The sequence below is a fragment of the Eubalaena glacialis genome, chromosome 12 (genome assembly GCF_028564815.1).
Source record: "Eubalaena glacialis isolate mEubGla1 chromosome 12, mEubGla1.1.hap2.+ XY, whole genome shotgun sequence".
NCBI lineage: Eukaryota > Metazoa > Chordata > Mammalia > Artiodactyla > Balaenidae > Eubalaena > Eubalaena glacialis.
Window position 1 is genome coordinate 52,508,261 of NC_083727.1, and position 576,716 is coordinate 53,084,976.

The window sequence follows — 576,716 nt, forward strand, 5'->3', positions numbered from 1 at the left end:
TGAAGATGTCCAGTTTTTCTGCAGATTGGACGTGCAGCCTGGGCTCTGGCACCAACTCCCCTGGGTTTGAATCCTATTCTGCAACTCACTGGCTGCGTGATCTCGGGCGATTACTAAACTCACTGGGCTTTCCGTTCTTCACATGCAATAAAGGGGAAATATCAGGACCTTCCGTGAGTAAGTGAGGCTAATGTACATGTACTCAGCACGTGCTCATAATTATTGACATTATTATTTCTATTTCTCGCTATACAGTTTTGATAGCCCGAGAGGATTCTGTATTTCAGGGAACACTAAGATTAAGAGAAGGAAGAGAAAGAGGAAAAGGTGTGCTGTCTGATGAGATGCCACGGAATCTTTTCTTGTTGGAACAAAGGGAACTTTTGTTTCCTGAAGGGTCAACATGTTTGCTGGACAATCTTGGACTACAGACAAAAGCAAAATCAATACCCTGGGCGATTGCATCTATGGCCAAGTCCAGCTGAATAACGCTATCAGGGACTTTGCACCAGACAGCCCCAGCTGGGTGCCCGCCCCTGCATGGCCTCGGCTGGGGCTGAGGAGTTCCCATGGAGTCATAACCATAACCCCATACCAGGAGCCTCCGAGATCCCTCAGGCTCCACGAGAGAAAGAAACCGGGTCACCAGAATCCACTCCTAGAATGGTTATATATAGAAGGTTGCTGATGGTGCCTAAGTTTTTTTATATGTATATAAATTTATTTATTTATTTATTTAGTTTTTTTCTGGCTGCGTTGGGTCTTCATTGCGGTGCGCAGGCTTCTCGTTGCGGTGGCTTCTCTTGTTTCAGAGCACGGGCTCTAGGCACGTGGGCTTCATTAGTTGTGGCACACAGGCTCAGTAGTTGTGGCGCACGGGCTTAGTTGCTCTGCGGCGTGTGGGATGGTCCCAGACCAGGGCCCGAACCCGTGTCCTCTAAATTGGCAGGCAGATTCTTAACCACTGCGCTACCAGGGAAGTCCCAGTGCCTAACTTTTTAATGAACATTTGTTTTCTGACAAGCTAAACCAACTCAGTGTGGACTCTGGACAGGTCAATTCACCTTTCTAGGCTTCAGTTTTTTTCACATGTAGAACAAGAAGATTAGACTAGATCTTCACTGATTAGAACTAGGTATCAATGTACTTTCCATCTTAGAAACTTTCTGATGTTTAATTCAGGTACCAAGGCAAAACCAGATTGACCCCTCTCGTTCACAGGAGCACTCCCGACCTACAGTGAGATGATGTACTAACGGGACCAGAGTCCGCTGGGGAGGTTTGCTTCTGCTGCATGGTGCTTCCTGAGCCTTCGACCAGAACCCTTGGAGCTGAAAAAGATCAGGACTTGGAGAGCACTTGGGAAGGGACACCCCAGTCTACAGGCCTAAAAGCCCACTCCACACGCACTGTGTGTTGTCAACAATGGACACGGTGGGGAAGCAGACCCTCGAACAGGCCAGGTGGGCTCTTGTTTGCAGAGATGCAGGTTGGGAAGGGCCAGCATCACCCTGATATTTCAACATCTTCTAAAACTTACTAGCTTTATTTAAAAAAAAATTTCCCTGGGGGAAAGAAATGAACACCTTCTGTAACAAGGAAAATAACAACAATAGTCATAATAATGAGAAAAGCAAAATAAGCACATGTAAGTGCATTTTTCTTTCTTAGAGATTTATTTTTGTTTGATGAATCGGACACTGGTCAGGGAGAGAGGAGAATGCTGGGGGCCCCGCAGGGAAAGGGGCACCCAGAGGTGGGGCTTCTGCATCCTGCATGGACAAATTTGGTGTTAGGGTCGGTTGGTTGGTTTAATCGGTTGCTGGAAGTTTTCCTTTTGTTCACTTTTATAAATCTCTCCCCAGACTTGCGAGCTTCCCCTCCCTCCCGCCCCCTTCCCTTGCTCCCCAATTTCATTTTTAAAAAGCGAGCTCGCTCGCCAGGTGTGTCCCCAAGCTCTCACAGCTCTAATAAATAAGGAGCACCTGTAAAACAGTAGCTTGACTTGTTAAGTGACTCTGTACAAAGGAGGATATAGAAATACAGTATGTACACCGCATCCACGGCCCCGTGGTGCTTCAAGGCCAGCGTGACTCTGTCTTGGCCTTGCCTGCCCACCACACCCCACCGCCCCGCTGCTGCTGGCTCAGTGGCCTGTGGGCGGGGGCACCTGGACCCCTCCAGAGGGAACAATTGCTTTATTGGAGTTAGTAAACAGATACACTGAATCACAAGGTGATTTGTTTTTTTTTGTTTTTTTTTTTAGTTTTCTTCTTTTTTTTGTTTTTTTTCTTATTTTTTCTTTTTTTTGTTTTTTTTCTGTACTCATCAGAATGGGATACTCCACGACTGTCTCACCAACTCAGTGCCAGTACACATGCTCTAGAGGACTTCTGGACTCGCAGCTACAACTGTACAAGTGCACACAAGAAAATCTACCCTGTTATCCTCCAACCACTGATTGAGGATCGAATTGCACATTTCTCTTAACCATGACAGGAGAAAGCAAACAGTGAAACAGAATCATGGGTGAGCTTTCTCACTTTCCCTCCTGTTTTCATTGGTTTGTCCATACCATTCTAATTATCATGAAAGGGCTCTGCGTATAGAGAGATTGCTTCACTGACTTCCTGGATCACCGAAAGCCATCAGAGTTGAAATTTCATCCAAGTCTTTCGTGACGCCCAGCAAATATTCCCCCTCGGATTATTTTACACCTTGAGGGCATTTTGGTCTTCAGTTCAACACTCTTGCTCTGTTCCCAAATGGGGCGCTATTTAAGGGAATTTAAGGAGAAAGCTGAGAAGAATAAACATTTACCGAGTTCTCTTGGCATTCAGTCTCTGAAAAACCACAGTATAAACTATTCATGCTGCTTCTTACATCTGTCAGATCGAAAATTAAAAGCCATAAAAGTGTAACACTGAAAATATGGCATTAAAAAGGATAAAGGTGGCCTTTGTAAAAATAACAAGAAAAGTATATTAGCCAATAAAATATTCTAACTCTTCATTTAAAAGTGCATCCTGGGCAGGACAGAGATGAATCTGAAGCATTGGGACTCCAGTATGATCCCTCTCCGCCGTCAAAACGTGAACAGTATAGGTCCAAAACCGTACAATGCAAATCACAATTCTTCGTGTAGCAGCAAAACCACAGCAGTTTTTAAAAAGATTAAAAAAAGATTTTTGTTTTCAAATCTGTATCATCTTCCAGCCTCACCCTCTGAGCCTTGAAGATGGGGCAGGGAGAATACCTACGTTGGTCCTTGTGGCTTGTTGGTGTTTTGTCGTTTTTTTTTTTTTTCTTTTAAACCAGGGGCAAAATCCCTAAGTTCCTCTGGGGAGAAGCAGAGATGGTGGCAGCAGGAAGGCTGGGCCCGCTTGGTGGGTCCAAGACGTGCTGGCTTCTCTGGGCTAGAGGCCACCGAGGGAGGGCTGCTTCCTCTGAGATGCTTAATGACAGGAAGCGGCTTTATTTGCTTGAGTTTTAGCCAGAGGGGGTGGTGAGCTGACCAGCTGGTGTCACTGGATGGCGAGACATGGTTTGCTCTGCGCCCTCTCTCCATGCAAGGTACCCTGTGAGTGAGCGTTCCTAGAAAAAGAGGAAAAGGGGTTTGTTAGAATCCACTAGACCAAACTACCCCCCACCCCCCAGGCTGGGGAGAAGCCGGGCATGAGTCAGAGCAGCACACTCTCCAGCTGTCAGGTCAGACTTACAACAAGGCCCCAGAACTGGGGCGGCACAGCCTGATTTCCACACGACTTTCATTCACGGTTCTGCGCAGGATCAGCCCTGCCAGCTTTGTGTGAGGAAATGAAACTCGAGTCGCTTTTTGGAATACCATAATGAGCATGGAGCACCACGCCCTCACCCAAAGACTGCAGCAGCATCCTTTGCAACCCAGCAACGTTCACTCTCCACGTTACTGCACGCTTAACTGGCAGGAGGTCTTTGGAGTTGCCCAAGGGCATCCCAAAGCCAGGCAAGGTCATCGGGGGACCCTGGTGTTGCAGACCTCAAGCCTGTACCCCGTGTAACAGCCCTAGTGTCTGCTGCAAAGGAGGAAGGCCATGAGATGGACTTTTTAGCACGTAAAAAATTCCTGGGACACAGAGACCACTCTTCAGAGGTTTCCTACAGGGGCGACTGAGCTGGGAGAAGTGCCCCTCTCTGTGGGTCTTGCCTGACAAAGGTGAGCAACTCACATCGCTTCATATCCAGACCAAGCATAGGACTGGGATCCCAGGGCAGAAGGTCTGAACAGGACTGTTCACCAGGAAAGTCGGTTTCTGCGGAATGTCCACCCCAACTTTCTCCACAGACGTTGGGCTCTACCTCTCTTATCCTTACTGGCTTATTTCATTTGCTACCAGTCTCTTGGCTTCAAACCTCCTAAGGACACTCCGTCACCCCCAGGAAGCAGCCATTCAGAAGTCGTCCAACTAAACTGTGAAGTCCCTGAGGTCTGGGGCTGTGTCTGTTTTGCTCACATCCCTACACCCGGGGACAAATGTATTCAGCTCAACACACATTTGTCAAATGAATGAGAGTCAAACAACTCTTGTCCCCCATGTCCCAAAATGGTACTTTTTTTTCCTGCCAATAAATGGGGATGTCAGATATGTGAATGGGAAAATTTGGCTAACGTGAGGTGGTGGGAGAGGACTTGTAAACATCCTTACAACTGTTGAGATTATTCCTAGACCAGTGAACAAATAATTTCAGGTGATAGAATGTAGAACTTGAAGGGACCCCAGAGATAATATACACAGTTTCCGCATTTTATAGATGAAGAAATGGAGGCCACAAAGAGAACTGGAGTGTTCAGAGTGTCTGTAGCATGAATTTAGCACAAGTGTGAGGAGGTCAAAATGCCCATTGGGAGGACTAAGTCCAAGCTTGTGCTTTGAACCCTGCTATCCAAATACTGGTGTTAATGGCAACCATAATAATGATCAGCCAAAAACAAGGTTTGAAAATCTGAATGTGCATGACAGGAAATGCCTGAGTTCCCCAAATCACATTAAATCACCAGATCTGTGTGCATTTAATATGTATATTAAATAACCAAAGTGAAAATGCAAAACACCACAAATATGCAATGGGAGTGGAATTACAAGGTCATGGAAACCTTTTCATTTGGCATGGTCAGATTTGGAAATGTGGATATTTATCTCTGAATAAAGAGCTCACTTTAATTTCTTTCTTTTCTTCCCCTTCTTTCTTTCTCTCTTTCTCTCCTTCCTTCCTCTTTCTCTCTCTTTTTTCCTTCCCTCCTTCCTTCCTTCCTTCCTTCCTTCCTCCCTCCCTTTCTTTCCTTCTTTCTTTCTAAGACATAATGGTGAGAAGAGGTACAAAAACAAAAACAACAAGAGCCACCAACAAATGAGAAGTCACAAAGGATTGGAAAGAGGCCTTGGAAATGGACCAAAATGGATCCTAAGACATACTGTAGCTTCTTCTGGGCAGGATTTACTTTTGTTTAGGAAGCACAGCCTGGAACGTGCTTTGGAAGGAGGGAAACCATCCCTACCTCTGGGCTTGGGACTAAGAGTGACCAAATCTTGTAGTCAGAGAGGACCTCTGAATCCTTTCTTTAAAAAAGGAAAAGGAAAAAAAAAAGGTGTTTAATGGTTTCTTCCAGTGACTGAGAAACACCTCCATTTTGAATTACTCACTCAAGAGTGCTGTGACTGCTTTTTCAAGGGTGTAAATTTTTCTTTAATGTAATCATGACCCCCTAAAGACGACTATTTCTCAAATAAGTTTCCTTATACTGAAATCACCTTTGGACAAAGGCCAAACATGGACAGCATCAGCCTACTTAGAGAAAATCTCAAGGCTTTCATAAGGGACTAGGAAAACGCGATGATAATGAGAGCCATTCTGGAACCTTAACTACAGCGTTTGCCATCCCAAACACGCTAATAATCATTATTATTCTCTGGTATCTATTATTGTCTGGTAAATAATACGTGTTTTCCCCCGAAGTTCTACAGGGTGCAGCTGCACCTCACTCTATTTTTTGCAGCCCCACTCCTGCTGCCCGGAAAGCCTCCTCACACCAAGCTTATTTCAAGAGAACGGCAAAGGGAGGATTTGTGCTGTTTCCTTCCCTCTCAACACACACTTGCCGTGTCTGGGACACCCACCCAGGCCAGATGGTGGCAGTGCAAGTCCCTCTCGGCGGTAACATTTGAGGAGGGGGTAAACTGAAGGCCCCCTCCTCTGTCCTCCTGGCTCTGGCTGGTTCAGGGCAGCCCCCATGTTGGCGACACAGGAATCAATGAAAATGAAGAACCAAGCTTGGGCATCACTTTCCTGAGAGTTATTCGTTGGCAAGGTGTGAAACTCAAGAGTGGGGAGGAAGTGACCTTGGAGTTTTAGAAAGTGATCATGGCAGGAAGTTCCAGAGCCCAAGTCCATTCCGACTCAGCCCCTGCTAAGCAGAGGTGTCTTATAGAACAGTCGGTCCTCCCTGTCTAAATTTCTTGATCTGAGTAAAGGGGAAATTTCTACAATATGTGAGACAGAGATGCAGGTTACAGCATAAACCCTACGTAGCCGTGTGACCTTGGATCTATTCCTTAATCTCCTCAAGCCTGGATTCTTCATCTGTGAAATGAAGGCATGGGTGAGATTTTCTATTACATCTTCCATCTCTCATATTCTGGGATTGTAGGATCTTTGGACCAAAGCCATCATCAAGTATGGTGGTACACAGTTATCCATGTATAAGAAAGACTATTCATTTCTTTATCCTGAAGTCCCAAGTTTCAGAAAGAGTCTCCTTCTTTCTATTAATCGCATACACACACTCTCACCTCTGGCAGAGATTTTTGGAGTGTCCCTTAATGCAGGGGGTTCTGGGGAAGTGGTTCTACTTGTGCCTCACATTTGGGTTTTCCTCTGAATTGGGGTTTGTCTGAAGGCAGGACAACCCAGGGCCCTGCCATGCGGAACATCTCACACACACACACACACACACACACACACACACACACAGCCCGTCCCATGGACCACGTTGCACCGTGTATGAAGACCAGCTCCACAGTGCGTGGTCTCCAGCAGGCATGTACGGTCAGCGTCTGCAGCACTCCAGGCCCAGCTGCCCCTTTTGGCCAGAAGAATAAAGTCTCTCCCTCATGGACTCAGCTGCACACCAAGTGCCCTGAACAAGCCTCTGACCACCGGCAATTTCCCTTTCCATCAGGAAAGCATTGCTAAGAATGTGACTGAGTTACTTCTCCTTTATCGCATAAGCATTGTCAGAGTGTCATAGAGAACAAAAATAGGCCTGAGTACTAATAACTTCTTTCAGTGTTGATACTGTCAACATACCATCATCCTCACCTTTTCTTCTTGGACCTTTACAGCTTAAGATGTATGCAGGTTGCATTTCAAAGGAAATTTTATCATTTCCAGGCAACCACTCCCAAAAGTAAATGTGTATCCAAAGAAAATGTCTGTCTTGTTCTACATCCCACCATAGTCCCTCCGTGGCACAAGAGTCCACCTCCACCAGGCAGCCTGCCTCCATTAATCTAATCTGTTTTCCAAACTTTTATTCTTCTTTGCTTCCTCAAATACCTTTGTCATTAGCATAATCAAAATCCAGTAGGTCTGTCCTGTCTTACCTGTCTAGAAGGCAAGCTCTCCAGGTCCAGCATATTCATTCCCCAGAGTCCAAAATCCTGTGGCATCAACCCTACAATGTGCAAGAGGTGCCCGCTGCCAGGCCAGCCTGCCTTTGTCCAGTTACCCCAGCCCTGCCCGTGATGCCACTCGGGCACATAAGCCCGTCATTTACCACGGTTAAATACAGCCATTACGTGCTGGCTTCGGCCACGCTGTTTATCTGGGACAGTAATGAGTCCCTGAGGACTGGACTGCGCTCAGGTAGCCACGGCTATTCTGGGGCGCGCACAAGGGTAGAACCCCGTGGTCAACGAACAGAGCCGCCTGCGCCAGCTGATAAGGCCGGGTGTGACGCCAGACAGCGGGCTCCGCATCGAGCCCATCCCGGAAAGGGCTACGGCTTGGGGAGGTTTTGCCAAAAAACGGTTCCCTCTCTCCTCCATCGACCATCGCTTACATGAAGAGTTCTGAAATGGCTTTTACCAAGTTGGAAACCGTTTTCATTTATGAAGTGGATGGTATCTCTTTTCTTATAGCTTGCTAATTGATGAAAGTAATTTAAAAACATCGCTTCTCTTTTCTAGCATGATTGCTATGGGAAATAACCCATGGTGAGGAGAGGGGAGTAGGGCCAAGGGTGAGCTCCAGCACCACTGAGCTGCCCATGCCCTGGCTCTGATAAGTTAAGGCTCATATTATTTAAAAGAAGGAAAATTAAACCAAACATGAGGCCTTGCTTTTCTTTTTTATAATTTTCTCCTTTAGCAACATCTCTTATTTTACTATTCAATCAATAAAAATCCCAACCATACAAGACCCCCTACTGAGATAACTCCATCTTTAATTTTTTGTTTTACAAATTTAAATTTTGGTTTTCTTTGCTTAGCTGGTTCTAGGAGTTAAATGGGCAGAGAGACCTGTTTATTCATATGAGTGGCCAGTGCTATCTTGCTGACCTCTACAAGATCCTGGGGGACAAAGAACCCTGAGCCACAGAACCCCCTCTTGTGCACTTGCAAAAGCCTTTATCTTCACCCTGGACGATGGATCCTCTTTAGCTACCTCAAATCTTTTTTTAAAACCTGGGAGTTTAAGCTAAACAAATTACCCTGTCTCTGGTCCTTTTCTAAAAGCAGGCAGGGATTCATGACTAACTGCACACATTTTTACAAATGCACTGGAGCAAGTGGCTACATGCATTCGTGAAAGAGAAAAATAAAATGAAGAATTACATGATATAGCTAATGTTTTACAAGAAATTTTGAATAAGAGCCTCGAGCCCTATGCCGCCTGGCTTTCAGGACCAAGCACTTCCTATTATGGTTTGGGAAAGTTGCAGTGTTTTCAAAGAAAGAAGTTACATTTACTGAGCACTTAATGTCAAATACTGCGCTAGGTACTTTTATATATTTATTTCACTTAAAAACAAATATATTTTATATACTTGTTTCATTGAAACAACAATGCTATGAAGTATTTATTACTGTCTCCATTTCACAGATGAGGAAACTTTCCCAAGAAGGTTAAGGAACTTACTTGCTCAAGGTCACCAGCTAGAAAGGGGCCAAGCTGGATTGAAGTCCAGGTCCCACAACCTCAAAGTCCATGCTCGCCTCGGAGTGCTATCCCCTAGCCCAGGTTTCACCTCTCCCCTTCCTCACCCTGACAAGCAGGGGTCACAATGTCAAAGTTGGCAGGGGCCTTAGAGACAAAACTCCGAGAAATTATTTGCTAAGAAATAATAATTGCATTTTCATTCAAGTCCTATCCAATACACAAACTAGCTGATGCTGGTTCATGTGCCTTCCAAAAATTCTGCCTTGGACACAAAAGTAGATGTTTATTGTACTAAGATTGAGTCTGTTATTTATTTATATAATCTGAACACAGGCAGTCTAAGTTTAAAAAAAAAAAAAGGAAAGAAAGAAAAAAAAGAACCTAGAGAAAAGAGCAGCTTTATATGGCAAGTAGCTATTGTCTATGGATCAACAGACTTTAAGATTTTAGGCTGGGTCTGGAAAAGAGGTCTGACACTTTATTTACTCTTTACAACCAGCCTTTTAGCAGAAATAGAGAGGGAGAAAGAGAGAGAGGGAAGGGCTTCATTTCACAGAAACTTCATGTAAAAAATAAGAGCAAGCATACTGATTCCCTGCTACCCCCCTCTAACAGCCAAGGAGATGGAAAGTGTGCTTAATAATTGCTTTTCTGCAACCCTTCCACCCTTCCACCCCAGATGTTCAGGTACAACCTATTTCCTCTCTGAAATCAGCTGCCCGGTGTGAGGCAGTGATGCCGTGGGTAGCAAAAGTATGACTCTGGTCCTTGGCACAGGGCGTGTAACTCAAGCAGCTCTGGTCATATCCCGTGTCCCACTGAGGGGAAAGGCAGATGAGGACTCAGGTTCTAATCCTGGCTGCGCCACTCTGTGACCTTGAGCGTTTGCTCTGTTTGTCCCAGTCCCTACTTATAAAAGTGGAACCAGACATCTTAGGAGAATTTCTGGAATCATTTCCCTAACCTCCGAGGTTGACAGCATGGAAATGTTTCGTTACCTCCCATTACACATTGAGGGAAGACATTCTGGGCTGCAAGGGCTACCTTTACAATTCTTATAATGAGCACCTAGTATATATATGCCAGGTGGGCATTTTACTTCTGTTGTTTACACTGGAGCCTGATAACGCTATGAAGTATGGGTTATTATCTTCATTTTTTTGTATATAAGACATGCTCAGTGGTTTTGCAGGAAGATTCTGGAGCCAGGCTGCCAGTCAGATCCCAGCACTGCCATTTACTGGCCAGTGACTCTGGGTAGGATATTCAACCACTCTGTGCCTCAGTTTCTTCATCTATAAAATGGGTTTAATAATGGTACCCCAGAGGGTTGTTGTGGGCATGTAACATCTGGAACACTGCTTACATATAAAGAGTGCTCAACAAATATTAGCTGTTACAATTATTAAATGAGAAAATGTAGGCATAAAGAGGTTATAAAACTGGTCCAAACTCACAGCTGGTTTTCAGATCCAAGCAGACCTCACTCCAGCCCTGGACTCCTCTCCCAGGCATTGTAGCCTAGTAGGACAGTAACTCTATTTCCTGGGCACCTCTACCCATGTTTTCTTATCTGCTCCTCCCAGCAATGTTATGACCTCGAGACTGAGGCTTGGGGAGGTAAAGTCGCTTCTTCCCTCACTTACTAATTGGCTCTGCTGGGATTTGAACCCAGGCTGGCCCAACCCCAAAGCAGAAGTCTGTATCCACTAAACCACACCGCTGCCTTCCTTCACTACCAGGAGCCCACTGTCACCACATGTGGAAGCTTCAGAAGGTATACGACCTGGGAAGTCAAAAAAGATAAAAGGACATTTCCAAAAGTTGCCACACCCCTTTAAAAGTGCCTGCCAGCCCTGGGAGGATCTGATTCAGCTTCTGTGAAGATCTCTGAAGGTGTCTGAGGTTGAGCAAGCCACGCAAGCCTTGTGGCTGCTCTTCATTCCAGGGACAGAGCTTTGGGCATCACTATGGCCACCGTCCAGGCTCCACGTCCATCCTCAGGGAAGTCCTCCGCTAGGAGATCCGCTGCGAGATCCGCTGCCTGCCTTGCACACCCATTGGGCGACCGACGGCCTGCACCACGCCCTGCCTCACTGGCCTAAGGCTCAGAGCAGCTGGGCAGTCAGAAGGGTGGAGCCCCTCTTTCCACGGCAATCTGGGGCCCGGCCAGCATCCCCCTTGACTGAACTTTGGAATGTTGTGAGGTTTCCTTCCACTGTGTGCTATGAAACCTCTTAGGTCTGCTCTGGGCACAAAGAAAAGAGCTCAGCCTCCCCTTGCATTGCCACGATGGCTTTACATACGTAAAACATAGATGTGGCAGCTCTCGCCACTCGCACTGCAGCGATAACATCCCACAATGTTTAGAATCCACCGCTGGTAATGAGCCTGTCATCAGAATTCAATGATCAGCTCAGCAATGCTAGTCTTTCTCTTGCTTCCTTTTCAGTGCACGAACAGCTGCTGAAGTAATTTTCCTCAAACACAGATTTCCTCCTGGCACTCCTCTGCTCGAGGTCGTGGTGACGTTGCCTAACGTACAGAGTACAAGTGCCACAACCTCCAGCTCCACTGCCCACCTGCTCTCCTGCAGCGGCCCCCTCCTCTCCGTCTGCAGCCAAGCGCTTCACTCCAGCCGTGCGAAGGGCAAGGTCATCCTTCACTTGACTTCCTCTTCTCCGCACCTGTGGCTCTTGACATCCTACTGCCTCTCTTATTCCTCCACTCCCGACTGCAAGTTCAAGGCCCTCCCCAGTTTTAGAACCTAACTCCAAACTCACCTGCTGTACGGAACCCTATCCTGGTAACTCCATTAACTATGCCTCTCCTGACACTCTTCTCGTTCATTCACTCAATAAATACTCATGTGTCCATTCTGCCAGCCCCAAGCTAGGTCATCAGTTACAACAATGTGTGAACTGTCCCCGTTCACACCAAAGCCCTCACCAAAGCCCGCTGTCTACAGTGTCAGATCTGTTTGCAGGTCCTGCATGATGCTTGCAATAGTGGCCTTGGTTATTGCTTGCCTCTCTCAGATTATTAGCTCCTCAAAACAAGTCTAAGACTCCTGCCACTGCCTCTCCCACTTTTTTTTCTTTTCCCTCCCTCCCTCCCTCCCTCCTTCCTTCCTTTCTTTCTTCCTTCCATCTCTTAATAACAGTGCCCCTGCATGGAGTCAGTGTTCAATACAGTTAGTTGAAAATGGATATGTTTTACCCTCTAGGGAAATAAATGAAGACTATCTTTGAACCATAAATGAGTGAAAGGGGACTGCCTCCCTCTGTTCGGATATGATTAAGAGTTTATTAACTTTCGTGGGTCGTAATATATTAATTAAGTATAAATTAACCATTCTAAATATAAGGTTTTTTTAAAAGTTACTATCCCTGTGCATCACACACACACACACACACACACACACACACACACACACAGCTGAGACACAGAACGAGTTGATCGGAGGATCAGACAGTGGGAGGTGCTATCGAAATCAGAACCCTGAATGAGTGACCGCTCAGCTTCATTTGCAAGGTCATAAGGTTTTTCCACAAAAAATTTTTCATGGTTTTTCAACTAGTATTTGGGATTCAAGTTGCTCAGACCTTGGTGGATATGAAAATAGACCTTCAGTCCCATGTTTACGATGTCATCGTATTAAATGAGAGGAATGGAGGGACCTGGATATATTTTTGGTTTGGCAAATTGTAAAACTATTTTTTTTCAAACATTTGGGGTTTGGCTAAAACCAAAACTTATTTTGCCAAGCACTTTGGCCTTAATTTTTAAACCCATGTGTATTTTAAAAGAAATTCAATCTATATGTTTCTGACTCATTTACACTTAACTCATGAAAATGCTGTTTGGTAAAAGCTATTAGATGTCCAAGCAAGTTTATGAGCCCTTTTAAGCCTTCTTTTCCTCGTTCTTGCCAGAAAGTTGTATTTTGCCAGCCATAAAGAGTGTGAGCCCCAGAGGCCTGTGGTCAGTTTGAAATTTATAACCTCTGAAGCTTAAATGGATTCTGACTTGGAAAAAGATTTTTTTCCCTCTCCTCTTTTTCATATTAAGCGCTCAAACAGGCTACTTATGATAAAGATGGGATCCTATGTCTCAGTTTCCAAGATGGCTGAGGGTGAATAGTGAAGGATTCAATCTAACCACCAATAAACTGCCTCTAAGACATTTTGGAGGAACAATATGACACTTTAAGTTCCTCTGGACACAGATCCAACACTCTAATGGAAAGTTTTACTAATTACTCTTAGGATAAGAAAAAGAGGTAGGAATCAACATGATTCAAGTTGAACATTTTACGTTTGGGGGACTTGGTAATTCTTTAAAAAATCACAGACAACCAATCCTGTTTATGACTTTTTATACATTTAAAAAATAAGCTGAATCTACTAAAAACGACATTTGAATTAAAACCAGAAAAGCGGGAAGGACGTGCATGCATGCTACAGTGACTTCACCCTGTATCTACTATATGCTCAGATGATGCTCAGATACCACTCAATTATAGTATTCTAGTGGGAGAAAGCTTTTGGATAAAGTACTTAAAAATGGCTTATAAATATTTAAAGTATAAGCATCTAACAAATCATAATGACCAAGTTTTACATTTAACCACATGTGCTCCAAATATCTTGAAATTACTCTAAATATGGGTTTAAAATATCAAAAGGGCTTGTTGATGGGATGCAGAACTTTGCAGAGAAACTTAAACCTGATCATTCTTGCTCTCACAACACCCAACAGGCACAATTTTTAAAGTGTGCGTGTGTAGATTTCCTTAGGAAAAGATCATGCTACAGTCTGAATTTCCAAAACAAGAGTTGAAGGATGAAATATAGGGTTTCCCCTTCTCTCACCAAATGCAACTTAGCCACTTTGCTTCTAGATAATTTGTTATTGTAGGTTGGCTCAAATTTAAGACAGTAACATCTTAGAAACAGTTGGAGAACGAAGCCAGCTGCAAGGAGGATATCATTACAAATTGAGACACATGTTATATGGGAATACCATTCATTTTCAATACCAAAAACATGTCTGGGGAAATAAGCCATGCAAATGAGGGAGAGATATACTTTTTAATTGCATTTTTTGGACATTAGGTCAATGTTTCATATCAAACGAGTCCATAATGTATGTTTCTCCCTTCTGTTCTTCTGTCACATTCTTACTTCCCTTTTTACCCAAAACAAAACACAGCTTGCTATCAAAGAAAGACAACAAACCAGAGGTTCAAAGGGGGGAACTGATGAGACAACCAGCATCGCAGCCAACTCTCTGGATGGAATGAGGCCGGGGAGTGCTGGACAGCTTTGATTGTCCCAGTCCTGACCCCACGCCCACGTGGAAAGGCAGTTCTGCTCTCGTGTTCCCTTCTCTCTATTCAGACTTGTGTGCTTGGTAAAATTGCACAAGCATGTTGTTGCTTATGGCCATAGCTCAGTCCTAGGAGCTCAGAGTTAAGGGATATCAGGAGCTACTTGAATGGTGTCCAATTTAAGAATGTTTAGTACACTCAGGAGCTTTTTAAAGCACAAAAGACGCTTTAAAAGTTTTGTTCTTATTGTTCTTTGCTTTTGCTCCAGTCATTTTCATTAGAATCTTTTAAATGACCCCCTTGAAATAATTTGTGTGTGTGCATTTCCCCTCCTTGCTGATGGCTGCATGTTCTCAATCCTGACCCCACCCTACTTTTTTCTCAAGCAGAATGCTGTGGAAATCCGTAAATCTGGAGAAGAGCTCTCCGTGGTTAGTATTTCGAGCTGGCATCTGAGATGGCATTTACTCCTTTTCCTTGAGAATGGGACCCTGTTAAATGATGCCAGTGCTAAATTGTTTATCTTTTAAACTAATTTATTTGTTTCTCTGAAATGAATTCCTTTTATGTTTTTGAGGCATTTGTAAAAAAAAAAAGTTTACACATGCAGAATGCATTGCCTTAACATGCATCCACGTATATTTAAACCAGCAACTGGAGAATACAAAATAACTCTGGGTGGGATAGGGTGAAGGAAAACAGAATGGCCACCCTCTGTCCCTTTGACACAATCTCTTCCACAAGAGAGTCTGGAAAAGGCAGAGTGTTGGTGGTGGATGGTGTTCCACTACAGGAGGTAAGTGTTCCAGGCTGCAGTGTATTTTGGTCCTCAAACACCTCTGCCCCTCTGTGATGCTTGTCTGCATGAAGGTAGGTGTAAATGATTGATGCCCAGGCAGTCGCTCGAGCCGGGAAGGGAGTGATTCATTGGAAACCAGACAGGGAGCTTATTTCTAGTGCCCTTCTGGGCAATGGCTTGTTAGTAGCTGGTTGAATGCTTTCACCTTTCCAAGTACACTCTCTCCAGGTGAAGAAGCACGCTAGGAGCTAGGGGGCTTGGTAGCGCTCCAAGACACGGCCATGCCGATGCCCTGGTGTTTACTGACCCGTCCACTTCTCCGACTCAAGCCATTCTCCTCCCTTGGCCTCAACAGCAGGGTAGAAGGTTTTCCACTGAAGGACAGCATCTGCCTATACAGCACGAACTTTGAAAGTCCAAGTGCTGGGGAAGTGTCTAGCTTGTTCCTTTCCTTGCTTCCCCTTTCTTCTTTCCCATAGGCACTCACAGGTTATGGTAACTTGAAGAAAAGTCTATCACCCTTTGCATTTTGTCACTCAGGCAATCTTACTGAGGCAAGGGCTACATTATGTAGCTGTAACAGTGATTCTGCAATATTAGGTACACAGCAAAAATTGCTAAAAATAAATTCCAAGTTTTAAGGGAAACTTACAATTAATTCAGCTTCCTCAGAGTAACAAGAAAAATTTCTGTTCAGGTATTGCTTGGTGATAATATAAAATAATCTTTCAGAGATGTAAGGCATACTTTTTCTGTAGCCAAAATCTATGGACTGCTCCTCCCAAGAAAACACCTCCGTGCACAAGCACATAAAGCTTTCCACAAAATTCCAGAGGGAATAGCTGAAGGCTGTGCATGGACAAGTCCATGGAGACCAGCTCCGGGGAGCTGACACACAGATCGGGAGGTCTGTAGATCAGGGCCAGGACTCACGCTGCACTGCCTGACCCTGAGGATCCTCGCTAAAGCTCACGCACTAAGCACTTCTCTTCGCTCACCCTAGCCCCAGCCCTGCTGAAGATGGAAGCCTATGGCTACATCTGAAAGAACTAAATACCCGGTCATATATGTCATTTCCTATTCCATCATAATCTGATTGAAATAATATCTAAAGCCAGGTGCCTGCACATTAAAACCCTCCTTCAACCCCCTTGTCCTAAAGGTTAAAAGAGACCCGGCAACACTGAAGGCCAACCTTGACACTGTTCATCCAGAAAATTCTCCTCTATGAGTCTGAAATGATCACAGCAAGCACTCTCTCAGGTCCTCACCACTCACATGTGCGCATGACGCAGACCTGGCCATTCCTCACTGCTGGCTCTCTGAATAACCTATACCTAGAGCTGGGCAGCCATCTGCATCCTGACAGACGGGCAGAACTTGAACATCAGGGATTACGTCACCAATGAACATTTCCAATAACCAAGTATTAGAACATTAAAAATCTCAAGTTTGGCAAGGAATCTGAGCACACCCTACTTGTACTGATTTCCTCCTCTCAGTCACAGTTTTTCCTCTTTTCCTTGCTTTCGTAGTCGGCACCCACAGTCACATTTCAACTGCATGGACTTGACTTTGCAGGCAGCCGATCCTCTCAAACTTCTCAGCTGGAGAAACCAAACTGGCAAAAAGTTACCTGCCACCTCCACCCTTGCGGCTTTCCTAATGAGGCAAGTCCCCTGCCCCCTTCTTGAAATAGTCCTTTCTGGGATTGTGGCTCCGTGGCCAGACTAATAATTAAATTCTAAACTCCAAGAAGTCAAAACTACAGCCCCCCTTCTTCAGCTTTCCCAGAGAAAACAAAAAGTGGAAGGAACTCTTGCTGCTGAGGCTAGGGGAGCATCTCGGAATGGGGGCCGGGGACAAGACTCTTGGATTTTCTTTCTGGTTTTAGAAACACATAAGAAATTTGGGAGCCACAAAGGTGGGAAGTTCTTGGTCTTGCCGCTCGTTGGGAATGGAAAAAGTGAGGGTGAAAGGGTTACTCATGGTACACATTTTTTCCATTGATTATTTTACTTAAAGAGAAGATGTCATTTCCCTGGAAAATCAAGGAGGGGGGGATATTTTCTTTTGCATATCTTGAAACATTTGCAAATGGTTACTCTGAACTCCCCAATGTACCATAAACAAGTGTAAACTGTAGAAATTCAGAAAATGTACAAATACAAACAGCTATCCCCCAAGCTCAAAGGCAAAGACAAAGAAAGAAGTATTCCATTTATAAATGGAATTCTTTGTGGAGAGAACAGTTTGGGAAATGTTTATACATTGTTTTCCTTATTATTTGGGGGGATTTTTTTTTTCAGCTTACAGAAGCGTCTTAAAAGTTGAAGATTAAAGGAAGTTTCCAACCTTTTAAAATCGTCGACGAAACTTAATTAGTTCTGCATCTAGGAAAATATCTGCTCATTTAAATCATTTGTAATCATATCAACAAACCAGAATGCATAAAGTCAGGTAACCGGGAACAGAATAACTTCAAAATGGAAAAAAAAAAACCCTGTGATTTGCCAAGAACTAGCAAAAATGATGACTTCTTTGAAGATAACTGTAGCTGCCTGGATTACTGATTTCAAGACACAGTCTGCTTTGAATCTATTTTAAATGATTTTTAAAAATAGCAATACAGTATGAAAATGGTGGGCATACTGAAAATGAAGAACCCAGATGAAAGTTACTGACAGACAATGAGTCACCAACAAGCACAAGGAGAAATCACTCACCTGCGCCTCATCCACCACAACTCAGCCCAGGTTTGGTTTTGGTTTTTTAATGCTTTCCCCTTTGGCTTTAACTTGTCACCAAACAGTGTTCACTGTCAGGGCACAAAAGCCATGCAGTTCTTTACTTAACGGATGCATTTCCAGTTTCCGTAACCATATGCATAGGCTGGGTTTCTGAAGGCATAGAAGAAAAACAGCACCACGTGTGCACAGAAAATCAGGAAGGGTCAGAGAATGTGAGTGAATTACGGCAGGTTGAGACTGTGCTGTGAGCTGACACGGAACTACAGAGGGCAAGAGGCAATGTGATTTAGTGGAGCAGAGGCGTTCTTCCCCCACCTTAAATCACTCGCCTTGTCACCCCACTGTAGCTGGCAAAGCCTGAGAGTCTCTGGCTTTAGAGAAAAGCTGTAATTTCTTGCGGGACCCATCATAAAAAGAACTTTCCAATCTCAGGGGGATATGGGCAATTTCATCATTGCATCTTCTGAAAATGACTGAAGCCAGGTTAATATTTTTAGTAACGACTCTGGTCCACATACAAGACCCTAGCCTGATTCTTTATTCAGAAACATATATCATCCAAATAGCCATCATATATTTCATGCTTTTATGTTCTTTTGACGCTATACTACTTATGGACTAGTGACACTCTTCTTGACCTGGTCACTTCTCACTTTAGTAATGGTAGTAAAATCTTTCACCCTCTCATTCTTCCTTTAATGTCATTTGAATGAGTGACACTAGAATGTGTTTAAAATTACAATTCCTGATGATTTTCTGGCTTTCTAAAGGCCATCACTTTTTTTTGTCCCACATCTTCCCATTACTCACTGCTTTGTCAACCAGATTAAATTACTCTGGTAGAGAAATCAGGGGCATTTTCAATTGAGGTGACTATGAGAAGGCTGAGACTGTCTTTGGAGAGCAGAACTTGCAGATATAAAATCAAGGACTGGTGAACTGATTTTTAGTATTCTGCTCCTACTGGCAAAGCCATCAATGGAAAAGGAAGCCTCAGACTATGGTGGCTGAGAAACCCTTCTCACACCACCCAGCAAGGCCCCTTTCACTGGCTCTGAGCTTCCCAAGCAAACTCCTGGCTATAAGTGAGGTAGGTGCCCATGTAAATATGCTGACTTAGAGACAATGGTTTGCACACACCACATCAAGTGTTCTGGTCCACATCTATATTTCCTACCGTGGAGTAATGGGTTGGTATTCTAGGTTTTTCACTGTTGTTGCTGAAAAAAAAACTGAGCACGCTAAAAACAAACAAACAAACACACACCATCTAAACACTTAGAGAAGTTGGTAGGTAGGCTTGGTTTTTGTCTAGGAACTTTCCCCCAAGACAACTGAGGTGGATAAAAGAATTTTATCAAGTAGGGTAATAAAGGGACCAATTAACCTATTCTCCTACAGTGGTTCAAAGAAAATGTAGCCCTGGAGTCAGACAGCCTACATTTGAATCTCAATGCTGCTTATTAACTTGGTAATCTTGGGCAAGTTACTTAATTTCTATGTCTTAGTTTCCTCATCGGTAAAATGAAGACAATAACAATTGCCAAATGGATCCTGACCCAAATAAATACTACTGAAAAACACTTAGAGAAGGACCTGCACATACCAATGTGAGCAACTGCTCTTCCTAGAAGGTCCACTTCTCCTACCCAGGCCTCCTTCCTCCCCGGTGTACATTTCCACCAGACTGTAAGTGCCTTGAGGGCAGGCACTGCACCATATTCACCTTTGTAACCCCCAACTCCTGGAAAGAGCTGTGCATAAATTATGTGCTCAGTAAATATTCATTTCCCTTCCTTTCCTCTCCATAAATAGTTGATAAACTTCAGCAGAACATTAGCCTGTTTGCTGTCCTTGTGGACAGAGGAGAGCGCTCAGGCTCTGGGTCCAGCAGGCCTGAGTTGAATACCGGTTCCCTCACTTACCAGCTCTGATTTGGGCAACATCTCCAAGCCTTATTTTCCTCCTTGGTAAGACGCAGACGATGCTTATTCCACCAGGATTGTTGGGAGGATCAAACAAATGAGGTCACATCTGGCTACAGTGGGCAGCCACTCAGGCTAGTTTCCCTCCCCCTTACTGAAATTCTGAACTCGTTATTTATGGTTCACTTGGTATTAAGCAGGATTCCAGACCCTCCCCTGCCAGAGGTCAGAGATGTGCGCTCTCACCCACTTCAGTGATGTTGCCCTTTTCCCTGTCAAAGCCTCCCACTGCCTGGAGAGGTGAGCACCTCACCCACTGAGCTGCTGAGCCCCAAAAGGGGAGAAAGCAAAGCTGGTCAGTGATGTTGAGGCCCACCCTGGGAAATGCTGGTTGGTGACAAATGAAGGAAGAGACCCCATGAACACGAGCTGCTCCAACACCCTACCAGGCAAATGGGGCTTCATGGCCTGGGTTCAGCTGGCATAGCATGTAAGAAGGTTAGATTTTATTCTCATCTTGCAAATGGAATCCCCTGGTTATTGAGAACATTTGGTGAATTAGGACATTCTGCCAGTGACTCTACCAGCTCCAGGAAGTGGCTCAGCTTGCCTTTTACCTCAGTCCTGTAACCTCATGACTGAACATTTACTGGTCCCAAGTAATCTCTCCTTCCTCCCCACATCCTCTTCTACTTACAGGGATGAGCCTAATAATAAAAGTGTAATTAGTAGATAGTGTTTCAATGCAGGTTCAAGAATTGGATTTATCCTTAAGTAAGTGACCCTGGGCATGGCACTTACATGCTGTGACTCAGTTTCCTCATCTGTAAAATGGGAATGATGTTGGATCAAGATGATGATAGTGTGTGACCACACAAGGTGTACTGTAAAACACGTAAGGTAAAACCATGATTATCAATACAACTCTCGCGCGCGCCTCTGCCCTGTAAGAAGTAAGGAGGGGGTGCACTGACTCGTGTGGAGAAAAGCCCCGGTGTACATACAAACCTTTTACTTATTCTGATTTCTAATTCGGAGGCACCTCCTTTTGAGCGGAGGCTCCAGGTCCTCGGGCCCGGCGCTGAGCATGGGCGAGGAGATGATGCACGGCGCCATGGCAGTCTTCTCCGCGGGTTTTGGCACAGGCTGGATCACGCAGCCCGTCTTGGGCAGCATACGCAGAGCATACGCGTGGTCCTCGTCCGCGGGGTTATTAAGGTTCGGGTCTGACTTGTCGCCTCCCGCCAGGGCCTCCTCCCCTATCAGCTTTTTGGCCGCCTCCCCGTCCAGGTGGCAGTTGGAAGCACAGTTGTTCTCTTTGACGGACTCCAGCTCGCTCACCGCGGGCTCCTCCGGCGACAGCAGCTTCTTGGGGGGCGCGGGAGGCGGCGGCGGCTGGGGCTGCTCGGGCGGCGGCTCCGCGCCCTTGGCGCCCTCGGAGGCGGTGCCGCGCGTGCCGTTCACAATGACATTGCAGGCCGCGGCGGCCTCGGGGCCCGCGGGCGCGCCAGGGCCCGGGTCGCCGGCGGCGGGCGGGCTGCAGTGGCCATCCCTGCAGCCGCCGCAGGTCCTGCGCTCCGCGGCGCCCGGCTCGCGCTCCGCCTTGACGTGCGCGTGCAGCGCGCGGTGGATCACGTTGTGCAGCCGGGCCCGGTGGCCCACGGTCAGGTCGATGACGCCGTCCTGCGGGCCCTGCAGCACGCCGGGGAAGCCGAGCTGGCCGCCCGCGCCCGGGGGGCTGCCGGCGCGCCGCGTCAGGTCCACCACCTCGCTCCGGCCGTGCTCCGCGGTCGCCAAGCTCAGGGCCTGGCCAGAGCAGCCGGGCGGTGAGTCCGCGGACTTGGACGAGCCCTGCTTGGAGTCCCGGGGCGACAGGGAGTGTCCGCCAGGCTTGCCTCCTGCCGCCGAGGAGTCGCCGGGGGCGCTCGGAATGAAGTTCTCCCCGTTGCTGGAAAATCCGTTGGGGGGTTTGGAATCATTGATGTGAGGGATGGGAATAGGGATGGGGATGGGCACGGGCAGGGGCACGATCACGGGGTATGGCACGAGCAAGGTGGGGGGCGGCACCAGCGGGGCGAGCGACGGCAGCCCGAAATTCATCATCTGGGGCACGGGCATCGGGCCATTTGGCATCATGCTCACTGGCGGGAAGGGGAGACTCGGCAAGGGCGCGCCCGGAGGTGGCGGGGGTAGCAGACCCGGAGGGTTCCCGGGCATGGTCGGGGTGCTCGGGGGGTGGATATGGGGCGACAGCATGGGCCGGTGCATGGGACTGGAAGTGGGGCCCAGGTTCCTGGGGCCGCCGGGCGGGGGCCCGATGCCGGGGAGCATTGGGTTGGAGAGAGGGCTGTTAGGGTTGGAGGCGTGGTGCGGCGGTCCGCGAATGAAGGGCGGGCGGATCTGCTGCATGATCTGCTGTTCCATGAAGATGGGCAGCGGTACCGGGCCGCGGTTGGTCATCACCATGGGCGGGCTGCGAGGCGGGACGCCGAGGGGAGGCCCGATGCTAGCAGGTGGCTGGACGGAGACAGGAGGGATGTTTGGAGTCTCGCTAATGGGCATGGACTTGGGCACTGGCGTAGGGATTTTAGTGACAGAGCAGTTGGCAGTGTCAGATGGAGAGACGGTGGTGGACACCGATGGGCCAGGGCCCTGGCTTTGGCCAGCTGCAGCCGCCGGGGAGGGGGCCTTCCTGCGAGCATCTGTTAGAGGGATATTCCAAGAGTCTGGAGTGAGCAGCTGCACCCCAGTGCCTTCTGCTTTATTTTCCATGGGAGGGTGTAATGTGCTGCACAGCCCAGCTGGAAGATTGGCCTGTGTCTCTTTGTAGAAAATGTCCATTTTGTACTGATTGAGACATTTTGCACTGCAGAACTGAAGCCTTCTTTCCCCGTCCCCAAAATCCAGGTATTCTTTTGTGTGTCTTATGTGCTTACACCAGTCACATACCTACAACACAGTAACAAAGAAGAAAAAAGTAAGGTAAACAATTTCCTTTGGTAGACAGCGTTTCATGTTTTACATGAAGCTTCTTTCAAACTTTATCATAATATTTCAAACAGGCGTAAGTGTTTCGTTCTAAAAGGTACAATTCTTAAATGTTTGTAAAACAATTTCTCTTTGGAAGCCAGAATTGCTTTATAAATATTAACTCTTCAGAATAGCAATTACCACCATCTCCTATTTTAAAAAAAGAAAAAGAAACTGTGTTATCCCATTTAAGCATGACTTTAAGGTAGATCTAACAAAAAAAGAGTACATATACCTGCCCACATAGTTTCACTGGTCAAAGAGGCTCATTGTACATGCAAATCTAAATAGTTTTGGTGAGAGGAATTCTCCAGAAAGTTCAGTGGACTTTGAAATATAGACCCTTAAAATTCTCCTCATGCAAAGTCACTTTACACTATTGACTGTTGGATAATGCAGTTGGAAGGGGTGTGCTGTGTTAACCAATAACACATAGCACTGAACATCATTATGTCTGGCTTCCAAGGAGAAACTTGGAATTAGTCATGAAGTCTGTGTGAGGTTTAGCTATTCCCAACCTGTGATGTTGCAGCAAGCTAGAATTATTTTTTGAGCTGTTTGCCCACTCTTTCTCAGTAGTCAGAATTTTTGGTGACATTTCTTGGCAGGCAGTCTTATTTAACAACTTTTCAAACACCAGAGAACGTTTTCCAAAAGTTTTTATGGCTTTTCCCCCCTTCAAATCTACTCCTGGCAAAAGAGAGACATCACCAAATTTATTTTAAAGTTGGGCTGCAGAACTAATTAAAGGCTGAGAGCTTTTCCCAACTGGAAATCACTAGACATCAAAGTTCAAAAAATAGTCATTCTCGGCTTCAGAAGCCATTACTTTGGAGAAATTATTGTGATTTCATTAACACATTAATTTTGTAACACCATCAGTTCTCACAGATGGTGAAGACATGATCTACAATTCAAATACGACTCTTGTTTGCACAAATGTCTTTCCTTCATATGGCATTTTAAACAAGAATTAATACGAGTAATCTTGCCATAGCTATAAACAGATAAACAGATGTCAAAATTTTCAATGGTTCTTTCAGTGCCTTACTTTTTTGACTGAACATTACATACACAATCTTTTTTTCTTTTTCTTTCTTTTTTTTTTTTTGGTCATTTCCGTAGCACTCAAGCCATACAGCAGCAGAGGAAGAATTGTGAAACACAGTGTGATGGTGAGTTCATTGAATTTGCTTCTCTCTTCAGTAAAGCCCTGGTTCCAATATTGCTCTAAATGGAACCCTGTTTTTGTTGAGGAGAGAGTCTGTTGTTCTGTTGCTGGTGCATGTTGCTTTTTTAACTATGGTAAACTGATAGCATTAAAAGGTGATAAATTTTAATAATGATTGGTCACATAAACAATGCAAAAACAACATATGCTGGGCATTTGATTACTCATCTCATTGAACTCTCAGCTTTCCTAGACTGTAAACAGTGGTGGCATGCTAGTATGTGATTGTGAGTGTACACATTCGTGGCAGATGTAAGTCTGTTTGTGTAAATCCACTCTTTTCCTTCTCACTTTTTTTCCCACTGATATCTGCAGGTGATATACTTGATGGTGTGAGACTGAATGACAAATACTTATTGGCACACATTAGCTTTTTGTTTAGTCTCATATGAAAATACCCTTTCAAAATGCTTGTTGCTAAAAAAATAAAATCAATGCTAAGATACTCCTGTGTTTCACTACAGTGTTTCAAGTTTCTCCAGAATTAAGAGGTTTTTTTTTTTTCATAGTTGAGATGTCTAGTTTACAAATAAGCACAGAATTGCCTCTGATGAGAAGAGACACACAGAATCTATCAGACTCTCAAAATTCTCATCTAGATAAAGGTTAAATAAACTAGTAGTGAAAACTTGATGCATGTAAGTTATTATTTTTAAAACCTGATAATTTTTTAAAAGTTAATGTATAATGACATGACATTTAAATTCCAATATGAAATAAAGCCACCTGATTCTGTTTCAATATTAGGCATCCATAGAAAGCCTAAAATGTAAACTTTTAAGCTTGAAGTGAAGGATCAAATATAGCTTCTTTAATTATGAACTAAAAAAAATTATCAATGAATTAAGCTAATTAAAAAAATATACCAAATTTTCTGGCATATTTCTTTTGGATCGTATTTTTTAACCATAAGGGGAAAGAGTTTTCTGAAATCCTTAATTGGTCTTCAAATTGCCAGATTGAATTATTTGCCTCCAGAGGATTCCTCTGTTTCCTCAAGCTAAATAAACATTTTCAAGTAGAGTCACAAAAAATAATCTAAATATAACTTAAATGTTCTCCCTTCACTTCCTTCACTTTCAGTAATTCATTGACGAATAAGGAATGCTCACAGATCTATCCCAATTATCCAATGAGGATTCTCCACCATATTTTATCTATTTCACATAAAAAGAATTACAGACATCAAAGTTTGAAGCAAATTCTATTTCATCAAATTTTCCAGTTAAAGCAAAAGCCTAATGGTTACCCTACTTGATTTTCTGCAGCATCCCACAGTGTTTAGGTAATAGTGTGACAGTTTATGACAATCTCACTTTGGGTAAGGAGTGTGAATGTGTGTGTATCCTTGTCTTATTACATTTCAATTCCGAACACTAGTCTAAAAATACAATAAGGCGATCTTTCTGGTGAAGCAAAAAATTATTTGGGAAAAAAATTGTCACTTAAATAATGAATCATGTCTGTCTTACAGGACACATCGTTTAAGATTAGATCAATGAATTTATGGCACAAATGGCTGTATCATGTGAAGCAATAAAACGCAGCACATCATTCATTCTACATCTAACTAATACACTTCTAGTAATTAAAGATTTCATCATAAGAGCCTGAGCTGATTACTTAAGATGTGGTAGTTAGGTGAAAATATATACTGTAGATCTTTCTCTTTAATAAAAGAACATTTGCATATCCATGAAATACACAGCATGTGTCTCATAAACTATGGTTTTTCTGAACTGTGGTGTTATGGGGTATTCTTCCCATCTTTTTTCCACAGACGGCTTTAATTTTTTTTTAACTTTTTGAGGCATTATTTTTTCCCTCATTATGCCAAGAAGTACCAAAATTCCTTCAGATATTTTAGAAGATAAAGACTAAGAAGTGCAGAGCTCAACTCACTGGGCTCTGGAATGATTTCCCCCTAATTCCACCCGGCTTTGTTTCTGTTGGAATCTGGCCTCTTTGGTTCCACTTCTCTCCCTAACAGGTCCCAGATTGGACGGAGCTGAGGCTGAAGCTGTTTTAACGATGGCAATCTGGGGACAGAACAATCAGCTAATGCGAGGCTATTGAGCGAGACAGCTGAAATGCTTCGTATCACAAATACATAATGTATCACCGGGAAGACAAAAAGATCACAAAGGAGATAAACAAATGCGTATTCCATTCAGCCCTATAACAGCAGTCCTCAAAAAGATTAAGTTTACCTTCCTGGGATGTGTCCAATTCTAAACAACAGAATGAACATTTCCTTTAGTCCATTTAGAGTATTTATATTTTGGTGGCTGACTGCCAGGGTAGTACTTATAAGCTCAGTGGCCTGATGGATTCACTCCTTTCCTGTGAAATACATGTGGCAACCTACACCGCTAAACTGCTCAAAAGACACTGCCTCAGCAGAAATATCACTTGCTCTTGATACAAGAAAACTGAAAGGCAGGACTTCTGGTTCCTATAACTCTTTCCATCTTGTATTTCCCCTGGAAAGAAAGAAAGCTATTCATGTTGGCAACTGAGCCTTTATATAAACGTCCAAAGTCAAAGCCAAAGTATGCCATGAGGTTACCCACATGGGCACGATATATACACTCTGCTGGGCTTAGAAGAAGATTCGGGTGATCAGGGAGGGAGACAGGGTTCCTAATTAACACACATTAATCAGCTGTCAGCTGTGGGAATGAACTTCATTCTTCAATGGAACCCATCCACCGCTGCCTTCTGAGTGGTAACCTGGCATCAGGCAATATTTCATTAAGAAACTCTTTTGCTGAAATCTTTCTTATCTGGGCAAAGGCATTTGCAGCAATGGAACAGTAAAAAGATATTAGCAATCTCTTGAATGCCATCAACAATCTGAAAAACAAAACAAAATCTTTGCATGCTCCTGACTTTTCACGAATACAGCACCCATGTAACAGCTCAGAAGTTGTAGCCCCTTATCCAAAATTGGAGCTTGCCATAAGAGGCTGGTTCTCTAGATCTTGGCCTGTTAAATATGGCATTGATCTTGCAGTCCAGGGCAGCTCAAAAAATCATGAGCTCACCTAACAGTGAAGCAAAGGAGGCTGGAGAGACATGGATAGGGGTGATCAGTGTTTTGAAGGGTTTGGGTCTGCCTTACCTATAGATAGTCACCTCATAGCATGAGCTGAGGGCCTCAGACTGATCCCACCTGAATACTTGCTTCCAGCTCGACCCTGCAGTCCCATGGCCCCAGCATCAACTGTTCCTTTGGGTTTAGACTCTGCCTCCATCAGGGCCCTAATTCGGTGCACTTGGGCAGCAAAGGATGCTATAGAAAGCACATTTGATTTGGAATCAGAAGATGTGGGTGTGAGTCTGGGCTCCATCATTCTCTCTTATGAAAATCTCAGCTTCAGTTTCTTCCTCTGTGAAATGGAGCTAATAGTAGTAACAAGCAATGCTGGTGTGCTGGGCATATCAGTAACCTTGTTGCATAGAGTAATTTTTCAGTTCCTAGCCTGCCTCCCTCATGGTTGCCGATTTCCCAGGAGCATTCCATAGGTTTAAATTCAGTTTAACTTAATGGGAGGATGTTTTTCTGGCAGTGTGAGGAGGAAAAGGGAGGTTTTCATCTAGGATTTCCTAGGAGTCTGCATGTCTTTGAGACACGGGCGAACACATGCTGAACCTCACAGACTCCAGCCCCCATCCTGCATCCTGCCGTCCCAGGGGTGACAGAGGGACTAACCAGATGACAGGCCTATGTGCATCCCAGCTGCCCACCATCCTGGGAAGGCTCTATTCAGCTCCTGCTGAGCCCACTTTTTCCAAGGCCAGTCACTCTCTAATTCAGGTGAAAGCTTGATAAAGCAGCATGGCTGCTTGGAAATGAGTGTTAGAACCATTAAGATGAATAATTCCTCTTAGGCTCAACTGCTGTTTGAACAGTGGAAGCCATAAACTGTACTATTCATGTTTTATTAAAAAACAGAGCTGATGAACGATCTGCTTGACTCATTACATGGCAGAACTATCTTCCAAAGGAAGGGCCAGAAGCCACAGTATCACATGCCTTGAAGACAGGCTGACCCAAGCCCGGCATGGCAGAATGCGTGTGAGGGCGAGTCCCCATAGAGCGGTGCACCAAGCTCTGATGGGGGGACCAAGTTCACCATTCCAAGTTTCCTTGCAAAGTTGGGTTACAGTGAAGGAAGGAAAAAGATGACCTAGCCTTAGATGTGCACAGCTACACAGAAATCAGGAGCGGGATTTAGAATGAGCAAGGACTGTTTTTTTTTTTAAAAGCCAATTCATGGAGAAGTTCATTTGCAAAATAAACTTTCTGCAGCTTTAGATTCCAACGTGATGATGTTTGCTACATAGTTCCTTTTGTTTAAGGGTCTTATTTGGTTTTTTGTTTTGCTTTGCAGTTTGGCTTTCTCTCTCTCTCTCTCTCCCCTCACATAGGATTTGGAACTCAAGGAGAGACTAACGAGCATCTTTGTTAGAACTGAACATCTCATTAGAAAGCTGCCCTGTAGGAACTTTATACCATGACTCAAGTACTACTTATCTTATAAGTTAAGCTGGATTTCAGAAACCTTGGGCCAGGTCACCAGGGCAGATCCTTCTCTTTCACACGTGCCATGAGCTCTGAAATGCAGAGCAGAGATGGGCTTGGTTTCCAGAATTTCAATGAGCGTTGACAAATGGCTCCTTACTGACCCAAGTCTCTGTTTCTACAGCCAAAGCAAGAGATGGAGTCCTGGACTGTATTCCATGACCGAGGCTCCATCCTCACAGCCAAACACATGATTCAGAAGAAGGTGACGTTTCCCTTTGTTCTGACATATTCGGTCACCTAAGTGTATTAGTATATCATCACAAAACTCTCCACTTCATTTAAACTGGATAAATGCAGCTTACCTCTTCTTAACACAGGTCACCCAGACGGAAACTGAAAAATTCAAACATTGGAAAATCTGATCCACCTGATGCCAAATGTTTGCCTCTCTGTTTTCCAGTTCTGTGGCCGTGAAAGGACACAGAAGTAGCCCAGGAGATCTCAGAGCAATGAAAGTTAGCCCTGAAGGGAACCTCAGAGATCATCTAGTCCACTCCTCCAGCCTCCAGCTCCTGGTGGGGCAGGTACTTAACCGCGCTGAGCCACAGGTGCTCAGCTGTAAACTGAGATCATCCATAGTGACGCACTGCCCAGGAAACACGTGAGGAAGAAAGAACCAGCAAGTGATTGCAGACATGGAAAACGTGCCCCATAAAAGCAGAGAGCCATGTCCTACCCCATCCCCCATTGAAACGCTGCTGCCATGCCCCGTGACTCGATTTTCTCTCCTTTTTATCAACTCCAGGTATTCTGTGACCTGCCCTGAAAATTTTGCCATCACATAATCCAATTTATTCATTCATTGAGGGCCCACCTTGTGTCAGGCACTGAGCTAGGAACCAGGGGTATGAGTTAAGTAAGATGCATCCCCTGCCCTCATACAGCTTAGCATCTACAGCAGGAAACAGGAGGCCTGCACCATTTTGTTTTGTTTTTACTGAACCATCTTTGCTTCAAACTGAAGCTTGAGAAAAACTGAGCTTCTATTTGTAATGCTTTTATTTTTTCAAAAATAAGTACTGAGCTGTGCTCAAGAAGGCACTGAACTGTGAAACAATGGGAAAGATTCAGCACCTGCCCTCAAGAAACTCAAAATCTGTCTATTAACAGTCATGGGAGAAATTTGCATGCACTTCCTCTCCCCAGATTTCTTCTAAATGCAACGAACAGTTTTTAACTAAAAAATAGTCTTAATATTTTACTGTCTCAATATCTAACTCCCCTTTGCTCTTCTAACCCTGTGACTCCTCTTTTTTCAAATGTATATCTGAATCTTTTTTCAGATGTATATTTACCTTGGTTATTGTAACTCTCCTTGTTTTCAAAATAGATATCTGAATCTCTTTTCAAATGTGTCTTTGATCTCCTTTATCATTACTTGCTGTTTTCTAAATGCATACTTGAATATTTGAAGTTCATTATGTGTGACTATAAGAGCCCTCTTTCTGTCTGAAAAAACTGTAGGGAGGGACCTTGGGTTGTACCTGTGTATAAAGGGAGCGCCACCAATGTGTTAAAAAAGTGAAGTGTACTAATTATCTGGCTTCTTTTTATCTGTGGTCACTCACCTCATTTCTTCCTTCACGCAGGCTTTTTAGAAAATGGCAAAAATCATATTTCAAAACACATGGCTTTAATTCCACAACACAGCTAATCGTACATCAATAATAGGACTTTTTGGAAGGACTGCTATTATTATCTGTGATATTTGAAACAGTCTCTTTTTTTCAAGGGATTTTATTTGAATCTGCCTCCCAGCCTCCTCATCCACCCAGGCTGTGTCTTGGCATCAGCGATGAGAAGTGCCACTGAAATGCCATAGGACCAAGGCTGTGTGTATGCAGGTGGTCCATGTCAAGGGCGCTGCTAGGCAGAATTCACGGCTCCTCAGCTCCCTCTCTGGCGCTTCTCAAAGGCTCGCAGCTGCTCCTAGTGACTCTCATTGATTTACCAGTAACTTGTCCAAGATTACCTATGCAGATAAGAGATGGCAGATCCAGATTCTAACTTAGATGTGTCTGGCTTCAAAGCCCATACTGCCCCACTATCTCAAGGACTTTGGCATTTTCCTTTAAAACTACAGAAGTAAGATGACTGACTAATACAGGCACACCTCCCTTGTTTGCACTTCTCAGATATTGTGTTTTTTACAAATTGAAGGTTGGTGGCAACCCTACATTGAACAAGTCTATCAGTGAGCAATGGTATTTGCTCACTTTGTGTCTCTGTGTCACATTGTGGTACTTCTCACAATATTTCTAACTTTTTCATCATTTTATGTTTGTTATGGTGATCTGTCATCAGTGATTTTTGATGTTACTCTTGCGAAAAGATTAAAGCTAGCATTTTGCAGCAATAAAGTATTTTTTTAATTAAGGTACGTACATTACTTTAGACATAGTGCTATTGCACACTTAGACTACAGCATAGTTTAAACATAACTTTTATATGTAGTGGGAAACCAAAAAATTCATGTGACTCACTTTACTAGTATATTTGCTTCTTTTCCCAGTGGCTTGAAACCAAATCCGTAATATCTCCGAGGTATGTCTGTATTTGATAATAGCTTTGTTTTGAAATTTCAGAATTACAGACACTTAGACCTCTAAGGAACTTCATGGGTCAAGCCCAACCTATCTCCCCCAGCAAACGTGGGTTTGCTTCTACACAGATGGTCTTCTAGGTGCCCCTCATCTTCCTACGACAGGGAGACCATCCTGATTCATCCACACAGCCAAAGAGTGAATCCCACAAAGGTGATCTTTCTAAAGAGGGTTGCAATATAGTGCAGAGTCCTACGCAGCCTGTTTTGTTGTCGGACAGCTTTGAGTGTCAGAAAGTTTAACCATTCAATGTCCCTGTCACTTCCACCCATTGATAGTAGTTCTGTTCCCCAGGGTCTCTCAGCACAGGTCAACTCCTCTTCCAAAGCTCAGCCTTTCAAATACTTAAAAAGAGCCATCAGATTTCCCCCAGATTTTTATTTTTAAACCTCCCCAGTTCCTGCACCCATTCCCCAGGGACAAGTTCCCAGAGCCCTCCTATCCTGTCTGTCCTCCTGTGTCTTTTACCCAGGCATATACTTCACCTTGGTAATGCCCCTCTTAGAGGGTGGAGTCCAGAACAGAACGCAGCAGCCTGACCAGCATCGAGTCCAGGGAACTCTCCCCTCCCTCACACGGAACACAGTAGCTCCACTAATGCCACCCTAGAACACATGTGCTTTTTTAGCAGTCGTATCCCGCTGTTAGGTATTGCTTTTTCAAAACAAACATTTATTCAATGTCTGTTATGTACTAAGCCCGAAGCTTTCACTGATCTCCTTTAATTCTGACAACAAACTTGTACAGGAGCTACTGTTTTTCCCATTTTGCTTGAAGATAAGAAAACAAATGTTCAAAGAAATGATGTGGTTTCCCTAAGGTCTCACAGTCTACAAATAATGGAGCCAGGATCCAGATCAGAACTTCCGACCCATCCTTTTTTCACTCTACCATGCTGCATGCTTCACTCTGAGTTTCTGGTCAACCAAAACCTTTTTCTTGAAAGTGCTTATCAACCACTTGTTTAATGATATAGTCAAGGCCTTTTGAGGGTAAGCCATCAAGCCTACTGGTCTAGAGTTTCAGAAATCAGAAACCCTTTCCCAATTTTGAAATTTTAGTCCATTTCTGTCTTCTTGAAAACCTCTTCCATTCATCATGATAGAACAAAGATTATCCCAAAGTAAATATGAAATTATCCTCAAATTCCCTCCAAGCGGCAGGGAGAGCTAAATTTGGTGAGTGTAGCAGGTGCTCTCTGCCTATCTCTTTGCCCCCAATGTGGGATTCACAGTTTTCTTTATGGTTTCTGTTACCCTTTCCAGTATAAAGCGCATTCTCTTTATGGAGACAATGGAAAAAAAAACAAATAAAAGTTGCCCAGCCTTGTCTTCTCACCCTCTTTTGTTAAACATTACACCATTTGCTCTAAACACTGATCTCTCCAATTCTGCTTCTTGCTCCTTCCATGAGCATAGCCCTAATAGTTCCTTTTATTACCTTGGGCAGTTCCCCCAAGGGTTTATCCCTTCATGCACCCTTGCCTTCCTGACACAATATTCATTTTCAGAATTTCCCACCCTCCATTCTGCCCTCCCCACCCCCACAAACTACACTGAGCCTCTGATTTGGGGAACAAATCAACCTTCCTTGGATTAAAAATGTCTGCTTATCCAAATTCTAGGGAACATGGTTGATCACATCCATGCACATTCCAAGATGGTTGTGTCAATTCTTCTTTCCATCCACACACCAAGCTGCTCTCCCCTGTATTAATCACTATGGTGGTCAAAGTAGGATTCCTCTCACAGCTTCTCCACCTTCTCAAAACTATGCACAAGGCATGGGAAGGAGGATCAATCGCTCTAACAGAATGGTATTCTTAGCAGATGTCTAGGTAAATGGCCCCATATCTTGCTTAATTGCTAATTAATCTATTTTCAGTATCTACTTCATATTTTGTACTCAATTACCCCCCCCAAGTAATTCTTTTGATGTTTCCTTTTTTTTTTAATAAATTTAGACCTCCTTTTTTTTTTTTAATTAATTAATTAATTAATTAATTTTTGGCTGTGTTGGGTCTTCATTTCTGTGCGAGGGCTCTCTCCAGTTGCGGCAAGCGGGGGCCACTCTTCATCGCGGTGCGTGGGCCTCCCACCCTCGCGGCCTCCCCCGTTGCGGAGCGCAGGCTCCAGACGCGCAGGCTCAGCAGTTGTGGCCCACGGGCCCAGTTGCTCCGCGGCATGTGGGATCCTCCCAGACCAGGGCTCGAACCCGCGTCCCCCGCATTGGCAGGCAGATTCCCAACCACTGCACCACCAGGGAAGCCCGATGTTTCCTTTTATTTTCTTAAAATTCCCACCTTGTATTTCCCCTCAGGTGCATGGATTGCCATACAAGGATATATTTTCCAGAATTTTACCCACCTACCAGGTATGTTGGTGGGATATGGTGTTTTACATTTTAGTACTACATGTCATCTCTCATCTAGGCATTAACCCCCCTCCAAGTCTCAGTGGTATCTCCAAGATCATTTTTATCTTTTTGTGCCCACAACCCAGGGTAACTTGGTCATTCCCAATCTTTGCATTGGTAGAGAGATGTCAGAAGCCATTGTTTGTTCCTGCTTGTGACTTTATTTACTCTTGAAAGGGACTGGCCCCTTTTTCATTATCCCATCTCCTCCTGTGTCATATCTGCTGCCTTCACTGGGTCCAGTTTTACAGGTTTAAAAGAGAGCCAACTGGTTTAACTAAACTCTTATTTACTCATTCTTTTATTAAATCTCAGTTATTAAAAACAAAGAGGAAATTCACTAATATGAAATTTCCTATGATGCATACTTCAAAATCAAAAGCACACCACAAAAATAAAACCCAGAAACCCAAATCAGCAAAACACTTGACCCCCATATTCTCTCCACTGTGTTTCCAAGGGCTTGTAGAGTGTTTGACAGTAACATAATTGCAATAATGAGGAGACTTGCCGGCCAGGTTGTGGTCTTAAGCTCACGGATGTTTTAGCCCTAGGCTCAGCTTCAGGCCAGCACCAGTCGCCCGGGCCAGAGTCACCAATGGAATCCCTTATGCTCAGTTACACACAAATGTGACATTTATGGCATCTGGTGCACAATGCTACCAATTCAAAAGGCCCAGAGTACTGGGCTCACACACTTGGGGAAAAGAAATAATTTAGGCTATCTACTGACTTTTTAGTTAATTAAAACCAGTGTGAGAGCACCTACTTAGTGACAGTTTCTTAGGTATCTGTGAGGGATATGCTGGACTGCTTCCAACTTCAGATCCCCATGTTGGTTTCTTTGTCTCTGAAAAACTTCCTGGATGTTTGTGGACCGTAGGTTTGCCTAGTTCTCTTCCATCTTTGTTCCATGAATGCAGCCACCCTGCTGAGCTAACTACTTAACTGAAAGCCAACACTCCACTAATGCTAGATTCTCCACTGAGCGTCCCTCTTACGATTCCATCCTCCTAAGCAAATCCTGGGTTAGCTCAACCCAATCTCCCCATCCAGGCTGAATGTCTGAAGTGCTACATGGTATGAAGCAAGACAATTTGGGACAAAGATATGGAATTCGTATATGTTTAAACACATCTGTTATTTCTATAACTCCTTTCTTCCAGTAAATTCAAGTGGTGCAAAAGACACACCACTCACTATCACAATACCACTCACCAAAAGTCTGTAAAGAGATCAGCAGCCAGGTAACAGACCTTATTTTAGAGATAAGGAAATTAAGACTAGCAACAATTATATATCCATTATCAGTATTTGGGTAAAAGCCCCCATCTCATAACCCGTGTATGACTAACTACATCATTCTTTGGTCTCCTCTGAAGAAAGGAAATGAAATGGAAAAGGATCCTACCATTTGACCCACTGTACAACTGGACTATTGGCTCCTAGGTGAAAAGAGAAATGAGTATGATGCACTGCCTAATCCAAATAGCCTGTACAATGGACCTCAGATCTGGTACGATACAAAAGAAGGGTATACGAGGGGATAATCGAAATATGTGAGGCTGAGCCTCTCTTCTAGTGCTTAGTATCTAAGAGTGAAAGAACAGGCGTCACTGGATATATTGTGTTGTATCAAGGCACGCCCTTGGTATGGACTGGCATGTACAGAAGTGGGGAGGAGCAGGAAAGGGGAGAAGGAGGGGGAGAAAGCAAAACGGTGTAGGAACTACCTATACATCAGAACAGAAGCCATTAGGCGCTAAGTGCCTGCTATGGCCACTGCCCGCTGCTTTCCTGCCCTGAGCAGACCGGACTCAAGGATACCTCAAGACCTGGGGCGGGGACTCTGCCTAACAGGGACAGAGCAATTCAACAAGCCAATCAGGTTTTCTTCTCTGGTGAGTTGGGAATCGAGATGACCTCAAGAGACTAAGTAGTGGTGGGAACAGTGGCCGTGGGCAGAAAGCCAGAGGACCACAGAGGACAGGCAGTAAGCAGAAGTGCCGGGGCAGCACAGGTGGTGAGGCAGAGTGGAGAGGAGAGGGCTGGAAGTGGCACGACCGGAAGTCACGCAGCAGGAGTTGCAGGTCCTCCGAGGCCGTGTGCTAGAGCAGGAAGCAATGGTGCCTACTCCTTGGGGGCAAAAAGACAGTCCCATCTCCCAGTTCTTAGCACTGTGGGGCCACCTTTGCTGCCAGAACAATTGCCCAGGCTCCAGGAAGATGGGCAGCAATGGCTAGTCCTGCCTTGCTTGTTTCCTTGAGCTTCTATATAGCGAGCCTCCAACTTCAGGGAGACCAAGAATCTAACCCAGCTTTACAAACTTTCTCCGATTTAATCCTGACCACGGCCCTTTCCGGTATTACTCTATATTAAAAGATGAGGACAATCTGGGAAGGGTCAGGGACTTCAAAGTCCTTCCTGATCCCACACTACTTCCTTCTGTGGTTAAGGAGCTCCTTGTGGCATCATCCTACCGTGTACCCTGCTATGGGTGTGGGGTGCCCAGGGCAGCGTCAGCCCAGGAAAGCGGGAAGGTGACACCAGGATATGCCTCTTACACAGACCTCTTTACACCAGCACTATTTCTGAGGGTCACCACAGAAAGGAAATGTGACTGCCACATCAGGTCCTTGCCTGTTCCTAATTCCACTGCAAACCCCGCCCCCCTTCTCATTGACTACTCCTGTCCCAAATCTATCGCCTACAGGGGATCCTGAGAAACACCAGTCCCATCAGTGTTCTGCCCCTAAAAAAGGATTCCATGGTCAAATGAGTTTGGGAAAAGTTGCACACCCTATGCTCCTCTGGAAGATTCTCATTGCACATTGCCATATTTAAGCCGCTGAGAAGTTCTACAGAAAAGAAACATTTAACTTCAGTAATCCAGAGTTTCCTCAACTTTCCAAAAATAGAAATCTTTTTTTTTTTTCCTAGTAGGATCCTGTAGAAAATCACTTTGGAAAATGCTACTGTAATGATTTGGATGCCTGTAAGACAGAGCCAGGAAACCTAGGCCTTAACATTTTTCGTTTGCTTAAAGCTTTCCTCTGTGGTACTGGGCCTGGGCCTTTACACCCCAGAGCACTGTCTTGCACATGGTAAGGCCTCCCACGTGCAACTGTTGGTTGTTTTCTGAATTGTAAGAGAAGGCAAAGGTGATTCCCATGCCTTTGCCCTTCCACATGTTCACAGGCTCTGCCCTGCTGGGAATCAAGGTTACTCGTCCCCTTGCGGCCCTTTTCTCAGCCCTACAGCTCCCTCCTCCCCTCTCATCAGCTTCCTGTGTTCATCGAGGTCTGGACCCTATTACATTTCACCCTGTGGTTTCAGCTTCTGCAGTCACTACAAACTCAATTTCTGTCCTCTCAGTTCTGGTTACCCCACACAGCCCGCCAGCCCACAGGATGTCATGAATACTGTTACCTCTCGTGTGACCTTCCAAACCCTGAAGCTCCACCCAAGAGCATTTTAGGTCACACCACTGCATTTTCTGCATTATAGATGAATGCATGAGCATCTCATGGGAACCGAGGCTCCACAATCGAGGGGGCAAACTCTTAGAGCACAGCAACAAGAAAAACAAATGGCCTACCAGTATTTTCATATTCATATACAAAGGAACATCCTTATCTGTCCTGCTAAATAAAAATACAAAATCAAGAATTACTGCCCCAATCAGCCTTGCTGGCACACTGATTCTGAACTGGATTCGACTGGTCCATGAGGGTTTATTCCACTCCAAGCCACACTGGTCATGCTATCTCTTCCTCTGGCTATTCTCCACCATAGGAGGAATTCACCCTCACAGGAGTGTGTCCTACATTGGGTTACACTGTGCAAAATTGATAGCAGGAACACCACTTAGCAGAATATTTCACCCCACTGTATTGAGGCATGCTGCCAACTAGGCACAGTGGATGGAGAAATTTAATTTTGTCCATTGTGTAAATAATGTGTATCCCAAGCATTTGGAAGAGTGTTTGGCACATAGTACTCAGTAAATATTTGTTGAATGAATAATAAAGTGAACTAACAAATGAAAAAGAAAAAAGAAAAAAAGAGTGTGTCCTAAAGGGCCAGGAGAACTGTGGTCTCAAAAGGAAAACGGGTGGTTAACTATCCCTGGGCTAAGTCCATTTTTCTAATCAGACACCTGCATCCTGTAACACATACCTCGTAGCCTGATAAACCCAACAGGAGCACGGAGGCCCTTATACTGTGATTTCTAACAGATCACCTACTCTCCCAAGTCCTATCAGTTGGAAGTAACTCAAATTCTTTCCTAAGTCCTGTTAACAATGTACAGTCATTTTATCCAACAATCTGACTGAAAAGGGTTGCGACAATTGTCTAATGAGAAAGCCTAGTACTACCTAAGCTGCCCATACCTATGTTTCTAGACACTTTAAGAGAACACGGGCTTGGCCCTGGGAGAGTCAAAATGAGCCGTGGAGTGAGGAGACTCGCTGGCTAATTGAGTTTTTTGCTTAGCACCAGTGAGACGTGAGACGTGAGCTCGGATTGGAATTCCATTATGGGTTTTTAATAATTAAACATTACATGTTTGGAACCTTACTCTTCTGTATTACTTTTTAAATATTAATCTATTTACATCAGCCGGACTTCCTGCAGCTTGACACGCAGTAAATGGGAGTCACGCTGAGACAGACAACTGTGTTCCTAGCCTAAGACATCTTTGATGTTCAGTGACAGTAAACACGACACTAACCCTCAGTTCAACCCAGTCCTGTAGCATGATTACCCCCCCTTTGAGAAGGTAGTTTCTTCCATTTTCCAACACACTCATTATTACACTGACTTTTTAAATTAGCAAGAATCCAAATTCGTCTTATTTGGAGAGTTTTATAATGCCCCTTGAGACCTCAGGGGGGCGAGGGGCACCCTGCCCTCTTCAGAACCAGGGTTGGAAATGGACGAGGAAGGCACCTGAGGGTTTCCTTGGCTACTACCCCACACTGTGATGAGATGCCAGCAGAAAAATTCAAAACCCGGAGTACACATAAAAACCTCCTCAAGGGCTAACCCTGCTTTACACAGTGCCCTCATGCTGAGGGGACGTCTCCTCGGGTGCCCGGCAGCCACCGTCCTCCTGGGGAACGCTGCTGCTTCCGCTGCGGCCTTTCCGCCTCCCATTTCATCCCTGTCAGCAGCTCCCGGGGGCCCTTCTCTCTGCTGCTGGGGAGTTTCTGACTCTGGTTTTTGCTGCCTGTCCGTCCTCTCCCGGCTCCAACCCAGAACATCCTGGAGACAGACAGAGGGCTTCCCGAACGCCTGAATGCAACAGTGGACGGCCTGAGGCTGGTCATCAGTGGAATTCGGGATTCTAGGCCAGGCAGGATGATCAAAGGCCGTCTAAATCCGAGGACGGGGAGAACACACGCAGCGAGTGTCCACTGCCCCAGAGATTATGGACCCCGCTGTCTCCGCAATTAAGGTAATCAGCAGACTCACGTCTCTGCACGCCCCTCGCAGAGCGTGCCATAGAACAGTCTCCGATTTGGTTTCAACTTAAGAATTTTATTCCCTTTTAAGACAAAGCTAGCCGGGCAGACCGGCGATGGTCTGTTTTAAAGAGTAAAACTCCATCTTATTTAATAAAATAAGATGTAGGATTCAAAGTGGAAAATTACATGGGAGCTACCCTTGTTATAGAAAAAGAGCCCCCCTACCCGACTGCCCACCTCTGTGACCACAGAGGAAGCCAGGAGTACTGACACCCCCCAAGAGGTTAAACATAAAAATCTCTACCAAATTCAGTATATCTTTCTATTGTTTTACCTGTCAGTACTATTGAATGGCTTATGCAAAATACCTCATTGCAAATGTCTCTAATTAGTCTCAGAAGGAAGCCCAGTCCCACACCCTCCAGGCAATGCACGTGCCCACAATGGCTGGTCACATGGCCGCATGTGACCAGCTGGTCCCGGACCACATGGCTGGCCCGGGAAGGCCGCAAGTCCTAGACAGTGACTGGTGGCCCCCAGAATCTGAGCCCATCCTGGAAGAGTTGTCTGTACTAGACTTTGGGAGGAACAAGTAGATTTCTAGCATGTAGGGGAAACGGTCCAGAAGAGAAGAAAAGTTCCAGGTTTATGGAGAGTCCTGCAATGGCTGAGGTCGCCATCTTCCTCAACCAGCTGTGTTCAATTCTCCCTGCAGCAGGTGTCTCCTTTTGACCCAGAGTTTCAAGATCCTTTCCCACCCATCACAGGAACGTTTGACTTTCGCCTCCTCTTCCTGCCCTTTAGAGGCACCACTAACAAGCAGGCAGAGAAGTCAGGTGCCTGCTCCACCCCAGATTCTCTCCAGAATTCTCCTCTGACTCTCACATTTGGATTTTACCCTTGGGAACATAACAACGTTTCAAAAATTCCTGGTTGTAAGAAAAGCAAGCACTTGCTATAGGCGGACAGAAGTCATTCAGTAGGAGATTGCCCACTGAGCTTTTCATGTTTATGAGACAGACTAGAAAGTAGAAAGCTAAGCACTCTCCGTTTGCCTGATCTACAGAGACTGTGGTTTCCTCAAGATTATCGCAGCCTTTGTCCCTCTGATTTTCAAGTGACTTGGAAAACATAGGATAGCATTCCCTAGAAGATATCTAAAAGCGTCATCAATCTATTGCTTGGAAGTAGCCCACTAATATTCAGTCTAAATCTTTCTTTGCTTAATTTCATTCCATTACTCTTACCCTAATTATATATACCCCTTGTCTCGAGCTAAATAAATTCCTTCCTTCCTCAGTATTTACATCCTTCAGATGTCTGAAGACCATGATCATGCCAACCACCCAAATCCTCAGACCTCACTAATGTGAGCCGAATGCAACAGGAAGAATGATAATACAAAAAGTCCCTGTGTTTGCCTCAGACTCCAGCTGGGTCTTCCCTGCTTTGTTATCTCCCAAGATCCTTACCCATGGAGCAGCTCCATTTTGAGTTTTCCAATTATTAGCCTAAAAAGGGAAATGCCAATGGGTCACAGCGGTACACAGTTATCAGAGGGTATTCAAATTGATGCTCCCACTGAACTTATAAAAAGGAGACAAAATCCCCAAAGAATAATTAACTCTAAATATTTCAGAAATGTCCATCAGTGATGCTGAGTGATTTTTTTTTTAAAAGGAGAGACATACTTTAAACAGTGAAAATGATCGATCACTATCAAATTCCCTTTCGATACTTGTTTTGCATCCGGCATATAACAATTCAGCAACTAAGTTCAAGGTCATAATGCCTTGGAGTTGAACAGGCACCAGGGAGTCATTTTTCTCTCACCTTCCATTCAGTGCAGGGAGCCCTGCCACAATCTGCTTGGCTGGTCATCAGACTCAACTGTGACGCTTCTGCCAACGGGGAACTCACTACTTCACAAGGGTGTCCATCCTACTCTTGTGAGCAAACTCTTTCTGATACTGAGAAGAAATCTGCCTTCCTGCAACCCCTACCCATAGGCCTGGCCCTCTCCCCCAGAGCCACTCAGCATGGTTGCACCCTCTTCCGCAGAGCTGCCCTTAATCTACCTGGCAACAGGGCCATATGTGTTCCCCTGGCCTCACCTCAGTCACTTCCATTGTCCTTAGGGCATCATGACTTCCAGACTGTCACAGTCCTGGCTGCCTCCATCTCACCTTCATTTCATTCTCAACATGTGACACCCAAGGTAAAACACAACACTCTCCTCAGCCCGCCCTCCAGGGATCGCTAGCGCTTAGCTTGCAGGGGACGCCACAGTGTGGGTCCGTGGTTGTTGGAAAGGTTTTCCTTTCCTCTTTTTCAGGTATGACATTCTACCTTTAAAGATTTATTTCTTTAGGTTAAAATAATACATATCCAGGAGTCCTCTGTTAAAAATCCAAATATCCCCAAAGGGGTAATATTTTAAACCACACACAGCCAGTATAAATTGATTTATTCAGCAACTTTGGACTGAGAGCTGGATTCTAATGGCTGGCTTTGTCATTTTCTAGCTATGCAACCACAAGCAAGTTATTTAACCTTTCTGAATAGGAAGAATGATTAGCTGAGAATAACATATTGGGGCCTATAAATTAAGACAATAGTCCTTGAACATTACCCAAGTATCTGTGAACTTATAGCAAATACATTTTTCCTTTTCTCTTTCTTTTCTTCCCACTTACTACCTCTACAATTCTCAGGGGGAAAAAAGGGCTGTTTTCTACAGATAGGAGTAGAGTGGGTCATTGTTATAGTTAATACTGAGGTCATCATGGAGTAACACAAAACATGTGAGTGAAATTCCAATCAACAACTGAATGGTTATGTATTTTTAATAAATGTTTTTCTGCCATCCCTTTAAAATATTTTGAGGCCTCACCCTTGAAATAAAGTCAAAGAGAATCCCTAATCTGAACAGGTATCTTTCTTCTGGGATTAGTCTTAGAAGGACCCTTGAGAAACTCTAAATATCGATCTCTGTAGCATAAATGAAATGTTAAGTGGCCACAGCCTTGACCCCTGGCTGGGATGGATGAAGCTGAAGTAGGGCAGACTGCACTGAGTGTTCCAAGTTTCTAGAGAAAGACAGCTCTGGGGCTCTGGGCCAGAGCTTCTCCAACTTAATTAAGTACACATCAGAATCACCTGGTGGTCTTGTTAAAACACAGATTCCAGATATTTGTGGACCAAGGTTCATTGAAGCATTATTCACAGTAGCCAAAGGATGGAAACAATCCAAGTGTTCATCAACAGTTGAATGGATAAACAAAACATGGCACATGCATACAATGAAATATTATTCAGCCATAAAGATGAACAGAGTGCTGATACATGCTACACCACCATGGATGAACCTTGAAAACATTATGCTAAGTGAAAGGAGCCAGACACAAAAGGCCAAATATTGCATGATTCCACTTGCACGAAATATCTCTAGAATAGGCAACTCATAGGGACAGAAAGTAGATTAGAGGTTCTCAGTGGCTGGGGGGAGAGGGAGGAGGGGAGTTATTGCTTAATGATTATAGATTTTCTGTTTGGGGTGATGAAAAAGTTCTGGAAATAGTGGTGATGGTTGTACAACACTGAGAATGCCACTGAATTATATGCTTAAGATGGTTAAAATTGCAAATGTTATGTTACATTATATTTTAGCACAATATTAAAAAAAGTTAACCCCACACATTCCAGGGCAACACCCCCAGAGTTTGTGATTCTGGTCTGGGATGGGGGTCTAAGAATCTGCATTTCTAACAAGTTCCTAGGTGATGCCGATGCAGCTGGCCTGGGGACCACATTTTGAAACCACTGCCACCAGCCCACAATGAAGCTAAGCAAACCCTTCAACTTCTCCTGCTTTGCTTTGCTGATCATCTAGAAAAGCTCAAACTTCTCTGCATGTATAGCAATGTCAACCCAAGCTGGGAATAATAAAAGCAGCTGCATCCAGGCCAACTTGAGGCTCTCAGTGCTTCCCTGTGGTTTTCTCCCTCTTTTTCTACTCAGTTTTGAGCCACCATTGACCAGCAGGAATGCCAATAACTAACACCAACTTCAGCAGGGTAGGGACAGGTACAAGTCAGAATGTGCAGTGGGGGCCTGGAGAAGTCATCTTCAGGGTCTCATCCTCGGAGGACTGTCCCCCTCCCCAATCCAAACTCACCACATTAACGGTGAATTATTTTCTAATAGGGCTTAGAAAAGTGCTTGCTGCCTAAAGTTTCAAAAGAACTTGTGTGCCAGGCTTCCTGATATTGATCTGGGCAAGATATTCGTACGGGGCATAGAGGACGTAATGCATATGTCTCATTTGGGGTCTGGTAAAAGGCGGAAAGGCTCACATTTCTGAGATTCTCTTTTTTGACATTTTTGGGTTCACCTCAAGTTCACTGGTTTTCCCGACGGTATTACTTAACTTCTTCAAATTTAATATAGTTTTATTCCTGCTCATTTGAGTGTTGTATTTCCACACATGCATGCTGAATTGAGCAAAGTGCACTGGACGTTTTTCCCTGCAGAGGTAACACGGCACAGCTTTCTCACCCGGAAGGAACAGCATGCGTGTCACCACTGCTGAGTAGCCTGCCATCAATGGCTGACACATGAATATCCATGGCAACACAGGTGAACCCAACGCCTGGCCCAATGCCAATGGATGGAGCGGGTCCTCCCACCGGGCTGAGGGAAGACAATAGCTTTTACTCAGCAAGCAGATAAAGTGTTGGTTCTTTTCAATTTGCAGGGCTGTCGTGTTTAAATATGAAAATGTTGCTTATAGACAAATGTTAGTGACAGCAGCCTGTGGAGACTATCACGGTTTGCACTCTCACTCCTGCTAAAAATAGGCTTGCTTTCTCTGGATTCCTTCAAATTCCACATCTGCAGGAAGTTTTTGTTGCCGTTGCTGGCCCTTTTCTTTCTTTTCCGAAGATTACTGTTCTTTGGCTCCGCCAGGGCCCCCTCCCCTTCCCCCTCCCCAGGAGAACGCCATTCAGAAGGATGATAAACGCCCCAGGCTCAGACAGTCCCACAAAGGCCTCACGTGGGTTCTCAGTTCTTATCACAGGCCCTCGCCTCTGAAGTCTTTAGGGAAGAGGGAACCGGGGCAGCGACCAGGGGCAGAATCATTTGATCTTCAGCAGTAAAAGATGGGGCCTGATGGGACTGACTTGGCAGGTTGGGAAGCAAAACCAGAGGGTGAGACTCCTGTGTTTGGGACCCACTTGGCAGCCACGCCTGCAATGGCCAAGCAGACAGCCTGCTCTCTCTCACATGCTGGAATAATTTTGTTTTCCAGGTATTATATTCACACACAGCAAATGGTAACTATGGTAATGATGCATTTTGAGCAAATGTTCAATTCTTCTCAAGGCAAGTGTTCAATAGCCTTTATTATTCTCTCTCTCTCCTTCTTTCCTGCCCAAGGGGTGTGTGTGTGTGTGTGTGTGAGAGAGAGAGAGAGAGAAAGGAAGGAAAGGGGGAGGGAAGGAAAGAAGGAAGGAAGGAAGGAGGGAGGGAGGGAAGGAGGAAGGTAGGTAAGCGTTGCCTTAGGTATTTTCAGAACCAGCCAGAAGATATTGCTTGGAACAGGACCTAAGCGCCTGTAGATGCTCCAAGTGCTTCACGACACATTAGAATCACTGCAAAAGATTTTCTCGGCCCCCATTCCCAAGGGTTCTGACTCAGCTGGTCTGCAGCGGGTGGGGTACCCTCAGGGTTTGCGTGGCAGCCACGTGGCACCTGCCCTGGCCTCCTGAGCAAAGGCCACAGGTCAGCTCTTGGATCTTTTGGCTGCTCAGACGTGCCATGTCCCTTCTTCCCAGACTAGCCTTCCTCACTCCCTGCCGCCTCTGCAGGCCACTCACCTCGGGTACGCCCTCCTCTTCAGGAACTGGCAAGGATTCTGGCTGTGAAACGTTTCACAGGAGACAGTCCAGAGAGCTGTTATGGCTCCTTCTCCCCCAGAAAGGAAGACGGGCTAGCTTTGCAGTGCTGGCCCAGCTGCCTTGTTCTGGGGGACCCTAGGCAGCTCTGGACCCAATGAGCGCCGGGGGAAGGGAAGAATCCGTCTCATTCCTCTTCAGCTCCCAGATCTTCCCAAGTACCTGACCCTTGGTAGGTGCCTGACAGAGGTTTGCTGAAGTGTTAGGTGTTTTCTCAGTTTTCCACAGAGCACACAACCTATGAAACGGGACAGGTGGTCTCCAACTGGGAGAGGAGATGTGACTAAGAAGAAGGTTCTTTAAATGAATTCCTATGAATTGATCCCTCTGTGGGCCCCGACTTGGCTTATGGAAACTGGAGATGTGTGTTTATGGTGGGGGGGATCCTCCTAGAACTGGATCGCTAGGTCAGAAATGGGTCAAAAAGCACCAGAGGATGGAGCCCTGGGAAGGGTTGGGCAGCATCTTAAGATTATGACCCCATTGCCCAGCCCTAACTTAGTGTCTCCCTCCCAGTTTAGTCCTCCCCAGGGATAGGGTGCAGGGCTTCCCAGGTAGACCTTCCAGAATCTCTGTCTTCCTCCTTTCATCTGGGATTCCTAATGCCCTAATGGAGCCAGTGGGCAAGATCACCCCGCTGAGCAGGGCTGCTAACACCACATACCATCCCAGCCTGAAAACTCCTCGGGATCCGGCAGAGAGGTCCTGGGGAATGTATCAACTACCTATGTGTTAAATACAAATTCTGCACTACACGTTGAATTACGACCAAGAATCTCAGCATTGTGCCCCACAGTTGTTCTGTAATTTCTCTCTACCATCCATAGACATCAACGTATTCCTGAGATTTGCTGAGGAATAGGATGTGTAGCCTAACAGTATACGTCCTGAGGCTTTTCTTGTCTAGAGGAGCTATTCCTACAAAACCCAGTCTCCTTCAGCAGCCTATGTGCACCTCTCTAGAGTGTTGATCTCTGAGGTGGGGCAGGGTACCTCAGAGGGTGCAAAGACAATCCACTGAAGTGATGGAAGAAAATATTAGGGTGTCTAATTTTTTGTTTTTTTACTGGTGGGGCATGTAATCAAAAACCCACTGAGATCACAGGTCTAAGGGACAGTCTGGCCTCACTTTTTATGAAACACTCAAAGTGGTAGATTAGGGTGTGAATAGCTGGGGGGCAAGGATGATGCTCCCTAGGTTTTTCTTTGGGGAGGGTGACAAAGAGCAGATCCAAAGTGATGGATGCCCCTTGTTTCTGTGTCAGCCTAAGGAGCTTTCTGACGCCAAATCTAACAGACTCACCTGATTCCCTCTCATGGATCGGATGTGATTCGTCCCTCCTTGGGACTCTTCTTTGGCACTTTTTCCCTTGCTCAAAGCTCAGGTTACTGTAATTTCTGATGTTACTTGAGTCTTTATCATGTCTGTCCTAGACTCTTAGCGTCTTGAGAGCAGTGTCTGTTTCTTAACTCATCTCCTGAAGGCTTTGCATACAGTATCTGATGGAGAACCCTTGCAAACATAAAGCTTTCATTTTAAAAGAGATGACCATGTCATAGTGAGGTCCCTGGGCACTAAGTATTTCCCTGACTTTGGATTCCATGCTCAGTGAAAACTCAAAAACTGCTTTTAAGTTTGCCACCCTATGTAAGTCCCTTGATTCATTTTTGCCTGAAGACTTTTTAAAAACCACTATTTATTATCACTGTAATCTCAATTTTAAAAAAAGAAAAGAAAAAAGACATTTCAATGCCACACAACTAAAAGACATAATCTCAGAAAGAAAAGATCAGCCTTTCCCCAAAAAGACTGGGACCTTACACCTCCATATAAAGTATTTAAACAGCATCCTCATTTTTCCCATTCATCATGCCCCAGTCCAGGGATCACCATTTAGAAACAACTGAGGCGGAGGGAAGCAACAGCACAATTCCAACCAAGTCACTGACAGCACTTTGTTCCCCTGGGCAGTCGAGGAAGAGACAAGCCCGGTTCCGAACAGAACTAGTGATGTGTGAGATGTAAGATGTTTATCCCACTTTCTCCTTCATAGGTCTGTCTCTCCCTTGGTTATCTATCCTTCTTTCAGGGCCTTGATCCCAGACAGATAAAACCCAAATGTCAAACCAAGGCTTTCACCTTAGATAGCATCAAAACCCAAAGCAAATAACCTCTGATGGTAGAATTTCAGGTGAGTGGGTGGCCATCCCTTCCCTTTGAGTAGCCCTTCAAATCACAGCATATTCATGGTTACAGACGAATCCACCTCTCTCCAGCTGGTCCTGTAAAGAGGTCCAAAGCTCCAGCAGCCGTTAGGACCCTGACTGACACAGTCTCTCACATCTGGTCAGAGGACAGCATAAAATGCTGATACGGTTAATTCTATCATTTGGACTGAAAACAATGTTATACCCAGAAAATGTGATTATACTGACTGTATTGCTTCTTCAGTTTGTCAAGTGCTAGCATATGCTCGCTATAATAGGTACCAGGTACCAAATGCTTACGAAAAATTAGAAGAAAAACTCTTAAATGGAAAAAATTATATTCATTTAAAAAAAATTTTTGAGTATGATCCTATCAATTGATGCAGAACAATCATTGGAGAATAATCAATACCCAGTCTCTTAGAAAACTAACATCCTCAACCTGATAAAGAACATCTATAAAAATCTCTACAGATAGCATCATACTTAATGACTGATTGTTTTCCCTGTAAGATCAGGAATAAGTCTTACTACTCTTTGGGGGGACTTCACAGTGAGGCTATGAATTAAACTATTAGGTGATTCAGCACACAATTAAATTTTGTGTTTAATTTAAAAAAAAAAAAAAAAATTTTGGGTTGCACCACAAGGCACGTGGGATCTTAGTTCCCCGATCAGGGATCGAACCCACGCCCACCACTGTGGAAGCTCGGAGTCCTAACCACTGGACCACCAGGGAAGTCCCTATATTCATTAACTTAATTTTTTCTGCAACAATGCCCGTATTTGATATCAGCAGCAGAACATGAAGGCCCAGCTGGCAGTGCACCAGTGTTCCTTGGGAGTTTAATGATAACAGGCCAGAATATTTTACATCAGGCCTGTCCCAGAAATTCCAGGTGGCCATAGACATGATCCTTTAAGTTAACTGTCCACTTCCTGTTGTGCAATAAATTGTCACCAACTGCCTGAAAAAAAAAATCAGGACACATGATCTGACCTATATTTATTCTGCCACGGTGTGTAAGGCAGACTGGGATGTATAGCTGAAGCCCCAAGTCATCTTGCTGATTTATAGTGACAACAGGCAGAACATTTGAAACCAGGTGCCCTGGAAAAGGTACAGTAGCCATATTAATAACATCACCCAGAGCACATCCCCAGGACTGGACTTAAGGTCAAATGCTCACCGGCCCTAATCCCTTGTCACACACACCTTCTTCCCAGTTCCCTTTCTTGGTGTGGACAACAGACTCTGTACCCAGACTATGAGAAACCCAAGGCCTCCCAGTCTGCCATGTGCTAAGCTCCCTCACCTGTTCAATGCACAGGGTGGGGAGGGAAGGGAGGAATGGGGGCGGTGCTAAGCCCCAAGTTGGGCACCACTGTGGACAGCTACTTTGAAGTCACGTGGCAGGGACCGGGATTGCCCAGGCTACCCCTCCACAGCACATGTTCACCTGCCTGAGCAGAGGGAAGCCAGCCAAGTCCAGCCTCTCCCGGTCCTCCAGGCAGAAAACAAGGGGGTGAATCTTGGTTCAGACCTTGCCCCTCTATCCTCCACCCTGCCCAGCCTGTGGACCCCACCTCCCATCCCACCAGGCTGAGCCACCTCTCCTAGGGTGAGATGCCACGCGGGAACCCTGTCTTTTCCCTTCGGGGATTAAACAATGAAGCCCAAATGCCAGGCACCAGAAGCTGTTTGGAATTCAGTTTCCCATCAACTGCCTCACCTTTTCTTCCCAAATTGGAGCCCTAAAACCCAGACTTCAAATATGGAGAGGCGCTAAAGCAGTGGGCTGAACTTCCCGTGGAGCAGAGGTCTCTCGAGGCTGTGTCCCCCATCCCATCTACCTTTACCAGCCCCCAACTTGCTCCTTCTAGAGACTCCCAGCAAGATACTCTCTCAGCTGAGGGTACGAATTCTATCTGTTGTACGGGATAAGATTTTCAATGGCTGTGAAAGAGACTCCAGCGGAGGAAGGAGTACGGGGTGTGAATTTTTGAATGCGTTGCGGGCAGGTGTCCTATGATGATAAGGAGCCCGCTGAAGCAGACCCAAATTTACAGGATAAAAATACCCTAGCCCAGAGCTTCTCAAACTTTAGGGTACAGATGACTCCCCCCAGGATCTTGTTAAAATGCAGGTTCTGATTCAGGATGGCTGGGTAGGGCCTGAGAGTCTGCAATCCTGCCAGGGGCCCAGGTGGAGTCCAGGCTGCCAGTGGGTGGACCACATTTTGATAGTGAGGGGCTACACATAACTTGGGGTGGGAGGGTCAGCCCACAGTCAACGGAACCATATCTTCTGAACTCCAAGCCAGGGCCTATGGTCTGAGGGAAGATTGGGGTTTGCTTTCGGGAGCCAGAGGCAGTGTGGAAGCCACAGCAGGATGCTGAAGCTTCTCACTTCCTGGGACATTCTCAGAGACTGGGGGTGGTGGTTCTGAAACTCAGCTCCCGAGGACACACTGTTTGCCTGTAAGCTGGACCAGCTGGAGCTGCTACTTCAATCAAATCACTTTGTCTCCTCCCAGACCACTGAGGAAAAATGTTAATGCACTGATTTTGCAAATTTATGTTTTTCTCCTATATATTTTCCTCAGCTTTAACTAGAAGACTTCAAGATTTAGTTATGGCAGGAGAACTTCTAGTAGGAGAAGGGCAGCTAACTGAGCAGAGGCAGAGACCCCTGAGCTTCACCACCTCTGGGGCTGCCCCACGCCAGCCCTGCTGGCCCCCCGCATGGGTCTGTAAATGGCAGCTGCCTGGTCTTTAAAGAGCGGGCACAAGCATCAGCCCTCCTTTGACATGCTTTATTCCCTGTGGGACTTCAAAAAAGATATTATAGTATACAATATGTGAGAACAAAAGGGAAATATACTCAGAGAATACAGGAAGCACAAAGGCTGCTGGGCAATGGCTGGTCTGTTCAGCACAAAAAGTTGAGGGAAATGTGAGCACTGGGTATGAACAGACAGAAAGGTGAGGCGAGGAAATGGGAGGAGGGGAAGGTGTCTCTGAGCAGACTGACAGGTGACCGTAACCTGTGGGGAAATGCAGCCAGGAAGAAGTTCCTGGGGGCTGAAAAGTTTTTATGAACTGGAATGTCACATTTGAGCTTCTCACAGTCCTGTGATATAAAAGCCCTCAGTAAAAAGTTGCTGCATGCACATGCACGCCCACAGGGACACACGCACACACACCACAGTCTGGCTCAGAGCATCTAATATATCAAACTCACAGGTCCTAAAGTGCTGGCACAATTTGCAGGCCTGGGTCCAGACACAGGATCCAACTTCAGGGCCAACTTGGAGGGCGTTATTATACCACAAATCACTAGGGGGCGCCCTCACCGACATCCACACTGTAGTGAGGGTCAAGAAAGCCTGCCTATCCCCTGCCCTCACCCTTCTTAGTTTCCGAAGGGAAGGAGGTGGGAAGGGGAAATAGGTGGCAACCGGGGTCGGGGTAGAGATGCGGGATTGAGTTTAGAAATATGAGACGCCACTCCCTTCAGGTGAGACCCCAGTCTCTTCATAAACGGAGTGGCCAGGTCTCCAGAACAGGCTGAGCAGGGAAATAAACTCATATCACAAGGCAGTAACTACAGCACGCATAAACAGGAATTACCCAGATTCAGTAGCAAAGGACTTATCTCACAGACCGAGGCTGCAGTGTCTGCTAGCAAAGCATTCAAAGATGACAAAACCAATGGGCAAGCAGCAAAGGAATATGAATGGGAAACAAGAAAGTGTCACTCCTGCTTAGTTAGCTTGATAATATGTTTGTTGAACTGTGTATGACTCTGTATCTCATATCTAACATGGCAAAAATTACTCCTAGTTCACGCAGTGGGGATTAAATAGGTCAATAATTCATAGTGTTCCCAAGAGTGACACTACTTCCAAATGCTGGGCACCTGAACTCATCTGAGGACCACTGGTTTGTGAAAACAGATGATAAACGTGAAATTGGGAAGGCTGTGCAAATCCCGGGATGTGCAGCCATCACCCCAATAGCCAAGATGCCTGTGTCTGCCTGTGGGTATGATGCCCTCAACAAAGGACACCCCCCCAACACAGCCCTGAATCCCAGCCCAGCAAATAAGGAAACTTTCCCAAGAGCAATCCAATCTGTTCAATCTGAACTTATCTCCTTACCCTCCAGTTTTTAAGGAATTATTACAGGGGTTGCGGGTTGGGGGGACTCTAGGCCCCCAAAGCATGAGAGCCACAGGCACCCTCCGCCTTCTGGCCCTGCCTTCCCTCATGGGACCTCCCATCTCCAGGGGGAAGGGGACTGGTGTGGAAACACCAGCTTGGTGCAGACACATCAGCTTGGTGCATCTCCCTGGACATAGAGGTTTCCTTCATGCTCCTATAGCACTTTTTTGAGACTCCTATTACATGGTACTTAAACTGCTTTTGAGACAGTTTTCCACTGTGTTTTCAAAGTCAGCCCTGGCATGTCTGTAAACATCAGTTCATATTCCTGGAATAAATCTTTTTTGTGTTCCATCCTACTACCCACAGGGGTACAGATGGTATGTTTTATGTGGTGGCCACTATTTACAATCCAACCCCATGGAGGCCCATGAGATGCCACAAATGGAGCCCACACAGGAAGACAGCCCCTTCGGTAGAGACATTTGTCCCGACAGGCCAGGAGTGCCAGGAAAGGACACACCCTGAAAGTACATGGGGTGCCTCTGTGCCGCTGACACACATCCTCTGTTCTGGGCCAGCGGGGTCTTGGGCATCCCCAGGAGGCACACGGAGAGGCAGGCTTTGCCCAAGTGACAGTGGGGTATGCGCGGCCAGTGGCTGTAAGCAGGGAAAACAGCACACAAAATGCCCAAAATTGGTTGTAGAGTTAAAAACATCAACAAAGCAAATCCTTCCCTACCAAGGAGGCTCACCACATTCATTTGCATGTTCATGAGCATCTGCTAGCTGAGTACCAATGTATCCTTCTTTCTATCCTGATGGACAGCCATTCATCACAGTAGACTTGACCATGTCAGTACCTCAATGAGTGGATAATAGAAGCAGGGTTTTTTGTTGGGGAGGAGGGAGGGAATGAGAGAAGAATCGCTTTACTCTGAAAAATACTCTGAAGAAGCCACGGCTGCCTCTGTCTCAGACGAAGATAGCATTTGCCGAAAATGTCAACAGATTGCTTCTTGAGTTGGAGTTGTGCAGACATCAAAAGCTTATTTTAACAGGGCATTTGCTTAAAATCACTTGGTTGGTTTAGGCATTTAGAATGTCTCTGACTATATAATTTGGATTAAGAGGTTCTTGTTGGGTTTTACTGATTTAGCATAAATCAGAAGGACATACTGGAATAGACCCCTTCACATAACCAGAGCCTTTAGGCCATGAACGTAGTAAAATTTGCTCTTTGTTTGTGCTGCATTTTTAGTGGGTTCTTTTTTCTTTCTTTCTTTGTTATTATTTTTTTTTTAACGCGGCTTAGTTGCTATGCGGAGGCTTAGCGCTCCTGCTTGGGGATCAGTTCCAGACTTTGGTTTGATTTGAAACAAGCCAAGCAAATTTGCCTGAATGTGATTTCAAAATGTTTTCCTATTTCTCTCATCAAGAGATTGAAGGAAGCTGGGAAGCAAGACACTATTTGAGTTCAAATAATGCTGGCCTGATTTTCTCAAGAATTCGGTACGATTCAGTAGACACAGTTCTGATGGACGACCACCGACCACTGCTGCAATGGCTCTCAACACCAGGTCTCAGGAAGCTTAATTTCAAAAGGCAGATTACTCATACTTGGAGATAAAGTCTTTTTCCTCCATTTTTACTTTTCTTTCAGTCTTTTTCACTTTCTCTCTCCATATCACATTGACTAGATGTGACTCAAAAAGTTAATGGTAATTGCTCTCATCTTAATTTAGCAAAGAGAGAGGAAGAGAGAGAGAGAAATGAGTGTAAGTTGTAGATCTAAGCACAGGTCATTACAGGTGTGTTATATTAGTGTATTCATGAGCCCCCCCAGGGACAGACATGCTGCGATATCCAATAACTTTCTTAATGTGTAATTACACACCATCGGACTGTAATTGATTAATTGAAAAGAGAACGTAGGCGGATGTGAGGGCAAGACTTCTGCTGCTCATTAAATGAATATGTCCTTGCTTGTCTTTAATAAGTTAAGTGGAACTACTCAAAAGCAATTAAGTCAGTAGTGAAATTCATTAAATTTTAAGTAATTATTGGTATTAAATTCTGTAATAGAATTCAAGACTTTGCATAGTTCTATTTCAAAAAGAAGTATGATCATTCTATGGGGCCAATTCAACAGAATGAGGGTTCTGAGAAAACTACATCTTGGAGCCACTGACATTTTGTATGAAAATCACCTGAGAGAGAGAAGGAGCTGGAAGAGGGCTAGGGGGATTTCTGGAAGCTTTGCTTGCCATCCTAGACCAGATAGACCCGAGTGTCTCACCTAAACCTAGGAATGTAGTCGTGTTTCCGAAGCAATTCTTTCATTTAAAATCTTAAATCTAAATAGTTCAAAAAGAATGAAAAATACATATTTTTAAATCTAATGTCTTGAATACTACATCTGATACTTTCTCTAGTAGCTAAATTCAAACACAAACATGGATATGCGGCATTGAATGCAATTTGGAGAAAATTCTTTCCAGGCCCCACTCTCATGTGGGAAAGAAACCTGGGTGACTGGGGTGGCGGGGAGACTATGAGGTACGCCACAGTTCAGAGAGGGAACCCCAGATAGTTCTCAGAGCCCAGAAGTGGCTCCTACACCTTCTGCCACTATTCATTCTGCCCAAGAAACCAGACAACTCAGAAATCTATCGGAGAGGAACTCCATTCAACCAGTGCTGCCGCATTCCAGACATTCCTGACAACTCCCTAGACGCAGGAGAGACCTTGGAGTCTGAGCTGGCTGTGGAAAAGTGCCAACAGGGAGCCACACCAGTACGGTTTGTTCATTCATTCACGCAGTAGGTATTTCTTGAGCGCTTATTCAAAGCCTTTAGTAAAATGATTTTATAAATACTTATGTATGTCTATATCTATCTATCTATCATCTATCATCTAACTATAATATAAAGTAAATGTACAAAGAACTTATAAAGACCAGGGGGCAATTCTGTGAAGATGTAGTCCATTTCGTACCCATCCAAGATGATCTTGCGCCCTGCACATCGTAAGCACTCAGTAAAAGCTCGCTGACTGAATGATGGAAGAAATTGATGACATGGGCTTTGAGGAAAGCATGATTGTGTGTGGCACCTGCATAAAGTTCTCTAATTTATGGAAACAGTTAAGAGATGTTAATGCATGGCCAGGATAAGCCAAAGAGATGGTGATGATTGCAGCTGAGAGTGAAGGAGAACTGACTGCAGAACCTTTGTCTATTCCCAGGTTTCTTGCTCTAACCATCAGCATCCTTAACAGTCCTGTCATTTCTTTCTTGGGATAGAAAACTTAAAATGTAAACCCATGTATTGTGGTCATTAAAAAAAAAACAACAACAGTGGCTTCAACTACATTTTTTAAGTCGTACTTTCAAATCTACAAATAACTCTGTATGGTTAGTTTCACAATCTAAAAAGACATTATTGTACTTTCATTGTTTGCTGGGGCTAACACTTTGATGACATGAGAGCCAGTCTAGATGCAAGGCTATGGGGCTGCTGGTTCTGGAGAGGCACTGTTCCCACACTGGGCCCCGCGAGAGGCATCCCCACAGCAGGCTGACTAGACACAGAGACAGTAGGGAGATATGTGATTCTTACCATTCCCCAAAGGAGGAGAGAAAAGCATATTACATATACTCTAATTGCTGTTGGAAGAAAAAAATTCCAGTCCTCGCACACATTGTAATTTTCGAAACCATAACTAAAGTTAAAACTAAATTAGACTAAATAGGTGTATTAGGCTTAGAAAGAAAAAAAATCAGGGCATGTGGAAAGACATTAGGTCTCATTTTCTGTTTGCATGTTTTTCTGCTATAAAGGGCAATTTATTGTCCCACAGCTCATTTTAATCTTGAACATGACCTTGATAATCTGTGTAGGATAGAGGCAGCCCAACAATTTCAAAGAAGAGTTCTAACCAAGAGAGATGCTTTCCAGCTTTATCATGTTCACTTAATGACATTTTGCTCACATTATTTTGGATTTTTGCTTCTTTTTTTTTTTTCATTTTTACGACTGTAACAAGTTCCACATGCATTCTAGACAGCTAAATCAGGCCAAAGGAAAACTGATTTATCAAATCAATAATTAAGTGCCTAACTGATACATCCTGAAACTTATCAGCATATGAACAAAGAAGATGGCCAAAGAAGTGGGTGATGGTGTTTACTTCCAAAAGAAAAGTAAAGTTTTAAATAGTCAGGTAATTAGGAAAATCAGGGAATGTGGGATTATAAGAAATTTGCTTTGGAGGTTTAACTAGCAAACCCTTTTTGTGTATGAATTTTTTCCCCCAAAACCATTTTATATTAGTCTAATATTCTATCTTAGTAAAGACAGTAAATTCAATAAGATGTTTTTTCTTTGATGAAGATCTTGAAAATCTTTAGGGTCGTTACTGGATAAATACCAGTTCTCCTTCTAGAGTCTTGTACACGTGCAAGGTGTAAAGAGTAAGCTAAATCCACGCAATCCAAAGCTATAAGATTTTTGTCTTCATTTTTAAAAAACAAGGAATCTAAATATTCATGTGAGTTTTATTTACTGGCATTTCTTTCTTTCTCTTAAAAGTTGAATACAAAAAAGGGGGTTTATTCCCTTTATTAGTTACCTTTTATTGAGTGCTTATTATACACCAAGCACTTTATATGTATTATCTCATTCAGCTTTTATGGCAACTCTAAATGGTGTATACAGCTATCGTTCCTGTTTTACACATGCAGAAACCGACCTTCCCAAGGCCACAAAGCTAGTCACCCCACAGCCAGGTTAGTGTGACTCCAGGGCACATATGCTGCACTGCCTCTGTGCTGTTCTCTGGGCAAAGGGGTTATTGCATTCTTGTTAAGGGAGATTCTATCCCTCTTTAATCCAAATTTAAGGCCCTTTTCCCCCTAGTTTGTGTTTAAATCACCATGGTCCCTGAATCATTCTGGATCACAGTTCAGTTTCTTGCTTCTACTTTGATCTCAGTTTTTCCCATTGTACACAACTACCTACTTACTCAATTACGACTCTTATCCAAAATCTAAATTTATAAGAAAATTGGCTTGAGATGAAATCTTTGCCAGTTACTTATATTAACATGGTCATAAGAACTTGATGGCCAATATTTTTGGACAGTCATTTGCAGTCTCTTTCTTGCCTTTCCAGCTGTGAGAAGCACTTGTCCTCATCACAGTGTGCCTGGACTGTTCTAACCACCTTCTAGAAGTCTCGCTGCTCGTGTCCTCCAAGGCGTGAAAGCACTGCTTTCATAATAGCACTTCCTGGCGCAGTTACCTAATACAGATCCCATAGCCTAAAACACCAAATGTAAAATTAGCTGTCTGGCTTTCACTGTTTTTATTATTTGACCACAACCTACCGAGTTAACTCTATTCTCACTACTCACAAAATGATGCCAGGCAGTGTCTTGATGACCCCCACGTGCTCCCTGCTCACCTCCCTCCCATCATTCCACCAACAGTCTTCTCTTTCTCTGAGATATACTTCCATTCCCCTTCCTACAAGGACCAGCCCAGGCCCCACTTCCTCTGAGGATCCATTCCTGATGACTCCAGCCCACCATCTCTTCCCCATTAAATGACCCTTTACTTCCTTTTTGTACACATAATACTTTAATACATATTTCTATTCTCTAACCAGCACACCACCACATCTGGCACTTTAATATACACTGGAAGTTCACTGTTCATATCAGCACAGTTTGCATGTAAGCTCCTTATGAGAAGGATCCACATTTTATGCTGTGTTTGCACTGCAACACACGTCTTTTAAGCACAGCACTGGGGAGATGGTAGGTACTCAATAAATGCACCTCGACTGAAAGACAAGTATCTTCAAAATCTGGGTCACATATATACCCCATCACCACCTACTCTCATATTAATTCCACTTTCTGAGTTGTGTCCATGACACTAAATACTCAGGTTTTTAGAAAAGGTTTTAAATCTTTATAGATATTGCATTGAATTATAGATATCGTCTTCATGCAAGGTACACAGAAGAATAAATTAGAGATGTAAGAAACTATCCAGACCAAACACACCAGAGAATATATCCCTTGAGAAAAGGTCTTTTGGGTTTGAATTATCAAGACCGGCTGTCTCTACTGATGCAGCTCAATTCTCAACTTGGCTGATTTGATGACAGTCATAACATTGTTTAAAAATAAAAGTGCTAAGGAAAAATGAAAATGAAAATTTCACTACAACTTTATTTTTCCATGTTATTTATTTTTATGTGTTCATATATAAACATCAAATTATGTTTTTGATGTTTATATCAAATACTGCATAAATGATTGAGATGTGTTAAATGCCATAGGCTCATAAGCACTTCTGTAATGCTCTAGTTTATTTTCATTTTCCTTTATGTATGTATCCACATTTCTGCACGGGATATATAATTTGCCTTCATATACTGTATTTTATATACACAATGATGTCACAAATTGTCAAAATTCAAGCTCTCTGGCAAATATATAAATATTTCGCTAAGCCAAAACTAGTGTTTACACCATTTTTGTCCTAACACATTTATCAGACAATTTAGAAGTTAAAAACACCACTGCTTGAAATGGCTATATAATGGAGACCCCAAAGTATTTCATATATCTTAATAATCAGGATACTTTTCATTTGAAGGCCTTATTCTAGCATATTCTAGCTCAATATTAAATATCGCCTCCCTTCCCATCTCAGGCTTTGACATTTAAAAATGTTTATGTGGTTTTCCCCTTCTGTGTTCACACAAAGAAGAGTATAACAGATCCTGCTGCAATATCAGAATCAGATTCAAATTTTCCATTCAAAGGAAACCAAACTATATTGAGATCTGAACACTATAAAACAGCAGAGTATTTCACAAAGTTAAATATAGGGTGTAACTTAGTTGATATCCTGAAGGTGGATTATCAAATTTGAAGTGTAGGAAATGTACTTATCTATGTGTACTTGTCTCTTCTGTAGATTGGGAACCTCTCTAAGAGATGATGGTGTTGGTGATGATGATGGGTAAAAAGATCCTGATTTATTTTAAAAACCCATACTTTATCCTGATTTATTTAAAAACCCCATACTTTATCCTAATGGAATCTACAGCTCGTTCTATTGAGAAAGAGACAGAGAGAGAGAGAGAAACCATTGCTTCTCCACCAATGTATCTTCATGGATTTTCAAGAGAAATATTGATGGATATGCAATCCAAAGTAGAACAGTAAGCACTTTTCTGGATAATTAAGGCAAAAGTACTGCTTATTATTTTAAACCTGGCTTATCAGGAGTATGTCTTAACTGGTTCAACATTTCACTTGAAATTATGAACAAAGCCATCTATCAGCTCCACTGAAGGGAAAGGATACAGCAGGAAAATTCTCAGCCAAGACAACCACAGACCAACTCTCCACTCCACCTTGTCCGTGGCCAATGCACAATCCAGACCCAACCTTAAGCATTTCGTTTTTACGTGAACTAGAACCAGGGGGATATGTTATTGCATGCGTTCAACCAACAAATAATTTTTGAGCACCTACCTCCACAGATCATTGAATCTATATCACCACTGATCGTTAAGATGCTATTATTTTATACCACTAGGAAAGAACATTGCCAATTAAAAAAATGACAAGTCATCAACTGTAACATGCAATCCCCCCCTTTTTTTTTTTGGCCATTCTGCACAGCACGCGGGATCTTAGTTCCCCGACAAGGGGTTGAACCTGGGCCCTTGGCAGTGAGAGCTTGGAGTCATAAAATAAGGGGTGGGCAAGCATGGTTCTCAGGGGTACGGTGAGGAAAGACAAAGGTCTTGCCTCACAGAGCTCTCAGTTAGGGGAGCCTCATCTGGAATGAAAAGAGGGTTATCTCAACTTCTGGTTGTACGTGGCCAGGGAGGAGAAGCTGGGAAGACAGCCCTCAGGGAGAGTCTGATGCCTCAAACCAGAAGAGTAGGAAGTGTACAAAAAACATGATTACAAAAGACGCTTAAGCTAAATTCAATGAGAAAACACATTAAAGACCTTATTTGCCTGAACCTGCTTATTTGCCATTTAATCATGGCCGTCTATCTTTCTTCTTCTTTTGAAATTTCCTCTCACCGGTCCCCCATCACCCCCACATCGCCATCGCCGATTTCTTGCCTCCTTTATTACTCATATGTGTCATTCTTCCCAAGTCCAAATATTTTTTATTCCCTTTCCCTTTTTCTCCCAAGAGACTTTCATTAGCTTGTTCTTCTAACCATAAACCAAGCATATGACTAAATATGATTAATACTAGTTCTGGCTGGTTTCTTAGGCACTTTTATATTGATAATTGATATCCTATCTGGTTTTCTGGCTTTGCTTGATATACGATGTAGAGTTTCTATCAAGCCATCAAAGGTGAATTCTCTTTGGTACTTTAGGTAATTGTTGAGTTCTAGCAATTAAAACAATGAGGGAAAATGTCACTGACCCCTAACTCCAGTATGCTACCTGATGGCTGGAAGTCTTGAAGGCAATAGATCAGTTCACCCCGAGGAATACAACCCCACCAAATCAAAAGAGGCCAAGCCTTTTTTGAAACGGCCTTACTGATTGTAAAAAGAATCAAAATCTTCAAAAGAAAATTTAACATTTATCATATATCATCTATTGCTGTCAGATTTTTAAGAACCCACTCAAACGCTTATAACACATTGAAAATTATATTTTCTATAGAGTACCAAATTTAAAAATATATATACTTTGGTTCCTTTCCCTACAATTTAGTATTCATTGGAAATTCTCAAACACTGACATGCCTTTCTGAATAAACTCCCCTTCCTAACATTCCCACAGATGTTCTTTCTGGCTTCAGAATTCTACCAAAGAATTGTTACCATAAAGAAGCTACAAAGAGCGATTCTGGATTAATTGCTTATTTCTTTCACGTCACCAACATAGATTGAACCCCTTCTCTCGCCCTGGGATGGAAGAATGTATCAGACCCGGTCCCTACCTTGAGAAGGTGGCAGTGTGTCTTGGCCTGAGCACAGGTCAGAGAGATGTGGGTCAAATCTAGGCTCTGCGCCTGCTCACTAGATCCCTTCCTCTCTCCCAGGGCAAGGAACGTAACATCCCCGAATTTTAATTTCCCCATCTGTAAAACAATAATAACAATATCTACTAGCAAAGGTATAGAGCGTACAGGGTCTAAAAAAGGGTCTGTAAAGACCAAGCACAACGGCACGTTGGAGGCGCCCCACAAAGGATGGTTTCTTGTCTCCTTCCCTTAACAGGCTTATCAGAGGCACATCCATTTGCTACTGCAGACATTTACATGTGTAAATTATATTTTTCCTTTGCTTTGCATTTATTTTCTTAGTTGTATATTTCTAAGATGAACAATTTTAGTATTAAAGGGGAGAGCAAGATGAAGCAGTCTTGGATCACGTAGAATCTTCCTGGACAGTTATATATTTTTTTAAAAAGCTTAGCTATGAGAATTGTCTGCATAATGCACCTTGTCCCTCTTATTGTTCACAAGGAATTACTGTGGCTTTTGCATGCAAATATAAATACTCAAGACTTTCAGATAATCTGTTGCTAGGAAATTTGGTCAATGGTATTCTATGATGTGCTAGTAAGTATGCAACCTTGAAAGAAATAATCATAATCATAATTACAACAACCTCAACTGAATGCCAACCGTTTGCCGAATACCGTTCTAAGCATCATAGGGGTATTCATTCATTCAAACCTCACACCAATCCTACAGGATACATAGGATTGTTGTCCTTATTTTACAGACGAGGACATGGACACAGAGATATTCAGTGACTTGCCCAAGGTCACACAGCCAGTGGGTGGAGTGGTGGAGCCTCCTGAATCTGAACCAAATAGTCTGGTTCAAGAGCCCAAGCTCTTCACCCCAACACCGTACTATTTTTTGGAAGTTTTAAATTCTTCTTTGAAAAAGTCCTCCAACATTTTAGTACCTCACAAATCAGCAGCATTTGCTATGCAGCCAACAGGCATCTCTAGTGCCCTCGGCATAAATAGGCAAGTGAGTGGATGTTCAAGGGTTTCTCTGAAGTTTTGTCCTAAATTAAAATATTACCTATGGGCTTCTATCCGACCCCACTGGAAAGAGACTCTTGTTAGAGAATAAAGGCAGGTACTTCCAGCATTTGCCTGAAGATTTTGTTTAAACTAATGCCACCTCCTAGATCCATTTTATTAGTAATAAGACTACTGTTTATTGAACTTTTTCTTAGTATGTGTCAGGCGCACTAAGTGCTTCATATACATGATCTCATTTACTCCTGAAAACAACCCTACGAGGCAGCTACTATATTTATCTTCATTGTATTGATAAAGGCACTGAGGCTCAGGGCAGGTAGGAAAGTTGCCCAGCTTGCACAGCTGGCGTGTCTGCAGAGCTGGGCCTGGGACACCCACTCTTACCCACCATACCACAGTGCCTCCCCTGGAGAACACATGGTCCTCGATACCTCTCTCTGGCTCCAAGAACCACTGTGATGTACTGTGTGATGGACTGCTCATGTAAGCCAGCATGAACACCAAACCATATGCCTCTGACCTTTTTGCACAATGGCCCTGGAATGGGAAAGGCGAAGATCTCCATGCCTTGGAAAAGGGAGCTTGCAGGGGACCAAGGGTCTCCAATCAAATCTAATCCCAAGCAGAGTACCTACACCAGAGCAGAAGCAGGGGAACTCCAGCCCTCCTGCAGACAGCTTCTCCCCCAAAGAAAGAAACTAAAAGGGACAGTTAAAATAGGGTTTCCACGGGTGGTAGGTGAGGGGAGATGGTCTTTGTGGGAGAGGGTCTTTGTACAGGAGAAGAAAAAGGCTCTAAATCACAAGACCATGGCAGCAATGGGAGCCAAGGGGCTAAAAAGAGAAAGAGAGAAGCAGCAGAGCCAGCTGGAGAGCCAGGGGAAACAACAGCACAGATGGAAACAGAGGAATGTGCAGGTGAAATAGGACAACTCAAGTGGAATCCACTCCTCTGCCTGTGTTAAAGTCCAGATGGTCTAGATGGAGAGCGTAATGGTGCCACCTCTATTGGAACTGACCCTTGTTCAGTCTAAGATTGGTCCTCTTCTTTCTAAAACGGTCCATTTTTCCTTAAAAAAATAGTTCAGAGAACCGTGGGAACACAGGAATAGCTCCAGAGTAAAGGGATCCGGAGGGTGGATAGAAAAAAATGGTTGGATAGGCCAACTCTCTCTAGACAACAACCCATCCCTGGGGATTTCTGGGTCATTTTACACCTTTGGGGCTTTTACAATTACTATTTCAGGAAACCGGTACACAGCATACTACATACACATACATCATATGATATTTTATTTGATGTGATGGGAGTCCAAGTGTGTCACCATGAATTTTAATTCTCAGTGCCTGGGCTGCTCAGTTGTAACAGCAAAGAAACAGTGTGTCAATTCAAGTTGAGCTGGGGCACGTATCTGGCTTTCTGCAAGACTAACAGTGTTAAGGGAGGTCTTCAGTCAATTATACCTATTTTGAAAAGCCTATCAAGTTTCAAGTGAAATGTGGCTGTTTTTATCGCCTTTTGGGGGTTCTCATTAAGATTCCATGATCTAGCCAGAAAGGCCTAGTAATAGCTAATATCTGACAGCAATCCAGAATTCCCCCTCATTGCCGTGATGAGGCCAACATGTACTGGTGAGATGGGCTGGGTTGCAAAGAGATCTGATCTTATTTTAAAATAAATACATTTAAAACTAGGGACCTATGTAAACTATTCTATATAGGATGCATAAACAGCAAGGTCCTACTGTATAGCATAGGGAACTATGCTCAATATCCTGTGATAAACCACAATGGAAAAGAATATTTTAAAAATGTACACATATGTATAACTGAATCACTTTGCTGTACAGCAGAAACTAACAAAACATTGTAAATCAACTATACAGCAATAAAAAAAGAAAGAAAAATTAAAATATAGAAGAACAAAGAAGGCTCAAGTCATCACTAGCATTGTGGCAAGTCTTTCACCTTAAGGGTTTTTAAAACTCCATCTGATCGTCCAAGCCTTACAAGGCTGTGCTGAGCAGGGAGGGGAGAGCATTCTGCATAACCAAGATTCATTGGTTTTATGTATACATAGTCACAAAGCTCTAATTCCCAGTTTACTCAGTCTCAATGGATTCTTCATAGCCAGAGAAGTGGTGTGCTAGTCTTTACAAAAAAACAAAACAAACAAAAAAGCATATATGCTTCACAATACTTCAGCAGAATAAAAGGGTGGGATGGGTAAAGGGGTAGGTGAAGCAAGATTAATAGTCGATAATTGTTAGTACATGGAGGTTCATTATATGACTCTCTACTTTTGTATGTGTTAGGAATTTTCCATAATAATTTTTTTTTAATCCACAGAAGTACTAGGAATTTCCATGAAGCAGAACTGCTGAAGTCTAGACTTGAAAGGATGGTGTCACTTATTTAGACCTCTGCAAATGGGCCGGCCTGCCAGCTCACCCTGTATCCTTCAGGTACCCTATACTCCAGCCAACTTAGTTGTCAACTGAGGTGTGAGTCACCTGGGCTGTACTTTCCCACCTCCTTGCCTTTGCCCATGCTATTTTCCTCTGCTTGGAATGACCCCTTCCCTTATACCCCAGCTCCGACTATGGAAAATCCAACCCATGGAAGGCCTAGATCAAAGGTATCCTCCTTTGTTGTCTCTAATTATGGCATGTAGAAATAATCTCTTCCTCCTTTGTACTCCAGAACTTTGTTGGTGCTCTCTAGGACCACAGCTCACTGTGTAATGATAATAATCATGAAAAAAAGAAGCATCATGATAATAGCAATGAATATATACTGAATGTTGTATGTACCAGGCACTTTCGATATGTCATCACTTTCGATCCTTACAATATCCTTTGAGGCTATTACCCTTTTATTATCACATTTTACAGATGAAGATCTGAAATGCAAAGAGGTCCAAGAGGCGAAACGGGGGTCCAATGTGATATGATGCCAGATGTATCACCATAAATATTAAGCCTTTGTGCCTATGATCCTTAGCTACCACGAGAGTGATATGGTATAAAGTCTAGTTGAGACAAAATTCTAACTTTCAGGAAGACCGGAGGGCCCACATTCTTGATGGTTAACAATACTGCATATGCCTATTCTTCCTACTGAATTGTAAGCTCCTTCAGGGAAGGAACTGTGTCTTTTTCTATTTGTGAACCCCAAAAGCACTGTCTAGTAAAATGCCTTGTACATAGAAGATGATCAATAATATCTTGTTAATTGAACACTGCATTAATACAGAGCAGTTCTGCCTAAGGGCGATATCCAACTCTTATAATCCACCTCGCTGCCTCCACAAGGAAACAAGACGTACAAATCAGCCCACAGAACCGCCTAGGCCACTCTCCTCTCCACCAGCTCTATTCACAAGGCCACAAAATTAAAATAGTTTTCATCTTCTCCCTACATTGGCATTGTAAAGAATGAATTCTTCTTTCAGAAAGAAGAAAGTATTATTCCCTGATGCTATTTTTATTTAGCTTCCCAACTAAGGGCCCCCTCTCCCTTCCTCTGCAAAACTCCCACCCTCATCAGAGTAGGGAAAAGCCAAAAGGAGTCAAACTTTGTCTAGGTGATGACCCGGGAATCTGGAACTAAGGAAGACAGGCTGTTCTCCTCTTGAGTTTCCTTTCTCTTATTTCCCCTTTCAGACTTCCTAAACCTGGTTTCTTTCCAACCAAATTATACCACACTGATTGCTGCTAATCTTTGACCATATTTTGACCTTCTTCCTGAATACAGTGACGCTCTCTGGACTGATGCTCTCTGCCCCCTAAGAACACTTGGGGAGTAGGCTCAATTGTCTTCAATTCCTTCCCCAAACTCTTTTAACGTTCCTTTTTTTTCTAGCTAGAAGTCTTCTCCCTCCAAGGACTCAGCGTATGCTATACTTCTGCTAGGTGTTACCCCAGGTGGCTTTCAAGAACTGAGCAAGTACTAGCTTAAGAGAGGTGTGATTTAGGTCCTCCTCCCACTCTGGCTCTTAATGCAATTCCCACCATCAATATGAGCATTTTAATAGGGGAAATGAGAAGGCCTTCTAGTCCCAAAAGAATGAGGCAATAATGGTAAAGGAACTAGCAACAGAGTTGGAATTTGGGACAAGGGCTAGTCATTGAGGCTGGCTCTAAGTGTTCCCTCTTCTGGGCTCTCATAAGCCATGTTGCTGTATTGTTAAAGTGATGTGAATTTCCCACATTTTCTTTTACTGAAAGTTATTTGCTTTGGTCATAAACTTAGGCCAGCAAAAGACCCTGAGGCATGTGTGTGTGTGTGTGTGTGTGTGTGTGTATACCTACATCTATCTATGAAGAGGTAGATGGGGTCACACTGAATTGTGATATATCAAATAATACTCAAGTTTTATCTAATGCCACTCATCTTGACAGCCTTGCATTTTCAAAATTAATAAAAAGCATAAGGAAACTGCCACACAGTCACCAACCAAAGAATCTTGGCCACCAAGCTAAATATCTAGTCATCTGTGTTGTACATTAAGTGTGAAGGCACATATCACAGTTTGAGATTTAAATGGGCAAATCAATACCTACAGGAAATCGACAGTCACATAGCAGATTTTTCTATCAGCCAATGCTTTCTTTGTCAGTGCCTTCTGATTACACACACTTGCATATTCTAGGCATCGATTCTACTTTGCTTTTGTTTAGGTTACTTAATATTCCTCCTCTTCCAAGAAGCAGAGACAATCAATAGTCAGTTATAAAGTCAGAGGCCATGTCCCATCTACCTGGCCAGGGCACTTTCTGTCAGCACCTGTGGCCCAGAGGGTTAGCCTTCCAGCCATGTGTTCCTGATCACCTGGGAGCCTGGAAGTAACCTGTGCCCTCAAGGCTTTCTCCCAAGAACCATCACCATCTTCCAAAGAGCTCCCCCACTTTCTAAAGCCACCCCTGTTCTAGCGAACCATGCAAGATGGCAGACCCACCCTTAAGCTAAGAGAAGCCCTTTGGAGTGGGGCTTGCAATCTTCTCTCACCAAGTCTTTTAAAATTTGCCCTAAGCTGCACTAAGAAAACTCCAAGGACTTCCTATTTCTCTCTTATGAATGAACAAATCATTTTCATATAGAAGCATAACTTCTCAGGGCTTCATAACCAGCCAAACACCATCCTTTCTCTTGCAACTGAAAAAAATTACATTTCTCCTTGGAGAAATAAGCTTACTTGTTTTTTCTCTCTATACCTTTTTTTTCTTTTATCACAAGAAAGTGTGCTGACCAAAATAAAGCATTTCTAACAGCGACTAAAAGGACAAAGATTGTACCAATCTCTCAAAACTACTGCCAACACAATATCGTGTTTAAGCACAGCAATGACTAAACATATATTTTCTCTAAAGATAGCTGGAAAAGATGTTCACATATATGTTTTACTTTCTTCAGTACAAACTGACCACAACCAGAACTCAAGCACATTCATTTTTCCAATAAATAGGAAAAAAAAATCAAATATGGCATAACAGTATCTCTAAAAAGAAGAAAGCTACTCTTAAAAGCATTTTGATACCAAAACATAGTATAAATGGCCCCTATAGTCTTCTGCTGGAAAATCAGAGTTACGGAGTAAAACATTAAAACGAAAATGAAAGAAAAGGGTTTCCCCCAAACAGGTAATGCTAGCAAGCCTGGAAGTTTAAGGGCCCTAAGATAAAATATAAGGTGAGTTACAATTTCAGGGAAAAAAACTGCATTTATAAGCAACAAATATGCCTGTGGATTGGTTGGTCAAGGGACGACACACAGAATAAGTGATGCTATTGTAACCACGCAAACTGTGGAGTGGGAAGGAGTTTCTTACTGTCAACATCTAGCTCCTGTGGCTAGAATGAGAAAGAATGTATTTTTCTCTCTTCTCCTGCTCTTTGGACACTTTGTTTTTAATGAACAGTTGGTATCAGAGCTAAGTCCAAAGACTGTTACATGTGGGATTTCCTAATGCAGAGACCTGGCAGGGCTGTGCTCTGTTAGGCCAAAAAACTAAACAGAAAAGAGACTACCTCAAAATGTAACAAGTGAGCATCCTCATTCTCTTTCAGTGTTTTCATTTAGTTGGAGCAAATGTTTTGCTTTAATGCAATTGAAAAGAAAAGAACATTTAGGGACAACATAGCTAGATCCCTCATAAAGCTTCATTTTCAAAAGCAGTGTTTGAATCTCTAAATAAATGACAATTCATTCTCTGTTTACTTTAGGTAAACAGAAAATGCATTGCAGAGCACTCGTTTTCAAAAGCTAATCAAGAACATTAGGTCCCAACAGATTCATTTAATAGAAATATAATAGGCATTCCTGCTCGCTTTTCATCTTGTCTCGCTATAAATGCTAAAATGAACAGCAAATTAACCCTGCATTGGAACAGAGTCCCTGTCACAGCTGAGATCCTCTCTCTCACGACTTGGAAACATCCCCGCATCCTGTCGCTGCTTTGACTTCTACATAGGAGAGAGAAAGCGCCTGATTGAGTTTGGCAAGAGAGTGTAGGAATACTTGAATTCTAAAGGGAGTACTGCGTGTCAACTCTGCTATCTTTCCTAGCAGAACAAAATATTACCATGTTGTCTCCTAAAATAGTGTACAATTAGGAAGTAGGAGGAGGGATGGGGATGGGATTTTTTTTTTTTTTTTCTTTCCAAGCTACATACATCAACTGTCTTTTTCTATATTTTTAACTTTACTAGCCATTCTCCAAATGGCTGCTTATCAACTACTATACAGAACAAGCTAATAAAGCAGGGCCATCCAAGCTCTATAATCAGATACAAAAGATTTGCAAACAATTTGAGATCTTATAATTAATATTCAGTGATATCAGAATTAGCATTTAGAACTCTATACAGAAAAACTATAATACTTCAAAAATTATGTAATAATGAACAAACCCTTTCAAAAACTGTTTTCACTGTGCTAAAGTAACATTCTAGACTTGTTGTAAGTATGTTATTCTTACAAGTAGTTCGCAGTTATTCTTGAAGGCAAGCCTTGGAGTTTCCTTAGCATAGTGCTGCTGGGGAAAATTTTCAGCATGTCCATCTTCATCTCTAGCCTGAAGGGAAATATAATGGCCTATTTAGGGACTTACAAATAATGGAAGAAAAAAAGCTAAAAGCATAACAGCTCAGATCATTAAACAAACGGGAATCCAGAAATCACAACATTAATAAGAAATTTGTTTAAATACGCAGTACGCCTTTTAGATATCAAAATTTGGGATTTATTTTTCTTTACATAGTTCAGTTTGAACATGCAAATTCATTGTGGTGTAATATTTAAAATGATATGAAACAAACCAAAAGCAAATAATTTTGTTGAAAATTACCACCACTTCAGACTTCCAGTGACTTTTGTTGCACATTTAGGATTATATGACATACATACGTGTTTAAACTTTTTGGCATGCTTAAGCAATCTCTAGATAATGCACTTTTAAAAAATTCTAATAGCAAGGCCATAAGAAAAGCAATTTGCATAGTTATATTTTGCATTGTAATACTATTAGAGATAAACTGATTCCCCTCAATTTTTAAATAAAGATCTAAAAGGAGCAATGATCTAGTAAGAACAATGATTCGTCAATCAAATGCAGTAAAAAAAAAAAAAAAAAAGATTTAATTAAGAAGCTGCATTAAAAGTTACTGGTTATTTTCATCTACACTGTTAATTAAGAAAGCTGAAGTTTAAATGGAGACATTAATAGAACCCATTAGCAATACCCCTTGCATACAGTCTTCCCTTTCTAATCTCCATTGGTTTCTGGTTTGGAGTTGGAGAGAAGAAAGAGGTAGGTGAAAGGAGGCGTGTCTGCAGCACACTCATTAAACCATTCATTTGGGTGACACTTGCACTCTGCTCTGCGCTCCTCTTATCTCAGCCCTAACTGCTCTCTCTTTCCTGGCCTCCTGAAATTCACAGCTGAGCTGTCTCCCTCACATATGGCTTGCATATAATTATGCATATTCCATTTTGCACTGCATTAAAATGATGAGCTCCTGGCTCCCTGCCAGCTGATTTTAAAAAGCCCAAGTGAAGTAGGAAAAGGGAGAGAAACACAGGGAGAGCCGCACAGGAAGCAGCAGGTAGTTCTATCTGCTGTCTCTTTAGATAAAATGTATGTCTGGCACCAGGGGAACAGCTGAGAACTACCTGTTGTGATGTATGGATTGAGGGGGAGAAAACAATGAGCATACATCTGTGCATAGCGATGACAGCGCTGATGTATTGTTTCTCTTTTAATGGCGTGAAATCTGCCCCTGACAAGTATCACTCAGAGCTCTCAGCTAGACTAGGGATTGTCATTTTAGAAAGGGATCACTATTCTGTACATTTTAGAATGTACAGCTTGCCTTTAATAAAGGCTTCTGCCTCTTATTGCAGGGAGGGAACTGATGGAATTTGGAAGTGGACTGTCATAGTAGTAATACTGGGGTTACAAAAAGTATTTTTGAGATTTACAAACATCTCTGGGATTTGGTGCCTTTTAATTTTACCTTTTTTCCCCCCTCTACCAAATCAGAGTAAAATGAAAATGCAGGATTGGACTATGTGTGACAGAAAAAATGTGTAAGCATGCTCATGTCCAATCAAGGCACTGAAACCAGTGATGTTTCTTCTCACAGCATCAGTTCTATTATGCAGCTACATCAGCGTTTAAGCCAATAGAGCCTTAAATGGGGCCCATTTTAAAGCAGAGTGTATACATAAAAGGCAGCTGTATAAAAAGCAATAAGATGCCAATGGGTAGCAAACATGTCAGATTCTTAAATGAATTTTAAGGCACTCTGTGAGGTGCAGGTCTCTTGAAGGCAAGGACCACATCTATTTCATCTTTCTTACTCTACTATGCCCAGCGCCTTACTTTTAGTTGGTGCTTAACAAACATTTCAGTGATGAAAAAAAAGCCATACGTGGTTAGTAACTAGACCCTACCACAACTCTGTAGAAGACGCCACCTCAAAATATGCTAAACTTGGTGGTAGGTTTATTATATTCCTGATGCACTATGATGCATATGCTTGGAAACATACTTGGCATATAGTTTACAAGGGCTACTATTTACATATGTATGTCTATATTCAATATATATGTATCTTGTGTATAAATATTCATAAGGTGGAAGATGTTTATTATGCATGTACTATGTATACACATTCATACACACCAGATGCCTGGGGATATTTTCAACATTAGTGGCAAAAATATATTCATTCCACTTACATGTAAGGTGCTTGCAATGCTTTTTATGTTTTTAAAGGACAAAAAAACCCATTAAGGTTTGACTGTGCTTCCTCAAAGGGGCTACAGGATTTTATATAAAGTCTCATAATTTATGAGAGTAAATAAAACAGCAGTGGAAGAGAAAGGAGAGGAGGTTTGGAGTGATTAGAACTGGAGAGAGAAAGGCAGAAATTCGCTTCTTTATTAAACCGTGTATTTGCCTCTGCATCACACTCCATGGAGCTTGGAATGGTCTGCCTCTGATAATCAACCTGATTCTTGAGTCCAAGAAATTCCATCCTCCAGCCATTCACTGTGTTTCCACCACATGCCACAGAGACGGAAAGCACACGACATGCAAGAAGACCGAGCACCATCACCCTCACGTGTGTGTGCACACACAAGCACTCACACACCTCTCACTGACGTAATTCCCTTTGCATTCTCAAGTTTTTTAATGTAAAATTTTAAATTATTATTACTGGACTAAGTGAAATTAAGTGCATTCATCTAAGGCAGTAGTTCTCTGCTCTGGCTGCATATGAGAATCATCTGGGGTGGTTTTTTTTTTTTAACATATTGATGCCTGAACTCCCCCTCCCCACTATGTTTCCAAGATTCTGATTTAACTGGTCCAGGGTGGGGCCTCGACATGGATTTTTTTTTTTTTTTTAAGCTCTCAGGTGATAGTAATGCACAGGCAGCCCGAGAACCACTGATGTAAGGAGTGTGCCTGGAGGAGGGGTATTGAGAGGGGGCCCTGAGCAGACTTGTCAGCATGGCCTCCAGCCAGGCCCCAGGCCCACTGGAGTGAACAGCTATGCAACACTAGGAGGATACAGGATGTGTCTCCAGCAGTGGGGTTTACTCCAAAGATTTAGAGATTTCATGACTAGCTGCTTGTAAGCAAAAAATTCTCTTTATTTATTTTTAGTTTCTGGTGTGACAAATAATCTTGGAAGAACTACTATACCTCTTTCTCAAAAAGGCCTTCCTGAACCTCACTAACCAAGTCAAATATCTCCACTCTGCCCTCTCTTAGGCCTGACACACGTGCACCCTTACACTGGCTGCTGTAATTTTTGTCTTCCCCACCAGACTGCAAGCTTTCTAAGGGCAGGATGATGTTTGGCTTCTCGCCATTGGATCGTCGGCCCCAGCCACTGACTGGAGCATAGTAAGCGCTCTGTAGGAACGAGTTTAATTATCATTCCACAGCAACTTGTGGCAACGTTAGACAAAATCCATTAGAACTTCCTTACCCTATGCGCAGATTCATTTCAGCACTTCAGATTCATTTGTATATTGAAGCCATTGCCTTTTTCTGCATCTGCCCCATTTTGGGTGGCAGACAATGGCATACCATGGGGGTAGACAGAGGGAGTCCACGACCCCTGCAGGGAGGGTATGTAAACACTGAAGCTGCTCGAAATCACTGCTCACGGTAATAACACAAAGCAGACCAACTTTTGGCTGGTTTCATTATTGTTCTTGAATTCTCTAAGGACTGTGTCTCCTCTAATGGCCTGTGTCGAGGCAGACCACCCCACCACCAGTTCGTGGTATCCACTGGGGCCAGGAGACCTGTGTTGATGTCTGACTTTGTTCTAAAGTGACCAGTTCTGGGCGTCCCTGGTGGCGCAGTGGTTAAGAACCCGCCTGCCAATGCCAGGGACATGGGTTTGAGCCCTGGTCCGGGAAGATCCCACATGCCGCAGACCAACTAGGCCTGTGCGCCACAACTACTGAGCCTGCGCTCTAGAGCCTGCGAGCCACAACTACTGAGCCCGCGTGCCTAGAGCCCGTGCTCCGCAACAAGAGAAGCCACCACAATAAGAAGCCCATGTGCCGCAACGAAGAGTAGCCCCCGCTTGCTTCAACTAGAGGAAATCCACACGCAGCAACGAAGACCCAACGCAGCCAAAAATAAAAACAAATAAATAAATAATTTATTTAAATAAATAAATAAAGTGACCAGTTCTGACAGAAGGAATGTCAAAACACGTCATGATGAACTAACTCTCTCCATGGGTCTTATTCTCAACAGCTTTATTCTTACTAATATGCTAGCTATTTATGCCAACTATGGGGAAAAGCAAACGGGAAACCGTTTTTCACATTTTACTACAAATGTGATTGTCAAACCAAAGGTGTATTTTTGATCTATTATTGTAAGAAGGCTTCACTTCTTGCCATGGAATAGAAATAAAAATTAAAGTCCTTCAGTTAAACTGCAAGGGGATTTCACCATCTCACTGTCAGTCATGCATCTATTTTCATGCCATGCCTAGCATTTGAATAAATAATAGATTATGTGAGAAACTTAGACTAATTTTCTCTCTACCTCAAACACCTCTGGCTTAAACAAACTTTATTTTCACCTCTCTTTCCCTGTGAATCGTCACTAATTTACTTTTTAAATTCTGATTCTTACATTCAGCAAACTTTATTTCTTCTTTCAAAGAATCCACTTATTCCTTTGGGCTAAAGCCTTGATGTCATGTGCATATCCAAGCAAGATCAGCATCTTTTCTCCTCTGGAGGATTCCTTTAGAAAATGTGGAACATTCTAAAAACAGCTCCACTGGCCCACCCCAGAAAAGTGCAATGTTTCTGACTCAATGAAAAGGTTAACACTGTTGCCATTTAAGTGGAAAGATAACTAGGCTTGGGAGTTAATACCTCCCTGTGAGGAATGGGACTTTACACCTCCCCGTCATTGTGATTTCAGAACTTCTTTGGAAAACAAGAAAAGATTCTGCCTGGAATCAGAGCTCGGGGGAGCGCTGTAGAGCTTCCAGACTTTGCTTTCCAACCCTTTAGCAGATGTAGCACGTGTCAGCTCACACATGTGCTGCGGTGACTAGACTTGGGAACATCAAAAATAGTGCATCTCAAAGTTGCAGGAGTATGCTTAGAGATGCAGAGCTCTAGAGCAAAAAATTTAGATTTTATAACTAATTTTTGGAACCAGAAGCAATAGAATTTCTTTTCAAAATTCAACATAAATTGAATTTATCACGGGGAGACCACTTCTGAAAACCCTTGGAATTTCATTTTCTGGTGTACCATTTCTGATCTGAACTTCCTTTGTTGAATGTCTATACACACTGTCTTGGGGAAGCACAGAGAGGAATAAACGGCAGCTGCCGCATGTGGCCTTTCAGCGTGTCACGAACATCTCTGTGAACTTGACGTAAACAACAGCCCAGTTTCTTTGCCGCTCAGTGAAGCTCAGCCAGTGCTGGCCCTGGGCTGCACTAGCACAGGGAGGCCTCCGGAGTAGCTCCTGCTTCCACTTGAGGAACCGCCAAGTTACTCTCATCTCGGTGGCCCAATTCCTCATGACTGAAAGCCCTGTTCCCTTCAACTGGATTCCTGTCCCTTACCTCATTTCCTCAGGGTAAAACCAGTTTCCATCTCTCCTCCCCCCCCTTCTCCTGGAAAATTCTTAGGCATCTTTTAAGCCTTCATTCAGACTGCAGCTCCTTTAGGAACCCACTTGAGACCTCTTCCTCCTGGTCTAACCTGGGCTTTGTACCCCTCTGTCTCTCTCTATATCCACTCCATCCATTGCACTGTACTATGACCATCTATGTGTTTGCCTTCCCCACTAATCTGTGTGGTCCTTGAGTGCAGAAACTGTGGTCTATTCAGCTGCAAATCGCTAGGGCCTCATCTAGTGCCTGGCATATTATAAAGGCTCCATAAATGGTGAGTGAGTGAGAGAATGAATGAATGAATGAATGAATGAGTTCCTATACTTTAACCCTAGCAACTGGACATTGTGCCTTGCACTCCAGTCCCCAGAGGTGAACGTTCTGCCCCTGAACCGAGGAGAACTCTCCATACTGAGTCTCAGCAGGCCTCTGCTGGAGCTTTCTGACTTCATCTGCCTCACACTTGGACCATCACCGACTATTCCATGAACTTCTGCCCAACTTGATTAGTGTCCCTCCCACTTGGTTAGACACTAGGGTCTTAGCCTGAAGAGCCTGTACTCAATTTGGACTTTAGCCAATAATCCTTTTGTCCCATATGTTTCTCTCCTCCACCTCCCACCTGGACTGACCTTTGCCTAACAAAGATCAGTCTAATCTCTGGCCTTTGCCTACGAAACTCTCATCCCCAAAATTCCGTTCCTAGATCAACCAACCTGGTGCCTCGCTCCCTGTTTCTTTATCTCACCTAGTCATAGTGCCCCAAGTCCATCTGGGACTCCTTGGTGTAACTCACCCCAGTTAGGACTCCTCTCTCACCTTCCCTACCAGAATGGAAACTGCCTGAGGGCAGAGACCGTGCATTATGTATGAAGCCCCCATGCTCAGCGAGTACCTTGTATAACAATCCTATAAATATATGTTGAATGGATTCATTAATCCTTTGCCCTTCCTTAAGGTAAGACCCAGAAGTGCCCTTTTTTCTCTACTCTGAGCTGCCTACCTCTACAGATGGGTTGTTTCTATGTAGGTACATATTCAAGTCACTGAACATCAGAAGGCAGATGGGTCATGGACAGGATTGTGTATGCATGCAGCTTGGGCAGAGAGCTTTCTTTCTAGACCGAGGCCTCCCACCTGGCATCAGGCTCCCTGCTCTGGAGATGCCCCAGGTACCCAGAAACTTCAGTGTGTAGAGCCAGGCATCTGCTCAATTCATGTTGCTACCAATCTTTGCATCACAATCCTTTGCTCTCCCTTTCATTAGCTTGTCACTGAAGACTGACTATGGGATTCTGCAGCGGTGCTGTTTTATTTTGTTCTTTTAACAAAATGTATTTAAATTCCCACTTAGCATGTGGGCCAAGGGAGAAGCTGTTTTCCCCAGCGAAGTTCCTCCTAATTCTCCATCCTCCTCAACTGGCAAGCAGAGGGGCTCTCTCCATACCTCTTCAGGCCCCTCTGACAGCTCACACATCTCTGATGGATGAGATGGACCTATTTGCTGCTGCTATTTTTTCACTCCATACAAACCTTTATATGTATCATAAATTTTTAATATCCAATTTGGAGTCTTCAAAGAATAACGGTAACAAACATGCAACATGAAGATAATGGGAATCGAATCATGTTTATGGCCTCCATGAGCATCTCCTTAAACGATGTCAGGTCAGAGCTGCTCAGACCTGCGAGTGTATGAAGCTACAGGGCTGATCTCGCGCCTGATTAATGGCTGCCCTCACTCAGGGCCCTAATGGATTGCATGACAGTTACGGCAAAAGATTCCACATTAGCCTGAAATACAGCTACCACACGGACTAAAATATATCATCCTCAATCCAGCACATTACAGCTGTGTCTGGAATAATCAGAGCAGTTGCTAAGTGGCTCTGAAATCCCTGTTTTTGCTTTTCCTTTTTTAAATCTATTTTCCCTTTATCGAACAGGTGACCCTTCTGGATTCATCTTGCACTGCTCTTCGTCAGGTCACCTGAGTGTCTTTGTTTGGTAAGAACTGTTTTTTCAAAGTGACCACAGGTAAGACCCGGCAACTGGGGCGTGTGGCCCCTTCTTTTCAATTCTCAGCTAAAGCGACATCACCATCACATTCCAGTCAGCTTCTGACCATCCCAGGACCCTTGATCCACAGTGGATTATCCAGACTCCTTGACTGCTCCCCTTCCCCACCTCCCACCTCTGCCCATAGCCTGCCTTTTGGCTTTTCACTATTCATTTGCTTCTATTACCCTGGGACCCTAGAGGGGAAACACAAGGCAGGGAAACACAGATGACTTTCTTTTCTCCAACCAGCAACCACAGAAATGCCATAATCAAGGTGCAGATACAACAAGGTTGCCTAAATCTTCTCTGGACAGTTCATATGCCAAGCCGCAGTCAACCCCGTCCCCTGGGTGCCCACTAACCTGCAGAGTGGGACTGTAGAGACCCAGAGGCTGATCTCAGCAATCAGCCGGCACTCTTGTCACTGGTTCCCTACCAGCTCTGGCTTTGAGTCCACTTCCATACCACTCCCAGCTCTCCACTCTCACCCTTGACTCTGGCCCTGCCTTGGGCCCTTTGATCTGTGCACTTGGCCTGCCTGGAGCTTGCAATCCCTCGTGGACTTAGCTTTGGACCGGCCACTCTGGTCCTCCACTCTGGACAGCCACAGGAGGGCTCCTCTGGTCACTGCTCTGGCCTGGGACAGTTTTATGGTCAGCATCCAATAACGGTGCCCCAAGTACAGTTTGTCTTAAAGATACGATTTCTTTAGCAAGAAACAGAACTGTGAATTATGCAATGTTTGTAAAGATCTAAAATTGGCCTGAACATGAAGAAGAAAGACCAGGACTAGGTGTCACTGTGCACTGTCCACACAAATGTTCTGACTGACTTGGAGCGGTGCTGTGATTTATGTGGAGGAGGCAAGCAAAGAAGAAAGACAGGGTGACCGATCCATGGGCTCTGCCCCTGGGTCTTTCAGATCGTGAAGTCAGAATGCGATTCTGAACAGGATGGTCCTCCTGACAGCTCCAATTATGATCCACGTGCACCTTGACCTGTTAACAGAGGCACCATCAGGCTTAGAGGAACAAAGTCTAAATTACCTGGCTTCCAAGCCCAGGACCAATCGGCCTCTCTGAGGACCCAAATGCAAAGATGGCGGCACAGAGGCTTCATGAATAACAACCTCTGCTCAAACAACACTCTCTGGAGTCTTAGTTTTTAAAGCCCAGTCATTCTGCAGATGATGAATGGAGGTAATAAAAGGTGGGATTATGGCATGTTTAAATAGGAGATAATCATTCACGCAGAATTTGACTGGTGTTGACAGAAAGGCCTGTCGAGGCCAACAGCCGAGTATCAGGTTAAAGTCCATTTATGGATGACAATTTCAGTTAACACTTGTTCCTCTGTCGTTATTACTATTATCATTATTATTTATTATTATTATTATACTTCCAGGAAGTATATTTTGGAATCAAAGCCCAGGTGACAAAAGACAGAAAATGACCTGGGTCTCCACGTCCTCTCCTTTTTTAGAATAACTGAGAACAGGGGATGCATAGGCTCCCTGCACAGTGAGTGGCCCTCCCCCTTCCCCCCATTTGTTTTAATCCCTCCCTCACCCAACCATTCTGGTACCAAAATTCCCAAACTATTCCAGTTCCTCTGCACCCTGGTATGTCAGCTGCCCAGTGTGATTCTAGATATGAGATAAGTGGTAGCCCCACTGGAAGGAGGTTCCCAGACCACAGACTGGACCGCACTGGAGAGAATGTTACCACTTCCAGAACTTCCAACTCAGCGACCGCTTCACAGGGCTCTTACCACAAAGGAAGAAAACTCAATATAGAAGTCACTTTGACAGTAACACAAGACTCAAGTCTGTTCTGTGCAAGACACCATGCTAAGAATTTTGCAGACTTCAGTTCATTAAAGCTCCCCAAACCCTTATGAGGTCTGTATTACCATTACCACCTCCATTTTGCCAGCAAGGAATCTGAAGTGTAGCCAAGTTAAGTACCTTGTCCAAAGTTAAAGAGCTGATAAAGACAAAGCTTGGCAGGTCTCTCGACAGCAGGCACAGGCTCCTATCCCCACACCACAGGGGCTCTTCCACAGTGGCACAGCCAGCAGAGGAAGCCTGGCTGACAATGAGCAAGAGAAACTGCAGACATTTTCAGAAGGCAGAGAAAGGATGGCTCAAACGTCCCTGTGGGTCCTGGTGGGAAAGAGGGAAATCTTGCCCTGTGGTCTCCCCTCTTCGTGGTGAAGCACTGATGCCCAACGCAGCTCAAATGGAGGTGGTCACGGAAGCTGGCACCCCACAAGGGCCTGAGGGGTAGTCTACTAGACCACAGCCAACACAAGCAACAAGAAGACAGCCAAAGCCTGAGCAGACCGAAATCCTGAGCCCACCAAGATGGAGGGCAATGGCCTCTCCAAGTATTCTGCCCTTGAGGTATGGGGCAGAGATGGGGAAGGATGGGAGGGGAGAAAGGGTGAGGAGTGGACATCGAAATGGGAGTGTGCCGAGGAGTCTTGTACAGCAGCAGGAGAAACTCTGCATGGAGATGGGGAAGGACACATCCTTGAACTTGACAGACTTCTCATTAGGGGGCCTGCTTGTTTTCAAATCTCTCTTATATTTTGGTTTCATCCTACAAATATAAGATTATGGGATCCTAAGGTGAGAGTGGGAGCCCAAATCTTTTCTTGGATATTAAGATAGACTGAGACATGTTTTCAAGGACAAAGGATTCTAAATTCATAAAACTCTTCTTGTGGCTCTTGCCTAAGCATAGAACAGAAAACTGTTATGGTTTGATGTGGAAAATAGTAAAAGGGGAATAAGAATGATCAGTTGATATAACTATTACTAGTATTAGCTTTCTTTTATTAATAATAACAAGCAGGATGCAATCAAGTATCCTAGTGTGATAAAGAAATTTCATTCATTTCTTTGCCTTAAGGGATGACAGACCTTTGCCTTCGGATTACACTAAAATGTTTTGCCCAAATTCATAAACTGTAGGTTGCACTACCCCAAATTTATACCAAACCACTTTATGTGGCATTGTGACTTCACAGAAAACAGACAGCAATGACAAGAGCATTTACATAATTTTTTCCTGAGGTCTCATTCATTCATTCATCATTCATTGAGCATCTACAACTAAGTATCCAAAATGAATGGTATCCAGCCCACACGTTCAACACATTTTAATTTTTGAAGTTCAATGATAACAATAGATCAAACGATCCCTTGCCAAGGTCTAACCATACACTTTTTGGAGTGTCAAATATCATACATTTATATCCTATTTAAAATTTAGATTTTTAAGTAATTATAAATTTGAAAGGTAAATAAAAGTAAACCACGAAAAGGAGTAGAAAATATTCTCATAAACACACAAGAATTATGAGGAAGTAAAAACCAAGAAAAAGCAAGAGCAAATTCTGAAAGGTTGAGCACCCCTGTGCCATTTGGTTGAAGATGTTAGTACAGAAAGGGGTGAGGAGAGCCATTTGGTGCCAATAACGAGCTGCGTGTGATTTCCGGTGCTACCAATAAAAACAGGGGACATAACATCCAGCTTAGAAATTCGTTGCAAGGATTGAATGAGAAAATCCATCATATGTCCCACACAATGCCTGGCACAGAGTAAGAACTCAATAGATGACAGTTATTTAAATTTCACAAGCCCACTGCTTTTCTGGAGAGAAAAACTCAGCTGGCAGGAAGGCCACAGTGACTCAGTATCTTTTCTTACCATTAAAGTCTTGATTAAAATCAAGTTGCAGGCAGCTATAGGGCATGGTCAGCAGCCAAAGGCAAAGGCGAAGACACTGGCGAAGGTTTGAGGGCTTTTAGAAATGCATAAACACACCCTCTAATCAGGATCCTAACCCCCTACACAGCATCGGTACTTAATGACGGCTTCTATCTCTCTTCTGCCATCTGACTACCCATTGTGCCCTCTGCAAATAAGGCATCGTTTTGTTTTCTTACCTCTTTATCTCCTCTTATGTTTCATGAGTAACATCTCCATCAAGAAACTTTCCACCCTCACTGGGCAGCTCCCACCCACATAAGCAGCCTGGGATTCCTGGAGACTGCTACATGTTGAATTCCACCACCTTCACCACACTTCTGCCAAATTAACAACCAAGGTTTTATTGCTGGTACCCTTCTTTACCATTCACATCATCCCCCTTTATTCCCTATTTTCCAGCTACTAACTTCATCCTGTATCAACTTTGTTTCTAACTCAGTGATAGAGGACACCCGTATCATTTGCTGATTTCAATGCTCAGCAGAGGTTGGACATCTATACGTGGTGACCACACACTCTTTCCAAACTGAATGGCCTCACCAAAGATGGATAGGAGCAGACAAATAAAGGCGAGGAAGAATTTCCAAACAATCTAATATTTGGTTCACCATTTTCAGAAAATGTGCAAATGAGTGAATATTATTTTCTTATTCAAAAGGCTAGGGCTTTTTAAAACTAAATGTTGCAACTTTTATTAGGTCCTTATTTGTTTTAGAATTCGGTTCAATATTGTTGCCTTTGAGGTTTTTTTGTGTGTTTGTTTCTTATTGTGCTTATTCTCATCTTTTGGACACATCATCCCTCCTTCCCAACCCTTAGACAGGACTCTGAATCACCTGGCAATCCCCTCGCCGTAAGTGAGAATCCCCTCCTCCACTTAGTCACCTGTACAATCAGAAACAGCTTTCTTTTATTTTACTGATCTATTTCATCTTAAAGTAAAATGTCCTCCTTGTACAAAACACTTTCATTTCTTTCCACCCCTTGCCCTGTCACAGGAAGCTGCCATACGGGTACCATATAATGTTTATGCTCATTTGTTTCTTTATATACATCCTGCCCTCCTGCTCTAGGATCTGATGTCTACAAAGATATAATCAGAATTGGTTTAGATTAGCATCTGTGGCAGCAATTCCTATAAATGATATAGACAAGGCAGTAGCTATAATGTCTGTCTTGTTTCAAGGTAAAAATGAAAAATGACATCTTTGATGGAGAAGACTCCACGGAGACCCGGGTGGAAATGCAGCCGATTCCCCTGCTCACAGACATCTCTCTTTCCCGTCATATGGCTGACAGGTGTGTAATCATGTTCCTTAGTCACAGTTTGTGTTAAAATAACCACTTACCAGATGAATGAGAGTCGAGCCCCAGTGTGACTGTCGCCACTATTGCAAAGTGATGATGTGCTTCTAAAACACAGGGCTTGGACTTCCCTGGTGGTGCAGTGGTTAAGAATCCGCCTGCCAATGCAGGGGACACGGGTTTGAGCCCCGGTCCGGGAAGATCCCACATGCCACGGAGCAACTAAGCCCGTGCGCCACAACTATTGAGCCTGCCCTCTAGAACCGGCGAGCCACGGCTACTGAGCCCACGTGCCACAACTACTGAGCCCAAGCGCCACAACTACTGAAGCCCACGCGCCTAGAGCCCGTGCTCCACAACAAGAGAAGCCACCACAATGAGAAGCCCGTGCACCGCAACAAAGAGTAGCCCCCGCTCGCCGCAACTAGAGAAAAGCCCACGCGCAGCAACAAAGACCCAACACAGCCAAAAATAAATACATAAATTTAAAATAAATAAATAAAACACGGCCTGAAGGAGAGGCTCTGATGTGCTCCTCCCCAGCCAAGGATGCTCTCCGAGGCTGAGAAGCCTTTCCTACTCCACGATAAATTTGCTAAAATGCAGGACATTTCTCCCCTGGTCCCTGCCCTTAGGAATGAAGCTTCCAACAGGGCCACCATGGATGGTCTGTGGGATCTCCCAGGCAACTCAGTATCCCTACCATTTCCTGTCCTTGATCTTTCCAGAACACATCACCCTCACCTCTCCTTGAGTACCCAGAGGTGCTCACCCACCTGACTGCCTGCCCACCCAGATTTCCACATGAACAGGGCAGTATCTACCATAAGCCTATTCTTTCCCCCATGGTGTACATCACCTTCCCTGAGACCCCACAGTGACAAAAGACCCCTAAAACCCAAAAGCCCTGCCATTCCAAGCCTATCCTCCCAGGCAAGGAATTCTCCAGACCTACTGCTCAGGAAAGGTGGGGTACCACACCGGTAGCCTATACGGAGACACGTGTTGTTCTACGTTGTGGTACAGTCAACAGTAGCAAATCCATCAGCACTCACAAACAATGTAAGCACAAAAATCACACTTTCCATTTGCCCAAAGGTTATTTGTTAACATGCTGGGGAAGAAAGCCTGCAAATAAATCACGTGAAATCAATGTAGCAAGTTGAGATAATGACTTAGTAACAAAAGATCGATTATAATAGCACTGTTATTATGCTTCATCAAATATAATAACCCAACCCCTCCTGTTTCAGGGCCTGTGGGTGGAGGAGCCCTACCTCCCAGACTGGCGGCTAAAGAAGTTAAAGGACAGGTAAAAGGCAGTTACTGCCCTGTGGCTTGGTTTCCCATCTGTGAAGCAGGGCTCGTACTTGTTACCCACACTCGGTTTAGTGAGAGAGTGGCTATAACCTCCATATTACACCGATACATATAGATCACGAAGAGAGTTTGAGTTTGAGTTGAGCGGACATTTTTTGGTCAGAAATACTGTATGCTTTCAAACAAACAAGTTTCCAGTAAAGCCAAAAGTAGTGACGATTCAAATTTTCAGCAGCAAATATGAAAGTAAAATACAATTAACCAAAAAACTCTCTGAATTGGTTTACTTCAGCTAAAGGATACAAGGAGTGAAAAGTACAATTATCTTATATCTCTCATCTTTTTTTTTCCTTATCATAAAAGAAGTTCCACCAGAAGATTTACCTATAAAGACCAGACTAATGTTCCTTTCCTGTAAAAAGGCTTGGTAAGCTATGCTTTGCATGAGATGAAGGACAAGACACATTTACGGGGAAGAAAAAAAAAAATCAGCTGGTTTTCCTCTCATGTCATTCCTCTGTAACTGATGAGTTTTTAACCACAGTCTGGTTATCCTCATTAGCATAAGTGCTAATTACACCTCTCCTCTCCTACCGGAAGGGCAACCGGAACTCCATACCGGCCTCAACAACGCCTGGCACCCCGGACCAAGGCTGAGGGAGCAGGATGAGGTTAGGGGCACTGTGTAAGGTGAGTGGAAAAGAGTGGGACAGATGAGCTAACAAAGCGGGGGTAAAAAACGCCGGTGGGTGTTGAAAGCAAGGGTCTCTTTCCAAGGAGGTGGCAAGGCCTGGTGCCGCATTGCGTTCGGGGTGTCTCTCCTCCACTTACTCAGGCGCTCCTGGCAGTTTTGGCAGTGGCACCTCGGGGGGAAAAGCACACCACTCTGCACATATGGTGGAAAGAATCTTGTGCATCAGTTGAATGCATGCTGTACTACATACACATTCTGTTTTATCTCCGGGCCCAGCCGTGCTGCAAACGCTTGCAAATTGGGAAACCTTCTGTGCAGTAAAAACACGGACAGGAGAAGCTAGACTGTGACTTATAAGATGCGACACTAGCCAAAAAAGCCAAAGTAACGAAAAGTTAAGGCGGGTGCTTCACACTCATCGCAACAAAGGCAGCTCTGCAAGGCAGGGAGGGACTCACAGCCAGCATTTATCTCATTCCCCTTCATCCTGTGGTTTCAGGCCCAACGGATGGGCTTCCCTTCCACACACACGATGCCCCTGGGGAACCTCTGCCTGTATCCATTGCCGATTTAGTTTTTGGAATGCTTGAAATTTATATGGAAAAAATATCAGTGAAATTTCTCAGATTTACCTTGGAAGAGGCTAGTGATGAAATGGCTATTTCTGTGCTGTTTCATCCTGAGGTCTCTAGCGGACCATACTGCAATGCGATGCCACTGCCCCTAGTGAGTCAATGGCAACATTTTCACTCCTTAAGTGTTTCTAAAAGCAGAATCTGATACTGCTCAGGATTCAGAACTCCCTGTATATGTGGGATGTAAAAGGGGCAAAGTGCTGGATTGTTCTGACCTTCCTTCTTTCTCACTCTTCCTTTACCTGACCCCCAAATAAAGTATGATTTCTTGAAGTAACTCTTTTAAAATAAATGGTCCCTAATTAAAGAGATTGATATAAAAACCCATTCTCCCTTTAAATCAGAGCTCTTCCTTTCTTTTCTGTTAGCCTTGTACATGTGTAGGGAAAAGGTGTGAGAGTGTAAAGGTTTCTTTAATAAATGAAGACAATTTTTACAGGGGTCAATGCATTAAGGTTTCCATTGCTCTTCTTCAGCCTGCTGAGAGTGGTAATGTTTCCCTGTTTCAAAATGAAGATACTGAGATGTAACCAGGTGATCCAACTGAAGGCACAGAAGAATTATAATATGGGGTTCATGGCAAGATACTGACTGGTTAAGGGATAAAAGGAAAAGAGCAGAGGGTCCCCAGGGTAATACCCAATATAGTCCCCACTATCTGCTGACAGCTCTTTCTTATTCAAGGACCTATCTCTCCCCTCCTAAACCTTTCGTCTGTGCAACATCAGAGGTTGTAAAGGAGCAACAGGCTTAATGATGCTAAGCGTGTGTTGTCCCTTCCCTCATTTAATCTGTGTGTAGAATTCGTGATTTCGATTCCATGTTATTCAGAATCATCCTCTCACACATGTTAGGAGTGACGGAAGTTAACCCCAAACTGGTGGGAAGCTTGGAGTTGCCTGAGGCATGCTTTGGCTTATTTCAGTCAGTTGTTCATTTTCAATATGTTTTTAGTTTGTCGAGTTGCTAGAAACAATAAAATACATATTTAAAAGACTGTGTTTTGTAAGGACTCCACAGGCAACTCCACCGCACTTTCCACTGTTCAGCATTTTGTCCTATCTTATTCTTCTTTGTTTTGTTCTTGTGGCTGCCTTTTTTTTTTTTTTAATTTGTCGAAATATACAGAAGAAAGTCAATCATTGGAAGTGACTCTTGCCATTTAACTCTACCTATTGACAACAGTGTGTGATTGTTACTGATATATTTGAAATTCTTAATGGAGATTTCTGAGAAGTCTATGCAAACCGAAGGGAAAGAAATATATTACATACTTTGATAAAGCCTCAGGTCCTTAAAATGGACAAGGTCATAAGAGAACCAGCCAGTTGCGTTTAAATACTGCCCCTCCTCCTACACACCCACACTAGAGCCAGAAAAGGCGGAGCCAGGGGAGAGCCTCTGGGCTACTTTCAGAGTCTCTTTACTAGTTCTCCCTTTCAAACCTCCCTTCCATCCCAGGCCTGCCAGGGCAAAGACACACCTTCAGCATCACAGCTCACCCCTGAATGAGCAACCACTGTCTACGCCACAACGTCCTTCCTCAACCAAGAGATTACCCCCTCAAAGCCTATATTTTTGGGCATTTCAAGTACTGCTATTTTGTTTTGTATCATCAAAATACCTGCATATTTTACTAACCAAATTCTGAGACTGGATTGCATTTTCACACCCAGTATATATTTAATCCTTAACCAAGGCTCCTCTTAGATGAACTTCTTCCAGCATTCTGAATTCATTTTCCTTATCTCATCAACTATGGGAATTATGTAAGATCTGGCCCCTTCTCTCAAGGAGTTTTCTGCTTGGTTAAGAAGATTAGACATACACACATTAAAGAGAGGAAAAAACTGACAGATTCTTGTTTAAATATGTACCCTGCTTGCCAAGGCCATGAGAGAGAGGTATCCTTTTGGGCTGAAGGTGGTCAGGAGATGGAATTTAGCTGAGCCCTGGAGGGAGGCTTTCAATAGGGTTTTTAAGTCATTTTTAAGGTCCCGTCCATCTTTCAATTTCACACTCAAGGAGCAAGACTAAAGAGGAAGAAAGTGTGCTTTTGGATCAGAACCACAAGTCTGGTTCTAGATTATTAAACCCTATACTTCTACCATCTTCCCCACGTGCTTCCTGCCATTTCTTATCCACTTCTAGATGTAGTGATTTTTTTTCTTTCCTTCTTACTACATAAATAGGAAATGAATGAAAGGCTTTTGATCACCCTTGACACCTAGCAAGGTGCTCGACACAAGTCAACACTCAATAAATGTTGGGCAGTAAACTTGAGATATCAGTCAAGGTGTCTACCTATCACATCCCTTTCCAAGGGACTGTGTACCCTGTTTTGCACCATGTGACCCAGCCTTAGCTGACTGGAGCAAGGATATGCACATGACCCAAGGGCAGCCATTAGATAAGCTGTCCAGCAACCCACGATGTGCCCTGTTGCAAAAAGGCAGACTGATTCCATCAGATTTCCTCTCTCAGGAACGAGAACTAGAACATAGCAAGAGACTACAACAGGTAAGGATGGGACCTGAACTGAAAGATCACAATATTGAGAGGAGCTGGAGAGGCTGTGATGGAGTTGTGCACGCTGAAGTGACAAGGATGAGGAACTGTGGGGAAGCAATGAAGTCTGGTTGATAGAGAGAAAAACATGGAGCAGAGAGCCAGAGAGCCAGAGAAACTCAGAGATACCAAGAGAGAGGAGGTGGAGAGAAGCCAAGCCCGAAAGCTGCCTCAGTTCTCACTGCTTTCTGGTTCCAATTCCAGCTCCCCTTCCCTAAAGAGCCTGGCTAGACAGGAACTTCTTCTCTCTTCAGTTTAACTCTACTCTCTTCCCTTTCAAAAGTCTCAATGCTTGTGTTCTTTCTCTCCCATGGTGGAGAGGGAAAGTGGCTACTGCAGATGGAAGGGGCCTCAAAGGGTGAACAAACAACGAGGATTTTGCAACCATCAAGTATCTCATCACAAACCTCCATCACCTGCTGGGTCCGATACACAGGGCACTGCATTAAATCTTAGGAAAGGGAGTGAGAATGGTTTGGGTTTTGTTTTGCAGGAGAAGACAGCAGTGTTAACAAGCACAACCAGGTTGCCTGTTTTCCTTCGTTACCTGAAACCACCACTAAATGCATGGATTAGACAATGCTGTCTGTTTGGTGAAGAGTGGAGTCTGAGTAGATTCTATTTTTTACAGAAAATCAGCCACAGCCTTTCACCCTTCGGGGCATCTGTCATTTCTAATTTCTGAGAGTGGCAGATGTCAGCTCCCTTAGCAAGGGACAATTTTTAAAATCTGTTTGTACACATAAGCCGACACAACCTGAGCTGAAGCCCACTGGGGAGACTACAAGATTACGCTCGAAGCAGCTGGAGAACATGGCTTCCAGTGCCTTCTCTGCCCAGGAGGGGCGGGATGACCCAGGGCGCCTTCCCTCCCCAATTCCCTTTATTTCCATTTAACATATTCTAGCTTACAGTTTTGGAAGGTGCAGAAACTGGTCAATTAATATGAGTACTCGGATTAGGTGCACTTTGATTTTTCAGTCTCTGGCTCTGCACTAATGCCTAGAAATTAGGCGTATATTCTGCCATTTAATAGAACCTCATTTTTGTTTTCTGGGTTTTTTTTAAGTTAATATTATGTACTCATTCCACTTATCTCCAGATACCTCCAGTTACAGCCAAAGTCCAAGAAAGTACGAAGGAGTGAAGAGTTACTCCCTGAACTCTGCCTCGTCTCCTTGGGCTCCACACCCCCCCTGCCCCCATCCATCCCATACCTACCTGGTTCCATTCTTAGCCCAGGAGCCCTGGGAACCTAGAGTAGGCTCAGGTCACCTCCTACCCAGGTGACCATATGGAAACTGAGTCAGATTTAGCACTTGCTCTCTCTCTCTCTCTCTCTCTCATACACATGCACACACAAACACACCCCTTCTAGTACTCACCCAACCTGAATCAGACCCTTTGCACCTGCCTCGTACTGGATTTGGAGAACCCAGCATGAGAAGGTGAGGAGTGGGGAGGTAGAACTCTCTACCACGGTGGAGACTCTGAAACGACCTGGCCTCAGTCACACGGAACCTGCAAGGACAACTTTGTGCAAACAGTCTACCACAGATCAGACAGAGGCAAGCTCAGTGGGACCTAACAGAGACTCTAGAACCCATGGACAGCTAGGTCCTATTTCTGATTGTCTATATCACCTCCTCTGCGTCATTAAATATCACCGAGTCCTGAAGAAAAGACTTCTTGAGGTCTCTCGACCCTTCAAATGACAAGGGGACTCCCTCCTTTATTATAACAAGATTTGAAATACCACAAGTTGATCTAGTCATATAATCCAAACCAAAGAGAAAACATGGACAATCTCAAACTTTGTGTTGCTGCCATCCAAACTTCAGGTTTCAATAGGCATCTCTTCTTTCTCTCTTGCCCTCTTTATTTTGATTTGCTGCCCTTTCAGGCAGTGATGCTGTTTTCTTTAGCAGACCAAAAGCAGTTTGTTTCTGAGTTAAATGTCACTTCAATATTTCCCCAAGTGAGATGTTTGAACTAGTTTATGAGTTTCCTAAGCAACAGAGAAATGCTGGAAAAATATTTGGTATCTCAGGTCTGAAAGTTGCCTTAAACTTTGGCTCCCTGAGGCAAATGAAACAGATAGATTGAATACTCCAGTCTCACTAAAGTTTCAAGTTGAAAAAATAAAGTATTTGCTTTATTTTTTCTGTGTGAAAGCACAGAAGCTCTAAAAGCCAGCCTCCTAAAGCCATGCCACTCGGGTTGGTGCCCCCAAACAATTTCAACACTGAAATATTCTATTGACAGTAAGAAACAATCGCGGCACAAATCCAGAATCATGGAGCCACAGTCAACAACTAATGTGTGAGGAGGGAAGTAAGCTTCCCTAGCCAAACACAGAATTCTGCAGGAAAATTCCTGTGGGAACCCAGATTATGCCTTGAAGGCTGAGATTTGATTAACCTTCTTGTAGCATGTGTAACGACAAATGTTATTGGTCATAAAATTATCCAGCCCTTATTAAAACACAGCTGCAGCTCTGGGCTCAGTGACCTCCTAGGGGAGAGATTTCCATAAGATAGCAATAGCCTTTATGGAAGGAGAGCGCCTTCCTACCGTCAAAACTACGGGAGAGTGTTTTATACTTTAATGAGGAGTTCTTGAGAGAGACCAGGCTCCTTGGCATTAAAAGCTTTAAGAAATAGAAGGACCAGATTACATCCAGTCTGCTACTAGGTGGGCAGCCAGCCTACAGCTCACAATATGGATATGTCTTCCCTTTACAGGGAACGTGCAGAGTCACATTCTCAGGCATACCTATCTTGCATCCAACTGTTACCGCTGAGGATGTTTTCATTTCTCTTTGTCTTATATAATCATAAAAATCTCAGTATTTGAAGGAAACTTACAAACTCTCTGGTCAAACTGCCCATCCAATTCCATCGCTACTAAGTGAACTTCTGAAAATGGGAGCCTGGAAGTGTTCCAGAGAGGCTATGAAACCCTATGGGATGTTATCAAGGGGTAGCACAGCCAAAGGAACAGATTCCTGCTGAGAGCTGAAGCTAGCTGGCTCTCCATCTCAAGTTGTAGGGGGGCTTCCCTGAACCTCCACATTCATGGAGAGTGTTGCTGTAAGACTCCATCCCCTATAAGCCAAATACCATTGTAAGAAGGGGATCCTCTGCTTTTCTGGGCATACAGGTGAATCCGTGAGCATACAGGTGAATCCCTTTTTGTCTATTACAAGTTTTGTAAATAGCTAGGGATAAAATAAGAACAATGAAAATGCTTATTCTTTTCTGTAGTTTGTTCCTCATTATTTATATCCAATTTCTTTTCTTCCACATGAGCCACTAACTCATTTTTACTGATGGTGCTTCCTTTGTGAAATTCAAATCTGTTCCTAGAAATACTTCCCCCAAATACAGAGTATTTCCCCAGTTTAATTTCTCCTAAATCAATAATTTATCTGCTGAAAAAATCAGAACCTGAACGATTGCAGAGTTGTGTCTCAATTTTTTCTCAGTTATGTAAATTTCCCAACGATATTTTTTTTTGTTTTTGGGTTTTTTTTTTGGCCGTGCCACGCAGCATGCGGGATCTTAGTTCCCCATCCAGGGATCGAAACTGCACCCCCTGCAGTGGAAGCATGGAGTCTTAACCACTGAACCACCAGGGAAGCTCCATCAATGATATAATTTTTTTTCAAATGATGTAAAGCTTTTCTTGTGAAATTATGTTGGACCACCAAATTGCTACAGTTCATGATTCTTATTTTTCTATCTCGTACATATCATGCTATTAATATTTTATCACTTAAAAAAAATTTATTATGAATTTTTTAAATAGCCACAAAAATAAAGATAATAGTGAATCTCCAAATTCCCATCACTCAGCTTCAACAATTATCAAATTTTTACCCCACTTACTTCATCCATCCCTTCTTTTCATTTTCTCCTTGCAGAATTATTTAGAGTAATTCTGAGTCATTTCATCCTCATACACAGCAGTGTACATTTCATTCTATCAATTTTTGCATAATTTTGATACTACTTTATTTTCCTTTTTTTGAGATTTTTCAGGTTTGGCCTTCAGGTAAACCATCTCAGAATGTTTCAGAGGACCTCATCATCTCAATATGTCACATTCACTGTCTCTACTTTGGAGAGAAGGTGAGAGGGGTGGGGGAAAGGTTTGCCTCACAAATAAGAACACCCTATCATGAAATATGAGATTCTGGCCATAAATTCAAATTTTCTGCCAAACTGGCATATAAAATTACTTGGGGAAGACAAGTTAATGTGCATAACTATACCACTCAGTAACCATAAGATAAAATATGCTGCTGCCCATATTCTCATCAACACAGCACCATGTACTGAGTGACCTGCCAGTGTCTAAAGACAATCCTTCTTTAAAATTTCTTTTATTAACCTCTAAAAGGTTTCCTTTTAATCTACCATCATTAAGTGAAATTCAGTATTTAAGAACCAGGGAGCCATTAAGAAGCAAGCGTGTGATGATTTAATAATATTCTAGTTCAAAGAATACATGATTTCATGATTTTAATGATCTCTTTTGAACACCATAGAATCCCAGACCCTGGAAAGAAATAGAAACGTATGACACACCATTCAAGGGATCTATTTCTCTCTGTTGTTCTTACTTCTTTTTAAACTATCAAGCTGTAATAATTATTCAGTCTAAGCAGCCCCCAGTAAATGAAACAGCCCTTAGACAGCTGTCAAGGCTCAGTCTTCCGGAAGCTTTGATTTTAATGAAACTCATTAAGGAAAGAAATTAACAGAAAATATCATAATTTGTCTTGGTTCAGAAAACTAAACAGAAACAAAGGGCTTCTTAACCTGACAAGGATTCTGACCAGCCAAGCTCCTTTCTGCTATTCAGAGCTCCTCACCAGGCAGCTCTGCACATGCATAGGATTAGGTTAGAAAAAGTGCCTCGTCCTAGAGGGATGGCCCGGCCCAGCCCAGCCCAGCCCAGTGACTTGTCTCAGCTTCATGGAGAATGCCTCCGCAGCCAGAGCGGGGGTTTTTTGGAGCCACGCCGTGCAAGCACAGAATATTCAAGGAAATGAAAGGCTATGGAAAACATAATTCCCATTAAAGGGCTACAGTTGGAGGAATTGTCTACACATCTGGCTGAAAACACTAAGTGCAACTTCTCTCCAACAATGATGAAATTTTAGCTTGGGTTTCTTTCTTTTAAAAAAAAATTTTTTTTTAATTTATTTAAAGCATATATATGAAGGAACTTCCCTGCCTGTCCAGTGGTTAAGACTTTGCCTTCCAATGCAGGGGGTGTGGGTTCGATCCCTGGTCGGCGAGCTAAGACCCCACATGCCTCGAGGCCAAAAAAAGCAAAACATAAAACAGAAGCAATACTGTAACAAATTCAATAAAGACTTTAAAAATGGTCCACATTAAAAAAAAAAATCTTAAAAAAAAATAAAGCGTATATGAAGTATATAGTTTCCTTGCTTTCCTTTTCCTAATATCTTTCAGGTCAAATTAAGCTGGAATGTTTCAAAGACTGGAAGAAGCATTCACCTAAACTTCTATCTACTAGCTAGGACGCTCCCAAGGAGGGTGCTGACGACCCCACAAGTCTTTAGGCTCGGCACAGCCCTGATTTGCAAATGTTTAGATTACAGGTAGATTTAATTGGCATCTTGCCCTAATAGGTCAGGTAACCCCGGAGACAACTTTACAGAGAGAGGGCATCAGAAGTGTTTATGAAACTGAAAGCAAGTATAACACTGACAGTGGTCTCCCTGCAAGCACACATTTCTGAGTCTCTCAGAAAAAAAGGCCTGAAAAGGTGGTTGGGCTTTTCCAGGGATTTAGGTTGTGTTAGCAGCAGACAAGGAACAGAACAGAGCAGGGACCGTGTGCAAGGCACTGCTGCACCCACCTTCAGCCTGGTATAGGGATAGTCAAAAGTACAGTCTGGTGGGAAAAGAGACCCGGGCCCAATCCCAGCCTGGTCACTTATGGGCTGCCTGATCTGAGGAAGCTATTTAACTTCTCTGAGTTTCAGGTGCCTCCCATATAAGATGAGGACAAAATACCCTTTTCATCAGGTTGTTGTGAGGATTAAACAACACAAAGTGCTTGGCTCGTTGTCTCATGTAGTAAAAACTTTAAAAACGGGAGGAACTATGAGCATCCACAGCTGTATAGAGAGGGTGCTAACACAGTAACCCTTGGGGGTCAGGAAGGCTCTTGGGGCCAGGATTTGGGGAAAGGATCCTAGAAGGAGAGGAACAAGAGAGGAAGGAACCCCTCGTGTGGTGGGCGGAGGTGACACCTGGAGGTTCCTGCACTTGGCTGACCTCTCATCCTGGTGTTGCATTGTCCCCTAAACAGGTCCCCAGGAGCTGAGCTGGGGACAAATCCTTCCTGAGCTAGTCTTCTCAAATTGTTCCTGAGCTAGTCCTATCCTTACCATGAGAATCTACACAGGAGACCCAAGAGAGAGCTGCATAAAGCTTATCTGAACATCACTTGGGATGGGGAAGGTTAGGTAAGGCTCCTGAAATCCTCTTTTTTACAAGTCTGATGGGTAAGATGAAGGCAGGAAGCTGCTAAGAAAATAGAAATCACCAGACAGACAAGAGGGAAAAAAAAAAAGAGAGGTTCTTCTATGGCACACAGTACTATTTCAACTGTCTAAAAGGTCATTTTGAATTAGTTATTTTCTACCTTTTGCTGGGCTCCATTTGCTATACACTGGGGCATCAGACTCCTCCCTGCCCATTGCTGCCCTCTTTCCTCATGGGGTTATAAGTCATTTCTATGCAATGCATTGAACACTGTGCCTTTTCAAAGGAGAAAGAAATTGACATGTATATTGCAAACCAGTGAGTGATTGATGACTGAGATTTCTACTTCAGATTACAAGAGTCTGTGTTTGCTGCAAGGTACAAACTACATGTGGATGGTATTAAGAGAAAATAATCTATTTGTCACCCAAACTTCAGACAAATCCATATTCTTTCACACAATACAAAATAAGTTTTGTATGGTGATACCACTGAATAGCTGAGAATAAGATAATTATTCCTACTACTACAAACCCGGGAAGACAGATTAGTTAATCTGCAGAGGTTTTATACAACCCAATGATTCAGGAACAAAGCCATGTGGGATAAGTGATCAGGAGATGAAGTACCCCCGACTCTGGGTCCATTTACCCCAGACAGGATTATGCATACATTGTAGTTCTCAGTCATTTTCCAATATCTCCTCTTTTTCTTAATTTTATGCCTGTTTCTATTGTTTTCTTGGCTAAAATAAATTTCATCTGAATTTTTTCATCTTCAATCCACTTAGATTCTTTGTGCCAAAGTATTTGCATATTGAAAGAAGAAAAAACTATGACGATCAACTAGTTTACCATTTATTCTTGCAGCCTTCACATCCTCTGTAAAGATTCACAGGTTCAAAAAATGCAACACTTAAAAAAAAAGAAATTAAAAATATTAAAAAAAATAAAAAATAAAAAATGCAACACGATGATAAAAATGAGGTTATCTATTAGTCTACAAACTAGCTCTTTTTAACATTTAATTAAACTAATTTGATAAACAAATTAACATTCCTTTCAATGATCCCTATTTCAAAAAGTCTGGTCTAGTTCATTGAGTTCATCATTTAGTTCAGACCTAGTCCATTCATTCATTCATTCATTCAGTGAATATTTATCAAGGATCTTTTATATGGCTGACACTGCTTCAAACACTGGGGATATGCCAGTAAACAAGACAGACAAATCGCTGTCTTCATAGGGTTTTGTTATGATGGGAAGTACGGACAATAGGCAAATATCTATAAAAAATATATGATATCCAGTAGTATTATATGTTATGAAAAGAAAAGCAGTTGTACGAAGTTAAAGAGTGACGGGGACTGCTGATCTAAATAGGTATTTGTTGAATAAAATAACAAGTGCTCAATTTTTAATATCACTAGGGTGAGTTTAAAATTTTTCTTATCTTCCATAGTGTGCTATGAATTAGCACGTTGGAACAAACATGTAGCTCTGATATTATGCAGTTTTACTTATTAATTCAATTTTGTTTATTAATTTATTCATATGCTGTCTCATTCCTGAAAAGATTCACGGTAGAGCTACTGTGCAGTTCCACAAATTGCCCTGTCCCTTTACTATTAAAGAACTAGATCTTTATGAAAACAGAAGAGACACAAACTCATTTCCAAAATATTTCATTTTCTCTCATCTCAAGTTGATTTCCTTGACAATTTAAGTGTGTCAGTAAGTACTCAGAACCAAGATTTTCCAGGAAGATCAAATGAAAGGGCTAAAAATCAGTACAGTCAGCAACCACTTCTTATAATCCCAATTTTCGTAGAAATTTAACTTTGTGACTTTTTTTTCACAATGTGTCAGTCTCAGACGCATATCAGGATTGATCCGGTAGTCAGCATCCTAAGTCTAAAATGTTCAAATTTCATATTCTGGTAGATATACAATGAACGTTAATATGACATGGGAGAGTGGAGGCAGAATGAAGGGAGAAATTATTCATAAATTGTGAGGAGTCATCTTTTGCTGATGCTCCTTGGTAGGATGGGAGAAGTCTGAATCACACAGGACAAAGGATAATCTAAAACTTGCAAGGGAACATGCACAACTAAAATCCCCCTCCATAACCAACCTTGGCCCCTCAAAGTTCCTCTTGACAGCCAGAATTTAGGATGAGGATGATGACAGGCAACCCAGCGCATTGCTGTGAAAACTCAATTCATGGATAATCAAGTGTAGTCTGCAGAAAATGTTAGCAGATAAAGTGAAATCTCTGTTTGAAATCTACTACTTGGCACTCGGTGTCTATCTGTTAAAACATTTTAGAATAAATTTCTGAAAGTTTGACTTATTTTGACCACACCTGATACGCAATTATAGGACGAGATACACTTTGATTTGTGGTTCATTTTGCCATTCTCAAAACAGTAGCCATTAACAGTTTTCAAATGGCTATATCTTCCATAATTTTTTTTTTTTTTGGCTGTGCTCGGTCTTAGTTGCGGCACGCAGACTCTTAGTTGTGGCATGCATGCGGGATCTAGTTCCCCGTCGAGGGGTTGAAACCGGGCCCCCTGCATTGGGAGCATGGAGTCTTACCCACTGGGCCACCAGGGAAGTCCCATATGTCTTCCATAATTTTTAATAGCTTGAGAAAATTTTTATATGGAAATAGCAGAAGTAGATTTTTGCTGGTAAAAGTAAGCCTATGGGTCACAGAGGCATTAGTATTTACTAAATATTTGTTAATATTTTATTTAATAATACAACAGTTTAAAATATATTTTTTACTTTTCAAATCACCTCTACTGGAGGTATTAATTACTTATGCAAAGAAAGTTTTGTATGTTTTCATTTTTCTGTTTATTTCAAAGGAAAAAACCCTCTGAAATGTGAAATATATTTTCTATCCCTTAGTTTTAGCTCTGCTTTGCCTTCATACTATGTTTGTCTTATGTACAAAGTAATCCTTGCACCAATAACAAAGCGAATGTACCAAGTGCACACAAAATATATGTAATTAAATAACACAATTGGTAAAGATCAGAGAGGAAAGATTAAGAGGTATGTGAACGCTTTGTAAATTATAAAATGTGATACAAATGTGTATTCTTATTGTTGCTACTGGTGACATCCTATCAATTAATTTCCTTTAAGGCTCGTTACATAATAGGTTAGGCCACAGCTTTTTGAATTACCATGTGGCTCTCTTTTATCAGTCACTTGATTTTCAGAATTGCCAGATGGACACATCTGTTCTGAGGTCTGACTAGACTCTGATTCACCCAGGAAGAAGTAAGTTCAAACAAACCCAATGCCTACAGCTGCCGAAAGATCTGTCCCAGATGATTATTTACATGCTACCTCTTGTTCATGTATAATAACCATGATTCTCCTGCTCAGAGTCAAGGTTTGTAGACGAGATTGTGCCACTTGCTTTGTTAGGCACAAATTAATGCAGTTGGACTATATAATTAATTCATTCCATTTTGTCAAGCCAATTCACAAAGAAGGAGCATTGGGAAACCACACCATTACCCCCGTTTGATATCTCCAAATTGTGTTCAATCATTCGCTCTCAGGTGCGATGGATCAGAAGGGCCTCCAGAAAAGTGTCTGAGGTGATGGAAATCACGCTGCTGTGAGCACCATGGGATTTCAGGTAAGCTGATCTGTGTGTGTGTGTGTAGAAGTATGGCACTGGTATAATAGAAAACCTTTGACTACATGGAGATTTTGGAGAGGCCATTATTAGGCCATTCAGCATATCAAGGACAAAGCACTGATTTACTGTGTTAGCTTGAGTGTGCACTTCTGTCTTTTACAAATGACAAGCCACTGAGTGGGATCACTGCATACCACCCTTGACCTAGGACCATCTTAGAACACAGGCCACCTGTGCACCGTTATAACACCTCTATTACTTTAACAAGCAGAGCCGTGGTCTGGTTTCCCTGACTTGCCACAGAATTCTCAGGTCAAGTGTAAATGCATATTACAGAGCACCCTCTGGCATGTATTGTTAAAGCCCTCATTAAGAAACCTCCAAAAGTCTTCAACTGTGCAACTGGAAATGTTTCCAAATCCTCTTATCCCCAACATAACAAATCCCATTGTTTATTAAATCTGATGTTTTGTAAGTTTGATACTGCCTGGCTTATAGGGAAGGAATATCTTCCAAAGCAACCTAAGAGAGTTCTTAGGGAAAGAAAAGCAAATCAGGAGAACCCCCTTCCACGGTAAGAAGACAATTCTAGGATTTGGAGACACAACAGTATTGCTAACCAATTACAGTTCTGTCTGGGTCATGCGCTATCTATAGCAGAAAGAGGCAAGATGGCAGATGCCCTGGGTTATTTTAATTAATTTAATCATGTGACTAATTGGTCTCTGCTGGGTTTCTGTGGTAACTGCTTCCTAAGTGCTGAGGGGCAATTGTGTTCAATGTAGCTTGGAATCCGCACGTAGGGCCCAGTGCCTTGGAGAGCTTGCAAGGAGAGCTGTCTGTGCAGCTGCGCTCGGAAGGTGCCCCGCTGGGCCTCTGATTGTCTGGCTGCGGAGCGCATACAGCTGCAGCGTCCTCTGGAACCAGGCGCTGCCTCCCTTTTCTAAAAGAGCATTGCTAACCTACCTACGTGGCAAGAACTCACTGTGGACATAGGAAAATGATCTGTGATCAAACAATGCTCAGGTTCGGCAAGGATTTGGAAATGAGATGGAGAAAGGTATCTTTTAATAAAGGGACACTGGAACGGGAAAGAGGAGAGAAGGAAAATTAAGGCTACTCTTCTGGGCATGATATGCAGCCCCAGGAGCGATCATGTGTTATTCATAGCTGCCCAAATGATACTAATCAGCCATCCTTTTAAATGCCTTTCGGGATTTATCTCTTCTTTTTTTTCCTGCTCTTACAATGCCATCTCCTCCTTGTCACCGAGAAGGTGCGTGGGAGAATGGGTGGGTGCATGGCCAGTTTTAGAGCACAGTCTACTTTAGACAGATGGAAGGAAAATGACTTCCAAATTCTCTCATGAAGTGGGATATGTTTGTATTTGCGCAATGCATTCTAGCACCTGTGCAGAGAAAAAAAATGTCATCACAGATTTCCCTCAGAAGGGGGTTAAAAAAAAAAAAAAGGTGAAACGACTAACTGCAGCACAAAGCTGCTGGACTTGACCAAGCCCTTCCGTCTACAGTCCCAGGCAGGCTCTCAGAACTACAGTCACTCCCACCCCACCCCCCAACCCTAAAGAAAGAATGGTCAGTGCTTGCTTCCTGAGATCATTCCCGTGTCTGTACGAACGTGCCATGAATGATACCTTTTTCCAGAGAGGGAGTGGGAGGCAGCAGCAGGATGGCATTGCTTTTCCCTAACAAATGCCACAGTGACCCACAGAAGCCATTCTGTGTCATGTGTGCGCCAGACTTCTGCAAAGGGCCGGCTCCAATGGACTCCAGCCCTGCTTTTCCTCCCCAAAACATGAAGGGATGTCTTGGTAAATTAAGCTAAATTGGCTTCATCTAAAAATTTCACATTAGGGATGGACATTAAATGGGCTGACAGTTAAATTCCTTTAAGAAGTGACAAGGAGTTCGGTTAAGTATTATAATGCAACTGACAGAACATCTAGGCAGCAAGCGTTATTTAATCCAACATCTCGCTAAGACTGGGCGCTTCCCCACATCTGTTATGTCTCTGCAATACAAATGGAAGAATCCGTCCATAACATCACCAGTTTTTGTGACTTTAATGACATCCATTTTGAGAAGTATCTGTCTGCTCTAAGTATCGGACAAATTGGTGAAAAATTGTGTCATTTGATTCTCAAGGCCTACAGAAGGAGCATCATCTCTGGCGCTAAGGCAGAAGTTATTATTTATTATTGGACGCTTATTCTAAAGATCTGCCTGGAGACATCAAGCAGTACCAGTCAACCCCGAGTCTGCTTGTACTGTCCCTAATGCTGTTGGATTTATATGGCTCACCTCCACCTGTTCCAAACCTCTGTTCCAGGCTGCATAGGTCAGAAAACCTTTTGTTTTCCATCTCTGGTTTAAGGGAAGAACTCTAGTTTTTAGAAGAGCAGATGAGAAGCCAAATTCCTCCACCTCCAATAACCCTTAGTTAGGACTCTAAACCTGGATTCAAGGGGTCCACAAATGAATTTCAGAAAGTCCATGAACCTATGAAATTATCTGTAAAATTCTGTGTACATGTTTATTTCTTAGAGAAAAGGTCCCCTCTGATGTTTTCTTGAATTATCCAAGAAGGCCATGATTCAAACAAGAGGTTAAGAACCCCTGCCCCAGACAGTTTTCTATACAGGTTTGTGCCCCACTCCGCCCTCACCCTGCCTCTGATCTGGCTGTGAGTATCAAATTATTTAAACGGGGAAGTCTTCACTGTCATTTCTTTATCAGCCTACTGTAAAATAGATTCAACCACTCTCTTTCCTTGGCAGCCAAGTTGTCCTCCCAAACAATTCCCTGGACGTTGCCAGCCCTTGTAAAGGATGAGCTGGCCGTTGTCTCATTGACTGTGATGAGAAGACCGGGCCAAACGTGGCAACAATCTGTCCCCCCATTTAACTCCTCATCACCTTTGGTCCAAGGCTCAGAACTGCAGTGGAAGCTGCTTGGGAGGCTGCTCCTCCTCCTTCACATCGCTTCTCTGGCCCCTCCTCCCTGCCTGGTTTTCCTCCACCCCACCTGGCTTTCTCCACCAAGTCACCTCTGCCTTCTTTGACTTCATTTTCTCCTGATACAAGAGCTTGACATAGCACATTTTAAATGTGAGCATTCCCTTTTACTGTCTGATCAGTATACCCATCACCCCCAGTTCTCCATCAGGACAAATGCATACTTAAAAACAAATTATAAATGGGGCAGCCATGGGCCATTTTAAGGGATAAACATGATTCCGTTAAGAGAGTCCACAGGGAAAGCTTAGAATAGCTGACAGAAATACCTCAATTTAACCTGGTAAAATTGTAGAGTTAAGGTCAAGGAGAATCCAATGGTGAGACCTTGAAGGGTCCCCTATCCTGCCATAATAACTACATTTAATACAAATCTATCTATTCATCTATTTTCAAGCTGGGTTCTCAGTCCATTCATGAGTCCCAACCAGCAACTTTTTAATGAGATAGAACAAAACAGAAAATATCAGAGTATATCACATACAAAAGTAAGTATTGTTTCATGAAACTTTTGTTTCAGTTTTAAATAGATATGCCCTGTTTTGTGTATTCTAAAGCTTAAACCTTTTTTCACATTTTAGTACTTCTGAAATTGTGGTGCATCTTAACGACTGTTGTCAGCCAGGTTACCGTTGTGACATAATTGTGGGAAAACCTCCTGATGACACTTTCTGGTAAAATCAAGAAAACACCAGCATCAAAGTGACTTAGATACGATGAATACGGTACGAGTTTGTGTGTGTGTGTGTTGGGGGTGTGGTATACTAAATTACAAAGCAAAATTTATTTCTTACCACAGGTTCATGGTAAATAAAAGTTTGAAAAATAGCATACTAAGCTAAGCACTAAGCTTAGCATACTAAGCTCTTTCATAAAGTTTATATGTGCAGTTACTAATATTGATATTCTAATCAGAAAGAAGAGCAGTTTCCATTGCTCTTCAGACAACTGCCAATGCAACTCTCCTCTTGTGGCTGCCATCCGAGACCTCATCCTAATTGCAGAATCTGGGGTATCTGCCCTTCACTAACTCAGGGCCACAGTTTTCTCCTCAGGGCCACAGTTTTCTCATCTGTACAAGGAGGATGTTGAAGAAGCCTTCTAATAGCACTTTCATTTTGAACAGTCCAGGAAGTATGCAGATAAGCATGCAACTCTTCTCATGTCTGTCATGAGCCCTGTCTGTCTATTGTCTCCTTTGCTCCTTCCTTTATCTCTTGCAGAAGAATCTTCATAATCCAACCCAACGACAAAATGATGTTTAGTATTCCTATAAAGTCTGTAATGTTTTAAAATGTTAAAACATAATGTGGGAATTGCAATAAGGGTTATACAGTTGTTTTTTAATGTGTGGCATGTGGAACACTCATTCCTGACTCAGATCCTTCTTTCCTGCCTCACCATCCTTAGCTTTGTTCCCAGCCATATCATTTCCTGAATTTATATTTTGGTCTCCATCCTCACGTGTGCTCACTTGTGCCTATAGCCTGGCCCCTGGGCTGGAGAAGTCACCGTCTGGTCCCCAGTTCTTCTTACCCACATCTGTTCCAGCCCGCCTCACACCATATCATCTGTTTACTTGTCAGTCTCACCTACTCAACTATGAGAGTCTTAGAGGCAGAGATCTCTCCTTATTTATCTTTGTCTCCCCACCCAAAAAGCAATGCCCAGCATGCTGTGGACGCCGCATAAATGGGTAAGGGAATAAACGTGCGGCATGAAGTCAATTTCCACGCAAGCACAGGAAAACGCACACACTCAGGCAGACATTCTTCTGAGCAGAAACCACGTCTCAGATTTCTGTGTTCCATGGCACCCAGCCCTGAGACAGGTCCAGCCTCGGAGAAGCTAACTGAGCTGCTAGTTCATTCACTGGCTGCACAGACACGATCTGTACCCAAATCCCTGAGCTTCTTTCCAGCCTTTTACTTCTGCAACCTAGGCCGGTATTCTGGCCCAAGCCAAGAGTGCTGGGCCCCACTGTTCCTGGCCTTGCTGGCAGCAGCCCCTGGGAGGGGGCTGAGTGATAGAGGGAGTTATTTCAGGACCCACGACCAGGATGGAAGCAACCAACTTTCTTCCTGTCCCCACTAGGAGGAAGCTGGGCCTTCCAGGTGCGGAGAGGAGGAGCCCCATGGGTGCGGGGCTAACCAGGAGTGAGTGAGGCTCATCTCTCCACGTCTCATGCCCTGCACAGCTGGTGTAGAGCAACAGGCAACAGGTAGCCTGGTGGCTACCAGGCCCTGGATATGCCTGGAGAGTACACGCGATGGAGGAAAACTGTAATCATCACTTTGATATAGGTTTTATTTAATATATCTTCCTATCTCCCTACATACATAGGGAGAAAGAAATTGAGGTCTACATCACCATTATCAGCCCCTGACCAAGTATTCAGGTCCTGGGGTGTCAAACATCTCCTTATCCAGAGTTGAATTTCATAGTTATAAAGAATTAAATTTCACTGATATTTGCTAAGTGACAAATGGCTGCATTCAAAATGTAAAGGAAGTGAGCAAAAGAGCTTGAACGAGGAGGGGACTTCTGCTTGTGGGGAATGGAAATGTTAATCTCACCTCTGTTTACTTTGGTGCACTTTAATTTTCTTCTCTCATCACATTTAATACAAAACAATGCCCTAAATGAAACACGATAAGGCATCTAAACTTTTCACCCAACTCTTCCCAAATTTCTATTTAATTCTGGCTGTCTTGACTTAAGCTTCAATAAATACAAATAATTTCTATGAGCTCCGCCCCTGGCCTTGGGAGTATGCCTCTTCATAATTAATTCTCTGGAGTTTATCTGTTTTTAATTTACTCTTTACGTCAACTTTAATGCTCTGGAATTTGGGAAGCCAATATTCTTTTTTTTACTTATTAAACAATTCAGGATACAGGAAAATGAAAATTATATCTTTGGTACAGGGCTCTCTCTGGTGCTAACAGGCTATAAGATTGGGGGTTCTTTTTTTTTTAAATCAGTGTTGACTTGCTAATCAGGTTCAAAGTTTCACTAGATTTATAGCAGTGATGTCCACTGCCTTCACATTTGACTCACACATTCCTTATACTCTATGTACTCTCAATGGTACCACTTTAACCAGAAGTAAGAAGTCAAACTAAATCATGGACCTGGGATGTGAGTCTACCTTCTCTTCCTTCCATTCACCTGACATAGTCTAAATCACCCCTTCCCTGGAGCATGCCTCATCAGCTGTGCAGTGCAATACAAAGGGGGAGATGTTTTCCCACCCTAGAAACTCATCAACTTGAACCCTGAAGCATGACATCTGAATACCTTACTGCAAGAGCAGAAGCAGCTCACAACTGCTATACACGATCATTAACAACCTGCTTGCATTTCCAGGGCTGCCTCGGTGGATTAATATATGCACCATGTATTAAACCATCTGCCACAAAGTTTGACCCAGTCTTTCTCCATGGTGGCCAACTGCAAAGGTTACCCCTGAGTGTTAAGAGGCAGGGTACACTTTCATTACATTTATCTGTACTAATTCTTAGTTTTATTATTGGTTCTTTTGTCCTCAACAGAATACCTTTTCAGGCTCCTGTGTCTCATATTTGTATAGCCTGGAGTCTAATGAAAATATATTTAATCCTCTATGTCAACTCTTTTAAAGTTCAGCATTAACCTTTCATAAAAATCAGGTTAAAGAAGAATGAACTTCACATTTCCTGTGAAGATGGGACAAGGTTTAATTATCAGCATATAACCTGATGTACTTTTGTCCACTTTAAAAAATTGTCTTTAATGCAGTCAAACATTTAAAAGGTTTTTTTTTGTTTTTTGTTTTTTTAGTCTAGGTAAGGAACAAAATTGAGCCCCCTTCACAGAGGACCAAGTTCCCCTCTCTGGAGATGCTGAGAGACAGCCCATATCAGGGAGTACGGAGATTGAAACTTTTTGCTTCCTTATGCTAGCTGGCAGCTCAGTGAATGGAATTGCATCTGATGTCAGGGTACCTCATTATATTTATATAGTTGCAGAGCAGGGGTTTTGGGGGGCAGTGGGGGCAGGGGGAGAGAGGGGAGATATTCCTCTGTGGTTTTTCAAATGAAAGCAACAGAAAAAAACAACCTTCTCCTCCTTCCTGACATCTACTTCCAAATAAACAATCAGTATATTAAGTGACACTACTCTTAATAATAAACCCCTGGGATGGTATGCTATTAATTTAACTGTACTCTGAGGAATATCATCCGTTCCTTACCTAGGTTCTTAATCCAAGGCAAGGCTTTATTCCTTGCCTTCAGTTGTTTATTTTCCTCAAGGGTCCCTTCAGAGGGAGTCAGCCAAACTCTAAGTGAATTACTTGGATTTTTGAAAATCCAAATCTACCTTACTTTTTGCAAGGCCGTATTTGGTCATTTTTAGTTAGGTTTATATTGAATGTTAACTCAAGACACAAGTACTATTTTTTTCCTCAGAGGAGGCTTCTCAAATGGTGACCCTACAAACTCTGTATTGTTTTGTGATTCTTCAGAGTCTGACTTCTCTCAAAATTATGATAACAGAAGCTCACCAATCTAAAATCCAGGAATTTTCTGTGTATGTATACATGTATGCCCCTGCACTGCAGGCGCAGAGCAATACACTTGGAGGATTGCATCCTTAAGCACTCAGGGGTACCCTCAAAAGAGGCTGGAGGCCCTCCCACCCAGTGATTTCCCAGTTCTCAGGTATGCTTACAATTTTTAATAACACTAACAGTGACATCATAATTTATTTCCTTCACGTGCTTTGGACCTTCTGATTCACGGCACTTAAGCTTCTCAAATTTGCTTCAGCTGATTTTTCTTGGAGATTCTTGGAGATTCAAATCACCATTTAAGTTGCAGCAAATCCCTATGAAAACTGTTTTGCATCAAAAATACAGGACAGGGAAGCCCAACTCTGCACATACTATGTCTTTCTCTCACACTTCTTTCTGATCTCCTTAGAGCACAGTTTCTGATACCCAAGGTACATAAACACATTGTGTGTTTTCACCATCTTTGGTTGCTTTTTGAAATGTCATCTTTTTGCCCTCTCCATTTCCTATTGGTCTTTAACATGTCTTCTGAGTTTCTGGAGACAGATTTTTCACTTTTCTAAAGGATGCCTTTTTAGTACTAATAAAACTTTCATACTTGTCTGCTTAATCACGCCAGCTTTACTGTCCCTTTTTTTACTTTTTTGTTTTTGGCTCAGAGGTATATGAACCATCTGTGCCTCGAAAACAGTTTGCTTAAATAGCCTCCAGGCAGATTTTATGGTTTTTAAGTTTTTTACTTTAACCTTCAGCCTGCTGTTAGCCATTTTCATCACAGTTTTAAAATCAGCCTCTTTTGGAAATGACTGTCACTATACGTAGTTTTCAGAAGTTACTGGAACTGGAAAGGGGGCCACTGACTCCAGCTGAACTGTACTGTGGTTTCCAGTCACAGTCATCTGAGGCAGGTGCAGGTATGGTTAAGCTTGATAAGGGTCATCTCCTCCATCTGGCATCCTGAAGAGTGATGGAGACCCCTTTCATTTAGAATAGCCATGTCCACATCACCCAGTTAAAACCCAGGAATATTAAATCTGATTTACTTACCTGCCTTTTTATTTATCACCACATGCCTATGACTTTGTCATTCTGATCCTATGAAATACCAGGCTGAAACAAAAAATCCAAAGAAAGGGCAGAGATTCCTCCCTTCCCGCCACACCAGTGTGCCATGAGAAGTGCCCTCTGTTCGCATGCCAGAAGACGTGCTGCTCTGTTTCCATTTTATCACAGTTGTCAATAAGCATTCCAGAGTGTCAATAAGCATTCCTCTTTGGTGGAGTTTATCATCACCCAAACTTCCTGTCTGCCCTCACATTAATATTAACATAGCTCTATAGTTTCTCTCTATAACAAAACCACATATCTGTCCACACTCAGCATCGTAGGGGGTTGGGGGGAAATCTTTCCATCTTAAAGTAGTTTACCCCATTTATTTTCAACCATCTAACAACATTTGTCAGACAATAATGACACTATTTCTCTCTCTCAAATCAGGGCATTTTTACCCAATCTTTTCTCTGTGGTCACTGTTGCTTTTCTGATACATTTGATAACTAAAAACTCTTGGGTTCTTACTGTTATCATTATTTTTATTATTATTTGTTTACAAAATGCTTCTACCTCCAGGAGTTACAAGCTGTCAGTTTGCTCCCTGAAATGAATTAGCACTAACGTGCTAACTCTGTAATTATGAAGTTGAGTAAAGAGTCCAGGAAGGCAGAGGCTAGAAGGCAAGCAACAAATCTCCAAAGGATGGTAAAATGAATGAAAGAATGAATGAATGACTAAATGGACACACAAACAATTGGATAAGTGAGATTATGGTTCTAGGGAATGTTCATTTGTTCAATTGTTTTCTTGTTTGCAGGTAAAATTCCATCCCTTCCAAAAGAACTTGAAATGAGCAAAGAAGGAGCAAATCAGGGCCAGGATTGGAAATCACGTTGCTGTGTTGTCAGCCCAGTAAGTTCTTCCTTCCCCTCTTCCCCTACTTAACACCTCTTCATCTCTCAGATTTCAGTTCAAGCACTACTTCCTCAGGGAAACTTTCAGATCTCCTGATTAGTCAAATCTCCCTATAAGAGGCCCTCACAGCACTGTGCCCACACCATCACAGCACTTGCCACAGTGGCAACTTCACATCTGTGTTATTATTTAAATAAATATCTGTCCCCCACTGGAGTGTAAGCTTCGTAAGGGCAGGAACCAGGGTTTTTTGTTGTTGTTGTTTTTTGTTTTTTGCCACTATAGTTCCAATGACTAGCGCAGTGTCTGGCACATAGTAGCTGCTTGACAAATATTTGTTGAATTAATTAATTAATTACTGTGACAGCTGCAGCCTCCAAGGCCTCTGCTCTTTTGGCCACCTGAACTTGATGTATTCAGCCTCAGACTAAATCACAATTTGTTTGAACACTCTCCTTTCCCTTCTGTTTAGCAGACACAGTTTTCAGCCACAGAGAAAGTGGCTTAAATGTGGGCGAGCAGGCTAACTCTTGATGGGGAACAGCAGTAGCCTTACCCCATCACCCAACTAGTCCCAGGCATCTGCCTCCCCACATCCAATATGGTCCTTGGCCAACATCTCCCAAGCCACTTACACTGATTAAACTACATGCTGGGTTATCTGCTGTTCTAACTGCACCCTTGTTCCTCTTCCTAAATGAGTATATCTAACAGCTAACTACAATCCCTTTGTCTTAGCTCTGTGCAATCTCATGTTCTATAGACTCCAAAAAGAATAGAAAGAGTCAGCACTTTGGTCCTGGCACTAAAACCAACATTCTAATTATCGGGTTTGTCAAAGCAGCTGGTCCTGGGTAGAAGAGGTAGTTCATCTAAGGGCCCTATGATGAATGTTAACCACGTTTTTATCTTTCAATCCACACGTGGGTTTCAAAGTCCTTCCACATGACAAAAGTCGATGGACATGACATATTCACTGCGTAAAGAATTCAACCTCATGAGATCACCTCTCCTCTCTAGTGGACATTTACTGGCACCTACCGTCAGCCATCACTCTGACCTCTTCCCTCTTTAAACAGTTTCCAGATTTTCATTCTGGTAGCTTCTCTTCCCCCATGCAGCTTCCCATGGGCTTTAGAGGAAAATGAGCCCAACTCCAACGTCAGAAGGAAGCTCTGATTGGCTCAGGCTAATTCAAACATCCATTGCCCTGGTCATAGTCCCAAATTCAGGCATGAGCATGTGACCTAAGCACAGACAATGAGTGTGAATTTCAAGACTCTTGCTCGGAATGCTAGGGCATAGGCACTCTGTCTTCTATTGGATGTGAACAAGGAGGCATATAGCCCTGATTGCTGCTAGCAGCCATCCCATGGCCTCTGGGGAGCTTGCATTGTAATATGGCCAACACTCTATACAGAAGAATATAGAGATGGGAAGAAATAAGACCATGATAAGATCACTGCACTGCAGGACCAACCTACCCTGAAGCATACTGTAGCTTAGGACTCTACAGTTTCATCAGATAAAAGATGTGTTTCATTGTGTAAATCAGTTTGAGTTGGGTCTTCTGTTATTTGCGTTAAAAATCCTGATATACCCTAAAAGTACATAATCACCAAATTAGGTCTACTCTTAGAATAAAACAAACTTTGGAGTGATTTAATCCAAAGATGGCCCCTTCAAAGTTACCATCTCCTTTGCCTCATGCTACTTTGAGGGGTAGAGCTTGAGAAGACCTGCATATGCTACAGGTCTCCCAGGGCAAGAGTTGGGTTCTGCGTGGAGCTTGAGCTTGCCTCCTGAGGCCTAAACCTCCCCACTAGGTTGGGAGCAAGCCCTGTCAACCCTACAGAAAGAAAATTGCTGTGTCAGAACATTTAACCAGCAACGTCCATCCTCCGTTCATTTCTTCCCACAGTTTGCCAAAAGAAAGAAAGAAAGAAAAAGAAACCTAAATTGGTTCAACACACTTTTGCTACTGGGAAATGTTTCATAACTACCAATGAATAATTCAGTGAATATGATATTTTTAGTTTTCTATTGCCAGACACACCCAACTTTGATGGGAATGCTGTTGCCTTTCTTACTCTCCAAATCCTCTTTCCATCCAGGATCTTAAACGTATTACTTCCTTGACAGAGATCCAATCAACAACAAAAATCAGGTCATGTCACGTACCCTACTCAACACCTTCGAATAACTGCCATCACACTTAGAATGAAATCCAAACTATTACCTCTCCAGCCTGCATGATCTGGCCCCTAACCACCTTGATCATTCAACTCCAGACACTCTGACCTTCTTGCTGTTGCTCAAAAATGCCAAGCCTGTTCCTGCCTGAGGACCTCTGCCTCTCACTTGCTTCCCCTCCTCTCTGGAACCGTCTGCTACAAGCTCTTCACTTGACTAGCTCCCTCACTTCATTTTATCCCTACCCACACATCACCTCCTCAAAGATAACTTCTGTGACCATCAGATACAAAACAGCACCTCGTCACTAGCCAACCCCTCACCCTGCTTTTTCTTCATAGCATTTATCACTACCTGAAATTGTGTTAGATATATACATATTTTTAACCTGTATATTATCCATCGCCCTTAGAGAATGGAATGCAAGTCCCTTTAAGGCAGGGATTTTTCTCTTGTTCAATGATGTGTCCACCAAACCTAAAACAGTACCTAGCACATTATAGGAGCTTAATATATCCTTTCATTTTATTTTCTAAGAATGAATGGATGAATAAGTAACAAGCTTGGTTTTTTTTCTCTTAAAAACAAACAAAATAGCAGCACAGAGGCACTCATCTCTGGTTGGACAAATCCCCCTTGTCTTTAGCTACTTGCCCAGGTTTATCTCACCTACTCCTGGGTCTCCGTATCTCTAAATCCTTTGACACCAACAACTTAAATTGCTCCAACTTATGACACATACAACCCTACAAATGATCACAGAAAGTGTCAGGGCCTTCAAAGGTTCTTCTTCTAAAGAGTTGGATGTGCAGTCACAGAACTGCTCGCCATATTTTAAGTAATATGAAATCATTCTATCAGAACAGAATACAAGATAACACATCATTTATTGGATCCATATAGAAATCACCACTTTATCACGGAATGTTTGGCAAAGGCCTGTGAAGCAGACTAGCAGTCATCATACCTCAAAACTCCTATTACACATTGAACCCCCAAAATATACTTATTGGGGTAGAAGCCTGCTCTCTTTATATTAATTAGCTAGTTAAGAAAGTGAAACACTCAGTTTAAGTTTGTGTGACAAAAATTGGATGCAAAGTCTTTCATTTATGTCATAAATTCTACTATCTCTGTGGAAAAAAATAATAATTTCAAAGTCAAGGCAGTTGTTTTTCCACAGTCAAAAGTGGTTAAATACTTTTAAATACATTTCAACATATTTATGAAGGAATTTTTCTACATGCTTCCAAAGCTCTCTCATAAATCAGTATAATGTTTCCAAGGCACATTTGGAAGTAAAAAATATATATCTACTAACTGTATTTTCTTCTACTAGAAGATGAGTTAAGCAGAAAATACATTAATATCTGAATTTATAATAGGAGAGGTTAACCCTTAACCATAGCAAACTAATGAGGAATATTTTACCACAGAAGGATTAATCAGGGCTCTTTTAACACTACGCAATTTGACATTTTGAGGACTTAATCAAGAAAGAATTTTATTCACCTATTTACTTTTCATCATCAGGATGCCTTACAAAGACAACACATGTCAAGCTCGCCATTCTTAAGCTTAATCTCACTGCCTTAAGAAAATGTTAATTTAATTAATATTCCATAGCTTTTACAAATAGTTCTCACAGAAGTAACGCTACTACACTTATGCAATCTCCGGGCCAAATTCAGCTCAAACATTCAGAAAATATCAACATAGATGTGGTGCGCTCTGAAGGCTGGACCTGACTAACGCTCTGTTAGCAATGAGACAACAACACAAATTCTGGGAGGTTGTGATTACTGGACACTGGCTTCTATCTCCAGCCATTGATTATCTCTATCTTTGTTAAAGACTACAGGAGTTTCATTTAACTAGAGTGCTCAGTAAATTGCAGCAGAGTTCAAGCATCTTTTGTGGATTCATTAAACCATTGATCTGCCTTCTAGAGCTTGTAGTAGTGCCCCGCTCTGGCCCACAGCCTGTGTTTACAGAGAATGCAACAGACTGGCTTTGTAACCTCCAAAGGCAGTCTGTCAGGAGACATTAGATTCCACTGTGTGCGTGGCCACCCTATGAGTGGATTGTAACTTAGGGAATTTCCCATTCTCAGTCTGAGCGGCTGGGGCAGAAATTAAGTGGCCTTCTGTAGCAAGATTTTCTTTATTCCTTCCTAATCTGTGATAATAAGAACAAAGAGCAAAGAGCCCAAGGAACAAAGAATTGCACGTGGCTTGCCCAGTTCACACTTTTGCTTATGTGTACCAAAGCTATCCAGAGGTACTGAGATGGGGGAGAAATAAAAATAAACACGGGTGTGCCTATAGTTTGCATCTCCTGCATGTGGCCCTCTTGGGTGTACTAGGTTTTATGACCAGACATTGAAAAAGTATATGAGAGAAATTCTGGACTCAAACTACTATCTTAAAATATCTCATAGCAAGCCACCTGGCCTGTCTTATGCATGCACTTTTTTAGACAGTTAACATTTTTAACAAAGCATTTGAATTAACAGAGCATAACTACAATCCCACGAAAATGCACAATCATCTCTCTTGGTTTATCTAGACAGTGCACTAAGCACTCTTAGAAACTTCTCTCCCCTCTAGTCATTACTAGTAAGGTCTCATGACACCTTCCTTTTAAAATCAGGCACAAAGAGTAACTCTGTGCTGCACGTAGCTTATGACTGGAGAAGCACATGAAAATGACCCGTTAGATAATTCTTTAAAAGCTCATTCTTCAGATAAACCTGAACACTGTTAGCAGCAAGGTGAGAAAGTCGGCAAGACAATGACTGGATCAATAAGGAGAATGCAGGTCCCAAATAACTAGATCCCTTCCTGATCATCTGTTTCCCTGAACTGCCCACTACCCAAACAGACACCAGACTATGAACTCGAAGCAAGCACATTCATCACTCTGCAGCCGCAGTCACCAGAGCACAATGCGGCTGATGCAATCTGACACTGTGCTTAATGTTAAAAGGGAGCGTGCCTTTGAGATGGATTGGATAATTACCGGCAGTTCAGATGAGAAAAACTTGCTTTAAGTGTGTAGCAGGAGCTATCACCGGGATGGCCAGAGACTGACAGAAATTAACATTCAAGCATCTATGTCAATAGCCCTGTGTACTGCTCTCCAGGTGACCAGATTCAGATCTATGAAAAGTACTCCCTCTTCCCTCTGCTCATTGGAAAGAAATAGTATTGGGGCTTGAAGCTATTTGGAGTTTTAATCATCTCTTCACATTTAATCTAAAATATCTAGTGTTACTCAGAAGTTGACACCTATTCTGGGTAACAGATTAAACTTATTTCTCTGTTTCCCCCACAACCTCCCCAAATGTAGCCCATTCAAAACTAGACGTGGTTGCTATTCCTTTCTTTCAGTACAGACTCGCTTGCTCCATTCTGTTGGTGTTCTGGGAATTCCTTAGACCAGTGTTTCCCAAGTGGTGGTCAAGTGCTCTGGTAAACACAAGATCACATGCTTCTCCCCCAGGCTTCTGATTGATGGCTTCCTAGGGCATTGGGTCCCATCTGGCCTGCAGAAGCTCTGTCCTGGGACGCTTTCTGCCTTTCTTCAAGAGCCCAGGCATCACTTTAACCTGACCTGCATCTTATTTCTCTGGCCAGAATTCTCCTGTTCTACCCCCACCCTGAATGTGTTTCAAAGGACCAACACCGTCCCTCCCCTCTGCTGGTGCTTTTCTCATAGGTTCTCATTTGCAGCAGCTCATCAATATTCCATCCCATATTTCAAAATATGAGAGAACAAGAAAACAGGTGGGTTTGTTGTTCTTTCCCCAAAGCTTCCAGAGGATACCCCCGTTTGCTGCAACCAATAGGGAACTAACTCAGCCACTGGCCTGCAGATTAAAGGCAGAGGCCATGCTATGTGCAGGCAGTGGGCAGGCTTGCAGCACAGACACTGCAGAAGCAAAGCAATCATCCCGCAGGGCAGGGTGCAGGTAGACAGACCCAACAGGCTCACTGGCGCCCCATAAAAATCACGGTGAATCCACAGGAAGAAATCCAGTGCTCCCTAAGCATTCCTGTCAATCAAGAATATTTGCAAACAACTGGCAAAAGCAAGACTGTGGCTTGAGCTTCAGGCAGTCAGGGGACATTAATTACAAGTAATTTAATGTCCTTCCCTAAACCTTCATGAATGATAGCCATTTTGCAAATTAAATCTTGCAGGTGTTTAAAGGAAAAAAAGTAGACAGGTTAATCACAAGATTAACAAGGCAATTGTTACACATTTCTTTTGCACTAGTAGGTTCTGTAATTAAGTCTGAAACTGAGAATCTTCCCCAGGATATATTCAAGTTTAATAAAAAGACCAATAGTCTAAATAAAATGTAACTCCAAATAATATGATGATACATGCTGTGTATCCAGGGATATAGTTTGAAAGTAAAGGAAATGCTTATTATACAATATTCCCCTCGTTGAACATTTGTTACTATCAAGATTGTTAGATCTTAATGATATCATCTGCAAATGTTGTTTCTATCTATATAACCTTTTTATTTTTAATTCATCCTTAACTATTATCTACATAGGTTTCTTCCCCCTATAGTCTGTGGAGGAACAGCAACACTGTGATATTGAAGAAGTATTTCCATCTATTCTTGTCCCAAGTTATGGAAAAACTAGAACAAGGAAGCAAACTTTGGTACTCTTAGGAATTTGTGTCTATTACTAAAGTATTGATGCCACTAATCCACAAAGAACACTATAAATTTGGTATCTGAACAAGGAAAGAAAACAATCATTCTTTACATTGCCTGCGTTGGACATCTGTGTTGAATTTTGATTTCTTGCTTGATTTGTGGGCATCAGTTTAGACAACAGGATATTTCCTATGCAGAAGGAAAAAGATCAAACACAGGATATTTGGAAATGACTACTATTTGTGATCTTGTTTGTTACTCTTGTTTTAAGTGTGATAATGGTTACAAGGCATCACTCCCTTAGGAAAGAATATTTTTAAGTGTCTGTTATTGTGCAGAGTAAAACTGGTATTAGTTGGACTAAACATTTCAGCATCTCTTGCAAAACCACTATGGAGTCTACAACTTTCCAACTCCTAGGCAAATCACTAGGTTAGAAATGTTCTCAAGTTCTTCTCTACTTGTGGCCTCAAGAAGGGGCTGGGAAAAGAAGGGGCTGGGAAAAGAATGAGCTATTAGTTCCCTGAAAAGTCTCCAGTGCATCAAGTAATGAGATTGACATCCCATTGTTCGGCTGATGCCCATAGACTACAAAAGTATTTTTCTTACCCATTGTTTCAAACACTTTTGAGTCAGCAATTGAGCCTGATAGGGATAAGGATTCTACGAAATATGATTATGAATTAATACTGTACACTTCTTAGAGCCAACATCCTGAATTGTGTACACTAGCAGTTAGGTTCCTTAAATGAATACAGCTGTGACTCACAGTTCTAGCAGAAGCATTCTGAAGAAAGCGTACATACTTAACAGTAATCCAAACTACTCTTCGAATTAAATTTTAAATTGGTTTAAAAATATAACCTATATGCCATAAAGGGTTAACTTGGCTTCAGTCCATCCCACCTTACTTCACAGCACCAGGGTTTAGGAGAGAGGGATGTGACATTCTTAACCTACTCCATCAAACAAACACAGAGACCTCTGGAAAAAGGTTTGAGAAGCAAATGAAATTTAAAGAGCCAATTTTCAGTGGGCCTTCATTTTGAGAGCTGGGCTATTTTTGTCCTTGTTTTTAGCAGAAAAGCAGTTCCTGCCTCTATCCCCAACCATGTGTGACGAGGATAGCAGGGGAAGCACAGGCACAGCTGTCCAAATTACATTCACAAATGCAGGTGTTGCTCAGACACAAAACAGAGGTCAGCTGAATACTGCTCCTAATTAGCTACCTTTTCTACTAGGATTTTTCTTTGTAAAGTTATACGTGCAATTTGGGTCCAACTTAGAGACCATTTTTAGATCCCAGCATGCTATCCACCAAGAAGCGGGCTGTCATTATAAAGCATAATTTACAGCATAGTTAATTTTACATGTTTTTTTAGATTCTACATTATACCTAAGGCAAAATTCTGTTCTGCATACACATTATTCACTGTTTTCCATCCAGTTCTCATTATTTAAAAGTGTAGAATTTAGCCAGAAAATCTTTTAGGTAGGGATGGGAAGAATTCTGCCCTCTTTCTAAGATTAAGAAAGTCCACAGTTTTAATAATGAGGACTAAAGACTGTCAAATGATACAAAACAGAAGTAGCTATTTGCTATTGTCTTCAGTGGGGAACACCCTGGGGCTTACTACAGCAGTTCTTAGAAATGGCAGGATGGAGACTGGTATCTAATACAATCCATTAGGAAACCCAAGCCCTGAATGAAATGACCACAAAATCCTATCAGTTAACAGAAATGCAGCAGCTGTACATGTTTATTGTAACACAATAGGATATTGTTGCAGAGATAACACTCTTAAAATTAAAAAAAAAAAAAAGAATCCAGCAAGTGATGTGACCAGTTTATTTCTCTATTTGAAAAACGAGAATGTCTAGTGTGGCAGAGCTTTGGAATACATAAATAAGCATGAAGATTGCAGAGAAGACAGGTATTGTATGTACACTAATGGGCTGCTGGGATCAGCTCTCAAAGCCACTGGCTAAACTTCAAGCCACTGCGACTCCCAGGTTTTGCAGGATGTTCAAAGAACTACCCCAATAACTCCTTGCAGGAAGTGAAAAGTAATGGTCTTTCTCCCCTCGCTGATTTTACCTACTATAAGTATTCCAAATACTAATTCCTATCTTGGCTCCCAGTTATCTATTTTTCAAAACTGTATGCTGTGGAAGTTTAAATTCAGTTTGACCTTAAACTTTATAATTACAAATATGTACACATTGTATATATGATATATATTATACATATATATATTATTATGAACTGTTTTTTCAAATTCAATCAGGTGCCTTTCATCAAAGCCTTAAAAAGTTGGATCACTATACAAAGTGTAACATGTATCACCGGGATTGTGACAAATTCATCTTGCTTGATTTTATTCACTACAGGCAGTCCATCAAGATTCAGACGCATAACCCTTCAGAATCAGAGAGAGACCAAAACCCCTGTTCTATAGCCATCTTCTGGGATGGAATGCAAAGTATTTTGTTGTGGTAAGTAAGGCTTTGAAGATGAAAGCACTGGGTCCACTCTTGTGATTGTTACCCCAGTGCTCAGCATTAAAAACGGGAGCCCCAGGGTCTGAGATCATTTTAATCCCCCTATATTAAAACAAAACGTGTCTCCCATGCGTTGCTCTAACTACCCTCCTCTGAAGCTTCACCGGCCCCTCCCAAGGGAAAGTGAACTGTTGACTGTCCCAAAAGAATTCCAGACAATTTCCTTACTTGCCTCCCTGTTCCAGTGAAGATTATGAGCCTAATTCTTAGAGACTGCTACTAAAATTCCACCCCGCTGAATTCTGCAGCCTAATTCTTTCGGCATTATGTTTTTTGGCAGAATAATGTGACCCAAATTTGCAGGAGATAATTTGCTGCAACAGTGCTTCTTGCAATGCAGTGAGCACAAAATTAGCATTTCAGGATTACAAATAACAGACTTAAAAAAGTAGTAATTGTTTGCTTCAAATAAGGACAGATTCTGATCTTGTATTATGGAAATGGAAATGCTTAGCAAAATGTGGATGATTTTATGAATTAAGGAAGATTTACAGATCAATGGAAAATAATCAAGAACTAGCAATTTATTTCAGTAATTGGTGGCAAAATGCAATAGCAGTTCTTAAAAGATTAAGAAATTAGCTGTGTGTGTATGTGTGTGTTGATTGTAAAAACATCATGCATTCCATTTCCCATCAATGGTGGCTAATGCTATTCTAAAAGGACATTTTTATATCTGAGATGTCTTAAAACAAAACAAAACAAACAAACAAAGAAACCATAACTACGGCTGTTCCTGTGTTCATCCACCATGCTTCTCACAAACGCTTGGCTGTGAGCAAGGTTGGTTCATGTATTCATTATTTCATCTTTTCTCAATATCAGTCAACTTTAACGTAAGGTGTCAAGAAAGACTTGACGTTTTTCTTGATTAGAATTTGTGGATCAGATTTTGGAAAGAGCCAGAGCAATATTCGCAATGGGAACAAGTATAAAGCCGAGCGGACTAAAGCTTTCTGGCCATGCTTCTGTGGCTAGTTTCTCAGCCTTGATAAGAAATCTCTACCACTTATCTTTCATGGACCCTAGTCTAGTACTCTACTGCTGGAGAGACACTGTAACTTAGGGTACCAGCTGCGACCACCATGTCCTCATCAGATTCATTCACCCTCTCAGAATTCAAACACCAAGACAAGAGAAACTGAAGAGCAGGTTACACATTAGAAGAGGGTTCCTTATTCCAGAAGGTTAAGCATGACAGAGAAAGAGAACAGACAAAACAGAAAGAATAAAAGTACGGGGTGCGCAGTGATTTCGGCTAGAAGCTAAGAGGCGCATGCGCACGGGGTGGTGAGGCCTGCGTGGGCCGCCTCTCTCTACGGTGCTCTTACCTTATTTCTCTTGAAGTAGGCTCGTCGACAGGCCGCAAAGCACTTCTCGCTGCAGAAGCTTTTCACCTCACTTCCCATACTCAGGGAATAGCGCTTGATTCCCACTTTCTGGCACCAGGCACACATTATTTGTACATTTGACACATCATCTTCTATAATAAAAGTATAAGAAAAATGTTCATATCAGAAGCAAACATCCCTTCAAACTTAGACACACCCTGAACCTCACAGAGCTACTTGAGGTCTGATCTTAATTTCAGTACCTCACCACTTTCTGACCTAGTAGATAGCCAGCTCTTGGTGGGAAGACTCAGTGCTTTTTTCTTTTTCTTTTCTTTCTTTTTTTTTTGGTTGTCTCCTAAGTTTCCAAAAGACATCATTTATTTAAAAACCAGAGCATCACTGCAGAGCCATGAGGATTCCTAGCACTTGGTATCCTGGTACAAATGCTTATTCTGCCTGGTTAAACCAGGCTCAGTACTAATGAAGCTTGTAAAGTGACCCATTTCTTCAAAGGTATTGCTGACAGCCTACAAGATCCACACTGGGTGGGTCGCCCAGTGCTAACCTACAAATGTGATGCCCTCATGTGAACTTGGACAGTCAGGAGCCAGGCTCAATCTTGACCTGTTCCCTATTACTGTTACATGAAAGGGGGTGTTGTTTACTCTTGCAATATAATGGTTCCCGAGTGATACTGTTACTCAAAGAAAGGAAAGATGTGAGTGGCCATCTTCTCACGATGAAAAGGCACCATCCTGGCTCACACAACAGTCAGCTGTGATACAGCCTTCCCGCACTGCTGTCCTCGGGGAGGCGCAGGCCTGATTTAAATTCCCCTCCATGTGATATGGTTCGTGGTCCCTGGATGGAGGAATGGTAATGGGGGTGTCAGCCATGAGGCCTGAGGTCACACATCTGCCCAGATCATTCTCAGCCAGACTGGTGGTCCTTGCAGCTCCTGTAGCACCTGCTACCCACGTCATGGGAATGCTCAGAATAATGTTAGGTGGTATGCAGATATTTTCAATATTTAAACTACTGTATTTCTTTTCCTTTGTAAGAGAAGAAAACAAGTTTTACTAGCACAACAAGCCCAGGATATCACAAATACTACTGCTTAAAACAAAGAAAGGCTTTTAAAGTGAGTCAGTTAATAAAATATATTGAGGAAATCATAGTGCAGGTGGTAAGACGCTGTAACAAAAATGTGATGGTGATATTCAAATGACTGAAGTCTGGGAAACAGTGGTCTCTTTACAGGGAGTGACTGTAGGAGAGACTACAAGTAGAAGTCTAAGAAATATTTTCTTGCTGCCTCCTAGGGGCTTTCACTATATCTTACGTTTTCTCAGTCTTCCCCATTGACTCTGTGTGTGTGTGTGTGTGTGTGTGTGTGTGTGTATGACTGATTGCCACTATTAGGTGCATCTATTCCTCCTTTATGAATTTTTTTTGTACTAACCCAGACTCATGCTCCAGATATGACTGGTAATCATAAAATCCCCAACAAGCTCTGGTATACTGTTGTCTGATTTCTGAATAAAATCCCCCAAAGACTAATTGCTAAGCAAGGCCTGGTCTGAGTTAAGCAAGGCCATGAGTTGTTGACATATTCATGGTTCATAGAGTCTGTCATGCAATCATTCCATTTCCAGGGAAAAGATTTGGTTTGAGGCAGTGCGGTCATCAGCCTGCAAAATTAGAAGCAAACTAATTTGTAGTGCAGTGATATGGCATTTTTTCCCCCTGAGTGTCATCATTCAGAACTATGTAAAGCATTTTATTTACCTTAATGGAATAAATGTCATTTTAATGATCATTTTTATTTCACAAATTACATGTTGTAATTTATTGTTAATTATCAAATGAGACAGTGTAAAAGGCAACCTTTGATGTTAATCAAACATTTTTGATAAAATAACTTTCTTTAAATGGAGTCATAACATGAATTCAAATGTCATACAATGACTGCATTTAATAATTTATTCTATTCAAAAAAAAGATTTATTTATATTTTGTATGATTTCTAATATGGCATCTATCTACATACAGACATCTTACATGGTATGAAAAATTAACAAGACTCTATAATTTACCTTAGAGTATGGAGGAGTTTTAAAAATTAAATTAGAAAGACTATATTTAGAAAATAATCATCTATCATTACTAAACTAACTAGCACTAATAGTTTCTATTTTCCCAATCGATTAGCTGCTTTAAAATCTTAAATTCCTGAAAAAGAATATGATACAGCAGAACTCTCACAAATGATCCGTTGGCAATAAGCTTGATTCTGGTGAAATCTGTAAGGAAAAAAAGATTTTATGGGGGAAATTATTTGGCCACAGAGTTCAACGAGGAGAACCCACTTCCCAAGGATTCACTTTAGAACATGCATTAGGTTTCCCCTTTCAGTTTCTTCCTTTCAATAGTCTGCTTTGGGGGAAAAAAAATGTAAGTGTTTTAGTCCTAGATCTTTAACTATCATAGACTAAAACTGAGATGACAGAGGGTAGAGAGCAAAGCTATAAGAAGACTGGGCAGCGGGCCTGAGCTCTGGCCTGGCCTGAAGGAATGATGCCTGGGGCAAAAAGGCCACTCACGGGTCTTTCTCACGCTTTACTCCATCATCACCACACAGACCTACTTGTCTTTTTTTTAGGGGAGGCAAGGGTAGTTTCTTACAACAGAGATAACAAATAAACAAAAAGTAGAATTTTAAAGCAGGTTATTTTTATAAATCATTTGTACTACAAAGTAACAAAACGGGAAGATGAGACAAAAGAAATCGCGTACTTTTGTATCTGGCAGTTGGAAAACTCTTAGGATGGTGGTTAGGATCTGCCTTGTTAAATAATTCAGTATCCCCATCCTTTTTTCATAAAATTCTGTTTCATAAAGGCAAACCCTTTAGAAAACTTCCATCAGACACCTCCTTTTCTGTCACCAAACTGCTATCAATAGCTAATGCTCCAAAGAAGAGTCTGATAGAGGGATTATTCCAAAAGTTCAAGAAAACATTTTCAGATATCTCAGATATTCTAGTCTTATAAAAGTCATTTTTATTAATATATTTAGAAATTAAGAAAGAACTGTGATTATTAAAATTAATTTTGTCAGCTAAAACTTAGCTCAAAATTCTGCCACCAGACATGAGATGGTGCCCCATCTTAAACAATGTGACTGCACCCCTAGAAAAGTGAGCTCTTCTTAAGTGCTTAAAGCCAAGGGGATAGGTTCATTTCAACAACCACATCTTTTTTTTTTTTTTTAATCTGAAACCCAGAAATTGTGTGCATGCTTTATATTAGCAAAATAAAGGGCCCAGCCCTTTAGCTTTCTGAACCTTATCTGCTTTCAAAACTTTTTTATTTAAAAAATATTTCTTCAAACTAGGGAAAAACCTGATTTCTTATATTTAGGCAAAAGGTCCTGGCCATTAGAGATGAGATTACCTCAAAGAGAATTCACGTAACAGATTTTTCCTTACAGCCATTATTATCCTGTGTATTTTTCATAATGAACAATGCAGCAACAAATGCAAAACGCTTACAGCGTTAAATCACATTCCCAAATTGAATAGTTTATATAACATAATAAATTTTTCATATGATAATATCATATAAATATGCATCAGTCAAAATATGCATGTTTCAGTTAATCATGAAAAGTTTGTACCACCTCTTTAGGATTTAATTAAGCAAAATATTTAGGGCATTTTCTTTCCAATCTAACGTTCAAAGAGCTATAGAACGTTATTCTACGTTACACCCCAGAAGGAGAAATTTAGATTAACTACTCTGAGATAAAATCAAAATTGTATTTATTTATCATAGTGCAGAAAAGTATGAAGTCAAGCATTTCTGGAATGCCTTGCTGAAGCTGTTTGAGAGATTGCTTTATCTGGTGACTCAAAAATAAGGATGGCCATTCTAGGGGCATTTTAATTGGCTATGAACATGCATACTAGCTTACCTGACCAGAGCCCAAAAAATCAGGAGGGCCTTAACGGACCCCAAGTGATTAAACTGCAGATTTACCACCCCTCTGTAACTTTCATGGGAATCCAAGACTGAGGAAAAAAGTCTGAAAGTATCTGCTGGTGATGTTTCTCTCTTCCAGCAGTTCCTAGAATGCACATGTCCAGATAATCATTTCAAGACTTGAATTATATGAGACAAGCTGCAAGACAATCTGAAGTGATTCCTGTGTGTTCTCCACGCCATGAGATGAAAGCACAGGTAACACCCTATCAGTCTATTTGTTGAAGAAGCTATATTTAAGAACAGAATAAAGACATGGCTTGAAAGGCAGGCAAAAAACTAGAATTAAAGTTTGCTTTCTTTGCAGCCCTTCTTGGAATAATTGAATTCCAAAAACTTTAAGGCAGTGTGATTTAAAAGTCTCTATAGAGACTCTAATTTAAGAGTCCTATAGAAGCTTCTGTACAATTCCCTGTGTTCCAGAAATAAACATAAGGGAGACCCAGAGAAAATCTGGACCACTGAGTCAAAAGGAAAATAATAATAGTTAGCCATTATTTACTATTTAATAAGTGCCAGGCACAGTGCTAAATTCTTTAAATCCATCACTTAATCTTAATCACAGCCACTACCCCGCAGGCAGGCACTAACATTATCCCCATTGTGCAGATGGGGAAAGTGAGGTTTAGAGATTAAGTGATTTGCTCCAAATCACACAGCCAGTACATACCAAAGCCAACATGAAGACCAGGGCATCTGACTCTAGAGCCCAAGCTCTTGACCACTACACCTTAGAGACCACAGCCTTTCTAAATGTGTGAGACTATACACCATCCACACAGACGTCCCTCCACAAAAAGGACTAAAAGGTGTCACAGACTCTGCTACTTACACAGCACACTGCTCCATGACACACTAATAGACAAAGAAAATGGAATCCAAAAGGTCAAAAAGTCTTTGAGGAGACAGCTGAAGTGTTAATCGATATTTGTTGACTGATTTTTTAAAAAACAAGTTAAAGGTCCACAGTGCAAGCCTTTACTTCTTTATGACTATGAGACTTGGATTTGCTGCAAACATTCTGTCTGAACTTTCACCAGCAAGTGCCACTTGAACATTAAATGATGAGACAGAACCAATATACCTGGATCTCAGGAAGCAGTCATTCTACTCACAGGCAAGCAATACTCTTCCCAGCTTTTTCTTTGGTAAGGGAGGGCAGTCACAGCAGGACATGGATAAGACTGACTTTCCATGTGGGTGAAGTGGGGAACCACTTACATGTGTAACTTCAAAGATGCCAATAAGAATATCCTAGCTTCAAAAAGTATCCTCAACTGCTCACAAAAATTTAATTCTACCATTAGAGAGTAATTTCCTGGGCTAAATATTTCTTATATCCTATTAAAACACAAATTCCCTGAAAGCAAGAAGGCTCGATATGTATTTGTCTATAATGATTTATGCTTTAAAATGAGTGATTCTTTCTGAAGAACAAGTTTTCACAGAGAGTGAGGAGAAGGGCTAAGGACAGGGCTCCAATGAGAAAAGAGGAGGGCAGAGATGGGAGAGGCTAGGACAAAAGCAGCCTCTGGTCACTACTTTGCTAATGTCTAGCCCTGGGCATATAGGTAGAGCAAGCTGAGGGCTGCCAAGTGAAGGCAGAGTGGACAGAAAAACTACTGTCTGATCATACTGTAGCACAATTTCAGATATTTTCAGAATGACTTTTAGATGTGAATTTAAAGCACAGTAGAAGTTGAAGGAGGTGGGAGGAATGGCATATCGCTAGGGATCTCTAGAAAAGAAAAGCAACAGGCAGATCCACTTATTACAGCTCAAGGGGGTGACTTTTTGTTAAGCAAATGAGGTAACAAATATATACTCCTTTGTGAACCTAAGTCACTATTATTTGAAAGACACTGTGATGGAGTATGGAGAGATGGAGACAGAGGAAACTGGTGAAAGTATTAATACTGCCCCTTCTAGTTGTGTGATGTGGGCAAGTCACTTAAGGGATAGTAATGCCCACCCTAACTCTAGCTGTGGTGAGGATCAATCGAGAGAAAGTAGGCACATTCTTCATGTAAATGAGCCTTCCTTAGAATTACTGGCAATTAGAGCCATAAGAAAAGGGTAGGTGTCACAGCAAAGGAAAACATAAACAAGACGAAAAGACAACCCTCAGAACGGGAGAAAATATTTGCAAATGAAGCAACTGACAAAGGATTAATCTCCAAAATTTACAGGCAGCTCATGCAGCTCAGTATCAAAAAAACAAAAAACCCAATCCAAAAATGGGCAGAAGACCTAAATAGACATTTCTCCAAAGAAGATATACAGATTGCCAACAAACACATGAAAGAATGCTCAACATCACTAATCATTAGAGAAATGCAAATCAAAACTACCATGAGGTATCACCTCACACCAGTCAGAATGGCCATCATCAAAAAATCTACAAACAATAAATGCTGGAGAGGGTGTGGAGAAAAGGGAACCCTCTTGCACTGTTGGTGGGAATGTAAATTGATACAGCCACTATGGAGAACAGTATGGAGGTTCCTTAAAAAACTAAAAATAGGACTACCATACAACCCAGCAATCCCACTACTGGGCATATACCCTGAGAAAACCATAATTCAAAAAGAGTCATGTACCACAATGTTCATTGCAGCTCTATTTACAATAGCCAGGACATGGAACCAACCTAAGTGTCCATCGACAGATGAATGGATAAAGAAGATGTGGCACATATATACAATGGAATATTACTCAGCCATCAAAAGAAACAAAATTGAGTTATATGTAGTGAGGTGGATGGACCTAGAGACTGTCATACAGAGTGAAGTAAGGCAGAAAGAGAAAAACAAATACCGTATGCTAACACACATATGGAATCTAAAAAAAAAAAAAAAAAAGTGGTTCTGAAGAACCTAGGGGCAGGACAGGAATAAAGACACAGACGTAGAGAATGGACTTGAGGACACGGGGAGGGGGAAGGGTAAGCTGGGACGAAGTGAGAGAGTGGCATGGACATATCTACACTACCAAATGTAAAATAGATAGCTAGTGGGAAGCAGTCGCATGGCACAGGGAGATCAGCTCCGTGCTTTGTGACCACCTAGAGGGGTGGGATAGGGAGGGTGGGAGGGAGACGCAAGAGGGAGGAGATATGGGGATATATGTATATGTATAGCTGATTCACTTTGTTACACAGCAGAAACTAACACACCACTGTAAAGCAATTATACTCCAATAAAGATGTTAAAAAAAAAAGGGTAGGTGTCAGCTGTGTGCAATCTGGAGAGGCCCAATGAGCAGGCACCAGTCTCTTCAATCACATCCCCCACCAATGGATGACATCTGTAGACTCACTAACTCTGAATACAAAGAAAAACCCAGTAATTGGTTAAATTTCAATAACTCAGGCTATTTAAGAAGAAAGCCATTAGATTTAATAAAAGCTTCACTTACATTTATTCTTTTTAAAAATTACTTAACTTGAATTAATAGTTGACAGGGTGTTGCCAAATATATCACTGTACTGCCAGATATTCTGTAATTAATAGATGGGAATTCTTTGTAATTATCACATCAACTATCCACACATGGGTGGATCTTTCTACACACCTGAGAAGTTTGCTCTTTTAAGAAATATCATAGTAACAACTGAAAATGTCTGCCACCTTGGTAACTGAACTATCAAAAATTGCCAAAGAATAGAGTCTGAATTAATACAGTTTTATTGCACTTATTTCTCATTAAAAGGAGAGATGCAGTTAAATGATAGCAGTTCCATACAATTATGATTCTTTATAGTACCTAAAATTATCCCTATTTTTCTTTTGGAAATAGAATTATTTGAAGCGATTTCAAGATTTTAAATAGTCAACACCCCTCTAAATAGAGTAGTACTTAACCCCAAAATAAAATCTAAATTGCTATATATAAACTAAAATTTGGTTCCAGTATGTAAAAGGAATGAGCACGTGTTACACAAAATGACAGGAAAATGATGGAATTTAAAATTAATTTTCAATTTTCTAATGGAAGTTTTCTAGCTGATTTTAAATTATTTATATATATGATACATATACATGGGGTGTATATATATGTGTGTGTCTGTGTGTATATACATATATATATATACAGGTCACATACACACACGTATTTGTAAAAGATGTGACTTCAAAATGAATTAAACATTTACATCCAGGTGCAGGTCCCTGTGTTATGTCACTGGTCAAGAACGATGAGTTGACTAGGACATGGCCCTGCTCCCAAGGGAACAGGCAGAAAAGTGTGTGACCCATCATTTGACAGGGAGAATGTGATAAGAGAGGAGTTCAGAAGCCTCTTTGAGCCTAGAGAGCACAGCTTGTGAGTTGGGTCTTGAAGGATTTGGAGGGGGAGAAAGTTCAAGAGAAGGAGGGAAAGGACAAAGGACCAGGAGTCAGGAAGTGGCAGACACACTCATGGATGGGGAGGAGCCCTGCAGTAGCTCAGCTACCACAATTGCATGAAGAGAAAAGTAGGAATTAGACTGGGGCTGGTGCGGCCTGCATGAGGAGTCCCTTGAATATCATCTTGCTCTGGGGTGGAAGGGGTTCCTCTTCATTCCACAGGTAATGAGGAGCTCCCAAACATTTCTCACAGGACATGACAGGAGCAGAGACGGGCTGAGAAATGTTACCCCAGCAGGGTGGATCAGAATTCAGAAGACTGGACTCTTGTTCCACATCTTAGAAATAAGCAACATGAGAGCAGCCTCAATGACTCATTCACTTTTGTGTGTTCAGTGACTAGTAAATAGCAATGCTTAAGCTATGTTGAATGAATGAATAAAAGGATGGATGGATGGATGGATGGATGGATGCAGAGGAAAGGAGATGAAGTTCTGAACCCATAGAATAACATTTCTAACAGTAGAAATGAAAAGGAAAGGACAGATTTAAGAGTGAGACTAAAACAATCACCAAAATATAAGAATGTAACTCACCCAAATTCAGAGAATTCATCTACCTGTGTCTCTAGTCAAAGCATACCAGGGAAAAGTCCAAAGAGTTCTTTGTGAAAATTGACTCTGTAGTCAAATTCAAAGTGATTTTGCTTTACTTCCAGTGTCCCTTCCTCACTTATTTTCTCAACATTCGAACAAAGAAGGTAATAAAAGGAGAGATCCCATAAAGTCACAAAATAGTAATTCTCTCTTAAATACCTTACTGAACTTGGATTCTTTAACAGACACTACTAAGCACATGTGTCTGCAGCTCCTTGACATTAACTTAAATACTTTCACTGATTAGCCAGAGTAGGGACTTCTGATAAGTCTCCTCGACAATCTCACCTCCACGTCTCAGTACTCATTATAGAGAGTTTGTCTTCCCTATGTACCCACCCTAAGAAGCTGGAATAAGAAAGGAAGAGGATAGAACTTAAGAGTAAGGAAAACCCAGAATCCTCTATGCAACATTTCCCAAAATACACCCCCCACAGAACACTAATACCATGGGATACTTAAAGGGGTGTTATTTTTTTAAAGACTTCCATGGTCAAATATTTATGGAAAACACTGGGCTAAACAACAAGTTCTTTACTGTAAGACTTTTGGGCTCCACCAATGTGTAATTAGAAATCTTCAAGAGGGAGATAAGAATGGCTGTATTTCACAAATTTGACCAGGGACAGGTATTTTCACAGAGGATCCACAAGACTGGATTTCTAAGGACGTCTCCCTGGGATGTTCTGCTCTACTACCCTACATTAGTGCTGAAGCATGAGCACTTCCATGTGGGCCATTAATTATCAGGAAGGTTTCTCCTCTGTTGCCCAGAATTGGATCCTCCATTGCCAGGAGTTTGTCTGCACTGGGCAGAAGGAGAAGTCCAGCAGCCATGTGGCCAGTGCTGGGTTTGCTGACCAACACCCACCAGCCCTCAATAAACACCACCAGACTGAACAAAGACACCCATGGTCCACTAAGTCCTGTGGTGTCTGCTATAGGCATCATATACAGAGAAGGCAACCCTTTTCCTGTAAAGTCCTACAGAGAAAATGGCAGAGATCAATAATAAGGCAATGGGAGAGTAACACTCCTCTTAATAGACTGGATAATTCATGTTCACTGGCTGGTTGCAATGGAAAAGAAGCTTGAGTAAACTCTTGTCCCCCATCCCTGAGTCCTGGATTTGACCCTCTGTCCAATCTCAGGTGCCCTGGGACAATGATGGGTTTGCTCTCCACCTGACCTTTCTCTCCCACGTGGCTAAAGTCCACACACTGAGTCCCAGCATCTAGCCAACAAATGCACATGATTAGGGACAAGGGAGCAAGGTCAAAAAGTGTACACGAGCACATGCATCACTGCTGGAAAAGCAATTCCAAGCCCCTGCCCTGCATAGAGGGGCATCATCTCCAAAGAAACACAAATAGCAGCATATTAGGACTAAAGGGTCAAGCTGCTTTATATAGGACTTCAGCACAGGAAAAGTATACCCATTACCCACTACTTATCTGAAGGGCTGATTTCCCCTTCTGAAATCTGGCTGTCCCATTAATTACACTTAATGGGCCCCGCAGTGGTTGACAAATCTCCCCAGAGGGGAAACCTTAATTGTAGACAAAGGATTCATTTATTTACTCTACTTTGCACCAGGCACTATACTAGGGGCTGCAAATACGCTGGCAAACAAGACAGACACGATCCCAATCCTCAAGGAAGTTTCCATGGCTGCCCCTAGCATAAAATGCCAAAATGCAGTAGAAAAGGACCGTGGGAAAACCAGGCCTGCTCCCAGGGCTCTGTCACCACTGGGGGTGTCACAGGAGCCAGGTGTTCTTGGTGACCACAAAGCAGGTATAAGCAGCCGCAGTGTGACTGACCAGCACACCAAGTCCCACCTCTCAGCATTCCAGGCAGTTCTACTAAGCAGCATACCTGCTGGGGCTACCATCCTAGGGGAGGGGAACTGACAGGCTAGAGACCGGGGGTCAAAGGGACACGTGGGGAGGGTAAAGCCTTCGCATCAAGCACCACTGTCTCCCCCTCAGCCCCTCCTCTTCAGTCTCCTTCAGCAGACTGAAGAGTGGGCAGAACTTCACTCAACTAAATTTGTTAAAAGAACCAAGATGAACCTGCTGGAACACTGTCAAAAAGATAATTTACTCCCCTCTTCACCTTCCCATCTTAAAATATTCATTTAGATTTCTTGAATGAGAATGATTAATGATTGAGGGGCTCTCTGAAGGGGCCCCATGCCAATCCCTACTTGGGAATGTGATGGGACATCACGTGCCAGAACAGCCCCACTATGGGAAAGGGGGAGGGTCACACCCACTGAAACCTTTCAGAGTCCTCTCTTCTCTCTGCATAGTCCCCTTGGGCCATAGTATTTATGCACTCCTGTGACTCCAGCTACCATCCATAAGATGAAGATTTCCAAATCAACACAGTTACTTCTCAGTTTATTTCCAACTGCCTCCCAGCATCTTAACCTGTCATGTCCAAAGCTATATACACACCTTTCCCCTAACCTGTCCCTTCACTGTGTTTCCCATCTCAGTTCCTGGCCCACGCATCCATGCAGTTACCTGCTAGCAGAAATCTGGTATCTTTCCTGCCCCTTTCACCTCCCACATTCTGATTAATCACCAGGTCCTCCTAAATATTTTTATAATATTGCATTCATTCATTCAATTACTCTTTACCCAGTCTAATTGCATACCAGGTGTTACTCTAGGCTATACGAGACCCGTCCTCAAGGAGTTTACTGCTGTCCATTCCAGTGAAGCCACCAACACCTCTCACCCGTACTACAGGTGGCCTCCCATTTCACTCCCATCTAGCTCATTCCCTCCACTCTGGAGGTGAGGAATTCTTGTGAAACACAAGTCTGATCACTGCTCTCACCTGCCCAAAACCCTCCAGTGGCATCCACTGCCCTCCAGAAGTTGGAACTCCTCAGCATGGCCTCTCCATGGCTCCCAGGACGAGGCCAGTCTCACAGCTTGTCTACTCTCGGGCCTGTGGCTTCTTTTGCTTTCCTTGAGGCTCTCTCCTCTGAGTCTTTCCATGTGCTGCTTCCTCCCTCGCCCACAACCTCAAAATCCTTGACCAGTTCAGTCCTATTGCTCCTCCATATCTTAAACGTCCTCCTATGGAAGCCTTTCCTGACCCTGAACCTGGTCAGATCCCAAAGCACCCTGGACTTGATCATCAACACACTTGATTGAGATTTCTTTTTAATGTCTGTCTCCTCCACCAGACTGTGAGCTACTTAAGACAGGGACCATATCTGTCTTATTCACTAGAATGAAATGTCTGACTTTGGGCCTCAGCATAAGGAGAAGAAAAAGCAGAATCCTTACTAGATGTACCTTGGGTGGTTGGATGTCCAGGGCGGGGGCAGGGGGTGGGGGAGGAAGCCAAGGGCACCATCTTTGCTAATCACTCAGAACAAAGTTACCTTAGAGGGAAACACCAGTGAAAAGCCCCAGAACAGAATGCAATCGTTATTTCCACTCTCCTTGGCCAAGTCCATGAACTAAGTCTTCTCAATTTAACAAGAACTTTGAGAAGTCAGCATTGGGAATGCCCCTAGAATAATACGAGTTACCAACTTCACCATCACTCCTCTCTCTTAACCAAACTTTATTTATACCTTCAAATAATTAATTGCAAACAGTTCAGTCAAGTCTAAGTTAATTCCAGAAACACATCCACCCTCTACAAGCAAAGGGAAGTACAGCTGACATTTCCTCTTATTTCGTATTAGCATCTTAGCTCTTTGGTGATCTGGGGCAGGGTGTTCTAAAATCCTAGCTAGGTCATACCCCCAAAAAGAGTTTATAGAATGCCAAGACAAGTTCCAGGCTGCCTCATGGATCACAGAGGTGTGTGATTTAGAATCCATGTTTAGATGGTGTCCCTACTGCTGCCATGAAAGCAACTCAGTGACCTTGAGAAGGTCATTTACTCTCTCCAGCCTCATTTTCCTCATCTGTAAAAGAGGAGATTTAGCTAGATGATCTCCTAGGTCCCTTCTAACTAAAAATCTAGGACTCTAAATCTCTCAAAATAACAAGATCCATTTAAAGGAGTGCAGCCAAGGAGTAATCTTTTTCCTTTTTTTTCTTGAACCCCTCACTTCATTTCCTTCCTTTTTTCTCCTTCTGTAGGGCCACCACTATTGTCCCTTGCCCTTACCACAAGAGGCTTAGAAAATTCTTTGGCTGATGGGACAATTTTAGAAGTGGACCTTTCTAAGCTCTCCAATATTTGCACCACCACAAATCTGGTACCCTCTTTTTAATCCTTTATTATATATGTATGCTTCACTTTAAAGGGACAAACATGAATGTTTATAAAATTCTAACTTTTTATATTATTTTCCATTAATTTCTGATCTTTCAGTGTGGACCTCCACACCCATGGTATTTTATGCCGAGTTTCCCAGAGAACAGAATCTGAGACAAAGATTTGCATGCAGCTGGTTTACTGGGCGTGTGATTCCAGGAAGTAGTGGTGGGGACAAGGGGAATGAACCTGGGGAGGATGAAGAGCCAATGTAATGATGTGATATTAAGTTGGCCACGATTAAGGAAGACTGGTATTCAATCATAAAGAACAATCTTTGGAGTATGTGACATACATTTCATAACTCTTTACCCAGGGGACAAAAAGGAGAAAGAATTTATTCATCACATCTATGCCCCATTGACCTAGTGTGTTAATTCCCCTATATTTCTGGTTTGCATTTGTGGGCATGCAGCCAAAAAGATTTACACGAAACTCGTGCGGCCGTACCAGGGAAGTCCCAGAGCAAGAAGCTAAGGACATATGCCACAAGCATGAGGCAAGGTCCTTTCAGAATGCACACACCCAAGCTGTCAAAGTACTATAGCAGTCACTATGGGGCCAAGAGGATCTGGGGTGGCACATAAGAGGTGTCCCATACTCAGAGTTGTCATCACTATAGAGCCTGGTTTCTCAACCATGGCACTATGGACATTTTCAGCCAGATAATTCCTTGTGTGGGACTGTCCTGTGCATTGTAGGAGGTTTAGCAGCATCCCTGGCCTCTACTCTCTACACACCAGTACCACCCCCTCTCCCAGCTGTGACAACCAAAAATATCTCCAGATATTGCCCAATGTCCCCGGGGGGGGGGCAAATTTACCCCCTGATAAGAGCCACTGGTGTAGAGTAATGTGTATCCTACTTTTGTCACTCACCCAGTGCCCCTTCATTTCTCTCCACTTTACACGGTATCAAAAGCAGCTCTCAAGTAGACCACTGTGAGAGATATTTATGTCTCATGCCTATAACTTAATTTTTAGGCTTCACCATGATATAATTCACGTAAATAGATGATAATTCCTTAATAATAAGGAATGATGAGATTTTAAATACTCCATGTGAGAAAGCTATGAACAGACTAGACATAGGATAAAAATGTTAAAATTACATTCTAGGGTTTAGTTGCTGACATCAAGACAAGAAGGAGTTAAATTTTTTTAAAAATTTTGAAACCTAGGTCTCTAAGTCAAAGTCTATTAAGTCAAGGACTCAATATCTTTTGAGACAAGGATTTTTTTCTCTGAATTATGCATATGTAATATACACACAATTTCACATTCAACTTCAAGGCCCACACTCACCCACCTAAGCCCATCCAAGGAACCCCTAGGAGACAATGTTAACTACAGTTGACGAGCATTTAAACTGTTTCCAGTTTTTAACTATTATAAATAAATGCTCCTATAAAGGTTCTTCCAAATGTTTTTGGCTATATATATATATATAAACACATTATATGGAGAGAGAGACAGACATTTATGTTGAGTATATATCTAGGATGGAATTATTGGATAATAGGATATGTTTAGTTCAGCATTAATAGATATTGGCAATCAGCTTTCAAGAGTGGTTATACTGATTTACACTCTCAGCAACAATGCATGAGAGTTCCAGTTGGTCTGTGTCCTTCTCAACATTGCGTACTGTCAGTCTTTTTCATTTTAGCCATTCTAATGTTTGTGCACTGTATCTCACTGTGATTTTTTTTTCTTTATTATATCTGTATTCAAATCACAACATATACATGTAAATACTGAAGTGGAGCAGAATACAAAGATTGGAGGGCTCTCCTGGAGGATCTTTGTGTTTCTTTTTTTTTTTTTTAAACATCTTTATTGGAGTGTAATTGCTTTACAATGGTGTGTTAGTTTCTGCTTTATAGCAAAGTGAATCAGCTATACATACACATATATCCCCATATCTCCTCTCTCTTGCGTCTCCCTCCCACCCTCCCTATCCCACCCCTCTAGGTGGTCACAAAGCACCAAGCTGATCTCCCTGTGCTATGTCTCACTGTGATTTTAAATTTTATTTTCCTAATGACTAATGAGGTTGAACGACTTTTAATATGTTTATGGGCCACTTGGATATTTTCTTTAGTGAAGTGTCTGTTTATATTTTTTGCTCATTTTGCTATTGGGATGTTTTCTTTTTTATTTCTAGGGGTTCTTTATACATTGTGAATGTGAGTCTTTTGTGGAACGTGCTTTATAAACATATCTCCCACTCAGTGATTTGCCATTTCATTTTTTTGAAAGATGTCTTTTAATCAACAGAAATTCTTAACTTTAATAGAGTCTATTTAATCAACCTTTTTCTTTATGGTTAGTGCTTGTAGTATATAATTTAAGCAGTATTGGCCTACTCAAGATCATAAATATATTCTCTGAGGCTTTCTTCTACAAGCTCTATGGTTCTAACTCTCGCATTTAGATCAACAATCCATCTAGAACTGATTTTTGTGAATGGTGTAAAGAATCAACATACATTTTTTATCATAAGAACATTTATTGAGAAGACTATTCTTTCCTCACTGCTCTACACTGTCACCTTTGTTCTTATGGACTGAATGTATGTGTCCCTCCAAAATGCAAGTTGAAGCTCTAACTCCCAATGTGATACTATTTGGAGATGGGGTATTTGAGAGTTAATTAGGGTTAGATGAGGTTGTGAGGGTAGAACCCTGGTCTAATGGGATTAGTGCCCTTATAAGAGGAGACACAAGAGAGCTTGCTATCTCTTTCTGCCATGTAAGAACACAGGGAAAAGGCAACTCACAGAGAGAGTTCTTACCAGATACCAACCCTGATGACCTTGATCTTGGACTTCCATTCTTCAGAATTGTGAGAAAATAAATTTTGGTTATTTAAGCAACCCAGGCTATGGTATTTTATTATGGAAACGCAAGCTGACTAATACATCTGTCATAAATTAAGTTATCAATTTAGATTTGTTTCTGGATTCTATTGCAATGGTTTATATGTATATCTTTATGTCATTATCTCATTGTCTTTTTTTAATTCAACAGAAATCATTTATTACTGCTCATGGTTTCTGTGGATCAGATATTTGAGAGTGGTTTGGAGCAATTCTGGCTCACGATTGCTCATGTGGTTACAATCAAAGGTCTCTGGGGGCTGCAGTAACCTGAAGCCTTGACTTCAGGCTGGGGGATCCACTTCTAAGATGGTTCAGACACAGGGCTGGCAAGTCGGTGCTGGCTATTGGTAGGAGGACTCAGTTCCTGTCTACATGGTCCTCTTCATAGGACTGCTTAAGTTTCCTCATGCTTCCCACAGAGTGAATAATGTGAGAGAATTAAGCAGAAACTGCAATAACCTTTTACGACAGCCTTAGAAGTTGGTCACACAGACCATCCCTGATTCAATGTAGGAAGACACCACCAGGAAGCCAGGATAATTGGGGGCCATCTTGGAAGCTGGCTACCATAATTTCATTATCTAAAGTCCAAAAATAGGCAAAAATAAACTATATTATTTAGGGAGGCATACTGAGGTGTTTAAACTATAGAAGAAAGAAAGGTAATGATTACCATAAAAGTGGTTACCTCTTGGAGGAAAGAAGGTGTGAGTAGACAAGGATCACTATTTGTAAAAGGATACATTTATGTTTTATGCATTTTTCCAAAATGTATATATTGCATAATTGCAAGAAAAGGTTCTTTACAAAAATTAAACCAAAAGAGAACTGACATGAAACAGAAAGTGTTCTTTCCTCTTTTATGTCTCAAATATAGATCAATAGATTCCTGAAGGATAATTTTAAATATGGTCAAAAGAAGAATAACAACAACAGCAACAACTAACACTAATAATATGAATTAATTAATAATTATTCTAGTCTTATAATAAATGTTGAGATCTCATAGTATAAGTCTTCAAATTTTGCTTTTTTTCTTCAAGATAATCTTGGCTACTCTTACCCCTTTGCATCTCCATGTATATTTTAGAAGCAGCTTTTTAATTTCCACAACACTTTATGATGAAATTTTATCAGAATTGAATTAAATATATAGATCAATTTAGGAAGAATCTGCCTTTTTAGAATATCTAGTCTCCAATCCATAAACATGGTGTGTCCCTTCACTGATTTAGGTTTTCTTTCATTTCTCTCAACAATGTTTATACTTATCTGTGTAACAATCCTGCACACATTTTGTTAGATTTTTTCCTCTGGGTATTTGATGGTTTGATGCTATTTTAAATGGTATTTTTAAGGTTTCGTGTGTGTGTGTGGCTGGTATATAGAGATATAATGGATTTGGGGGTACTGACTTGGGGGTTTAGACCCTGATAAATGCACTCATTAATTATAATAGTTTATTTGTTCATTGGTGGGGGAGAGAGGTTCTAAACAAAATAGCATTTCTACCTTTCAAATCTTATTTTTTTTGTTTCTTTTTCTTGCCTTGTTACATTGTCTATGAGTTCTAGTACAAAATTAAATAGAAGTAGTGATAGTGGTTATCTTTATCTTATTCTTGATCTCAAAAGGAAAGTTTTAAATATTTCACCATTAAGTATGATGTTTGCTGTAGGTTTTTTGTGGATATTTTTTGTCACATTATGGAAGTTTCATTCTATTCCTACTTTTCCAAGAGTTTTTATTATTAATTGTGTTGAATTTTTATAAAATTGTGTTTCTGCATCTTTTGAGAATATTGTATGAGCTTTATTTTGTTCTGTTAATGTGGTTAATTATATTGACTAATTTTCAAAATTTAAATCAACCTTGCATTCCTAGGAAAAAAATCCAAGTTAGACATGATGCATTATCCTACTGCTTATATCACTGACTTTGGTTTGTTATGATTTTGTTCAGGATTTTTGAATCATTGTTCATGTCAAACAGAAGTTTTCCATTTTAATGTAATCTAATTACATTAAATTATCATTTTTTACTTCTAATGCCTTTGTCATGTGATGAGATCAAGGTCATGCTGGGATCATAAAACGATTTCTATTCTCTAGGAGAGTTTCTCTAAATTTGTTTTTATTTTTTCCTTAGATGATAGAATTTAACACTGAAGTTATCTGGATCTAGAATGTTCTTTGTAAAATGATTTAATTATTTAATTTCCTTACTACTCAGGAAATGTAGGACTACTCAGGTTTTCTATCTATTCTTGTGCCTGTTTTGGTAAATTAAATTCAACGTAATGTGACTTCTCTTTTGCAGAAATTCTGGGAATTACTTCCAGTGATCACAACTTATGTATAATATAAAAATGATTAGGTTTAATAACATACGGGTGATACAGTCTTTTTATATACTCATATTTCACCTTTCTAGCACTTTTTCTAAATTTTATTTTTTTAATTAATTTTAATTGGAGTATAGTTGATTTACAATGTTGTGTTAGTTTCTGCTGTACAGCAAAGTGAAACAGTTATACATATACATATATCCACTCTTTTTTAGATTATTTTCCCATATAGGTCATTACAGAGTATTGAGTAGAGTTCCCTCTGCTATACAGTAGGTTCTTACTAGTTACATATATTTTATACGGAGTAGTATGTATATGTCAATCCCAGTCTCCCAACTTATCCCTCCCTCCTCTTTCCCCCTTGGTAACCATAAGTTTGTTTTCTACATCTGTGACTCTTTCAGAGTAAAAATTAACAATCATTGAAAGTTGTCCTAAGTAGCATAAATCTTCCATCAGAATTTCAGCTGCTGTAACTACACACATAGGTAACTGGCTTTAAATATATTCAATCAATTAACAAATACATATTATGACATATTAAAATAGACCCTTTCAAATATTAAATCATCTAGGCATTTCACTATACAAGTCACAAAACCAAGATTTTATAAATGTAGGGAAATTACAGATTACCTTAGTTAACTACATCATTTTTCAGACGAGGAAACTGAGGCTCAGAAAGGCTAAGTGGCTTATCCAAGATTAGACAGCCAATAAATGGCTGAGCTGGCATTAACAATCCAGGTCTCCTGGTTCTTACTGTGGTGGTCTTTCCACCACATCATGCTACCATTCAAACTACACATTCCATTTGGCATTAAGAATGACTGAACATACTGAAATTTGACTTACACCTTTACAAGACCCCTTGATTGTATAAAGAAAGATGAAACAGGACCCATGTCATAGTAGCTAACATTTTATGGCTTCATTTTGTGTCTTTTTTATCACTTTGAATTTCAAATGACTATCTCTAGCTTACATTATGTTTCAGATGCCATTTCTCCCCAACTGTACAAACATAACAGTTCCTGAGTATCTGCCTATAGACTTTCTACTACTCCACTTTAACTGCCCTTCTACTCCCACCATGCACCTTCCAAATGCTGCTAAAATTATTTCATACTTTCCAAAGTCAAATAGAATAATGTTTTGATTATATATCAAGTACACTGTAAGTTCTTGGTGATCAGGGATGATATATATATTTGTATCATATACATATATATAATTTCTATTTATATTGTATATATTTGTATTATCTTGTATAATATAAAGAACATTCAGTAAATACCTTATTGACTAAAAGACTGACACAGTGTTTTGGATAAACAGGTGGTATGAATACGGGTTAAGGAGACATTGTGCCTAAGTTCAGCTACCAGCTCGGCCACTTATTACCTGTGTGACCTCAGGCAAGTTGCTTAACTTTTCTGGGTCTCAGTTTCCTCATCTGTAAAACAAGGTTAATAATAGCATCCACACAGAGTCTTTCTGAAAATTAGATGAGATAATCTATTAGCACAATGCCTGGCCCATAATAAGTGCTCAAAATATATTAGCTTGATGAGATTATATCAATACTGTTACTAACTACTCCTCTTCCTGTCATTCACCATGATTCCTCCCGTCCTTGTCCTAAGCGGTTTGGAAAAATCTCCAAATCTGAGGGTTCAGTGAACCTCTTCTTTTTATTGAGAAATGTATCTACTACATAAATAGTAAGTCATCCAAATCCCATTAACTCTAGGTAATTTTATTTAATAATCATATTTTAAAAGTTGGACAAATAAATAAATGGCAAAGCAATTTTTATTAAATCCTGTTTTCTCAATGGCTATTTGGAATACAGCATTCATATGCAAGCCCCAAGAATATTGAATAACAGATAAAATAAATAATGATCATAATGCAAACCACATTCTGATTTCCACTTCCCTGCAAGTACAACTCCATGTAAGAAATACAAGAGCCAAAAAGTAACATGCTTATTAACTGTGGGCTACTCAGCTATACACATAGAGCTTAGCAGATCACGTGAATGTTTCCATATTCTCAATTAAGCTAATGGTTCCTTAGAGCCCAGTTCTTATAACCCCTTAAGAATTTCAAGATTTGCCTGAAAAAATATATCACATTTCCATGACTATGACTGAACACAAATTTGGAAAGCTCACTGAAAGCAAACCATCCTGGAAGACAGGAAATGGTCATTGTTTTCCAAGAAAGGCAAGACGCTCCTGCACAAAGGAAATCAAGCTGGTCTTAGAAGCTTAATCTCATGTCCCTCCACATAAACCTGTGTGTGCTGTGTGGATGGACCCTGCCTTTCACTTCACACACGGGAACATACTGGGGAATAAGAATAAGGTCACTTACCATTTGAGGTAAGAGACATTTTATTCAAAATTGCCATAGAAATGCATCCAGAGAAGTATATTCCCTCCTTTTTTCACATTTCATTTTTATTTTAAAGTATTCAGAGATTTAGAGGGATTCTGGACTTATAATAGGCAAGTTATAAGCCTCTGGAAAAACCTGACAAAAGACTCAGATCTAAAATATTGTTTCCCAGATACACAGTGTTTTCTGCAACTGGGCTCAGTGAAACTTTCACTAGCAAAGTCTTTGCATTTCATCTTTACCTTATGAACAAAAACAAATTGCACTAATTGTTTTACTGATTTTTTAAAGTCTTGGGAGCAAAATGTTGTTCATGGAGCAAGTCTAAGAGCAGGAGATAAAAAATCCTGGTTCAAGTCCCAGCTGGTTACTTTAAACAGAAATAGGCAACCCAAGCTTGCCCAACCACTGCAGAGGGCTGATGTCTGCTCAGTGGAACTGGGTGCTATTACACTTGTAAAGCAATAAAGACCAATACAAGGTCTTTGTAAAAAAAAAAAAAAATGTATTTAAAATTCATTTTGAATGGCTTTGCTTCAATAGTCAAACTTGCGTGGGAGCAGAGCAGGCATAAGTATTTTGATGGAGATTCACTATTGTACAGCTCTTCCAATCCATGCTGAAAGTCCTTTACTGGTACAACCCTCTCTGAATGAAGTCCCAAAGGATTGAACCCATATTAAAATCTCTAATATGAGAAGAATTACAGCAAGGTTACAATGTAATTAACCTGAGTTATCTTTCAAAACTCTTGCTGATATATATTCTGCCACTTCAGACTATGCTCACGCTGTGGTTTTTTAAATTAGCAAAGAAGGAGGTTTTCATATTCATTCTAACTGAAAGGATAAAGGAATGTTTGTGTAAAAAGAGAATTGGTTGATACTTTCTATTATTTTCTAATATTATTCTTATCATTATATTCTTATAGTTTTTTTTTTAAATGGTGACTCTATATGGCAAAACCTTATTCTGTCCACTGCAGAAAAGTCTGTGATTCTTATTTAAAGATCATGGTGATTCCCTTCATTTGCTTGGAGGGAAAAGAAAAAAGTAAAAGCAGGGCTATTATTCTGTGTTTATAACAAGTCTATTACCATAGTAACGACTGTGATGTCACAAACCCTACACCAAGGGCCAGATTCTGTCTCTGAGGGGGGAAGGGCAGCTTAGCCTTGGAAATCGGATGAAATTGGATGCAAACGTGTGCAGCAGAAGCAGGGTTAATGTTTGTGGTAATCACCAAGGCGCAAGAAGTTCCCCTTCTCGGAAGAAAAAGGGCGCAGGAACAGAAAACCAATCCCCCAGGCCCAGAAATAAGCTACCCCCGCAGTTCTGTCTGCAGCTGTGCAAAAGGAGAGTGGAAATCCAAGCGAGTGTGGTATCACTGTGTTCCCGATCACGAGTATTCCACTGGGCCCACTGGCTGCCAAATGTGGATGGGATCCAGTGGTGAGCCTGCCTGAGCGCATGGAACACTCTCTGGAACTAGTGCCTGACCAGATGGAGCCTTCTGGTACCTCGAAGCAGGAGCAACTTGCTTCATGATGGCAAGACTTTAAAACCAAGCTGGGGGCTTACCACTGCTAGGTCATCCTGGTTCACAGAACCACAGATGCTTAGAGCTAGAGAACTCATCAAGTCTCCCAAAGGATGTGGACTTGAAAAAATAACCTTTTGCAGGAACAAGTTGTATCCCTTGTCACTAAGGAATCTGAAGTAGCAGATTAATAAATACTCCTATTCTGATACAGTCTAGGGAAGTTTCGTATATATACGCTGACAAGGGAACTTTATATTAAAAAGAATATCGGATTAGGAGTCAGAAGACCTTAGTACTAGTCTTGATTCAAGTACTTAGAAGCCACCTGACCTTGAGAAAGCCATTTAACCTATCTGAGCTTCAATTCTTTATTTAATGCTATCTCAAATGCTATTTCCCAGGGTTATTGTAAAGATCAAATTAAATAAAATAATAAAATTTGAATGAGTTTCATAACTGTAAAGGGTTTAATACAAACATAAGGTATTATTAGCATTTTCACATAGCCAGTTTACAGTATAACAGGAATAATTTGAACGCTAATCGTTATTTTCTTTCCAGGAATCCAGAGCATACATACAATCCTCTTCTTCCCTATCCCGAGAAGTGGACACTTGCATGATACAGTCAACTCTGAATTATTCAGGGGTTGATTACCAAGGGGCCTTTTGTTCCTAGCCATCGTATGATTTATTAGTTTCCCTCAGAAATGCCCCATTAACCTATATACAGCTAGACCATTGACAGAGTGTCCCTCAACTTGATTACCTTGAATAACAACTCTGGTAAAAGTTTTAGCAAAAGGAAAAATTGAAATGATTAACTAGATGGAAGTTTGTGGATAATTTGTGGACTTTACACTTATCTATGGATAAGTACTCACATCACTGTCACAGAGGCTATGGTCATGGTCAGACAGATTGAGACTAATCCAAACAAGATCCTAGCACTTTCCCAGTGAACAACAAAGTAGCCTGTACTATCTTCTGCATGTGCAAAAGGAATTTGAATATCAGTCATTCATTCATTTATTCAACAAACACTGGTGGACTACCTATTATGTGCCAGAGCTCACCACATACCCTGAAAACCCCACTATTTTCCTGCCCTGTCACTGTCCCTTCCTCACGATATTACACAGAGCACCTTGACAAATCTCATAGCCTGACTCTTAGAAACTCTATTCACCTTCCTGTTATTATGAGACTTTTGCCAATCTTACCCTAGTGCTAGGGTCAGCAAGCTATTGTCCGTAAGCCAAACCCTGCCTGCTGCCTTTTTTGTAAATAAAGATTTATTAGAACACAGCCACGCCCATTTGTTTATGTATTATCTATGGCTGCTTTTCTGCTACCACCGCAGAGTTCAGTAGTTGTGACAGAGACAGTAGAGCTCCAAAGCCTAAAATACTATCCGGCCCTTTACAGAAAAAGTTTACTGACCCCTGCACTAGATAACATAACTAAATCAAAATTCATCTCTCCTGTAAGTTTCTGCTTAGGGAATAATAGAGTAAGCTCCTTGAAAGCAGAGAACCTTTGTGTATCTTTTTCTTGTCATATAGAACCCTGGAGTAGGATGGAGTCAAGGCTTAGAGCAGATACAGAAAATTAAACATGTGCTTCCCTACATTCTGTTTTCAACAGATGAGTGCCTTGGAGTTCTATGGAAGACAGCATAAAACCACTGGTGTTCAGTTACTCTGGCTTCTAAATCCTCAGAGTTCCTACATCTAAGACTTCCAAGGCTCAATTTTTGGCCTCTATCCTTTGCATATTTATTTCCTGATCTGATGTGGAATTAGAGTTAAATAGGAGCTGTGTGCTTGAATTCCACGTGGCTGGCTCAGCAGGAAACTCCAGGGCAGGTTTTTTGGCATGCCAAACTCATGTTAGCCTCAGCTATGCTAATTTCTGGAGCTGTTTGCTTTGCTCAAATAAATCTTAGAGGGGAATTTGCATTTGGATACACACTTTTTTTTGCACAAATTATGTGCATGATAACTCTGGGGCAGAATAAGGACTGAAAAAAAAAAGAACAAGAGGCATGGTGTTTACTGAATGGTTTTCATGTGGCAAGCACTGTGCTGGTGCTTTACATACATTTTCTCATCTCATGGCCACAACTACCCCATAAGGTGAAACTGTGATCCCCATTTTACAGATGTGGAAATCATATAACTTGTCTACACTCACAGAGCTGGTAAATGACAAAGCCTGGATTTGAACACAATCTGACTGAATGTGAAGCCTGTGTTCTTTTCACTTAGTCACACTGTTTTATTGAGACCCTCATCATCATCACCACTCACCTAAGCCACTGGACATACATTCAAACAATGAACCCTACATTTAACAAAATTAGTCACTCTTCTCTCCAGTTGTCCTATGCAAAATATGTGTTTGACCTTTAGGAGATAAATTTGGGTCCCTCTGCACCATAAAACAATCAACCAAAGGAGAATAGTGGCATTAGAAAGACAAACTTTATATGATACACAAATTATGTTAGTATTTAGTAGACAAACATGATTACAAGTGATTTTGATAGGTAAATGGATTTTAATGACATATCTGAGGACCTCAGTATGAAAGGACACTTTTGCTGCTAAAATGTCATAGGCCAAGCAAAAGAATGTGCCCATACCATGAAGAAAAATGTTAGTAACACTTAGAAGATGGTACAAATATATCTATAATATAAGCCGAGGAATTTATATCTACAAATATCTTCACTATTTATTGAAACATAACCAAGCACCTATCTTCCTTAAAAAAAATACAAGCATTAACTTTAGTGAGTTATGATAAGTACTGCTATCAAAACTCAGTATTTATCATTGTTCAATTCAACATATAGAAAAATAACCAGTGTAGCAATTAAGCGTTCTAGCATAATTCTGACGTTTTACAGCAAGCCAGATACAATATTACTGAACTTCTTTCTCTGTGTGGAGCATAAGTGTAACCTAGCTTGCAATACAACATCATGCTCAGCCCATTGCCATCTAGCTTAATACACCGCCATCTAATTTTCTGGAAATATAAAAGAACTGATTACATTTTCATGCAAATGAAATTCAGATCTCCATTTTTTTTAAGCTCTCAAAGAGAGCTTTGCACAAATTAGAAAGAACTCTGTATGAGATGGGTAACCTAGGTTGTTTCTTAAGTGGATTTATAAGAAGGCACGCTGGGGAACAAGCCTGCCACACACACTTTACAAATTGCCCCTTCCTTCGCAAAACCCACAGAGGAGACATGGTCCTCACTGCACCACCACCCAGCTCAACCATGGTTCCTTTTTTTCTTGCTAACCAGGCAGTATATATCTTATTTTTTAAATTAGTTCATCCTTTTTTATTTTAAACAGATGATTTCAGAGAAGGAAAATAACTTTTTTTTGTAGTCAGGGGTAGGAAAAATTTATTGTCAGTTGAAAGTTGACAGCCTAAGCAATAGTAGATTGGCTTAATAATACTACTTTAAATAACACATGCACTAACATTTCTTAGCTGCAAAGTCCCTAAAACAGTCTTTTCCAAAATTAACTTAAGCATTTAATAATTATCATAGGATGGTTAAAACAATTTTCTATCAGTCATTATCACTGGAAACCCCAGTATTGACTTACCTGCCGGCGGCTTTATGAAAGGTGGCGGAATTAAAGGTACAATAATGGGCACATTGCCATGATCCTTTGACCCTGCAGGTGAGTCACTGAGTCCATTTCCTGTGGCAAGCCCTGAATAGCCTGTGCTTATATTGTAGGGTGAAATAACACTGTCCTCAGGTAATTTGGGTTTTGGCAAAGAATTTTCTGTAAAAGAAGAAAATCACATTCAATATGATGAAAGGGCTTACAACCACATTTTCTCAAGTAAAATGGCTATGGAATAAAAATTTTTTCTTGCAAATCTTTAAACACTTTACCAGAAGTCCACAGACCATCCTGGACCTTTTCAGTCGTGTTACCATAAATTTCCAAAGGGCTCCTTTATAATTTGCTCCACTATGATAGCTAACATCTCAACTGTACTGTGGTGATGAATTTTAGCACTGTAAAAGCCCATAGAATATTGAGAGGCAATTAACCCTTTCCACGTACAAAGTGATATACAGCAGACATCGCTCTCTGGCTACCAGGGGAGAAGCTTAAAAAGTGCCCCCGTAGCACTGTAACCAGGTCCCACTGTATTGTAAACTTGAGTGATAATATAATCCAAAGAACCAATGAGAAAGAAGCTGATGATTAGGAAAAAACTGTTGTTTCACAGGGTAGACCCATTAAATTAACCCATTAGTACCCATTAAAAATTAACAAAAATGATCATAAAGAAAACTTATAATGATATGAACTTTGTGAATTTTATCCTTGCATGTGAATCATTAAAAACAACAACAACAACACTCAACCACAGAAAACAACTTTTTCCCTCCAATAGCATATCCTGGCACTCTCTCCATGTTCCCCAGAGGTAAAGATTATTACCTAGACCAAGTGTTAAACGAGCTATTAGTTTACAGAATATAAACTCATGACTTGCATTTTTCGTTTACAGTGAAATTGATGATACTATCTCTGTAACATGAGGTGTACAATTTCATACCAAGCTTAACATAAAATTTGTCACATACGTTCAATTCCACATGCCTGCAGGACAGCTCATTTACATTTCATTGCTTGGCATACAAGAAGGGAAAGCACTATCTTAGAGACTGGAAATAAAATGCATGAACAGGTAGTTTATGCCAATAGATATTGAACGCAATGAAAATACTGATCAAATTGCCAATTATATCACACAATTAGTTTTAGTCACATTTTATTAAAGTTCCCCAAATGGATTGCTTCTTCACATACTCCTTTTCTTTGACAAACAAACCCTCTATCCAAATTTAGGTTCATAAATTCAGTATGCAGATCAACACCCACCAATGGTTCTAGGCTTCATGAAATATCAGGCACGGCTACCCACCGGGAGAATCAGTGTTATTTCAACTTCACCAACCTTCTAATTTCTACTCTTTGGCTGGGCTTTGATGATCATTCTTATGGAATTATATAGGACCCAACCATCTACTACTCTCTTTCTCTTCTTCTTACCCTATCCAAGGCTGTGTGGATGAGGCAAGGGTGAAAACTTCAAACAGAAAACAGAAATAGGGCTTTCCTTTAGAATTCCCACCCAAAAGGGGGGGAGGAGAAATTACCAAACTAACCATGATTGTCTCTTACAGTCTGAAAATCTAAACCTAACATTTCACTTAACAGAAAGCACCAGTCCTTAACAATTGATAATCGAAGGGCTCAGGAAACTAGAAATTAGCAAACACTGTCCCTTTCTATCAATTTGTGGGCAGGACCACAGCGCTTAGCTAGCCCTTGTCTAGCTAACTCTCCCATTGCTGGATGGAGATTAAGCTGTGTCTATTTTTGTTTTATGTTGTGCTCTTATATTCTGCAGAATTCTGCTTATGGGGATGTCCATTTAAATCAACCATTGGCATCATGAACAAAACGAGTCCCAGAGCAACTCAATTCTGGCAGGTTGAGATAGTTAATCCTTGTTTGCATGAACAAAAGGACATTGAATGTCATTACCTTTGAGAACAGAAATGTGCTGCCGGCTCTCTCCATCTGTAGGATAGTTTCTGAATTCAATATCTTCACCATCTTTCAATTCAACCTTATCATAGCCATACCAGCCAAGAAGTTCATTCATGGTGTTTTCTGCAAAGTTCTGAAAGAGAAGCATAGACTACTTATGTATATAATCAATAACTATTTGAAAAGAACACATAAATCGAATTCTGTTTCCACTACCCATTTTCTGCCAGCCCCGCCCTACCTCCCTTAGAGTCATGTTCATTTTTCAAATCACGTTCAAAAACTGTCATGCGTTTAAATCTCAGGATGACGCATCCAATTATGACAGGCCTTCAGACATTTGCAATTTAAAGATAACAAGAGAAAAGGTATTTGTCAGTTTTGCTTAAGAATAGGAAGTCATATTTTGGCATATCCTTCTGCAAAGTCTGTATCTTTCACTAATACAAAAATATTGAAAGGTAAAAGCACAAAAACAGCTAAGAAGAAATTTTGAAACTGAAAACAATCGACCATTTTGTGGCTCAGATTAATTTAAACTAGAATTGCTTTCTAATTTAGGTGTTGTTTCTTAAGCAAAGAAATAATTTCTCAACTGTCAACCACTACCATCCAGAAAGCTGAATAGTCTACAAGGGTTTCCCTTTTTAATTTTCCCTTTTGTAACAGTATTCTTTAAACATTGAAGCATAATTTCCTTTACGAATTCCACTAGTGACAGATTCTTTCCCCATGAAATCAAAGGTTACTGTGATTGTCTTCTGACAAGTAACATAAAAGTACCAAATAACTTTAAGGTTACTAGCCAGCTCAGATTTTGGATAATGTATGAAAACACTTTATGAACTATAAATCAATATACAATCAGCCCTCCATATCTGCAGGTTCAGCATCTGCAGATTCAAGCAACCATAGGTGGAAAATATTTGGAAAAAAAATTCCAGAAAGCTTGAAAAAGTAAAACTTGACTTTGTCATGCAGGCAACTATTTACATAGCACTTGTATTGTATTTACAAGTATTTACCTGGCATTTACATTATATTATTATAAATAATCTAGAGATGATTTAAAGTATACGGTAGGATGTGTGTAGGTTATATGAAAATACTACACCATTTTATATAAGGGACTTAAGCACTGTGGATTTAGGGATTCTGGTGTGGGTGTGGGGTGTCCTGGAACCAATCCCTTGTGGATTTGGAGGGACAACTCTATAAAATATAAGGCATTATTATTGTTGTTATTATAGATATCAAGCTGTGGAAATAATGGGTAAATAATAATTGGACAGATTTAAAGCTTATACTACCAGGTGACTATTTTTAATGAACTTAACAGCTGGTATATCTTAATGCTTGTGGGTGCCTTAAAGCATCTCTATCTGAGAAAGAGAGAGTAGAGAAGTGGTTACCCGGGGCTGGGGGCGGTGGAAATGAGGAGATTGGTCAAAGGGTATATAGTATAGCATGGTGTACAGTATGGTGATTATAGCTAACAACACCATCATGTACTTGAATGTTGCTGAGAGAGTTGATCCTACATCTTTTCACTGCAAAAAAGAAATGGTAGCTATGTGACAGGATAGAGGTGGTAGCTAATGCTATGGTAGTAGTCATTTTACAATATATAACTGTATCAAATCAATACATTGTACACCTTAAACTTGCACAATGTTTTGTGTCAATTATATCTCTTCTCAATAAAGCTGGAAAAATTTTAATAAAAAGAAGGATCCTATACTACAGAGTAAGATAATAAATGTTTGTTGAATGAATTTTTTTAAGGCATCTTTATCAGGCAAGGCAGGTTGAGCCTCCTAGACTGAGCTAGAAAAACTATATATTCTAACCTTCTCTGTGGCTCAAAGAATCTTTTCTCATTCTCCCTAGAAGTTGTCATTTCTGAAATACACTGGGATGTATAATTTATACCTGAAACAAGCACCCAGGCTAAACCAGCATGTGCACAGCCTCAACGTGTAAGTTCCATGTTCTCTTGAATTTCACTTTAGATTTCAGCAGGGGTTGCATAAAAAAAGAAAGAAGGGACTTCCCTGGTGGTCCAGTGGCTAAGACCCTGTGCTCCCAATGCAGGGGGCCCGGGTTCGATCCCTGGCCAGGGAACTAGATCCTGCCTGCGTACTGCAACTAAAAGTCCACATGCCGCAACTAAAAGATCCCACATGCCGCAAGGAAGATCCCGCATGCCGCAACTAAGACTCGGTGCAGCCAAAATAAATTAATTAAATAAATAATAAATAAGTAAAAATAAATATTAAAAAAAGGAAAGATATTACACTACTCCATAAAAACAAACCTGGCATTTCAAACCACCCACAGGATGCTAGGTTTTTTGGTGTTTTTTTTGCTTTAGTACCCACTTGAGCTCAGAGCTCCAAATGGGTCAATCTGTGATGGTATAATGCACAAGCAATTTTTAAAAATCTAGCCAGATTGATTCAGTGTTACCATCCACAAGGCCAACAGTCAGCCATATCAAGCTTTAGTGAGGTATTTATTCTCTCTGATGGCTGGTCATGTCCACATTAAATAGCACAAAGATGATATGATCGATATGTATAATAAGCTCAGCAACTTCTGGAATACCACCGAGGAGGATTCGGCTAAATGCTGCACTACTCAATCAAAAGAGATTGCTTTAATGAGGTGTCAGTCTCCCCTAACACCCAATTTCTTTCACTGAGCTGAGTGCCTGGACTGGAGAATGACAGTCCCTAAGCACACAAACCGAGGTCCTCCATCAGGGGTCTGGCAGCAGAAATCTCCAAGGATAAGGATTACACCTTGCATCAAAAAAACAATTCCCAACAGTGCTAAAAGCCAAGTTCAAGCCATCCTACTGGTTTATATGCTGTTTGCCTCAATCTCTAAGTGAAATGCGCCCAAAAAACAGAAAATCTCTTGCATAGTAACTCCTGGCCACCATATCTAATTTTCTAGACCATTTGTATCTTGGGCACCTCTTTCTCTGGTTCTGTCTAACCTCTGAAGCGACACAAAAGCTACAGATGCATAATTCATGGAGCAACCTCCCAGCTACGGATATAGATTTGTTTGTTTTAGTCCAGCTGCAAATCCGTTCAGCCTTTCAGAACCAATCCCAGGGATGGGATCCAGAAGTTTCAGACATTCGCGTAAATACTGAACCCTCAACTGGATTATTAATACCAAATTCATATTATTTGGGCATCTTAAGTGCATCACTTAGTTTATGGTTTGTCCTGAAAACTCAGAGGCTTCATGGAACAATCAATATGATCAATATGGAATTGACCTATTCCATGATTTTCAAGTTACTATAAATGCCAGTGAAAATAAACTCTAAAACATTCCCTTTCTTATCATTGAAAGTAAAAAGAAACATCATAATGTTTTGATATATGACTGGAAAAGCAGAAAACAAAAGGTTTATAAAGTCTTGAGCCATAACTCTAAAACTTTTCATAAAAAGTCGAACAAGATAAAAGAAAAAGAAACACCAAACTACAAGGATAGGTATCACCTCTGTCTTATATACTATTGCATTAAGAAATCAAAGAACCCCAAGGAATAAATAATTTTTAATTTCTAGTTAGAACTTGATGCTAGACATCATATCGGCTCGCTATGGTGCTAAACCAAAGGAAATGAAATGGATTTTTGCAGTTACCATCCAAGAAACATAATATATTCTAGGAGAAGTGAATTAAATGTTTATGGTCCATAAGGGTTTTCAAGTTTTTCTACCAGAAAATTAAGGTGATAAGAGTTAAAGTGCAGAGAGACTTTTGAGGTAAGGCTGTTCGATAATAGGACAAGCCACTGTTCTAAGAGAAGCTGTAAAATTTGCTTCCCCCAAAATCTTCACCCAGAATTTCTCCTGGAGACTTAGAGCACGACACTCAAGTAGAATCTCTTAAAGGCCCTTCCAGCTCTAAGATCCTGTGAAATCAAAGAATTTCTACTCATACAAGAAATAAATTGCCTGTTGCAAAGAAGTATCATAATTACAGTGATCACACAGCATAAATTTTACTGAACAGCCACTATCTCAAATATTTTATCATTGTTCCCATAAACCATCAAAATGTGCCAGAATTTCAATATTCTGGCATCCAAAACACATTTTGCAGACTGCCTCTCACCCTTGGAAGTGGCACAAAAATCCTCTCTCATACCATGTGGTCCAATTTGGGTTTGGAAAATAGGTCACTATAATTACAATGATAATGTCTAACACTCTTATAGCACTTTACAGTGTTTCCACATCCTTTAACTCTCTTGTTCCTTTCAATTACCCTGTGAGTTAGGTATTTGATTTCCACAGTAAACTTTTGGTGAACCTCTGTGACATCCTCATTTTACGACAGAAAATTGGAGCATACAGAAGGTAAAAGATAGGCATGAGAGATCACCTAGTAAAGTCAGAACAAAAATACAGATCTTCTGATTCTTATACCAGGACTCTTTCTATTATAAATTCTGTACAGTCCAATGTGTCAGCAACTCCAAAGGAGCTACCTCCTTGGACCAACAACAGTATTGCAAAGAAATCACATCACTGATGTCAATGTCACATACAAAGAGCTTTCCAACCAGGACATATCTACCTATGCTAAACCTTTGCTTGTTTTGCGACTTGATCATTGACCTCTACTCTCCTTAATTGCCTTTATTGTTGGAATAGGGGTTCTTAAAATTCATAATCAAAATTTAATCTTTTCATTGGACAATTTTTTGACATCACACCTGACTCTAATGGCTTTGTACTTTTAATACTATACCTCCATACCCCTTCCTCTCCCTTTCCAATTCCCCTCTCCCACCTCCAGGGTTCCTAAAGAAAGAAGAAAAGCCTAACCTTTAATCTGAAAGCATGATCTTTTCCTAGAATTTAAAAAAAAAAAAAAGGTCACAGAAAGATAGTGGAAAGACAGGAAACTTAACTATTTCCCCACTCCTCTGAGTTCTTTCTACACTGGCAAGTTTATTTTTGTTGGAATTTAATTCCCAGGACATTCATTAGACACTCTCCTTATTCAACTAGAAATACTGTATGCATGTCAAAGTTCACTCTAAATGGTTTTTAATTGAACATCTTACCAGGTAAATAATAATGACTTGACTTCAAGTCATTTTGAAAATCACAGTAATTACAAAGCCTCAAAATACCTCTGAAATGCAAGTACTTCAAGGTCTTCAAAAAGGACTAATGATTTTATTCTGAAAACACCAAAGTTTAAAATACAGGGTAGGTACCACCGATTTCTCTTATCTCAGGCCTTGCATAACTGAATGTCAGATGTGTTTTCAACTTGGTATCCTACCCAAGAAAGCAGAAAGTTTTCAGAGAGCTCCCAATCATTCATTCAGATGAGGGGAAAGCCACGTCCTCCCTCTTCCCACAAACATAATTCCCATTTCCACTCCAAGTCCTACATCCCTCCACAGTGCTAGTAAAATATGTCATCTATCCCAACCAAACACACTATAAGTTGCTTGAGGGCAGAAACCCTTTATTTCATTTTATGTCCCATCTAGCACAATGCCTAGCACTTAGAATCTAATCAATAAATGTGCTAACACATTTGGATACATCCATAAATATTTTTAAAAATATGTAAATACAGAAAAATTATCAAACAAAATTCAGGACAGCTGATTCTAAAAATAAATATGTGAAAGCTTAAAAAATTATAATATCCAGTGTTAATGAGCACTCTCAGACTTTTTTTTTTTTTTTTGATGTGGACCATTTTTAAAGTCTCTATTGAAATTGTTACAATATTGCTTCCGTTTTATGTTTTGGTTTTTTGGCTTCGAGGCATATGGGATCCTAGCTCCCTGACCAGGGATCGAACCCACATCCCTTGCATTGGAAAGCAAAATCTTAACCACTGGACCGCCAGAGAAGTCCCACCCCCAGACTATTGGGAATTCAAGTTAATTCAACTTTTAGAAAAGGTAACTTGACTCTCCGCAATAAAAGCTTTAAAATTTACATACCCTTTGATTCAGCAATTTTATTTCTAGGCATAGTAGGGACTATTCTAAGGAAATAGGTACAAAAATATGAATGTTCAGGAATGTTTATCTCAGTGTTGTTTTCTTAGAAACAAACTATATGCCAAACAATCGGAATTCAGTTAAATAAATTATAGACTAGTCATGAAATTACTGAAATGGAATACTATTTTGCCACTAAATATATGCTGTGGATAAATTTTTACTGCCATGAAAAGCTATTAACAATATGTTAAGTTTTAAATGGAAGGTTAGTACACTATAAGACCATTTTTGTTTTTTGGTTTTTTTTTTTAAAAAAACATTCATCATACATAGAAAAGGACATGAAAAGACATACATCAGAATGTTGACGGTAATTGTGTCTGGGTGGGAAAATTACAGGCTTTGTTTTTCTTTTTGCTTATTTATATTGCTTATTATACTATTTATGTCATGTCCATGTATTATTTTTATAAAAATCAAAAAATAGTTTTAATTAAAAATTAACACATAGTCTTCTCACAGACAACCATGTCAGTCATATTCACAGTCCTAATGACAGTAAAAAGGATCTGCCAGTTACATTACTTAACTTCAAAACATTCTTACACACATTATCCAAGAAAGTGGAGCATATGAGAAATACTTTCAAAGGAAAAGGAAACCCCCAATCCTGAACAATTCACAAGGTGGGGGAAAAAAATGCTGGTATCACTGCCAGTTAAGGTTATGAATAATAGAATGATGGTTATTTTTGGAAAATATTTTATCTCCCTTTTCACCTCCACGGGTTCTGACTGACTTCTGAGGTAGATTTCTATTAAGCGTCACTGGGTTCACTAATTAAGATTTTTAAAGGGCTGGGGGGATGAAGCTGCAGAAGACAAGCAGTTTCTTTTGTAGGAAGCAGGAATGAAACTTGATTAGAAATCAATTTCTAGCTCTACCTATCCCCAGGTCTGAAAGTTAAAAGAATTATAATATCCAATGTTAATGAGCACTCTCAGACTACTTGGGAATTCAAGTTGATTTGACTTGAAGTCATCTCTCTTAACACAGATCTAATGGATCGGTTTTATTTTAAGGTTCTACCAAGAAGCAGGCAAAACTTAAATAGTGCAAAGGAACTGTGGGAAGAGCCCTTTACAGACTACAAAGTACTTCCACGCTCATGATCCTACTGGGTCTGATGGTATCCTAAGGATAAGCCACTCCCACAGACATCCCATCTGAGGGTCAGCCACATGCATGTTACGTTAAGAGCAGCCAGATTCATACTCTTGGTGCAGACTTTACCCATTGAGCCCTGCTGTTTGTATCTGAACTGCATACAGATTTTTGGCCTGAAATCCTTTGAAGAAGGTCACTGAGCTCCATTTGGGTCATTTTGCAGCATTGTTCTCAGCCACAACACAATGATTAGCACACAGTTCTAAGGGCAGAGGACACATCAAAGCACTAAAATTCAGCTCCGACCTGGAGCAGGCCTGAGGAGAAAGTCTTGTTCTCTTATTGACACAGTCTGAATTAGATGGATGTATTATTGTCACATGAAACCAAAATTGTGCGTTTCCACATATAAAAATCTACGTTGCTTTATTGTCTTGTTGTGACACAGAGCAGACAATTATGTCCCCATGTTTTAATCTGTGGCCAGGACATCAAATGTCCTAAAAAGGTCAAACAAATGTGTGAAATTGTGGAGACCAGCCCTGGGGCTAACACTGTAGCAAGCATGGCAGGTGTGCAGCTGTGTGCAGCTGTGTCCTATCACAGCTGCAGCACTGGCCTTAAAATCACCAAGACTTGTTACATTGTTTTCCTGTCCATGCCAAAAGCCACTGGCCTTAAAGCAGGACAGAGTTCCACAGCCCTTTAGTTATATAAGAGATATTAACACCTATCAGTCTACAGATTCTAAAATATACATTCAGCAAATCTCACCCAGCACAGGCTTTCATGTCTGTTTACATGTTTCAATTGGCACCATCAAAAACAAAGTTGTTTTTTTTTTTCATTCTACCCTGGAATATCCCTTCTCTTTTAGGAAAATATTCAATAATCTTATTAGCTTGAGTGCAAGTATGGCTGACTTCCCATTCCGCAAGAGGAAGTTTTAGACTTCAGAGATTTTTAAATGATCCATCTTCCACTACTTCTAATAATTTTTTCAAAAAAATAAAATGTATAAAGACTCAATAAAAAGAACACTTCCTTAGAAGATACAAAAAGTCTGGTCACCCTTGCAAGACACCTCTATTTCCCTGGAACTCTCCTTTTTCAGACAGTCACTTGTATTCACTGATATTTGCCTTTTTTGAGGCCCTGTTTTTGACTTTCATTTAAAAACTCTGTTACCTCTTGGTTTCTATGAGTCTGTCTTTCACACAAGGAGAGTAGGGCTTGGCTTCTCAGAGCAGTGCTTGGCAAGCACAGAGGCAGGAAACGCAGAAGGGAATGAGTCTGTCAGACTCATTTTCTTCTAGTTCAAATGTTTATTTCAGATTCGGGAGGAAGTGGAGTGGTTCCTTTCCATTTCCTCCTCTCTGGAACCTGTGAATTGTGTAAGGCTTAGAGAGTCTCGCTCTACCACACACTATCCTCACCAGTTCACAGATGGAGAAAGAGACTCTTTTCAGAAAACTCCCGGTTTGAACAGAGCAGAATTCATAGCCCTCTGTGCCCTCCCAGGACCTTCTCTTCTGGTTTGAGACTAGAGCCTTGAGCAGGACAACCGAGAGCAACACAGAGGACAGGGCTGGTGGGCTCGGGAATGTCCTACACCAGCTCCCAAGGCGCAAGCACCACGCTCCGACTGACAATAGTTCCCAGCCCTGCCACGTGGCACACCTTAGACCACTGCTCAGCCAGGGAGGTCTGACATAATTCGTGAATGCCACAGTGAGATCTGGTCCCAAGCCCACTTTCTAGGTTCCTGAGACTCACTGTTTCTGACATCAGGATGGAGTTTCAGGAGCAAAACTTAAAATATACCTGTTTTAGTAATGAGCTGATTTCCACCTTAAACACGCTGACTTTTCCAATCCACACTCTGATATCTCTATTTTATTTTATTTTATGGCAAGCTATTTAAATCACTGCACTCACCAGCTCAGCTCTGCAACTTGCTTTATTGTCTATGCAATTGACACAGGTCATTTTTAATGCCAAATGGAGACCATCAGAAACTAAACTAGAAAATCTTATGGTGAGTTTACTACTAAACTCTAACAGATGTGCCTGACTCTAACTGTAGGCATTAGGACTGAAGCATAATTTTAGGTACAAATTACTTACTAAGAATATTTATAGACAGAGAACTTCAGCAAAGACCCTAAGACATTTAACACAGATTATCCTGTAGTTGAGCAATTGATAAGGAAGCCAAACATTGTAAATGCATTAATTATGGTTTGTTTAGGAAAGTTTCCAGGGCAGAGTGCTTGATCTAATCACAACGGTTTTGCCAAAGAGTTTTAAAAGATGAAAATCTGACTCATTATCTCTACTCATAGTTTACACTTTTTTGAGTTGTATTACTGTTTGGTAGTCACTAACCATGTTCACCAAGATCTATGCACATAAAATACATACCCTTAAGTGCAACTATATTTACACTTACTCATATATTTACATTTGCACATCCAATATTACATCTAGCTTTTATGTTATGCTCTGGATGAACACCTGAAACGAATTAACACTTCCATATATCAGAATTCCCTCCTAAGAGCCATTTATTATGATACATGTGAGCTAACAATATATTGAAGCCATATTACATTAGATACAATCACAATATTCGCTTTAGAAACCGAAAGTAGTCAAAATATAAATTGAATTGCCATCTGATTTTTTTAAATCCTCTCTACTGGTCACTAACTAAATAGGGCAGACTGACTGTAAGTACAGTAAAGCAACAAGTCTTTTTAATTAAGAAAAACCAGGATGAAGGGGGGGGGGAAGGAAAGATAAAGAAACATTGTAAAGGTCATAATGAGACAAACATTTCTACTTGAAGATATTTTCACTAAAGGACATTAAAGGCAAGCTATGCCAAGTCATGTACTTTTCACACACAAAATTATATTGTATCAAATTTAAATTTGTTACAACTGCTTTGTACATTAAACCAGTGATAATGAAAATGTAACTCAATATCTGATCTAGTGAAACAGCAACCAACATTAGCTCCCAGCCACATGAAGACAATCTCCAATGCCATTACTGGTGTCAGCTAAACCTCTGCCAGTGTGTCTTCTCTGTCCATTTTTAAATAAATTTGTGACTATCTCAATTAGGAAATCTTGAAGGAAGTCTCTATGATGAGGCAATTTTGTTGCTCATTCTCAGCTCCCTGCATTTGCTGTACTTAAAATAGATGCTTATACCAATGTCCTTTCTATTACCCGAAGGGGAAAAAAAATCACATACACACCAGTCCTTTTTCTTTCAGCTCGCAGAGAAGCAACTTGATCCAACCAGTGTTGAAACCTGAGTAGGTCACTGTACACCACGATAAAATTCCCTAATCCCTGAGCCAACCCTCCCTAAGGGGGGCCTCCTCCTGATCCTCCACTTCCCAGGCTGACTTTTGCATTCGCTCTCTCCTCTTTCCCCCTTTCATTTCCCCTACCTTCAAGCCTTGATATGTGATCCACGGTGGGGCTCAGGTTTCCGTTTTTACAGCTTAGGCCGTGCTAGCTGTATACATTCCTTTCTTTCTGCTGGGCTGTGATTACTTACCAGGGCTTAGTTTACACTGGTCCAGATGAAAGCCGTTCAGATGAAGGCAAACACAGCCAGGCAGCTCCAGCAGCACCGATATGAAGCTGCACAAGGCCACATTGTGTTCTCGGTGACATTTTGTTGCACATATTTTTATGCAGGGCAACCAACTTGTTAGGTTACTCTACACTTTAGGTTTGGGGAGATGGAGGGGTAATAATACCATGGGGTTCAGGGAGGGGTTTTATTGATGTGGTTATTAACATTAAAAGCAGAAAAATATTGATGAGTTCAAAATAACCCTTCCAGCTTTTGACTTTGAGAAATCACTTTTAAAATGAGGACTTTTGGTGCTATTATATTAGAAGAATGCATACCGAACAATTCCACTAGAAATGGGATTTCATGACTCACTGGCATGATATGCATTGCCACGACTGAAGATTCTGACCCAGTGTCTCTTACACATTGTTCCAAACTAGGGAGAAAATACTGATCCTTCAGGCAATTGAATTATTTGCTGTGTAAAACTTCTTATTTAATGCTACTCTGTAGCAACTGAAATGATAAGGATTAAAACTTCAAATAGTAGGTGGTGACTTGGAAGAAAAATAACATTTTAAAAAGAGGAAATTCTGTGCACGAAGGTTAATTCCATACTTAGTCCTGCAGCATTGGCTAAAAATTGTGTAATTTTTCCCCTTCACACAATGTTGTTTTTGTTTCTTCCTCACCAGTTCAGACAAACATCTGTTATACTGTAGAAGGACAACTATCTCCCAAACCACGGAGTGCTCCCGCAGCCAAAGTCAACAACGTGAGCCCCAAGCATCGAGCACAGTCAGCCTTTATATCCAGCCGGGATAACATTTCACATGTTTTGATTAAAATTAGCTAATTTGTAATTCTAGAACCTATGAAACTTAAAAGCTGCCATCCATATAGATCACATTAGACAGTGTTTTAAAGGGCCAGTGCACACTGTGATTTCTTAGTGGCTTTACCTCTCTCCTCTTCCTCCACCCCCAATTTAAAATGAAATGGAAAAGTAATCTGGAAATGCAGGACAGGAGGGAAAGGCGAGTGAGGAAGGATGGTTATTGTAAACTGTTTGAATTCCATCCCCATGGGAAGACAACTCCTGCTGGTCTCTTTTTTTAAAAACTGTCTATCAATGGAATCAATGGAGGTTTCCATCACAAGGAATGGCACTGATTTCCAAGGCAAATCTTCCTTAACTCTCCTTGGACTGATGCTGCACCTCATGCTTCCAGGCACTAAATTTGTCACCCAGAAATAAAAACCCTTATTCCAAAATGCAGATTGCTACAGACATTTTCTGGAAGAAAGGAACGCTAAGCATATGCACCTGGGTACAGATATAGGATGTATTATCCGTGTGCCCCTTTCTAAACATGGGCTTCATTCAAGGCACTCTCTAGAATATGCTTGTTCTAATCAAGACAACGTCAAACCGCAATAAATTTTACTTAGTTGCTTGCCATCTTCATCGTTTACCTTTAAAATACCAACTTAACCAACCTGACCAAGTCAGTGGGCAGTGTTAAGGATTCTATGCAGAAGATGGGGAACACCAAGACGGCTGCAGAATGAAAACTAAAGTCCCCCCTGAAATCTGCTACTTGTATGTAACTCACAGAAAGACAAAAAATACAAATAAAACAATTTTTAAAAAAAATCAAGACAGACTCGTGAAATCAACACAAAACAAAACCCTCACCGGGCAAAAGCTGCAACTTCATGGAAAATAAGTGGGGGGGACGAGGGGGGTCCGGAGCCAAGCGGTGCTCTTGTGCAATCACTCCAACGCGAACAGCTGGAGCGCCAGGCTGCTGCGCTCGCCACCTCTGGAGCACCGCTGGCCTGGCGGGGAGCCCGGCCTCGCCGACAGGACTCCGGGCTGGCCTTTCCGAACAATGGGCAGGCGCTCTGCGAAGGCCGCCCCTCAGACAGCTATCTTTTGCACCAGGGTTTGCCCGGGTCTGCATAACTGGGAAGTGGAGCATGCAAAGGGGAGCGGGAGGCGGAGGCAGCCGAGTGAGAGGAGCGAGCAGCTGCGGGCGAAGCGAGCCGGCCGTCAAAACGGTACCCAGACCCGCGCCGCTCGGGCCACATCTCGCCCCGGCACTGACAGCCCCTTTACACCGTCGCAGCTGGCTTCTAGGCGGGAAGCGGGATCGAGGAACGGGGAGATGAACTGGGCAGAGGGCTGGAATCCAGCGCTCCCCAGCTGCTCCGGCCCGACGGCTCTTAACTTTGGAGGGATCCGGGGGATGGTTCCCGAGGAAGAGGAAAAAACTACCCCACCGACTAGGAAAGCCTCTTCACCATACCCACCCTCCACTTGGGCTCCCGGTCCCCTCCCTCTGAAACGCGCCTGTTACCAACCTGGGGTTTATAAGGTTAAATAGTATGTGGTTTCCCGGCCGCCCCTCCACCCCCATCAAATCTGAGGCAGGCAAATCTCGGGGATGCAGCCCGAGAGTTGGGCTCGGTTTGCACCTGGAGGAGGAGCTGAGGCGTTCTGGGCATCCTACAGAAACTGACAAGCGCTCCCCTGTACCCTCCGAATCTATACAACGGCCCACAGGGAGCAGGCGGAAGAAAGAGCTCAGGCTCTCTGGCCCCGAAGTCCAAAAATACCTTCATTTCCTCATTGATCTCCCTTTTCACTGGGTGAGCCGGTTTCCTGCTTCTTTTATTTTCCGGAGGTCTCCCTTCTTTCTCCATTTCTGCCATGTTTTTGTGTCTGGTTTCTGTGGAGATGAAATGGCTGCTGCCGCCGCCGGCGGTGGTGGCGGCGGCGGCGGCGGCGGCGGTGGTGGAGGTGGTGCTGATGGTGGCAAGGCTGGCGGAGGTAGCGGTGCTGGCGGGGCTGGGGCTGGGGCTAGGCGGGGGGGGGGGGGGGGGGGGAGGGAAGGCGGGCGCCGGAGAAGCGGGGTCTCTTCTAGCGGCGGAGAACGTCAGTGGCTGTCAGAGGGAAAGGTAGCTCGAGGAGTCTCGGGGATGCCGCCGCCGCCGCCGCTCCTGCTCCCGCTGCCGCCGCCGCCGCCGCCGCCAACGCCGCCGCTGCCGCCGCTGCCCCTGCCGCCGCCGCTGCTTCTGCCGCTCCCGCCGCCGCCGCCGCCGCCGCCGCCAGGCTGCATCCTCGGTGCCCCGTGGAGTCGTCAGCCATCTTCCGTCGCTCTGTCCGTCTGCATGGGCGAGGGGAACGTGGGCCGGGCGCGGAGAGAGCGGCTCTGGGCGTGCGTGCGTGGATGTGTGTGTGTGTGTGTGTGTGTGTGTGTGTGTGCGCCCAGGAGAGCGCGCCAGCCCAGGCGCCCAGCGCCTCCCGCTAGCCGAGCCGGGGGCGGGCCGCGGGCCGGCGCCGGGAGGAGGGGGCGGGCGGGGGAAAGGTGGGGGGGGCTAGGACAGCCCCCAGCTCCCGAGCGGGCGTGGCTTCCACCGTCACTGTAGACGCCGATGCTGCGCGGCTCCGGGGGCTGCTCGCGGCCGCTGGCTCATCCGCGGCGGGCACCGGCGGGACGCGGCGCCCCTCACGGCCGCTACCTCGGTACGACGCCCCCCCGGGCCCTCTCCGACTCCGGCCGTCCCCCTTAGCTCCGTGATGAGGGCCCGGGTGGGCTCGGAGTTGGGTTTTGAGCCCCAACTAGAAGCTGCTGAGGAAAAATGAATGTGGCTGAGGGGAGGAGGTTGGGCGGTGGGAGGGCGCGGGGACCCGAGGTCGCGTTGCTAGAGGTCCGCTTTCCTCCCCCCCGAAGAAGGCAGACTGAGCTCGCCCCCTCCGGCTGGGAGCGCCGGGGTCTCGGGAGAAGGAAACCACAGTCCCGACCTCCGCACAGCTGCCAGGACAGTGTCCCCTTCTGGGGGCCACCTCCGGGCTCGTGAGTCTGGAGGCCCCTTGGAGAGACCCCAGCGCCCTGCTCGGCTGGTCCCCAATGCGGCGCGGGCTACGTACGACTGCGCTTGCTAGAAGGCTATTCCCTCTCAATGAACCACTTAGAAGTAGGACATCTCGGCCTTCAGCTCCCTGCTCTTTTTTCTTTCTTTTCCCTCCAGTTCTCTCTCTCTCTCTCTCACACACACACACACACAAAACGTCTCACTACAAAGTAACAGCCTTACCCTGTGACCCCGCGCGCACTCTTGTGCCGGTGCCCTGAGTTTAACCCCCCAAAGATTGGGTGCTGCTGGGAGCGCAGGGTCCCGCGTGGGGTTCCATTCTCCAGGGAACGGGACTCCCTAGCCACCCCGGGCGGGACCCTCCCTACCCGCTGGGTGCACTCTTTCCCCTAGACTTCCCTGCGAGCGTCTGCTCTCCCCGAGACGTGCTCGCTCCCCCTGTGCTCGCTCGCCTACTCTTTGGGCCTCTCTGTCCACGCCCGGGGCCAAGCTCGGATGGCGTTTCTCCCTCTCTGGGTTGAGGCATTGGTCTGAACGTTTTGATGAGTTTTCGGTGAGACACGCAGCCCTAAACCGCTCGTACACGCGGCGGGGGACACATTGACGTTCCGGGCTTCACTTTCCCGCGCCGCGACACTTAGTAATTACCTGACACAATGCGATATGGGGGTGTCCATTGTTCCACTGAGTGTTATAGTGGAGTGTGCATTGTGACAGTCAATGGAATTTTAAGTCAGTGGAACTTAAAATTACACATTTTTTTTTAAGTACTAAAAGAATGAATTCGGTGTGCGGATATGAATAACCTTTCCATTAAAATCTCAGTTTGGCCTGTCAAACGAGGCTCATCCTGGGTATTACACTGCCTAATTTGCATTTTGGCATTGTTTTGTTTCTTAAACGTCAAATTAGAGCTCTTTGGGAGCGTACTCAGGAGGGCTGAGTACCTCCATGTTGGCTATTTTGCCTTTTAGCATCATTTTGTTTTCTAAAGGTCAAATTACAGATGCTTGGGAGGGTACCCAGGAGACCTGAGCACCTCCTTTCGCCTCTTCTCTTCCCTGTCTGGAGAGGAAGCTGCACCCCGCTCCGCGTGGCTAGTGGATCCCAGGCGAGTCAAGAGGCCAGAGGGAGCGGGGCCGAAGTAGGCTCCGCGGCGCCTGCAAAGGGTCCGCGCGAAACGCCCCAAGGAAAGTTAAAAATCCTGGGGCGGTTATCCCGGACGCGAAAAAGTCAAGAGGCGAGGGTCGATGAGGTTTTAGGGAGTGCTCTGCTGTACAGGGGTCCCCTATTCGAGATATTACCGGTAGCCTCTGGGAGTGTACCAAGGTATACACAGGTTGTGAGCCCAAGTGCTCTGGCCAGGTCACGCAGCCCGCAGTAGCCCACAGCTGATCTAAGACGACCCAGGCAGCAAGGATGCGGGGAGGAGCCCAAACCTGTTTGCACTAACACCTCCCCTCCCCCTTCCTGGAACGTTAACACAACATTTCCGAGTGTGTGAGAGTGGGTGTATTTCGCAGTGAGGAATAAGCATCCTAATGCTGTTGCTGGAAGGGAGAGAAGAAGAGGGAATATTTTTGATTTTTCAATCTGAATTTCATCCAAAACATCTGATAAATGATATGTGGGTTGGAGATAGTTTGTCTTCTCTGTTTTGTCCTCTTGGTCTTTAATGAAAAATAGTGAGAAAACTTTTTTTGGACCTTCGAATATTCTAAAAGTGTGGAAACATATGTTGTAAAGTGTACACAGAGAAGCTTTTTGTCTTCTGGAAACATATTTAAGTCCCCTCTGTTTCCTTTGGTGCCAGAACCATTACAATTGATTCACTGTGTTTCAGCTGATGTCAATTACCAAGTTATATACCCCGAGTCCTAAGATACAGTTTCACAAGTTAAGAATAAACAGAAAAGGTGAACTGTAGCCCAGAGTTATATTTAAAGGCAGCTATACTTCCTTTAAAGAAAATTACTTGCTCTGCCATTGTTCAGGCATTTAATAAAAATAGTCATATTAATCAGCCACCTGTTCCTTCAAAGGCATATGTCCTCCAGAAAACCGAGCTGAGAATGTTGAATTACAATCCACAATGCACATCTTCAGTGACAGAATGAAAGCTCATAAAGTATGTGTGAGGAGACTTTTAGTCTAGAATAAACTTCAGAGCTGGTGATTGTTGCACGTTGGCAATGACAAGGTGTAGGTTTCTTCAAATGTGCTACAGATGAGGACAATTATAACAAGTTGCTGCTTGATGAATACCATGAGTCCAATAATATTCCCTGGATAACTTCATACAGTCTGTAAGAGTATAACCTTATTGGACAGGAACAATCAATCTCATACTTATCTCAGAAGAGCCACTCTTTTGCTTCTTTGACTTACCCTTATGCTCCCCAATCATCAGCTTGTTCTCTCTCTCTCTCTCTCTCTTTCTCCCTCTCTCACATACACACACACACAAACGCACCAAAGACAGACCCTGGACATAGAAAAAGTCTTCAGTTTTCCCTTTGGTGACTAGTCCTGCCAGTCACCAAAATAAGCACAGGACTGACCTTTCATACATTCATTCCTCAGTTATATTTTTGTGACTTCTTTTACTCTTCAAGGTTGCTCTTGATGTTCATTCTAGCCTGATTCCTCCAGAAAATACGTTGGAGAGTGGATAGGAAGACCCCAGGGTGATCTGCCTTCAGCCCTCAACCCCTAGATCTGCTTCTTTGTTATCTCCAAGAACACCTAACTAGAGGCCCAGTCTTCATGCCTGGTAAGGAATTAATAGATATTTGCTGATTGAGCAGTATGACATAATGACAAACTTACTTTTGTATATTGTTTGAAATTAATGCTCATTTTGAACAAGCTCTGTGATCTAACCAAATGTGGTGACTAAAATATGTGGGAAAATTACTATGCTGAACACATAATTAGAACTGTCTCATCTAACATCCACAAAACCCTATGAGGCAGCATCTACTGTGATCCCCGTTTCACAGATGAAGAAGCTAAGTTATTAAGTCACAAGCTAGTAAGTATTGGGATTTGAATGCATAACTTTCTGTTCACCTCTGGATTTGGAGTTCTTGACACTATACTAATCTTCTTTGAAAAATTCCTTTTAACAATCTGTATTTTATATAATCTAAGACCCACATTTTTCTAATTTTAACATCTCTGAAATTGTGATATATCTTACAAGACTTCTTTCGATTATAAGTGACAGCTTTTTTCCCGCTCCTTGGTATATGAAATAATAGCATATTTTCCAATCAGTGGCATATTTGGTTATGGTAGTTTACGCTGCAATATTAAATCATCAGAAAATCTAAGAGACTTAAAACAAAAGAGGTTTATACTCCTTGCTCACACAAAGTCTGCTGAAGATCTGTGTGACTCTCCAGAGCAACTGTCTTCCATGTGACGGCTTGGCATTGCACCTCTGTACCAGCATGTACTTCCATAGCCACTAAGTAGGAGAAGATGGAGCCCTGGAGGATCTCACACAGCAATTAAATGCTCCAGCCTGGCAGTGACGTAGGTCACTTCTGCCTCCAATCCATTGGCTAGAATTAGTCATATGGCTCTGCCCAACTGCTAGGGAAGCTGGGAATTGAATCCACCACATTCCCCAAAGGACAGGAGAACTGGATATGGATGAGCATTTAACATTTGTACCACAATGTTATCTTCATTCACTGAAATATGGTCATTAAGATCAGGTAATGTAGATATCACAGATCTATTTTATTCAAAACCAGTGAGCAGCAATTGGCCTGTGATTTGTTATAGTCCATCTTAAGCATACATTCAAAATTCGTGCTCATGTTTAACTTCAAAGAACAAAATTCAGAATTAATTTCAAAACGAACATTATGAAACAGCATAACTATAATGCAGGGGCTTTAATCAGGAGCCTACAGGTGAGCTTCCAGGGCTTTGGAACCTCCTGAAATGATATACAAAATATTCAGTGCATTTTTTTCTGAGGAATGGGTACATATCTGTCATTCTCAATTGGGATTCATGATTTATTCATTCCTTTATTCAACAAATATGTATTGAGAGCCCACTATATTCCAGGAATGGTGTTCTGAGTGCTTTGGATCCAGCACAAAGATGACAGACAAGTTCCCAAAATCTCACTAAGCTTATAGTGTACAAAAGGGACAATGAATAAGCAAACAAATAATAAAAGAAGGGCTTCCCTGGTGGCACAGTGGTTAAGAATCCACCTGCCAATGCAGGGGACACGGGTCCGAGCCCTGGTCCGGGAAGATCCCACATGCCGCGGAGCAACTAAGCTGGTGCACCATAACTACTGAGCCCGCGTGCTACAGCTACTGAAGCCCACGCGCCTAGAGCCCATGCTCCGAGAGCCTGTGCTCCGCAATAAGAGAGAAGCCACTGCAATGAGAAGCCCGCGTACTGCAACGAAGAGTAGCCCCTGCTCGCCGCAACTAGAGAAAGCCTGTGTCCAACGCAGCCAAAAAGATAAATAAATAAAATTAAAAATAATAACAATAAAAGAAGGCAATTTTAGATCCAGATAGGTGACATAAAAGGACAATGTGATAAAGAGGAACTGGAGTAGGGTGGGTATAGAGGTTGGGGTCTGCTTTAGCTAAAATAGTCAAGATAGACCTTTAGGAGGAGAAATTTGACCTGAAATAGGAAATATGAGAAGGACTGCCTATGCAGAGGTCTTGTAATCCTGGAGAAAAGTGTTCTGGTCAGAATTCTATAGGAGCTGAAGAATGTACTCAGCACGTTGGAGAAATTGAAAGTATCTAGAGCATGAAGAGTGGTAGGAAAAGTAGTGAAAGAGGAATGCAGAGGCCAGATTATATGGGGCCTGCACATAAGGGATGGCTAAGAGATCAGAATTTTATTTTAAGATCAAGGTAGACAAATGCACAGTGTAAAGAAACCCCCTTTGCATGGGAAGGCCTACATTTCTTTCTGGTTCCATTATTTGTATGTGTGGATCATCAGGCCATGATTAGCTCTGCCATTAATCAGCAGGTTAACTCAGCTGGGCACCTCGCTGAGTGGGGATCCCCTTCCCTCCTTGCTGTTCCAAGAACATCCTCACCCCCTTTGCCATGGTGTCATGGTGAAGACCATGACCTTCTCAAAAAAATGGAGGCCTTGGGGCTTCCCTGGTGGCGCAGTGGTTGAGAGTCTGCCTGCCAATGCAGGGGACGCGGGTTCGAGCCCTGGTCTGGGAAGATCCCACATGCCGCGGAGCAGCTGGGCCCGTGAGCCACAACTACTGAGCCTGCGCGTCTGGAGCCTGTGCTCCGCAACAAGAGAGGCCGCGATAGTGAGAGGCCCGCGCACCGTGATGAAGAGTGGCCCCCGCTTGCCGTAACTAGAGAAAGCCCTTGCACAGAAACGAATACCCAACACAGCTAAATAAATAAATAAATAATAAAAATAAAGGAATTCCTTTTAAAAAAAAAAAAAAATGGAGGCCTTCTGTCAGATATAGGGCTATAAGAAGCTCCCCAGCTGGTAGCTTCAGACAGACTCAACATTCTTTGCAGGAGAATAAGGGGCTTCATACTTTAGTGAGGCCTTGAGCAAGTCATTTTACATTAACATTCATTTCTTCATCTGTGAAGTGAGAATAGTGAGTTGTATTTTGGAGTGCTGTTATGTCCATATAATGTCCGTTAAAGTGAACTAAAAATAAAACTGCACAAATTTCTGTATGCAATCGTGTATCATCTGCTCTTCTGCGGATCATTATTATTTTACAATAGCCTTAGGTTTATATGTACAGACTAATACAGATGTGTGCCAATTTAAGGAAACCTGACACATGAGGAATAATCGTCTACATAATAAAAATGTTCTTCATTTTCAAAATAATGTACACCAGGGCCCTTTTTAATAGTAATTTGCTAAAATGTAATAATTTTAATGTATAAAAATGAGATTTTCATATACACTTTCAAGAACATTTATACCGTATCCATTGAGGCAAGCATATCAGTACCTGTAAATTCAAGGAAATGGTCAATTCGAGTTATAATTCTTAATTTTATCCATTGAAGCAGAGATCAAAGCCTAGTGCTTATTTACCCCAAGCATCTCTATGCTCAAAAAAAAAAAATGTTAAGCTCAACTACCAATATGTATGTCTGAATATAACAGCATTATGTGTAGTAAACCTGTGGAAATAAATGAAGACCATCCAAATGAGAACAAGCAAAGTCTGTTTATTTAGAGCAAGGAAGTTAGCCACCATCACTTGCATTTGGCAGAGACTCAAAGGCAGGCATAGGAGTAGAAAAACTTTATAGGGAGAAAAAAAAAAGGCTCCAGGTGTGCTCTGATTGGAGGTTGCCGACTTGGAGAAGCTGGAGAGGGCTAACTAGACGCAGGGTATCCTACTTTGGGGGAAAATCAGTTTGGGGAGCATATTGGCTTTCTCTAGTTCGTCCTGAGTTGGAAGTGGGTGATGGTAAGGAATTGGGAAGCTGGCAGTCTTTTACCAAGTTCCAGTCATTCTGGGCTGATTGTGGAGAAATTGGTTTGGCTTCTCTGACTTGTTGCTTCGGAGATTATGGGTCAGTGTGGGTTTTTTTGGCTTTTCTTTTTTTAAATTTTTTAAAATTGAAGTTTAGTTGATTTACAATGTTGTGTTAATTTCTGCTGTACAGCAAAGTGACTCAGTTATATATACACAAACTATTACATATAGAATGGATAAACAACAAGATCCTTCTGTATAGCACAGGGAACTATATTCAATATCCTGGGATAAACCATAATGGAAAAGAATATAAAAAAGAATGGGTCACAGCCCTATTGTCGTACATGGTTTGGCCATTGTCCAACTGTATAGTCAATCTCTCAAGCCATTAACTAGAAAATAATATAGGCCAGGCAATGAAGAATAAACTAAATCCAGGTATAGGGCAACTTCCATTTGTGGTGAGACAATATTTTGATGTATTAAGAAGTGTTTTGTTTGTACCTGTTAATTCCTTTCTATCCCATGCACTCATTCATTTAAACTAACTTTAGCATCCATTGCTTCAGGGTAAGGCTGTTATAAAAGAAATTCACAGAAAACTATGAGTTGTCTGTGACTTTTGAGATTTAGAATGGGCTTGTGAAATTCAAGGCAGAAAAAAAAAAGTTTGAGAGAAAACTTTCTTCTTTGAATTTCAAAAGTCTAGATTTTGAGTATCAAGACCCAATGACCTGAAGGATTTAGATTATAAAATTTACGCCTTGGGAGTTCCCTGGTGGTCCAGTGGTTAGGACTCTGTGCTTTCACTGCAGAGGGCGAGGGTTCCATCCCTGGTAGGGGAACTAACATCCTGCAAGCTGTGAGGCACGGCCTAAATAAATAAATAAATAAATAAAGTCTATGCCTTAAAAAATAGGTTCCAAAAAAGAAATGATAAGCCAAAGGAAGATTTCCCCGTCCAGAAATGGATTACGATTCTGTGTGGTTGCGGGGAAGAGGGAGCAAAGGAGTTTATACAAGGGATGGAGGCTCACTGAAGCTTCCCACCCGGGTCCCAGTTCCCTGGGGAGTCAGAGGAGCAACTGGCACACTTGCTAGGTTTGAGGGAATCTGAAGGCAGAGGGCAGAGAGTAGAGGCGAATAGTGCCTCCTTTCTGAGATGCAGCCTGGAAGAGTGCCAGCCCAGCATGGTGCAGCCAGGCACAGTGTGGGTAGGCACAGCGGCGTGCAAGAGCTTGGACAGAAGGTCCTGGGGTTGCCGTAAATACTCTCCACTCACCATAGTGTGTGTTTCATGTGTGGCTGAGAGTGGAGCAGGTGTGGCTCTGAGAGACTGCAGAATTTTTAAAAATTTATACTTAATTTTTAATTGATGTATAGTTGATTTACACTGTTGTGCTAGTTTCTAGTGTACAGCAAAGTGATTCAGTTATACATATATATGTATTCTTTTTCATATTCTTTTCCACTATGGTTTATTATAGGATACTGAATATAGTTCCCTGTGCTATACAGTAGGACCTGTTGTTTATCTATTTTATATACAGTAGCTTGTATCTGCTAATCCCAAACTCCTAATTTAGCCCTCCCCCCTTTTCCCCTTTGGTAACCATAAGTTTGTTTTCTGTGTCTGTAAGTCTGTTTGTGTTTTGTAAATAAGTTCATTTGTATCATATTTTAGATTCCACATATAAGTGATATCATATGGTATTTATCTTTCTCTTTCTGACTTACTTCACTTAGTATGATAATCTCTAGGTCCATCCATGTTGCTGCAAATGGCATTATTTCATTCTTTTTTATGGCTGAGTAATATTCCATTGTGTGTGTGTGTGTGTGTGTGTGTGTGTGTGTATGTACACCACAACTTCTTTATATTGTATATTCATCTGTCGGTGGGCGTTTATGTTGCTTCCATGAGACTACAAAATTGAAGTAGGCCTGCCCCCAAAATGTTTGATCAGAGATTCCATGAGGACTTCCACATCAGAGGATGCCAGCTGGAGAGGTGACAGTGGCTGAGGAGTAAATGCCACCCACCCACCCACCTGTCATGTAGATGCCAGCCCAGTGAGAAAAGTGCAGGGGATGGACACGAGAGAAGACTATATCAGCTGAGATTATCTGAAGGTTTCATTTCTACCTTCTAGCATAGTAGTCTTGTGAAACAGAGATTGGGTTCAGTTATAACGAAAGAAAAAGTTTACATGTAGCAAATACCTAAAGTTTTTACATTGATACTTATAGCTCACACATAATATTTACTCTATAACTCAAATTTGCTTTTAAATGATTTTTAAAAATGGAGTTTTCTTGCTCCTGAAGTAAATTTTGGGCATTATCTGCCTAATTATTTACTATCTAAATAGTATCACCCAAACAAGAATAGTTTCCTTGAGGTTATGGCCTTAATATCATAATAAGACCAACTTAAACACAGAACATTTTTAATAATTAGGCCAAATTCTAGTAAATATAAATTTCAACTTAGTATCTGAGTTATCTTGAATTGTCATTGCCTTCCTCGATGACATCCATTGATGAAATCAGAACCCTTCTCTGTATTAGATTTATATAGATACTAATGTAGACTTACAATAATATTACATTTCCTTTAGATAATCAAATGCCATTAAAACAATTAGCCCTCTGACAATCCTATGTTGAGTTATATCATCAGCTATCATGTCTTGAATTCCTGCTACAGCCAAGTATTTTGTGCAAATTATGTCATTTATTTCTCACAACCATGCTTGAGAGTATACTTGTTCCCATTTCACACCTTAGGAGAGTGAAGCTGAGCACAGGGTCACACTAGGAAGTGGCCGATCCCTGATAAAAGTCCCCAGTCGGCTGACTCCCAGACAGGTGAGATATGCTTTCACCTACACCATGTTCTGCTCTTCTCTGCTCAGCCCTTCTATCACCTTTTTTGGAAAAGAGAGCATGCAAATACTGTAAATAATTCTCATTTCTACATGGATATTATAGAAATTAAAACATCCGTAACAAAATACTCAACCTTTCAAAAACAACATACTACATTTTAATATTCTCAAACAAAATATGGTATTCAGTAAATGGTTACAGAGGATTGATATCTATGTTTTGACCCACCTCCTTTGAGAAACATTACATGTTGTAAAAAACATTTTTCTTTCACAGAAAATTTGTCTCCAACGTGCTGTTCGGCCATGAGTTGTCTCTTTATTACATCCCAGAGGGAGGATGTTGAGTGGAAAAGTTTCCACAGTTTAACTATGAGAAGACATTATACATTTCAGTGGAAGAAAAAAAATGTCATTAAAAGCTAAGTAGATAAATTAAGGATGCTATAATAAGTCTTGGGATATAGGCTGTGCATTTGTTTTGTTTTGTTTTTTAATTCCATTAAAGTCAGTAAATCTGTGTACCAGATGCTGAAGTAGGACTCTTGCTTCAACCCAGTTTTGCCCTTGCCATCTGAAGTCAGCCAGTCTTTAGTGCAGCTGATCTCCTTTTGAGTCTGGAGGTGAGGGAGAGCTGGCAGGGACAGATGGAAGAGAAGAGAGAAGATCCGGGAACAGTGGCTAGAAGCTGCGCTCCTTGAGAAAGTCTCAGGATGTACAGTATGGGAAGGTGCCGAAGCCCTAAACTGGGAAACAAAACAAAACGCCGCATGGGGAAAAAAAAAAAAAAGGAAGTTCAACACTGAACACAGAGTGTGCACAGAGGCATCTTTTTATGTGGTGAGCAGTAGAGTTTTGTCGCTGAACACATGGACAATTATATAGAATTTAGTAATACAAAAGCTACTATTTATTGAATGCTTTTTATGCACCAGGGACCATGCTTAATATTTTACAGAGATTATTTTATTCAATCTTCACACAGTTGACACAATTACAGATTGTGTTCCATTTTGCAGATGAGGAAATGGAGAGTTAAGACATTCAGCATTTGCCTAGTAAGTGGGCCAGCAGTCTGAGTAGAGTCTAGAATTCTCCCTGCCACCTTGTATTACCAATGGTTTTGGTGAGGAGTCTTGCTTGCAAGTAACAAAACGAGCTCTAACTGTCTAAAGAAAAAAAAAGTTGTAGGAAAGGGGGTTCACAGAATCCAAGAGGCTGGGAGAACAGGCTTGGGAAACAGGCAAGAACCCAGGGCCTCAGGAGGCCAGGCCACAGGAACACCCTATCCAAGATGCCACCATCTCTGCTTCTGCTATACCACACCTTCTAGAAATGACAACTGGACATCAGGCTGACCCCATGAGCTGCCCCAGACGCTTCTCCTTCATCTTCATCTCGGGGTGCACAGGCCTGGATGGGAAGGTCCACGGCCAGGTGTTGGAGCCCCTGTTCCATATTCCAGGGTGTGGGGAGAGTGAGATTCAAACTGTTTGGCATCCACAGTGGAAAGTGAGGTCTTATATCCCAAGATCACACGCGATGAAGAATTCCCCTAAACGCAAGGACAGATGGATTTTGACAGCCAAAGGAATGTTATAATGTCCTTCCAGACTACCAGCTGTAGCCACTTTGTAGCAAATCATTCCATTAGGAAAGTAAATGTAGGGCTGTTAAAATAATTTTGAAAGGTCAGGCAAAGGTGGAATTGTGCAAACATTAAATATTGCAAATCAAAACCTGACTGACCTAGAATTTCATCCTAATAGATTTATTTGCAATCTCTAAATGCAGACTTCAAAAAGACAAATTTGGTAACCCATATGCTAAACAGCAATTAATTGGAATGTTTAGGGAATGGAATGTTCTTGTTAACTTAAATTTCTAACTAAATGTGATTAAGCCTTTAAAAAGACCCACAAGCCTTTATATTTCAGATCTCGTCACTGGAATTCTTTTTTTTTTTTTTTTTTTTTTTTAATTTATTTATGGCTGTGTTGGGTCTTCGTTTCTGTGCGAGGACTTTCTCTAGTCGCGGCGAGCCAGGGGCCACCTTCATCGCGGTGCGCGCGCCTCTCACTATCGCGGCCTCTCTTGTTGCGGAGCACAGGCTCCAGACGCGCAGGCTCAGTAATTGTGGCTCACGGGCCCAGTTGCTCCGCGGCATGTGGGATCTTCCCAGACCAGGGCTCGAACCCGTGTCCCCTGCATTGGCAGGCAGATTCTCAACCACTGCGCCACCAGGGAAGCCCCGTCACTGGCATTCTTAATAAAATATTTGGATTGTGAAGATTTTGCAATTCCTCAGAATTACTGATGCCACCATATGTGGTTGTAAAGTGCAGTCGGTATAGACTGTGCTGAATGTGTACAGATCTCAGGGTATATGTTCCATGTACATTTCATTAGCCAAATTTCTTCTTCTTATTTTTTTTTTTCATTTTAGGCTGATCCTTTTGCAAATTTTTATTAAAATTCTTATTTTTTTAAAAAGATTTATCACCTCTTAACATAAAGGGGAAATGGCTATATATTCAATTACAAATGCAGAAACATATAATACGATTTGATCTTGAAAATGTAACAGCCATGAAAGCATCCAGTATTTGTTCATTAGCCAAACTTCTGATATGAGTTTGCCTTTTGTTTTCTCCATTGCATAAAAACTAGATAAAGAGGAGGAAATAAATTCTGTCCACGTAAACTTTTTTTTTTTTTTTTTGGAGCCTACTGAGGGCAAGCATACTACTAGGCACTGTGAACATAAACATAAATAATAAAGGTGTTTTTGGGCTTCCCTGGTGGCAACTAGACTAGTGCAGTAGTAGTTGGAAGGAATTCTTTCTACGAGTTACCTTAGAGACAGAATCCATAGGAATTGGTATCCTACTGAACAGAGGGGAGAGGAGATTGTGTGAAAAAAGTGAGTATTTGGATAATAGAGCCCATTGCACAGTAACTAACTCCTTTTTGCAAAAACAACAATAAAAATTGCACTTCTAATTGGCTCATTGAACAAGTGGAGCAGTGGATTCCAGTTTTGATTGATCATCTCCCCAGCCCAGACCTATTGAAGTAGATTGTCTGGAAGTGAAGACCAATAATTCATATTTTAAAAGCTCTCCAGGGATTCTGATGATCAGTCAATTTAAAAAAGCACTGCAATTGAAAATCTGCAAAGGAAATGATACCCAATAACATTAGATTCTGCAATATCTTATGAGGTCCTGTCTGTTCTACTTCTGAAACATAGCCTGAATCTCAGTATCCTCTCTAATTCCACCACACCCATCCTAATCTTAGGCCCATTTATTTATTGCCAAAACTTAAGTAACTGCCACCTACCTGGGCTCCTTGCTTCCACTCTTGTCCCTGTGCAGTCCATTCTCCACAAAGCAACCAGACCATTTCTTCAAAAATGTAAAACAGAACTTGCACCCTCTTGCTGAAAATGTTCCAGTGACTTCCTGTCACACAGTGATGGTTTTAAAATATGTCCATAAATTCTTTGTTGCTTCTCCCTTGAAAAAATAAAGCCTGATTCCCCTCCCCTTGATTATGGGCTATTCTTAGTGACTTGCTTCTAAGAAACAGAATGTGGCAAAAGTGATGGTGTGTGATGTCCAAGATTAGGACATAAAAGATATTGTGGTTTCCTTCTTGCTCTCTTTTCTTGAATCAATCACTTACTTGGGGGAAGACAGATACTATGTCACATTCAAGCAGCCCTACAAAGAGGTCCATATGGTGAAAAACTGAAGCCCTCTGCCAACAGTCAGCAAGGAACTGAGGCCTTCTGCCAATAGCCAATTGAATCCTCCATCTTGGAAGCAGATCCTCCAGCCTCAGTCAAGCCTTCAGATGACTGTAGCCATAATCAATATCTTGACTCCAATTATCTGAGAGGCCCTGAGTCAAAACCACCCAGCTATTTGGCTCCCAAATTCCTAACTCACAGAAACTATGAGATAATAATTGTTTTAAGCTATTATGTTTTGGGGAAAATCTGTTAGCAACAATAGATAACTAATACACATACTTAAAATACAATCCAAACTCCTTGCCATGACTGGCAAGGCTCTACATACTTAGAATTCTGCCTATATTACTAATTTTATCTACCACTCACTTTGTGGAAAAGACTATTAGTTGTCCCTTAACAGCTAATTGTCTCTACTTTGTTTAGAAATAGAGTCACCAAAGTTTATCCAGATATATGAATTCAAACTAATGACCATATTTCCTAGCCTCCCTCACAACTAGATTTGGTCATATGGCAAATTCTAGCCAATAGGATGTGAGCAAAGAGATGTGTGTAACTCCCAAGTTGTGCCTTTAAATAGAAGGGATGTGGCTTCTGTTCCCCTTCCCCTCATTTCTAATGACTAGAATACCAGTTTGATGGTTAAAGAGGAGAAGTTGGACTAGCCATCTCAAGTCGCAAGATGGAAGTCTCATGGTAAGAATGGCAAAGCAACAGGATAAGAAGAGCATTGGTCCCCAATACCATTAAGAAAGATCTGTCTTGTCTTTAACATGAGCAAGACACAGGGCTATATCTTGCATTAAATCATTGCATTTTTTGGTCTCTTTACTACAACAGCCCAACCTATACGTTAACTTACTCAGCTCCTTGTTTACCACGTTCTAGCCACATTGCTCTTCTTTCTTCTCTTCTACTACCCTGAGGTCTTTGCACTTGCTGTTACCTCTGCTTGGAATGCTTTCCCCCCACCCCAGGAGTCCCCCATGGCTGACTCCCTGCTACCAGGTTTCATTGTTTCATCTAAAACACCTACCCCTGTGTTGTTCTCTATTACATAATCATGAATGAGTTCTATTCTTCATGGTACTCTCAGCACCTTAAATTTTCTGACTTATCTGTTTGTTGTCTGTCACTCTCCACTAGAATACAATCTCCATAAGATCGAGACTCTTGTCTGCCTTATTTCCGCTGAATCTCCTGTGCCAGGAAAGTGCCTGCAAGTAGTAGGTGCTCTATAAGTATCTGTTGTACAAATAAGTTAACAAATGAATTAATAATAAATGATGTCAAGAGACTAGTCCTTGGATCACTTTTCATAATTCAGCCTCTTTTACCTGCTGAAATTAGGGTAAGTTAGGTAACAATAATGACTTAACTCAGGATTAACAAAAGAATGTCAATAAGTCTCTTATACCTTCATTGTTAAGTGTTCTGATTTAATGAGGAAATAGAAACACAGAAACAGTAAATGAATCTCTGCCTTTAGCCTTTAAAACCCAACTAGAGAAAAGTAAAAACGAGCTCATAAAAATATTATGCCTAAAGAACAGATTCTCTTAAATCCTAATATAGATTATCGTATTACATTGCCTCTAAGATGCCAACTATTGTGAGACACACCATTGTTTTATGTACCATGAAAAAAGAAAAAATGCTGCTGTGGTACATTGCGTTATTATTCCTCTGTGCCCACAGCCCCTTCCCAGCCTCAGGGTGGGTGGAGTACACTTCCCCTGCTCCATTGTCAGGATTGACCATGTGACTTGCTTTGACCAACTGAATGTGAATAGACATGACAAAGGCCATATCCAGGCAGCTTTAAATGTGCTTGTGAGGTTAGATTCAGCTTTTGCTCCTTCCCTCAACCGTGAGATAATGGTAGAATAGTCCCAGAAAGTGGCTAGTCCTTCCACCTGGATTCTAGAACGACGCATGTAGCTGTGTAGAGGTAAGCCAAGCCCAGTCAAACCAACCAGAGCAAAGGCCAGTGGAGCCACAGCCAACCCACAGCCCTACATAATGTGAATAAGAAATAGGTTTCATAGTAAGCCAATGAGATATCGATAATCACAACAAAAGCTATGACAATTAACCTACCGCATACCATCAATTGTAAGCTGCATGTTGGTTTCAGAGATGTTAAAATGTGAACCAATGTGTGTCTTAGGATCAATAAAATACGGTATGTATTATATGTTATCACATATCAGCACAAGATATATTGCAAGTGCCCAATAAATATTTGTTGACTTGATTTTATGTACATGATGATGTGGAGTTCATATTTTTAGTGAGAGTTCTTGATACACACCTTTTCTTTTTAACACATTATATGTAACAGTATAACCTTAGGTATTAACTGTAATGGAAACTAAAATTTATATAGCAAGCAAAGTTCAAACTAAATAAAAGGCAAACTGGGACTTTTCATTACTTCTCATCTGTCCCCAGTTCTTACACTTCATATAATTTCCTGACTTATATCTCAGAGGACTTCCTTCTCTATCTGTCCCCCTCCATAGCTCATACACTAGATATTAGTATTCTATTATTTGGAGGCCAACAGAGAACAAAGGTAGCAAAAATGGAGTTCAGTAGCCACTGGCATAAATATAAGACAAAATATTAAAATGTATGCTTGTGAAACAGGTTTTTCATATTCTCCAAACTAGATAAGAGACTGAATAGGCTGAAGGAGGGAAGAGGTGAAACCACATGAGCCACAGAGTTTCAGAGATGTCAGCATCTGCCAGAACAAGCACCATCTATTGCCAATGCCAGGAGCTGTGTAGGTGCTGACTACACAGCTACTATATATTACTATATACTACTATATTGTTCACTGTATATGGTCTAACACTAAATATGTATAAATTAATCACAATATATAATTTGGATATTTTTATCCAGAAAAAAAATGAAAGTGATGATTATGATAATAATAATAATAGTAAACATTAAGTGAGCACTGACTATATGCCTAGCACTAGGCTAAATGATTTATCTAAACTATCTTAGTTGTTCCTCACAATAGTCTTATGTATTAGTCAGCTACTGCTGCAATAATGCTTCGTAACAGCCACCCCAAAATCCAGTACCTTGCAGCAACAGGCATTTATTCTCTTTTTCATCCCTCTGCAGGCCAGCTGTTGTTTGGGTGATCTAGGCTGAGCTCTGCTGCACAGCTTTACTTCAGGCTGTGGGCAGGGGAGACTGGCTCCAGGGTGCGTGTTAGGTTAGATCTGCTCCATAAGTGTCTCATTATTTTGGGAAGAACAGCTGCCTGGGGCATATTCTCCTCATGGTGACGGTAGGAGAACAAGAGGGCAAGTGAAAACACATGCTGCCAGGCATGGAACTGGCACACCGTCACTTCTACCAGTATTCCATGACCAAGACCAACATCAGTGGGGTGGGGTGGGGGTCATACCCCAAGGGAGATGGGAGTGAATATTTGCTGAACTATAATCAAAAATATTTTATAATAAGGTAGGTATATAGGTATTTTACACCCATTTTACAGATGAATGAACCAAAGCATAGAAAGGTTAAGTGACTTGCCCAAAGACATTCAGCTAGGAAGTGATATAACCAAGATTTAGATCTAGCCTGATTCCAGAGCCTAGTATCTTAACTATCACTCCATACAGTTTTAACAAACCATACTCCAGAAGGCATTATAAAGAGAAATATAGAAGCAGTGGTAATTTTACAATAATAAATGGGACCCGAGGAAAAGAAGTATGCAAGATAAAAGACTCTATTTTGAGTTCCTAATCAATAAAGATGATTTTCTCACTAGCTTTCATAGCTGCAAGAGGTTATATTGTAGGACTCCACAGAAGGATGTGGGTTCATTTATTTTTAGATTCCCCCCACACCGTACAAATATGTTAACATTTTATCTATATAAATACTACCTTTGTTACTTATTTCCTATCCACCTCCTTTGAAAGGGATATCTCATTTATTCTGATAATTACAAGTAACATATAAAGGAATTATAAAGTGTCTCCTTGTAAAAACGCTTGGGGCCTTCAATGGCAGTCGTATTAAATCAATATTAAAAACAATGAGATCCAATAAAAACATTAGATTCGAGCCTTAAGAGGCATGCAAATAGTCCTGTAGAGAAAAAAAAAACCTGAGACATGATTATAAAATATGAGAACGAAGGTGCAAATATCACCAACAAATCCTTTGGAAATATTTTTAAAGAAGAGACTGTCTTACAGCCTGGGATAAATGAAAAACAGGAGAGAGTTCTACACCCAGGGGACTTCAAAGATTGAGATGTTGACCAGTTCATTCAGCTTCAGTGTCTTGGAATGCCCACAGACAGGCTGTTTTTCAAACTCCATATGCTTCCTATATCACAAGTACTTTAGAAGAATTGTTTTTCTTCTTTCTACAGTAGCAAAAGAATCTACTGTCATGAAATAGACCCCTGGGTCAGTGTTACAAGTAAAGCCCAAATCTACTGAGAGACTCCCACTTCTTACTCTAGCTTTCTCTCCTCTATTATTATGATGATTTCAACTTCAAATTGCAGCTGTGGTCATTCATTTCCCTTTAGAAAAAGTATGAAGCTGAAACATCTTCCAACATATAAAACCAAATAGCTACAACTTAAACTACCCGTTTCACATTGTTCAGATCTTAACTTAAACAAATCACCCATATAAAGACATTTTTGAGACAATTTGAATGTTAAGAATTTTGGTCATTTTGTTAGGTACAATTGTATTGTGATTACTTTTTTAAAAAGGAAGTCTTCATTTCTTGTAAATAAATTCTGAAATATTTAGAGGCAAACTATGATATCTGGGAGTTGCTTCAAAATACTCCAGCACTGTTGGGAAGGGGAGTGAAAAATGTGGATAACTGCCAAAACTGGATAAGTACATACGGTCTCATTATCCTATTTTTTCTACTTTTGTGTAAAGTTTTAAAACTATAATAGAAAGTAATAAAAAGTAAAAAAAAATACCCATTTAAAAATATCACAAAAAGACCTCTGTAAGAGAAGTCTAATAATTCAAAAGAGGGCTTCAAAAGTGAATGGATTTCTACCTAAAATAAAGTAAGTTCTAAGCCCTATAACTTGCAACATCCTTAAAAGAACACATCACCATAATATTCACAAGCAACACAGCATTTCAATTGTCTTTTGTACATACATGTGTATGCTATGTGGGTAAATTGTATGATTTGTTCTGGAGTTAAAAATAGCCATTCTCCTAGAAGTAAAAGAAACAAAACCACTTTATATCTATATTTTTTACTGATTTGAAGTCAGGAGGACCTATGGTTGAATAGTGGAGAACGATGGGGGTTTGTGATGTAAGCTTCTGATTTGCCAGGCACTGATCTAGGTACTTTATGTTTATGAACTCATGCTAATATTCAAAATTACCCATTAATATAGGTAATATTGTTCTTCCCATTTTACAACTAAGAAAACCACAGCACTGAGAGTAAATTACATAATTTGCCCAGTTTTGCACTATTGGTTAATAGTAAGGCTGGGATTCAAATGCAGGGAATCTGCCTCTTGTGTTTGATCCCTTAACCACCAAGCTCTGTCACACTCCATGGAAAGAGTGTCTTGTAGAGTTGTTCTTTGTTTAGACTTTGGGGACCCAGTCTCTTTTATTCTTAGAAAAATAAAGCAACTCTTACTCCCTTTGACATCAGCATGTTCCTTTTATTTTGTTATGCACTTCAAACCTATTACTACCAACGTGGTCATACCAGCCCTATAATACTCAAACATATTTATTACAGATGTTTGCTTATGGCATGATTTCAAAGAACAGAAAACATCACAGCGAGCTCTTCTGATTGATTTAAACCAGGGTACTTTTGAGAAAGAGCTCTGACACCGTAGTAGTTGACAATGACATCTCTTTTATGTGGATGTCAGCTGTTGGGAAATGACCTTACATGATTTTTTCCTAATCATCTGATCTCAGATGGTCTTTCGCAGATTTTCTTCAGCCCAGCAAGTTGATACCACTGCTTCCATATTTCCAGGTTTAATAATGGAATCTCTTTCTCTTTCTCCCTCTCATTTCAGACGCATTATCTTTATTTGGGAAAAAATAGTTTTTAAAGATATATTTATCTATGGGCCACACCATAATAGCCTTTGCATATGATGACTTTAATTTGGGGGACTTTGAATAGCTATTTCTAGATAAGAATTAGTGTGAGTCTACATGGGGCTTCAGATTGACTTATTTAGTTGACTTGGTCATTGAACTTATGAAAAGAATGGCTTGACTGAGTTGTTTCAGTAAATTTGTGAAAAGTGATTTTTTAGAATTAACTGACCATACTTATTTGATTGTTCATCCATAGATACATCCATCCTTGAATTTTCCATTTTCCAATTTTAGAAGAAAGCTGCATTTTAACACAGAGAAAATATTTTCAGGTAATTTAGGAGTTATACTTATTACTACAGGGCAGCAGTTACTGATAAGATGCCTTGACAACTCTATAATTTGAAGTTGTCAACCTTTCTATGTATAATAAATGCAGTATGTCTTGACCCCCTTCTGCCTGATGTTATCTATGTATGCATTCTATGCAACAAAAGGAGGATTTTTCTATATGTAGAATTCTATCACAATTTCTCTAGAACCTTAGGGAATGAAGTCTGACCTATATACTTATTTTTCTTAAAAAGAAAGAAAATAAAGAAGGAAAGTAGATAGGAAGGGAGAGAGAGAATGAGAGAGAGAGAGAACCAACAAGAAATAATAGTAAAAATGGTTAGATTATCATTTTTCTAGAATAGTTATTCTCAACCCTGGCTGCATATTAGAATCTCCTGAGGAGTATTTGAAAAATACTGATACCTGGTCCTCAAGTCCAGAGATTTTGATTCAGTTAGTTATGGTGACTTTTTGGTCTTCATGGGAAATGTTTAAGTGGCAATGGAGAACTAGCTGAATTTGTAGTCATGGAGACATTCTTTGCTCTGGGTTTACTGATCTTATCATACATAAAATACAACTAAAATAACTTCTGAACTTGAGTGTGATGATGGAGTAAAGATAGGAATGGAGAATAAAGGCCCAGCTCGTTCATTCAGTATTCATTCAACTGACCAACAAATATTTATGTGGTGTCTATTCTTCAGCAGACATTGTATTAAGAGTGGGGATGCAATGACAAACAGAACAATTAAAGAAGAATGATAGGGTCCTCTCTGAAATCTTCCTTATGGGCCTCATGTTACAACCTATGTTAATGCCAAGATCAATTGGGTTGTTTGGATCAGAGAGACAGAGAAAGACTGAAATGACCATAAGGACCAGATTAGTCTACTAGTTAATTTCAGTAATAGAATAAAAACATTTTGATACTTAACTGGACCTCAGAGATCATTTACTTTTGTTTTACAGATTAGTAATTTTAAACTCAGAAGGGTTAATGACTAGCCTATGATCATACAGTGATTCAGAACAGATCTGTAGAACTCAGATTACTAGCCATTTTTTTTTCCAACTTTTCTGTAAATTTAAATTTACTCCAAAATAAAAAGTTTAACTTTTTTTTAAGGGAAGGAAAAGAGAAAGAGAGGACAACGAGGGTGGAAACTTCCAGAACAGACCTTTATGGTAAATTAGAGAACAGAAAACGTCTCTACTATAGACATCCAGAAATACAGATAAACTTTACAAACATCCTTTGAAAATTAAGCTGGGTTTCCAAGAAAGTGAGGAGAGCGCCCAGGGGCAGGAAACAAAGTTAGAGATGGAAACCAAAGCAGTGGGAGCATGCGCGGCAGAGCTCTCGGTATGGTGTTGCTAACCGTTTTTAATGCTGTCTATGTTCAAGTAAAAACCGTCTCAGCAGATTTTTTTTTTTTTTTTTCCATTCCAAGTTCCTAAAAGAAAATAGTCTCCTGGAAGGAGTCTTTGTAAAAGAAAAGGACCAAGTTTTTCCCCCACCCACTGGGCTAATCCTAGTGTGACATTAACTAGCAGCATTGCTAGTCAATTATACATTGCTGTTCTGTAGGGAGAGAAACTAGGAAAAAAGGAGAGCCGTCTTGGTCCATTTCCTCCCTAATTACAGTTGTTCTAAGGTAAAACACTCAGAACATTAGAAGATGTCAAGAAAGAACATGTGAACATGGGGAGGATTTGAGAAGGAAAATTAAAATGAAGAGTTATAGTCATATATACTCTCCCACATCATCTTTGAAGGTTAATCTGTAAGATGGAGAGGACATTCAGTGATGTAGGAAATGCAGATTCCTGCTGTAATGAGATTCCATTTTATACCCATTTGTTGGAAATTTTAAGAAGTCTGACAATATCAAATGTTGAGAGGGAGTGATAAACAGGATCTCTCATAAATAGCTGGTGGAAGTGTAAATTGGAAAAGCTACTTTTGAAAGCTGTTTGGCATTATCTATTATAGTTGAATATTCACATATCCTACAACCCAGTAATTCCAATGCTAGATGTAAACTCTTTTAGCATGTGAACCTGGAGGCATTTGTAAACCTCTTCATGGCAACATTGTTGTAACAGAAAAAAAAAACCCATCTGGAAGCAATCCAAATGTCCATTGACAGGAGAAGGGATAAAATGTGGTATGGATATTAAACAGCAGTCAAAACAAATGAACTGCCACTATAAACATCAATATGGGTGAATCTCAGGAAAATAATGTTGAGTAAATAAAAAAGGTCACAGAAAATTACATCTAGCATGGGATCTCCTTTTTAAGCTAAAAATAACAAACTAAACAATATACCTTTTAGGAATACATATAGTATTAAACTACGTGTCTTAGAAATCATGGGAATGATAAATACAAATTAAGGATAAAGATAACCTTGGATTAGGAAGTAAGGAGAATGGGATGGAGGAAGGCCACACTATCAGAAGTAAGCTATTGTCAATATTCTAGTGCTTGTGCTGGTGGTGGGTTCACTATATATATATTTTACAAAGATTTATAATTATGAATTATATAATTATAATTATAATTTATAAAAGATTTATAGTTTTTTAATTGTAGCATAACAAATTATCCTATAATTTAGCAACTTAAAACAATATTTGTTATTTCACATAGTTCCTTGGGTCAGGCATCTGGGTGCATCTTAGCTGGGTGGTTTGGCTCAGAGTTTCTCATGAGGTTACAGTAAAGCTGTGAGTCAGGGCTGCAGTCTCTAAAAGAGCTGGAGGATCTGCTTCCAAGATGGCTCATTCACATGGCTCTTGGCAAAAGGCTCAGTTCCTCAATACATGGGCCTCTTCATAAGACTGCTCATGACATGGCTTCCCCCACCAGAGCAAGTAATGAGAGAGAGAAAGAGACAGACAGAGACAGAGACAGAGACAGAGAGAATATGAGAAAGAGACCAAGAGGGAAGCTGCAATGTCTTTCATAAAACTAATATTGAATTAACACACCATCACTTTTGCTGCATGCTATTGATCACACATACCAACCTTGAGACAAGATGGAAGGAGACCACACAAGGTATGACTATTCGGATGCAGGGGTCACTGGGCACCATCTTGGAGGCTGCCTACCACCATAATAAAATAAACAAGAACAATGCATGGCCCAATGAAAGTGTGTTAAGAAGCAATTATGTGTACCTGAAGCTGGAAAATAAACAAATAAATAAATAAATGCATTCAGTTCTGAAGACAACAGGATACAGGGGAAGGAGTGAGATGAGCTTTAAATCTAGCTCTACCACTTTCCAGCTTTATGACTTTGGGCGATTCATTTGACTTCCTTCCATTTATAAAAAAGGGATGAGGATATTTACTTGCCTCTTAAAATTTTTTTAATTATGCAAATATTCAATCATACATGAAATTGAATAACAAATACCATATACTCATCATTCTAAATCAACAACTTTCTAGATTTTAGCATACTTGCTTTATCTATTTTTTCCCCTCCTGAAGTGTCATAAAGCAAGTTCCTGACACTGCATTATTCTATCCCTATATACTTTAGTATGTATCACTTAAAAATATGGACATTTTTCTTGTAGACTCACACATAAAATTAATAATTCCTTTGCAATATCTAATATATCAAAACTATGGCTCAGATTTCTTTAAATGTCTCAAAACTTACTTTTTTACAGTTGGTTTGATAGAATCAGGATTTAAACAAAGTCTACACATTACATTTGGTTTGGTATGCCCCTTAAAAATCTTTCAACTTAGAGGAGTCCTGTACTCGTTCCCATTTTACCCTCTTGTCTTGTTGAATAAATTCAGTCAGTTGTAGAATATCTTACATGCTGGATTGGTCTGTTTGCTTCCTTGTGAAGCTATTTCACTTGTTCATCTCCCTCCTATGTTTCTAGAAAATTGGAAGTTAGACCTACAGGCTTGATGAGATTTAGATTCAACTATATGGGCAAGAATATTTCATAGGTAGTTTTATATACTTCATAATGCACCACACCAGGAGGCACATCTATGTGGACTCCCCACTCCTAGTGATGCTGTTAGTGGTTAGTGGTTGCAGGTGGTGTTGGCCTGAGGCCTCCATTGCAAAGTTCCCCACCAACCTCTCATCTACTGATGATTGTTGCCACCAACGTCTCATCTACTGAGTCCACATCTATGTGGACTCCCCACTCCTAGTGATGCTGTTAGTGGTTAGTGGTTGCAGGCGGTGTTGGCCTGAGGCCTCCATTGCAAAGTTCCCCACCAACCTCTCATCTACTGATTGATTATTTCGTAAGGAATTACAAGATGGTGATTTCATAATCCTATCCTTTATTCTTCTATTAGGTGGAATTGTGTTATAAACTTTCTTTCACCAGCCTGAGCTATTTGGTTACCACATTAGAAGAGGCAGTTGTTCCCAGTTTCACATCCTCTCAGCCCGCCTCCTATTACAGCCATTGCTGAAGCAACCTGCTTCCTGCAGGTGTAACCTGACAGCATCGCTCCTCATACATCTCACGTTCTACCCCCGAGTTCCTCTGACTCCATGAAGGTGGGACATCTGCTAGCACTCACAGGACAGCTTAGAAATGTGAGGGGGCTAAGGTCCCAAGAGGGAAATATGGACCAATGGGCGGTGGAAGCTGGTTGATAACTGCTCCTCTCTTGCATCATGCTGACAATTATGAGGTATATTCTACATAGCAACTCAAGGAGTCCCTGCAGGCTCAAGGCCTTATTGCCCACTGTGATGACTAACTCAAGAACACCCTTGTATTGACTTGCCCTGTTTCACTCTCCTAGTCATCCGCTGCTGTTTCCTGAGAATGCTGTCCAAAATAAACTACCTAAAAGTAAGCCCTTGTCTCAGGTTCAGCTTTCAAGGGGGTAAGCCAGACTAAGACACCACTAAATGTAATTCATGCAGGAAGGGCAGGATAAATGCTCAATTCTTTCATTATATTGCAAATACTCAATTAGTTATGTCTAATAACAAAAAAGATTTATATGTCATCAGTGAATTTCAATCAGTTGTAGTTGTCTTACTCTTTTCTGATGCTCAGATTGTCCCTTTTTCAACCAGTAGAAGCTCCTTTACGCTGATAGCATTTTCCCTTTGACTTGTCCCATTAGACTTTAGACTTTAATAGCTTCTGGCACAACAGGGTGTCCCAGGCTCATCATGCACATTTCTAGCCCCAGACCTGATATCTGTCATTCCTCCAAAGAACGTCCTTCCTTTTAATAGGAAATGATGTATTAAAAGTACAGTATGAACGCTAAAGGTGCTCATTGGTACACGATTATCATTACTTCTAGGACTTTTCAAGGGATAAAGCAAGTAAATGTTTTTTTCCTTCTTCAATAAATATAAAATTTTCCTTGTTGGAATATAAGAATATAAGAAACACTTTTTTTTCCTGAAATGTACTTACTTTTTAAAAATTTATTTTATTGAAGTATAATTGATTTACTATGTTAATTTCTGCTGTACAGCGAAGTGATTCAGTTATACATATATAGATATATATATTCTTTTTCATATTCTTTTCCATTACGGTTTATTACAAGATATTGAATATAGTTCCCTGTGCTATACAGTAGGACCTTGTTGTTTATCCATTCCTATATATAATAGCTTACATCTGCTAATCCCAAACTCCCAATCCTTCCCTTCCCCACCCCCCTCCCCCTTGGCAACCACAAGTCTGTTCTCCATATCTGTGAGTCTGTTTCTGTTATAAGAAACACTTTTCAAAAGGAAAAATCATAAGTTCATACTATTTCCAATTCACCTTTAATCTTACATGGATTCTACTTACTCTGAAAATCATTCATAACAACTCTAATATTGGTTTTTACCTATAATATACAAGAATAGTTTGAAAGTAATAATATCTATATTTCTACTAGCAATAAGACACTGGATGAAGTTTAAGACTTCTTTGTAAATCTGTTTGTCCTGAGAGCATATTCCTCTGTGAATGTACAGTGAAAACAGTATTTTCTAAAGTCATTAAATTAATTACTTGGTGCGATTATACCACCAACTTAATATACAGTTAGGTAATTTGCTTCAGTTGTTTTCAAATTTTAGGAATCACATTTTTCTTTTGAGTTTAAAATTATTTTGAATATGTAAAATATATATATATGATTCTAAAGTCAAAACTATATAGTCAAGGTATATTCATCAGAGTACTTTGCTTCCATGCCTGTCCTTTCCACCTGTTTTCCCCCCTCCCAAATGTAAACAAATATATATTTGTAGTTCACCTATCTTACAAAAAAGCATACTATACTGTTCTGCACCTTGGTTGTGCTTTTGTTGTTGTTTAAAGCTGACATATTTTCTGGAGATATACAAGACATATTTTCTGGAGATGGCCCTCATTCTTTTTCAGAGTTGCATAGTGTTTCATTGTATGGATCTACCCCAGTTTATTCAACTAGTCCCCTATTTATGGTTATTTGGTTTGTTTCCAGTCTTTTGCTATTACAAATAATATTGCAGTGAATAACCTTGTGCATAAGTCATTTTATATTTTGGGAAGGATTTCTGGAATTGGGATTTCTGGGTCAAATGTATATTGTAATTACACACAGTATATAAACGTATATGTAATTTTGCTAGGGATTATCAAATTCCCTTCCATAGGTGCTGTTTACACAGCATTTTACATTCTTACTGGTAACATGTACCATCCCTGTTCTCTAGCCTGCCAACCCAGTAGGTGGTCAAACTTTTGGATTTTTGCTAATCAGATTAATTGCCTCCATTTATCATTCTGCCCCAAGATATATGCCATGCTTTCATCTACTTTTGGAAGAACTCTTTTAGCATAAACAATAGGTGATTGTTCTGAGGGTGATAGGAGGGTGGCTGCAGTATCCCTATCTATTTCCACTCACCTAATCATGGAAATGCCAAAGCCCAAAGCATACACCATCCGTGTTAAGACCTTGTATTTCCAAAGGCTGGTTCGAGTTTCTGGCCAAAGAAAAGGACATCAAATATGACCTCACTTCTTTCTAAGGTCAGCAGAATGCAGAGAGGGCAGCAAGTAAAGTCCACTAGTACTTTACCAGCTTCAGGATCCTGAGAAAGGTGAAGGAGGAACTGTGACCATCTTTTGTCAGGTTTCTGTCTCCAGAACAATCCCAATGCCAAGGAGAAGATGTCCCTGTGTATGGCTGGAGGTTTCCACAGATTGTAGAGTGACTACTCTCTAATCTGCAGGGCTGCTCACACCCAGGACCTCTTCTGCTGCTGCTTTGTAGGAGTAAATGTCATGGATGGGAATTTTTTTCTTTCAGCATCTCCCATTTCCCTGTATTCTTATGGGTGATTTTGCCCCCCAGGGGACATTTGGCCAGGTCCTCAGACAAATCTGGTTGGAGAGGGGTACTACTGGCATCTAGTGAGTAGAAGCCAGGGATGCTGCAAAACATCTACTATGCACAGGACAGCCTTCACCCCCGGCCCCCTGCCTACCATAACAAAGGATTATTTGCTCCAAAATGTCATTAATGCCAAGGTAAGGAACCCTGCTGTATTCTTTCTTTATGCACACATTCACAGACATCCTCAAAATGGCTATTATCAGTGACAGAGGAAGGGCAGAGTCACAGATTCTCCCTCTCTGCACCTCCAGAAGTCACTAGCAATTCAGATATCTCTTTAGTCAGACTCTAAGGAGTTATGTATTTATCTGGAAGATTAAATAATAAATACCATTTTAACCTTCTAAAAACTGATTATCATTAGGTATAATGCAACCTTTTAACTCTAAGAATAAAGGAAAGTGCTATTTATTTAAAGTAAATGGGACTAAAAGTCCCATGAATAATCAAAAACTTGGTTAATAGAGTATGACCGGAGAATAATGCACTTGGCTTCTGTGGAGAAATTAAAGTACACGCTGTGAATTGGTATTAAGGAAATTGCATGAAAAGTTAGTCTTAAAGTACCACGCTGCTAAAGAAACAGCCTCAGGTGCACAATATATCACATTCAGTCCTTATCTCCCTTCCTTTTTTTCATGACTTCTTTCACCTTGGATAACCCAGCTCAGGCCTTGGAACTTTTTAGAATGGTAAGGTATCTCACTCTCCACATTTATTTTCATCTAGAACAGACCTGAATTTTATTGCCGGGAGTGTGTTATCTCTTTCACAGGAATTGTTTTTGAACTTCGGCCTGCCTTATTTATTTATTGGGCCAGACTGTTTTTAATACTTATGAGCATAATCCACTTTATCTAAAATGTACCCTTGAAAAGTTATGCCTAAACGGAATTTTTGGAAATAAAATTGGATTGTTAAATCACGAGGGAAATTTGCCATTCAAAGGGAGTCTGAGGCTAAACCTTTTTAGAGAAAGCATCTTTTGTGCAAAGTGAATAATTACTCCTTAATTTGCCCGTTTTTAAGTCTGAATTTTTTATGTAGCCCGAATCTAGTCCAGTATTAGGCATGATGCTAATTTTTAAAATATCAATCATGAATTTGAAAGGATTTTGAAAGTTAAAGAGAGTTTTACAAGCTATTTTTTTAGGGTGTAAAACTCGGTAATATATCTTTATTATTAACAAGGGTTTGTTAACACTTGTTTTGGGTGATGAGAAGGAGGGCAGGATGCTAGACATACATAATAAAGAATAGGTAGCATTACAGGACCACACTGAAAACAATGAGAAGTGGTTGGTAACCTGTTACTTAGACAGTAATGTTGTAGCTAAGAACATGGATTCAGAAACCAGATTACCTGGGTTTACTTTCCTGCCTAGTGTGGCCTTAGGCAATTTACACGACTTGGCTGTGCCTCAGTTTCCTCATATGAAACACGGAGAATACTAATATTATCTACTTAACGGGGTTGTTTTGAGGATTAAATGAACTAATACATGAGCTGTAAGTGGAAGCACTAGAGTCAGTGGTAGTTTTGGATTCTCGATGGTGAGCGGAGCTTCCTTCTAGAAGTGCCTCTCTGCACCCTTTCGGGGGGCACTGCTGGTTCTGCCTGAGCTGTACACGTGGGAACTGAGGCTCAGTGAGGCGGCGAGAGACAAGGAATGAGGACAGACCCTGGGGAAATAAAAACAAAAAACACCCTTTCTGCGGGGCCACGCCACCTTTCCTAGATTGGGAGCAGAGGTCACGAGCGCTCAGCCCCACCTCCGGATTCTGCCTCCCACCTCACTCCACATGAGCCGTGGCGCACAGCTCCTGAAGCCCCACAGTCCGAGAGGCGGCCCTCACGCCAGTCCACCACCACTGCCAGGGCTTGGCGGCGGATGGCTTCCCAGAGGAGCTGGCGCCTCCGCCCGAGCCCTTCCTTCCGTAGGGCTGGGGGCCGCGAAAAGACCATTACTAGACACCGACCCTCGTTCACGACACATATTTATGCGTGCCCACTCTGCGCTGGGCGCTGGGAATCCTACGACGAATCAGACTCGTCCCAGATTCAAGGGGCTGGGGCACCACTCGGGGCCCACTCCCCGATCTCTGTCACCCTCTGTCCTAGCAGGCCGGGACGAGAAAGTGGGAGGAGCTGACGCTTTCATCCTACCTCGCCTTCCGGCGTTCATCTCCAAAGCCCCGCCCCTTCGGGCCGTTCACGGCTGCGCCGTAAAGTAGGAAAAAATTCTTTGCCGCAGAACAGCCCGCCTCCGTCTTTACGGCAAGCCGCGTTTGACGCTTCCAATATGGCGTTCCCCACTTAGACAGTGCTGTGGCTGCTACCCTAGATGGACGTGGGCAGCGCTGACTTGGGGCTGTTGTCTGTCTAACCCAGGCTGCAGAAAGCTGCTGTTAAAGCTCGTTTCTGGTCACGGCTCCAGAAACCCACCCTCTTCTGAGGGTCAAGAATCGCTGCTTCCTTCTAGTTCCCGCAAGTTCCTCATCTGCCCCTAGCTTGTTTCCCGCGCCACCTCCGGACACCCTCAAGTCCCTGACACCCCCAGACTCAAACTATGAGCCTTCGGCAGCTGCTTTTGCGCTTGCCCTGTTATCTCGGGGCCTCGGGCCCCCAGCGTGGCCCCCTCGACACCATCTCCTCGGTGGTCTCCTGGCGTGGTCAGTCCTCCAGGTCCCCGGCCCACTGGAACCAAGTGGTGTCAGAGGCGGAGAAGATCGTGGGCTACCCCACGTCCTTCATGAGCCTCCGCTGCCTGCTGAGCGACGAGCTCAGCAACATCGCTATGCAGGTGCGGAAGCTGGTGGGGACTCAGCACCCTCTGCTTACCACAGCCAGGTGAGCTACTCTCTTTCGCCCTGACACACTCGCACCCACTCGGGTTCTTTTTTCTGGCCTGTACACCCTTTCCTCCCTCTCTCAGACTGCCTGCCTGCTTATCCCTTTTTACCTCTTCCTTTCCTCAGCCATCCTAGGCATTCGATATTGTGTCTTCTCTAGTCTACTCACCTTAACTTACTAACTCTATTTGCGGAGGAAGAATGAGAACACGTGCGCTTTTCGCGTTTTTTGCCTCTTAACTACTGAAGGTGAAGTTGCCTCAATGATTTGTGGAGAAATCGAGTAGGGATGTGGGTTTGAGTCACTTCCTAGAAATGGTCTTTTAAAGTGGGATAGGTTTATTTTCGGTTCCGCATTATTCGAGAGGTCACCTCTAGAAAGAATGGGGAGGGGGAGATAGGCCGAAAATTAGTTACTTGCAACGTTTGTCTCAGGCTTGAAGTAGGAATTTATCTAGTCAGTAGTCATTTTCCCCTCGGGATTTTTATCACTTATGCTGAACTACTACTGTGAAACCTGCCATTAGGACTTTAAGGACCACAACTTTTGATTCCATTTTTAAAAACTCCACCTTTTTATTAATAAATAATTTCAAACGTACTGAAGATTTGCAAGAATAAAAATAATACAAAGAACGTACTTTATAATCATATTCACCTATGGTATACATATATACGTATACTATTCACATGTATATGTAAACAAAATACATACACACACACACAGAGAGATATATTTTTCCTGAATCATTTTGGGGTACATTGCATATGTCATGGTCCTTTACCCCCAGGTACTTCATTTCATAAGCATAGGGATATTCTTTACATAACTACATTAATCAATTTACTTTTAATATTGATACAGTACTTTTATTTAACCTACCATTGATAGTCCACTTTTGTTAATTGACCCAATAATGTTTTTTTTTATAGCATTCTTTCCTCTTTAGTACAGGATCCAGCCTAAGATGAGGTATTACTTTAGTTGCCATGTCTCTTTAGTCTCCTTCAATTGAGAATATTTCCACAGTTCTTCACTTTTATGACTAGAGCATTGGTTCTCAAATGGCGCAGTCTGCCCACTAGGGAACATTTGGCAGTGTATGGAGATGTCACAACTGGGGCATGCTACTGGTGTTTAGTAGGTAGAGGCCAGGGATGTTGTTAAACACCCTACAATGCCCAGGACAGCCCCCTACAATGAAGAATTAGGTGCACCAAGATGTCAGTAGTACCAAGGTGGAGAAATCCTGGACAAAAATTATCTTTTTTTAAAATGTTTTCTTTAAAAAAAAAACAAAAAAAAACTTTTCAAATAATTGGAGATTCACATGCAGTTGGAAGAAATAATGCAGAGAGAGCCAATGTACCCTTTATGCGGTTTTCCCCCCAAGCAGGATATTGACACTGATACAGTCAAGATGCAGAACGTTTCCATCACTACAAGGATCCCTCACGTTGCCCTTTTATAGCCACCCTCACTTCCCTTGCCCATCCTCTTGCTTTAATTTTTTATGAGACACTTGCTATTTCTTTGTTACTAGTTACCAAATAGCAATAGTAGAGTGATTTTATTTCTTGGCATCATTCCCGGTTATCAGGAATGTCATTTTATGAGTAGGCTAAACTTGTCCTGAAGCTGGAATGTTAGTTCTCCAGAGATTCTAGATGATACACACTCAAAACACACATACGTATATATTTTAAGGCTTAATAATGAAACGAATGAGCTTACCACCCAATTGAAGAAGTGTAACTTTATCAATCCTATTGAACCTTCTCTCTTCACTGGTCCATCTCCCTGATCCCCACTATACTGAGTTTTGTGTTTATTTTTCCTTATAAAATTACACGAGTGTTTCCTTAAATAGTAATGTGTTTAATTTTGCTCATTTTTGAAATTTATAAATATACTAGTTTATTGCATGCAGTCCTTTATTACTTGCTTTTAAATTCGTCATTGTTTCTAAGATTTATCCCTGTTATGTTTAACTATACTTCATTAGTTTTTCACTGGTGTGTAAAATCCTACTCTGTAAATATACCACAGTCTTCTTTCGATCAGCATTTGGGTTGTTTGCAGTTTTTGGTGCTATGAAAAGTGCTGCTGTGAATATGCAGCACGCGTCTCCTGGTGTACTTGTCTTGAGAGAATAAAGGCGTGTGTGCACATGTGTTCAGCTTTAGGAGATAGTAAATTGTTTTCCAAAGTGGTTGTACCATTGTACATTCTCACTAGCAGTGTCTGAGTTCAGGTTACTCTGTGTTCTCACAACACACGAACCATGAAGTGTCTTCATTTTTGCTAATCGAATAGTGGGTTTTTCTGTATGTAATGGGAATGATAGTGTTAGCGGTGGAGGGTGTAGTAGTACAGCCAGCCCTCCGGATCCGTAGGTTCCACAACCACAGATTGAACCAAGTGTGGATCGAAAATATGCAGGGGAAGAAAAATTTCAGAAAGTTCCAAAAAACAAAACTTGAATTTGCTGTGCACCAGCAACTATTTTTATAGCATTAACATTGTATTTACAACTATTTACATAGAATTTACATTGTATTAGGTATTGTAGGTAATCTAGAGATGATTTAAAGTATAGGGGAGGATGTGCCTTGGGTTATATGCAAATACTATGCCATTTTGTATGAGGGACTTGAGCATCCTTAGATTTTGATATCCGTGGGGGTTCCTGGCTCCAATCCCCCTGGACTGTATATTACATTGTGCAGATGCGTATTGTAGTCTCTGTAATAAAGTGTTGAAGTGAAAAGGGCAGAACTGGAAAGAGCCTTATTAATGTATGTATTCTGAGAATTGCAGTTCATCTACTTAATTGTCAGAGCATCAGTTGGAGTCTTAGAGAAGATTCCTTCTGAGGGCACCAGAGACACACTAGATGAAAGCTTGTAAGACTGATGGCTCTGAAACTTCCCTGACTGTATGTAGCCTACCCTGCCTGCCTAGTCCCATATTACAGTGAAAGAATTGAAGAGGAACAAAATAATAAGTTTCAGCAAAGTTGTAGTTACATATATAGATTATTTTGTAAGAAAAGGAGGAGCTAATCTGCATATAGTTTTATTACATTTATTTAAATTATTTAAACAGTCTAAACTCACAGGCAGCTAATGAACAAAAAACTTTTGGGGAAGGGGTCGTGCATATATCTGTTTTAGCAAAGAAGCAGGCATTTGATCCATAGGGTAGGCAGATTGTGGTTATTGTAAATTATAGCTAAAAACATAGATTAAGCAGCTATATTGTTTCACATACTGCACCTGACTTTGTTGAAATCTTGTGAGCAAAGCATTGATAATTAAGAGAGGGAGCCAGCCTCTCAGTATGCTATCCAAAGGACACAAATACCCCATATAGTTAGTATAGTTAGAACAATAGGAAATTGGATTTGGTAAATTCTTTTACTAGTTCCATTTTACATTTTACATTATTTACTTAAATCCGTATTCTAATCCCTTGGGTCATTTTACTTTTTGGGTAGATATACATGGTATTGATATATTAGGGGTGAATCATATGGCCCTAAAATTTAGATGTATTTTTTGGCATTTTTGGCAAACAGGAGGAGAAAAAAAGGAAATCACCATAATTCAGTATTCACTACCTTCTCTTTCTTTACCTAAGTTATCAAGAAAAGGGAAAAAAGCCTAGAACTATACTTTTATAACAATTTAATTGAGAAATGAGATTAAATTTAAAATCTTGAGATTTAGTGAGATAATGATCTTATTACTAGGAACAATGTAGCAATTAGCTAATTTTTTACTCTTGTTCTTCTAGATGTTCTAGTTTCTCTGTGTTGTAAGTTCCAATTAGATAAATAATCCTTAATTCAATGTTTATTAAAGCTTATGGAGGAATATAAAGAATTCTAAAACATGGACCATGTCCTTTGAGAATAGACATTGTGTTGGACACAAATATATTTGCAAATATCAGAAGGAGGTAAATGACTTGTTACTAATGAGTAGTAGAGATATATTAGCTATTACATTTAGAGATACTGAAGTGGCCTGGTGAAAGGTAAACCCTGTATGATATTACTTATATGTGGAATAAAATATAAAACAATCTAGTGAATATAACAAAAAAGAAACAAATTCACAGGTACAGAGAACAATCTGGTGGTTACTAGTAAGGAGAGGGAAGGGGGAGGGACAAGATAGGAGTAGGGGATTAAGAGGTACAAACTACTATGTATAAAATAAATAAGCTACAAGAATATGTTGTATAACACAGGGAATATAGCCAATATTTTATAATAACTGTGAATGGGGTGTAACCTTTAAAAATTGTGATTCACTATGTTGTACACCTGAAACATACACTATTGTACATTAACTATACCTCAGTAACAAAAATAAAAAAAATAAAGTGGCTGGAATAGTAGAGAACCTTTCATGAAGAAACTGGGACGTGATTGGGATAGATGGATAGAAATTACATGGGTAGTGTTTTAAGAGCGGTGGTACTATATTACAATTTTTTTTCTTCTTGATTCTTTTTTCTTCTTTCTTTCTCAGGCTGTCATACCTCTACTAGGCATAGGGAGGACCTTAAAAGCAAGAATAAGCAGTACAGTAAAGTAAAATGAACAGCATGAATGGAGCTAGAATAGCTAAAACAATATTGAAAAAAACAAAGAAGAAAGCAGGAGGAGTCATTCTACCTTATGTTAAGTCTAATATATATAGCTTAATTGATCAAGACAGTGTTGTATTGGCAGAGGAATAGACAGACTGAGGGAACAGACTAGAGAACTCAGAAATAGATCAACACAAATATACCCAATTGATTTTTGACAAAGGTGCAAAAGCAATTCAATGGAGGGAGAATAGTCTTTTCAACAAATGGTGCTGGAACAATTGGACAGTATAGGCAAGAAAATGAACCTTGACCTAAACCTCACACCATATTAAAAAAAAAGTCTATGTAAAATGGAATTAAATGTGAAATGTAAAACTATAAAACTTAAGAAAACGTAGGAGAACATTTTTGGGACCTAGGGCTAGGTAAACAGTTCTTAGACATGAAACCAAAAATGCAGTTCATTAAAGAAAAAAATTAATAATTGGACTTCATCAAAATGGAAAACTTTGCTCTGCAAAAAGACCTTGTAATAGGATGAAAAGATTAGCCACAGGGAGAAAACATTTGCAAATCACTATCTGAAGAAGGACCTGTATCCAGAATATGTAAAGAACTCTCTAAACTCAGTGGTAAGAGAACAAACAATACAATTAGGAAATGGGCAAAAAGAGCCTATAAAGATGGCAAGTAAGCATATGAAAAGTTGTTCAACATTATTAGCCATTAGAAAAATGTAAGTTAAAACCATGATGAGATACCACTACAAACCTATTAGAATGGCTAAAATAAAAAATACAATATGAAGTCCTGGTGAGAAACTAGATTTCTCATACATTGCTGATGGGAATGTAAAAATGGTAAAAATTTTTTATAAAATTAAACATACACTTAACATACAACCCAGCTATCACACTTGTGAGCATTTATCCCAGAGAAATAATAACTCATATCAAAACCTATCATGAATGCTTGTAGCAACCTTATTTGTAACAGCCAAAAACTGGAAACAACCCATATGTCATTCAAAGGTGAATGGTTGAACAAACTGTGGTACAACCATACAATGGAATACTACTCAACAATGAAAAGAAATGAACTATTAATGTGAATATACTTAACACTACCGAACTGTATACTTAAAAATAGCTAAGATGGTAAATTTTATGTGTATTTTACCACAACTAAGGAAAAAGTCAATTTCAAAAGTATGATTCCATTTATACAACATTTTCAAAATGACAAAACTATAGAGATGGAGAACAGATTAGTGGCTACTAAGTCAGAAACAGTGTGGGGAACAGGGAGGAGTGTAAATACAAAGGAGTATATTGTGGTGATGGAACAGTTTAGTATCGTGATTGTGATAGTAGGTACATGAATCTATACATGGTATAAAGTTGTGTAGAACAGTATATACCTACACACAAACGAATACAGGTTTTTAAAAAGTGCTGAAAATGGAATAAGGTCTGTAGTTTTGTTAACAATAATATACCAATGTTAATTTTTAGGTTTTGATATTGTACTACAGCTATACATTGGGGAAAGCTGGATGAAAGATACATAAGGACTCTTTATACAGTCAGTCCTTAACCACGAGTTCTGTGTCTGTGGATTCAGCCAACCATAGATCGAGAATATTTGGGGGAAAAAAATTCCCCAAAAGCAAAACTTGAATTTGCTGAGCCAGGCAACTATTTATATATAACATTTACATTGTATTTACTACTATTTACATGATATTTACATTGTATTAGGTATTATAAGTAATCTAGAGATGATTTAAAGTATACTGGAGGGGGCTTCCCTGGTGGCACAGTGGTTAAGAATCCTCCCGCCAATGCAGGGGACATGGGTTTGAGCCCTGGTCCGGGAAGATCCCACGTGCTGCGGAGCAACTAAGCCCGTGCGCCACAACTACTGCGCGTGCGCTCTAGAGCCCGTGAGCCACAACTACTGAAGCCCGCGCGCCTAGCTCGTGCTCCGCAACAAGAGAAGCCACCGCAATGAGAAGCCCGCGCACCGCAACAAAGAGTAGCCCCCACTCGCCGCAACTAGCGAAAGCCCGTGTGCAGCAACGAAGACCCAACGCAGCCAAAAAAAATAGTATACTGGAGGATGCACATAGGTTATATGCAGATACTACGCCCTTTTATAAAAGGGACTTGAGCAATACAAATTTTGGTATCCTCAGGGAGTCCGGTAACCAATGCCCCTGTGGATACCTAGGGAAGACTGTACAATTTTTGCATCTTTCTGTGAGTCTATAATTATTTCGTTATTTTGAAAAGCTAAAAGAAATCACTTTGAAAAGAGAGAGAATGAATGGATGGATGGATGGATGAATGAACAAACAGTAAGTAAGCCTAGGAGACAGGAGGCTTGTATGTTCTAGTTTCATCTCTGTCAGTAGGTAACAGTGTGACCTTAGGCAAGTTATTCCATCTCTGGGCTTTAGTTTCCTAAGCAGTGAAGTAGAAAGTTTGACTAAATGATTTCCAAAACTGTTGCCAATTCTGGACTAGTAGAAATTAGTGTTGTAACTGAACATAGCAGCTAAGGGAGCTATTGTCACTTCTCAGGCAGGGAATGAGCAGATTGAATGCAATATATATTGATAGTACAATCTATCATCCTTTTCCTACTGTTTAAAAATCCTGAAAGCTCAGAAAAAATGTTTTCTTAGACTCACAAATCTGACCTGAACTGATGTGAGATCATTTATAGTCTTCTTTATCCCACTTAATGTGAATATTCTTGCATTTTGCTACAGAAATATTAATGTGTTTGATTACAGGGTGCTGCCCCAGATTTTTCTGGAGTGCTGGGTGAATTGCACCTTCCTAAAATTGAAAAATTTCAAATTCTGAAAGACGTTTGGTTTCAAGGACTTTGGATGAGGGATTGTGGACCTGTCCAAGCTAGACAGTGGTATTATATGTAGGATGATGTCGAAGTCCAGGTATGTGATGTGGATGGGTAGTGTGGGAGAGGTTGAAGGTAGTGACAGTGCATCAATCCCCACTTTCTCCCAGTACAGCTTGAACCCTATGGGCCATTACTATCTTGCTAATTAAATGTAATTATCCATTTGTGCAAAATATATATTTTTATTTTTAGTCACTTAAATTTCTGTAAATCAGTATTATTTTTAAGTACTTCTAGCTTTTACAAATTCACTGCATTACTATCTACTGTCAAGAACTTAAGAGCTTTTAATAAACATATGGAAGACACTTAATTGTTTCAAAGATAATAACAATACATTTTTCATATAGACTTGGTTAAATTCTTGTTGTTTAACATAGCTAATTCCATTGAGCAATGTGGCTTTGTGTTCATTGATTACTCTTGACAGATTTGGCTCTTAGGATTAAATTTTTGTTTAAATATTCTGTCTTTTTACTTTTGCCTTGGAAAAACTGTGATCTCTATTTCACGTTTAGATAGATGGGATCAATTTGGTATGCATTTATTGGAGACAAATTATGACATTTAGTCTCTCTCTTAGAGGGTATTGATTCCTGGGTAGAGACTTTTTGTTCCTGACTGAGTTCACTAGTTACTTAGCTACCTAAAAAACCTTATTAGTCTTTTTCTGCATGGTAAACTTCTTTAGAGCTCTTTGAATTTATTATTAGAAATTTAATTTTAGTCTCTCACATGTTTATGAAAGACCCTTTCTAGATTCAGTTCTGTAATTACTGTACTGAAAGCCTACATTACTTATGAAGGACTTTTTCTTGGAAGACTTGGAGAAAATTATAAATTTTAATTCATTCCACAAATATTTGAGGTGCTCTGGGCATGGATATACAAATAAGAATAAGACATAGTTGCTGCCCTTCAGGAATTCGTGAGAGGCAGTATAGTGAGCATGAGCTCTGGAATCAGACTGTTTAGATGCATATCCTGACTCTACCACTGCCAAGGTATGGGATCTCAGGCAATTTACTTCACCTCTCTGTGCCTTAGTTTCCTCATTTGTAAAATGAGGATAATAATAGTACCTATATCTTAGGGTTTTATGAAGAGTAAATGGGCAAATATAGGTAAAGTACTTAGAAGAGTACCTGGAACATAGAAAGTAGTCACATGTTAGCAGTTACCATTATTATTAGAAAGTCATTTTCGTGGGGAGACATGCAAATAGAGGATATTGAAATAAATGCTGTAGTATGTGTGAACAATATACTGTAGAGGCAGAGAAAGAGGAAGAAATCTCTCTAGAGAAAATTGAAGACTTCCAAAGTTGAGGTGACATAAGAGTTGGGTCATGTTGGATGGGAAGGAAATGACCAAGGCAGGGAAAAATAAGCCACAAGGAGTTGCCTAGCAAAGTGTAGGGAAGTAGTAGTTTGGTGTATGCTGAACAAGGGATAGACAAGGCAAAAAGGATGGATTGGAAATGTCTGCTTCTGCTAAGCTAGAATAACATGCTGTAAACAAATAGAAAACTGCATAAAATATACATGAAACAACTATATTCTGCTTAGAGTACAGGGAGCACAGGATTGTGATCCCTGTGAGTGAGAAAACAAATGAGGTGAGAGCTCTGATCACTCTGACTTTCTGCTGAGAGGTACTTTCCAAATAGCACAGAGAGGGGGAACTCGAGCAGAGGGTGCTGGCACTGCTGAGTTGAAGAGACGGATCAGATTTGGGGGAGGCTGAGGCAGCTGGAAATTGTGGGACAGAATGCAGAAGAGGAGAGAGCATGCACAGAAAGGCTCCAGAAATCTAAGGTGCCCGCTTGAGTCTGTTATTGAAAACTAAGCAGCACACACATAGGATGCTTGGGCACTATAAGCTGTACAACTGTCAGAGTTCTCCCAGAGCTGGGAGACGTGCAAGTTCTGACTGGACAACGTGGAAAGAACTTGTTGAACAGCTGGGCACTCTAGAGAAGTGCCCAGAACTCTACCCAGAAAAGTTATGCCTTAGTAATGGGACCAGTGGTATTCTTAATTCCTACTAATTAACGTTAGCTCAGAGCTAGTAGGTAATAATCCTCAAGAGGATTGGGTATTTTCCTTTTGCCAACTCATCATTACCTGGGTAATGGCCAGAGATGCATTCGGGAAAAAAATCTTCCAGAAGGGATTTGGCCTCCTCTTCATTCAAGAACTGTGGGTCTTAGATTTGGGTGAGAGGCCAAGACTCGCCACTGTAGCGTCTCAGAGAGGTCTCTGTTCACTAGACCTGGAGTTGTTTGTTTTTGGTTATTTAAATCAAAACATCTTAGTGGGATGGCTATTGATTTGAATTCTTGAATCTGACCAATTAAATATAGACAGGGATTTCTGCCCATCACAACGAAGCCTGAGATTACCTAATATTCCCAATATCCACCTTGCTGCCTGTGAGAGTCACCATGCCCACTTTGCTTCTGGCAGTTAACTGCTACCACCTAGACCCAGCCTCCCCTGGGCTCCTCCCATTGCTTTTTGGGTTCAGGGAGTCCATTTCATTTGTAGTCCCTCCCACCCAAATCTTTAGCCCTTTCTAGAAGCCACTAAAGTGATTAGTAATGATTGTGGTATGCTCCTCACCAATCTTTTTCTTGTATCAAGAGTTAAGAGAGAATCTTGTGGGCCCAGTCAGGAGACCTGGTAAAAGCAGTGTGTTAAATGAATAAAAGTTTCATATAGTTTGAATAGAGAATAGTGGTGAGAGAATAGCATCTTTACCATCGGATTCCCTTATTCCAAAGAACCGCCCCAGACGGTCAGAACCATTTTCATACAGGGAATTGCAATTTAGTTTAAGTCAAGTACCATCACCTGTCATAGTAAATTAATGCCACTTTGAATAAGTTTTGTATTCAATTTGTAATTTTATCTATTTTAGTTGTTTAAGAACCATAACCATACAGTGTTTATAATTTTTATATTAATACATATTTAAATAACATTTTAATAAAAATCATTTAAGGCAATACTGGATGACTGAATTTTTACCCTGTAAAAATATTCCAGAGACGCGGTGCGCTTGCGCCCCGAGCCGCGCACGCGCGGTAACGGTAGGATGGTGGCGTTGGTACCTTTTGTGGTTCCCATCGTGGGTGACAAAACCTTGCTGGTGTGGGAGCTGAGCTCTGGACCCACGGCCGAGGCCTTGCAACATTCTCTGTTCACAGTCTTCTCCCAGTTTGGCCTTCTGTATTCGGTCCGAGTCTTCCCAAACGCAGCAGTGGCCGGTCCTGTGTTCTATGACATCATCAAGGTTTATTCAGCAAGGGATGCCCACAGAGCCCAAAAGGCATGTGACCAGAAGCAGCTTTTTCAGACATCTCCAGTGAAGCTTCAGGATCTTTCTAACCTTGAAGAAAGGGAAAATGAAGATATTGTGACACCACTTCAGAAGCAAAGCCTGAAGTTCTTCTGTGCTTTAGAGGTGGTGTTGCCCTCCCACGAGTGCAGGAGTCCTGGAGTTGGCATGGCTGAGGAACCTTTGGATAAGTTGGAGGAAGGGTCATTATCATTCCTTATGAAAAGGAAGGTAGCCCAGAAGCTTGCTATTCAGAAGGCTATGACAGACGCATTCCGGAAACTGCTGATTGTGGTTTTAGGTCTCTTTCGGTTCCAATCAAGAGAAGTCTTGAGAGTTCTGAGAATATTTCTTTGAGGGCTTCAAATCACCATACCTACATCCTCTGCCACAACTACACACACGGGAACAAAAATAAACCTCTGCTATCTACTCATGTAGGAGGGATTCATGCAAAATAAACTCCTACATGGAGACCAACAGTGAAGTGTCTTACAGAGGTTTGGAATCTCTTGAAGAAGGAAGATCTTTTAGCCAATACACCTTAACCATGAGAAGTTGGTTTCAAGAATGAACCTGAAATACTGTATTTTTCTCCTGATGATTCCAAGGAGAGACAGCTCAAGTTTTCTAAATCATAAGAAAAACCAAGGTAAATATGATATTCTGAGCCAGAGATGAAAAAGCAGTTTTTAGCACCCCCTCCTCATGTCATATGACCAGGATTTAAATCAATCAACTGCCACTGGTTTTTAAATCACATGACCCAACTTTAAATCAATCAGCTGCTTCCCTATAACTCACGTGACTTGGCTTTGAATAGTAAGAAATGCAGAGGTATAAAAATGATGTTCTGAACAATAAATGGAAAAACAACATTTTAGAAGGTTTTTTTCTTTTCGAATGGACCATTCATTGTCTACAGAATAAAGGATTCTCTTGTGGATTTCTTGAACTGTAAACACACACACACACACACACACAAAATATTCCAAATGTTACTCAAGGTTGAGGAATACTGACTAGTCTGTGTTCTTAATTCTGGGCCCAGTTAATAAAGATAAGTTGGTTGTAGGTTCTTAAGTGCTATAATCCTTAATTCTTTGTGGTTAGATTCTAATGAATTAGAATTCAGGCATCCACATCTCTCTTCTCATATTGCTCATTACTGCTGTATTGCCAAATGCTTTTCATCAATGTTGTATTCTATAATTGTTCCTTCTTTATTCTTCTATAGGATTCAGAATCTTCTTGTGTGTGTGTGTACGTGTTTTACACACCTTGGAGGTTCTTTAGTTACCAACATTTATTTATCTGTGTTTGTGGTTTTAAGAGTTTAATGAATGTTTTCCCAAGAATAGCTACCCTAGAGTAGGTTTTAAAAATGGGTACTAGATGTTAACCATTCAGATAGTTGTTTCTGATTTAATACTTATCCAAAGTTCTAGATACAAATCTTTAGTTTATGGAGTGCAGCTGGATTTGCTTTTCTTCCTGTGACTCACCAAAGTCTTCTCAAAGCCTTTCATTTTTTTCTATTTTTGTGCACTGAAACTTCATTTTAACAAATATTTTAAAATAGCTTTAAAAATTACCATTCTCTTGGAATCTCCTTGGAAGTTTATTTCATTTGCTCCAGAGATTTTTTTTTTAGCAAACTGAATTGGTTTTGTTTCCACAGTTGTGAGGCTAGAGATACTTCTAGTGAATATTATATCATATTCTAAAAACTTAGCAGTAGTGTTTTGAATTTTTCAAGCATTGGTAATTTGCATGAGCATATTCTTTATAGTGTTTAATAATTACAGGGCATTTTTTTTTTTTTTTTAGCTTCAGACTTTTCCTTTATTATTTTTCTTCTGTAAATATAAAGCACTGAGTTCCAAAGTAAAAAAAAAAAACAAAAGGCTACATTGAGAGTGATAATCCATACTCCAGAATATGGTTACATGTAAAACAAACATATAAAATACATATATATTATTCACATATAAAATAAGCATGATCACATATATAATAAACTTATATTTTGTAGCTCTAATATCTACCTTCCAACTTTGTAATGCAGTGAACTAAGAAAGTCCCACCAGGTGGGAATTGTCTCACTTCTAGTCTTGTCCAGACCATCACTTTCATTGTCTTGGTTCTGCATGTGGACTGATCAGCACTTGATTCTTAATGACCTTCCATAGTATTCAGTCTCTGCATTGGCAGGGTTGCCTCCTTATACATTAAGATTCTTATACTAAATGTAAATAATTCTCAATATATCTGTCTCTAGTTTAAGGAAATAAAGAGTTTACATCAGCTGTATTCTTTTTCTCTCTTGCTATCCTTGAATGGCATTTTACTCAGACATATTTCTTGAATGCCTATGCAGGGTAGTGTGCGAGCTAGTGGATGAATAAAATAGATATGGTTCTTGCACTTGTCACATTCACAACTCCTCCATAAATAAAGGCCCTGCTGGAACAGAAGGCATGTTGGTCTTCTTCAATACGCCACCTTCTAAATGCCTGCGAATCACTTGAGATATGATCTCTCTGTGCATTGGTGTCTCTTTGCTTGTAGGGGGCTTGGGATGGGGAAATACTCCTCCCTTCCTAAGACAGTCTGTGTGGGACATTAATGAGATTCCTCTGGTTTGTTTGGGATAGGTGGTGGTTTATAGTTTAAATATTTCTTATGTGCCTATGTAGAATAGAATTCCTCTTTCTTCTCTGAACTTAAAACACTGTTAATAAGTGGACTCCATAGAAAGGAAGATGACTTCTTGAAAAGCAGTTGATCCTTGAACAATGTAGGGGTTAGGAGTGCCCACCCTCCCCACAGTTGAAAAACCACAGATAATTTATAGTCTCTTTCTGTATATAGTATGTGATTCTTTCGTATCTGTGGTTCTGCATCTGCTGATTCAACCAACCAACTATTATGTATTACTGAAGTATTTACTATTGAAAAAAAGATCTGCATATAAGTGGAACTGCATATAAGTGCAGTTCAAACCTGTGTTGCTCAAGAGTCAATGTACTATGTCCTAGGTTGTCAGTTATATCTTGGCTTTCTCCTCTGTGCTGGAGTACAAATTACCAGGTGGAAGAAGGGTAGAGTAGGTCAGTGAAATTCTTTTAAAGGAAAATAAAGCCCATGTGTAACCACTAGACTATTAAGATGTGTTCTTATTAAGAAAGGAGTATTTGAATAAAGATTCAACTTGTTTTTTTAAAAAGCCAAATTTGAAAAATTGAAGGTAAAATGGAAGAGTATCTTCAAAAATGTTCTGGAAGTTTCTAGTTGTATTATTCCAAATTGGTGATGTTAATATTTTAAAATAATAATACCTGCATGGTTTATTATTCTCCAGGGATACTCTGATCATTGGAGTTGTGCTATTTATTTATTAGATAGTGTTGGAAGTGAATGAGAGGTACTGAGAGTCAAGAGTTGCTGCATTTTCCCTGAGGTTTCCAAGTTTGTGCATACATAATGGTTTTAGTCACTTATTCATTTTTCTTCCCACCTTACTGCCAGTGTCTACTTTGTGTTTGTACAAATTTTTGTTTCTCAAGAAAAAAATCTATTTCCCAACAATATCATATTGTATCTCCAAACTTCTCTTACAGCTTTTTCTCTTAATTTTCAGTATGCATAATTTCACTTTTCTTGTTTCACTGCCAATGTCTTAGTTGAAATTTTAATACTCTCTTAGTTTTTCACTGTTCCAGTTTATTGTCCTAAAAAACATGGATTCGATCCCTGGTGAATTACAGGGCTTTGTGACAGGTGCTTTCTATATCTTAAATGGTTAAATATCACCAAATAAATGAACTTTATTTTATCCTCAATAAAAATGGTTTCACAAATCTTCATCAACATTTCTTTCTAACTTTAGGCTATTTCTTTTATGTTACTGTGTATTTAAAGGAGTGTCAGTTTCACAGGACTAATACTAACAAAGCTTTTATTAAAAGCATTTTTATGTAGTTCTGTTATTTTTAAATATTATTTATTTTTTCATGTACTTTTTATTCCATAGTACCCATGATTAAAAACAAGTATGACTATATGACAATAAAGTGTGCCTGGTATAATTTTATGAGTACATAGAAAGGAGCCCCAGAAATGAACATCTAGAGGTTAGTGGTCCTGGCCCCAGTATTTTACCTAACTTTAAAAATACTTATGGATGTACCTGGGCAACTTAGAAAAAAAACTGGAATGGATCTTTTCCATCCTTGATAACTTTTACTATTGCATAGGATATGTTAAAAAAAAATAATTTCTTGATATTGAATGTATGTTAGAATAATATGTTCATTTGTTAAACGGTCAGGGTAATGTTTCTTGCCCCATAAGAGGGCAGTCCTGGGAGCTTGACGGTTTGATTTCCCTCCAAATTATATTGAGTTTCTGATTATCTACATGCCGGTTTTCCAGTGAAGAATTTCTTTTAAATTCCGGGTCGATATTATCCTGCCACCTGTTTGCTGCTTCTACCACTTTTATTTAATAGTGGGTTGGGGAATGCATACAGATTTTAACTTGGAATTCCAACCAATTTTAGTTTAACTTAATTACAGTGAAAGCATAATATTCTGTGAGGAGCACCGCGAGGGAGGGAGGCAGTACTGGCTGAGGTTGTAGAGAAGAACATGGGCTTGTGAGCTAACCAGTACCCGAACTTGAATTCCAACACTGCTGTTTCCTAGCTGTGTGAACTGCAGAATTTTTTGAGCCTTGTTACCTCATCTGTAAAAGAGATGAGATTGTTATTATTCTTGTTTCACAGGATTGTAATGAGAATTACACGAGACAACACTGTAAAATGTTTAGCTCAAGTGCTCAATAAACATAGCTGCTGTTATTAGCTATTGTTTGTGCCCAATAATCCTTTCTCTGTGATCTTAGGTTATTTTTGTTGTTGTTGTTTTCCTTTGCCTAAGTTTGCTTGAAGGATAGTTTTAGGAACCCAGAGAAATACTACAGATGAAAATGATTTGAAAGGTATACCACACTGTACAAATATAAGGTGGAAGTGGAGTATTATGACTGTTATTATTAGAAACAGCAGTTGAAGCTGTGTAGTATAGTGGAAAGAACATAGTATTGGAAGCAGATTGACCTGTTCAAACCTGGCTTATGTCATTTACCAGCTGCTGTTGGACAAGTTGAGTACTCAGAGCTTCAGTTTTCTCATCATTGAAAATGAGAATAATAATAGCTATCTTGTGGAATAATAATACCTATCCTGTTGTGAGGCTTGAATGAAAGGCCTAGAGGACAACATAGTTTTCTTTCCCTGTTTCTAAGTGGAGAATAGGAAACGTCCCTGGCAAAAACAAACATCCTTTCTGAAGGAAAATGCAGATTAATTTTGGGTTAGAGTTGATTGTATTTTCATTACTGAATTGCAGGTAAAATAGGATTGACCAATGCGTTAGGACGATGACTAATGGGTTAGGAGGATGAAGAAAGGGGTGCTGGTTAACCTGTGGCCCTGAATTAGATTTTAGTACTCTTGAATTCAAAGTGGTTTAGTATAAAGAAAGGAGTTCAAAATATGAATACAGTTGGCTGCTGTGGGTGTTTTATAAACCCAAAGTAGAAAATAGGGAGCCGAGGATCTCTTAGATGGGAGAGGATAATATATGTCAAGATGTTTTGCTAACTTTAGGTCATTTTAGCAATGACTAAGGTATTATCTTTTTTTTTTTTTTTTTTTAAACCCTTGCCAAGAGTAAAGGGGAAACATCTGGGGATGGTAGATCTCACAAAACTTTCTTTTTGGGTTTGGTATACTCTTTTCCATGGGTAAATTGGCTGCTGTTTAAGCAGTCATTGCAGCTACTGGAACCATATGGGCACTTAGACATCACAGTAGTTGGAGGCCTAAGACAAGTATTTAGGTATGGTGATGCCCACTCTAGCTTTATGGATTATGAGCAAGGTGCCTGGTTCTTTACATGCCTATCAAATCTTGACCTCTCACTGGATAGCATTTTGGTAAAGCTTACTACAGATTGATAAATTGTACCCTTCTACGATGCGGAGTCACAGACTCTTTAGTAGCTTCCCATGTTCTGTAGGATACAGTTTGGCCTGTGCATGGCAAAACATCCCTTCCTTCTTCTCTAGTCACTTCTGCCACTCCCCCCTTTCCACCCTAAGCTGTGGCCATAGGAGATAAATCATCTATATTCATACCTGGTAAGCATTGCTTCACCTTTAGGACTCAAGTGTTAGCTCTTTTGCTAAGCATTCCCTGACTTTCTCCAGGTTAAATATTTTGCTCATTCCTCTAACTTTCATTCTCTTCAAAAAACTGGAAGCTGTGACGCTATTGAGCTTGCATTCTCCATGGTCTTAATCTGCTCATGTCAAGTGGTGGCTGCGTTAGACTGGGCATGTGTTGTACGCTTTAAATGTATACAGTTACATTTGTCAATTATTCCTCAATAAAGCTGGAAAAAAAAAAAGATTGGGCCTGTGTTCTCCAGTTCACCATTTGAGATGCTTCAGTTACAGCTGGCCATTTCATGGATTAATTGGCTTCTGTGGATCCTTTATTTTGGACCTCTGATTTAGGTATAAGTATTTCTAAGACTGAACTTTTCGAAAGAGATGATTTTGTCTGTATATTCATATTGCCTGGCATATACTTGACACATAGAAAGCCTTCAATAAGTACTCACAGAATTGAATTGAATAAAGCAAAACCTTTCCTAACCAGAGGCCTTTTCCTGACCTTTGCCTTACTCATTACTTTAATTAGATCATGGTGTTTATCTTACATATTATTCTTCATAGCCTAGAATATCATAGTTGAAGATAGTGATCAACTCTTCCTGAAGACAGAGAAGGGAGAAAAATGCACTTAAATTTTAGCAGAATTGATTACAGTTAGGTAGGGAAACTTTTTCCCAGATATAACATTTTTTAGGAATGGATTACCACGAGATGCTGTTGCATCCTTTTATTTTGAAATCTCCCATGGGATTGGCATACACCTTCTTGAAGACAGAAAGAGCAACATTAAATTCCTTATGAGTCTCGTGATGTTCAGAATGTTTCAGACAGTTTTGACTATATTTAATATATAGTATGAAATATATTAGCTTTAAGACGTTGTAGGTTTAGACAGACTTTGAGAACAAATTCTAATCAGCAGGTGCACAAATTCTCAAAAAATGTGGAGTTTGTCATTCCATAATTTGCTCCTCTATCAAAAACAGCTGACTCTAAAGAGTGCTTCAAACTGTTGGCAAATTAATTGCAAATGCAGGAAGCAATCTCTGCTTCATATGATTGTGATTTGTAAAAATAATTTAGATGTAAGCTATCCACAAACCATTTTTTTAAAGTAACAATCCTATCTAAATCCTCATATTTTGGCATTACACATGAGTGTCATAAGTTTAAATTCTGGGACTTCCAAGCAGAAATATAAGAAAGAGCTCATTTAGGATGGAATGGCAAACATTTCTAATTGGGAGGGTCTTCATTTTGATTCCTGCCCTCCTGCCTCCACCCCTTAACCAAAAACCAAAGCAAAACATCTGGAGTTATTTAGGCAGTATAAATATTCTTAAAAGAATGGACCCCTAATCATAAACTTTACTGGCACTGAAAAATTCTCTTGGATAGATAGAAGTCACATGATTGGTAAAAATATATTTGAATTCATGAAGGCTCCCACAAGTCATGAGTGCAGAGTTTCGGAGCACTGGGGACCAAGACTGATGGAGTTCATATGCTTTTAGAGGAAAGCAATCCTCTAAAATCCATTACTGCACAAGGGTTATTCCCTCAGCTTTTCCCTTAGACTGTTCTCCAATAAAGGTAGCTTATTTGTTAAATGATGGTTGTTTTACTTTCAAAGACATGTGCCAAAGGTATAAATTTAGTTTTATTCTCTTTTAAAATGTTTAAACAAGTTTCTGCAGGGAGACAAAGAGAAAACAATGCCCTTCCAAGTCCCTGTCTTCAGCTTCTGCTTTGTGGTTCTGTCCCTATAAGTAAGGCAGAGGGAATGGAGGAGGAATAATAGCTAAGGCTTGGGGGGAAAAAAATAGTATCAATTAAGGAGGGGAATTGAAAGGCATGGCTGTGTTGCCAACCAATATTTATTGACCATCTACTATGTATTAAAACAGTGAGGGGTGTGTTGAGGTAAAAGGGCTTCCTATTCTCAGAGAACTGAGGGCGTTCTTGAGGAAACTAGATGTAAACATACAAAGTTTAAAGTGTGGAAGTCAGGAAGAGCAGAGTTAGTATCATGGTAATTTTGAGTGAAAATCAGCAGTTAACTATGTGGGAGAATTTTAACTTAATGAGCCAGGGAAAACCTCTTGATGATTTCGGCATATTGTAAGTCCCGTTAATTCAGGCCTATAAAACAAAAACAAAAAAGTTTTTTTAAATGCTGGAAGGGAATAGAGAAAGTGATGCCATCTGAGATATTCACTATCAAAGCAGCAATATTACATTTTTAAGCTTAGACACTTGAAGCAGTTTAACTGAGGGAAAGAACACGCTCAAAGGAGCCATGTGTCTCTACTAGAGAAACCTTAGCCTTCAACACATAATAAGCCTTGTTAACTATAGAGCATCAAATAAGCTTTCAGAGATTCTGAGCTTGATACAAATTACCAAACTAAAGAGGAAAAACTTTCCTTCTTCCTTATCCTTAGAGCTAAGGTGCTTCTGTTTCTCAAGATCATGTTAAAGAAGATGTCATTATCATTCTTGTCTTTGTAGTCACTTTTCCCTTTTTCCTGTCTATCTTTCTTTTACTGTATTTATTATAGGGTACACTTATCAGTATGTTTTAATAAACTATTTAAAAATATCTAAATCTGTACTCGTTGCCATTTACAATTAGATATAAGTAGAGATGTAGAGATTATCAACTTCATGGGGAATGGGCATAAACATTCCTTGGGTTGCATGGACTTTTTAAAAGCAAATCTTATCAAGTTTTGTTTGTTTTTAGACTAGAAATGAAGGGCATCTTTTCAGGAACCTGTAGGAATCATAAAGAAAAAGCAAATGTTGCTGTACTAGGCAGGGTGGTTTCTTTTTTTCTGTGAAACTAAAATATCAAGTAGGGTTTTAGCATTATATAAAAATCTCTAGTCGAAAGAGCCTTCTTTAGTATGTGTTATTTGATTTAAAAATCTTCATTTTTATGTAAAATGAGACAATACAGAGATTTATTCAAAAAGTTCCCGTAATCTTACCACTCAGAGATAACTACTGTTAATATTTTGGTATATAGCTGCAAGACTGTAAAAATGAGTTTTTCCCATGTGTGTATTTTTGTTTCTTGCCTTTCTCTCATAGCAGTATATAGAGAATTGCTTTTAATATTAAATAAACATAATTTAAAATAACTACATGATATTCCATTCTATGGATATACCATAGTATAATTCATTATCCTCTTTTGTTGGACATTTTTTTCCCCTAAATTTTTTACTGTTGTAGATAGTACTATGATGAAGAAATTTACGTATATGTCATTGCATGCTTGTTTATTTCCTTGGGATAATTCCTAGATTTGAATTTTAGGGAATCAGGGTATATGTATCGTTTTTGAAAATATTTTCATATTTTAGTTTCTATCCATAGTATTATATAGGAGTGCCTGTTTTCCTTGTTCTTGCCAATCTTGGATATTGAAAAATTTTGCCAATTTGATAGGTGCTAAAAATATCTTGTTTTATGTTGAAAACATTTTAATACTAGTGAGATTGAGTCTTTTTTATTATGTTTATTTGCCAATTTTATTTCTTCTTTTGTGAGTTGTCTGTATCTTTTGCTCATTATTAATTGCATTTAATCTCCTTAGTGACAAATAAGAGCTCTTTGTATATTAAGGGTTTTACTTTTCCTCAAATGTTGTATTTTTTTTTCCCCAGTTTTAAATTTTATCATGGCTTTTTGGTGAATATAAGTTTTGGTTTTTTTTACTTTTTTGTTTTGAAGTAATAGAGTCACAGGAAGTTCAAAAATAGTATAGAGATGTCCCTTGTCGCCGTTATCCAGCTTTCCACAAGGGTAACATCTTGCATATTTATAGAACATTATTAAAACCAGGAAATTGACATTGGTACAATACTGTTAACTACAGATGTTATTTGGATTTTACCAATTTTTACATGCATTCAGTTGTGTGTGTGCCTGTGTGTGTGTTCTGTAAACTGATCACATGTACAGATTTGTGTAACCATCACAGTCAAGTTATACATCTGTTCCATCACCATGAAGAAACTTCCTAGTGGTACCCTTTTATATTCTCAACCTCACCTCTTTCCTCACCCTGGGCATTCATTGATCTGATCTCCATTTCTATATGTTTGTAATTTTGAAATGGAATCATATAGTATGTAACTTTTTGAGATTGGCTGTTTTCACTCAGCATAGTGTTCTCGTGATCCACCTAAGTTGTTGTGTGTGTCAATAGTTTATTCCCTTTTATTGCTGATTAGTATTCCATTTTATCAATGTGCCATAGTTTATTTATCCATTTACCATAAGACCATTGGGTTTTTTCCCTCCCCAGTTTTGTCTATTACAAATAAAGCTGCAGTGAACACATACAGGTTTTTATGTGAACATAAGTTTTCATTTCTCGAAGATAAATGCTCAGGAGTGTGATTGTTAGATTGTGTGGTAAATCTGTATATAAGTATGAGAAATCCAGGTCCTCCACATCCTTGCCAGCATTTGGTATTGTCAGTATTTTTTATTTTAGCTATTCTAATAGGTGTGTAGTAATGTCTCATCTTCATTTTAATTTGCATTTCCTTAATGACTGATGATTTTGAGCATTTTTTCATGTGCTAACTTGCCATCTTAGTATCCTAACTTTTTGGTGAAGTGTCTGTTCAGATCTTTTTGCCCATATTCAAATAGATTCTGTTCTTACTGTTGAGTTCAGAGAGTTCTTAATACACTATGGATACGAGTCCTTTGGATACGTGATTTGCAGATATTTTCTTCCAGTCTGTGGCTCATCTTTTTATCTTGTTAATGGGGTTTTTCACAAAGCAAAAGTTTTCAATTTTGATGAAGTTCAATTATTGATTTTCTTTTCTTTTATGGATCAAGTTTTTGATGTGATATCTAAGAGTTCTTTTCCTAGCCCTGGGTCCCAAAATGTTCTCCTGTGTTTTCTTCTAAAAGCTTTGTAGTTTCGTGTTTTACATTTAAATTCATGATTTATTTTGCACTCGCTTTTGTATATAGCATGAGTTTTAAGTCAAGGTTCATTATTATTATTTTGCCTATGGATGTCCAGTTGTTCCAGAATAATTTGTTTGAAAGACTCTCCTTTCTCCATTGAACTGATTTTACACCTTTATCAAAAATCAGTTGGTGCATTTGTATTGATCCATTTCTGGGTTATCTGTTCCATTGATCTGTGTTTCTATTCTTTTGCCAGTACCTCACTGTCTTGATTATGATGACTGTATAGTAAGACTTAACATCAGATAGAGTGATTTTTCCTACTTTATTCTTTTTTGCAAAATTGTTTTCAAATAAGCTTGTTTGTGTCTGTTGTAGTTATCATGGTGGCGGCAGCAAAACTTGGTACCTCGCTAGCTTGCCAGGGTGCGGAACTGGCTCTGGCTGAGGCCAGGAGGAGGTGACAGTACTCTGTTGGGGTGAGCTTTTGAACATTCATCTGAGCCCTGGGTGGGAGGAACAATCTTTTAGGGAATACAAAGTAGTTCCTAATGTTAAACAGATACATGACATCATTAAATATTATTTTTATAGAAGATTTTCCTTTAGTGATATCAAGACTACTGTGTGGTGTTTAGAATGGCATTGTCCTGCTTGAAAGCAAAGTAGTATATGGCTGAGTACTCAAGGACCCTTCTGTTGTTGTTTTCATTTTATCCATGGTTGTCAGAGACTTGGTTTTAGGTTTCTACAGCAACAATCCAGACTACATAATACCAACACTTTGTGTGCATGTGGTGTTAACTCTGATGCCTTATACGCTGCATTTGGCAGAGTTACAGTTGCTATGGAGATCAACCTTTGGACACACTTGGTTGATAACGATGTCTCTCACATGTGGATATTGCTGCTATGAGTTGACCAAGAGATGCATAAGACTTTGTCAGTGATTTTTCTAGCTGAGAATCTCACATTTGAAAACTCTATACATTTGCTCACAAATATACTAAAGTGTGTGTGTTTTGTCTTGTTTTTTAATAAGTAAGCTTGCTACCTGGAAAATAGAGGGAAAATATGACTTTGAAGAATACATTATCGGTGGAATTTGCCAGACTTCGCTAGTCTATACTATTTCTAAAACATACCATAAAAATTCAAAGACTAAATATCTTACATAGTTTTAGGAATCTAAGTCAATTGTCAATAGAAAAGCAAAGGAAGAACAATTCTTCTTATGAATTACTCTTATTTAAATATGGGACCTCAGGGTAACAGCTAATAAAACCTTTTTCTTGGAGCACAGTATCTCTAAAGAGTCCTTTGAACTACAAAAATGAAAAACATTGAGGAAGAAGAGTGACCTTATTTTTTCTTTTCTTTTCCTTTGACAGTGTCAGTTAAACTAGGTCACAGCTTCCAGTCTTAAGACAAACTGTCGTTGAATGTTTTCATTTGCAGAATTCCTGAAAGAAATGCAGTTTTAGAGTGGTATACATTCCTGTTTGGGGTTAGGGAAACTTGTCAGTCATGAGTTGATATACTAGAGCAGTGATTCTCAACCCTAGCTGCACAGTAGTGTTTAGGGCTTTTAAAAAGCGCTGATGTTTGAGCCTAACAAAAGTTAAATCAGAATCTCTGGGACTGGGAAGAAAGCATGGCATTGGTATTGTTTTTTTTTTTTTCCTTAAAGCTGATTATTTGATATAGGCATACTCGTTTTATTGTTCTTTGCTTTATTGTGCTTTACAAATACCCCATTTTTTTAACAAACTGAAGGTTTGTGGCGACCCTGCAAGTCTGTTGGCACCATTTTTCCAGTAACATTTGCTCACTTTGCATCTCTGTGTCACATTTTGGTAATTCTCGCAATATTTCAAACTTTTTCATTATTATTATATTTGTTATGGTGATCTGTGATCAATGAGCTTTGATGTTACTATTGCAAAAAGATTATGACTCACTGAAGGTTCAGGTGATGGTTAGCATTTTTTAGCAATACAGTATTATTTAATTAAGGTATGTACGTTGTTGTTTTAGACATAATGCTACTGCACACTTAATAGACTAAGTATAGTGTAAACATAACTTTTATTTGCACTGGGAAACCAAAAAATTCCTGTGACTTACTTTATTGCGATATTCACTTTATTCTGATGGTCTGGAACCGAACCTGTAATGTCTCCGAGGTATGTCTGTACTGATATGCAGCCAGGGCTGGGAACCACTACAGCAGAGTAAGTTTTCATCTAGAATCTTAAATTTTAGCTAAATTTGTATATTAGAATGCATCAATAGAATTCTGTAATTTGAACATTACAGAAAGTTTAGAAAGGGCGATCTTACCATCTATGAGTTTCCTGTTGTTGTAACAAATTACCACAAATTAAGTGGCATAAAACAACACAAGTTTATTATCTAACTTTTTTGGAGGTCAGAAGTCAGAAATGACTCTCATGGGGATAAAATCAAGGTGTCATCAGAGCTGAGTTCCTTCTGGAGGCTCTAGGGAAAATCCATTTCTTGTCTTTTCCAACTTCTGGAGACTGCCCATTTTCCTTGGCCTGTGGTCACATCATTCCAACCTGTGCTTCTGTTGTCACATGTCCTTTTCTGACTCGATCCTTCTGACTCCCTCTTATAAGGACCCTTGTGATTGTGTTGGGCCCATCCAGGTAATCCAGGACAGTCTCCTCATCTCAAAATCCTTAATCACATCTGCAAAGTCCCTATTGCCAAGTAAAGTAGCAGTCACATGTTCCAGGCATTTAGGACCTGGACATCTTTGGAGTGTGGTGTGGTGGGGGGGGGGGCAATTGTTCAGAGTACCATACCAGCTTAACATGATTATCACTTTGGTATTTTCGTTCCTAGTCTTCTTTAATATGCATATTTTTAATTTAAACGTGATCACCTTACACATACAGTTTTCTAGCCTTTTCTACTTAGTTTTCATAACCATCATTTAAAATAGCCACATAATATTCCATCCATGATTATATCATATTTTACATTGTGTCTTTACTCTGTTGTTGGATTTTTGTTGTTTCAGATTTTTATTACTGATAGGTGAAACTGTGATAAATATTTTTGTTTATTAGATTCCATGATGTGGGAGTACTGAACTAAAACATTATAAACATTTTTATACTGTTTAATTCGAAACACCAAATTGTAATTTTGAAGAGTTCTAATCAATTTATTATAAGAAATAATCATAATGTATGAGAGTATAAGTGGCACTATATTTTTGCCAATATTGGTCATTATCATTTAAAATAAGACTTTTTACTAATTAGATAGATGGAAAAATATTACCGTGATTTAAATTTAATTTACTCAAAATTGTTTTTTATGTTTCTGTTTGTTTCTCTTTGTATGTTTTGCTCCTTTATTTCTCATGGTCTGAGTTTCTTGTTATTAATACTTATGAGATTTTTATATAGTGAATTTATTGTCTTATATGCTACAAATGCTTTTTTAAACACGTTTTTAAATTTTAAATGTTCATATATGTTTTTACCTTTGTGATTTTTCTGTTTTCTCTGTGCTTAAGTTTTTCCACCTAGCAGAGGTTTGCAGTAAATATTCAATTTTGTTTTCTTTGATTTCTTTCATGACTTAGTCACTGCCCTTAGCAAATTACCAGCAAACTAAGAAGTTTGGAGACTTATGAGTCTAAACTTACTGTATGACTTACTGTATGAAAGCAAGTACCGAATTAATGTGGTTCCATTCACATAATTTATCAAAATTGGAAACAAATTTTTAAAAGGACTAGAGAAGAATCTAGCAATTTTAGTGCATTCCTAAGATGTTTTTTGCCCTTTGCTGAAAGGTTTACTCACCATGCCTGTCATGTTGTGTGTTCATGCAGATAATTGAGAATTATAGTGAGCTATCTTAGTCCATGATAAACAGACAGAATGCACTTTAATTACATTCTAATTTATTATCTGGTGAAAGTACCTTGCTAACAAATCAACCCGGATATGACTTATTGGATAGCCTTTGCACTTAGAGGAATAATCAGTCTGTAATCACAAACAACATGAACCATTCATCTTCTAGATTGCTGTTATATTTATTACCCTCAAATGCCTGTGCCCAGTTTCTTTCCTGTTTGTTTCCCATTTCATGGCTCCTGTGCCCCCACTCAGCCTGCTCTAAGTTGGTAGAATCCTGCGCTTACAAATTCTTTTTCTTGAAATAAGGTTTAGGCACATGCCTGGGAGAGAGTTCTGTCACTTTACCGTAGGAATAAAATGTATTCCCCCCAGTAACAGTAAATAGAATAAACTGTCACCGTAATGTACTAATATGTGATTTATTCCTTGCTGCCCTGGTAAGAATTAACAATTCTAATTCTATAAAGAAATAAAAACTTTGCCCCCTAGAATAGCCACCACATCCTTTAGTATCCTCTGTTACTTCCCGCTGGTTTCAAAAAAAAAGAGGTATGCAGATTAAACTGAAACAGCTCTTGTTTTTTTCTTTTGCGACAACCTTGTGCAGAAAATTAATATTAGGGAGCAGATTTTACCAAGTGAACGCCTTTCTCTGACGCAGTACCTTCTTAAAATTCTACCACTTAAGGCTGATGGCAGAATGAACAACCAATGGCACTAGTTCCACAGCCTAATTTAGAAGCATTACATTTCCTTAGTTGACCCCAGTATATTTGAATACCACCACGTTAAGCTGAACATTGGAGTGGGGCTGCAGTGTGCGGGCACGAAATGGTGTAGAACAACCTAAGGAAAATTATACTCTGCCTCCTCGATGTAGTTGCAGTGAAGAGCTGTTAATTGCCTTTTCTATTCCAGAGACCCTTTTTTCCTTCTCTTCTACCTCTACCTTAATGATTTTAGTTGAATCTACTGATCCTGCCTGGTGTCTTTCGCAAGCAAAGAAGATAATAATTCTTATTTGAGAGTATCCTCTTTTTATGGACAAGGATCTTATACCTAAAGGAGATCTCACCAGGGCTTTAGGTATAACACTGTCACGGTGGATGTTCCCCTGTTCATGCAGCTGGTAAGTGGTAGAAGGGACCTGGAACTTCTGCATTTTAGTGCCATGATTTTTTTGTTTCCATTCTTGGTCCAAATTTGTGTTAAAATGAAAGGTCAAAAGGTATTGGTTTATTTCACTTTACCATATTTTTCCGTATTGCAGATTGGTTTTGGCATGCAAATCAACTCAGGTGGGCTTGAAAGTTCTTTCTGTTCTGAAGAATTCTGCAGAACTATAATAATTTTTTTTTTTAAACCTAGGAAGTTCTCAGTAATCAGTTCCATTTGAGAGTGTTAGTTTTGTTTGGCTCAAATATGAGTGATAGAATTGTAATGTAAAATCACCCTTCTTTTTTTTAAAGCATCCTTTCTGAGCTAGATGACATCTAAGGTCTCCCCTTAAGATTCTGTGATTATGTCCCTTGAATGCTTTGCCTCGTTCTGTGTGTATTCTCCATCTTCACACAGTCCCAGGTTTCTGGAGTTTCCCATGGAATATTCTCCTTAGGGCCTGTTCAGCCCCGGTTTGGATCTGACCAAGGCAGTTTGGATGTGACCAAGGCATTGTTACTATTTTGTTGACTCCTCTGTTTTGTTTTGTTTTGTTTTGTTTTGACTCCTCTGTTTTCTGACCCCTCTTGGTATCTCCTTGAAGCTAGATCCTGTGTACTATCCTGTCTGAATATTAGGAAAGAATTAGGAATAATTCTAACCCTAACTTTCCTACCAGTATCCTTACTTTCCTACCAGGGAAGTCTGTATGCTTCTATTGGGACTATCCAAAAGAGAAGCCACAATTAGGATTTGGAGATCAGGTTGAGGGAGGGAGAGGGTGGTATCTTGAAAAGATGCAGAAGGAAGTATTTCTGAGCAGCCAGGGCTTGTGCTGTGCATCCTATTTAAGGAGTTACCTATTTTATCTGGATCTCCAGCTGTGCTTTTTAGAATGTTAGCAGGGCCTAACTCCAAGCCAAATCGTTCTGTGAAGTTACAGTTTAGTTTGCTTTGGAGAAAATTTGCTTCATGTTTGCCCCCCTTTGCTCTGTAGCTGTTATTTCCTACTCTGGTTTCTGATATTTCCTTCTATTGGCAGTATTTTCTGGATCCATGCATTCTTTGCATGAATTATTCAAGAACCCTCTTCCAAGACTATGTTTGAATTCCATTTTAGGAATAATAACTTACAGTTATATTCCAAATTTAGTGGCATTTTGACTTCAGGAAGACCCTTTTAGGATCAAATTAGAGCAAAATAGTTCTATTTGGCCATACTGGAATGGAAGTCCCACTGTGGCTTCCAGCCTTATAAGTCTCCCCACAATAGATCTTACTAAGATCACTAATGACTTTCATATCACTAAATCTAATGGATTTATTTGAAAATGTTTTTGTCCTAATTATATTGTTGATAGTTTCTTTTTTCTTGAAAAACACTCTTTACTTGATTTTGTTCTTTATACCATTCCTTCCCCCTGTGGCAGGCTTGTCCAGGTGATTAAATATTGCTATGCCCTCTTATCACTCTATTCTTTCTCCAGTTTATCCCTTCCGTATTCTTCAATTACCAGAAATAATCTGCATTAGTCTAACCTATCCACCTGGCCTCCTTCCAGTCTACTCCCCATATTCCTGAAGAACACAAAAGTAGATGTGAACATAAACATACCATGTTCTTGAATAGGAAATCTCAGCATCATAAGGTGCTGATTCTCCCATACTAATTTACAAGTTAAAGTGATCTCAATGAAAATACTAGAAACACTAATTGTAAAGTGCATATTGAACCCTGAATAACATTGAAAAAGAAGAGCAATGAGGGGGACTAGCCCTTCCAGATATTAAAACATACTATGAAGTTTCAATTAGAGCAATGTAATACTGGTGCATGAATTGACAGACTAATAGAGCAGAATTGAAAATTCAGAAATAGATTAGAAAATATAGCAACTTAGGATATGATAAAAAGCAGTATCATAGCAGTGGGAGTAAGGATGGACTCTAATAACTGGTACTGGTATAACTGTGTAGCCATCTGGAAAGAGAATGTGTTAGGTCCATACTTGACATTGTATATTTGGATAAACTCCAGAGTTTATCAGAGATTTAAACATAAAATGTGAAATCATGGGAGAATTTAATTATAACTTTAGAGTTATAAAGCCTTTCTAAAATTATGGCTCAAAATCCTAAACTCAGAAGGTTGGTTTATTTGCCTTTGAAAAATGTACATGACCAAAACTCACCATAAGCAAAGTCAGAAGAGAAATATGAGATGCATTGCAATTCCTGTCAAAATTCCAGTGACATTTTTCATAGAAATAGAACAAACAATCCTAAAATTTGTATGAAACTGCAAAAGACCCCAAATAGCCAAGCAATCTAGAGAAAGAATAACCAATCTGGGGGCATCACTTCCTGATTTCAAACTATATTACAAAGCTGTAGTAATCAAAACATTATGGCATTGACTTAAAAACAGACCCATCAATCAATGGAACAAAGTAGAGAGCCCAGAAATAAACCCATGCATACATGCACGGTCAATTAATTTGTAACAGAGGAGCCAAGAATATACAATGGGGGAAGATGCCAAGAATATACAATGGAATTAAAGTTTCTTTAATAAATGAGGTTGGGAAAGGTGGACAGTTACATGCAAAACAATGAAACTGGATCATTATGTTACCATACACAAAAAAGTCAATTCAGAGTGGGTTAAAGACTTGAATATAAAATCCGAAACCATAAAATTCCTAGAAGAAATCATAGGGGATAAGCTCCTTGACATTGGTCTTGGCAATGATTTTTTTTTTTTTTTGATTTGACACCAAAAACAAGCCAAAAAATAAGCAAAAAGAAACAAGTGGGACTACATTAAAGTAAAAAGCTTCTGTACAGCAAAGGAAATCATCAACAAAATGAAAAGGCAACCTACTGAATGGGAGAAGATATTTGCAAATTATATATTTGATAAGGGGTTGATATCTAAAGTAGATAAAGAACTCATACAACTCAATGGAAAAAACTGAAACAATCCAATTAAAAAATAGGCAGAGGATCTGAATAGACATTTCCAAAGAAGATATGCAAATGGCCAATAGGTACATGAAAAAGTGTTTAACATCACTAATGATCAGAGAGAAGCAAATCAAAATCACAATGAGATATCATCTCACACCTATTATAATGGCTCTTATCAAAAAGATAAGAAATAAGTGTTGTCAAGGATGTGGAGAAAAAGGAACACTTTTGCACTGTTGGTGGGAATGTAAATTGGTGCAGCCACTATGCAAAACAGTATGGAGAGTACTGAAAAAAATTGAAAATAGAACTACCGTATTATCCAGCAATTTCACGTCCGAGTACTTATCCAAAGGAAACAAAATCACTATGTCAAAAAGATATCTGCACCCCCATGTTCATTGCAGCATTATTTACAATAGCCAAGACATGGGAACAACCTGTGTTCATCAACGGATGAAAGGATAAAGAAAAAGTGATACACACACACACACACACACACACACACTAAATATTATTCAGCCATAAAGAAGAAGGAAGTCTTGCCTTTGTGACAACATGGATGGACCTTGAGGGCATTATGCTAAGTGAAATAAGCCAGACAGAGAAAGGCACATACCTTGTGTTCTCAGACAGAGAAACATGCTGTGTGATATCACTTATGTGTGGAATCTAAAAGAAGGAGAAGGAGAGGAAGAAGAATAAGAAGGAGAGGAAGAAGGAGAAGGAGAAGGAGGAGAAGAGGAGGAAGAGGAAGAAGAGGAAGAGGAGGAAGAAGAAGCACTTACAGATTACAGAGAACAAATTGGGGGTTGCCAGAGGTGGGGGGTGGGCAAAATAATTGAAAGTGGTCAGAAGGTACAAACTTCCAGTTATGAGATAAGTAAGTCCTAGGGATTAACGTGTAACACGATGAGTTAACAATACTGTATATTTGAAAGTTGCTAAGAGAGGAGATCTTTTTATTTTCTTTTGATTTAAAAATGCATAAAAATACCCACAAATCTGATCATCCCCTCTCCCCCTTCTCCTAATAATTTTAATGGTTTTTGTTGCTCTGAGGATGGAGACTTCTAATGTAAATAGCAGGGCCCTGGATGGCCTGTTTCTTCTGCCCTGATGACACAGCATGCTTCCCCTTGTTCTCTCTGCTTTGGCCACATTGGCCTTTTTTCTCTACCTCAAACCCCTTGTGTTTCCTTCCATCACGGGGCCTTTTCTCATGCTCTTACCCCTGACAGGAGACTTTGCCTAGTTAAAACATGTTTAGCCTTTGATCTCAATAGTTACTTCTACAAAGATGCCTTCTTGGGTAAGATCAAATTTGCTTTTTCCGTGAGTTAGTAGTGCCTTGCCCATCTCCTTTCTAACTCTGGTTATAAATGCAGTTGTGCATTCTTTGTTGGGATTGTTTAATGTCTGTCTCTCCCACTAGAAAATAAGCCTCATGAGGGTAGGGACCATGTTTACTTTGATCAGAGATAAAAGTACCTATTTCATAGGGTTGTGAGGATTAAATGAGATGATACATGTTATGTGCTTAGCCTGGTACCTAGCACATAAGCATGTAATGCTAATTAGATCCTGCTATATATTTTGTTTTTAGTAGAAGGAAATGATATTGTTTGTGGATAAATTAACTGGATAAAGTCTAAGGAAGAATTCTGACTCTTCTTGGCCAGAGGAAGGATTACCTTTGGAGGGGAGTAGCTAGTCTTTTTGTGAAAAGAGAAAAATTAGCTTTTACTCCTCCACTATTCTCGGCTCCTGTATCTGTCAAACTTCAAGAAAGCAGCTTTTTTTCCAAAATATTTTCCCCTTTTCCAGTTGCATTTATTTCTCCCTTCCTTCCTTTCTTTCTTTCCTCCTTCCTTCCTTTCTTTCTTTCTTTCTTTTTCTTTCTTTCTCTTTCTTTCTTTCTTTTTCTTTCTTTCTTTTTCTCTTTCTTTCTTTTTTCTTTCTTCCTTCCTTTCTTTCTTTCTTCCTTCCTTCCTTTCTTCCTTCCTTCCTTCTTTCCTTCCTTCCTTTCTTTCTCTCCCTCCCTCTCTCTCTCTCTCTCTCTCTCTTTTTCCTTCTTTTTTTCTCACATAAGGCAGTTTCAAAAAAATTCACAAAATAGAATTTTTCACTTGGAATCTGGGAATTTGTACGTGCACTTGCAGTTCTGTATTTGTCATATCAACCAAAGTTGTAAAAATCAGGTAGAATTCAAGACAGTGGGATCCAAAATGATACAACAGACATTTCATGTTGTGCCATAGGGGACCGGTTTATTGTGAATCACTGGGATTGTATTCCCTATCGTGTAATTTATAGTAGGGTGGCTTTAAAGAGTTTGAAAAATTGTATTCTAGCTGCTTAATATTTTCTTCCAGCGTTCTCCAGCTACCATAGCCTCATCTCAGTTCCTGACATTTTGAAAGTTGGTAGATTATTTGAAGTCCCAGGTTTTTACTTTTCATATATTAAGTAGGTAAATTGCCTTTTTGGTTCACTCCTTTGGTTTCTTTATTTTACGTTCCTTGAATGTTGCCTGCTGCCCTGCTCTCAGGGAATTGGAGTCCTTATGCAAAATGAGATATGCATAACTGTAAAGTATTGTTTCCTGCCATTTTCCTTCATGGCTTGGAGAAGGATATGCATGGAGCAGAAAGCACAAACTAGGGGTCTGTAGGCTACTTGGAGTTTTCAGATCTGTTTTGCTTAGCTTGTAGAGTAAGTTGAAAAATCTGAATTTCCAGCCTCTTTTAAAAATTCGGAAGGTATGGCAACAGTGGGCTAGCGTTACCACTTGGCAGCAATTGACAGTGCTCTGTAGGAGTGACAGAAACTCTCCAGGCTGCCGTAGCTTTCTCTGTCTCCCTGCTTCTCCCCAGATTCATCCCGCTTGCTTCATTAATTTACGTTCCTTGCCTGGCTTCTGGCTTCTTTAGACATTTGAGATTGTGACCTCTGGCATAGAGAGGTAGGATGCTATTAGGTTAAGAGCAAAAGAGGCTAAAATCAGTGGTCTGCTGAGCTGATTCTGTTATACAGTCTCAGAGGTCTTCCATCCCTGTGGCATCCTGATCAAGGGAGTTCTTGGTCCCTCCCTGGTAAATGAGATTTTTTTTTATGGCTACGGATGTCTTGTAGGAATAAGTTTAGGATGATTAAATAACCATTGAATAAGAACTATAATACTATCCAGTCAGGACTGGTTTTACTGCCAGGACTGTTTTCTGGAGCTTCCTGTAATTCCTCTAAGTTTGTCAAAATATGTTACCTGTTGATGTGAAAATGTTTATTACTTTTTTCAAGAAATGTTTTTAGGGGAAATAACTCATTACTAACAAGTTGACAAGTTGGTAAGTGGCCTAGAAAACCAAAAATTCCTCACACCTTCAAAACTCTTTTTCTTCCATTTCTTTTTTCATTGTGGTAAAATATACATAACATAAAATTTACCATTTTAACCGTTTTAATGTGTACAATTCACTAATGTTAAGTATATTTTCATTGCTGTGCAATCATCACCACTATCCATTTCTAGAACTTTTTCATCATCCGAAACAAAAACTCTGTACTCATTAAACAGTAACTCCTCATTCCCCCTCTCCCCAGACCTGGTAACCTCTATTCTCCTTTCTGTCTATATGAATTTGCCCATTCTAGGTACCTCATATAGTGGAATTATACAATATTTGTCTTTTTCTGTCTGCCTTACTTAGCAAGTTTTCAAGGTTCATCCATGTTGTAGCATGTATCAGAATTTCATTCTTTTTATGGCTGAATAATACTCCATAGTATGGATATAACACATTTCGTTTATTCATTTATCTGTTGATGGATCAGAACTCTAATCTTTTGACTGTACTGCACCTTCCTTTAGTGGCTAAATTGGAGGGTAGATCCTTTTTGTTCTTCATCCTCACTGGCTTGTTGGTGTTCTTTCTCTCAAATCTCCCCAGGAGCCTTGCACATCAGCATGATTTTTGGTCATTGTGAACCCAAAGCAATTCTGCTTCCTTTGGACATTAGTGAAGCTGTTGTATTATGTATATTCCGAACTTATCCTAACCCAATCTCTTGCTTAATTCTAGGAGTATAGTGATTTCTGACTTGGTTCTATATGACTATGTGTTCTTTTCCTGTGAATTACACCTTCTTCATGCAACTCCTTAGATATCTAGAAGGCTTAGCTTTCTGGTGTCAGCTGTGTCATTAATTAGCTGTGTGAGTTTAAGCTACAGTATTCTCAATCATGAAGTGAAGAGTTTTGGAGCAGATGATATTTCTGATTTCTTCTAACTCTCAATGATATTTTATCATTTAAAACATGCTACTTGCTTTCAGCATGGTGGTAAAAGCAAAAATTGATGGAAATCCATTTAGGTGTTTGTGAATCAAATAAGATTATATATCAGAAGGTGCTTGGTAGAGGTGGTTTTACCATGATTAAGACTCTAAAAAGATTTCTGTACAGAGCTGTTGGAAATAGCTTAAGAATTAAGTAAGGAACTTAATTCCTTATTGCATAGATAAGCGGGGCTGTATATTATGTGAGAAGAGAATGAATTTAAGAGTAGTTAACTGAGTCTAAAAGCAGTAAGAAGGCAGTATCTTTTGAGCATTTATGAAAAGCCAACTGACACTACTTGGAAACAATTTCAATACATTTCTAACTCTTTGATACTGCCACAAGAGTTACTAACTTTTATTACTTTTGTTTGGGCCTTTTTGAGCAGGATACCTGACTTGATAAATGGATACATGACTTTATTAGAGAAGCAATGGGACAGTCAAAAGCAGATCCTGGTAAATTGATAACATTGGTATAGACCAGTAGTTTGCAGATTTTCAAATTTCCTGGATCAGTAATTTTCAAAACAAATCAACCAAATAACTTTGGGAATTATTATAGTGTTGTTAACTTTTCAGTTCACACACACACACAAAATTATTTTAAAAAATTAATTATCTATTATCACAATTTCACAAAAGAAAAAACATTCTAACAATAAAATGTAGGAATTATCTTAGAATTAAGGACAGATTTTAAAATAGAACAGCACATTATATTACTATTTTTCTATGCACCACAGTAGACTTAGTTGTGAATTAATGTTTGGGGATTACTGGTACAGTTATAAATGTTTTTGAAATTAGAGGAAAGGAAAATCATAATTGCCTGGATTGACCAAAGGTGGAAAGGATGGTGCCAGTGAAAGGGCAATGTTTGGAAAAGAAAGTTTTCAGGGAGCGAAGAAGATGCATTGGTTTTATTTATTTATTTATTAAAATATTTATTTATTTATTTGGTTGCACCGGGTCTTAGTTGCGGCATGCAAGATCTTCGTCGCCGCGTGTGGGATCTTTAGTTGCGGCTTGCGAACTCTTAGTTGCGGCATGTGGGATCTAGTTCCCTGACCAGGGATCGAACCTGCGCCCCCTGCATTGGGAGCGCGAAGTCTTAGCCACTGGACCACCAGGGAAGTCCCAATGCATTGATTTTAGATATGCGGAATATCCAGGTTGAAGTTCAGCAAGCAGTTAAACAGGTTAGACCTGGAGATAAAGATTTAGGTATCTTCAGTCTTGAGATGATAATAGCAACCATGAAAATGGGCTGAGTTTCCTGAGGGAAAAATGTGTGTTAGATAAGGCAAAGGATAGCTTGTTAGAGGTTAAAGGCCAGGACTCTGAAACCAAACTGCTTGGATTTGAATTCTGGCTTTACCAGTTATGAGCTGTATAACTTCAGTGGCCTTACCTTATTATGTTATCTTCAGAATTAAATGAGTTCTAAGCATTATATAAAATGCTTAGAATATTGCTTGGTAGATAGTTAATGATATATAAGTGTTGGCTACTGTTATTTGGTAGTGGATTAAAAGACCTGAGTAGTATGTAGTAAGTAGTGGCAGGCTATAGCTCCTATGTAGAAAATGGATAAATTCCAAAAATCTTATTTTGAAAGTTATGGTGCTGTGGAAGCAAAGAGGAGGAGGTAAACTCAAATTCTAGCTCTCCCTTCTTATGTGAACTGAGATAGCCAGCTGTTTTTTCCCTGAGAGCAATTGCCAAATATGGGCATGTTCTTAGGATTAGGTTTGATCCAGGCAGAGGGAGTCCACAGGGAAAAAGATAAATCAAAGAGCTTTTAACAGTTGCGTGGGCTGGTTTGACAGATGGAAATCTAGGTGAGCCCAAAATGCAGAGCTTTTTTTTTCTCCACTAGACACTTGCTAAGTGCTGGGGCAGTGTCAGAGGCTGGAGCTAGCCTGGTAAAACTGAGTAAAATCTCTTGCAGTCTCATGGTACTTAGGAGACTTGCTAGGTTCTCAGAGTTCTTGATTTCAGGACCCCTTTTCAATCTTAAAAGTTATTGAAGACACCAAGGAGATTTTGCTTCAATGGATTATATCTGTTGATATTTACTATATCAGAAATTCAGAAATTAAAAATAAGAGAAATTTAAAATATTTATTAATTTAAAAATAACAGTAATAATAAAGTCATTGCATGTTAACATTAATAGGCTTTTTTTTGAAAAACAATTACATTTTTGAAAACAAAAAATGTTATTGAAAAGAGTTAATTTTTTAATATTTTTGTAAATCTTTGGCTTAATAGCAGACAACTGACTGTATCTGCTTCTGCCTTCAGTTTGTTGAAAAGTGTTGTTTTGGTTGAAGTAAATGAAGAAAATCCAGCCTTACACAGTATGTAGTTGGAGAAAGGAGTAATTTAATAGTCTTTTCAGATAATTGTGAACATTCATCTTTGATCCTATGGCAAAACTTGACAAGTGATAGTTTCTTAAAGGTTAGTTGCAGTGTGGAGTCTGAAATCATTTCAGTGAACTTTTTGTATGTTATCACATTAAAATCTATTGTCTGTCTTTTATTTTGAATGGATCTTTTACCCACACATAATTTTGTATCATGCGTTGGTTATTTGGAAATAGTGGTTCACTGAGGTGTGCAAATCTTCTGTAGACAATACAGAAACCCCACACATTTGTTAATATCACCACTGAGCTCATCAGAAAAGTATTAAGTATTGGAAAGTTGTCAAGATTATGGTGACTGATATGTTTTGTGCAATTCTAATTTTTGCCTGAAAGTTCAAACTTTATTGTTGGCAACAAATGCTGCTGTTTTTATCCCTTGAAGTAATAGGCTCACTACATTCATTTTTGAGAAAACTCCTGCTGAATATACAAGTTGAAAGACCATAATTTATCTATTGGTTGTTCTTTCAAGTAAAAATGGTATTTTATGAAAAAAAAACTAACTAATTCAGCTGGTGACTCAGTCACATAAGTGCTTTTCCTCAAGACAACTACCATACTTTGGTATACAACAGAATACTTTGTACATGCTTTGATTTTGTGACTTGGATTATAAAAAAGATATATATTCAGGGGTCGGGATTTAATAAAATTAACCATACTGTTTCATCAGCGATATTCTTAAGTAAAAGTGATATTTCTTTTACTATGAATGCATGACCCTGAGGAATATAGTTGTATAGTTGGTGTTACTGCCTTGATTTATGCTAAGGCTGCAGCAGTTTTACCTGCTATTGCTTTGGTACCATCAGTGTCAATGTCGACACAGTGAGAAAGGCAAATAATATCTTAGTATTATTATATTATAGTTTTTATTTCATGGACTCCCTCCTAAAAAAATCTTAGGGACCCCTGGAGGTTCACAGACTAGACTTTGAGAACCACTAATCTGGGGAAAGGGACCTGCAACAAACACTTGACAGTTTTACCCTTGAGACATTTGAAAATAGAAATGAATGGAGTCTAACTAAAGCTACATTCCAGTCCCAATCCAGTTCAGTCCTTTCTACCTAACAGAGGAAATGGCAATCCTCTGTGGAAAATAATATCAAGTATAGTCTCTACAGTTATTTTATATGTAGTGTTTGACATAACAATCAAATATTGTGAGAAAGGACTGTTGCTTCTCACCATGAGAGAATAACAGGATCTGGAATTGCTGGTTCTCTATAAACAACTGGAAAACTGGACAGATACTTGAAACAACTATCTTCACACACTGGACCACAGGCAACATAACACTCTGATTCCTAGAAGAAGGGAAACAGAAGAGGTAAACTCTACAACTGCTTTGGCTTTTTGCCTGGAGGCAATTTTCAGATTGTGGTGCAAGGAGGGGAAACCCAAATAGAACCCTGTGGTGTTGCTGAGTGGTGTGAGACACAGATCAGAGTTTGGGGAAGCCATGGTGGCTAGAATTTATAGGGTAATATACCATAGAGGAAGGAGTTCTACAGAGGAAGAGCTCTAGAAATCCGTATAGGAGTCCCAGAGTTCTGTACATTGGCTATGGTGAAACACCATGATGTTGGCAAAGAACAACTTCTAGGAAAAAAGTTATTGAGATCTGTAAACTGAACAATTCCCAGAACTCATACAGGATCAGAAATTGTTTGGGTTCCCATCACCAGAGTAAAAAGACCTCTCTGAATACATGGGGTATTCAGGGAAGACTTCAGAAGGGTCACCCCCTTTGTAGTGGGACTAAATTAGCTCTAGAATAAAGGCTATTCTATACCCACCCTAAACATAAACCCAATATGGATCAAATTGGTTTACATGTAATTTAATTGCCCACTAGAACACAGTCCAATCCTCTTTAACAAAATCTAACACTCAAGAACATAAATCAGCAATATTTAGCATACAATAAAAAAATTATGGACATGTCAAGAAGTGAGAAAACATAACTCACAACCAAATGAGAAACAGACCCAGAAAAGGCAGAAATGATGGAATTAACAGACAAGAATGTTGAAACAGCTTAAATAAATATGCTCAATATAGTCAAGTTATTAAAGGAAAATATAATGAACATTATAATTAGAGTAATGGAAGATATAAAGAACCAAATGGAGCTTTTAGAGTTGAAATATAAAGTATATTAAATGAATTTCACTTGATGGGATTACAGACAAGTTAGATCTTAACAGAAGAAAAGATCAGTGATCTTGAAAAAAAAAAAAAAATAATGATCCAGAATGAACATAGGAAAATGACTGAAAAAATTTACAGAGCCTTATTTTTATTTAGACCAATATCCAGTGGTTTAAAATAGAAGTTATTTTAGCACCAAAAGGTGGGGACTGGAAAATTATTTGAAGAAATAATGTCCCAAATTTTCAGACTTTGATGGAAAGTGTAAACTTCCAGATCCAAGAAGCTCTTCACAACCCCCAAGCAGTATAATCATAAAGGAAATCACACTAGAATACATCATAATCAAATTGCTAAAAAAAGGGATAAAGAGAAATTCTTAAATTCAGGTAGAAAAAAAATGGGTACATTAAGTACAAAGGACAAAAGATAATAGTTATTGTATACTTCTATCAGAAACTATAAAAAGAGAAGATAATAGAATAACATCTTTAAAGTATTGATAGGAAAAAAAAAAACTGTTAACCTAGATTACTATATCCACTGAGAATATGTTTCATTAAAGGAGGTGAAATACTATTTCAGACAACAAAGCTGAGAGAATTCATCACCAGCAGACTACTGCCACAGAAATGTTAGACAGGATTCTTTAGACAGAAGGAAAATAATACCTGATGGAACCTTTGAGCTACATGAAAGAATGAAGAGCTCTGAAAATGCTAAACATGTGGTTAAACAGAATTCTTTTCCCTCATTTAAAAATTTAAAAATAATTAACTGTTTAAAGCAAAAATAGTGGCAGTATACTGTCGGATTTATAACATACGAGGAAGTAAATTGTATAAAACCAATAGAAAAAACAATAGGAGAGGGATAATGGAAGTATATTGTTAAAAAGTTATTATACATGAAAGAGCAGACCATGATAAGTAAAAGATGCATAGTGCAAGTCCTGAAACAACCACATTAAAAAAAGAGAGTGAACTAATAAGCCAAATAATGGAGATAAAATGGAATACTAAAAAACAAAACAAAACAAAAAAACTCAATCCGGAGGACGACAGGAAATGAGGGGAAAAAAGGAACAAAGAACAAATGGAACAAATAGAAAACAAAGATCAAGATGGTAGATTTAAACCCAATCTCATCAATAGTTGCATTAACTATAAAGGATCTAAATACTCCAGTTAAAAGCCAAAGATTTTCAGGCTGCATATAAAGTCTCTGCTGTCTATGTGAAATTCATTTTAAATATAAAGACAAAAGTGTGGGGAAATATATACCAAACAAACACTAATCATAAGAAAGCTAGAATGGCTATATTAATTTCAAAGAATTAAACAAATATTCAGAACAAAGAATATTGTAAGGGATAAAGAGGAACATTTGAAAATGATAACGGGGTTAATTCATCAAGAAGGTATAACTATTCTTAATACATATACCTGTAATGAGAGAGCTTCAGAGTACATGGAGCAAAAACTGACAACTGAAATTGACAAATCCACAATTATGGTTGGAGATTTCAACATTCATATCTCAGTAATTGATAGAACAAGTGTACATAAAATTTATAGGGGTGTAGAAGACTTAAACAACACTGTCAACTAATGTGACCTAATTGACATTTATAAAACATGCCTCCCGACACTACGAAGTAAACATTCTTTTCAAGTGCACATGGAACATTCATCTAGATTGACCATATGCTGGATGATTACAAACTAAAGTTTTGATAAATTTGAAAGTTTCTAAATCACACAGAGAATGTGCCCTGACCAAAACCAGAACTAATCTCTAGCAGGATATCAGGAAAATTCTAAAATATTTAGAAATTAAACAACAGTTTTCTAAATAATTCATCAATAAAATAAATCACAAGGAACATTAGAAAATCTTTTGAATGAAAATGAAAAAACAACATGTCAATTTGTGGAATGCAGCTAAAGCAATGCTTAGAGGGGAATTTATCACTTTAAAACAATGGTCTCATCTTCTACCTGAATAAGCTAGGAAAGAAGAACAAAGCAAACCCAAAGTAAGTAGAAGGAATGCAAAAATAAAGATGAGAAGAAATCAGAGAAATAGAAAATAGATAAACAATAGAGAAAAATTAATAAAATCAAATGCTGTTTTTTGAAAAGATCAATAGCCTCACCAGTATCAGAAATGATATTGAGAAGAAGAGTAGGTAGAGACATGGGCAGTCCCCAGTTGGGTGTAAAGACAATGTATTGCGTTATGGGGCAGCAAGAGAAGAGCCAAAACAGAGGCTAGGCTTCAAGAAGGGGAATGCCAAGTTTGAGTTCTTAGTGGAACTGTTCTGGGATCAATCCAGAGTGTGCCTATACTTCTGACACTAAAGTGAGGTGAGGAGAAAGTGAAGGGAGGCCAGGGTGGAAGTCAGGGGATGCAACAAGTCATCTTTTGATATCGATGTAACTGGGCATGAAAGGAAAGGCAGGTGGGGGGCAGGGATAACCTACCACTTAGAAGAGAGTAATGTTTGGTTTGCCCTTGTGAAAAATTCTTTGACTATTTCTGCATGAAAAATTCAGATGCTGCGAAAGCCTTGGATGTGGTCATTTTTCACTCTCAGATTGAACCTAATGAATCAGGCTCAAGTTAAGTGAAACTGTATTTAGTAAGAAAATGCCTAAACATTTTTCTTTGGAGAATTTTCAAGATGAACATGAAAGTGAAAATCAACAGAAATATGCAACTGCTTGTGTAGTCTCCTCTCCCCCCACCCCCCCCCCTTTTAAAGGTGATTTTTAACAGTAAGTACTTTACTGGTTTTTTTTGGTTTTGTTTTGTTTACTGTTACTTTTTACTGCTGCAGGTAGTAGCTGACCGGTCATTGTATGTACTATAGGCTAAGTAGAAATAGAGAAGAGTTCTGCTAGGTACATTTCAGGTGAAGGAAAAATCATTGGGTTGAATTCTCAGATTATTTTTAATAAGAGAAGAGTCTAGAATTAATATTGATAGAAAATTCAAACTTTATAGCTGGGTTATCCTTTTTTTAAAAGAAAACTTTTCTTATTTGAGAAGTGGCTAAAGTGCTTTCTATAAAATATTTATTAATGTGTCTGACAAAAGAGAAATGTCTAGATTCTTTTTCACCAGATGTTAAATTCTGGGTGGTAGGTTGTAGAATGATTTTTACTGCCTGTCATTTTTGTACTTGTTTGAATTGCTTGAATTTTAAAATAATGAACATGTATCTTTTCTTCCCAAAACCATAGAACTGATAAAAAAGTGCCTAACACATAAGAAACAAAAAGTAAATATTTACTGAATACATGAATGAATAAAATGGATTCTGTGGGAAAATTAAAGGTAATATTTATTTTATTACTGTTATATTAGGTTTAGTTATAATGCGCATTGGTATATTGGACATACTGGAAAGTCATTTTGTCAGTAATTCTAGTTTGTTACGCACACCCCCCTCCCCATGAAATATGTGGGTTTATGCCATTTTAGTATACACCTACCTTCCTCATACAGCTATTGAAGGGGGAAAAGCATCAAGAAAAATATTTGCTTCCAAATGATTTCTGTACCCTCTCTGTAATTCCCCCCCCCCCCCCGCTCGCATAGAAACTATTTCTGGCAGCAGGAGCTCTCTAAGGAGAATGTTAGTCCTTACCTCAGCAGGCAGAGTTGTACAAAGAGTTAATTAAAAAAACATAGCCTGTTTGCTCCCAGCCAGGATAGAAGGCGGCTTGTCAGTTTTCAGTATCTTCTTTTACTCCCTCTTATCCTTGTCTTTTACTCCCTCTTATCCTTGTAAGTGGTCTTTTTAAACTCTACCAATTTGTTTCTTTCTTATCTCTCTTGAGATGTAGTATAGTATTGTGGGCTCCCCAGTTCACAACTGGTCTTGTTAGTAGTGGGATTTCTTTTCCAATTGCTGTGTTGTCGTTATCTCTTCCACAAGAATAAAATACTTAAGCCCTAAATATAAAACCTGAACAGAAAGGAAGTTCACAGTTTCATCACAAATCATCTTTTCTTCTGCATTTCCCCCCAGTTCAAGGAGCCTTGTTTAAAGCATTGTTTTGTATTTTGTACAGCTAGGAATTATAAAAGAGAATCTAAAAATTGTTTTTTTAGCAGTGATGGAATCCAGTTCGATTTTCCATTGATCACCAAATAGCACAAACTCAACTGTTATGCTCTAGATTTTCAACAGAGGATGTTAAGAATGAAGGTAGACTTGGATCATACATCAGATGAGCATAATGTCCTGCTTTTTCCTGGCTTATATCTATTTTCCTGGCATACTTTTTAACTGCACTTTTTATTTTGGAATAATTTTAGATTTACAGAAAAGTTGCAAATATATTACAGAGAGTTCTTGTATACCCCTCATCTCATTTTCCCTGTTGTTAACATGTGATATAACCATGGTACATTTGTCAAAACTAAGAAACCAACAGTAGTACATTACTATTAACTGAACTCCAGACTTTATTCAGATTCTACTAGCTTTTCCACTAACGTACTTTTTCTGTTCCATGATTCAATCCAGGATACCACATTGCATTTAGATGTCATGTCTCTTCATCTCCTCTGTTCTTTGGCAGTTTATGTCTTTAATTATCTTTCATGACTTTAACAGTTTTGAGGAATATTGGTCAACTATTTTGTGGAGCTTATCTCAGTTTGGGTTTGCTTGATGTTTTCCTCATATAGACTGAGCTTATGTTTTTTTGTGAATGATACCACAGAAATAAACTGCCCTTCTCATCACATGATATTAGGGGTACGTTCTATTAATGTGACTTATGATTCCTGGTGTTAACCTGGAGTCATCTGGCCAAGGCAGTGTTTGCTAGGCTTCTCTACTATAAGGTTACCCCCACTCCCCATACTGTGTTCTTTACAAGTCACTAAGTCTAGCCTATGCTCAAAGGAGGGGGTAGGATAAGCTTTTAGAGTATCTACATAAATTATTTGGAATTCTGTAAGGAAGATCTTTTCTCTCCCATTTATTTCTTCAATCATTTATTTATATCAATGTGGACTCATGCATATTTATTTTATACTTTGAGTTATAGTTCCTTACTACGTTATTTTGTTGCTCAAATGGTTCCAACTTTGGCAGATGGAAGCTCTTTCAGGTTGGCTCTTAGGTCCCTTTGACATGCCCCCATCCTTTTGGTTTTCTGAATACTTCTTTACTTTCTGGCACTACAAGATGCTGTGGGCTCATCTTGTATTTTCCCTACCCTAGTCCTAGAATCAGCCATTTCTCCAAGGAGCCCTGGTTCCATGATTAGTGGTATTTAGAAACCAATATCTGGGCAGTGAATATGCTCATTGCTACTAGAATGTCATTGTTTCTAGGCCTTCTCAACAGACAGAGCAAGGAAATATATGTATATATACTAATTCATATATATACACATATCTATAATTATTTCTGTATCTTTTCATCTGTATGTATATTAAGCTAAACATGGGTTCATACTGATGATGCTGACTAATCCAATAGCATAGAATTCTTTTAGCTTTCCCCTTTTGTTTATCTGAACTTCCCTCTCCAGCGGTGATTAACCTGGCTTCTACCATCCATCATCCATTTACTTATTTCTTCAACTGTAGTATACATGTAAAGCAGTTTCAGAAATGATAATGATAATTTCTACCCAAACTAGAAAACAGTGTTCATGTACAGTTCCTTTTTCTTCTAGCCTTACTGTTTCCAGTCAAAACATGATTTTCCAAAATAATTTTAAGTCAGCTCCTTTTTTTTTTTCTTGTACCCTCTTCAGTGAGATTATGTCATACATTTATAATACAGTTATATTCTTTTGACACAGTCTGCATTCCAGCCTGGGGTCCCCAACCTCTTGGTTGATTGTTTTTTTAATGTGCATACATTAAAATTCACTTTTTGTGTTGTAAAGTTCTTTGTGCTTTGCCAAATACATAGTGTCATGTATTCACCAGTCCAGAATATTTCCACCACCCTAAAAATTCCTCTGTGTGTCCCCTTTAGTAAACCGCTCTTCACTCCCCCCAATTCCTGGCAACCACTTAACTGTTTTTCTGTACTTTTAGTTTTGCCTTTTCTAGAATGTCAAATGAAGGGAATCATATAATATGTAACCTTTCAGATCAGGCTGTTTTCATGTAGCAAAATGCATTTAAGATATAGCCATCTTGTTGTCTGAATCAATAGCTTGTTCCTTTTTATCACTGAATAGTATTATGTTGTATGGATGTCTCACTGTTTGTTTATCCATTCCCCTGTTGAACAGTAGCTTGGTTGCTTCCAGTTTTTAGTGATTATGAATAAAGCTGCTGTAAAAACTTACATATAAATTTTTGCATGAACATGTTTTCATTTCACTTGGGTAAATAACTAGGAGCATGACTGCTAAGTTGATTGTAGGGTGAATATATGTCTAACTTGGTAAGAAACTGCCAAACTGTCTGAAGTGGCTGTTAACATTTTGCATTTCTATCAGCAATGAATGAGAGTTGCTGTTGCTCTGCATCCTTGCCTAGTATAATTTTTAATAGTGTCCCCTTTCACTTTCAATAGTGTCCAGGTTTGTATGATAAACTATGCTGTATTAAGTAAGCATAATAACATATTCTATCTTCTTATGCTTTGTGACTCTACTGGTGAGGAATTTTGGTGACTCTACTGAGTCCAGTATTTTTCTGAGAGTTAGGATTTTCCTCATTAGGAACATGATTTTAGATCTTCTAATTTCAATAATGGTGGATTAAGGAAATAAATAGGTAAAGGAAATCAGAAAAAAAGTAATTCAATTGATTAAATCGGGTCGACATCATGTAATGAGTGCCAATCTCTTTGTGAGGTTACTCATTTTGATACCACCCTTCTAGGTGTCTGTTCGCTTTCTGAAATGGCACCCACAAGTAATTTTGTACATTTTTTTTACTTTTAATCTTGCAGTCCAACCATAATTTGGACCTTTCTTAATACCTCAAAAGATGGAGAAAATGAAATCATTACAGCTTTTAATGTAGTTCTGTATCAGACTTAAGGTTGAAGCCTCTAGGGAAAGTCAGCAAGGCCAGAAAGCCATCTTTGTCTGTGGAACACCTGCAAACTAAATGTGGGTACTCCTTAGCCTTCAGATCTTTGTGTCTCAGTGTTATTTTAATTTTCATATTTATTCTTTGGATTCTGGGGTTAGATATTTCAGTTACACTTTTGGCATGCTGCATATTAGCCTTGGGCATGTGCCCTTTTTGCCTTATCTTGAAGCCAAACAGAGCAAATAATGCTTTTCTTTCTTTAAAAATTTTCTGTGCTCATATCTCTGTACTTACTCTTCCTTATTCATACAAAAATAATGGTGTCAGCAAAAATGAGAGTTAAAGATTTGCTGAGATAATTTATGAGCAGCTCATTCGTGTTATCTACCCACGATCTCTAGGGACAGTTCATTTAAATGAAAACTACTAATATTTCTAGAAAGCCAGGCTGCTGCTTCACTTAGTCATGCAAGTGAGAAGTCTGCTTACAGGTCAGAGGCCACAGGTGCATCTACAGGCCTGTCATCTCATGTTTAGGAACCACCAACCAACCTTTCTGGTCTTTTTCATAGGTGGTGGGATGAAGATGGGGAACGATGCAGTTTCCAGATGTCAAGGTCTAAGTAGGGCAAGTCAGAACCTCTTTGGGAATGCCTAGTCCACAATGGTCAGGATACCAAAGCAGATTGCAGTGGTTAGCAGAAAATTGACAAACCCGTCAGATTTATTTGAGGAGATGGCAACTTGTGGATTAAATTGCTCCACTAGTGATTTTCCTTTCCTTAGATCGAATTCAGATGTAATATTCGTGTGCATCTACTACTATGGGAGAAAGATGGCAAGGAGAACCCTAACTTTGGACTTCTCTGGTTTATTTTTATTCATTTACTTATTTTTATTGAAGTATAGTTGATTTACAATGTTGTGTTAATTTCTGCTGTACAGCAACGTGATTCAGTTATACATATATATATATACACATTCTTTTTTATATTCTTTTCCATTATGGTTTATCATAGGATATTGAATTTAGTTCCCTGTGCTCTACAGTAGGACCTTGTTGTTTATCCTGGATTATTTTAAAATTTTCCATTGCTTTAAATCTTGAGGAAATATTTTGAATATTTTCTTTATTACTGAAAGTGATTGCTATTTGATCTTTATGTTCTTTCAAATTCAGAAAATCACTTTATGGTGGAAGAAAAATATTAAGCCTTTGAAAGATATTTCTTCTGGTTGAATGTGATTCAGTTAGCTTCAGTGTTAAAATATTATGCCTACCGCTATGCTGTGCCCTAATCTTGAGAGCACCAGGCATTTTGGACAAGTCAGTTACCCAGTTGGCCCTGTTTCGTTCTTTTGTAAAATGAGAATATTTGGACTAGTGAGCTCTTGGATACCTTCCAACTCTGTAGTATGTGGTTTTATGACATGAGTGGCTGTATTAGATTTTACTCTAAAATGAACATTTACCGAATAATGTCAATGATTTAAATGTAAGCCTAGTCCTACTGTGAGACTTAGTAGAACACAGAACAATGTTTACTGTGTTCAAATGACATTTTAATATAGGGTCAACTTTTCAGTTCTTGTTTTTATTTTTTCTTGAAATCTATATCTCAAATATAATTCTGTTTACAATTATAATCTTTCTGCATGTATCTAATATGCATGAAGTTACTTTATAATATCAATAAGTCTAAATTTTTATTGTACAAATATCTTTTGTAAATTGTTTTGATTCCTGTATATAGGAACCCAGAAGAAAAGTGAATCACTGTGTTCAGTGCCAGATTTTTTTTCCCTGTGAATACATATAACTATTTATTAAATAATTAATATAATCTTAATTTTTAAAAATGTGTTCGAGTTGATTTTTGAAGAGAAAAATTTGTAGCTGCCTTTTGAAAGATACTTTTTTAGAGGACAGGCTAGAGAATGAAGAGCGTGGGCAAAGGTAGGTTAACCTTACCTTCATTTAACATGAAGTTCCAAGATAGATGTTCTATTTACTTAACAATTAATAAGATATTTAAATATTACATATGATTTTCTGTAGACTTTTTACTATACTTTTCAGGGAATGATATCTCTTGTTCCACTAAGCAATCCTGTTACGTATTTTGAGTCATGTATTTTTTGCTGATGTACGGTAGTGCTTTTTAAAGGTGGAATTGACAGCACCCGGAAACAGATTTGATGAAAGTTCAAGGCCACATAAAATTGCTGCTGTGTACTTAGCACGTAAAGGAGCATTATAACTCTGTGTCCATGTTTGCTTGGCCTGGTGTGGTTGTCTTATTCTTGGAATGGATACAGAGAATGCCATTAAAAGGCACAAAGAAATAAATGGACTTTTCTCTTTTCATGTATTCATCAAACCAGTATTTGCAGAGTTCCTTCTGTTCCTCCTCTTTTTACAGTCCACCAGGAATCAAACATTTCATATTTGAAAGACTGTATGAAACTTCCTCCTTTGATCCCTCCTCTCTGTAAGGATTCACAAATGCCAGCATTCCTCCTAGTTAAGCTTTCATTCAGCTTTTTCTTTGTTTCCTTTCATAATTTAGTGGTGAATTACCAATTATTTTATTTATTTATTTTTTTAAAAGATGTTTCAGCTTGCAGACTTGAGCTTTCAATTTTCTTGGTTTTACTGTCCTATAGTAAAAAAATAGTCTGTCTGGCATTAACTGAAACTTCCTCACTGAGTACACATGCAACAACAACCTAACATAGAGAATAATGATCGTTGGTTATAACCATGACCCTAGGGCAGCACAAGGTACCTAAATGTTTTCTGATTTATTCAAGAAAGATAAGATCATAATCAACTCAATTTGTTGTGCATTTTGTTCCAATTCATTTGACAAGTACTAATCTATGTTTAGTAAGTGGATATTAACAAGAATACCCCATTCCCCGATCCAAGAGGGTACCAGCATGTTTGTTGTGTTTTACTTCAACTCTGTTGTAGAGATGTTCTGCGTGAAAGATGTTTTTAATTAAAACACTGGAGAAGGTAATGCTAGCACCCCTTATATTAGGGTCATGTTCTGAAGATGTCTCAAATCTTTCCTCCCCCCAAAAGGTTGAAGACTTAATAAAGAAAGAGATGGAATTCAGAAATCAGTATTCCTCTGGAAAGCCTCGCTATAGCAGTACTTCTTTCTAACCATTCACATTCCCTAGACATTTTTTGAAGATTCATTTGAGCAAAAGTTTATTGAGCGCTTACTACGTATAAGATAATGTGATAGGAAGTAAACAACGGGGTCAGGAATGAAGGGAAATAGAACTATGCTGTTGATAGTTTTGTGACCGTCAAGGACTTCACACTCGAACAGTTCCTTAAATTAACTTTCAGGCCTATAGTTATAAATCTGGGGGAGTTTTGGTATATTTTTATTTTTGGAATTTGAGCATTTTGCAGCAGTCAACTGGAAACCACCAGGAAGGCGAATGATCTATTCAAAAGTCCACAAGTGTGTGTGTGTATTTTAATATAGCTTTATTGAGAAATGATTTACATACCATAAAATTCACCCTTTTAAAGAGTCCAGTTCTTTGGGTTTTAGTATACTCACAGAGTTATGCAGTCATCACCACTATCTAATTTTAGAACATTTTCATCATCCCCAAAACAACTGTACCCATTAGTGGTCACTTCTCCTAACTCTTCACCACTAATCTGATTTCTGTCTTTATGGATTTGCCTATTCTGGACATTTCATGTAAACGGAATTATAGAATATTTGTCTTTTTGTGTCTGGCTTCTTTCACTTTGCATAATGTGTTCAAGGTTCATCTATTTTGTATCATATTAATACTTCATTTCTTTTTATGACTGAATAATATTCTTTTGTATGGATTTACCACATTTTGTTTATCCATCGATCAGCTGATGGGTATTTGAGTTGTTACTGCTTATTGGCTATTATGAATAATACTGCTGTGTACATTTGTATGTTTTTATATAGATGTATGCTCTAATTTCTCTTGGATATACCTACGAGTGGAATTATTGGGTCATATGGTGACTTTGTTTAATCTTTTAAAACTGTTTCTAAAGTGACTGTGATTTTTCAATTCTACCATCAATGAATGAGGGTTCCAGTTTCTCTGTATCCTCATCAGCACTTGTTGTTGTCTCTTTTTTAATTATAGCCATCCTAATGGGTGTGAAGTGGTATGTCATTGTGGCTTTGATTTGCATTTCCCTAATAGCTAATGACATTGAGCATCTTTTCATGAGCTTGCTGGCCACTTGAGTATCTTTGGAGAAATATCTACTTGAATCCTTTGCACATCTAAAAATTGTGTTATTTGTCTTTTTGTTGTTGCGTTGTAAGAGTTCTTTATATAATCTAGGTACAAACTCTTATCAGCTGTATGATTTGCAAATATTCTCTTCCATTCTGTGGGTTGTCTTTTTACTTTCTTGATGGTATCCTTTGAAGCACAAAAGTTTTTAATTTTGATGACATCAGTTTATTTTTTTCTTTTGTTGCTCATGTCATATCTAAGAAACCATTGCCTAATACAAGGCTATGAAGATTTACTCCTATAATTTCTTCTAAGAGTTTATAGTTTAGTTCTATGATCCATTTTGAGTTAAATTCTGTATATGGTGTGAGGTAAGGGTCCAGCTTCATTCTTTAGTATGTAGCTACCCAGTTGTCCCATACTATTTATACTGTTCTTTCCCCCCATTGAATGAACTTGGCACCCTTGTCAAAAATCAGTTGATCATAAATGTAAGGGTTTATTGCTGTATTCTCAAGTCTGTTCCATTTATCTGTATGTCTGTCTTTATGCCATTGCTACACTGTCTTTATTATTGTGGCTTTGTAGTAAGTTTTGAAATTCCACACATGATTTTTTTACTTTGTACTTTTCCTCATTGCCTACATCCTTTTGGTTACCAGTTTTCAACTCTCACTTTTTAATATTTTTCAGACTGGTGTGAGACTATTTGTGCCCCCACTAACAATTCATTGTTTTAGGATCTTAATTGCTTGTTGTTATTGTTGTTTTGTTGCCCAGACCTCCTTTCTGCACCCCCACCCCCACCCAAAAGCATTAGCTTCTTAACTGCTTCTTCTTTTTTTTTTTTTTTTAATTCAGTTCAGCAAGTACATGTGCTTTAACTGGTTCTTTACATTAATTCATTCAACCATTTTTGTTTGTTTACTTGCTGAACTTGACATTATATGGGTATTGGGGGTATAATGATGAATATGTCAGATACAATCTGTAGTCTTGTAGACCTTACATTCTAGTTGCAAAAGCAATAAATAAGTTTAAAACAATTAGTGTGATGAAGGGAATTAAGCAAAATTATCTTTATAAAAATAAATCTAATCTGGCTACTTTCCTGATTAAAATTCTTCAGTAACTCCCCATTACTTTCAGGATGGTGTTCAAGTTCCTGATTTAATTATAAGATCACTTTATCTTATCTAATTATAAGAGAACTTTTTTCAACATTAACATCTTTCTAGTAAGTTCTCTGCTATCTTCCTTTGTGAATATTTCTTATAGACTGTGTAAACCCTGTATTAAACCTTTTAAAAATTCATCTTTAGCTATAAAAAATTTGCAGTAGGCTCTTACAGTATTGGCTTGTATATTGGAATATACTTTAATTAAATGCTATAATTTTAATGAAATATTTATAAGTAAGATGAAGTATTTTAAAGGAGTATATTGACATCTTAATAAGGAAGTCAAAAAGTACAGTTGCAAAAGTTATCTCTTTAGTGAGATAGTAGTAGTGAAAGCATTGTAGTTGCATTGCATGAAACTAGATCATAGCAAGTCTATCTAATTGTGGTCTTTGAATGTGCCAAATGTTCTAAAATATTAAATTATGCCTTTGACCATACTGCCTGGCTTATTTAAAAAAACACTTAACAGGGCTTCCCTGGTGGCGCAGTGGTTAAGAATCTGCCTGCCAATTCAGGGGACACGGGTTCGAGCCCTGGTCCGGGAAGATCCCACATGCCACGGAACAACTAAGCCCGTGCGCCACAACTACTGAGCCTGTGCTCTAGAGCCCACGTGCCACAACTACTGAGCCCATGTGCCACAACTACTGAAGCCCACGTGCCTAGAGCCCGTGCTCCGCAACAAGAGAAGCCACTGCAATGAGAAGTCCACACACTGCAACGAAGAGTAGCCCCCGCTCGCTGCAACTAGAGAAAGCCCACGCTCAGCAATGAAGACCCAATGCAGCCAAAAATAAAAACAAGCAAACAAAAAAAAAACACGTAATGAATTTACTACTTCAATTTCTTGGATATGGTAAGTAAACATAAGCAGCACCATAAGAAAATGGAACATATCCATGAATGAGGTAAAAAAATAAAATCGCATTTCCAAGATAACCAAGATGAATGAGTCAATTTTCTGTTGCCATAAATTCTGTTGTTACTGAGTATTTAATAGTATTTTACATATGCTCTTTGGTTTAAAACTGTTTTCTATCTCAATTGGTGATGAAACACAAAACCCAGAAGACAAGGGCTGGATTTGGCCCCTTTCCAGCCTTATGATAATGGAGATCAGAGTCAAGAAAAGTCAAGACTAGCTCATTAGTCTAACAAATATTTATTGAATGTTTACTATGTGCCGCATACTGTTTTATGCACCAGGAATACCAGTATGTTTGCCAGTATGGCCATGGCAAACCAGGCGCCTGCCATCAGGGAGTTTAGGAGTTGATAGGGTAGACTGATAAAGAGAAATGAGGGGATGGCATAAAATACAGTCCAATGGGCACTGTTTTTCCTAAAATAAACCTTTAAATTTTCCTTTTACCTCTTTTAGCACATTCCATTCTTTAATTCAGATTATTAACAACTTTTGGGGAAAGAAAGAAATAGTAGAAAAATAAATCTACAGAGACTTCCAGTTTCTGCTCTGACATGTAAAGAGCTTAGAAGTTGTTGCTCTCCTTCTCACAACAAGAAAAAAACTCAGAAACTGAAAATCAGTAACTTTTAATAGATTTCTCAGAGAGTTGAGGTCATAGGGCAAATCACCACTCTGAAAACTAGAGAGACAGGTGAATACGGAGAATCACAGCTTGCTAGGAGCATGAGCTGCTGCAACTGGTAGGATCACTTAAATGATAACTTACTAGTTGCTGAGGACCGAGTGTGGACTAGCTTGAGAGTTAAAAGCTTCTGGGAATCCAGTTTAAGGAGGTCCACACACTTTCATGACTTTTATCTCCAGGTGTCTCACCACCTTTTCAAGCTGAAGATCTGAGAAAAATCCCCTCATACTTCTGACAGGTGGAGGGGGAAAGTAACCATTTTGAAACGCTCCCACTTCTATTCTCAGTAAGGAAGGCCAGCCCTCAAAGGACATTCCTAGAGTTTTATCTGACCTAGGGAAAGGGCAGTTAGGCAGCTTATCCCCCTGTATCCTTTCTTTCTCATATAAGAGGATGGAAAAACACTAAGAATCTCTTCTGAAGGTTACAGCCCAGGGGCTCAGGCCCACTAAAAAAACCTGAGATTTAATCATAAGAATATAGAAGACTTCTCCCACAGTACCTTCAGACCACATCAACAGAGCTCCAGTAAAGTAACAATGGATTACAACTGAGAGAGCTACAAGACACAGACCCTATTTAAGAGGGAGTTTCTAGGGAAACCCAAAGATAACAGGAAAGACCAAAAAAAGGACACTAGAGGAAATTGAAACCTCTGATACCTACAGCTACAGCAAACATTAAGCGCAGCCTAGCTCCTAGGCAGATAAACATATAACCTCACACTAAAGGCCTGTTTTCAGTAAAGCACAAAGGCAATCACTACAACAGGGGGAAAAAACTTTCCTAAATATAAAAGAAATCTTACAAATGAAAAAGCCAAAGAAAACAGGTAATAGAGAAATAAAATATAACATATAAACATAATAATTATAAAATAATGTGGCACAGTTAAGACCAAACATATGAATTATATCAGTAAGTGTGAATAGCCTCAACTCACCTCACCTATTAACAAAAAAATATTTTCAATTTGGTGTTTTCAAAAAAAGCTACTATATGCTGTGCACAAGGGTTATACCTAAAACAACATGATTTAGAAAAGCCAAAAATAAAGGGGTGAGTAAAGGAATACCACACAAATCAAAAATGATTAAAAAGCAGAGGATATAGTTCTGACACCAGGCAAAGTAGAAGCCAAGTCAAAAATTATTAAAAATGAGGAAGAACACATTTCAATATAAAAAGCCACAATTCATAATGAAGATATAACAGTTACAAGTATCTATGCAGTAGATAAAATGGTACTCACATTTATAAAGCAAAAAATACAAGACATACAAGGAGACATAAGCATGCTAATTTATACTGGGAGACTTCAACACACCACTTTCAATACAAGACAGACAAATATATAAAAGGCCTTAACAATATAATCAAATAGATAGGTATGTGTATATATATCAAACTTTAAGCTCTGATAATACAAAATACATCTTTTTCTCAAGTGCATGTGAAATGTTCACAAAAATTGATCATTACTAGGTCACAAAAGTAAACATCATTTAAGTGTCATAATATAGAAATATATTAGAAGCTACATGCTTTGATCAAATGCAGTAAAGCCATACAGCACAAACTAACACAACATTGTAAAGCCACTATACTCCGATAAAAATTAATTTAAAAAATGCAGTAAAGCCAGAAATTACTTTACAAATTAAAAAAACCCAAAGTATAAAATAAACATCCATGCTGATATATATATACACACACACACACACACACATACACACGTATATACCCATCTATTTCCTATTTCTTTTTGCAGAGAGGACTTAGAAATAATGATACCCCAGTAGTAATGAGTACATTTCATGCCATATAATCGTTACTACATACCTTCTCCACTAAGAAGAACCACAGTCCCCTTTGAAAGGACAAGATGTCCCTGGAAGATCTTTTTGTGACCAAAAATGGGAAGTGCTCAGAAATGATGAGGACACGTCCAAAGGACAGGAACCAGATTGGATGAACTCCCACATGCCAGATCTCAAATAATGTGAGCATCAAAGGAGTGAAAATAATGAATTATAATTCATTGAACCAAATAAGAATGCATGAGTTCATACTGATAAAAATAAGTAGATAGATAGGTAGATAAAAGAAAAGGGAAATTTCTTTGTTAAAGTACAATATAATGCCAACTATGAAAGTAGAAAAAATAATAGAAATAGAAAATCACCATTTGGCATCCATCAAAATAATAATTGTTTTAGGCAAGAATCATCAGTAGACATTAAAATTGGTAGGTAAAGTTTGATCAGTAAAGAATATTTTAATAATTTCAAAGTATCTACCCATAATATTAATTACAAAGGGAAAAACCGTAACTGGAGAAAACTAGCAGACACAACCTTGACAAAGTTGTAAACCCAGCATCACCAATATTGAGACAAATTAACCTTGTATGCTTCTTGTACTAAAAAGAACACAACATTACTTCCATGATATTCCTGCCAAAAATGCATAACCTGAAATCTAATCATGTGAAAAATTAAGAAAGGCTCAATATGGGAGGCTTTCTACAAAATAACTTCAAAAACTTTACTATCAAAAGGAAAAACAAAGACTAAAGAACTGTTCCATATTAAGGAGACTGACAACTGAATGCAGTGTGATCTGGGATTTTCTTTTGCTGTAAGGGACATTTTTGGGACGATTGGCAAAGCCAAATGAGGTCTGTTGACTAATCATTGTATCACTATTAATTTCCTGATATTTATATTTGTACTGAGTTATGTAAGAGAATGACCTTGTTTTTAAGAAATACACAGTGAAGTATTTAGGGGTAAAAGAGCATCATGTCAGCAACTTGCTCTCAAACAGTTCAGGAAAAAATGAGTATTTTATATAGAGAAAATAATAGAGCAAATTGGTAAATTGTTAAAATTTGTATGTTGAGATTCTTTCTAGTCTTACGGCTTTTCTGTGAGCCTCAAATTATGTCAAAATTAAAAGTTAAAAGAAAAAAATTATTCAACAAAATACAAGGAGTTTTGCTCTAGGCACTTGAAAAATTATTAATTAATATCTGAGGGACTTTATAAATTTCTCTTTTCCATCTTAGTCTTGTTGGGGAAAGAAAGGACAGGGTTTAAAAATAAGAAGTGACACCCTGGGTCATCATCTGATAAGCACACAGTGCTATTCAAATGATCTATTTTGTTTCTGACCTGGACCACTTTTTTTTCTTCTTAGGTATTTAGTGCTCAGGGAAAATGTGGCTTAAATGCCTTTCTCAGTGCATGTGTTGGAATGATATAGCTTCAGTAAAGATGTTTTACTAACCAAAAATTGAGTGTCTCAGAAAACCTAAGACATACGGTTGCCATAGCTAGCTGTAGCTTGGATACCTGAATTCAGAGGCTTAACTTCAGTCTCCTGGGTTGCTAGGATGAGCTTATACTTGACACTATTAATGTCAACTGGATAGTGTTGGACATGCAAATTCCTAGAATAAAAATAGAATCCACAGTGGAATTAGGGTCGCTCCATTTCCCACTGTTCCCCTTTGGCAGTGATATCTAACTGCCCACTGGTCATCTCTATCAGGATATTGACTATGTGTCTAAAATCGAATTCCTTATACCAAACCCATTTCTCCTGCATTCCCATTATCCACTTGGTTGCTCAGACTACACATCTGGACGATAGCCTGAATTCTTTCTTCTTCCTGATTCTGTAATCCATATTCATTGTAACTCCTTAAATTTCTGAGCTCTACCTTCCTCTCAGTCACTACTATTACTGCCATAGTTCAGAGCTTCATCTTTGGCCTGTGTTTTGTTCTCCACCCCCCCCCACCCCACCCCCACCAAAGATAAATGATCTTTCTATTGTCAGGTCCTCCACCCCCAACCCAAATCTATTTTCCACATAATCTGTTGAAATGATTTATTGAAATATGTCTTTACAGTCTTTGGTGGCTCCCCCTTTCCTGCAGGAAAGATTCAAGCTCCTTAGCTTGTATTACAAAGTATTTATAATCCAGCAACTACTTGCCTCTGCATCTCATTTCTTGCCACTTATTACCTTGTATCACCTTTGCCCTGCAACAATAGTGGATTTCCATAGTGGAGTTCCAGGATGAAACCAAGTTGTTGCTCAACTGAGTCTTTGCAGATGCCGTTTTCCCTATGTAAAATGTTTTTCCTTCTCTCTCTACTTGGCTAAAGAGCTCGCTGTTCTAGCAACATGGTAGAATATGATAATATGGAACCCCTCTTGCTACAAATACCCAAGGGTACCAGACAGTACCTAAAGGAACTAGGAGGGCGTCTGTGGCATTTTAATGACCTAGACTTTGGAATCCAGTGTCACTTCTACCATATTCTATTTGTCAGGGTAGTCACAAAGGCCCATCCAGTTTCGAGAGAGAGCACATAGATTATACTGCTACATGGGAGGAATGTCAGGGTCTCATGCAAAGAACATTTAAAATGGGAGATGTTGTTGCAGCCAAATTTGGAAATATAGTCTGCCACCATCCCCAAACCTGTGTCTTATTGTGAGTTTCAAGTCTGATTTTATCCTACCTATGTGGTATGGGATCCTCAAGCCCAGAATCAGGAGTGGAGGTTCCATTGTAACCACATCATAATTTGGTCTGCTGGGACTGCAGTGTTAACAAATGCAAAACTGGTTTGGAGTAATGTTGCTAGAATCCAGAACATCTAAGATTACCACAATGAAAATAATACCTGGTGGTACACTCACGAACAGAAATGACAAACTGTGGACATTACCCACCATAAATAAAAGGAAGCAGGAGGGTTAGCACCTCGGGAACCTAAGATATATGAAAATATGAAAGGGGCTATAAAGTAAGTGTTTAAAATGATTAAAGAGAGAAAACAGGGAAAAGAAATCAAAATAAAGAAAAAACTATGAAAATGTTCAAGTCCAGCACCATGTCCTCTAGGAATTATTTTCTATACTCTGTGGTAAGCTGTGCAAATCACTGTTATGGCATTTAACACACTTTGTTAACATTCTATGCTGGAGCTTCCTCCACCCCCCACCCCCCCACCCAAAACCAATCTAAGTCTTGAGCACATGGATTTGGTAGCAACTCAACTTTATTCTTTTCATATCCAAGGCTTAGCACAGTTCTGGCACTTAGTAGGTTCTCAGCAATTGTCAAACTGAATAAAGACTGCATAATTCCATGTTAAATTATAAAAATAAAGAATTATATCAGTTCAGTTATCAGTTTGGATAAAGGGATCAAGTTTTTGTATCTAACATTCAGCACTGACATTGGCAACAGTACTAAAAAGTATTAGCTGCCTTTAGTTGCTTTAATTAGCGATAATTTATAAGACGTTCATGGGATCCTCCTTTTTGAAGAGAAAATCTTACTCATTTGCTTAAGGAAAAAGAGGTTTCCCTCCTGTCTTAGGTAGTAACCCAGGTCTGGAAATGGGGTAGAGGGCCATGCTAAAACTTCTACTTTATCCATCATCCAGAGTGAGAAAAAGCAGTAGGTTTGATCCCCAGAACCATAGCTTCTGTGCTTTGACGAACTATGGTCTCTAGCAGAAAGAAGGTGGGGGATAGATAATTCCTTCCCGGTCCTTATAGAGAGGCATTAGGCTAGTAGGTGGCTCAAGGGAGGAGAAGAAGGACTGCTTGCTGCTTTCTCCTTTCAGCTTTATATAAAAGTTGTTGATGGCACCTTTGAAGGAAAGATAGGTAGGCCCAGCTCGAGAATTCCTGGTTGATCATATGAGAATACAAGGAATAGTGGGGAGCAAAATAAGACTCTAAGCTATATCTAGATTCAGAACAAGCCCTAAAATGTAAATTTAACACATTGCTTCCTGTTTGTAGGTAGTATTAATCATAATAGTATAAAAATATTGCAACAAAGAAGGTAAAATTATTTCTTTGATTAAACTCATTTTCTTAAGTTAGCTCTAGTTCTTTTGAAAGCCTGTTATTTTCACTCAGCCGCAGTAGACTAAGAAATTACTCACCATTACTCAACTTGCTTATAAAATGGATTATTGGATTTATCAAGCAAAAAAAGTCTAGTGCATAGGTTTAGTTTTGGAATTCTTTTACAATTGCCTATATATATTGGGAAACATGAAAAATTGAGGCCTAGAATTGGAAAGTGGTCATTCAAATTTATTATTTGATTAGAACTGAGTAATTCAAAAAATTTCAGTTGCTAATATAGAAGGGTTAAAGCATGAATTATGTGATATTGATGTCACACACTTTTGACCAAGGAGAGAATTATTTTTGTTCCCTCTACCCCCTGCCCACATGACTAAATCCAGTTGCCATGAATTTTCCCTAAAAGCAGTCTACCTAGAAATTCTTAGAATAGCTATACTACTGAGCTTTGAGATTCACTCATATTTACTGACCATGGTCTTTAAACCACCAGTGTGCAACAGTGAAAGAGAAACCAAGAGCCAGAATGAAAAAAGAAAGCTGGTACCTGCTGGAACCTTTGCCTGCGTACCTTGCCTCCAGCACACAGTTTGTTGGCCACTTTCCTGACCGCCCAATAGAATATGGAAAGTCCATAACATCAGGATATAATAAATGATTATTACTTTCTTTATAACTGGATCTTTTAAAAGAATAGAATCTCTAATATTTTGAATGAATGTAGTAAGATATGAAAGAAAAAATTAGAGTCTGGGTCCTTGGTTTGAATTTTGCCTTGGTCCCACTGTAAGCAAATTACTTAATTCTTCTGAATAGCATATTTCTTATCTGTGAGGAGACAAAATGCCTGTCAGGGTTGTTATGAAGATAATTGAGATAATGCATATTCTGTAGCATGTGCTTGCATCAGAATAGGAACTCAGAAGATATTAGGTCCCTTCCATTCTTGTTAGACTCTTTGACAAATTGTTTAGTTTGTAAATAGTTCCTCAAGGAACTGGCATCTTAAAGTGTCATAGACCCTAAAAAACTTTAAGACCAAGCTATTTTTTTTGGTCCTGGAGTTGTCCGTCTTCCTTTATTCTTACTAATTCTTACTAATGGATAGCTACCAATTTTACATTACACGGGAGTAATGTTACTCTAAAATAACGTAAATCAACATGCCAGGGAACACTTAACATTTACTAGAATAATTATTTAGTAGATTACAGAGAACCTGTCAGTTGAAATAAATGAAAACATGGGAACATGTAACATGCAGATAATTTCTTTGCTACTTCAGGTTGTCCTTGAATCTTGCTATATTCAGTTTAATCTTAAACATTTTCTTCCTCTTAATATGGGAGCTAGAAGGGAAATCTAAAATACTCTTTTTCCTTTTCCATTATACCTGAATTTTGGGTATCCCAATCCTTTGGTAAAAAGAAGTTGGTCCATTTAATCCAGGTTAAATAACTGTGGTAACCTGTAAATCAACCTTTCTTAATGATGTTTTACAGGGAAATCTCATATTCAGTAAGCTTTTCTTTGGCTTCTGGTAGTTGGCATTTTCTTAAAGCAGTCATTATATCTGTATTTAAAGAGGAAAAAAGGAGGATTGCTCTGATTGTGAACTAGAAACTGGAGGCTCAGAGGTACCTATATTTTCTTAGCATCATGAAGCGCTATCTTGCCTTCTGATGCTTGAGAGGAGGTGATAAAATACATTATTCTAGAGCTGTTATCTGTAGGTCTAGAACTGATGTTTGCTAAATGGGGAAAGAACAGAATTGATACTTGAATACCCTGCATTGTAACTGGAGAGGGAGAAATTAAAATTTCAATATTTTTTAATATGTACTTCCTTATCTTTGAAATACACGCCAGCTATGCTTAGGTGGCAGACTTAAGATTCAGCATTGTAAACCACACCATACTATCTTTGGAGATTCTTTAATTCTGCAGATGTTATTGGATGCCAAGTTCCCAGTGGAAACTGCAGATCAAGAATCTTTGTTTTACTGATGAAATTCTTTGTGGGAATCAGTCTGGTAGGGTATTCAGATCTTTGCCTAGTCTTATTTTCTTCCAAGTGGGATACTTAAGTAGCCCTACAAATTGGGAAACTTTTGAAGGTGATCTTGTATAAGTGATCCAAAGAAGAGCTGCTGATGCATTCATTCACTGGTGCACATCCCACTTGTCACTGGTGAATATTATCTGAATTACTCAAGACCTTGCTGGTAATTTGTACTAAAAATATCTGGACCTCAGGATGATGATTCTGTAAGTTTTACCAAACCTGCCACAACTCTTGAGCATAATCCAGAGCTAACTGCAACTACAGGATGGGATATGAGGTGATGTTCTCCAAGGTCTCTCTTGCTCCTTCATCACTCCACCTCTTTAGTGGTTCCAAAACTCAGAAGTTTAAAACTGTGGTTTACTTTTCAGAGTTGAGAAAACTATTTCTCATTGTTGAAGATCTTTTGGCATTCTTTCTGTACCTTAAAATTGCTTATTACTAATACTAAGTTCTTTAAATCACTTAATAGTAATAAGTTTTGTATTGATAGAAATATGTATGTTGTCTTTTTTCTAATGGTTCCTTTTTCTTAGTAGTTAAAGATATCTACAGAAAAGAGTTGTCAGCTTTATCATGGGTCACAACAAACAAATACAAAATATATATGATATATATTTATCATATCAGTACTAAAAGAAAATAAATTTCCCTATAATCCCATCATGATAATATAACATGTGTTTTGGGGGGCAACCTTCCAATATTTTTCCTTTCCAAATTTATTCATGTTTATATGTTTTACGTAGGTGTAGTCATAGTGTATATGTAGTTATGTTTGACTTTTCATGTTGGCTAAATGTACACATTTTCCATAGTACTGTAATCTTCATATTTATTTTTTAATGACTGTCTAACATTCTGTCCAGTTAAATCTACTTCCTTTTTATTTGACCTTTTATTTCCAGATTTTCAATTATAAATTATACTATAGATATTTGTCCAGTTGTCATGCTTATCCCTTAGTGCTTTATGTGTATATACTCTAAATTTATCTTATGTGAAAACAAGAAACACCCTCAAACACATTGTGATGTATTAAAAAAGAATCATTACCATAAAATTCAGTTGATCTACTTAAAGAAATAGTTGGGCCTGGATGACAAATGTCTAAAGAAGAACGTGTAAAAGCTGGATCTGAAAGATAGTTAATTAATTGTTTCTTAATGTCATAGGAAATATATATTCTTTTTATCTCAAAGATACACCAAACACTTGGTAAAATATGTTTATTCTTGTGTAAGCGAAGTCTCTGAATGAATGGATAGTGATTTACTCTGTGGTACTCTATTCTCCATTTAATGAAGTAGAAAGAATGCTAATGGAGACTTGAGTTCTTGGTTTAAGTCAGTTTAACTCTCTGGTGCTCAGATGCAGTGAAGGCTGGTTAGGGGTGCTTATTTCCAGGCTATTTCTTATAATCTTCACAAAACCCTTTGAGTAGATTTTGTCCTGATTTTACTAATAAGAATATTGAAACTCAGAGAAGTTAAGTAAGTGACTTGTGCCGAACCGTCTAGGTAAGTAAATGGTCAAGCTGATGTCAAGCCCAGATTGCTTGCAATGCCCTATTCGTATTCTACAACTGCCTGTGGTATCTGAGAGATAAAATGGATTAGGTGTTTTCTAAGCTGAAGTACTCTCCTGTTTTAACATTCTCTTAATGTTTCTGGAGAAGCTATCTCACACAGATAACAAAGATAAGCACTAGACATTGAAAAGGAAATTTTGTTCAAGCAACAGGTAAATTGTTAAGAACAAATGTATAAAGATCTGGTATAAGGAAATCATACAAAGGATACACTGAAAGTTTCTAAACATTTATTAAAGACACATAATGTATTCATGTAATATACTGTAATACAGAAGAGATATAAAGATGAATAAAACAGTCTTTCCCCTCAGTTTAGTTTGTAATCTGATGAAACTGACAGAATTAACCAGATGATACAATAGTTTGACGAAAGTTGAATGTAGAGAGGGAAATTGCTGGGGTGAAAAGATTTTAGAACTACTTGGCTACTAGGTTCTGACTTGAAACCAGAGTGTTATGAGTTCAGGCTGTTTCTGATTGATAATTGGATCTGGGAATGAAAAAGGAGGAAAATCCAGGATTCTGTTTTAAGTCTCTGTGGCATGGTCTTGGACTGATCCTCAAATTTATTAAGTGGCAGAGTACATTGAAGTCATTTTCCTTCAAGTGAAATTTGGTAAGCCCAAAATAACCCAAATCAAGTGTCCATTGGATTGTAGTAGTAGGTATTAACAGCTTAAGAAAACTGTATAGGAAAGTATGGAAAGGGAATTTAGCCATTCATATATCTTCTTTGATGAAGACATAGTTTCAGCTCTTTTACTTAGGTCTGTGATTCATTTGAGTTAATTTTTGTGTATAGTGTGGGGTGAGGGTCTGAGTTTATATATATAATGATTGGGAACAAGGTAAGAATGCCAATTCTTGCCACTTTTTTTCAACATTATATTGAAGTTTACAGCCAGTGCAGTAAAAAAGTAAGACATCCAGTTGGAAAGGAAGAAATAAAACTTTTTATTCAAGTCATATACATGGCTATTCAGTGGCTCCAGCACTATTGGTTGAAAAGATTCTTTGCCCATTGAATTGTCTTGGTACTTCTGTAAAAAATGATTGACCATAAATGTTAAGGATTTATTTCTGTACTCTCAGCTCTATTCCATTGATCTGTATGCCTATCTTTAGGCTAATACTACACTGCCTTAATTACTGTAGCTTTGTAAGTTCAGGTATTACAAGTCCTCCAACTTTGTTTTCAAAGTCATTTTGGCTATTCTAGGCAATTTGCATCTCCATATAAATTTTAGAATCACCTTACCAATTTCTATAAAAAATTTGCTGGAATTTTGACAGCAATTATACTGAATCTATATATCAATTTGGGAGGATTAATATCTTAACAATACTGAGGTGAACAGTCTATAAAAATGGAATGTCTCAATTTATTTAAATCTTCTTTCATTTCTCTCAGTAAAGTCTTATAGTTTTCAGTGTCAAATATTGCATTTTTTTGGTTAGGTTTATTCCTGAGTATTCTTCTTGATGCTATCAGGAATAGAATTGTTTTTTAAATTTTATTTTTGCATTTTTTTGCTAGTATGTAGAAGTACAATTTATTTTGTATATTGATCATATGTCCTGATACCTTACAAAAATCATGTATAAATTCTAGTATTTTTATTGTAGATTCCTTAGGATTTTGTACAAAGATGATCACCCTTGAATAAAAAATTTTTTTCTTCTTCCTTTCCAGTCTGAATGCCTTTAATTTTTTATTACACTGGCTGGAAATGTTAGTACAATGTTGAATAGAAAAAGCAAGAACTTCCATTCTTATCTTATTCCCAGTATTTGATGGGAAGCATTCAGTCTTTGATTGTTTTATGATGTTAGCTGTAGGTTTTTCATAGATGCCTTTTATTAGGCTGAGGAGGTTCTCTTCTGTTCCTTATGTATTGAGAGTTTTTATCATGGGTATTGGATTTTGTTAAATGATTTTTCCATGTCTATTGAAATGGTCATTTGGTTTTTGTTCTTTATTCTGTTAATATAGTATATTACGTCACTGGTTTTTGGATGTTAAACAAACTGCTCTCCTGGGATGAATCCTACTTGGTCATCATATATGAACTTTTTTTATATGTTGCTGGATTCAGTTTGCTAATATTTTGTTGAGAATTTTTGTGTCTGTATTCATGAGGGATATTGATCTGTAGTTTTCTTTTGATGTTTTTATCTGGCTTTGGTGTGAGGGTAGTACTGGCCTTATAGAGTGAGTTGAGAAGTTTCTCTCCTATGTTTTTTTAAGAGTTTGTGAAGGATTGGTTATTTCTTTTTTGCGAATAGTTGATAGATTTTGCCAGCAAATCCTGAGATTTTGTGAGGGTTTTTAATTAAAATTCAATTTATTTACTTGTTACAAGTCTATCCATAGTTTCTATTTCTCCTTGTCTCAATTTTGGAAATTTGTTTCTCTCTAAGAATTTGTCCATTTTTTCTAAGTTGTCTAATTTGTTGGTGTAAGGTTGTTTATAATATTCCCTTATAGTCCTTTTAATTCCTGTAGGGTCAGTAGTGAGGTCTCTTCTTTCATTACTAAATTAGGTAAGTTGTGTCTTTTCTCTTACGTTTTTGATCAGTCTAAAGGTAAGGGTTTGTCAATTTTATCGATCTTTTCAAATAGCCACTTTGAGATTTTATTGATTTTTCTCTATTGTTTTTCTGTTTTCTATTTTGTTGATATTCACACTAAACGTTATTATTAACTTTTTTTTCCTGCTTGTTTGAGGTTTAGTTTGCTCTTCCTTGTATAGTTTCTTAAGGTAGAGGCTTAGATTATTGATTTCAGACCTTTCCTGCTTATAAGCCATAAATTTACCTCTAATCACTTCTTCAGTTGCGTCCTATAAAATTTGGTACATTGTGTTTTCATTTTCATCCAGTTCAAAATATTTTTTAAAATTTTCTCTACGATTTCCTTTTTGATCCCTGTGGTATTTAGAAGTGTGTTGTTTAATTTCTAAATATGTCAGTTTTCCCAGACTTCTTACCACTGGAGATCTTTGACTTAGTTCATTTGTGGTCATGGAACATACTTTTAATGATTTCAGTCTTCTTAGATTTATTGAGACTTGTTTTGTGGTCCAGCATGTGGAGAATGTTCCATGTGTGCTTGAAAAGAATGTGTATTCTATACTCATTGTGTGGAATACTCTATAAATGTCAATTATATCATATTGGTTGATAGTGCTGTTAAAATCTTCTATATCTTTGGTGATTCTCTGTATAGTTGTTCTATCAATTATTGAAAGGGGACTATTGGAGTCTCCATCTGTTATTGCTGAATTGCCTATTTCTCCTTTCAGTTTTCAGTTTTTCCTTCATTTTGGGTCTCTATTATTAGATGTATATGCTTTTATAATTGTTATAGCTTCCTTATGTACTGATGCTTTTATGATTATGAAATGTCCTTCATTGTCTCCAGTAACATTTCTTGCCTTAAAGTATGTTTTGTCTGATATTAATATAGCCATTCCTGATCTCTTATGGTGACTATTTGTATGACATATCATTTTCTATCCTATTACTTTTAATCTATTTATGTCTTTGTGTCTAATGTGTGTCTTTTGGATACAGCATATAGTTGGGTCTTGCTTTTTAATGTAGTCTGAATATCCCTGCCTTTTGAGTAGGTTATTTGGACAACGCATATCTGATCTAATTATTGATATTGAATAAATCATTTAATTTATTTTTTGTATTTGTCTCATGTCTTTTTTGTCCCTCTGTTCCTTCTTTACTCCCTTCTCTTATGTTAAATATGTATATTTTAGTGTACCATTTTAATTTCTCTGCTGTGCTTTTTTTTAATATAAATTTATGTATGTATGTATGTATTTATGTATGTACTTATGTATGTATTTATGTATGTATGTATGTCTGTGTTGGGTCTTCATTGCTGCGCGCAGGCTTTCTCTAGTTGCAGCGAGCGGGGGCTACTCTTCGTTGCGGTGTACGGGCTTCTCATTGCGGTGGCTTCTCTTGTTGTGGAGCACGGGCTCTAGGCGCACGGGCTTCAGTAGTTGTGGCGCACGGGCTTAGTTGCTCCGTGGCATGTGGGATCTTCCCAGACCAGGGCTCAAACCCGTTTCCCCTGCATTGGCAGAAGGATTCTTAACCACTGCGCCACCAGGGAAGTCCCTGTGCTTTTTTTTAAACTATATGATTTTGAGTTTTCTTAGTGGTGGTTCTAGCATTTACAGTGTGCATCTTTATTTATCACAGTCTGCTTCAGAATAACACTAATTTCAATTCCAGCAAAATGTAGAAACTTGCTCCAATATATCTCCTTCCGCCACTTCGTTTGTATTACTATTATTATATATATTGTATCTGTATATATGTTATAATCCATCAATACATTGTTATAATTTTTGCTTTATATAATCTTACATCTTTTATAAAATTTAAGAGAAGAAATGAGAAAAAATGTATTTACACAATCTTTCACATTTACTCACATTTTCACTATTTCTCTTGCTCATTGTTTATTCATGTGGATTCAGATTGCTGTCTGATATCACTCTATTCAATGTGAAGAACTTCCTTTAGTACTTTTTGTAAGGCAAATCTGATAACAAATTTTCTCCACCTTTTGTTTATCTCAGAATGCCTTTGTTTCACTTTTATTTTTAAAGCATGTAGAATTTTTAGTTGCCAGCCTTTTTCCCCCAGCACCTTATTTATTTATTAAAAAAAATTTTTTTTTGGCTGCACTACACAGCTTGCAGTATCTTAGTTCTCCGACCAGGGATGGAACCCGTACCCCCTGCAGTGGAAGTGTGGAGTCCTAACCACTGGACTGCCAGGGAATTCCCTTTTCCCCTAGCACTTTTTTTTTTTACTCCCACATTTTAATTTTTAACATTGACCTTTTCTACCTACTTGACTTCTTTTCATTCAATTTGTATCTTAAATTTCTTTTTTTTAAATTTTTTAATTTAATTTTATTTATTTTTTTATACAGCAGGTTCTTATTAGTCATCAGTTTTATACACATCAGTATATACATGTCAATCCCAATCGCCCAATTCAGCACACCACTATCCCCACCCCACCGCGGTTTTCCCCCCTTGGTGTCCATACGTTTGTTCTCTACATCTGTGTCTGAACTTCTGCCCTGCAAACCGGTTCATCTGTACCATTTTTCTAGGTTCCACATACATGCATTAATATACGATATTTGTTTTTCTCTTTCTGACTTACTTCACTCTGTATGACAGTCTCTAGATCCATCCACGTCTCAACAAATGACTCAATTTCCTTCCTTTTTATGGCTGAGTAATAGTCCATTGTATATATGTACTACAACTTCTTTATCCATTCATCTGTTGATGGGCATTTAGGTTGCTTCCATGACCTGGCTATTGTAAATAGTGCTGCAATGAACATTGGGGTGCATGTGTCTTTTTGAATTATGGTTTTCTCTGGGTATATGCCCAGTAGTGGGATCGCTGGATCATATGGTAATTCTATTTTTAGTTTTTTAAGGAACCTCCATACTGTTCTCCATAGTGGCTGTATCAATTTACATTCCCACCAACAGTGCAAGAGGGTTCCCTTTTCTCCCCACCCTCTCCAGCATTTGTTGTTTGTAGATTTTCTGATGATGCCCATTCTAACTGGTGTGAGGTGATACCTCATTGTAGTTTTGATTTGCATTTCTCTAATAATTAGTGATGTTGAGCAGCTTTTCATATGCTTCTTGGCCATCTGTATGTCTTCTTTGGATAAATGTCTATTTAGGTCTTCTGCCCATTTTTGGATTGGGTTGTTTGTTTCTTTAATATTGAGCTGCATGAGCTGTTTATATATTTTGGAGATTAGTCCTTTGTCCGTTGATTCGTTTGCAAGTATTTCCTCCCATTCTGAGGGTTGTCTTTTTGTCTTGTTTATGGTTTCCTTTGCTGTGCAAAAGCTTTGAAATTTCATTAGGTCCCATTTGTTTATTTTTGTTTTTATTTCCATTACTCTAGGAGGTGGATCAAAAAAGATCTTGCTGTGATTTATGTCAAAGAGTGTTCTTTCTATGTTTTCCTCTAAGAGTTTTATAGTGTCCAGTCTTACATTTAGGTCTTGAATCCATTTTGAGTTTATTTTTGTGTATGGTGTTAAGGAGTGTTCTAATTTCATTCTTTTACATGTAGCTGTCCAGTTTTCCCAGCAGCACTTATCAAAGAGACTGTCTTTTCTCCATTGTATATCCTTGCCTCCTTTGTCATAGATTAGTTGACCATAGGTGCGTGGGTTTACCTCTGGGCTTTCTATCTTGTTCCATTGATTTATGTTTCTGTTTTTGTGCCAGTACCATATTGTCTTGATTACTGTAGCTTTGTAGTATAGCCTGAAGTGAGGGAGTCTGATTCCTCCAGCTCCGTTTTTTTCCCTCAAGACTGCTTTGGCTATTCGGGGTCTTTTGTGTCTCCATACAAACCCCCTAGCACTTTAAAACATCATTCCACTGCCTTCTGGCCTCCATCGTTTCTGGTGAGAAATCACCCATTATTGTATTATAGTTCCTTTGCACCTGGTGAGTCATTTTTCTCTCGCTATTTTCAATATTTTCTCTTTGTCTTTCAACAGTTAATGATGGTTCTAGGTGTTTTGTGCTTGTCCTGCATGGGATTTCATTGAGTAGGTTGACTCTATAAATTAATGTTTTATTCAGATTTAGGAAGTTTTCATCCAGTGTTTAAGTATTTTTTTCTGCCCTTTTCTTGCTTTTCCTTACTTTCTGGGCTCTTATCACACATATTTTAGTACACATGGTATTGTCTCATAGGTCTCTGAGGGTCTGTTCATTTTTCTTTAGTCAGTTTTTTTTTTTTTCCTGTGCTCTTCAAACTGAATAATTTCTGTTGATCTGTCTTCAAATTCACTGATCTTTTTCTGCTATCTCAAATCTACTGTTGAGCCTCTCTGGTGATATTTTCACGTCAGTTATTGTGCTTTTCATCTCTGGAATTTCCATTTGGTTCTCTTAAAAATAATTTCTAAACTTTTACTGAGATTCCGTAGTCATTCTTTAAATATGGTTTTCTTTAGTTCTTTGAGTATATATATAAAAGCTAGTTTGAAATCTTTGTCTGCTAAATACAAGATCTAAAGACATTTGGAGACATTTTCTGTTGACAGCCTTTTTATGGATCACATTTTCTTGTTTCTTGCATAACTCATAACTTTCTGTTGAATTCTGAACATTTTAGATAATATATTATAGCAACTGTAGTTAGTGACTTTCCCCCTGCACTGGTGATGTTGGTTGTTGTTTTCATTTGTTTGTTTAATAACTTGCCTGGACTGAACCTTTGAAGTCTGTAATCCCCCTCAGTGTGCAGCTGCTGCTATCTCTGCTCACTATTTTTCCCTTGTTTTTATTTGTAAGCCTGGCTTCCTAGGGGTTACCCCTGTATCTGCATAACTTAATGACCAAAGATTGGTCAAAAGTAATGCTGAAACACCTCAAGCCAGTAAGGCTTCTAATCTCTCCTGATGGATCTGTGTGCAAACTGAGGAAGCACATTCACACTTCAGGCTGCCCTGGCTTTACTTTTCATTGGGCCCTCTTCTGTCTTACCTCGCATGCTTGAGTCTTCATCATCCGGGGATATATGGGCCCTCTCTGTCCTCTGCAGCAATGCATACAGCCTCTAGTCAACCCCAAACATGTGAGGTCAAGCCCCCTCTGGCTGTCTGACCTGCTGGAACTCCCTGTTAAATCCCTGGCTCATCTGCTTGTCTGCTACTTGCCCCACTCAGGTTTGCTTACTCAGGCTTACAGAGCCACTGACCATTTCTGTTTGCTTGCCACAGAGATTACCACTGTAACTGACAGTGCTCCAGATCAAGTGATCCCTCTCTGGCAGAGGTGACAAAGCTGCTGGTTTGCACAGCCTGCCCTGCTCTGATTGAACTGCTGCACTGACAAAGCCAGGGATAGTTGTGGAGCAGCCCCAGGCAAGACTCACACTGTTCCTGCCTTTAAATTCCAGAGTGCTAATAAAACTGTTGCTTTTGACAGTTTTGTCCAGCTTTATAGTTGCTGAGGGAGGGTTTGTCCACCACCTCACTCATGAGGTAGTCCGAAGTCTCTATACATTTTAAAGCAGTAGTGATTTGGGTTATGTTACATGTGTGATCCTTTGGTATTATTTGTAAATAATGTCTCATTGGTTGGTCTTTTGGGGGGAAGTTTTCACTTCCATTGTGTAGAAATATAGATGATTTGTTACCTAAGTGAAGTAACACTTTAGAGAAAAGACATTTGTAGGGTCAAGTAGAAAATGTCAACCCTAAAAATTTTCCTTGAAACACAAATTTATAAGTGAAATGGGTCAGAGAGCTCAATTTTTTTAGAGCTCTTTCCTCTTTAGTTTGTAGCAGCATGTTGCCTGTAATAACTAAAGAATTGTTTGTTAAAGTAATCCTGTACCTGTGTGAAATGTCCACAATGTGTAACTAAAATGCAGGGTGCCTATTTATTTGCTTTATAAATTTAGAAATTTATTAGCATATGCATAGTGTTTAATATTTAGAATTATTCAAGGAATATCAAAGGAATCTAAATTTATTAGTCATAGGTTCAATATCATTTGCCAAATTGGTATGTTTATTTCTTTTTCTAAGTGAGGACATTGTTTAAAATGTGAAACACCATTTTGTTAAAATTCTAATTTTTCACAATGAAGGTTTTCCAAATAGGATTTGGGTATTTATCAGGTATCATGAATATTGTAATATATGTAAATTATAGCATTAAATGCAAAATACTTTGGCACTGCAGTTTTTTGCAACTAAAAATGAGTTGTCTTCTATCTAAATCAGATTTCTTAGTATATCTAACATTTGAAATTAAATTTTCATGTACCATAAAATTACTGTTCCAATTAGACTTTGTTAAAGGAAATACTGCCCAGTATGTAAATTCATATTTAGCAGATTATGTCCAAATTTCTAATGTTGGAGATATCACTATACATAGAGTCAAAACAAAATAGTATTAATAGAACTTTTCAGCCTGTAGGCATCCCTTTGTGAAAACAGACCGCTCTCTTCTTTCACAGTGTTGAAGAAACAGAAGTTTGTTGAGTATGTAAAATGGAGACCACTTGGTAACTTTTCAAGTGAAGGCAAAACCAAAATGAGCAACACTCTCCTCTTGATGTTTGTAGTTTCCAAATTCATCAGTTGTCCAGACTACTTTTTGTTTGCTTGTTTGTTTTCAGTGCGGAGCCGGTAGGTTCCCAGAAGTGGAGGAAGCACTAATGGCAGTCCTATCTCATGGACTATGCCTCCAGTGGCCCTAATTCTTTTCTTTTTTTTTTTTTAACATCTTTATTGGAGTATAATTGCTTTACAATGTTGTATTAGTTTCTGCTGTATAACAAAGTGAATCAGCTATATGTATACATATATCCCCATATCCCCTCCCTCCCTAATTCTTTTAAAAATTGATTCTGAGCCAACTCATGCTTGGTCACTGGTTCTCAGACATTCCTTTTCATCTTTCTCTCTTAGTGGTCTTCTTATAGAGTACTTTGATATGCCCTGTGCCCCAGATATTTAATGAGGTGCTATCATTACCAAGCAATTGTTTAGAGTGTCATACTTCAGCAGGAGTGAAGGCTAGAGTAGAGAGCAAGAGAAGATGATGCATGAGGCAGAGGAGGTCAGTTCTTCCCCTTCATATGTTATATAGGCCTGACATTTGCTTGCCACTTCAATTATTTGGTTCTTAATCTAACATTTTAGAAATCTCCAGTATAATAAACCTTCAGTACTTTTGAGACCTTTGGAAAGTGTGAAATATGAGAATGGTTTTATAACAAATTTTCCCCATAAAATCCATACACAGAGAACAAAACCACATTGTTTTAATGCTCCTAGGCCACTGGATAGGTTACACATAAGCTAAATGGCTTGCTCCTGAATGCCAGCCTGGAATTGTACTTGAAAGAAACTTGTGCTTTAGCAAATTGACAAGTTATTATATTTTGGAAGAGTCGGAAAGGAAGTGCTAAGGATTTCTTGGAAGGTGGCAGAGCTATTTCTAATTTGAGAAACTTTAATATAATGAAAGATAACCTATCTCTCATTAGGAACATGGACCTATTCATATTTCTTTGGACTTTGGGAAATTAATGGCAGAAAACTATAGAATCAGAACCCAGGACACAACTTGATATTGAGTTTGTGCTTTTATTCCTCTATTCAATACCCTAATGCTTGATGCCTTAGAGCTGAAGTTATCTTTATAGCTTTAGAATACTAAAGCTTCAGATTTGCTTTGTCTCTAGGTGATATTTAGTATGTATCACTAGCTTGAAAAGCAACATAAGGTATATTAGTCTGCCTTATCCAGTGTTCTCAACCAGGGATGATTTTGCCCCTTGGGGACACTTGGCAATGTCTAGAGCCAGTTTTGGTTGTTTCAACTGGGGTGTGCTACTGGCATCTAGTGGGTAGAAGTTAGGGATGCTACTAAACAGCCTGCAATGCACAAACCCTTACAGCAAAGAATTTTCCAGCTCAAAATGCCTGTAGTGCCGAGGTTGAGAAACACTGGTCTTATCAAATTATTTCCATTTAAAATACCACCATATTTTTAAGAATCATCATTCTGTCTTTGACTTACTCATCAATCCCTCAAATTTTTCACCATTTCATTTCTACAGTGGCTTTTAGTACATTCTTGTGGATATAGATCATGCTATACCACCTTTATTCTCTGTAGAGTATGCCACAAAATTCATAATCAGTTCATACTTCTGGAATAAGTAGAAATAATATCACTATTAGAACATATATAAGTGAATAAACCAAATTTTTTTTAAAAAACTAGATGCCGGTAAATGTAATAGTTTGAAATAACATCAAGAACAATAACACATTGAATTTTCATAACATTGTTGGGAGATAGGTACTAGTATACTAGTTTTACAGTATAATAGTATTTTGACAGTTTATGTGGTCACATATTGCTATTGTGTTTATTTTTGGCAAATTAGCCTCACTGTACTTTATTTTCTTGTACTGTAAAAAGTATATTGAACTGGATTATCCCTGCTGCAGTTCCAACTCTAACATTCTAAGTATTTTTATTAAGATGTACAGATGATTCCTCATAAATACTCAAATGTTTAGTTTATTAACCAGTATTTATAGATGAGACAGTAAAAATTATCAGAAGATAACCATTGATACTCATGTTTTTCAAAATAAATAGTATATAATGCAGGGAAATGCACTGAATAGAGTGGGAGTGTATGTGATTCCCTCTCCCAGTTTTAAAAAGATAGATGCATGTTTGTTTCATTATTTGTTTAAGTTTGAATAAAAATTTTGTTCTTAGTAAACAAAGCTTGTTTGGCCTTGTCGGGTCAAGACAAAAGGCCACTCATCAATTTTTTACATCAATTCAGATGAGGTTTAATATGAAGGTTTTTATTTGGGGACTTAGGAAGTACTATATATGAACTTCGGTATCCTCTGTGATCAGGACCATAGAAAAATACCTTTATATTAAATTAGGCTCTGGAAAGCTAGGCATTGCTTTCACATGCTAATAGATGGAATTTAAATTTGTATTTATTTTTAACCAGTTGCCTAGTACTAAAATAAATTTGGATACCAGCAGCTCATAATAGTTAATAGCCTGTATAAATGAGTCCCAAGACACCTGTTCCTTTATTGTTAATGAAGCTCTATTCTATGTGCAGGAAGACTAGAGTTCCTGTTGATTCTCTGTCCTAGCATATCTCCCTGTCTCCTGTGTGCATATTTAAATAACATTAAGAAATGTTGTTTCCTCTTGTTTTCTGTCATCTCTAGAATTCTGCCAGACACACTTATTCCCTTTAATAGGTTGTTTCTTCCCAAATACATTAGGGTGATATTTTTTCCTGTTTTGTGTGTTTTGAATTTTTTTGGAATTAAACCTCAATCATGTTATGTTATGAGGATTTGATGTAAAATTATGATGAGTTAATAGCACCAGACACAAAAATAGCCAAATAAAGTTTCTCAAGGAAAGAATAAATGACTTGTGGAAATTTTAGTTGCCTGTGGAAATGTAAGAAAACAAACAAAAATGTAGAAGTAGACTCCAAGGCCCTTGTATTATCATGGTTTATTCTCTGAGTTAACTGTGCACTCCTCTCCCTATTCTCTATCACTGACGATTTGGAGAGTGTGTAGTTATTTTATTTCTGTTTGCTATTTCATAACAAGCAAAAGTCATTGGTCTTCTTACAAATAATTTGAAAGGAGAAAATCATATATATAAAGAACTACTATCACAATCTATCAGACCTTTGCATTTTTCTACATGGTAGAATTTTGCCATGAGTGTGTGGCTTGAAATAACATTTGTGATCTACGGCGTTCATTTCTACTCCCTTTTGGGGACAGTAGATTAACAGGTTTCTTAAAATTGTTTTTTTTTTTTTAATGTGTGCTACAGAAGAAGATAAATGGCATCCTTCTTATGCAGCTTTTCCTGCTCTAAACACCTGAATTTTCACTGCTGTTGGTGATAGTTTAAAGGTCATTCTTGAAAAAAGAGAATATCATATCTCTGAAGTAACAAGTGAGGATTACACTGCTGATCATTTAAATCAATTCTTCAGAATATCTGTTAAGTACACTGGAAACCCAGAAAGCACTTATTTTGTGACTGTTGAAGGTGGAGAATACATCGTAACCAGCTCAGACACACAGTATATCCCAAAAGGAGTGAAAATAAATTCACCATTCACAAGTCTTCCTGATAATGATAGTCTTTTTAAGAGGTAAACATTACTATCTGGGATAGTTCTCAGGAAAAATTTTTTCACACCTCAGTCTTGTATTTTGTTGAACTCCTTCATAATAAAATTTACCACACCAAATAAATCAGTCCAGCAATTCCTGTACTTTAGTTGTGTGCCTATCTGTAATGAGAAGGAAATCTAACTCTGAACTGTGTATCCTGAAAAAATGAAAGTGGTGATTTGAGATCTCTTTCTCACCATGGGTAAAGAGAAATGTGAGTCACAGTCTCTCTGGTGTTTGTTTGTTTTTTTAAATGCTGGCTGCACATTAAAATAATACCTGAGGAGTATTTTTAAACTACCCATGCCTGGCCCCCGCCTCTGGAGATTCTGCCTCAATTGGCATATGCTGTGGGTATTGTTATATTTTAAACTTTTCAGGTGATATTGTTTTGTCACCAGGGTTGAGAACCACTCCTAGGAGAAGTTAACCTAAACTAGGGGCTGTTAGTTGCTTGATACTCTCCCACACTACAAGTACTATAGAAGGCAAACTGAAAATCCTTTGAAAAGGGCTTCTGGTTACATGGTCACTCAGATAGTGATCACTTGCTGTAGGTAGGCATGTTTTTTGGGGGATGAGCTGGGTACCTTATTGGAGACTCTCCAGCCTCATATGAGAAAGGAGGCTCTTTCCTGGGTTCTCCAGGTTTAAATAATTCCCCAAAATTGTATAATGAGAGCAGTTTTTGGTAGACTGTGGAGTTCGCTGTAACTCATCCAAGATACATAATTTTTTAAACTTTTCCCAGTTTTGAGTCAAATATAAATCTGAGACAGTTTCTGCCAGTTTTAAAATGTTTGAATTCAAAAATTTTAATTTTTCAAAAATTTTTATGTAAATTATATATTATATAAATTTATTTATTTACTTATCTATTTTTGGCTGCGTTGGGTCTTCATTGCTGTGCACGGGCTTTCTCTAGTTGTGGTGAGCAGGGGCTACTCTTCGTTGTGGTGCACGGGCTTCTCATTGCAGTGGCTTCTCTTGTTGCAGAGCACAGGCTCTAAGCACATGGGCTTTAGTAGTTGTGGCATGCGGGCTCAGTAATTGTGGCTCTTGGGCTCTAGAGCGCAGGCTCAGTAGTTGTGGTGCACGGGCTTAGTTGCTCCGCGGCATGTGGGATCTTCCCGGACCAGGGCTCGAATCTGTGTCCCCTGCATTGGCAGGCGGATTCTTAACCACTGCACCACCAGGGAAGTCCCTAATTCAGATTTTTTTGCTTTTCAGTTAAACCATGATACACTTTACATCGTTCAAATTCACTCCTTTCATAAATATGCATACCCCTTTTCTGTATTTCCATCATGGATTGTTCTGCAGAATGAAATATCTCATTTCCAGTGAACTTGCTTTGATGTGAGAAGCATGGAAAGAATTTAAAAATGATAAAAATCATCAAATTTAGGGATAGATACATGAGAGGGAGAATGTAGTACAGGTACCATTTACCAAATGCTGTTTTATAAGTGTAATCAAAATGGCCATTTATATAATTTACAATAGTATTGTCCCCAGTTTTTTTAAGGTAAGCATTCCTTGCCTTGCTTGGAAAATATGTCAGAACCATTAAGATGGGCCTATTAAGAAGGGATGCCAGTGCCCCTGTGGAGCCACAGACTCACATATGGCCGCTTCTGACTGACTGCCTGCCTTCCAGACACAGTCACTGCCTCAGATGTGTTGATAATTCATGTAGGAATTGGCTTTTCAAACTTTTACTGCCAGACTATTCACATTTATAGTTTCTTGGCTTATTAGTTTTTTAGCAAATAGTACCTAGCGAGTTACCACAGTTAAATCAGTGGAGTTCAGAGCACCTGCATTTCTGAAGGCATTACTTTGTACATGGAATGGATCTGACTTTTAAACAACAACAGTTTTGCCATTTGCTTTACAACCTATTGTTTATTGTAAAGAAACTCTTTGTGCTTCTTAATTTCTCATTTGTTCTTTAAGAACAGATGGCCAAGGAATATTATTTACAGATGTGGTTCCACTTTTATCATTTCAATGCATTATTTTCTCCTCATCAGATTCATATTTGTGGTGATATGCCCTGCATGGCAAGTGTTGAGAAAACATTTACACAAAGTCTTGCCAAGAAAGACTGTTGACTCTGTGGAGTATAGTGACTTCACTGTTCAAGATCCTCATATGTTTATTAAAAAGGGAAAAAAAAACCCCACCCAGATACTGGTTAATGATATTTGTCTGTCTAAATTACTAGATCTCGTGGTTGGTATATTAAATTTATTAAATAGTTCAAGTGTATTCAATACTCTATTACAGCAGTGTTATTGATATACTGGCAAAGAAGCAAACATGACCACTCTTTACCATCTGTTTATAATGCTATATAAAGAAGACCATGTTGGTTGCTATGGAAACTACATTTCCAAAACCACTGAGTGTTTGCTTAAATTCTCTAACCTTTTAAAGACATAAGCTTTTTTTCCTGAGAAAAAGAATAGAAAAATACATTTTAAAATTTCCAGTGATTTTCCTAAAGTCATTTCTCTGTAAAATTCATTTATTATTTCTAGGCTGATATTTTGCCTCAGGATTTCATGAATTAAATTGAGGGACTCTTAATTTGAGAATTCTTTGGCATTTTCAAGAACTGGGGAGAAAATGTTAGCACTATTCTATTGAGGGCTGCCACCTATCTTTGTAAGTAAAGGCTTTACTTCTTCAGAAAAAACTTTTTACTAGTGTAACAATAGAAAGGAGGCCGAAGAGGTGACAAATATAATAACGTGGTTATCTGGGGAGGAAAAGCAGTTGTAATGTACTTAAAATGGCTAACCATGTTTAGTTATTGCTGTCATATTAGCTAATATGAGAAAAATTACAGCAGGCGAGTACTTGGCTTTAAACAGAATGGTTCTGACTTTAAAAGTTGTGGCTACTAAAAAATATTTTGTTATAATAATTGTAAATAAAACCAGTTGATATTCCTGGGAATCCTCCCTAGGGAAGAAAGAAGTGAAATATATGTTGGACTGTTGTTCTTACTGTAAATGAAAATCTAGAACTAATTTTTTCTAATCCCAAATGATTGTGTGCATCCACGCAAACCTGGGGTCTATATAGACACTCAAGAAGCTTTTTTGCTATATTCTTTTTTAAAAAATCTTTTTTTCCAACATCTTAAAAGTTATTCTTGATGTTTTTACACTGGGGCAGGTAAAATAGGATTGCATCTGTTCCAGCTTTCACTAAAGCCAAAAATCATTGTCTATGTGGATAACAATAATAATACTGATAATAGTAATTACTGATGCATATTGTGTGCATAGTTGTGCCAGGGAGTATACTTAGCATTTTACATGCTAAATGTTTATATTTAAACGTCATAATAATCCTATGAAGTAAGTCCTGTAAGTACACAGTACAGTCTCTAAATTCTGTTTTCTCATCCTTGGCACTACTGACATGTTGGGCTGGCTGGTAGTTCTTTGTTGTGTGAGACTATCAGTTATGTTGTAGGATGTTCAACAGCAGACCTAGCATCTACTGTCTAGAAACCAATAGCATTCCCTCAAGTTGTGACAAGCAAAAATATCTCTAGACATTGACAAAGTCTCCTGGGGGACTAAAATCGCCCCCCATCTGAGAACCACTGCTGTAGATGAACCAGTAGTTTGATTTTTTTTCTGGTAGAAATAGTTTGTAAACCACTTCCTGCTGTTCACATGCTGTATACCCTTACTACCATCCTTTCTAATACGAGCTACTCTCCAGTTTTGTTCAGTTACTTGTCTGAGTAACTTAACCAGAATCCGTGTATTATGATAGCTTTTTTTATCCCGGATTTTGAAAACTTTTGCAGCATAATGAAACAAATGGAGTAATTAATGTAAGTTGCACTAAAATTACATATTCTTAAAAGATAGTTTTTAATAATTTTAGAATCTTCTGCTGAGTTTCATATACTAAAAATTGGAGGAAATCCTTATTTCCATGTATTCAACTATAAGTGCCAAACTAAGATCATTGTTTGTTTTTCCTATTATTGACCTGTCTGGGAATATTTAGTATAGTTGAGTCTGTGTGAATATTTTCTCTGATACTGAAAAATTAGAAGATGGTCAATCATGGCCCATTCTTACAAAGTTAAAGAATCTTTAAAAAAAATAAACTCATAATAGCAATACTAACTTAATAGTTATGGTTAATTTTCTGCTCTTTTTGAAAAACGTGACTGTTATTGTTGCATTTTCTTATGATCGTTTGCTTTAATACAAAAAACATTTCTTAGCGACATTTAAAAACTGTGATACTGTGAAATGGGACTCAGCAGGGCTTTGAATTGACAAAGTTAGTCAGGTTTCTGTGATGCTCAAGTTTCTTTACCAAAAAGTCTTAGCTTATTTTTCTTTTTTTTAATGTCTGTTAAGTATATACAGTTCTGTTAGCCTTATCACTGTTTTTCTTTAATAGATGTTTACTGGAGTATAATTGCTTCACAATACAGTGTTAGTTTCTGTTGTACAACAAAGTGAATCAGCCATATGCATACATATGTCCCCATATCCTCACCCTCTCGAGCCTCCCTCCCATCCTCCCTATCGCACCCATCTAGGTCATCGCAAAGCACCGAGCTGATCTCCCTGTGCAATGCTGCTACTTCCCACTAGCTAACTATTTTACATTCGGTAGTGTATATATGTTACTGCTACTCTCACTTCATCCCAGCTTACCCTTCCCACCCCATGTCCTCAAGTCCATTCTCTATGTCTACATCTTTATTCCTGCCTTGCAGCTAGGTTCATCAGTACCATTTTTTTTTTTTTTTTTTTTGGATTCCATATATATGTGTTAGTGTACGGTATTTGTTTTTCTCTTTCTGACTTACTACACTGTATGACAAACTCTAGGTCCATCCACCTCACTACAAATAACTCAATTTCATTTCTTTTTATGGCTGAGTAATATTCCATTTTATATATGTGCCACATCTTCTTTATCCATTCATCTGTTGATGGACACTTAGGTTGCTTCCATGTCCTGGCTATTGTAAATAGCACTGCAATGAACATTATGGTACATGTCCCTTTTTCAATTATGGTTTTCTCAGGGTGTATGCCCAGTAGTGGGATTGCTGGGTCATATGGTAGTTCTATTTTTACTTTTTTAAGGAACCTCCATGCTGTTTTCCATAGTGGTTGTATCAATTTACATTCCTACCGACAGTGCAGGAGGGTTCCCTTTTCACCACACCCTTTCTAGCATTTTTTGATAATGGCCATTCTGACCTGTGTGAGGTGATACCTCATTGTACTTTTGATTTGCATTTCTCTAGTAATTAGTGATGTTGAACATCTTTTCATGTGCCTCTTGGCCATCTTTATGTGTTCCTTGGTGGGATGTCTATTTAGGTGTTCCACCCATTTTTTAACTGGATTGTTTGTTTTTTTGATGCTGAGCTCCATGAGCTGTTTATATATTTTGGAGATTAATCCTTTGTCTGTTGTTTCATTTGTAAATATTTTCTTCCATTCTGAGGGTTGTCTTTTTGTCTTGTTTATGGTTTCCTTTGCTGTGCAAAAGCTTTTAAGTTTAATTAAGTCCCATTTGTTTATTTTTGTTTTTATTTCTGTTACTCTTGGAGGTGGGTCAAAAAAGATCTTGCTGTGGTTTATGTCAAAGAGTGTTTTTCCTATGTTTTCCTCTAAGAGTTTTATAGTGTCTGGTCTTACATTTAAGTCTTTAATCCATTTGGAGTTTATTTTTGTGTATGGTGTTAGGTAGTGTTCTAATTTCATTCTTTTACATGTAACTGTCCAGTTTTCCCAGCTCAGCTTATTGAAGAGGCTGTCTTTTCTCCCTTGTATGTTCTTGTCTCTTTTCTCATAAACTAGGTGCTCATATGTGCGTAGCCTTATCTCTGGGCATTCTATCCTGTACCATTGATCTATATTTCTGTTTTTGTGCTAGTACCATACTCTCTTGATTACTGTAGCTTTGTGGTATAGTTTGAAGTCAGGGAGCCTGATTCCTCCAACTCCATTTTTCTTTCTCAAGATTGCTTTGGCTATTTGGGGTCTTTTGTGTTTCCATACGAATTTGTAAAGTTTTTGTTCTAATTCCGTGAAGAATGCCATTGATAGTTGGATAGGGATTGCATTGAATCTGTAGATTGCTTTGGGTAGTATAGTCATTTTCACAATATGGATTCTTCCAATCCAAGAACATGGTGTATTTCTCCATCAGTTTATGTCATCTTTGATTTCTTTCATCAGTGTTTTATAGTTTTCTGAGTACAAGTCTTTCACCTCCTTAGGCAGGTTTATTCCTAGGTATTTTACTCTTTTTGTTGCAATGGTAAATGGGAGTGTTTCCTTAATTTCTCTTTCCAATTTTTCATTGTTGGTGTATACAAATGCCAGAGATTTCTGTGCATTAATTTTGTATCCTGCAACCTTACCAAATTCATTGATTAGTTCTAGTAATTTCTGGTGGTATCTTTAGGATTCTCTATGTATAGTATCATGTCATCTGCAAACAGTGACAGTTTTACTTCTTCCTTTCCAATTTGTATTCCTTTTATTTCTTTTTTTTCTGTGATTGCCGTGGCTAGGACTTCCAAAACTATGTTGAATAAGAGTGGTGAGAGTGGACATCCTTGTCTTGTTCCTGATCTTAATGGAAATGCTTTCAATTTCTCACCATTGAGTATGATGCTTGCTGTGGGTTTGTCATATATGGCCTTTATTATGTTGAGGTAGGTTCCCTCTATGCCCACTTTCTGGAGAGTTTTTATCATAAATGGGTGTTGAATTTTATCAAAAGCTTTTTCTGCATCTATTGAGATGATCATATGGTTATTATTCCTTAGTTTGTTAATGTGGTGTATCACATTGATTGATTTGCCTATATTGAAGAATCCTTGCATCCCTGGGATAAATCCCACTTGATCATGGTGTATGATCCTTTTAATGTATTGTTGGATTCTGTTTGCTAGTATTTTGTTCAGGATTTTTGCATCAGTGTTCATCGGTGATGTTGGTCTATAATTTTCTTTTTTTGTGATATCTTTTTCTGGTTTTGGTATCAGGGTGATGGCGGCTTCATAGAATGAATTTGGGAGTGTTTCTCCCTCTGCAATTTTTTGGAAGAGTTTGGGAGGGATAGGTGTTAGCTCTCCTCTAAATGTTTGATAGAATTCGCCTGTGAAGCCATCTGGTCCTGGACTTTTGTTTGTTAGAAGATTTTTAATTATGGTTTCAATTTCATTACTTGTGATAGGTCTGTTTATATTTTCTAATTCTTCCTGGTTCAGTCTTGGAATATTGTAACTTTCCAAGAATTTGTCCATTTCTTTGTGGTTGTCCATTTTATTGGCATGTAGTTGTTTGTAGTAGTCTCTTATAATTCTTTGTGCTTCTGTGGTGTCAGTTGTGATTTCAACTTTTTCATTTCTAATTTTATTGATTTACATCCTCTCCCTTTTTTTCTTGATGAGTCTGGCTAAGGGTTTATCAATTTTGTTTATCTTCTCAAAGAACCAGCTATTAAGTTTATTTATTTATTTATTTTTGGCTGCGCTGGGTCTTCATTGCTGCGTGTGGGCTTTCATTTTATTTGTGGTGAGTGGGGGCTACTCTTCATTGCGGTGCGCAGGCCTCTCATTAAGGTGGCTTCTCTTGTTGTGGAGCACGGGCTCTAGGTGTGTGGGCTTCAGTAGTTGTGCCACACGGGCTCAGTAGTTGTGGCTCGAGGGCTCTGGAGCCCAGGCTCAGTAGTTGTGGCGCACGGGCTTAGTTGCTCTGCGGCATGTGGGATCTTCCCGGACCAGGGCTCGAACCCGTGTCCCCTGCATTGGCAGGCTGATTCTTAACCATTGTGCCACCAGGGAAGCCCCCAGCTATTAGTTTTATTGATCTTTGCTATTGTTTTCTTTGTTTTTCGTCTACTTCTGTTCTGATCCTTATGATTTCTCTCCTTCTACTGTCTTTGGGCTTTCTTTGTTCTTCTTTCTCTAGTTGTTTTAAGTGTAGGTTTAGATTGTTTATTTGTGATTTTTCTTGTTTCTTGACATGAGATTGAATTGCTATAAACTTCCCTCTTAGAACTGCTTTTGCTGTGTCCCATAGGTTTTGGGTTGTCGTGTTTTCATTGTCATTTGTTCCTATGTATTTTTTTAATTTCTTCTTTGATTTCTTCAGTGATCTCTTGGTTATTTAGTATTGCACTGTTTAGCCTCCATGTATTTGTGTTTTTTACAGTTTTTTTTCCTGTAATTGATTTCCAGTCTCATAGCGTTGAGGTCAGAAAAGATGCTTGGTACAATTTCAATGTTCTTAAATTTTCCGAGGCTTGATTTGTGACCCAATATGTGATCGTTCCTGGAGAATGTTCTGTGTGCACTTGAGAAGAAAGTGTATTCTGCCACTTTTGGGTGGAATGTTCTATAAATATCAATTAAATCTGTCTGGTCTGTTGTGTCATTTAAAGCTTGTGTTTCCTTATTTATTTTCCATTTGGATGATCTGTCCATTGGTGTAAGTGGGGTGTTAAAATCTCCTACTATTATTTTGTTACTGTCGATCTCTCCTTTCATGGTTGTTAGCATTTGCCTTATGTATTGAGGTGCTCCTATGTTGGGTGCATAAACATTTATAATTGTTATATCTTCTTCTTGGATTGATCCTTTGATCATTATGTAGTGTCCCTCCTTATCTCTTGTAACAGTCTTTATTTTAAAATCTATTTTATCTGATACGAGTATTGCTACTTCAGCTTTCTTTTGATTTCCATTTGCATGGAATATCTTTTTCCATCCCTTCACTTTCAGTCTGTATGTGTCCCGAGGTCAGAAGTGGGTTTCTTATAGACAGCATATATATGGGTCTTGTTTTTGTATCCATTCAGCCAGTCTGTGTCTTTTGGTTGGGGCATTTAATCCATTTACATTCAAGGTTATTATCAGTATGTATGTTCCTATTACCATTTTGTTAATTGTTTTGAGTTTGTTTTTGTGAGTCTTTTTTTTTCTCTTGTGTTTCCTGCCTAGAGAAGTTTCTATAGCATTTGTTGTAAAGTTGGTTTGGTGGTGCTGAATTCTCTTAGCTTCTGCTTGTCTGAAAAACTTTTGATTTCTCCTTCGAATCTGAATGAGATCCTTGCTGGGTAGAGTAATCTTGGTTGTAGGTTTTTCTCTTTCATCACTTTAAGTATATCCTGCCACTCCCTACTGGCCTGCAGAGTTTCCTCTGAAAAATCAGCTGATAATCTTATGGGGATTCCTTTGTATGTTATTTTTTGTTTTTCCTTTGCTGCTTTTAATATTTTTTCTTTGAATTTAATTTTTGTTAGTTTGATTTAATATGTGTCTTGGTGTGTTTTTTCTAGGGTTTTTCCTGTATGGGACTTTCTCTCCTTCCTGGCCTTGGATGACTATTTCCTTTCCCATGGTAGGGAAGTTTTTGACTATAATCTCTTCAAATATTTTCTCAGACCCTTTCTTTTTCTCTTGTTCTTCTGGGACCCCTATAATTCAAATGTTGGTACGTTTTGTGTTGTCCCAGAGGTCTCTGAGATTGTCTTCAATTCTTTCCATTCTTTTTTCTTTATTCTGCTCCTCAGCAGTTATTTCCACCATTTTGTCTTCCAGCTCACTTATTCGTTCTTCTGCCTCAGTTATTCTGTTATTGATTCCTTCTAGTGTATTTTTCATTTCAGTTATTGTGTTGTTCATCTCTGTTCGTTTGTTCTTTAGTTCTTCTAGATCTTTGTTAAACATTTCTTGTATTTTCTCAATCGGTGCCTCCATTCTATTTCCGAGATTCTGGATCATCTTTACTATCATTACTCTGAATTCTTTTTCAGGTAGATTGCCTATTTCCTGTTCATTTCTTTGGTCTTGTAGGCTTTTACCTTGCTCCTTCATCTGTGACATATTTTTTTGCTGTCTCTTTTTTTTTTTTTTTTTTTTACGAGTGGGATTGTGTTCCTGTGTTACTGGTTGTTTGGCCTGAGGCTTCCAACACTGGAGTTTGTAGGCTGTTGGGTAAAGCTGGGTTTTGGTGCTGAGATGAGGACCTCCGCGAGACCTCACTCCATTGAATATTCTCTGGGGTCTGAAGTTCTCTGTTAGTCCAGTGGTTCGGACTCCGAGCTCCCACCACAGGAGCTTCGGCCCGACCCCCGGCTCGTGAGCCAAGATCCCACAAGCTGTGTGGGTTGGCCAAAAAAAAAAAAAAGAACAATAACAAAGTAAAAAATAAAATTAAACTAGGAAACTAATAGATATGTTAGAAAAAATACAAAAATAAAAATATAGATGAATCAACAACCGGAAGGTACCTCACTACCACAATAGTAAAAAAGAGGAGGAGGAAAAAAAAGGCCTTGGCTGTGGAGGGCGGGGCCTAAGCAAGGGCGAGGTTTGGGTTGTGGGCGGGGCCTATGCTTAGGACCCACAGGGCTGGCAAAGGCCCTGAGGGCTGTAGGGGGTGGAGCTTAGGCTCAAGGAACAGAATGGGCCCAGGCATGCCCCACACCCCTAGTCTCAGAGGGCGGAGGACCTCACCTGGGAGGCCAGCAGGCTTCCTGGGCTTGAGTGGGTAGGGCAAACGCCCTCCTCTCCTCTCCTGCTCCTCCCAGAGGGCCCCTCCCTCCTGCCTCTCCTGATCTCCCAGCCTCCCTCTTATGCCCCCAGGACCCACACATCCTGGAGGGGGCTTTGGAGGAGGGTTACCAGCCTGGGAGCTCAGCAGGCTCCCTGGCCCGAGTGGGCCAGGAGATCGCCCGCCGCTTCTCTTCCGCTGTTCCCGGAGCGTCCCTCCCTCCTGCCTCTCCTGATCTCCCCAGCCTCGGGCACCGATCCTGTCTGGCCTCCACTTCTCCTCCTCTCTCAGTCCCCCCACGTCCTACCGGTTCACTTGGGGGTTGGTTCCTCCCATCTCTTTGGGCATCAGGGTCCCCCACCAGCAGCTGGCAGGTGCCCTAGTTGTGGGGAGACGCTAACTTGGCGTCTTCCCACACCGCCATCTTGACTCTGCCCCCCTAGTGTTAGCTTATTAACCCATTCCCATAAAATCTAAAAATATGAAAACATTTTTCTATCATCTGAAAGATTATTTCAGAAATGTATATTAATAAATGGCTCTATTGCAATTTGGTAAGAAATTACTGCATCTCACTATAGTTAACTAAAGAACATTTTGGAAGAATGCAGACATAGAGAATAATAGCTTTTTTGGAAAGAATAAGGATATTAGACCCTTTAGATACACTTACATAATTGTGAATTTTAACTATTGTTTTTTATCTAGGCAAAAGCTTGCACAGCATTTATATCACATTTTGAGACCAGACTGAATGGGGACCAGGTATACAGTGATGATTGTTAGTGCTTATATATTGTGAAATACTTTTCAGTTCTTGAATAATATGCAGCAGTTAGAACCATTCACCAGGCATTGATTTAAATACACAATATTTGAAGGTGAGGAACACATCCAAACAGTCAAACATTTTGATAGGCCTAAATAACCTATTGATAAGTTTCTAGATTTTACCTGTGCATGAACAAAATAAATAGTCCTGAAATATATTGGCCACAGTCTTCACCTGATCTCTAAATTTAGTATTTATCTGGCTACTTTTGGAGTATTAGTCCTTCAGTCAACTATTTCCATAGAGAAATGTACATTCTGCCCAATTTCAAGGAAAGGATCTGAGGTATTCAGTAAAGAATGATGAAAAATGTGATCTCCGCCTTCCCTAAAAGTTATAATTTTGTGGAGTATTTTAGAGGATCGACTGTCACAGGCCACCAGAAGGGCACAGAGCCGTATGCCACAAGCTGGGCCTATGCAGATCAGCGTAAGACTCCTTGGCTGTGGTGTAGACCCTGGTTACTCCTGCAGTCTGTGTGGGTTTTTGTTGTTTTTTAGTTGTGGTTTTTAATCTGGACTGCACTTTCACTGCAGTGCCAACTTTTCTCAGCCTCTGCGTGAATGGGGGCTTTTGAAGGCTTCCCATGGCTCTGTGTTTAATGGACGACAAATCCTCTGGCTCTGTTCTACTTGGGAGTCTTGTTGAACTTGCCTATAAGGAGAAGGCAGCACCCAACTTCTTGTCCAGCTGCCAGTGCACCAGGCAAGTAATCAAGAAAAGTTTCAAGGAGGTGCTTGAAAGGAGAAATGAATTAAAAAATTTTTTTCACTCCCTTTAGCTGTAAAGTACTTTCTGAGCTCTAATTCTAAGCTCCTTTTTACTCTTTGTATGTTATTGCTGCGATCATTATTTCTCTAGGTTGGCTTTGGAGGCAGACTTCTGAATCGAGCCCCAGGTCTCTCACTTATTGGCTATATAGTTTTGGGCAGGTTACCTTTTTAATTCATTCAACAAGTATTTATTGAATGTCTATGTGTGCCAGGCACTGTTCTATGCACTGGAGATACAACTGTGGACAAGTAAATGTGCTGTAACATGCTTATGTTCTAGTCAAGGAAAACAAGTAATAACCAAAATAAATGAAGACAAATATGTAGTTTATCAGTGTTAATCGTTGATGTGGAGAAGATAAACTTGCCCCGTGAGCCTCAGTATCTTCATCAATAAAATGAGGAAAACTACCACCTCCCAGGATAGTTGTCAGGTTAGATGAGCTGGCACCGTAAAGGCTTGAGGATATACCAGGGTGGATGAGACAGTCTGCCTCTAGGTAGCTTGCTGGCAGTCTGGTAAATAAGGAATTTCTTCCCAGACCCTTTTGACCTGCTAGAGTAGAGCAAGTGTTATGTTCTCTGAGGATTAAATTGGCTAGAGTAACATATATGTAATTTATTCCAAGTGTCTCTCTCTTCATTCAGTAGGTGCCATCTATTAATTAATACCATGTAAATGAAACTTTTAAAAATCAAATCATGTTTTCCTGTTGACACACATAATTTGAGACATGCCACTATCATGGTAATCATTTTCCTTTACCTCTGTTGGTAGCTATTTTAAATATCTATAAGGTCTTAATTTGGGTGGCAATTTTTGTGATTTTGAGAGCTAATAGATTTTAACTTAGGCAGCCAAACATGGGATCTTTTCTGTGGTGGACGTTATTTCTGTGGAAGATGAAAGCAGTCTATGTCCTGCACCCATCACTTCTAATTCTCCCATGTTTTGGTCTCCTGTACCTTGATTTCAGTGTTGATTTTGGAAAAATAAATGAGATTTTCCTAAAAATTTTGCACTTGATTTCTGAACCATCATGTTGCAATAATATTTTTAGGTTTTGATTTTTTTTCCATTCATTTTTAAAAAACTCATTTCTCCAACTAAAACCCATGATGTGTTGCTATTCCCCCACTCCCAGCTCAATTTGCCTTTGGGGTATTACCTGTTTCTCTATAAAGTGTTTTATAATTTTTTTTCTAACTTGCTTATTTTTACTGGCTTCTCCCATCTCCTGTTGTATCTTCTACATTTGGCTTTAGCCTCTTAATAATATCTTGTGTAATTATACTTCAATAAAGATGTTTAAAAAAAAAAAAAAAAAAAAAAAAAATAATATCTTGTGTAAAGCCAATTGAATGACCTTCTATCTTTTTGTCTTTTCCAACTTGTCCTAATGCAAATATTCTAAATTTTGCACAATTGAACCATCTTCATTAGCTAGTAGGACTGACCCATCAAGTACTAAATAAATATTTATTACTTACATTGAGATATTCTTTTGATAAAAATGTGCTTATGCCCGAGTAAAACCAAAAAATAATAATAATAATAATAATAATAGAAGATTAATCTGAGAGCAGTTCTCTTGCATTTGAATGGCAGAGTCTTTTGAAATCAGGACTGCAAGTTGAGAAAAGCACTGAGCACTAAGGGAACACTCATTCACATTTGGTTGATTTATTCCCTACACAGACGGACTGTGGTAGTGGGAGGTGTGACTCACCGCACGTCAGCTCTTAGCCAGTGTCACTGCTTGAGTGGTGGTATGAGTCTCGTGTGTCTGTATAGTGTAATGATGCCTGTATTCCAGCACTCGGTTTTTCTACCCCTTTGCTTCGAAACTAAATTGATCTTTTTCTAATGTGAACAAAGGGGTCTATATGTAAAACTTATTGTAAGGGATCATTTTAACAGAGTTGTAAGTGTGACCAGAATATTTTTTAATGGCCTGTTTTACTACATTAGTATTTTAAAATAAATCTTCAATTATCATTTGAGTGGGGAAATCTTTGTTGGTTTTTCTTTCCCCTGGTGATAGTTTAATTCTAAAGTGGCCAGCTTACATCTTGCTGCAAACTTGATTGATGATAACATCATTTTATACTTGTTTTTTATTTCAGTCATATTTCATTAAACTACTGATGTTCATTCATTAACTACTTCTAAAAAGCTCCTGGCTTGATTTCCCCTCTGCTCAACAACGCCTGTGCCCTACACCTGTTCTACTTTCTCTTTTCTCTTCCTTTCTTTCCAGTGCCTGTTTTCTGCCACATGCCCATCAAACCTAATTGCATCTTTGGGAGAGCTTTGGTGAGGCAGTTCCTTGGCCCTACTGTCCCTTGGGGATTTAATGCGGGTGGAATGTGCAGGTGGCCCTCGAGCCATGTCAGTGGCTGCTACAGCTCCCAGATTCTAAAGGCTGGTCACCTCAGGCCCTAAAGTTGTTTCAAGTCTAGGGCATTTTAGTCTCAGGATAGATATGGCAGGAATAATACAATCTGGGTCATTTTGTCAATGGAAATTAACCTCCAGCTCTTCTGCTAATTTTACATAAAAATCTGTGACATGCAGACTGTTTTTAGTCTCCCTCAAATTATAGTGCTTTAAGACAATTTTCATGAGTGTTAATGTTTTTCTTTTACAACTGAGTAATATTACTGTCACAGAATTCCTAATCATATATATATTTTTAACATCACTTCTTTGATACCATTTAAACTTTGGCCTTATATCTAAACCTTAGAGAAATTAAAGGTGAAATATGAGAACCCAAAAGGCACCCAGCATAGGACTTTGGGGTTCATTAAAGCTGAGTTAAATTTTTTCTTCAAATGAGAAATACAGCTATAATGCAGTATGCCATATGCCTTCTTAAAATTCTGTTATTTTAAAAATACAGTTATTTTTTTCTCCAGACTTACAAAGAGATCTGTGCTCTTATGCAGTTCGGAAAGTAAATCACCCTTAATCTAAAAATCCATTGATTAACACTTGTTACAATTTAGGGGCATTTCCTTCCTATCTGTTTCTTTTCACTTTTTAAACAAAATATTTTAAACACACACAAAAAATACGTGGACACTTTGTGTATTGACTCCTATATAATGACACTCAGATTTAAAATGTTACTGTTTTAGAAAACAAACTTATGGTTACCAAATGGGAAAGGGGTTGGGGGAAAGGACAAATTAGGAGTTTGGGATTAGCAGATACAAACTACTATATATAAAATAGATAACAGGTCCTACTATATAGCACAGAGAACTATATTTAATATCCTATAATAAACCATAATGGAAAAGAATATGAAAAAGAACATATGTGTGTGTGTATATATATATATATATATATCACTTTGCTGTATACCAGAAACTAACACAACATTGTAAATCAACTATACTTCACTCAAAAAAAATAAAATGTTAATGTTTTGTCATATTTATTCCTAGTTTTTTCTTGGCCTTGTTCATATGTATATATGTGTGCATATATTGAAACATAATTGGGATCATGTTATATACACATAGTTTTATAATTCTGTCTTTTCTTTAACATTTTAAGTATTTTCCCATATCATTAAAATTTGTTTAATGCTTTGTTGCAACACTAAATTTGTTCTAGTGTATGCACAGATTTTCTGTTTTTAAATAGTGATAATTCTATTCCTATTTAATTAATTTTACATTTACTTCTAGTTCTTTTAATATATCACATACTAGACATGACTTAAAACACTGTTTTTCAAAAAACTGCAGGTTGCAACTCGTTAGTGGGTCACAAGATCAATTTAGCCAGTTACAGATTAAGAAAAAAGAATAGAGAAGATCAGGGTATTCCTGTGATTCTTTGGCAAACATTGTGCATCTTCTAGTCAGTTCTTTTGTTTCAGTTATCTGTATGTAAATTTAAAAAAATTTTTGACTAGGGGTCACAGTCACAAGCATTATTAGGAGTCTTATCAACCAACCCACCTCATGTATGTTAGATTTGACATCCATCTTTTATGCTTACATTTTCTGGATTGATTTATTAGAACTAGATATATTAAAGTGGGGTAATCAAATTGTGAAACAAACTCTATACCTCTAGATTTTAGCACTGGAGGGAGTTCTCTGTGTGGGGGTCTGGGAAGTGCTGATTTTTCCCATTCAGTTTTAGTCTGGGGAGCTTTGAGCTAACTCGAGGGTGATGATCCCTTGTAGGTGATAAATTGTTTCCTTAATATTTGATTATCAATTTACCAAAAGATTGTGATTTGAATCACTGGCATACATTAGAATTCTGAACTCTTTTTTTTTTTTTTTTTTTGATAGTCCATTGTGGGGATGTACCACAGTTTATTTAAACAGTTCTCTACTGATGAAGAATTCTGAACTCTTGAGCATAAATCTCAAAAGTTTTCTCTCATGCTCCAATTCTGCCATCCTACCTCAGCTCTCCATCTGGAAGTACCCCTACCTTCTGTTAAAGTGAGGGTAGCCTCCTCTCACGGGTACTGATGCAGTAGTGAATTCAGTCAGTTCTCCTAAATGAAGAAACAAAACACATAAACACTCCAGTATATTGAGTTCTCTCTATTTAAAACTTAAGATAGGTCCTTTGATATGACATGATTCTTATATACAGTAACTTTTTGACATTGCATTAAAATAAATCTCAGCATGTTTTCTTGGAATGATTTGGGGCTTTTCTCCTGTGTGGCTGTCACTTTTAAAGAATCCACTATGATTTAGGAAGGAGGGACTCAAGACTTCAGAGCTGGATGGTTGAATGTAGCAAATGGATGATAGGAGAGATGAGGAAAGTTTGGAACAGCAATAGGTCTATTTGGGAAAGATGTTTACGATAGTGTCTGCTTCTCTACTTCTTGGAAGTTATTTATTCTCTCATCTTGCATTTTTTGAGACCTATTCTGTGTCAGTTACTCTGCTTGGTGCAGGGCATCCAAAGATAACTAAGCCTGAGAGCCCTCAAGGTTCTCATAGCTTCGTGAGGAGTACCTGAGAACAAATAATTAAATAGCAAGGCTGCAAAGGCTCCTGGACTTTGGAGTCCAAATTATGTCTAAATCTTGGCACTTATATTACTAGTTGACTAGTGTAACTAGTAATTATTTAAGTTCTCTAAGCCTGCTTGCTAATTCTCCTCATCTGTAAAGAGATATTACCAGTTGCTTTACGTGGTTTTTGTGAGAATAAGAGTGTATGCATGTACACATAAACAGCACATGCCTGGCATTATAGTATGTTGTAAGCATTGTTGTCTGTGTCATTGTTGTCAGTTTTATTATTCAGTGTATTAAGTGCCAAACTAGAACTTTATAATAAATACTCTAAAAGCCCATGGAAGAGGCAAATACCTGGCCCCAGTTCCTGTACACCGCACACAGTTCTCTGCCTCTGTTGTGCATATATGTTCACTCTTATTTCTGGGTGTCTGTGGAGACCCCTTTTATTTGTTTGTGGACATACTGTGTTCTTTCACATGGGTCACTCATCCTTCCTCAGTTCCCTACATATAGGAGTTGTCTAAGATTCCCTTTCTCTTCCCATACCTTCCTTTTCCCTCTTCCCTTCCCCTTCTTTTCTCCTTTTTCTCCCCCCAAAATCTCATCCATCAATTCCTACTGCTTCAGCCATCATCCTCTACGAAGATGCTTCCCAAATCTATACCTGCAGCATTTCCAGGTGCCTGCTGGGCATCTCCATCTGGAAGTCCTTCTTGCATTCAAAGTTAACATGTCCAAAACTGAACTCATTAATTCCCCATTAACACTCATTTTCTTTCCAGTCCTTGCTAATGCTAGCATCATCACCTCCGGCAAACAGGATTGAATCTTAAATTCAGCCCTTATCTTTCCTTTGCTTCCTGATCCCTTCCTGATGCCTCCCTCCTGCAGTCAGTTGGCCAGACTAGCCTGATCCACCTCCATGCTGCTGCCATCATTCAGCTTTTCTTTCCCATCCCTGCTGCCACTACCCTAATTTAGGCCCTCATTATCTCTCACCTGGAATATTGGAAGAAACTACTCCTAACTAATCTTCCCTCTCCTTTCCCCTGCACCCAGCACACTATTGCCAGAGTAACAATATTAGGCCCAGAGTAACACTTTTAGTCTTTAGTTTTAATCACATTGCTCCCTTGCTGACAAATCATCCATGCCTTCAGATTGCCTGCAGAATGAGGCCCTGACTCTAAACCTTTCAAGGCCCTTCACTCTTCAGGCTGTCTTCTGGGCTTGTTCACCTTCACACATTGCCCACATGGGCAGCCCCACAGCTCCTGAGCCTGCTCGCCATACTTTTACCTGCTTATTACTCTAACCTGTTCCTTTCTCCTAAAGTACCATTCTTTCCATTCCAATAACTCCATCCCACTTCTTCCTCCATTCTCTGCTCAGGGAAATTTGACCATCTTTAAGGCGCAGTCTGAATTCTGTCTCTACTGTGAGGCACACCTCTAGCAAGAAGTGGTTTTCTTTCTTCCTTTGTTACTTTTTGTAACAAAAAGAGTAGCTTTTTGTTACTCTACTATCTTTGTTATCTGTTCCTTAATATTATACAGTTTAACCATTTTTGGAACACATTATTATAGCTCTTTTATTAGACCTCTTATTTCTTTGTATACCTCTTAGTACATAAGTGTTGAAGAAATAGAATTTGAGAGAATATGGAAAGATGCCATAACTGTCATTTGAGGATTTGAAATACTTATAGGATAGGGTTAAGGAAGAAAAACTAGTTAATAGTTGTGGAAAGATAGGATGATGCAGTAGGAACTGCAGTTAGCCATAGAAGCCATAATGTGAGAAGGCTATAGAGCTGGGTTGCACAGAGTTCACCTGTTCAATCCTTATTTCCATGAAATTGTAAATCTATTAGAATATTCGTGTTTACTGTTGATCTATTGTAGCTCTGGAGCAGAATTTTGAAGGCCAAGTTTGTCCCCCCAAAATTCAACTTACAGACTTTTCAGAATATTATTTTAAATTAGTGATATATCTATATTAGCTAATTTCCCAGGACTACATAGTATCTGACATATATTTAACTTGAGTTGAAATATTACTTTAGATTTGCTACACCTCTTGTTTGTCCGCCAAGCTACCCCCATATTTCTCATTGACTGCCACAAAAGTTTTCTAACCAGTCTCCTCATATCCACTTTGTCCCCCCCCGAAACACACACCTAAGTCATTTTTCCACACTGATGATAGAAGTTTTTCTTTTTTCTTTCTTTTTTTGTATTTTTTTAAAAATATCTGATTACATGACCAGATGCTTAAGTTACTGTGGTGGCTTCACATTGCTCTTTGGATAAAGAGCTAACATCCAATCATGGCCTGTTTGACCTGTGTGGTCTGGTCTCCGTCTGCCTCTAGCCTCATTTTGTACAGTGTACTCAGCCTTGCATGTGCTCATTCTTGTGCTGTGGAGACACTCCCCTTACCTATTCTCTTCCCACACCCCTCTTTTACATCTTCCTTTGGGTGTCAACTCGGTCATCATTTCCTAAGGAAGCCTCTGACTTTCCCTGCTAGGCTAGTTCCCAGTTGTAAGCTCTCACAGCATCATCTCTCTTTTTCCTTTGTGGTATTTATTACTATTGTAATTTTACATTTATTTGTCATTCTTTCATTATTACCAGTCTCTTCCACTAGGTTGTAAGCTTCACAAGCTCTGTGCCTGGTTTTGCTCACCATGACATCTATGCCAAGCACAGTGCCTGATGTATGGAAGGTTTTCGGTCTGCATTAGTTGAATGAATGATAAAGGTTTTTTGGGGTTTTTTTAAAAATATATATTAGTGAAAGGAAAACAATTCTGTAGAATTTTAGTGATAAAGATTACAAGATACTAAATATTGCTTTCGTTTATGACACTTTGATGATGTTAACGAATTCTCCCAATTTTTATACTTATTATACATATTGTAGAGTATTAGATAATTTTTTTTTTAAGCAATTTTTTTTTTTTTAACTTTGGATTTATTTATTTATTTATTTATTTATGGCTGTGTTGGGTCTTCGTTTTTTGTGCGAGGGCTTTCTCTAGTTGCGGAAAGCGGGGGCCGCTCTTCATTGCGGTGCGCGGGCCTGTCACTATTGCGGCCTCCCCTGTTGCGGAGCACAGGCTCCAGACGCGCAGGCTCAGTAATTGTGGCTCACGGGCCCAGTTGCTCCGCGGCATGTGGGATCTTCCCAGATCAGGGCTCAAACCCGTGTCCCCTGCATTGGCAGGCAGATTCTCAACCACTGCACCACCAGGGAAGCCCTAGATAATTAAATGTAGTAAAGTGAGATAATAAAGAATCACAGAGTAAGAGAAAAACCCAGATGTTGAATAGTCCAGGCTTCCCTCTAATGTGTTGTATCAGAGGCTGTGCAGCTTCTTAAACATCTTTATTCTCAAGGGACTCAGCATCAACAGAGACTCCTCTGTTTTTTAATTTCTTCATGTCGAGCCAAAATTCACCAGCTATATTTTCTGTCTATTAGTGCCAGTCTCTACTAAAGTAATACTTACCAGGTCTATCGCCTATCCTTATGGTACCCTTTCAGATGAGCAGACAGTCATCATGTACTCCTCTAGCTTTAATTCTCCCAACCCTGCCCTTCACACACTGTGTTCCTGCCCTATTGATTCTGGAGACAGCTGTGTCCTCTTTCTCCTCCAAACTTTCACACATATTGTCTCCTCTCTAGAACACTCTTTTTTCACTTCCCCTCTTTGCTTCAGCTCCCCTGACTACTTCGTCTCATCCTTTAGGTCTCAGGGAGGTCCCTTTCACCACTCCTTCACCCCTGCTTAGGTTAGTTGCCCTTTCTCTGTGCCTATGTTAGTTGCCTTTGTTCATCTCCTAAAGTAGCTCATGCCACATTTTATTATTATTTTAAATCCAGACTGTATTATCCACAAGAAGGGAGACCACAGCTCACCATTGCTCACCATCATGTCCTCCACTCTCTGTTTAGCACTGTACCTGACATGTAGTAAGCATTTACTACATTTTTGACTGCATAAATTTGAGAACACCAACTTTACTGTTCTCCAAGTTAGCATTCATTTTATTTTATTTTTTTTGGTCAGCCAAGCATGTGGCAGTATATGATTTCACCATCTTCTGGATATGCTTCAGCTTGTCAGTATTTCTCCTTAAGAGAGGCACTCAGAATAAATCATAGTGTTCCAGGTGAAGTATGACCTGGACTATATGAAACATTAACTCTGCAAGTTTAGAATCCTAGGGATTCTAAAGTTAGAAAAGTTTAGATTTCTTTTCTAAAAAAAAAGATTCTAACGTTAGAAAAGGAAACAGTATTTATAGGAAATTATATATGCTGGTAGTGGGTAAGACTTTGAGAGATAGAAGGAGAAACAGTAAAAGAAAAAGAAAATATAAGAGTTGAGAAAAAATAGATGGCAAAAAAGTAATAAGGAGAGGGACTTCCCTGGTGGCACAGTGGTTAAGAATCCGCCTGCCAATGCAGGGGACACGGGTTCGAGCCCTGGTCCGGGAAGATCCCACATGCCGCAGAGCAGCTAAGCCTGTGCATCACAACTACTGAGCCTGCGTGCCACCACTAGTGAAGCCCGCGTGCCTAGAACTCGTGCTCTGCAACAAGAGAAGCCACCGCAGTGAGAAGCCCGCACACCACAACAAAGAGTAGCCCCCGCTCGCCACAACTAGAGAGAAAGCCCGCGCACAGCAACGAAGACCCAATGCAGCCTAAATTAATTAATTAATTAATTTTTTAAAAAAGTAATAAGGAGAGAGATGTAGTTTTCTGATCACCTTATCACCTTCCGTGTGCTTCCACAGTGGTTTATGCTTCAATCATGTTGTCTGTTCCATACAATGACTACAGAAAGTAGATGTTGTTAATCTCATTTTACAGAAGAGGTGATAGTCTGAGTCATACAGCTAATAAACGGCAGAAGAATTTTTCAAACCTGGTTCTAAAGTGGTCACTATTCTACTGACTTAGCAAATAGTTGGTACATGAGGTGAAGCAGGTGGAGAATCACTATAGCATAATGGGTAAGCATGTATATAGACTCTAGGGCCAGGTGTTCTGGGTTCAAATCCTGGCTCTATCAAGGCTCTAACGCCTACTGTCTGTGTTACCTTGGACAAGTTGCTTGATCTCTCTGTGTGCCTCATTCTCCTCATCTGTAAAATCAAAATAATTGTGGTACCTTCCTCATAGAGTTGTTGTGAATTAATTTAATTAATATATAGTAAAATGCTTAGAATAGTTCCTGGCATATATAAAGTCCTATGTAAGGATTTGTTGTTGCTGCTGCTGCTGTTGTATTTTGATGATGATGATGATGATGATGAATGTGTCCTCTGTGAAAGGTCCCCTCTCTGAGAAATTTGAGGAAGGTGTTGTCAGAACTGTTGCCAGGACTATTTCTTCAGCGTGACTTGGCCAGCTGTCAGAGTTGTTACCCTCATATCCTTCATTAGAGGATATGAGTTCTTACCTTCACATCCTTCATTCCTAACCAGGCTCAACCCCCCAAACACACAGCCACACACACATCCTCACCTTCCTCTTTTCCCTTTCTAGAATTAGGAGCCAATTCAGAGCTTCTCTTTAATATTATTATTATTTACCTCAGGTAATACATAAATAAGGGTCTAGTAGCATAAGTTAAAATCTGTAATTCAAAGCAAAAAATTTGGAGAGCGCTCCCATTTTACATTTTCTTCTTCCAAAATAAGGTGCTTCCCAGCCTCCCGACCGTTCAGGTCTGTAGGATTTAAGTAGATTGTTACATAATAATACAGAGCTTTGGACATTTCTGGTGATTATTTGTTTCTACTATAATATAGCTTAATTACCTTAAATTAACAGAAATTAGAACTTCTTTGTAAAAATCATTAACCCCTCTAACTTGCTGAAGGTCACTTACTAGATTAAGGAGAAAATATAAGTAGAGAAAGAGCTGTAACTGTTGTCTTGCAGAGAGCCTGAAGATCGGTCTTATTTTGAAACTATTGAAAGAGCAAGAAGGGACCCTTTTAAAAATTTATTTGGAGGCATGAAGGGTGAAAATTTTCTTAAGTAATGGACTGACTCATTAATTTTGGCTATGTTAACTTACTTTAAATTAATTCGTTGTTCAGAATTCACCCAAGGAAGTCTTAATAATTCAGTAAAGTATTAAAATACAAAATTTTACTGTTTTTAGAAACAGAGTCACAGATTTGGAAAGCAAACTTATGGTTACCAAGGGGGAAAGGTGGGGGGAGGGATAAATTGGGAGATTGGGGTTGACATATATACATGCTACTATATATAAAATACATAACTAATAAGAACCTACTGTATAGCACAGGGAAGTCTACTCAATACTCTGTAATGACCTATATGGGAATAGAACCTAAAAAAAAGTGGATATATGTATACATATAACTGATTCACTTTGCTGTACAGCAGAAACTAACACAGCATTGTAAATCAACTATACTCCAATACAAATTAATAAAAAAATTTTTACTGTTTTCACCACATTCAACAATTATATTTATTTATTATTTATGTATACTTTAGTATAACCTATTTGATTAATGCTCATGAACATTGTTCTAAATATTAATTTATTATAATATGTTACCCATAGTTTTCTGTCTTTTTTTCTTTTTTTAATGATGCCATTTAGTTCTTGTATGACAACCATTTGCGATACTTAAAGAAACATGTAATCTTAGAAAGTATTCCTGACCTTAGTTGTAGTAAAAATTATAAAAATTCAATCCTCATAGCAAAAAAAATTACATTCTATGTTAAAGACTAACATTGTCTAGAATGATTATTCTTTGCATAAAAAATAAGAAATGGCAAGATATTTGCCCATGGCATTCATTTCCATTTTACTTCTCAAATAAATTTTCTACTTGTGAAGACAGAAACCATTTTTTACCACTTCCCCTTACCAGCATCATCGCCACATAATACCACTTCATCCAAGCCATACAATTTGTATTTCACCTGCTGGAAACTACCACAGAACAGTTTAAAACTATGGGTTCCTCTCATTATCAGAGCAAATGGTTAAGATTGCGTGGTAGGGTATAGACAGTGGGAAAACCCAGAAAGAGGAGGAAGCCAAATCATTAGGCCTCACAATTTTGAGATTGTCACTTTCAAAACCAGCCATGGGTTTCTCTAGTTGTTTCCTGAACTTGTTGCTTCCTCCTGTTAACTCTTTCTTCCACCAATCCTATTTCTTTTCAACAAGTCCCATTGTCTGATTTTGGAAGCATGGGTGTATTTGCAGCAATTCTCTAATTTGATCTGACTGATTTTGTGAGGGTGTGTTAATCCTCGTCTTTCTTTACTTGTTGGCAGGGGCCTTGTACACGACAGCCAGAATAACCTCCAGTTGAGGGGCTTGGTGGTGCTACTTATTTCTAAGGCAGCTGGACCCAGCAGTGTGAATGCTTCATGTCAGAGCTATGACATGGTCAGTGGTATCTATTCATGGTAAGAAGAAATTTTGACATTGCTCTCTAAAGCGTGTTTTCTTACAGTGGTCTGTAGAAATCACTGTTTAGTTTTTTGTCATTCTCTGATTCAAAGATAGATTAAAATATTTTGTAAAGTTAAAACATGGATTTTTATTATTCTTAACAAATCTAATAGGCTTAGCTGCTTTGTATGTAACTCTGGTAAATTTTGTGTCTAATACTTTCATTTCTGCCTTGAGCATTTAAACTTTCCTATTGAACACTACCCTCCTGCCCCATCATGGTGTCATTGTTTTTCTGTAGAGAACTCTATGTCATTTAGTCCAGGATTCATGATTTTTAAACCTACTCAATATGATAACTTAGTTGTGTATATAATGATGCAACTACCATTTTAGGAGATGTCTACTTCAGTGCTATATCATTTATTTTATTTTGCTTATTTTTATGGTGAAGAGGTTTTTATTAAAGTGACTGGAATAAGAAACTTTTACACCTCACACATTTAGATTAAAAAATAAATTTATGAGTACGTATCAGTCATTTTTGCTGCATATAAAACAAACTTTAAATTTTCAGTTTTGCTTTTTTAAATGACTGCATGTTTTTTAGTAATAATATATCAGATCTTAGCAGTATACTTGGCACTGTGTTAAAAGCCTGTATGGAAGTAATAGTCTGCAAGTGGACTTGGGCACCTGAAATTAAAACCACCTGGAAACACGGGTGACAGGAAAATTTTCCTCACAAAAAGAAGTATTTCTAGAAACTTTGGCTTACGGTTAATATATCTTTTATTGATTTACTTTAAAAACAAATCCACATCTTAGATTTTTTTAAAATTCCTGGTAATCTTACCCATAAATGTTTTTTTTCTTCTGTAATATTTAAAGATGACTAGCTTGCCTGCTATGAAGTCCAGTGACCTTCTTCATTAACAAGCAAGCAAAAATTATCACTATTGGGGTTACAAATGGCCTCTCCTCTAGCCAGGGTAATTTTGCAGAATTTTACCATTGATCCACGTAAGTGTCTTCACTAGAAGAAATATCTTGGGATCATTTTCAGTTCCTGTTCACTCTGAGATAATTTATATTTATTTAGTGCTTTGTAGGTTACTGATCATTTTAATGACAGTTATCCCATTTGATCCTTACAACAATTCCATAGGTAAGAATTGTCGTTATACTTATTTTACTCTTGAGAAAACTGAGTTTCAGAAACCTTGAGATGTTTTTCAAGGTGACATGACTAGCAAATGAGGAAAAGTTCAGGCTCTAACTATAGTTCTCTTTCTTGCAAATCTCATGTTTTGTTGGGTTTTTTTTTCTTCTTAATTTTATTCGGCTTTTCTAGTCTGATTCAAAAAATTTATTTCACTTGTAGATTAGACTAGCCATTAAATTAGTATACCAAAAAAGGTCTTCCCTTAAGTATGTCTAGGAAAACTTACGAACGGACAGTAACTTGGCAAATCTTCAATATATCTATCTACATCCTTCCCCAACCTGTTTGAATTGGAGCTCAAAATTTTACCCTATAAATTTTGTAGAAAAGCAGTTGGCTGAGTTCAGTTGAAATAATTAGAGAAAATACATAAACATCTACAATGAATACCAATAACCTGTTAGTCCCTGGAAAGGAATTAGACCTCACATCACCTTGTAACCATGTATCTCTATTTCCTGTTTGGAACTCCATTGATTTTTCAGTCTCCGACTTTAACCGTTTTATTGGTCAGTCATCTGCTCTTTTTTAAAATTTATTTATTTATTCTTGGCTGAGTTGGGTCTTCGTTGCTGTGCGTGGGTTTTCTCTAGTTGCAGCGAGCGGGGGCTACTCTTTGTTGCGGTGCACGGGCTTCTCATTGTGGTGGCTTGTCTTTGTTGTGGAGCACAGGCTCTAGGTGCGCGGGCTTCAGTCGCTGTGGGATGCGGGCTCAGTAGTTGTGGCGCACGGGCTTAGTTGCTCCGCGGCATGTGGGATCTTCCCGGACCGGGGCTCGAACCCATGTTCCCCCTATTGGCAGGTGGATTCTTAACCACTGTACCACCAGGGAAGTCCATGGTCAGTCATCTGCTCTTGCATTTGGGTAGCCATACACGCCTCTAATGAATACCAGCTATGGTTTACTATCACTAATCCTAAAATAACACTTGGAAGTATTTGACACATGATAGGTGTTCAGTAAATATTTATTGCATAAATGAATCGTCCCCATTTTATAGAAAAAAACTAATGCTGAGATTAAGACTTGTCTAAAATCCTCTAGGTAGAAAATGATGGAGTTGGAATTTAAATCTAAAGTGTATTTCTTTCTACTATGCAGATGTTGTTATCTTTATTGTATGTACACAGTGCACTATGTTGTGACCTCGTGTTTCCAATTTCTTATTTAGCCTCTAAGAAATAGCTGCATCGCCTTCTGATCCTTTACAGGAACATAATGCATTTGGTAGATGGTCGTTGTAATATGAGCAATTATAAAAGAACTTTGCAAAAGAGTAGGTGGTACATTATGAATATAAAATTTTTCCAAATGGCATAAATGGGTTTCATACCCAAGTGTATAGAATCCACAGTTACATTTAGGGAATAATCCTGGTTTGTGGTTCCAGGCTGTTTTTCTGTAATCAAACTTTATCTAGTAAGTCATTGGTGATGCTTGGGTGTTCTACACGCTGGTTAATGTGAAAATGTAATTTGGCATACTACTACGAGAAACCGTTCATTTGTTTCTCTGTCCCTGAAGTCATTTGTTTGGCTCCTGCTAGCTTAATTGTTCAAGTGTAACTTTTGCTGGAGGCTTGTATCTATAATGCCACAGTGAATTATTTAACATTTGAGGGAAGTACTGATTTGGGAGCTTTTAAATTCACCTCTAAACTACTGGGATTTACATTGTTGGTGTTTTTCTCTCATAAACTTGACTTTGATGTCAGTTAATGAAACCTGAGTAAATTACCTAAGGGAACAAAAGTGAGTTAGGTGACCTCTTTTGTTTGGCCTAAGGATATAACTGCTGGATATATCTTGTGGATGTGTCTCGTGAACTTATCACATAATGGCCAAGAGAGGCAGAATTTAGGCTAAAATATAATAACTACATTTTGAAAAACAGGTGAGTCACATTTATAAAAATGCACTGTAAACATCTGCCATAACCTTTTTCAAGCAAGACCATGGACTTTAGGTTTATTCCACCGACCCTGACTTTAAAAATTGGTTACAAAGGTGATCAGGCAAAAAAAGTATTACTAAATTTACAAGCATCCCTAGCCACAACTGAGAAAATGTTTATAACTTATTCTTTTTTTTTTTTTTTTTTAATTTATGGCTGTGTTGGGTCTTCGTTTCTGTGCGAGGGCTTTCTCTAGTTGCGGCAAGTGGGGGCCACTCTTCATCGCGGTGCGCGGGCCTCTCATTATCGCGGCCTCTCTTGTTGCGGAGCACAGGCTCCAGACGTGCAGGCTCAGTAACTGTGGCTCACGGGCCTAGTTGCTCCGTGGCATGTGGGATCTTCCCAGACCAGGGTTCGAACCCATGTCCCCTGCATTGGCAGGCAGATTCTCAACCACTGCTCCACCAGGGAAGCCCATAACTTATTCTTAATGATAGGATGTTTATATTTTGTGTACAAAAGATAGATCATGTAATATATAATACATAGCATAACAAAGTATAGACTTCTCTAGTGTTACATGATTATTACATTTAAAGAAATGCAGGTGAATTTTGTGACTAATGGTTCAATTTTCTCAGTTGGTTTAGGAAGACCTGACTCAAATATTTCTCATCTAACTAGGAATTATAAACAGACCACAGATTTTCACTCTACCTTCATTCCCTGAAATTTCCTACCACCTCTTGTTAACTGTATTAGAAGCGATGAAAACAAGTTTGCCAAGCACATTTTCTTTTCTTCCTGAGTATTCAGCTAGACTACATTTCTCAGCCTTCCTTTGCAGTTGGCTGGGCCGTATGAATGAGATCTAGCCAATAAAATATAAGCATAAATGAAATTTACAATTTCCTGACCATAAAAATCTTACATTTGCAGTATACCTTAAGCAGGTGATCTTGGAAGTGACCAATGCAAGATGAAAGGTACCTGCACCCCTTGGAGGAGAGCCACCTGTCCATCAGGAATATCCATGTTGACTTGATGTGTGAGAGGAAAAATCTGTTTGTTCAACCACTTAAACTTTAGGGTTTATCTGTTAATAACAGTGACACCTTAATTAATATCTTGCTGTTTCTGTCACCCAGTTATCCCAGTGAATTTGGTAATCCTTGGTTACTCCCACTCTTTTATCTTCTGTGTCTGATAAACCACCAACTCACAAGTTTCTCCAGGTCTCTTTTTCTTTCAGTTAACTTTCCCCTCTCCTGTTACAGGTCTTTGTTACTTCATGTTTATTTATTTATTTTATTTTTAAAAACTTATTTATTTATCTATTTATTTTATTTTTGGCTGCGTTGGGTCTTCATTGCTGCGCGTGGGCTTTCTCTAGTTGCAGCGAGCTGGGGCTACTCTTCATTGCAGTGTGCGGGCTTCTCATTGCAGTGGCTTCTCCTGTTGTGGAGCACAGGCTCTAGGTGCGCAGGCTTCAGTAGTTGTGGCGCACGGGCTTATTTGCTCCGCGGCATGTGGGATCTTCCTGGACCAGGGCTCGAACCCATGTCCCCTGCATTGGCAGGCAGATTATTAACCACTGCACCACCAGGGAAGCCCTATTTCACATTTAGATTTTAGCAATGGTTGTCTGTTGGGTCTCTGTGTCTCTAGATGTTCCTCCTTCAATTTTTTCCTATTGGGTCTTGTTAAATTGAACACCCTCCTTTGATCACTCATTAAACAAACTCTTATTAAGCAATTACTGTGTGGTGTTCCAGGCACTATACTTAGTGCAGGAGATACAAGCTGAATACTGTATAGTATTTACCCTCTGTGACCTTATTAGCATCAAGCCAGGGAACATACAAGTTTACAAACAATTGTAATACGATGCTATAGATACTGTAAGTAAAGTATAAACAGAATTCTTTGTAGCAATTAAATATGTTGGGAGAGGAAAGGAGAAAATTTCAGAGAAAGAGACCATTTGAACTTTACAAAATAGGGAATTTATAAGTGGGTTTTGAAGGTAACTAGGAGGTTGTCAGTTGGAAGAAAGCAGGTAGTCAAGGGGTTTGGTAAAAGGTGGTTGCGTTCTAGGCAAAGGAAGTAAGGAACAGACTGACCAAAGACATGTGGTCTGGTACATAGTACATAGCAGGGCCCACAGAGTGCTGACACTGTAGTGGGCACTCAGTACATAATTGTTATATGAATGTATGAATTTACATAATAGAGACCAGGTTCATGTATATAGATGTTATGGATTGAATTGTGTCCCCACCAAAATTCATATGTTGAAGTCCTAACCCCTCGTTCCTCACAATGTGGCCTTATTTGGAGATAGGGTCTTTATTGATATAATCAAGTTAAAATGAGGTTATTAGAATGGACCCTAATTTAGTGTCCTTATTTTAAAAAAGGGGAAATTTGGACACAAACATGCATATACCAGCAGCACACCCTGTGAGCATGAAAATGGTTTTTTTTCAAGCCAAGGAGAGGGACCTAGAACAAGTCCTTCCTTCATAGTGCTGGCAAACTAATATATTACAGAATACTGATGAGGAGATGGTGTAGAAAAGAAAGGTTGAAGTTGAATTGTGAAGGGCCTAAGGAATTAGAGCTATATCCTGGAGAAACAGTGGGGAGCCATCCAAGAGGCAGCAGAATAGACTTGGAATCTGGAAGCAGACTATATCACCTATTAGCTGTGCCTCAGATTTCAGCTCTCACATTTCAGAGAGTGGTTTTAAGAATTAAATGAGTGAATAGAGTAATGCATAGCATAGTAAGCATTCTCTAAGTGTTTATTCTTTTTTTTTTTAAATTAATTAATTAATTTATTTATGGCTGTGTTGGGTCTTCGTTTCTGTGCAAGGGCTTTCTTCTAGTTGTGGCAAGCGGGGGCCACTCTTCATCGCGGTGCGCGGGCCTCTCACTATCGCGGCCTCTCTTGTTACGGAGCACAGGCTCCAGACGCGCAGGCTCAGTAATTGTGGCTCACGGGCCCAGTTGCTCCGCGGCATGTGGGATCTTCCCAGACCAGGGCTCGAACCCATGTCCCCTGCATTGGCAGGCAGATTCTCAACCACTGCGCCACCAGGGAAGCCCCTAAGTGTTTATTCTTATTCATAGCTATTATAAAGGTCTTTAAGCAAAGGAGTCACATTAATATATCTGTGCTATAGAATGTAATTAGTTGAGAAGATAACCCAGAGAGTTGAGGTCCAAGAGGTAGAGAGAACCAGCCAAGGAATTATTGAAGTAGTCTAGGTGATTGCTGAGAGGGAAAACAGAGACCTGGAGAGGTTAAGGAGTCTTTACCTAAAACAAGAGGTTAGCAGTTGGCCAAGCCAGACTCAGACACAGACTCATTAGGTCCTTTGATCTCATGCCGTTTTCTACCAACATTTCCCAATTTGTGCTTCATTTGGGATGAAGGTTTTACTAGGTCGTCAGTGGGACAAAAGGTCCTGTGGTCAGATAAATTTGGGCATGCCAAAAGATTGCTTCATTTCAGAAATCTGAAGAATTGTTAGGTATATGTGGCATGCATCACGAATCTTTAAGAAGAGATATTGTTTCCCAGTTATTTTACTATAAAACCCTGTAACCCTTTTAATCTTTGCCAATCTGGGAGGGGGAAACTATGATTTTTTTTTTTGACTGTCAGCAGTACATCTTGTAGAATGCTGCAAAACAGTTTGGTAAACGCTATTTTATGTTAGGGTACCTAACTTTGAACCCTAATGGGGACTCTGTGAGGCGGAAATAACAGAGTCACCAACCAGAAAACTGAGACTCAAAAAGATGAAGTAACTTTCTGAGATCCTACATTAAGTGATCAAGTAGGGGAAGAAGTATATCATGTTGGTTATAAATTGCCTTAGTTTAAATCTATCACTTATTTGCTATGTGACCCCAGACAAGTTAGGTCACCTCTCTGTACCTCATAGGTTTGTTGAGTGGATTAAGGAAGGTAATATGAATAAAACACTTAGAAGAGTGCCTTGTGTGTAGACTGCGCTTAACAAGTGTTGTCTATTATTGTTATTCCAGACCCCTGTCATGCTGCTTTATGTCCTTTATCGGATTTCTCACATGCTGCCACCTTCTTCTTGCCCACCGTTCTCTGTCTCTGTTTGCTAGAGATAAATTGTGATAAGTAGAACATGCAAGAATGAAAAAGTATTAAATGAGTCAGGGGTAAAGTGATTGTTATTTTCGCCTTTTAGATGGTCTGTTGGCCGGGGTACATGTGGGTACTGGTGAATTTTAAAGCATGCCAAGTATATTTGTAAAGCAAGTACTTTTATCTTACTACTTATTTGGCTTCTGAGTGGCAGATGAGCTGATGAATAGGAATAAAATTATGGACTGATCTTTTTCTGTATTTATTTGTAGTGCTGATAAAAGAAGACTGTGTGCTCTATGTGCCATTAAACACAGTTCAGATGATGTGTTTTCTTCATACTAGCCCAGCATTCAGCATGTTCCTAGCACATGGATGACAGTCAGTGACTATTTGGTTACAGCTGAATAATAATATCTATTATTATTGTTATTATTATTTAATCTTGAAGCAAGGAAGACCTTTCTAAAATGTTTCAACACTCTGGACCTATAAACAAAAAGATTAACACATTTGACTTCATTAAAAAAGAATTCTTCAATGGAAAAAATTTCCCATAAAGTCCAAAGATAAGTGCCAAAATTATAAAAATATTTGCAGCATACATGACAAGGGTCCGAGTTTTAATAAACAAATCAGTTGAAGATCTTATGAATCAGGAAGAACATAGTACAACACAGACATGGACAAAAGACATGAACAGGCTGTTCAGTGAAGAAAACTCATAGATGGTTAGTAAACAAAAGGGGAAAAAGGCTGGACCTCATCATACAGGGCAAATTTTTAAAAAATCATAGTTTCCCCCTGTCAGATTGGCAAAGATGAAAAGGTTTGATACTCAGCATTTCTTTGTGAGGAAGAGGCACTTGAATGTTTTGTTAGTGGGGATGTTAATAGGTATAGTTGCTTAGAGAACAATTTGGTAATAGCAGTAAATTTTATTTTAATCCAGCTACCCTTTGATTTAGCAAAATTGTGTACTGATGTATTAGCATAAGTGCTCAAAGATGTATGTATAAGAATGCTCTTTGCAGTATACTTTGCAAGAACAACAGCAACAAAGGAAACAACCGAAGTGTCCACCAAGAGGGCACACGTTGTTATTGATGCAGGGGAGTATCAAAGGATCGTTTAAAAGAATTAAGGAGATCGGTATATGCTGATCTGGAAAGAGCTCAAGGAACATGTAAGAAAAGCAAGACTGAGAAACGTATTATAGTTTGATCCTTTTTGGGCTTGACTGGGTGGGCAGTGGATTTTTATTTGCATGAAAAATATCTCAAAGGAGACACAAAGAGCTGTTAATAGTGGTCACCTCTGGGGAGCGGCAGCTGTGGAGGGAAACGGGATGAAAGACTTTGTTCATTCTTTGTCCTCTTCAGTGGGCTGAATTATTTTTAATTTATACATGTTTATTTATGTACTTCTTAAAAATTAGTAAAAATTTTTGTTGAGTGTTGGTAGTTAGCTTAGAAATTCTATCCTACTATTAAAATGAGGGCCTTAGAGGCCCTGAGCTGACTTAAACTTTTATCTCTTGCCCTCTTTGACAGGGTCAGATATCCTATGAAAATGCGTAAACTCTAGCTGTTTTTTAAATAAAGAAAGCAGGAGTGAAGCAAAATGCTATCTTTTGATTAACTTTCTTAGGTTTACCATCCATGTTAAAATGGACACTATCAATTTCTTGGTAACTGTGCTTATTCTAACTCAGTGTATCATTCAATTGATTAAGATTAAATTAATGACTAAGGTTAAACATGCAAAGGTGATTGTTGGGCTTAAAGGACTAATCAGAAAAAAGGCATTATAAATATAACTAAGTTAACCTAGAAAACATCTTATAATCAGATTACTGACCTTAACATTACTTTCTCCTTTAAGTGAAAATTGGTCAGGCTTGGCGTGCTGTTAGAGGAAGTGGTGGTGGAATACTTGGAGGCCTATATAATTTACAAAGACAAGTGGAGAATATAAAAGCTGTGAAAGAGGCAAGTCTTTTTTTTTTTTAAATAAATCTTTAAATTTAGGGAATTGGACTAGGTCTTAGCTGCAAATATTATGGTTCATAATTTATCATTTTTAATGTGGTACTAATTAGCTTCTGATGACTTCTAATTATAGTAACAATAGGCTGTGACTATCAATCCTCACCTTCACACTGCATATTAGAATTCGTCTGGCACTTAAAAATGCCAAACAGAATTAACAAACCATATTTCCCTTGGTGATTGACCAAATCAGAAAACACCATAAGAAATGACACTTAAGTAGGAACGTGTTGATTATATTATTGATTTAGGGCTCAGTTTTATTAATGTGAAATAATTAATATTGAAATAGATAGCATTTTAAAAGTTATGGTTTTTTTTTTTTTTTAAGATAGCATGTGTAGGGGACTTCCCTAGTGGTCCAGTGGTAAAGAATCCGCCTTCCAATGCAGGGGACGCGGGTTCGATCCCTGGTCCCACATGCCGCGGAGCAACTAAGCCTGCGCACCACAACTACTGAGCTTGCGCACCTCATTGAGAGAGCCCGCGTGCTGCAAACTACAGAGCCCACACGCTCTGGAGCCCGCACGCCACAACTAGAGAGAGAAAACCCGCACGCCACAACTAGAGAGAAGCCCAAGAGCTGCAATGAAGAGCCCATGCGCTACAGTGAAAGAAAAGATGCCGCATGCCTCATCAAAGATCCCACGTGCTGCAACTAAGACCCAATGCAGCCAAAAAAAAAAAAAAGATGGCATGTGTAAATGCATAGGAAAAAGTCTGGAAGAAACTTCACCCACCTGATGATAACTATGGTTGGAGGAAGTGGGGAGGGGAAATGGTTTGGAAACAGGTATAGGGGATAGTCAAAGGGAACTTTATTTGTAATATTTCTTTTTTTAAATAAAGAAAATCCAATTAAAATAAACCTGAAAATTAAAAGAAAGTTATATTTCATACTTATAAAGCAATAACAACCTATTTAAGAAATGTATCTTTTTGTACTACAAGAACCTCGAAAATGAGGAATTGACAGTGATTTAAAATGATTATGCTGGGCTTCCCTGGTGGCGCAGTGGTTAAGAATCTGCCTGCCAATGCAGGGGACACGGGTTCAAGCCCTGGTCTGGGAAGATCCCACATGCCGCAGAGCAACTAAGCCTGTGAGCCACAACTACTGAGCCTGCGTTCTAGAGCCCACGAGCCACAACTACTGAAGCCCGCGTACCTAGAGCCCATGCTCTGCAACAAGAGAAGCCATTGCAATGAGAAGCCCGCGCACCGTGACGAAGAGTCGCCCCCACTCCTTGCAACTAGAGAAAGCCTGCGCGCAGCAATGAAGACCCAACACAGCCAAAAATTAATTAATTAATTAAAAAAAATAAAAAGCAACACGAAGACTTTAAAAAAATAAAATGATTATGCTGAATAATTGAATTCAGAGTAGGCTTTTGAAGATAATTTCCTAAAGATATCTCAGCTCCTTTTCAGAGAGATCTCAGGAGATGAAAGCATGTGCAGTTTGATTACATATTCCTATTGATTGTGTTCCATTTACAACAAGAAAAATAAACTCCAGGTACAAATCTAGCAATATTACTAATTCATTACAACCAATACTTATTTTCTTCATTAACTTTTTATTGTTATTTTTCAACCTACACAGCATGCACAAATGCAGCAATTATATGTTGAGTAAGAAAGGGGAAGACTCTTTATGTTCCATGTAGTGTACCTCAGAAGTCTTTACTTCACCAGAGCTGTTGGAAAAACACAAAATAGGAACAGCCTCTTAAAAAACAAGTATAATTCACCACAAAAAGTAGGTGGGCTCAGTTACTAATCTACTCAGCTGAGAGTTAATCCTATATGAATATCTTGGTACAGATTAGCCTGCCTGACTATATCACAACAAAAAACAAGCTGCATAAATTGTTTTGTCAATAGTGAAAAAGTTTAAATCTTTTCCTTAAAGAAGGGCTATATGTTGACTAGTAAGAAGCCACAGTCAAAGGCATTGTCCAGTGTCTAATTCTAAATTTTAAACTGTGCTTAATTCTTGACATTTACTGTACTAAAATGTTAGTTCTATTAGAAGAATTGCAGTCATTTAAAATGTTTAATGACAGAGTTTGCTTAATAGCTTCATGACTTACTGTTATCCTTTGAACCCAAACTCAAGGCACCCCCAGTAGTTAACAGTGTGATATAAAAGAGACTTGGGTAAAGGGCCAGAGATCTGGGTTCTTGTCTCAAATCTGTAACTGATTAGTTATTTGATCTTAAGCAAGTCACTAATCATGCTGTGTGATTACTCATCTATAAGGCAGATAGGGATAAAATGGACTTTAAGTCAGAGACCTTAACGGGCATATATCCAGCTGGTTCGAGTAGCCTGTGGTCCAATATAGCACATCCTGACCACCTCCTCTCTGCAAGGCACAGGGCTAAGCATTGAAGGAAATGCAAATATTAATAAGAAATAGTCTTTGACCTCCAGTGACAATAGTCTTTGACCTCCAATTTATGCATCTAATAGTCTTCTGACACTATTGATGCAATTTCATTTCTAGAACTCTGTTTCTGGAGCTTAATTTCTAGAGCTGTAACCGTATTCACTCTTGGGTCCACAATCCACCCATGTCCACTCACAGCCATTTGTTTGATTAAAGACAGTCCTTAATACCCTTCACCTAAGATGCTAGGAGAAACTGGCATCTACAGGTGGCTTAGTGCCCAAGGAGCTCCTTCTTCGCTATCCTCTTGTTCTTGCTCTTGGACTGGGTAGCTGGGTGGTAATGGTAATAGAGGCAAAGAGAGCAGATTCTCAGGTTGGTTATCTCTAACCCTGTAATCCTTCTTCTCTACAGTCACTGGCATATTGAGTGTCCATTTTCTATTATTAAGATTGCCCTATTCCCTTCTATTCTGCTCAACTTTTAAGTGGAATAAAATATCCTTAATTTTTCAATAGTATCCCATTCCCTACAGGATTAAATCCGAAATCCTTAACAGCAGCAGTTAGTTCCTAGCAGCCCTAGAGTAGAAGTGATGGAGGTAAAAGCATGATCGTGATTTTTCTTTGCCCACCAAGAAAAAGGTATGTGCAAAAGAATGGTTGTTGACCTAATAGAACCGTTTAAGCTCAATCAGGAAGGAAGGCTGAGGGAGTCCAAAATTAGGTAAAAAATAGTGATCAAGGATTGGAGGTCATGAAGATTCATATTTTAGGGGGAAAAGTAATAATTCAGTGAGAGAGCTGAGAGGTTAGGAGGTCATAGATAGAAAGTAGGATATGTGAATTGAAGATTTCAGAAGTAGAACAGCTCTGAATGGTAAGTTCCAGTTGTTCCTGAGAGTGGGGTTGACTCTAACTAATAACTAATCAGTTACAGCATTTGAATTGAGTAGATTGAGAAACTACAGGTGGGCAGTTCACGTGATTGAAGTCAACCAAGAGAACAGAACTAAGCGAAGTGCTGAGGACTCCAGTGAATGCAGGGTGACAGAGAAGAGAGTGGTGGAAAGTAGAGCTGCTGCAAAGGAGCAGTGGTTTCTCAAGACGGTGCAGAAACAAAGCACCGTCCCACCTCTCAACTCCTCAGTTTGTGGCTTGTAGGAAGTTAAGTATATCCACTCACAAAGATACAGGGATATTGGTACCCCAGGAAAAGCTCTGGCTCAATTAGAGCCAGAACCTAGAGGGACTGTTCTGTGAATTTTTAGAACACTTAACACATTGTTTTGTAATGACTGATTTATGTATATGTTTCCCCACTAGATAGTACCTTCTAGAGGTCAGGGCCTATGTTTTAGCCATCTTCCAACTCAACACCTCTCCCACCACTGAGCCTTTTATTACATTTTGTACCTTTGAGGCACTTTTTATCTATTTTGTAGTAATTTGTATACCTATCTTATCACTCATTGACTGATTCATTCATTCATTCAACAAACATTTGTTGAGCACCTGCTATGTGCAAAGCTATGATAAATATAGAAAAATAATCACTATAGCTAACACATATCGAATTTTCTATATGTCTGGTACTGTTCCCTGTGCTTTATAAATGTTAACTCATTTAATCCTTACAATATTGGTTAACAAAAAAATCACTTTTCTTGGGAAACAGGCTTAGAGAAATTTAATAACCTGACAAAGTTGGTAGTGTAAATAAATGGCAGAGTTGGAATTCAGACCCCATTTGACCATGGAATTCGTGCTCTTTCCATTACTGTAGACAGCCTCTGAATTAGAGTGCCCTAAATATACAGTTGCTCCTCAGTATCCACGTGGGCTTGGTTCCGGGAGCCCCCGTGGATACCAAAATCCACTTTGATGCTCGAGTCCCTTATATAAAATGGTATAGTACAATGAATACAGTCGGCTCTCTGCATCCACAGGTTTCCCATTTGCAGATTTAGCCAACTCCACAGTTGGTTGAATCCATGGATGTGAAACCCAAGGATATGGGGGCCAACTGTACTTTCTTTTTCATCTTGACATCCTCAAGACTGAGCGCAGATCTTTATGTTTGGTGGTATTGAATTGCATAGTGCTTAGAAACCAGTTTATAGACTTTTTTCTTTGGCCTCTAAAGCCCAAGCACTGTGGTGCGCACTCAAGTGCTCCATGAATTATTGTTGATTTATTCAGACAAAATTTGCTTTTGTTTAGAGGTTGAATGTGGATCATGGTAGTGTTCTATACAGTTTAAAAATAAAAACATTTAGGTTTGTAGGCTATACCTCTTTTATTGCACATTTCCTTTACTCTTTTATCTATTGGGAATACAGATACCTGTATGTTTTCTTTGATACAGAAATCATTTTTTTAAATAGACCTGCCCCAAATAGATGTTCTGTCTAATGGGCTTCCCCTATAGACAAAAAACAAAGTGTACTTCATTTGTCATTAGTCCTGAAATGCTCAGTGCTATAAATTTTGGTATGAAAAACCATTACATTCATACTCATTGGAGACACGGTTTCAAGGAAATACTTGTATAATTATGCACCTACAAGATTTGCTGCCGTCCATGGGTAATTTACATCCTGCAGTAATATGGAGCTTCTATTACCCTACTATAATTACAATGAATAACTTACATATTCATTGCAAATAATGATGTAACGGATTTTTAGAGTCTATGCATAAGAGAACCAACAAACTGAGACGCAAAACAAGTTTCCACCCCTTCTTTCCAAAGCTGTAGTTAATCACTTGAACCCTATCCAATATAGTAGAAAGCTGGCAGACTTTTCTTTGCAGCAGGCTATGTAAAAATGTTTATAATTTACAGCTTATTATGCCATGCAAACGACTCATTTCTCACTCAGTGAAGGAGAGTGAGAAAATAGGCTGCGAAATTACTTAACTCCCCTTTGTTAGTTGTTTTCTGGCAACAGCGGAAGGATACTTAGCACTTAAAATGCGTCTCTGTATTTAATTTTATATCATTCACTTCAGAACTTTAGAAATAGGAATTTACTTTTTATCTCTTTTTGTAGAGGCCAGAGCAATTTTAATTTAACAAAAACAATAAGCTGAAAAATCAGTTGTCAGAGAATTTAAATGGAATAGTACTAAATTACTAGGGTTTAAGTCAATTTATGGCTTCAATTTTGCAAAAGCTGTTTTGTTTTGTTTTTTTTGACACACCTACAGTGTTTAATAGGCAACTTGTTATTTTTCAAAGGTACCTTATGCAAATTTTGTTTTATCTATACCGTTTTGGCTGGAAGTTAATCTTCCTCAGGAATACTTAGAAGGGTAGGCAAGGTAACTTGGACCTCTCTGTAATCCACCCATTTTAGGTCCTTCCTTAGCATTTTCTAATTTTATTGGTTCCACTCTTAGATTCATAAAGCCCCTAAAGTCAGGTACTACATAGTCTTTTGTGGTTGCCATTCTCTCTGTGCCTAGTACACTACTGCAAGTTTATACTCGATAAATATGCCGCAGACCATGACCTCCATTTTGATGGGAAAGTAGCCCCTCTGTGAAGGACTAGGGCTCACTTTTAGGTTCTGTACCTTATAGGTGGGCCTTCAGTGAGGGAACTTCCTAAGAGAGAAGTAAAAACACAAGAACTGTTATCTAAAAGCCTTTTTCCTTCTAATTCTTCGGCTCTTGATGGAGGAAGAGCTTTCTATTTCGTTTACACTTCCCTGGAGTTAAAAGAGAGGAAAAATTTGTATTTAAATATTTAAAACATTTAAAGCAACATGTTCCACTCTCCTATTTGTTTTAGAATTAATGTAGAAGCTGGGACGTTGTCACAGGAGAATTTCTTTGTTTTCTAATTCAAACCTTTTTTTCTTTTTTAAGTTAAACATTACAACAGCCTTAAAGTTATCTCTGATCGTGACAAAGCGAAAAATTGAGTGTAAGGATTTATTCTGTCTTTTTGGCTTCTTCGTCTTGAGTAAACAGAGACCTGAGATGTGCCAGAGCCCAGCCGTCTGGGTGCAAGGATGGGGTGCCCAGCACTGCTCTCCACTGACCTCTTCTGGCCTCCTGTTAGATGTGTTGTTGAAGTGGACAGCCGCTCTCTCTTAGAATACCTTGGTGAAAGGGAGTGGCCAAGGAAAAGTAGAGGGAAGTTAGCCAGCGTAGACTTCATGATGATAACCTCTCAGCCTTTTCACCACTCAGGACTCCTTTTGCTGTTCTCCTGCCCTTCTGTAAAGGAGTCTGTTTACCACACAGACTTTATATGGAAAATAATGATTACTTGATTTTCCATTTTATCAGATACACTTGTAACTGCGTGCCTCATGACCAAGACATAACCACTACTATCACATCTTATTAATGAGTACAGAACTAAAGGAAATTGATGTTTTTATTAATAGATGTTCCTTTATCCAGGGATGAATGAAATGTCCTTAGACATTTTGGAAAGGGGAAAATAACTCACTTCTCTGAAGAATTCTTGCTGTGAAGAATCCTTAAAGATCTAGGAAATCCAGACAGGGAACCACTGACTTAGAGTATATTATCAAGCAATAAGTGCTCAAATATTTTTGCTATACAAATGGTGATCATTACTAATTTAGTGCCATTTTCAAATAGTAAAACCTGAGCCCCTCTGTTACTGTTACAAATGATGAATCAGAAGCTTTTATTTGCACCCGTAGAATAGGAGTTGGAGATGTAACCCAAAGCCCTGATGGTTTCCAAAACAGAATTCCTTTCTTTCCTAAAACTGGGAGGTCAGGCAAGGTTTTAATCTATGTACTGTGTTTGGTTTGGTGATGCATAGTCATCAAACCTAAAACTCAAACATCTTAACATTTTGAGATAAAATAGCAGGTTTGCTACACACAGAAAAAGGCTCTGTTTTTGAGTGCTTCATTAAAGTCTATAATTCAGACTGTTATTGCTGTGCGTTCCCCCCTCCCTTGTGTTTTGTGCCTTTCTTTCTCAATTTATCATACTTCATCTCTTGTTACACTCTTGTCTCATGTTTTCCCCACATCTACTGGTTGTGCTTTTTATCTGTTATTGAACATCATCTAGTAATACCTAAACCATTTTAAACTCTAGAATAAGGCAGAGATGAGAGCAAATGAATAAATTACAGTCCTTAGAACGGTGGGAAGAAAAGACATTGACAAAACAGCTGCTCCAGCAAGGCCTCTGGATGCCCTCGTGAAGTGGGCCACCCATGCTTTTCTCTCTCTGCACCTTCAACAGTCTCATTTTTGTTTTGTTCCTTGCAGCTCATAATTGCACATAGTAATGATGTGAACTTAGAGCAATAAATAATCAGTATGGGGCCCCACTGCTTTTTCCTTTTCTATAGTTTAACAATATGACTTCTTATTGTTGTATTACAGTTACCATCTCATGATGCTCTATACCTCTTGTGACTTCTGATGTTCTTTAGCTGGGGCTTTTCCTGACAGAAAAAAATTGAGCCATGCAAAATTCAAAGTCAGGAATGATGCTGCAACCATTTACACAAAGCTATATGTACATAATATGTACACAGTTACAGATGTCATCTTACGTATAGTTTTTAAAAATCTTTGGAATCTTTACTTATGTTTGTTCAATAGATGAATATCTTGGAAGGTCAAATACTACTGAATTAAAACACTATTTAGGAAGGGGGAATGACTGTTACATAAGAAACTAAATCAGCATAGATATATAGGACCTAGTTTAGAAATATCACAATACTCAAAAAAGAGGATATCTGTTATACTCTGGAAGAAATGAAGTATTACTATCATGATGCCACAATCTATTCAGGAATTAATTATATCCTAGACCATAGCTATGTATAGAGGCTGTATTAGAACATAATGGCATTTCTGTTAAAAACAACAACAACAACAACAAATTTTTGTGGGTATCTGATTATACCTGAACTGTAGTGGGTACCATACCAAAAGAATGAAATAATTCTATTCTCTGCCCTCTAAAAGTTTGCTATGTTTTACACATATTTCAAGAGTAGACACACGTATATTAGACTATAGTATATTATAGCTCATACTTTTATCAGTTTAAGAGGAAAGACACAAGGATACTTCTCTCATTTGAGGGGGTAAAGAACAATTAGAACAGCCAGTGAAATTCAAAATTTGGTCATGGCAAGTTATTCAATTGGACTTAGAGTTAACATTAAATGGATGATACATTTATTCACTCTGAAATTTCATTAATCATACATGGACCTAACCAGGGAATGTTTTCCTTAAGATACCTTTTTTTTTTTTTTTAACATGATCATTTGAACTTCCTAGACCTTCCTTGCTGACTTTATTTCATAAAGTCCATCATTCCAATGTTGGGATATTTTCCTCTAATTTGGATTGGCTTTTAAAAGAGATTCCTTAAAACTGTATTTTCTGATTCTCTGAGGTAAATGATCCCACTTCAGCACCCTCACTCTCCACTTCTCCACATTCTCAGTGTATTTCTCCCCCTCGTTCTCTACTAGGTAGAATTATCCTTTTGGTCCCACTTTAGGTGTTACTTTCTTTGGGAACACTTCCCTTACTCCAGCAAGATTTGGGCTCCCCTGGCCCCCTGCGTGTGTTTACTTCTTTGATAGCAGTTGTTGCCTAGGATTGAAATCATTTCACTTCCTGTCTGAATCCTTCACTGATCTGTCCATGAGCTTCTTAAGGACACAGCTATAGTTTTCTGTCCCCATCCCCCCATTTTGGGACGAATTCTCAGAACCTGTCACACAGTTTGACATGTGGCAGGCACCAAATAAATGTTCATTAAATGAAAGCAAGAGGTCTTTGAATATCCACTACAATTACAGTCTGTTAATAATAAAAATGGGGAAAGTACATTTGAAATATTATCCTTCTAACTATAATTAACTGTAATATTTTATTAACAACCAAGCAGGGCTTTAGAAATCTCTTCAAAAGAGCTCTTTGCTACAACTGTTTACCCTGTTAGTAATTCAGATGCTATTAATCAGTTATCTGATGATTTAACAAAATCCATTAAGTAGCTGTTTTTTAGTAGTATCTATTTTAGTTTTTGTTACCTACTCCAAGATTTGCTTTTTTGACCAGATCTTTCCAGCTATAATAGTTTTATCCAAATTTCCAATTTATTAAATATTAATAAATGTGGGTTTGCCACAAAGATGAGAACCTAGGTTATCTTTTTAAGAAAATAAATACTTTATAGCAATAAGTGAATTTATTACCAAATTGTGCACAAAGGCAGTGTAAAAGAATGTTTAAGATAAGTTGATAGGTGAACAAAGCATTTCAAAGTATAGGTTGGTGCTTCTTCATTAACTTTAATTTTGTGACTTTTGTCAGTTGATGTCACAACCTTAGTATTATTTTTAAAATAGTTTTTTTTTTTTTTTAAGGGATACTTAATTAAGTAATGTGGTGTTTGCTTATTTCAGTCTGTCTTTGTTCCTGTCAAAGCTGTGCTGGCAGGGCATTGCTTTTCTTTTCCCTTTTGTTAATATTCTGTGTTAGATAATGGTGTCGCAAATAATAGATTCCGAGGACCTTTGATCCACCATTACTGTAAAATAGAATGCAACTTAATTTTTTTCTGAGCATAATGGTTTTAACCTTGTATACTAATTTGACTGTGCTTGTGGGGGCAGATCCTTAAATGAGACACAAATGAAGGAAAAATTGCTAATGCTGCCACTGTATATCTAATGAGCACTGTGTAATAAACCATAACCTCTTCGACATTTCTCTGGAAAGCGGCGTGATTATTTTGGATGGCTAGCCCTTTGTGGATGGCTCATTACCATCTGGCATAATATGTATTGATAGAGACTGTAATTGTCAACTCCTATTTGACATGCTGCTTCTATAAATATGGCTTGCATCGCTGGAACCTACTAATGGTTATATGGGAAACTGTAATTAAAGAAAAAATATATATATATTTTAGGTTAAGAAAATTGTATGTATATATATAAAATATCTCTATAGAGGATTGTCTGCTCTCCTCTGCCCCCCAACCTCACTTTGCAGCTTCTTGTCTTAGAGTATTTGAAGCTTCCCCCGAGGATTGGTGCTCTTTTATCAATATAGGACCAACATGTGACAGGTCCCGTGTGCGCGTGTGTGTGTGTGTGTGTGTGTGTGTGAGAGAGAGAGAGAGAGAGAGATTGATTTTCCTCCACACTTGAAAAAGACATCTCCATTGACAAAGAAGTGACAATATGAAAAGCTCCTAGGTATGTATAAGATCTGTAAGACTATAGTTTATACTTCTGGGTTCAGCTCATGAAGTTAATGCTTTATAGCCAAGCAGTCTGATATTATTCACCTTTCCCATGGTTTTCTTTAACTTTATTTTTCCTAACTTTATTCTCATTTTGTTATAAGAAATTTATATTCTTTGATAGAAAAAAAAGATACCTGAGAAGCCAAATTACTATGAAATTATGAATCTCAAGGATATTAAAAACCCACAGAACACCTTACAGAATATTTAAGCTTGGGAAAAAAATGTAAATTAAAGATTAGAATTGGGCCTGCCTCATGTTATAAAACAAATGTAGGCCTAGTCAGTTTATGTCTGAAAATGTAAAATTGGAGTTCTAAAGAATAATATTTTTGTTACCCATTGTATAATTGTAATATGCTCTGAACTTCGGACACGGAAATATACTCTTGATTTATATCCTATAGTTCATGATCTTTATGAAATGGAATCCTCAGCATATAACACATGAAATCAGAACATGAACAAATGTTTATATTTCCTGGAGTAGGCCCAAAAAATCATGTGAAAACTTAGGCAGTTCTCAGGTTTCTTCTTAGCAATGTGAAGTTTGATATCATAATTTTCAAGCTAAGAAGATGGAGGCCCATTTTCACCATTCTGGTGAAGAGAAGTAGGTGTTTGAGAGAGCATGGCTCTGTATTCATCCACCCATGGTTTTGAATTGTGATTCTGTCCATTTATCTAGGCAAATTTCTTGATCTTTCTGAGCCCCAGTGTACTCATGTATAAAAATAGGAACAATACTACCTACCTAGCACAGCTGTTATAACGATCATTTGGAAAAACATATGAAGCACTTAATGTAGTACTCTTGGTACCTAGTAGGTACTCAGTAAATATTATACTTCTTTTTGCCCTTTTATTCTCCCTTCTTCCTTCCGCCCCTCACAGATGACGTTTCTAATCTAGTGCAGTCTCTACTTTCTCAAGGATGTCCTGCCCGTGAAACATGGAATTTTAATTTTGTTAGCTTATAATAGCTAATCTTTGTTAGTAGCCAGACCCTGTTCTAATTTTCTTACATGTATTAACTCACTGAATCCTCACAGCAACCTAAGAGATTATTATCATCCCCTTTTAACAGACAGAAAAGACTGAAGTACAGAGGTGAAGCAACTTGCCCAGAGTGACAGTGATGGGGCCAGGATTTGAACCCAGGCAGTCTAACTCCAGAGCCCAGACTCTTCAACTCAGCTACATTACCTCTGCAGTTTACCCTTTCTCATGTCACAAAGGGAAAGACCAGGTTCTGGTAAGGTTCTAGAGAGGCCTGGTCTGCTTTTCTTTGTAAGGCTGAATTATCCTTAAAGGACAAAGCCAACGTAGCTGTCAGGGGTAGGCTGGGTATTTCTGGGGAGGATAGATGGTAAACTATGTGGAGAAAGAAGCAGCTATGCTATAGGATGCCAAGGAAAGGGGGAACTGAGTGACGTCTATTCTTATACTAGACCTGCCAGCAAATACCAAATATTTGCAGTGCCCTGTATACTGTGCTGTTTCCTCAGCCTGGAATGCCATTCCTACTTCTTTTCATCTGACTAACTCTTTACCTATTCCTTAAGACACAGCTTAGCTCTCATCTTCTCCAGAAAACCTTCCCTGATCCCCAGGCTAAGCTAAGTATCCCTTTTCTGGGCTCCCATAGCACATTGTGCATAAGACTATACAAATATTAGTGGTGATAGCAGTAATAGCTACCATGCACTGGGTACAGACCATGTGCCAGGCATGGTGTTGAAAGCACTTTACACATGTGATCTCATTCACGTCTCACAACAGTCTTAAAGGGTCAGTAGTGATAGATGAGGACAGTGAAGATTGGGGGCATTAAATAATTTAGCCAAGATCATACAGCCGTAAGTGGCAGATCTGGGATTTAAACCAGGTCTTTCTTACTCCAAACTCATATTCTTAATAACTGCAGTGTATTTACCATGCTTTGTTGACATTATCTGCTTTTGTCTTTCACATAATCAGATTACAAACCCTTCAAGGAATGTACTGTATTTTACTCATTTTTTTACCCTAGATCCTATCGAAATTGTGCTTTAGAGAAGAAAGAAACGGAATTTTAAAACATGCTTATTTTTTTCTAAATGAACTTGAATTTTAAATGTGTTTTGTAATGAGCAAAGTTTAATGTAATTTTCTTTTGACTTTAATATATTATCAATCAGTAAAAACCATATACAGATATTGCTGGGTAGGTTACTCTAGATCTTGCTTTAGGATTTAAATCAAATATTATATGAATAAATGTTCATAATTGATAATTTAACATGATAAATATCCAAGAAAAGGTAGTACCATAAAACTACTCAAGATATGTCATTAATAATATGATTCAAATAACTATAAAGTGTTTGTAGAAATACAGAGAAATCAAACTGCGGCTATTAGCAGGGATTCAGAATGGCAGCCACTTACCTTTAGCCCCCTGAGGAACAACCCAGCATCCTGCCCTTTTCTCTCTGTGGGCACCAAAACTTCACCAGCAATCCCCTCTCAAACCCCTCTCTCGGGACTCCTGGCTTAGTCCTTTCCTATGGAGAAGGGCAAGACCTTTACAGCAGAAGGCAGTTCAATTAGGAACTATCTAAATTATTGCCTAAACCTAAGACCCAGTGAGGCTGAACTGTGCGTACCTTTTTATCTTTCAAGAGGGCTTGCTAAAAGGGCAAGCCAGGGTGTTCTCTGTATCACCTCCCCTGATAAAGTCTTCACTGCATTCTTCTCTTCAGAATGAGATTGAAGACAAAGGGCTAAGTTAGCTTATTCATTTCTCTGCTTTCAATCTGAGTTAATTCTGTCAGTTCACTTTGATTAATATGTAGGCCTCTGTTTTAGACCACAAGCTGGGCACTTGTGTCCAGATGAAAGTATGCTGGTGAAATTAGGTAGTATAATGACTTGACATTCTGATAATTAATTGGCAGTGAATATTTTACTGCAGTTTCTAAGACCCAACTGTTAATTCACATTTCTTTGGTTTAGGTAACCTTACTTAAGCAAAATATAAATAAGAAGCATGTTAATTTTCTTCTGTCTCTGTGTGAAAATGACTTTTGGGCAAATAGTAGCAATTCCATTATTTCGTTCTCCTTAATTTATCCAAGCCATTTGGTACTATGGCCAGAGGATAAAGGATGTTCCTGGACTTTTCTCCTCCTTGCTTGTATTGTTCTCATTTCTTTTCCTCTCAGGCCCTGTCTGAGAGGAGACACCCGAGCCTTTGTCCTAAACCTACGCTCCGCCCATATTCCTGTTTCTGTCTGCTGGCTGCAGCCATTCTCGAACCATTCCATGGCAGCTGTCGACTTTGTTCATTGTCTGGCAGGGGCAGTGAGCCCTGTTGGGACCAGCAGCAGCAGTAGCATCAGCAAGCGGACTGGAGAGCCGCCCCCGCCCTCCCACACACGCACCCACAGCAGCGCTGTGGCAGCCACGCACGGCATGGCGGGGGTGAGCAGCAGCATCCTTGCTCCCACTGATCAAGAAAAGTCCAGCTCTCCTGTTACCTCTTCCATGGAGCCTTCCCATTACTCCCCCATGTCCTCAGTGATCATCGCTGTGTGTCTCTACAGCAATTACGGACTGTGGCATTCATTTTACATTTACTATATGCTATATAGTTTTCTTGTTAAATTTTTTTGTGTCACTGTGGTCTATACCCAACTAAACTGTGAGCCCTCAGGGCAGAGACCATGTCTTAAACAACTTTAAGAGAAAGAATACATATACACTCATACTTCGATACATACTCAGGGATAGAACAAAAACACTTATAATTTCTATTTCTGGGGTCTGACACATAGTGGGTATTCTATTAATATTTTTATTGAGAATAGTGATAATCAGATAACCCAGGTTAAGTTTTCTCAATTTTCACCTGTTCTGACTCATTTAAGTTACAAATAAAGTATTTTGCTTTTAGAGTTTTTTTTCTCCATGAATTAACTCAGGAGTGAGCTATTTCATGTGGTTGTGAAATACATATATTAAGGTTAACATATTTTAGCTTACTGTAATGGGGCTATATATAATCTGAATTGAGTGAGTGTTTATTAAATGACTCTTTCTCCTTTCTTATTACATTCTGCTGATCTTTGACTTCCAAATTAGCTTGTGAACCATTTGGTATCATCAACTATCAGCAAGGTTTTTAATAAGGGAAGTTGGTGACTTATACTCGGATATTTTAGGTTTATCTTATTCCTTACAACCTTCTTATTTTTTAAACTTACAAACACATTTATAAGAAGAGTCATCAGTATTTTTTAAATGATTACTGTAGGCTTAGATTACTCTTTAAGTGATTGGACTTGATTGGAGGAACGTCTAAAAATGCAGAGTGGTGAAAGGAAGCTGGTTTCCTTTAAGAAAATCATACTGTGGACATAAGAATTAACTAGACCAGTGAGTGGGGAAGATAATAATGGTAGCAGAGTGCCAAGATGATTAAATGTGGAAATGTATAAAGACATGAAAGGCAAGATAAAGCCCACAAGAAATGGAAAAAATCAGATTACTTGGATAGTTAGACATTGCAGAGTTTGCTCAGAATAAGCACAATAATATAGGCAGCCACACTCTCAACTGCTTGCTTACTGAAAAGTCTTATAGAGTAGAAGTGCTTGTCTATGAGTTGGAAGTATATTAGATGAGCTTCGAGGTCTCCATTTAATTCTTTTTTTATTTTTGGCTGTGCCGGGCGGTTTGCGGGATCTTAGTTCCCTGACCAGGGGTCGAACCTGGGCCCATGGCAATGAAAGTGCGGAGTCCTAACTACTGGACTGCCAGGAAATTCCCTCCATTTAATTCTTTAAGTCCAGACTTTTTTTTTTTTTTTTTTTAATTAATTAATTAATTTATTTTTGGCTGTGTTGGGTCTTCATCTCTGTGCGAGGGCTTTCTCCAGTTGCGGCGAGCGGGGGCCACTCTTCATCGCGGTGCGCGGGCCTCTCACTGTCGCGCCCTCTCTTGTTGCGGAGCACAGGCTCCAGACGCGCAGGCTCAGTAGTTGTGGCTCACGGGCCCAGTTGCTCCGCGGCATGTGGGATCCTCCCAGACCAGGGCCCGAACCCGCGTCCCCCGCACCGGCAGGCAGACTCCCAACCACTGCGCCACCAGGGAAGCCCTAAGTCCAGACTTTTTGAGATGCTACCTTGTATTTCAGTTGAAAGCATGAATAAAATGTTTCCTGATTAGGATATATAGTTTTATCCCTTCGCAAAGTTAATGTATTTTCTGGGGTGAACAGGGGGCGTGTTCAGATGTCTGTTTCTGGTTTTGTTGTTTTCGTTTTTGTTTTTTGTCCCTGCCAGGCCTTAAGCTCCTTGGGAACAGTACTCCAGCGTGTTTACAGGGTAAAGGCAGCGCCAAGCACAACGCCTGGCACATCACAGCTCACAATATACAGGACTGGCAGAGCCATGTGCACGTTTGTCCATTCTTTGAAAGTACATTTTATTAGTTGTTTGTTTAAAAAGTATGTTCTTAAAATGTGTGCATATTTAAATAAGCATATTACTTGCCTTTCCAGGAGTAGAGGTGAGCACTGTGGATCCAGAAGGCCAGGATGAGAAGTCATGGTTACATACAGGGAAAGAGAACGATCACTGGGGTGCAACCAAAAGTAACATGGTCTTAGAAGTCTCTATAAAAACCAGATACTTATGTTCAGAACTATTTGGGGTTTGAAGCCAACATTTGCGAACTTAACATAATTTGTAAAGCTAATGTATTTTCTGAGGTGATCAGGAGCTATTTTCAAATATATCTATTTCTGTTTATTATGCAGAAAAAGAAAAATTTCACAAATTGGATTATGAAATTCATCTCTGTGATCCTCTTTGATTATTTAATACCATGTAATCAAATTAATTGATTTTTAAGATTGCTTGTCAAATACTAGTTCAATTTTTTTAAATTTCTGTATATTGCATATCTGCATACCATATACATATCTGAAAGACCACTAATAAGTTATAATTTCTGGAACATATACATTCCAGCATAATAAAAGAATGATTATTCTGTGCCACCTGATTTTGTCACTAAACAGAAATTTTTTGAGAAACTTCCATCTAGAAAACTTACACTTAAATTATTTTATCTGCTCCTTGGGGTAGCATTATATATAGAAAAGATTAGAAGATAAGGGTTGTACTCCTAGATACAATGGATAACTACCTGTATGGCCTTGAATAAAGTACTTAGAATTTCTGGACCTAGATTTCTACCTCTGTAACTGAGGCAGCAGAATTGGATGATGGGCATCCAAGGTCCTCATTATAATTCTTTTCTGAAAAAGGCCCTAAATTTGGTGTTTAGCTTTGAAAGGTCTAAGAACCATGTCAAGCCCCTTCCCACGATAGTATAGGTTTCTGGAACCATGTTTTAGCCTACTCTGTATTCCTCGTGCCTGGGTAGTACCTGTCAGGTAACAACTACTTACTAAATGTCTCTTGAATGAATAAATAGAGCTAGAGAACTAGTCCCATTTTGTAAAAATGGGAAAAAAGAAATAAGACATTCATTATCTGTCTACCCGTTAAAGCAATCAGTGTAATTAAGAAAAAACCTTGTCTGTTACCCAGCCGATAGTTGGTATTACATAAATCTTTATTGCTTGCTCAGTGAATGAAGTTTACTTCTTCCTTACAAAAGTCATATGAAATACCTGTTGTTTGGCCCATTTTCAAACAATAGAAAACCGAGATTTGGGAGGGATGAAATAACTTGTTAAGGTTTTGCAGCTCATAGGAAATGAAGCCAGGATTTAAAACCAGAGCTTTCTGATAACAAAAGTCACTATTTAGATAAACTTAATTCATGGTAAAGTATAAATGACTCATAATTATTCCCAAAGGTTCTGATGTGAGGAGGCAAGATTAGAATAGGAAGACACAGATACTTCAAGTGTTGTGGGAAGATAGGAACACAGAAATCAAGCTTACCACCTTTCTGGAGTTGTACCTGGCCCAACCATTGAGATTACTTGCAATTCTTAGCAGTTTTCTTTTCAAGTAGGTGAGGTATCAATATGAAAAAAGTATTTTCTTTGCTCATAAAACAAACTTAATGAGTATAGAAGGAAAAACACAGAATGGGAGTTAGGGCACCTGGATTTTAGTTCTAATATCTACAACCCATGGGACCTTAAGTAATTCAGTAGACCTTTTCAATCTACTGATTCCTCATCTGTAATATAGATGTGTTAGTCTAGATCAGTGCATTTTTTAAAAGATTCATAGAAGAACTTCAAGGGCTGGACAGGGGTAGGGAGTGGTGATTGAACTAGAGAGATAGGAAAGGATTGCCCATCACCAAGGGAGGCATCTAGAAGTCCAGGGGACTCTGTGGTCTATACCAAGCCCAGGATGCCCCTGTAAGAATGCCTGTGGTACTGTAATGGATGACTCCCTGTCACCACAGGTTCAGGTCGTGCTGCTCTGTAGGTGCCTCACTCCTGACATGTACTAACGAGATAATTGGGATGTAAAGTTTCCTCTCAAGCTTTATTTTAATTGAAAGGTGAATTGATTTAAAAGCAGTAATAGTTAATGTTTATTGAGCCCTTACTGTGTGATGTTATTGTTCTAAGAAGTATACATAGAGTCATCTGACGCCCACAACACTGACATGTGCTTTTATTATCCCCATTTTACAGATGAAAAGACTAGGCTCTGAGAGTGGTTGAGCAAATTGTTCACGATCACACAGCTAATAAATAGCAGAGCTGAGATATGGATCTAGGCAGTCTGGCTACAGAATCTGCACTCTTAAGCTCTTTGCCATAAGGTGTCTCTAAACAAATCCTAAAAGAGAATTTGAAGATAAGATTTAAAGAAAACCTTAAATACATAAGAGTATATGTGGTATATGCAGAAATGACTGCATACTTGAGTATGATACTTGAATATCTGAAGATCATAAATGCTGCTTTGGAACATTGCCTTTTGCAATTCCCAGATAACCCTGAATTTCAGATTCCCTGAAGAAAGAATCTGAGTGCCCTTAATTAGGCCAGGTGCTCAGCTCTATGTCACTCAGCCAGGGTAGGGGAGACTGAGCCCACATAGAAGAGACATGACAGCTACTACCCACGTTACGATCTCAGTAGGGGATGAGGAGGCAGCATTTCCAGAGAAAAGGGAATCGTTATCAGGGTGATCACCCAAAAGGTGTTCACCACAATAATCAATTGGCTAAGTCTGGGCTGACTTCAGGACATAGCTTAGAATTGCTTTTCTTCCCTGAGTCTCTGACATGAAGTTTATGTCCTTGTCATTTCAGAGACTCATGGAGAAATTATGGACTGCCACAAACCAGATAATTTTTCTTTTTATTTTGAAAGTAGAATAGCCCGTTTAGCAATATCTAACACAGTTTCACTTCTTAGGGGGTTTATCCTACAGAAATACTTCCACATTATGCACATAGATATATGTATGAGGATGTTCACTGAAGTATTGTTTATAATATTAGAAAATAGGAAATGACCTAAATATTTATTAATGAGGTCTGGAGAACATTATGGTATATCCATAAATATCTATCATTAAAAAGAATTAAGTAGTCCCATATGTAGTGATAAGAAAATTCTACAAACTACCTTAAGTGAATAAAGCAAGTTACAGTACAATATATATACAGTATGAACTCATTTTTATAGGAAAATGCATGGCATTTGCTCTGTTTATAAATGCATTGCATTTGCTATATGTTTATAAACATGTTAAAAACATATAGCAAAAGTCTGAAAGAAAATATGGTAAACTGTAAGGGAGAGAACTTCTGGGGAAGGAAGTAAGATGGAGGGATAATGAACCTGGTAGGACCCCACAGGAATATAATTTTAAATTTGCTAGTAACCATACTAAAAATGTAAAAGAAAATGTGTGTAATTAATGCTAATATATTTTATTTAAACTAACATAGCTAAAATATTATCATTTTAACATCTTCAATGTAAAGCACTTATTATTGAGATTTTTAAAAAAATTTTACTGTCTTTAATGCTGAAGGACATCCCAGTTCAGACCAGTGATGTTTTAAGTGCTTAATACTGCATGTGGTTAGCGTCTATCACACTGAACAGCTTATCTCAATATACTTTTGTATTGTTTTGATTTTTTTACAGTAAGAGTATTTTCTCATCTGACTTGTATGATTTATTTTTGTAAGTAGACCATTTAATTGCTGTGATGTTTTAAAGGTGAGTTTTAATCTTCCTGTACCACTTTTCTATGAAAAAGAAATTTGGGTGGCATGCTTGTTTCACTTGAAATCAGTAGTCATGGATTTGCATTCCAGTGAACACACATTAAGTCCATATTGGAATTAAATAAAGTAGTACAATTTGAAAAAACAAATGGAGATAGCTTTTTATCGCATCTAAATTGTGATTCACAGTTTTTCATTACTTCTTATGTATGTGTTACTCCTTTCCTTGCAGCTTTCCTGTGGCAGCCTTTTGAACATTTCTGTTGTTTCTTTGGATGTAAACAGAAACACACTAAAGGAGAAATGTGAAACTTAAAGGTTGCCTGGGGTGTGGGGTGTGATTATAAAGTAATACGGTTTGTTTGTTTATTTATTGGTGAATAAACAAACTATACATTTGTCTTTCAAAGTAATTTGCTTGAAAGCTGTATATGGATACCATTTTCTGCATATGTCCTTTGAGATACTTTATAGTCAGTTTTTTAAAAACAAGCATTACTTTCAGATACCTAATAGATCTGTCATTTATATTTGGCTTTGAAGAGCATGTATATCATGTGGACATTTCACTCTTTGTCACAGATTGTAATATTTTTTCAGTAAAAGTATGTTGACATTTCCATTTTATAATTGTTGCTCTTTATAATTAATTTCATTTAAAATTTTAAAAATTTAAATTAAAAAAATTTTTTTCATTTTAAAAATTCAAATTTTAAAAATTTGAAAAATTAAAACAAAAATCAAGACAAATAGCCTAAATTAAGAGTGACTCTAAATGAGCATAAGGTTTATTTTTTAGGGTGATGGAAATGTTCTAAAATTAGGTTGTAGTGATGGTTGTACAACTCTGTAAATACTAAAATTCAGTGAATTGTACAGTTAAAAATAGGTGAATTTTATGATATATAAATTATATCTCAATAAAGCTGTTTTTAAAAAGAAGATAAAGTAGCCTTCAGTGAACTATAGTCTGAAAATAATTTTATGCATGGTAAAAAGAGTATTTTGTAGGATCTAATTGTTTAAAGTGGTATTTAGAAATGCCATTTGATTTTTAAATATTCCTTTCATTTAATGTTCAGATTGTATGTCTTTCCCTCTCTTGGGTAGTAAGTATTTCCTGTAGAGGCTCTCTGGCATTTCTTTCCCCTGTGGAAATCTATTTCTTCATCTGTAAAATAGGGTTAATAACTAAACTTGGTGAAGATTAAATGAGATTCTATTTTTACAAAATCATAATATCTGGGATGTAGTAGGTTATGAATTGTGCACACTGAGTACCTGTCCATGGTTTTTATTGTCTGTAGTTTAAACACGTTGGGGAACCACTCTACTTTTATTCACAAAATATTTGGGGGAACATTTAGGATCTGTGACTCTAGATTCCTAGGTTGATTAGATAGCAAGTGTAAGCAGTCGAATGTAAAGCATATCACTTTATAGCCTATACCCTGACACCTTTTTTTCATAGGAAACAAATCTTTGCCCCTTTACGCTCACCTTACCTTCACATTTCCTAGCCTTAGACACATTTCATGGTCTAAACGAAGCCTGCCAAAGTTGCCTTTTCAGACATCATTGCCTCCTGTTATTCAGTTGGAGAGGTCTTTGCAGAATGACATTTCCATCCCACAGTGCTTCCTGTGCCCCATTTAACATGCAGCCTTTGCATTTCTCCTAACCCCTACTTGCTTTCAAAAGAAAACTCAAACCGCAGCCTCTCATGAACAATTCAGAACTCACAGAGCCCTGCCAATAGGTATTGGGCCCAGCACTAAAGTTCAGTAATGATTCTGATTCCCCATATTTTTAAACAATCTCCAAGATTCACAGGTAAAAATCTGCTTGTCTTCTTCGTTTGCCATCACACATTCTTCCTTTCATCCCTCCTAAAACCAAACTATGCATGGCAACTCCAATTCACCAAATATTTTTAGCTTTCTCCTATTCTAACGTAGCTCCCAAGCATTTTCTGGTGTATTATCTGGGTTTCACTGGACTGCCATTTCTCCCAGTCTGGTTGAGCCTGTAGCAAATTTCATAGCTAAATGATGAACCTTCGAAGAAAGAGGTTTGTAATGAAAATGGAAACACCAGCGTGCTCTTTGTAATCAGTTCTTTAATCCTCCACCTGCCATAATGTAGAGACGGCTCATAATTATCGGAGCAGAGAACCAAACTCCTGTACTGCAGCAGAAAGAATGAGCACTGTGTGAGGGCAAGTGACAGAATCTATACTCCAGTGGGGAGGGGGACGGGTATTTTGGAAACTTTGACACAGAATCAGATGTATTTGTATAACCTTTTCATGTAGGACTGTGCTGCAGTCAGAGAGGGGGTTTTGCTTTTCTTCATTAAAAGCTTATTAAATGAAGAAATAGGACAGTCGTTTTGCTTCGGTAGATGGGAGTCAGAGAGGCGGGTCTGATCTCCTCAGGATATTAATGTCTGCCTTCAACCGGGGGAAATGAGCCGTCACTTGAGTTAGAGGCAGCTTTATGTGCTCATCACTAGGGATTCCCATATGTCCAGGGAGCTGTAACAGTAAAAAATGTCAGAGCTCAGTGGTAGAGTGCAGAGGGCTCTCATTGGAATTCATGTCAGGAAGCTCAACTCAGTCTGCCCAGAGCAAATCTGTTTTATGTTGATCAGCTGTCCATCTGATAAACTGAACTGATACGGGCATTCCCTCCAAGGCTGCCCTGACAGTGACAGCCACAGCACCCAGATGTCTTATTAGGCTTTTTTGGTAGCCTCAAGTATTTTTAACCCCTTTTGTGATACCCAAACCAAAAAGTACTTTTAGAGACCTAGATAAGGAGGCCTAGCAAGGCTTGCCCTTTGTTTCTCTGGCAGAAAACAGCCCAGCTTAAAACTGTTTCCAGAAACCACATGCTTAGTTAGCTACCTCTCCTCATAACAAGCATCTAGTTAACCAGCAGATTAATTATGTGTTGACAGTGTCAAGTAGTGTCTAGTTATTCAGAATAATGTTTCTTAAAATGTTATTAGGGACTTGCCTGGTGGTGCGGTGGTTAAGAATCCACCTGCCAATGCAGGGGACAGTAGTTGCAGCACGCAAGCTCTAGAGCACAGGCTCAGTAGTTGTGGTGCATGGGCTTTAGGTGCTCTGCGGCATGTAGCATCTTCCTGGACCAGGGATTGAACCAGTGTTCCCCTGCATTGATTGGCAGGCAGATTTCTTTTTTAAACATCTTTATTGGAGTATAATTGCTTTACAATGGTGTGTTAGTTTCTGCTTTATAACAAAGTGAATCACCTATACATATACATATATCCCCATATCTCCTCCCTCTTGCGTCTCCCTCCCTCCTCCCTATCCCACCCCTCTAGGGGTCACAAAGCACCAAGCTGATCTCCCTGTGCTATGCGACTGCTTCCCACTAGCAATCTATTTTACATTTGGTAGTATATGTATGTCCATGCCACTCTCTCACTTCGTCCCAGCTTACCCTTCCCCCTCCCCGTGTCCTCAAGTCCGTTCTCTATGTCTGCGTCTTTACTCCTGCCCTGCCCCTAGGTTCTTCAGAACCTTTTTTTTTTTTTTTTTTTTTTAGATTCCATATATATGTGTTAGCATATGGTATTTATTTTTCTCTTTCTGACTTACTTCACTCTGTATGACAGTCTCTAGGTCCATCCACCTCACTACAAATAACTCAATTTCGTTTCTTTTTATGGCTGAGTAATATTCCACTGTATATACGTGCCATGTCTTCTTTATCCATTCATCTGTCGATGGGCATTTAGGTTGCTTCCATGTCCTGGCTATTGTAAATAGTGCTGCAATGAACATTGTGGTACATGACTCTTTTTGAATTATGGTTTTCTCAGGGTATATGCCCAGTAGTGGGATTGTTGGGTCATGTGGTAATTCTAGTCTTAGTTTTTTAAGGAACCTCCATACTGTTCTCCGTAGTGGCTGTATCAATTTACATTCCCACCAAGAGTGCAAGAGGGTTCTCTTTTCTCCACACCCTCTCCAGCACTTTTTGTTTGTAGATTTTTTGATGATGGCCATTCTGACTGGTGTGAGGTGATACCTCATTGTAGTGTTGATTTGCATTTCTCTAATGATTAGTGATGATGAACATTCTTTCATGTGTTTTTTGGCAATCTATATATCTCCTTTGGAGAAATTTCTATTTGGCTCTTCTGCCCATTTTTGGATTGGGTTGTTTGTTTTTTTGATATTGAGCTGCATGAGCTGCTTGTAAATTTTGGAGATTAATCCTTTGTCAGTTGCTTCATTTGCAAATATTTTCTCCCATTCTGAAGTTTGTCTTTTCATCTTTTTTTTTTTTTTAACATCTTTACTGGAGTATAATTGCTTTACAATGGTGTGTTAGTTTCTGCTTTATAACAAAGTGAATCAGTTATACATATACATATGTTCCCATATCTCTTCCCTCTTGCGTCTCCCTCTCTCCCACCCTCCCTATCCCACCCCTCTCGGTGGTCACAAAGCACCGAGCTGATCTCCCTGTGCTATGCGGCTGCTTCCCACTAGCTATCTATTTTACATTTGGTAGTATATATATGTCCATGCCACTCTCTCACCCTGTCACATCTTACCCCTCCCCCTCCCCATATCCTCAAGTCCATTCTCTAGTAGGTCTGTGTCTTTATTCCCGTCTTGCCACTAGGTTCTTCATGACCTTTTTTTTTTTTTCCCTTAGAGTCCATATATATGTGTTAGCATACTGTATTTGTTTTTCTCTTTCTGACTTACTTCACTCTGTATGACAAACTCTAACTCCATCCACCTCACTACAAATACCTCCATTTCATTTCTTTTTATGGCTGAGTAATATTCCATTGTATATATGTGCCACATCTTCTTTATCTATTCATCCGATGATGGACACTTAGGTTGCTTCCATGTCCTGGCTATTGTAAATAGAGCTGCAATGAACATTTTGGTACATGACTCTTTTTGAATTATGGTCTTCTCAGGGTATATGCCCAGTAGTGGGATTGCTGGGTCGTATGGTAGTTCTATTTTTAGTTTTTTAAGGAACCTCCATACTGTTCGCCATAGTGGCTGTATCAATTTACATTCCCACCAACAGTGCAAGAGGGTTCCCTTTTCTCCACACCCTCTCCAGCATTTATTGTTTCTAGATTTTTTGATGATGGCCATTCTAACCGGTGTGAGATGATATCTCATTGTAGTTTTGATTTGCATTTCTCTAATGATTACTGATGTTGAGCATTCTTTCATGTGTCTGCTGGCAATCTGTATATCTTCTTTGGAGAAATGTCTGTTTAGGTCTTCTGCCCATTTTTGGATTGGGTTGTTTGTTTTTTTGTTATTCAGCTGCATGAGCTGCTTGTAAATCTTGGAGATTAATCCTTTGTCAGTTGCTTCATTTGCAAATACTTTCTCCCATTCTGAGGGTTGTCTTTTGGTCTTATTTATGGTTTCCTTTGCTGTGCAAAAGCTTTTAAGTTTCATTAGGTCCCATTTGTTTATTTGTGTTTTTATTTCCATTCTCTAGGAGCTGGGTCAAAAAGGATCTTGCTGTGATTTATGTCATAGAGTGTTCTGCCTATGTTTTCCTCTAAGAGTTTTATAGTGTCTAGCCTTACATTTAGGTCTTTAATCCATTTTGAGTTTATTTTTGTGTATGGTGTTAGGAAGTGTTCTAATTTCATTCTTTTACATGTCACTGTCCAGTTTTCCCAGCACCACTTATTGAAGAGGCTGTCTTTTCTCCATTGTGTATTCTTGCCTCCTTTATCAAAAATAAGGTGACCATATGTGCGTGGGTTTATCTCTGGGCTTTCTATCCTGTTCCATTGATCTATATTTCTGTTTTTGTGCCAGTACCATACTGTCTTGATTACTGTAGCTTTGCAGAATAGTCTGAAGTCAGGGAGCCTGATTCCTCCAGCTCCTTTTTGCTTTCTCAAGATTGCTTTGGCTATTCGGGGTCTTTTGTGTTTCCATACAAATTGTGAAATTTTTTGTTCTAGTTCTGTGAAAAATGCCATTGGCAGTTTGATAGGGATTGCATTGAATCTGTAGATTGCTTTGGGTAGTATAGTCATTTTCACAATGTTGATTCTTCCAATCCAAGAACATGGTATATCTCTCCATCTGTTTGTATCATCTTTAATTTCTTTCATCAGTGTCTTATAGTTTTCTGCATACAGGTCTTTTGTCTCCTTAGGTAGCTTTATTCCCAGGTATTTTATTCTTTTTGTTGCGGTAAATGGGAGTGTTTCCTTAATTTCTCTTTCAGATTCTTCATCATTAGTGTATAGGAATGCAAGAGATTTCTGTGCATTAATTTTGTATCCTGCAACTTTACCAAATTCATTGATTAGCTCTAGTAGTTTTCTGGTAGCATCTTTAGGATTCTCTATGTATAGTATCATGTCATCTGCAAACAGTGACAGCTTTACTTCTTCTTTTCTGATTTGGATTCCTTTTATTTCTTTTTCTTCTGTGATTGCTGTGGCTAAAACTTCCAAAACTATGTTGAATAATAGTGGTGAGAGTGGACAACCTTGTCTTGTTCCTGATCTTAGAGGAAGTAGTTTCAGTTTTTCACCATTGAAAGCGATGTTGGTGGTGGGTTTGTCATATATGGGCTTTATGATGTTGAGGTAAGTTCCCTCTATGCCTACTTTCTGGAGGGTTTTTATCATAAATGGGTGTTGAATTTTGTCAAAAGCTTTTTCTGCATCTATTGAGATGATAACATGGGTTTTCTCCTTCAGTTTGTTAGTATGGTTTATCACATTGATTGATTTGCGAATACTGAAAAATCCTTGCATTGCTGGGATAAACCCCACTTGATCATGGTGTATGATCCTTTTAATGTGCTGCTGGATTCTGTTTGCTAGTATTTTGTTGAGGACTTTTGCATCTATGTTCATCAGTGATACTGGCCTGTAGTTTTCTTTCTTTGTGGCATCCTTGTCTGGTTTTGGTGTCACGGTGATGGTGGCCTCATAGAATGAGTTTGGGAATGTTCCTCCCTCTGCCATATTTTGGAAGAGTTTGAGAAGGATAGGTGTCAGCTCTTCTCTAAATGTTTGATAGAATTCGCCTGTGAAGCCATCTCGTCCTGGGCTTTTGTTTGTTGGAAGATTTTTAATCACAGTCTCAATATCACTGCTTGTGATTGGTCTGTTTATATTTTCTATTTCTTCCTGGTTCAGTCTCTGGAGGTTGTGCTTTTCTAAGAATTTGTCCATTTCTTCCAGGTTGTCCATTTTATTGGCATATAGTTGCTTGTAGTAATCTCTCATGATCCTTTGTATTTCTGCAGTGTCCGTTGTTACTTCTTCTTTTTCATTTCCAATTCTATTGGTTTGAGTCTTCTCCCTTTTTTTCTTGATGAGTCTGGCTAATGGTTTATCAATTTTGTTTATCTTCTCAAAGAACCAGGTTTTAGTTTTATTGATCTTTGCTATCGTTTCCTTCATTTCTTTTTCATTTATTTCTGATCTGATCTTTATGATTTCTTTCCTTCTGCTAACTTTGGGGTTTTTTTGTTCTTCTTTCTCTAATTGCTTTAGGTGTAAGGTTAGGTTGTTTATTTGAGATGTTTCTTGTTTCTTGATGTAGGATTGTATTGCTATAAACTTCCCTCTTAGAACTGCTTTTGCTGCATCCCATAGGTTTTGGGTCATCATGTTTTCATTTTTATTTGTTTCTAGGTATTTTTTGATTTCCTCTTTGATTTCTTCAGTGATCTCTTGGTTATTAAGTGGTGTACTGTTTACCATCCATGTGTTTGTATTTTTAACGGATTTTTTCCTGTAATTGATATCTAGTCTCACAGCACTGTGGTTGGAAAAGATACTTGATACGGTTTCAATTTTCTTAAATTTACCAAGGATTGATTTGTGACCAAAGATATGATCTTGGAGAATGTTCCATGAGCATGTGAGAAGAAAGTGTATTCTGTTGTTTTTGGATGGAATGTCCTATAAATATCAGTTAAGCCCATCTTGTTTAATGTGTCATTTAAAGCTTGTGTTTCTTTGTTTATTTTCATCATGGATAATCAGTCCATTGGTGAAAGTGGGGTGTTAAAGTCCCCTACTATGATTGTGTTACTGTTGATTTCCCCTTTTATGGCTGTTAACATTTGCCTTATGTATTGAGGTGCTCCTATGCTGGCTGCATAAATATTTACAATTGTTATATCTTCTTCTTGGATTGATCCCTTGATCATTATGTAGTGTCCTTGTCTCTTATAATAGTCTTTATTTTAAAGTCTATTTTGTCTGATATGAGAATTGGTACTCCAGCTTTCTTTTGATTTCCATTTCCGTGGAATATCTTTTTTCCATCCCCTCACTTTCTGTCTGTATGTGTCCCTAAGTCTGAAGTGGGTCTCTTGTAGACAGCATATATACGGGTCTTGTTTTTGCATCCATTCAGCCAGTCTATGTCTTTTGGTGGGAGCATTTAATCCATTTACATTTAAGGTAGTTATCAATATGTATGTTCCTATTACCATTTTATTAATTGTTTGGGTTTGTTTTTGTAGGTCTTTTCCTTCTCTTGCAGTTCCTGCCTAGAGAAGTTCCTTTAGCCTTTGTTGTAAAGCTGGTTTGGTGGTGCTGAATTCTCTTAGCTTTTGCTTGTGTGTAAAGGTTTTAATTTCTCTGTTGAATCTGAATGAGATCCTTGCTGGGTAGAGTAATCTTGGTTGTAGGTTTTTCCCTTTCATCACTTTAAATATGTCTTGCCACTCCCTTCTGGCTTGCAGAGTTTCTGCTGAAAGATCAGCTGTTAACCTTATGGGGATTCTTTTGTATGTTATTTGTTGTTTTTCCCTTGCTGCTTTTAATATTTTTTCTTTGTATTTAATTTTTGATAGTTTGATTAGTATGTGTCTTGGCATGTTTCTCCTTGGATTTTTCCTGTATGGGACTCTCTACGCTTCCTGGACTTGATTGACTATTTCCTTTCCCACATTAGGGAAGTTTTCAACTATAAGCTCTTCAAATATTTTCTCAGTCCCTTTCTTTTTCTCTTCTTCTTCTTGGACCCCTATAATTCGAATGTTGGTGCGTTTAATATTGTCCCAGAGGTCTCTGAGACTGTCCTCAATTCTTTTCATTCTTTTTTCTTTATTCTGCTCTGCAGTAGTTTTTTCCACTATTTTATCTTCCAGGTCACTTATTCGTTCTTCTGCCTCTGTTATTCTGATAATGATTCCTTCTAGAGAATTTTTAATTTCATATATCATGTTGTTCATCATTGTTTGTTTGCTCTTTAGTTCTTCTAGGTCCTTGTTAAACGTTTCTTGTATTTTCTCCATTCTATTTCCAAGATTTTGGATCATATTTACTATCATTACTCAGAATTCTTTTTCAGGTAGACTGCCAATTTCCTCTTCGTTTGTTTGGTCTGGTGGGTTTTTACCTTGCTCCTTCATCTGCTGTGTGTTTCTCTGTCTTCTCATTTTGCTTAACTTACTGTGTTTGAGGTCTCTTTTTCACAGGCTGAAGGTTCGTAGTTCCCATTGTTTTTGGTGTCTGCCCCCAGTGGTTAAGGTTGGTTCAGTGGGTTGTGTAGGCTTCCTGGTGGAGGGGACTAGTGCCTATGCTCTGGTGGATGAGGCTGGATCTTGTCTTGCTGGTGGGCAGGACCGCATCCAGTGGTGTTTTGGGGTGTCTGTGACCTTATTATGATTTTAGGCAGCCTCTCTGCTAATGGTTGGGGTTCTGTTCCTGTCTTGCTAGTTGCTTGGCATAGGGTGTCCAGCACTGTAGCTTGCTGGTCGTTGAGTGGAGCTGGGTCTCAGCTTTGAGATGGAGATCTGTCGGAGAGCTTTCGCTGTTTGATATTACGTGGAGCTGGGAGGTGTCTGGTGGACCAGTGTCCTGAACTCGGCTCTCCCACCTCAGAGGCACAGGCCTGACACCCGACCAGAGCGCCAAGACCCTGTCAGCCACATGGCTCAGAAGAAAAGGGAGAAAAAAATAAAATAAAAAGAAATAAAGTTATTAAAATATAAATAAAGTTTAAAAATTATTAAAAAATTTAAAAAGTAAAAAAAAAAAAAGAAGAAAGAAAGAAGAGAGCAACCAAACCAAAAAACAAATCCACCAATGATAACAAGTGCTAAGAACTATACTAAAAAAAAAAAAAAAACAAACGGACAGAAAGAACCCTGGGACAAATGGTAAAAGCAAAGCTATACAGACAAAGTCACACAAAGAAGCATACACATACACACTCACAAAAAGAGAAAATGGAAAAATATATGTATATATCTATATATATAAAAAAAAGGAAGAGAGCAACCAAATCAATAAACAAATCTACCAGTGATAATAAACTCTAAATACTAAACTAAGATAAACATAAAACCAGAAACCAGTCAGTTGCATACAGCAACCCCAAGTCTACAGTTGCTCCCAAAGTCCACCTCCTCAATTTGGGATGATTTGTTGTCTATTCAGGTATTCCACAGTTGCAGGGTACATCAGGTTGATTGTGGAGATTTAATCCACTGCTCCTGAGGCTGCTGGGAGAGATTTCCCTTTCTCTTCTTTGTTCACTCAGCTCCTGGGGTTCAGCTTTGGATTCGGACCCACCTCTGCATGTAGGTCACCTGAGGGCATCTGTTCTTCGCTCAGACAGGATGGGGTTAAAGGAGCAGCTGATTAGGGGGCTCTGGCTCACTCAGGCCGGGGGGAGGGAGGGGTACGGAGTGTGGGGTGAGCCTGCGGCGGCAGAGGCCAGCATGACGTTGCACCAGCCTGAGGCGCGCCGTGCGTTCTCCCGGGGAAGTTGTCCCTGGATCATGGGACCCTGGCAGTGGCGGGCTGCACAGGCTCCCGGGAGGGGAGGTGTGGAGAGTGACCTGTGCTTGCACACAGGCTTCTTGGTGGCTGCAGCAGCAGCCTTAGCGTCTCATGCCCGTCACTGGGGTCCGCGCTGATAGCCGCGGCTCGTGCCCATCTCTGGAGCTCGTTTAGGCGCTGCTCTGAATCCCCTCTCCTCGCACACCCAGAAACAACGGTCTCTTGACTCTTAGGCACGTCCAGACTTTTTCTGGTCTCCCTCTGGCTAGCTGTGGCGCACTAGCCCCCTTCAGGCTGTGTTCACTCAGCCAACCCCAGTCCTCTCCCTGGGATCCGACCGAAGCCCGAGCCTCAGCTCCCAGCCCCCACCCACCCTGGCGGGTGAGCAGACAAGCCTCTCGGGCTGGTGAGTGCTGGTCGGCACGGATCCTTTGTGCGGGGATCTCTCCGCTTTGCCCTCTGCACCCCTGTTGCCGCGCTCTCCTCTGTGGCTCTGAAGCTTCCCCACCTCCACCCCCCATATCCACCAGTGAAGGGGCTTCCTAGTGTGCGGAAAATTTTCCTCCTTCACAGCTCCCTCCCCGAGGTGCAGGCCCCGTCCCTGTTCTTTTGTCTGTTTTTTCTTTCTTCTTTTGCCCTACCCAGGTACGTGGGGAGTTTCTTGCCTTTTGGGAAGTCTGAGGTCTTCTGCCAGCAATTAGTAGGTGTTCTGCACAAGTTGTTCCACATGTAGATGTATTTCTGATGTATTTGTGGGGAGGAAGGTGATCTCCATGTCTTACTCCTCCGCCATCTTGAAGGTCTCCCCAGCAGGCACATTCTTAACCACTATGCCACTAGGGAAGTCCCACAAATTTTGTTTTGTTTGGCTAATTTCTGGTAATAACTATTGTGATTCCTTGCTGAGTCCCAACATCCTCTGCTTTCTCAAGTATGAATACCACCACTGAAGGCAGCTCACCTCTCTGTAGATTGGTTGGCAGGTATGGAGGGAACTAATTACAGAATCCATCAATACTGAACTGTCGGGACTTCCCTGGTTTTTTTGTCTTTTCTTCCCCCTCACTTCCAGACCTTGTGTTTTCATGGCATGGCAAGATTCTAACATTGCTTGGATATCTAATCTCTTTGAATGAGACCAGATGCAAAGACTTTTTGCTTTCTCCCTCTATATATTCTATATTTCTGCTTCTCTATATTTCTATATATTCTAACTTAGAATGTCAGGTGAGCTTTCCTAAAAGAGATGCAGAGCCCTCAGTCCTTTTGAGTGATTGCTTAGTGTGTGTGGTCAGAGCTGGAAGTCAGACCTGGGCAATGTTTCAGCCCTTGAATCTGTGACTTGATCTCTATTTGGAAGTTACCATTACTGCAACCTACAGCTTTGAGATTTTGGGTTCAGTCACTGTTTTTAAAATCAGAATTCTCATTGCCAAATGAAGGAATGAAGCAAGATTAGTTTTGAATGCTGTGGTCATGGCAAACCTAAAATTCAAAGATATCAATGCGAGTAAGTGACGAAATAGGAGAATCATTATGTTTCTGTAATTTTTACAATGAATTGAATAAATTTCTTAGGACTTTGGGCCTAGCTTACTTATTAAAAAGTAATATTTGACACTTAAAGTTATCACCATGAAAGTTTCTTTCACCTGGCGTTAAAAGCATATACTTTTCCTTTTTATTATTGCTATCTTAGTATTTTTGATATTTTGGTATTTTTGAAGTATATTTTAGGAACTCTATTGCTCATATCAGCTTTCCCCTCTACTTTCTCCATTCTTTGCTCTTATGGAGCTTTCTTTCTGTGGGGCCCTGGAGAGAGAAGCAAAACACAGATGAAATAACTAGTGTGTCAGATGACAATAAGTGCTATGGAGGGGGAAAAAAAGCAGGAAGTAGAGACATAGAGTGCTGGCAGGAATGAGAAGGTTGCTGTTGTAAGTGGAGTAGTCAGAGAAGGCCCTACTGATCAGGTGCACTTTGAAGGGACCTGAAGGAAACAAGTAACTAAACCTTGCAAATATATAAGGGCAGATTAGTCCAGACAGAGGAAGGGACAAAGGCCCTGTGGTAGGAACAGGCTTGGCTTGTTCAGGGAACACCAAGGAAGCTAATGTAGCTGGAGGAGAGTGAGCAAGGAGGAAGAGAGTAGCAAATGAAGTCAGAGAGTTAAGGGGTTAGAGGAGCAGGGGCAGATTGTGTTGGGCCTTGGAATCCATTGTTGGAACTTTGGCTTTTACCCTGAGTGAGATGGGGAGCCATTGGAGGGTTTTGAACAAAGGAGCAAAGTGGTGGACTTCATCGTTTCTTCATCTTCCTGCTTGCCTCATTTCTAATCTTTTCATTTTTGCAAAGCTAATGGACTAAAAATATTATCTCATTATTATTATAATACTCCTTTTCCAAATTATTAGTTAAGCGTCATTTTATATGGTTTTGACCATTTGTGTTTCTTTTGGAATTACCTCTTCATTTCCTTTCCCATTTTGCTCTTGAGCTGTTTATCTTTTTCTTATTAATTTCTTGTCCAGCTTGGACAAGCTCCACATGTATTTTGAATATAATCTTCTGTCTATTGTATGTGTTGCAAATATGTTATTTCAAATCTGTTATTTCAAATCAGCCTATATTTTATTATATAAACATTTTTGTATATTTTACTCAATTTTATCTGTTATTTTCTTTATGACTTCATGACTTCCCATTTTATTTTGCAAGGCTTTCTCAGCCAGGGTCATAAGAATGTTTTCCTAAAGTTATACTTTCGTTTTTCACATTTATGTATTTGATCCATCTAAATATATTTTTATCCTCGGAGTACAGTAGGTATCTAACTTCATTATTTTTTTCCCTTAATCGATAGCCAGTTGCCCCAACAGTTTTTGTAAGAATATTCCATTTTTTTCCCTAACAATTTGAAATGTTATCTTTACCATAAATAATTAATTTTCCAAATATATTTGGATCTCTTTCTGGAGTTCATTCCACTAATCTATTAGTTTGTTCTTGTGATATTACTATTCTTTTAAAAATTGCAATAGCTTCATAATAAGTTTTAAAATCTAGAATGACAGGCCTCTTCTAAAATTTTCTTTGTAATTTTCAAATTTATTCTTCCCACATGAACATAAAAGTCAATTTTCCAACTTAAAAAAAAAAAACCTTTTAGGGCTCAAATAAAATGATTTTAAATAAATGACTCTTGCCTACCATTTTAATACTTTCAGAAACACCCGGAATTTTGTATATTTTGTGTTTTGGGTTTTAGAATCAGAGAACCCTGGGCTTCAACTCCAGCTCTGCAGTTTACCAGCTAGACTTGAGCAAGTTACTTAGCCTGCCCCCCCAGCTTCCTTCTATACAATAGAGATAATGCTTACGTCAGAGAGCTGCTGTGAGTTTTACATTATTTTATTTATTAATCTGTTAATTGAATTATTATTATGCTTGCAAAATTATCTTATATAAACTTGCTCAGCATACAGTAACTAATTGGCTTAAAGTAATTAATTTAGTAAGTGGGAGCCATTTCTGCTATTAGGCATTTTTAAAAATAGGATATTTGAAGTGTTTTCAAGTGAAATGACATGATGTCTGACATTTGCTTCAAAATAATCTGGAAGGAAGAAAGTCTGGAAGGAGAGTGAAAGGTGTATCTAAAACAAGATTAGGGTCCACAGAGGTTCTTTATGCTATATTTTCTACTTTTGTTATGTTTGAAAATTCCCCCAATAAAAAGTTTTTTCAAGAAATGCATCTGTAGGGGCTTCCCTGTTGGCGCAGTGGTTGAGAGTCTGCCTGCCAATGCAGGGGACACGGGTTTGAGCCCTGGTCTGGGAAGATCCCGCATGCCGCGGAGCAATTAGGCCCGTGAGCCACAACTACTGAGCCTGCGCGTCTGGAGCCTGTGCTCCGCAACAGGAGAGGCCGTGACAGTGAGAGGCCCGCGCACCGCGATGAAGAGTGGCCCCCACTCGCTGCAACTAGAGAAAGCCCTCGCACAGAAACGAAGATCCAACACAGCCAAAAATAATAAATAAATAAATAAATAGAAATTAGAGCACTGAATGTAAGATGAGAAAAGTTTAAAAAAAAAAAAAAAGAAATGCATCTTTAAAAAGGAAAGCAAAGAAGGAAAGAGGGGAAAAAAGGAAAAAATAGAATAAGAAAGAAAGAGAAAGAAGACTGTATTATCTTTTATCTCCTTTGCCTGTGTGGTGAAACACTATTGACTCTTCTATTATTTTAACACCAACTTAAACATGTAAAACATTTTAAGAGATTTCAAGTTAATATTAGGAACAATTTCTGATAATTAAAACTGTTCATCAGCAGACCTGGCTCCTGTGTAATTTGTTATTACTCATCCCTGGAAGGGGCTAATTGAGCTTAATTGACCTATGGGGTCGCTTCCAACTCTGATTCTATAAATCTGACTTTTTAGTTTATATCATTCCTTACCTTTTGAAACTCAGAGTGATAGCTGGCCCCTCTACCTTTATAAAATTGATTGCTAAGTAAAGAGCTATTCATTTAACAAATGTTTATAGGCAGGCTAGGGAAATAGGATAGTATCATTTACAGTGTTGTGAGGGAGAGAGAGAGCAGGAAGAAATATGGCTAAAGAAATAATTACAACATAGTACAACAAATGACTGAGCTATGTTTGAAGGCTTTCAAGCGCAGAAGGACTTAACTTTGGGGAAGTGAGGGAAGACTTCAGAGAAGTGACGCATGGGCTGATTCTTAAAAATTGTTTAAACAAAAATTTATCATTCACCCTATAGCAGCAAAAGTATGGCACATCTATACAATGGACCTCTGAAGAGATGTTAAAGAGAACTAGACGATCCTTTATTTGTAAATAATGTGGAACTATCTCCAAGAGATAATATTAGGTGAATAAAACCAGAGTGCAGAAATATGAACGTAAAATGTCTTTACCGTTTTTGTGGTATAGCTGTTTGTTTGTTTGTTTTGGTTTGGTTTTTTGCCTGCGTTGGGTCTTTGTTGCTCCACGCAGGCTTTCTCCATTTGTGGCGAGTGGGGGCTACTCTTCGTTGCAGTGCACGGGCTTCTCATTGTGGTGGCTTCTCTTGTTGCAGAGCACGGGCTCTAGGCGTGTGGGCTTCAGTAGTTGTGGCACGCAGGCTTCAGTAGTCGTGGCTCGCGGGCTCTAGAGCGCAGGCTCAGTAGTTGTGGCGCACGGGCTTAGTTGCTCCGCGGCATGTGGGATCTTCCCAGACCAGGGCTCGAACCCGTGTCCCCTGCATTGGCAGGCGGGTTCTTAACCACTGCGCCACCAGGGAAGCCCCTGTGATATAGTTTTTATTGACCGTATCTTTTAGGAGTTTATTTGACTCCAACAAACAGTAGCTTAAAGGAATGCAGTGTTTATTTATCTCACATAACAAGAAGTCTAGAGATGGGCATGTCAGAGCTGGTGCAGCCCTAAGAAGTCATCAGGGGTCCAGTCTTCTCATTTCTTCCTGCTCTACCGTCCTTAGGTTGGGGGCCCTCTTAGGATCCTTAAAGTTTCTATTGTGCCCCCAGGCAGCTGGGCCATAACCAAACAGGAGGAAGGGCTAAGCTCAAAATGCCAAAGGCATGCCATCTGAATCTGTCCCCTTTTATCAGAAACTCAGTAGATTTCTCAGAAACTCCACCTAGTGGACCTCCGCTTACATTCATTGGCCAAACTGTGCTACACAATCACCTCTAACCTCAAGGGATCTTGAGGAGGTGAGTATTTTTAAATGAGTACATTGTCTCTCCAACTGTAACTACAGGTATGTTAGTAGTGAAGAAGGAGAGAGTGAAGAGGTAACTAGCAATGTCTGCTATCTTATTTCTAAAGCTTAGGATGCTAAAAAAATTGGAGAATGGTTGGAAGAATATGGATCAAAGCAGATTAAGTTGTTTAACATATAATTGAAAGAAAGTAATTTGGTGAAAATTCGTGTAAAAACATTGATTAATCCTCGGGGTTACATTCAATGTAGTAATTACTTCCTTACTCTGATTACTTAACATAAGCAGTATTCATTTGTGACACTTTTCCAATCAAGATTTAGCATGAAAAATACCCAAGTACTAAAATATATGTACATAAGATTGCATGAAGACTTTTATATAAGATAATTTTTAAAATCCAGTACATTGAAAGTTTACTAGATTGCTTTGGGTGGCTAAAATAGGAATAAGATAATGAAAAGGAAAAATTCCCAGATTCTTTCATATTGTCACTGCTTCTCTGCTGTATGCTAAATTAACTCTTGTGTAATGTGGCCTGAAGTTGTTTATCTAACGGTAAAATCTTAGAAGTTGAGAGCATCATACTAGATAGTGGAATTGCAGGACAGATTTCAAGATGACCAATCAGTTCATTTCTATTTCTTGTAGAAAAGTAGGTACCAATAATAGCAATAATTTTGTCTCTTTTTAACTATTAACTACCAGCCTAAGTAATTTTTTTTTAATCCCCAAATCTTAGAATTTTAGAGCTGAATCTTAAATTTTAGGACTGAAATCCCTGAATCTTAGAACTGGAAGAGACTGTTTCTCCAGTTCCCCTCCTTTCAGTGTTCAGAAGACCAAGGGCCTGAGAGTTTAAGGGATTTGCCCACGACCTGTCTGTTATAGGCAGAGGTAGAACTGTTATCCAGATTACTGACTGAGTTAAATCACTTGATTTGATTCTAACCAAATGATTTGGAAACAGCTTGATTACTTTCCCTAGCTACTATGAACAAAAAGAGTCAAGTCTAGTCATAATATACTTTCTCCTAGAAAAATTCTCTTCTGTAGTGCTTAGAACTAAGGATGAAAATTGGACAAGTTTGTGGTGGGCATATACCAATCTTGGTAACATTGGTGACTTTGGCCCCCTACCACCATTTACTATTCATTAGGTAAATAAACATTTTAAATTATCATTGGTCACTATGACAAGGTGGCTCTGAGTTCCAGCTTTGTCCTTTATAAACTGAATGTTCCGACCAGGTATTTAACCTCCCAGACCTGCTGTAATTAGAATCACAAGTAGATAATATAAGTGAAAGTTCTTTGCGAATGGTGGGTACTGTACATATTATGGTTTTTCATTTTTGTTATTACCACTGTTTTTGTTGTTTCTGGCCATGTGGCATTTAAAGATTGCCATTTATTTAATGAATGCAGTTTTATGATTATAGATGTCTTTATTAAAAGCTCCCAATCATTCATTTTCATCCTTAGGGTAATTCAGAACACCTACAACTTCTGCTTCCCTGGTTGTTACTTTCTTTCATAAGCTGAACTGCATGAGAGATTTATCCAGTGCTTAACCCTTCTTGAGTTTTATACTTGCTCATCTCATTGTGCAATTTTTGTGAAATGTAGCAGCGAACTTTTTCGTAAACTAGAATACATTTGCAGGGTACTAATAAAATATATTTTTATTCCTTTCTTTTAGTCACTCTTTTTAAGGATAGTTTTAAATTTTAGCTCCCTTCTTAAAAATGTTTTCTGTTAACTTCTCAATAGTCTTATAAGTCTCCATCCTTGGTGATTTTCTTTGGGATGTAGTGAGGTTTTAATCTAAACCATGAATTTACTCTTTTCAGAAGCTGTTTAACTCACTGGTTCATCTTCTCCTACACCCCCAATTTGTAGTCAGATACAGTATGTACACGGGGTCATTTTTACATATTCTTTTTTTTTTTCCCCCCCGCAGTTGCATTTTTTTTAAAAATTTATTTATTTATTTATTTATTTTTGGCTGTGTTGGGTCTTCGCCTCTGTGCGAGGGCTCTCTCCAGCTGTGGCAAGCGGGGGGCCACTCCTCGTCGCGGTGCGCGGGTCTCCCACCGTCGCGGCCTCTCCCGTTGCGGAGCACAGGCTCCAGACGCGCAGGCTCAGCAGTCGTGGCCCACGGGCCCAGTCGCTCCGCGGCACGCGGGATCCTCCCAGACCAGGGCTCGAACCCGCGTCCCCTGCATTGGCAGGCAGACTCTCAACCACTGCGCCACCAGGGAAGCCCTACATATTCTTTTACTTTTTTTGTTTTTTTTTTTTTTGAAGCAAGGGGAGTAAATTAGAAACGTAATTTTTCTTTTGTAGATGCCAAGTATTTTGACTCCTTTACTTTATTGCATCTTTATGTAATTACTGTACTATAGTTGTTAAACGAGTACTACATTTTTTTGAGAGAAGAGTCTCTTATATTTATTATTTGATTGTCTTATATTTATTTGTCTCCTTGTCTAAGGCTGTTATTCTAGGTCAACTGCTTAAATTTGACCTTTAGGTCAAACCCTTTTATTACTTGGGCCTTTGTTATAGCTTCCTCCACTGATCTCTCTACTTTCACTACCTACTTTTTAATATTTTATTTAGGTATATTTTCTATCTTTCAAGTTACCACAGACAAAAGTTTTGCAAGTTGTTTCCCTACCTTATAACACCATATGTTTTTGCTCAATCCCCCAATAACAGTTTCCTCACTGCCTTTACAGATTCTACTAAGACTTTGCCATTTCTTCAGCCTTTACCTCTAGCCCCAAACATTCAGACTCAAAGCCATTGACACATATTTTAGGCTTTTGTTGCAACAGCACCCACTCCTAGATATACCAGTTTCTGTATCAGATAGCTATTGCTTCATAGCAAACTATCCTAAGATTTAGTGACTTGAAACAGCCATTTTATTTCTTACATTCTGGGGTCGCTCGTGTGACTGCATTGGACAAGCCTTAATGCATAAACACTTAGAAGGCTTTACTTATGTCACGTGTGCTAATGTCTTTTTGGCCAAAGTAAGTCACATGGTGAAGCCTAAAGTTAGGGTGGAGGGGACTACACAGGAGCGTGGAAACGAAGAGGCATGATTCACATGGGGCCATTTGTAACAGATTTCAATGGATTTCTAGCTCTGTATTACTGTGTGCCTTTGGGCAAGTCATTAAACTGTGTACAACAATTTTCTCACCTATAAAAAGAGGTTAGTAATACCTATCATAGGGTGGTTATGAGGTTTAAATTTTTTAGTAATTGTTGATTTTTTTATGATTATAAAAGTAATACTTTTGTTGTAGAAAATGTACAAACTATAGAAAAGTATAAAAAAGAAAACAAACATCTCTTGAAATCCTGTCTGATACAGTACTATACTATAAGCTCCTCAAGGGCCTTCTCTATTTTAATTACTGCTGTAGATATATATCTTGGTTCTTGTTCTGAAAGATAAGGTCCTTGAAGGAAGAGACCACATTCTGTTCATCTCTGTAAATCCCACAGCTTTGCATTTAGGATTAAAAGTAATAATGCATAAAAGTGCTTAGCCTAATGTCTGGCACAAGTTATATTCCCACTTAAATTGGAGTTTTATTAGATACCAATAAGAATTCTCAGAAATCTTAAAGTTATACTGAGAACAAAGTATCTAAATGGAACTGTGGAGGGTGGCCCTTACTGGTCAGCTTCTCTCTGGGGAATCCTGGTGACTCGTGGGATAGAGAGTGGGGAATGGTAGAGAGAAGAAAGGTGTCAGGATCTGCTTATGGATCCCAAACTACTTGGTGGAAAGGCCTCTAATAAAACCTTCATTCAAGTGTCTTTGCGAGGGTGCTTGATACGAAGTTACACCAAACCCTCAGTTGCATTTGCCACAGTTCTGTCTTCAGCTTCATGATGTTTCCCTGAGTTTGAAGCATTCAGCTAACAATGGCAAGACAGAGACACCAGAAACGTACACCTGATTTCCATGACAAACTGGTAATACTAGTGGGGCCACTTTGTGTTGCTATATGGGTATATGCAGCAACACAAATTGGAATACTGTGGAACCTGTCCCCCGCTAGCAGAGTCACCCCAAAAGAATGGAGAGATCAGTGATCATCAGTCATCCAGCTGGTATAATACTGAATTGCTTCAAAACCAACTCATAATTGATGCCAAGTAAAAGTACCGTGTACCCATTAAAATATGGCATGATTGAAAAAAAGTGCATTTGAAACCTTCAAAAACAAACCCCATGAAACTTCAAAATGCTAAGTGAAATAAGTCAGAGAAAGACAAATACTGTATGGTTTCACTTATATGTGGGATATAAAAAAAAAAAAAAAAAAAACCAAAAACTGAACTCATAGATACAGAGAACAGATTGGTGGCTGCCAGAGGTTGGGGTCGGGGGGGTGGGGGGTGGGAAGGGAGACAAAATGGGTGAAGGTGGTCAAAAGGCACGAACTTCTAGTTATTTAAAAAAAAAAAAGCCATGAAGATATAATGTACTGGGGATATAATGTATAAATGGTGACTGTGGTTAATAATACTGTATTGTGTATTTGTAAGTTGCTAAGATAGTAGATCTTCTCATCACAAGAAAAAAAAAATTTGTGACTACATGTGGTGACAGATGTTAACTAGGCTTACTGTGGTGTTCATTTTGCAATACAGCCCTCCCTTGATATCCACGGGGGATTGGTTCCAGGACCCACTTCAGATACCAAAATCCACGGATGCTCAAGGCCCATAGCCGGTCCTCCATATCTGTGGTTCCACATCTGCAAATACAACCAACCTCGGATTGTATAATACCTAAGTATTAATTGAAAATATCCTCATGTAAATGGACTCACACAGTTCAATCCCGTGTTGTTCAAAGGTCAACTGTATGTACAAATACCAAATCATTATGTTGTACACCTGAAACTAATATAATGTTATATGTCAATTATATCTCAATAGAAAAAAACTTCATGAAAAAGGAATAATCTTAAAAAAGAGACACTAATCTATAAAATATTTTGTTGTTGAAAACTGAAGTCTGACATTAGTGATAAGTTGGTATTCTTTATACTCAGACAAGTCTTACCTTTATGTTTTAGTCAAAGAAGTTTGGCAGAGATCACAGAACTTATCCATACTGCTCTCCTTGTACATCGTGGGATAGTAAATTTAGATGAATTGCAATCTTCTGATGGGCCACTGAAAGACATGCAGTTTGGAAATAAAATAGCTATCCTGAGTGGAGACTTTCTTCTAGCAAATGCCTGCAATGGACTAGCTCTGCTACAGAACACCAAGGTAAAACTGGGCAGGGTTTGCTTGTATCTGGATGGCCTTTGGTTGACTGCAGGAGCCACAGAGGTCTGGACACCCTGCTGCCTCAACTCCCCACACATAGATGCTCAGTAAAATTGTGATGGTGATAATGACGATGATGGCAGTGTCAACACCAGTTAAAACTGGTAAATGCTAGGAAAGAGTTTTGAAATTAATTTCTATTTTTTTCTGATTACAGATGGAATTATTTGTTAATTATAGGGTAGTGTTAAATATTCAATATAAAGAAGATATAAATAAATATTACCTATCATCTCACTATCCAGAAATAATCACTGTTGGTTGATATTTTCATGTATTTCCTTTCAGTCTTTTTTTGTTTGTTTATTCATACCTTTATATATGTGGATTTGGGGGTGACATAAGTGAGAACTTACATGTGCAAGATTTTTTTTAATCCTGCCTATTTTCTCCCATGGCATATATGATGTGGGCATTTTCCAATGTCATTAACTTTTTTTATAAACTTTCTAATGGTTGCACAATATTCAATTATTTAGATGTAATATTGTTTATTTAAGAAGTTCCTTATTTTTGGACATTTAGGTTGCTTCTGATATTTTACTATCATAAATAGATTTGCAGTCAACATCTTTACACATCAGTTTTTCCTCATTCCAGATTATTTCTTTAAGATAAATTCCTAGAAGGATTCAAAGGGTTTAAACATCTTTAGTATTCTTGATATATATTGCCAAGCTGCTTTCTAGAAAGATTGTAGAGGTAGTCCTTATTTATCAGTTAGGATTAGGTATGACTATAAAATAACAGTGACCAAAACAAGATAAGAATTTATTTTTCTCATTTTTTACGTATTTTTACTATCTGGGAGTAGGCAGTCCAAGGTTGATATGGTGATTCTAAAGTCAGGAACCTAGGCTCCTTCTATCTTACTGCTCTGCCATTCCTATCTTACCACTTTGTGGCCCAAGATAGTTGCCATCATGTCTTCACTCCAGTCAATAGGAAGGAAGAAGGAGGAAGGGCAAAGAAGGGCAGATCTCCTCCGTTGAAGATCAAGTAAATGTACATCCTGGACACCAAGGACAGTCTCAGTGTAAGTCTGCTGTCCCAGAATCCCATCTGACTTAGCATTTGTCCTGGATTTTTTGTTTTTAACAGAGATGGTTACTAATAATTACATTAGAATAAGCCAGCATGGGTTTGATAGATCTCCGCTTTCTACTCCCAGCCTCTGCCTCAATTTTTGTCTAACATAGGCCAATAATATGTGAGACCCTCGTACAGTAGGGGGAGTTCTCATGTTAAGGTATTATTAAATCTGAAAGACAACCAGCAATAACGCCTCTCTTTTCCCAGTGCTTTCAGACACCTCGCAATCAAGGACAGAATGCAGGGCAATTGTTAATATAACAAAGTACACTGAATGTCTAGAGACAGTTAACTCCTTTCTGTCTCAGGTGGTAGAAGTATTTGACACTGCTGCCCCAGCTGGCCATGTGGTGTATCACCCAATTGTATGGCCCAAGTCTGGCCTTCAGGAGTCATAAAACCACCAGGTACCAGTCCAAAAGCTCAGTGGGAAATATAGTAAGTTAGAGGTCCATTGTCTATGAAATAGACATGTGGGAAATCGAGGCTGATCAGTTCTGTGTAGACTGAGTGTGGTGACCTAGATGGGTGGGATGGGGGTGGGGGGGTGGGAGAGAGGTCCAAGAGGGAGGGGATACAGGTATACATATAGCTGATTCACTTCATTGTATTATTGATTTGTTTGTTTATTTATTTTGGCTGTACCGGATCTTAGTTGCGGCATGTGGGCTTTTTAGTTGCAGCCTGCAGGCTCTTAGTTGTGGCATGCATGTGGGATCTATTTCCCCTACCAGAGATAGAACCTGGGCTACCTGCATTGGGAGTGTGGAGTCTTACCCACTGGACCACGAGGGAAGTCCCTGGCAGTACTTTGTTTTTGCAATAAACCTTTTGGCAACAGCTCAAAAAAATAAAAGTATATATTTTATGTTTAAAAAGTGCTGGATTTTTGTTTCTCAAAAAAGTTAATAAGGAATGTGTAACTTGCATAAAATGTTTATTGACGTTTACTGTCCACTACGGAGACCGTAGTGGTATCACTGACCACATGAAAACAAGAAGAGTCAAATCTGCTGAAAAAATGTCAGGATCTAGTTCCAAAATTAGTGTTACTTTAGGGAGGCTTAAATGGTTTAAGCCATGTAGCTGAAGAAAGTATACATACAACTCTGTAAAGCCTAACTTTTGTTTAGATAAATAACTATTCTTCTAAATTGATTTCACTCATTTTTGTCTACAAGCGATAGCTTTATGTTTGTTGTCTCCAATGATGGAAGAACTTTGCAAACAGTTAAATAATTCCAGTTTCATTTGAATGTTATCAGGTACTTCAAGTAATTAAATCATTTTAGTTAATTCTAAAAATGTTTTCTTTTTCCATCCATTCGTGGAATCAAGGTAAAGCTTTTGGAAATATATTCTATCAAAGGTAAGGACATTTTGAGTGAGATTGGAAATTCAGTTTAAAAGTTGAATATGAGGGACTTCCCTGGTGGTCCCGTGGTTAAGACTTCGCCTTCCAGTGAAGGGGGTGTGGGTTCAATCCCTGGTCAGGGAGCTAAGATGTCACATGCCTCACGGCCAAAAAACCAAAACATAAAACAGAAGCAATATTGTAATAAATTCAATAAAGACTTAAAAAAAAAAGTTGAACATGAAAGATAAAATTGTTAGTTTACAATATTAATACAAGTACAAATTTAGGTGAAACACATACAGTGTCGTGATAAAAATGACTGTCTTACTATCTTGAGAAATCTATGGAGTACTTGGAACTGGTTGAGGCATACCCATAATTCATAATTGCATCGAAGCAAACATCAACATTCTACTAATTGAAATAGAAGCTATTGTTACAAAAATTTACAAATATCTTTATAGTCAGAGTCTCTGGACTACAAGATTTGGGGGATATAGCTGATGTTGAGTATAAAACTATATAGTTCAGCACCACAGTATGTGCCTTCTCTCTTTGTTGCCTGTCATCAATCAGATTTTAGAAATCTTTATGCCCAACAATGGTATTGAACTTTGTTATAAATGGCTCATCAAAGTTTTGGTGACATTTTGTTCAAAATCAATTGGAAATCTGAAATCAAGTGTTCAACAACTGAAACACCCAATGAAGCTTTTATAGAACTGCAATTAATGAAAACAAAATTTCCATTGGAATTTTTCCCTATGGAAGGAAAGAAGGAATTGAACAAAATAAATGGTAAGAACTCAAATGCTCTACAAGATTAAAATTTGCAATTCTGTACTTCTGATTTGGAATATTTCATCTTGCAGGAAGAATCTTTTGGTGGTGCTCCTATTTTGAATAAATTATACACATACATGAATAAAATGAAATTGAGAAGGCCTAGACTTTGCAGCATCTAATTTTGGCAAAACATTCAAAAGAATCATAGAATCAATATATTTGACAAGTTTTATCTTTTTTTTTTTTTTTTAATTTATTTATTTATGGCTGTGTTGGGTCTTCATTTCTGTGCGAGGGCTTTCTCCAGTTGTGGCAAGTGGGGGCCACTCTTCATCGCGGTGCGCGGGCCATTCACTGTCGTGGCCTCTCTTGTTGCAGAGCACAGGCTCCAGACGCGCAGGCTCAGCAGTTGTGGCTCACGGGCCTAGTTGCTCCGCGGCATGTGGGATCCTCCCAGACCAGGGCTCGAACCCGCGTCTCCTGCACTAGCAGGCAGACTCTCAACCACTGCGCCACCAGGGAAGCCCAAGTTTATCTTTTAAAAATATTTGCCAAAGAAAAGTACTCTGAAGGAAGCAAGAAGACAGTACCTTGAAAATATTTGGGGTGGAATAGTTACACTTTTCAATGTGAAAAAAAAAAAAATTAGAATTGAGTGTCTCTTCCATTTAGCAAATTTGCTCTGAGCTTACCAAGTAACTCAGAACCTGTAGAAAGAGCATTTTTCTCAATTAAAAATATTATGGTCTACCAATAAGAATCAATTAAAATATCAATAATTTCAAATTAATTAATTATAAAATGCAACTGTGAAGAATATTGCTAGCAGTTTTATTTTCAAATGCCATATTTTTACAGACACATCCTTCAGAAAAATGCCAGTGACACAATATTAGAGACAGGTATTGCTAAGAAACAAAGCATGTGAATATGTACCAAGAATAATTATTCTACTGACTATTTTTTAATATTCAGATTATCAATATAAAGAAGTTCTTTTTTATTTTATTTTAATGTACATGGATATATGTTATTTTTATTTCTTTTGAAATTTTATTTTTGAAAATGGTTTTTGAATAGAACTAGTTAACAAGTCCCCCAGTATAATAAAATCAATTGTTAGTTAATAAATATCAGTTTCAAAAAGTACAAAATTTTAATTATTTTAGCACTCCCTTTTACTCTCACATGGCCCAGTTCGGATGATAAATTGTATAGTGTCACCACTTTAAAGACATTTCTCAGAAGTTATTTGAAATCCTTCTGCTTACATCCTATTGGCTAGAATTTAATGATATGGTCACACCTAGCTGTCAGGGAGACTAAGAAATGTAAACTTGATTGTGGGGTTGCCATGTGCCCAACCAAAAATCCGGAAGATGCAGAGAATAGATACTGGGAGACAAATAGCATTCTGCCCTACCTTCCCATCCCACTTTTGGCTGGCACATATTTTCATAAGACAGACCTGCTGGTTTTAGGGAGAAAATAGTATGGTACCTTTAATATATAGTTTATATTCATCTGAAAAGGAAGCTAAAGAAAAAAATGAATTGGCCGTATAAAATGGAATAATAAATAATCTCAGTTGACTTGGTAGCCACTCTCTGACTGCATTGTCCAACTTCCCTCTTCGCCATACCTGCTATGGTCTGTGTTGAACTTTGGGTCTTGGAGAAGGAGGAAGCCTCAGAAAGTGCAGGTCTGGTATGGTTTCTGGGTGCCTTGAGCTGCACATGACTAGCCACACACACTGGCCACTCATGGTTTAGACCCACATACCTGAGAGGAAGAGATGTTACGGCCATACTAACTAGGTCCACATTTCGGTAATTAGCCCTCAGCCTGGCCCCTACCATTAAAAAAGAAAAAAAAAAAAAGCTTATTGCCTTTAGACAAATTTATACCTGTTAGCTCTGATTATCAGATCTAACTCACTTAAGCTATTCCGATGAAATGTTATATAAGGTTAAGATGGTGGTATTAAGTACAAATATTATTAACATGCTCTAATGACACAAACAAGAATTCACTTGTGTTAACCACTTTATGGGAATAATATTTAATATGTTCCTTTTTCTTAGCTAGCTTGTATCATTCACACATTCTTTCTTTCAGTGTGGTTCAAGTTCAGAGAAAATGGAGGCTTTGTTCCCATCAAAATCAAATCAGATTCACAGCCTGTGAAATCCACTCCTGGTGTTTTGCATTCAGAAGCATCACTATAAATGTTCCAGAGTCTAAGACCTCCACCATCTGCTCCATTAGGCACTGGATTTCAGTAGCACTACTTGATTTACTCCCCCCAACCCCCAAAAAAAGCTTAGAATATCCAAGCAATGGTTCAGCCTGAAGCTTCTCCTTGGAATAAGAATGATCAGGCATTCCCTTCCCCTCCAGGGAGCCCTGTACCTTCACGGTCTCTGCACAGGTTTGCACCTTTAGATTTGCATTTTATCAACCTTTGTCTGGTGAGGAATTTTTTTCCTTTTTAAGCCATGGTATGTTTTTTTCTGACTTTGATAGTTGTGTGTTAAATTGAAGCCTTTATTCTATACAACCCCGTTCATCCAAAACATGGATCTTTTGCACATTGTTCTTCAAAGGGTCATTGAAGGCTCTACAAGGTCAATTTCAAAAGATGCTTCACTGGCTCACTTTTTGTGAAAGACCTTGACTACCATGTCCAGGGGTCCATAATTGATCTTCTACAAATCTAGGCTTTTTGTAGCCCTCTTTTAATCATAATAGATGATTTCCAAATCATGTGAACAGTATTTTAAACTGAGTAGATTGTAAGGAGTAACTAAAATGCTTTATCAAAGAATTTTCTTTGATAAAGCAAATCTCCCATATTCAGAGCCAGTTCCTTTCATTTAAATACATGGCAATATTCCCCTTAGAATATTTTTTTTAAGGAAAGTAAAGTTTTATCTCAGAAGAGGAATAATTTTATTAAATGAGTTCCCAGAAGCTTAAGTTAAGTATAATACTAACTACTAAAAGGGGGGTTTTGAAGGGGAAGAAGAGGTGGCGATAAATAAGCTCTCTACATATGGTTAATATCTTGGTAAAGTTAGATTCTATTTAATGATGTTTTAATTTTCTTTTATAAGAAAGAAAAATTGTCAGCAATAGCAACATAAATAGAGGCCACAGAAATAAGGGAGCAGGTAGAACATAACACAGGATTGTTGTATATAGTTTTCTGTTCCTCCACAGTAACAGCCTGCTTTTTCTTTGAGGGTGTATATTTAACTTGGTAATTAAAATTAGCATATTTGTAGCAACTTTAATTTTTTCTGACTTACTCATTCTACCAATTTCCCATTTTCTTTTGCTACTGAATTCTTGTCTGAATTTCTATATTATGTGTTTATCACTGTACTTCTGCTGGGACAGGCCATTAGATGAAGTATTCTGCAGTCATATGAAATTCAGAGCTGTTTTATAATTGCCAAGGGTAAAATTAGCAAAGTCAATTATTCTCCCTTTGGCTTTTCCCTGAAGATATTAGGGGTCTTCAAGGTAATTGCCTTAGGTAACACTTAGATTTTTAAATATCTCTAAGTATAGAAATTGGTATATTAATCCTCTGATAATTGTCTTCTTACAGTTATAGCTGTAGTCACGTAAGTGTGAATTAACAAGATTTTGAATTCAGTAGTGAGTTTAAAAATTAATGCTTGAGTTATCATTCATTTTCAATTATGGGACCTAAGGGCAACTTTTTATTTTAGTACTTCACTGTATAAAGACCCTGAACTAAGAGACCTCAGATGCCTCTTTTTAAGCTATAAATTCCCTGACTCCATTGAAATAAATTGCTCTATGTTGTGTTCATGTAGAACATCACTGAATGCTGAAATGATGGGGTCATGCCAGAATCTAAAATTTTAGTGTTTGAGCATCAAGCTATCAATGAGACATGCTGAATAATTGGGGAAAAATAATAACATAGAAAAGCACTATAATTTAGAAATCTGGCTGACCATTAAAGCTTTTCCCTCGTCTCTGTGTTTACTTGTAGACTGGATTTGTATTTTAAGATTAAGCCACAGTGTAAATAAGACTGTGCACATTATTATTTGCCATCTTTTAAAAAAAAAAAAACATAGTGTTTTATATGTACAGTGAAGACCCTAGTAAAGAATTTAATTCACCATGTTATTTTTTTAAATCTTTGCAGTGATTTTCATTTAATGGACCTATGATTATACATCTGTGAGTTAGTTAGTTCTGGGGTCTTGTCTAAACATCCCAGAACATTGTCATGATGTCACTCCTGGGGACCATTCTATTAAGCATTAGTGATTTATATTTCTAAATAACCAGTGGCACAGATGTAGTCCTTGCATAGCTGATGTATTTCCTTATGTTAACTTTGTTTTCCTAAAGGCATAAATATGTTGTTTACAAGGAAGAATTTTGTTTGTATAAATATGCTCAATTTATGCATATAAATCTCCTCCTTTTATACCATCTATATATTTTAATAAAGCAGCTGCTATTGGTTATTTGATGTTTTTCTTATGTTATATTAATTTTACTTTCAAGTTCATGTTGAAAAGTGAAACCTAAAAACATACTATGTCATATGAAATTTAAGTTTTTCTCTGTCATATTCATTTAAAATAGACATTATTGTGACCTTGTGTGTTTACAGTCTTGTCATAAGTATTTTACCTGTGGAAATTATTGAATTAATTGCTTTCATCCTCTTTAGTTTGACACCCAGGATTAATGTTCTTTTCTTCATATGACTCAGTCAAGGGTACATTTTCATGACTAGAGTAAATATGTGCAGAACGTAAGTGGGGTGTCATATGTTGTAACGATAAAGGAAACTATCTCCATATCAGAGAAGTCAAAATGCTATTATAAAATTACAATTTCAAAATCCCCAAAATAATTTTTCCAGCTTTTTTCTTATCACATGCTAACATAGCCACATATTAAACAGACATTCTGAGTCTGATTCCTTGTATTTAAAGTAAAAGTGATAAATGTTTGAGATGTGTACTAGAAATAAGAAGACAGGGACTTCCCTGGTGGCGCAGTGGTTAAGAGTATGCCTGCCAATGCAGGGGACACGGGTTCAAGCCCTGGTCCGGGAAGATCCCACATGCCACGGAGCAGCTAAGCCTGTGCGCCACAACTACTGAGCGTGCACTCTAGAGCCAGCGAGCCACAACTACTGAGCCTGCGTGCCGCAACTACTGAAGCCCACGCGCCTAGAGCCCATGCCCTGCAACAAGGGAAGCCACCGCAATGAGAAGCCCGCGCACCACAACGAAGAGCAGCCCCCGCTCTCCGTGACTAGAGAAAGCCCACACGCAGCAATGGAGACCCGATGCAGCCATAAATCAATAAATTTTTTAAAAAGGCAAAATATTATGTTCTTTTAAAATGTATTATCTCATTAAAACCTTGAACTTTACCCTTGTGGTGCCATAAAACAATGGAATGAAGTATCTTTTTGTCATAGGAAGGTCAAATGCCATCATGCAAAATGGACACTTCTCTGAGTGTCTGTGTCAAACCAGAAACCTGAAGACAAGAAAAAAAGAGCAAGAGAAGCATTTCTTCCATATGCCTGGCATTTAAAGAAACCCATTTTTTAAAGTCTGTGTTCTACAAAAGTACACCTTCTGAAATGGGTACAGTTGAACCCCACACCGTGGTTGGCCATGAGAGGTAGAAACATACTGATTATGGCAATCTCATTGTATACTTCAGCAACCTCAATTTTTGTAAATCCCTTTTCCCACTTTCTAGAAGTAAAATTAATTAAACCAGCTTTTTTTCCCTCCAATTTCACTGACATAAATTGCTATTTCTCCAAAGCCAGAGAGAGAAAAAAATGTATTTTCCAGCTTGAGTTATTCAGTACTCTTCTTTTGCCTTTCTAATGATTTTACTCAAGGAATTTCCTGAGTTCAGAGTTTACAAAGTACTAGGCAGATGAACAGCTGATTCCTTCCTCTTCATCCTCAGCCACCTGACCCCAGTCTCTTCTCCAACCATCCTTTCTTCACCCAGTAGACTTGTACACAGTGCCCCTTTCTTTGTCTCTTACTGTTCACAACTCAGTTCATTTCACCTTAGACAATCTCCAAAATGTATACACATCCTCTTCAACTGTTTTCCTCCAGTTTTTCATTCTTCTTTTACCTGTTATTTCAGAAAAATTGCCATCCACCGTTTTGCCTTCTCTTTGCTTTTTTCAAGAGGAAAAATAAACCAAGAAACTTGGAGTTGAAGAATACAGAGTAAAGCTTGGTATACTCTTGTGTTAAGAAAAAGGAAAATTATAATTAGAAATGAAATAGGCATAGGAAAGAACCAGTGTCTCTACCCTTACTCTCTTACTAAACCAAATTTCCCTGCAACCAGCAACATTTAAAGATCATTTTAAAAATATTTCCTATTTAGTTTTGTTTTCCAATTTTGTTTAGTTGCAAGTATTGGAAGATTGTGGTTTTCAATCCTATTTTTAATTACAAGTATATGGTATTTCTAATATTATGGGCTAACTAAGCTTTTGTGGGCTGCCCTGGGAACCTAGCCATCTTTTATAGCCTTTTATTTTAGGAAAATGTAGTATAAGCTCCAAAAAATTTACTTATAGATGAAATTCCAAAATGCAGTGCATTTGTAATCTGGTGCCTGCTATATTAAATTAATACTGAATTTGAACACCATAAGCAAAAGAAAATTTAAGAGCATCCAAAAGGATCCATGTGACTACTTTTCATTACTTTTATTGATATAGCTTTGGTTTTAGCATTTCCATCATTTTCCTCTGAGTTGTAAATACTCAACGAAAAAATTCACTCTAAGCCAAAGTTGGCTTACAGGGCCTTAACCCAGGAGCAAATTTTATTTATTTAGCAATAGTGATTGGGGAAGAGCCCTTTTCTGGCAGCTAATGACCTACTGGAGGACTTGTGTGCCCAAGGCAAAGCTGAAGGCCATTAGCGCAGCAGGTCATTAACTGACAAATGCCTGACCCTGAGGTCATTTCTGATATTGTAAACTGTGAAAACATTAAAGTGGGTTTGTTAGAAAGTATGGCTATGCCAAGGAACTTTCTTTTTAAGAATTTTGGAAAATGCATTAAGTTGTTTGTTGTTATTCATGTGACTTAATTGTCTTTGTTCTTTGTTCAGGTCAGTCAGATATCAGTAAACATCAAAACTATACTGTGTGCCTGTGTTCAATCTTTAGTTTTTAAAGGACAGTTTCCCTGTTTAGAATATCAGATTAACTACTTCATTACTAAGCAGCTACACTCTTGTGGATCACTTATGTTTTCATCATATGTTGAGCTTTATAGCACTTATCTATTTTATATTCCTCAGTGATGACATATAAAGCTACAAAGAGGCATGGAAACAGCCCTGAAGTAGAAGTCTGTAGACCTAGCTCCTATCCCTACCTTTTTTTTTTTAATTCGCCATTTAACATTGGACAGCTCATTTTATCTCTTAGAATTCCAGTTGAGATCTTTTTCTCCAGATTGTTTATTTAATGTGTTAATACTCCATTTTCGAAGTGAAATTAGAAACTTCATAATATAGAATATTTAATAGTTATTAAAATTACTACCAAACATTAAAAAAATAACACCTTATATTTTTGAGTATTCACTATGTAGCAGACACTGTTGTGTTTTTTGTGTATTAACCCATTTAATCTCTCCTGAAACAGAGGAAAGGGTTAAATAATTTCCTTGTAATAAACGGTAGAGCTGCTGCCTAAATCCAGGCAGTACGGCTCTGAAATCCTCGTGCTTAGCTAAAGTAGAAGACAAACCAACAAAGAACCATGATGCCTTTTTTGCCAGCAATTTTGCAGTTACAGATACTGGAATTTATAATATCTTAAACAACTAGTGGTTTTTAAATATTGGAATAAACAATACAAACATCAATAGGGCTTTATAAAACATTTTAGAGAAATAACTACTAAGCAAAGGCAACTTGTTTTCTTAGTTTCCTCATCTATAAAATAAAGGCAGCATTATTTCCATCCCCTACCTCCTTGCCAGTGCCAATATTCTACAATTCTGAGTGTTGTAGGAAAGAGTGTAAACGTATAATATATAACCAGATTCTGACAAGGGCATTAAATATGAAGAGAAACAAAGAAATCAAGAAAAATTGTTAATAAAAATCAAAGGTGTAATAGAGAAACCAAAAATTTTTTTTTTTAATTAATTAATTTTTGGCTGTGTTGGGTCTTCGTTTCTGTGCGAGGGCTTTCTCTAGTTGCGGCAAGCGGGGGCCACTCTTCATCGCGGTGCGCGGGCCTCTCACTATCGCGGCCTCTCCTGTTGCGGAGCACGGGCTCCAGACGCGCAGGCTCAGCAGTTGTGGCTCACGGGCCTAGTTGCTCCGCGGCATGTGGGATCTTCCCAGATCAGGTCTCGAACCCGTGTGCCCTGCATTGGCAGGCAGATTCTCAACCACTGCGCCACCAGGGAAGCCACCAAAATGTTTTATAAATGTGAGAGATCTTAAGATTGACATGCATATTTCAGCATTCTAAAGTAATACCCGCCCCATAGCTGATTCACTTTGTTATAAAGCAGAAACTAACACACCATTGTAAAGAAATTATACTCCAATAAAGATGTTTAAAAATAAATAAAGTAATACCCCAAATTAGTGAACTCATCTTTATGGCAGATTTGTGATGAGAAACTTTTTTTTTTTTTTAATAAATTTATATATTTATTTATTTATTTTTGACTGTGTTGGGTCTTCGTTTCTGTGCGAGGGCTTTCTCCAGTTGCGGCGAGCGGGTGCCACTCTTCATCGCGGTGCGGGCCTCTCACTGTCGCGGCCTCTCCCATTGCGGAGCACAGGCTCCAGACGCGCAGGCTCAGTAGTTGTGGCTCACGGGCCTAGCTGCTCCGTGGCATGTGGGATCTTCCCGGACCGGGGCACGAACCCGTGTCCCCTGCATTGGCAGGCGGATTCTTAACCACTGCACCACCAGGGAAGCCCATGTGATGAGAAACTTAGACTTTATTTTTTCAAGTACTTTAAGCCATAAGGTGATATGCAGATGTAAATTTCTGCAAATAGTGTTTGAACAAAGCGGTAACTGTGCAAATTTATTTTGAAATAGTTAAGATTTATACAATGAATTCAAATATTAGAAGAGTATTGGTAATTCAACGAAAATTTTTGTGTGCATGTGCTAAGCATTAGAGATAACAGTTTAAAAGTCAGTTGTATATCTTTATAGATTTGAGAATTTCTAACCCATGGGTATCCATTATTTGATTCAAGGGTACAATGCAGCTAGTCTCAAGTTTCTACTACCTAATTTTTTTAAAGGAGGGGAAAATGTATTATCTAATTTTCTAGAATGCAGTATTAGTAGGGCCAGTTATTTTTAGAATTTCATTGAATCACAGATTTTGAAGAGCTGCGAAGGTATTTGGAAGAAATACAATTACAGTTTTAGACAAGATGCATGGATTTTAATGCATATGAGTCATGCTTTTATTTCTGTGACTGCCTTTGAAGTGCAGACCTTGGGATGTCTCTAAATTACAAACATCTGCTTTTCAGTGTGGCAATTTGAAGAGGAACTGATTGTGCTGAAAGGTGAACTGTGTTACCCAAAGGACATGGTATCCCTGGAATTTGCAAGATGTATGTGTGAATTCCAGAAAAATCCTGAAATTTTTAACTCTTTGGCCAATGTGGTCTAAACCAATTTGTTTTCATGAATCTAATAAGATTGAAGCTAATAGTCAACATCAGTTGATGTAAACCAAGATTGATATGCACTCTAACAGAATATATCCCATAGTACCCAAGAATGATTGTTTTATCCTGCCTCTGTTTACACTCAGTTAATTTACATGTTTTTGTTATAAAGTGATAAAGAAGTTAACACCTTTACAAATATATTTCAGAATAACAGTGTTTAAACTGCATGTCGAAAATTTGAGGACTTTGTTTGCAATTCAGGTGGCTAACCAAAGTATGAGCTATACATGACTTATATCAACATGATGTAAGATAATGGTTCAGACCACAGATCACATCCTGTTTATTGGTGGGTGGTGAAATTGTTTTAGTAAATCACTATCAACACTTTTTTTTAATGAAATGCAAAAGAAAATAAGAATAATTAAACTTTTGTTTTATAGAACTTTTCACTCATTTTTGTGCATATGCATGTATGCATGTACTGTGTCGTGATGTAAAATATAGTTCTTACTCTGGGTTACAGTTTAAAAATTTTGAAAGCTGGTACTACTAGGCAGTGTTCTAGCCAACAGCATCCTTTCAGTTGCATGAAATACTGTACTATGATTCTGGTGTTCTGAAGATTCACATTGTAAACGTCTCAAAAGTGGGGTTAACTTTTCAGTAAAATCATACTTGGAAAACCTTAGTTAACATCACTGAGAGGGCCCTCAAATGAAGAAGCAGTGAAAGCAAAATGTAGGTTATCGGCTACGTGGGGAAAAGTGTACAGATCATTGAAATGGCAGACATGATTCTCTTAAGAGAAAGTCCAGTCAAAACATGGTTTAACAGTACCCTTAAGTAAAGAGAATATTAATGTGGACCATCCTGAGTCCAACAGACTTCATGTGCAGGGATTCTCATGTTGGAGAAGGTGGAAAATAAAGCAGCTGACTGCTGTATGATAATGACAGACAGAATTGCTTTGTTTCATGACTAAGCTTGCAATCCTCAGCAACTATTTACAGTTTTTGTAGCAATGCAAGGTACTTGATACAACCTTTTTTTAACCTACTGGAAAGCATCTCCTTTTTCTTTATTTCTTCTGAAAAGTTTCATCTTGATGTCAGCATTTTAAATTATCTACCACTTTTCAGGAACCTAATCATTGTTTAAATAAATAAATGATATTTTTCATTGTTAAGTGACAAACAAGGCCAAGAATCATGCACCTTCATTCAAAAAGTGAACAACTTTTTTGGATTGCTTTTGTATTGCTAGTAAAAGAGATCCACATTTTTGGCAAATTGACTATTCCTTACAATTGTTATGAATAAAAAATGTGTGCAGCTGCACATTTAGGTGTTTCTGATCATGGGGCTTACTGTTGATAAAGCACAGATACCTCTTATCTAGATATGCAAACTGAGGCCCAAAGAAGTGACGTGCTGGCCCAAGGTCATGCAGCTCATCTGTGTATTAATCCTCTAGGTGATCAAAGACAAAAAATGGCCTTTATGTGGCCATCACTAGTCTCATTAGTACAGTGCCAGGTACATAGTAGGCTATCAGCAAGTGTTTCTGAAATGAGTGCACCAGCCAATATAATGTTAAATTTCAACACTTCATACTCAAGCCATTTTCCTGAACTTGTGGACTATTTAAGTTTTATCAGCTGTGATTTTACTTTTCTGGAGTTCACTGAATTTTCGTGCACCATTTTGACAAATGTTACCAGTAGTTAGAGTTTATAAACCAATGTATCAGCTGTTCTAAATTAAAAATTAAGATTACCAATTTGCTTAGTTTTTGCTGCACCTGTCCTACTGGTAGTGCCATTTCTCTCTCTGCTCTTTCCCCTTAGCCAGAAAGAAGTTCCCAGCTCACTAGAACAGATTGCCATCCCTCCCACAAATAAGCACAGCCTTACACATTTGGCAGCATTGAAAAGGCTCCCTTCAAAAAGCCGAGTTAGAAGCTTCTTCCAGAACTCCTGTGAGTTAGTGGTATGTTCACTGCAACAGACCTTTCATCATTGTCTTCATTAAACCTGGTCCTTGTCTGGTAGGAAGGAGTGGAGAGAACCATTCTTTCACAGACTTCATCAATGGCTTATTAAAGCCACTCATTTATATTCATCAGCATGCAGATTAGGGCTCATCTGGGTTGTGTGTGCCCAGGTGGTGGGTGAGTAGATTCACCCCTTATTTGGCCACTGCTTCTGCTCCCCGTGTTCTTCAGAGGTTGCTTCTCCAACAAGGCTGCCAGCCTGGAAGATCTGGCTGGGCACTGAGGACTCTACCTGGAACCAGATAGTTTGCTTAAACCCAGTTTGTAAATGATAAAGTGCTTTACAAATGTTAGATATTATTGGCCTCTATGGGAGAGCGCTACTCCTTTACCAGTCCTTCTCTACCTCACCTTGGTAATGTAGGTAAATCTTTCTTCTTTAAAAGCAACTCTCAAATACTTTGTGCTCCATTTGTATGAAGAGGAATGGAAGAGTGAAGCTAATCACTCTGGTTACCGTTAGCAGGCTATTCAGCATCCTTTATCTATAGAAGTATTTTTCTGTAGAATATTTTCACTGACAGTATAGTTTTTGTGGCTTAAAAAAAAAAATCTTGACAATATCCCTTCAAATGCCAAAGCACTTTGAAAAGAACATATTTACACTAAATCTGTCTTTTGTTCCTCCCAAGATGTATATGAGAATTAATTTTCCCTCAAGGGTGTTTTACCTTTGCTACTGCTTCATGCGTTGCTATTTGTTCCTGGGGATTGGGGGAGGAGTGCAATAGATTTGTGTGTAATTAAATGCCATCAGAACTGCAGATGCGTGCACACACATGACTGTTTCCTTTGCTAGCAGCTGGTAAGAGTACTAAAGACTGAGGGGCTGTGGGTTCATTTGCCTCCCAAATAGAGTGATGGATCACACGTTGTCCTGTCATTCCACGCTGTAGTAAGAAATGTCATTAAAATAACCTTCCCAGTGCAAACTTTTGAAAGACGATTATAAATCTGTAGTAGCCTCCACAGTTTTAGTATACCAAGCAAATTAAGTACATAGCAACCTTTTAAAAGTGAATTAAAGTACAACTGTACTACCTTATGACATCAACTCAGCTTATGCTGACTTGAGTTTCAGTTGGGCCACATTAGTTTATAATTAACATTTTTCTAAAGATTTAGTTGTATTTTACTTTAAATTTAGGATAGGCGCTCCTTTGCTCAAACCGAAGTGGTCTGGTTTACTAGTGAAACATGTACAGCTCTGTTGAGTCTATTCCATCTGTCAAATGCTGACTGACAGTACTCCTGAATCACATTTATTGAGAAAGGCACAAGTTGTCTGCACAGAATGCTTATCACCACTTACTGATCTTGTTTTTGCTAATCCAGAGACTATTGATTGCTATATTCCATAAATCAATTTGTGGACACAGCTTAGCTTGAAGCCTTTCTGAGACTGAAACAGGGTATGCTTCTTCCCGTCCCACCCCCTAGAAGTAGGTTTATTTTATCTGATTATGAAAGCAAGCTAATAAAAGGAGAGAAAATGTAGTACATTATATACTAAGCAATTGTACATTTAAGCAATTCAGAAAAGTTGAAGAAAAAATTTTAATTAAAAACATCTAGAATCTTACCACTTACAGATTATCATTATTATCAATATTTTGCTGTTTCAGACTTTTTTCTCAGCATATATGAACACATAGATTGACCTCATTTTTGTTTTAAAAATACCTATCATGTTGTTCTGTTTTGTAACCAGCTTTTCTTTTTCGTTTCCTTAAGAATATGTTATAGAAATCTTTGTATAGCAGTAAGTGAGGGTGTTTTTTGGCCATTTGGTCATTACCACCTCCTACTTCTCTCAATTTCTAATTTTTAAGTTGAGAATTTTATTATAATTATATTATAATATATAATTATATATAATTAATATATATTTATATATAATTATGTTATGTATAATTAATTATATTAATATATAATATATAATTATATTATAATTTTATTATATAATAATTACAACACCTTTTGTAAGCGTATGTATCACTTTAGTTTTTCAGTTTAAAAAAATCACTGAATTGTAGTTGCCCTTGCCAAAAGATAAAGAAGGAAGCAATTACATATTCCCTTGCAGTTGGTAAAATTTGTCCTGTAAATTAACCATTTAAGAAATTCATTCCAAAGGTCAGTTATATTGGATCTGTAATTGTGCTAAGGTTCAGACACATCTGAATACTACCTATTCCTTATCTTTGATGAGAGGGTAGTGATTAAAATGGGAGAGATCAACAGAGATTGCTGTTTGCTTGAGAACAGCAATTTGATGTCCACTTCCTTTCCTATGCAACCTTCTCTCTGGTAGCCAAAAATGAGGTGGCAGGAGAAACCAGCTCATAACACTGACATTGTGAATGGTTACCACTTCTGGCTCACTGAAATCTAAGGTGTTACTTAAAAGATTGGGAGATAGTGTATGACATTGCTGTAGAGTTAAACACGACACAAATAAAAGAAAAAAGCGTATTTGCATTTGCATGTACAGGTAAGCAATTCTGCTATTCTCACAACCTCCAGAAATGCAGAAATGAAGAAACGTATCTCCTATTTGATTACTCTCTAGGCAGGTAAACTAAACTTTATAATAGTGTTGGTGACAGTCATATAATCTGAAATAATGTTTCAGGATGCAACAAGTCAATGTTACAGAGACCTCTGATTTTGGTTAAAATAGTCTTTTCATGTGTTCTGTTGTTGAATTAAAACCCACTTTTTCTAGTAGAAAGTGTTTGCTTGCCCCCCTGGGCTTGGAACAGAAGTCCTTGGTCTTTCTCTGGAGCACCAAAAAGTCTGGGACGGGGACTCTTAGTCTCAGACAGTCTGGCAGTTGAGCTCTAGATTCTCTTCTGGCTGACGTTATCCTTGCTACCGTTTTAGGTTGCTTGAACAAATCATTCCTCAGTAATCTGAGGGAAGGGAGGAGCTCATTAAGCAAGTGCTTTCTTTTTTTTTTTTTTTTTAATTTATCTTTTGGCTACATTGGGTTTTTGTTGCTGCGCGCGGACTTTTCTCTAGTTGCGGCGAGCAAGGGCTACTCTTCATTGCAGTGCGCGGGCTTCTCTCATTGCAGTGGCTTCTCTTGTTGAGGAGCATGGGCTCTAGGTGCGCAGGCTTCATTAGTTGCAGTACACGGGCCCAGTAGTTGTGGCACGTGGGCCCTAGAGCACGTGGGCTTCAGTAGTTGTGGCACGTGGGCTCAGTAGTTGTGGCTCACAGGCTCTAGAGCGCAGGCTCAATAGTTGTGGCGCACGGGCTTAGTTGCTCCGCGGCATGTGGGATCTTCCTGGACCAGTGCTCGAACCCGTGTCCCCTGCATTGGCAGGCGGATTCTTAACCACTGAGCCACCAGGGAAGTCCCAGCAGGTGCCTTCTTGTATTTAAGTACAGTAGTTATCTAAACAAGTGAATGCCTGTGGTAGTAAACCATGTAATGAAAAAAAAAGATGAGATCATTAAATGGTCTTGTTAACGTATGTATGGGCTGTTAGCCCTGTGGTCTTCCTAGAAATATTTGCAATTTTAAAGGAGGATAATACTTAAACACATCTCTATTTGGTATAATTTTAAAAGTAAACATTTCAGGCAGTGGAAAGATATTTAAGTGTGTGCTGGATAAGTCACTTTTGCCTGGGACATATTCAACTCCCCTAGGCTAGACTGCTTTTTATACTCTCTTGCCTTCCTGGACTTGTTAACCTAAGGAAGTCCAAAGCTTTTTCCTTGATGGTTGCTGTTGGCAGTGGAGGTGTATTCTGCTTAAGCAAGGATGGCCGTTTGGAAGTACAGGTCATTTATAAATTATAAACTTGCAAGTACAGATCTACATATATTTGCTAATTGCATTAACAGAAAAAGAATTGGAGAATAAAAAGTTTTTGTTGCTTCTTCCTGGTCTGGAATTTCAGGGAAGTAAAGGAACACTCTCTTTATCCAAAACCAGATCCATTGTTAAAATTAGTGTCGGACTTTCTTTTTGTAAATCCCTCTTCACTTTACCAGTGCTGGTCTCAGACCTCAAACTGTTTCAAAACCATAACATTTCTTAGTGACTGATTGATCTGTATTATGTGTCCAGCCATCAGAGGGATCTTGGGATGTTGCTTGTGTAAACTGTAATCCAATCTGATGCTGCGCATTTAGTTACAGTCTTTCATAGACCTATTGGCAATACTCTGTCCTCCTGGATTTGGGAATAGAGCTTATCTGATACCTTCAGGGGGGAAAAAATCCATTCATTTTTCTCTCTTTCCCCACTTAAATAACTCAACACATCTGGTAACACTGTAGGATCATTGTCCTCGCAGTTCCTCTGCAGCTCATATTGCTACAATATTTCTTAAGTATTTGGTTACCTAAAGGGCAATGTGATTAAAAAAAAAAAAAAAAGACTTTGTATAGGTCTTACAAATTAACCCATCTGCAGAGCTAGAAAAAAATAATCCCTTTAATCAGCAAAATTTCCATATCGGCAGCCTTGTGTGTGTTATGCAGGATGCATGTAAATATAAATTTGGAGATAAATGCTTATGTGTTAAAATTTTACAGCATATCTTTCTACAAATTAATGTCATTTGCCTCTAAGAAAATGTTTATTAAATCCTAAGTACCTGAGATTGAAGTATCTTGTTGTTTGGGTCTGTATCCTTTGGCTTAATAATGTCTTCAATTACAAGAATGATAAAAGCTGAAACAAAATCCTTTAATTCAGTCAGAACTGAGCTAAATTTTAGGAAGCAAAGAGTGGAAATCTGATACAGGACTGCATAACATAGGAAGCTAAGTATATAAGATACTAAGACTTCTTAAGAAGCGGGTAGGGTTGCCTTGAGGAATTCTTGTTTGAAATGGCTGCACTGAACATTATAATAAATACCACTGTTTTATCCTCTTGAATTAAGATGGTTTATGCAAACAACTCTAAATTGTACAGTAGTTGCAAAGAGACCATTTACTATTTTCTGCTTGTTTTACATTCTGGAACAAGTTCAAAGCTTTTGATTTTGTTTGATTTTTTTTAATAGCCTGGGCCTTGAAAATAATACAGGTTTGATGATACAATTTCAATATTACAGTTCTGTAAAAATTTTCAGTGTTTATGGTACATTTGACCCAGGGGCCCTACACCAAATGTATCCACAGTGCATTTTTAGTACAACAGAATGAACACGTTAGAAAGGTTGCTTTTCTCTCTGTATTACGTATGAAAATTAGCATTGTGATGCCTCCCAGAATGGGGATATTGAAAAAGTATCCACCTGACAGAAATAAATATTCAGCAAATAAATTGGGTTAAGATTTCATTAGTTATCTGAGGGACTTCCCTGGTAGCGCAGTGGTTAAGAATCCACTGCCAATGCAGGGCACACGAGTTCGATCCCTGGTCCGGGAAGATCCCACATGCCATGGAGCAGCTAAGCCCATGCGCCACAACTACTGAGCCTGCACTCTAGAGCCCGTGTGCCACAACTACTGAAGCCCGTGCACCTAGAGCCCGTGCACCACAACAAGAGAAGCCACCGCAATGAGAAGACCGCGCACCGCAATGAAGAGTAGCCCCCGTTCGCCGCAACTAGAGAAACCTCACGCGCAGCAACAGAGACCCAACGCGGCCAAAAATAAATTAATTAAAAAAAAAATTTTCATTAGTTATCTGAAATTTAAGCTTATGTTCAATATGGCTATTACTGGATTTTCACGTATATTAAATGCTATGCTTACAGGATTTTTTTTTTTTTTGCTTGAATTATGATCGGAAATATTGGATCACAGCTCTAATATCCAGGTGGGCAATGCCATTTGCCAGGATCTTTGCACATAACCCCATTTTTTTTTCTATCAAGCGTAATACTGCCTTGCTACTAAGCCTTGTGAAGCATTCTGAGGTAAAAATAGGGATACATTTTTTAAATTGTTTCTTTTGATTTTTTTCTTGTTTTTTAGGTTGTGGAACTTTTAGCAAGTGCTCTTATGGATTTGGTACAGGGAGTATACCATGAAAATTCTACTTCAGCAAAGGTAAAGATTTGGTAGTCATTATAAAATGTTAGGTTAAAAACCCTCGTGGCAAAAGTAGAATTGACAAGCAAAAATATTCTTGTTTTGTGTTTAAATTGTTCGTGACATTTTTTTAGATTAGTGTTTTGGCTACAAATTCATGGTCATATGCTTTGCACATAGCAGATTTAGCCAATTAAAACAACCTGTTACCCTCTGGCTGGATTCAAAGTCTGTTCAATCTGCAGCAGCCCAGAAGACACCAGGATGCTTCTGGCTGGCAGGTAGCACTGTCAAAAAGGCAGGCAGGCTGGAGAAGCAGCTCACTCTGAGGTGGCTGGACCCAGCCTTTCCTCAGAAGAAGGGGCTTTCCATGTCCCAAAAGAGTGGACACGGTCCCAAGAAGGTGACTGTTGGGGGCGTGAGGGAGGAATGTCTTTTATATCCAAGATCCAGAATTTACTGCATTATTAAATTCTCTGTGATAAGATGTAAGATGATTGCACAGTTGGATTATTTTGATTAATTTTATAGACCTAGAATTAAGGTTTTTTGACTCATTTAGCAGGACATCTCAAAAAGGGTTACATTTTATTTCCTTAAAATGCAGTTATTTCATTTCAGCAGGATATTTTTTTTTTTTTAAGTTTTTTTTTTTTTTTTTTTTAAAGGGAACGCTATTTATTTATTTATTTATTTTGGCTGTGTTGGGTCTTCGTTTCTGTGCGAGGGCTTTCTCCAGTTGCGGCGAGCGGGGGCCACTCTTCATCGCGGTGCGCGGGCCTCTCATTATGGCGGCCTCTCTTGTTGCGGAGCACAAGCTCCTGCGCAGGCTCAGTAGTTGTGGCTCACGGGCCTAGTTGCTCCGCGGCATGTGGGATCCTCCCAGACCAGGGCTTGAACCCGTGTCCTCTGCATTGGCAGGCAGATTCTCAACCACTGCGCCACCAGGGAAGCCCCTCAGCAGGATATTGAATGTGAAGCAATTGCTTCATTGACCACCACCATCAGTTAACATGTTATATAATATTATAAGGGACTCCTATATTAGTGTTTCATTATTCTAACTTCTTTAGCTTCTGTATTAACAAGAGTTCACTCACTGCAAATTAGAAAAAAATATGCATGTATGCACATCTTAAGTTTTTGACATTTCCATTTGAAAAAAGAAAGACAAATTTTACTGGAAGTGAAACATAGGGCATGAGCAACTTGGATATGAAATTTAAAATTTAAAAGCATAACCCAGGGATTCTGGATGGTTCAGAGAGTGGTTAGTGAAATATGAAGAATTGTACCTTGAACATCTGCTAACATTTGGTTCAGGGAGCCATAGTTCCTGGCAGGCATATCGAACTTCACCTAAGCAGCATAGTGCTGTGTGGGGACCTGGCAGGGTATATGACCACAGTAGACCCCCTTTGCTGTGTTTTTCAAAAACATACCATAGTTCTCTACCATGGCTGAAGGTTAATAGGAGATTGTAAAATGGAGGACTCCTGGTCTAGTCCCACTCATAAAAAGACACCTTGTATATAGTATGATGAAGACGATGGTAGGTAAGCAAATAACACTGTGGTAAGTAATTCACCTGTTTCTTCCTTAAAGTCTTCACAGTAATCCTGCTAGCAGAGACTGCTGCTCTCCCCATTTTACATCTGCGAAAACTGAGGCTTAGAAAAGATTAAGTAATGTGCCCATAGTCATACAACTTGTTAGTTGAGATTGAACTTCAGAGCTCAGGCTCTTAACCTCTCATTCACTGCCTCTGTAACCTTAATGAAACCTGATATGCTAGCATGCCTCTGCCATACCTGAGATCCTACCATATATGATGATTACAGTGACCTCTTCTGGCAGCTGAAGCATTGTTTTCCCCCCAGGATATTTCTAAGGTGTTCAGTTTAGTTCCATATAAGATATTAATGTTTTATAGTTAAATATCTGTTAAGTTTTAAGTGAAAGTGTTATTGTTGATTTTAAGGTTCTTGACTTATTCACTCTTACCATTTGTCCACTATAATTACTCCAGTTTATTAATAATTTTGTGAACATTTGTTAAGTACTTTTTATATTTCAAGCAGATCTACTAGCAATAACAATAAAAATGCTTAGCACTTCACAGTTTGCTTATACTTTCTTTCTACATAATCACCTATGAAAAGGGTGACATTTGTTGGTACCCATTTTATACAGGAAAAGCCTAAAATTCAGAGATGACAAATGCCAAGAAAGCATAGTGTCTGGAAATTGTTAATGCATGTTTGACAGTGACATGATCTGAACCCAGGTTTTTTGACTCCAAGTCCTATATAATCTCTTTCTTCCTGGGAAAGAGAAGAGAGGCAGCATCAAAGTCTTTGAAGGACTGTTGATCATACATGAACCATCACTTAGCAAGCACCAGTTGCTGACTTTGATTATCTAATTTAAGTTTTACTCAAAAGACTCTAGCAATGCTTTGTCATCTGCCCTCTTTCCCCACCACCTTCCCAAACACAGTCCTTTCAAACACTTGAGAACTTTTTTAAGCAGTTACATTTCTGAATATAGCCAAACCATTTAAAGAGCTGTTCTTTTTTTATAACGGAAACAAAAATGCATAGTTGAACTGAAGCAGTGGGAGTGCTTCTTGATGCCTCCATTTGCTCTTTAGGTCCAATTTAGGTTAACCACATTTCCCTTCCTAACCAGAAAAATTCTGAGCTTTTTTTTTTCCCCTTCTGCGTGCGCTTGCCATTACAGTGGCTGTTCAGAATCTGGTTTTTCTAACTTGGCCCAGGAATCATTTCAGAGGCAGAGAGAGCACTGCCCCCCACATGGAGTGCCTTCAAGGTTTTCATGTTCTGACAAGATTGGGAAGCAGCCACAAGTGGAGGTCATGTGGGAAGTGAGTTGCACAACCTCCGTAGCCTGGGGCCAATTCAGTACACAAAAGAATTGCTTTGTGATTTAAAATAAGCTGCAAACCATTTCATCTCTCTAGGGATAAGAGGATACAATAGTGGTCTGTTTTCTATATGGCTACTTAATACAGTGATGGAGAAGCTGGGTAGTATAAAAATAGCTTTCTGTGGAGTAGTATCTCTGTGACTAGGGTAGATGCATTAAAGCAAATGGAGGGGAATTGTAACTGAATATGTTAGAAATCACCTTCTCCAGAAGTTTGTAGAGTAATTACCTAATCCTCCTTAAAACTCTGAAAATTTATGTGACTTATGTTAGTAATACTTAACAGATTGTACGTAAATTGGGATTCAGTGTTATTTAGGAAATTCATCCTTGTTCTGTCCATTGAAAAATAACATTTTTATTTTTGCGTTTGCTAGTTTGTGAACCATTTCTTCCTTGAAATAAAAATTAGCCATTGTGCTTTCTTTAGTGTTTATATCTCCCTTCCCTTTACCTGCTTTTTCTTTTTTTGTTAGCTAATTGAAGAAAGAAGCACATCAAATAGAAAAAATGCACTTTAAATGGTCGTTTGCCATCCTAAGAGTTCCCTAGTCATTGTATTCGTATTACTGTGCATGCTAAATATTTTACATTTTAGCAAAATTTGCTTTGATTCCATAGGCCATTATATCTAAAATCTTTTTAACACAATTATCTTATTATTATAACTTGTTTTCTAATTAGAAAAGTAAATACATGTTCATTAAATAAAAATTGAAAGTACAGAAAAGGTCAAGAGGAAAATAAAAATTATTTTATATGAGCCATCCCCCAGAAATGAATCATGATTACATTCTAGTGTATTTCCTTCTAGATTTCATTCTATATTTCTCCCATTTTTGAGTTATTATTGTACATATAATTTTTCGTCCTGATTTACTCTCCAGGATAGTCATTTTTGTTATTAAAAGTCTTCAAAAATATTTAATGGCTGTTTAATATTTCTTCATACTACTGTACTATAATTTACTGAACCAGTCCACAGTTTTTGGACACTTACCTTGTGTTTTTTTTTTTTTTTTACTAATTTAAACAATATTGTGATGAACATTTTAGTGTACATAACTGTTCTATTTCATACTATTTGCTAAAAAAAAATCTGAACGTGAGATCCTTGAATTAAGAAAGTAAGAATATTTTCAATATATCCCTATACAGAAAAGGACTACTGTCCTTAGAAAAACTGCTTGTAAGGTTGGCCCTTGGATTTTAGGGATGTTTCCACCATTCTCTAACTGATAAGGGCAGTTCACTGTACCTAAATTGTCTCTGCAAACAATGTTATTTATACTGATCACCTGCTTCCCTTCTGGGAGTCTGGAATTTTGGTACATGCTAGGCAGAGGTTGCCTACATCACCAGTTCCAACAAAAACTCTGAAAACTGAGTCTCCAGTGAATATCCCTGCTAGACAGCATTTCACATGTGTTTTCATACATGTTAATTCTTGGAGGAATTAATCCCATCCTGTGTGACTCCACTGGTAGAGGAAGGATTCTTAGAAGCTTACACCTGGTTTCCTCCAGACTTCATCTCTGCACCTTTTTCCTTTGCTGGTTTTACTTTGTATCCTTTTTCTGTAATAAACTACACCTGTGAGTTCAGCTATATTCTAAGTCCTGTGTATCCTCCTCACAAACCATCAAACCTGGGGGTGATCTTGGGGATCCCAACACACTCTTTTTCTGATTTTTTATTGTTTATTTCCCATCCACTCCTGCTCCCTCCTTAGGAATCTAATCAAGGTCCTCTGCAAGGCATGTGTCTTCAACCCATGTTGGTGTTGAGATGGAGAACAGCAGACTTCTTCCCTATTTTCAGAGGTTCTGCTCATGTTAGCTTGGTCCCAGTCTCAGGAAAGTGAAAGGGTTTTAAAGAGAATCCAATTGTCTTGGAAAAGAACTGATTTTAACAGAGTCACTGAAATTGTAAAGATCCGTTCTGTTTTTTTCTAAACACATTATATTTCCAGTAGATTATTCTCTTATGAGGAATATCATTGTTTTTGTGGGGCAAGATAACTTCTATCCACTTATTTGTTTTATCTTTTTCTTTTTTTAAAGATTTTTTTGATGTGGACCTTTTTTTTTTTAAATAAATTTATTAATTTATTTATTTGTTTGTTATTTATGGCTGCATTGGGTCTTCGTTGCTGTGCACAGGATTTCTCTAGTTGCGGCAAGCAGGGGCTACTCTTCATTGCGGTGTGCGGGCTTCTCATTGTGGTGGCTTCTCGTTGCGGAGCACACGCTCTAGGCGCGTGGGCTCAGTAATTGTGGTGCACGGGCTTTGTTGCTCCGCGACATGTGGGATCTTCCCGGACCAAGGATCGAACCCGTGTCCCCTGCATTGGCAGGCAGATTCTTAACCACTGCGCCACCAGGGAAGTCCCTACGTGGACCATTTTTAAAGTCTTTGTTGAATTTGTTACAATATTGCTTCTGTCTTATGTTTTGGTTTTTTGGCCGTGAGGTATGTATGATCTTAGCTCCCTGACCAGGGATTGAACCTGCACCCGCTGCACTGGAAGGCGAAGTCTTAACCACTGGACCACCACTGGAAGTCTCTGTTTTATCTTTATGTTTATCTTTTTTTTTTTGGCTCTCATGCAGCTTGCAAGTGAAACAAAACTAAGATAATTCAGTCCACTAGGAAGTTATGGATTATCTCCTATCTGCAAAGCCCTATGCCACCATCTAAAATATAATAAAAAATGAGCAAGCTGAGTTTTTCCCATTGAGAAACATAACAGGAGGGAATTGTGAACAAAAATTACATCTGGCTGGGAAAATCAGAAAAGATATTAAGGAGAATGTGATATTTGAGACAGACATTTAAGGATAGGAAGGATGTCTACTGATGGCATCCTTGAGGAGAAGGATGGCATTTCAAGCAGAAGAAACAGCATGATCAAAAGTAGGGAAGCATACGTAAGATCAGGGCTTTCTCCATGTTAGAATAAAGGAATAGTGAGAAGACTGGAAAAGTAGGTTTTGTCATATGCAAGAAGACTCATAATGCTGGAATGTAGAGCTAATATCCTTTTTAGTAACTGAGATAAGAGAGAGAATGAAGGTTTTTAAACACAGTAATTACGTGATCATATTAACCTTTGAGGAAGTTAATTCAGCGTGGCTTACAGGAGATTGGAGGGAAATGAGAACAGTTAGAAAGCCAAAATAATGATGAAGGTCAGAGGTGCTCTTCTCCCACTTTGACGTGGTTGGCCCCTTCTTGATATTCATATCTCTACATCGGTATCATCTTCTCAGAGAGATGACCCACCCCCAATCTAAAGTAGCCACCCTACTTAATTCTCTTTATCTTAATCACAGTAGCCACCATCTGATGTTTTTCTTATTGTTTACTTTCAGTCTCCTCCTACAAGAATATAAACTCCATGGGAGGAAGGATTTTGTTTACCATAGTATTCCCAATATCAGCACAGTGCCTAGCACATTAGTAGTAGTCCAAAAATATTTGATATAGAAAGGCCTAGAATGCTTGGAATGGAAGATTTTTCTCATTTTTCTGACAGTTTTATTGGTGTAAGTAAGCTGCAAATATTTAAAGTACACTATCTGATATGTTTTGATATATGTGTGCACCAATGAAGCTATCATCACAATCAAGATAATAAATATATACATCACTCCTTGCTGCAAAAGCAGTGGATCCCCCAAACTCAGTGTTTGTTAGCTGTAACATAAATCCACTGAAGGCATAGCATCCTTCTGAGCCCATTGCATTGCCCCTGCAGGATTTGGGGTAAAGGATAACCAACACAAATATGCTAATGCATATGCTTCTTCCCGTGCCATAAATAATAAAGTCCTTTATCTCTGAACCAGGAGTCTTATGTCTTCTGTTTGCATCCACAAAACAGCAAAACAGTAACAGACTAACTCCCTAGGTTGTGTGTATGCAGGATAAAAGCAAATCCCAGATCCAACAACTAGACCCTCCAGGATAATGTTGAAGTGGTGAGAATGGACATCCTTGCTTTCCTCCTGATGCTAGGAGGAAAACATTCAATAGCTTTCCTCCTGATGCTAGGAGGAAAACAATCCACTATTAAGTATGATGTTAGCTGCAGGTTTTGGTGATAGAGGCTCCTCATTAATGAATATGTTCCCTTATATTCTTAATTTCCTGAGGGTTTTTTATCAGAAATTAATGTTAGATTTTGACCATTTTTATTTCTGGAGCTATTGAGGTGATCATATATATATATATTTTTAGTTTTCTTCTCTTTTGGGATTTTCTTTTTTAGTCTGTTAATATGGTGACTTAATTGATTGATTTTCAAATGTTAAATCAGCCTTGCATTCCTGGAATAAACCTCACTTGATCATGATGCAGTCACCCTTTTCTATATTGTTGGATTTGATACTCTAAAATTTTGTTAATGTTTACATTTTTATTCGTGAGGAATAAGGTGTGTTATTTTCAGTTCTTTGTAATGTCTTTTGTCAATATCAAGATAATGCTGGCCTCAAAATGAATTGGGAAATATTTCCTCTTTGATTTTTTGAAAGATTTTTTGTAGAATTAGTACTGTTTCTTCCTTACATATTTGATAGAATTCACTAATGAAACCATCTGGATCTTTCTTTATGGGAAAGTTTTTGTGTTGTTTTTTTTTTTCTACTACAAATTCAATTGCTTAAAAGTATCCTACTATTTAGGTTATGTATTTCTTCTTGAGTAGATTTTGGTAGTTTGTGCCCTGCAACGAAACTCTATTTAATTTAAGTTGTCAAATTTATTGGCCTAAAGTTCTTCATAATATTCCCATATTATCCTTTTAATATCTGTAGAATTTGCAGTAATGTCACTTCTCTCATTTCTGATACTGGTAATTTGTATCTTCTAATTTTCCTAGAGGCTTAACAATATTATTGATCTCAGAGCACCAGCTTTTGGTTTCATTGACTTTCTCTATTTTTTCTCCTTTCTTTTACATTGATTTTTTCACTCTGAGTTTTACAATAATCTCTTTCCTTTTGATTGCTTTGGTTTTATTTCCTCTTCTTTTTTTATTTTTTTAAGCTGAAATCATGTATTTGAACTCTGATTTTTTTTTCTTATATGGTATTTAGTGCAATGAATTTCCATCTAAGTGCTACTTTAGTGGCATCCCACAAATTTCCATTATGTTGTTTTTCATTTCCATTCAGTTCAAGCTACTTACTAATTTCTCTTTTCTCTTCCTTAGACTCATGGATTATTTTACAGTTTGTGATTTAGTTTCCAAATATTTGGGGATTTTACAGATGTCTTTCTGTTATTGATTTATAATACCATTGTGACTAGGGAACATTTTATATGGTTTGGATTATTTTAAATTTACTGAGAGTTGTTTTATGGCCCAGATATGAACTATCCCGGTAAATGTTTTATATTCACTTAAAAAGAATATGTAGATGACATGATACTATACATAGAAAATCCTAAAGATGCCACCAGAAAACTACTAGAGCTAATCAATCAATTTGGTAAAGTAGCAGGATACAAAATTAATGCACAGAAATCTCTTGCATTCCTATACACTAATGAACAAAAATCTGAAAGTGAAATTAAGAAAACACTCCCATTTACCATTACCACAAAAAGAATAAAATATCTAGGAATAAAGCTACCTAAGGAGACAAAAGACCTGTATGCAGAAAATTATAAGACACTGATGAAAGAAATTAAAGATGATACAAATAGATGGAGAGATATACCATGTTCTTGGATTGGAAGAATCAACATTGTGAAAATGACTATACCACCCAAAGCAATCTACAGATTCAATGCAATCCCTATCAAACTACCAATGGCATTTTTCACAGAACTAGAACAAAAAATTTCACAATTTGTATGGAAACACAAAAGACCCCGAATAGCCAAAGCAATCTTGAGAATGAAAAATGGAGCTGGAGGAATCAGACTCCCTAACTTCAGACTATACTACAAAGCTACAGTAATCAAGACGGTATGGTACTGGCACAAAAACAGAAATATAGATCAATGGAACAGGATAGAAAGCCCAGAGATAAACCCACACACATATGGTCACCTTATCTTTGATAAAGGAGGCAAGAATATACAGTGGAGAAAAGACAGCCTCTTCAATAAGTGGTGCTGGGAAAACTGGACAGCTACATGTAAAATAATGAAATCAGAGCACTCCCTAACACCATACACAAAAATACACTCAAAATAGATTAGAGACCTAAATTTAAGGCCAGACACTATAAAACTCTTAGAGGAAAACATAGGCACAACACTCCATGACATAAATCACAGCAAGATCCTTTGTGACCCACCTCCTAGAGAAATGGAAATGAAAACAAAAATAAACAAATGGGACCTAATGAAACTTAAAAGCTTTTGCACAGCAAAGGAAACCATAAACAAGACTAAAAGACAGCCCTCAGAATGGGAGAAAATATTTGCAAATGAAGCAACTGACAGAGGATTAATCTCCAAAATTTACAAGCAGCTCATGCAGCTCAATATCAAAAAAACAAACAACCCAATCCAAAAATGGGTAGAAGACCTAAATAGACATTTCTCCAAAGAAGATATACAGATTGCCAACAAACACATGAAAGAATGCTCAACATCATTAATCATTAGAGAAATGCAAATCAAAACTACAATGAGATATCATCTCACACCGGTCAGAATGGCCATCATCAAAAAATCTAGAAACAATAAATGCTGGAGAGGGTGTGGAGAAAAGGGAACACTCTTGCACTGTTGGTGGGAATGTAAATTGATACAGCCACTATGGAGAACAGTATGGAGGGTCCTTAAAAAACTAAAAATAGAACTACCATACGACCCAGCAATCCCACTACTGGGCATATACCCTGAGAAAACCATAATTCAAAAAGAGTCATTTACCACAATGTTCACTGCAACTCTATTTGCAATAGCCAGGACATGGAAGCAACCTAAGTGTCCATCGACAGATGAATGGATAAAGAAGATGTGGCACGTATATACAATGGAATGTTACTCAGCCATAAAAAGAAACGAAATTGAGTTATTTGTAGTGAGGTGGATGGACCTAGAGTCTGTCATACAGAGTGAAGTAAGTCAGAAAGAGAAAAACAAATACTATATGCTAACACATATATATGGAATCTAAAAAAAAAAAAAAATAGTCATGAAGAACCTAGGGGCAAGACAGGAATAAAGACGCAGACCTACTAGAGAATGGACTTGAGGATATGGGGAGGGGGAAGGGTAAGCTGGGACAAAGTGAGAGAGTGTCATGGACATATATACACTACCAAACGTAAAATAGATAGCTAGTGGGAAGCAGCTGCATAGCACAGGGAGATCAGCTCAGTGCTTTGTGACCACCTAGAGGGGTGGGATAGGGAGGGTGGGAGGGAGGGAGACGCAAGAGGGAAGAGATATGGGGATATATGTATATGTATAACTGATTCACTTTGTTATAAAGCAGAAACTAACACACCATTGTAAAGCAATTATACTCCAATAAAGATGTTTTAAAAAAAAAGAGTATGTATTCTGCTATTATTTCTTAGAGTGTTCTATAAATATCAATTAAGTCAATTTGATAGTATCATTAAAGTCTTTTATATTTGTTATTATTTTCATTCTGCTTATTCTGTCAGTTACTGAGAGAAAGGTGTTAAAGTCTCTGACTGTGATTTTGGATTCTTCTATTTCTTCCTGCAGTTCTATCAGTTTTTCCTTCATGTGTCTTGAAGCTCTGCTTTAGGTACATTAACCTTTAGGATTATTATATTATCTTTAGGATCACTATGTTATCTTGACGATTCATCCCTTTATTGTTAACTGACCTTTGTAATCTCTGGTAATATTCTTTATATTTTTTTCAATATGTACTTTATCTGATATTAATATAACAACTCTAGCCTTCTTTTGATTAAAATTATCATGGTATATATATATTTCCATCCTTTTACTTTTTTTATATTTAAAATGGGCTTCTTGTATGCAGGATTTTGCTCTTTTATCCAGTATGACGATCTCTACCTTTTAATTTGTGTATTTAGATCATTTACACTGGATACATTTATTAATATGGTTCAGTTTAAATCTATAATACCATCTTGTTATTTATTTATTATTTGTCTCATTTTTTCTTTCTTCCTTTTTCTTCTTTTTCTGCCTTCTCTTAGATTATTTTACATGATGCTATTTTTTCTCCTTTTTTAACTTATTAACTACAAATCTTTGATGCATTTTTTTAGTGGTTGCTATTGAGTTTATAATATATATATCTTTAACTTATCACAGTCTACCTTCAAGTGATAGTATACCTTTACTTATAGTATAAGAACCTTACAAAAGTTTATTTCTGTTTCTTCCCTCTCAGGTTTTGTGTTATCATTGTCATACATTTTACTTCCGTATATATTATAAATCCCACAATAAATTATTATTTTTGCTTTAAACATTCAATTATATTTTAAAGTGATTTCATTTTTTAAGTCTTTTATATTTACCCACATGGTTAATATCTTCAGTGCTTTTCATTTCTCTCTGTTGATCCAAATTTCCTTGTGGTATTTTTTTATTTCTTCCTAAAAGATTTCTTTTTTTTTTTAATTTTTTATTTATTTATTTATTTATTTATTTATGGCTGTGTTGGGTCTTCGTTTCTGTGCGAGGGCTTTCCTAAGTGGGGGCCACTCTTCATCGCGGTGCGCGGGCCTCTCACTATCGCGGCCTCTCTTGTTGCGGAGCACAGGCTCCAGACGCGCAGGCTCAGCAATTGTGGCTCACAGGCCCAGTCGCTCTGCGGCGTGTGGGATCCTCCCAGACCAGGGCTCGAACCCGTGTCCCCTGCATTGGCAGGCAGATTCTCAAACACTGCGCCACCAGGGAAGCCCCCAAGATTTCTTTTAACATTGCTTATAGTGCAGGCCTGCTGGTGATTAATTCTTTCAACTTTTGTGTGTCTGAAAAAGTCTTTATTTCAACCTTGCTTTTGAAAGGTATATTCACTGGATGTAGAATTCAAGATTGATTATTTTTTTCTTTCAATGTTTTAAAGATATTGCTTCATTGTCTTTTAACTTACATTGTTTCCAACAAGAAAGCTGCTGTTATTCTTATCTTTGTTCCTCTGTACATAGCATGTCTAAATTTCTCTGGCTGTTTTTCTGATTTTCTTTTTACCACTGGTTTTGAGCAATTGGATTATGATGCCTTGGTGTCATTTTTTTTTTTTTCATGTTTCTTGTGCTTGTGATTCATTGAGCTTCTTGGATCTGTCACTTTATTGTTTTTAATCAAATTTTGGAAAATTTTGGTCATTATTTCTTTAAATATTTTTTTGATCTTTCCTCCTTTCTCCTCTATCACAGGGACACCAGGCTGCTTGAAGTTATCGCAGAGCCCACTGTGCTGTAGTCTTTTTTTTTCCCCATAGTTTTCTCTTTGCATTTCCTTTTGGATAATTTCTGTTGGTGTGCATTCAAGTTCACCAATTTATATCTTCCATGTTTCTACTTAGCATACTCAATGTTTCTTCTAGCTCTCCTAGACCATATGGAATACAGTTATGAAAACTGTTTTAATATCCCTATCTACTAATTCTATCATCTGTGTCATTTCTAAGTTGATTTCAATTGACTGATTTTATTGCTCATTATGCATTGTATTTTCCTGCCCTTTTTTTTTTTTTTTTTTTTTTTTTTTTTGCATGCTTGGTTATTTTTGATTGGGTGCCAGACACTGTGAATTTTATTTTGTTGGATGCTAGATATTTTTGTGTCTCTATAAATATTCTTGAGCTTTCTTCTGGAATGCAGTTAAATTACTGGAAACAGTTTGATCCTTTCAGGTCTTACCTTTAAGCTTTGTTACTCAGGACCAGAGTGGCATTTAGTCTAGGGCTAATTTTCCCCACTGCTAAGGCAAACCCTTCGGAATACTTTACTGATACCCTGTGCATTATGAGTTTTCCCACTCCAGCTGGTGGGAACAGGAACTATTCCCAGCCCTGTGTGAGCTCTAGGGGTTGTTCCCTCCATACGTTCTGAATGATTCTTTCCCCAGACTTTTGTAGTTTCTTTGCACCCATGCACTGGGAATACTCAGCTAAAGACTTTCAAGAGACCCTCTATACCCCTCCAGAGCTCTGTGCAGCTCTCTTTTCTTGAGTACTCTGTCCTGTGAACTCTGGCACCTAACTCAAACCCCTTTGTGCTCTCTAGACATCCGGGTACATCTCCTCAACTCAAGGAAACTATTAAGGCTCTAGTACAACCTGGCATTCTCTCCAGGCAGTAAGCTGGAACAATTGTAAGACTCATTTATTTCCTGTCTCTCAGAGATCACTGTCCTCTGTTGACTGATTTTAAATGACTTAAAAGCTCTTGTTTCATATATTTTGTGCAATATTTTAATTGTTTCAGGTGTGAGAAATCCTATTGCTCCATTTTGCTGGAAGTGCCAGTCTTCATAATTTTATTTTTTAGTGTACATTACAATAACTTTTTAAAAAATAACAAGTATAAAATTTTCCGCCTATAAATTTTAGGGTGTTGGTACCCTAAAATACTTATTTTAGTGTGTCTGTTGGGTACTTCATCCATGAAAATAAGAAATCAACAATGGCTCCAATGTTTTTCACCTGGTTGACCGAAAAATGATGGTAGATTTCACATAAAAGAGAATAGGTTATAAAGAGAAGTGAATGAGTTTAGTTGATATCAGATTTATGTTGAGCTGCTGGCAGACTCTCTAGATGAAAGAGAGAGTCAAGAGCTCCAGAGAGGCAATATGGGAAATTCTCTTTGTAAACTTACAGGTAAATGAGTTTTGGTAGACAAAGAAACAAAAAGTTTAGAAAAATAAAAATAGAATGGAGAATACAAAGGAGGTAGATATGGCAATCAGTACTACCAGGATGCACTGTAAGTGGATTTTGAATTTGACACTACTTCTTCCCAACTAAGACTGAAAGAGAAATATGTTGTGTTCTGAATTGATTATTTGATGACTAATGCTACAGATAATTTTTATATAGAAATTTTCTCCTAAAATTAAACAAATAGGGATATATGTGATGGACCCCTATGTAAGGGATATTGGCGAACATAGTGAATAGTACCTTCAACATAAAATTGCAAACAGTGCATTCTACCAGCATCTACTCAGAAATCGGAGGATATGTAGTAATTCATATCGCAGTGAAGATATTTCTTGTGATGGAAAACTGGGAGAGTAAGATTCTGTCTCCTGATACTTTCACATAAAAAAGAGATTGAATTTTGGAAATCTAGATAAAGTGATTCTCATTGGATTCTGGTTGACTTGTTTGTTATCATGAATTCTGCATTACCCATAGCATTGAATTAGGCCATTTTGATAAAATGCTTATTAGTAAACTTGTGTTGAATTGCTTCTCTATCTACAATAGTACACTGAGTACTACCAGAGCACTGAAAACAAAGCTACAACAAAAAACACAAACCTTCTCTTAGGGACCTAATGATACATATAGGTCAGAGGAAAAACGTGCATGAAACCACTGAATAGCAGTTTACCCATAAGACCACATGTCAAATTATATGATACAGGCTAAATATTTAGGCGAACGTGCAACATTAAGAATAAACAGAAGTATTTCAGGGGAAGCTTCTTGGAGGAGCTAATTTTCTTTTAAGTTGAGTCTTAGAAGGTATAGTAGAATTAGGAGAAGTTGTTGAGTTTTGTTGGGATCAGAGCATTGTCTGGGAGGTCAGATTTGTTTATTCATTCATTTAAAATATTTTTTGAGCATCTGCCATGTGGCAGACATTAGTGGTATAAGAGTTCGGTGAATAAGACATCTTTGTTCTCATGGAGCTTACATCCTAGTGGAGAGGCCAACTATAAACAATTAATCACATAAATAAATGAACAAGAGAAATAACTGATACTGCACAGCATAGAATTAAATAGGGAGAAGTGATAGTGAAGGATTAAGTGAGTTACTTTAGAGTGAATGTTCTTGAAAGTCCTGAGGAAATAACTTCTAAGCTGAGATCTGAGTGACAAAAAGCAGCAAGCAACTCAGGCAAGGTCCTGAGAGAGGAACCAGCTTAATGTATCCAAAAAATAGAAAGAAGGCCCACTCAGATGAAACATGGTAGATGAACAAAAGAGTGATTGGAGGTAAGGTTAGAAAGGCAGACAGGTATTATGACAATATATGTGACTCAGTCATGAAGGTGCTTTGAACACAGGTTCAAATAAAACTGAGAAGAGAAACTTATAATTTTGTTTTAGGGTTACCTAGTTATTTTCTAGGTCTGCTCATTCAACAGATGTAAATGAGTACCTATTATGTGCTAGCAGCTGTGCTAGACAAATCTGGAGCATGTGTATTGAGAGCTGAGATGGAGACAAAGCTATAGTCAGATCTGGAGCAAAGGGCATTTACTAGGGATGGGTGATAATTTTAAAAGGAATCAATGAATCAATGGATAGATCTTGAACATTTGTATTGGGGAGTTTGGATTTAAAATAGTAAGTAGAAGGAAAGTACCATAGGATCTTACACAAAGAGAAGATCTTTGATAAAGATTATTGTAGAAGCTGTGAATAGGGAAGCCAGAGGAATTAGAAGCAGAGGTATCAGCTGGGAGAGTGTTGAAATTACACAGGTGTGAAGCAACAGACAAGACTGTTGGCAGTGGAAACAAGCATAGGGCAAGGGCCCAGGAATTCCGCAGGTATCCTATCTCTCAACTTTTAAAGTGATTTGCAATTTATGTCTCCTATTTTATTACTCTCTTGCTATGTATTTTGTGGAATTGAGTCAACGTTCACCATCTTTTAACCTGTTCCTTACACATCACAGACTTTATTTTGGTGCTAAGAACTCTCTAAACAGCATTTTCCCATAAAATGCATTGCACAAAACTATGTTTTAAAAAGTAATAGACGAGCCTGAACCAAGGTGGCGGAGTAGAAGGGCGTGCTCTCACTCCCTCTTGTGAGAACACCAGAATCACAACTAACTGCTGGACAATCATCGACAAGAAGACACTGGAACTCACCAAAAAAGATACCCCACATCCAAAGACAAAGGAGAAGCCACAATGAGACGGTAGGAGGGGTGCAATCACAGCAAAATCAAATCCCATAACTGCTGGGTGAGTGACTCACAGACTGGAGAACACTTATACCATAGAAGTCCATGCACTGGAGTGAAGGTTCTGAGCCCCACATCAGGCTTCCCAATCTGGGGGTCCGGCAATAGGAGGAGGAATTCCTAGAGAATCAGACTTTGAAGGCTAGTGGGATTTGATTTCAGGACTTTGACAGGACTGGGGCAAACAGAGACTCCACTCTTGGAGGGCACACACAAAGTAGTATGCGCATCGGGACCCAGGGGAAGGAGCGGTGAACCCAAGGGAGACTGAACCAGACCCACCTGCTAGTGTTGGAGGGTCTCCTGCAGAGGGGGCGTGGCTGTGGCTCGCTGTGGGGACAAGGACACTGGCAGCAGAAGTTCTTGGAAGTACTCCGTGGCGTGAGCCCTCCCAGAGTCTGCCATTAGCCCCACCAAAGAGCCCAGGTAGGCTCCAGTGTTGGGTTGCCTCAGGCCAAACAACCAACAGGGAGGGAACCCAGCCCCACTCATCAGCAGTCAAGCGGATTAAAGTTTTACTGAGCTCTGCCCACCAGAGCAACAGCCAGCTCTACCCACCACCAGTCCCTCCCATCAGGAAACCTGCACAAGCCTCTTAGATAGCCTCATCCACCAGAGGGCAGACAGCAGAAGCAAGAAGAACTACAATCCTGCAGCCTGTGGAACAAAAACCACATTCACAGAAAGATAGACAAGATGAAAAGGAAGAGGGCTATGTACCAGATAAAGGAACAAGATAAAACCCCAAAAAACAACTAAATGAAGTGGAGATAGGCAACCTTCCAGAAGAAGAATTCAGAATAATGATAGTGAAGATGATCCAGAACCTCGGGAAAACAATGGAGGCAAAGATCGAGAAGATGCAAGAAATGTTTAACAAAGACCTAGAAGAATTAAAGAACAAACAGAGATGAACCATACAATAACTGAAATGAAAACTACACTAGAAGGAATCAACAGCAGAATAACTCAAGCAGAAGAATGGATAAGTGACCTGGAAGACAGAATGGTGGAATTCACTACTGCAGAACAGAATAAAGAAAAAAGAATGAAACGAAATGAAGACAGCCTAAGAGACCTCTGGGACAACATTAAACGCAACAACATTCGCATTATAGGGGTCCCAGAAGGAGAAGAGAGAGAGAAAGGACCAGAGAAAATATTTGAAGAGATTATAGTCGAAAACTTCCCTAACATGGGAAAGGAAATAGCCACCCAAGTCCAGGAAGCACAGCGAGCCCCATACAGGATAAACCCAAGGAGAAACACACTGAGACACATAGTAATCAAACTGGCAAAAATTAAAGACAGAAAAATTATTGAAAACAGCAAGGGAAAAATGACAAATAACATAAAGGGAACTCCCATAAGGTTAACAGCTGATTTCTCAGCAGAAACTCTACAAGCCAGAAGGGAGTGGCATGATATATTTAAAGTGATGAAAGGGAAGAATCTACAACCAAGATTACTCTACCCGGCAAGGATCTCATTCATGTTCGATGGAGAAATCAAAAGCTTTACAGACAAGCAAAAGCTAAGAGAATTCAGCACCACCAAACCAGCTCTACAACAAATGCTAAAGGAACTTCTCTAAGTGGGAAACACAAGAGAAGTAAAGGACCTACAAAAACAAACCCAAAACAATTAAGAAAATGGTCATAGGAACATACATATCGATAATTACCTTAAACGTGAATGGATTAAATGCTCCAACCAAAAGACACAGGCTTGCTGAATGGATACAAAAACAAGACCCATATATATGATGTCTACAAGAGACCCACTTCAGACCTAGGGACACATACAGACTGAAAGTGAGGGGATGGAAAAAGATATTCCATGCAAATGGAAATCAAAAGAAAGCTGGAGTAGCAATACTCATATCAGATAAAATAGACTTTAAAATAAAGAATGTTACAAGAGACAAGGAAGGACACTACATAATGATCAAGGGCTCAATCCAAGAAGAAAATATAACAATTATATATGCACCCAACATAGGAGCACCTCAATATATAAGGCAACTGCTAACAGCTATAAAAGAGGAAATCGACAGTAACACAATAATAGTGGGGGACTTTAACACCTCACTTACACCAATGGACAGATCATCCAAAATGAAAATAAGGAAACAGAAGCTTTAAATGACATAATAGACCAGATAGATTTAATTGATATTTATAGGACATTCCATCCAAAAACGGCAGATTACACTTTCTTCTCAAGTGTGCATGGAACATTCTCCAGGATAGATCACATCTTGGGTCACAAATCAAGCCTCAGTAAATTTCAGAAAATTGAAATCATATCAAGCATCTTTTCTGACCACAACGCTATGAGATTAGAAATGAATTACAGGGGAAAAACGTAAAAAACACAAACACATGGAGGCTAAACACTACGTTACTAAATAACCAAGAGATAACTGAAGAAACCAAAGAGGAAATCAAAAAATACCTAAAGACAAATGACAATGAAAACACGACAATCCAAAACCTATGGGATGCAGCAAAAGCAGTTCTAAGAGGGAAGTTTATAGCTATACAAGCCTACCTCAAGAAACAAGAAAAATCTCAAATAAATAATCTAACCTTACACCTAAAGGAACTAGAGAAAGAAGAAGAAAAAAGTTAGCAGAAGGAAAGAAATCATAAAGATCAGAGCAGAAATAAATGAAATAGAAACAAAGAAAACAATAGCAAAGATCAATAAAACTAAAAGCTGGTTCTTTTTTTTTTTTTTTTTTAATTTTATTCATTTATGGCTGTGTTGGGTCTTCATTTCTGTGCGAGGGCTTTCTCTAGTTGTGGCAAGCGGGAGCCACTCTTCATCGCGGTGCGTGGGCCTCTCACTATCGCGGCCTCTCTTGTTGCGGAGCACAGGCTCCAGACGCGCAGGCTCAGTACTTGTGGCTCACGGGCCCAGTTGCTCTGCGGCATGTGGGATCTTCCCAGACCAGGGCTCGAACCCGTGTCCCCTGCATTGGCAGGCAGATTCTCAACCACTGCGCCACCAGGGAAGCCCTAAAAGCTGGTTCTTTGAGAAGATAAACAAAATTGATAAACCATTAGCCAGACTCACCAAAAGAGGGAGAGGACTCAAATCAATAAAATTAGAAATGAAAAAGGAGAAGTTACAACAGACACCACAGAAATACAAAGCATCCTAAGAGACTACTACAAGCAACTCTATGCCAATAAAATGGACAACCTTGAAGAAATGGACAAATTCTTAGAAAGGTATAATCTTCCAAGACTGAACCAGGAAGAAATAGAAAATATGAACAGACAAATCACAAGTAATGAAATTGAAACAGTGATTAAAAATCTTCCAACAAACAAAAGTCCAGGACCAGATGGCTTCACAGGTGAATTCTATCAAACATTTAGAGAAGAGCTAACACCCATCCTTCTCAAACTCTTCCAAAAAATTGCAGAGGAAGGAACACTCCCAAACTCATTCTATGAGGCCACCATCACCCTGATACCAAACCCAGACAAAGATACTACAAAAAAAGAAAATTACAGACCAATATCACTGATAAATATAGATGCAAAAATCCTCAACAAAATACTAGCAAACAGAATCCAACAACATATTAAAAGGATCATACGCCATGATCAAGTGGGATTTATCCCAGGGATGCAAGGATTCTTCAATATACACAAATCAATCAATGTGATACACCATATTAACAAATTGAAGAATAAAAGCCATATGATCATCTCAATAGATGCAGAAAAACCTTTTTGACAGAATTCAACACCCATTTATGATAAAAGCTCTCCAGAAAGTGGGCATAAAGGGAACCTACCTCAACATAATAAAGGCCATATATGACAAACCCACAGCAAACATCATTCTCAATGGTGAAAAACTGAAAGCATTTCCTTTAAGATCAGGAACAAGACAAGGATGTCCACTCTCACCGCTATTATTCAACATAGTTTTGGAGTCCTAGCCTCGGCAATCAGAGAAGAAAAAGAAATAAAAGGAATACAAATTGGAAAAGAAGAAGTAAAACTGTCACTGTTTGCAGATGACAGGATACTATACATAGAGAATCCTAAAGATGCCACCAGAAAACTACTAGAGCTAATCAATGAATTTGGTAAAGTTGCAGGATACAAAATTAATGCACAGAAATCTCTTGCATTCCTATACACTAATGAACAAAAATCTGAAAGAGAAAATAAGGAAACACTCCCATTTACCATTGCAACAAAAGGAATAAAATACCTAGGAATAAACCTACCTAGGGAGACAAAAGACCTGTATGCAGAAAACTATAAGACACTGATGAAAGAAATTAACGATGACACCAACAGATGGAGAGATATACCGTGTTCTTGGATTGGAGGAATCAATATTGTGAAAATGACTGTACTACCCGAAACAATCTACAGATTCAATGCAATCCCTATCAAATTACCAACGGCATTTTTTACAGAACTAGAACAAAAAATCTTAAAATTTGTATGGAGACACAAAAGACCCCGAATAGCCAAAGCAGTCTTGAGGGAAAAAAACGGAGCTGGAGGAATCAGACTCCCTCACTTCAGACTATACTACAAAGCTACAGTAATAAAGACACTATGGTACTGGCACAAAAACAGAAACATAGATCAATGGAACAAGATAGAAAGCCCAGAGGTAAACCCACGCACCTATGGTCAACTAATCTATGACAAAGGAGGCAAGGATATACAATGGAGAAAAGACAGTCTCTTCAACAAGTGCTGCTGGGAAAACTGGACAGCTACATGTAAAAGAATGAAATTAGAACACTCCCTAACACCATACACAAAAATAAACTCAAAATGGATTCGAGACTAAATGTAAGACCGGACACTATAAAACTCTTAGAGGAAAACATAGGAAGAACACTCTTTGACATAAATTACAGCAAGATCTTTTTTGATCCACCTCCTAGAGAAATGGAAATAAAAACAAAAATAAACAAATGGGACCTAATGAAACTTAAAAGCTTTTGCACAGCAAAGGAAACCATAAACAAGACGAAAAGACAACCCTCAGAATGGGAGAGAATATTTGCAAACGAATCAATGGACAAAGGATTAATCTCCAAAATATATAAACAGCTCATGCAGCTCAATATTAAAAAAACAAACAACCCAATCCAAAAATGGGCAGAAGACCTAAATAGACATTTCTCCAAAGAAGACATACAGATGGCCAAGAAGCACATGAAAAGCTGCTCAACATCACTAATTATTAGAGAAATGCAGATCAAAAGTACAATGAAGTATCACCTCACACCAGTTAGAATGGGCTTCATCAGAAAATCTACAAACAACAAATGCTGGAGAGGGTGTGGAGAAAAGGGAACCGTCTTGCACTGTTGAGGGAGTGTAAACTGATACAGCCACTATGGAGAACAGTATGGAGGTTCCTTAAAAAACTAAAAATAGAATTACCATATGACCCAGCAATCCCACTACTGGGCATATACCTAGAGAAAACCACAATTCAAAAAGACACATGCACCCCAATGTTCATTGCAGCACTATTTACAATAAACAGGTCATGGAAGCAACCTAAATGCCCATCGACAGACGAATGGAGAAAGAAGATGTGGTACATACATACAATGGAATATTACTCAGCCATAAAAAGGAATGAAATTAGGTCGTTTGTTGAGACGTGGATGGATCTAGAGACTGTCATATAGAGTGAAGTAAGTCAGAAGGAGAAAAACAAATATCGTATATTAACGCATATATGTGGAACCTAGAAAAATGGTACAGATGAACCGGTTTGCAGGGCAGAAATTGAGATACAGATGTAGAGAACAAACGTACGGACACCAAGGGGGGAAACCCGCGGGGGGGTGGGGATGGTGGTGGGATGAATTGGGAGATTGGGATTGACATTTATACACTGATGTGTATAAAATGGATGACTAATAAGAACCTGCTGTATAAAAAAAGAAGAAGAAAAAACCTATTTATTAGGTTTATAGACGTGTGTAATTAAAAAAAAAAAACACTACTGTTACCTTGATATCAATGTCCCAATCTGCTTTTTACCTATATTTACATGTTTGGTACTAGTACCTGTGGTGATTTAAGAAATACTGTTCATACTGGGTTCTGTGTGTGTGTGTGTGTGTGTGTGTGTGTTTCATGAGAGATAAGATGGACGAATGAGTCACTGGCAAAAGAACAGCATGGCTGTGCAGGGAAAAAAAAAACTTCATCCCTAAAACGAATAAGGAGGCTATTTGAGGCTACTTTACAATCATCAGAGTCCACAACTGTATACCACATTATAGAGTGTTTGCCTTCATTGATATGGCTGAAAAAAAAAAAAAATAGTGATAGACAATAATTAGAAATATAGGGTATTTGTACAGGTTCATTTCAGTCTCTTTGTCTGCAAAATATAGCATTTCTAGTCTCTCATGAGAAGCCCCAAGCTAGAACCACCCAGCTGAGCCACTTCTGAATTCCTGACCCAAAGAAATTGTGAGACACAATAAAAGTTTATTATTGTTTTAAGTCACTAAGTTTGGGGTAATTTATTATGCAGCAATAGATAATTAATATACACATCCATGTCCTTTGCCATGTAATTGTGATGCATGTGAACAGGGTGTTCTTATATTCCCTTTAACTCTAAGCTTAGCCATTTGATTTGCTTTGGCTAATAGGAGGCTCTCTTGGGCCTCTGCCATCACCATGAGAAAAACATGCCCTGGCTAGACTGCTGGTCCAAGAAGAATGGGAGACACTTGGAGCAGAACCTCTCCAGCCAACCCAGAGACATGCAGTGAGAAGCAGAGCCACCAATCTAGATTAGCTGAATCCCAGCTGGTCCACAGACACATGAACAATAATAAATGATTATTGTTTGAATCAACTGAGTCTGGGGGTAGCTTTACCACTAGTGAACTGGAGTCAGATGGAGTCAGAGAATCCATGGGAACCTGAAGGTCTAGGCCAAGCCCTTAATTAGGGTTCTGATTTGAGGAGCTAATTGGAGGCTTCTAGCCTGAGTACCGAAGCCTTGCCTTCTAGGTCTAGGACCCACTTAGTAATTGGAATGCCAACTGCCCCCTGGCTGGAGAGAGCAGAGGTTTGGTATTTGGAGTTTCGGGAAATCCATGTCAAGACTGTTCACGAAGCACCTACAGTGGGGTTTTTTTTGTGCTTTTCCTAAAGTTTCCATAGTTTATTAATTCTCTTACGAAAAATCTGCATTATCACCACAAATAAAGTCATTGCAAAATCTGCACCTTCTTTTTGCCAACACCAACTTTCTTCAGTCTGTTTTTGTGTTCTTTTCACTGTTTTCTTGAGATCTTTTTCTTCTCATAAAGACCATGTCTTGCAAGTCTGTGTTTGGCTTCATGAATTGTAAATCATGCTGAAGCCAGGTGTCTTGCCACTACCAAAATGGGTTTTTTTTAAGCCAAATTCAAAGATGACATCAAGTGTGGTTTTGTACATTTTAGCAAGTTTTTCCCAAATTTCTGTCTAAGGCACTGTTGCCTTCCTTCCCAGGATGAAGGTCATCAGTGATCATTTGTTTCCACTAAAGTAGTTGGTTGGTCATGCACTTCCTGGTTAGGATATATACCATGTTGTTCATGATGGCAGTCGATCCTCAGCAGCCAGAGAGGACTACAGTGTTTTATATGGAGACATTATTGTGCAGTGTGCAAACAGAAGCACGGGATAGTGATGGAAAATTCAGAGCTTTGCAGACTATTCCCATAAAAATGGGTGAAGGTGGCCAGGGGAGGTTGACTAGAGAAAGGAAATAAGTGCATTTGAGTTCAAAGAAGCTAATTAACCTTATTAAAGTAGAATGGAGCTCATACTGAAAATTTTCTTTTATAGGTTAGAAATAGGAAAATTTCATTTTCCTTTCTTTGAAGTAAAAAATATCCCAAGTATATATACATGTAAAAACTACCTTTAAAAGAAAACGCATTTTAAGAGGTTTGAAAGTGAAACAGTGAGTACAGTATAAAAGCATTAAGATACTCTGGGGTGTATTTCATTGGTACATTTACTCACAACCTGTCTCTCTCATTGTACCCAAGGCATGCATTAACGAGCTAATAAAACATGCCATGTCATGTTTTATTGTTTGCTGGGCATCTGTTCAAGCTTGTATCACTCACATATCCAAGACTTCAAAGATGCTGGTGGTGGTGATAATAAATACCTATAATTTTACTAACATCCTTTTTTCATAAAGTAGATACAGTCTTAAGTCATTTGTTACAAATAAAACTGTTGAATTTATTCAGATTTAAAAGCTATTGAGTATGGTTTAAATGTTTTTTTATTATGAAATATATCAAGCATACAAAAGAGTGTATATGACAGATATATACAGTTTAAAGACTGAAAATAAAATAAAACACCTAGGTGCCCACTACCACATTTAAGAAATAATGCTGTCTATATTTTTTTAATCCACAAAATGTTTTTATTTAAAAGAAAAAACAGGAAATGTATTGTGAAGTAAGCATATTAGAAATCAAATATAGGAATATTATGTTAGATATGCAAAGGTGAGAAAGCAAAGGTTGATACAGATATGAAGAAGGCAGAAAAGCTCTTGGTGACTGAGAAAGCTAAGTGTGTATAATAGCCCTTTCGATTAAGCAGGCCCTCAAGTTTAGAGTGGATATGGTTGGTGAATGTTTTTATTTGATAAATGTTTAAATTGAATTTGTACGCCATTTAGAGGTACTCCAGGTCACTCACTGTCAGCTATCGCAGCAAAACATCTTAAAAGGCAGTTTATTTGCCTGAGAGATGAAACATCACTATTAAGCTTGTAAATTGTTTAATAGAATACCATTTTGATCACAGGACAAGAATAGACCATTCAGAAAATGAAGCCCAAGACCTCAATTACCATCTGTCTATATGCCAGTAAGTCCCGGTTTAATCTCCATCCCAGATCACTACTGAATATTTTGCTGCTTATTCAATATTTCCACCTGGTGGTATCGCAGGCATCTCAGACTCAGTACTTATAAGACCAGATGTATGACCTTTCTCTCCAAACCCATTCCATTGTCCTCTGTCTTCATGAAGAGCACCACCATTCATCCAGACTCTCAAGTCAAAAACTTACGAGTCATCCTTAATACTTCTGCCCCTCACCAGGCTTAGCCCCATGGCTGCCTTACTCCATCTCCTGTATCATCACCTTAGCCAGAAGCATAACTGAGAGGGAGCAGAGAAAGCAAGTTGCTTTTCTCAGCACTCTCTTCAGTAGTAGACTGTGGTGGTTAAAAACAAACCAAAAAAAGGCCACAAATTCTTTAACTTTCCTCCCATTGTCTCCTATCGAGTGGTGAGGATATATGACCCTTGAACCTCAGTGGGCTTGTGAGCCCCTCAACTGATAGAATAGGGTAGAAGTGACACTACCTGAATTCTCAGGCTGGGCCATAAAAGGGTCTCTTAGAATTGCTCACTCTCTTGAAACGCTCCCTGTCTCTGCCCCCTCTCAGAACTTAACCACCATGCAGTGAGAGACCATGGGTAGGTGCTCCAGCCCCCCATCCCAGATGGGCCTAATGTGTGGGGGACTCAGCCAGTTCATTGGAAGTGGACCTCTAGCAGTTCAGCTCTTGCAGCCCCAGCCCTCTGAATCATCCCCAGCTTTTTAGGCCTTCCCACCTGAGGCCCCAGACATCATGGAACAGAGACAAGCTGTCTTCTCTGTTCCCTTCCTGAGTTCCTGACCCACAGAATCTGTGATCATGATAAAATGATGGTGGGTTTTTTGCCTGTGAGTTTTGGGGTGGTTTGTTACACAGAAATAGATAGCTAGAATATAGATCTTTCCAACATGCTGGTTAAGACCATGCTGAAAAGATGTTGGGAGAAACAGTATAAATATACTTCCAAAACATCACTGATTGAATCCTAACATTTATAGAGAAGGTAGTTACTTTATTCAGCTCGGGCTGCCATAACAAAATACCATAGACTGAGTGATTTAAACAACAGAAATTTACTTTCTCACAGTTCTGGAGATGAGAAGTCCAAGATGAAGGTTCTAGCAATTCAGTTTCTGGTGAGAGCTGTCTTCCTGGTTTGCAGATGACCGCCTTCTCACTGTGCACTCACACGGTGGAGAGAAAGCCGAGCAAGCCCTCTGGTGTCTCTCGTTATAAGGACACTAATCCCTACCCTTATGACTTCATTTAACCTTCTTTACATACTTACTGTAAATATGAACACACTGGCAGTTAGGGCTTCAACATATGAATTTTGCAAGGACACATACATTTGGTCCACAACAGTAGTCAAGAGCAGTGCCTTGTTGATGCCCTCACTCCCCCACCATCGAAGGCACAGGCTGCAGCCTGGCTTTACCCCATGCCTCCCCCTTTTGCCTGGTCCAAGATGCCATCCTCTCTTGCCTGAGCAATTCCGGTAACCTCTTCCTTCACCTCCCATTGTGTGTGCAATCCTCCCATCTTCTCGTCTTTCTCCACACCACCAGAGATCTCAAAATGCGAATCTGATGCTGCTGTTCCTTCATTTCAACCCCCAGTAACATCTCGTCACTCCATGGATAAATACCGAAATCCTGAAAGTGACCCAAAAGACCCTGCATAATCCGACCCAGTCTATCCCTCCAACCTCACCTTGTACCATTTTTACCCTCACTGTCGGCATATCAGCCCCAATAGCCTTCTCTCCTTCCTCAGACATACCATTCTCCTTTGTATTTACAATCCTTGCATACTTCTTCACCTTTACTAACTTACCCCTTATTCATCCTTCCTGTGTCAGCTCAAGTGTCACTTCCTCAAGGAAACTATTCCCCAAAGCCCCAGTCTCAGTCAGGTTCTTTTATTACTGCTGTCATAAAAGTATGTTCATTTTCCCCATTGGAAGTATCTCAGTTTGCAGTTACATATTTATCTGTGTGGTTATCTGATTGTCTGGCTTCCCTTCTAGACTGTAAGAACTGTGAATGCAAGGACTCTCTGGTTTGCTCACTGGTGTGAACACCTAAAACAATGCCTTGTATGTAGAAGATACTCAGTAAATAAACAAATGAATGAATGGAGGAAATACAAATGGTTAATCAATGAAATTACTTCCCATATTTAAATGAAATGCCACTTTTCACCTGTTAAATTCACAAGTAAAACAATAATTCTACTCAGTGACAAGACAGTCTCAAACTTGGCTGGTCAGTGTGCATATCAGAACCTTTCTATAAAACAACTTGCAGAATATTTTAAGAAACTTTAAGATGTTCAGATCTATTGACCCAGTAATACTAATCATAGACTCTATCTCTAGTAGCCAGCTTCCAAGGTGACCCCCAATGAGTCCCACCTCCTAGTATTCTGAGTCTAATTCCTTCCCATACTGTACTAGGTTGGTCTGTGTGACCAATAGCATATGGCAGAAATGATGGTGTGTCACTTCCAAGATTAGGTTATGAAAGATTGTGAAGCTTCCCGCCGGGATGTGCTCTCACTCTCCCTCATTCTACTGGATCACTTGCTCTGGGGAAACCAGCTACCATGTCATGGGAGCAGCCCTACAGAGTGGCCCACGTGGCAAGGAACTAACACCTGCTGCCAGCAACCACCCGAGTGAGCTTGGAAGCGGATTCTCCAGACCCTTTTTGTGGCTGTTGCCTGAGCGAACAGCTTAACCACAGTCTCCTGAGACATCCTGAGCTGTAACCAGCCAGCTAAGCCATGCCTAGACTCCTGACCCTCAGAAACTCTGAGATAATAAGTGTGTGTTGTTTTAAGATGCTACATTTGTGGGTAATTTGCTATGTGGCAATAGACAACTAATACTCCATCCTAAGGAAATTCTTCCTAAAATGTTTTAATGGTTTGCTAATGTTGGCAAATGCAGACTTTATATAGTATAAACATTTTTCATCTTAAGGAATGAATTAATTCATTGAAATGCTTTCAGCTGCAAAAAATGGGAAATCCAATTAAATAGATATAAAAGTAAGGAAACATGTTTTACTCTAACTGAGCATGCAGAGGTAGTCAGGCATCAAGGGACAGTTAACATGACAACTCCAGATATCACGGTTTTCTCTATATCTCTGTTCTGCTTCCTAGTGTCCTCTTTATTATCAAGCTTGTGGCAGTTTGGCTACAGTAGCCCTGGGTGTGGCTCATCCAGACAGAGCAACATCCACAGGTGCCACTTTTGCCTGGATCTCTTTCTAGGAGCTCTGCAGTAGACTTTCCTCATGTCTTATTGCCTAGAATTGGACCACATGCCCATTCCTAAATTGATCATTGGCAAGAGCAGTGACTACCTGAACAAAATTAGGGTTTGTTAGTAAGGAGAGAGAGGGAAGTAGATCCTCGGTGAGCGACTGTCGTGTACACAGTAGGGAGCTATCTTGTTTCACTTTTTGAGCAGCTCAGATTGCTCTTGCCTCTCAGTTCCCGCTGGCCACCACTATATGTCATCCCTGCTTACCTGGAATATAACTTAACCCCTAATGGATCTTCCAGTTGTTGCCCCTCCAGTCCAAACTGCCTCCGAAGCAACCCATCTAATTGCATGTATAGTCATATAACTTCCTGCTGAAGACAGTTTTCTAGCACCTAAGTAATAAGATCCAACCCTCTGGACCTCTTACCTACCTGACTGGTCTTGTCCTTCTTCATCTACCTTTCCCACTGTCTGCTTCAACAATATGGAACTAATATTGATGCCCCAAAGTCATCTCATACCTTATCTTCCTGGCTAATTCCAGTTTATTATTCAGAACCTGATTCAGCTAACAGTTCTCCAACTGAAGCCTTGCTTGGTAAATCTAGTCACTCCCTTCTCTGTGCTGTAAGCATAACTTTCTTTTCACATACCAAACTAGTTCCTGTGTACTGTCTTTCTCCCTTACTGAACTTCTGCTAAAGGTCAAGGAGTAATACCTAATTCTCAAATCTGTAGTGCCTGGTGTAGTAAGCATACACACAAATTAATTGAACTGCATCGACTGCACATTTGCATGGTATGTCAAGCACCAACATACACTGCACGTTTCAGAGCAAGCCAAGTTTCCCTTTGGTGCTGTTTGTTCATCTCAAAGGATTAATCAGCGTTCCCTACTGCCCCTACTGTGCAACTCCTCTGAAGACTATCTGCTGCCCTCTAGCTGTTCAAAGCTTTCCCCATCCCAAGGATACCCCTTGCTGAAGGATTTGAGCTGTAAAATTGTCTTCCCTTCTCCATCCTGACCCCTCCTCAACATATCATTCCCATACATCTCAGCAAGAACTGACTGGTGGGGAGTACAGGAAGGGGCTGGCTAGCCCTAGACCAAAGAATTCCTGACTTTTAAATTCCCTGACAACCGTTCTCTCTAATGTGTGAGTAAAATTTTAATAGCTTTATTTATTATATAGAAGCACTTTTTAAAACAGACTTTAATTATACATTTATCACATCAGTTTCTCTCCCATGATTTACACAGATACCTACTTTACTGTCTCCAGTGTGATTGGATTATAAATCAAAGCAAATTATTTCATCCTATTAGATGATGCTGTTAAAATGTTATACTCTTTCCCCCTTCCTCAGGATTCCTGAAAAAATACTATGATATCTACTATTCCTAATCTTGTTACTTATATGCTCTAGATTCTTGGATCTTTTCAGTGGATATTATTAAAAGACTTAATTTACAGGTTTAAAATGCTTTGTTGATACATAAATGAAACATGTCATTTACTCTTAAATACAACCTACTTTTTAAACTATAAAAGATATTTTTAAGTATTTCTACTATGTATTAAGCGAAATAGAATCCAACTGCTATACAGCTAAGACCCATCTCTGCCATTTACTAATGTCTGATCATGATCGAAATAGTCTTCTAGTCTCCTTACCTATTGAATGGGAATAATGATAATTAAGATTTTTGAGAGGTAATAGAATAATGAACATGAAAGTGTCATCACATATTGTTGACTCCCAGGAAATATTAGATTCTATTCTCCCCCTTGCTTTCTTCTTATCCCTAAATTTAGGGAGTCTTTATTGAAATTTTCCCTGACTTTAAAAAAAAAAAATAAAGCTGGTAAACATTTTGGCTGTTGTTTAGCTTCTCAAAATAGCTGAAAAGGCTAATTCAAAGCAAACATTTAAAATGGTGAAATGTGGCATTAGATCTGATCTCTTATCAGATCCAAATTTATGCTGCATAAATATACAAAGATATATTTTAAAGATAAATTATAAAGGTAGCAGCTCAGTATATGAATCTGAAGTAAGAAGCATGACAACAGGAAATATTTGCATGCTTTCTTTAAAATACTTTTAACACTCGTCTTCTCTGATAATGTGAAAGACAGAAGTTTGGCTCGGCAGGTTCTGGTTGGGGCTTGAACATCTTCCTGAATCAATTAGTTTGCCTTTGTTCTGTGACCATGGACTAGACCTTTAATCCCAAGCAGCCACTTTACAAACACACTTTGCTTTCATGTAAATAGGTATGTACAAATGTATTACTACCATTAGGAAAGCAACTCAAAGTACACATTCCCCAGACAGCTCAGCAGCAGAACAGAATATTATATCTGAGTACAACCACCAGTGCCACTATCTTGGGAAACATCATCTTGCAAGCTTCAGGTTTTTTTCCTGTGTATTTTTTGAACTAACCTTGCTTGAGCAAAAAGGTCATGTTACAGTGAATGAGAGACCTACGTTTTAAAAATTAATATCCTTCAGTCTGACAGTCATTCAATAGGTATGTTGACGTATATTACCTTTCTGAAAAAGAGAAAATCCCATCAAAAGTCAATGTTCACTGAATGTATCCTCCTTCTATAAACTGTGCAGATGTAAGTTGATGCTGTAAGTATATCTGAATCTCATTTACTCTGACTGCACTCGTTCATTTCACACCAATTCTGTATATCTGATGTCTGAAGATACTAATTTGGATGTGGTTATCAAACTAGTTTCTTGGTATTTTACAACTGTACATTAACTTTTCCTTTGTAATAAAGCATGCTCTCTTAATGTATACATGGCAAGCTGACAGAAATGAATGGAGGGACTTTGTTTCATTTGTAACCAAGGTCACGATAGGTAATAATTTAATGTTCAGGGAATAAATTTTCTGATTAATTTAGGAACAGAATTATTGACTTATGACCTGATTAACTTATGATAGCAGATTTCAAGGGACTATATATTAATTGTTTCTCGGCTATCTGAATTTTCTAATTTTTTTTTCGGAGATCGTGTATTACTTGAATTAAAATGTAGAAATGGTGAATAATAAAATGTCTTAATCACAATAAGGAAAATATAATAAAACTGAATCTTTGACCATTGGAGATCTTCCAAGAATTATTCTGAGATAGAACTATATTGATTTATCTATTATATTAATATCCACATATAGATAGATATAGATGTCATTCCTGGATTGTGAGCTTCTTGAGGACAGGCTATTCATTAATAAATATCTATTAATAAATATATTCATATCTATATTGCTTTACAAAGAACCTAACCCATAATGGAAACTAAATAAATGTTTGTTATATGAATACATGAGGATGGTATACAAACCACGAAAAGTTAATTGAGAATCATATAACTTTTTTAAATGTTAAGCATTTGAGACCAAGAAATGTAAAATTTTATATTCATTACCCTTTTTTCTTTTTTAGCAACTTTATTGAGATATATTTTACATATCATAAAATTAACCCATTTCAAGCATACAATTCAATGATTTTTAGTAACTTTATTGAGTGATACAACCATCACCATAAATCAATTTTAGAACATTTTCACACATACCCTATTAGGTCCCTCATGACCATTTACAGTTCCCACCCCCAGCCCAGGCAACCACTAATCTCCAGTTCGTAAAAATGGAATCATTCAGTATGTGGTCTCGCGGATGGCTTCTCTCACTGAGCGTAGTGTTTTTGAGGTTCATCCATGGCGTAGCATGTGTCAGCACTTTCTTCCTTTTTATTGCACAATAGCATTCCATTGAATGGATATAGCTACTCATTAATTTTTAAATTTTTTAAAAGAACACACAATTACTTAATAAATGTAACAGATGAACACAGTTCTATTCATTTAACAAGCATTTGTTGAAAATTAAATGTGGCCTAAGTGAATAAAAATGTAAAGGTGATTAAGACTGTCCAGTCCTCAAGGAAACAAACAAATAAGCAGTCATACAATTCAGAGAGAATTAAGGGCTATTTTGAAATATGAATAAGGCTATGTTAGTCTAAAGAGGAAAGTATTTCTTGGGAGTATTTGAGAATGTTTCTCAAAGAAGTGATATTTGAACTGGATGTGTTCAATTTAATGGGAGGAGATGATAGTCTCTTTGAAAGGAATAATATTTTTAATTCACCCAAGTGTGAAAATACATATTTTATTCAAGAAACACCAAATTGTCCTGTGTTGTTGAAATGCAGGTCTCAGAGGGGCTATTTGGGGTAGGAGAAGGAGCCAGAAGTATTGCCTGGTACCATTGCCTTGAATCCTATGCTATAAGAGCTTATCTTGATTCTGTGGGTGGTAGGAAGGCATTCAGGGAAAATTATTTCAATTCTTTATTATGTTCAATATAGGAAGAATAGGGGAAGGTGGAAAAGAGGGAAAGAGAAAGATACCAAAAGAAAGATAAAGATTCAGCAAATATTATTGCACACTTAATGCACTCTGTTGGGTGCTGATGATTCAGCAGAGGGCAAAACGAAGACCTTGCTTTCATGGAACAGACATTCTAGTGACGGAGACAGGCAATAAGCCATTAAACAAATACCTATATCAGGGGTCCAGTAGTATCAAGGAAAAACATTTCAAGCAAGGTAGAGAGACAGGAAACGATGGGGAAGGGATGTGGAATTGATATTTGATTACAGACCCAAAAGCAATGAGGAATTGAGCCATGTAAACATCTGGGGAGAGTAAGTGACAGAGAATAGCAGGTATGGAGGCCTGAAGGAGGAACAGGCCTGGAGTGTTTGCAAAACAGCACAAAGGCCAGTATGCTTCTGTCTGGCTTATGTTTTAAAAGGATCACCCAGGCAGCTGGATGAACAATAGACCATAACCTTGTATGTATTTAATTTCACATGTGTGGGGGCTTGTATGTAGGATTAATTCCTGGAAGTAGGATTGCCGAGTCACAGTGCAGATACATTTGTAATTTTGATAGACATTACAAAATTTCTATCCAATCTCCACTTCCACCAGTCATTTTTTTTTCATTTTCATGTCTTTTTAGTATCATTATTTATTTGTTTATTTATTTTATTTTTTAAATATCTTTATTGGAGTATAATTGTTTTACAGTGTTTTGTTAGTTTCTGGACAGATGTAATACATCTGTATTACAAAGTGAATCAGCTATATGTATACATATATCCCCATATCTCCTCCCTCTTGCGTCTCCCTCCCACCCTCCCTATCCCACCCCTCTAGGTGGTCACAAAGCACCGAGCTGATCTCCCTGTGCTATGCAGCTGCTTCCCACTAGCTATCTATTTTACATTGGGTAATGTATATATGTCCATGCCACTCTCTCACTTCGCCCCAGCTTCCCCTCCCCCCGCCCCGTGTCCTCAAGTGCGTTCTCTAGATCTGCGTCTTTATTCCTGCCCTGCCGCTAGGTTCATCAGTACCATTTTTTAAGATTCCATATATGTGCGTTAGCATACGGTATTTGTTTCTCTCTTTCTGACTTACTTCACTCTGTATGACAGACTCTACCGGTCATATTTGAGATGCCTGTTTCTTCACAGCCTCACCAACACTGAATGATGCTTTAAGGCGGTGGAAAGTGGTTTGTTTGTTTTTGGTTTTTTTGGTCAGAAGCCCCCAAATCAAGATGTTGTCAGGGTTGTATTCCTTCTGGAGGCTCTAGTGGGGAATCCCTTTCCTTGCCCTTTCTAGTTTCCACCTTCATTTCTTGGTTTATGGCTTCATCCTCCATCTTCAGACCCTGCTGCCTCCCTTTTATGAGGATCCTTTTGACTGCATTAGGCTCATCCAGCTAATCTGGGATAATTCCTGCATCTCAAGATCCTGAGCTCAAAATAACTGCAAAGTCCCCTTTACCATGTAAGGTAACATTCACAGACTCTAGGGATTAAGATGTAGCTATCTTTGTGGGGGACCATTATTAGCCTACCACAGGGAGATTTGTCATTCATCTGTGATAGGAAGTGCACATACCTTTCCTTATTGTCTTTTGTCTTCTATTGTTGTCTGTGGTTCTTTTGCTTTTATTTTTTGCTATGTGGAGTTTATCCTGATAAAGTGTGTGAAATGCAGATCAGTCTTAATTTTCTTCCAGAAAGCTATTCAGTTGTACCAGCACCATTTACTGAAAAGTCCAACTTTTCCCTAAAATATAGTAAATTCCTGTGTATAGTTTGATTGATTCCTGGACTTTCTATTTCGTTCCATCGTTTGTCTATCTAAAAAGTGCACTTTTTTTTTTTTAAATTACCGAGGCTTTATAATATGGTATCTGGTAGGGCTAGACATCATTAGCTCTCCTCATCTACCCTTCTTCCCCCCACCTCACCCTACACTGCTCTTCTTTTTCATGGCTTCCTGCTTATTCTGGTTATTCTTCATGCTGTTTCCAATATGAACTTTAGAATCAGCTTGCCTAAGTTGGGGGGGGGAGGGGGGGAGGGGTGGTGTTAATTTTATTGGAGTAACTTTATGAGGTTGGATCTTACTATCTTTAAACATGATATGCCTTTATATTTATTTAACTTGCTTTCCTTCAGTAGTATTTTAACATTTTCTTCATATCAATCTTGTACATTTCTAAGTTTATTCCCAGCTTTTTAATCTTTTTTTCATAGATATAATGGAAGAAAAGACCCTATTTACAATACTTTCTGATTAGTTTTTATGTATGAAAGCTATGGTTACATCTATTATGTTAATTATAAATTATATTGATTTTATATGCTGCTACCTTACTGAATTATCTTCTTGTTTTAGTAGTTTTTTGGTTGAGTTTTGTATATTGGTCTTCCCCAATATACAGTTATATTGTCTTCAAATAGTGATAGTTAAACTCTTCCTTTCTAATTTTTATACAACTATCCTTTTCTTGCCTCTTCTATTACATTGTTAAATAGCAATGGTATTGTGTTCATCTCTGTCCTGTTCCTGATTTTAGGAAGGAAGTTTCATGTGTTTCCCCATAAAGTATTTGCTGACTTTTGGGTGATCATGCATGCTTGTGCACACACACACACAAACACAGGCACCTGTCATATTAAAGAAATATACATCTGGAATGAAGGCATTTTTTTTTCCTTGTTAAAATAGTTCCTGTTTCTGCAGAAACTTCATTATTAGATTAATCTGTGATGGATGAGCTATCTTAATTCAAGTATACAGTTCTTTTTTTCTATCAACTGTTCATTGTCATGCAATAGTCAAAGCATTAAAGATGCAGCAAGCTTACAAAGTACTATTTTCTAAAAGAAATAGGAGGCATTTTCTTCTTTATTATTGTACTTTTGGTTATGCAGACACTTTGATATAAATTTTTATGTCCCCCATAAATCTGGTCAGAAATTACTTTTGATTCCGTTGATTAAGTTAAACAGTCTATAGTAGGATAGAGTACGGGGTACAAGTGGTCCAAAGTAAGATAAAAGACTATGATAAAAATGATAGATCTTAAAAAAGAAACTGGTTTATGCACTAAACATTTTGTGCTTTGGTCTAATATTAACATGACATCTGTGTAAAATGACAAAAAGAACCAGTGTTGAATCACGTTCGTTATATTTCCGGTCATTCTGCATTATCCCAGATTGCTAAATGTGCTCTTTGCATGAAGTTTGAATTACTGTATACATTTAGTGTCCTATATGACATTTTTGTCATTGGTAGAGATTTCAGTAGTTAAAATAGGAAACAGGAGCTTAGGTTATTTTCCTTACCAAAACTATATTCCTTGGAACCATATTACTATGATGGTTTTCATGCTCTTGTACATTGGATGTCTTAAGCTGAGTGCAGTTCAGGGGATCCTTTCTATATAATTACAGGAAGGTCTTTCTTTCCTTCAACACTGTGATCTGACCTGTGACAAATCTGTACTATAGTATGTAAATGGCTAACAAGTCAATTGCAAACCAACTGAATGTACAAATCTTAGTGCTGGTGCTGAAATCTCTTCAGAATAGTGATCATGATCTCAAAGTTTATTTCAAAATTTGCAAGCATCAAGTGTCAGTCAAAATTGAAGATGAAACACTAATGAATTCTCATGCTTTAGGTGTACTTGCTTTTTAGATTTTTTGGTTCTCTGCTATTTTTACCATACTGTTTCATTTAAATTTCCTACACACAGGACTTCCCTGGTGGCGCAGTGGATAAGACTGCGCTCCCAATTCAGGGGGCCTGGGTTGATCCCTTGTCAGGGAACTAGATCCCACATGCATGCCGCAACTAAGAGTTCGCATGCCACAACTAAGGAGCCCACATGCCGCAACTAAGGAGCCCTGGAGCTGCAACCAAGGAGCCTGCCTGCCGCAACTAAGGAGCCCTTGAGCCTCAGTTAAGGAGCCCACCCACCGCAACTAAGACCCGGCACAACCAAATAAATAAATATTTTTTTTAAATAATAAATAAATAAATTTCCTACACGCTAACTTCATTTGTGCCATTGAAATAAAATTGCAGTATATACATTTAAAAAGAAGAAGAAATACGCATCTGCTCCTGTTTTATTCAGTGCTTTTTTCCCATCAAGAATAGGAGTTGAATTTTGTCAAATGCATCTTTAGTATATCTGGAGAGATAATATGGTTTTTATCTAGGTTTATTAATATGATATTAACTTCACATATTTTAAAATCCATTCTCAGATTTCCAAAATTAAATGCTATTATTTATTCACAATGTTTTATGAAGCAGTTTATGCACTGTTTCTCCCCAAGTGGCTTTTTGATTATTATACAATACCGTGTTGCATATTTGTAACTGTTGCTATAAGTGGAACTCTCTTTTTGTTTAAAAGCATATAAAATTAAGTTGAGAATTTGATCTGACCAATGGGTTGAAGATTCCCTTCAACATGGTGAAAGAGGTGGGGCTAAATCTAAGATCATTTTTTAATGGTGTCTAAGTTTTCTTATTATTTTTTATTTTGTCCCCAAATAATGGTGGAAAGAGAAGGATTGTGGTATGGGTGGCAGGAAGTAAAGTGTTTGGGTTAATTAATCCTTCTGGATGGGTTCTAGTTAGTTTGAGGTTTCAAAGAAACACCGTAAAATGAGCATCATTATGTATATGGCTTCATCATTCTTGTCCTCAGCTAACTGCCTAAAGCAGAGCTGTCCACTAGGGTAGCCACCAGCTCCTTGTACCTATTGAGTACTTGAAATGTCACTAGTGATGTGCTGTAAGTGTAAAATACACACTGATTTTGAAAAGTTAGTGTAAAAAAAGAATGTAAAATATTATTAATAATTTTATATTGATTATATGTTTTATTTTATTATAGTAATATTTTAGATATATTGCGATAGATAAAATGTCATTAAGATTAATGTCACCTGTTTCTTTTCACTTTTTTAATGTAGCTACTAGCAAATTTTTAATTGCATATGGGGCTTACATTATAATTTCATTGGACATCACTGGTCTAGAGTCAGTAGGTATGTGTATTCTTATGCTTACTTAAAGATACTACCGTGATTTTCGTAATGTAAAAAGATGAAATTAAATAAACTACAGTTATGTCTTCCCTTATCATCTTGTTTCTTCTTATGGGAATAAACTTTGATGAATAGTATGATCTAATCATACTCCATTGTAATGGGTTACCTTCTCTCTGATTTTTCTATCTACCTGCTTATAAGAGAATGCAGTTCCTTCACTATGCCCTTGACATTTTAACATAAGTTAAAGACAATAGAATCCTTGTATTTTGGAATACTAGCACTTAATTAAGAACTGATATGAATCTAGAAGAGAGTTAGTTTGAAGGTCTAAGTTTCTAATTTTGCCTTATAAGTATATTTTAATAGAAGTTCCCTAGCTCAAAATAAAATTTGCTTCCGCATTTCTTTCATTTTTTCCCAATTACCCTAAAAAAGCAGTTCCCACCTCCTTAGTTCTCTTTAGGTAGAGGTGATGGTCAGCATCTTTTAGTTCTGTCTTGTTGCAACAGCCTGAGTGTTTTGAATAGTTCATTTCTTAATGCTTATTCTTCAAAAACTGAAACAATTAAATTACTCCTAAAACCTTTTTAATCTTGGCTTTTGTTGTAATTTTTAGGAAAATCATATCACAGATGATATTGGAATATTGACTTGGAAGGAGCAGACTTTTCTCTCCCATGGTGCCTTATTAGCAAAGAGCTGCCAAGCTGCAATGGAATTAGCAAAGCATGATGCTGAGGTTCAGGATATGGCATTTCAGTATGGGAAGCACATGGCCATGAGTCATAAGGTATTTGCATACCCTTTCTATTTTTTCTGTATTTATATAGCTAAAATGATACGCAAGAAACCTTTTACCATTTAATAAACTGCTTTTATATCTCAAAAACTGTTTATTGAGTACATAAAATCTATCATTCGTGGTGGTTATTACATAATATAAACAGTACGATTGGTGAGTACTGAATAATTTTGATAGAAAGCTACAGCTTACTTAAACCATATTTGTGATGTTTGTCTCTTCTTACCACCTGAAAGGGTTCTTGAAAGAACTCTTGCAAATTATTAAATAACATATAATGTTGCCAGTCACAAAATGGAAGAATATTTGCATTTTTGTTACAGTTCCCTTATAGTTCCTATGTAAAACAAACTGTGGAAGGTTAATGAAATTTAGAAATATATGGAGCAAAATTGAAAGCTTTAATTCCAATAACTGATTCTTTTGAATGGGCATAATGAAATATAAAATGTCTCAAGATTAGCTGTTATTTTGTTACCTCCATGTATATGTAATTTTAAATTCCATTTAGTACATATTTCTTAGATGTCACTTAAATAGCTCATAAGAAAGGGGAAATATATACAAAAATATGTAATATCTCCAGATGAGTTTTTATGTACTTTATTAAATCTTTGATTAATTTATTTATTATTTGATTATATTTATTAAATAAATATAATTTCTGATCCTTACCTTGAACTTAAAAAGCAAAATAAAGGCTGCTGCCAAATAAAAAAGGAATATGTTAGGGGAAAACTATTTTAAAAGTTTTTTTAAGATTATTGTTAATCATATGAGCTGTTCTTTTGCTTATTAAAGTACATCTAAAAACTGAGTTCCTTAAGCTTAATATTTCACTGTAGTAACTGGTGCTTTCTGAATATGACTAAAACATGCCAATGTATATGCATTTCACTGATTTAACTCTTTTCACTACTCCTTCTAGATAAATTCTGATCTCCAGCCTTTTATTAAAGAAAAGACCAGTGACTCCTTGACTTTTAATCTAAACTCAGCTCCTGTAGTCTTACATCAGGAGTTTCTTGGAAGAGATTTGTGGATTAAGCAGATCAGAGAGGTAAAATGAAATTACTCTTACTTTAGGTACCAATAGTATTTGGTTGATTTTAAAACATAGCTCATATTTTATGATGATCTAAGACTAATCAGCCATATGGAGCATATAGATCAGTCATATAAGAGCTTATTCATATAACAGGTAAAATTCTTAATTTATAATATACATTTTTGAGAGGTAAATGTTAGTTAAAAGTTAGAGACTGCAGTACTGTGTTTTCTTATTATCTGAATTCATAGAATACTGCAATACAAAATCTGTGCCTGTGGTGAATACTAATTAACTCAGATGATTGTTTTTTTCTAAAGGCTTTCAAAAATTGGGCTATGGTAATAGCACTACCCTTTAACTGATGGCAATTTCCCATATGTAGACTCTAGCACAAGCTGCAGAATTCCAGGAGCTCCGCCTGTCACTTCATTGGGTTATTTTAAAACAAACTTGGATCCTGAATACTCAAGTTCTGAGGCATTATCAAAGGAAAAAAAAATATATATGGTTAAGTAGGAGGGGTAAAGGGACTTGGGTGAATTTTCTACTTTTTTGTGGGGGAGGGAAGGTATGGAAGATGAGAGGGAGCTTTTTGGGGTTTTTCTTAAATCCAGAAACTTTTTTGGGTTTTTTTAAATCCAGGTACAAAAAGTTCTTGCCTTTTTATCCAAAACTTCATGGAATTTATTTAACTTGGTGGTTCTAATTGATTGGGTTAATCTGAGACTGGACATGGGAAAGTAGGCACAGCTGAGGCGGAGGTAGATGGCACACTTCAAGTAGAGAGAGCCTAAGATATCTGCTTTTGGAAAGATAAGATTTTCCCTCTCCAACCACTCCTCCCTAATAGATCTCAAAATACTTACAGCCAGCTTAAAATACGTTATATTCACCAGGTAGAAAATGAGAGGATTCCTTTCTGGGGAAACTGTCAAACCCAGAGGAAAAGCCCTGCAGATGTGGACTTTTGGGGCTCCCTCAGTAAACATGCTGTAACCCTGGCCAGCTGCCTTACAGTGAGGTCCACCAGTTGACAAGCCTCAGAGTATCCAACGGCACAGAATATCCAACTGAAGTAGAATAGCTAATAAAGGACAAGGCATTTGAGAGCAGCCTCTGCCATGAAAGAACAAGTCAAAAGCAAACTGATTAAAAAAAAAAAAAAAAAAAAAAGGAGGGAACTTAGAGGAAACAGAGGCAGTGCAAGGGGGAAAAAAGACATTTCCAAATGTACTACAATCAATATATTCAGTGAGATAAAATATTAAATCCATGAAATAAGAACAGGTGATATGTAAAAAAGGACAATTCAAGAATAAGAAGTCCGAATTATAAAGTACAAAAATATGAAAGCAGAATTTAAAAAAAAAAAAAAATCAGAAGAAGGGGCTTCCCTGGTGGTGCAGTGGTTAAGAATCCACTTGCCAATGCAGGGGACACAGGTTCGAGCCCTGCACCGGGAAGATCCCACATGCTGCAGAGCAACAAAGCCCATGCGCCACAATTGCTGAGCCTGTGCTCTAGAGCCCGTGTGCCACAACTACTGAAGCCCACGCACCTAGAGCCTGTGCTCCGCAACAAGAGAAGCCACCGCAGTGAGAAGCCTGTGCACCGCAACAAAGAGTAACCCCCTGCTCACTGCAACTAGAGAAAACCCTTGCGCAGCCATGAAGACCCGACACAGCGAAAAATAAATAAATAAAATAAATACACTTATTTTTTTTAAAAATCAGAAGAAGAATGGAAGATATTAAAAAAACTCCCAGAAAATTGACTAAAAAGACAATAGAAAATAGAAAAGATAAGAAAATTAGAGGACCAATTTGAGAGATCTTATATCTCTTATGAGTCCCAGAAAGAGACTTAATGAAAATGGAGGTGAAAAATTAATAAAGAATTAGAAGAAAAGAAAAATTCTAAGAAATGAAGGACCTGAAGGTGTCTCCAAATTGAAATGGCACTCTAAATTATGAATTTTAAAAGACCCACACCAAGTGACATCATTATCAAATTTTGATACAATGGGGATAAAGAAGAGATCTTAATACTTCCAGAAAGAAAAACCTACGTACAAAGGATCAAGAATCAGAATTGTCTTAGTAGTGACACTGAAAGCTTCAAGACAATGAAGTAATAACTTCAACATTCAGAGAGAAATTGTTTCCAACTTAGAATTTTATGCCAGTCATACTATCAAGTGTGATGTTAAATAAAGACAATTAAGGCATAAATAAAGTCTCAAAAAACTTACCTCCTAAACATCTTTTTTTAGGGAGCTGGTGATGTATTCTATCAAGGGAATAACCAAGAAAGAAAAAGATGTGGAATTTAGGAACTAGGGCATCAGACATAGGTGTGAGATGATGGGAATTCCCAGGACAATGTGAAGGGAAGAATAATAAACAACAACAAGAATGCCAACAATAAAAGCACTTACTTTGTGCCAACCACTGTTCTAATGAGAAACCTGAAGCAGAGAGAGATTAACTTGAGCACAGTCACACAGCACTGGTAAGTGGTGGAGCCAGGATGCAAACCCAGGCAGCCTGGCTACGGGGCCCACATCTGTAAGTACAATAACATGCCACACTGTCTCTCACCCATGCAAGTCCTAGGCTGATGGCTCTGCATCCAGGCTCGACTGGGACAAGAGGACAGAGATCTCCAGAAGTAATATCTCCAAGGAAACAATGGAACTGACGATCCCCTAATGTACTTGGCCATATTGAGAATTTAGGGACAAATTAATAATAGGAACATAGAAAACTAAGGGTACCAGTTACCACTGCTGCATAACAAATTACCCCAAAACTTAGCTGCTTAAAATAACCATTTTATTATGTTCATGGATTCTGTGGGTCAGGAATTTGGACAATGCACAGAAGGGATGACTGCTCCATGATGTCTGGGGCCTCACCTGGAAAGACCCAGAGGCTAGAGGTGATTCAGTGATGCTGGGGACTGGAATCATCTGGAGTCTCCACTCACACCTGGCACCTAGGCTGGGCTGTCAAGAAAGCCAGGCTTCTTACCAACCAGAGTACTCACACATGGCTCCTCCACTTGGCTTGGCTTCCTCACAGCATGGCAGCCTCAGAGTAGTCAGACTTCTTTCTTGCCAACTCAGAACTCCAAACACAAGTGTTCCTTCCAGCAAACAAGGCAGAGACTGCATCTTCTTTTATGACCAGCCTCTGAAATCACCTGCCATTTTCATGATCTCCTATCAAAATTGTCACAAGCCCACCCAGAATCAAGGGGAGGGGTTGTATACCTCACCTATCACTGGGAACAATTTCAAAGAATTTGGGACCCACTTTTTTAAACAGCCACATTAAACATATGATATAAAATGAGGCAGTTCTTAGCTGTAGTGGATAAATTTTTAATGTATAAGAAAGAAAATGTAATCATAATACTTTACATGGCTTAGAGGATAATATTTATATAGCATAAAAATGTAAATACCAAATACTGATTTAAACCAAAAAGTATAATCACTGGGGAGAGGGTAGAGGAAAGGAATGTTTTTGGTCATGTAAGAAATGTAATTATTCCTTTTATCATAGGATCAATAGATAATGTCTTAAAATTTAAAAATCAAGAAAACAGTATTTGAAGATAAACAGAAGAAACAGCTAAAGAGAGGGAAATGAGACAGACAAAGTCTGGAGAGTGCTAGGATATTTTGTTAGAAGTCTTGTGTTATTAGACTCTTTAAATACTATACATATATATATATTTTTAAACCTTTGGTTTAAAAGTTTATATACTTTGCTGTGGTAATTGCACTTCTAGTAATGTATCCCAAGAAAAATATCAGAGATGTGGGCAAAGATTTATGTAGTAAAATACTAATTGTAAAAGGAAGAAAATTGAAAATTTTGAAATTTGAATTTGAAATTTGAAATTGAATTTGAAATTTGAAATTGAAAAATTTGAATTGAATTTTCAATTCAATAGAAAAAAGTTAAATGAAGTATAGTACAATAAAATATTACACCACTATTGAATATTGTATTACGAGCGTTGTATTTGTGTGTTTTTTGACAGCTGAACCAAAAATGTATATACAGATGGTGTTAGTAACTCTAATTGGGTTACATTAGAATACATTGCAGATATACATTTTGGTTGAAAAGATCCAGCTAAGTATGTTAAATGAAAGCTATCAAGTCTCCGTTGGCTATTCACATATATACATATATATATATATATATATATATATATGTGTGTGTGTGTGTGTGTGTGTATATATATATATATATATGAGCAGCATAGATATGAATTTTAAAGAAGTTTCACAGAAAAGGAACATATTTAACTCTTAGTGTCTTTGCAGGCATGCAAAGTTGTAAATATAGACTACATGAGAGTCCAGGATTTCCTAAACAGCTGGTGAAATATTCCCAAATCATTATCTTCAATTTGATTTTCAGTTCAAAGGGATATCCTTTCCAAATAGCCTATGCCTTAGGCATTATCTCAAGTAAATTAAATAGATCTTGTCCAGAGGTCAGTAAACTCTGCCAAGATGACACCCATGAGCAGATGGGGTTACATCTTCCAACCTAGGTCCCCTGTGATCATCTCTAAATCCTCATCCTTCAGGAAGAACTGGCAGTTTATTGCCCACCTCAAGGCCCCACCAGACTGCTGTGATTTGCTCCATGGACTTCGGGCCCTTCTCCTTATATCTACATGTCTGAGTCATGAACAGGGTCACAGAAGAAGAGAAGGTGAATTCGTCTGAAGCAAATAAGAAATTTAAGAAATCAGTTTCTGTCATGCAGGGGGCAACATTTTCCAGATTAAAGACTCCTTACTTGAGTTTATTTTAATTTTCTAAATTTTATTCATGTTTATATAAAGCTCTCTATAATAATGATCTTTTTCTGTGAACACCACCTAGTCAGAGTTAGGGAACACAATTTGCATAACACTTGAGAGGGACATTCTATCCTGAATCTCAAGGAGGCTGCTTATTAATCCTGAAATTAGTTCTAGTGCTCTCTTTCCAACTTTCTGTGATATTTTTCTCCTCTGCATTTTTGTAAACCTTTCTTCTCCCAGGTTTTGAATTTTATTGTAAGATCCTTAAGGATCATAGTGAATTTACCTTTGAATTACCAATAGTCCTGTATAGTAACTTACTTGGAATAGTCATCTAATTAGTATTTGTCAAAAAGTGTGTGTGGTGTGGTCTTCGGGGGACAAAACTGGTGGCAACCTGTTTTGTTAAATAGAAAGAATCAAGTTGGTATAGCAGAAATGGTCCATAGAGGACCAGGATTTGGAAGACCTGGATTCTAGTTTGGGCTCTGCTAGCATCTGTTTACCTTGGTCACATTCTTTAATATCCTTTTTATTATTTTTTTTGCAAAATGATGGCATTGAACTAGATCCTTTCTAAGGTCCCTTTCAGCTCTCAAATAAATCTAAGAAATTTCTTTAAATAATCTCTTAGGCAAGAGATGCATTATAAGAAAATATTTATCTCTATTAGAAGCTAAATACTGTCTTTGACACTTAAAAATAGAAAAGTCTTGCTCCCAATGATGGAAGACAACTATGATTTGTTATTATCACATGTAAAATTATAGACAGGTTTGTGTCCCATCTACCCTTTTGATTTCCTGCTTAGGGAGAGTGAGAATTAATGACCGGAAAGGAAGGGAAGAGGGGATCACATACCCTTAGCGCCCATTCAACATCACTGTGAAGCCAAGAAGCACAGCGCCTCTGGAATTTTTCATATCAGGCCCTGCTACCCGCTCCAACTTCCCCATCCTTCCCAAATCTTAAGATCGGACAGCTCTCTTCCACTGCACCCTCAGGTGTACATACACTATGCACTTTCGTAAGAGGCAGTTTAGAGCACCAGGCCAGACCAGAAACAGATTAAAAATATTTGTTAAGCAATGTCTCCGTACTAAATTCTACAGATCCCTCCCTACCTTAATTTTAAATTTAAATTTGTAGCTGCTGAAAAATAATGATCAGGTAAAAATACTGATAGTGAATGGGTGATTCACCCTAGGGAGGTGAAGTCATTACTCAGCTATCATTTTGATTCCTAATAAAAGAAGGTAGAATCCTTCAGAGAACCGCAGAGCTCTGACTCTCTCAGGGAGTCCAGAGGCTATTGCAGGTCAGCAAACTTTATTTTTAATGATCCTTCTAGTTTTCTGCTGCCATTATAAGTCACCTGAAGAAATAAGAATTATGATTATTTTTTTCTTGGCTATTTCTGAAAGTACTGAAATGTCACTTAGGCTGGTGACATTCTGACACTGTCATAACCATCCATAAAATACCTTAAGTGAACTACATATTACCAGTGCTAAACTATAACTCAGTTGTCCCTAGATATCCTACTTTTACTTCTTATTCAAAAAGTGAAACAAAAATTTCTAGGCCAGGGTGATGTGCACATATATAACACATATATATTCTTAAACAAAAGAGAAAGTGCACATTCAGAGAGTCCTCATTAATGCCACATGATATTTTTCTAATTATTTAAGTTATTTTGAGTTGTTTCAAAAGGAATAATGCTGACAACATCCTCTACCATAGAGGGTGTAGAGTGTGGGCATTTGAAAGGACTCTATATGAGACCACAAAGACTATGAAATGGCTCTAAATATCTCCTAAGTTAAAATATTTCTTAAGGTTTTCTGAGCACTTAAGGAAACAAAGTGCTTGACTGTAGGAGATACAGCAGTAAATTGCCTGACGGTTGTCTTGGCCTTGTTAAGAGAAGCACACAAATATAAGGAATACTGTAATTGATGCCAGTGGGGCAGCTCAGAGGAAAAAGAGTTTGAATCCAGTTGGAAAAGTCAAGAAAGGGTTTGTGAAGTAAGTGATATCTGAGATAGTCCTTGAAGAATATCTTGACAACAAAGATGGGAATAAGGGCTTCCTACACAACAGAAACCATGAAAAAGGGTTGCAGATGGGCAAGCATGCAGTGTATTCAAAGAAAAAAGAAGTATTATAATTTGGATGGAAGGTGAAAAACATGGGGCAGTATAGGGATAGATGAAGAATTGCCAAAATAGTACATAATGACTATACTTAAGGACTTTGGTTCAGACAAAAACATGTATAGCAATATTTACAAAAGCTAAAAAGTGGAAACGACCCAGTGTCCATCAAATGATGAATGGATAAACAAAATATGGTATATCCATGCACTGGATTATTATCCAGCCATAAAAAGGAATGAAGTATTAATACATGTTACAACATGACAAAAATGTTCTGGAACTAGATAGTGGTGATGGTTGCACAACATTGTGAATGTATTAGATGTCACTGAGTAACATAAATTCACATTTATGTTATGTGAATTTTACCTCAATTAAAAAAAAAGGATTTTGGGATGTTTGTCTGTAGAAAATGAACTTGATTCAGAAGTCATGGAGCAGAAATTGAACTTTCTGAGCCAGGTATTGTCAGGGTTTGAAATGTGTTTTAGAGAGGTATATCTAACTACGTTATATAGAATCAGAAGAGCAAGGAGATACTATAGGAAAGGAGATCAGTCAAGAGGTTGTGGGGAATCTGTTGATAAGTGCAGAGAAAAAGTCCTAATCAGAGTATTGGCCATGAGAGTGGGAAGGTAAGGAGATTAGGTATAAAATTCACTTCAGAGAGAAAATATATAGGACCTGAAAACTGATATGATAGGGAGAACCTGGCAGATGTCTACTGGGGAGGGGTGGTCAGAGGCCAAAACGAGGATTTTGAACTTGGATAACAGAAAGAATTGTGCCATAAATAAAAACAGGGAAGTGAAGTGGGAACATTGGTATAAGTTTGATTTTTGACATGGTGGCTTGAGATACACCATCAGGGTTGGTGGACATCACCTTGGGACCTGGCCACAGGAGGAAACAGCTCAGTTCTCCTGTCAGCCTCATTTCCTTGCTCATGGCTTTCTGAGATCTGGGTAGATTTTTTTTTCTTAGTCAAACTGTAATTTTATATTTCACGTCTCTTCCGGATTCCAAGAGTGCATAGTAAGGAAAATGGATTATAAGCGATAACAAGACTTTTGCTTGAGGGAAAAAAATGGGGCTGGAGGAATCAGACTCCCTGACTTCAGACTATACTACGAAGCTACAGTAATCAAGACAATATGGTACTGGCACAAAAACAGAAATATACATCAATGGAACAGGATAGAAAGCCCAGAGATAAACCCATGCACCTTTGGTCACCTTATTTTTGATAAAGGAGGCAAGAATATACAGTGGAGAAAAGACAGCCTCTTCAATAAGTGGTGCTGGGAAAACTGGACAGCTACATGTAAAAGAATGAAATTAGAACACTCCCTAACACCATACACAAAAATAAACTCAAAATGGATTAGAGACCTAAATGTAAGACCAGACAGTATAAAACTCTTAGAGGAAAACATAGGCAGAACACTCTGACATAAATCACAGCAAGATCTTTTTTGATCCACCTCCTAGAGTAATGAAAATAAAAACAAAAATAAATGGGATCTAATGAAACTTAAAAGCTTTTGCAAAGCAAAGGAAACTACAAACAAGACGAAAAGACAACCCTCAGAATGGGAGAAAATATTTGCAAATGAATCAATGGACAAAGGATTAATCTTCAAAATATATAAACAGCTCATGCAGCTCAATATCAAAAAAACAAACAACCCAATCCAAAAGTGGGTAGAAGACCTAAATAGACATTTCTCCAAAGAAGACATACAGATGGCCAAGAAGCACATGAAAAGCTGCTCAACATCACTAATTATTAGAGAAATGTAAATCAGAACTACAATGAGGTATCACCTCACCAGTTAGAATGGGCATCATCAGAAAAGCTACAAACAACAAATGCTGGAGAGGGTGTGGAGAAAAGGGAACCCTCTTGCACTGTTGGTGGGAATGTAAATTGATACAGCCACTATGGAGAACAGTATGGAGGTTCCTTAAAAAACTAAAAATAGAATTACCATATGACCCAGCAATCCCCACTACTGGGCGTATACCCAGAGAAAACCATAATTCAAAAAGACACATGCACCCCAGTGTTCATTGCAGCACTATTTACAATAGCCAAGTCATGGAAGCAACCTAAATGCCCATCAACAGACGAATGGATAAAGAAGATGTGATACGTATATACAACGGAATATTACTCAGCCATAAAAAGGAACAAAATTGGGTCATTTGTAGAGACATAGATGGATCTAGAGACTGTCATACAGAGTGAAGTAAGTTCAGAAAGAGAAATACAAATATCGTATATTAACGCATATATGTGGAACCTAGAAAAATGGTACAGATGAACCGGTTTGCAGGGCAGAAATAGAGACACAGATGTAGAGAACAAATGTATGGACACCAAGGGGGGAAAGTGGCGGGGGAGGGTGGTGGTGGTGGGATGAATTGGGAGATTGAGATTGACATATATACACTAATATGTATAAAATAGATAACTAATAAGCTGCTGTATAAAAAAATTAATAAAATAAAATTCAAAAAAAAAGTGATAACAGGACTTCTGAACAGAGAGAGATTTATCATGTAAATAATAAAAGCCCCCTCCCCTTTTTTTAATGGGTTACCATAGCCTTCTGCATCTGTCTATTTCTTCCTCTTCTCGCATCAAACCAAAGGAAGAGAATACGAGAAAGTTAATTCCATGGAGATTGAAATTTGCCTCCAAAAATTAGCTTTCCCTGGTGAAGGAGATGGTAAAATCAGGTACCCAAACAGTCCATTTCTGAAGGGTGTTCACTTCCTTGCAGATGCCTTCTGTGCTCTCTTATTAGTAGATAAGAATGGTCAAGATAGCAAAGAAAAGGCTTGCCCTGTTCCTTTATATTCTGACACCTTTCCAGCTCCGTAACTGGAGAGCCCAGCAAGGATTGCTTCTCCTCCCAAACCAAACTCAGCTAGCTGGCTGCTTCAACTTGGGGGCTAGCAGATCTAGTAGATATCTGATTTTTGACCTTTTAAAATCCTCATACACTATACCAAAACAATTCTGGGATGTGTCCTTTCTCCCTTCCTCTGTCCACCAACAAATCTTACATATATATACTAAACTTACATATATATACTAAACTAAACTAAACTAACTAAACCTCTTAATACCAATGCAAATGCAAAGAGAGTTTGTTTTCAGTAAGACCTGTTTTCTCTAAAGGAATTGATGATATTTCTTCCAATACCAAGGCAGACCTTTAAAATATCATTTTTTTTAAATATCATTATTTTTGTAGCCACCAATATAATATTTTACTCAAACAAGAATCATTAGTGAATAACTGGTTAAAACAATTAGATGAATGGTTAGTAGGGAACTGAATATTCACAGGGACTCAAAGCACCCTACAGATTACTTATTGAAGACAAAGGGAGGAAGTGAACAAACTTAGTCTCACCAATAACGAGACAACTGATATTGTATGACTCCTGATGTAATGGAGAAGTGTACAGCATCATCTATGTAGGAGTCTTTTCAAAAATATTTTAACCTGAGTCTAATCATGTGAAAACAATTAGACAAGTCCAGGAGAAGGGAAATTCTGTGGGGCAACTGACATGGATTCTTTTAAAAAATGCCATATTATAAAAGAAAAGGTGGTGGTGTGGAGAATGTTGTAGATTAAAAGAGATTAAAAAGCCGTGACATTCAAAGGGAATGTGTGATTTTTAATTTGATCTTGGATTGGGATAAACATAGCTCTAAAGGACGCTACTGGTTGGACCGGAAATTTTGAATACAGACATTATCTTAAATACTATAGTAAATGTTAAACTTGTTGGATGTGGTCATGGGTTTGTAGTTATGTAGGAGAACACCGTTGTGCTTAGGAGATAAATGCTGACATATTTAGGGAGGAGATATTATTATGTCTATAATTTACTCTCATATAGTCAGCAAATGATCATCTAGAGAGAAAGCAAAGATGACAAAATATTAGCAACTAATTAATCTAGTTGGAGGGCAAATGGGTGTTCATTATGTTCTTTCAACTAAAAAATTGGAAAGAAAGATAGTTTTTCTTGAAGGTTGAAGAAGAGAATCTTATTTTTTAAATTGTTATTCTAAAATATAGCTGGTAGCATTGGGGAAGAATAACATGATAAGAAGAGATGATCAGTCTCTAGCAATTTCTGCACTCCCTACTGTGGAATATTAGTTTTCTGCTTTTAGAAAAAGGTTTTTCCATATCCAGTTTTCAAGTCCAGATAACAGTAGTTAGAAATTGGAAGCAGTTCATTTATGTCATCCAATCCTTCTTTGTTACCTGACTTATAAAAAAGCATTTGTTTCTTAAAGTAAAAGATCACATTGTACATCCATTACTTACCAACAGAGAATCTATCTGCCTTTGGTCTGCAGAGACTGGTATATAAACCTTTGGAATTAATCCCTCTGTGCATCCTCTCAATCAGAGCACTGGCTTTGTTTGCTTTGGTGTAGAATATTGTTTTACAGCGCTCACTGTAGCTGTCAGAGGAGGCCTTCAATGTCATGAGCACACTGGCTTGTCTATTTTCACATTTTTTTATGATAAAACAAGGTTCAAACCACACATTCTCTGTGAACTGCTAAAGACTGGGAAAAATTACTTTCTTTTCTCATGACCTGGATTGACAAGAAGCACACCTACAGGAGGCAAAAGATGAGTGAATCCCTTTTAAAGACCCAAGTAATGAAGCCCTCAGGGAATCGCCGTGTGTGGCAGAATTTACAGTGGTTTCTGGAGATGAACAGTGTGGCAGGAAGAGGTTCAGGACTGCCGGCTATTGAAATACAGTCTGCATTTATTTTATATCAACCTATTTTGGGGCCCAGTGAGAAAGTTATTTTAATATCTTGCTCTGCTAGAAATATACATGGTAAGTGGCAGATGTCAGAAAAAGAGGGTAAAGTTACAGCACTCCATTCTCCTTGAGACTTACAGAGTTTATATAGTTGTTCTCTTTGAAATAAACACTGATGCATACAGAGCATAAATTGAAAAGGATGTTAGACATAGTCCACACCAGTGATCCTCAGATGACTCAGAATTCAGGGCTAGAGTATTAAGGATCTGCATTTTTAATAGGCTACCCAGGTGATTCTGATACAGCCAGCCCAGCATTTGGGGATGCCTTTTCTGACCCAGTACTCTTACTTTACAGATAAGAAAATGAAGACCCACGTAAAGATTTAAAATTACTTGAGGTATTAACCTGTTATGGGCTAGAAACCATATTTTCTGGCTCCCAGCATATCCATTTCCTAGGAGGTCACAGTGCCTCTTAGAGTGGTCATAGTTAAGAGCTTAGGCTACCTGTTTCCCTCCGTAGCAGGGCCTACTTACCACGTGAGGCTTGGGGGAGTACATTTGAAATCTGAGGTCTCCTGACCTCCATTCAGGCTCTTTTCTCTTCAATACACTGATATCAAGGTTGAGGCACTCAATTACTCTAAACCGCTGCATCTGTGAGAAGGCTGGTAGACTATTCTTTTGTTCTATCCTTTTGTTGTTTTGAGTTTCACGAATTCTTTGAATTTATTTTCTATAGATTCCCTTCTTCAATCTACTTCTAAATAGAAGTTGAGTTATAAAGTCAAAATATGGTACTGTTCAATACGAGTAAAAATTATTTGTAAGGCACCAGATAGTGGCTCCACAATAACTGCATACTGACTGAATCTAAACACCCAGCTTTCTTAGAACTAGGAGAAAGTAATAGGAACTTTGCTTTGTAAGTTTCCTGAATAAATAGTACATAACCAACACTTACTAAGAAAAAGCATTTATCCATTTATTCATTCATTCACCAGATATTGACCATCTACTATCTACAAGCACTGATCTAGACATGGAATACTGTTATGATCAGGAGAGAACATGTCCATACTCTCATGGAGCTTAAGTTCTAGAGGGAGATTGTATGTGAAAACAAGACGATGCAACCCCCTAGAGGAAGATTTTTATTTGTTCTGTTCCTGGCTGTGTCTCCAGTGCCTGAGCAATACCTAACACATAGTAGGTGCACAATGGACAATTACTGAGTGAATGAGCACCATCAGATGAAATAGAAACTATAGCCCCTCCCAGATTAACTTTTTCACAAAAAGAAATAGAATTTGGTAATGTTCAATGAGAAATATTACTTATGTAGGGGGTTAAATCATTTACATTTGTTTCTAATTTGCTGTATTTTATAAACTCTAAAAGCTTTTTGTGAAAAAATTTTTATATCAGAGTGTGTACTTTCAGGCTTGCGTCTGGCATACATAGATACTAACTCACATAGCAGCTGGAAATATATATTATATACCTATAAAGATCTAAATATTTATAGTATTTTGTTTTATAAAATAAATGATACTTTTATGTACAAGCTAAAGCAGTCAAGGATGAAAGAGTTTCACAGGACTGGAATGTTTGTTGTGATAAAATAAAAAGAACATTCAGGTGAGCAGCATATCAACAGTTACAGCCTGTTCAGGTGCTAATGGCCGTGGTAATCGTGCTATCATTTTATGTAGGCTTCTAGCCTCAGCTTTCAAAACATTTAAGAGCTGATGTTGAACAAATAGGGATTTACATACATGGCGTTTCTTTGCTGTCATCCCCAGCAAAGTATATCTCCACTGGGTGAAAGGGGGTGGCCAAGCTAGTAATACAAAATAAAGTGAGAAGGTTTGAAAATAGCTTGTGATTCTGTAAAAATATTGAATCACTATATTGTACACCTGAAACTAAAATAATATTGTAAATCAACTATACTTCAATTTTTTAAAAAAGGAAAATAGCTTGTAACTGATTAAGCACAAGTACTTCAAAATAATAGAATTCTCTCAGATGATTAGTTTATAAACAAGGTATGTGATGAGACTACTCTATATGTCCTTATCTGTAAACAGCATTATAGTTACTGTTACTACCTGAAAAAACTGAATTTTTTTTTTTCTGAGACAATTGGGGAAATGGCTCAATACGTCCAAAAGGAAAAGTCCACCTACATCATTGTAAATTATAGTTTCTCTGCACTTTACACTGCAACCTCAAGATATGAAAGGTACTCAACTTTCTAACTTTCAACAGATACCACTTTCAACACTTCTACCATGTCCTTTGTGTTAAACACTGTAAGGTGAGGACGTTGAAAGTGCAAGAATGAAGAGGAGGTGGTTAGAACAGAAACAAGACTGAAAGTAGTGAGGAAATGGCAGATGTGTTTCAGGAATGAGTTGTTTGACAGTAGGAATAATTCCACAGGCGTCCCAGTTTGTGCATCATTGGAAGAGTGCTGTGCCTGAGCAACCCATGCTGATCAGCAAGAGACAGGGAAAGGACTAACAATTGAAAAGGTGGAAAGCTGGTGACCACAGGATCAGCCTCCATGTCAGATATCCCTTAACCTAAAATGAATTCGAGAGACAGCTGAGAGTTTGAGAACTTAAAGACTAAGCATATTGTGAAATGCTGCTGCTGAAATTTTGGTCACAAGCCATGGATTATTCATGAGATCAAGGCCAGTTCATATTTGCACAATATGAAAGTGAGTAGCTAGGTCATGAGTGCACTATGCAGACGTGCTCAGGGGCTCCACACTGCTCCTGCAGAAGTTATAGTGCGGGGAGAGAGAGATTTCAGTGTAGCCAACACTGTTTTATCTTGGGAAAAGATGTCCCTAGACAAACAAACAAGTAAATATGAAATATCTGAGCAGAGAGAAGAATGAGCCTGGTTTTAAAATACCTGCAAGAACCGATTCTCATTCCTGTTGGTATATTGCATCTCAGGACTAATTTAAACCTTTCTTAGTTCACTGAAACTCCTAGATCCCAAAAACATCTTTGAAGAGCAGATTGAAAACCACGAATTCTTTTTTATAGTATATTTGTTGCAGAGGCCTTTTGTTTCATTGAAAGTGTACAAGTCACACTTTTAACTGAGTCATTTGTGATAGTGCCAACAGCTATACATACAAGAAAAACAAAATGCAGGCATCTTTGGATAAATTTTTAAAAGATTATAAAGAAGCAAGAAGAGTCAGGACTAATGTTATAAAGATCTCATTTTCTCTCATGAAAGTAATCTGCCCACATTTATTATCTGTATAGTGTCATTTTGGACTCAGGAACAAAATGGTCTCAAGACCTAACCTATTCATAAGTTGAAGGGCTCTTGCTCTGTGCAGAGGTGGCAGGAGTTTTGTTCTGAAGTCCACAAAAAATGAGCTTACCTACCAGCAAATACTAACACATTGGTTGTCTCTATTATGTTCATATTTGATACATAACACTTTTGAGTATATGTTTTCATTTTAAGTTGTTCTTTAATAACTAAAAATAATTTAAAATAAAATTTGACCTCATACAGGATGTCTCCTACCTCCAGCTTTCTTCCCTCTCCTCATCCCCGGTGACAGTGGGATGGAGGTGGGTGTCTTTTGGCATGATACAACATATTAAAAATTATGCCAAAGGAAGTGGAAAACTTGACCCCATAGATTACTAATTGTAGAGAAGGAAATATATCATTACAGTGGAACCATCTGATAGTCACCACTTTAACCAAGTGATCAAATTTATAGCATTATTAAGAGTAGGACAGCCTGACATTTGGTGCCTCCCACATTGATGCAATATGAAGTATATAATATTCCATGTAAAATATTCTTGCCAAAAATGTTTAACCTGGGCTTCCCTGGTGGCGCAGTGGTTGGGAGTCTGTCTGCCGATGCAGGGGACACGGGTTCAAGCCCTGGTCTGGGAAGATCCCACATGCCACGGAGCAACTAGGCCCGTGAGCCACAACTGCTGAGCCTGCGCGTCTGGAGCCTGTGCTCCGCAGCGGGAGAGGCCCGCGCACCGCGATGAGGAGTGGCCCCCGCTCGCCGCAACTGGAGAGGGCCCTCGCACAGAGACGAAGACCCAACACAGCCAAAAATAAATAAATAGATAAATAAATTAATTTTTAAAAAAAATGTTTAACCTAAACCTAAACAAGCTTCTTCAGACCCAACTTTCAGTTTGTAAGCACACAGGGACAAGTTAAATGACACAATGAAGAAATAATGTGACAAATCCAGAAAGAGACCTTTTATACGACAGCTGCCCTGGTCTCCTCAAAAAGTCAATTATTTTAAAAGTTAATGATTTTTATTTTCATTTCTTAAAAAACGGGGAGGGGCTAGTCTAGATTTAAAAGGCGAAACAGAGACATAAAAACCAAGTGCAATGTGTGAATCTTGATTAATTCTAGTTTGAGAAAAAAAGCTAAAATAAAATATATTCTTGGGACAGTGGGAGAAATTTGAACATGGGTTGTATGTCAGATGATATGGCGTTATTATTCGTTTTTTTAATTTAAAAGTGATCATGTATGAGATGTCCTATGCTTACAAGATGTGTGCTGAAGCATGAAGGGGTGAGGGGTCATGGTGTCTGCCACTGTCAAACCTAGAGTGTATATGTGTGCTTGTGGTACTGTTCCTACAACTCTTCAATACGTTTGAGGGTTTTATTTATATGTATACACATACAAACATATATATATTTCACCATATACATATATAGAGACAGAGAAGGGGAGAGGTGAGGGGGGAGAGAGTTGACTTATTCTTTGAGAAGCAAAAGTTATAGAAATACTAAATGATTTTTAAAGAACTAATTAATTTCCCCCTCTTTTCTGTTTTAGGCTCAACGGAAAGGAAGATTAGACTATGCTAAGGTAGGTAGATTTTGTACCTTCTACACAGTTTTATACATTTCAATTTGATGTTTGGTTTTTGTTTATATTTGAAAGGTCAAAAGAGAGTCATCACATTCAAAGCTGATTAGCAGGTAAAATAGGATTCATTTAATGATAAGCTTATTTACTGAATGCCTGCGTCATTCCAGACACTGTTAGGTGTTGGAAATACAAGAGTGAACCAGATCAACTCTTTCTTTCATGACATTTACAAGCTAGTGGGGGAGATGGGTAACTAATAAACAACTAAATGGATGCATAATATAATGTCAAATGGTGGTAAGTGTTGTGAAGAAAAACTGGGTAAACACCAACCATTGCTGGAAAGATGCCTTTGGACTATGGAAAACAGCTTTTAGCATCATCAGCTAATACCTGGGAAGCATCATTCAGGGCAGATTTGGATTTCTAAAGGCAGTAGTTTTCATATCACCTGTGGGGCTTTTGAAAACATATACATGCCTGGGTTACCACAGCATAATACCCTCTTCCACCAACATCAAAATCCACTGGTGGGCAGAGCAGGGCGGGGGCAGGATGGAAGGGTTTGAAAAAAGGCTCCACAGGTAATTCTGACACATAGCCTTGTTCAAAAAGTGCTGTGGGATTTCAGATTTCAGTGCACCGGTGCAAGCCTATGAACACACTTGGGTCACATTCTGTTTTCTCCTGAGGAACAAATGGAATATTTTAGCAGGTGTATGGGATGCATACAGCTGCTTGGCTAAAGGAACATGCTAACCATCTGGTTTTTGCAACAGTCAAGAATAGCCAGAGTGTGAGCACACCTGCACGCCAAAGACAAGGAGGAAGAAGTGGGACCTGTAAGGGCTCTGCTTGCAGTGGGACAACTGAAACCCTCAGTGATCTCTCCAGGGCTGATCCAGAACCTTGTGCTCTCCTGACAGCCCTGAAGTGCACACCCCTGGCTCCAAGCCTTTTCCTTGCCTGAAATGCAGGTCCTCCTTTTCTCTTTCTCACAAACTTTTGCATTCTTCAAGAAAAATTAGATTAATAGGAGCACCTCTAAACTGAGGACTTTTATATCTGTCACTCTATCTTAGATGTCTACTTGAGCCTTACACCCAAATGGTCTCCCACAGGCAAAGAAGCTCAAAGTGTCTTAAATTGAACTCAGCATCTTCCCAACATCTCTGGTCCCTTTTTTTTTTAATAGACTTTTATTTTTCAGAGCAGTTTTAAGTTCACAGCAAAACTGAGCAAAAAAGTATAGAGAGTTTCCATTACCTCCTGACCCCACACAGGCACAGCCTTCCCCACTACCAGCATCCTGCCGCAGAGTGGTACCTTTGCTAACAATCAGTGAACTTGCATTGATGCATCTTTATAACCCAAAGTCCATCGTTGACATTAGGGTCCAGTCTTAGTGTTTTATCTCTGGTCCTTGTTACTTATTCTCTCTCCTGATGTTGGCACTGTCATCCCACCAGTCAACCATGTGAGAAACTTAGAAGTCACTCTCAAATGCTCTTACCCCCTCACCCCTATGTTCCATGACCAAGTCACATCAGTTTTATATCCTACATTTTCTTGAATCCAACCCCTCCTCTTGATCTCTCTTTCATTGTTCATGTTGAGTCTCCTCATCTGAACCACTAAGAAGCCTACTGACTGGTCTCTATGCCTCTCTTTTGTCCCCACAGATCCATCGCCAGCCAGAATGTCTATCTAAACCACAAATCTGGCAGTTTCACATTCCAGCTTAAAACCCTTCCTTGGCTCCATGTTGTCTATAAGGCAAATTCAGAGCTTGCTAGAGTGGCATATAAAGCACTGTGGTCTCATCCCCTGGAGGGACTCTCCAGCTTTGTGCCCTCCTACCCTGTGCTCCAGCGACACCAAATTACATAAAACATACTGTTTCTATTCTCCATGCCTTGACCCATGCTGTCCCCTCTGCTTGGAATGCAGCAGTGTCCCCCTTTATCTGGCTACCCCTGCCTCTTCTGTAAGGCTTAATGTAGGATCATCTCCAAGAGGAAGTCCTTCCTGGTTTCCTAGGCTGGGTGAGGTGCTTTCCTCCGTTCTCTAACACACTGTGCATCTCTCGGTCATTGCACTTAACTCTGTTATTTTATAATGACCATTTATGAGACAGATCATAGACTGTAAGCTCTTTGAGGGCAGAGACAGTATCTTATTTGTATGCTTGGTGCCCAACACAGTGCTTGGCACTTGGTAAATGGTGAGTGAGTGAGTGAGGCCATAAGAAAATAGAAGACCCATGAAGTTAGTTACAGGAGATATTCTGGTATAGGGTTTTTTATTTCAATCAGAGAGGAAAGGAAAGCTTTTGACACAAGTTGCAGGTATCAGCAGGGATAAGAAGATTGCTTGGGAAGGTTGTAATAAACTAGCTTGGAGATAAATGCTGGGATTTCACTGTGATAGTAAAGGAAATAACTTATAAACAAAAAAGTAAGGGAAATGACATCATGATTTGGCAATAGAGTGATTATTTATCATTGATGCTTATTTATGACTCAGAGAACTCCTTTAGGATTTCTTATTGCAGAAGCACCTGATAGTGGAAGAGACTAGAAGAAAAGAAAAGAATATGGGGCACAGATAGAACACCCTGAACCGAGCAATGGCTCTGTTACCAACTCACTGCAAAATCTGTTATCAGCCACTTAACCTTTTTGGTCTTCCCTCAGTTTCCTTAGTATAAAAGGAGCAGTTTAGAATAGTGCTGTTCTACCCTTTAGGCCCAAATTTGAGAGGAGACATTCTTTTTTGGGGGAGAGGGGACATTCTTATCTTGTGTACTACTGCGGTCCAGATTCATTCCTTCATCCGCTTCATCCGCCCAAGCACTGTGGATCTGATATTTAATGTGTGTGAGGCGCTGTGCTGGGGCTGACTACCGCCACAACCAGGACTGACTTAGACCTTCCTATTGAAAGTCCACCCTTTCTCTGTTTTTTCTCTCTTTAACATTTATCATAATCTAAAATTATCATTTTTATTTAGTTGCTTGTTTTTTCTGTCTTCTTCCACTAAAATGTAAGAGCCCTGAAGGCAGGGCCTTCAATGGCCTTGTCCATGGTTGCATCGTTTGTACCCAGCACAGGCTTATATATAGGGGTGTGTGACAAATGCGTATGGATGAGTGCTGCATTAATGCGATGCTAGGAGAAGTGCAGGAAGCTAAGAGGTCTGGAATTGGGGTTTGTAGACTCAAATTAGCCATTTAAAGAGTATATTGACTATATAACACAGTCCATCCCTATGTTCAGCAGCCCTAAGGTTGCCTTCCCAAGTGCCCAGTGACAATATTTCTCATGCCAATAAACAGAAACCCACCCTGCTAGAGTATGTGGTGCTGTGCTGATATTTAAGGGATCTAGGCGATTAACCCAGACCTATCATCCATACATAGACCCAAATCCAAGTACCATGGGTAAAAACGATTATATCCATCCCTACCAAGTGTCAGGGAGATGTCTGCAGGGTCCAGCTCACAGTATTGTCTCTTACGTAGCATATCATGGGTCCATGATGTGGTCCTAGTGCTCATGCTGACTGATGCAGGCATCATGCTAGGCAGCTTAGGACTCCCCTGGTGGGTTTATCTGTAAAACTACATTTTTTTAAAATTTTTGGCTGCGCCAGGTCTTAGTTGCGGCACTCAGGATCTTTGTTGCGGCATGTGGGATCTTTAGTTGCGACCTGTGAACTCTTAGTTGCGGCTTGCATGTGGGATCTAGTTCCCCGACCAGGGATTGAACCCGGGCCCCCTGCATTGGGAGCGTGGAATCTTACCCATTGGACCACCAGGGATGTCCCTCTGTAAAACTACATTTGAAAAACTCAATGGCCGTTTCTGGAGAGTGTCATGAAATTTATTTATTGCTGGAGATTTCTTTATTTCCAAGTGGTGAGTGTTTTCTCAAAAGCCAAATTTTATCTGAAAAATCAGATTTTAAGAACCATAGAAATTTATTTTGGCCGTGTGCTCTATGGCTTTGTATACCAGCTCTCCAATTTTGTCAGTCTCAGAATGGTGAGGAAGCAGGGGAGAGGGCAGAAGTGGTGATCAAAATCAGTCTCAGCTAGATCTCGAGAGTGCCTGTCACATTCAGCAAAACAGTGGTCTGTCCTCAAACACTCAGAAAAGAAATTGAATTACTTCTTAATTGAGTTCCTGTGGCGATGGAGCCTGGATGTGAATGCTTTACACTGCTGCACTGCCTTTCATCTAAAGATATCAAAGCACTCAGCAACTATTCATTCATTAAGTCTCTCCCGCCTCTGGAAGGTGGTTAACACCAGCACAGGAGCACTCTACCTACTCCTGAAGCTCATCCACCCAGGGCTGGGGAGGAATGGAAGCTGTTTAACTGTAAGGCAATTCTACCCAGCTTCTAAAATGAAAAAAACAAGAAGTATCTTACTTACCTAGTTAAAACTGCAGAAGTCTTATTGGACAGAATGTAATTACCAGAAGTGAATTGTGACCAAAAAACTGGTGCCGACAGTTTTGCTCATATGCGTGATGCAATGGGGATCTTCATTACAGTGATTGGTCTGCAGCCCTGAGTGTGTATCTCTCATGGTATAGGGAACTAGTCCATGTTCCCTAGGTTTCTGGCCCCAAGCAGATTGAGTTCAGTGTTAGAGGGAAGAGTGCCACCTATTGAATTGTAGAAATTCATGGGCGTGTGTCAGGACCAGTGGAGAAGTTCCTCAGGCCACATTCACTCTTGGTTTGCTATGGTAACTAATATATATGTCTGAAGGAAAACGAGCATGTTGACTACTCTTACTTAGAAAAACATCTACAAACGTCTGTGTATTTTCCCCAGCTGGAGCTGAGCGTATGCCGGTAGTTTAGCCTACTGCTACTTGAAAGAAGCATGCTGCTCAAAGACTGAGGCAGATGGTATTTTTACCACTTCAGGCAAAACATGGCACCTATGGTTTGGCTTTCTACAATTTTAATTTTTTAACACTTTCAAAAAGGCTGGCTTAAATATCTCCATCACAGAGATACAGACTTTTTCTCAATTTCCTGTTAATAATTGCTTCAGGTATACAAATATGAATAAATATCACTTGGTCAAAACCAGACTCTCAGCCACGTGGGCCGGCGTCCTGCTTATTCTTCCACAAGTGCCTAGGACTGGGCCTTACGTGGGCTTTGACAGTCATGCTGATTTTGACGCAAAGACTCTAAATGGTTTGCAGGAGCTTTCTTTGTATCCATCTCCAGTCTTTACTGTGTAGTTCATATAATTTTCCCCATGACTCAGTACAGAAAAGAAAGTTGTTTTTCATGTCTTCTTACTGAGGTTCACTCGAAGCACAGAGAATTGCTCAGGGTTAAGCACTTGGTAAAGAAAGATTTTGCAGGTGTTGATTTATCAGGCATCCAGTTCTCAGTCAAACGTGAGAGAGGTTTTTTGAAAGGAGTGGGTTTTTGCCATGCCCCCTCTCCTGGAATTTGTTCAGGGTCCCAGAGTAGCGCACTCCCCTGCCTCTCGGGCACAGTGTCTAGAGCCCCTGCCCTCCTCTTTCCTCCCTGCCCTCAGAAGGCCCTGCACATTTTGTTTTATTATAAAATGCATTTGCATAGGGTACACATTAAAATTCCCTTCCCAGCAGCAAACTGTGCTGTCCACAGACATTTGCATTTGCATGATCACATATCATCATTTCCCTTTAAGAAGAAAAAGAGTCTTTCCTTTCCAAGGCTTGCCCTTTAGCCATTTCTTCTCATTTATTATCCATAGATTGCTTCAGCCATTTTGCTGCCTATTGAATCCAAAATTCTTTTTTGAACCTTGAGTATAGTATAGGAAATTTTCTGTAAGTATTACTGTCCTTTGTTTACTGACAAAGCCAGACTCTTTTTTTTTTTTGGCAGACAATTTTTTCCTGCTTGTTCTTTCCCATAACCCTAGCTAACTGGCTCTGAGAATTTTTCACATTGGCACATTTAGAGACCAGATGTTGCTGTGTTTTCTCTTCCCTGTACCCCTTTCTTGGGCAGATGCTCCTTCTCCTACCCTGGGACTTTGCATTAGCTCCTTTGGTAAAATATTCCAAACAGCATCACTGTATGCACTAAATCTCTCATTTCTTCTAACCTCTTGAAGCTGTCTTAACATTTAGGATTTCTGTTTTAGTGATAATTATGGAGACTATGTAGAAGCATTGACATTCCCCTCTCCCATCTTTTTTCATTAAGGACTTGTGGTCCAATTAGATGAGATGTTTATAATACAATTTAAAGGAAAAAAATCCAAATCCAAATACCATTATGATATGGATGCAGCTATATAAAATTTTATATGCTTGATAAAGACTGGATGACAACATGTAAAAATGTAAATAAGGGCATTAAGGTAATACATCTGAGCAGGTTTTTTTTCTGAAGGGTATCTGTTTTAAAAGTGTAGACTCTGATTTGAATTAGAATTTTTCCAGATTACAACCTGAGCTACTGAGAATTGAAAAACAACGTGCCTGAACTCATGTTTTTAGTGACATAACCAGCATTTAATTCTAGGCTCCTAAAGAATTGCTTGCTTCTATGGCAATAGAAGGAATACACTGTTGGAAAATGTGGGGTTTTTAAAAAATTTTTTTTGATTGAAGTATAGTTTATTTACAATGTTGTGTTAGTTTCAGGTGTACAGCACAGTGATTCAGTTATATATATTTAATTGAATATATGTATACATATTCTTTTTCAGATTCTTTTCCCTTATACGTTATTACAAAATATTGAGTATAGTTCCCTGTGCTATACAACAGGTCCTTGTTGGTTATCTATTTTATATGTAGTTGTGTATACATGTTAATCTCAAACTCCTAATTTATCTCCACCCCTTCCCCATTGGTAACCATAAGTTTGTTTTCGGAAATGTGATTTTTCTTACACTGTGAATTTTTGTGTGAGGGCTGAAGTTGTGGTTGAGGTGCTGGGGAACAGTTGAGGAAGACAGAAACGTCGTACACCGAGCCCACAGTGCAGGCACTGATCTGATGACCTACCCACAGCAGAGTTGTGGGTGCTGGAAGACACTGCCAGAACAGCCATCTGAAAGTTTTAAATACTCCACTCCTTGTTTCCTTAAAAATCAGATAAAACCAGTTGTTTTTCTTTTGGCAATCACATTTCAGAAAAGGGGGATATATTTTGTTTTGGGTTTCTTTTTTTTTTCAGCAATAATGAATAGGTTTTGTTTAATCTTTTTTTCAAAACAATTAATTTACTAAAGCCAGTTTTTGCAACCACTGCTTTGATTCCAAATCTCCTTCAAAATACAGTTATCAATGATGGAAAAATAATCATTGATCAATTTCTGTCTGTAATAAAGCAAAGAAGCTTTTGTACCATGTGAAACTTTTAATCAAAAATAAATTCTAGGACTTCCCTGGTGGCACAGCGGTTAAGAATCCGCCTGCCAATGCAGGGGACACGGGTTCGAGCCCTGGCCTGAGAAGATCCCACATGCCGTGGAGCAACTGAGCCCGTGCGCCGCAACTACTGAGCCTGTGCTCTAGAGCCCACGAGCCACAACTACTGAAGCCCACGCGCCTAGAGCCTGTGCTCCACAACAAGAGAAGCCACCGCAGGGAGAAGCCCGCGCACCGCAACGAAGAGTAGCCCCCGCTCTCTGCAACTAGAGAAAGCCCGCACACAGCAACAAAGACCCAACGCAGCCAAATAAATAAAATTAATTAATTAATTAATTAAAAATAAATAAATAAAATAAAAAATAAATTCTAATTCCACATGCAATAGTCAGTATCTTGAGCCAGAGTTGTGCCTTATTATGAGCCCTCAAGTCTTTTTGCAAAACAGTCACCCTCTGGACATTCATTCTTTCATTCCCCATTATAAAGCTAGTTCTTTTCCTCCTTAAGTCTCTGAGTGTATTATTTTGCATTTGTCCCCAGTGACTATCATCTTGCCCTGATGATCTATTCCACTAATATCTTAATGTTATTTTAAAATTAGATTCTCGTTCTCTGAGGTGTTAACAATCCCACACACCTCAATGGCATCAACAGATTTAATGATCATAATCTCTAGTCCCTTGTGGACCATGAATAAAATTATTAAATGATAAAAATAAGCCTCTTTATGACATCATAAAATATTGCCACTCTCTCAGTTGTTCACCCAAGTACTATTGATACTCTTTAATTTTTATTTTATTTTATTTTTTAAAATTTTATTTATTTTTTGTCTGCTTTGGTTCTTCGTTGCTGTGCACGGCTTTCTCTAGTTGCGGTGAGCGGGGGCTACTCTTTGGTGCGGTGTGCGGGCTTCTCATTGTGGTGGCTTCTGTTGTTGCGGAGCACGGGCTCTAGGCACGTGGGCTTCAGTAGTTGTGACACACGGGCTCAGTAGTTGTGGCGCACGGGCTTAGTTGCTCCACGGCATGTGGGATCTTCCTGGACCAGGGCTCGAACCCGTGTCCCCTGCATTGGCAGGCGGATTCTTAACCACTGCACCACCAGGGAAGCCCTATTGATACTCTTTAAATTCAATCCTCTAAGCAGTTATAAATCTTCTTTATTTTTCTTCAAATCATTTATTCCTAGCTTATTGGTCTTTCATCTCTAATTTTATATATAAAATATTATTTAGTTTATGACAATAGTATTTATTGGGGCAATCTCTCCCATCCTTAGATTCATCTTTCTGAATTACTGGGTCCTGAAAAATTACATGTCTGCATAATATCTAACATTTTTCAGGAAGCTAAGGCAAACTTAGATTGTTGATGAAAACCAGTTCTTAATTGTAAGCCTGGAATTGAGTCTGGTTTTGCACACCATTATACCCTGAGGGCCTAACACAGTTCCTGCCACATACTGGGTGCCCAATAAATATATGCTGAACTACTGTTGAATGAATGAATGAATAACCCAAGATGTGCCAGATGTTTGTGCCTATATTCCTTTTAATTCATAAGACATATTTGACTCCATCTTTGCTCTTATTTCTCCCCAAGTATATATATATATATATTTTTTTTTTTTTTTTTTTTTTTGCTACTTTATTTATTTATTTATTTTTGGCTGTGTTGGGGCTTCGTTTCGTGCGAGGGCTTTCTCTAGTTGCGGCAAGCGGGGGCCACTCTTCATCGCGGTGCGGGGGCCGCTCTTCATCGCGGTTCGCGGGCCTTTCACTATCGCGGCCCCTCGCGTTGCGGGGCACAGGCTCCAGACGCGCAGGCTCAGTAGTTGTGGCTCACGGGCCCAGTTGCTCCACGGCATGTCCCCAAGTATATTTTTAATCAAATGGTTACCTCCTCAATGCCATATACTCTCTGGGTTGAAACAAAGATTCAATTGGGGTAACCTTTTGAATCTTAGTTTAGAAAGCTAACTACAGATGCCCACCAGGTTGGTGGTTCTGTGGGTAAATGCTTTGCACAGTGGGGTGGCTGGATTCAATTATTGTTCCCAGTTTGTGGTATCAGGAGCCACTTGTGCACAGGGAGAGCCTGTATGACTTTATGTGGAGGATTGATCCTTCTGTCCCCATAAAGGAGCCTGCTTAGTCCACGGAACAGTTTTAAGTAGAGCTGAAGGGAATGCTGTCTCTTTCCCTGTCATAAAAAAAACAGTGGAGAGGCATGAGTTTTCCAAAAAGAGAATGAAAAGGGAGGCACCTCTGTGTTGATGTTGAATGTGGTTTTTAGTCAGAAGTCTTTGTCATTACCTTAGATTGATATTTTCAAACTCATTCACTAATCCTACAGGCTGATTTTTTACAGAATTAAGGATTTTAGTCAAGATGTCTGATCTTTCAGAAAGCTGTAATTTGTTCATTTGATACATCTGAAGACATTCCCTCATGTTTCCTAAGCAGTGTCTGCAGGCACTACTCAGCCTCCCCAATGACATGTGAGACAGAATATTGATCCTGGATGTGCTTAACCACCTTTCTGAAATAGCAAGGAGGCCGTGCCACCTCAATTTTCAAACAGAATTACTGAGGTAACAGTAGAGATCACAGGACCTGTAACATAGGTCGGTGATGTGTACAGTGCTCCTAACTAAAGATTACGGGTGAGTAGATCCTTTCTTTCCCCCAAGTCCTTGACTTTTTGGATTGATGAAAGATCTTACCTATCCACCAGATAGTAATAAAAGCCAAAGATGTACCTCTGAAGATTGATTCCTGCATGGTGCAATGGTGCCCCCTATGGAAGGTCTCCCTGTTCTAGATCTAATGAAATTATGCTACCTTTTATCTTCATTCCTGACGAGATTTGTGTGCACCTGTTAGGAAAGGTTGTAGGCCTTTTGACGTCCTGTGATCTCTGTCAGATGCATGCCATCGTACGTGTGTTTTTCGCTGTGCACTCTGTTCAGGACACACACTAAGCACTTTAATCAAGTGGTTCTATCAGATTCTGTCTCTGAATCCCTTCATTTTATGGAGAAGAGGTTGAATAAGCTAACAGCGTTCACAGTTAACTATCTCACAGTCATGATTCCACCTGAGTCCGCTGACTCCACACCGTACTCTTCACTACCATACTGCTTCCCAAGGTGCTTTAGACATACTACAAAAAGAAGTAAGAGAGAATTTGTAGGCAGGCTCTGGTCTTACAAAAATCCAGAAAATGGTATGCATTACTCTGTAATCTAACATAATTCTGGTCTCAAAAATAGTGATTGTCTAGTAAGTGACTGTCTTATCATTTATTTGCTGAACCAGTACAATGATTATTGTGATTTTTTTTAAGCTGGTAAGCATTCTTCACTCTTTCAAGAAAGTTTTATAGATATAACCATTTAAAACAAGTTCTTGATAAAGCAACTATACTCCAATAAAAATTAATTTAAAAAAATTTTTTTAATAAATAAAAATATAGGGCTTCCCTGGTAGCACAGTGGTTAAGAATCCACCTGCCAGTGCAGAGGACACAGGTTCAAGCCCTGGTCCGGGAAGATCCCACATGCCATGGAGCAACTAAGCCCGTGCACCACAACTACTGAGCCTGCGGTCTAGAGCCCACGAGGCACAACTACTGAGCCCGCACGCCACAACTACTGAAGCTCGCGTGCCTAGAGCCCGTGCTCCGGAACAAGAGAAGCCACTGCAATGAGAAGCCCGCCCACCGCAACGAAGAGTAGCCCCTGCTCGCTGCAACTAAAGAAAGCCTGCGCACAGCAACAAAGACCCAATGCAGTCAAAAATAAATAAATAAAATAAATAAATTTATATAAATAAATAAATAAAAATAACACAGGTTCTCAGGACTTCCCCAGCAGTCCAGTGGTTATGACTTCACACTTCCACTGCAGGGGGCACAGGTTCGATCCCTGGTCAGGGGACTAAGATCCTGCAAGCCATGCAGCGTGGCCAAAAAAAGTAAATAAAACAAGTTCTCATTACTGTTCTCTTGAGGAAGGCAAGGATCTATGTTAACAAATACCCTAGCACCATAACGTCGAGCCCTCCTACATCTGAAAGAGGTGTTAATCCTGCAGATATGATTACAGTTACATGGCACAGAGTAACAGCGTCACCCCATACATTGATTGCTGCATTTGCCCCCAGTCTGATGCAATCTGCCTGGAAGGCATGGCTGAGGTATACATTGGTTTCATTGTCATTGCTCTCAGTAGATGTAGTTTTCTAGTTGTATGATGTACGTTCTAGTGCTAGAAATCATAAATGAGTTTTGATCTCATCTTGTGTCAGGATGCATGTTAGGATGTCAAGAATCTAGGGTCACATGGATGGTGTTGGCGGTGGTAATGGTAGTTTTAAGGTAATTGATCCCCAGGTATCAGCAGATGAAAAACCTGGACATGAGGAGGATTTAAGAAATGTATAAGATATGGACTCAAGTAAAATAACAGAAACCCAAATTCATTCTTGCATAGTTTATGTATTCCTCAAATAACCCCCAGGACTGTTTACCTACATGATGTGCATGCTCTTGTCCCACAGTGTTCTTTTTTTTTTTTTTTTAAGAAGAATAGAGGACAGCCAGTTAAATTTTTTTTTTAATTTATTTATTTATTTATTTTTGGCTGTGTTGGGTCTTCGTTTCTGTGCGACGGCTTTCTCTAGTTGCGGCGAGTGGGGACCACTCTTCATCGCGGTGCGCGGCCTCTCTCTGTCGTGGCCTCTCTTTTTGCGGAGCACAGGCTCCAGACGCCCAGGCTCAGTAGTTGTGGCTCACGGGCCTAATTGCTCCGCGGCATGTGGGATCTTCCCAGACCAGGGCTCGAACCCATGTCCCCTGCATTGGCAGGCAGATTCTCAACCACTGTGCCACCAGGGAAGCCCCCCACAGTGTTCTTTTTAATTAAATAACCAGCATTGCATTTGTCATGAGATTGCAGAGCTTACTATTTATTGATTCACTCCTAAAAAAGCTACAGGCAGGAGTAGCTCATTGCTGCAATCTACAATCTATGATATGTTTTGCTTATTGAATTTCTGGTACAGAGTTTGCTAAAAAGCTTCATGGTCCCAGTTTTGCTTTTTGAATTTCAATGTATAGAATTAAGTTTTTCTTTGGAATATAGTACTAAAATTAAAAATTAGCTTTTTGAGTCAGGATATAGATAAATCAGTGATTATTTATAAATCATTAAATTTTCCTTCAGAAGGCATGATAACCAAGAAGCAAAGATTGCTTTTCCTATGGAATTAAGCCTCAATTTAATATAATTCCATATTACTAACTTCAGATACCCTACCTATCAAATGTTAATGAAAGTTTATAAGTTAACTTTTAAAAACTAAACTAAATTGTACATTTATTCCATTTAATTACATTTTGAAATCAGGCACATCTACTCATATCGTGAGCTACAAGGTTGACCTCTGTTTCTTAAAGTAGCAAGCATAACTTTGCCTGAATGCTCAGCCACAGAGTCAACAATTTAGGTCAGTTTTGATTATGGTAGTAAAATGTTTTTAATGAAAATATCTGTAAACTACATATATATATAATATATAGTTATATATATTAAACTATATATATGTGTGTTTGTTTAGAGGTATTTATACATATAATATACATATATATTCAGACATGATAATTTGTATGAAATGAGTTGTTTGGTTATGTTCAGGTCTTTGTGGATAGTAGTTCGCAGCACAGACTCATAAATGTACTTAGCTGAGAGGTTGAGCCTTGAAATCATTTCTGAAATCTCACTCTCAGTAGGAGACCACACACCGTCCAGACCGAGCCTAACAGACTCATGTGTGGAAGAGAGGGCGAGAAAAATGATACCTTACCTGTCTTTATCATGTTTTTTTCTTTTTTCCTTTTAAGGGGAATAGACTGAATTTTAAATGGTCAAGATGATTTGGAAATTCATTTTTCAAAACAAGCATGTTTCCTATTCATTAATAATCACAGTTTTTAAATATTTAAAACATCTTCATGAATCTGTATAAAATAATCTATGAATGTTTATAGTTAAAGGCAGGTACATCATTATAAATGTTACACATTAAGGTTTGCAATGAACCCAGTGCTCACTTACTCTTCAAACCTTGCCTTTGTGTAGCATTTCATTGATGTCAGAGGAATTTCACATACATTATCTTATTTGTTCCTCATAATAACTGCCTGTGGCATAAATACTACCTCTGTGATTTTATAGGTGAGGTGGGCTTAGAGAAGTTGCTTTGCCCAAGGTCACACATGTCCAGGTCCAGAGTTTCCCTACCAAAGTTTGCTCACTGCCTCTCTATGATTATTTTTCATATTATTATGAAATAGCATAAATGAATTAATCAGTCTTAGGAGGAGAACATCTCATCCTATTATAAGATAAAAAAAGGTTCCTGTGTGGCTTCATCTGGAGGATTCTGCTCCAAGGTGCTTGAAAGATCATCATGTCTGGAAATACATGGCATTTTGTTTTTCCCAGAGTCCACATCTCTTACCTCCCATCTCCATGGGCTTCCAGAACTTGGCCAGGGAAGAGAAGAACAGTGTAACAAACGTCATGTGTGTCCTGTGCTCTCACACAGTTATACAGAATGATTTTAATTCTGCAAAACAATAAATAGAACTTGTTAAAAGTGAATATCTTAAAGCTCAATACAAATCTATATTATAGTAATTTTGCAGGCTATTTTACAAAAGAAAAATATTCTGATATTTTAGGGAACAATAAAAATGTTAAAGCATGGGATAAATTATGTTTATCATTTTGAACTCATTGAATAATGCTTTATTATTAGCACTGAATAATGCTTTATTCAGTGACTTAAATGTAGTATGATGAACCCTGAAATTGGTTTTTAAAAAATCGTGAAAATGACATGAGGCAGTGTCCTGTTGTGTGAAACCCCAAATACCACTGCTGCAGTCAGAGTCTTTGGTTGAGATTTTTAGTTTAAAAAAAAAAGGTTTTATTATTAAGAACTTTTAAACTACAAATATATTAGTTTTGTTTTGTAACTCAGTAGTCTTGTTCAGTGCCTTTTTGTTTAAAAAAAAAAAAAAAAGAATGTCCAGAAGAGTATACTTAATCAATTGAGATATTTATGGCTTTTTCTTCCCAGAAAATGTGGAAATTTTCCACCTCCAATTCTTATTGACATTTGTTCTACAACCATATGGCATTTTTACTTGTGGTAGAAAAAAAATGTATATATTGTAATAGAGGTACATAATTAATCTAATGATGGCTTCAGTTTTCTGTCATCTCTGTAAATATGGTTTTATCCAAAGGTATTTGACTTGATTTATTCTTTTAATCTGTGATGTGTGTTTTAAAAGTTTGCCCTTGTGCAAAGGACATTATTAACATAGGTATGTGTTCTCTTCTCAAAGGAAATTCTAATGTTTTCCTAGATAGATAGATAGATAGAGAGAGAGAGAGATAGATAGAGAGAGAGATAGATTGACAGATACACACACACCTCATAGGGTATATAGAACAGAAGATATATAGATAGATAGATAGATATATGTACAATCCTCACAACAGTCCTATGAGGGAGGTACTATTATATATATCTTATAGATATATATATATTATATAGATATAAATATATTACCACAGTGCTAGGCACATGTAAGTACTATATATGGGATTGTCTTTGTTGTTACTGCCATTATTAATATTGTTACTATTTTAATATTGGGAAGCACTACCATTCTAATTGTGTGTTGGCATGTGAATTCATGTGATTGAGGAAATATAATAACTGAAAATTCTCTTATTTCCACCTCCTTCCACTTTTGCCAAAATAAGATATTTAATTAAGGTCAGTAGATCAGTAGATTCTTTTTCCTACAGATTCTTTTAAATAGTTTGTTATTCTAAGCAAAAAGGAAATTTTTATGTTGTTTGTAGTACATTTCACAGTTTCTTGTATTAGAGAAAGGTTTTAATTGTAGCTTTTGCTTTGTACCAAGTCTTGCCACTCAGAAGCTGGCAAAACCATTCAGCTGAAGCAGTGTCAGCTAGGATGTTGAAGTTGCATGGGACCTTGGAGGCAGCCTTGTGCCACCCCCCCTTTCAGCTTAGAGTTTCATTCATACCTTTTTCTGATGTGGGCATCTAGTCGCTGAGGACTTTAAATAATAGGGAGTTAACAGCTTGTCAAAAAAGAAAACTATTCATGTTAGACAACTCTAGTCATTTGAAAGCTCTTTCTTGTTTGTTACTGAAATTAAAGCTTCCCAGAAACTTCATCTTGTTGCTCTTTGTTCTGTTCCCTGAAGCATATAGAACAAGACTGCTCCTTCTCCCATTTAATTGCTTTAGAAGTTTGAAGATGGGTTTAATATCTTCCTTTAATCCTTTCCTCCAGGTTAAACATTCCTTAAATGATATGTTTCCAAATATTTCTTCATCCCAACACTGGACCCTTTCTATCTTGTCAGTGTCCTTTTTGAGACATTTCACCCAGGACTGAACATAGTTTTCTAAACATGATCGACCATCAAAGATTGCGGTGAGACTGTTGCTGCCTGTCTTTTGGACATGTACATCTGTTTGTACTGCCAAAGTTTGCGTTTGCTTTTTTTCTTTTTTTACTATCTACATCATAATTTTGGCTTATATACAGAATGTGGTTATCAAAGATTTTCAGCGTTTTTTTATGAGTCACTGCCAAACTGAGGTTTAAACTTTTGCAATTAGTTTTTGAAACCTAAATGCTCAGCTCTACAGTTGCCCTGTTACATTTCATCTGGCTAGTATCAGTCTATTGCTCAACATGTCAAAACCATTAAGATTTTGATGCTATCCATGTGTTGGCTTTCTCTCTTGGCTATATGACATCTGAAAATTAAAATTTAATATGCATTTCTTCTTCATCTTCATTCAAGCACTGTGATAAGGGAAAGGAACCAAGTATTGAGTCTTGTAGCACAACACTAGAGATCGCTTTTCTGCTCAGTATAAATCCACTACTAAACATTTTCTAAGAATAGTTATTTTACGTATTTGAATCCATATTGCCAAACTCTTATACAGATCCCATTTCTCTGTCTTATCCACGACTAAGTTTCCATAATCTGAATATACTCTATCTTCACTATTTCTGAAGCTCACAGCCAAGTTAATATCAAAAGAAAAATGAGAGTGTTTTGTCATAATGTGCTCATTGTGACCCACCTACCTTGGGGCTGCTATCACTGCTGCCTTTTCTCAAGAGCTCACAAACTGTCTATTTAATAACCTTTTCTGGAATTTTGCCATAATTTTCATAAGCTCACAGATCTGTGTTCCAGAATGCACATTCGTCCTCATCTTTTTCTTTTTTGTCCTGTGTTGGAAGGCATTAGTCATTTGACTCTCCCATCTGTGACATTTCTCACAGTCTTTCAGTAGCCGGGAAGGACAGTTATGTGCGTTCTGAGCATGAGAGAGCAGAACAGAGGTGGGTGGGTGCATCTGTGAAGGTGCCCTAGACCAGAAGCTAGGTCTCCAGAGTGAGGAGGAAGACAGAGAAGGGAAATGTTAGAGGATGAAAGCTGGACAAGAACATCAGAAAAAAAGAGTAAGAAAGCTGCTGCAGGGAGGGGCTCAGTGGGGTGCTGCACAGTTATTTGTCCTAGAGGATAATATGATGTTTGGAATGGGAGGGTGGGTGGTCTTGGAAAGCAAAGGACACCAGAAGCCAGGATGGTAGCTGCATCCAAGGCCCCCCTGACAACCTGTAATGGGCTATGTGAATGCACATTTCATCTTTAAAAGCCCCTCTTCATGGAATTTATTTTAGTCTTTACGACTTTGAACTCATTCTTCAGTTGTTCTATTTCCTTTGTCTTCTTTTAATAGTATATTATCTTTTTCTTTTTAACATCTTTATTGGAGTACAATTGCTTTACAATGGTGTGTTAGTTTCTGCTTTATAACAAAATGAATCAGCTATACATATACATATGTCCCCATATCTCCTCCCTCTTGCATCTCCCTCCCACCCTCCCTGTCCCACCCCTCTAGGTGGTCACAAAGCACCGAGCTGATCTCCCTGTGCTATGCGGCTGCTTCCCACTAGCTATCTATTTTACGTTTGGTAGTGTATATATGTCCATGCCACTCTCTCACTTCATCCCAGCTTACCCTTCCCCCTCCCCGTGTCCTCAAGTCCATTCTGTACGTCTGCATCTTTATTCCTGTCCTGCCCCTAGGTTCATTAGAACCATTTTTTTTTTAGATTCCATATATATGTGTTAGCATACAGTATTTGTTTTTCTCTTTCTGACTTACTTCACTCTGTATGACAGACTCTAGGTCCATCCACCTCACTACAAATAACTCAATTTCATTTCTTTTTATGGCTGAGTAATATTCCATTGTATATACGTATCACATCTTCTTTATCCATTCATCTGTTGATGGACACTTAGGTTGCTTCCATGTCCTGGCTATTGTAAATAGTGCTGCAGTGAACATTGTGGTACATGACTCTTTTGAATTATGGTTTTCTCAGGGTGTATGCCCAGGAGTGGGATTGCTGTGTCATATGGTAGTTCTATTTTTAGTTTTTTAAGGAACCTCCATACTGTTCTCCATAGTGGCTGTATCAATTTACATTCCCACCAACAGTGCAAGAGGGTTCCCCTTTCTCCACACCCTCTCCAGCATTTATTGTTTGTATACTTTTTGATGATGGCCATTCTGACTGGTGTGAGGTGATACCTCATTGTGGTTTTGGTTGGCATTTCTCTAATGATTAGTGATGTTGAGCATCCTTTCATGTGTTTGTTGGTAATCTGTATATCTTCTTTGGAGAAACGTCTATTTAGGTCTTCTGCCCATTTTTGGATTGGGTTGTTTGTTTCTTTGATATTGAGCTGCATGAGCTGCTTGTAAATTTTGGAGATTAATCCTTTGTCAGTTGCTTCATTTGCAAATATTTTCTCCCATTCTGAGGGTTGTCCTTTCGTCTTGTTTATGGTTTCCTTTGCTGTGCAAAAGCTTTTAAGTTTCATTAGGTCCCATTTGTTTATTTTTGTTTTTATTTCCCTTTCTCTAGGAGGTGGGTCAAAAAGGATCTTGCTGTGATTTATGTCATAGAGTGTTCTGCCTATGTTTTCCTCTAGGAGTTTTATAGTGTCTGGCCTTAGATTTAGGTCTTTCATCCATTTTGAGTGTATTTTTGTGTATGGTGTTAGGGAGTGTTAATAGTATATTATCTTTTGCACATATTTGCACATACTTGTTCTTACTCAACATACAGCCTTTACATCTGGGAGCCCCTTATTTTTGTCATCATCTCCTTCTCCCATGCATGCCCATCAGTCTTTAGCAGATTCTGACAAGGTTGTTTGTCTTTGAACATTTTCTCTGAGGAACAGCACTTCAAAAACACTTGTGGCAAGTGTCCTGGTGACAATACAAGCCTCTGGGTGGAGTCCCACACAGTTTTTACAGTTTTGTACCTCTCTCTTGTCAGCTCCTTCAAAACAGGGATAGTGCCCTGTCTCCACAGTGGTGCTCTGTGCAGAGGAAATGCTCAGCAGTGGAGGGGATCGTAGGCTCCTCCTTTTACACCCGGACCTTCTCAAATGAGAGCCCTGAGAGAGCTTATTCAGTAGCCATTATTTGGGTCACTTTCATAAATAAGTATGACATTGTTGGAATTTAGTTTTTCAGAGGCTTCTATCAGCCTTGAACTTTATTTCCAGTTATAGTTAATGGCAATCTTTTCACTAAACTTATTTTTGCAATGCACTTTCCAAACATATAGTCTGGGTGTCCAAACCCATTCCTGCTAGGCCTTTCTAAGGACTGATTCTAATACCAAGATGGCATTAATTTTTTGTTAATTCCTATCACCTTTATATCCAACTATGCTGACATAATTAAGCAAAAAGCGCTTCTTCTGTCTTCTAATACATAAGATTATCAGTTAGGCACACCAGGAATTTGTCAACTATAGAATGCAAGTTTTAGCAGATGTTCAAAGGTTGAAGTCCCGTATCATTACTGCATCATACCTTTCTGCCAGCTGTATAATCTCTATTAAGGAAGCATGGTCCACTTCTACCACTTGGTTGAGAGGTATGTGGTCTCTTCCCATAACAGCATGGCTTCCATTTGTTTCCTTTTACCCTTATCCAGCTGTTTTCAACCATTTAAAAACAAAACAAAACTTTAACATATTGTTTCATACTCCCTTACTCTCTATTATACAGTTTCTTCAGAACAAGATCTGCCCCGTGTTCCAGATGAGTTTTAGTATCCCTGTTCTCTCTAAGCACTCTATCTGGTTGGGTGAAAGAAAATTTGGGGTTATCTCCAAATCTTTTCCAGTGCTATAGAGTAGAAGAGCTCTGGATGTGCAGAAATGAAACCTAGGGCATTTCTCAAATTTGCTCGTGACTCTGGTCCACATCACTTAGCCTCTCTCATCCAGTGTCTTCTCCTGCAAAATGAGGTGAGAAGCGAAGATGGTGCTTGGGGTTTCTTCGAGGTCTAAGGTCTTGTTTTGGTTTCATTGGAGAGAAGCGACTGCTGCCTCCACATCTTCTAAAGCTGCTTAGATCCCGTGGCAAGGGCTTGCCTTTAATATTTTAAGAGGACTTTCAAACCAAATAGTTTTCAGAGGCATACAATGATTTCTCAAAAGGGTCTCATAAAAGCAACATTTATCACGGAAAAGGTGTTTAATAACACCTTTTAATAAATGTTAAATAATCATGCATTTTAAGTACTGTGGATCCTCTTTGTGTTAATATCTTTAATTGGATCCTCTAGCAGGGGATTTGGACTTAATTTATTTCGGGTGATTCTGCACTTATACAATTATTCAGTTGACTTAATTAGAGATTTAATTACATTATTGCCCTAAAGTGCTATATCAGGGAAATAAAATGCATACCGATAATTCACCATTTTGTATTTTTTTAATTTATCCTACAGCTAAAGTGTTTTTCAGGTCGTAAAGGCCAGAGTGGGCATACTAGCATTTCTAGCCACATCCTAATACGGAAAGTTCTACCTATGCATCAATTGGGAATTTGCCCAGTCAAAATGTAGGGGAAGGCAAAAGCGGAAATAATTTTTTTTTAATTGTGGTCTTTTCTCTTGCAGTTATTAGAACCAAGGTCATGGGCCCAATCCCTCAGTGTTCCAGTCAACCCTCTCTGGTTCTGTAGCCCTATGACAAGCCCTCTAACAGGTGGTCCTGGGGGCAGCAACTGTGTTTCTCTCTGTACCTCCAGCCCCTACTATATACCTATACCATATAGGTGCCCAATAAATGCTTGCTAAATTTAATTTGAGCATCGCAAGGACAACCCTTTGGAAGTGTGGTTAAAACGATATAAACCCAACATGACAGTTTTAAAATACAGTCTCTCAAAATACATGCCCCAGCGAGTGAGGTACTCCCAAATCTGGCTAATCATTGGAATGACCAGTGATTAGCATTTTAAAAAAGCATAAAAAAAGAAGCATTTTTTTTTAGGCCTTACTGAATCCATCTCCAGGAATGAGGCCTAGGCATCTGCATTTGAAAGCTCCCCAGATGAATCTTATGGTCAGCCAAGTTTAGGAACTCCAGCTTAATGTGTCTTTTGTCGCATTTATTTACAAAGGACAAGATTGTATTTTTCTGGATAAACTCATGGCCTATTCTAATTTATAGTAAAAACAAGTCTCGTTTATGCTCTATTAATTATATCTAAAGGATTTACTTTGAGCCAATAGTTTATGTTTAGTTGGTGGAAGTGTATACAGATGCCTGTGAGGAATAATACCTTCCGTGAAGGATTAGATTACTGATGAGTTCTGAAATGGGCATTTTACACGTGGAAGCTATCGGGTCCTTGGTATGCAAAGTCCTGGGAGCCAACCCTGTGGAGAGCAGATTGGAGTATTAACTGGAAGTACAGTAGTCATTGGGGAAGAGAAATTAACTCTTTTAGGGCTTGAGTAACTTTTAGTGATGTCCTCCTGGGTGCTATTTTGCCCTAGTCTGAATTACCCTTCATTGTAGGGTTAAATACCATATAAGTCACCATCAGATATTCAGTTGAGCCTGACTGAATAAAGTTTACAGACTAACAAACTAAGCGTAGCAATCAGAGAAACACAGAATGTAGAACATTGTACAATATAGCTTGGTCCTTTCAAAATGGCAATATTATAGGGGGAAGAAGAAGTTTAAAGTGTCATAACAGATGAATGCAGTGTGTAAACCAGGATTCATTGTGGTTTGGGGGGGAAAAAAGGCTAAAAAAGACATTTTGGAGCCAATTGGGGAAATTTGCAGATGGACTAGATATTGATAATAGGAGAGGATTACTGTTAACTTTCTGAGCTGTGATAATAGTATTCTGGCCATGTAGGAGAATGTTCTTATCTTTGGAGATGCTTCTCAAAACAAGGGTAAAACATCCTGCAGCCTGTGGTATGTCCAAGCCTCCTCCTACCAGCTGAGAGCCAGTTGTTAAATATTCAAGAATTTTGTGATTCTACAACCCTTGGTAGCTTGAAATCAGCCATGATGGGAGTATTTATACCACAAAAATTTGCAAATGCTACAAATAGGACTTTTTCCTCCTCTGGAGAGCTAATATACCAGCTTAAACAGCTTACTTTCAAATGATTCAGAAAACACACACATACAAGTAGATAGAACAAAAATAGCAAAATATTAATGGTTGTTGAATCTAGGTAGAAGATACACGTTCATTAATTATGCTACGTCCAGAAGTCACACACTTCCTGTAAAGGCCAAAGTGTAAATATTTTAGGCTTTGCACTCCATATAGTCTGTGGCAGCTACTCAACTCTGTAGGTCTGCCGTTATAGCACAGAAACAACCGTAGACAATACTTAAATAAATGGGCATGGCTATTTTCCAGCAGAACTTAATTTATAAAACTAAGATCCCGCATGCCACGCAGCACAGCCAAAAAATAAAAAAAATAAATAAAAAATAAATAAAACATTTGATAATAACAAAAATTTTTAATAAAGTTCTTAGGTTGGTTTTCAGAGCCCACCTGGGTCCCCTCGCACCTACTCCTGCAAAGTATCACACCAATCTGTTTTCATTCGCTCTGGTCTGCTCTGTGCCTTTGTTCAAGCTATTCTCTTTCCCTATAATTTTCTTGCTACCCGGACGCCATAACTACTTATCAACATTCTCAGGACATGCCTTAATCCCTTTTCTGTAAGGCCTTCTTAAATCTCTTCTAATCAAAGTTGCTGTCTCATTTTTCTGGTCATCTGTAGTCCTTCATTTGCTGCTTTTCACAGTATACCCTTGGTTAGTTCCTGACCCATAAAGCAAAAAAGGATCATTGTACTCTTTACACATAATAGGTGCTCAATTAATATTTACAAATTGAAATCCAGTCATGCAGATATCCACTTGCCTGCAGTTACCAACCTAGAAGTCCAGAATAGAGAATGTTGGCCAGTCTAATTTAGAGTTGAGGGAATTAAAGATAATGAAAATAAGAAGCATGTTCTTTCTTTTTCTTTTTTTTTAATCTTTAAGGCTGGTCTGATCCAAGTTCAACTACCTTTGAGGTTGCTGTGCGTCAAGCTAAAATAGACTTGATCTTGGTGGATGGGGTAGCTTTCTTGGCAATGGCTAAGGGCTTGAGGAGGAAGAAGAGTTAAGTCGTTCTGAATATCTATGGTGTTTTAGACACTGTCAAGCACTCTATACTGTCTCATGCAGTAACCCCCCAGCAGTCCTACAAGGGACTGATATTATCCCCATTTAGAACTCAGAGCAGTTAACTGGCCTCTCTAAGATGGGAGCTGGAAGAGGAGTTTGAATCTGGCTACCTCTGATACCCAGGACCATTTTAGTGCCTTCATGCATTCAGTGATGGCAGGAGACCAGGGAACCCTAGGCTGAAACAATACCAAAGTTCATATGCAGTGTGGAAATACCTGTAGAATGCTGAGAGTCTGGCGGAGTATAATATTAAGTGCCACTGGACTGGGTGTTAGGAAAACTGGCTTCTGATCGCAGTTTTGTCACTATCCATCTATGATCTTGTATGAGCCGCTGAGCTTCTCTGGCCCTCTCCTCTCATCTATATAATTAGGGGAGTAAAGCAGGTTATTTCTTTTATTCCTTTATGTTTCATGCATTATACGATAGCTCCAAGTCTAATGAAGAGATAGATAAGTGAATGGAGAATTAAAATACAACACTATATAATAATGCTGTACTCCACATATACACAGGGCACTCCAGGAGCCCCAAGGAAGAAGGGCACCTAGCCCCTTAGGGCTGTCATCCTAGCTGTGTACATTCCACCCAAGTGGAATTTGGGAAGCTTGATGGGGCGAGGGGTGTGTGTGGAGACTGTCTCAAGCCATCAGCTGCAAGTAGTTTCCCTAAGTAATGATGAAACGGCGGAAAGGGAAAGGACTTCCATGCCTCATGAAAGAGCTTGGACTTTTTTTTCCTTAAAGCTATTGGAAGGCAGTGGAGGGTTTTAAGCAGGATCACATTTGCTTTTTATAAAGATCTCCTTGGCAGCATGAAGGATGGAGTCCAGGGGCAAAGAACTGGTGGTGGGAAGACTCTTTAGGAGGTGATTGCAAAAATAACCCAAGCAAGCGATGATGATAGCCTGAACTGATGTGGCAATGAGAGTGAAGAGCAGATGATAATTTGAGGGCTTTGTATGAGATAGAATGGCTGGGACTTAGTGAGTATATCAGTCAAGATGGCCACAGACAGCCTGACAGTCTCTTCAGACAACAGATGTGTTTCTTGCCCATACTACATGTCCTGTGCAGGTTGGAGAGGCACCGTGATTGCTCACTGTGGTCACTCGAGGATCCAACCTGAGGAGCTTCTCCGATGTGACTGGTTGATGTACCAGAGGGAAACCTCTGGCGGGACTCACATGGACCGTTAAATGCTACAGCCCGGAAGTGACACGCGCCATTCATGTGTCATAGACTAGAACTTGTCGCTGGGCCCCAGCCAACCGAGTGGGGAGCCAGAAAGTTCAGTCATGGCTGAGCCATGCTGCCTGAATGGATGAAGGAGGACTCCCGAGTTTCTGATTTAGGGAGTAAAGCAGACATTAGAGGCATTCACTGAGAAGGAGAAGATGGAATCAGGGCAAGGGGAAGTGGACCGGCCAAATCATTATAAGTCTTTTTCAGCTCTAAAGTGTAACCATTGTATTGGTCCTTTCCAGTCATCAGGGAGAGGAATTGGAAATCAACTCCATTTGTGGGCAAGAGTTGACTTTATTCTTCACAAAGGGTATTTTAATTCATTCCTCCCAAAGTCTTACAGTTTTCATAATGTAGTGCTCAGATCTAATACTATGTGTCTTTCTTGAATTTTCACATGGACTATTGTGTCAACATACAATGTAAAAATATTAGTTATTAACTAGGATGTTAATGAAGCCTTCCTCACCTAAGAATATCAGGCTGCTGAATTCAAAATGTCAGAGATGTAAATGCCCTCCGCCTTCATCACCGCCACCCCCCAGCAGGGCCCACTTCAAGATATCACGGGGCAGGAGTTGGGGAAGAGGTGTAATTAGGCTAATTGGAGCCTATTGTTCTGCTCTGGAGGGCCGAAACCTAGCAGCCTTAGGGAATGTTAGTGCCTCAAAATCACTGGAGAATGGTGTCCTCTTTAACCTCAAAAGCAGAAACAGTGAATCTATACTGTTTCTCCCCTTCTTTGTTTTCCACCTCTCCTCCCCAATTTAATTGTGGTACCTTAAAAACTGACTTTTACTGTGCATTTGTTTCTTAACAGTTGCGAGAAACAATCAAAGCTGGCAAAGGTGTGACTTCAGCTATTGACCTGTGTCGTTACCATGGAAACAAGGCACTGGAGGCCCTGGAGAGCTTTCCTCCCTCGGAGGCCAGAACTGCTTTAGAAAACATTGTGTTTGCTGTGACCAGATATTCATGACACCAAATTAAAAAGACTATTGTTCGTTAGCTGAAAAAAACTGGGGAATGAGGTGATCGGGAGAGCTTTCATGATGAAAGATCTAAATGTGTTAATGACTTTAACAACATATACATTTTTTTTCTTTTTACCACACTGCTAAATGAATACTGCCTTCTTTTTGGAACTGCTACAAACAAAATTAGAAGAAAAAAGGTCAAGCAGTTTTCAATTGTCACGCCAGAAGCACGCTTGAGGCTTCAGAAGCAGAAATAATTAATGAGATTCGCTCCTGTGACCTCAGCAAATGGACAGGAAATAAGTCCTTATTGATTGGACTGAGCCAGGGATGGCGCCAGGGCGGTGGCCTGTGGTTTTCCTTCTAGAGAGGACAGGGCAAGCTGGAAGCTGCAGGTGTCAAGAGAAACACTATCAATGCCAGCCAGGGAGGACTGTCAAATCAAAAACGAGTGACCAATTTTTCATAACGGAGGGTAGTTTAATGATTAAGAAAAAAAAACATGCTTTGTCTTCTTGCAATTATGTCTTTGTATTTATAGATGCAGTATGGATATACTTTGTGCTTCTTGGGTTCTGTAAGATTTTGGGGGGGAAACTGCTGAAAAAATAATGCCAAATATTTGAAGTAGGAGATTAAAATGTTATCAGATGTTAACTTGGTTATAGTAGGAATTGCCTGTTTTTCTTTCTGGAAGACCAAATTTTTTCAAACGCATTTCAAAGAACCAAACTTTTTTTTTTTTAAGCTGAACAGGATGCTTCTTTTTTTCAAGTAAATGTATTCATTTGTAATACGTTGGTGTAGAGAATACCTTTAATTTTTACAAGCGTCAGATATATAATCGTTGTACTGGGGAATTCATTGGTGATTTTTTTTTTTAGCCTCAGAGTGTCAAATTTTGGTCTTGAGCCACAGACATCCAATTACAGAAAGAATATAAGCAATCTCACAGGCCTGCAATTGGACACTGTCTCTCTGTGGTTCATAGGAGATGATTTTTGAGGTTTGCATGCATGCAATATGAGAACACCGTTGACAAGAAGGCTGAGTTTACATAAATGATCTAGATTGAGACTCAGCTACCTTTCTTCCTTATGTGGTGTAATTACAGCCCTATCTGGAGACAGCGAACACAGCAAACAGATTTTATTACCTAGTTCACTCAAACACTAAGTGAAGTCACTTTAGTTAAATTCTTTCTTCAAAAGTTACAAAACTGTTTTATCAGGACCCATCATGTGGCATGCAATGAAAAGAAAATGTAAGCTACAGAGGTTAAGGTATTGTATTTTGAAATATTTTTAAGCATACTTGAAATGTTGTAATTGTACAGTTTATGCTACTACAATCTGAAGGCCTATAGATTTAGCTGAAGAGAACACTCCACTCTTCTGTTTGAAATGTCTTTTCTCACAGAAATTGGCTTAATTAGTAACTATGGTTAGATGCTTTAGATCAGACTAGGTTTTAATCATTAACTTCCACAAAGGAGGAGTCATGCTTTGTGTTCTCTGGATGAGCAGGAACTTCAGCAAGCTGTAGGTTTTATTAAGCAGATGGTCGGGTACTGTGGAACACAAGGCAGGATTCTAGGGCTCTTCTAGTTCTGGTTTAGCACCTGGTTCGCTGTGTGACCTTGAACAAGTCACTTCCCTCTGAGCCTCAGTTTCCACATTTGTAAAATAAGGTTAAACAAGAGAATATATGAGGTCCTCTCCAGCTTTGTTTTATTTTCTAAAAGTTTACCATTTCTGACTCTCTAGATAACAAAGATGCTATGTGAAATTCAGGGAAGAGGGAAGGTGAAACCCAAAGAGAGGCTATGAAGGAAAGCATGAAACTTAATGGCAGACTTCTTGCCAAGCTGCCTCACAGGTGACCTAAAGAATTCCCAGCTCTCCTTTGTATGGCTTATAATCCTGGACTCTTTGTTTCAACACCCGCCTTTCTGCTTTCTTTGGAACATTTCCTACCTCCCTTTCATCTTCCCAGCTGCCTTCCAGGCCTCTGTTCCCTCTCCTGTGCCTGCCCGTCAGGCTCCCTGGGAGCAGCAGCCCTGCCCTCACTGTTGAGTGACAGCTCTGCTTTTGTTAAACCTAATACGCTGGCTAAGTCAGTCTAAAGTGTTAAATACTGATAGTCTTCTCCATACCCCTTCTTCAGGGATATTTATTTATTAATTCATTTTAGGCCTTTATAATTTCAGACAATCTCTAGGGAGAAATTTGAGGGCAGCAAGACGCGCTTAATTACACTTTTTGGCCTACTGCCTGAGTGCTGCCAGGGAATGTACTGACAAGGCAGAGTTAGTGACCTTAGAATGTCTTCTCCTTTACCCCCTCTGCATCACCCTCCACCCCCAGTTTCTTGCTAGAGTGAAGAATTCATTCATTAACCATTGTCCCTCTTCCCCCCACCTGGACCTGCAAACCTCACTCACTTCAGGCCCCTGAGCCCACGTGCACTCTCCTTCCTCCCTATCAGTCTTTTCTTCAAGTATAGTAAGGGCTCTGCGTGTATACCAGGCACTCTGCTAAGGGCCTTAACAGTACTGTCTTGTTCGAATCCCATGACCACTCTCTGGGGGTAAGACTTAATCCCCCATTCATAGATGCAGGAGCCGGCAGAAAGGACTGCCTCTGACAGACTGGCTTGCCTTCACACACCATCTCCCCACTTTAGAGTCTTTCCAGACAGCACCTCTTTCTCTCTTCCTTTGCTTCTCTTTCCAGATAAGACTCTACTCCTCTCCAAAGATCTTGAGCCTTCAGCCTCCTGTCTCCCTCATGTCTCTATTCTTGAGTCTTGTGTCTCCCCTGCTGGCTATGAATGGGCTCAGTTCTCCCCTAAATGACATCCCTCACTTCCCCTGTTTATCCTTCCACCTCTACTTTTTTCTTCCTAGCATTAGCAGCACACCTTCTTACAGGCTACTAACTCCTAACCCTTGCAATTGGTCATTCACTACATTCACTGCCGGGTCCCCACCATCTAGACCAGCGCCAGCACTGTAGACACTCAAAGACTACTTGTTCAACAAATCTATCGGGTCTCACGGCCCTACTCCACTGAGATGCCTTCTTCTCATTCACAGATGGTGGCCTCACTGTGAGGTTTACCAGCCAACCCCCTGCATGCAGACTTCCCCACAGCATTTCACCTTGCTAATGCAGCTTCCGCCCTCACCCCCCCAGCACCTGTGACCCACTTCCCCTCTTCTCTGACTACCCTTCCTTTTGTGTCTCACACATCTCTCTCTTAGTCCCACCTCTAGAGACATTCTTTTCGAAATTTTTAAATTATATTTCCCGAGGAACTACAAAGCCGTTTCCTGTGCCACTAAGTCATCTTCTTTTAAATTCCCCAACTTAGAAAAACTGTTTCTAAAAAACAGTATCAATTAGATATTGATTAGATAGTGAGTTATTTGCCATTCACTATTAGTTACTTTGAAAGAAGATAAGGATTATGACTATCATTAAACTTTGTTGTGAGTTTTACTTGATGACAACACTAAATCCTCTTCATGTTTTCTTATATAATGTGGTAACCTAGTCACACCTAAAAATAAATCATCAGTGACATTGTGTGCCTGGTCCAGGTCTCATTCTCTAATGTTTGAGACTTTCTTTTACCTATGCCAATGTTATTGCTGTGGCCCAGGATGCAGGTGAAACCTACAAACTTGGGGTAAAAGACATATACATTAGTGCAAAATGCTCCAAAAAGATGTACACATTTTTTAAGGCCCAGTACCTACAACACAATGAACTCAGGTGACCAGAAAGTAATCTGAATAATCCGTGATTGTCTTTCAAAACCTGACAAGTTGCTGTAACATAGATCTCTTTGGGCAAGTGGCTTTGGGGGAATTGTGTTTAATCAACAAAATTGCAGCTAAAGGAAACTTCTTTTTCTTTCTCTCTTTTTTAAGACTTAACTAGGAATTCCCTGGCGGTCCAGTGGTTAGGACTCGGTGCTTTCACTGCTGTGGCCTGGGTTTAATCCCTGGTCAGGGAACTAAGATCCTGTAAGCCACGTGGCGCAGCCAAAAAAAAATAAAAGACTAACTAAACAGCAGGTCCATCGCAGATAAGGAGAACCTTGCTTTCAGAAAACCCTTTTCACGTTCCTTCCTAGAGTTCTTAGTTTCAGGAAGATTCTTTCCTGCCCCTTCATTTGTCTTCCCACTGTGAAATCCTATTGTTAAGATCTCACCTTTCTGACCAATAGAAGTTCCAGGATTTATCTTTAGAATCTAATGACTGCCTCTCAATCTGGAGAAGGCATGCCACACCTTTGCTAAAACTCAAAAGGGCAGAGATGGATTGGGTTGATTTTTTAATCTATTTGTGAGGACACAATTGTCACTCCATTATTATTAATAGTTTCCATTATTGTTAATCACCTTTTAGTAATAATAAAGCTGTTTGCACTTTCTTTTTAAAACACAAAGCAATCTAACAAGACTGTCATTTACCTCTTTCTCCATTTCCTACCGTCACTCCTAATCCCTTCTCAGATTAACTGTTTTATTCTTTCAGAAGGGATTCTGCCTTTACATTAAGGAGATAACATACTTTTGAAAAAGAAGGTCACCTGGGGAGAACCCAGAGGGGCCAGAACTGACAGTGGGGTCCACCCCTCCCTTTAGCTTCCCCACCTGCCCTTGGGGCGCTGAAGTGCTAGGTTTTAGGCCTCTACCGGTGGAGGAATGTTCTTCCTAGATATGTATTTCTTACTCTTCCGTAGAAAGAGAAAGTTTCTCAGGCTTTCCTTCCTTTTCTTTCTTTTTATAAATGCTGATTCCATCTTCATGGAAAAGCTCTATCAGCTTTCTTTCAATGTGATCTGCTCACTTCTAAGACTGATAGTATACCCTTCACTGTGCATCCTGAGCAAATGAGTAGGCTCCCCACTGCCTTGACTGTTGTTGGGAAGATTTCACTTTTTGATGCATTTAAGTAAATAAACACTTTTAAAGAAATTTTGGAAAATAGAAAAAAATTACTCTCAGTCTCACCATGCTCACATAATCAGTATTACCACTTCATTTGTATTTAATCCAGCCTTTTCTGCTATGCCTATCTTTTTTGCATGGTTGTAATTACAGTATAAATTCAACTTTGGGTCCTGCTGTTTTTACATAATACATCATAAACATATTTTCATGGTGCTGCAGTCTTCATAACCACTATTGATAAGTAGCTTAAATTCTAAACAAGGTATATTGAATTTCTATTCCTGATTGGTTTCTCTGGGATAAATGGGTATATGGTAAATACTCATAAGTCAACATCCCAACCTGCTACTAAGAAAGTCTTTGTCTTGGAAAAATAGTGCCCCTGCAGGTTCTCCACAGCAGCAGGTTAAAACTGTGGAATAAATTCCCTTAAAATTCTTTAGCCTGAATGATTAATCTTTTCAGTTGGTGGTTCCCATTCCTTCGAAACAATGCTCAAAATGGATTCACATCTCTATGTATTTTCCTCTTGCTTCACTGCAAGTTCTCAGCCAGCCACACTTCAGTAGGATGACTTCTTTCTTCCCACTGAGGTTGACAATCTCCTAGGACGGGAAAGGCCCTCAGGCAGTTGTTTTAGGTTCTGCTCTCGGCCAAAACCATGGAGAAACCATTTTCTAAGAGTTGAGGAGCCGTCTTTCCTTCTTCAAGGACTTGGGAGAAGGAAACTCCTAGGGTTTGTTTGAAGGGAAACAAAATAACCTTTATCTGACTCAAACCTTTCATGCTATAATGGTATGAGTTTATTGTGTTTTGTTATTGTCTTCTTTTGTTTGGATCTTTCTTTTTTTGTAAGCCTTCAAATGAAGAGAAAACAGCATCATCCTCAAAGAATTAAACTACACTTGCAACCTTTCCTTCCTTAAATTAATCATCATAACTTTACTATTCGCATTACTTCTCACTTGTCACATTTCAATGAAGTCTCCCTGCCTGTCCTCCTCCCTTATATCATGAGTTGCACAGTTACTTAAACTTACTTGTGTATGTGGAATCCGATCAGTTAATTGTGAGCTTCCTAATTGCTGCCTGTTTATGCAGTTCTGTACTTCTCTTTCCTTTTACTCTTCTTTTTTTGAAGATTTAGAATTGCTTTAATTGCATTTTCAAAAGCAGCTTTATTGAAGTATAGTTTACATATCATAAAATTCATCTAGTTTAAGTATACAATTCAATGCTTTTTAGTAAATTTACAAAATTGTGCAAGCATCACTACAATTCAGTTTTAAAGATCCCTTGTGCACATTTGCAGTCAACCCCCGCTCCCACCCTCAATCCTAGGCAGCCACTAATCTACTCTCTGTCTCTATAGATTTGCCTTCTCTGGACATTTTATATAAATGGAGTTTTACAATACTTAGTCTTTTGCATCTGGTTTCTGTCACTTAGCATAATGTTTTTGAGGTTTATGTATGTTGTGGAATTAATCATTATTTCATTCCTTTATATTGCTGAATAATATTCCATCGAACAGATATGTTCATTTATCCCTTTACTAGTTGATTGTCATTTGGGTTGTTTCTACTGTTCACCTATTATTAATAATGCTGTCGTGAATACTCATGTACAAGTCATTATGTGGACATAAGTTTTCATTTCTCCTGAGTAGATCCTCAGGAGTAAAATTTATAATAAATTTATGTTTAACCTGTTAGAAATTGCCAGACCGTTTTCCAAAATAACTGTATCATTTTACCTTTCCAACACATGTGGGTTCCAAGTTCTTCACATCTTTGCCAACTCTTGGTATTCCCTTTTTTAAAAAAATATTTATTTTATTTATTTATTTTTCTTTTATTATTGCTATTTTTTTTTTTTTTGGTTGTGTCGGGTCTTAGTTGTGGCACACAGGATCTTTCCTTGCGGCGCATGGGCTCAGTAGTTGTGGCGCGGGGACTTAGTTGCCCCGTGGCATGTGGGATCTTAGTTCCCTGACCAGGGATCAGACCTGTGCATCCCATGCATTGCAAGGCGGATTCTTTACCACTGGACCACCAGGGAAGTCCCCAGTATTCCATTTTTTATTATAGCTATTCTAGTAGGAATGAGACTGTATCTCATTGTGATTTGTATTTGCATTTTCCTAATGACTAATGATGTTAAGCATCGTCTCATGAGCATGTTAGTCATTTATATATCTTCTTTGGTGAAATGTCTGTTCAAATCTTTTGCCTATTTCTTAATTGGGTTGTTTGTCTTATTATTGAGTTATAAGCATTCTTTATATATTCTGAATATAAGTCCTTTATCTGATATATGGTGTGCAAATATTTGCTCCCAATCTATAGCTTAAATTCATTTTCATAATGGTTCCTTTTGAAGCGCAAAAGCCTTTAATTTTGATGAAGTCCAATTTATCAATTTTTTCTTCTATAGATCATGCTTTCAGTGTCATATCTAAGTAATCTTTGCCTAACCCAAAGTCACAAAGATTTTCTCCAATGTTCTTTTCTCAAAGTTGTATAGTTTTAGCTCTTACATTTAGGTCTATGATCCATTTTTAGTTAATTTTTGTATATAGTGTGAGGTAAAGGTTTAAATCAGGTATCTCATCCTCAGCATTATTGACATATTGGGCTGGGTCATTCTTTGTTGTGGGGTTGCCCTGTGCATTGCTGGATGTTTAGCAGCATCTCTGGCGTATACACATTAAATGCCAGTAGCACCCCAACCCCAGCTGCGGCAATCAGAATTGTCTCTAGACATTGCCAAAAGTTCCCTGCCTTTGGGAAGCCAAAATCGCCCCCATTGAAAACCACTGGACTAAATTAATTTTATTTTGTATGTGGATATCCAGTTGTTCTAGAACCATTTGTTGAAAAGACTATTCTTTCCTCCTTTGAGTTGCCCTAGCAACTTTGTAGAAAATCAGTTGACCCTAAATACAAGAGTCTGTTTCTGTCAATTCTGTTCCATTGATCTCTATGTCTGTCCTTATGCCAGAACCACACTTCCTTGATTACTATAGCTTTATCTTTATTTATTTGTTTGTTTGTTTATTTATTGGCTGCGTTAGGTCTTTGTTGCTGTGCGCAGGCTTTTTCTAGTTGCGGCGAGCGGGGGCTACTCTTCGTTGCGGTGCGAGGGCTTCTCATTGCTATGGCTTCTCTTGTTGCGGGGCACGGGCTCTAGGCGCGCGGGCTTCAGTAGTTGTGGCTCACGGGCTCTAGAGCACAGGCTCAGTAGTTGTGACACACAGGCTTAGTTGCCCTGCGGCATGTGGGATCTTCCCGGACCAGGGCTCGAACCCACGTCCCCTGCGTTGGCAGGCGGATTCTTAACCACTGCACCACCAGGGAAGCCCGATTGCTATAGCTTTATATTAAATTTTATAATTGGGAAGTAGAAGTCCTCTGGCTTTTTTTTTTTTATTAAACTTTTAATTTTGAGGTAATTATAAATTCACAAGTAGTTGTAAGAAATAATACAGAGAGATTCTAGGTACCGTTTACAATTTTCCCCAATGGTATCATCTTGTAAAACTATAGGACAAGATCACAACCAGAATGTTGACATTGATACAGTCCATCAATCTTATTCAGATTTCCGCATTTACACTTGTAGTTCTTCTTTTACAGAATTGTTTTGGCCACTCTGGGTCCTTTGCATTTCTATAAAAATTTTAGGATCAGCTTGTCAATTTCTACAAAAGAGCCTGCTGGGATTTTGATAGGGATTGCATTGAATATATTGATCTAATTTTGGATAATTGCCATCTTAACGATATTAATCTTCTAATCCATGAATCACGATTTTCTTTTTTTTTATTGTGGTAATATATATATGTATAGCATAATATGTGCTATTTTAGTAATTTTAAGTGTACAATTTAGTGACATTAATTATATTCACACTGTTGTGCAGCCATCACCACTATTTGTATAACTTTTCCGTAACCCCAAATGGAAACCATGCTTTTCTTTAACAGCAGTACTGAAATTGCCAACTTACTAGTTACCGTATGGTCTTCTGTAGCCCCAAAAGTTCTTTTTCAGATCAGTAATTTAATACCAAACCCTGAATCCCAGGGAATCCTGGTACTTGTCTTTGGAATAATATAGACAGACTCTTTGTTAAGAAATTGGGCTTTAGGGACTTCCATGGTGGTCCAGGGATTAAGACTCCGAGCTTCCATTGCAGGGGGCACGGGTTCAATCCCTGGTCCAGGAACTAAGATCCTACATGGTGCGGCCAAAAAAACACAAACAAACGAACAAGAAATTGGGCTTTAGAGTCTTCAAATCCCAGCTCTGCTACTGCCAAGCAGGTTAATTTACTTCTCTGAGTCTTACATTATCATGCACAAATTTAAACTGTTTTATTTCTATCAATCTTCTAGGTGTGGGTGTCACTAAATGGGGTGCAGAGACTCCCAGGGATACTCAGAAGCCTGCCAGGTACTGTGGAAGCCACAGAATGAACAAGCACATTGTCTAAGAACATATTTTTTTCCCACAAAGTTAACGTTAGGTAATTTAACTACAAATGAGCCTTTAAACTTGTATAGCATACCAGATATATATATTATGGAATTAAATGTAAGATTTGCATTCATTACAATATAAAATGTAAGACTTAAAATAAATTTACAGTCTGTATTTGGGTGCTTTGGGCTAACCCTCCTTGCATTCCACCCCCCACATTGCACTTAACAAGTCTCTTACCCTCTAGTCTCCCTCTCAGCTGTGACAGGTGTTTACTCATCACTCACAGCCCTTTCCTACAGAACCTCAGAATCCTCCTCAACACAGCTCTCCAGGCAGCCACTATTATTGTGTCAGAGCCAGCACGCAAGTTGAAGTCCATTTGCCATGTCTGTTCAACTAGCTAACGACTATTTGCTTTAACCTGTATTTTACCATTACCAGGGTATTTGAAATAAAATTAATAGCCCTGAAAATCAAGGTGATTTTATTTCCTCCTAGCTTTCCAAAGGTTATGTTCTTCCTTTCAGATTATTTTACTTTCTCTGTTTTACATATAAATTATAATAAAGATAATGAAAGACATCATATGTTGTCTTTAAAAATGACAGTATCCATCATGTCATCCAAGTCTGCTGGTCCAAAGGTATTTATATTTTATGTAACTTTGTCCCTTTAATAGCCATCAACAGAAATCAAATGTCCATTAGTATGAAAAAACCCTTTGGAAATGTCTTTGCAAAACACTTTCCAGGGACTTCCCTGGCAGTCCAGTGCTTAGGACTCCGCACTTCCACTGCAGAGGGCATGGGTTTGATCCCTGGTCGGGGAACTAAGATCCGCGTGCCACGCAGCGCGGCCAGAAACAAAAAGCAAAAAAACAAAAAACACTTTCCATGCACACATTGTGATCATTAGATCCTATTTAAGAAATAATAAAGTGTCTTGTTTTATTTCCTATTTAAAAAGGTTTAATTTTTGTTTTATCTCATCAATTTAAATACGGGGGTTTGTTTGGGTTTTTTTTTTTTTTTTTTTAGATCCTCATCTCTTTATAAAGAGATAGAGAGAGAGAACATGAAGAGACGGACAAGGGCAGGTAATAGAGAGAGCAAGTCTCTTTTTGATTAAACCATTAAATGTCTAAACATCTGTATTTTTCTTCCCAGTGTCCTACCTACCAACTTTTTATGATCAGAGGCTGGCATGGCAGATTACCTTCATTTGCATCTAGCTGTTGCTAAGCTGTCACCATGGTACCAAAGCACTCAGGCAAATATAAATGCCTAAAAACAAATGCGTAGGAAGAAAATTTTGTCCCTAGCCCCCTCACCTCTCCTGTCATCTGGATGAGTAGTTCAGCATTAAAATTCTGTGTCAAAGTTGCTTTATACCCATAACAAAATAAAACAAAATAACCCCAAACTTTTGAAAACTGAAGTATTACAGCCCATAAAAATATAACAATTTCTGCAAATGTTTTATCATTTACAAAAGTCATCACTAGTCTGTACCTATGCCTCGTAATGATTGAAACAGCCTGCATAGTAACAGTGATTGAATTTTTGCCCTCAAGCAGTATAAAACACCGCAAAAATACTGCCCTATGAATTATAATTTTTATGGTCATACAGTCACAATGAATGGCATCTTTTTGTTCTTTCTCAATGGTTAAAGTTTTTCAAATAGTTTTTAAATTTTCAAATTCTAGTAGATGATTTCAGCAAAATAACCCCAGTGTAAGCTTTATCTTCAAGAGTGGTATAAATATAAACTGCACTCTCCAATGTTATATCTCAGTCCTATTACTTCCTTTGCCTCACCACATATACACAGTAAGAGATTAATCCAAAGGGAACCTCTTAATTTTCTTAAAAGTGCCCATCGACACTCTTCAAATATGTTTATAGACTGGATGAATTACTTGTTTACCTAAATAGTAGCATAAATATCTGTTTTTAGAAAGCTTTACCGTAAGTCTTTCTATATGATTGGATTCTTAAGCAAGGCTATGATTAGTAAATTAATCACTTTCCCCCTTGATTAGTGCTAATGAAAGCTTTCCAACTTAAACATTGTGTGCTAACACTTCCTCCATTCATAGCAATCTTCCATTTTTGCCCATCAAAAAGCACTTTCTGTTTGCAGTATGTCAGCTGTACTATTTATAACCGAGTTAACAATGCCAACTAGAGGCAGTAAAAGGTGTGTATTTCATATGCAAATTCCCAACAATAATTTCTACAATTACCTATAGTTGCTTGCTCTATTATGTTCAACATCAGCATTATAAAACTGAGTCCAGGAAGGAGAAAATAGTAGTAATATTACATTGTTGTATCACTTAAAGACTTTTACTGAATTAATTAGAAAAAATAAATTGAAGAGTTCAAAATGAAAGTAGCCCTAGCTTATTATAATGGGCATTTTCACATAATGGGACTTTGATGATCTGTTACAGTAGCTGTTCAGAGGAAGAAACTCACTGTGTGACATAGAGTGTTCTTTCTGTTTTGTCTCCGAATTTGTGTTTTTCCAAACGGTCCTCTTTACTTCTCTGTTTTACCAGATTGTGATTCCCCTGACTTGGAAACCATAAACTGAGAAAGAAGTAAGAAACCAGGATAAATTCATGTTTTCTTTTCACTGACATTTATTAAGTGTTACTATGTGCAAAGCACTATCTTGGATACGAAGATGACCAGAGAGGGAGATTGTGTCTTTCACCACTATACTGTGGGCTTCTGAGAATCAGAGTCTCTTTGAAGGCAGAGTGGGATATAACAAATAGAACAGACAGATCTGGGTTCAAATACTAGCTTCCCCATTGAATGTGACATTAGGCAAATTCCCCAAGCTTTGTCTTGCCTTTCAGAAGTGGAGACAGTCATGCTTACTAGCAAAGTGGCTGCTGAGTGCTCAAAAGCACCTATCTCTGCACCCATTACAGAGGTTGACATTCAGTAAATGCTGTCAAAGAAAATATGTTTTTATTTTATTTTTTAATTTTTAAAAATTTTATTTCATTTTTTTGGCCCCGCCATGTGGCTTGCAGGATCTTAGTTCTCTGACCAGGGATCGAACCCAGGCCCACGGCAGTGAAAGCACTGAGTCCTAACCACTAGACCGCCAGGGTACTCCCAGGAAATATGTGTTTATAATGATGAAGGAAGCAAGTAAAATAGAGTAATAGTAAAGGAGCATTGGATTGGAAACTAATTAGAAGAATATAAATTATATATAAAGTAGGTCTAGAGAATTCTTTTAACATATAGGACAATATAAAGTGAGAAAAGGTCTAGAAAGGAGATTGTAGAGCCCACCCAGGGGTGTATCTTTAAAAAGCAATATTTAAAGGGCAAAGAGAAGTGTAAAGCTTGCTATTTGGAGAGCTGTGGGGTTGGATGAGAACAGTATTCCCACAATGTGGTCTGTGAACCACCTGCATCAAAGTCAGGGGCTTGCTGTAGATTAAGGACTTTACCCAGACCTACTGAGCCAGAATCTCTAAAGAAGAGGTCCAGGAATCAATTTCTTATAAACTTCCAAATAATTTTCACACAAATACCAGTTTTAGATTCAGTGGGTAGATGACAAATTTCTAAGGTTCCAATGACATCTAACTCTTGGTGTGGTACAAAAGACAAAACATGAGTTTTGAAGTAAGACAGATCCCAGGCAAACTGGAATGCTCAACATTTAAGCCAGCAAAAACAAACAAACAAAACCCTACCCAATAGAAAGTAGAAAGGGGAGAAAGATAAATACTGTATGATCCCAGTTACATGTGGAGTCTGAAAAAAACTGAACTCATAGATTCAGAGAACAGATTGGTGGTTGCCAGCAGCAGGGGTTGGGAGGGGGAGGAGCAGAATGGGTAAAGGTGGTCAAAAGGCACAAACCTTCAGTTATAAAATGTAAGTCATGGGGAGGTACCGTACAGCACAGTGACCTACAGCTAGTGATACTGTGTTGCATATTTGAAAGTTGCTAAGAGAGTAAATCCTAAAAAAACTTTGTTAACTATGTATGGTGATGGATGTTAACTAGATTTACTGTGGTAGTCATCTCTCAGTATATACAAATATCTAATCATTATGTTGCACACCTGAAACTATGTTATATGTATTTGTACCTCAATTAAAAAAAAAAAAAGAAAGCAAAAAAAAGGGAAAAGAAGTATAAAATGTGTAATAAGTGACAAATATAGAATAAAATGGCAGAAATTAGTACTTATATTAGAATGAATTATAATAAATTAATTAAATTCACCAATTAAAAAAATAGAATCTCAGATTCAGTTAAAAAGCAATATCCAATAATAAGTTGTCTAAAAGAGAAACTTAAAACAAAAAGACACAGAAAGATTGAAAATAAAACATGGAAAAAAATAAGAGCCAAAAGAAAACAGGAAAAGAATATTAATATCTGACAACATAGAATATAAGGCAAAAACATATAATGGACAAAGAAGGGCATTATATGCTGATAAAAGGAACAATAGAGCAAAAAGATATAACCATCAAAAACATGTATGCACCTAACAATACAGCCTCAAAATATACAAAGGAACAACTGGAAAAAAAAAAAAAAAAGCAGGGAGAAATGGATAAATCAAGTTACAGTTAAAAGATTTTAGCCACATCTTTCAGAAATTGATAAATCAAGCAGACATAAAATACACATATTGAAATTTTGAATCAGGTAATTAATAAGCTCAAGCTATGAAGTGTATATATAGAGCTCAGCACCCAAGGAGTAGTTTAGTAATAACTATTAGACTGTACTAGATGAAAATGTCAATAGTTGAGAATTTTTTGCCTATAAAAATAGGTAGCTTCATATTATTCCTCATAGGTTTTTGAGGGATTAAACTAGCTAATGTCTGTAAAGCAATTAGCACAATGTCTAATTTAGTCCCTTTTGGTCTTTAGTCTACTAAGAGAATACTTGCCTCAATTATTGGTAATTGGATATGTGAGATCCAAAGAATTCAGTGATATGAAATGTGAGGTCACAATTTTTTGTAAGATTAACAAAAAAAATGACCAGTATAGAGCTAGCTGGTGAGGAATTCTGGGAGTCTAGCTGCCCTATCTAAATTCATGCCCAACTCAACTGTGATTTGGTGCCACCTGGTGGTGGTGGTTGGCTCCAACTTAAATATTGTTGGGGATAATTCTGAGTTCAGAGGCAACAGGATAGCATCCATGATCCCAGAGATGTACCAGTTAGTTGGCCAGATTCAGAAGTTCATCTGGGAGAATACTGAGGACCAGGGACTCACCCTTCACCTCTTCTCTTTCTGAAACAAGTTCCCATGACTTTCCTTCACCTTCATGACCTTGGCCTCCACTCCAAGACCCCCTTCCCCACCCTAGTGTAGAACTTTAACCCCTACCCCTGACCCTTATCCCTGCCTTGTTCTCAAATAGGGGCTAGGCAAGAAATGGGAACCAGTTGCCAATTCTGAAGTATATCTAAAATTATATTTTTGATGGGTGCATTATCAGGGAGTTTGACTGTGCTTTATCCAGGATCCCCTGAATGCTTACAACATAGTAGCACTATAGTTTTTATTTTAGAGCCTTTGATTACTACAGGTGTTTCTGGTTGGCTATAAAAAGCCTTTATTAGGTTGAAACTAATTGAAATTCAAGGGAATTCCCTGGCGGTCCAGTGGTTAGGACTCAGTGCTTTCACTGCTGGGGCCTGGGTTCGATCCCTAGTCGGAGAACTGACATACCTCAAGCCGCACAGCATGACCAAAAAAATAAAAAATAAAAAATAAAGCAGTAAAAAAAGAGAAGACAGGCAAAGGTGGAAAATTCCATGCAGAGAATATTAACCCTATTACATGAATGCCATGAAATCTTAAATTTATGAGTGCCTTTTGTAGATGATCTCTTATTGCCCAGCAGGTTTAGAAATTCTCAGCTCGGTTATTTCTTTGTTAAATTTCTCGATTTGGAGGAGCAGCTTTTCCTTCCTTGTATAAACATGTTGCCCTGCTCCAGTACTTATAGGTACACCCCCTGAACACACACACTGGGCTTCTTGGAAGCTGCATGGAGGTGCAAGACTATAGAGGGGGCAGTGATCAATTATCAGTTACCTTTAGTTTCTGTCCCCATCACCCTTCCTGGCATCCTCCCACTTCTGAGTTACCACGGGGTCACTAAAACGGAGTCAGGGAAAGGCAGTCTGAGAGACCAGCAGAAGTAGCGTTTTGGGATCAGGGTCTTCTTGCCTTACGGCTGCCAGAGGTCACATGTGTCTTCAATGAAATTGTCAAACACCAAGCTGAGTGTTGGATTTTGGAAGATTTGTGGCACACACCAGCGAAAGACTTAATCTGTCCACCACCTATTGCTCTCATCTTACCTTCTTCTGCCCACCCGTTAACTTGAAGGCTCTCTGTGTTTCACTCAAAAGGGCTATTTAAAGTTTTCCAAATAGGACCTGCACTTTCTTGCCTTAGCTACTGCCTATAGTTTTCCCCACTCAGAATGCCCCTCACCCGGCCTTTGTGGGTCAGAATCCTGCTCAGCATTCCTGCGGGCTCCTAGGGCAGCCCCTTCTCCACAGAACCTTCCTGATTTACTCTGGCTCCTCGCTCATCCCCACTCTGGACCTCTCCTCTGGTGCTGCCTTCTGCTTTATATCACAGTTTTCAGGGTTCATGATTGATTCCTGGGGTAGAATGACATCTCTTTGAGGACAGGGACCTTGCTTATCTGTTTCTTAATTCCCCGAAGGGCTCAAAGCTTTGCAGTCGTAGGTGTTCAATAAATATTTGTTTAATTTTGAAAGCTGTTGTCACGTTAAAGCCGGCCACGCCATCTTCCAAAGGGGTCTCACCTCCTGCTGCCAGCTGCATGGGTGCTCAGCCCTATATTTAGGTACTAATGGTCTCCCCACCTCTCTCGACAATTGACATGAGCCTAATTCAGTCACTGCAAAAATTCTCTGGGAGCGTAGGCATTGGGAAAGCACATTCACTTACTCCAGCCTAGATGAGCGATCCCTTTGGCACTGAAATAATTTGCTTACTTTCCTAATGTCAAGGCTGAATAAATGCAGTTTCCACAAGTACAAAGTTTACTTACTGAAAACTAGGATTGCATCAAGCATCTCACGAAGAATTTGCATGGCTACAGAAGCTGTACCTTTTATGTGTCTTAATTTTTTAATATTTAAATGTTATTAAATCATTAGATGTCAACTTGGGTGTAATATAGTTTATTATAGACACCATTTGAAAACTTCAATATCTCTAGAAGGAGAATTCAGGAAATACCAAATGTTTTGAGTCTTAGGGAATCATAACATAAGCACCATATTTGTCCCAAAACATGAGTTTCTCCCTGCCACTATAGATATGCCGCTTATTTCTGCTGATACTAATACTCTCCTTTTAAAAAATGTTTTTAACTTTACTGGAGGAAAGTAACCCAAAACTTCTCTAATTTCTAGTGTAAAATATTCAGAGGGAAGAAGCAGGTCATGTGGATTATTGGATTCCTGTGGTACCTTTTCCCTCAAATTCACATACTCGTGTGCCACAGGGCATTTCCTCTTTGCTCCATGCTGATTATATAGGTCAGGAGGGTAATAAGTTCATTTATTTGAAGGATTTTCATCTGGTATATTTCTAATATTCTTGCCCCATTCCTGACCACTCAAATCAGTATCACAGTGAGACCAGCATCTCTCTCCCACCACCAAAGAAAATGATGAAACAAAGGTAATTTGAGTGTGAACTTTCTGCTCCCAAATCTGTCATCTTCCCAGAGCACAAGGGTTATATTGCTTTAGTCCTTTAAACCAGTTATGGCTCAGTAATAACGTTAGTCCTTTAAATCCATGATGGCTCAGTAATAACTAGTATTGTGTTTACTATTAACTCAAACCTTCAAGGTAATACATATTTTTTCAAAAATCTTATTATTGAATTCAGAAATTGCCCATGGCAGAATCAAGAATACAAGGGACCTATAGTAATAAAAGTAAATGTTACATCATACTATGTTATTAAGAAGATGCTATGTTAGATACATCTATTTTACTGTGAAAAATGGAATCTTGATTAATTGGCTGAACTGGGATTTCCTTTCTAAAAGATTTTCCTAGTGCTTCCTTCCTTAGAGTCCATAGCGTAGAGAAATTCTGAAACTGTTTTATAGATAGCCTCAGATCAAATATGTTCAATAAGTATGTGTGACAAGATAATATCTTTGGGATACTAAACTATATTTTTATTCTCCTGGTATTTCCTCCTTTCCCTTCAGATATTCCCATCTGGGTTTATTATCTTGGCGAAGGGATGAGATGGGGCAGAAAGTTGAAATCGCCCTCAAGCTTTTGTTTCTAAAAGCTTAAGCCCCAGCAGGGAGAAGACTTGAGCCATAGGCAAAATGTCTTGGGCAGAAGCAGGAGGACCCTGGACAGAGTAGTGGGGACAGGCAGGGCTGCTGTGTGGGCTCTCTAGCAGCCTGGCTGGGAGGCAGGCCTGCCCCCAAGAAGCTGTAGCGGTGAGTTGTGACCACAAACTAAAGGCCAGTGGGTTACATCTGACTTTGTTTGGCCATGTGAATTTCCGTCGTTCAGCATTACAAATCTAGGCAATTTTACATAAAAGTCCGGGTTGGGGCTTCTCTTGAATAATTAGCAGTTTGGGCCACACTGTGTTCAGTCGTTTATGGCACCAAGGCTGCCTGCCTTAGATAAGGAATGAACGCTGTAGTTTGCCAGAGTCCCTAAAAGTCCCTGTTTCATCCCTACGCTAAAGCCAAGGGTTAGCTGCCACTCATCATGACACTTGCACTGCTGCTCTCCAGACGATAGAGGGTAGTCCTCTTTACCCCAGATTTTTTCCGTAAATGAAGATATACAAGATAGACTAAAGATGGCTCATGCTGAAAGAAACAGAGGAGCTGGTGCATTTCTTTGTAGACCTGAAGACGTTCTTATGTGTCTAATAGGCAGACTGCTTGCTTCACTCATGAGCTCTCCTTACACGCTTCCTGTAGGCATTTGCATAACGTATCCCTGTTCTAGGCAGCCTTGCAAAGAGATGACCGTGTCCCTGGTTGGGCATGGCAGAGCTGCTGCCTGCAGGGCACGGCGAGCAGAATGATAGACAAGCAAGAACCCATGTGGGCAGATGCCTGGAGGGCAGAGGCCCCTGGAAGCTTCTGGTGGGGGTGGGGAGGACTCCAAAAGGATGGGGCTCAAGATAGAAAGTAAATTATAAAAATTGTTATTTCATACACACAAATGTATCGACTGAGATTTGCTTGCAGTACCTTTACTTTCTGGCTGGCTTGGTCATTTAGCTCAGGGCGCTGGTGGCACCAAAGTGAACATGCAACAGAGGCCACCAGAGCCTGTCCTGGAGAAAGATGGCAGGGTTCACTGTCCTTTCCTTATGAGAGGGGTAAGGAGAATGGACATTAGACTTGTGGTTTGGGGACCATCACATGTTTTAGAATTATATGACACTATCTTTTTTCCTTCCTGGGTGGAGTTTGAATTTAAAGCGGTGTCTTCCAGATGGCATTCTGGCTGGTCATATGAACCTTTGTGCTTTTTCTGCTAAACTAGAAATGTGTTTTTCAAAACCCTAACTGTTACGTGCCTGGGCTAGTTATTTCAACAATTTGCTCACCTCATTTATAACCAATAAAAATAACAGCTATTCTTTATTGAACAAACCTTATACCAGCTGCTCTGCAGTGCTACCCATAATTGCCTGCCTCATTTATAACCACCCTGTAGGGTGGGGTTGCCCCATGCTTTGAAAAAGGAAATGGAAGCTGAAAGCTTAAGCAGCGTCCAAACTCTCGCACTTAGTACATGTGGGAGCCTGAATTCAAATCCAGGGCTTCATAAGCCCTGCAGTCTACAGCCAGCAAGTGTGACAGCATTTATCACCACCTGCTACCTGCAGGACAGCAATAGGGCTGGAGGGATGGAAATGTGAATGCAAAGGGCCAAGTCCCCAAGGAGCAGCAAAACTAAATTAGGCACATTCTTTAGAAAGAAAAGGGAAAGCAGATTCCTGCAGTGACAGAGATGTTGGCAGTGGTCCTTGGAGTTGTGCCGTAGCAGAGGAAGCCACCTTGTCGGCAGACATTCACTGTGGGACCCAGTGCTTCTGGGAGGTTAGGACCGAGTCCAAGTGAGCTTACTCCTCTTTTTCCCAGCTGTTATGAGGTGGACTGTGTCCCCAAGATGATGTTGAACTCCTTACCCCCCTTGTCTGTGAAATAGGGTCTGTCTGGAAATAGGATCGTCTTGGCAGATGATCAAGTTAAGATGAGGCTGTTAGGGTGGGTCCTGATCCAAGATGACTGTGTCCTTATATAAAGGAGAAATTTAGACGCAGAGACAGACATGTACAGAAGGGAGAGGATGTGAAGACCCAGGGAGAATGCCATCTAAGAGCCAAGGAATGCCTGAGGTCCCCAGAAGCTAGGAGAGAGTCCCAGACAGTCCTTGGTTCTGTCCCAGCCCTCAGACAGAACCAAGCCAGCCAACGTCTCGATTTGGGACTTCTAGCCCCCAGAACCACTGACACAATAAATTTCTGATGATCTAAGCCATCCAGTTTGTGGTACTTTATAATGGCAGTCCTAGGAAAGAAAAACATCACCCAATACATATATATTTTAAAAGGGAAGATTCGGTTGTGTGGGTTTGTCATTGTCCGTTTCAGAGGCCTGCTGAGCAGGGCTGGCACCGAGCCCCTGGGAAGGTCTGGCATCATCCACATGCAGCCTCGAGTGACTACCCACATTTCAAGCTTCAGCCCCAAGTCCAGTCAGCTGGAGCGTCGAGTGCATGTGTCACAGTCACAGCACGGCAGAGCCACTTGAGATACTGCAGAAGGCAACAGGAGGGATGACATGCATCTGAGGCTTCGTGGAGTCCAGTACAAGAGCATCATAGCAAACACGAATAAACAGTACAGTCAGGTAACGCCAGTTAGGCTGAGATAGGGGCTGTCTGCAATAAAGGAGTACGTAGAACCCTGTGAGCATAGGCCTGGGTGCTACTGCCTCTGGTGTGGGAGGGGGATGGTGAAAACCTCACAACGGAGAAGACATTTGGCTGGGCTTCAAATGATGAATAGGAGTTGGCAAGGGCACCATAGAAGCGTCACAAGCAAAGGCAGAGGAGAGAGAAATGCCCAGCCTGAGCAGGAAGGAGTGCTTAAGGACTCCCGTGTGTCTTCGAGTAGAATGGAATTTTCTGAAAGGAAAAGATTAAATTCTGTTCTGGTCAGCACTACTACGTTTCAAACAACTAAACTGGGAAATAACCAGACTTAATTGGGAAACAGCAGAAGAATTAGTACTCAGGATATAATGCCGGTCATGCCAATTACCAGTTATGCATCTAGAGTCTGGCGCATATTAGGCCTGCAATAATTATTTATTAAATGAAAGAATGAATTACAAACCATGTCATCGCTCCGGGCTTTATTTTTTTTCCCATCTGTTTAAAAATGGGGTGGGGGACTTCCCTGGTGGTTAGTGGTTAAGAATCTGCCTGCCAACGCAGGGGACACGGGTTCGATCCCTGGTCCGGGAAGATCCCACATGCCACGGAGCAACTAAGCCCATGCGCCACAACTACTGAAGCCCATGCGCTCTAAGGCCCGAGTGCCACAACTACTGAGCCCACGTGCTGCAACTACTGAAGCCTGCACGCCTAGAGCCCGTGCCCCACAACATGAGAAGCCCGCGCACCGCAACAAAGAGTAGCCCCTGCTCGCCGCAACTAGAGAAAGACCACGCACAGCAACGAAGACCCAACGCAGCCATAAATAAATAAATAAATAAATTTATATTGTTTTAAATGGGGTGGATTGGGACTTCCTTGGTGGTCCAGAGGTTAAGACTCTATGCTTCCAATGCAGGGGGCGTGGGTTCAGTTCCTGGCTGGGGAGCTAAGATCCCACATGCTGCGGGCAGTGTGGCCAAAAAATAAATAAATAAATAAAAATGGGGTGGATTGGTATGGCGAGGTGATATAGCTATTCCACCTCTCTCAGGTCTGTGATCAAGGGCAAACAGGATGACAAAATGTGAAAATGCTATTGTTATAGATTAAATGTTTGTGTCCCTCCCAAATTCATATGCTGAAGCCCTAACTGCCAACATAATGGTATTTGGAGATGGAGCCTTTTTGGAAATAATTAGGGTTAGATGAGGTTGTAAGTGTGGGGCCCTCGTGATGGGATTAGTGTCCTCATAAGAAGAGATACCAGGGAAGGAGCTTGCTCTCTATCCACCATGTGAGGATGCAGCAAGAAGGTGGCTATCTGCAAACCAGGAAGACAGCTCTCACCAGAACCCAACCATGCCAGCACGCTGATCTCGGACTTCCAGCCTCCAGAGATGTGAGAAAAGAAATTTCTGCTATTTAAGCGACCCAGTGTATGGTATTTTATTACAGCAGCCTGAGCAGACTAAGACAACTATGGAAAGAACTTTGTACCTGTATGATATTATTCCAGAGTCGGTATAGAAGGGTGGATGGAGCCCTAGATTGGGCGGGGGGGGGGGGGTGGTTCTGGCATGTGGCCCAGATCCTGCCATGACTTAGCTGCCTGCCTTTGGGCTATTCCCTTATAACACATAGGTGGTGCAGGGACAATTCCAGGAGGCGCCGTTCACATAGACTAGGAGCTGTCCTGCTCCAAGCCTTTGACCCTTTGTTTCTTCATCTATAGAGAGGGAAAGAGAAATGGAACATATGATATCTAACAACAATTCACTTATTCTTTCAGCAAGTATTTGTGGAGAATTGACTATGTCTCAGGCACAGAGCCAGGCACTTGGAAAGAGTGTTGGAACATGGTCTTGCCCTCCAAAAGTTTACATTCTAGTTGGGGAGACAGATAAAAAGGCAATCACAGCTTCACATGAGCCGGGTCTCTGTGTCAGTCTGCTCAGGCTGCTATAACAAAATACCACAGACTGAGGGACTTAAACAACAGAAATGTATTTTCTCACAATTCTGGAGGCTGGAAGTCTAAGATCAAGGTGCCAGCAGGGGTCTCCTGAGGCTCTCTTCCAGGCCTGCAGACAGCCACCTATGTGTCCTGACATGGTCTTTTCTCTGTGTATGCACATCCCTCTTATAAGGACACCAGTCATTGGATTGAGGGCCACTCACATAACCTCATTTAACCTTAACCACCTCTTTAAAGGCCCTATATCCAAATACAGTCACATTCTGAGCTACACTGGGGGTTAGGAGTCCAACACCTAAATTTGAGGGGCCACAATTCAGTCCATAACAGCCTCTATGACAGGAAGAGAACAAGGTGCCATGGAGGTGCAGAGCAGGGGCCTCCACCCCAGACTGGGACCCACAAGGCCTCTTGAGGAAGAGAGCTAAGCTGCCGAGGACTGAAGAATGAGGCTGGAGGCTGAGCTGCTACTATTTTTAATTAATTAATTAATTAATTAATTAATTAATTAAATTTTTTGGCTGCACGACAGCATGCAGGATCTAAGTTCCCCAACCAAGGATCGAACCCGTGGGAGCGTGGAGTCCTAACCACTGGACTGCCAGGGAATTCCCCGAGCTGCTACTTCAATGAATACAACTGTGTGAAACACTAACCTTGTATATTTTACTCTTTGGTGGACTCATTTATTTTTAAACCTATTTGGCCTTTGGTAGGTGTGACATACAAAAAGGAACCCCAAAACATCGTTCCAGAGGCCAGTGTGCCTTGGGCAAGCTACCTTTCCTTTTTGCCTCAGTTTCCTTATTGGTACAATCAGGCCATTTGCATCTATTACTTCTCAGGCCCTAATGTGCCGTGATTATAGGGAAATCCTTAGACATATTTGGTTACATCTCTAAAATACCGTGCTGACACTTTAGAAGCTTGGGGAAAGGGAGCCGTGGCCAAATATCTGTAGCCAAATACTGTATTTACTTTTGGAGCATTATTACTAAGATTTCTTCTCTTCTTTTTTTTTCCTGTCATGACAATAGATTGATAAAGGGGAGTCAGGTGACGGGTGTCCATCCAGGCACTCACACCAGTGTTGCATGACTTTTAGCTACTCCAGGGTGACTTTTGTTCCTTAGGCCAAGGTGACAACTCGACTCTTTTTTGGTCTGTGGGAGGGGGAAAGGGCTACAAAAGCAATAGATGCTCACTGTGGGGGAAAAAAATGAAATCAAACATTTCATAAAGGTTTAACATGAAAAAGTAAGTCCTTTTTTCCACCATTCTATACCTCAGGGGTATCCACTGTTACCCCTGTGTTTTCCAGACCTTTTCTATTCACACCCAGATAGGTACATACATGTTTTTCTTTTTTTACAAAAATGAGATTACACTATATAGAGATCTATAATTTTCTTTTTACTCAATAATATGTCATAGACACTTTTCTGTACCCATAAAAAAGAGTACCTCCCCTCTTTCTAAAGCTGACATAGTATAACATAGCATGTGTCATCCATTTGACTATTTTCCAAGTTCTTTCCAATTATTTTCTATTATGAATGATCCTGGAATGAACATCCTTGTAGATGTAGCCTTGGTTGAGTTAGGATAGATTCCTAAAGGTAGAATCACTGGATCTCAAGTTCCTTTCTACGAGGTATTTCATTTTACAGAGAAGATTTCAGGCAAGTCAAGTAAGACTTTAAAAATGTATATGTGTGTATGGAGAGCATCTCATTGAGAGTCTTTTGACCCACAGCATGAAATAATTTCTTAAAAACCTGCCAATTACTAGAGCAGTATTATATCTTTTTTTTTCTGTGTTAGTGGGCTCTGATTGGCTGGGAAGCCAGCCTCCCCTTGCTCCCTGCTTCCTGCCTGTCGCTGCGGCTGTGTGATCAGTGTGGGGAACTCCTGACTGCAGGCCCTTGAGTGCCCTCTGGGCTCGGGGGCCCTGGTGGCTGCAGCGCCTCCAGCTAGCACTCTGGGCTCAGAATGAGCTATAGTTCAGACTGGCATTTGTTTTCTCAAGGGCTTGAGATTGAGAGTGGGATTGCAGCAGTTTTCACTCTCCCTAATATTTCTTCTTGCAGACTCCTATTGTGCAAGCCAGATACTCAACTAAAATCAGATCCTAATGGTTATGCTGGGTGCTTAAAATCTCAAGGTGCTATAAATTATTCAATAGTTCTTCTACTCATAAGGAAAACTGCCCAGCATAAAGTCTCTGCAGCTTTTCATTCAAAATCTCATTTTGTTCCACATTGGGTCACAGTGTGTCATTACCTGCTCCAGATTCCACTGAAGGTAGGGCTTCCCCGCCACCTCCCAGCACACAAGGGGTTAAACTCAACTCCCTGAGCCCACCTTCCCAAACAAAAGTCAGTTTTGCAAGTTATTCAGCAAGGTGTCTTTCAATAGGTTCTATTTAATAAAGTTAATACAGGCTCCTCTGCCCCTCCTCTTTTTCCCTCTTCTTGGTTGTGAGTATTCACGGAATCTGGATCTGCCAGCTACTTCTGTTTGAAGTTGAAGGCTTGGCAAAATTTTACATGCATCAGGCAAGAAATAAAGTGGAAATGTCTACAAGTAACAGTGAAATCTGTTACATTGTTCTGACTTAACTACTGGGGGGAAAAAAGTCCTACTAAATACTGTCTTGGCAACTATAAATACATTTTAGCGATGATCAAAACTTTTAGAACAACAGCTAAAAGATACCTGAAACCTGATGTCTGTCTGTCTGCCACTCTTAATTATATACATTGACATTAAAGATATCCCACTCTTCATTAAATGCTGTGTAATTTTCCTTTTGAGTTTTTACAGTTAGTGTTTTATGTGAGTCCTTTATATGGCCAAGGAGCCAGTTTACCCCCTGCTGCCTTTTACTCAGGTAAAATTGGAAATGAATTCATTAGATCAGTTGCAGCAACTCTAATTTGAAATCTTGAAAAATGCATTGCTAATTAAGAAATTTCCAATCAAGTAGACTTCTAAATCTCAGGTTGTTTTTTCTTTCAGGTCTTTATAAGTATCCTTATGAACCAGTAGCAGTCACTCCTACTGACTTTTTAAGATTGTGTCAGGCAAGCATTGTGTTTTTTAAACCTCATTCCTCTCCCCATCTTACTCCATGTTTATTCATATTTTTTATAAGGCATTACGTTTATCCAATAGCCCTTTCAAAACTATTGTTTTTTAAAGGCTCCAAGATACAACTGAAATACAATTCCAATGCATTTGTTTTCCCTTTCTCCTAAAAAAAATAGAAATTCATATAAACATACAAAACCATTTGAAGGTAGGTAGTTTCCTTTCCCACATAGCAATAACTTCCATTTCTATCTGTTAATAACTTATTTGGAACAGCTTACTTTGTTAAGTAGCAATGCTGATCCAGTTATGCAAATTAAGATACATTAATTTGAATAATACTCAAGGTCACTTTGTAGTTTCCTGAGAGATTATGTTTTGAAAAGTCAGTTAAGCACGCTGCTTGCCTTAGATGCTATTTATTAATAAAATTATTGTATTTGACAAAAACTTTGGTTTTGAACAATGTGAACAAAGAAATGTTAATTTCTAATTATTTATATCTAGTTTTATTATTTAATTTCTCCTCCAATACCTGAGTTGTTTTGTGAATGATTGGCTATAGATATATCCCTTAACACACATTTCATCTAGTCCCTTTTGTAAAAATGTAACAAGGTCATTTTACATTTTTAAACCATAAAGTGGTTTAAAAATGCAAAGTGAGCTTAAATGCTACTCTTAACTTCCTAACTTTTCCACCGGGAAACCCTAGAAAACTGAATTAATGAAATGCAACTTATGCTTTTTAAATTCTAATTATAACAGTCACATTAAATTGAAGGTGAGACTAAAACTGCTATATCTGTTAACTAAGTCAAGTGATGTACTATATCATACGTGTTATTTAATGTGCGAATGTTAAAAGTCAAGTTCCCGGCAGAAATCGAAGTGCCTCCATTCTGTCTTCAGGGAATGTATAAATTAACCATTCTGCCCCAAGCGGTCCTCCTCCCTTCCTCCCTCCGCCCTATTTTAAATGTAGATAGGGCAACCCAAGTCTTTTGAATTTGAAGGGCTGCTATCTCGGCCCCATTCTTTTCTTCATCCTGTTTTGAATGACACTGAGCACGTATGGATTCTTTTATAAAAGCACCCCCTGGATGCAGGGCTTGGTTCTCCCGGCTGCTTGCTAATTTTGCATAGCAATTAGTACTGACTTCTCAAAATCGGCTATCCAAATACAGTTCGAGAACGTTCCACGTAGTTCCTCAAAGGTCTTAGATAACCTCTTGCCTCTTGATTTCAAACCCGAAGGGGAAGAACTTGCATAATTGCTAAATTCCCAGTTGGAGCGGTCTGGCAGAGGATACGTAATCCAAAACGATACGTTAATTCAAACCCTCCCCGCGCCTGGGCAGCAAGGAGCCAGCATATGCCTTCTTGTAAAATCTATTCTACCAGTTCACTGACCGCGCAGGGCTGGGCCACATGGCCCTTCCTTGCAGCCAGTCAGCTGTGAGCAGCAGATGGGATAATTTGCATTTTTCTTTTTATACTTTCTTCGACCGGCAAATTAAAGGATTTTTTTAAAATTTACATTCTCATTGTTTGCCTTAAATATAAACGTGGCTTAACTGTTGGGTTGGGCTTCCCTGACCCTCACACCCCACACTCCTTCAAGTCAGTGAGACTTGAGAAAATACCCGAGCGGTACGTTTCGTGTTTATCAACTTGGAATCTCCAGTCCGGGAGTCATGAGTAGAAAGAATCAGCTTTTACTGAGTTGGTGACTCGTGTTTTTCTATTTTAAGAGCTTGGCGCAGATACCCCGTGGGTTTGTCTGTGGCATGTGGGTCTGCGAGCGCGCGCACTTCTGAATCTCTGGCTCTGCGGCCTCAAACCTCAAAACTTCGGGTTACAAGTAGAAGGCAGATTTTTAGCTCTCAGCCTTACATTAGAGGGCGGCCCCCTGCTGGGGGAGTGGCCAGAGCCAGTGTTTCCCAGCGCCGGGGTCGCTCTCCCGCGGCCCGCCAGACTCCATGCCGGCTCCGCGGGGCCACCGGGTCCCCGCGCCCCGATGTCTTTGTGCCGATCGCGGCGCGGGAACACTCGCCCGGGGGGCCAGGGCCACGGCGGAGATACCAAAAATGCTGGAGAGGCGCGGGCGCGAGGGGAGGCGCCCAGTACAGTCGCCGATCCGCGGAGGGAAAAAAAAAAAAAAAGTAGAAAAAGAGGCTTTTCAGGTCAGACTCCTCGTATCTAAGAAACCACGTTTTAGAGAAATGACTCGCGATGGGGAGAACACACGGTGTGCAGGGCACATTGCTAGCCAGCGCTGGCCCGGCTCACCGTGGGTGAGCGGCCGCCGCTCCCCGCCCTGGGCAGCGGGCGCGGGCCCACGTGGAGCCGCGCGGTACCGGATGAGCGCGCCGGGCAGCCCGGGTCCCCGGAGTGCGCGCCCCAGCTCCCTGCCGCGGCCGTTCACGCCCGAGCGCCGCCGCCGGTCCCGCGTGTGCCCCGCTGAGGGGGAGGGGCGGGCCGGGGGTGGGGGCGGAGGGGTTGTGGTTCCACTGCAGCGGGGGCTCCTGTGTCCTTGTGCGGAAATGACACACGGAGTCCCGTCACGTCACGCGAGAGCGCAGCGCACGGACACACACAAAGAGAGGGGAAAATACACGGCGCCCGCCCGCTGCCCCCAGCAACTCCCCGGGCCGCCCCGGCCTGGCCCTCCGCGCGCGGCCCCCACTCCCCAGCCCCGCGCTCCCCCCAACCCCCACGTGGCGCCCCAACTCGGCGCGGGCCCGCTCTGCAAAGTACAGAACTCGTGTCCCAGGTAAGTGCGGGGCGGTTCAAGCCGGCCGCGCGGTGGCGGCGGCGGCGGCGGCTCCGGAGCAGACGGACGGGAGAGTGGCTGCAACATCCATGCTGGGGTGGGGGCGGGAGCAAGGGAGGAGACGCGCAGGGGGGCTGCCCGGAGCGCGCTCGCCGGGAGGAGCGCCCACCCCCGCGCAGGGCCGAGACGCCGGAGCGGGCGCCCGGTGCCCACGGGCTCGCCGCGCCCATTGTGCTGCGCGCTCCTTTGTGCCCGCTCGGAACGCGGCGGCTCCATGTCGTTCCGGGGAGCACGCGCGCCGCGCGGGGGCGGGGGGGGGGACGCGTAGTGGAACAGTCCGCGCCGCCGCCCCACTCGCGCCGCGCGCCGACCCCGCACCCCCGCCGGGCGCCGCGATGGAGCGGCCGGAGCCGCCGGAAGGCTCTGCGAAGCCCGCGGTGGGCTCGGTGCTCGCGTTCGGCCGGGCTGCGGCTGGGGACGGCTCGGCGTGCAGAAGGGGGTGTCAGAGCAGGAGCAGGGGGCGGGGACTGGAGGGAGATGCCGAGCGGGGAGCGGGAGGCCCGAGAAGCTGCCGCTCGGAGGGACGCTGCCGCCGGAGTCAGCAAATGGAGCGAGGCAGGCCCGCGGCGGCGGCGGCGGCGGCGGCGGCGGCGGCGGCGGCCGGGAGCGGACAGGGACGGGCCCCGCCGCCAGGGGGCGCAGCGCTCCCTCCCCGGCCATCCACGGCGCGGTTCGCGGTTCCCGCTGCCCGGGAGCTAGAGGCGGGCGCCCGGCAGGCGCGAGGCCTTCCCGGCCGGCCGCCGAGCCGGAGCCGAGGCGCCCGCCGCCCCTCGTGACCGCCCCTCTTTCTCGTAAACGTGAGTTCCCACGCAGACTTGGTCCTCGCCGCGCCGGTGAGTTGTTCTGCAACGCGCGTGAGGGCCTTGCGTGTCGACACAGTTTTTTTTCCAAGGTGTTTTTTGCAGAGGTAAAGGACTTTTGAGTGCTCAGGTGGCCCGTCCGGAAGAATTTTACACGCAGATGCCAACCAGGCAAGGATGTGCGGAACAGGGCTAAGCACTTCGGTTGTCAACTTCACCTTCTTAAAGTAATTTTTGTAACTTTTTAATTGTTCCCCGTGCCTCGGGGCAACGCGTAGAGTGCCCGAAAGCTGCGGCTTCGGGAAACTGAGGCTAGGAAGTGAGTTCTCAGGCTGGGGCTGGCTCGGGATGGGCCCAGAGGGACAGAGACGAAGGAGATTCTTTTGTTATCCACAGTCCCAAACCCGCCCCCGTCAGTTTTTCTGGGTTTTTTGTTGTTGTTGTTGTTGTTGTTGTTGTTTGTTTTTCTTAACCATCCATTCCTAATTTCCAGTTTCATGTCGCCGTACAGGACCCTGTCAGCTTCCTTCACCCTCAGTACTGAGATTTGCTGAGATTTTGTATCTTCACAGTTTTACATCCCGATCCATTAACCCCGTGTCTGATAACTTAGTAGGTGCTCAATAAATTTTTGCTGAATGAACGGAGAGCTTCTTGGATTACAGAAGAAAGTGGGGCCAGTGCATCCTGTTCCTGCTAGTGGGCTAGCTGGCGTGTGCATGGCCCTTGAAATGAAAGTCATGGAAAAACCAGAGCCTTTAAAATCTGTCACATAAACACTCCACCACTGAACGTGGGTTTTACCGTAGAGGCCATGTCCTTGTTGAAGCGATTTAACAGAAAAGTGTTATGTTCTTGCCTTCCCTCACCACGTACAAAGCACTAGTAATAGAAGAGAGACCACTTACTACCTAGTAGACAAGATGGCCAGCATCCCAATAATCTGTTAAAGGTACCACATTGGACACATTTTCTTTACCCTCTTCCAAACTTCTGGGCTCGTAAGTATCTCATAGATAAGCAAAAGAGGAGTAGAATGTCTAATAATTAGGAAGAAAAAAACTGGAATCAACCCTGACAGAAGTTTGAGTATGTGAAAATTTAATCTCCTGCTGGACTGTCCCACCTGCCACAGGTGGGACAGTCCAGCAGGAGAGCTGTTTAGAAAGCCCCTGAAGCAACAGGGAAAGAAACCACATGCTTTTTATGAATTGTATTGACACCATGGTGAAAAATTGGGGGATCTGTCTTTTAAAGACCTCAAATTTTATAACGTAGAGACACATGAAGGTTGCTAGCCAACCAGCAAAAATAATTTGGTGTTAGTGTATGGGAGGTTGGAGTGTAATGTTTTTGTTTTTCCTGGCACTTAATTTTGATGACGAATTATGGTTCCTCTCCTGTTATTCATTGTGCCTATTATGGGCTAAAGCAAGTTTGGGGGAATTATTTGTAGAATCAGTCTTTGGGGTGATGGAACTTTTCTGTATCCCCTTGATGGTGGCTACAGGGATGTATATCTGTGTTACCTTTCATCGAACTACACCCCCTCCCTCCAGAAAGTAAATTTTACTGTATGGTAATTTAAAAAAAATAGAAATTGAAGTCACAGACACACACACACAAAACATGATCCCAAAAGGGATATTTTATGTGCTTTGTGAGCATCACCTTGCTCTTGCTGTTTCTTTCCCACTTCACGTTGGACGATGGCTCTTCTCCCCCGTCTGATGTTCCAGTATCTCTTGCAACATTATTTCAGCCCAGGCTCTTGTAGTTTCTGGAACGAACTGCCACACATGACCTACACATGCCAAGCTAAGGGCTCTCCACGCTGGCATCAAGCCTTCAGTGTGTCAACAGGAGAGGTGTGATTTCATTTGGAGTGGCATTAATGCCTGGCATGTTAGTCCCTGAATGATCAGACTTTTTACAAACTATCGTTTTAGAGCTGAGTTTTTCTCAGCAGCTCACCTGGTAACATGCCCTTCCTCTATTTTTAATTCAACTTGAAACACATGTACGTGTTTTGGGGGGATTGGATCCAGGACCCCCTTCAGATACCAAAATCCACAGATGCTCAAGTCCCTTACAGCGAGTCCTTCATATCCTCGGATTTCGAACCCACAGATTTGGAAGGCTGACTGTATTTAAAATCAGCACTTCGAGGTTTTTGTTCTCTACTAACGGCCACCTCTCCTCTACTCTTGTCTGATTATCAGTTATCAGTTATCACTGCCCAGTGAAACACAGTATCTGTAAAGGCATTGAATGCTCAGTTGAATAAATCACATGTTGGTCTTTTCTTGTTTGCCAGGGGCTGTTGGTTTGAGCATGGAGCTAGTAAATTGAAGCGGGGAGGCTGGGGATGTGGAGGGGGGTAGCTTACACCCGACTATGCCCCAACTCGAGTTAGCTCATGTGGTCACAAGACAACACATTTGTCAAAGTGGGAAGTACAGAGGAAACTCTGCTTATACCTCCTAGGAAAATTAGTCACCATTGTCCAATCAGTCACATGGGTGGCTGCTGGGATATGCTGGCCCTCCTTCTCTCCTTGACCCCAGCTTCTGGGTTCCATGGTTAAAGTTAAAAGCAGAGTCTGACTCCTCCTACCATTGATGTCGAAGGAGGTAGCCCGTCCTTCTTGAGGCCAGGGAGGGCTTAATAAGTAGAAGCCCTTAGCTGAGGAAGACATCACATTTAGTCACATTCAGAAAACGCAGTCTCCGAAGGGTGAGACGCCGCATCGCAGGCAGGCGGGGCTGTGTGATTGTCCTTCGCTGCTGCTGCGCGAGCTGAAAGATAAGGCTGTTCTCTGAATAAGGAAGGCAGCGACAATTACAGCTTTAGGAAACTCAGGGGAGCATTGCCCTGGTTTTCTGAGGACTGGTATTTTTCAAACTTCATTTGAAGATGTGTCTAAAAATAAAAACAAATTGCAAACATGTCCTGCAAGTCCCATGGGCTGGATGCCACAGCCAAGAGGGCCGGGTTCTGAGATCCCCAAGGCTCCCAGCCGTTCCTGCAGACCCAGAGACGGAGCCCAGCAAGAGTGGATGGCATGGGAACATTCTTCCTGTCCTTAGGGAGAGCATTTTGATTTCACCCCTTCCAGTTTAACGTTTCTTTTTTCTTTCATTTGAAAGAAACGTTACAAAACCTTTTAAAAGTTTTAAACCATTTTATTTTAGTTTTAAAAAATGTTCACCGTTAAGATGCACTTTAAACATCTTCTTAAAAAAAAAAAAAAGACTTTATAATAAGTAACGTTTACTGAGTGCTGTGTGCCAGGCACTTTCTCCTTTGTAGTTTTCACAGAGTCTCTAGAAGGAAAGGTAGTGTGTGCAGCTCCTTTTACAGAAGAAAGCACCAAGGTTTGGCTGGGTAAGCCACTTGCCCGGGATTAGAAGCTAAATGTAGGTGAAGCCAGGGTTAGATAGAACACAGGTCTTTCTGCCCCTAAAGTTTAGTAGGGAATTCCATTTTCATCCAAATCAGCTGTACCTTCGTGATCCGAAGGCCCACCTGGCCTGTTGACTTGCTCCTGCATCTGAGCCCAGCCTACAAATGTGTGCTCCGCAGGGAAGGGAGAAGGCAGAGCGGGGATGGTCCACCCCCCTTCGGTCCCAGCTCTTCTTGGAAGGCTGGAATGAGGCCACCACCCCGAGTCCACCTGCCTCTTTCCCTCTTCTTGCTCTCCGCAGCACCCACCCCAAGCGAGGTGCAGCCCACCGCCCCCCTGCTTCTCTGTCTGCAAACTAGGAGGACTGTTGTGAGGACTGCACCGGTGAACATGTAAAACACTTAGACCTCAGAGGCAGCACTGCATGAATGTCAGCTGCTGTCCTCCTTTTCTATGTTTAGTTTTTAAAAATCAGTATAACCTGCGGTGGGGAGGCTTCATGAAGTCAGATCACATGGCTTGGCAAGATGAAGTAAGGTTTAGTTAGGTCTTAGTTAAACTGTTTAAATCCTTGCATGTATTTTATTAATAACACCTTTAAAATGGTCTGGGCCTGTTCTCCGTGTTTTACCTTTTGTATGTGGCAGGGCTGCACAGCCACCATCCCGGGGGTCTCAGGCTCCGAGCATTCCTATTCTGGGGGCTCTGGGGCTCACGTTCTCAAGGGGACCCTCAGGTGGTGCGAGTTCGCCTCACTTTACATCTGGAAACAGGAGTGGAGGTCGGGAGGATTTGCCCCAAGGCGGCCTGAGGTCGGGCTGCTGGGCCAGGTCTTTGGACCTGACCTCATCGTGCGGGGGAGTCCTAAGTCCCGTGGACGTTTCCGATGTGGTAGGGCAGAGTCCTGAGTCAGCCGCCTGGGATTTGAATGTTGAGGTTTCAGGAAGCCCAAGTACTTCCCATTTCTGAGCCTGCTGCTTGTCCTGTGAGACTCGGGCAGCCGCAAGCCTCTATCGCCTCTGATTAGCCTGGGCTAGATTCTCCTAAAAGAACTCAGTGCAGAGGCACCCCAGGTCACTCCCAGCCCCCTGTGGGTGACGCTAGAGGACATTTTTCTTTGGAAACCTGTGGGGCGCTTAGGGAAGAGCCCAGTGATCCTGTGCGGGCAGAGGGGTTTGCCATGCCAGGTGCCCCCTGCTTGCCTTACCGTGGTCTAGCCTCCAGCTCCTGACAAAGACATGCTCTCCCAACCCCCCAGTCAGATTCTCGCGTGACTCCTTATTACGCACTTTGAGCTGGTGACCTCAGGACACTCCTTCCTTTTTCTGTGGCCCAGCCACTCCTCAGCTCCCCAGACCTCCCCTCCCCTCTCCCCACTGCATCCTGCTGCTTCACCCTGGAGCCAGGGCCCCTAGAGCAGGCCCCTGATTTGCCCAGTTTTGTCCGGTTTTGAGGAATCAGGGAAGGAGGGCTCCAGGGTCGGGTCAGAAGTCTCCCAGGGTGCTCAGACACAGACATGAGAGAACCCCAAAGAAAGCACCGTCCATCATCCAGAATGCAGGAACCCAGCAAATCCAGCCTAGAGAATTGCTAAGCTGCTCTCCAGCCCATTTGTTTTCTCCAGCCAGCCACAGACTCTCTAAATGACCTGGCTTTAGCGCTCAGCTTGGATCCCTAATCCAGGAGACTTGGTCCTGGTTTGGTTTTTTTTTTTTTTCCTCCCATGAAATTTGACTTATTTTGAAAAACGCTCCGAGTATCAGGCAATGCACTAATGGGGCCTATAATACACCCACCAGGAAATGGCATTTCCTTAGTGTTCAAAGCTGATCTTTTCACCTTTTTGTTCACACCTTGGCTTGTGAACTGAGAATTTTTTCTGATCTCCCCGTCACCCCATACTGAGGAGCTTTTTACACCTTCAGAGGCAATAATTCAGAGACAGTTATGAAATGAAAGGTCTGCACTAGTTTGTCAGTTATATATTGTTTCTTAGAGCATCAGTATTTTAAAATATCCTCCTAGTCTGATGCCCTGGAGATCCCAAGAAGCTCCTGGACAGTCAATTTTTCTTTTCTTTTTTTTTTTTTTTGATTTATTTTATTTATTCGGCTGCGTCGGGTCTTAGTTGCAGCACGCGGGATCTTCGCTGCAACATACGAGATCTTTCGTTGCAGCACACAGGCTCTTCGTCACCCCGTGCGGGCTCAGTGGTTGTGGCGCACGGGCTTAGTTGCCACGCGGCATGTGGGATCTTAGTTCCCCGACCAGGGATTGAACCCGAGTCCCCTGCATTGGAAGGCGGATTCTTAACCACTGGACCACCAGGGAAGTCCCAGCTTCAGTATTTTAAATACTTAAATGATTTGATTTTACATTCTTAGCTTGTTGCTATTTATGGGTATAACTTAGAATATGACCTGGCTAGCAATAAAGATTGCTAAACTTCTTATTTTTTCATTTTAAAAAAGTCTCATTTTCAAAGAATTGCATGCTCACTGTAGAATATTTGCAAAGTAGAGGAGACTAAAGAAGAAAAATCATCCATAATCATCCTAATTGGAGGTAATTAACATTTTGGCATGTTTTCTTCTGTCTGCTTTATGGCATTTTTCAATTACATTGTCAAGATATCCCCCATGAACTTTGAAGTACATTGTTATTGACTGGGTGGCCCTGTAATGAACAATTGATTTTGAATCTTTACACATAATTTAATGTTTGGCTCTTTCTGTCAATAGAGGTTTTGAAGTCGTGTGTTGAGAAAAATGTGTAGAAGTTGACTTTCTAACTTTGTATATTGGAAATAACAATAGTGATCAAAGGTGATCTCAATCCAGGTCACATTGAGTTTGTTGTCCCTTCCATCTTCTCTGCAGCTTTTTGTGGAATTTATCAGTAATTAACAGTGACTGATGGTTACAGAGGGCTTACTCTGCACCAGGATTTCCACCCTCAGCCTGACCCTAGAGTTCCTGCCTGTGTTTAACCTAAGATCAATTCGAAGTAAAAGACCCCCTGGCCCAGGTTCTTTGCCCTTCTGGCCTTTGCTCATTTCGTATCATAATTTTCAAGTGTATGAGGCTCTAAGTAACAGAAAAATTTGTCTATAGGTCTTTATAAGCTGAAAGTGATGAAGAAGATCAAGATATGCCCATTTACACATTGACAGCGTTATTTCCAGAGCAAATATTTTCCCCTAGAATTTGCTTTAATGTTATTTCTTACCCCAAAGGAAAAAAATCTTGTAGATATATGTCAGAATTTAATATTATTTGTATCCAGATCACAAAATTGTAATCACTGGTGGTCTGCACAGCTGTGGCATGCGGCCTGTGTTTATTAGATGTGCATTACAGTTGTTATAGAAACCTTAATGTAATATCTTCTAACCTTGAGGTTCTGACTGCTCTTTCCTTCCTGTTACTGTTATCTTCTAGTGTTTACCCATCCTCCCCTCCAACAGAAATTCCCAGAGTTCTGTCTTCATCCTCCAGGTCCTCCCATCTCTACCCTGTGTTGGTTTCAATCCCTGTAAATAAGCTATACAGTCGATCGATCCCCTCTGCACAGAGGACAGTCACCCCACCGGCACCAACAGCTCCCCGTCACACAGTGGGGAGTGTAGCCACCAAAGCACAGGGCAGGGAGACCGGGGGCCTCCTGGAGAGGGAGGGAGACCATACACAGGGAGACCATACTCCCAGTGTATGGTCTCGAGCATGTTACTAACCTCTCTGAGCCTCGGGTCTCACACCTATACAACGAGATGATTTCTGAGGTTCCGTTTGGCTCTAAAACTCTGCCTCAGTTTCCTCACTTGTAAAATGAGACCAAGAAGAGTTTCCACCTCCTAGGATTGTTAGGTTAATTACACTTAGTAGAGCTCTTAGCACAGCATCTTCCATAGTGTAGGCTGTTGGTTTGCATTGAGTCTCCGTCAAGTGTGCAAAAGCACTGGGCAGTGTGGCGAGGAGTTGGAAGGGAATGGCACGGCAGGGTTTCTGCCTTCCAGGGGTTGCCCAGGTGAGCTGGGGTGGCCCTCTGCTCCCGCCACACCCCCGTTGGACACCTCCATTAGCAGCCTCAGGGCTGACCTCAGCCAGGGACTCTCCCGTCGGAAGCCCATTAACAGGCCCCCTTACTGGTTTTCAGCCCTTCTCTGTCTCCTCCCAAAGGGACTACTCCAAATCCTTGTCTCAAAATCTACTTCTGGGGGAACTTACACTAAAAAAAGAAGTGATACCGAAATTTCCATGATACATTAAGCAAAAGAAGCAAGGAGCAAGGATCTTAAACCTTTTAGTCTCAAGATACCTTTCTACCCATAAAAAGTATTGAGGACCCCAAACAGCTTTTGTTTATATGGGTTCCTGTCAGTATTTACCATGGTAGGAACTAAAACAGAAAAAGAAAAAACGTTTTAAATATTTATTTACCAATTCATTGAAAAATAACCAAAATAAATATATTACAAGTTAATGTCAATAATTTTTATGAAACAAATATTTTTCCAAAGAAGTGAAAAAAGTGGTATTGTTTACATTTTTGCAAATATCTCTGATATCTGACTTAATAGAAGACAGCTGAATTTTCATATCTGTCTCTGTATTCAATCTTTTGCAAAATAAAGTATCATGTATTCTCTGGAAAACTCTCCTGCACACCTGTGAAAAGAAGGAGGCAACAGCATCTCAGTTTTATTATGAAAATAATTTTGATCTCGTGGACCCCACCCCCGAAAGGGCCTTGGCTGTACTAGTAAACTGGGTCTCCAAAAAGAAAAAAGAAAGAAAAAAACAAAGCCTGGAACAGGACTGATTTGTAAAAGTGTCACTTTCCATGGTGTGCCAATTTCAAGCTACCAACTTGACTCCGCTCGTGCTGGAGTTGGGGAGAGACGTGCAGTCTGTGCAGGCAGCGCACTGCATTCATGTCGCACTTTGAGGACCTCTGGCAGAGTGTCTGCGGAAGGACTCAGGAAAACCGACGAGGTTGCCTCCAAGAGTGTAACCCAGTGACTGGAGGACAGTGGGCTTTTTTTTTTTTTTTTTAATATTTATTTATTTATTTATTTATTTTTGGCTGTGTTGGGTCTTCGTTTCTGTGCGAGGGCTTTCTCTAGTTGCGGCAAGCGGGGGCCACTCTTCATCGCGGTGGGCGGGCCTCTCACTATCGCGGCCTCTTGTTGCGGAGCACAGGCTCCAGATGCGCAGGCTCAGTAGCTGTGGCTCACGGGCCTAGTTGCTGCGCGGCATGTGGGATCTTCCGAGACCAGGGCTCTAACCCGTGTCCCCTGCATTAGCAGGCAGATTCTCAACCACTGCGCCACCAGGGAAGCCCCCGACAGTGGGCTTTTTAACCAAATATCCTTTTATACCTTTGGAATTGTCAGATGCATGCCCATCTAGTCAAAAGAAAAGGAGACTTTAAGCATCATCCCTTCTTAAAATGAACTCTCTAAGTTGATCCATAATTTGTCAGTCTTCAGCTTTTCCACTTCTTTGTGGCATCTCTTAGAACTGGTTCTTTCGAAGCGCCGGTGACTGGTTCTCACCACTCTGCCTGCCCCTTGTCTTGCTTCGCCCTTGCTTCCCGCTGTGGGCCAGGTGCACTGAAATGCAGGAGGCAGATCCAGCCACTGCTGCAGCAGGAGGCCCCGAGGTGGCCCTGCCAGGTCCTGCATTTATGTAGCCAATTTAAGCAACTTATCCTTGTAATTTGATGTTTGAGTGTCTAAAGCATCTTAAACATTTGGGATTACCGTTCCTTTTGCACTTTTGGTAAAAACTGAAGGTTTTCTGATAGCTGCTTCCCCCCCCCACCCCACCCATGTGCCCTGCATGGAAAATTGAACACTGTCATCTCGCCCTGTGAAGAAAGATAGAGACTATTAGGTATTATAATAAAGTGATATATGCTCCTACGAGCTCTGCGACATTTAAAACCTTTCTTTACCACTGACAGTCACTTTGCCTGATGCTTCCTAGGCTATTTGGGTTCAAAACAAACAAAAAAGCATTTTCACTTATTGGATTAACCACTGGAGATTGGTCCTGTTTGAGAGTTACCCTCCCATAGGTCACCCATGTCTTAGAAGCTGTGTGTTTTAACTAGAGGCAGCGGCAAGCTACATGTGTCTCCTTGACACGCGTCCCTTTCACTCGTTTAAATCTTCCCTTGGGATTGGTCAGGGACATGGAACAGGCACCCCCTGGTGAAAAGCTGATTTTCAGGAACATGTGGATGCATAGTTAGACTGTCTCACAATTCAAGATTCGTGGTGAGAGGAATAAGAGGGTTTTGAGAAGGAGAGAATGTTAAAATGAGAAATTCTACAAAGTCCTGCAGGCAAAGGAGATTGTAATCCTAGCAGCCCAGCAGGCGGGTGCTGCAGAGTTGGTAGCTCCTACATAACCTATAGTTGTGTAAGCGAAAGGAATTTCTGCGGCATGCTTGGCATCCGGGTGTTTAGTGTCCGCCCAGGATGAACAACCTTGTGACCTTCATCTGGGCAGATGACCAGGAAACGGAGGTAGCAATGTGTGATACCCATCCCCTTTCTACCCAGCTCGGGCGGTGTTGGTGTGGTGTGTCTACGTCAGCTCGGGATGCTGGCAAGGGACCCCCACATCCCATCCCTCTTGTAGCAACTTCTGTATTGCGAAGTGGACTCTATATAAGCATAGAGCAGCCTCATTTTCCTGCTAGTGACACGGAGATGAAAGGAGATTTCCAGCTGCTAGTGGTCAGAGAGATCCAAGGCTGGAAACTGGCCTCTGTGTTCATGAGAAGAACCTTAACAGAAGAATGAGGATTCTGTTATTCCCTCTCCTGGTGGCTGACGGGAGATACACACAGATTTGGTTTGAATCCTAGTTCTGCCACCAAACAGCTGTGTTATACTGGTCAGGTAGGTGCCTGCCCTCTGTTCCCTTCCTCCCCCTTCCAGTAGTCAAACATCTTATTTCTGTAATCAAAATGATATAAAAATAATTTTCCAGCTTCACTGAGGTATAATTGACAAAAATTGTAAATATTTAAGGTGTACGCCCTCAGTTTTTTTATTCAGTTGGGATTGAAATAGCTCAGGGTAAGATCAAGGCGCACATGAAGTGGGCAGGCAGGGCCGGGCCCCAAGTGCGCAGGCCGCCGGTGTTAACGGGGACCCTCACCTCGCTCCGCCCCACACGAGCCGCAGGCACTTGGCTTTCCAGGTCTTGCAAACGGGAAACTCCCCGGCTTCCCAATGAGCGTGGCTTGTTCTCCGGCTAGGAGGGAAGGGGCGCACCACACTGCGTTCTGGGTTCCTTCTGTGCCAATCTAGCGTCTGTCGCTGGTCTATAAATGGACACGGAAATGTTTCCCAAGGCAGATGCACTCTGGGCGCCCTGGACGCCCAGGAAGCCGCCGCCCCTTCCGTGAGGCTGCCCAGCCCCCTCCGGCTCTCCTCCTACCCGCAGGTGGCTCGGGTGTGTGCCCTTCGCTCATCGTTTTCTGACGCGAGAATCGGGGCGAGCTCAGAATTCAGGTGCTAAGATTGCCTGCACTAGGGTCACTTGGTGGTGGTTCGGCGAAAACGCTTCGGCGCACCGAGTCTCCTTCCCGCGCCTCGCTCCCAGAAATGGAGTGTTAGACAAGCGGACCCTCCTTGCTCAGTGTCCGTGGTTCTGTGCTGGGTTTTCTCATCGACTCCTGTTTTCTTTTCCTCTAGGATTCGCTCGTCGTTTTCATGCTTTCCACTTAGCCAGAGGCTTTGTGGCTTTTCACCGTGACCCTTTTTTCCCCCCAAATTAACCACGTGCCGTCTCCTCCCTTTCCCACCTTTTCTCTTCGGAATGTAATTTGTTCAGTACACCATACCCTCTCCAGCAACCCTGTACTCGTTCCTCCTCAGCTGTTCTGCAGCTTCTCACTTGAGGAGACGGCTTATGCGACGGTGCGGCAGGGCCTTCCGGGGCAGATGGCACCCCTGGCCTTCACCCGGCGGGAGGCTCACCTGCGTCTCCTTGAGAAGCCCCCTGTCTGGGCTGCGAATCAGGCCTGAGTTTCTTACCAGCGTTGGCCAACCTTGCTGTCTGAAAAGAGTACTGGTGCTCACCTAACCTGCCTGGGACTCCCTCCCCTCAGAGACACCCAAACGTGAGATTTCTTTCCTTGAAATACAATGGAAATTGTCTTTGCTGAAATTCACCTCTGGTAAAATAGTTCTTGGCCCCTTGAAGTTGACTTACTGTTTATTTTCACTCAGTCTCACCTGCATGTTATGTTTTTCAGACAGGAGATAGTTTAGTAAGTAGGAATTAATCTCAGTTTCAAATAAATCTTAAAATTTCTTATTCATTCCTTTGAAAATTAGTAATACAGGGATGAAAACAATTGTGCCTGTCATGAAGTAACTGTGACGACTGAGAATAGTGCCATACGTAGCACTATATGAGTGTTGCTGTATTAGTGAGTTTTTTTTTTTAACATCTTTATTAGAGTATAATTGCTTTACAATGGTGTGTTAGTTTCTGCTTTATAACAAAGTGAATCAGTTATACATATACGTATGTCCCCATATCTCTTCCCTCTTGCATCTCCCTCCCTCCTATTAGTGAGTTTTGAAGTTATTATCCTGTGCACAGATCACCTAGACACAGTCTTGCTCTCTCCCCATCCATCCGTCTAAAACGGGACCACACACCATTCCACAGCTGCTCCGTGAATGGTTTACTGAACTTTGTGGATGGCATCCCTCCTCCCTATAGAAATTTCATAAAGATACCCCAGAGCCTGCCCCCTCTGACCCGTAACCAGAATGGGCACTCAGGGTTTGCGGGCAGCTTCGCCAGCTGTGGGAACCACAGCTCCTCAATGCCAACACTAGAGGCTGTCATGTGTGTTCTTCTGCCATGTTACTGCCTCATTTATACTTTGTCCTAGTTACGGACATGCTGTTATGTAATCTGGAGGATCTCCAAGACATAATGGTGCTTTTAGCCATGGTGTCCACTGCATTTCGGCTGGGGCAGCGAGAGTCGGGGGCTGGCTCTGCCCCAGACCCTGCAGCCCATACCGGGTGCCGCCACTGCCTCCTGCCATGTTCCCTCATCAATAAAAAGAGTGGTTTGGACCAGATCGTATGGCTCGGGAGCTTTAAGAACCCACAGTGCCTCTTTCTCTTCATTGCTTCTGAAGGAAGGGCGAGACCAACACCATCCAATAAAAATATAATGCAAGCCACATATGTAATTTAAAATTTTCTAGCAGCCACATTAAAAAAAAAGTGAAATTAATTCTAATGTTTTATTTAGCCCAATAGATCTGAAATATTATCATTTTAACATGTAATCAATATATTATTAATGAGATATTTCACATTCTTTTTACTATGCTGAGTCTTTGAAATCCAGCATGTATCTTAAACTTACAGCATGTCTCCATTTGCACTGGCCACATTCCAAGTGCTCGGGAGCCATGTGTGACTAGTGGCTACCGTCATGGACAGCACAGGTCTTTTTGGACCACCTAAGACCTTAGCTCGGGTTCACGGGGTCCACAGGGTCCACAGCCTCCTGTGGACCTTTGTCAGCCTTTTCAATTTGTGGCTAGAATGTTTAAGGCAGGGACTAACAGATCATCCAAACTGAGGTCTTTTGTAAGACTTGATTTTCTCAAATATGTTCCTTTCGTTCTGTAAGTGTTCTCAGTTGATGCTTTAAAATGCATTCTGCCCACATAAAGTCTTGGAGAAGCACACAGGAGGCCTGGCTGTTTCTGAGCAACTACCAACAAGAGGATGAAGTTTTCCTTGATGTTGCAGAGTCGCATCGGCTTAACCTTCTATTACCGGGAGCCAGGGTTGGGAGGGAAAGGGAATTTCTTATGGGTGGGTAAAATTTTAAAAAACGAACAATAAATCAAGACTTTGTCTTTGTCTTTTCATTTAGTGGAATAGAAGATGAATGCAACTGAATTCAGTGAAGATGTAGAAGAAGGTAAAAAAAGAAAAGCCTCTTTTTAAAAAATATTTTAACTTAATACTTTTTTTAGATACGTTTACATGGTTCAAAAATATTAAAAGATACATGATGAAAAATCAAGAAAAGTCTCCTCTCACCCCTGATTCCCATCCTTCTCCACTCACACCTGTGGTATTTTATGTATCTTTCCAGAGTTACTTTTTTAAAAGCATCATTTAAAAGAGTAGTTTCTCTCCTTCCATCTCCTCTCCCTCCCCTGAGAAAAGACTTTAAAAGCTGTTTTGAACAAAATGTGCTTGGAACATGGTATCATTGTATAGCACTAGTGTGATGAGATACAGATTGCTTGATTGGAAAGCCAGTTTTATTGTGATCTGTTACTCAGATACTGTTATCTGAGTGATAGTATCAAAGGGCGGCCGCATACAAGCTGCCGCTCAGGGGACCCTGCTAATCCCAGCGCCGCCAGGTGGTCTCCCCACTGAGCCCTATTTCTTCTCTGCCACAGTTCTAAAAAATAACACTGTGAAAGTGGAGACAGAGGCCGAAGATGCGGCCCTGGACTGCTCAGTGAATTCCAGGTCCTCCGAGAAGCACGCTCTGGACAGCGTCTTCACTGGCCTCCAGGACTCCAGCAAGAGAAAGCAGCCGGGCGGCGAGGGCCCGCCGGACTCTGTCCCAAGCGTGAAGAGGCGGCGGCTGATTCCCGAGGTGAGGGCTCACAGGGAAAGCAGGAACTTGTTGATAGCAAGGACTGTTAGTGAAAGCCTACCACATTTCACATAGCGCACACCTTGCCTAGATTCCTGGAGAAGGTGAGGCTTAGCAGGTCTTTTCCTAAATCAGATCCATCTATTAGGGGAGCTTGTTCAATGAATCTTTTTGTAAAGAGACCAATTATTTTATAACATGGCCGTGACCCCTAACCTACCTATTTTATGAATTTGCTTTATTTCTTAATCACCTGCTGATTATATTGAACTTTGCTAAGTTCTGAGAGAGAGAAAATGGAACTGGACATAGTGGTCCCCTCTAGTGGCCTGGAGTCCAGATGGGAGACAAGACAGGTACACAAAACAGTTAAGACTGAGGACGGAGGGGAGTTTGGGAGATGAGGTGTCTGGCCCAGAATGCCTGGTCCACAGAGCCTCTCCACAGACGGGCAGATCACACCTTAAACTCTTAGAAGAACATTTTCCCAAGCTCTCCAACGCAGCTACTAACCACTCACACACACACACGCGCGCGCGTGCTCTGTGAGGGACCCAGATAGGCATTTCAGCTTCTGCATGTCTGTTCAATAGAGCCCACGTTTCAGAGCTCATCATCATTAGCCAGTACACCATGGGGTATCAGCCTGGGATTCTGGGTTGTTACTGGTTTGTTTTAATTCTCCTCTATTAGATGCTACCCCAGATCTGAATAAATTGGGAATTGATAGGTTTTAGAGATTTAGTAAAGTGATGAGATTAAGATTTTCACCAGGATTTCAATATGCAAGTTAATATTACATTATAATGAGGACTGATCTGCATGCCACATCATGGAACATTGAGGGATACATTCATTTATTTATTTATTTGGAATTTTTTTCCAAACAGCTCTATTGAGATATAATTCACATACTATACAATTCACCAGTTTAAATTGTTCAAGTCAGTGGTTTTTAGTATATTCAGAGAGTTGTACAACCATTACTATGATAAATTTTAGAACATTTTCATCACCCCACAAAGAAATCTTGTACCCAGTTAAGCAGTCACTCCCCATCCACCGCTCCTCTAGCTCCTGGCAACCACTGATCTGCTTTCTGTCTCTATGGATTTGCCTATCCTGGACATTTCATATAAATGGAATCATAAACTATGTGGCCTGTTGTATCTGGCTTCTTTTACTTAGCATAATGTTTTTAAAGTTCATCCTTGCTGAAGCATGTATCAGTTCTTCATTCCTTTTTATGGCCAAATAATATTTCATGGTGTGAATATATCACATTTTGTTTATCATTCATCAGTTGATGGACATTTGGGTTGTTTCCACTTTTTGACTATCATGAGTACTCCAGCAATACATTTTAGAAAATCCATAATACCCAGAAAAAAAGTTGAATTTTCTTATACCTGTATGAGCATTTTTTTATGAAGGATTAATTAAAAATACCCCACCCTTGACTCTGGCTGCCTAAACCAGCCACTTGCTGCATACCTTGGGACTCTAGGGAAAGTTTCATGTGTGGACGGCAGTTTCCAGTGCAGTAAGTATTGCTTGTAGATGAAAACTCAGATTCCTGACTGGAGAGATGCCTGCTGTGGCCAATGAAGCTACAAGATGGTTAGTGCAATAGCTTGTTTGAAAAACCTTTTTACCCATCTGCTTTTTAAAAAATGCTTTATTTTAAACCATAATTTATTATCCTTTTCCCTAACGATTGGTATATAGGAACTTTTATGTCATTACATACAGTGCCACAGGGACCATCCATATCCATATCCATAAACCTCGTGCCCTTCTGTGAGTGATTCTGAGGGTTAGGCTTCTCGAGGTTATTCTGAAAGGGTTGAGAAATTTGAGAAGCACTATGGTATGTCCCTGAAGGAACTCCAGGAAACGTCTTCTGTGTGTCACGTTAAATTCTGCTTATGATCAATTCTGCAAACTCTTTCACGTTTACGAGTAAAGCTTGAGTTCAAGAAATGGAGCACAAAGTTGAGTGTATTGGTTCACCTTTGCTGTGACAAACCATCCCAAAACTTAGCCGCCTTAAAATAACCACTGTTTTGTTCAGTTCTGTGAGTCAGCTGGTGGTTCCTCTGGTTTGGCCTGATGTGGCTGGGGCCAGATGGTAAGGGAGGACCTCACTCCCGTATCCGGGCCTCACCTGGGCTGGTGGGGTGACTCCAGCTTCCCTTTATGCACTTCCTCACCCCCTACGAGGAGGAGGCTAGTCCAGGCTTACTCACATGCCTGGAAGATTTCCAAGGAGGAGCGAGGAGGGCAAACTCTGGGGAGCAAACACTTTTGATGCCTCTGCTTGCGACACATTTGCTCATGGGCCACCAGTCAAAGCCAGTCATATGGCCAAATCTAGATCAAGGGGTGGAAAAATAGACACCATCCCCCGATGGTGGGAGCAACAAAGTCACGTTGCAAAGAGATTTCCACACAAGGACAGGGGAACTATGACGGCCATTTTTATAAACAATTCACCACAGCAAGGAACAGCCAGCTCTTGCATCAAGAAGGAATTCTGATCACGTGTAGGCTGGTTTGTGGCCTTTGTGGACAGCCCAAGGTGGCCCCATTGCCTCATTGCACAAATGTTGTCACTCTTCATCCTTTCATCCAACACATTTTATTGGCATCGTAGAGAAGGGAGCATCTTCGTCTTCTGGGGATAGAAGGGGAAGGAGAAGGTTCTTATGATTTGTATTTTAGTTGAATCCTTCAGTGTATGAAGCAGGTCAGGAAAGGTCCTGCATTGGGGAAAGGTCCGTTGAGGCTCACAGTGGAAGGATTTCCCTGAGCATCACAGAAATGATTTGAAGGTTGCAGATGCTCTTCTAGATCTGGTGAGGCAATAAGCTTTGTCTGGCCGGAGCTTCAGCAGCATCCAGGAATTCTGACATGTTTGGAGAAAAGAGAACCAATATATATTTGAATATTTCTAATATGACTTGTCCAATTTACATATTCTAATTGGTCATCTATGTTTACTTTTTTTTTTTTTTTTTTTTTTTTTACTTATTTATTTTTGGCTGCGTTGGGTCTTCGTTGCTGCACGTGGGCCCTCTCCAGTTGTGGTGAGCGGGGGCCACCCTTCATCACGGTGTGCAGGCCTCTCATTGCGGTGGCCTCCCCTGCTGCAGAGCATGGGCTTCAGTAGTTGTGGCGCACGGGCTCAGCCGCTCCGTGGCATGTGGGATCCTCCCGGACCAGGATCCCACCTGTGTTCCCTGCTTTGGCAGGCGGACTCCCAGCCACTGCGCCACCAGGGAAGTCCCCTATGTTTACTTTTCAGTGGATTGGATACAGCAGGCAGCTGTAACCCATTAGATTTTGGAGTAGAAAAGACACTTAAGTCCTGGGTTTTATTTTGGGAGTGCTGTTAGCTTTGTTCATTTCCCTTAGTGTAGATAATGTGAGGTTGATAGCCCTGCTCCCCTTCCTGTTCTGTAAAAAAATATATATATGTAAGTATAAACCTTTTGAAATTCTTGAGCTCCTTGTAGAATGGTGTCATGTGAAGTCAAGGCAGTGCTTCCTTTTAAATGTTTGTATAAGCTGATATGTCAGTAAATCAGTAGCCTCAGAACCCTGGGGGCTTTAGAACAACCCATTGGTTTTATGAAATTATAGCATGTGTTGATTTTTCAAAATGGTACTAGTCCTAATTTAGAGTGGATAGCCCTTTATCCTTCTCTCCCTGGGTTTTCTCTGATCCGTCTTACATGTGTGGTGGGGAAGGAGGAGGTGGGAGAGTGGAAGCAGGGAGTATATACGACTATCTTAAGCACTTTCATCACAGGGTAAGACGGAGGAACGGAGGCTGAAACAAGCAATAATCCAAAAAAGTGGAAAGCATGTACGTTAACAGCTGTTGACTCCCTACCTGACAAATAACCCCACTCCTTTTCTTGTTTCATTTAATCCATATAACAGTGATGAGAGAATTAATATCTCCCCCAGAGAGAAGAGCCAGCTCAGACATATAAGTTAAAGTCAAGTGCCAGCATGCCAGTGGGGCAGCCTTGTTCCTGGTGTGAGGTGTCAGGAGTGACTGGGAAAACTCAGCTCCCCGCTCCGTATCCAGGAGGTGAGCCCCACCTTCTCTGATCCAGCCCGTAGGAATGGTCAGTTCCAGAATGAATGGAGACTGGAGTCAGATAAGGGGGAGTTGACCACGGAGCCTTTGGCCAATTCCGTGACCTCCCAAACTCAGGTCCCTCCACGGTGATGAGGGGTGACACTGCTTCCTCATTGGTTCCTTGTGTGGATCAAGACAACCCCTGGAAGGAGCCCAGCACGGGGCCTGCCCTACATCAGCCTTCAAAAATGTTTATTTCCTGCTCCCCAACCCCCATCTCCAACTACCACCCCTTACGGTCAGTATTCAGCTGCCTCCCTCCATGTTTATCAGAAGGAAAATGGCATGGAAGTGCCAAGAGAGGCCATCTGATGCCCTCCTGGACGCCCCCGGCCTGAGCGCCCTTGATTCTGAGCACCTTCCATCTTCTCCTTTGACCCCAAGGAAGAGGGATGAGGGCGAGGGGGGAGGATTTGAGTGGTGGCCCTGATGCTAAAGGTCTGTCACATTCAAACTCCCATCAATGCTGACGGCCTGGCTATGAGTGACATTTAGTACAATGCTTAGAAGAAAAATAAAACCTCCCTCAAAAAATCTAACAAAAGGCTGTATAAAGACATATTTGGCGCCTCTGCTGGGAAAGGCATGATAGCCAAATACAGCAGATGTGGGAGGTGAGTAGCCAGCGTTTTTATTGCTAATCATCTTTTTGTTCATGGAAGTGGGGGTGATATTCAAGAGCCCTGTGCCAGGCAGAAGTTAGCCTTGTTGTCCTGGGGTTCTTTGTTTCTATGTTTGTTTTTAATCCTAAAGTGTCACTGCAGTTTGGTTTTCAATTGGCGAATGGAACTGCCATCTCATTCGCTCAGTGCAAGTGTACTGAACACCTCCTAGGTGTCATTCACTATGGTCCCAGCTGGAGATTCGCAGTCATTTCCACAGCAGCCCTAGCAGATAGGTACTGTGGCCATTCCCATTTTAATGAGGCTCAGAGAAGCTAGCACTACCAAGCCTGCTTGATTTGGAACTGTGCACTTAAAACACTGGTGGCCCTGAGCACTGTGGGGTATTTGTAAGATGCTGTGAGGAGCCTCTAAGGATGCCCTGCCCTGATATTTTGCCATCCCTATGGTCTTTCTCTTCTCCCTTCCTATAAGTTGCTTTATCTCCCCAGATTCTTATTTATTCAGGCATGATAACACATTCTCCATCCTCACCACACAGTGTCAGCAGTATAAAGGATAACCCAAATGATAGAAGCCATGAGGGCAGAGATGGGCTTGTTCCCTGTGTCCCCAGGGCCTTGCACAGTGCCTGACAGATGTTGGGCACTCAGTAATGTTTGTTTACTGACTCTATGTGGTAGAGAGCTCTTCCATTCCTTATTGCTAACTACATCTGGTCATTTAATGATGATGATGAAGATAAACATTCTGTTAAAAATGAAAAGCATCACCCCATCTCGATTATTTGGAGGTGGGTGGTGGTGCCAGCCCCCTAGGAGCCCTTTTTCATGGTCTGCCCTTGATGCCACATTAATCCTCAACTCCCTACTCCTCTGAAGGCATGCTGCTTTCTTGGTGTTCCACTTAGCTGACTGGGCACCATTTAGCCACTCATCATTCGTTGAACTGAATTCAGTGACTGCTCTTGGATTTGGAGTCCTGAGGAAGACTCAGGACTTGGAGCATCTCCATGGTGACCCAGTCCCCAAGATGTCACTGGGCATGGACACATCCATAACCTTACATCAACCTCCTTTTGATCAGTCAGACTCTCCAGCCAAGAGATTTGGGCATTCCCGCTTGAGTCTAAGGGTGCTACTGGTAGAATGAAATGCACGGATCGGATCCAGGAGAGATGCTGGCACTGCAGAGCCTGAGCTGTGCAGCAGAGTTCACATATGGTTGGAAGATGAGCCTCGGAGAATTGGGAACGGTGTCAGCCAGACACCAGTGCCAAGTAGCACAGATTTAAAGATTTCTTGATACTCCTAGACAGCTGAGCAGAGATTTTATCAGCAGCAGCAAATGCAGCCAGCCCATCGTGCCTTGGCAGCATTTGTGGAATTAATTGGAGCACTGAGTTGACAGGACACCAGTGTGGGGATATCTAAGAACCTTCTCTTTGGTGCTTGTGTCATGCTTTGTGTTGAATTGTGTGTCCAAGGTCTCTGGGAGTGAGGAATGTTGCCCTCTGCTGGGACTCTAACTTAATTTTTTATTCAAGCAACTTAGCCAAAAATGTTTGTATTGATGGCAGTGTTTCTAACATGCTTGGTAGAAACTGAAATGTTTTTATTAATGAGGCTGAGTAGTGAGAGTTATGGGGGGTCTCCAGTTCTGATACACTCTGCTGTTCACTCGCCGTAGGAATGTGCTGGAGTCAAACGACTTCTGTTTGTTTTGTTCAGGTAGTTCACCCAGAAACTTGTCCCTGTGCTTATTTTCTACTCTGAGTGTTAATAAGGGCAGATCCCCCGTAGAACGTGTACTCTTATTGCATGGCATGTGAGTTTCTGGTGATCTTTCTCTGCATGGAATCTTATTTAAATGTATTAGTGGAACTGCTTGTTACAAAGCCTTTGCTTTGCCCCTTTCCAAAATCAGTTGTAATGTAATTATGATTTTTTTTTTTCATGATTGGCATTACACACTCAAATTACTCTATATTGGTAAAACCTCACGGAAATCTTATGATCCATGGGACCTCCAAAATTATTTTGGTGTAATAAAATTTAATGGTGAGTGCTTTTTCCTTTCCGGTAAGTGGCCTGAGGTGACCTCTAAAAATGGTTCACTATTCACTTGACCCAGAAAACCCCACAAAATCATGCAAGTCAAGAGGTTCAAATGTTCGTGTTCACCTTAAGAACACTTGTGAAACTGCCCAGGCCATTAAGGGTACGCATATCCTAAAGCCACCAAGTATCTGAAGGATGTCACTTTAAAGAAGCAGTGTGTGCCATTCCGTCGATACAATGGTGGAGTTGGTAGGTGTGCCCAGGCCAAACAGTGGGGCTGGATGCAGGGTCGGTGGCCCAGAAAGAGTGCTGAATTTTCACTGCACACGCTCAAAAATGCAGAGAGTAGGGCTTCCCTGGTGGCGCAGTGGTTGGGAGTCTGCCTGCCAATGCAGGGGGCACGGGTTCGAGCCCTGGTCTGGGAGGATCCCACGTGCCGCGGAGCAGCTAGGCCCGTGAGCCAGAATCGCTGAGCCTGCGCGTCTGGAGCCTGTGCTCCGCAACAAGAGAGGCCGCGATAATGGGAGGCGCGCGTGCCACGATGAAGAGTGGCCCCCGCTTGCCATAGCTGGAGAAAGCCCTCGCACAGAAACGGAGACCCAACACAGCCATAAAATAAATAAATAAATAAATAAATAAACCCAAAAGTTAAAATAAATAAATAAATAGTTAAAACAAAACAAAACAAAAAATGCAGAGAATAATGCTGAACTTAAGGGCTTAGATGTAGATTCTCTGGTCATTGAGCACATCCAGGTGAACAAAGCCCCCAAGATGCGGCACAGGACTTACAGAGTTCATGGTGGGATCAACCCATACATGAGCTCTCCCTGCCACATTGAGATGATCCTTACTGAAAAAGAACAGATTGTTACTAAACCAGAAGAGGAGGTTGCCCAGAAGAAAAAGATATACCAGAAGAAACTGAAGAAACAAAAACTTATGGCCCAGGAATAAATGCTGCAAAAAATAAATGCAAATAAAAGTAAAAAAAAAAAAAAAAAAATTAATGGTGAGTAAATTGCTAAAAATCTAATTTACAGTCTATAGGAATTAGCAAGTAAGACAATTTGAATTTATTAGGGCAGTGCTTTTCAACAGTGACCCACAGTTATAAATTCACATTATAGAGCCATCTGGTTCACATATATGGATTTGTATGTAAATAAAGAGACACAGAGCAATAGAACAAAACTTCTTGAATTTACTTACTGTGTGCAATGCCCTCTGATATTTTCTATTCTGTTTTCTTTTTTTCTTTCTTTCCTGTCTCTCTTTCATACTTCCTCCTTCCCTCCCTCTTTCTTTTTTTGTTTTTGTTTTTTTGGCTGCACTGCACGGCATGCAGGATCTTAGTTCCCCGACCAGGGATTGAACCCGTGCCCTCTGCAGTAGAAGCGTGGAGCCCTAACCACTGGACTGCCAAGGAATTCTCCACTCCCTCTTTTATGCTGGTCTTGACCCATCAAATCAATGTCATCATTTAGTAATGGGTCACGTGACAACCCACAGTTCTAAACACACTGTGTCAGGAGTAAAGATTTTCAACCATCTCCATCCCTTTCTCCAAGTTTCTGATGTGTGTGTGTGCGGTTTTCTTTCTTTCCTTTCTTCTTTCCTTTTTATTTATTTTAATTTGTTTTAAGTTTTCTTTTTTAAAATATTTATTTATTTTATTTATTTATTTTTGGCTGCGTCAGGTCTTAGTTGCAGCACTCGGGATCTTCGTTGTGGTGTGCAGGCTCTCTAGTTGTGGCACGAGGGCTCAGTTGCCCTGCAGCATGCGGGATCTTAATTCCCCAACCAGGGATCGAACCCGCGTCCCCTGCATTGGAAGGCAGATTCGGTTTTTTGTTTTATAATTTCTTTTTGAATTTTTGAATTTTATTTTATTTATTTTTTATACAGCAGGTTCTTATTATCCATTTTATACATATTAGTGTATACATGTCAATCCCAATCTCCCAATTCATCCCACCACCACCACCACCCCCCCACCACTTTCCCCCCTTGGTGTCCATATGTTCTCTACATCTGTGTCTCTATTTCTGCCCTGCAAACCAGTTCATCTGTACCATTTTTCTAGGTTCCACATATATGCGTTAATATACGATATTTGTTTTTCTCTTTCTGACTTACTTCACTCTGTATGACAGTCTCTAGATCCATCCACGTCTCTACAAATGACCCAATTTCATTCCTTTTTACGGCTGAGTAATATTCCATTGCATATCTGTGCCACATCTTCTTTATCCATTCGTCTGTCGATGGGCATTTAGGTTGCTTCCCTGACCTAGCTATTGTACATAGTGCTGCAGTGAACACTGGGGTGCATGTGTCTTTTTGAATTATGTTTTTCTCTGGGTATATGCCCAGTAGTGGGATTGCTGGGTCATATGCTAATTCTATTTTTAGTTTTTTAAGGAACCTCCATACTGTTCTCCATAGTGGCTGTATCAATTTACATTCCCACCAACAGTGCAAGAGCGTTCCCTTTTCTCCACACCCTCTCCAGCATTTGTTGTTTGTAGATTTTCTGATGATGCCCATTCTAACTGGTGTGAGGTGATACCTCATTGTAGTTTTGATTTGCATTTCTCTAATAATTAGTGATGCTGACCAGCTCTTCGTGTGCTTCTTGGGGAAGGCAGATTCTTAACCACTGGACCACCAGGAAAGTCCCTCTTCCTTCCTTTTTAAAATTATCCTCTGCTTTCTGCCAGATAGCAGAACTACAGAACTGAAAAGAGCTTGAAACCCCACCTTGAGCTCAGCTGTCCTTCCTGTACTCCTCCCAGCCCCAGTCTTTAGAGCAAATAGACCTCTAAGAACGCCTTCTGTGAGTGACTTACCCTGCTGCACTGTAGGAAAGTTCTTCTCTTATTTACTGGTTGAGAGTAACCATTACAACTAGTTCAATAAAAAGCCCATAGTATTGTCACTGCTGCAGCTTGGGAAGAGCGTTGTTTAATAATAATCATACTAAAACAGTAAATATTAAGCACTTACTGATTCAGACACAGGCTCAGTGCTTCATATACATTATCTCATTAGGTCATCATAGCTACCCTGGTTCCCAGAGACAGGTACCATGATATATCCCTGAGTTACACACAGGAAGCTGAAGCATGAAAGGTCATGCAGAGGACCTATCCACTCCTTTATACCTCCCTACACTCATGTTATTCATTATGCTAGTGGCCTCTCTGAACAGGTTCTTTTTCTTAAGCATATATTTGAGTGTGGTAGACACTTTACCCTGCTTAACAAACATTCAGTGAGCTCTTCTCTGTTGCAGGCACTTTGCAGGGCACTAGGGATGGACTCAGGAAGGACCTGGTCCCATCATGTAACCATTGTGCAGTGTGATGAGGATGGGGATAGCTCAGGGAGGAGACCCCACGAGGAGAGGGGCAGGTGGCAGGCTCGCCCCAGCCCAGCAGGCCCCTGGTCCTCTGCTCTTGGGAAGTTTTTTGGCGTGGTTGGGGGGTGGGGTAGGGGGGCCAGGGGCCCCTGACCCATCATCAGTTTATAAATTTATTTATTTTATTTATTTATTTTTGGCTGCATTGGGTCTTCGTTGCTGCTTGCGGGCTTTCTCTAGTTGCGGCGAGCGGGAGCTACTCTTGATTGCTGTGCGCGGGCTTCTCATTGCAGTGGCTTCTCGTTGCAGAGCTTGGGCTCTAGGCGCGTGGGCTTCAGTAGTTGTGGCACGTGGGCTCTAGAGCACAGGCTCTGTAATTGTGGCGCACGGGCTTAGTTGCTCCGCGGCAGGTGGGATCTTCCTGGACCAGGGCTCGAACCCGTTTTCCCCTGCGTTGGCAGGCAGGTTCTTTAACCACTGCGCCACCGGGGAAGCCCCCATCATCAGTTTAGACAAACAAACCCTGAAGAAAGTATTGCCTACCTCGGTGGGATAATTGAAACACTTGAAAGAATTCCTTTATTTTCAGGGTCCTGAGAGAGTAAAGTAGCTGTTCTGCGTGGGTGTTGTCAACAGAGATGCAAGAGAAAAATTAGCCTTTGTCTCGTATGAGTCTGATGATTCCATTATTTAAAAGAGAGGGTCCAGGAAGTAATTCATCCATTTAAATGAACGATAACATGTGGGAGGTTCAGAAGGATCAGAGTTTCACATGCTTATGTGGCCTCACTGTCTCTTTCCACCTCAGGCCTTCGTATTGCTCACCTGCCGTTGTAACGGCTGCCCCCCTGAGAGTGTCTGTTCCCTACATTTTTTTAGGCTGCAAGAGAAAAGCACCTCATGTACTGTGTTGTGCTGGCATTAGTTATCTGAATGCTTACAAATGACACTGAATCTGCCTGGATGAGATAAACTGAGGGCACCTGGCCCTGGCCACCCGGAGAGGTCCAACGGCTTGTTAGAAATGCAGAGCCTTGAATCAGAATCTGTATTCTAACTAGACCCCAGGCTGTTCATATGGATATTAGACTTTCAGAAGCGCTGGGCTGGGCCAGGTTATGCCAACCATATTCTTCCCCAGGTGGGGAAGCATCTTAAGGATGCACTTTGTCCTTGTCGATTTTCTAGTTGCCTGAGGCATGCGCATGTCTGTGGAAGCACATGCTTTGTGCTTCAACCCTGCCTGCTCCCCTGACACCCACAGGTGCTCACCAATTAGTTCTTCTGCTTAATTAGACCCTCAAAAATATATTCCAGTATGTTTTGGGGTCAAATTCAACATTTGTCAAAAACAAATTTATGACTGAAATATATAAACGACACGTATTTAAAGCATACCATTTGATAAGTTTTGACGTGTATACCAATGAAACTATGCCACAATCAAGATGAGAAACATATCCATCACCTACTACCATGAACGTTTCCTTGTGCCCTTTTGCATCCTCCCCCCATCCCCAGGTAACCACTAATCTGCTTTCTGTCACTAAAGATGAGTTGGCATTTTCTAGAATTTTATATGAATGGAATCCTACAGGCCTCTTTTGTTTGACTGGCTTCTTTCACTCAGCTTAATTATTTTGAGATTCATCATGAGTGTCATGTTTATCAGCTCTATTGCTGAGTAGCATTCTGCTGTATAACACAGTATATCTATATACTTGTTAAAAACTTGGGTTGTTTCCAGTTTGGGGCTATTTACAAACAGGGCTGCCATGAACATCTGCATGTAAGTCTTTGTATGATCATGTGCTTTCATTTTGCTTGGTAAATAAACACCTAGGAATGGAATACCTGGATCATATGGTCCCATATATATTTAACTTCTTAAAAAAATACCAACTGTTTCCTAAAGTGGTTATACCATTTTATATCCACCCCAGCAGCATGTGAGAGTTCCAGTTCCTTCACATCATCTCCGTCATTCAGTACTGTCTGTCTTTTTGATTACACCCATCCTAGTGGGGGTGATGTGGTATCTCAGTGTGGTTTTAATGTGCAGGTTACTAAGCATCTTTTTTTTTTTAATTTATTTTTTGGCCGCACTGTGGAACATGTGGGATCTTAGTTCCCCAAACAGGGATCAAACCCGTGCCCCCTGCAGTAGAAGTGTGGAGTCTTAATCACTGGACCACCATGGAAGTCCCACTAAGCATCTTTTTATGTGCTTTTTGGCCATTTATATGGCTTATCCAAAGTGACTATTGAAGCCATTAATTGGGTTGTATGTCATTATTGAGTTTGAGTGTTCTTTATGTAATCTGGATTCAAGTCCTTTATCAGATAAATGATTTGCCTGTGTTTTCTTCCAGTCTGGGCTTGTTTTTCATCTTTTAAAGAAGTTTTAAATTTTGATGAAGTCCAGTTTATCAGTTTGTTCTCTTATGGATCATGCTTGTGGTATTGTATCTGAGAAATATTTGCCTAAAACAAGGTCATAAAGGATTGCTCTTATGCTTCCTTCTAGAAGTGGTAGAATTTTAAGTTAGTTTTTATTTTTACATCCATGATCCATTTTTAGTTAATTTTTTATATGATATATGTAGGATGAAACGTTTTTGCTTTTTTTTTTTTTTTGCACATGTATATCCAATTTTTCTAGCATCATTTGTTGAAAAGATTCTCCTTTTTCTACTGAATTGCCTTTGAACCTGTGTTGAAAATCACTTGTCCATATATATGTAAATAAGCCTCTTAAACCATCCAGGGCCTGGCAGTAGGGAAAACCACTAAAGAAAGCTGAGGACTCTGGGATCCCAAATGGTCTGGGCAGTTGCCTTCTGGTATGAAGCTTGGGCTCAAGCTTTGGAGTCTTCAAGGGTATCTTCAGGACTTCCCTGGTGGTACAGTGGTTAAGAATCCGCCTGCCAATGCAGGGGACACGGGTTCGATCCCTGGTCTGGGAAGATCCCACATGCCGTGAAGCAACTAAGCCCGTGTGCCACAACTACTGAGCCCATGTGCCACAACTACTGAAGCCCATGCGCCTAGAGCCTGTGCTCTGCAACAAGAGAAGCCACTGCAATGAGAAGCCCGAGCACTGCAACAAAGAGTAGCCCCCGCTCACCGCGACTAGAGAAAGCCCGCGCAGAGCAACGAAGACCCAATACAGCCAAAAATAAATAAATAAATAAATAAATTTATTTTTTTAAAAAAAGGCTATCTTGAACTTGCGCTGGGAGTCCATCAGGAGTGGACCTGCAGAGTGTGCCAGCCTTGGGCGAGTTGAGGAGATAATCCCTGAAATCATTTTTGGTAGGGCTTAATTCTCTCACTGTCCTCTATTGAGCAAAGCTGGAGAGTACATAGAAAGTACCTTTCTAGATGCATAGGAAAGGTGTTAATTCAGTACATGCAGTGGGTGCTTTAGGACATGGGGCTTAATACTCTTCTGCAGTTCTGGTTGAGAAGGGCTGCTGGACCAAGAAGGGCTAGGAGACCGAGACTTAGAAACCTGGGAGGCCTCATCACTTCACAGAATCCACAGTCGCCCGGGCTTGGGTGAGTTCTGGGCCTTTTCCAGTCTGAGATTAGATGTGACTCCAGGCAGTAGTAGAGTTGACAACAGACTGCCACTCTCTAGACCAGGGGTCCCCAACCCCTGGGCCGCGGACCCCTACCAGTCTGCGGCCTGTTAGGAACTGGGCCGCACAGCAGGAGGAGAGCAGCAGGTAAGCGAGCGAAGCTTCATCTGCCGCTCCCCATCGCTCCCCATCACTCACATTACCTCCTGGACCATCCCCCAGCCCACCGCTGTCCGTGGAAAAATTGCCTTCCATGAAACCGGTCCCTGGTGCCAAAAAGGTTGGGGACTGCTGGACCCCAGTTCTTCCGTGCTCAACACCATGCATCTTGGGACCTGTCCAGAGTGGAGACACCTACTCTCCTAGAGGCTGCAGGCTGGACAACATGCTGCTGCCTTCTGGAGCTGCCGTTGGCAGGAATCCTCCCTGTCTGAGAGCAGTCAGGGCAATGAGGTGACCTGCCCAAGGCTAAACTGCCACAGGAGCGCTTCCTGTGCCCGGGGTCTCTCCCATCCCTCGAGGACTCTTGCCCGGCCTTGCCAGGATCTGTGTTGTCTCCTGCCAGGCCTTGTAGACAGGAAGTTCAGGGCTTGTGTCCTACAGGAATTAGAAGCTTTCGAGGTCCAGCCTGAGCCTCTCAGGAAGTAGGGAGAGCGAGCAAGTTTGGCGCTGGGATGCAGGTTTGTGTTAGTGGTGTGCTGTGTACCGGCAGAGTGATTCCCGGGCAAGGGAAACACTTTCTCACAGGCTCCTGCGATCGACCTTGGCCCCTCTTTGTGTCTAGGGTGGTAAACCAGAACCCTCAGCTAACGCACTTCTTGTCTTCCAGGCGCTCCTAGCAGGCATGCGGAACCGGGAGAACAGCTCGCCCTGCCAGGGCAACGGGGAGCAGGCAGGCAGGGGCAAGAGCTCTGGCTCCCTGTGGCCGGGCGAGGAGGAGCCCAGCAACGACGTGACCACGCCCTCCTACAAGAAGCCTCTGTACGGCATCTCGCACAAGATCATGGAGAAGAAGAACCCTCCCACCGGAGACGCGCTTAACACGTTAGAGCTCTTCGAGAAGGCGAACCCCAGGAACAGCCCCTCACCGCTGCGGCTCCTGAACGAGCCACAGAAGCGGGACGGCGGCGGCGCCACGGCAGCCACCGACGGTGACCCCAACATCTACTTTCTCATCCAGAAGATGTTCTACATGCTCAACACGCTCTCCTCCAACATGTCGCAGCTGCACAGCAAGGTGGACCTGCTCTCCCTGGAGGTGAGCCGCATCAAGAAGCAGGTGAGCCCTACCGAGATGGTAGCCAAGTTCCAGCCGCCCCCCGAGTACCAGCTCACGGCAGCCGAGCTCAAGCAGATCGTGGACCAGAGCCTGTCGGGCGGCGACCTGGCCTGCCGCCTGCTGGTGCAGCTCTTCCCTGAGCTCTTCAGCGACGTGGACTTCTCCCGGGGCTGCAGCGCCTGCGGCTTTGCGGCCAAGCGGAAGCTGGAGTCGCTGCACCTGCAGCTCATCCGCAACTACGTGGAGGTCTACTACCCATCGGTGAAGGACACGGCCGTGTGGCAGGCTGAGTGCCTGCCCCAACTGAACGACTTCTTCAGCCGCTTCTGGGCCCAGCGGGAAATGGAGGACAGCCAGCCCGGCGGCCAGGTCGCCGGCTTCTTCGAGGCCGAGCAGGTGGACGCCGGCCACTTCCTGGACAGCAAAGACCAGGAGGAGGCCCTGTCCCTGGACCGGAGCAGTACCATCGCCTCGGACCACGTGGTGGACACGCAGGACCTAACTGAGTTCCTGGACGAAGCCTCGTCGCCCGGGGAGTTCGCGGTCTTCCTTCTGCACCGGCTCTTCCCCGAGCTTTTCGACCACCGGAAGCTGGGCGAGCAGTACAGCTGCTACGGGGACGGAGGCAAGCAGGAGCTGGACCCACAGAGGCTGCAGATCATCCGCAACTACACGGAGATCTACTTCCCCGACATGCAGGAGGAGGAGGCCTGGCTGCAGCAGTGCGCCCAGCGCATCAACGACGAGCTGGAGGGCCTGGGGCTGGACGCGGGCAGCGAGGGCGAGCCCCCGCGGGACGACTGCTACGACTCTTCCAGCCTTCCCGATGACATCTCCGTGGTCAAGGTGGAAGACAGCTTCGAGGGCGAGCGGCCCGGCCGGCGGTCCAAGAAGATCTGGCTGGTGCCCATCGACTTCGACAAGCTGGAGATCCCGCAGCCCGACTTCGAGGTGCCTGGCGCCGACTGCCTGCTCAGCAAGGAGCAGCTGCGCAGCATCTACGAGAGCAGCCTGTCCATTGGCAACTTTGCCTCACGCCTGCTCGTGCACCTATTCCCCGAGCTCTTCACCCACGAGAACCTGCGCAAGCAGTACAACTGCAGCGGATCCCTGGGCAAGAAACAGCTGGACCCGTCCCGCATCAAACTCATCCGCCACTACGTGCAGCTGCTCTACCCGCGGGCCAAGAATGACCGCGTCTGGACACTGGAGTTCGTGGGCAAACTGGACGAGCGCTGCCGGCGCCGGGACACAGAGCAGAGGCGCTCCTACCAGCAGCAGCGCAAGGTCCATGTGCCGGGCCCGGAGTGCAGGGACCTGGCCAGCTATGCAATCAACCCCGAGCGGTTCCGGGAGGAATTTGAGGGGCCCCCGCTGCCCCCCGAAAGGAGCAGCAAGGACTTCTGCAAGATCCCCCTGGACGAGCTGGTGGTGCCCTCGCCCGACTTCCCGGTGCCTTCGCCGTACCTGCTGTCAGACAAGGAGGTGCGCGAGATCGTGCAGCAGAGCCTCTCTGTGGGCAACTTCGCCGCCCGGCTGCTCGTCAGGCTCTTCCCCGAACTCTTCACCGCCGAGAACCTCCGGCTGCAGTACAACCACTCCGGGGCGTGCAACAAGAAGCAGCTGGACCCCACGCGGCTGAGGCTCATCCGCCACTACGTGGAGGCCGTGTACCCGGTGGAGAAGATGGAGGAGGTGTGGCACTACGAATGTATCCCCAGCATCGACGAACGGTGCCGCCGCCCCAACAGGAAGAAATGCGACATCCTGAAGAAAGCCAAGAAGGTGGAGAAGTGATGGGCACCGCGGGCACTGAGCGTTCTGCCGGAGCCCGCGACGTGTCCACAGCCGCGCACCTTATGTCGGCGGGGAGTGGCCTGCTGCATTTGCACACGTGACCGCCCCGCCGGCCACGGCTGCGAGAAAGAAGCCTCGCATTTGGCCTCTTGTACTTACGACTTTCGTCCTGTGTTCCTGGCGGTGCAGCCAGAGTCTGGGGAGGGCCAAGCTGTGATAGCAGAGAGGCCTCAGGAGTCAGGGCTCCCTTTCCTTGGCAGTGTCCTCCCAGTCCCCTCACAATTTGAAATGCAAATCGAGCAGCCCTCTTGGTCCTCTTCCCACGTTTTACATCTTCCACTTTTATCAATTTTTTTTAAGTTAAAAAGAAACCCTTTTTAAGAAAATCATTGGGCTCTGTGGAGGCCATTTTACTTAGAAAAAAAATCTTTTAAATATTTGAGATGAAGTACTGTAAGATGACTTCAGTTGCTGGGAATTTTTTTTTTTTTTAAGACGGTTTCAGATAAATGAAATTTTTAGAAGTGCCATGTTCATGCATGATGGCTAATAGCTTCAGGTGGCATAGAGACGGATTTTACTGACCTTGTCTCTTACATCGGATTTTGGAAGAGTCAGGATGCCTCTTGGATGGCGGTGGAGGGGATGGAATAGTGCGATGTCTTTCTGACCATGGTCAGTCACCTTCTCCCTCCCACTGTGGTGCCGAGGAAGGGGCTTAGGGGGCGGCATGGCCTGGCCTGGCCCACACTGCTGCGCCGGTGGAATGTTGTGCTCACTCTGTAGACGAGAACACTGGATGATGATGATGATGGTGATGATATGAATGTAGAGAGACGTGGAAACACGTTCACAATGTCCTCATTTGAGCTGTGTCCTCCCACTGCCCCCTTTCCTCTCTAGGCAAGGATGCTGTTGGAGGGGCAGACACATTACCTTGGAAAAGTGTGTGTGGATATTTGGCTTCTTGTTTGATCTAAGGATGGGCCCCTTTGGGCTCACCAAGAACTGTTTACTTTCCATGTGTGTATTTGTACAAAACAAAACCCGGGTTCTGGGAGCTACGGTGACTTCACCACCCCTCAGTGTCAGCTCCGCCAGTCAGTACACATCCTTGTTCCTCAGGGCGGGCCCAAGCCTTGGGCTCTCTTGGGGATACCTGGTATTGGAAGGACACAGGCCATCTCAAATGGGGCTCCCATATCCCTTCCCAGGGTCCACTCAGAGCTTTCCCTTTGGGCCCTCAGAAGGTCCTGCTGTCCTACATCTGGCTGGTCCCTTGGCCTCGGGATGAGACATCTCTTTTCTCTCCCCTGGTTGGGAAGGTCACATTGCTCCAGGCCAGCGGCATGCTCTCCAGGATTCCAACCTGGAGGAAACTCCCCAACAGGTAAAGTCCTTAATATAAAAACAACACTTTTACCTACCTGACTGTGGGGGCCAGTGCCTAAGAGGGAAAGGAAACAGTCTAACCCAAACAAACACAGTACATCATACCAGAAAGCTAGAAAATGAATTGAATCACACACGGTAGTCCTAAAGCCCTTGTGGAATGTTACTGATTTAATAATCTAATGGCTTAATATTTTGCTACCTTAAAATGCAGAAAAAATAGAAACAATCTATGACTTTTCTTCATACAGATAAGGACTTCAGTTTCAGTGGCTGTATGACAGAATTTTGCCTGCACCCAGCGGGCAGTTGTTTTTTTTTTTAATATGACAAGATTCTGAGCAGTGTAAAGTTGCTGATCTAACTTTAGTAAATTTGCTTTTAAATGTCATTTACAGATTATTTCTATTGAAACTGCGGACCTAAATTATTGCAATTTAGAAATGCACAGGGACTTAATAAATGACTGTCTCCCCACGCACCCACATGTGCACACACACATTTCTTAGTAAAAAACTGAAGTGAGAGGAAGGGGACTGACATGAATAACAAGCTCAACCTCTTTGTGCCTGGAAAGGAGGAGGACTGAAGCAGCCAGAGACTCACTTCCCCTCTCCTGGGCCTTCCTCTATGCCTTAGTCTCTCCAGCACATAAATGCATGCCTGCGCGCACGCGCGTGCACACACCCAAAGATGGCAGTGGCACTGTCTCGTCCACCAGCCCTGTGGGTGGGAGGGTGCCATGGAATTTGTTCTGGTCTCTAGGATGTATCCAAGAGGATTCCAAGCCATGTGAAAATTGCCCTGCTTTCTAGAGGGTGGAATGTGACCCTGCAACTTCAGAAGCACAATCATTTAATAATTAAAAAAAAAAAAAAATCATCCTATCTACCCACGATAGAGACATCAACAGGTTCTAGGAATGAACTATGTCTCTTTAGAACCTAAAGCATGTTCAATTTTTGGAAACCGTGTTTTGGTGGTTTCCTTAATACCTTTCCTTGTAGGGCTTCTTCCCCCCAAATCTTAGCGTCCCTTCCAGTGAAGAGAGGTGGACACACTCTGTGAGCTGTTTCTTGTCTCTCTGGACTGACTCATCAGGAACCGCCTGTGGGTCCCGTGTCTGTCTGTGTGGTGTCCTCAGAGCTCCAGCCATACAGGTGGGCTCCAGGGCCAGTTTTTTTTTACACGAAGCAATAGAAGTACAAAATACTAATTTTTTTTCAAAATTTAATGTTTTCCATAAAATCTGTTGGCAAAACCCCGTCTCCCTCCCCATCTAAATTCTTTGATTTTTACTTGTTTGCTTTTTTTGGAATGTTTTCCCCTTCATGTCCAGAGGACTAAAGAAGTAGCACAGATACATTTCTGATGTTGAGTAAAATAGCAAGTCACAATAGGTGGTAGTGTCCCTTGTTTTGCTCTGTTAGTAAGTTTTAAAAGAATGTATGAAGATAGTCATGAATGTACTAAGTGTTCTAATCCTGCTTCAGTTCACTTTGGCTGTGTCTACATGACAACACACGTTTGACAGGGAATAAAGTGTCCAGTGTCATGGGTGTTAGTGTGCCCCTTCCCCCTTCAGTGTTGGCTCCAAACCTTCCTTTCTTTTTAAGTTTGGGGGGAGGGGCACCACCTCAGCAGCAATCATCAACCAACCAATGGGATCTACTTAGTGGTGAATGGATTAGCTGTTTAAATGCTAAGAGTCACTGGCCTACCCCAGCACAGCATGGCCACTCGGGTTCCTGCAGAGATGGCCTCAGTTTCCACCTTTGCCCCCAAATGTTTACTTCTTGCCTGATTGAGGAGGAGGGTCTCGAGACCCCGGATTGGAGGCCATTGAGCTCTTACCCTGCCTCGCTGTGTAGATGGATGATATGGAGTGGGCACGGGGTGGGGGCCGAAGGGCTCCGACTGTCACGTGGAGATACTTGCCTCTTGTAGATCCAGCCTTAATGTTCTTCTGACATCCTAGTGACAGCAGACCCTGCACAAAGTGGATATCAGAATTAATACTGTGAGGAGACAAAATAATGAGTATAGTTTTACCAAAGATAATATCGCATAATGTCTGCATTTTACCATTGATTTGAGTGCATCCTTAGAAAACTGAATGTAACAAAAACCCAGGACATTTTTGGAAATTGTATGCTCTCTAGCAACTTTGTGTGAATTTTTATACAAGCACTGTTTTATGAGTTATATAAAATGTTATAAAAATAGAAAATATATGGTCTCGTAACATCTTATTTTCTTAAGGCAGAGGTCTCTCGGAATGTCTGGGTCTGTTTGTCTTTGCGTGCGCCCTCCCCCCTCCCCCCTCCCCCCTCGTCCCCGGGGAGGGCGCGGGCACTCGGGGCACCTCGGCCTCTCGGACTTAACGCGCTCTGGGTATCGGGGTGCAGTTTGTCACAGCCGAGTGACTGAGACGTCTCCACACAAACGGCTTCCTGGCCATGCAGTAGGGGCGCGGCTGACTGCCCCCCTTTCCTGGTCGGGTGCCAGACCCGCCCTGCTGCTAAACTAGCAGAGCTTCAGTTCACTTTTTTTTTCCACTTTGGATTAAATGAGATTTCGTTCCTCAAAGCTAACGTATTATTAACTGGTAACAAAAGGATGCATGTTTTTTTCTCGCCTCTTTGGCGAATTATAAATCATTAAATAATACTTCACAGTAAAAATAAGGTCTCAAGCTATCAGAGCAACACTGTTTCGGACCCGGGGTTCGCGCGGGCTGAAGTGAGTCGTGGCCTGCGATTGGAGCCCGCCGCCTCCAGGGCGGGAGCGCTCAGCCCTGAGTCCTGACACCTGTGCTGTAAGCCTCGCGCAGGTCAGGGCTGGTCGGGGCTGGAGTCTCAGACATTTACTCCGTGAGCAGGTTTAAGCAAGACTTGAAGGAAGACTAAATTCTTTAGGTCCATTCTGGCTGAGGGTATCTTTGTTTTCGACCAAAAGAAAAGAAAAAAGTCCCTTTCCTCAGCTGCCGCGAAGGTGCTCGCTGCTTCCGAGGAAGCGGAGGCCGCACGGGGGGGAGGCCCGCCTTCAGCCGCGACTGGCGCCGCCCCCGGCGTCCCGCCGCCCAGCGCTCGCCCGCGCCGCGGCCTCCGTCTCCGAGCTCGCCTGCATCTACTCGGCCCCGGTCTGCACGACGAGTGACGCGACGGCCACGAAGGGTAAGATCAATGCCCTCATTAAAGCAGCCCGCGGAAATGTTGAGCCTTTCTGGCCAGGCTTGTTTGCCATGGCTCTGGCCAGTGTCAACCTCAGGAGTCTCATCTGCAAGGCGGGGGGCAGGTGGACCGGCCCCAGCAGGCGGATCAGGCGGTCCTGCCCGCTCCAGCGCCGCTGCCCCAGCTGAGGAGAAGAAAGCAGAAGCAAAGAAAGAAGAATCTCAGGAGTCTGATGATGACACGGGCTTTTTTTTTTTTTTTTTTTGACTAAACAACACGTTCAACAAAAAGCTGAACTGTTAAAAAAAAAAGCTGAACTCTTTGCTTCTGTTGGTCTTGCAAAAAAAAAAAAAATCAGAGAATTTCAGTATATGTGGTTTCACTTGGAAAAGCGGTTCTCAGAAATAAGAGCGTCACACCAAATTATCCTGAAGATTGGAACGGTGAGATGCAATGGACTCTTTAAGAGAGCTTCCAGAGAAATCTAAAATCCTTCGGCCAGTGGTGGGAATGAACATTCATTGCCTGCTTGCTGTGACGGCAGTGTTGGGCATACCTAACATTCATGGAGTATATACAACAGTGCCAAGACACACTGCTAAGAGCTGCACCTGGGTCACAGCTAGTAATCATCTCAGAGGCCCTGTGACGTAAGTTCCCTAATTAAGCCGGTCGAGACAAGAAAGCTAAGGCCCTGAAGGGTATGTGTGTTATCTCATTTAATTCTCATAAAAACTCAGTGTCTTGGGCAATGCCATTATCTCCGTTTTGTGGTGAGGAAGCAGAAAGAAGGTTTACAGACCAAGTTCACACAACTGGCAAACTTCAGTGCCAGGATTTGAACCCAAGTTTGTCTCGTTCCGCCGTACCATCTCAGAAACTAAACACCCCCGAGCCACACACAATACACAGAGATTCAGACCTGAAACCAGTTACAAGTCAGTGGTGTCCTGTCACCCACATCCTCTAAGCCCCAGTTTGTCTGATCTTAGATATGGGGGTGCTGGTTCTCAAATTGCCCTGGGTGAAATAATTGTGGCAATTGTGGACAGACATGTTCTGGTAAGAGTAAATTTTTTGAGATGGTGAAAGTAACTGCCATGGATCAGATTCCTTAGGAGCAGAGCCTAAGACTAGGATTCTTGTGCAGTTGATTGAGGACCTGCTCCCAGGAGATGGGACGCAGGACGGGCCCAGGGGAGGCTGTGAGCAAGAGTGTGGTCTCCTCTGCAGTCCGGCCTCATTGCCATCCACTGGGAGGCCCTAGAACATGAATTGTTTGGCAGAATTAGTACCAGGTGCAGCAAAGGGGCCAGTTGGTCGGTGAGGTCTTCTCCAGGGAAAGGGGTAGCTCGCCTGGCAGGGTGGCTCCCTTTGCCAAGGGCAGTGTTCCAGAAGGGCCATTGTGAGTGTTTAGCTGGCTCTCAGCAGCGAGGGCACGGGTGCGCTGGAAAGGGAATCTGGGTGGGACTCCATCAGCATCCACTAAGGGGCAGAACCACCAGAGGGCACGTTACCCCAGAGGTTCTGATTCTGTCGGACTGGGGTGGTGCCTAAGCATTTGCATTTCTAACGAGTTCCCAGGTCATGCTGGTGCTGATGTCCAGGGGCTGCAGAACCACTGCATGACAGTGACTTCAAAAAATACACTGTGTACATCTCAGAAACTGAAGGCTTAGCACTTTCCTGATTAGTAGAAATAGATCTGAGCTGAAATAAGTGGTTTCCTGTTGTGTTCAAATAAAACTGACCTTTTTTTAAATTACAAATTATAAGTTTATTAATGAGGAGTACTTAATACTATGAAACAGGTGGATTGGTCCTTGTTGGAGTTGTCAGGGAAAACTTCCCCAAGGAAATGGATGACTAGCCTAGATTTGAAAATGAGGAATTAATTAGGTGAAAAGTTCAGCATGCAAACAAGCTTTGGGGTACAAGAAGAACCCCTTAGGAAACAATAAAAGGAAGCCAGTGGGGCTGGAACTAGAGGAGGAGGAGGAGTTTCGTGAACCTGCAGAATTAGTCCAGGGCTGGATGACTTTGTTTTCACCAAATTGTCCTTGGATCCGTACGAAAAGAAGAAACCCTTCACCTGTTCTAAGTAGGGAGGGGAATATTCTGTTCTGATACAATCGTGTTGAACTCTGCCTTCTCAGCCCAGTAAGGCTGCCTTCCTCTGCTGGTGTTCTAGTCACCTTGCCATCCTGACTTCTTAACTAGTGATAAACTAAATCTTAGCTTTCAGGTCAGTGGGAAGAGGCAGGTTTACAAATGCTTCAGCATCAGGGCTTAGGGTCACTGGCCAAATGTGGTAGCTTTTGCCAGAACATTTCTGCAGGGGGAGGCCTGTCCATTGCTTTTATTTTAAGGAGCAGGAATTTGTTTGTTCTTCTAGAGTGTGTAGTCCAGATGGTGAACTGTGTCCTTGACAGAGGTTGAGAACATGGAATGCCACAGCTTCTCCTTCCAGAAGCTTCTGCGGTGTGGCAGCTGTGTATTCAGAAGTGACAGTGGGGCCTTAAATTATAGGGAGTTGTGTTTTTCAGAAGAGCTCCCATTCTCTAAGCTCCTGCAGTGGGTCAGGAATGTGCTAGGGATGTGACATACGTTATTTCATTTATTCCTCACGGAAACCCTGTGGGATAGATATTTGTATTCCCCATCTTACAGATGGGGATGCTTTCAGAGGTTAAGTAACTTGGTCAAGGTCACAATGCTGGCAGAGCTGGGAGCCTCTAATGATGGCCAGGCTGACTCCCCAGTTTGTGCTCTTGACTTACACGCTGCCGCTTATGTAGCTGTGTGGACTAAATCTGTTCGTCTGTCTGCCTGGTGGTTCCCGGCTGTTTAACTTGGGGTTTTGCTGACTGTCCACAGTCGCTGAGCTTCTGGATCCACCCCAGTCAGAGTATCTGACTCAGGAAACCTCTCAGTGCCACAGGAAATAGAACAAGGAATGCAGTAAGAATCATCTCTGCCCCTAAAGGAAGTTCATTCATTTAGCAAAAATATTTGTAACCCCTACTATCTCTTGGGCACCGTTTCATGATTCTAGCAAGCCTCGTTAGTTGGTAGGTACAAAGCCTGTTTGATCTTGGAGAGAAGGTTCTGATGGTAAACAGTACAAAACCTGATGCCTCTTGCCTTCGGTTGATTTTCAAGATGCATGTGGGTATAAGCAGGCTGAGGACATCGGCTCTGCCCGGGTGCAGACAGCTGAGGCCGTGGCAGGAGGACAGGGCCGGGCTTTGGACTGAGGCACACCTGCCGGAGTGCATGTTCCTGACTCTCCTGTCTCTCACAGGCTGAAACACAGTTGCTAAGTATCCTGCTATTTCTGACGTGAGGTATTAAACCCAAGTCTCCCCACTGTATCTGACCAGCTGATATCTCAGTGCAGGCACAGTGCCAGGCATGACAAGGCATATCCTTCAGCACATGGTGATGGCTGCCTTGTCTTCAGATAATTAATATTGATTGCTTGAGTCCAAAGAATTGGCTGCTATTATTGTAGTCTCACCTTTGATTTATCTATCTCAGAATCAAGAGTTAAGGGATTTCCCCTACAATCCTAAAGAAAATTCCCTATACATTCTGTGGAGAAGTATCTAATATAAGGAACCCCTCTGAGTGGGACTCCAGAAATGGGCTTTACCAGTCCAGACTTCTAAACAGAAATTGCCCATTTTAGATACTTGCTGTTCTACTCTGACTGCAGTCAGTCTTCGGGCCTTCACTTGTCTGCCCTGGGGAAGGTTCCTCCACCTTTAAGGATAAAGTCCCAGGATCGAAGGTCCATTGGATACAGTTGACATCTCTACCAGGGAATCAAGAAGTGCACTGTGAGTGATCCATGTCCTCGGTATCTTGCAAAATTGTTGACTTTCACCATCCGTCTTTTGATATACCTGGTCTGTTAACTAATAACGAACAAAAAAACTTAAAACAAGACAGGGCCATCAAGCGTGTTTTTGAGAGGAACAGGAGAGTGGCAGTCTCAGAAAGCTGTGTCCAATTTCAGAGCCCTCAGAGAAATGCCAAGCACAGACTGGTTGTAGCAGCTACCAAAAGGCAGAAAGCACAGGCTGTGGAGAGAACTTACGAAGAGTGTATGTCAAACTAACTATATCTCTTTATACTCATAATTAGACTGGCAAAAATTAGAAAGCTGGGTCATGCCAGGGGCTGGGTGAGGCTATGAGTCTATAGGCACTTTGGGTATTGCTGGTGGGAGGGCAGCCTGGTGCAGCCATCCTGGAGAGTAAGCAGCACTGTGTTTTTTGTGGTGAGGGGAGTTGGGTGGGAGAATGTCACTGGGAGAGTGGGTGGGCAAAATGTGGTGGATGTACTCCAGTATTTATTATGCAGCAGTGAGAAGCAATGGATTAGATGTGCCTCGAGTGCCATGGATGGGCTTAGTGAAGAAAGTAAGATACAAAATGAAATATATAGTAATGTCATTTATGAAATTTAAAATATATTTTATTTTATTTATAATAAATATATTTATAATATGTGCACAGAACAACAAAACATTTTATAAGAATGCATACCAACAAAAAGATACACATTAAACACATCAGAATGATTAGCTAACGTAAGGGAGGAGGACATGTGGAACTATGTGAGAACAAGAAAAGAGAAAAGATAACTTGAAAGAAGAACTTGGAGGGTGGGTACTGGTGCCCCGGCATCTCCCAGTGGAAACTCTTGTGGGTGCGCCTCCCCATTCCACCCAGGGGTGTGCTGGTAAATGTGTGACAACTGGCTCTCCAAGGGAAAAATCCATTCTGTTTCACGGTGCTTGCCGATTTCCAAGGTGAAAATCCTCCTACCTTGGCTCATCTTAAGCCACCCATATGACTCGAAAGCCGTTTGGGAGATGCTCACATTCTGCTCTATGGAGTCTGCTCGATGGAGTTTCTAATTTCTCAAGATGGTCAGTAAGCCGACTGATAATCCTGGCAGTAACTTTTTTTTTTTTTAATTTTAATTTTATTGGAGGATAGTTGATTTACAATGTTGTGTTAGTTTCAGGTGTACAGCAAAGTGATTGTTATACATATACATATATTCATTCTTTTTTAGACTCTTTTCTAAGTTATCCCAGAATATTCAGTAGAGTTCCCTGTGCTATACAGTAGGTCCTTGTTGGTTATCTATCTAATTCTGACAGTAACTTTTTGAAAGCCAAAATACATACGAACAAGATAAGGCAGGACTTCCGTAGAGTGTCTCTTTACTTGCCTCGTATACATTGCACACCCTTTAAGAAAGTTCATAGAAGATACACCACCTCTCCAAAGGAAATCTGTTTTGTTTTTAGTTTCTTGAAAAATGGTAGTTTCTATTCCCTCAATCATTATTGACCAAATAAACCATGACCTAAGAATTTTCCCCCAAATGTCTACTTTTCTCCCCAAAATGCTAAAAATATAATGAAACTATTGCCTAGCTGTCTATATAATTTTCCATGGAAGATGGTAAATGCTATTTGGCAGAGAAATGCAATTAGCATCACATTGCCCAGGGGAGAGCTATTTCTTTGAAGGGATTAACCATTACTGGTAAAAGGATTGGATAGGCCTCTACAGCAGCAGTCCCCAACTTTTTGGCACCAGGGACCGGTTTCATGGAAGACAAATTTTCCACAGCCAGGGGGGTGGGGGTTGGGTTCATGTGGCAATGCGAGCTATGGGGAGTGATGCGGAGTGGCAGATGAAGTTTCGCTTGTTCGCCCGCCGCTCACCTCCTACTGTGCGGCCCGGTTCCTAACAGGCCGCAGACTCGTACCAGTCCGTGGCCCAGGGGTTGGGCACCCCTGCTCTACAAAAATAGTCATAACTTTAAATTGTTCATCTTTAAAGAACTGCAAACATACACTAGAAGCATTTTCAGACTTTCCTGGGAAAGCCAGACATTTTTTATTTTTATTATTTTTTTAATTGAAGTATAGTTGATTTACAATATTGTGTTAGTTTCAGGTGTACAGCAAAGTGATTCAAATATATATATATATATATATATATATATACACACACACACATATATATGTATACTTTTTCAGATTCTTTTCCATTATATAAGATATTGAATGTATTTCCCTGTGCTATGCAGTAAATCCTTGTTGTTTATCTATTTTATGTATAGTAGATTGTATCTGTTAATCCCATACTCCGAATTTGCCCCTCCTCTCCTTTGGTAACCATAAATTTGTTTTCTATGTCTGTGAGTCTGTTTCTGTTTTGTAAATAAGTTCATTTGTATTATTTTTTAGATTCCACATATAAGTGATACCATATAATATTTGTCTTTCTCTGACTTACTTCACTTAGTATGATAATCTCTAGGTCCATCCATGTTGCTGCAAATGGCAATATTTCATTCTTTTTTATGGCTGAATCATATGCCATTGTATATATATACCACTTCTTCTTTATCCATTCATCTGTCAATGGGCACTTGGGTTGTTTCCATATCTTGGCTATTGTAAATAGTGCTGCAATAAACATTGGGGTGCATGCATCTTTTCAAATAGAGTTTTCTCTGGATATATGCCCAGGAGTGGGATTGCTGGATCATATGGCAACTCTATTTTTAGTTTTTTGAGGAAGCTCCATACCGTTTTCCATAGTGGCTGCACCAACTTACATTCCCACACCAACAGCGTAGGTGGGTTCCCTTTTCTTCACACCCTCTCCAGCATTTATTGTTTATGGACTTTTTTTTTAAAGAATATATTTTATTCTTTATTTATTGGCTGCACTGGGTCTTCATTGCTGTGTGCAGGCTTCCTCTAGTTGTGGCGAGCGGGGGCTACTCTTCATTGCAGTGCGCAGGCTTCAGTAGTTGTGGCGCATGGGCTTAGTTGCTCCGCGGCATGTGGGATCTTCCCAGACCAGGGCTCGAACCCATGTGCTCTGCATTGGCAGGAGGATTCTTAACCACTGTGCCACCAGGGAAGCCCTGTTTATGGACTTTTTAATGATGGCCATTCTGACCTGTATGAGGTGGTACCTCACTGTAGTTCTGATTCGCATTTCTATAATAATTAGCAATGTTGAGCATCTTTTCATGTGCCTGTTGGCCATCTGTACATCTTCTTTGGAGAAATGTCTATTTAGGTCTGCTCATTTTTTGATTGCATTGTTTGGTTTTTGTTATTGAGTTGTATGAGCTGTTTGCATATTTTGGAAATTAAGCCCTTGTTGGTCACATCATTTACAAATATTTTCTCCCAGTCTGTAGGTTGTCTTTTCCTTTTTTGTTTATGGTTTCCTTTGTTGTGCAAAAGCGTATAAGTTTGGGGACTTTCCGGACTTCCCTGGTGGCGCAGTGGTTAAGAATCTGCCTGCCAATGCAGGGGACACGGGTTCGAACCCTGGTCCGGGAAGATTCCACATGCTGCAGAGCAACTGAGCCCATGCGCCACAACTACTGAGCCTGCGCTCTAGAGCCTGCATGCCACAACTATTGAAGCCCATGTGCCTAGAGCCCATGCTCCGCAACAAGAGAAGCCACCGCAATAAGCCGCCCACGCACCACATCAAAGAGTAGCCCCTATTCGCTGCAACTAGAGAAAGCCTGCACGCAGCAACAAAGACCCAATGCAGCCAATAATTAATTAATTAATTAAAAAAAAAAAAGTTTGGGGGCTTCCCTGTGGTCCAGTGGCTAAGACTCCACGCTCCCAATGCAGGGGGCCTGGGTTCGATCCCTGGTCAGGGAAATAGATCCCACATGCTGTAGCTAAGAGTTCATATGCTGCAACTAAAAGATCCTGCATGCCACAACTAAAGATTCCACATGCTGCAACTAAAGATCCTGCACGCCTCAATGAAGATCCCGCATGCAGCAGCAAAGAGCCAGCGCAGCCAAATAAATAAATAAATATTTTTTTTAAAAAACCCTTATGTTTATTTTTGCTTTTCTTTTTTTTAAAATAGATTTTATTTATTTATTTATTGGCTGCATTGGGTCTTCCGTGGCTGTGCACGGGCTTTCTCTAGTTGCCAAGGGCTTCTCATTGCAGTGGCTTCTCTTGTTACGGAGCACAGGCTCCAGGCACACAGGCTTCAGTAGTTGTGACACATGGGCTTAGTTGCTCCGCGGCATGTGGGATCTTCCCGGACCAGGGCTCGAACCCATGTCCCCTGCATTGGCAGGCGGATTCTTAACCACTGCGCCACCAGGGAAGCCCCTGCTTTTATTTCTATAGCCTTGGTAAACTGACCTAAGAAAACATTGGTATGACTTATGTCAGAGGATGTTTTGCCTATGTTCCCTTCTAGGAGTTTTATGGTGTCATGTCTTATATTTAAGTCTTTAAGCCATTCCGAGTTTATTTTTGCGTATGGTGTGAGGATGTGTCCTAACTTCACTGATTTACATGCAGCTATCCAACTTTCCCAACACCACTTGCCGAAGAAACTGTCTTTTCTCCATGGTATATTCTTGCCTCTTTTGTTGAAGATTGACCATAAGTGTGTGTTTATTTCTAGGCTCTCTATTCTGTACATTGATCTATATGTGTTTTTGTGCCAATACCACACTGTTTTGATTACTGTTAAGTTTGTAGTACTGTCTGAAGTAAGGATTATGCCTTCAGCTTCATTCTTTTTCCTCAGGATTGCTTTTGTGGTTCTACATAAATTTTAGGATTTTTTGTCCTAGTTCTGTGAAAAATGTCATGGGTAATTTGATATGGATCGCATTAAATCTGTAGATTGCTTTGGGTAGTATGGCCATTTTAACAATATTAATTTAACAATATTAATCCTTCCAATCCAAGAACATGGGATATCTTTCCATTTCCTTGAATCATCTTCAGTTTCCTTTATCAGTGTTTTATAGTTCTCAGCATGTAAGTCTTTAATCTCCTTGGTTAGGTTTATTCCTAGGTATTTGTGGGTTTTTTGTTTGTTTTTTTAATTTTATTTATTTTTGGCTGCATTGGGTCTTCATTGCTGTGCGCAGGCTTTCTCTAGTTGCGGCAAGCGGGGGCTACTCTTTGTTGTGGTGCACGGGCTTCTCACTGCGGTGGCCTCTCTTGCTGCGGAGCATGGGCTCTAGGCGTGCAGGCTTCAGTAGTTGTGGCATGCGGGCTCTAGAGCGCAGGCTCAGGAGTTGTGGCTCACAGGCTTAGCTGCTCCACGGCATGTGGGATCTTCCCGGACCAGGGCTCGAACCCGTGTCCCCTGCATTGGCAGGCGGATTCTTAACCGCTGCGCCACAAGGGAAGCCCCTAGGTATTTGTTTTTTGTTTTTGTTTTTCTTTTGAAGTGATTTTAAACGAGATTTTTTTTTTTACTTTCTTTCTGATATTTCATTGTTAGTGTAAAGAAATGCAACAGGTTTCTGTATATTAGTCTTGTATCCTGCTATCTTTTTTTTTTAAATTTATTTATTTCATTTATTTTTGGCTGCATTGGGTCTTCGTTGCTGAGCGCGGGCTTTCTCTAATTGCGGTGAGCGGGGGCTACTCTTTGTTGCGGTGCGCGGGCTTCTCATTGCGGTGGCTTCTCTTGTCACGGAGCAAGGGCTCTAGGCGCGCAGGCTTCAGTAGTTGTGGCATGCGGGCTCAGTAGTTGTGGCTCACAGGCTCTAGAGTGCAAGCTCAGTAGCTGTGGCACACGGGCTTAGTTGCTCCACGGCATGTGGGATCTTCCCAGACCAGGGCTCGAACCCGTGTCCTCTGCATTGGCAGGCGGATTCTTAACCACTGCGCCACCAGGGAAGCCCCTATCCTGCTATCTTGTTGAATTCATTTATCAGTTCTAATAGTTTTTGTGTGAAGTCTCAGGGTATTCTATATAGAGTATCATGTCATCTGCATATAATAAGTTTTACCTCTTCCCTTCCGATTTGGATATCTTTTATTTCTTTTTGTCCGATTGCTGTGAAAGCCAGACCTATTGAAAAAAAAAAAATTCTTGTCACCCCATTAGAGCAGGGCATCTCAGCCTCAGTACCACTGACATTTAAGGTCTGATCATTCTTTGTTGTGGGGACTATCTGTACACTGTAGGATGTTTAGCAGCATCACCTGTCTCTACCCATTTGATGCCCATCCCACCCCCTCAGTTGTGACAGACCAAAATATCTCCAGACATTGCCAAATGTCCCCAAGGGGGTAAAATCATGCCAGGTTGAGAAGCACTGAATTAGAAACATCCAAATGTTTTAATTTTTTCATCATGTTGGTCACATGTTCACTGAGGAAGCCTTGCCAGGACGGCATTTTAAAGCAGCTATTATAGAGTGAGCTGCAAGAGTTCCATAAGTCTTTATGAATTGCTTTTGTTTCTGCTGTTTCATAAATATGTTCCAAATCCCTTGTGCTGTAGACAACTATGAGAGATCAGTTTTTGCCAGGTGTTATGACCAAACCAACATTCTCCACCATCAGACATCTTTTTGCTTATTTTGATTTTTAAAAACAGAGAAGCCTGTAATGAGTCAAATCCCACCAGCTAAGTTGAGGTACTTAATTACCAATAGAGCTTCCAACAGCCTTTCAAATGGGCCTTCCTGCTTTCTAGCTACTATCAACTCATCTTGCCTCACACAACACATTTTAACTCTTTTGAAGACTCAACTCAACAAGGTAAGGAAATTAGTATCCTGATCCCCTTCTGACCAGTGAAGAAGCTGAAGCTCAGAGAGGTTAAGGCCAGAATATAACCAAGGTAACCGAACTTGCTAAGAGCAAGACAGAGCCTAAAAACTAGGACCCCTGACATATCACTAGGTCATGCTGCCCCTCACCATGCAAGACTTATTTGGCTTTCTATTACTTTCCAAAGAGCAATCAAGAGAAGGGAGGGAGAGAGGGTGGGAGGGAAGGAGAGACAGAAAGGCACAGAGGTGAAGAAAATGAGAAAAAGCATCATTACTATAATCTCCTAAATTAAAACTTATAACTAACTCATGTTGAAATTAATGATACTATTTTCACTGATGTAAAAGCCTAATTAGCAAGTGGTAAAATAGAAAAATTCCTTCTGTTACACTGCACAGTATATATTATTGCTTCCTGAGAGCTTATTTAAGCTTTCAAATAAAAATCAATTTTCCTGAGTCTTCTAAAATCTAAGCCGGTAAGACTTCCAGACTCATGTGACCAAACATCTCACTGCTTTGGGCTACAGAAGTTTCCCTTCTCTATCAGTTAACCTGAATTCTCAAGAATTCCTGGAGGGCAATTAAAGGACCCAGACATAGTCGGTCTTTATGACACAACACAGTCTAATAAGTCTATTTGAGCCAACCCTTCCAGTGCTAGCACACTGCTCCTGGGAATCTACAAACCAATTTATTTATGCAGATGCCCTTTTCTTAGATGATGTGTATTATGTGTGTGTCCTTTCTATTACTACTCTATTTTTTTTAGTCCCTTTTATAACACTTTCTTGAGAATTAGAATAATTAGTCTCTGATTCTTTATTCTCTTTACTGATAAAATCTGTGTATTTTCTACTTTCACCTGAAAAGTAAACCATCGCTTAAACCAGGGAGGGTCATCACATTCTTTCTGTAGGTCAATGTAAATATTTTACGCTTTGTGGGCTACATAAGGTCTCTGTCATATGTTCCTCTTTTTTTAAAACAACCCTTTAAAAATGTAAAAGCCATTCCTAACTTGCATGCCATACAAAAGGCCTCCAGCTGCCTTAGTCTATCAACCCCATGCCCTAAACAATTAATTTTAAATGGGCCCTAACTAGCCCATTTGGAATTAGTTGGAACAACTTTACTATCCAGACTTCTGGAGACAAACTGAAGGGAACTAAGGCCAACATGTTTGTTAGTAATTCAGAGAGGCCAGTGCTGCTCCCCTAAGGAGATAAAGGGGACCTTGACTTAGCTTGGTTTTGCCTTAAGAAGCCTGAACCCAGGGAAGCTGGTTGACGGGGATAAAACTGAAATGAAGACACTAAGAACAAGGCCAGTTTATTTTACACTGCCTCCTGAGGTAGTTAACATGGGAAACAGCAGGCTGGTCATGAAAACCCTCTCTGGGCTTAGTTCATTCAGCGCATGTCTCACTCATGCTCACGAGGTCAAAATGTGAACAAATCAAGCCTGGGAGGGAAATCCAGGCCAAGGGAAGCGTCTATAGGAGCCACGATACGAATGCTGACTTCCACAAAATTGGCTCAGGAGATTCCACAAATGGTAGGAGAACTTTATTTTAATAAAAACGTCCTCTTTTTAACCTGGCCCCTTCCCCACCACTAGAACGCAGCTTTATCGCTAAAAAGCAATCCATTTATTTGAGCGTACTCTTTTTAGGCAATTTTAACTTTTTCCACCGCCGTAACACCACTCTGTATTTCTCACTGCTGGTCTTCTCTTCAAACACTTTTTTCAGGAGAATCCGCATCACTGTCTCTGTTTCTGCTTCTCTATCCTCTCCAATTAGAAGATCCAATGTATCTCCCACTTTCACCTGAAAATTAAAAAGAAAACAGAACCTTCATTACATTTTGGGAAACTCGGCCAATGCAAACATCTCTCCTTTGAGTTTTCACTGGGCGACCACCACCCGGGGCACAGGTGACTCCTGTGTAATGGTCACTTCTCCCTAGTGCTTCCAGGTGAAAGGGCACCCCTCTCCGGGCAGATGCCTCAGACCCATGTGGCTCAATAGGGGCCAGTGTCCCTCCTTCAGGCTGAGACAACTGGCTGCTTGTGGACAGGGCCTGTGTGGCTTCAGTTTTCACGTCTATTGCATGACTTAAGGAAACACTTGAATGGAAGCATTTATTTTGGTAACAGTGGCAAAAGATGAAGCGGGGCACAACCTTAGAGGTTACGAGCACAGTAATTACTACATGCACTGAGAAGACAATTTTCAGTGTTAACACTTTCACTGATTTCACCACAGTTAAGCTACATCATTGGGGACAGGGCACAATTTGTTGGAAATCTGTCACAGTGGAACAACGGTCAGCTGTATCTCCTAAAGAAATCGAAGTAAATAAACTGCTTTCCAGCATTGGCTAGCGCCAGTGATGCCACATCATCAAGAGGAGACAGGACTCAACGCACAAGGATGGAATGCCACAGAAAAGAGGGTCGAGTTGGATGCTGACTTGGGTTAAAAGGGCTGAGGTCAAACCCGTTTTTGTCCAGATGGGAGCTTTGGGTTGAGTGAGTGCAGGACATGCCCTGGGGGCAGTCACATCAGTGCTGCCACGGTGCAAACAGCCCATGAGACACCTGGTCCTGGCAGCTCAGGATCCCAGGGAATCTGCTCAGCAACTCAGGAAGGGACTAAACTGACGCAGATGCCATATGCTTCTACTAGAACACAAGCCAGGATGACCAGAGGCCGTCTCAGACCATTTACCACCGCTTCCAAGCCAAGGATGGGGGCAGTGGTGAAGAGATGGACAGAAAGACAGGGACAGACCCCCATGTGTGGGCCATGGACTCTAAGTGGGCACAGGTACCCATTTAAAAGCCTACTTGGGGGCTTCTGTTTAAGGAGCATGGTGCCAAATGCTTATGTTTGCCTCATTTTTCAAGGAATGCCCTGAGGCAGTCATAACTTCACGCTGTTGGGATATCTGTACCTCACTAGGGCAAGCCACCCACTCAAGGCTTACATAGGCCCAATACTAAGTCTACAACCTGGGAACGCACGCCTGCTCACCACGATGCCACACTGGTCAATCCAGGCAGCTGGATGTAAAACTCACATGGGCTGATTTTAAACCATTAACTTTCTCCCCTCTGGGCTGAGAAGCAGAGAGACTCAAACCACAGCGAGGCATGAAGACTGCTTCTCCTTGTGGGTTTAAAGGCATCATCTGGGCTGGGCAGAGGGGGGAGTGGGGAGTTGGGGGGAGGGGCAGTCAGTCCTCCTGAAGTTCTGCTGGATTCAATTTTTTTAAAAAAATGACCATTCGCCCAAACTGTGTAGACATTTAAAATCAATGTTCAGAAATACAAGGCTTGGGAACTCTGCTTTACCTTTTTTGGCATAACTTTATGTCATTAAAATTCATTTTTTAATAAGTAATATACGCACATGATACAATACGTAAAAGGTATAAAAGGATATACAGAGAAAAAGGCAACCCTTCTTATGTATCCTTTCATGGATATACTATGTGCGATGTCTGCCCCTTAAGAGGAGAGTGGATCGTTCTGGTGGCTTTCTTCTAGGGCAGAGAATATGGAAGGAATGTTTCTCCTTTACCCGGTCAATCCCAGGGAGAGGTGAGGTTAGGAAGGCTTCAGTCCCCATATTGGGGCTCCATACACCCTCTATTTAGGTCAACAGTTACCCAGCACCCACAGCACTCTGGGCCCCATCTGGTGTGCAACTCACAGAAAAGCTCTGCTCAGCTGCAGGCAGCCAGGGTTAGAGCTGCAGCATCAGACAGGCGCCTGACCCTTCAGCCAGCAGAGAGGCACAGGCCCCACGGAGCAGGCCACGGAAGGGGAGGTGCTCCTCATTCCCTGCAAAGCCCTGTCCCTTCCACCGTGGGAGACGGCACACTAGACACAAAGCAAAACTGGCTGGGATTAGGGGCTGTTCCAAGCATCTACATTTCCAATCTCCCCTTAGCTGCAGTTACTATGGCTACCAGGCCTCCTAGTAACAAGGCAGCCGAGTGTTAATGCTGGCCCCTTCCTTTGCTGACCCTCAGGAGACATCTGGAAGGCAGCCAAGACAAAAGAACACCCAAGGCAGAATGAAGAAGCAGCAATTAGACTGTAGTTAACAATATCTCAAAGCAGAGGGAGAAAAATAGATTTACGGTGTCTGTAAACGAGGCCCTGGCAGAGACACTGTGCACCAAGAACAGATCTTGTCTTTGGAACACTGCGGCTGGTGAGAAGGGGGCTGGGCTACAAGCAGGAAAAAGCGATTAAGGGACAACAAGGACCTGATCTCCAGGTGCATGTCTGGAGTGCTTGATTTCCTGCAGCTCATTGAGCAAGGACTGACACCTGCAGTCTGAACCTGTCAGGTCAGGTGCCATCAGAGGGATCTGGGCCTTGTGACTTGGCGGCCAAGACAAGTACTGGGGATCCCCCCTCCTGTCCACTCAGCTGCAAGAACCACTCTGAGTCTGGGGAGCAGAGACTCTGAAGACAGCCTCAGTGCTCACCCAGGTCCATGGCCAATGGCTCACACCCTCCCATGTCCCAGAGGTACAGGATGCAGCTCAGGTCCTCCAATCCCAGGAGTGTTTTGAAATATGAAAGAAGCTAAAATAAAAACAACCTTCAAAAGTGTGTCTAACTTCCATGGAACATTTATTCCCTGGACACTGACTAAGAGTTAGATCATGTCCGCCAACGCCTCATAGGTCTGTGTCTTCCAAACTTTTTAAGGGTCTCTGTCATATACTTTTTTAAATTGTTTTGTTAACTTTTACTATCATTATTATTTTTTCCAATTACAAAAGTGAGACATACTCGTAAAAAATTCAGAAAATAAAATGCATGAAGTACATATAACCCACAGTGCCCCACTCAAAGATAAATACTAGTAGTATTAATATTTTAATTCTATGTATGTATATATGTAACTTTTTATAAAAATACATTTTTAAAAGAATATATATATCATTTATTATAACACTGGATACTAGAAATACATTTTCTTATAACACTTGTGAGTGATTCTCTCACTTAACAATTCTCTCACAACAATGGAGCTGTCAGGATATATGGAACCTTCTTTTTGATGGCTGCCCTGCACACGGAGCAGTGTATCCAGCAGGTACAGGGGGTTGGGGGCTACTGCTGAGCTGAACAGAATTGCACATCTGCTCAGGTAACAGCAGGCCAAAGAAACCTCTACATGGATTTAGCCTGATTATTATGATTTCACAGGGGCTAACATTAATGACTTAGAAATTTAATAGATTTTTGCCAGTTCTGATAGTGACTTGTCTTAAAATTTTTTAAAAAAAGGGGACGCTTCATCTCAAAGTCATTATGGCTGCAAAGAGCAAGTGGTCTGTGTAACTGAAGCTGTGTGACCAGGCCTGAGGGAGACCTTAGAGGGGGCAAGACAGACATACACGAGGAGCCACTGATGCCCCAAAGAAGGAGCCCCGGGGGAAATTGGGGGAGGCATTAACTGAGTACTGGCAGAACAATAGACAAAAATATCTGGCTGTCATATTATCTCACCGTGGACTTCCCTGGTGGCGCAGTGGTTAAGAATCCGCCTGCCAATGCAGGGGACACGGGTTCGAGCCCTGGTCCGGGAAGATCCCACATGCCACAGAGCAACTAAGCCTGTGCACCACAACTACTGAGCCCACGTGCCACAACTACTGAAGCTTGCGCACCTAGAGCCCGTGCTCCGCAACAAGAGAAGCCAACACAATGAGAAGCCCGTACACTGCAACGAAGAGTAGCCCCTGCTCACTGCAACTAGAGAAAGCCTGGGCACAGCAATGAAGACCCAACACAGCCAAAAACAAAAACAAAAAAAACCACCTCACCGTTCTGCTTTTCTTCCATAATTTTTCCCCGTTCAGCCTGAGTTCACCTTTGTAGAATGCATCTTCCACTTTGCTAAAAAAAGAAAAAAAAATCAAAGTGCTTTAAAATAGAAATATATTCAAAACAATTATATAATTTTGAGAAAAGTACCAGCTGTTTGTAATGCTTATCCTGACAGTGGCTGGCCTCCCCACAAAATCTCCATTCTGGGTGCTGGGAAAGTGAAAGTCAACTGCTTCTATATGTATCTAAACAGGGAGACCAAAGGGCACTGCCGAGTAGATGCCGGCTGCTGCAAAGACCTGCTAGCGCTAGCAGGCAGGTAGCCAGTGCCCTGCTGGGGCTTCCAAGTGGGCTGAAACTGGCATCTAGCGCGTTCAGGATGGGCCCGGCGCTCTCCACGTGACTCCCCCTACAGCAGTCACCTTAGAGGTGCTAGCGCCTGTGATTCACGACAGCCAAAATGAGTGGGCACTCCCTTCCCTTCACGTGCTCTGAGAAAAACCAGGCACCACATGTATGGTGAGGCTATTGAGAAACCCTCTGTTAATCTGCACTGAGGATGGGGAAATTCCAATCCAGCAGCTGCTCATCTCTCTGAATTTGATCACTGGGGCAACCAGACCAGGGCAGGATACAGACAAAAACGAGTGCCCTTTCGTTTTAGTGCTCTGACTCCAGGCGATTGACATCTGGGGTTCTCCTAATAAGAACAGCGGCAGTTACTACTGTGAGAGAGGGAGAGGCCCTTCATGAGCCTGCCAGATTTTAGAGAACATTCAAGTCCCGATCAGAGTGCCTGTGGGTTCAGAGTTAAAAACTGAACTATGCCTTTAAATCAGGACATAAAGATACAAATTACACAAGGGAATCTTTCTTAATTTATTATTCATACCACAATTCTTATCTTGCATGCAGTATGCACACAATGATTGCTAAAGGAATGAATGAACAATGAGGATCACTATTCTTATATAATTAGTCTAGCAGAGAAGGAATGAGAATGTTAAAGAAATCTTGAAAGTTACACTTAGTATCTCTGTGCACTATATATGAACACACATAGTATTTTCATCATCACAGCTAACATACCGAGTACCCACTACGTGCCACACACTGTTATAAATGCTTTAGGTAGGTAGATAGACTCATTTAATCCTAGCCACCACCTTCTAAAGCTGGTTCTATTACCCCCATTTTACAGATGAGGAAACTGCACAGAGATTTTAAGTAACTTGTCCAAGGTCACACACAACCCGGGATCGAAACCCCAGTAGTCTGGCTACAAAGCCTGCAGTCTTTTTTTTTTTAAAGATTGATTGATTGATTGATTGATTGCTATGTTGGGTCTTCATTTCTGTACTAGGGCTTTCTCTAGTTGCGGCAAGCGGGGGCCACTCTTCATCGCGGTGCGCGGGCCTCTCACCATCGCGGTCCCTCGTGTTTCGGAGCACAGGCTCCAGACGCGCAGGCTCAGTAATTGTGGCTCACGGGCCCAGTCGCTCCGCGGCACGTGGGATCCTCCCAGACCAGGGCTCGAACCCGTGTCCCCTGCATTAGCAGGCAGATTCTCAACCACTGCGCCACCAGGGAAGCCCCAAGCCTGCAGTCTTAACCACCATGTTATACTGCTTCTGTTGATTCTAAGAGGTACCTTCTCACACTGTAGCCATTTGTAAAACCCAGGTGCATTCTATGCTTGCTATATACATCTAACATGGTGATTCCTTTTTTCCTCAAGAAGCTGTTTTTACATCAACGGTTCATCTTACAGTTGATTGTATCTTAGAATCAAGGAAATAATGCCATGTGGGATTTGCAGGCAGTCACTTGACTTCTTTGGGAATTAGTTTTCTCATCTATAGAATGAAATAATTGGAACAGGTTACCTATAAGATCCTTTCACATCTATGGTTACTCTTCACCATACTATGAGCCATGTAATTGGTAATGCTGCTTTAAAATAACCAACAAGAAGACAAGCGATTTTGTATTAAAACGCACATACTTACTTTCTTCCGATATCTAGGCCCGTCTTCAGGATAACATCGTATCGGAAGGACTGCACTACTTTGTCCAGGTCTTTATAGTCTCTGACCGCAGTGGGGTCGTCCGCTGGCTCCTCTTCCTGCTCACTCATCTCATGACGCTCACTCTCTTCATCAGAGTCCCCTTCATCCTCCACTTTTTGCAGAGTCTCTTTAGTGGATTTTTTAGAGCTTACATTACTTTTGAGTCTTATGGAAAATGGGAAAATATATTCTTGAGATGTTAAAAGCCCTGAGAGTCTCAGTGAGAAAATGTTATGGAAAAATGTTTTATAATTTGAAGCATTTAACTTGGTACTAGACAAATATAAGTATCGATTCCAGGAAGCACAGTGTTTATGTGAAGGTGTCCCTCGTAGCGCTCCGCAGAGCCCAATCCAGGCATCTGGCTTTCTTAAAACGCCACTGGGCAATCTGACACTAGTCATAGCCATGGCTCATACGACCTGAAACAGACAATAATTCAGTTTTACTTCCCAAGTGTGGTATCCTGGCATTCTTACAACATAAACCATACACACCATGAACACTTTACATCTAGTACTGTACTTATGCTTCCTCCTACAAAAGGCCATGTTGGTCCACATGTACCAAGGGCCATGCACACTGTACTAGGTGAGTCTTCTGGCTGTAATTAACATGCTGACCTCACAGGGTGGTCATGAAGGTTGAATTAGATACTAATAAGTGTGAAAACAGGTTCTACTCTTCTCACTCCCCCAAATTAGCTTGGGTACTGATTGCTACTGAAAAATATTAACAATAGTTCTCAATGATTTTTTTCTTTCTTTTTGGCCGTGCCATGCAGCTTGCAGGGATCTCAGTTCCCCCACCAGGGATTAAACCCGGGCCACGGCAGGAATCCTAACCACTAGGCCACCAGGGAACTCCCTCAATGATTTATTTTAAAAAGGAAAATCTCAGGACGAGAAAGACTATTTACTGACATACATTACATCCTTACAATACTGACTTTGCAAAGGATACCAGATCATGACTTCATGAAAGCCAGTGAGTCTCTAAACTTTATTTCAATCTCCAACTCCAGCAAATCAGAGCTAGGAATGAGCAAATTGTACAGATCTGCATTTCACCTCCTTTCACATCTTCTTCCCACTGTTTAACAGAGGCAGTAGCTAGCAGAGAAAGAAGGGGCCTGGAGACCCACAAACTAGGTAATTGTTTCCTGAGGCAGAGGTGCTGACATGCCACATGTCCTGTGTGCTCCACTGGGAGGACTCTTGGAAGATTGCACCTGGTTCCCTCCAGACTTTGCCCCATGCATCTTCTACCTTGCACGTTTTATCCTTTTGCTGTACTAAATCATAGCCATGACCCACAGCTGAGTCCTGTTGAGTCTTCCTAGTGAAATCAATGAACCTAGGGGTGGTCTTGGGAACCCTGACAAAATATCCAACTGCCTATTCGACATCTCCATTTGGGTGCATAACAGGCACCTCAAACTTAATTGGCCGGGAAACAAACTCCTGATAAATCTCGAACCCCAAATCTGCTCTACCTGCGGCCTTCCCCATCTCAGTTAATGGTAACTCCACCCTTCTAGTTCCTGAGAACAAAAGCTTCCAGTCACTCTTGACTCTTCTCTTTCCCCCATACTCAGATCCATAATGTCAGGAAATCATGTGGCTTATCTCCAAAACATGTCCAGTGTCCCATCACTTCTCACCAATACCACTGTTACCACAGATTCAGGCCACCATCTATCACCAGGATTACTACAAAGGCTCCATTACAGTCTGTTCTCCATAGAGCAGTCAGAGTGAGTCTTTTAAAAAGTAATTTATATCATGTCACTCCTTCCCTCACGACCCTACAAAAGCACGGAGAAAAGCAAAATCCCTCCCTTGGCCTATAGTCCCTGTGTGATCTGGCCCCTCCATTTCCGCTCTGACCTCATCTCCTGCCTCTCTCACCCATGCTCACTCAGCTCCTTCCTGAAGATCTTCATACACAACAGGCACACTTCCGGGTAGACTCCTTTGTTCCAGCTGCCCAGAACACTCTTAGCCCAGATATCTGCATGGATAAATCATCTTCACCTCAATGAGGTCTACTCATTCCAACTCCATTTAACAGGTGTCTTGTCCTCCAAATCTCCCCTTGCCCCGTTCTACTTTCTTTCGCAATAGCACTTATCTGCTATGTTATATAATTTACTGCTCAATCCCAAGTGCCCAGAATAGTGCCTGACACATGGTAAGTGCTTAATTAAATACTGTGAAAGTAGGTCAAAAGAACCGGTGCATTAGAATGAAGAACAATGATGGGGCTGGGTTGATGGGTAAGAGGCTAGATCTCCAAGGGCCTTTCCTATCAAAGCTTGGACTTATCCAGAACGCATGAGAGCTATAGCAAGACCTTAAGTAGGGAAGTGATCTGATGGGAGTGCTTTTTAAAAGATTTCTTTGGCGACAGCGTGGACGTTAAGGGGAGTATCACGGAAGGAAGTCTGAAGGAGGTTTTGAGTGAGATCTTCAGGAGAGATATAAAATCGATGAACTAACCGAAGGCTGTAAGAAAAACAACGACTGGAATGTAGAGGCAACGCTGTCCTTGACCTGCGGGACATTTGGAATCCCTCCATGTTCCTGAGCCTGTTAACTACTCCGTATGGAAAACCTAATTTAACTGCTTTTAGTTCAACTGCAAGCAAAAATCTTTTCTCTTCTCTTGGAGACCTCAGAGGCTGACCAAGTGCTGAGATAAGGTCATTTCCCCTCGCTCCCTCCCTCCCCCCGTCGGGCTGCGCACCTTCCCGGGTCCTCAAGGTCAAGGGAAACGACACCAACGTCCTCGAGCTCGCGGTCTGCGCCTGCAGCCAACAGGAGCGGCCGGGCACAGGGGCAGACGGCCTCGGCCCGCCGGGTTCGCAAGGCCCCGAAGAGCCCCCGGATCCACGGGGCGTCCCGAACTGGCCCGGCTGGGGCAGGACGCCAGAGACGCGGAGACCTGGCAGGAGCGCGGGCGGGGGACTGGAGCTCGCCCTGCCCGTATTTCCCATGTGCTTGCTGTAAAGCAACAGAAGCGGGAGCGGACAGGGGGCACCGCACGCCGGGCAGGGGCGCAGTTACCTGTACGTCAGCGCCGCTCCCCCCTTCCCGCCCGCCCCCCCCCCAACGGCTTCGCCGAGCGCCGGACTCCACACCCCGCCCTGCCCTTGCCCCTCCCCTTCCGCCGGCGCCGGCGCGGTGAGAGCAGGCTGGGCGGTGCGCACTGGCACGGCGGCGATGGCAGCGGCACAGCGGCCCCTGCTGAAAGCCGCGCCTCGGAGGACTGCGCCGAGAGGGCTGCTGAGAGAGTACAGGGCCAGCTCTGAGCTGAGCGGGGAGCCCACGCTGAGTGATTGATTCCACATTGTTGAAGAAAGCTTTTCTTTTTTTTTCTTTTTAATTAATTAAGTAGGACTTCCCTAGTGGCACAGTGGTTAAGAATCTGCCTGCCAGTGCAGGGCACAAGGGTTTGAGCCCTGCTTTGGGAAGATCCCACAAGCCGCAGAGCAACTAAGCCCGTGCGCCACAACTACTGAGCCTGCGCTCTAGAGCCTGCAAGCCACAACTACTGAGCCCGCGTGCCGCAACTACTGAGCCCGCACGCATAGAGCGTGTGCTCCACAAGAGAAACCCCCGCAATGAGAAGACCATGCACCGCAACGGAGTAGCCCCTGCTCGCCGCAGCTAGAGAAAGCCTGCAGGCAGTAACGAAGACCCAATGCAGCCAAAAATAAAATAAATAAATAATTAAGTAATTTATTTTTCATTGAAGTATAGTTGATGTATAATATTATATAAATTACAGGTGTACAATATAGTCAGTCACAATTTTTAAAGGTTATACTCCATATTTGCTGTATTCCCCATATTGTATAATATATCCTTGTAGCTTATTTTATACCTAATAGTTTGTGCCTCTTAATCCCCCATCTCTATATTGACCCTTCTTCTTTCCTCTCCCCACTGGTAGCAGCTAGTTTGTTCTCTTCATCTGTGAGTCAGCTTCTTTTTTGTTATATTCACTAGCTGGTGTGTTTTTTAGATTCCACATGTAAATGATACCATACAATATTTGTCTTTCTCTGTCTGACTTATTTCACTTAGAATAATGCCCTCCAAGTCCATCCTTCAAGTTGGACACTTAGGTTGCTTCCCTATCTTGACAACTGTGAACACTGTTGCTATGAACATTGGGGTACATGTTATCTTTTCAAATTAGTGTTTTTGCATTTTTTCGGAAATATACCCAGGAGTAGAATTGCAGGGTCATATGGTAGTTCTATTTTTATTTTTTGAGAAACCTCCATACAGTTTTCCACAGTGGCTGCATCAATTTACATTCCCACCAACAGTGTACAAGTGTTCCCTTTTCTCCAGTCCTTGCTAACATTTGTTATTTGTGTTCTTTTTGATGATAGTCATTCTGACAGGTCTGAGGTGATATCTCATTGTGTTTGTTTTTTTTTTTAATATCTTTATTGGAGTATAATTGCTTTACAATGGTGTGTTAGTTTCTGCTTTATAACAAAGTGAATCAGCTATACATATACATATATCCCCATATCTCCTCCCTCTTGCATCTCTCATTGTGATTTTAATTTGCATATATCTGATGATTCATGATGTCGAGTATCTTTTCATGTGTCTGTTGGCCATATGCATTTCCTCTTTGGAAAAATGTCTGTTCAGTTCTTCTGAACATTTTTAACAGCCCATTTTTAACAGCTATCTTTTTTTAACGAAATTTTTAATTTTATTTATTTTTATTTTTGGCTGCTTTGGGTCTTTGTTGCTGTGCGCAGGCTTTCTCTAGTTGCGGCAAACGGGGGCTACACCTCGTTGCGGTGCGTGGGCTTCTCATTGCAGTGGCTTCTCTTTGTTGTGGAGCACGGGCTCTAGGCGCGCGGGCTTCAGTACTTGTGGCACTCGGGCTCCGTAGTTGTGCCTGTGGGCTCTAGAGCGCAGGCTCAGTAGTTGTGGCGCATGGGCTTAGTTGCTCCGCGGCATGTGGGATCCTCCCGGACCAGGGCTTGAATCCGTGTCCCCTGCATTGGCAGGCAGATTCTTAACCACTGCGCCACCAGGGAAGTCCCTGGGCTCCAGCTTTTAATTTAGCTCAAATATTTAATCTTACATAAAGTGATGAGTAAATCAGAGCACTTTTATTTGGGGCCTGTAGGTGACTTTTAAGTTATATTTTAATGCAGGAGGAGCAGCCTTACTTTCCGTACTCTCAACATTGTTGTAGGCTTTATTTTCTTTTATTTTCTCGTACAGTTTACTACTTATTTATTTGTTTGCTTGTTTAAGTGAAGAAATATTACCTGGAGAAGAAAGTTCCTTCCACTGCCTCACTTATCACAAACCTCAAGGTTAGCTAATCACCAAAGAAAGATATTTTAAGCCTGATCAGTTCCAAAGCCCCCTCCCTCCACTCTGAGCCCCACCCTCTCTCATCTTCTCAAGGAGTTTACTCTTTAGAGTCTCCTCCTTCCTGAATCTTTCTCACTCTTCTATATCATTCCTGCCAGCACACAAACACAACATGTTACCGAGTTCTGATTATGTCATATATAGCTAAGATATATGAGATATTTAAATTTTTAAAAATTTAATAGAAATAATGTAGTGATACTTTTTTCAGTCCACTTTATTTTTGAGATTCTTTCCATGTTTATACATATATTTTGGCTCCTTTACACAATTCATATATAAATTATTCCCAGTTGTTTCCTTCCTAAAGTTTCTTTCAAACATTGCAGCAACTTACTTATGGAGGTATCATCCTTTGAAAGTTTCTCTAGGGTGTTTACTTAGAATAGTGAATCTCTGGGGACTTCCCTGGCAGTCCAGTGGGTAAGACTTCAAGCTCCCAATGCAGGGAGCCTGGGTTTGATCCCTGGTCGGGGAACTAGGTCCCGCATGCATGCTGCAACTAAGATCCCATGTGCCGCAACTAAGACCTGGTGCAGCCAAAATAAATTAATTAATTAATATTTTTAAAAAGAAAAAAAAGAATAGGAATCTCTGGGTCCAAAAGTAATTATATTTTCTTCAATCTTACTGAAAAGTGGCCTAATTTTACTAATTTACATTTGCACAAGCTCATGAACATCATATTTTTCCCCATTCTTTATTTATTCATTCATTCATTCATTTCTTTCTTTATTTTTTGGCTGTGTTGGGTCTTCGTTGCTGCGCGCGGGCTTTCTCTAGTTGTGGCGAGTGGGGGCTACTCTTTGTTGCGATGCGTGGGCTTCTCATTGCAGGGCTTCTCTTGCTGTGGAGCACGGGCTCTAGGCTTGCGGGCTTCAGTAATTGTGGCACACGGGCTCAGTAGTTGTGGTGCACGGGCTTTGTGGCTCTGCAGCATGTGGGATCTTCCCGGATCAGGGCTCAAACTCATGTCCCCTGCATTGGTAGGCGGATTCTTAACCACTGTGCCACCAGGGAAGCCCCCCCATTCTTCTTAATAGTTCATGTTATCAGATTTTAAAGTATTATCAGTCTCATGGATGAAAAATTGTACCTTGTTTTAATTTGTAAACTTTCCCTGATTGGTAGTGAGATTGAATATCTTTTTATATATTCGTTGGCTCTTCAGGTTTCTCTTCTTTTATTTGCCAGTTTATATCCTTTGCCAGCTTTTCTTTGTAATAGTTGTCTTTTCCTTTTGCCTGTCCCGAAGGTAAACGCCAGTACCACCACGTATGGACATGCATAACTCTAGGAACTCACTCATACTCATCTGCAGCGCCATTCACATTAACTGCAGTGGAGATGGCACCCCTGGGGTTGTGCAGTGTAGTGGCCATAGTACCCATGCTTCTGATCTGGGTCTGTGATGCCTTTGCTTTCTTTAAAAATAGTTTTTTAGGGAATTCCTTGGTGGTCCAGTGGTTAGGACTCTGTGCTTCCACTGCAGGGGGCCCAGGTTCAATCCCTAGTCAGGGTAGTAAGATCCCACAAGCCTGTGGTGTGGCCAAAAAAATAAAAAATTTAAAAAAAATTTTTAAATTAGAAAGTCACATACATGTGTTTCTCTAAACAATGTATTGGCGAGTTTTGTTCTAAAATTTACATAAATTGTGTCATACTAAATGTCACACATATGATGGCTATATGTCATCAACATACTATATGTTTATGACTTGTGCTTTCACTCAACATTATGTTTCTATGTTACCAAACGAAACTTGGGTCCGCTTGCCTGAAGTGCAGCAAAGCCAATCTACTGACACCAGGCTGTGATGAAGGAAAATACAGTGTTTATTGCAGGGCACCAAGCAGGGGAGTCGGAGACAAGCCTCAGATACACTCCAATTTGGTTTTTGAGTTTGGGATGTTTTAAAGGGAAAGAACAAAGAAGTTGGGGTTAATCATCTTGTGACATCTCTGTGACTTTTTTTTTCTTTTGGCCATGCCGCAAGCCTTGTGAGATCTCAGTTCCCCAACCAGGGACTGAACCCAGGCCATGGCAGTGAAAGCGCCAAGTCCTAACCACTGGACCGCCAGGGAATTCCCTCTGTGACATTTCTTAAATTATAGTTCTGAGAGTCAGGATGTCTCTGGTTTATGATTCTCTGGCCAGGTGGTCCATGGCTCAGGGATCTGTGAGCTCATCTTACCCTCGAGAAACAATGTGAGTCGATGTATTTATGACAATATCTATGCTAGCAATTTTAGTACATTAAGGATGCTCTTGGGACTTCCCTGGTGGCTCAGTGGTTAAGAATCCGCCTGCCAATGCAGGGGACACGGGTTCGAACCCTGGTCCAGGAAGATCCCACATGCTGCAGAGCAACTAAGCCCGTGCACCGCAACTACTGAGCTTGTGCTCTAGAGCTCGAGAGCCACAACTACTGAGCCTGTGAGCCACAACTACTGAGCCTGCGTGCCACAGGTACTGAGCCCGTGTGCCACAGGTACTGAGCCTGTGCTCTAGAGCCCGAGAGCCACAACTACTGAGCCTGTGAGCCACAACTACTGAGCCTGCGTGCCACAGGTACTGAGCCCGTGTGCCACAGGTACTGAGCCTGTGCTCTAGAGCCCGAGAGCCACAACTACTGAGCCTGGGTGCCACAGCTACTGAGCCTGCGTGCCACAGCTACTGAGCCTGCGCTCTAGAGGTTGAGAGCCGCAACTACTGAGCCTGCGTGCCACAGGTACTGAGCCCGTGTGCCGCAGGTACTGAGCCTGCGCTCTAGAGCCCGTGCTCCACAACAAGAGAAACCACTGCAATGAGAAGCCCGGGCACCGCAACAAAGAGTAGCCCCCACTCACCGCAACTAGAAAAAGCTCGCGTGCAGCAACAAAGACCCAAAGCAGCCAAAAATAAATAAATAAATAAATAAATAAAATTTTTAAAAAAATAAATAAAGCAGTTGTTCCAAATCAGTTTACAAAAAGGAAAAAAAAAAAAAGGATGCTATTCACAACAGCAGTTTTAGTCATCTGACTATGGTTGATTAGTGTTCAGTTAGCACAGAGGGAACAAGAACAGGAATAAAGTTTTGGATACAGAGGTTAATCATAAACTTGGTAAGGGAATTCGGTTTCAGGGGGACTCAGTCTCAAGATACACCCTTTTGTCGCTGGCAACTGTAGTTCACCCATTTCTTTTACCACTTATAATACTCCATAGTGTTAGTGTACCATAATTTATTTTTTATTCTTCTGTTGATGGACTATGACTTCTTTCTAGGTTTTTTGTTGGTTTTTGTTTTGATATAATGGAAAATGTGCTTATGAATCGCCTTTTTATTTTTTAAATTTATTTTATTATTATTTGTTAACAGGAGAAAATCAATGTTTAACATGTATACATGAGAGAGACCCAGAAAAACTGAGTGAGTCACCAAAATGGTTGAAATACCATCCTCAGCTAATGATAAAAGATGATGTTGAGGGTGAGGAGAGGCAGTTAAGGGAGGTTCCCAGGAAAAGCACAGTAAACAAGGGTGATCGTGATGCAGATTTAAGTTAGGGCCTTCTGCGCTGATAAGAGTTTCTAGAGATTTGGTCATCCTCTTCTTCCAGGCACAGAGAGGGAGACACCCTTACACATGGAGATTTCTCTCACAAATGTAAATGTTTCTTACAAAAGGACAACTCCTAGTTGGTTTTCAGAGCCCTTCCCATGTCTGCTGTTTTCAGAGAATAACCAGCTTAAAACAATTAATATGCCAAAGAGACATATTTTAGGGTGGCAAGTTTTGCTCCCCTACGGTACCACCTTTGAAGCTTCTTTTAAGAAATTTCATGTCCAGAAGGTGAGTTGGTAGATGGTTTCATCTCACTGAACCAGTCTCTTAGTCCTGACACTAGGTCAGTTCAGTTACTCATTTCAAAAGAGAGGTGGGCTCTCAAAGTTAGGCCTAAGGGTACAAGCAGTTAGGTATTTAATAAGAAGCATTTCTACAGAGACAGAACGAAAATAAAAGTTAATGGTTGGAGGAAGTTATAAAGCCAGTCTTGATGCCGAAAACTCAGCCTCTATTCACTGGTGCCGAACCAAATCTCGGAGACAGAGTTTTCGGTCAAGTAGAAAAGAATAGCTTTATTGCTTTGCCAGGCAAAGGGGGACACAGTGGGCTCATGCCCTCAAAAATGTGTGTCCCGGGGCTTCCCTGGTGGCGCAGTGGTTGAGAATCTGCCTGCCAATGCAGGGGACACGGGTTCCAGCCCTGGTCTGGGAAGATCCCACGTGCCGCGGTGCAACTAGGCCCGTGAGCCACAATTGCTGAGCCTGTGCGTCTGGAGCCTGTGCTCCGCAAAAAGAGAGGCCGCGTTACTGAGAGGCCCGCGCACCGCGATGAAGAGTGGCCCCCACTTGCCGCAACTAGAGAAAGCCCTCGCGCAGAAACGAAGACCCAACACAGCCATAAATAAATAAAGAAAGAAAAAAAAAAAATGTGTGTCCCAACCCAGGGAGATTTGGTGAGGAGTTTTATAGCAATGGTTCAAGGGCAGGGTTGATGATAGGGATCAGGGTATGTGCAGGGCCTGTATTCCTTTAATCTGGCCTCAGGTGGTCTCCTGATGAGCATCTATGGTTCTCAAGGTTATCAAACTCTGACCTTTTCTCTGGAATGAAGAATGCTTCATCAAACAGTTAACATCTTCCATTTGTTGGGGGTTTTAGTTCTGCAGAAGAGCTCAAAGATTTTGTCAAGTGTATCCCTTGAGGTGGAACCAGGACCCTGTTTCAAGCCTGCACTATTGTTTCTTGGCCACTCCTCCCTTGTCTCTGCATCCCCTCCCTTCCCTGATTAGCAACTGTTTGAACATGCCCTTTGGAATTCAGAGAAGGTTATGGAGGCTGAAGCCTATTTCCTACAAACAAGGAACAGGGGACTGAGAGAGGCTTCTGTGCCCAGGAGCCCCACAGGGTCCTGCTCTGTTTCAGTCTGAGTCTGGAGGGCAGTCAATTGACAGAAGATTTCTAGATGTAGGGGTCAAAGCACCTTTTGCAATTAGAATGTTTCTGATGATGTCATTGGGTGCTCAGGTAAACTTTCTGAGTGACTTGCACAGCAATAGGCTTGAAGATTTTCTAAACATGGACTATTTTGGTGATCTCTCTCAAGTTTATATCAAGTTGTTCAGCTTCAATTTTCAGGGCTTCAGGAAAGGCACAGCACTGGCTCGCCATGATTCCAAGTCAAAAGTGGGAGAAAAATTAGAAATATTAGTTTGGAGAGTTGTATTTGAATACTCACGAAGTTTCCAAATCCTGGAGGGATCAGGCAGGGGGAAAAAAGATAAATGTTTCAATTCTGCTTACAAAGATATAATTTAAAAATTGCTGTAAATCAGAGTTAGCTTAAGAGAAAAGAGAAAATTTCCTCCATTCTGGAAAAACAAAGCATTAAAAAGAATCAGCAATTTTTCAAACAAAAGTCATGATCTTAAAGTTATCAGAAATGTGTACTCAGAGTTCCTTCCATGAAGATAAAGCACTTTACAAAAGCATCAGAATAAAACTATAACAGTTTGTAAATGACAAAAGACTTAAAATGGCATGGTTAAAGATCTAATTACAATGCAATTGGCAAAGAAATTTGGTTATGTTACTGAACACAGGTTCAGGTGCCCAATTCACAGTGAGGCCAAACAAACCAAAATATCAAGTTTGGAGTAGAGGAAGGTTTATTGCAGGGCCAAGCAAGGTGAATGGGTGGCTTGTGCTCAAAAACCCCAAACTCCCTGATGGCTTTTGGGGAGAGGTTTTCATAGGCAAAATTTGGGGTGAGGGCTGCAGGGTGTGTGACTTTCCTCTGCTTGGTTGGTGGTGAGGTAGCAGGGTGGTGTTCCAGGATTGTGCTCAGCCTGAAGTTACCATCCCCCAACTGGGTGGGGCCTTGGTTCCTGGTTTGTTTTTTTTTTGGCTGAGTGTAGGGATTGAACTGTGTCCCCTGCGTTGGGAGCCCAGAGTCTTAACCACAGGACTGCCAGGAAAGTCCCCTTAGTTCCTGTAGAAGAACTCAAGGATATTGTTCTGTATATCTCTTGAGGAGGAACTAGGACCCAGCTTTAATCACCGCACTATTGTTTCTTGATTGCTTATCCTTTGTTTCTGCATTCCCTTACTTCCCTGATTAAAACTGTTTGAATCTTCCCTTTGGAACTCAGGGAAGGTCTTAGGGGCTGAATAAAGCCTATTTCCTACAAAGAAGAAATGAGGGATATGGAAAGGATTTGTGTCCCTGAGGGCCCCACAGGGTCCTGTTGGGTTTCAGTTATCTCTGACATACAACATTTTAAGATGTTACTAGAATTATGACTGATACCATTATACCAAGACACATCAGAATTCTAGGAATTTCATATAATTTCTAGAACATTTATATTAATAACATTTACCCATACAATATAATCTAAGAGGCTTCATCATCACTCATTTGACAATGTTCCTCGTGTAATTTAACACAAAATAAGCCTAATTAGTTAATATCTCTTTAACAAGGAGAGAAAACAAATCTCTCAAGGTGTTCCAGGGGCTTCTAGAAAACCTCAAAGTTATTTCTAGGTCAATAACCCTTCATTTAGAATTCGATTTTTGGGAAGTTTGTCAAAAATATCAAAAAGGTTTTAAAACACTTAGTCAAACAGGATCATAGGTCACTGTTAAACAATATTTAATTACACCATCCAACCAAAGTGACAGAAGATTTCAAAGGCAAATACAGACTGTTACAATGGATTACTTAAAAAACAAAGAACCTTTTACAATCTGTTATCAAAGGCAGATCAATGGTTCAAGAAAACTTTGCCCTCTCAACAGATAGAACCAAATTCTAGCTTTGCACCAGCTTACTTTTGATATTAACATTTATTCACTCAATTAAATTTATTCCAATCCCAACCATCTTGACTATGCATAACTCTCTTCTCAAGGTTCCTTTTCCACAAACCTTCTATAACTCCCTTTTTTACACTCAGATTGTCCTGTGCTTCCCCCCTTTTTTTCTTTAATCTCATTTTAGGACAAAAATACTTTCTTTTAACAAAATGCACTTCCATTCTTTATACTTTTTTCTTCCTTGCATATAAAAATGTTTCTTTACTAATTTTAATAGTTTTAATTACATACATTAATTAGAATTTTTAAACCTTAGAAGCATTAATTTCTAGTGAAAACTAATATGTGAGCAATTTTAAACTGTTTGTTATACTAGTATTTTTTTTTTTTGGATTGGCAAACTTTATGAATACCTATGGTAGGGGAGCAAAATTTGACACCCTAAAATATGTCTCTTTGGCATAATAATTTTAAATGCTGGTTATTTTCTGAGAAACCACAGACATGGGGAGGGCTCTGAAAACCAAGAAGGAGTTGCCCTTTTGTAAGAAACATTTACATTTATAAGAGAAATCTCCATTTGTAAGGGTGTCTCCCTCTCTGTGCCTGGAAGAAGAATATGACCAAATCTCTAGAAACTCTTATCAATGGAGAAGGCCCTAACTTAAATCTGCATCACAATCATCCTTGTTTACTGTGCTTTTCCTGGTAACCTCCCTTAACTGACTCTCCTCACTCTCACCATCCTCTTTTGTCTTTAGCTGAGGATGGTATTTAAGGTGAGGGCTTCAGCCATTTTGGTGACTTACTCAGTTTTCCTCGGCCTCTCCCATGTATACGTGTTATTAAACTTTGAGTTTCTCCTATTAATCTGCCTCATGTCCATTTAATTCTTAGACCAGCCAGAAGAACCCAGAAGGGTAGAGGAAACTTTCTTCTTCCTCAACAGTATCATAATTTCTCATAGCATTTTATTTTCAATGTGGTATGAGACATTTCTAATTAACTTAAACATCTTTAGTTTTTCTGTAATAAGATGACAAAAGTAGTTAGACTTGTTTAGCAATTAATGTTTCAGTATTTTATCTTATTTGGAAATGATCTAGACATTCAATGAATTGCCATAATTTAACTTAACTTAGCAAACTAAAGTTTCATTTACCAAAAAGCTTTGGAGAAACTATTTTAAGTAGATATACCATAAAATATAATTATTAAAGAGTTTGACTAAAAACTCTTATCCCATTTACATTTATTTAATTCACTTGTTTCCAACAATTTTTACCAATCTAGTGGATATGGAATGGTATCTCATTGTGCTTTTAATTTGTGCTTCTCTGATAACCCATGAGGTTGAACATCTTTTTATTTGTTTATTAGCAACTTTTGTTTCCTCTACATCTGTTTTGCCCATTTTGGGGTTCTATTTTTATGTTTTCTGTTGGGCTATATTATGGGCTGAGTTTTGTCCCACTGAAAGATATGTTCATGTCCTAACCCCCAGTGCCAGTGAACGTGACCTTCTTTGGAAATAGGGTCTTCACAGATGTAATCAAGTTAAGATAAGGTCATACTGGATTAGGGTGGGCCTTGAATCCAATATTTGGTGTCTTTGTAAGAAAAAAGAGAGGGAGATTTGGATACAGAGACACAGAGGATGCACAAAGGGAGAAGGCCATGTGATTGAAACCAAGAATGACCCTGTGGGGCTCCTGGGCATGGAAGCCTTTCTATGTCCCATGTTCCTTGTTTGTAGGGAACAGGCTCCAGCCTCCATGACCTTCCCTGAGTCCCAAAGGGCTGATTCAAACAGTTGCCAATCAGGGAAGGGAGGGGATGCAGAGACAAGGGAGGAGCAGCCAAGAAACAATAGTGAAGCCTTGAGACAGGATCCTGGTTCCCCCTCAAGGGATACACTTGACAATATCTTTGAGCTCTTCTGCAGAACTAAAACCCCCAACAAATGGAAGATGTTAACTACTTGATGAAGCATTCTTCATTCCAGAGAGAAGGTCAGAGTTTGATAACCTTGAGAACCATAGAAGCTCATCAGGAGACCACCTGAGGCCAGATTAAAGGAATACAGGCCCAACACACACCCTGATCCTTCTCAGCAACCCCACCCTTGAACCACTGCTATAAAACTCCTCACCAAATCCCCCCTGGGTTGGGACACACAGTTTTGAGGGCCTGAGCCCACTGTATCCCCTTTGCCTGGTGAAGCAACAAAGCTATTCTTTTCTATTTCACCCAAAACTCTGTCTCCAAGATTCGATTCGTCACTGGTGCACAGAGGCCGGGTTTTCGGCAACATGATGATTGAGGAAGATATTGGAGAGATATAGTTACAATCTAAGGAATACCAGGGATTTATGGTAACCACCAAGAGCTAGGAGAGAGGCATGTAACATATTCTCCCTCAGAGCCTCCAGAAGGAGCCAACTCTGCTGATATCTTGATTTCAGACATCTGCCCTCGTGAACTGTAAGAGAATAAATTTCTGTTGTTTTAAGCTACCCAGTTTCTGGTAACTTGTTACAGCAGCCCTAGGAACTAAAACAAAACAGGCAGTTTCTTTTTTTCTATTATAAATTAATATAATAGAAAGATTGTAAATTCAAGTTATAAATTTGTAGGAATTTATTACATATTCTGTACTACAAATCTATATTGATTATGATGTTGCAAATATCTTCTCCTAGTTTGTGGCTGTCTTTTTACTTTCCTTATGGTGTCTTTTAATGAAAAGAACTTCTTATTTTTAACGTAGTTGTAGGGGAGGAGAAAACTTTTTGCTCTACTCTGTTATGTTGAGTGATTGGGACCCTGAAAATGAAACTGACGAAAGACAGATTAAAAGGAGAAAAAAAAAAAAAAGGAGAAAAAACCCCAGAGTTTATTTATGCATGCAACATGTGTAAATAAATGTGAGAGAACTTAGTGATGAGTATCTCAAAGGGGTGGTTAGAATTTTGGGCTTATATACCATGTTATCGAAGGGTGATAAATTGTGAAGAAGTGACAAGACAAAGGAAAAGGGCTTTGGCTTCTAGGGTTGGTAAATTGTGGGAGGGTAAATATATGGGGGAAACTAATAGAAGATAGGATTATTTTAGTAAGGTTTGTTATGCAGACTCAATTTCATGCAGTCTCTAGGGTGATGAGTGTCTCTGATGGTTCTCTTCTACCTGGAGAGAAGAGGGGGAAACCTTCGTAAGAGGAAATTTATACTCTGCCTTTGGGCAGAAAGGGGGAGGGAAGAGAGCTTTTCTTGCATCTACTGTTTCTCAATTGCCTTCAGCTCAAAATAATCCTTATGTCAAAGTAGGATACTCTGATCTACTTCATAGTTAATTCTATTATCTTATCATTAGTGATTAACACAGTTTGTTTTTTGTTTAAGAAATCCTTCCCAACCTTGAAGTCATGAAGGTGTTCCTTTATAATTTCTTCTCACAGTCCTAGGATTTTATCTTTCATATTTAAGTCTTTGTTCCATTTGGAATTTTTTTTTTTATGTATGGTGTGAGGCACAGATTCAATTTCATCTTTTTTCATAAGGATCACTAGTTATCTTAGCCTATTTTGTTGAATAGGTATTCTTTCATCAGTGATCTGGATGACATCTCTGTCATATGTTAAGTATTCATATATGTGTGTATGTGTTGCTGAGTTCTTTGTTATAGTCCATTGGTCCCTATACCAATACTACATAACTTCAATATAACAGATTTGTGAAAAGTTTTGATATTTGGTGGGATGATTCCCTTCTCTTCTACATCACTACCTTATTTGACTTCTTCAATTTGAATTAGTTTAGGAAGAATCAATAATATTGTGTCTTCCAAAAAAATGAACATGACATAACTCTCATTTTGTTTAGAGCTTCCTTAATGTTTCTCAGTAATTTTTACCTCTAAATGTAAAGGTTTTCTACAACTTTTATTAGATTTATTTCTAGGCACCATAAATTTGTAACCACTTTAAATAATATAATTTACACTTTGAAACTTTTTTATTGATGTACAACATATAGTGAAGTACATAAATATTAAGTATAAACTCAGTGACTTTGTACATATGTGTTATCCCTGTAATCACCACACAGACCAAGATATAGAGCATTTCCAACACACCAGAAGGCTCTGTCCTGCTCCTCCCAGTGAACGACCCCCAAAGATAACCTCTATTCTGACTTCTATTACTATACATCAGCTTTGGCTTTACAAAGTTATATTTTCTAACTGCTTCTGTTACTGAACTTAGATTCGGTTGCTCACTTGAAAGCCAGTACTTGTTGGTGTTGGTTGGAAAGGAAAGGTTGCTGTACTCAGGAGGCTGACAACCTGGGGTGAAAGTGAACTTGTGTCCCAAAACCAACTCTGAAGATTCTGCTCAACCATGAAAGTTTTTAAAGGGAGAATCATTTGGGGAGGGGGTCAGAGTCTTCATTATCTTCCACTGTGTGCAGACTTTCATCTGATTGGTTGGTGGTGAGGTACCAGGACGGTGTTCCAGGAATCTTATGCTCAGCCTGAAGTTACCATCCTCCACCTGGGTGGGGGCCTTAGTTCCTACGGAAGAGCTCAAAGATATTGTGATGTATATTCCTTGAGGAGGAACCAGGACACTGCATTATTGTTTCTTTTCTTTTTTTTAATTTTATAAATTTATTTTATTTTATTTATTTTTGGCTGCATTGGGTCTTCATTGCTGCACACGGGCTCTCTCTAGTTGCGGCGAGTGGGAGCTACTCTTCGTTGCGGTGCATGGGCTTCTCATTGCAGTGGCTTCTCTTGTTGCGGAGCACACGCTCTAGGCGCGCAGACTTCAGTAGTTGTGGCACGTGGGCTCAGTAGTTGTGGCTCATGGGCTCTAGAGTGCAGGCTCATTAGTTGTGGCACGTGGGCTCAGTAGTTGTGGCTCACGGGCTCTAGAGCGCAAGCTCAGTAGTTGCAGCGCATGGGCTTAGTTGCTCCGCGGCATGTGGGATCTTCCTGGACCAGGGCTCGAACCCGTGTCCCCTGCATTGGCAGGCAGATTCTTAACCACTGCACCCCCAGGGAAGTCCCATGCACTACTGTTTCTTGACTGCTCCTCCTTTGCTACTGCATTCCCTCCCTTCTCTGATTAGCAACTGTTTGAATCTGCCCTTTGGAATTCAGGGAAGATCAAGGAAGCTGAATGAAGCCTGTTTCTTACAAACAAGCAAGGGGGGTCATGGAAATAATTTATACCTGGGAGGCCCCACAGGGTCGTGCTCTGTTTCAGTCCCCCCTTTTCTTTGATTCTCCTCAATCTTGAGGAGGTGTTGGACAAGAAAAGGAATAATATTTTGAATAAAGAGATAAAATCATAAACTTGGCAGAGGAGCTGGGTTTTAGGGGAACTCGGTTTCACTTCTTGCTAGTGTATAGCAATGCAATTGAGTTTGATATATTGAGATCTTATTGAGCCACCTCGTTCTGTTCTCATTTATTATATGTTGGTGGTTTTTTTTCTGTACAGAGTTTGGGACTTTCTGTGGGGACAATCATATTATCTGTGTATGATAACAGTTGTGTCTCTTCCTTTTTAATCTTTGTACTTCTTAAATCTTTTTCTTGTCTCACTCTGTTGGTTAGGTGCTCTGGTACAATGTTGAACAAAAGCAGTCACAGTATCATTTTTCCTGATTCTAAAAGTAATGTTTATAATTTTATTTTTTACCATTAAAAGTGATATTTGCTAATGATTTTTGGCATATACCTTTTTTCAGGTTAAGAAGCACCCTTCTGTACTTATTTTACTATAGAATATTTTACATATTTTAATCATGAATGAATTTTGAACCTTATCAAATATCTTTTATTCATGTATTGAGAAGATTATATGGTTTTTCTCCTTTAGAATGCTACTGTGATAAAGTGTATGTATAGACTTCCTAATGTTAAACCATTCTTGTATAAACCCAACTTGGTCATTAACAAAAATTCCATTATGAAATTTATATTTAAAGTGGGTTTCTTGCAGACAACATAGTTGAGTTGTGTCTTTTGGTCCACTCTGACACGCTTATGAATTTTGTTTGCTAATATTTTGCTTAGGATTTATGTATCTATGGGCAAAATTAACCTTTTATCTTTCTTATACTATCTTTGTATAGCTTTAGAATCTCAATTATATCAAGAATTTTGCCTCTTTTTTCATACTCTGGAAGAATTTGTATAAGATTGGAATGACCTTGTTTCTTTAAAGTCTGGAAGGTTATATCTGTAAATGTCTTGGCATGTGTGTGTGTGTGTGTGTGTGTGTGTGTGCACGCATGAGTGCATGAAGATTTTTATTTACTGATTCGATTTTTTTAAAAAATAGGACTATCCAGGCTTTCTATTTCTTGAATTAGTTTTAAGTTAAATTTTTGTCAATTATTTCATTGTGTGTATTTCCCAATTAAATGGCATAAAAATGTTCATAATTTTAAAAAATCTTTGAAAATTTCTAATGTATTTGTTTACCTCCTTCTTCAGTTTTTTCTTTTTCTTGATCCATCTTGCTAGAGGCTGTCAATTTTAATAGTGTTTTTAAATATCCAACTTCTGGCTTTAAAAAATCTTTCTGATTGTACCTTTGTTTTCTAGTTAATTTCTTTTTTCTTTATCATTTTCTTCCTTTTACTTTCTTTGAACTATTTCATTGTATTTTCCTAATTTCTTTAGCTAGATGCCTAGCTCAACAACTTTTACACTCTGTTACTTTCTAACGAGCAATGAAGAGTTTACATTTCCCTCTAAGGATTGCTTTAACTGAAACCCACAAGTATTTTCAATACCATTCTTTAGACCACAGTTGGGATTACTTATCTAGACTGATTTATGGCAAGTAAACTAAATTTTTTGAGTACTTACTAAGTATAAACCACTATGGTAATCACCTTAAGATATGAAAATCCTGCAGCAGATACTGTTTACTTCTTTCCTTCCACTCATAATGTAAAGTAAATCTATTGTATATTTTTGTCATGACTCATTCCTTTGAAGTTGTGCAATTTTAATAGTGTTCTTTGTTGTAAGGATATTGGAGTCATAGGATAACAAGACAATGTCAGTAGTAAGCAAGGAAACAAAGTGACCCAAACCATGAAACAATGAAGAGAAACAGTCTCAGCCCCAAAATATATGCTTAAATACCAAGGATTATATCGGGGTAGGTGGCAGTTTTTAAAAAATAAATGTGCTTCTTATTTGTTCTCTACCCTAGCCTGAAAGAGAAGCCAAAAATTATAGTTTACTAGTAAAAGGAAAAGGAAAAATTCTTTGGCCAGTGGTATTCTCAGTTCTTTGAACCATGTGGTTTAGAAGATTCTAAAGGGCAGTCTTTCATGCTCTGAATCTATAATTTGTTCTAAGCTTCCATGAACACGTGCCTTGCCACCATTCATTTTCTGCTATCCCACAATTTCAACATCTATATTTGGGTGGATATTGTACAGGTAACTCGGAATCTTTTTGTTATTGTCTTAATGGCCAGGAAGAATGAAGGAGGATTGCACTGATTTATAGATCATGTGTATTTTTAAATTTTTATTTTTATATTTTAATAAAAATTGTATGTATTTAAAGTATGCAACATGATTTTTTTTTTAACATCTTTATTGGAGTATAATTGCTTTACTATGGTGTGTTAGTTTCTGCTTTATAACAAAGTGAATCAGCTATACATATACATATATCCCCATATCTCATCCCTCTTGCATCTCCCTCCCTCCCATCCTCCCTATCCCACCCCTCTAGGTGGTCACAAAGCACTGAGCTGATCTCCCTGTGCTATGCGGCTGCTTCCCACTAGCTATTGGTTTTACATTTGGTAGTGTATATATGTCCATGCCACTCTCTCACTTTGTGCCAGTTTACCCTTCCCCCTCCCTGTGTCCTCAAGTCCATTCTCTAGTAGGTCTGCGTCTTTATTCCCGTCCTGCCCCTATGTTCTTCATGACCTTTTTTTTTAGATTCCATATATATGTGTTAGCATACGGTATTTGTTTTTCTCTTTCTGGCTTACTTCACTCTGTATGACAGATTCTAGGTCCATCCACCTCACTACAAATAACTCAATTTCGTTTCTTTTTATGGCTGAGTAATATTCCATTGTATATATGTGCCACATCTTCTTTACCCATTCATCTGTCGACGGACACTTAGGTTGCTTCCATATTCTGGCTATTGTAAATAGAGCTGCAGTGAACACTGTGGTACATGACTCTTCTTGGATTATGGTTTTCTCAGGGTATATGCCCATTAGTGGGATTGCTGTGTCGTATGGTAGTTCTATTTTTAGTTTTTTAAGGAACCTCCATACTGTTCTCCATAGTGGCTCTATCAATTTACATTCCCACCAACAGTGCAAGAGTGTTCCCTTTTCTCCACACCCTCTCCAGCATTTATTGTTTGTAGATTTTTTTGATGATGGCTATTCTGACTGGTGTGAGATGATATCTCATTGTAGTTTTGGTTTACATTTCTCTAATGATTAATGATGTTGAGCATTCTTTCATGTGTTTGTTGGCAATCTGTATATCTTCTTTGGAGAAATGTCTATTTAGGTCTTCTGCCCATTTTTGGATTGGGTTTTTTGTTTCTTTGATATTGAGCTGCATGAGCTGCTTGTAAATTTTGGAGATTAATCCTTTGTCAGTTGCTTCATTTGCAAATATTTTCTCTCATTCTGAGGGTTTTCTTTTCGTCTTGTTTATGGTTTCCTTTGCTGTGCAAAAGCTTTTAAGTTTCATCAACATGATGATTTGCTACACATATACATAGTGAAATGATTACTATAGTTGAGCTAATTAGCATATCACCTCCTCACATAGTTAGTCTTTTTGTATGTGTGATGAGAGCACCTGGAATCTATTCTCTCAGTAAATTTCCGTATTCAGTACACTATTATAAATTACCCTCATCATATGGTATATTACATCCCCATGACTTATTCATGTTTCGGAACTGCAACTTTGTATCCTTTAACCAACATCTCCTCATTTCCCCCACCTCCCAACTCTGGGAACCATCAGTCTACTCTCTGCTTCTATGTATTTGACTTTTGTATTTTTAATTAATTAATTAATTATTTAATTTATTTATTTAGGCTGTGCCAGGTCTTAGTTGTGGCATGCAGGATCTTTAGTTGCGGCATGCAGATGTCTTAGTTGTGGCATGCGAACTCTTAGTTGCTGCATGTGTGCAGGATCTAGTTCCCTGACTAGGAGTCAAACTCGGGCCCCCTGCATTGGGAGCGCAGAGTCTTACCCACTGGACCACCAGGGAAGTCCCTGCATTTGACTTTTTTAGATTCCACATATCAGTGAGATCATGCAGTTTTTCCTTTCTGTGTCTGGCTTATTTCGCTTATTATAATGTCCTCCAGGTTCATCCATGTTGTTGCAAATGGCAGGTATATTGGGTGTACTTATAATCGGTTGAACCACATGAGATTGCTGATATGTAACTGTTTTTAACCTATAAAGATAGCAATTTCATATGGCTGAATTGTGTATATTTAGAGCTTGAATGGAAGCAAATCCTATGGCATGGTTATGGAAACTCTTTTTTCTGAGGGAAAAATATTGGTGAAGATTAAAGAACCACCATAAGTAATTGTGTCATATGTTGGTAAACCTTAAAATTCAAGGCTACTAACTAATTCAATGTTGAACTTTTGATAAACTATTAGGATCTGATCAGGAAATAAGCCTTTGCTTTGAGTCTAAAGGGGGAAGGTTGGTGGTGTTTCAAATGCTGGCACACTATTAAATGGGCCTTGTTTTCTTTTAAACAGCTGGGGGGAAAATGACCAATACAGGGAGTTGGGAGAGAGGACAGAAAGCATTGATGTCACAAAGAACCAAGTTAAATTCACTCATTCACTGTCAGGCAGTTTTAACTGTCATATGAAGAACTAAACCTGAATAATCTCAAACTCACATGTTCCAGAGTACAAACTTATAATGTTACTGCCATCTGTCCCCCAGATTAGTTTAGTTGTTGTGTTGTAGTATTCTCATCTTCAGGTGTCATGGGGTTCCAGTGTCTGATCTTTTTTTGCACTCCCCTTGTGTGTGTACTGCACTAAAACACACATTCTTAGAAATTACAAATCTGATTTTTGCTATAATGAGTAAATGCTATCCCTAGCCTCCTTTTATATAGTACTTGAATCTGTTTCTTAACTCTGAAAATCAGGACCCAGAACTTTACATGTTGGTCAGTGAGTAGGGTATACTCAGATAATTTGAGAACAGGGTCAGAAAATGGGATTCATTGAGACAGATAATGATAGTTATCAACATAAAATGCACAAAATTGGCCATTGGTGGAAACAAAGCGGCCTAAGAACTTGGTTTCTAATGTGTGTTAGCAGATAGATGTATGACTTTGGACAAGTTATTTAATGTGACTATGTCTCAGTTTCTGGATCTCTAAAATGAAGACAATAATAGTGACTACCTCAAAAAATTACTGTGAGGATTAAAGATAATCTGTGCACAGGGCTGCAAGATTTAGCAAATGAAAATACGGAATGCCCAATGAAATTTCAATTTCAGATGAACCACAAATACTTTTTTAGAATAGGTATGTCTCAAATATTATGTGGGACATATGCCTTCAAATTTAACTGGGTGGCTTGTATTTTATCTGCCAACCCTACCTACGTAAACATGCTCATTATGGTGCCTGGCACAAATAAATAAAAGCAATTTCCCACATCTCCATCAAGGATATTGTCCAAGTAGGAAGGCATCTCACAAATCTCATCCAGCAGACTGAACTGTCACTAATAATAAGATGAACTGTGGTATTACAACTGCCTGTTTACCTCTATCCCCTCCCAGTCTGTCAGCTCCCAGAGGGTGATAACCATGTTTTGTTTCCTTTCCCCACCCCACCATCTAGTATCTAGTCTAGTGTTCTGCGTGTAGCAGGGGCAGGATAAATGCGTATTTGTAGAAAGAAATTCAGGCAAGAGCCAGGTTAAAAGGTTGGCCATATCTTCAGCACTGGATGGCTGGTCAATACAAATCTTCCTGTCCAGTTAGTGAGAGAAGCTGGGGGCATGAGGCTGCCTGTCAGGGTCCGTTGAGATCTTCCAGGTCACTTTACCTTGATTCTCTTTTCTCCCAGCAACTGATATCCTTGAGGCTGTTTCTCAACCAGACTTTCCTGTTGGGAAATATATATGGTGGGCCATCCACACAAGTATTCCATTCTCGGCTGTAAACTTTCTCAAGACAAGTGAGTAAAGGGATGAACAGAAAACACCAAAAGTCTATAGAATGGTTATGAACATGGATTCTAAAGCCAGATATCTTGGTTCTGATACTTATTAGCAGTGTGACCTTGGCCATGTCAGTTAACCTCCATGCCTCACTTTCCTTTACTGTAAAATGGGGATAATAGTATATCTCTCTTAAAGGATGGTGGTGAAGGTTAAGTAAGTTAATATATGTAAAGTATTTAGAACAGTGCATGCCATGTGAAAAGTAATATATATGTGTTAGCTAAAAAGAAAAAAAAAGGAAAGATGAGCTCTGGATCTTTGCTGACAGGTGGGGTATCTCTCTAACATCCTTCAATGAACTGGCCAATTTAATCATCCTTATCTATGGTCTTTCTATGAAAATATAAACTGTTCTCTTGTAAATGACCAACGCAGACCATTGTTAAAAGCCCTTACTCATTTATAGATTTTCTTCTTTCTTGACCGGAAATGATAATGCTTTTATCATTTGGCCTTTGACAAGTTATGGTGATAAGACGAGCATCCTGCAAGGGGAGGGGGGAGGTGAGGGGAGGTGGGCTGTGATACTCTGAGGAGAAAGCTGTCCCTCTGTGCACAGGTGTGCCCTTATCCTGCATGCTGTCCAGCCAAGGATGCAGGCCAGGTGACCGAAACCACCTTCAAGGTGTTCCAGATCTTCCCAACGGCTCCTGTCACCGGCAGCGGCCACTGTGCATCAGTCTGCATTGCCACACATCTGTCTGGGCAGCAGGAGGGACAATGCGGAAACATATTAACCAAGTCCCCTCTAAGCACACACACTTACACATCTTTTCCTTTTGAGGAACTGACTCAAACCCTGTATGGAACTGCAAGAAGAATAGCCGAGGGCTGATGCAATGACCGTGAGCAGTGGCTCTCCAAATGTGATGTCAGGCTCATCATCAGTCTTAGCATCACTTGAGGACTTGGAAATGCACAGCCTAGGGTCCTGCTCCTGACCTACTAAGTCAGAAACTCTAGAATAGGGCCCAGCAATGTGTTTTAACAAGTCCTCCAGGTGATTCAGATGCTCACTCAACTGAGAGCCACCAGCCTAGAGCTTCAGCAGCGCTCCCCATCTTTCTTTCCCTATCTCCTCCTCTTCCCCCACCTTCGTACCCTCCCCTCCTCCTTCTCCTCTTCTTCCTTCCCCTTTCTCTTTCTCTCTCTCTCTCTCCACCTCTCTCTGTCTTCCCCCTTCCCTTTTTAAGAAAAAGGGACTGGCTAGGTCTTTCCAAGTTATGTGCACATGAGCCCAGTTGTCTCAGAGACCCTGGGAAGGGGATTTAGCATTTTCTCTCCTTGGAGCTGAGGAATTGCAAAGTGCTTTCTTTACAGGTGGAAATTAGATAATCAGGCTTAGTAAACATGATTATAAGCCCAGCTGGCTTTACAAGTCTCACTCTTTTCAAGCACAACATCCTAAGGGAAAGAAGCTGAATGATTTTACCCCTCGACACAGGGAGCTACCCTAGTCGGCTCCAACCTGAAGAACTGAAAGGGCCTGAGGATGCACTGCTTTGCACTAGTGAGGCCTTTTCCCATTCTTCTTTAAGATTTAGAACATGGGATTTCCCCCAGGGACCTCAGGTGTTTTCAGCGTGGTCCTCTGACTCATGGGTTGGAATGAACCTATCATCTGGAATTCTCTGGAGAAAACCCCTGGAATCCACAAGGGCACATAAGCCTATGTCTGCCCTCGCACTTCGGGAAGGGGTAGAGGGGTGCTCCCATCAGCTGTCCCTCCAGAGGGCTTGATGTGGCAGAGAGAACTGAGCCCCAGAGATGTACATCCGCGGAGCTTGCAGCTGTCATTCTTACAACATCTAGTCCCTACTGCTGGGTTTATAGGTGAGTAGAATGAGAAACAGAAAAATTAAGGAAGTTCTTAAGATTACCCAGCCTGTCAGTGGCTGAGTTTTTGGTTTTGTGTACAGAACAATTATAATGAGGTAGAACTTCCCTACAATGTTGTTGTTACCAAGTCCAAGCTTGCTCTGCTCTCTGTATGACAGGCCAGTAAAGCAGGAGACGAGGTGTCGAGGCAAGGAATAGCGACTTTATTTGGAAGGCCGGCAGACCGAGAAGATGGCGGACTAGTGTACCCCAAATAAACCATCTTATTGGGGTCTGGATGACAGGTTCTTTTATAGAACAGAGAGGGGGGACGTGAGGAAGTAAAGTAAAAAGGCCATTTATCTTGCAGAATAGGTGGGGCTGTGTTAATTTCTTCTTTTCTGCAACCATTCACAGGTGGGCAGGGTCAGAACGTCTCTCTGTGAGCTGAACAAAGGCACTTTGTCAGGCAGAGGGCAGGGTTCCCTGTGGCAGGCCATTCTGTACGCTTATAGCTATAGACAGTGATTATAATAACAAAAGCGATGAAAAGCAAAGGTTAAAGTAAAAGAAACAGATCCAACATGGAGTCAGAATTGGCTCTTCCTTGTTACATTGTGTGTTAATGATTATCTAAAGCTGTGCTGTCCAATATAGTAGCTACTAGCCATGTGTGGTTATCTTCAATTAATTAAAATTAAAAATTCAGTTCCTCATTTGCACTTCCCACATTTCAAGTGCTCAGTAGCTGCATTTGGCTAGTGGCTACCACACCAGCAAGTGCAAATATAGAATATTTCCATCACTGCTGAATGTTCTGCCCCGGTCTAAAGTGATCTATTGTTGGCAGATTATATGTTGACGCAAGTCATATCATTTGAATCATTCACTTGCTTCCTGTGTCTCAAAGATATTGCCAAGAAAGAAGGGTAATGCCCAGATCTCATCCAGCAGACTGAACTAAAACAAGTGAGCTACTCTGAGATATTCTAGTTAGTTGCTTTCATGTCTGTTGTTTACATGTCATTGTTCAGTAAATAGTACCTGTGTACATTCATTCAATTATTCTTTCAGTCAGTGTGCATTTATTACATCCCTATTGTGTTCCAGGCATAGTGTAGGTGCTGGGATACTGCACTGTCCATGAGGAACTACTTACTGTCTGGAGAAGATAGACACAAGAGCAGGTCATCGTAATGCAACACAACATGTTTTAATATGTATGATGATGTGGAGGGTTTTATGGAAACAGAGGAAATAAACTTGCTGGGCCTGGAAGAATTTGATAAAACATCACAGAGAAGGTGACATTTGAGCTTGATGCTGAAACTCGGCCTCTGTGCACTGGTGCTGAATCAAATCTCAGAGATAGAATTTTGGGTGAAACAAAAAAGAATAGCTTTATTGCTTTGCCAGGGAAAGGGGGACACAGTGGGCTCATGCCCTCAAAACTGTGTGTCCCAACCCAGGGGGGATTTGGTGAGGAGTTTTATAGCAGTGGTTCAAGGGTGGGGTTGCTGAGAAGGATCAGGGTGTGTGTTGGGCCTGCATTCCTTTAATCTGGCCTCAGGTGGTCTCCTGATGAGCTTCTGTGGTTCTCGAGGTTATCAAACTCTGACCTTCTCTCTGGAATGAAGAATGCTTCATCAAGTAGTTAACATCTTCCATTTGTTGGGGGTTTTAGTTCTGCAGAAGAGCTCAGAGATATTGTCATGTGTATCCCTTGAGGGGGAACCAGGATCCTGTCCCAAGGCTGCACTATTTCTCACTGCTCCTCCCTTGTCTCTGCATCCCCTCCCTTCCCTGATCAGCAACTGTTTGAGCCTGCCCTTTGGAACTCAGGTCATGGAGGCTGAAGCCTATTTCCTACAAGCAAGAAACGGGGGACATAGAAAGGCTTCCATGGCCAGGAGCCCCACAGGGTGCTGCTTGGTTTCAAGCTGAGGCTTGCAGGATGGGCGGGAGTTAGCCAGTGGATTAAGGCACCCCCAGCCACGTGAACAGCATGGGCAAAGGCACAGAGGCATGAAATGGCTGGTGTGCTGGGGACAGTGAGAAGGGCAATATGCTGGGGGAGGGGGAGACTGGGTGGCTAATTAGGGCCAGGTGGGCACAGGTGGTGTGCAGCTTACTAGCAAGTTTGAACTTTGCCCTACAGGCATTAATGCAACCCCCTAAAGCCGAGTTTCCCTGCCGAATTTATGATTAACCTCTCTTTCCAAAACTTCATTCCTGTCTTGTCCCCTCTGACCCCAATCCTATGCTAACTGAACACTAATCAACCAGAGTCAGAGGACTAAAATTGCTGTTGTTGATAACGTTGTTAATGCACAGACTCAGGTTGTTTCTCCAGGGCAAGATGAACTCACAGACTCTTGGGTCATGCATCACCAGAGCAGAGACTCATAAACAGTAGGTATCCTGACCTCTGAAACTACGATTAAGAAACGTCACAAGATGATGATTAACCCCAGCTTCTTTGTTCCTCCTCTTTAAAACATCCCCAACTCAAAGACCAAGTTGGAGTGGATCTGAGGCTTGTCTCCCACTCCCTTGCTTGATGCCCTGCAATAAGCCCTTACTTTGTTGCAAACAGCTGCTGTTTGGCTTTCTGCTCAGTCAGCACAAGAGCACATAGCTTGGTTACATTAAAGGTTAAGCAGTCTCCTATAGCTTTAATGTATTAAATCCTGTTAAAAACTCTGGTGTGTCATGTAGCTGAAGGCATCAGCGTATCTTAGGTGCTTAGCACTGGCCCTGGCTCATTGTGGGTGCTCAAGAAATCTTGATTCCTTTTTCTCTTAAGTTGCTTCTTACCAACTTGTCCACAGTATATTTCTCAGTCTCTAAGAGTGACTGATCTCTCATTTCCCTGGTGATTAAGTCTGACAAAATCTCACCTTCCTATCTATTATGGGCTCATTGATATGGTCCTTTCAACAACAGTTAAAATGTCTCCTTCAGTTTATCTGCTTTCTTTCTCCTGCTGAGCTTTTCTTGTCGCTTTGTGATATATGACCCTTCTGCATATGACTTTACAAAGGATGTCTCTGGTCTTTTTCTGTCCATGACATCCTATCATAAGACAGCATTATAAGTGGACAATTTTCAGGAATAGCTTCATTTTTTAAAAGGGCTCTCATTTCTGAATGGCTGCAGGGATTTCAGTTATGAGTAAATGTGCCAGACAGATACTGCTCTTAATTCTGACAGATTGATAACAGGCACCTGATTCATCCTAGGTCACTAACACGCAGGGCAAGCATTCAAATGGAGGCACATTCCAAGTGTCTAAGTATTTAAAAGCTATAAATCAAGCTAACAACTGAGAAATAAAGTATGCTTTGACCTCCTACATTGATAAATATACCTTCATAATGACAAAAATAAAGCATGTTTAAAGAGATGGTTTTTATACAACAGGAAGTTGGTGAAATTTGACTAAATGTAATTATTAGTGCACATGTCAGTGTTCTGTTGATGGCTACTGATGTTTGGGTGAGACAAAAAAAAGACATACATAATTTATAAGTGTTTCTGTAAATCTATTTTTCGTACTTTCACTTCAGCAAAATTACTAATAATGTTATCAAGTTTTTTAGCAATGGACTAGAGGATTAAAAATGAAAATATAGTTTATTCAAATAGGTTTTCATTAAACTGTGTGTGTGTGTATTTTTGGTTACAAAGCCTATGCAGGCTGTTTATCTATTTTTTAAATTGAAGTATAGTTGATTTACAATGTTCTGTTAGTTTCAGGTGTATAGCAAAGTGATTTGGTTTTATATTTATTTATTTATTTATTTACTCTATTTCAGATACTTTTCCCTTATAGGTTATTACAAAATATTGAATATAGTTCCCTGTGCTCTACAGTAGGTTCTTGTTGGTTATCTATTTTATACATAGTAGTGTGTATCATTAAACTGTATATTAAAATTAATACAAACAATACAAAATTTTAAATTATTTAATATATGTATTTAAAACTTTCTAAAATAGTCAAAATTATCTTCTAAAATTAAAAAGAGCAAATTATTAATGAATATCAATATTTTATTTTATTTATTATTATTTTAAAATTTTATTTATTTTATTTATTTATTTTTGGCTGCGTTGGGTCTTCATTGCTGTGCACAGGCTTTCTCTAGTTGTGTCGACAGGCTTCTCATTGCGGTGGCTTCTCTTGTTGTGGAGCACGGGCTCTAGGCGCACAGGCTTCAGTAGTTGTGGTGCATGGACTTAGTAGCTGTGGCTTGCGGGCCCTAGAGCGCAGCCTCAGTAGTTGTAGTGCCGGGGCTTAGTTGCTCTGCAGCATGTGGGATCTTCCTGGACCAGGGCTCGAACCCGTGTCCCCTGCATTGGCAGGCGGATTCTTAACCGCTGCGCCACCAGGGAAGCCTGAATATCAATATTTTAAATCAAAATTCTTTAAAGCTAACATCTTGAATTTATTTTTTAAATATTTAAATACTATTTAATAGTTTAGTAAAAGCAAAGCAGTTTAAATTCTTGTGTTCAGTATCCATCTTGTTTCCATTGTAAAGAATTGACATCATGTTTCATGCATGTTACAGCAAGTTTATGTGTATGAAAATTTATATTTTATATTGCAAGATGTTCCTCAGCAGCTGTGGGCAATTGTGTTGAATACCACCCTCCATGACCCTCTGGAGGGTCATAAGACCCTCCAGAATTGCAAATTACAAATATGAAGAGAAGCAGTTTCTGACACCAGAGAAATTGTAATCCATCATGTGAGAACCTACTGCACTCGCATATCTCAGAGGAAGGATTGACAAGTTAATTCAGTTTTTCTCTTACCTAAATGGTTGTGCCATTCACATCCTTCCCACAGCCCAAGGCAATGTCCATCTTCCACTTTGGCAGTGGCCCAACACACCAACCATCTGCCTTTGTTTTTTTCTTTTTAATAAATTTATTTATTTATTTATTTATTTATTGTTTATTTTTGGCTGCGTTGGGTCTTCCTTGCTCTGCACGGGCTTTTCTCTAGTTGCGGTGCGTGGGCTTCTCATTGTGGTGGCTTCTCTTGTTGTGGAGCACAGGCTCCAGTAGTTGTGGCACGCGGGCTCAAGAGCGCAGGCTCAGTAGCTGTGGCGCACGGGCTTAGTTGCTACGCGGCATGTGGGATCTTCCCGGATGAGCGATCGTCCCCTGCATTGGCAGGTGGATTCTTAACCACTGCACCACCAGGGAAGTCCCCTGCCTTTGTTTTGAAGACAGAGGGTAAGAGATGTGGAGAAGCATTTGGCGTTAGTTACAGAGTGGATGCATCCTAGAGGCACAGGTGCGAAGGCTGGGTCTAACGTCCCCCTAATTTAGGTCTAAGGGCAGGTCTAGATGTGCCTACACCTTGTATTATTCAGTTCTGGCTGCTGTAACAGAATTCCATAGGCTGAGTGGCTTATAAACAACACATTTATTTCTAACAGTTCTGGAGGCTGGGAAGTCCAAGATCAAAGCACCAGCAGATTCAGTTTCTCCTACTTTCTGGTTCATAAACAGCCCTCTTCTCACTGAGTCTTCGCTGAGTCCTCCCATGGCAGAAGGGGTGAGGGAGCTCTCTGGGATTTCTTTATAAGGGCACTAATCCCTAATCACATAATCAACTGCCTAGGCCCCATCTCCAAATACCATCATGTTGGGGATTAGGTTTCAACATACTGAAGGATGGCAGAATATGCCACCACAAAATATGCCTCTTTGGCATAAGGATTATTTTGAAAAACAGCAGACACAGGAGAACCTCTGAAAACAGAGTAGAAGTTACCCTTTCTGTACCCTTTTTCCCTCTGTGTAAGGGAAATTTGTATTTCCAAAGGAAATCTCCATTTGTAAGGGTGACTCCCTTTCTGTACCAGGAAGGGAAGGTTGACTCTAAATCACTAAAGACTCATCAATAGAGAAGGCACCACACTTTCCTGGTCACCAACCCATAACTGGCCTCCCCTACACCTTTTCTTTTTGTGATTTAGCTGAAGATGATATTTAAGCCTGAATTCTAAGCTTGAAATCTAACTCTCCCTGAGAGTTACCGATTTTTTCCCTGGGTATCTCCCATGTGTACATGAGGTACACATGTTAAAAAACTCATTTTTTCTTTTTTTTCTTGTTAATCTGTCTTGTTACAGGGGCCCCAGCCAAGAACTTAGAATGATGGAAAAAATTTTTTTTCCTCTCCTACAGTATGAATTTTAGGGGGATACATTCAGTCTATAGCACCCCGGGTCCTGAATTTTGTTTATTACAAATATATTAGCTCAGTAAATGAACTATACTTCAATTAAAATATATATATATGAGCTCCGATCTTGGTGATAAATGAAATCTTAGCCTCAGAATTGTTTGGTAAAAGGTGAGTGGGAGAGAATGATGGTGTCATACCATCATGATACTCTTTGTTTTATATGATTTGTAAAATGATGTTACTCTTTCTACTACAAGAATTTAATGAGTAAGGACATTTGTATAAGTATGCTATCCTTCCCATTCATTACCTACTAGTCACATAAAATCAAATTAGGCGCTATCATTTCTCCGCCCTGGGTTCCAGCATACATCTTATGAATCTTATATTTCATCTGACTGTGAGTCACTGATGAAGATTTAGGATGATTTTGTACTACCAGTTATGGTCACCGGGGGGAATGATGACTTGGGAGTTTTTTACTCCATTTCCCCAGGACTGGGGATACCCCTGTAGCCTTGGTGTTTGGTGTGGGCAGGGATTTCCTAGGGCCACACTGAGGCACACTAATGGAAATACTTCCCCTTCCAGAGTCAAGGGCTTTCTGGGACACAGAAAGGGAAAATAACTCTGATTCATTCATGTCTACCTATATGATTATGTATATTGAGAAGATTAAACTCTTTAAAATTCATAGGATCTATTTATTGTGTGGAAACAGCCCTGACCCGGGCAGTGCTGCTACATGGCTTTTGATGCCCACCTCCCCACCTTGCCTTTGGCTCTACAGAATGCCTCCAGCCCCTGCTGAGGCTGTGTAGCCCATGGAGGGGCATTTAACGTTTGACATTTGCTGATAGATATGTTGGGCTGAAAATGAAAGGGGAATATTCAGAGTGAAATATCCAGGAGGCAGTTGGGGAGGTAGGACTGGAAATTCCCACAAGAAGTCAGGGTAGGTTTGGGGCTGTCTTTAGAGAGGTGACAGGGGAAGACATGAGAACAGATGCATGAACATATCATGTGAACAGCTGAAACAAGTGCACATTTGCATATGGAGTTAACACTTGAACTGAGTGCTGTGTGGCACGAAGGGCTCGGAGGAGTTAGAGTGAGCCCATTGGCTTGCATGTGGGATGCCTAGGCTTTAGTAAAAAAAACAGTCCATCTGCAGACTCCTCTACCAGCTCATGCTTGGGGTTGCTACAGATAAACTGAGGCACATTAAAATTGTGAAGAGTTTACTTCAACAAACATCCATTCCAATTGGGCAACACCAAACTGGAAGTGGTTAAGAGAGCTCCACTGATAGGGGTTGGGGCAAGACTTTTAGAGAACAGATGCAGAAGCAAAGCAAAGAAGTTTTTTGATTGGCTATAGAGCTTAAGTGTTTGCCTTATTTGGGAAAGCCTATTTGGCTGTTTGTGATGGGTTGTCCTTCGGTTTCAATTTCATAATCTTGAGGCAGTGACAGGCTTAGGTTTGGGTGTGCTTTTATGTAGGCTGCCAAGGCAGAGAGCCACCTCAGTCTAATGGCCTCCCTGTTTAATTAATTTATCAGGGATCAGCTCCTCTTCACACAGGGCTGCCTCGCACAGGGGTCAAGTGGGAAACTGGAGAATTGCTTGGGAACTATCCCCATCTTCATCCCTCCTCTGAGCCTCCTATTTCTGGTAAAATATTATGCAAGGATCAATTCTTTGTTTTGACTGGCTAAAGTGGTCCTGCTAGGAATCAAGCAGGGGAAAAGTATAAGATTACTTACCAAGATATCTTTCTGGGAGCCCTCTGATATTATGGTTACCTAACCCTTCTGTAAATTGCCTTTGTTTAGCTCTTTCTCTCAGCCTATAGGACTTGCCCAGTAAGCCAGGGGAAGTGCGAAGAGTAATATAAAATTGTAAAAACAAATGCAAAACTGTTTTCCCGCCTTAGTTGCTTTGAGGATCCAGATTTAAAATGATAGTAATAAGGTTTTTTTTTTCAATATTTATTTATTTGGCTGCGCCGGGTCTTAGTTGCAGCATGTGGGATCTTTTTTTGTTTTTAGTTGTGGCATGCTACCTCTTAGTTGCGGCATGCGGGATCTAGTTTCCTGACCAGGGATGCAACCCGAGCCCCCTGCATTGGGAGTGTGGAGTCTTAACCACTGGACCACCAGGGAAGTCCCAAGTTCTTTACCTATTAAAAGTAACAAAATGTTTTTAACCTTCTATATTTTATACTTTCAATTCTTTTAAGTTGTCCATATAAACACATGATTGCTTACACCAGTTTTCGGGTATCCTGTAATTCCCAGATGTATGGGCTTCGCTGTTACAGAATACTGCTGTCCAATATGGTAGCCACTAGTCAGTGGCTATTGAGCACTTGAAATGTGGTTGATCTGACTTGAGAGGTATTGTAAGTGGAAAATACACAGTGGATCTCAAAGATAGTACTGTGGTGGACAGTTTCTAGGATGGCTCCCAATAATCCTTGCCTCACACCTTCTTGGAATCTTTGAATGTGGGTGGGACCTGTGACTTCCTTCTACCCAACAGAATATGGCAAAGGTGATGGGATGCCACTTCCACAATTATATGACATAGATTGTGATTTCCATCTTGCTGGTAGACTCTTTCTATTGACTCTGGTTTGCTGGCTTTGATGAAGTAACCCACCACATGGAGAGACCCATGTGGCAAAGAACTGAGAGTGGGTTCCAGCTGACAGCCAGCAGCAAGGTGAACCCCTTAGTTTGACTGTCACTAAGAACTGAATCCTGCCAACAACTATGTGAGTTTCGAAGTGTTCTTCCCCAGTCGAGCCTTAGATGAGACCCTGTCCCTGGTTGATACCTTGATTGCAGCCTTGTTGATTGAGAGACCTTGAAGCAGAGAATCCACTAAATCATGCCTAGATTCCTGACACACAGAAACTATGAGATAATAAATGTGTTCTTGTCAGCTATGTTGGTAGCAATTTATTATGCTGCAATAGATAACTAATATGGAACCTAAAAAGAATATAAATGATCTCATCAATAATTGTTTAATATTGAGTACATGATAAAATGATAATATTTTGGATATATTGGGTTAAAGAGAATACCTTACCAAAATTAATTTTACCTGTTTCTTTTTACTTTTTTAATGTGGCTACTAGAAAATTGAACATTTAAAATATGTGGCTTGCATTATAATTATATTGGACAGCACTGGTATAGAACCCCAAAGAGAAAAGGGTTTCATGTAGCTTATGTAGCCCAGCATGCAGAAGGGAGTTTGTTGTCATATCCTTAGCATCACCGTGTCACTTCTTGGGGCATGCTATTGAAACAGAAAATAGTTTATCACATCTGGAAAAGAATGACTCACCGTTTTGAAGATGGGGAAGCTGTTGTATAATTTTTGCCGAATAGTGAAATCTGCTTAGTCTTCTTACTTTTGGATGCTGCCTTCAGGGTTTAATTTGCTTCAAATTAACAGCAGGTGGCAGATGCAATTAAAGGGAAAAAATTGCAAATTAAGCACTATATTTTGAACTTCCTTATTTGCAATGGCAGGTACACAGTCAGGGAATAAATACTAATTATTTTGAATTATTTGTTTACTCATTGTGTCATATGTGTGCTTTTTACTGATTAACGCTTTACAACTTATGCTACACCCTTTATTGCTAATGAATAAAGCTATAATGCCATCACTAGTGATTCTAAACTCTAGGAAACTCTTTCAAACCACACCCCCTCTGAAGGGTCTGATTTCCCGGCAGACCTGTGCTCCCAATGACTCCCCTGGGAATTGCTGCTGTCCAGAGATATTGATACTAATGTAGGTTGCTATCATCCTCCAGCATGTTGGGGCAGAAAAAAAGGGCTGAGAATAAGTAAAAAGTAACCAAGACATTTGGGTACCCTGGGTAGGGTAACTAATTGTTGTACCTTCAATATTTTAAAATATTTCTACCTTTTTTTTTTGGCCACGTCATGTGGCATGTAGGATGTTAGTGCCCTGACTAGGGATTGAATCTGTGCCCCCTGTGGTGGAAGTGTGGAGTCCTAACCACTGGACCGCTGGGGAATCCCCTTCTACCTTTCTTTAGAGGAGAGTTTGAGAAATTTAAGGAAGAGAGAGGAACTCCCAGTGGCAGCACCATTCAACATGTCCTCCGTTATCTTAAGCAAATTAGCCGGCAAAACAAAACAAGCAAGAAAACAGGTTAACAGTTTGGATATTACTTCATTCAAATATTTCCCCAAGTGTATATCAAATATTGCTTCTAACCACATACAGAATTCTCTGGAGAGGATGGTGTTTTTTTTTTTTTTAATAAATTTATTTATTTATTTATTTTGGCTGTGTTGGGTCTTTGTTGCTGCACGCGGGCTTTCTCTAGTTGCGGGGAGCAGGGGCTACTCTTTGTTGCGGTGTGCGGGCTTCTCATTGCGGTGGCTTCTCTTATTGTGGAGCATGGGCTCTAGGCGTGCGGGCTTCAGTAGTTGTGGCACACGGGCTCAGTAGTTGTGGCTCGTGGGCTCTAGAGCGCAGGCTCAGTAGTTGTGGCTCATGGGCTTAGTTGCTCCGTGGCATGTGGGATCTTCCCAGACCAGGGCTCAAACCTGTGTCCCCTGCATTGGCAGGCGGATTCTTCACCACTGAGCCACCAGGGAAGTCCCTGGAGAGGATGGTTTTAAAGAAAATATTTTCAGAACTTCCCTGGCGGTCCAGTGGTAAAGAATCCGCCTTACAATGCAGGGGACGCGGGTTCAATCCCTGGTCAGGGAACTAAGATCCCACTTGCCGCGGGGCAACTAAGCCCGCGCGTCTGAACAAGAGAAGAGAAAACCCGCACGCCACAACTAGAGAGAAGCCCGCACACGGCAACGAAGAGCCTGCGTGCTGCAACTAAAGACCCAACGCAGCCAAAAATAAAATAAGTAAATAAATAAATAAACAAAAATCTTAAAAAAAAAAAAGAAAATATTTTCTTTCTCATTTCACTTCTGATGATGCTGTAGGGTCCCTTGTAGGTTGGTACACGTGGCACTGTCCAGCTGTCCTTATACTTAATTTGACTCTGGTCAGATATAAGCATATGAGCAAAAGCCTCACTCAAATCTCTAATGAGCGAATGTTTCTTAATATGTAAAGAGTACTTACATAAGAACACAACAGGAAGAGGCTTTTCGCTGGTTCAAGAACTTATTAGGGACTTCCCTGGTGGCGCAGTGGTTAAGAATCCGCCTGCCAATGCAGGGGACATGGTCTGCGAAGATCCCACATGCTGCGGAGCAGCTAAGCCTGTGCACCACAACTACTGAGCCTGCGCTCTAGAGCCCATGCTCCACAACAAGAGAAGCCACCATAGTGAGAAGCGCACGCACCGTAATGCAAAGTAGCCCCTGCTCGCCGCAACTAGAGAAAGCCCTTGCGCAGCAACGAAGACGCAATGCAGCCAAAAATAAATAAATAAATATATTTTTAAAAAAACAACTTATTAGCTTGACACCCACAGATATGTGGACAACTAAGACCTATAGTAAATATTCTAACTTTGAAAATGTACTTGAACCAGGATGTGTTCTCCTTTGAGGCTGAAAGTGATTAAGAGGACCAAGTTCATGCCTCAGGGCACCATACCCTGTAATCATGAAGCGTGATAACTCCAAGACTGAAGAGGTGCTCCAGGTCCAGTGGCGGTGGCCTGTAGTACATGTTTAGAGTTTATGTACAGAACTGTTTTAGCCTCAGGTATGTAAGACTGGGTGTTGAGAGAGACCAGTAAGCTTCCTGAAGTACTGATCTCACCCTCATTCACCTAGATTTTATCATCTGCAATTGTGCACCCCCAAGGAGGATTTCAGGGTCTGAAAACATGTTCTGACTATCCTGGAAAATACTGTAGCTCTCTCTGCTTTGAAGCCCGGCTGACTGCACTGACTTACTTCTGCATCCTTTCCATATGTAGGTTCTATACGACCTAACCAAATGACATTTGAGTCTACTGTCTCCTCACCCTGAGCACACTCATGACACATGTCACTTCTGTGGATATGCAAAATGTATGCAGAACAATTCATAAAAAGAAAAATCCAAATGGCTAATAAATAACTGAAAAAAGCTTAATCTCACTGATAGTGAAAATGCAAGTCAAAAGGAGATTTTTCTCCTATGAAATTAAAAAATATTTTTACATTATAATTCTCACGTTTAGCAAAGGTTTGTGGATTTGGCAATCTCACATATTGCTGTTGTGAGTGTACATTTCTAGATGACAATTTGGCAGTGTATTTCAAGATCCAAACTAGGAATGTACCATTAAGAAAATAACCAGAAATGAAAACAAAACATGTGTGTTAGGATGTTTATGAGGTTATCTACAATAGGAAAAAACATTCAATAAGAAAGAATTTTGTACAGTCATTATGAATAATGTTTTTGAAGAACATGTAATGACAAAGAAAAATAGAGTAAAGGCTGCCAAAAATACATCCTGAGATAACACAAATTCAGATACAATGCTATTGGCTCTCATCAGCTCCCCTTTTCTAATTCTAATAAGGCTGCACTAAAGGCCTTCTGGGGTGTGGGGAATGTAGAGGGAGGACAAGGGACAGAACATCCCTTCTTGAAAAGCAGGGATGCAGAGATCCAGTGTTCTCCTAGCTCCAAAAGAGTCCAGAAATTGACACTGCTGTCCTGGAAGTCCTGCCAACCCCTGAACCCTGAATCATCCCCATCAATACTTGGAGCAAATAAATGCCACCAGTGCACCAGACTGAAGCCAGGAGGACCTGGGTGAATTTGGATCTTGCAGAAACCCTAGCTGGTCACCTGCACAGGCCACCCCATTATTTCATTAATCTTGGCATGTGGCCTCAAATTTTATGATTAAATTTTTTTACTGTTTTCTATTGAGTGGAAAAAACAAGATAGAAAATTTTATGCACATTTGCTCCTAATTCAGCAAAACAAATAAGCCACAAACTCTAAATACATAAGTATATACATAATCAAAAAGAAAATATTAAAAAAATTATTATTAGTGGTTATTTCTGGTTAGTGGGCTATGGGTAATTTTAATATTCTTTACTATACTTTTCTGTATCTTCCAAATTTTTCTATATTGGACCTTAAAATATTACACTTAAAATCTGAAAAAGAAAAAAATATGTAAAAGAACGTTGAGAGGACTTTTTTTTAAAACTCAAAGATCTGTATATATAGATATGGCTCTCCATAGAGAAATCCCTTTTCAACCTAGCTTATTAAATTCACCTAGCCTTAGGACTTCCCTGGCGGTCCAGTGGTTAAAACTCTGTGCTTCCACTGCAGGGGGTGCAGGTTCGATCCCAGGTTGGGGGACTAAGTTTTCCCGCATGCCGTGCAGTGCAGCCAAAAAAAAAAAAATTCACTTAATCTTATTTTAATGGCTGACTGTTATTTTACAAAGTCTGAAAATGTGGTTCCTGTTTCAGGCTCAATGCCACATTTTATGAAATGGACCATTGTGTTACATGTTATAACATTATTTAGGTTTGTAAAAATATTTAATCCAATTTTCCTGGCCACTTAAAATTTTACTAATCTCTTATAGCATAAGGGACCCTCTTGCCTGAAACCTAACGTAAAAGGAAGGACCTGGACAAACAAAGGATATGGAAATAAGACTAAAAATCATAGGAGCATGAAAAAAATATATATATACTTTACCACTCTTCCAGTTTCATTATTCCCAAGCAAAGGGTCGTTTAGGGTCCACATGTAAATGGCAAATGATGTAGCACTCTTGTGGCCTGAAGATTCATTTCTGCGAGAAGGAAGTAGGGTTTCACCCACGCTAGGATTTACAAAATTAGCCCTCGGCTCCATCTCCTGCCCAGGAGTGGAAGGGGAATCTTTAAAAGCTCCCTTAAAGGGACTAACCCCTCCCAGCTCAGGCCTTCCTGTGAAGCAGCCCCCAACCCCAAGCTCTTCTTCCTCTGACAGCCTCGGCCGCTCAAGGCACTGCAGGGAGAATAAAATGATGAAATAGACGATTTGCCAAGTGATTTCTCATTATTTTTTCTACAGCTCCGTTCTTCATTTTTCCTGAAAGCTTTTGTGTGTGTACCATCTGGACTCGAGAGAATTGGTCTCACAGTTGTCATTGGACGGATGAGCTGAGGCAAAACTATAATTTCTGTTCAAGAACCTGTGAATGATGGGAGGAGGGCTCCTGAGAGAAGGCGGGGTGGAGGTGGGGGGATACAATGAATTTTTTTCCCGGGGGCCGGAAAAAATCCGTTTTCCACACACTTGCTTTATGGGAGTCAGCCACAGAATGTATTGACATTATTTAAATGATTTTATCTATTTGTGAATAAGTAATGTACAAAATTCAAAGAGTACAAACCAGTATGTAATGAAAAATGGCTCTTACTTCTTCTGTGCCCTAGCCCAGCCAGCTCCCTGCTCAGAGGCAAGCACTGTTATCAATTTCTTGTGTATCCCTTTGGAAGTAATCTCTTTTTCTGTCTAGCTTTTTCTTTCTTTCTTTCTTCCTTTCCCCCTTCCTTCCTTCCTTCCTTTCAACACAGATAGTACCCTAGTGTACACAGTGTTCCGTATCTTACTTTTTTTCACTTAAGAATTTATTTGGATATTTTTCTTTGTAGTATATATTATGCTCTTTTAAATGATTTATAATATTTCGTGATATGGATATGCTATCATTTCTTTAGTTGGGGCTTTATCGGTGGATAATTAGGTGATTTCCAATCCTTTGCTGTTACAAGCAGTGCTGCAAAAACCCTTTTGCATTTCTGCAAGTATATCTGTAGGCTAAGTTCCTAAAATTAGAACTGCTAGGTCTAAGGGGACATGTATTTTTAATACTGATAGATGTCAAATTCCATTCTATAATCCCATCAGTGTCGATGAGAAGACTGGCTTTCTCACATCCTTGCCAACACACAATGGAGACACTGAATTTAAATTCTGGCCAAGGAGATTAAGAGTTACTTCTTTTTGTTTCATTTCCTTAAGAAAAAAATCCCCAGGATGCTTAGAGGCAGGCATCCTGCTACTCAATTTGCATTTGAAAATAATACAATTCCTACACTTTACATTTGTTTTCTTGTTTGATTGAAGCTTAAGACCTGAGAGAATTTCTTTGAGAGTCTCTAGAGGGAAAAAAGGAACTAATAGTCAAGGAAGCTCATTGCGGTTTATTAGCTTTGCAAGGCTTCAAAAATTCAGGGCTTTTATAGTCGGCACAAAGGAGGGGTTTTATTTTATTTTTTGACAGTGAGAGCTGAGGGGTTCCTATGGTCAGCAGGGGGCAGCACGTCCCCACAGAGAGTCAGGCTGCGACTCCATCTGCTGATTCAACAAGCTCTAGCCCCAGGACTTAGAACCTACTCAGTCAAAAATGCTCTTTCACTTGGTCACCTTCACTGCCATCTCATGGTTGGAGCAGGCTGGAGTTCCTGGGTTTGGAACAAAGCTTAGCTAAAAAACCAGGATAGCAAATGAAGCAACTGACAAAGGATTAATCTCCAAGATTTACAAGCAGCTCATGCAGATCAATAACAAAAAAACGAACAACCCAATCCAAAAATGGGCAGAAGACCTAAATAGACATTTCTCCAAAGAAGATATACAGATTGCCAACAGACACATGAAAGAATGCTCAACATCATTAATCATTAGAGAAATGCAAATCAAAACTACAATGAGGTATCATCTCACACCGGTCAGAATGGCCATCATCAAAAAATCTAGAAACAATAAATGCTGGAGAGGGTGTGGAGAAAAGGGAACACTCTTGCACTGTTGGTGGGAATGTAAATTGATACAGCCACTATGGAGAACAGTATGGAGGTTCCTTAAAAAACTAAAAATAGGACTACCATACGACCCAGCAATCCCACTACTGGGCATATACCCTGAGAAAACCATAATTCAGAAAGAGTCATGTACCAAAATATTCATTGCAGCTCTGTTTACAATAGCCAGGACATGGAAGCAACCTAGGTGTCCATCATCGGATGAATGGATAAAGAAGATGTGGCACATATATACAATGGAATATTACTCAGCCATAAAAAGAAATGAAATGGAGGTATTTGTAATGAGGTGGATGGAGTTAGAGTCTGTCATACAGAGTGAAGTAAGTCAGAAAGAGAAAAAGAAATACAGTATGCTAACACATATATATGGAATCTAAGGGAAAAAAAAAAAAAAGGTCATGAAGAACCTAGTGGCAAGACGGGAATAAAGACACAGACCTACTAGAGAATGGACTTGAGGATATGGGGAGGGGGAGGGGGAGGGGTGAGATGTGACAGGGTGAGAGAGTGTCATGGACATATATACACTACCAAATGTAAAATAGATAGCTAGTGGGAAGCAGCCGCATAGCACAGGGAGATCAGCTCGGTGCTTTGTGACCACCTAGAGGGGTGGGATAGGGAGGGTGGGAGGGAGGGAGATGCAAGAGGGAAGAGATATGGGAACATAGGTAAATGTATAACTGATTCACTTTGTTATAAAGCAGAAACTAACACACCATTGTAAAGCAATTATACTTCAATAAAGATGTTTAAAAAAAAAAAAAAACCAGGATAGATCAAAATATTAAATGCATGGAATTTAATGCATTTAATGGTGGTACAGAATAAGGGGGAAGAGTGTTGTGAACATAAACACCACCATATTGTAGAATAGAATTTAAACGAATTATTTAATTATTCCAGCCACCATTTATGCTATAAAGCACAGAAGAAACATCCTTTATTGGATTAATATATTTCATACTCATTTTGTTGACAAGTTCTAAAAATGTCAAGTAATATCTTCTCTTCCCCTAAAAATAGGATTTACTATTTTACCTTAAAAAGCAAATTAACCCGCTCCCTTAACATTAGCCTATTCAGCCAGCAAACATTGATTGAGTGCTCGGCGAAGAGGATATGGTGTAGGAAGACGTGTCTCTGCTCTTGTTGGCAAAGCAGAAAACACTTGGGATCTGGTCAGGAAACTTTGGTTATGGCTTTAGGTGAGGTACCATAACTGGCTATGTGGCTTTGGGTAAGTTACTTAACTTCTCTGTGCCTCAGAAATGAGGTCTGCCTTACTGACCTCATAGGTGCACATATAAAATACCACCTGCAAAGATGCTTGAGAAAAAGAGCAATTGCTATACAAATGAAAGATTTCAAAAGCCACACTATAATGAATAGACCCTACAGCAACAGAAGTGGCAGCTTAGTGAGTCCTTACTATGTGCCAGGCACTCTGCTAACCATACACATTATCTCAGTGAAGATCATACCCCTGTGAGGCAGGTATTATTAGCCCATTTTCCAGATGAGAAAATTGAGGTGTCAGAGGTTGGGAAGCTCTCCCAAAGTCAGACCCCTAGAAAGTGATGGAGCAGGGTTCAAGTCCAGGTCTGACTACAGAGTCTACCTAGATTCTGGATCTTTAGTCTGGTTCTTCATCACTCCTCACAGTTCTGCACTAAGAAATTGTACGTATTGCTCCCTTAATTTTACTCATAAGAGAACTAGCATCAAAAAATTGGGTCACATGCTATCTCATGGAAAAAATATTAAAACTTAAAGCTATGACTTTCCACACATATGCCAATTTATGGACTCCATCAGTTACAAGATCATTCCATGAAATACTTTCTTTATAAAAATGGAAATTGGCAATGTGTCTTAAGAAAAATTCTAGGATAACTATTGAGATTCACAATTTATAGTCTTAGGAGCATGAGCTATTATTGACTAAGGGAAAAGCAAACAAATAACTATGGAAAACCAGAAGAGAAGAATGAATAGGAAGAAGGAATTCACAGAAAGAAACCTAGAGGAAAGATTCAGGCAGTTTTCTTGAGTTTCTTGCCATATAGGAAATAGAGTGGCATGGAGGATTTGTAATGAGGACTTCCCTAGGAGAGCTAAGCCTCCAGGGTACAGAATTGTCAAAGCCCCAGGTAACACCCCTTATAGGATGCCCAGGGAAACTGCTAGGCAGATATGAAGGGCCTTGCTTTGTGAATTATGCAGTCTCATTAGCTGGTGATGAGGTGCCTTACCAGATTTGGGTACTATTTGGTGCTTGATATGTCTTTCATGAATCACACAGCTGCAAAGAAGGTTCCTGGGACCTTCAGTGCAGGAGCAAATATCACCTGAAAGCTCCCGGGGTAAGGCAGGCACTGTTCTAACACTTTATATACAACAACCCTTTAATAACTAGTTAATAATGGCTCTATTATCTCCATTTTACAGATGAAGAAATGGAGGCTTTTTGCCTCAAGTAAAAGTAGCACAACCAGGATTTGGACCAAGGCAGTCTGGCTCTAGAGTCTATTCTTAACCACTCCATTAGTTCACCTCTTCAAATTAATAACAAGGAGGAGGGAGGAGGAGGGGAGCAGGAATAGAAAAAGAAGATGCAGGACAAAATTAATGTATCCTATGAATACCACCATTTAGTTCAACAAGCAGCTTCTCCTATGGGCCCTGCCTTGGGACTAGGCACTTCTGGGCCACAGACCATTCATGTCCTGGAACAGGCTAGGTTATTTCTATACAAGGTGATAATACTGTAGAACAGGAAAATCCGCTGGTGCAGGACAGAAATTCAAGTGTTCCAGAGTACATACTAAATGTGGAAAGTTACTGAGTTAAAGTGGTTGACCAGTAAGGCACAGGCCCATTCAGTCACAGACCAACTATTGTGGATTCCATTGCCACTCTGCTTCCGTAAAACAAACCTTGTTTAACCAGGTTGCTCTGCAAAAGTAAAATTTAAACAAATTTACAGCCTTACTATGTTTGGTCTCTGTTTGCTTCAAAGACGGCAAACCACTTGGGCAAACTTTAAATAAAAAGATTATGTCCCGCAGCTACAAATTAAATAAAATACCTTCCACCAGTAAAATAGTTTCTACTTTCACTGTATGCTTGAAAGTTTTCACAATAGGATGGTTAGAAAATATATTCCACTCAAATCTGTAGAATAATGACTAATCTACATGCGCCAGTTCATTAAATCGCCTGATGGCAGCTATGGAAAAGTAAAAGCCTTCTCCGGAAAGCTTTTGCTCTTTAAAAGGATAATGAGCAAGTGCGTTGCAACAGAGACCAAAGAAGCATGTCCCCAGGAATTCCACTGGGGCAGCGAATTCTAATGGGACCGCCAGGGAGGTTCCCGCTGCCTGGGTAGGACCTGGGAGCAAAGCCGCGTGGTGAGGGCCGGCGGGGTCTTTAGGGCTGGGGAGGGGATCACCCCTCAGGGTGGGTTATCGTCTCCTCGCCCCCGTCCGCCAGTGGCGGCAGGGAGGAGCGCCGGGGACCGAAACTCAGCCGTCACCAGTGTCCGGGCAGCGTGTCCGCGCCCGGGGGGCGGCTCCCCACCTCTTGGGAGGATGGGGACCCGGGACGCCCCATAGAACTCTCACAGTCAGACGAACACGAGGAGCTCCAAAAACAAAGCGAGTAGCTGGGGGAAGGGGCGGGCGTGACGGGCGCGGGGCCGAGCACACACACATTGCTCTGAGCGCGGGCGCCGCCTGCCAGCCCGGCCGACCAGCCTGGGAAGGGCACGCGCGTGCCGGCGCCCCGTTCCCGTCGCCAGGTCCGGGACACCCACAAACCCCGCACGGTTCCCCTTCCTCTGGGGCGGAGATCTGAGAAAACCCTAGCCGAGGGAGCCCCGGGGTCCGCGCCGTAGTCAGAGCCGGGACTGGAGGCTGCCCGCCGCGCGGGAGGCTCAGACTTTTCTTTTGGGGGGTAAGATGGCAGGTCCAGGGAAACAAAGGAAACTTGGGCTCGGCCCCGGGAGCGGCATGTGTGGCTCGCTAGTTCGCCCCGGGTCGTGTGTGGGAGGTGCCGGGCGCCTGTGCCAGCCTGCACGCTGCCTGCCCGGGGAAACACAAAGCATCCCTCCGGGAGCCGGCGGCGCCGGCCGCCCACCTGCCGCCCGGAGGTCTCCGGGGCCGGCGGAGGGAGAGGGCGCTGGGAGCCAGGCGAGGGCCGGGATGCGAGGAGGCGGCCAGCGGGCGCGCGCGGTGGGCGGCGGCGGCGGCGGAGGGGAGCGCGGGTGGGCGGGCGGCGCCACGTCACGGCTATTGTGGCTGTCCCGCTATATAAGGTCCCGCCCGCCAGCTGCCCTCCGCACCTTGCCTGCGCCCGCCCGGAGCCAGCGATCCTTCACGCACCCAGCATCCAGTGAGACGCGCTGCGCACCGACGGAGCGGACATGGGCAGAGCGATGGTGGCCAGGCTCGGACTGGGGCTGCTGCTTCTGGCACTGCTCTTACCTACGCAGGTGAGGTCCTGGCGCACGCTGGGGCTTGGGGTCCGCGCCCTAGGGGGGGGTGGGGCCCCCCCCGGGGACTGGCCTGCGCCCCCCACCTCGGGGCGCGGGCCCGGACTCGGAGAGAATCTAGTAGAATCTGACCTGGTGGGACGGCAATGTGGAGCCCACTTTCCACTCGGTGGCGGCTGCCTCCACCCTTTCCGCGGCCCCAGGAACAAAGCACCTCCGCGCGTGGGCTGGGAGGACTCCGCCCCACCCCAGGTTCCGCGCAGCCCTTCCCAGGCAGCCTGACGCCCACCGCCCGCTTTCACCCAGAAGTCCGAGGCGCTAGCGGGGAAGAGAATGTGCGCTCCCCACGTCTGGAGCGCCTGGAGACCTCAGGCCCTTTGGGGAGGTCGTCCCTGGATCCCATGAACACCCCCTTCCCTCTACGAGTGTCTTCGCGTCCCCAGCGCACCACACAAAGAGAGGGAACGATCCCCTTCGGGGGCGCCGCTCTCGTCCGTTCTCCACTCCTAGCTGGTTCATGGATCCCGAGGAAGCCGCGGCTACCTGGCCCTATCAACCCACCCCAGTCCCGCGTGTTTCGGGGCTGAAGCCTGGGCGGGGACCCTCTCCTGACCTTGTGCTCTCCCGGGGGCGACTTTACAGGTCCATCTCTTGTCACCACGGAACCCCGTGTTAGCCAGATTGGCTAGCTCTGGGTAGGCGGCGGGTGGGACATTTCTGTCCCGTGTCCCCGCCAGGCTTTGTCCCTGTCCCCGCCGCCTCCTCTCCAGATCCTCTGTCCCGGGAACCGACCTCGCTTGCGGTGTCCGGCCGGGTGGGTGCGCGGCGGCCGCGAGGGAGGCCAGGGGCTGAGCCTGGGAGACCCAAGTGGGGGAGGGGCGCTGGGAGAGCGAGAAGGGGCACTTGTCTCCAGCAGCTTGGGCTTGGAGGGTAGGTAGAGGTGCCCGAGCGGGTGGCTCGCCATCGCCTTCCATTGGAGCTTTCTGAGTGTCTGCTGAGCATTTCCTCCGAAAAGTTGGGTGCGCCAGGTCCCCAGACACCCAGCCGCCGGGCTCACCTGGGAGCGCAGCCTGAGAGCGGAGCGCTCCTCGTTTTCCGCTCCGCGGGCTGCGTAACTGTACCCTATTGTTGTCTTGCGGGTCGGCTGCGCTCCCGAGCCTTTCACCATTCCTCGGTGGGGGAGGGGCACGGCCACCAGAAACACTGCTCTCCCCCGCCCACTCCATCACCTTTCCAACCAGATCCTCCGCCCCGCCTCCAAATTTAAGAGGGTTTTTATTAATAGTTATGCAAATAAATCTTTGGTAGTTTGGTAGGGAAAATTTTGTTTAATGTCAGTTTAATATATTAACATTAGTTTTTTTCGTTGGTGTGGGAGGACCCTTTGATTCTCCTATTGCTGCACTGGGCTCTAGTAAAAAAGTCACCTGATGCACCAAAGCTTTGTAGAATAAGAACAGATTACCTTCAGGGATCCCAAAACAGGTCTTGCCCCCAAACAGCGAGCCCTGTTTTAAATTATGTACCATATTAATGCTTTCCTTTTAGTGGGAGTGCTTTTTCCTGGAAGCACACGCTATTGGGTAGGTTCCCAATAAATATATTTGACTTGATCGAGATTTTTAAAATTAGTCTATTTTAGATAGGATTTACCAGTTTTTTAGTCAATGCTTGCTTAATGTCCTTATGGGTTTTATAACAAAAGGAGCTGGGTTTACCTTATGGGTTTACAACAAAAGATAGAATGGTTTTATCTTTGGATTGATAGGCAGCCAAATGTACATGTGGCCAGACCTGCTTGGTGCCACGTCCTGGTCCCGCCTGTAATCAGAAGCCGACGTAAACCCTCTCTTGCAGTGAGAGCTGAAATCTCCCAACTGCCTTTGTTCCCGTGACAAAGGAGAGATTACCACGTGCCCCGCTGGACTGTGCATTTAGTGACTTGAAAAATAGGGTGGTGAAAATAGTGTGGTGAATAATGCCACTCAGGCGCTGGGACACTGGGGGAGACCTTGGTCCCTGGCCACAGTGGTGAGCTTAGTGACCAGGCAGGAAGGCTGCTGCTGGTGAAAACAACACCAAACCCTCTCGTCTGTTGTGAAGTCATTCCGACTTCACGATGCTTTGGGTGAAATCATTTTGCCTTAAGGCAGGGGTTCATTATATTATACTTTTCAACTTAAAACAAATATCGTGGCCATTTTTGAGATGGGTTATATATAATTTTCAAGATTTCAAGGGAGCAGATAAGATACCCAGGGCCCCTTAAGTTAAACGCAAGGCTGTATTAAATGGGTATGTGAAAGTTACCCAGCAAATCCAGGATAGACGACTCAATTCTCATAACATGTCTCAAATTACCATATTTTATAATCCAAATTATTTGTGCACCTTTAAAATCTCCCCTTCTTGGGAAAATAGAGGAAACCTTTTTTGCAATGCCAGTTAAGTCAATATAATCAGAAACTGGATTAGTTAACTTGGTTACTTATTACTTTATAAAGAATTAAGGATAAAGTCATACTCTTGGGAGTTATGTAGTTATTGAAGAACATTTCTGTTTGCTTGTTTTTGGTTGTTGTTGCTACTTGCAGTCATTAGGTATCTCTAGGTAGTTGGTTTTGAAACTAAAAGATCTTGGTGGGACTAATCAAAAATTCAGAATGAAATGATGTGGGTAAGGGAATAATGGGAAAAGAGCAATCTGAGAATATATCATCTATCTTAATTGCATATTAAGTGTATGTGGAGACAACTGTGATGTTGGAAATTGATCAGTGTAACTTTTTATATATTTTAGATTTATTCAAATCAAACAGCTACTGTAACACCTTCAAGTAATTCCTCCCAGCATACCTCAGCTGCCCCCAATCCAGCGAATGCCACCACCAAGGCAAATGACGGTGCTCTGCAGTCAACAGCCAGTCTCTTGGTGATCTCGGTCTCCCTTCTACATATCTACTGTTAAGAGACTCAGGCCAAGAAACATCTATACTTCCCCATCCTCTAAACCCAATTCAGATGGCATCCAGACATCCAGTGTGACAAGGGAAAAAAAAAAAACAGGTCTTCATTGAATGAATCTGTTAGTTCCACACCTTATTTTATTGACAGAAACTGTTGAGGATCCCAAATTTGATTGGTTTGAAGAGCATGTGAAGGGTTTGACTAGATGATGAATGCCAATATTAAATCTGCTGGAGTTTCCTGTACAAGATGAAGAGAGACAACATCCAAAATTAGTTAAGAGGTGATTTCCTTAAATGTGGCTTAAGAAGTATGGACACATAAAACTCTACCTTGAAAGTGAGAATAAATTTTATCTTACCTAGAGATAAAGAATGGGATGTGGAACAGAGATTCAGTTTTCATTTGTTCCTTAAATTTATAAGGCCATAAAACAATGAGGTAAAACAAAGCTTCTGTGATTCTATTTATATGTACATTAGAAGGAACTTCCAGGTGTTACTGTAAATCCTCAGTGTGTTGTTTCA

General features: G+C 40.2%; 6 protein-coding genes and 2 pseudogenes across 13 annotated transcripts in view; 6 read left to right on the top strand and 2 right to left on the bottom strand.

Moving 5' to 3' along the window:
• Positions 1-2,330: 2,330 nt before the first annotated feature.
• Positions 2,331-159,263, bottom strand: SOBP (sine oculis binding protein homolog). 3 transcript variants are annotated; one of them, XM_061207452.1, is made up of 7 exons: positions 158,842-159,263; positions 145,438-145,576; positions 143,467-143,652; positions 117,308-117,459; positions 68,723-68,818; positions 21,013-22,953; positions 2,331-3,594 (listed from the first exon to the last, which is right to left on the bottom strand). In XM_061207452.1, exons 1-6 carry the CDS (start codon positions 158,935-158,937, stop codon positions 21,016-21,018), a joined length of 2,607 nt encoding a protein of 868 aa, XP_061063435.1. In that variant the 5' UTR covers positions 158,938-159,263; the 3' UTR covers positions 2,331-3,594; positions 21,013-21,015. The 3 variants fall into 3 exon arrangements, with proteins under 3 accessions (XP_061063435.1, XP_061063437.1, XP_061063436.1); XM_061207453.1 differs by lacking the exon at positions 2,331-3,594 and adding an exon at positions 19,545-20,888; XM_061207454.1 differs by lacking the exon at positions 68,723-68,818.
• A 30,138-nt stretch (positions 159,264-189,401) lies between these two features.
• Positions 189,402-453,940, top strand: PDSS2 (decaprenyl diphosphate synthase subunit 2). 6 transcript variants are annotated; one of them, XM_061207024.1, is made up of 8 exons: positions 189,402-189,952; positions 290,007-290,141; positions 341,019-341,217; positions 362,248-362,322; positions 400,705-400,878; positions 401,819-401,950; positions 418,635-418,667; positions 453,418-453,940. In XM_061207024.1, exons 1-8 carry the CDS (start codon positions 189,672-189,674, stop codon positions 453,496-453,498), a joined length of 1,110 nt encoding a protein of 369 aa, XP_061063007.1. In that variant the 5' UTR covers positions 189,402-189,671; the 3' UTR covers positions 453,499-453,940. The 6 variants fall into 6 exon arrangements, with proteins under 6 accessions (XP_061063007.1, XP_061063005.1, XP_061063010.1 ...); XM_061207022.1 differs by lacking the exon at positions 453,418-453,940 and adding an exon at positions 443,896-444,713; XM_061207027.1 differs by lacking the exon at positions 401,819-401,950.
• On the top strand, positions 200,590-212,487 carry LOC133102633 (RAD52 motif-containing protein 1-like). Its single transcript, XM_061207664.1, has 2 exons — positions 200,590-201,134; positions 212,402-212,487. Exons 1-2 carry the CDS (start codon positions 200,591-200,593, stop codon positions 212,485-212,487), a joined length of 630 nt encoding a protein of 209 aa, XP_061063647.1. The 5' UTR covers position 200,590.
• A 30,615-nt stretch (positions 453,941-484,555) lies between the features above and the next one.
• On the top strand, positions 484,556-504,519 carry BEND3 (BEN domain containing 3). The gene is made up of 4 exons (XM_061207356.1): positions 484,556-484,764; positions 486,558-486,605; positions 487,099-487,301; positions 501,915-504,519. Exons 2-4 carry the CDS (start codon positions 486,569-486,571, stop codon positions 504,159-504,161), a joined length of 2,487 nt encoding a protein of 828 aa, XP_061063339.1. The 5' UTR covers positions 484,556-484,764; positions 486,558-486,568; the 3' UTR covers positions 504,162-504,519.
• LOC133102324 (large ribosomal subunit protein uL22-like) lies at positions 494,186-495,094 on the top strand (annotated as a pseudogene).
• A 3,312-nt stretch (positions 504,520-507,831) lies between the features above and the next one.
• Positions 507,832-508,993, top strand: LOC133102234 (large ribosomal subunit protein P1-like; annotated as a pseudogene).
• An 11,906-nt stretch (positions 508,994-520,899) lies between these two features.
• On the bottom strand, positions 520,900-530,395 carry MTRES1 (mitochondrial transcription rescue factor 1). The gene is made up of 4 exons (XM_061207273.1): positions 530,026-530,395; positions 527,218-527,699; positions 525,205-525,277; positions 520,900-521,177 (listed from the first exon to the last, which is right to left on the bottom strand). Exons 2-4 carry the CDS (start codon positions 527,685-527,687, stop codon positions 520,998-521,000), a joined length of 723 nt encoding a protein of 240 aa, XP_061063256.1. The 5' UTR covers positions 527,688-527,699; positions 530,026-530,395; the 3' UTR covers positions 520,900-520,997.
• Positions 530,396-571,927: 41,532 nt separating this feature from the next.
• The window catches only part of CD24 (CD24 molecule), a 5,296-nt gene continuing 507 nt past the window's right edge, over positions 571,928-576,716 (top strand). Inside the window, exons 1-5 of the mRNA XM_061207214.1 lie at positions 571,928-572,019; positions 572,189-572,529; positions 573,046-573,222; positions 574,771-574,805; positions 576,023-576,716. The exon at positions 576,023-576,716 is cut by the window's right edge and continues 507 nt beyond it. Coding sequence (XP_061063197.1) covers positions 571,928-572,019; positions 572,189-572,529; positions 573,046-573,222; positions 574,771-574,805; positions 576,023-576,190 — 813 coding nt within the window. The 3' untranslated portion in view covers positions 576,191-576,716. The remainder of the gene's footprint in view (positions 572,020-572,188; positions 572,530-573,045; positions 573,223-574,770; positions 574,806-576,022) is intronic.

Bases quoted from the DNA above. Each gene is read 5' to 3' on its own strand.
- SOBP (XM_061207452.1), bottom strand. From the start codon at position 158,937: ATGGCAGAAATGGAGAAAGAAGGGAGACCTCCGGAAAATAAAAGAAGC. The intron at 145,577-158,841 runs GTATTTTTGGAC...CTTCTCTTTCAG, and splicing joins AGATCAATGAGGAAATGAAG to AACTTTGCAGAAAACACCAT. The intron at 143,653-145,437 runs GTAATGACATTC...CTTCTTTTACAG, and splicing joins GCACATTTCTGTTCTCAAAG to AAAATTCTTTGCCAAAACCC.
- PDSS2 (XM_061207022.1), top strand. From the start codon at position 189,672: ATGAGCCTTCGGCAGCTGCTTTTGCGCTTGCCCTGTTATCTCGGGGCC. The intron at 401,951-418,634 runs GTAAAATGAAAT...TTTCTGTTTTAG, and splicing joins GGATTAAGCAGATCAGAGAG to GCTCAACGGAAAGGAAGATT. The intron at 418,668-443,895 runs GTAGGTAGATTT...GTTTCTTAACAG, and splicing joins GAAGATTAGACTATGCTAAG to TTGCGAGAAACAATCAAAGC.
- LOC133102633 (XM_061207664.1), top strand. From the start codon at position 200,591: ATGGTGGCGTTGGTACCTTTTGTGGTTCCCATCGTGGGTGACAAAACC. The intron at 201,135-212,401 runs GTCTCTTTCGGT...TGTCTGTTGTAG, and splicing joins ACTGCTGATTGTGGTTTTAG to TTATCATGGTGGCGGCAGCA.
- BEND3 (XM_061207356.1), top strand. From the start codon at position 486,569: ATGAATGCAACTGAATTCAGTGAAGATGTAGAAGAAG. The intron at 486,606-487,098 runs GTAAAAAAAGAA...TCTCTGCCACAG, and splicing joins CAGTGAAGATGTAGAAGAAG to TTCTAAAAAATAACACTGTG. The intron at 487,302-501,914 runs GTGAGGGCTCAC...CTTGTCTTCCAG, and splicing joins GGCGGCGGCTGATTCCCGAG to GCGCTCCTAGCAGGCATGCG.
- MTRES1 (XM_061207273.1), bottom strand. From the start codon at position 527,687: ATGGCTATGACTAGTGTCAGATTGCCCAGTGGCGTTTTAAGAAAGCCA. The intron at 525,278-527,217 runs GTAAGTATGTGC...TTCTTTTTTTAG, and splicing joins GGCCTAGATATCGGAAGAAA to CAAAGTGGAAGATGCATTCT. The intron at 521,178-525,204 runs GTGAGGTGGTTT...TTTAATTTTCAG, and splicing joins TATGGAAGAAAAGCAGAACG to GTGAAAGTGGGAGATACATT.